Source organism: Urocitellus parryii, chromosome 9 (genome assembly GCF_045843805.1).
Source record: "Urocitellus parryii isolate mUroPar1 chromosome 9, mUroPar1.hap1, whole genome shotgun sequence".
Classification (NCBI taxonomy): domain Eukaryota; kingdom Metazoa; phylum Chordata; class Mammalia; order Rodentia; family Sciuridae; genus Urocitellus; species Urocitellus parryii.
The window spans coordinates 66387697-66964412 of NC_135539.1; the positions used below are offsets into that span (position 1 = coordinate 66387697).

At 35.5% G+C, this 576716-nt stretch overlaps 1 protein-coding gene and 1 pseudogene across 1 annotated transcript; one reads left to right on the forward strand and one right to left on the reverse strand.

The window, feature by feature from the left end:
• Nucleotides 1-61010: 61010 nt before the first annotated feature.
• Nucleotides 61011-462218, forward strand: Gpr158 (G protein-coupled receptor 158). The gene is made up of 11 exons (XM_026401197.2): nt 61011-61912; nt 89915-90020; nt 278508-278610; nt 299095-299318; nt 334352-334420; nt 396675-396784; nt 428850-429088; nt 452408-452546; nt 456691-456796; nt 459749-459895; nt 460746-462218. Exons 1-11 carry the CDS (start codon nt 61011-61013, stop codon nt 462216-462218), a joined length of 3618 nt encoding a protein of 1205 aa, XP_026256982.2.
• Nucleotides 137221-138006, reverse strand: LOC113191449 (WW domain-binding protein 2-like; annotated as a pseudogene).
• Nucleotides 462219-576716: the final 114498 nt, after the last annotated feature.

A 576716-nucleotide genomic window follows, 5' to 3' on the forward strand; every position in this document is an offset into this window, starting at 1 on the left:
AGAAAGGGTTAAAAAGATTTAAATCTTTTAAACCCAGGGCTGGTATTCCCAGCACTTTCTCGGCCTGGCCCCAGGAAGCCACAGATCATCTCACTGTGGTCAAGAACACTAGGGGAAAAAAATCCCAGGAAAGCTGCCTGGGCTGTAAGCATATAACCAAAGAAAACATGGTGTCTGCCCTGCCTTCCAGCCCCCTTTGCCCACAGAGGGTGGAGGCTGCTGGCCACAAAAGATGTGGCAGTAGGTTTCATCACTGTTAGTTTATCACCTGGAGACAGGGATAGTCTCCCCTTTTAAGATCTGACAGGACACCCCATTTGGCCAGGGGATATCCATCACTGGGGCAAAGCAATTTCTTGCTATCATATTAGCCCATCAAACTAAATGTCTGGGGAGAGTGGCAGAATGAATAATTGCACCTAGAAAAGAAAAAGACAGAAACTAAGGCCAAGCCATGTTTTGTAGGCAGCCTCTGCAAAGGGATCTTCAAGGAAGCCTAAAGAAAAAGATGGAAAGGGCCTTCTCCACTGCATATCAATATTCCTAGCATAAGAAAAAAGGCCAAAAGGAGCCTCTGGGTACAATGGACAGTGGGGGACTCACTTAAAGCTGATAACATCATGATAATGATAAGGCAGACAGATTAGGCTCAAAAATATCCTGTGCTCCACCTCCCCGAATGCCACCTGGGAGAGAAAAGATTAAGTCACAGTTTTTGTATATGCCAGATTTTCTGATCCCTCTCCTGGATGAAATTTGTGGTGTAAATTACATGAACAGATAACCTTCATAAGGATTGTTTCAGAATAGGAATGTAAGAAAGGGTTTGAAACTAAACTAAAATAAAATAAAATAAAGTTATAGGTATGGAAATATTTCAGAATGGAAAATTAGAAGGTAAAATAAATTTTTCTGGATGAGAAAGTATTTTGTCTGGTAAAGTAGTATTCTTGGGCTAAAGTCCAAGATGAAAGAGGACAAAACTAAGAATGCAGAGAAGTTGTGAATGTTTAAGTAAGTTGCAGAAGGTTTGCAGAAAGTAAGTCTCAAAAAGTTTGTGTTTGTGACTAAATTGGCTGTCATTAGCACAGTCAGTTGAAGTTATTTGAACTTTAATGTACTGATATAAAGCAAAGTCTGAAATATTGATCTGCTTTTATCTATCAAGATAATTTTCTTGTATTTGTTAGGGTTTATTATTTGGGGAAACTAAGTCTTAAAGGAATTAGGGTTTGTACCTGTTTTAAAGTCTTAAATGATTACTTTGTAACTGGTTAAACAAACAATTGTTAGTTTATAACAATATAGTTGACACCCAAGATATATGTGACTAGGTACGAGTATGCATCTGAGAGCTACTTCTGTCTAAGCCTTGTCTAAGAGTTATATAAGAACTTATAAAATGAAAGTTTATGTAAGTTTGCAGGCAAGATAACCAATAAGTACTCTCTTTTATACATTCTGTCTGACATAGAAAGGCCACACTGTCATTTGAAGACCTGTTTTATAGTTTGCTAAGTGAATTTGTGATCATCAACACTGTTTCCTAAATATATAAGAACTTTAAGGCTATCTTTTGATTTTTGCTGGTACTGCTTACCCATGCAGACATGCGATTATCTTTACCCTAAGGTATGGATTCTAAATTTACTTTAAAAGTTAAACTTAGTTAAATGTAAAGCTTAGGGTAGAACACTTTACCAAGCTGGTGTTCTTCAAACTAAAATTATTTGTAGTAATAGTCTCAGATTTGTATAGACATAACAAATTTGGTTGGTTTTTATTAATGACATTTGATGTTTTATAGCTGGGTAAAGTAACCTGTTGTCAATCAGTTATATATACAACTTTGTGTTGCTCTTCACATTGAAATTGGAATTTAAATGTATGTTTGGAAGGTAATAAGGAGAGCCTGATCTGTTTAATGGTGACATTGTTAAACATGGAAGCATTCTGCTATTTTTTTCCACGGAAAGAAAGTTTTAAAACATGATGATACGATATAGTCTCTGACCTGAGGAAGTTCACCGACTGATGCATTAATGAACTCATATGATCATAACTACAATCTGACAATAGGCACAGAACGCTGGAGGGGGAGGGGTGGGGAACACAAAATAAAGAGCCTAATTGTGATTAGGTTGAAGGGCATTTCAGAGAAGGCTTATTATGGAAAAATCCTGTTCTAGCATATGAGAGCTGGCTCTAAAATGCCCCAGACAGAAAAACTAGGCAGATGGATCCAGGATTACATAGAGTGAAATTTATTGGGGACTTACTGACAGAAGCAGGGTCCTGGGTGGCAGCAAGACCAGGGATTCCTGGGACTTTGGTCAGAAGGAGGGGGATATATCCTGACAAAAGTGACTTCACCTCAAATTAGAATCAAAGACTTCAGGCATGTTTTGGGTGCTGATAGTGCCAGGATCCACTCACAAAGCTTCACCTACACTCTTACGGCTTTGTTTATCATAGTATGCTGGGAAACTGTGCAGGGAAAACCTACCAGAATTACTCAGGAACAGTCATGGCAGTTTTGACTCAAGACGGCTTCTAAGTCACCTCAAGCTGAATTCTGACAAGGATTCTTAAAGGAAGTGACACTTAACTTGATTCTTCAAAGATGGGTAGGAAATAGCCCTAGACTAGAGGTTGAATAGGGGCATTATAGGCCTTAGGTCAACTTATGTACAGACACAGAAGTGAGGAACCAAAAAACTTCATTTTGGAGAACTGCAAGAATGGGGTTTGTTAGATAACAGGTGCAAGCTGAGGTCTGAGACATAGAGGTGCTATCCTGGAGAACCCTTATGACTCAAATGAAGGAGGCTGGACTTTTTTTCTCCAGGCAAAGAGGAGTTATTGGAGTACGGTGAGGGGCATGACCAGGTTGTTACCCTTGTGTAAAATGGATTGGGGGGTTGAGGACAAAACTGGAGGTTGTTGATTAATAAGTGGATGGCAAGGGTAAGATTTAAGAAACAGTATGAATCTGTACGACCTGGAGATTGAATGTGAGGATGAGAGAGAGGGAAAAATGCTGATTGTCAAGACATGTTCCACATCCAGTCTCATCTTAGGAGTAAGAACACTAACATGCCTGTTGTGATAAGCTACCTGTGGTCCCTCCTGTTGCTCCAAATACCTTGGATTGAAAACCCCATGCCTGGAATTGTGTCTTTTTTATTTCTTCATTTCTTAAAGATTCCTCTTACCTCACCCCCAACCAAGAACCCTATAATGAAAAGTAAAAACGACTAAGACGCCTTTAAAACCTGCTAATGTGTTAGCTGGAAAAATTGTTAAAATTGTTGAGCAGAGGTTTTTATTGATCACAATTGGATTATCTAAGTGCATAGTTTAAGGGCATTTTTCTTCCTCTGGAGCTTTTTCACAGTTGAAACTTAAAAAAAAATGAATCTTTTTGTACTTTTTTTTTTTTTTTTTGAGAGGAGGAGATGAGGATACAAAACCAAAGGTATGTTTCCCCTAGCAACTTGACATGAGCTATCACAGTATCACTAAGCAAAAATAGCAACTTAATTAAAGAATACAGCACTGGGAAACTTTGCCAGCCAGCAGGGGAAGGTCAACCCACTCCAAGAACCACACAGAGGGTCAACATTTCAGAACTGGAATAGAAATTTGCCTTAGGTGTAGGTGGTTTGATTAATCCAACAAATGTTCTTTTTGTACCTTCTATGGACAATACAAGCAAAAACAAATGTTTTTATTCTCTGAAGTTCTTCTTTTAGTTGGAGGAGAGGAGAGAGAGGGAGGGAGGGAGGGAGAGAAAGAGAGAGAGAGAGAGAGAGAGAGAGAGAGAGAGAGAGAGAGAGAGAGAAGCAGATGCAAGAAGAGGTAGAGAAGGAGGAAAGAGAATTTCAGACAGTAAGACATGCTATGTAGAAGGATAACAAAAAACAAAGTAAAGGAGTAGGCAGTGATTGGTGGGGACAGAGGCAGTGTAGAGTGAGGGCACTGCTCCTAGCAGAATTTTAGTGATTTGAATGATTCAGTCATATGTGACATCTGCAGTGGACCACCATTTCCTGTATTAAACATGCCTTTTTCCTAAGACTTGTAAAATTAAAATAAAAATTATAATAACAAGAAAAGAAAACCCTTTTCTTTTCTTGCACTTTGTATACATATGCAGGCCTACCAAAAATTTTTAATAAATCCTAAAATAAATATTTCAGTACATAGAAGGAAAAAAAATATAGCTCTTCAGTAGCTTTTATATCTTCCTAGAGTTTGAACTTTAATCCTTTGGTTATAATCTGATAAATTTTCCAGTAATTATTAAAATGAATATTTGTACAATGGAATTATCTACAAAAAGTAAATTTTAGTTCCTTTGGGCACAAAGCGAGGAGTGGAATAGCTGGGTCAAATGGTGGTTCCATTCCAAGTTTTCTGAGAAAACTCCATACTGCTTTCCACAGTGGTTGCACCAATTTATGGTCCCACCAGCAATGTATGAGTGTACCTTTCCCCTGACATCCTCACCAACATTTTGTTGTTGTTTGTTTTTTTGATAATTGCCAATCTGACTGGAGTGAGATGGAATCTCAGTGTAGTTTTAATTTGCATTTCTCCTATTGTTAGAGATGTTGAACATTTTTCATATATTTGTTGGTCAATTCTATTTCTTCTTCTGTAAAGTGTTTGTTCAGTTCCTAAGCCCATGTATTGATTGGGTTATTTATTTATTTATTTTTGGTGTTAAGTTTTTTGAGTTCTTTACATATCCTGGAGATAATGTTCTATCTGAGGTGCATGTGACACACAGCCACATCAATGTTTATAGCAGCTCAATTCACAATAGCCAAACTATGGAACCAACCTAGGTGCCCTTCAACAGACGAGTAGATGAAGAAAATGTAGTATATATACACAGGGGAATATTTCTTAGCCTTAAAGAAGAATAAAATTATTACATTTGCAGGTAAATGGATGGAGCTGGAGAATATCAGGCTAAGGGAAATAAGCCAATCCCTCAAAACCAAAAGCTGAATATTTTCTCTAATATGCAGATGGTAATTAGGGAAGTGGCCAGGGAAAAATAGAGGTACTTTGGATTAGGCAGAGGGGAGTGAAGGAAGGGGTGGGGGTCTGTGGGTAGGAACAATAACAGGATGAATCTGATATTATTACCCTATGTACATATATGTTTACATGACCAATGTTATTCTATATCATTTACAATCAGAAGAGTAGTTGTACTCCATTTATATATGACATGTCAAAATGCATTCTACTGTCATGTATAACTAATTAGAAAGAATTTTTAAAAAAGTAAAATTTAAGGAACTATGAAATAGTACCACAATTTTTTTTCTAAATTCATTCTTTATTTTCAAAACAGTTATCAATTAAAATGAACAAATTTCAAGTTAAAATATATCATTAAAATTTAGTAAAGTACGTCATGTGTGAAGTATTTAGTTCATGTATGCATTAAAATTTGCATCTACCAAAAACACTGCATTTTAGCTGATAGTTGTTTCATTGTTTTGTAATAATAATAATAATAATTATTATTATTATTATTATTCAGAGATTGAACCCAGGGGTGCTTAACCACTGAGCAACATCCCCAGCCTTTATTTTTTATTTTGAGACAGGGCCTTGCTAAATTGCTGAGGCTGCCTATTAACTCACAATCCTGCCTCAGCCTCACAGGGGTGTGCCACTTTGCCCAGCTCATTGTTTTATAATTTAAATACTAAACGAAAACAAAACTCCACGAGTAGTCACATCAAATGACAGACTTGAAACTAAATATTCATCCTATAAGCATTGTGCTATTTTTGTTTATTTAAAATCTACTGTTTAAATGCAAGAACATATGGTACATAGAGATTAAAGACATGTATTTCACTTAAACTGAGCTCAAAAGATTTGGGAGTGGCAAAAACTTACTGTATGAAGGAACAAGTGAAGCTCAGCCTGAAGGTGTCTGTGTTGGGGGCTAGTTGTGTAACTGGGATTTATGCAAATTCAGTTCCATGGGAAATACAATGTGTATTCAAGGACAAGGTATAAAAATGTGATAATTTGACACTTGACTGAGTGCGCACCCATGCGCACGTACACACACACACACACACACACACACACAGAGAGTTTTGGGATTGAACCCAGCAAATCTTCTACCACTGAGCTATGTACCCAGCCCTCTTTATTTATTTATATCTCAAAACCAGGTCTTGCTAAATTGCTCAGACTGCTTTGAACTTGCAATCAACCTGCCTTGGCCTCCTTAGTAACTGGGATTACAGGTGTGAGCCCATGCCCTGTGACACATATATTATTAATGCCCTACAATAAATTGCAGCAATTGCTCAAAACTTAAAACAGCTGAGACGGTTTGGAGAGAGTGTTACTTTATTATCGACACTATTTAAACTTGTTGGTGGAGGCAATAATAAAATACAAACTGAGTTTTGTTACATTTTTTCTTATTTATTTATTTAGTGGTACTAGGGGGTTGAAAGTAGGAATACTTTGCCACGGAGCCACATCCCCAACCTTTTTTTTTTTTACTTTTTGAAACAGGGTCTCCCTAAATTTCAGAGGCTGAACTCAAAACTTGAGATCCTCCTGCCTCAGTCTCCACAGTCGCTGGGGTTACAGGTATGCTCCATTGCTTAGGGTTGATTAGATCTCTTCCTGCTCATTCCCATCTACCTGGTACCTAAAATTCTCTAGTTTATTTCACCGTGATGAAAGACTGTCAGAGGGCAAACACCTGGAGTTGTGTCCCTGGTGATGATAAATAATTTATTTATTTTTCTTGCATCGTTGGGGATTGAACCCAGGGGGCGCTCTTCCACCGATCTACATCCTTCCCGCTCCCCGCTCCCCATCCCAGAGGTTTCTTTGGGTGTGTGTGTGGGGGGGGGGGGGGTTGTTATTTGTTTGTTTGTTTTTTGAGACCGAGTCTTGCTCCTTAGCCGAGACTAGCCTGGAACTTGTGATCCTTCTGCCTCAGCTATTAACAGGAGGGCTTCACCCTAGTGGTGGTTTATATTTTAATCTGAAAGACTTTATCCGAGCCTAGCCTGGGAATATAGACATCCATTCTTCCATTCATTGATGCAACGTGTTTAAAAATCCCACAATATGGGCCAATAAAGGTGGCAGGGTGGAGCAGCAATTGACAGGCGGTTATTCCCAGGGGACCCGCAGCTCTGCGAGGGGCTGGTGGATGCGGAGCTGGTAGGCGACACCCTGGGGACGAGGGGGCTGTCGATCACGCGTCTAAGCCTGTGTGTTCACGGCCAAGGCTCTGCGCTGCTTCACCACGGAGGTGGGTTCCCACCAGCGCCAGTGACTCCGAATTCAAAGACTCATTTCCGCTGCCATGGGAGACAATAAAGAGGAAAGTGGCTCACCAGCGGGGTCAGGAGGAATGGGGAGATGAGAGATCCTCTGCAGCAAAGGCAGAACCACTTCTTCCTTACTAATCGGTCCCCACCCCCACCCCGTGTGGTGACTCTCTCTTCAGAGTCCTGCTTCCTGAGAGCGGCTTTGATAGGAAATGCAGCATGAATCTCCTTCGCATGAATTTCCTATTAATTAGCACACTACTTCCTCTCTGCCTAGACGCTGGCAAGAGTTTCCATGATCCGAGGTAACTGAACTCCTGCCAAACTGTCTGTCTTGCACCTGCTTTGCATAATGTGCCTTGTCTGAGGTTGGACTTGGGCAGAGCAACTGGTTCTGGGACACCCTCCCCGAGAAGAGTTTGTAAGCTGCGGTGTGTGAATGGTTGCTGCCAGGGAGCCAGAACAAATTCCCATAGGGTAAGGCTGGGAGCTGGATGAACTGAGCTCCTCTTGTTTCATGCATCTTGGAACTGTTTTCTTTGGAGCCTGGGGAGGAGGGAGAGGCCAAGGAAAGTAGTTTAAATTAGGCAAGTCTTGAGAAGCCCTGTGCCCAGTCATTTCAAGTCAGTGTTGAGATAGCCTCTTTGAAATGGAGCATGGCCAAAGACAGACTGTCAGGCTAATTAGCATCTGAAAGAAGTGGCCTGAAATGGAGCACAGGCAGGCTCCCCACAGCTCCACTAGTTGGAAAAGAGAAGTCAAAGGAGAGTAGCAATCACTCTACCTCCTCCTCATCATGAAGCACAACTACTTGATAAATGTCAGTTGAGGTGGGTAATGCCACTTGTGAACTACATGATATGGAGAAAATTCACCTTTCTGGACCTCAGTTTTCTCTCCTGAAATACTGATGGGTCTTTTTGATCTGTAAGGTCTCCCTCCTTGTGCTGAGACTATGGCTTTAAAGTTCAGTCCTGCCCTGAGTGGGAGATGAGGAGGATGTAGTGGGCAAAAGATCAGACCAGATGATATGTAGAGAGCTCTCATCTGCTTGTATTATGAGGAGCTGGTGAGCATGAGAGGCACTGGTTGTCACTTGTTCAGAAAAGGCTTATTCTTATATCTTACATTCAAGCAATCACATATTGGGTCTTTAAGAAGATCAATGTATGGCCCTTGCTCTCCAGACATATCCATATAGATGATAAGTGAAAAGAAACTCAGGATTAAATAAAGTGCAGCCTCAGTACCCTCACAGGAAAGCATCACATGAAGAGGCATTCGCTGAATATTGGGGAGAACAGGTTCTCAGGATGCACAGAGTGACTGATCATAAGTGTGCTGATTCATTGCACTAGAAACATACTACCAGCTGACATTTCTAGAGCTCTTTTGGGGAAAATAGAAGTGGCAGGAATTTGAAAACTGGAATGAATAAGGCTAAGGTTATAGGGGGCTATGTCTTAGGACAAAGATGGGAAAAAAATTTGTTCCTCAACTACACACTGTGCCCTCTAAGCTGGGTTGCCAGCAGGCCCACGGGCAGCCCCTCCAAGGCTGTATGTTGCAATGAAGGGAACTAAATTGCAAGAGTTGCTAGATCAGTGTCCTCCTCTTGGGGCCCATACATCTGCTCACAGGACCAGTTCTTCCAACCTCCCACAGCATGGCTCAGTAAAGAGCCCCAATAAAGAAGTTGCAGGAAGTTCAGTTCATGTCCATAGGGACTGAACATTGCTGGCAAATTGACCCTGAAGTCATTCTCCCATCTCTACAGGAACATGGAAGCAACCCTGCGTCTCTGCCTCCCTGGGTAACTGCTTCTTTTTCCTCCTTCCTTATGGCCATCTTATCAGGCCCATCTGCTGTTTCAGCCCCTTGAAATCTCATCTCCAGTGCTTGGGACACTGGGTTATCATTCTAATTCTCAAGACAATGTCTCGGTACTTTTCTAGGTTGGATCTCATCAACTATGACCCAAGGAGGCCTATTTCTCCACCAGGGGTATGGGGAATGGCCAATTTTCAGAGAAGGGAGTGTGGACAGAATTTTTCCTCCAAGAAATCTCTGCTACATTCCTGCTGCTATCAGAGTATGTCTGATTTTTAAATTACTTGTGTGCAAAGTAGTTTCCTCTCCTGCTAACCTGGGTTGAATGGTGAATTCCTGAGAATAAGAGCCACATCCCAGTGGTTCTGTATCCCAGACATGGATCATGAAACATGGGATATTTCTGCTATTCCATAAACCTTTGTAAATGAAGGCAGTGAATGAGTGGTCACTTAGGGTCATCTGCAACAAAGAGGGGGCAGAAAATAGGGAAGTCAGAACAGGCATAGGATAAGACTTTATCCGTGGTGCTCTGTCTCTCCCTAGCCCCACCGAATACCCAAATCTGCTTTATGAACTCATTTTCTTCACACACATTTCCTATTAATTAACACTGTTCTTCTTCAGCAGATGAGTTGGCTGGGGCCTGCAGAATCAGAGCAGTTGGAGAATTTGCCAAACTGTCCATCTTGTGCCTGCTTTGTAAAATGTCCTGTGTGGGTTGCCTAAGAAGTGACACTTGGCTTCTACTTTGACAAGAACATCTCAACCTTTGCTGATCCTTCCACATCACAGATTTTACTCTTGGCCTTCCCTAAGCCCAGACTCAGGATCACTTTGCACTCATGAATGAGCTTGACACCAGTGGGAGGAGTTATCTTTTGAGGCAGGGTTCTGTCCCATTCAGGGGTGCCAACCACTAACCATTTAATAGCCACCCACCCTTCCCCATGCTTATTGGAGACTCTGTTTACAGAAAGTTGTCTTGTCATTCTACTGGAATAGACCTGTGCAAACGACCACAGTGGAAGGCTGAGTATCAAATTCTCCTCTCTCAACTTATCTGGGGAGTTGTCTTCCCAGTTGCAGTTTTTTCTTATCTGAGGGAAAACTCATTTCTGTTCCCTGAAAGCGACTTTTTAACTCATTGCCTTAAACATAATACTATGATTCACTTACTGAAGTTTGGATAACAAGTTTTTTTTAAAAAAAATAGATTACAATACAAAATTCCTCGATTTAAAAACCAAATAAATCAGGAGGGTGTGGTGGCACTCGCATGTAATCCCAATAGTTTGGAGGCTGAGGCAGGAGGATCTCCAGTTCAAAGCCAGCCTCTGTAATTTAGCGAGACCCTGTCTAAAATAAAATATAAAAAAGGGCTGGAATGTAGTTCAATGGTTAAGCACTCCTAGATTCAATCCCTGGTACCAAATAAATAAATGAATAGATAAATAAATTAAACAAGTAAACCCCAATTTATAGACATTGTTCTTATCCCCCTTCATTCTAAAATAAAGCAAAGTATTTACTTGGATTCTTTATTTATCCTCCTGGAGAATGTCCTGATTTGCGGCACTTAAGGAAGATGAGATCATTGTCAGGTGCTGAAATTCACACTGGGTTAGAAGGAGACCCATCCTGTGATTCTTTCAAGTGTATTTGGTTCTGATTACAAATGTATTTTTACAGTTTCCTTAAAAACAACAACAACAACAACAAAGCTCTTCATATTTATAAACAGTCTCTGGGAATTATGAAACACAATAGCGTTTTTTTTTTTTTAAGATGTGTTGTGGATGGTAAAATTGTCAGAGTTTTTATAATTGTTGGCTATAAAAATCTGTGTGGACATGTGTTTTTTATTAAGATATAACCTCATACATCATCCATTCATAACACATTACTGACTCTGCTGCCCCTATTAGCAGCTGGAAGAAAAAATGGAAAGTTGAATTGAAAATGAATTTATGTATTCATTTAGCTTGGCTAATTAACTGATGAAATAATGTCCCCGCTTCTTAATGGGCCCTCCACTTGATGGATAAGGAAGATGCCCCAGGAAGAGGTGACAGCTCAAAAAGGCACCTGGCTTATGATAATGTTTGTCAAATACATGACAGGAAAAAGCAGGTTGGAATGTTCTATCTGCCAACAAACTAGATGCTGCCAAGCCTGGAGGCAGTTGACTGACAGCCTGTTTAAACTGAGGCTGCTTACATAATAATAATACCATTTTTTAGTCTTGAGGATGCTAATGTATGCAAATTCACAGGCAATACACTCCATTAGATTCTTGTGGACATGAGGGCCAACTGAATACAGGGAAAGCTGAAGAACTCAGGGATGAAGTCTGAAACTTGATTGTACAAGAGGTTAATTTTGTCTCTTGGGGGAGGGAGAAGGACAACTGATCCATATTGTTGCAGTTCCGTCCATTGTTAGCTTTCTGAGGCCACCTCTAGCTTGCAATGGAATTTTTTTTTTTAAATTGAAGATCTTTTAAAAATGAAATGGTACACATTTCTGTCTTTAAAAGCCTGACTGGAGTTAATTTAGAGCAATATCATTTTCTTCCCTTGGATATTACAAAGTTCATTGTATTAAGTTGGAATCATTCACCTTCCCAAGATTGTCAGAAAATGTGTGTTATGGTTTAGATATGGTTAGATTAGCTTGTGTGTGAGACAATGCAAGGAGGTTTAGAGGTGAGATGATTGAGTTCTGACAGCCTTCACTTAATCAGTGACTTAATCCCCCATAGAGATTAACTAAATGGTAACTGTAGTCAGGTAGGGTGTGACTGGGAGAGTGGGTCATTGGGGGGGCATGCCTTTGGGGTATATATTTTGTACCTGAACAGTGGTGGTCTCTCTCTGCTTCCTGGTGCAAAACCCTGAGCCGCTTTCCTCCACCAACTCTTCTACCATGATGTTTGGCCTCACTTTGAGCTTCAAGGAATGGCACCAGCTGTCTGTGGACTGGGACCTCTGAAATGGTTAGTCCCAGAGTAAACCTTTCCTTCTCTAATTATATTCTTATCAGGTCTTTTTGGTTACAGTGGCAAAAACAAGCAAACAAACAAAATAAATAAAAAACAAAAACAAAACAAAAAAAACAAACAACCCACCTAACTGAAATGGTATGTAAAAGGTAAATATTGTCACTCTCACTTTGGAGTGGGGAAATCGAAGTACAGAGAAATGTTGGCCTTGGAGCAGCTGGCAGAATCCACCCACCTGATTTCTAGTTAGTGCATTTTTGAAAATATCTTCCTACCTAGATCACTAGTTAGGGAAGCCGTAACACTGACTATGCTGATCACATAGATCTGCTGGAGCTGGAGAAGGGGTGTAGACCTCTCTCTCAGATGCTGTCAAGGAAGGGCAGCTCCCAGTCCATGAGCCAAGTCTTCAGGTATCTTCTTTCCTTTCTCAATTCTTCCTGTCAGTCACAGACAACACTGTTCCCTAAGTTTCTAATCAGAGTTTTATCCTTCTCAGCCTTTTACTGCTTTCTGAATACAATAGAATATTAGACAGATGTGTTAGGGGACAGATAGATGAGGATGGTGGAAACAAGAGGTTAAGAGAATAATTCTATAGACTGGGCCCACTGTACTGATCCTCACATGCTTTCTTTCCAAGAAGCAATTTACCTGCAACCTTGCCTGGCCTAACAGGACAGGGTATGTCACATTCCTCAGCAAACTACCTGTTATCTGCAGGAGAAATGCAAACCACAGATAATGTTAATGGGAGGAACCCAGGAGATTCTGGTGACCAGATCCTGAAACTCAGGGAGATAAAGATAATTCCTCCTAACAATAAAGTCTGTAAGAATGTATGGTTTAGTATCCAATTAGAACTGGTCAGAATGGGCCAAGGTGACCTAGAGTTGCCATGGCAGTGGGGACTTGAAAGGCTGATGTCACCCTGCTGTCAGTTAAAAGTCAAAAGGTGGACCTGGGTGGGACTGTCTGGAAATTTCTTTGGGATCCCCAATAAAACTGGAATGCAAGAGAGGTAAATTGTCTCTCTCTGAGAGGACCCACTCTCTTTTTCAGTGTCCCCTTTCCCTTTTTTATCCCTTCAATAAACTCATTTCTGTTATTCTAAATGACATATCTGAAATCTTTTTTATTTGATTGCAAGAATTGGGATTTATAGGGGGGGGTGTCTTCAACCCGCCTCAGTTTCTCAGAAGGCCCCAGCTCTGTAACAGCACTGTAACAGCTAGTTTTAGTGCAGTATCTGTACTATGTGTGCAGGGCAATACCTGCATTTATTTCCTACCACATCCCCCTAAATGGGTCACATTATCCTCATTTTACAAACGAAGACCACAACACAATTAGGTTAAGTAACGTTTTCATGCTACTGGTAAGTGAAAGATCAGTGACTTGAATCTAAAGAGCTGGCTTGAAAATCTGTGGTCTTACTACTTACTCTTCCCATGTCCCTCCTGTTCTCAAGGAAATGATACTGTGGTTCACTATCCACTGGCTTGAATCTTTCCACATATTTGCCTTCAGTTTATATAGGGATGTTTTGTAACAATGATTTCTTCTAAAATACTGAAACTCATGTCCTTCTGTCAGATATTCTGATTTGATTGGCCTGGATTGGTAGCCAGAGAAGGTTTTCAAAAGCTCTTTACATAATTCAAACATTGGGAGTTATTGTAGGATGTCAGAAATGAGATAAAACTCATGTTGTCACCAACTATCTTGGAGTCCAGCTGATCTAGGATTCCCAGGGCTTCCCGTGTGGTGCTTATCACTCTTAGGACTACCTTTGTTATCAATCATATGCAATGTATCAGGTCAAGAGAAGGGCCCTTTTGTGGTATTTTTTATTTTAACCACAATTTCCTTCATATTTATACTTAAACCTTGCCATGGATCCTAACTCATGGAGGGAGACAATGGTGCTACCTGTTGTCTTCCCTGGCTATTTATAAGGCTCTATCTTTTGATGTGGCATGAGGGGTTCAGTCTGGAACCTTTTAAGTGCCCCCATCGTTTGTACCTCCATTATTTTGCTGGTGACCACAGTGCTCAGCTGAGGAAAGCCTTTCTAACTGCTGTTTAGGACTCTTGAAGATTACTATGGGAAAAGTTCTCTTCCTTATGATAATGGTTTGCTGCTTTCAGTGGAGTGCTATGGATGTCCCAGTCTTTTCTATTCCCAGTTTTGACTTTGGCAGATCAGCTTATAAACTCACTAAGGGCAGACTACTTAATCTTAGAACTATTCTCTCCAATTATAACAGTGAATGAATTAGGTTGCTGTTTTTTGTCCATTTTATTTTACTATAACAAAATACCTGAGACTGGCTAATGTATATAAAAAGGTTGACTTAGTTCATGTTTTTAGAGATTGAAAGTCCAAGATTAGGGAGCCCCATGTCAGCCTCTGATTAAAGACTTCTGTCTACATCATAGCATGGCAGACGGCATCATGGTGAGAGGAGAGAACTGTCACATGATAAGACAGGGATAACAGGGATTCATAGACCAAGTGTGCTGTTTTTCTTTTTATATCAACTTGCTTTTTCAGGAACAAACTAGGACCCTTCAAGAACTATGTTAATTCCCTCCAAGGATTATGCCCCTAATGACCTAACAATTTTCTATTGTGTCTCACCTTTTAAAGGTCATACCCCTTACCCCAATGTTAGAGTCCTTCCAGCACATGAACCACAGGGAGACACACTTAAACCCTATCCAAATCATAGAAGATGCAATAATGTTGAGCAGAAAACATGACAGAGACTGGGAGCCATTAGCTTAGAACCAGTAGTAATTTTAAGAGAAAATTGAATTCTGTAACTTTCATTCAGGCTAGTGAGGACAGGTATAGAAGGGAAGTAGGAATTTGGTTGTTCTTTCTATTTTTTTTCTACTTTTGTCTCCAACCAGGCTAGAATTGGTAAGAACCAACAAGAAAATTGGTCAGTGGAGCAAGCAGAGTGCTCACCACCAAGCTTCTAAATCTCAGGGCTAGTATATTCTAAAAAGGAATGCAAAACAACTAGTTAATATTGGAATTTTTTTTTTTTTTTTTTTACAAAAAAGAGGATAGACAAATGGATTTTCTGGTCTTTCTTTTTATTTCTTTATTTAACATCCTATGAAATGCTGGGGATGTAGCTCAGTGGTAGACTTACCTAGCATGTGCAAAGCCCCGGGTTCAGGCTTAGCTCTGAACATTAAGGCTGACCAGGTACACAATTCCCTGTGGATTGACACAGTGGCCCTTGGCTACCAGGCTGAGATTGGTTCATAAATTTTACTCACATATCCACTCACATAAGACCCTGTAATGGTTCTCTGTTGTCTGGGGCCCATCTGTCGGATTCCTCTTCTCCCCAGTTCCTGTCTCATCTTATTCTTCATCACAATCGACACTTGCCATGGCTGCAGAACCTGCCTTGCAGCCTCACACATATTTGTCTTGACTTCAGATGTCCTTTCAGTCACACTGGTCTTCTCCCTTTGTCCATCTTTTATGACCCAGCTCAAGTCTCTCCTCTTCAATGAAGGATTTCCTGACACCTTCCCTGTCATCTCCCGTTATTACTCATCAGACGATGCCCTCTTCGCCATTGTGTCTGAGTGCTGATAACACTGTCTCACAAATTCCTCCTTAGATGACTAGTTTACCCTGTGGATCTCTGCACACCTGTGACTGCAGATAGAAAGGCCCCAGTGCCCAACCCTGATCTGGCACAGATACAGTGTGACTTTTGGCAAGACTCCAACATCTTTCTGCCTTAGTTTCTTCACTATGAAATAAGGATATTAATAGGATTGTAGAGGAGATAAAAGAGGTGCTGCATATAATAATGCATAGTGATAAACAGAATGATTGATATGTGTGGTACATAGTGACAACAACTTTTGTATCAGCCAACATAATTACTAATGCAGCACTTATAATATGTCGGGTTCTAGCCTAAGGGATTTACATATTTACCTCATTGATCCTCTGTGTAACCCTATTAGGTAGTTACTATTACTAGACCTATTTACAGAATTGAAAACTGATGTTGAGTAATTTCCCCAAGGTCACATGGTTTGTAAATGACAAAGATGAAATTTGAATCTAGGCAGTCCTGCGCACCAGAGCCCATACCGTTCGAGTGATCAGTATATTTGAATTTTTATTCAGCATAAATGTGAGTAAAATTTATGAACCAATCTCAGCCTGGTAGCCAAGGGCCACTTGGTCAATCCACAGGGAATTGTGTACCTGGTCAGCCTTAATGGTCAGAGCTAAGCCTGAGGCCTATCTCCAGTCCCTTTTCTCACACATAGACCAGGACAAAGGCAAAGGAAGCCTCTTTCCATCTTCACAAAGGTTCCCATTTGTTTCCAAACAAGCAAGAAACTAAAAGCTCAGCATCCACAGAGGTTGTGCCCATTACCCTGACATAGAAACTGCTTAAGGAGGATGTTTGACAAGGAATAAAAAGTCAACTTAGTGGGGTAGGGAGGGGAAGCATGGGAGAAATAGACGAACTCTAGATAGGGCAGAGAGGTGGGAGGTAAAGGGAGGGGACAGGGGGTTAGCAAGGATGGTGGAATGTGATGGACACCATTATCCAAAGTACATGTATGAAGACACGGATTGGTGTGAACATACATTATATACAGCCAGAGATATGAAAAAATGTACTCTATATGTGTAACAATAATTGCAATGCATTCCACTGTCATTTATTTTAAAAAATCAATTTTTAAAAAATAGAAAGTCAACTTACAAAAACAAGCAGAAAACTAAGTTTGGCCTCTTTGCCCAGTGAGCATTGCATGAGACAATGTGGCTTGTGGTATAGCAGGTGTTTGGCAAACCCACTCACACTGGAAAGGGGAGAGGGCACATTTCCAAACTGTCTTCCTGTCACCTTTCAGGATCTTGTGTTCCAGGTGCTGGTGAGTCCTCTCTAGAGCCATAGTACAATACTTCACCACTAGGGGGTGCCTAGACATTTCAGATGGCTACTAGGCAAGCAGTCCTTTCAGGATATGACCTTTCTAGCCGTCCTGAGCATAAACATGGGGAAATGCTGGTACAGGATGGAATGAAGTCAGCTTCAACCATTCCGAGAGATTTCAGCAATCCTGTAGCCAACGCCTTTCCTCTCCCAGGGGCTCACCTAGCAGAGTCTCCCAACCCAGCATCCAGACATATCCTTAGATGGGCGGCTCCAAGGGGAGTTAGAGGAAGACAGTTGTCCTGATCCAATTCCTGCTTGACATAGTCTAGATCTGTCTCATATATTTGTCCATGTCCTTTCCTGTTCCATCAAACAGGATGTCAGGTAAACCCAAAGTACACCCTTCTGGAAAATGAGAAACTGAGCCAGTACTAGGATGAGACAAAGAGACAGGCCTGCATTTGTGGGACCCAGAGAGTGATAATTGACTTTCATTTTATGCCCAAGGCATCTATCTTGGATCCTCTTAATTCCACACCTGACTTGCCATTGTGACAGATACCCAGGAGCATTGAAAAACATTGTTTTGTTTTCTGCTGCTGCTGCTGCTCTCTCTCTCTTTCTCTCTCTCTCTTTTTTTTTTTTTTTTTTTTTTTTTGGTACCAGGGATTGAACTCGGGGCGCTCTACGATTGAGTCACACCCCTAACCCTATTTTGTATTTGATTTAGAGACAGGGTCTCACTGAATTTCTTGGCACCTCGCCCAATGCTGAGGCTGGCTTTAAACTCATACTTTTCCTGCCTCAACCTCTGGAGCCGCTGGCATTACAGTCGTGTGCCTCCTTGCCTGGGTCTGCTGCTTTTTTAACATCTCACTTCACATCCCTCCACCTTTGCCCTTCTAAACCCATATATCTTCTTGTTCATTTCTGTTAAAGCATTGGTTGATAAGGAATAATACGGATTTCCTAATTAAGGGCATTTCGAATAAAAGTAGCTAACATTTATTCAGAGATTACTGTGTCAGGCACTCTTGTGAGTGCTTTGCAAGTATTGACTCAATTAATTCTTTCAGCCATATGGTGAAGAAGGTATCTATTGTACAGATAAGTTAATTAAGGCACAGAGAGGTTAAGAAAATTGCCTAAGATTCCCACAGTAGGTGGTAGAGCCACAGTTTGATTCCAGGAGAGTCCATATCCCAAATACTCTGAATCCATATATGTTGCTTCAGGTACTAAAACCCCTTCAGAGATCTGAAATACTGGACTGTGGCTTCCTGGGGGGCAAAATGGGGTTGTGATTTCATAGTTTTAACGAGAGTCTCCAAGTGGTGCCTACTTGGCAGGATGGCCATGACTGAGAGCTGTTGACCCATGGTATACATTAGAATAGATTCTTCTTCTGCTGCTGAATAAATGGCTTGGCATCTTAATATTGACTTATTAATTAAAACCCTAAAAACTGGATTTACTTGTATCTTATTCTAATCTGGTTGCCACCAGATTGTTGAGAATTCTAGGAAGGAGGAGCCACATCATACCCATATTTCCATTTCCCATAGCTCTGACTCTCAGGCTTGCCATCTCACTAGAGGTTGTTCTATTGGGATCCAACTCCTTTTGTCTTTATCTTGAATTATGGGCTGTGGCAAAGCTGCTTTACTGGAACAGGAAGATGACCACGTCTTGCCAATCATCAACCACTCTTTCCCACTTTTGTACACAGGCTGCATTTTTTCTTCATTCAGATTTTACATGTGAGGTTTGGTTCTTTCTGATAACTGTAACAGAGAATATATCATGCATTTTTGGTTACATCTTTTGAATGTATATGAGTAAAACAGACTAGAAAAATCTACCTTTCTTTTCTAGTTGATTGCTTTCAATCTAAATGCTATTATGTTATCTTAATCTATTTTATCTATCAGTTTGAATGCTTTTCTCTCCCTCTTGCTTGCTACTGTCCTTTTATGGGCATTGCAGATGGTTCATTTGTCCTCCAACTGCTGATCCTCAACTTTCTGACAAGCTTCATTCCCAGTCCAAATATGATTTTAAAGATTGAGGTCCATTGACCAAAGGCATAAATCATAGGAATTTCCAGGATGCAATTGTGTATCCTGAGCAACTGGGTCTCTGAGGGTCCCTAGATTCTTAAAGGAGGGTAGACTCTGCTTTAGAAAAAATATCCGTAGTATCCAGAACAATCTAGAACATTTAAACTGACATGGAGCAGGCAGGAATCTCTGGACCAGGACACTGAGACAGAGATGGTCCTTTTCATGTTTGTGGGTAAAAAGGACTCATTTGCTGCATGTGATTTTTCCAGGCCCTGCCTGCTATAGACATTCACATGGTCTTTTATCCCCTTCTGCCAAAGTGTTTCAAACACATCGAAAATAACTTTCTCCGTATCACCCACCATATGGCTGTACCTGATCAACCCCGAAGCTCTTTCTTTGTTCTGCATCCTCTCATAGTCTAAATCCCGACACTTAATTAAGGACTTTTCCCGAGTTCCTCTATAGAACTGGAATGTTTTTAGAATCTTTTTTGAAATAAATGTCTTTGTGAGGATCTGAAAGACATGGGTAGTTTCCTACAGTTGTACATTTTAAACAAAATTTATCTTTTGTATTATTTTGGTATCTGTGAATCTGTTGCTTTATCCCCCAGATTCTCTCTGCATGATGTTTTTCTCATTAAAGACACAGATCTAGGCTCCCTGATGTCTCCCTTCAGTATACATCTGTGCTTGAGTCAGCTGTGATGGTTAGCAGCCTGCTGAGGGTGAGGGTCTCCCAAAAAGAGACCTAGGAATTATCTACACTTTACAAAGATCCTTCAGTATCTGGAAACAATTTGCCTTACCAATTCAGGCATGCATTCTGCTATTCTGCAAAGGCTCATTCCCTAGACCTAGTTTTTGGGGGTTTGGGTTCTAAAATTCTTTCTTTGCCATACTTATATAACTTTCCTTATTGTGCATCTGCAAACTCCCTTTGTGTGCCCTGGGATTTCAGGACCAAGGAATTTTCCACTATCTCCTCTTACGCATTTTCCATGGACGGGCCTAACTCCTTTATTGCATTCCCTTTTTGTAGCTTTTAGGCTTTGCCTGTGGTGCTTCACAAATTCTCCAACTGACTAAATTGAAAGTGGCTCATGTGAGAATGCTGGAGGAATGATTAAATGCATGGAAGCATTTAATAAATATTGCCTTGGAAAATGATCGTTTTTCTGATTTTCTCATGACAATGATGAACCTCTTTGAATATTTCTTTATGCTTATGAATAGATTATCAAAATGGATTGAACATATTTTTTAATCTCAGTTCCTACTCATATTGACAAAACAGCTATTTTTAGTTTGCTAAGGAAATAGCTTCAATTGGGAAAGGTCACTTAAAAAAAAAAAAGAAAGAAAAAGAAAAAGAAAAACCCTAACTGAAATATAATCAATTGGAAAAGGATTTTTGATAAATTCTTTTATTTTTCTTCTGTGAAACACAGAAAATAATGGGAACGGGTTGCTCATCAAATAATGTTTTAAGAAATTTGCTGGCTTCTATTTCAGAAGGTTTCTGTTGACATTGCTAGCATAGACAAATGATGGAAAAGGAAATGTCTCTCATTAGTTGGTATTTTTCTGAAAGGCTGATTGATAATATTTTCATGTATTTGGGATAATCAAGGACAGAAAGCAATGTCACCGGATATGAATTACTCCCCATGACGGTGGAGAGTACAGTTGATACATTGGTGCCTATTATCTATCAGTTGTGCAGGGTGTCGCCACCTCCCTCCCACACGGCTTCCTTGACATCCCTTCCGCTGATTCTTCCACATGACTGACTCCTTGTTAATAGGGCCTTTTCCTAAGATTTTTTTCCCCTGATAATCTAGTCATACTTTGCTTATATAAAGGAAAGGGCTAGAAAGGGAGATTTCAGGGCCTGGCTCAGCCTTCCTCCTCCTTTGAAGGGTAATGGCTTTATTCCAGACAGCTTATACTAGGCCTTGATATTCTATGCAAGTCACCAGTGGTCTTCCTTTTCTAGATTCTAAGGCAAAAAATCTGTGTCACTGAGCCCAGGTGGAAAAGTCATTCCATTTCATAGGACAGTGGTGGTACTCCCAGTTGGGGCTGTTCTTCTAAGCCTCATTTAGCCCCTTTATGGGGAATGAGGGCAGGGGGGAAGTCTGGCAATGAATTGTTACAGACAACCTCACAAATAATCTTTGCATTTTTAAAAACTATTATTATTATTATTATTTTTTCTAGCCGTAGAAGTGGTAAGTTCGGACTATAAAATTTCAGGTAAAATATAAAAAATAAAATAAAAAACCCACCAAATGACAGTGCTATTAAATTTTGGTGTCTTTCCTTCCATATCACATTTTGGAAAAGGAAAATATAAACACTTGACCAAATATCTGTATCTACATACATCTATATATCTACATGCACACACACCTTCATCTGTCTATCTATCTATCTATCTATCTATCTATCTATCTATCTATCTATGATTTCTTTTACAAGACTGGAATTATGTTCTACATACAATTTTGTATCCTGTTTTTTTCCCCTTAGCATTATATGGTGTCCATTTCCTAATGTCTTTAGATTGTTCTTAAAGACATACTATTTTTTTTTTTAGTTATAAGTGGACACAATATCCTTATTTTATTTTTATGTGATGCTGAGGATCGAACTCAGTGCCTCATGCATGGTAGGCGAGTACTCTACCTCTGAGCCACAATCCCAGCCCATCAAAGACATACTTTTTAATAGCTGAACAATAATTCAAATGTGAGTTGTTAAGGTGATTGTAACAAGGTTAATACAACTGGTCTCCCATTATTCAACATTTCAGTTGTTTTACTGTTATAAAGCAATGATACATATTGTGTTCTTAGTTTCCTTCCTTAGGGTAGATTTCTAGATGAATAATCGATGGGCCATGTGGTAGGAGCACTTCTGAATATATTGCCCAGTTGCCTTGAGAAAGGTGGTTGCAATTTAAAAATTCCATCCTCAGTGGATGAGAGTCTCAGTCCTACTGTAATTTTATAAGCACTATTTGTGTGTATATGTATGTATTTGCATGCATGTAAACATACATTTCAAATGGATAAAATGGGATAGATAAGAAGAGATGTTGCCTGTTTATAACTTGCATGTTTTATAACTAGTGAAGTGAGTATCTTTATGGCAGATAATTGAATAGACCAAATTATTAGCGATTGGCCTGAATTATATTCATTTCCCTAGTGGATTTGTAAAGGCTGTTAAGAGATGTATCTTTTTTTTTCCTCCCTGCATATTTTTTCTTATCATAGGAGCTGAAAACTGAAACTAGCTTTGTACATTTAGGAGTAGGCTCTCCATATGTATTGAAATGAAATGTCAATCATAGAATGATTGTGACATTTCAGAACAAATCAGATCATAAAAGCAGAGCACATCGCAGCAGAAGGAGAGGCAGGGGATAGTCAGAAGCTGGCATAGCAAACGTGGTATTGTTGGAGAATTTGAGACTAAATAAAAAACGTGAGAAGGAAATTAATAACAGTTCCCTGAATTTAATTTGTGCTCTCCTATTCCAGTGAGTCCATGTGCCATTAGCGAGGGGAGCAGCTTCTAGGTACATAAACACCTGGAAAGCTCAGAACATGTCGTAAAGAGCATTTACTCTGTACCAGCACTGGGTTTTAGCCAAGCATTTTACATTTAGGTTTCAAGCGACCTTAGTCAAAATTTAATCTTTTCTTAGTCTCAGTGCTATTAACTGCAACATGGGGATAATAATACCTACTTCACTGTGTGTCATGAGGGTGAAAAAAAAGGATTTATATAAGCCTGTAGCATAGTGTCTGGTACACTGTAGGAACCCAATAAATGGTAGCTGTAATTGTGATCACCCAGGATCAGGAAGGGTCATCTACAGCCAGTATCTTGTGCTAAGCTCATTGTACCGTGTCTCTGTGTCTTTTTGGATAGTAAAGTGATGGTGAAATAAATTAAATTCCTTCTTCTCATTAATACCAATTTAACTATGTGGCCTGTTCACTGGTTTATTTTACCACCCATCCCCATCATGTGTCAGTGATGTTTTTCTGAACTCAGATGGGAAGAAAAATGACCCTACTTGAGGGAATGCAATTAAAAAAAACCCAATCAAGTATATATCAGTGTGTTTTACTCACCCTTAACTCATATTAGTCTCTGGGTTTGAAAAATGGAATATGATAATGGAAAGGGATGAAGGACCCAGAGGTTTCTGATTCCAAAGTCTGTGCTTTAATTGAGCCCCATATTTCTTGTTGTCAATAGCATTGGGAGTCTTGAACTCCTGCCTCTGGCTCCTAGAACAGCTTTATTTCTATTCATTTTTCATTTATTTCATAGTTTAAACTCCATTTTAGTAATATACATCATATACACATACATAACTTAGATATTAAAATTTGATATTAGAAAGATAGGATTTTTTTTTCTCCCAGCTCCCCTTTTCTATTTTTTTCTACCCTCAAGAGGCAAAACCCATGTGTCTGAATATTAGATATATAATTGTTAGTTAAGGGATTTACCCAAGGGAACTCAAGAACAGAGACAAAATAAGAAAATTTTTGACACATGCAATTCAAGTGCTTCCTAATGATAAATCACTGTTGAGAATGAAAGCAACCATCCATCCGTGTGTCTTCTCTAGCCATTTCTTTACTTCTTCCTGCACTGCCTTGGTACTGTCCTTTCATGGAAGATGGTTAATAGTCCTTCCAGCTACTGCAGGAATGGGCTCCCAGGGTTGTCCCTGACCAGAGGTGGACCCTCCTGCAGAGCCTGCCTGAGTGGGAGCCCTGAGCTGTGCTGGCACAGGCTGGCTCCCTGGCAGCCCTTTAGATCTCCCTCCTTCATGGTTTGGTGGGCCAGGAATCTGGTTGCCATGGCAACTTCAGCAGCCATTTCAGGCTGGAGGAAACATTCCCTAAGGCTCCTCTCCATCTGTGTGTCCTTGGCGATTTCCCTGCCTTGGTGAAGTAGGTGGGGAACCACTTCCTCCAGGGATCTCCCCCAGCTCACTGATGGTATAAATGGGCAGGGGAGCTATGTTGCCATGGCAGCAACTCCTCTAGTTCTTCCATTTGAACAAAGTCTGACTCAAGGGATCTGCCTGGTGCTCCCAACGGCAAAGTCAGCAAGGAACTGCATTATCATAATGGCTTCCACACGATCTTTCCAAGAGAAGGATTGGCTTTGTGGGGTGGCAGCTGGAGGCTGGGCAGGGAGTTTGGCTGGAGAGGCTCTGTTCTCAGGGATCTCACTGCCATGGTAACATTCCCAATGGCAAGGACCAGGCAGGCCTCTCACCAGCTAGGCCCCAGGGCTGTCTTTTAGGTCTGTTCTTGTTCTACCATGTTCCCTTCCTTCTTTTTATCAAACCCCAGGAATTCTACTGGCATCTCCTCTCCTGATTTTTTTGGCAATCAATGTGTCAAAGCCTTTCCCCTACTCGAGATTCATTTTAGGATAGGATGTTGTCTTCGCCTGTGTTCACCTTCCCTACTGTCCATCAGCATTTCACACCCCTCCCCGCTTTTTGTCACAATGTTTTCATTGGTTCATCATATTTACATATAATGGTGGGATTCCATGTTACACATTTATACATGCACATGGCATAATGATATAATTTGGTCAATATGATTCCCCAGCATTTCCCCTTTCCTCGGGGCCCTTTCCTGTTTCCTTTACTCCAATGATCTCCCTTTTATTTTTCATGAGATCCCCTCCACCTTTTTTTTTCTTTTTTTACTATTTACTCTCTAACTTCTACATGTAAGACCCTACCCCAAGACTTTTTGAGTTTGGTTTATTTTGTTTAACATAATGTTTTCAAGTTCCATTTGTTTTCCTGCAAATGACAATTTCATTCTTCTTTATGGCTGAATAAAGCTTCATTGTGCACATTTACCACATTTAAAAAAATTATTCATCCATTGACAGACACCTAAGCTGGTTCTATAGTTTGGCTATTGTAAATTGTGCTTCTCTAAACACGGGTATGCATGTATTGCTGTAGAATGATGACTTTTTCATTCTTTTTGGTAAATAATGAGGAGTGGCATAGCTGGGTCACATGGTGGTTCCATTCCTAGTCTTTTGAGGAAACTCCATACTGATTTCCATAGGAAATTTACAATCCCACCAACAATGTAAAAGAGTTCCTTTCCCTCCCCATTCTCACAGAATTTATTATTTGCATTTTTGATGACTACCATTGTAACTGGAGTGTGATGAAATCATAGTGTAGTTTTGATTTGCATTTCTTTAACCAATAAAGATGTTGAACAGATTCTTTTTATCTATTTGTTGGCTATTTGTATTTCTTCTTTTGAGAAGTGCCTGTTTAGTTCATTTACCCATTTATTAATTGCAAGTTATTTTGGTGTTAAGTTTTTTGAATTCTTTTTATATTCTGGATTATAATCCTGTGCCAGAAGATTAGCTAGCAAATATTTTCTCCCATTCTGTAGATTCTCTTTTTTGCATCCTTGTTTCCTTTGCTCTGTAGAAGCTTTTTAATTTGATGCCATCCCTTCTATTGATTCTTGGTATTAATTCTCGATATTATTTAGAGGTACTAATTGAGGAAGTTGTTGCCTATGCCTATCTGCTGGAGTGTTTCCCCTACATTTTCTTCCAGGAGCTGCATAGTTTGTGGTCTAATTCCTATGACTTTGAGTTACTTTTGTGCAGAGTGAGACATAAGGGTCTTATCTCATTCTTCTAGACATGGATATCCAGTTTTCCCCAGAACCATTTGTTAAAAAGGCTGTCTTTTCTCCAACATGTTTTTAGCACCTCTGTCAAGGATCAGATAACTGTATCTGTGTGGGTTTCCTCTGTATTTTATTCTGTTTCATTGGTCTATGCATCTGTTTTTATGCCAGTACCATGCAGTTTGAATTACTCTAGCTCTGTAATATAATTTGAAGACATGTATTCTGGTATCTCTAGTGTTGCTTTCTTGGCTTAGAATTGCTTTGGAATAAAATCCCCTTTGAAAAATGAAATTTCGTAGGCAAGATAATGAGGATAAAGGAGAATCACGAGACTAATACTCATGCAAATGCAGAACCAATTCTGTAAGTTATGATCCTGAGGGCATCCTTTCTCTTTAACCTGCAAACCTTCTTCTTATTTCTGGATTTGGAATGAATAGGAATAAAGATGGTTGTGGTGTTCCCACATCTGGGATTGAATCTTGTTCTAATCTATTCTTACCAACTGAGAGACCACAGGTGAGTTACATGCTCCTTCTGGGTCTCTCTTATCTCTAGAGGGAGAATGTAAAATGCCTGCCTCAAGAAGTTGTGGTGAGACTCAAGAGAGATAATATACATGAAAGTTTTTTGTCAGTACCCAGCACTTGGTAATTTTCATCCCCATGGGGAACTCTTAATTGATGGATAGATTTGGTTAGTCATTCAATGAATGAGTATGAAGCTCATTTTAATCCTTCCCTTCATGTAGTTTTTACAACCTGCATCAGTATCACTTTCTACAGTAGGATAGCACCAGTTTCAAAATGTGATTTTTGGAGATTAAATGAGATAGAGCAGTCACAGGCAGAGAGTACTTGCTCAATTAATGGGGATTATCATTATTGATTGCCTAATATATTTTCTCACAGATGTGTCCTCTGGAGGCTTGAGTGAGTAGCTGTGGCTGGGGCCTGTTTCCTTGTGTTCTCTCCTAGTCTAAAAGGCTGAGACTTAGAGAAATAAGGCAGAACCAAAAAATTCCCCCTGCAGCTAGTGACTATGCCCCAGGACCAGGAAAAAATTCTTTAAAAACCCCTTGAAACTCAATCATGGTTCAGCAACTTTGCCCCTGAGTTTTGGAGCAGGGAACTATTGTTTGGCATAACTTCTTTTTGTTGCCTCTTCTCCTTTCTTTGTGTCCTTCTGTCCACCTCAACCAAGGGTCAAGACCCCTCAGTGACACTCTTAGAACTCTCACCCAGCCTGCAGCCTCTCAAGAGGTGCCATGGGCTCCCAGACCTACTCCGTGTCCTCCCTTCCTCCTGGCTCACCTGACCCACCACAGGCGATTCCTTTCAAGTACAACTCAGTGTTCAGCAGCTTAATCAATAATTTATAGATAAGACATTAAAAAATAATGAACACTTAAAACACTGCCCCTCCCAGAAAATATTTTTGCATTTCAACTGGGGCTTTCAAAGGCTTCACTCCTAACCCCTTGTGAAATCTTTCATAACTACATCAGCCTGTGGTGACTGAGCCCTCCCCTCCCCGAACTACCACTAAACTTACAGCATTTCAGATTTAATTGTGCTTTAATTATTTCATGTGCTAGTCTGTTCTCCCCAGTGAGATTGTAAATTTCTTGAGAGAAGGATTTTTTTTTAAATACCAGGGGTGTGTGGCATAAAACGAACTCTCAGTAAAAATTTTACAATTGATTAATAATGGGCAGAATTTCTTCAACCAGGAAACGCCTTCTAACACATGGAGTTACATTTGGAAGGTTGAATTCTCCTAAACTCCTGATTGATTCTAACAACAACTATTTTGGGGAGTCTGTCTCCATATACTTCCTCTTGAATAACCACAGTAGAATGATTCTATTTCAATGAGGATGTCATTTCAAGTGAGATAGCTTGAAGATAATTCTTAGGATGGCTTTGTATAAATTTACACTCAAAGAGACAGGGCCTGTAAATATACTTTATTCAAAATGCCTAATTATTTCTGATAAACCACTGGATATCTTAGTTCCAGGAAGACCAGGTTTAAAATAGGTCCTATTAAAGGAAGTGATGCATAATGGAATTGCATCTTCCTTATTGATTGGATATTTTTAAGATGTGCCTTTTACTCAAAACCAAAGGACAGAAAATAAGAAAAGCATATGCCAAAATAGTTGAGTCACAGAAAAACAGCAGGTAAAAGAAAAAATGTTAAAATTAGCTAGGTTATCTCAGTTTGCCAAAAATGTTTTTTTTTTTTCTTTTCTCCTCTCTGCAATGGATAGGAGAGCTTTCTTCAGCCTTAAGACCCCTCCAGAGAAAGGTTGCTGGTCTCTAGTTTCCTCAGGTATAAGTTAAGGAAATATTAATCTCTCACAAGGTTTTATCAACTGTCACAAGGATATGTCAGGGTAGAGTTATTCTCAAAGGTAACATTCAATGCACCAAATTCCTTTTTCTGGTGGATAAATGAAAATGCCCTTTAAACGGCAGCACATTAGCTTACAAGGGTCAAAGGAACACCCTTTGTAATGCCAAGGAGCCTGGCTTTCCATTCAGGGCTATTTGCAGAATTGAGTTGTGCTCAGTCGTATACTCAGATGAAAGCTAGGTGAGGAGGACTCCAGGACTAGTTTTTCCTTCAAGAAATCACTAGAGGGAAAGTTGGGTACTTTGGGTCATCGGATGGAGACAGTGACTAGGAGAGAAGCAACATGGCCCCAGTTGCTTTGTTCCATGTTCAGAGGATGTGGGAGTAGGGCATAAGGAGGTCTATCACTCTGCTCCTATGGCCCCCTTCAGGACTGAGGCATTCAATTTCCTAGTTTCTGGGCGTGCTGGCTATTGAAAATTCTCCACTAAGTCCTTCCCTGGCAATTGCCAACCATTGAAGAGACCTGCCTGGCCTAAGCTCAGGCCCCCTCTCTGCAGGGAGCAGCCTCCCAGTGACTTGTTGATGGTGGGGGTCGGGGAGGAATCAAAACCCAGGTCCTTCCACAACGTGGGTGCTGAAGGGCCATCCTAGCTCTACTGCTCCCTGTGAGGTGGCAGCTGAGACCTTCTTGAAGACGGCACCACAGTTCTGCTTGTTGTCTTCTGTCCCTCATGAGCATTGATCCCAAGAGTACTCCCCACAAACTTCCTCACACAGATCTCCAACTTGGAGTCACCCAAACTAGGACAGAACATCATTTAAATTTCGAACTAATATTGAGACTTTTTACCAGCAATGTTTACCCTGGATGATAGAAGCCCAGAATCTCAATATGTGAGAGGGCAATGGTAGCTGATATTTTAGAGAGGACTGAAACCCAGAGAGATTAGAGGACTGAGGCCATGAAGCAGATGCTCCAGTCTGGTCAGGCCTGGAACCCAGGTGGAATGACTCCCAAGCCCTGTCCTGTCTGACATCTCCATGATGAGAGACAGGCAGCGGACAGGTAGTTGGAAAGTGATTTTCTCCCTTCAAAGAAGGAGTGATGAGAAAGACTGAACCAACAAAGGGCCTACCCCATTTCTGCAAACCTGTTAGATTTGTGTTGAGAAGGGACTGTATGGGTGCTTGGTCCCATGGGTGCTGATCTTCCTCCAGTTTTTTTTTTCTTTTGATGTGATAGGGCTGTGTTATGAAGTAGATAATAAACGTAGAGATGAATGAGGAGCTGAAGAACCCTCTGGGCTTGGATAGCTCAGCTGGCCCCATAATAACAATCTTGGCAAGGAGGACAGCTGCTACAGTAACAGCAGTAAAGTCACTCTGAGCTCAGACAATCCGCAGAGTTAGTGTGTGTACAGGCATCCCATGATTACGCTCTTATTGTTTGGTTGGTTATTCTTACAAAATGTTTTACAGGCACTGATTCATTTCCCCCAACACCACTCACTGTATTATTGCCTTCTTTTAGGAACTGGTTCTGAAGCTTTTCAATTCGAGTATCCCGTGGTGCTTGCACATTGTTACTTTCCTTTCTAGAAAATTCCCCTTCGCTGATCCCTAACACAATGTTCGTGGGTGGAATTGACTCCTGACACCCTCAGCCTCAGCCAAAAGAGAAGGTTTGGGTCCTGAATGACCTAAGCCAATCAGCTACTCCCACCCATGTTGCCATGGTGACTGTCTCAGAGATTACCTTCTTATGACAGCCCCTGAAACAGTGCCCTCGGCTCAGAGATTAGTTTCAGGTCAGAATGAGAATGCATTGGATCAGAGTGGAAAGGTTGATGGTTGGAGAAATGAAAGTTTTCCCTTTTCTTAAATGGAAAGATGTGGAGCTAGAGGGTGTGGGACTGATGTCTCCATCTATTCATCCTGTCTTAAAGGAGCCTGGCCTTAAGATGAAGCTAAGGCATAGAGGAAGACAGAGTGAAGACAATTGCCAAGACTGTGAGTCCTGATCAAATAGCCTCTGACCCTCCCCTTCCTCTGTATTTTTCACTTACACATGCTGTGTCTTTTCTTGGTACAGTTTGAATTGGATTTTCTGTTTCTTGCAATCAAACACATGCCACTGCATAGATTTCTGAAAGGCCACCTCTTTCACATGGGATTCCTTCCTGGATAGCCCTAGTCAGAACTTCAGGAAGAGCAATTCCAAATAGAAAATGAAACTCTTGCCAAAAGGAAGTCAAAATATTAACTCAAAGAACATCCATGATGGATTTTATGCAGTTTTGATGCAGCTTAACCTGACGCTCAAGGCCTCTAATTAGAGGTGATGTGTATTGACTTGCCCAAATATTGAGTTTCCCTTAGTTAGTTTGCATTTGTGAGAACAAGGGAAATAAATCACATACATGGCTTAGATGTAACCTTACAGTGCTGGATAAATGTTTTGCATCCTGTAAGTGCTTAGAAAATGAGAGTTGAACCCAAGTAAAGTCAATTCCTATCTTTGCCATCAGCACATCTTCTAGAAGTTGAGAAGAAAGGGAGTTCTCTTTGCCACTGCCAAGCTTTGGGATATAAAACAAATTCCTGTGATCAGACTTCTCTCCTGTTAAATCACCAGCTACTAGTGCAGGGACTGGCCTGGAGTAATATTTATTCAAATATTTGTTGAATAAATTCATTTTGTATTTGGAACCACAAACTTAAGTTGTCCCTTAATTTCACACAATTCTCTTTTTTCTTTCTTCAAAAATTCTGTTCTATTTTCACCTTTCTCTTAATATCCTCCCTTGAAAACTGATTCTCAACTATAGACTGGAGGTTACAGAGGCTGAGGGCCGGGAGAAATGGGAGATAATAGTCAAAGGGTACAAAAACCTCAATTATCTCTCTCTCTTTCTTTGGAGATCTATTGCATTGCATGAAGAATATAGTTAACAACAGAGAATTGCACACTTCTAAATTGCTAAGAGGGTAAATCTCAAATGCTCTCAGCACAAAGAATTATAAAGTATTTGAGATTGACACATATGCTAATCAGTTATATTTAATTATTTCATATTGAATTCATAAGCCATAAAATCACTCTGTATCTTGTTAATATATATAATTATAAATTGCCAATTTACAATAAAGAAGACAAAAACTTATTCTCAGCCAATAATTTGGGGTCAACGGTGAACAAGGAAAGAGTGGGCCTTCTTTATATCTCCACTAGCAGATTCTTACGCCTCCCTCCATCAGCACACATTTATTCATTCATGTAATAGATATTTATTGGACATTTACTTCAGCTAGGCCCTGTGTACACAGAGATAAAAAAGATAGATGAAGTCCCTTCCCTTGTGAATTTTAGTGGGAGAGTAGATACAAATAATTAGTGTAACAAAGCAATATAACGAATACTTTCAGCTAGTGATTTTGTGCTCTGAAGAAAATATAACAGGGTACAAACTACACAGAAACCAGGGATGAAATAGTCAAGGAAGGGCTCTTTAAACAAGTAATATTTGAACAAAGCCCTAAATAGCAAAGGGAAAGCCATGTTATGGTTGTCTCTCATGTGAGACAATGCAAGAAGGTTCAGAGGAGAAATTATTGGATTGTAATAATTTTAACCTAATCAATGAATCAATCCCCTGATGGGATTAACTGAGTGGTAGCTGAAGTGGTAGGGTGTGGCTGGAGGAGGTGGGAATTGAGGGCGTGGCTTTGGGGTATATATTTGTATCTGGCAAGTGGAGACCTCTCTCTGTTTTCTGATCATCATATGAGATGCTTCCCTCTGCCCCACTCTTCCACCATGATGTTCAGCTTCACCTGGAGCCCCAAGGAACGGAGCCGGCCTTTTATGGACCAAGACCTCTGAAACCATGAACCCTCAGATAAACTTTTCTTCCCTAAAATTGTTCTATCAGATCTTTTAGTCACAGCAGTGAAAGAACTGACTAAAATACCATATTAAGATTCATAGGAAGAAAATCCAGACAGGGGAAATAACAAAAACAAAGCACCTGAGGCAGAATAGAAGGGATTTGTTCTGGGAATACCAAGGAGACTGGATGGAGCACAGTGAGAGGAGCAGTAGGGGCAGAGGTCCACAGATTGGGCAGGCCATGCACCGTGTACGGGAGATGACCCATCTCCTCTGCTTTCCTTTCACAGGACAATGGAGGGTTCCCTCCCACTTGAAGCATTCTCTTTTGTTGGCATCTGTGCCATCAGTGGCTGCCTGATTTTCCTCACCATTTGTCTATGTTGACTCTTTTTTTTTTTTTTTTTTAACGGAACCTCTTAATGTCAGAGTGGACAAGAGCTCACTCCTTGGACCCCTTCTCTTTCCTTCCCTTCCCTCTTCTCCCCTCTCTTCCTGTTCTTTCCTCTCCTTCTCTGTTGCTCTCTTTCCTGCCCCCTCCCCTCTGATTTCATCCAGACCCATACCTTTAAATATCATCAGTGTAGTCACTGGCAGGGGACAGCCTAGATTTACATACTGTATTTAGCTTTCTATTTTACATCCCTACTTTGATGAAAAAAATAAGCATCTCAGAATTAACCTCATTCCAGACATGTGCTTCCTGGAATTTCCTTTCTCCCTTAATGGCACCACACCAACTGGGTTGTTCAAGCTAAGAACTGGAGTCTCACACTTGACTCATTCTTTTTCTTACTTTCCATCTTCAGTTCATCACCAAGTTTTCTGTGTCTACCTCCAAAATCTCAACTCTGTCCCTTTTACTGCATTTTTTTTTTTTTTGCCACTAAAACTTCATGTCTCACATTGACCAACTTGTCTTTCTGTTTCTGTCCTTTTTCCTGGGAACTGTGAAAACAAAACAAAACTCTTTTTCTATAAAGAAAAGGAATGGTCTCCAAAACCAAACAAAAAAGTAAGTCACATCATGAGAAGTCCCCGCTTACAATTCAATATTTTCCAATAACTTTTACACTGTACTAAAGTACATATAACATAAATGTACAGTGTGCATTTCAATGGCATTAAATACTTTCACATTATTATGCATCCACCATGGGCATCCATTTTTCATCATCCCAAACTGAAATACTGTACTAATTAAACAATAACTTCCAACTTCCCCCTTTCTGCAGACCTTGAAATTCCTACTGTAATTTCTGTCTCTATGAATTTGAATATCCTAGGTACCTCACATAACTGGAAGTGGAATCAATACCATTGTCTATTATTTCACTTACTATAATGTTTCTAGTTTCAGCCATGTTTTATCAAAAATAAAATTTTATTATTTTTAAAGGTTGAATAATATTCTATTGTATGTTTGTCTGTTTATCTGTTGATGGACATTTGGATTGTCTTTACTTTTTGGCTCTTGTGAGCAGTGCTGGTAGAATATTGATGTATAAGGATCTGATACAGTCTCTGTTTCCAACTCTTTCAGACATATATAAAAGTGGAATTGATGGATCAAATTTATTTTTAATTTTTGAGAAACTATCATACTGTTTTTCACATTAGCTATACCATATTTTATCTCCACCAGCAATGCACAAGTGCTCCAATTTCTCTATAACATCATCAACAATTGTTATTTTCTGCTTGCTTATTTTTAAACAGTGGTATTCTAAAGGGTATGGTGTGGCATCTCATTGCAGTTATTATTTGCATTTCCATAGGGTTAATGATGTTGAGCATTTTTTTCATGTAGTTATTGGTCATTTATAGATCTTCAGAGAAATGTCTGCTTAGTCCTTTGTCCATTTTTGAATTGTTTATTTAGTTGTTGAGTTGCACAAGTTCATTGTGTATTATGGATATTAACTTTTTATCAGATATATGATTTACGAATATTTTCTTCCATTATGTGAGTTGCCTTTTTTGTTTTGTTGGTAGCATCCTTTGATGCCCAAAAGTCTCAAATTTTGATGAAGTTCAGTTCGTCTCATTTCTCTTTTGTTGCCAGTGTTTTTGATGTTATATCCAAGAAACCACTGCAAAATACAATGTCATGAAACTTTCCTCAAATGTTTTCTTTTAATAGTTTTATAGTTCTAGTTCCTGCATTTAGGTCTTTGTTATGTTTTGAGATAATTTTTGTATATGGTACTTCAATAACTTTAAAAATAAAACCCAAACAGTATCTAGCATACTTCAACTTTATCTCAGCATTCCAACCTCCCCACCCCATGACACAACACCCATGATGGCCCCCTTTCTGTGTTTTTAGCACATTAAGCTTTTGTCCATGTCTGAGCCTTCATATTTATTCTGTCTAGGTAATTCTTTGCATGAGTGGTTCATGCCTCTCCTTCAGGTTTCAGCTCAAATATTATGTTCTTTTAAGATGGTCAATCAGCCTATCAGTCTATGTGTCAAGAACTTGATGGATATTAAAACTTCATCTTTTCCTTTATGCCTATTTCAGATACTGTGGATTTGGCTACTCTTCTTTTCTAGCTCTCTCATCTATTCCACTTTGTTCCTTTCCTAGCTTATTGTTTTTATTTCAATCCATTTCTTTTTTTATAACATTTATAACACTTAGAATTCCTGCAAATGCCATGTTTATTTGTTGTATTGTTTCTTGTCCAACTCCTTTCCCATAAATGAGGGAATGTGTCTGTCTGGATGACTGCTAATCTCCTGTGTCTAAACACTACCCAGTGCAAGCAGGGCCTCCAAACAGTCTTGATAAATGAATGACTATGTACAAGAATGAGTCACTGGCTGCCAGGGAAGTAGTTCATCAATGCCTTAGTCAAGAATTCTCTCTCTCTCTCTCTCTTCTTATATGCTCTTATGCTAAGCCTCAGAACTATGGAAAAGTATCCTAAGTCTCTCTTTTAAGATGGTCAATCAGCCTATCAGTCTATGTGTCAAGAACTTGATGGATATTAAAACTTCATCTTTTCCTTTATGCCTATTTCAGATACTGTGGATCAAATCCATTTAAACTCCAAAATGCACTGTGTTTGGATTTGACCGTCTTTTCTGTCCACCAGCTGACACATGCTGCTCTGTTGTTTCACTCTGAGAACTGATGTGCTAAACTTTTGGAGCCTGATGAATGGGTTTTCTAGAATGGAGAGGAATGAGAGTGGGGTGGTGGTGGGGGGTCATGGGGTAGTGGTGGGTATTTAGAGAAAGTTTTGGTGGGACTATCTGCCCACATGCAATATTGCATGAAAATGGCCCTTTGTTGATTGCTGCTGATTATTATTGTTTTTTAATATATTTAAATTTTTTTTTAGTTGTAGATGGACACAATACCTTTAATTATTTTATTTGTTTTTATTTTTATGTGGCTCCAGGGATTGAACCCAGTGCCTCACGCATGCTAGGCAAGCGCTCTACCATGGAGCCACAACTCCGGTCCTAATTGTTGCTTATCATTATGCTAAAAGAAAAAAAAGTATACATAGACTCCTACTGGTGTGTAGGAAAGGATACTTCTGTAAGCCATTCACAAAATTACTCAGTCATGATGAATATGGAGTTGGGCAATAATCATCTTTTCTGGTGGGAACTTATCTTGGCAAATGATTGCCATTGATAAGCAAAATAAGAAGCAGTCTCTAATTTCTATTAGGTCGAAAACACAATAACACTAGTATAAGGAATGCCCCCTTTTCAAGACATTTTAGAAAAACAAGAAGAAAATTTTCCGTAGAAATGTGAACAATGGTTGGCCAGCTGGAAGCGTAGTCTGAGTCTGGTATTTATGTCCATTGGCTAGCTGTTATTGAGGAGAGCCTGTATGGAAATGTTTTTATTTTATGTGAATCCTTTCAAAATGTGCACAAAACTGTGGCTCCCTCCTGCTGTGACTACATCTCAATGAGCTACTGTGGTTAACCAGGTTTGTGGATGGTTTGTCTAATTTGGTTAAGAGCATTTATTTGAGATCAAATAGAGATCAGAATATTTGAGATTAAAATATAACAAGATGTAACTTGCTGTTGAAGAATCTGTGGTAGGTTGAGAAGAATCTATGGTAGGTTGCATCTCCATCCCTCCTCTGAATCCTCTGTTATCAGTAGCACTTTTGTTTCACCTGTTTTCATTCCACTGTTACATTCTGTATCCTATTGTATTAGGCAGGGTCTTCCAGAAACCGAACCAAGAAGAGATATATTTATTTATTAGCAAGAAATTGCTCAGATATTTATGGAGGCTGAGAAGTCCCATGGTCTGCCATCTGCAAGTTGGAGACCCAGAAAAATCAGTAATTGTAATCAGTCCAAGACCAAAGGCCTGAGAACCAGGGGGAACTGAAGGTATATATTAAAGACGGAGGGCAATAGAAGGTAAGAGCTCCCAGCTCAGGCGGTGAGGCAGAAAAAAAGAGGGGGTCAAATTCTTTCTTTCTCTAGGATTTTGTTCTATTCAGGACCTCAAGAGATTGGATTATGCCCACTCACAGTAAGGAGGCTCTACTTTACTGAATCCACTGGATTCAAATGCTTAAATCCATCTGAGATTAAGATCTCATCTGAAAACTGATTCAAAAGCATATCCATAATTAATGTTTAGTCTGTGGCCCAAACTGACATACAATATTAACCATTAAATATACCTACTTGACTACAAGCTCTTGAAGGAAAATACCTTGTCTTATTTATTATTGCATCCTCTGTACTCTATGGTTTTCAAGGCTTTCATAAACAAACATTGGTAGTAATGATAATAATTAATATTCATTGATCCCATACACTGTAGCTATGTTTCAAGCTCTATAAGTTATTTGTATTAATTCTCCCAATAACTTATTGAAACATGTGCTATTAACAGACATTATTACTGTATGTATGTATGTATGTGACTGTGTGACCAATGTGATTCTACAATATGTATACTCAGAAAAATGTGAAATTATATCCCATCTATTATGAAACATCAAAGTATGTAAGTGCATTCTACTGTCATGTATAACTAATTAAAACAAATAAAAAATATCTTAAAAAAGTTATGTTATCTGGGGGCTGAGGTTGTGGCTCAGTGGTAGAGTGCTTGCCTAGCATGTGTGAGACACTGGGTTAGATTCTCAGCACTGCATATAAATAAATAAAATAAAAGTCCATTAACAACTAAAAAAAATATTTTTAAAAAGTTATGTTATCTGATGGGTAAACAGAGCTGCTCATTAATTGATATTAATGTCCATTGGCTAGTTGATGTTGAGGAGAACCTATGTCTTTGTTAGCAGATATTGACCAGGCCACTGGCTCTAAAACCTATGATCTTAACTTTACATTATGGGTAAGGAGTAAATATGTGTTGCCTGTCAGATATGTATGCTCTTGGGTGGTGAAGCCTATTTGATTCCAGACCACAAAAAAACAGAAGGATAAATCTGGATTTCAAGGATATCAAGTTATGGTAAAACTTGATGCTCATTTATTTAAATTTATTTAAATTTATGCTCATTCTTTAAATTATGAATATTCAAATATTCATTCATTCATTCAACAAATATTTTTTATCCCAAACTATCTGCCAGGTACCAGTATAATGATATGATAATGAACAAAATGAAATATGGTCTGGGCTTTGGTGTAGCTTAACTTCAAGTGAGAGTGTCAAATTGTAAAAAAGAATTATATTGATGAACATGTGAATTACTGAAAACTGAGATGTTCTAAAGAAAAAGGAAATAGTCCAAGTGATCTCATGATGGAGGAAGCAGTCCAGGGTAGGGGTCAGGAGAGGCTTCCAGAAAGAAGGTGTTGTTTTGATGTCCTCTGAAGAATGATTGGAGTTTACCCAGGGGACAGAGTGAGGTTTGGGTGGGGAGAGCAGTTTAGGCTGAGGGAACAGCATGTCTAATTCCTGAGCCACAAGGGACCTCAGCACATCAAGACCTACAGTGGTAAACTTGTCCATTGTGAGCAAGCTCAGCTGAAAACCAAACCAAACTGAATCCCAAACTGAATCTCTTCAGACTGGCTGATATGTCAGTGGGCATGTGCAGGGTTACAACTAAGTGACTTAGTGTCCTACTCAGGAGGCTGAGGCAGGACAAATGCAATTTGAGACCAACCTGGGAAACTTAGGGAGACCCTGTCTCAAAATGAAAACAAAACAAAACAGAAGAGAAAAAAGGAAAAAATAACTGAACCAATTTTCTGTGTCTATCTCTATATATGTATATGTACACACACATGTTTTATCCTTATAGTTTATATAAAACATTATCATTTCTCTATGCATGCATAATGTGAGAAGTAAAATCATATGCAAGTATTATTCTATACATTTTTTCCTTTTTTTTCCCAGGACCTTGCACTGAGCTTGCTATAAAGTCCTTATAAAGTTCTTTAAAATTTAAAGACAATGTGAACATTCTTCATGTTCATGTTTCTTGTGACTTTTAATAGTAGGATATTTTATTGTATGCCCCATAATTTATTAAATAAACTCTTTAATATTGCATATTTAGTGCTGTTCTTATTTTTAACCATTGTAAATAATACCAAAATAAATCTTTGTAGAAGACTATTCTTGCATATTTTTGATTACTTCTTTTTATATCAACTTCTAAGTTTTCGATACTTATTGTCCAATCTCACTTCTATTTATTAGCCCATATGTACTACATGATTATCTATTTTATCCCTTCCTCACAAACCTTAGTATTTTTTCTCTGATTTTGTCTTTGTCAATACAGAATTCAAAAATGGCATTTATTCTTGTTTTATTTTACTATCTTGCTTACAGCTGAGATTCTGTCTTTGAAGGAAGGGATCACAGTCCTATACAATTTCTTCCTAGAAACAATTCCATTTCTCCCTTTATGCTTCTCCTCTTTAACCCAGACTCTTGAGATGTCTTGTTTTCTTGACTTAACTCGTTCTGTAAAGTCTTCCCAAGACAAGTTTTATCCTGTCTTCTTGTCCCCCTTTCTGGAACTTTTTAAATACTTTTTTGACTAAAGTCAGCTCTGCATTTTTCCACCTGAGGTTTCTTTCTATTTCTCCTGTCCAGAGTTGCATAGGAAGCTGAAAGTTTTACTCTGTTTCTGGAGCATCCCTCAGTTCTGAGCAGAGATAGGTGAGTCTGGGAGCCCTAGGCAGCTGCCCTCTGCATCTTACGCTGAGATTGCCTGGCTAGACTTTCTGGAATATTGCTAGCTCTCTGTAATAGCCAGTGTATTCTCTGCCTCTCCTGATGTTTTTTTTTCTGTATTCACTTTCAAATGCATGCCAAGAAAGTCCCCAGCTGTAATTTCCCTGAATCATTCTTTAATTTCCACATTGCTCTTATTCTCCAAGGTCATCCATTACTTATGTGCTTCCCTCCCACCTTCCACCTCCCCTATTTCTTTCACTCTCATTCTGCTCTTGTTGGTCAGAGGTGTGAGCAATGGCTCACGTCATCCCTGGTCCCTCACGCCATCCCTGGCCTCTGATGCATCGCTTTAATGACACTGTTGACACCTACACAGTTCTCCTAAAATTCCTCCATTAGTCATTCCTTTGGTCAGGGCTCTTCAGGTCCTTTTAAAATTCATAAGTGCTCTCTGAGAAGGTGGCACATCTAGCCACTTTTTAGCTATTAGTTTGTTTAATCAACTAGGTTCAGAGAACAAGGCCACAGAGCGATTTTTAATAAAGTGGCTGGGGAAATACGCAGTAATACCTTGGAAGAGATGCTTCAGTAAGGAGTAGCAGCTCTGGAGTGGTTCCTTTTGGAAGTAGGAGATGCTGACAAGGGAAGAGTGACTCCAAGAGCTAACCACCTGCCAACCTGGTGGAAAGAACAGAGGACGATCATTCTGCTGCCATCTTCATCTCTTCAGACTGAGTGATACGGCAGTGGGCACGTGCAGGGTTACAACCAAGTGACTTAGTGTCTGAATAGGGCACTTATGAGAGTGAAATGCAGAACTCTTACAAATGATGCAGAATCAACAAGTATAAATAAGTGTTATCCTGAGCAAATGGAGAGGCAAGATCCTCCTAATCACTGGAGGGACCACTGAGGTGTCTTTCTGCAAAGCTTAATAGTTTTTCTTTTTTTTTCCCCCTAGGAACCAAATGAAAAATTTCCTTCCATCTACCAGGTCCTCACACACAGTCATAAGATAATTGGTTCATTTGAAACTTTTAAATGCATTGATTTGTATTTGTGTATTCTTGGTTCAAAGTGAAAAGTGAAATATGAAAACAGATTCCAAGTGGACAGGTAGGTTGGGGCCCTATTGTGAAGAACCTTGAACTTCAGGCTGAGGAATATCAACTTAATCCTGTATGCAGAAAGAAACTGCCAGGCAAGGGATGCAAAGTGACCTATAGTTTACAAATACTAGCCCCTTCTCTTAAGTGTGGTTTTGTTTTCTGCGGTTGCACAGTTGAGTGCTGTTCAAAAATATTTAATGGAAAATCCCAGAAAAAAAACCAGTTCATAAATTTTACACTGTGTGTCATTCTGAGGGTTACTTGAGCACAAGTACTAGGCTATCATGACAATCAATCTGATGACCTTGGTGGCTGTTAAGTGACTTATGGTGGGTATTATACACAGAGTGGATGATTCATGTCCTGAGCAGGATGGAGTGGGATGGTGGGAGATTTCATCACACTACTCAGAGAGCTTCCTGGGGATCAATGGAGAAGGTCAACAATGGCTTAATACCATGATACAATGCCTATGTCATTCACCTCACTTCCTTTTATCACTTATCACCTAGACATTGTATCACCTCACATCATCTCAAGAAAGATAAATACAAGTAAGATACTTTAACTGTAGTTTATTATCATAATTATTCTATTTTATTATTAATTATTGCTAATAATCTCTTACTGGGCCCAATATACAAATTAATTTCATCATGGCTTTGTGTGCATAGGAGAAAATGTTATATATGTAGGGTCTGGTACTATTTTAGGTTTCAGGCATCCACTGTGTGTCCCCTTGGGTCAAGGGGAACTACTGTACCACACCAGAGAATGAGCAGGCTTAGCATAGACACTGGAAGTGGAGACATTTTTTACAGAAAGCTCAAATGACCATGGTACCATTGAAAGTGCTGAGGAGCTGAGGGGAAAGGAAGTGAACAGCAAAGGAAGTCACAGATTGGATCTTGACTGTCCCTCAAAGCCTGTGTGTTAAAAGGCTTGTTCTCCAGAGTGGTGCTACTGGAAAGTGGCAGAATCTTTAAGAGGTGGAGCCTAGTGTGAGGTCTTCAGGTCTTTGGAGGTATGCTCCTGAAGAGGACTGTGAGACTCCAGTCCCTTCTTCTCTTTTCTTTGCTCCCTAAGGTGAGCAGTTTTGCTTGACCACACACCACCAGGAGGTGCCACTGGAGGCCCCAAACAATGGGGCCAACCAATCTAACTAAAACTGTGAGCCAAAATAAACTGAAGGAAGGGGGGATGGGGTAATTAATGATGTTGAATTTGATGATCATTATTACCTAAAGTACATGTATGAAGACACAAACTGGTATGAGTATACTTATGTATACAACCAGAGATTATGAAAAACTGGGCTCTCTATATGTAATAAGAATTGTAATGCATTCCACTGTTGCATATAAATAAATAAATAAATAATAAATAAATAAATAAAATGAAAATATACCATGCACATGGGAGCAAAAATAAATAATTAAATAAATAAACTGTTGTTATTAAGTTGATTATCTAAAATATTTGTCATACGGATGAAGCCTGAGTAACACATGGCAAGAGGTGCTTGTATTAGAAAGATGATGCAGAGCTAGAATTGAAAACACTTGGTGAATTGTTGGATCTGGAGAATGAAGAAGAAGGAATCAAAAATGACTCAGGGCTTTTGAAAAAGTGACTAGGTAAAAATCTGTGCTACCAGACCAGATCAGGAACACAGGTAGAGGAGCAAAATTGGAAGCAAGAGAAGTTCTATTTTTTATATAAAGTTTAAAGAACGTGTATTATGCTCCAGGGCTGTGCTGATAGTCTACATGTTGTCTCCCTTAACCTTCTCCACAGCTTTCTGAAATAGATCCTGTCATCATCCATGTCTTACAAAGGAGGAAACTAAAGCCCAGAGAAGTGGAGTGCCTTGCTCTGGTCCACCCAGACTCTTCTATATTCTAAAAGGAGCCTTAGGCCTCTAGTTATTGACAGAAAGTTCTTGTAGTTATAGCTCACGACGTCCAATACAGTTTAAATCTAAATTTATATTAACCAAAACTACACAAAATTTTAAATTTCCTTTGTCAGCCTCACAAGCCACATTAAAATGCTTAGTTGCCACATATGACTAGTGGCCATATAATGAATAATGCTACATAGAACATGTATAGGAAAGAACATAGTATGTATAGGGTTTGGTGCTATCTGTGGTCTACATTGAATGTTCTGTTGGACAGTTATTACTTAACCAACCATCATGTCCAAAGCCAAAATGAACAAAACCATCATGTTTAAGACTTCCCATTAGTTCAAATGTTTAATTCCCTATGTATCATAGTAGCATACAACATCATTGTGAGGGACTGAATTGTGTCCTCCCTGAGTCATGTGGTGAAGCCCTAACTCCCCATGTGACTGCATTTGGAGATAGAGGTCCTGTAGGTTAAAGAACTTTTAACGTACAGGTTAAAAGAGGTCATAAGAATGTGGCCCTAATCTTATAGGTCTTGTTTCCTTATAAGAAGAGGAATTAACACCAGATTTCACTCTTACTACAGAGGAAAGGTCATGTGAGGACCCAGTGAGAAGGCATCTCATTGGAAGAGAAGGCTTATCAGAAACCAGCCCTGCTGGTACCTTGATCTTGGACGTATAGCTTCTAGCACTACAAGAAAATAAACTTCTGTTCTTTTACCCAACTTCTATTATTTTGTTATGATAACTTACTAATATAACTGCTCTTTAAGAAACCAAGCCTTGAAACCAGGTATGAAGTACAGGGTTGCCCCATTCCCATCCATGCCTTTCTATTCAAATTGAATAAGCCTCCCCACTCCCCTTCTTCTTACTATATCTTGAGTGTTCTCTTTTCTTTCCATTTTCACAATTGCTCTAGCAGTTACCCATATTTGAGATACTTAGCTACCTGGTACCACTTTCCCTACTATCATTCTCAACTTACAAATCAATCTCACCAGTGGATTGCTTTTCTTTATGCTAACTTCTGTTATAAATCTGCAGAGGTCCCAGATTAACTGTGGTGCAAAGCCTAATTTTTACCCCCAAATTCACAGTGTAACTACAACTACCCTTAATATCTCTCAACTCAAACTGTGTACACTGACCTCCTGACTTACCCGGCACTTCCACAGTCACCCAACAAGTCATTTAGTTCAGAAGTTTTGTTTCAGAATGTAGAATGAATAATCCTATTCTACCAATAATCACTCCTATTCCTCATTGTTCCTTAAGTCCCCACTATATCCCACAGCTGCTTCTCTCTCTCTTCTAAGCAGTCAGCAATAGCAACAGCATCACACTGGAAATTTCAGTAAAAATGAAAATTTGCTGAGTGGTTAGTGTAAGCTAGTAATTGCACTAAGAACTTGAATTATTTTGATTTTCACCAAGACCCTGTAAAATCAACAGTATTATCACCATAATACTAGGCTCATATTGTTCAAATTAAGGCAAGTCCTACCTTATTTTTCCTGTCTCGTTCTATCCTCAACACTCACTTGGTGCTTACTTATGTTTTTAAGCATGGAGTCAGTGTCCCCTACTAGACTGGAGGCTTCCTGAAGACAAGTACTTTGTTTGGATAGCCAAAACTGTACTGGTTCTTTTGCAAGCTTCTCTTTCCAGATCCTGTCTCTTATTGGTGGCAGTCCTCAAATCTTGCTCTTAGGCTCTCTACTCTTCTGGCTCTGCACTCTTTGTATTATATTTCCATGTCACTTTTGACTACATTACTGACTGTGTATTTGGTTGAATACTGAACCAGGGACATCAAATCTGCAAGCACTTCAGGCCTGCCAGGCATTCAGGCCAACCATTGTATTATAGCAGAGAGTACCCTTATTAAGGAAAATGTGGGAATCCATCAGAAAATACTAAAATTTCTGGCAGGGCAGTGACTAAGAGAGACAAGTGAGGGGCTTAACGTCCAAAATTTAAGGAGGTGCACACTCTCAGAATTGTGGACATGGTGAGCCTGCACTTGCTTGACCCTGAGAGCAAGTTCTGGCCTTGACCTCTGGGTTGGCTTCAGGAATAAGTTTGGGGCACTAATAATGTCTGCTATCATTCAATGTCTTCTTTGACATTTATTATAATATAATGCAATGCACTCTGCCTTATATTATACTTAGTTATGTGCAGATCTTTCTCCTTTTTATATCCTAAGTATCTTTCTTTCTTCCTTTTTTTTTTTATTGAATCCAGGGGCACTCTACCACTGAGCTACATCCTGGTCCTTTTTATGTTTTATCTCGAGACAAGTTCTTGCTAAGGTGCCAAAGTTCTCTCTAAATTGCTCAGGCTGACCTTGAACTTGCAATCCTCCTGCTTCAGCCTCTCAAATTGCTGGGATTTCAGGTATGTGCCACCACACCCAGCTAAATGCCAAGTTTCTTGAGAGCAGGAACTTATTTATCTTTCTAACCTTTTCCCCAGTACTTTATAACATGCTAATCATAAAAAAATGTGGTTATGATTTTGACTTGAATTCCCTCTTTCCTTGGCTTATCTCTTGCAGAAGGCTATATTAGTGCTGCCATTCCATTTCCCTCTGAGTTTTACCTTAGACCAGCCAAAACATAACTTTAAAAGAGTTAGGGACAAAAGGGAATCAATGAAGGAACAAAAACAGGAGAGATTAATTCAGGAACCAGAGCAGAGCAGTGGTTCTCCAAGAATTGCCCTTAGAACCACAGCATAGCATCTCCTGGAGCCTTGATAGAAACGAAAATTCCCAGGCTTCACCCTAGACCTAACACATGAACTCTGGGAATACAGACTAGCCATCTATGTTTCTATAAACCCTTTGGGTGATTCTGAGCTAGAGAATGATTGGGTAGTGAAAATAGTTCTTGGTATTAGCCAGAGGGAAGAAACTGTAACCTTAGGGTATCAGTCTTGTTCAGTAGCAGAACTGAGCAAGACGGACCTTGGGGAATGTGGTTCTATTAAAAAAAAGTTGAAATCTGCAGTACCTTGATATTAAAGAGAAGGGCATAGGGTATGGAAAGTTTCAATCTGTTGAAAAGAACCAAAAGGATCCTGAAGAAACTACAGAGTGTCAGAGGACCCTCAAGTGAAAGCAAGCCTACCCAGAGGAGATCCAAATGGCAGAGCAGACACACTAACTAGCACAGCAGAGGACTAGATCTTATAAATTATCTACTACTCTAAAGAAAAGGAATGAATTTATACATATAAATCAAGTACTAATTATTTTCTTCCTTGCTAGGTTTCTTGCTTTCACAGAACTCAAGACAAACCCAGGCCCTCATTCACAGTACGCCAAGCTCTATCATTGAACTACATGCCCAACACTTAATGACTTTTTAATTGTTTGAGATTGCATATCTAACTGTAATTTCCTCAACCTGTACTATTCAAGGCAGTCTCAATTTCTAGGTTCTCTGCCTGTACATGATCTCTTCAGGTATATTCTGATTACTTTTTATATATTAAGTCTAGGAAGTCCAAGATCAAGACACTAGCAGATTTGGTGTCTGGTGAAGGCCCAGTTCCTGGTTCATGGGGTTTGTTCACCATAACCTCTTATGGTGGAAGGTACAAGGAAGCTCTCTGGGGCCTCTTTTGTAGGGGCACTAATCCATTCACAAGGGCTCTTCACTCATAACCAAATCACCTCCTCAAAGATTCCCATCTCTTAATAAATATCACACCAACTGGACATATGGGTTTTGGAGGAACACAACATTCAATTGGTAACAATACATATACATGGTTAATTTTTTTAGACTGTCAAGCGATTCTTTTTGTGGTGCTGAGGATCAAACCCCTGGCCTAATGCATGCCAGGTAAGCACTCCACAGTTGAGCTACACTCCCAGCCCCACAGTATCTTAATTACTATCACTTTTTCATAAATTTTGATGTCTGGAGTTTACGACTTCTGGTTTTCAAGTTAATCTTAGCTATGCTTGGCCCTTTGGATTTTCATTTAAGTTATAAATCAGCAACTATAACACACACATACAATATCTGCTGGGTTTTCAGTTGGGCTTGAATGGAATCTACAGTTTCAGTTAGAGGAAAGTTGACATTTTTTAATATTGAGTTTTCTATTGAATTAACATCATCTGTCTTTCTCCTATTTTGGCTTTAAAAAACATTTTGTAGTTTTCTTGTGGAGTCCTTGCAAATATTCCTCTTTTATTTTTTTTATAAATATTGCACTTTAAAACTATTTATATCAGTATTAAAATACAGCCAAGTTTATACATTGTCCTGGCATCTGACAACCTTTTTAAACTTATCTATTAATTCAAATACTAATTAATCTATAGATTATTTTGGTTTTATATAAGCCTAATTATGTTGTCATTGAATGACAGTTTTTATCTTCTTTTTGTCTTCTCATATCTTTTAATTTCTTTTTCTTAATGTCAGAACTTTTATACAATGATGAATAAAATATTAAGTTTAATTGCTGTATTGGGAAATTAAAATAAAATTTATTTAGCCCAATATTTAATCAAAGGACATTTAAATTAGTTCAGTCTCTTTTCCAAAACAGTGCTGTGGGGAGCATCTTTTCATATCCAATTGTGTGCAGTTGTGTCATTCACTTCTCAGAATGTATTCCAGAATTTGTTGAAATACTCCAGTCAATTAAATGCATGAAAGTAAATAAAGCATAGTTTTTTAAACAAGCAGATGTAACTGTCAGAAAACAATGCATTTTCTTAAAAATTTATTTTTCAGTTATAATGGGATCATTATAACTGAAATATGAATTTAGTTAAAAGAAGTGGGTTTTTGTGTGTGTGAGATATAAGAATATATATATCTTTGTATCACTGTACTAATGTACCCTGACTTCCTGGGATTCTATGGTCATATTGTATTTTTTAAAATTCTCTTTCATTGTTTCAGAAATGCCTGATCTCTTGACCTGGAGAAAAATGCATTTGTCCTGTTTTCTTTCAATATTGAAAAAAAGAAAGCAGAAAGAAGGGAAAGGGGAAAGAGAGAGAAGCAAGTAATGGGGAGAGAACCAAAGAGAAAAATGAAAGTGTAGATAAATGCTATGAGACCTCCTTTCCCCCACTCTCCTCTGTTTCATTGTCTGTAGAACCTTCCTGGCTTTGTCCCCAAAAGTCTAATTTCAATGACAGCGTAATTCCCCATATTTGTTCCCTTGGTCTGGTAGAAGAGGGTCATATCCCAGAGTGACTGTGATCCATGTCCTATTTGTTAGTGGTGCCCCAGGAGTAAGCAAATCTCAGAGTTGCTAACCTGCCAACTCAGGTGGGATCTTAGCAGGGTTGTCAGATAAAACATAGGATTCTCAGTGAAATTTAAAATTCATGTAATTTTTTTTTTTTTTACTAAAAGTATGACTCAGACATTGCATGGAGAATACTTATGCCAAAGAATTTATTTATTTATCTGAAATTAAAAGTCAATTGGATGTGTTTATTTTTTATTTGACTGTTTTTTTGTTTTGTTTTTTGCTAAATTTGGACATCTTAGATCAGAATTCATCTTTGCATGGACTGAGATTCCTGTAGACCATGTTTAGCCTGGCACACATCATGTAGGCGCTGGCTCTGGGTCTGATAATCAGAGCCAGCGGATATCTTACTGGTAAATAGTGTGGACAGATCCCCATTACTATGCCCATGAGCCATGTCATCATGTGAGGCTCTGATTGAGATTGAATTTGTGATTTGCTCATTGAGATGATATATTAAAGCGGAAATATATTTGGTTTCTAGAATATTTAAAAGCCATATTCCTTTTACATTTGAGTTGGTTAACTGAGATTCTTATTTGGAATGATTCAAAAACAAAAATGAAGGAAAGTTTGGAGATTCAAAAAGGGGGTGTTTCACAGCTTGACTCTTGTTTGTTAGTGATCAGATTTCAAGAAAAGGCTTTGTATTGGAAAGGAGCCAAACTTGTGATTTAGGGTGGACATGTGGTAACAGCTGTCTACTCTTGCATCTGAATTGTTCCTCTACTTTCCCTGAGGTGCCTCTGAATTGCAGAGTAGTTGGTATGGAAAATCTGCCTAGCTCAGATCTGCAAGGCATGCACTTGCCTGGCTTACCCTGCTTAGTCACAAGCAGCACCCCTGCCTGCCCCTCCAGAGCTGTATGATAAGAGTGGGAGGTATTAGTCATTCTTGGTAATACAGAATGTGGCCAGGACCAGAATCTTCAAATTCAGCTCATCTGAATGAGTTCCCCATTCAGCTATGTGTGTAGGAGGTAAAAACATCTTCCATGCCATATGTATTGTTCATTCCTCTAGAACTTTGACTCCAACCTGCATGAGGTTACTCTGTCCCTAGTGAGTTCAGCCTGACCATGAGCAAGGACTTCTTTTGTCCTCATGACTGAGAAGCAGCCCATAGGTCACTGTTTAACCCCAGGGCTGCAAAAGCCCCGGTATACTGTTTTCAATCCCAAAGAGAGAACTTGGAGGACTCAACAGAGAGGGTTTGGACATTTTATTACTCACATGCTCTTCAGTGGCTTTAGGTGGGGGTAAAATGGAGGGTCGAACCGTGTCTGCAAGCTGGGGGAATACCTGGGATGGGTTGCATCCCCACTGCACAGAAGGATTTCTGCAGATGTTTTATGATTTTTTTTTTTTAACTTTACAACCAAGAGCTCTGATCCTCACCTAAAGATTGGAGAGAAGGGAAGTGGCCAGTTTTCCTCTTTGTTTCCTTCATTATCATATTTTTCAGGGTCCCTCTACCACCTGGAATGAAAAGCTTCCCTAGGCATGGATTAGTGTTTACCCCTATAGTAACCAATTTTTTTTGGGGGGGGGGCTGTTTTTTCCTAGGCTCACATCCTGAACTTGGTCTTTAACACTTTATCATTCTTATGGCAAGAAAAAAAAAACCCCACAAAATTCAAACCTAACCAGGAAAAGATGGTTTATTAAGCATATCTGAGAGACCTTACAATGGCTGAGCTGGACCACCTACACAGTGCTATCTTTCCACTATCTTCCCTCTGGTTTCCTCTGACCTTTGGAGGCTGTTTGTATTGATTTGTTTTGTGGAGGATGCTGCAGAGGAAGGTGTGGGAGATGCTTTTCTCACTAAAAGGGGGATCTTGGGTCCATATTTTTCAACTGCTCAAACCACAAGTTTGAATAAGGACAGAATTTCAAAAGAAGAATTCACATGGGTAAACTACACAGAGTTAGGGAAGAATTCTTATTTAAAAAAATTTAAAAAAATTGTATCCTCTCCACTCTTAATGCCTTAAAATCTACATCTTGGTACTGCAGAACTGTATTCTCCAGGTCTTTGTCCCAAATTTGCCTTCATCCTAGAAGGGAGTAGATTTGAGGGTCTAAGCTTCTTCCTTAGACACTGTAATACAAAACCAATAATAAATTTTTAATTTACTTGGAATAAGTAATGGGGCAAAAAGTTTAATTTTATGCAAATACATGAAAGACATTTTATTATTCTGGGGTTCTAAAAATATGGCTATTTTTCTAGCTTGCTTAAACATCTACCTTTCCTTCCTATCATTTCTCACTAAATAGATGTTCACTTTCACAGTTTCTTGATGTTAAAAAAAAACAGCCCTGCAGGGAGAGTTTCTCTTACTATCAGAAAGGGGTTTGATCTGATACCTCTGATACCTGTGACTTCTAGATGAACCCTGTAATCTGCTTCTCTGGGATATCTAGCTATTTCCTTCTTCCAAGAGGATTTAATGAAGGTATTTTGGGATATCATTCTTCTTCCCTGAATTCATGCCTTAAATATTTTTTAAGGGAAAGATGCCCTTCTAGATGGGGAGAAGCTCATAAAAGTTGTCTTTTCTTTTTCACATTTGACTGAGAGAATCCCAGAGACAGTTATCATTGGTGTCATAATTATCATAATATATATTATTAAGTATTTTAAATTAAACTTATGGTAAATCTCACCTGATTTTAGTATTACTATTTGTGTTTAAAAATCCAGGAAAATTTTGTTTGGGACCAAGCTGTTCTGTCATTGATCACAAGTGGCTTTCTGAAAAATTATGCAGGGCCTCTGTGATCTCGCTGTGTACCCCCTGCTGGAAGCTTAGCTCCCCTCCTGGTGGGGACACAGCTTCTCATTTCCTCGGCCTTCTGTTCATGACTTATGGATCAGATAGAGGATGATGTTTGCTCCATCTGGAAAGTGGGTCAGCCAGTCTGAGGAGACACATGGAGGCCCAGAAATAGTGCTTTAGATGTAGACTATCTACGTTTAGAGACCGAAAAATGAAAAGAAGAAGGACTTGACCCTCAGAAAGTGAAATTAAACTTCAGCCTGGGGTGAACTGCTGTCAAAGATGAAGGCTCAGCAATGGGTTTGGCATAGGGTAAAGGATTTGCCACTGTCCTTTGCACAAAGATCTAGCTGAAGGAAGGCACTGAAGAAATTTCAATTCTTCCTAATTTCAAGAACCTCCCCCGGAGACCTGTCTGAGCACCACAGGTATATTGCTGGGTCAGTAGGCCAAGGTCAGTGAAAAAGGTTCACTGTATTACTTGGGAAGAGAAAATATGGTGGCACCTGTGGGTACACTTAAACCATTGGCTTGTTGGATGTGTCAGACCTGTGAATTGCAAAAGGTGAGGGGTGGTCACAGAGCATGTGAGGATCATTCATTTGGGGCCAAGTCCATGGAAACAATGAAAATTGATACTAAGTCCCTTCTCTTCCTTTTCTATTCCTTTTTTTAAAAGCTTTTCTAACTGACTCCACAACCTCTGATTAACTACAATCCTTGGTTCAGTACACTTTCATCGTTGGTGAATTTATTTTCTAGTTTTATTTAGTTATTTAAAAATAAGCACCACCTCGTACAAAAACTTGGGCATTGATAATATTTACATTTAATTCCATGGTCCTTCCCCACCCTATCCTAATATCTCACCTCACCCAAGAAGTTTAACCATTTCCATGAATCCTATGTATACAATTCCCTCACAATTCTAGACTACTAAACTGTTTCCCAGAGCTGATGTGTCACTCTACACTCCTATCCACTGTATGAAGGTTCATGATTCACCACATCCCCATTAACATTCGTTGTTGTCTGTCTTATTTATTATAGCCCTTTATAATGGGTGTGAAGTGGTATCTCATTGTGGTTTTGTTTTCATTTCCCTAATGGCTAATGAAGTTGAGCTTCTTTTCATGTGCTTATTAGCCATTTCTTTGAGAAATATCTGAGAATTGGTAGTGTTTGAAGATTTTAAGGGAAGGGAAACATGTATTTGTGGTTTTTTTCAACAGATGAAATTAGCTTCTACAAAGTTGGACTTTGGACTGGAGAGTGCAAATTACTTATAAAGGAAGAGTGCAAACCGGTTAATAATCCGGCATGAAAGAATTGGTACTCAAGGGAGCCTAGATTTTGATGACTAAAACAAGTATTTGGGTTAAATATGTATCTTAGACTTTTTATTGCTATAACTAAATATTACAGATTGAATAATTTATGAAGAAGAAAGGTTTATTCTGCTTATAGTTCTGAATGTGAAATTTGAAATTATGTGGCAGCATCTGGTGAGGTCCTTCTTGCTGGTAGGACTCTACAGACTTCCAAGGGCATCACCTGGAAAGAAAATAAGCTTGATCACTTGAATCTCTTTTCCTCTTATAAAGCCACCAATGCAAATATGAGATCCTCACTCCCCCATGACCCCACCTAAATCTAATGACTTCCAAAGGTGTCCCATCTAAACATCATTATGTGAGATCATGTGGTATTTGTCTTTCTGTGCCTGGCTTATTTCATCTTAACATAATGCCCTCCCAAGTTCATTCATATTATCTCACAAGTTTCTGCTTTCATTAAGAAGGAACTGCCAATAATAATTTTATGTGTTCTTTGTGCACACGATGCATACCATCATGTGGATGTGGTCTTGGGCACTTGAAGTTCTCAACTTTCAAGGACTCCTGTGTTAAGATGGAAAGCCAAATCTTAAACTGATCATGAAGTAGACCCCCCATTGTTCTCAAGGTAACATGCTGACAAAAAACCATCATTATGACCTGTAACAACAGATGGATATATATAGCGTGAAATGCTTCCCTCCAGCAAGTGAAACAAATGAAATTCACCAAAGAAAAAAATAATTCAATACTCATCTTTTTCTATCCACAAAATCCCTTTTCTTCATCAATTTTTTTTTTTAGTATTTAGTCTTTAGTTGTAGTTGGACACAAAATCTTTATTTTGTTTATTTTTATGTGGTGCTGAGGATTGAACCCAGGGCCTTGCACATGCTAGGCAAGAGTTCTACCCTGAGCCACAACCCCAGCCCTTCATCAAATATTATTTCAAACATTTTTTGGTCATTTTTAGTTCTGAATGAGAAAGGGAGTCCATTAATGATTGGTTTGAGTTGGGTTTTCCATAATTTGGTTAGATTTTTAGTATGTGCTATAATGGTCCCTTCCTGTGCTGCTGGATATCAGCTCAGTGTCATGGAAAGTCATCTGGGTAAGCGCTTTGCCTTAGCACATTCAGGATTTTTCAATGTAAATGTACTTTCCAAATGTAAATGTGTTTCCAAATGTAAATGTAAATGTGTTTTCTTCGCCTGGGATTGGGAAGTTCATTAAGCATCTTTGGGTTTACAGAACTATTTTTCATGGGGTTAGGAGAAAGAAGAAACTAGCAATTCGGGTCAAAGTGTAGTGATTATATAGTTGATACTGTGCTTAGTACTTTTTTAGAAAGCACTTCCGTGGGAATTTAAGAATAGCCCGAGTTATGCCTTCATAGTGAAAAGCAGAGGAGAGGACTCTGGAAAGAGTTTGAGTGCTGTTAGAAATGATGCTGAGAGGGAGTGAGTGTTTTAGGGTAAACTGGAGGCAGATGAGAATAAACTGCTAAGTAAAAAACATAGACATCTTGGGTAAGCTTTCTAGGTTGAAAATAGATGAACTAAAGACATTTTTTTTCTTAGAATATTCACAGTATCTTTTCATCTATTGATATTGACTTTCTCCTCTTTCCATGTAAAGTACATGGAAAAGTGTTAAGTTTATAAAGGCAACAGATTGTCAAGCTGTAGGTAGAGTCCTACCAGCAAGAAGGACCTTACCAGATGCTGCCACACAATTTTGAATTTCACATTCAGAACTATAAGCAGAATAAACCTTTCTTCTTCATAAATTATCCAATCTGTGGTATTCAAAGTGAGATCCCAGGACCAGTAATTCCAGCCACATGGGAGGCTGAGGCAGGGGGATTTCAAGTTCAAAGCTGGCCTCAGTAATTTAGCAAGGCCTTAAGCAACTTAGGGAGAGTCTGTTTTTAAATAAAATATAGAAAACAAGGACTGGGATGTGGCTCAGTGTTTAGGTGCTCCTAGGTTCAATCTCCACCTAAAAAAAAAAAAAAAAAAAAAGAAAAAGAAAATAAAAGAAAGAATGCAGACCATTTCTTCTGTGTTCTAGACATAATGAATCCATGATTTGGGGAGTGGGATCATTAACCTGTGCTTTGATAAAAGCTCTTCAGGTGAATCCAGTATGTATCAACATTTGAGAACCACTGGTATAGTAATTAAGAGAATGGCATTTGGAACCAGATGGCTATATTTCTTAGGATACTTCATTTTTTAATTGTTTCTTTCCTGTAAAATTTTAATAGCACCAAATTCATAGTGTTATAATGAAGAATAAATGAGCTAAAATATGAAAATTCTTAGAACAGTTTTGAGCCATTCTAAGTGATGTGTAAGTGTGGTAATAATAACAGTAATAATACTCTTTAGTGTCCCCCCCCACCACAAACCAGTTTCGAAATTCAAAGCAAGGCTTTGTGTTTACCAAATCTTTTCTTCTAATATCTTAGAATTATTTTTCATGGCTCAAGGCAGTATTTCTCAGCATGTGCTCCTTGTATCATTTGCATCAAAATCAACTGAGGTGCTTATTAAAACGCAGATTTTAAAGTTCTATTGGATCCACAAGATCAGAATTCTCTAGTGCTACCTCTGCATGCTGAAATTTCAAAACCACTCTTCTTGAATAAAAAAGACTATAATCTTCATTTTGCAAATGGGCCATGAGACCCAGGAATGGCATATGTTTCAGGAAACCCAGAATTTCAGTAAGACCAGGAATAATAACTAGATTTCTGTTTTTGTGTTTGTTTATATTGAAAGATTATGCTGTGTCTATGTACTTTTATTTGCTTTATCAGGAATTTGATTGGGGTTTGTGCCACTTTGTTTCCTGAGATTCAGCATTATTTAATCTAAGAATAACATTTACCTTGCAAGTCTAGGAGTACCAAGAATAATAAGTTCTTGGAAAATATACCTAGAGTATTATTCATCACAGCTGCAATTGTTCCAATGTGGATTATATATCTAATATATCACTCTTACTTTACAGATTAACCAAAAGGGCTCAGAGACTGTCAAAAGTCACTTGATTAGATAATGGCAGAAGCAATTAGAACCAAGTCTTTCAACTGCCTGTCTAGTTTCCTTTTCCTATATCCCACTGTCCTAATTCTTGTTTTTATTTATTTTGATTTTTGGTACCAGGAATTGAACTCGGGGTGCTTTACAACTAAGCTACATGCCTAGTCTTTAAAACATTTTTTTTTAAAAATTTGAGCCAGGGTTTCACTAAGTTGCTTAGAGCCTCACTAAATTGCTGAGGCTGTACTTGAATTTGTGATTCTCCTACCTCAGCCTCCAGAAGTCAGTGGGATTATAGGCATGTGCTACCACACCTGGCCTAATTTTTGCTGAAAAAAATATGACTTAAATTCCTTTCTACTTGTATGGTATAGCATTAAAAACATGAAGACAGTCATGCTGGAAGAATATTGAAAATCATCATAGATTATGATATGCAGAGATAAATACATTGATACATTTATTGATATATATATATAATTTTATATGAAATGTTTATATAAACAACTCTTAAGCCATTTATTGAAAATTACAACCTACAAAAACTGACTTCAGATATTTAAAAATTTACAAAAACAATACATCTATATTGTTCACATACCATCTAGTCTTGGTAGTTTTTGGTCTCCTTTGATTCTTTTTATTGAGTGTTGTTAATTTCATATTTTCCTTTTTATAACAGAGTAAACCAATCATATGATGACAACTCATAACTCTATTTCATAGTGGGCTTTTTTTTTTTTTTGTATTAGGGATTGAACCCAGGGGCACTTTACCACTAAGCCACATCCCCAGCCTTTTTATTTTTTTATTTTGAAACAGGGTCTGGCTAAATTGCTTAGGGCCTTTCTAAGTTGCTGAGGCTGGCTTTGAACTTGTGATCCTCCTGTCTCAGCTGGGATTACAGGCGTGTGCCACCACACTCTACTACATATTGTTTTTTCTTGTATGTGGTACTGGGAATTGAACCCAAGGGTACTTTACCCCTTAGATACATCCTCAGTTATTTTTTAAATTTTTATTTTATTTTTGAGAGAAGGCCTTGCTAAATTGCTAAGTTGCTGAGGTTGGCCTTGAATTTAAGATCCTCCTGTCTCAGCTTCCTGAGTTGCTGAGATTAGGTGTACACCAGCACAGTTTGCTTTTTCATTAAGGCAGATTTGTTCTAAAGCAATTAGATTGACTTTTAAGGTTGTGATGTAAAAGCCTTAGGCCTTTTCACACAGATCCTATAAGTCTTTTATCCATTGTTCAATTACAGTCAAGCTCCTGAAGAGTATAAATGTGCAGTTAGACAATTCAGTTCTTAATTCTGAGACATGCACAGGAATATTTATCTACAAGTTATATTCATATGCTTGGGGGAGGAGGATATTTATCCCAGGCTTATTTCTTATCTTGATTATCTTATAAAATGATTTGCCTTTTGTGTCTATTGTTAGTACTTTTGTATCACTTCGGCTTATCATAGTTATCTTCTTCCATTTCTCTTTTCTGCTAAGGATCGAATATTTATAGACTCGGTGCATTCATATATAGTCCCTTTATCAAAGGTAAGTTTTTCTCCCTGTTATGTTTAGCCAGTTCATTACTACCTACTATCCAATTAATTATTCCTCATTCTTTAGGTTTTAGTTTGTTACCTCCTAGTGGTGTTTCTCTCCTTTTATTTCTTTATTTAAGAAGCTCCCTGAACCCATACCTTGCTTTCTTTATCACTTCACAGTGTGTATTTCTTCATGGTATTTATTATAATGTGCAATTATCTTGTTTATTTCATTGCCTTTTTATGTCTGTACCTATTTGAACATAAAAGCCAGGTAGGCACATGAGATATCTGTTTCACCCGAGTAGAAGGCCCAATGCCTGATATACAGTAGTTTCAACAAACATTTGTCAAATGAGTGATGTCTTATGTGAGTTGGAGTGGAATTTTGTAGTCTTCTTGAGGGATGTGTGTGTGTGTGTGTGTGTGTGTGTGTGTGTGTGTGTGTTAAATTTTGATTGCCAATTATAATCTTTTTTTTAGGATTATTTCCTTAATTGATGACTACTAATTCAGACACGGATAGTTTACATCAGCTTCCTGACTCAAACCTATTAAATGAACCAGATTTTGTAAAGTATTTGAACCTGGGAGCCTTATCTTATTTGGACCTTGATGTTCTAGAGTTTTCTGGACCACAATGTACTGTCTTTCATAGCTTGTGCTTTATAATAGCTTCTGGCCTCCGGTGGTTGTTGAGCTATTGAAATGTGGCTAGTGTGAAGTGTCATGTATTGTAAGAACAAAAAACACACCAGATTCAGAAAACTTAGTATAAGACTATAAATAGAGCATTAATAATTATGTTATTTACTCATTAAAATGATAATCATTTGGATATGTTGAGCAAAAATCAGACATTAAATTAATTTTTTCTTTAAACTTTTAAAATACACTATTAGAACATTTAAAATTATCTAACACATATTTAATTTGTGGCTCAGATTGCATTTCCATTGGGAATTTCTAGACCCATGTAGCTCACTCCAGTTGTTTGACAATGAAGCCTGACAGGGATCCACTGAGGGGGATTATGTTGTTGCATAAGCCTCTCATAGTCTGCTCCTCTCTTGTTAGATGTTGAATTAGTTTTTTGATTTCTGGGACAAAATACTTGAGAAAAACAACTTCAAGGAGGAAAGATTCACTTTGGCACATGTTTCAGAAGTTTCAGTGCATGGTCAGCTGGCTCCATTCCTTTGGACCTGAGGCAAGGCAGAATATCACGGCTGAAGGGGATGGCAGATGAAAACTGCTCACCTCATGGCAGCCAGGAAGCTAGAGGTGGAGAGGAAGAGGCCAAAGATATAGCCTTCCAGGCCATGCCCCATGATGCACTTTCTCAAATTAGGCCTTACCTCCTACAGTTTTCATCACCTCCCATTAATGCTATCGAATTATTCAATGTATTAATCCACTACTGAGGTCAGAGCCCTCATGAATAAATCACTTCCCCAAAACCCCATCATTTGAACATCACTGCATTGGGGACCAAGCCTTAAACACATGAACCTTTGATGAACATTTCAGATTTAAATTATAACAGATGTGTACTAGAAGGAGGACTGGAATCCTGGATAATGGCTTATGAGGTACTCCAGCACTACCTGAATGTCAAATCCTGAGCTCAGGTACGTTTGTATCTCAAGACACAGAAAGTTTAACTGTCTTATCAGTGCTACAAAACAATAGAGGGATTAGAACACAGGTATTTTGATTAAATTACTTCTAGGGGGACCTCTCAATAAAAGAATATCTTCCTTTTTAACTTAGGTACTAGAAAAATTGAAAGAATTATTAATAAGTTATGTAGGTTTTCTAAAAAATCAGTTAATGAGGAAATTATACCTTAGTTTTTAGATGGTTAAGTAAAAGAAAAATCAAAATGTATACTGTAGTAAATTAAACAAACAGAAACTAATTCTGTAATTATTGCTATAAATGCTATAGTAAAGCATTAAACTGAAATGAACTTTACTTATCATAGGAGCATACATTGCAAAGCAAAATTTAAACAAAAAGTCAAATATGAACATGAAATCTACTTGTAAGTAAATGCAAGTTTAATAACCTTTCTTTACATAGCTATAAAACCTGCTTGGAGACCACGAATTGCAGTTTGGAAAACTGGTTGCTATAAGTTATTCCTAAAGCACTCATTATTGGCATATGAGGCAGACTTCTCTTGAGGTAAGGAAACGAAGTTTTAAATAATTGGCTTCATCATCATGACCTTCTGGTTCATTCATCAGTTTGGCAAATATTTAGTGAGAAGCTACCATGATCCAGGTGCTCAATATAGTACAGTGACCAAGGCTGAAAAAGATTTTTGCTCCTTTGAAATTTACATTTCAGTGCCTAAGTATTGTTATGATCTGTATAAAGTTTGTCCCCAAAGGCTCATGCACTGGAAGCTTGATCCTCAGTGAGGTGATGGTGGAAACTTTTAAGAGGTAGTGCCTAGTCAAATTAATTAGTTCATTGGGATTCTACCCTCATGAAGGGATTAAAACTTTCTTGAAAGTGGGATGGGTTGCATGTGATTGGATTAGTTCCTACAAGAGTGGGTTGTTATAGAAGAGTCAGTTTAATCTCTTGCTTCCTATTCTGTTATATGCACTCCCTCTCTCTATTCCTTATTGTCTCAAATATGATACCATTTCCATGTTCTGATGTAGCCAGAAGGCCTTCACCAGGGGACAAAATGATGATGATGCCTGATCTTGAACTTTTAGTCTTCAAAACTATGAGCTAAATAAGTATCCTTTCTTTATATATTATCCACTGTCAGTTATTTTGTTATAGTAACACAAAACAGACTAAGACAAGTATTCCAACAACAGTATGAAATGAAATGGTACACTAAATCTAAGAAGAGGTATCCTGGAATGCCAGGAGTAACATTTTTTTGTTACTTGGGAATTAAAAGTGAATTTAGGATGGTCTATTTGTCTTTTTTTTCTTTCTAATTTTTTTGTCTTTGTTGGGAAACTTGAAAATAGAGGTGCATAAGCATTAGATGTCTACTCTATTAATCTATTAACAAGATTCAAATAAAACAATTAGACTGTGTTAAGTGATTTCCAAATAATTTAGGGAAATGCAGTTCTTTCTTCTACATGGACATCTCAACCTTATAACTAATCAGAAGTCTCAGTTCTTACCTATCAATTCTAGGAAACCCCAGTCAGAAGGATTTCCCTTCTTACCCAACACAGATGCACTTTTTTGCATTCTCATTCTCTCACAGTCACATGTTGTGCCCCTTTGACATATTCTCTCCCTTACACATCTTTATGTTCCTACATTCTTCATAGGTTCCCCAATCCTAGATCCCAAGAAGAGATTTCTTATTGTTTGGTTCTTAAAGTTCAACCAGTAGATGTCTCCATTACTCTCCCAAAGCTGAGACCAGCCTCAGCAAGTAGGTTTTAATCATTTCTTTAACTGACAACAAGGAAGAAGATTTGATAATTTGCCTAAAAATGAGCAGATTCTCAGGAGGACACATCTCCATCCTACGTTCCTCCCTCCCAGTTTCAGTCAAAAATGAAAACTACTCTCCCTCTTTTCCAGGCAAAAGAAAAGGCTGATTTAACTAAGAATTCAAGACACTAACACCCTCCTCCTCATTATGTCCAAGTTTCCTTCGCTCTGAGCCACCCAAAGCTTGCTTCTCCCTCACTCCCGCCCACCCTTCCTTATCCCACCCCTGCGGGTTTCCGAGTCATCGGTATACGCGAGTGGGTGAAAGGACTCTGCGCGGCTGCCTCCCGCGCCGCCGCCTGCTCCTCCGCCTCCTCTGTGCCGCCTCGGATTCAGCACTGGACAGCTCCCGCCCTAGCCCAACAAATGGCAGTCAGCTGATTGACAGCAGAGCCGACCAAACAGGGAGCAAGACGGCTTGAAGCCGCCCTCCAAGGGTTTGGTTGCGGCCAAGCTGCCTCTTTAAACTGGCTTTCCTCCCGAGAGCAGGGAGAGGCGGCAGTGTGGTTTGTGGCCAAACCTAAAGGCTCCAATTAACCAGCTGCCTGGTCCCTCCCGACTCCAGAGAAACAGACGTCTTAAAAGAAATCTCCGCTCCTTGGGACTCTCTCCTACGCTCGCCGTGCAGTTCTGGGTGCGCGCTCCCTGCCTCGGGGCGAGGGGGTCGGGAGGAGCCAGAGCAGGGAGGCGGGAACGACCTGCCACGGGTGAGATGATGGAGCAGCGTCTTCGGCGGCCGCTGTGGCAGCAGCAGCAACAGCAGCAGCAGCAGCAACAGCAGCAGCTCTTGAACACACCTCAATGAGAGCGGCGGTGGCAGAGGCTGAGCAGAAAGACGTAAGCAGGCTAACTATAGCTGCCCGGAGCGCGAGGGGATGTAACCTGGTCTGCTCCAGGCTGCAAGGTGCGTAATTCCGAGCCGATCCAGTGTGGAGCGGGTGCAGCCAGCATTGCCACAGGTGATTTGATTTCCTGTAACCGCAGTTTAGCCAGCTGGGCCAATTTCGAAACATTTTTATTTGAAAGTCTTTTTGGACTGGGAGCCGTCTGGAGAAGAGGGAAGACCCCCTAGTAAAAGTCTTACTGTTGATAAATTGACGATCGAAATTCAAAAAGTGACTCCTCCTGTTACCTCCTTTCCTCTCTGCGAGACAGATGGGAGCCATGGCTCACCCCTTACTCCTCTGCCTCCTGCTCGCTCATCTGGGACTGGGAGCTGTTGGCGCCAGCCGCGACCCTCTGGGACGGCTGGATTCCCCTCGAGAGAAGACCCTGAGGGGGAAACAGCACGCGCAGCAGCTGGCTCGAGCTTCTGCCTCGGACCCCTCGGCTCCCTGGAGCCGCTCCACCGACGGCACCATCTTGGCGCAGAAACTCGCCGAGGAGGTGCCCCTGGACGTGGCCTCTTACCTCTACACCGGGGACTCCCACCAGCTGAAGCGAGCCAACTGCTCCGGCCGCTACGAGTTGGCAGGCCTGCCGGGGAAGTCGCCAGCCCTAGCTAGTTCCCATCCCTCCTTACACGGGGCGCTGGACACGCTGACACACGCCACCAACTTCCTCAACATGATGCTGCAGAGCAATAAGTCTCGGGAGCAGAACTTGCAGGATGACCTGGAGTGGTACCAGGCGCTGGTACGGAGCCTCTTGGAGGGCGAGCCCAGCATCTTTCGGGCGGCCATCACCTTCACCACCGAGTCTCTGACCGCGCCGGCCCCGCAAGTCTTCCTCCAGGCCACTCGTGAAGAGAGTCGCATCCTGCTCCAGGACCTGTCCTCTTCTGCACACCACCTGGCCAACGCCACTCTGGAAACCGAGTGGTTCCACGGCCTCCGGCGCAAGTGGAGGCCCCATTTACACCGCCGCGGTTCCAATCAGGGGCCCCGGGGCCTGGGCCATAGCTGGCGGCGCAGGGACGGACTTGGCGGGGACAAGAGCCATGTCAAGTGGTCTCCGCCTTATCTGGAGTGCGAGAACGGGAGTTACAAGCCAGGATGGCTGGTTACTCTTTCGGCTGCCTTCTATGGGTTGCAGCCTAACCTGGTCCCAGAATTCAGGTAGGGAGAGAAAAGGGCAAAAGTCGTCCTTCCGGTTTTGTGGGTGGGTACCTACGTGGGGGAAGAACGCTTAACTCTCTGTGACACTTATGTTTCCTACCATCAGAGCAAAGACATAGGCAGAATGATACCTTAAGCGAGTTCATGTATAGAGTGGTGAGAAGCCCCCACTTCTATCAGCTTGAGGCACCCAGTGAAAGGATCAGTTTCCCTGCAAGTAGTCAGGGAAAGGGAAGCACTTAGAGTTGAGACTCTTCGGCAGCTCTATGCCTCCCTCTAACTTTCAGGATTGCAAGGAGGAGAGTTCCCCATTAGAAGTGGTGCTGCAAAATTTGGGGAGTGTGGGGTGCACCCAGCAAGCAGAGTGGTGAGCATCAGATTAGGGAAGGGAGCTGGAGATAAGAGTTCTTGTGTCTGTCACTTGGAGTTAGCCTCGGTTTTCTGCGTGTATGGTTTGGGGGACCAGCCTGCTGTCAGTCAGTTACCAGAGCGTATAATTAAACCTGTGCTATCCCCTGGGTGGTTCTGGCGACTCAGCAGTGAGTCACTCTCAGCAGCAGAGCTGTTCCCAGGATCTACATTTGGCAATTTAGTCAGTGTACTCCTTCTACCCATCTTCCCCCTCTTCCCAATTGATCTTTCCTTCCTGGTGCCGTTTTTTTCTCTTGTTCCCTGTGTGTTAGGCATACCTAAGGTTCTCAGAGCCCTTTATACCCTCACACACTTTATAAATGAACCTAACTGCATTATGTTAGGGATGGAGGAGACAGCTCTAACTCAATTCACTCAGGAAGCTGAAACAGTTCTATATTTACTGTCTGAAAGTACAGTGAGCTGAGAATTTGCAAATTAGCAGGTTTTAACTTCAATCCTGAGAAGTGCTGACCTTTGTGGTGAGAAGTTGTAGAAGCAGCCTTTATGAATGCAAGGAAAGAGCAGAAACTCTGAAGAGGGGTTGGGAGAGAGCAGCAAATTCACTGGGATCCTCCTCAGTTCTCAAGGTAGGAGGCTCAGGAAAGAAGGTCTTGAGGGGCTGAGGTTGCTTCTCTACTTTTTAGAAACTTGGGAAGAAGGGAGAAAACTTTGTATGTTTTTTATTATTATTTTATTCCTCTGGCATAGCAAGAATGGGATGTTGACCTGCTGAAAGATATTAGGTCAAGTACTGGGTGGGTAAGTGAGGAAATAAGACTTCTCTTGGTATTGCCATTTACTGCTGAATGGCCCCAAACAAGTTGCTTAACCTCTCTGGCTTTCAGCTACTTTTCAATCAAGTGAAAGAGTTGAACTAGAATAGTCTCTATGGATTTATAGAGTCATAAAATTCTGTAGCTTTTAGTGCTGGCAACATTTGAGAAAACATAAATGAGAAACAACTTCCTTTCTTTGACTCCATATGACGTGTGTGTGTGTGTGTGTGTGTGTGTGTGTGTTTATGAGTCTTTTTAAAGATCTATCTTAAAGCAGTAACTTACTTTCAGGATAATCTCATTTCCTCTTGATTCCTGTAGGATCCTATTAGTAAGAGCTGTTTGAATCTTTGCCATATTGTATGCTCAGAAGAAGAAAGATCAGCAGACGCAATTCACTGCCAGTAAACTGTTTATGGTCTTCAGCTGGGCCTTTTCAGGGAGTTTCAGATCTATCAATCTACGCCTCTCTGTCTATCCATCTACCCTATTCTATTCTATCCTATTCTTTGCTAACATTCACTCTATATCAGGCTCTTTGCTGTTTTGCAAAGACTATCTTGATTGATTCTATGGTTTACGTTTTATTGTTTTATCTATCTTACAGAGAAGGAATCTGAAGGACAGAGATATTAAACTTCTTGCCTAAGACTGCACAGAAGTTAAATAGTAGAGCCAGGATTTAAATTTCACTTTGCACTTTTAATTATTATGGTAAACTCTATTTTATGAAGATGGTCTTGGATCATTGCATACAATGTAACTGCTGCAAAAAAAATAAGTGTGCTTTCAAGGGTCAGATGTGGAGAATGGGGATGAAAACCACTCATTTTCAGAACTGTTTCTCTTAAGGATCAGAAAGAATTTGTTCCCTAAATGATCTTCAGCTAGGCCTTTTCAGGAAGTTTCAGATCTATCAATCTATGCCTCTCTGTCTATCCATGTACCCTATTCTATTCTAATATTCATTCTATATCAGTAGTTTTGCTGTGTTGCAGGGCTATCTTGATTGATTCTCATCATGATCCTACGACTTAGGTTTTATTGTTTTCCCTGTTTTACAGAAAAGGAATCTGAAGGGCAAAGGCTGGCCTCCTGCCAGCCAAGGTGAAAAGCTGACACAAAGGGTCTGAGGTTGTGAGAACTCACATGCCCCCTACACATTTTCTTTTTATTATATTGAGAAAACAGTTTTCTCTTTAAGTACTTCCTTAGCCATCAGTGTGTTCTTCAGCCAAGGCTCAAAGCCAGGCCATTTATGTCTAGCTGACTACAGAAGACGGCTAGTCTTAATAGCCTCACAAAGAGCGAAATAAGGGCTCCTGTGAGTTCTTCTGCCTTGTGTTCTGTACCTTTCACATACTGTATTAAAGTTATGCACAGATTTTACCTAGAAGAAACAACTTGTTTCTTCATGAAACAACTTTACCTGTTGTGTCATGACGAAACAACTAATTTCATTCTTAGATTTCTCAGGTAGTTACAACCTCAGAAAAGTTAAGCAACCTGCCCAAGATAATACAGCTAGTAAATCATGGTAAAATGAGAAAAAAATATCAAGTTTGTAGTAACAGCAGAAATGGAACATAGGCCTTTTGCCTCTGGTTTACCCTATACTTGGTAAATGTATACCTGAAGCATGTCTCTGTGGCTCTCTGGACCTCTGCACACAACCTATGTTGGGGACATGCTTCATTCTCTATCATCTTTTCGGACCCCACCCACCCCAAATAGCCCATAGAACATAGATGTCAATTTAAAAAAGAATTATATTATTTTACATATTTGAGTTAATATTTAAATGGAATTTTTCTCTCTTCACACTTACTAGAGGAAAAGCTTTTTTTTTTTTGTTTGTGATGTTATATCATTTAAGATGTGTATTCTAAAATTCTATAGTTCAACTAAGTAATAGGTAAAGTAAGTGCATAAACCTGAAGTGAATTTTTGGAAAAATATGATTAGGACCCCTAATCATAATTTTAAATAGTATTTTGAACGTGTTAAAGAGTTACTTGCAAATAGTCTTATCTATAATGAAAAAAATCCACTGAGATGATTTACTTATGGAAGAGAAAAGGAGAAAAAAACATTGTGTTAATATTTCCATTTAAAATCAGCTAATGGGGCTGGGATTGTGGCTCAGCGGTAGAGTGCTCGCCTAGCATGTGCGGGACCAGGGTTCGATCCTCAACACCACATAAATATAAAGGCATTGTGTTGTGTCCATCTACACCTAAAAAAATATTTAAAAAAGATCAGCTAATATTTCCCCATATCTCATCTATAAGTTTTAAGCATTTCAATCATATTATATTTTATTTAAAAAATGTAAATCCAAAAACATGAAGTTCAAAAATAAGGAGAACATGGCCAACTACCTTTTAATATTACTGTTTATCACTATAAAAATCGCTTGGAATAAAATTTATTACCCTCTGTTTCAGAATGAAATTTAAAACCTTGTATAAGATACACATAGGAAGAGAAGTCTATTGTTCATCCCTTTTCTCCTTTCAAAAGTGTCATTCATTTCTCTTAATTAAATGTTTCTTGAGTCTTTTGTTATAGACTGATAATATAAACATTTTATATCCCATTTTCTATCCTAGCAAAAAAGAGAAAGTAATAATTGAAGGTATACTCTAAAATATCTGCTTATGACATTAAATTTGTGATGTCCTTGTAGAGTTTTTCTTGAATTAGAGTTCTTTGGTTTGCATAGTAATTTTTCTTTTTGGAACTTAAAGTGCCTTAAAGTTGGATTCCATTTTGCTGAATTCATAAATATCTTTCTTGTGGTGACTGAACTCTTAAGGTGCTTTGGATGGGTAGAATATACTTAAGTGTTAAATTTAAATGAAAGTTGAATTCTTTAGGGAATTATTCCTTTCTTGGTGAGCTGAAAAAATTGTGAATTTGTTTGACTCCATCTTTTCATTTTGTAGTTGAGAAAACTGAGATTCAAAGAGCTAAAGGAAGTTGTTAGAAATGGCACAGTTCTTTTTTCTCAAGTTAGAATTAATGGAAACCAATATTCATTAAGCACCTACTTTATGATTGATGTTTTACCTGTACCACTGCATTTCATTCTTAGATCTCTCAGGTAGTTACAACCCCAGAAAAGTTGAGCAGTCTGCCCAAGATAATACAGCTAGTAAATCATGGAGTCAAAATCAAATTTACATCTATCCAGCTATGAAAACTATAATTTTTCCATTACTACACGATGCTTTCTACCTTTTAATTCCTAATTTTGTTTTCACCTTTCTCTTTAAAAATATAAGATGGTATTGGCTGGAGTCAATTCTTATATTTGGCCTAAATAAGTGATATTTACTTATTCATTTTTGGTCAATGATACAATCAGATATATTATATAGTGAGAATAATATTAGAGTTAACCACTTTGCCTCATGTGCCCATTTTGTCTCTGGCTGGCTGTATTATCTGTTTGGAAATCAGTGTCTGCATAATTAAAATGTGGAAATAGGATTGATGATCTTTTCTTGTCTTTTAGCTTTATTCTGTAAGTTCTTAAGTGCCCTATCCAAATGATCAACAAGCAGTTTTGGAAAAAGGGCTAGTTTATGTAAATCCAGTATGTTGTTAAATGATATTGATGGAGGAAGAATGTCAGACCTGGTATTTGGCTTTATAATACTTTACAGAAAACCCAAAAAATATATACTGAGTTAAGTATGTAAATTAATGAAAAATGAGAATTCCATTTCAAAATAAGAATAAATCTGATCTGAGTTTCTATATTTTGAAAGACTACCTGAAATTTCTTTAAACTCAATAGGAGTTTACAGATTATTCACAGATTTTATTTAAACCAAGGACCTCAGTATACCCTTGTAAATTCCCTGAAGATGATCAATGTTTGGGTATTTTGGAACTCCTTACTTTTAAAAACAATCCATTTTCAATTTGCCTCTCTTGTTGACTTTAAAATATCAAAAAGAGCCATTTATTGTGGTGTAGCAACAGCAAAGAATTATCTTGCCATTTTGTAGAATATGCATTTGGAAGCCGATATGGGATTTCCCAAACTTCTTAATAAAGAGTGTATACCTACTCTCTAGAAAATGAAGTGATGCCTTTACTAGTTCAACTTTACAGCCTAAACTTGTGGATAAATCAAATGTTACTTTCAACTTGAGAAAGTTAGCAGTTTGCTATAATACTGTCCAGGTTTTAAGGCCTTTTATGTTCTTTAGAGTGCTATTGAATTCAATAGCATTTTATGATTCTATTTTAATATACTGGGATGTCAAGAAGTATGTTGTTGATGTTATTTTGCTCTTTGTTCCTACAGCAGCATTAGGGCTCTATCTATTTTTTTCAGTTATGGTTTGATGTTTGAAGGGTTATTTAAGCTGAATTACTAATAGAGCACATTGGGATTTTGATAACTTTGGCAGCTTGATGGTTATTATGTGCAAATAGGCTTTTCAATGGTACTGGGGTGACGCTTCGGAGGGTTCAGCCAACAGCATTATTAAACTGTTTCCCAGCACAGTAATGCCATATGCATCGGTGGGGCTTGTTTTGCTTGTCTTTTAGCCTTATCTGCTTTTAGTAACAATTCATTTCTATGTGCAGTTTCCATCTGGGCCAGACATTTGTTCATCCAACAAATCTTTCTTCCCATAGGAAAAATCTTTATCTATAACAATATTAAGATAAAAAGCTATTCCATGAAATACTTTATTCAGTTTAAAAGATTAATCCTCTGTTTAAAAGTCTTTCAGAGGTTTTTTTCCCTTCCCCCTTTCCTACAATGCTAAGTCTTGTATAGCAATCAGGACTGAATTTCTTTGTTATACCTAAGAATGTTATAGTGCCTCAAAGCAATTATTTGTTACATCTAGCTTCATTACCTTCATTATAGGTAGAATTTATAGAAAATACAGATTAGCTTAACTGTAATACAACCCCAAGATTGGAAAATTTATTTTTCCAAACTAAAGCCCTGTTACCTATCTTCTTGTCCAAGAAGAATCTTTTTTTTCACATGATTTACATTAGAGTTACTAATCCCACTAGTTAATTGAGATCCAGTTAATTTTTATTAATATTTGTTGTAACTTCCTCAATTTAAAAAATGTTAAATAAAAGATGACAATGTAGAATATTTTTCTTAGCCTGTCAAATTAGCAAAGTATAACTTGAAAAGAAAAACTTGAAAAGAGATACCTTAGAGTTACATAAGATTTTGGGTATTGTTTTAACCCAGTTTTCTCACCTTTTATGTGTTCTCTCCAATGTGTATGCTTTGTTACATCATTATGGAAAGACTTGTATGTAATAACATGACACATGGCTTTTATATGAGAAAGGGAAAAAGACATGATAGTAAAGAAAAATGTATTTTATCAATTCTAAGACATGCTTTATTCATATTTCGATGTCTCATATTGAATTATGTCTTATGATGGAGGGCATGACATTTTCAATTGGTTTTATTTTCTTTTAGTGGTACACAGTATCACAGTGCATCTTTCAATTAATGGCATCTTATATTTGATGAAATAATGACATTAGGAAATGGGAAAATGAGTTTTCTTCAACAACAAAATTCTATTATTATCTATAACTTATCCAAGATGCAGCAAAGTATGTATAGACGAAAACCTGAAATGTAGTTCTACCTTACTTCTTTATGTATATTAGATTGCTAGTTTTCATAATAATTTTGTTAAAAAGATGAGCTATATTAAAACATATAACCATATATATTTTTTTGATACTGGAGATTGAACCCAGGGCCTTGTACATGCTAAGCAAGCACTCTACCATGAACTACATTTGCAGCATCCCCACCCCCTTCTTTTTGGTTCTGAGGATTGAACTGAGGGGCACTGAGTTATATCACAAGACTTTTTAATTTTGAGACAGTGTTTTGTTAATTGTTGGGGCTGGCCTTGAATCTGCAGTTCTCCTGACTCAGCCTCCCAAGTGACTGGGATTATAGGCATGCACTTCTGTGCTTGGCACAACCCTTTTGAATTTTGATTTTGAGAAAGGGTCTCACTAAATTGCCCAGGGTATCCTTAAACTTGTAATCCTCCTACTTCTGCTCCCACATAGCTGGGATTACAGTCATGTACCCAGTTTACATTTTCTTTTTTAATGTATGTGAAATACACAAAACATTGAACTAGAAACTATAGAAACTTTAACTTTTAAATTTATTTGTATTTTTATTTGGTTTTTAGTTATTATACATGACCATAGAGTATATTTGACATATTTTTACAAGCATGAAGTATATCTTATTCTACTATAGAAACTTTAATTTTTAAATTTATCTGTATTTTTTGTTTTTTTTTTAGTTATTATACATGACTGTAGAGTATATTTAACATATACAAGCATGAAGTATATCTTATTCTAATTGGGATTCTAGTCTTGTGGCTGTACATGATGTGGACATTCACTGTGGTGTATTCATATACATACATAGGGAAGTTATGTCTGATACATTCCACTCTTTCCTATTCCTGTGTGTCCTCCCTTCCCTCCATTCTCCTTCATCTAATGCACTGAACTTCTATTCTTCCCCTTCCACTTTGTTGTGTGTTAGCACCCACATTTCAGAAAGAATATTTGACCTTTGGTTTTTGGGATTAGCTTATTTTGCTTAGCATAATAGTCTCCAGATCCACCTACTTACTGGCAAAAGTCATAAAGCCATTCTTTTTATGGCTGAGTGATATTCCATTATGTATATATTCCACATTTTTTAAATCCATTCATCTGTTGAAAGGTACCTAGGTTGGTTCCATAGTTTAGCTGTTGTGAATTGACCTACTATAAACAGTTATGTGCCTGCATCATTGTAGTATGCTGATTTTAAGTCCTTTGGGTATGTAACAAGGAGTGGTGTAACTAGCTCAAATGGTGATTCCATTCCTAGCTTTCTGAGGAATCTCCATATTCCTTTCCAAAGTGGTTACACCAATTTTCAATCTTACCAGCAATGTATGAGTGTACCCTTTTCTCTACATCTTTGCCAACATTTATTGTTACTTGTACTCTTGATAACTGCCATTCTGACTGGAGTGAGATAAAATTGCAGAGTAGTTTTAATTTGCATTTCTCTAATTGCTAGCAATGTTGAACATTTTTCATATATTTGTTGACCATTTGTATTACAGAAACTTTTATTTTCAGAGTAGGTTAGTCAGGGATCATAAAAATCTTCCTCATCCCATCTGGCAAAGTATTTAACTCATACTGTGGGAAAATGCCTAGCATATAAAGAATAAAAGACCACTGATAACTAGGAATAGGATGGAGTAGATATGCCTTTCCTTTCTAAAGTTCTTAAAGTTTTCAAATTAGAAGTCAAAACATGTTTTATAGCAATGTAACTAGTTTTAGTCATAGACTTGTGGTGGAGATGGACATTTTTTCTTTTTCCCAGTCAGTTGTTTTGTAATAGAATTCAGTTTTCCTCGTTTTATGCCTCAGATCACTGATGTTTTGAGCTAGGTTATCCTTTTTGATGAGGATATCTTGTTCATTTTTTAATATTTTACAGCACCTCTGGCCTCTACCCATCTCTACTAGATATCAATGGCAATGTCCCCTTCCCCTCAGTGTGATAACCAAATATGTTTATAGATATTGCGAAATATACCCTAGGGGCAAAACTGCCTGTCTGAAAGTCACTGGTGTAAAGGAACATATATGACACACCACAGATGTAATATACTATTCTGAGGCTATCCTTATTTCAAGGGTTCTGCATTCATGTGTATGTGTGTGTATTTATATATATGTATATACACGTGTATTTATGTGTACATGTACACTTATATATACATGAATTTGTAACATCACATTTCTATTTATTTATTTAGAATATAAGCTCATTATATATATAAAACCCAAATGAATGAGAACTAGAAAATTTTATGAACCAATGGAACATTAATTTATATTTATATGTAAATTGTGAATACATTTTCAGGTTTTTTTCTCTTCCACTTTCACATGCATTTAAAGTCCAGATTCAAAAGTCACTTTTCCAATTCTTTATCACAAACAGCACTACTAAATCAATTATTGGACCTTATCCACAGGTTCAACAAAGTAATACTATTGAAATTCACAAAGCAGAATGGATAAATACATGAAAGAACAAATGAATCACCCCTCAGTCCTGGTAATGGTCAACGTGTCAGTAAATGACCCCCATCGAAGTAATTATCAACATGTCTACTTACCAACCCAAAGGAGAACTAAACACACTCTCTTAGAGCATGTCTGTATACTATTGATGTTGTATGTAAAATATTCCTAGCTAAGATATAGCTAGTGAGTTCTTCTCCAATACCTGTACTGTTCCCTGTCTCTCAGAGTGTGTCTTTCTTTCTCTCGATAAATTCGTTCTGTGCCTCATTTTGACCCATCCTTAAATTTCTTTCTGTCATGATATCAAGGACCCAGTCTCTGAATTGAGGTCTACCACCCTTTTGGGGGACCTCCTCAGGATCATGTTCTAGTGACATCTTGTTTTATTGTAGTGTTCTTGTTTTATTTTGGTTGCATGTCTCTTTTTTCTTCTTCTTTTAGTCTTGGTTTTCTTGCCCATTGTCTTTCTTAACTCTGGGAATTTGGATTTTCCAGCTTCTCTGATGAGATTTTGGTCAAAGAATGAGCTATTTCTAAATGTTCCATTCTTGAATGTGAATGGATACACTGGGATATTTGAAATGTAAGGGAGGTAGACACTGAAAATGCCACTTATTTGCAAAAATGTTTGGTACTTTTCATGCTCCCAGGCTTAAACCTGCAAAGTGAAGGATAAAAGGCAAGGCACAGTAAGCAAACACCTGGCAAAGCAATTCCTTTTCTTATCAGCATGTCTAGGATGACAACCTATAGGTCCTTGACTTCTTCCAAGTTTGTGGCTGGCAAGTTCTGTCATTTGGCATTTCCTGACACATACTTGGTCACCTTTTATGGTGCAGTCTAAGATACCAAGGTCAGGGGCTGCCTGAAGAATTGCAGGTAAGAGACACAGGCACAGAAGTGAGACTGGAAGAGCCAGAAATAGACCACAAAGGTCTGAAACATGAATTTTGAGGGGGCTGATTGTACATGACAAAAAAGAAATATTGGCAAGGAGTATCTCTCATAAGCACAAACGTCAGAAATTGGGATTATGGATTTTAGGTAATAAAAACATCATTATTATCTTCTCCAATATGACAACTGCATAACTTTATATTCTTTTTTTCTTTAGCCATCCTCATATTGTTGTATTAACTGTATTTTCATTTTTTATTGGTTACTTTTAGTTTGTACCTATAAACTTTAGATAGTCTATTCTTTACCCTTCTTCCTTTGCCCTCCTACTCTTATAATCTATTCCAATATTTTTAGATAATTAAAAATTATACAATTAATATTTTATAGTAAAAAATTCTGTGCTTTGTCTATTAGTTGTCTTTAAGGGATGAAACTTGGATAAACTTCACTGTTCAGCAGATCATCTCTGTCTGATCATTTGCTCAAAACCATGCTACATTTAGTTTGCATCAGAAATTTTAGTGTATTCCTTCCTACTCCTTGGAATTGATGATTGCCTGTCTTTTTTAAAAAATTGTTTTATTTGTTTTAATTAGTTATACATGACAGTAGAATGTACTTATATACTTTGATATATCACACATAGATGGGATATAATTTCTCATTTTTCTGAGTATACATATTGTAGAATCACATTGGTCATACAGTCACATACATACATACAGTAATAATGTCTGTTTCATTCTACTATCTTTCTTATCCCCACATCCTCTGCCTTCCCCTCCTTTCACTTCCCTCTACCTAATCTAAAGTAACGCTATTCTTTTTTTTGCCTTTATACGTGTACTTTTTTTTGCATTACAATTCTTAATACACATATGTACCACAATTTTTATATCTCTGTTTGTATATAAAGTATGTTGCCACCCAATTCAAGTCTTCATATATGTACTTTGTATAATGATGTCCATCACATTCTACCATCCTTGCTAATCCCCTGCCCTCTCCCTTTCCCTCCCACCCATCTTCCCTATCTAGAATTCATCTGTCTTTTTAATGTTAAAGACACTAAAAGGAACCAAGCAACTTACTCATTTCTAAAACTATTTAACTTCCTTAATCAATCATTCTATTTGTTGAAGAAAACTCATATTTTTGTTGGAGACATTCTTCTTTGCATCCCATGATTTCTAGAAGTTTCTTTAGATCCTCTGCAGAACAATTATCATGGAAATCTTTTAAAATTATTGACCTTTTAGATTATGTATAAATTATCTTTTGTTGTCTGAACCATCACTGTTGATTCAAGGTTCAGTCATTTAGGTTGTTCCTACTGTTCTTTTTCTCTATGCCATCAGGTCTCCTAAAATGCAGTCCTTAGTTGATCATTCATTTTATGACTGAATGAGTAGGTTAATTTATATCATTAGCTGGCATAGATTCTTGTGGCATATGGGTAGGTCTTGTTGCTGAGTAGATCTCCCTCTCTCTCTCTGTCAGGCTTCATTTACTTTAGGCTGTCTGAGAAGGAAGTTGGCAGTACCTACTCCCACCTAGACCTTTACTCTAAGGGACTATAGAAGAGATAATAATCATTCTAGAAGCTTTATTTCTTCTCAGGCATTTCTTTCAATATATGTACAGAATAGTTTTTGGATTTTTAGCTTTAGAATAAATGCCATCATTGCACATAAGGAGGGGATGTGTCAACCCATGTAACTGTTTACAATGAAGTCTTTAAATTACCCTGAAGTTTGCCTCAGTTCCTACTTTCACTCTTTGTATTTGCTGACTTTGAGCTTAAAATATTTCTGGAAGCTCTGTTGAATGAGTAGTTCCCACCTCTGCTTCAGTCTTTTTCTGAACCTATTCTGAGCTTAACTGGTACCACTCAGGCTCATTATCAGTATGATTATTGTTAAATTCCTGGTCAGTTTCCTTTCCTCATTGTACTTATTCCCACTGTACTTATTTGCTATCATTACAGTTGGACTTGGAGAGCAGGTGATAGAAAAACACATGCTCAACTGATGATCTTGAACAAGAACTTGAACTTAGGTCTTCTGATCAGTCAGCTTATTCTTACATCTATTCATATTCAGCTTGGTTTTACTTATTAGCTTTGTGTTCTTAGGCAAACCATTTCACCTCTTTGTATACCAAATTTCTTTTTGAGGGAGAATAATATCAGCCATATGTAGCTGCAATATAAATTGGGGAGAATAATACCAAATATATTTAAATGAGGATGTCTGACACATAATAGGCACCCAATAAATGCTAATTAAAAATTTAGGCTCAAAGTAGGCAAACTGTGCATGTAGTTGATATCTGTGAGTATCTAATTAAAACTCATTTTGAAATCCAATGAGAAATATTTTCCTTGGCCTTATTTTCTGTTATTATTTCTACATTAGAAGTATTGGCATACTATGTTATCTTACTCTGAAAGATTATCCTGTAGAGCTTCATATCTAATATTAATGTGTAGAAAAATATTATTTGTCATTTAAAAACCTGTACAGATTATTAGTTGTATGGCTTTAATATCTCTATATATAAGCCGAGAGAGAGAGAGAGAGAGAGAGAGAGAGAGAGAGAGAGAGAGAGAGACAGACTGAACCTGAGCATGCACAGTGCAACTAAATGTAAGAAATTGTTAACAAAAGATATATCTTTGCTTAGATATTGCAAACACTAACATAAATGGCATGTTAGTTATATTACTGGTAATTCTAAAGATACAAGACAGCTATTATATATTTTAAGATATATTACAGTATTTGCATTAGACATTTATTTTTTCTGGCAGAATATGATTTATTCTTATTTTTTCCCCTTGCAATTAAAAAATTATAGTTTTGGATATATTATTAGTTTCTCTGGACCTTCTCATCTATAGTATTTTCTCTTTTATAGGACAGTCTAAATTAAAGTCAACAGAAGTGACTTCTTTGCTTTGGGCTCCCTGACAAGGGATTGCTTTATTCTATTCAGAAATGTTCATATCCAAAGAGGTATTACAAGAAACACTGTAGATGTGTTTAATAAAATAAATTGTAGCTCAAAATTATTTCAGCAAAGGAAAAAAAACCTCACAAAGTGAAACATTTGTCATCTCCCTCTGCTAGAGCCTCAGATGTGAAATATATTTTTCAGGGAGACAATCATCTATGATCAAACTCTGAACCTTAACAATTTTAAAAGATGTTCTGCATTTAACTTTGAAAAAGTGTCACCCACAAGAGTCCCAAAATTCAAAGATTGTATTTGTAGACGGAGGGTTGATGTCCCATCCTGATTGACCTTACTTCATTTTATATTTATTGGTTCTTTTTAAAAATCAAATAGAGTTATTTTTAACACACAAAATGTACAGACCTTCTGAAGGCAGGTTTGACCTGATTGCCAAAAAGACTTCTCAGAACAAGAAGCCAGGCAATATGTCAATCAATGGAAGGGTAACTGATGTGATTCAGCAATCTGTATACGGGGTAAAATTGGGAGTTCATAACCCACTTGAACCAAACCGTGTAATATGATGTATTAAGAACTATGTAATATTTTGAAAGACCAATAATAATAAAAAAAAATAAAATAAAATAAAAAAAAAGAAGCCAGACAGATGGAAAATGCGTGTACTATGTAAAGTTCTGGCAAGCTTTTCTGGACATGTCTGCTGCAAAGTGGTATGGGGGAGGAGAACATTTTCTTTAAGACAGACTGCTAATTCTCTTAGATGTTTTAGAGGAGATCAGGTTTTACCAATCATGTTATCACAGGAATATCAAATCGTGATTGAAACTGGGTAGTTATATGGTTGAAAATAGATTTAAATTAATTTCTGGCAATATTTTGGGAAGATTATTATTACATAATGGCACTAGAGAAAAAAGACTGCTAAAAATACTCCTTAAATTTGGTCCTCTAAACAAGCAGAATATCATTTGATAATAATATGCTTATATAACTAAAGTTAATTGTTGTTTTGTAGATGTAAGGGGTAAAAATAAACTACTTTTCTTAAAGCTTCACAGTGGGTTGCCATACAGCAATGAGGGGGGAAATGTGAGTATTTACCATGAAATTGTGTTCAGTCATAAATGGGCCAACTACACTTAGTGTCAGATGTTCTACAATCATAGCACATTATTAACTCACACTCTGGTTATGGATGTCATTCACATAGTTCCTGTTAAAGAGTTTGGATGAAGTCTGACATCATGATGACAAAGCAACTTCTATGATTATACATTGATGTTTTCATCCTTGCTTGTTTTAAGAAACCATGCTAAAAATATTTCTAATCAGTTTGCTGAGATTTAGAGGTTTAACTTTAGGTTTTAGAAATGAATTATTTACTTTCCTTCCCTGACCTGTATCAAACAAACTTATTTGAATAGATGAAAGAGGCTTATTTTGGGCCCAAATAAAGATTCTTACATATTTAGGGTCTTAATAAAGAGTTGATTAAAAACAAGAAACCATTTTCTTGGCAGAAGAGAAAAAGTTTAGAAGACTTTGAAATTTTTTACTCCAGAGAAATTTTAAGGAGTGAAATAACTATTTTCTAGTTTTAAAGTATCATTTTTCTATTATGAAGTATGTATTCACTTAGAAATTGTGGAAAATAATGATCTGAAGGAAAAAAATTAATTATAATCTTTATGCTCAGATATAATTAATAACATTTGATACTTTTTTTGTTGTGAAACATATGTATTAAAATATTCTTCATGTTTTCTAAAAATGTATATCAATTGTCATTGTGTTTTGATTTATATTTCAGAATTCACCAGTCTTCTACAACACTACTGTTAATGGCTATATATTGTATATTTTCAAGATTTATTAAAAATGTAGACTTGATTTCTTATTAAACAATTTACTTACCAAAAGACAGAACAATTAATACTTGATTTATAAAGGAGCTATTTCCTATCCAGATTTCACTTGCTAGGTAAAAAAGCTACTGTTTTATAGCTGATGTCAGAATACAAAAGACTTCTGGATCAAGAGAAAAGGACTTAATTACTGTAGAGTTTCCCAGTTTCACTTCTGCTCATGGGAGTGGTGCAAAGGGCTCTTTATACAATACCTGCACATGGAATAGATTTCATTGTAGGAGGTAAATTCTGAATTTAGGGATTCATCATTTTTATAGTAAGCAGAAGAAAGCCACCTTTTGTCTGGTGGGAGACATTACCTCCTGCAAGTTGCTCACTACAAAACACAATCCTAGAAATGGCCTAACTGGAGAAGTCAGGACTTTTTATCTAGCAAGATCTAGGGAAGTGCCAGGACAGTGCTTTACCCAACAGGTTCCTTGTACTATATAGATTTCTGAGGGTTACTTCTAGACAGATTGCTTGCCTTATTGTGGTTCTATTCCTATCTTTTGTTTTTTCTTTTTAAACAAAATTGTAAGATTTTGAGTATAAGTTTATATGACTACTAGTTTGAATTTATATGATTCTATTTAAGGAATCATAAAGGTTGGCAGAAAAAGCAGATTTTTGGGGTGAGTGGGCTTCACTTACAAGACTTACAGATTCAGATAACAATGTAAATGTAAAACATTTCTTAATATTATCTGAATGTCAGCTACTTTTGACATTATTTTACTTACTTAGTCCTTTTAAGCTATGAATAAGACAGCTATATTTTATGCATAGAACTTCAGTAAAGATTAAATGAAATACTGTGTGGTAATCATTTTTTGAAAACTGGAAAGAGCTGAATGATTATGGGAATTTAAAATACAATGTTTTCTACATGTTTATTTAATTGTGCAGAGCAGGGTGTATGGAATGTTTATGTTGCTCACTAATCACATAACTTAATATTGGTCAGATTTAGCAACTATTATTATCTTAATTGATTTTTTACTTTCTGATATACCAAGATAGCAATGACAATTGTGTATCTTGGTGAATATTCAGGGGTTATTTTTCTTACTTTTGCTTTAATATTAGCAAATGTCATCATTAGAGTTGGGAAAATTTGAAAAAGACAAACTTTATCTCCTAATTACTATTATAATTTTAAGAGGGAGAGAAGCTGGAAAACAGAGCCTCCAAAAGTTAATTGACCAGTAAAGAAATGGTTGTATTCAACAGGCTTTTGCAGAACAGCAAACAAAATTCACATTCTGCATATCCTGTATTGGTATTCACAATATTCTTGTGTCAGCTGTCTCATCATCAGTATTGGTTTTTAAGATATTCTTTTGTCCTATGTGAAACTGTATATGGGTGGTAGAAGTGAGATGTAAAAGAGGGAAGTGTTGCAACTGTGTAACATGCTCTGGCAACAAGAATAACCTAACATTTTCCACACAGTGGCCTCTACAGATTGTTAAATTAGCAGATCTAAAACCAACTCTTACTTGAAGTAAACTGCAAATTCATCAGAGTCTGCCTACTTTGGAACTGTTTGAGGAATATGGGGTAGGAGAAAAGATCACTTCTTTTTTTTTCTTTGGGCAGCTCTTTTTTTTTGTGCATATGAGTAAATTTTGTGGAATATTGTATTCTGATCTTCTCTGGTCTTCTATTTGGGTTAACTATTATTAGATTTGTGCATCACTCAAACTCTCCATCTGCTTACTACATTGACCATCCTAAACATCTCAAGTTGTGGCATAACGCCATCACAGAACTGAAAAGAATACAAAGAATCATGCATTCAGTAATAGTTATTGGACTGACTAAAGTCCACAATACTACATTGATTATTTGCCCTATTTCATTGCTAACACTTAATCTAACATAATCAGTGCTCAAAGCATTATTCTGTGCAAATGAATAAATTCTATCTTTTTTGTTTTTATTACCATTATCTGGTAAAAACAATTTTTATTAATTTTCCTGTTTATTTTTGAACAGTAAATGTTAGTTATTCCCTCATTTATTTTATTAGTGATTAAAAAAGGTGAGAGTTTGGCTCCTTAAAAGGGGGCCTCTATGAAGAGTACACTAAAATTCACAAGTTAATGTTTCACAAAATATGTCAAAGCTAAATGTATCCTATAGCTCATTTCACAGTAGGTATGTTAGATATGGAAATGTTAGAATAATAAAAAACCAAAATGTAGAGGGTTTTTTCTTAATTTGTTCTTTTTAGATATACGTGAGAGTGTATTTTGACATATTATACATACATGGAATATAACTTATTCTAAGTAGGATCTCATTCTTCTGGTTGGACACTTGTGGAGTTTTACTGGTGGTGGATTCATATATGAATTTAGGTAAGTTATGTTTGCTTAATTCTTCTGTCTTTGCTAATCCTATCCTTCTTTCCTTTCCTTTCATTCCCCTTTGTCTAATCTGTCCCATTACTTTTTAAAAGATACCCTGTGTTTTGCATCTACACCACTCTATAGCATTGAGCATTACATAAGTAGATACAAACACACACCCTATCTGTAATGTGTGTGCATAAAATCAGTTAATTGCTGAATATTCTAGCAAGTTGACACTGAAATTGTTTCTGATGAACAGACAAGTAGCTTTTCATAATTAATAGATTTCAAGTTGAACACATAGTTTTGAGTTCGTTTTCTGATACATAGGAGTTGTGTTTCAGATAAGTCTTAACCTCTGGGAATCTATTTTTCTGTAAAATGAAGATACTTTATATTACTTAGTTTCTGCAAAGTTCTTTTATAACTGAAAAGTGTTACAGATATATGAAGTGTTTGTTTATTGTTGACATTATTTTTTTTTACTTTGATCTTATTCTTCCAAATCCTGTCTGGTATCTAGATCTTTGCTTTGTTCACTCAATGACTTATGATTCAAGTTTTATTCTACATAATGAGAAAGTCAGTGTGATCCTGAAATAACCCACATATCATCTTCTATTCACTAAGTAAGTGGATACAAAGTACTTAAGCACTGTTTTGATTAGCTTTTTTTGCTATTGTGACCAAAAGTCCTGACAAGAACAATTTTTGGAAGAAAAGTTTATTTGGGGGCACAAGATTTCAGTGGTCTAAGTCCATGGATGGCAAACTCCATTCCTCGGAGCCTCAGATGAGGCAGAATGTCATGGTGGAAGTACATGGCAGAGGAAAGTGGCTAGGAACATGGCACCAGGAAATGCAGAGACTAGGCTCAGCTCACAAAGTATATATCCCAAAGGCATGACCCCAATGACCCACCTCCTCCAGCCATACCTGACCTGCCTATAGTCACTATTCAGTTAATCCCTATCAGGGAATTAACACATTAATTGGGTTAAAGTTCTTATAACTCAATCATTTTACCTCTAAATCATCTTGCATTGTCCCACACATGAGCTTTTGGGGGACACCTAGTATCTAAACCATAACAAGCACTAAAGTCATGGTAGATTTGCCTAGTATTTTCTGTTATTAAGGCCTTGGAAGAACTTTTTGTACTTCTTGTACTTTCTGTAGTTATGGACTTGAGCTAAATGATAGCCCCACTGGGTGTTTTTGTAAGCAATGCTTTATCAGGATGAGAGGCCTCAAGTGAGGAAGATACCCAACGACGACTTAAGCTAAAACTTAAAAGTCAATGAAATGTGAATCTGGAATCTTCTAGTTATATGGTAAAAGAAAGGAAATCACTTACATTTTAAAAAAAAAATCTTCCCCATGATTCTACCTCATTTTCAACTAGACTATCCTGCAAATAATTTTAGTAATTGTTGTATATCTCATTTTTTTATTCACACAACTTAGTTTTAAAACTCTTATATTTCTACATCTATAACCAGTTCTCTACTACTGCACAGTCTTTATTATATGCCCCAACTTTCTGAGTGTAAGATTTTCTTTGAAAAATAAATTCAAGAGCAGGATTTCAGGATCATAGGGAGAGGTAAATGTGCTAAATATTAGACTGCTGTTTAGACAGATTGTATGTCTATATACCCTCCAGCAAGGATTCTGTAGCCTTGTATTCCTGTCAACTCTTGGCATTACATAACTTTCTATTTTTTTTGCCAGTCTAATGAATGTGAAGTGATATCTCATTATTGTTTTAATTTGCATTTCTCTGATTACTAATGACCTTGAGCATCTCTTCATATGCTTGTGGGCCTGTTGGTTTTACTTTTCTGTAATCTGCTTATTTATATCCTTAGCATTTGTTGGCAGGTCTTGCCAGCAGCAATTATTACTATGGTGTTCTAATGATTTTCTATTTCCCTCATTCATTCAACATTTATCAACTGAAATTCTTCTGCAAGAAAGTTTCCCTTTCTTCCTCATTTAATCATTGATTTACGAGTATGGATATATGGGTATTTTTTTTGTGTGTGTTATAGTCCAGTTTTGTCATTATTTTGTTCCAGCTTCTGAAAGAGGGAACTCATTTAGGTTGACTTCTTTGTCTGATGGTCTCTTCTACCTGTTTTACATACATTCTCAATCTTTGTTTTTTCTTTGTATTTCCTCACTTTCTTCTTCTTGAATTAAACATTTAGGGTTTTCTTAAAAAATTTGTTCCCTGATAAATATACAGTATTTACAACAACAAATTCCTTCTCTTGTCAATGTTACACAAAATTTTTGCATGCAGAGTTTTCAACATCATTCAGTCCTTAAAATAATTTCAACTTAAGTGTAATGTACAAATATTTTTATTTTCCAAACAAACAAAATGTATTTAAGCTATCCTTTTAAGAAACTCAATTCATAATTTAATGCATTATGAGTAAAAGATATTATATGACATTGATTTTTATGTAATTTGAGGTTTTCTTTGCAATATAATTTGTTTTACTTTTGATAAATATTTGGTAAATGTTCTGTGAATATGCTAACAAAGTGCTTTGTGAATGATATGATGAGATCCATATATGACTAGCAAATTAAGTGCACTGATTATAATATTTAAATACTTGCTGCATTTGTTCTTTTTGTTTGATCTATTCATTTCTCAGAGTATGTCAAAATTTCTAATTACAATTATTAAAATATTTCATAAGTTAGGGCAACTGTTGATAAATACTCCCACATGCATGTACATATATGCTGTTGATGACTATCTTTCCTTGACCCACTGTTCCTTCCCCAGCATAGTAAATTTCCAGTTACCTATTTCCATGCAAGAAATTCTTGCAAAACAATGACATAAAACAAGCATTTTATTTTCTTACAATGCTGTGGGTTACAAATATGGGAAGGGATTAACTTGGATAGTTTGTTTTAGTTGTATATAACTATATATATATGTATCTACATCTGTATATGTATATCAGTGCATATTTCTATCTATATGGGGTGGCAGATACTGGAGGATCCACTCCTAAGATTGCTTTTTCCCTGATGTATTGGGCAACTAGACTGGGATATTTGGAATGGTGGATATGTGGGCACTGCTTGGTAAATCTTTCTCTCCACACAGTCACTCCATCTAGCATCTTAGTCTTCCTCACAGCAGAATAACATCAGGATACCTGCCCTTCTTAAATGTAAAATACACTCCGTCCACCAGTCTCATGCTATTGTGGCATTGACTTGAAGTCAGAACCTACCCATCTAAAGGGGGTCCATGTGAGGATCAAGTTCCATGTATACGGTTCCTTGAGTATAGTACCTCTTAATGTGAAAGCCTATATACAAACATTATTTGTCCCCTTTCTTCCCCTCCATACCCAACACAGAATGTGGTAAAAGGATAGGATAGCAAAAATAGCACTCCAGGTCAAAAACCAGGGAAAGAAGATACAATTATCAGTTACCAGTCCCTGGCAATTCTGAAATCCATTTGAGTACTTATCACCAATTTCTTTATCAGGACCTACTTCTGCTTCTTAGGAGTACTTCTTTGAAGATCCTGGTTTTGTCCTTTGAGTGTTTTAATCTATCCACTGATTTCATAGTCCCATCCTGTGGTGGTTCTTTGCTTTGAAGCCATTGTATATTTTGAAAATATTTTGCTAAGAGAAAAATGAAGATAAGGAATAGTTTTATATTCAAATCTAGCAGTCCAGAATTTTTATAGTTTTTCTAAATTTTGCTAAAAAACTAAACAGCTCCATAGTAGAATTATTCACAATAGCCAAAAGGTAAAAGAAACCAGGATGTCCATCCATAGATGAATGGATAAACAAAATGTAGCATATACATATGATGGAATATTACTCAACCTTAACAAGGAAGGAAATTCTGACACACATTATAATACGATGATGGGACAGTATAGTAAGTGAAATATGCCAGTCATGAAAATATAAGTAACAAAAAATCACACATAAATGAGGTACAGTATTAAAATTCATAGACAGAAAATAGAATGGTGACTCTAAGCAGTAGGCAGGGTTAGAGAATAAGCAGTTGTTGCAATGGGAATAGAGTTTCAACTTTGCAAGATGAAAAGAGTTGCTGCTGCACAACATGAATGTACTTAATATTACTGAACTCTACACTTAAAAATTATTAATATGGTAAATTTTATGTACATTTTACCACAATTTTTTAAAAACTGAAATAACAAAAATGGGGCAGGTCTTCCTTTAGTTCGTATTTTTCATTTTGTATTTTATAGGCAGCTAGAAAGAGCCAGGAAGTATTCTGCATTTGCCTAGAAACTTCCTCAGTCAGCTCTGTAAATTCATTTATTCCCAGGTGACAGTTTGCCAAATTTTCCACTTATTATGTAACAAAGGTCCCCTTCTGTCTCCAGAACATTGTCTTCATTGTTCAAGACTTACCAATAGATTTCTACTTTCATTAAACATAGCTGAGGCCCTTTAAGCTTTTTCCTCTGCATGGTCCCAAAGCTAGTGCAACACATTTTAAGTTTTTTTTTTTTTTTTTTTTTTAATGGGAGCAACCCAAATCCAGGTACCAGATTCTGTTCTATTTATTGTTAGAAGTGAATGACTGATGGCAGCTGGTCTAGCAGCATTTGTTTTCATCAACTGTATTTCAGCATAACTTCTGCCCTGGTATTCCATCAGTGTTGACTGAATGGACTGTTACTGCCAAATTTATTTTTTGAAGAACTGGAACAAGGAATTACCATCTTAGGTATCCTGGGAAAGAAGGAAAAGCAGAATCTCAAAGCTTTCCTTCAGATTATCCATTATCTCTTCATCTTTTCATAGACTGTAGTTAAAGACATTTTCAGTTTGCTTAGATTTTCTTTCTCTCTTTTTGGTCATTGTTATTTTACTTACTCCTTGCTTCTCTTTAGCATCTGATGTTTTCTCCAATGTTAATTTAGGTAGTGGGCTGACTTAGGAGCTGAGGGACAAATGTAAAAAAAAAAAAAGTAAACTATATATGGTGGCATACACCTGTAATCCCAGCTACTCAGCAAATTGAGGCAGGAAGATTGCAAGTTGGAAGCCAGCCAGGGCAACTTAGCTAGACTCTATCTCAAATTGAAAAAAAAGTGCAGTTGTAGAGTGTTTGTCTAGCATGGATGAGGCGCTAGTACTGCAAAAAAGATGTGGACTATGGAAATTTTAGTCTAGGGTAAAGCAATAGACTAAAATAATAAAGTGTGCTAAGTGATCTGAAGAAGGGAAACTGTATTCTGGGATAAAGGAAAGTGGCTTCTAAATTAGACTTGGAGTTCATCAAGGGCTTTAAAAAAGGACTAAAGAGAAGATAAAATGTCAAGCATGGTTTAGGCAAAGGGACTCCAGTTATAAAGCCATCTTTAAAGGAATGGATTTTGTGAGAGCATGAATTCTTTTGGATTCCAAATGTAATTCTGAATTATCTAGAACAAAAAATGTATGCATGAGTGATCAGAGTAGTCAGAAGTAGGAGCCCAATAATGTTAGACTGAGGAGCTTGGATTTTTAAAAAAAATTTGTAATTATTCTTTTTAGTTATATATGACAATACAATGTAATTTGATATATTATGCATACATGAAGTATAATTTCCCATTCTTGTGGTTGTACATGTTGTGGAGTTACACTGGTCATGATTCTTATATGAACATAGGAAAGTTATTTCTGATTTGTTTTATTGTCTTTCCTGTTTCCATTCCTCCTCCCTCCCCTTCATTCTCCTTTGTCTAATCCAATGAACATCTATTCTTACCCCCTCCCTCCTTATTGTGTATTAGCATCTGCATATCAGAGAGAAGGTTTGGCCTTTGTTTTTTTTTAATATACCTATTTTTTTTATTGTTGGTTGTTCAAAACATTACATAGTTCTTGATATATCATATTTCACAGTTTGATTCAAGTGGGTTATGAACTCCCATTTTTACCCCGTACATGGATTGCAGAATCACATCAGTTACACTTCCATTGATTTACATATTGCCATACTAGTGTCTGTTGTATTCTGCTGCCTTTCCTATCCTCTACTATCCCCCCTCCCCTCCCCTCCCCTCCCCTCCCTTCTTCTCTCTCTACCCCCTCTACTTTAATTCCTTTCTCCCCCTTGTATTATTTTTCCCTTTCCCATCACTTCCTCTTATATGTAATTTTGTATAACCCTGAGGGTCTCCTTCCATTTCCATGCAATTTCCCTTCTCTCTCCCTTTCCCTCCCACCTCTCATCCCTGTTTGATGTTAATCTTCTTCTCATGCTCTTTGTCCCTACTCTGTTCTTAGTTATTCCCAGCAGATTATGCCAAATGGCTTTTGGTTTTTTTTGAGATTGGCTTTTTCACTTAGCATGATATTCTCCAGTTGCATCCATTTCCCAGCAAGTACCATAATTCTTCTTTATGGTTGAAGAATATTCCATTTTGTATATATACCACATTTTCTTTATCTATTCATCTGTTGAAGGGTGCCTAGGTTGGTTTGGATTTTATTCTTTAGGAAAGTGAGAATATTGATCTTGAGCAGAAAAAGTGCAGGATCAGATTTACAGCTTGCAAAAATTACACAGATAGCAGTGTAGAATATTTAAGCTATAGTTTATGATATGGGAACCTTGAATGGAAACCTTCTAAAATCCTGGAATAGGCACTAGTAATGAATTTTGTGGTCAATTGTTTTTGTAAAATTTGCAGATTTAACCACTATGTCTTTTTCTACTGTATTATGTCTCCATTATACTTTCATTAGATTGTGGGCATTTCTGGAAACCCACTAATGGGTAGTGCAGGATTGTTTAGTCTGGATTTATTAATAGCTTAAAGTAGCCTGCAGACACTTTTGTGTAATAGGTAAATTGTTGGTGCCATTCAGGTGTATGCTTGGCTACTGTTAATACTGTGACTGCTCAGGAGTTCTAACACAATGATGAAGAGTCAAAGGTCATATTGTGATACAAATGTATCCAGCCATTCTTTCTGAAGGAAAGACCCTATATGGTATAAAATTTGGAACCTACAAATGGTAATCTTCAACTGGTGCAACAGCAGACAGAACCAAATTGCTATATTAAAAACATTAGTCCTGTGAGAGATGAAGGTCTGAATCCAGGCAGAGGGTGTGGAAAATGAGCAGAGGGTCAAAACCACAAGGCAGTCCAATTGAAGGTGCGTGGCTGCTATTCTCAGTGAGAAAGAACATTAGAGGAATCACAGAGGCTTGTAGGTTTCCTGCATCTGATAGACAAAGGAAAGGAACATGATGGGCCACAGCACAGGATGGGCACCCAGGTACTTGGGGAACACCATCTGTTATATTTCGCATTCCCTGGGGGCCACTTACCAGGGTTTGTTTTTTTTTTCAGTACTTGCTTTCTGGACAAAACGCTCCCAACCAGCAGCACTTGTGGGCCCTGAAAGCTTCCCAGCTTCTCGGCTCACCGGATGTGGGAGCAGCTCACCGGATGTGGGAGCAGCACTTCCGCCCCAGTGGCGCAGGCCCCCAGGGACCCAGGGCTCTCAGCCAGGCTTCCCAACCAGTCCTCACCTAAACCTGTGCCTGGGCCTGAGGGCTTTTAAGTGTTTGGGGCTCATCCTCCTTTTTGCTGAATAGTCTTCCGCAGGAAGAGAGTTTTCTTCTCACTTAATCCCCCAAACAGCGCTTCCTCCACAGGAAGTCTGCTGGGCCTTCCCCAGGGCTTTTTGGTCTCCAGGCTCCAAGGCGAGGCGCTAATGATGAGTCAGCACTGATTTCCCAGATGGTAAACGCAAGGCTCATTACCTCTGGTGGTTTGCACAAGGCAAGGGCAAGAGTGCTTCAGGAGTTGGGTTTAAAGTCTGCGGTGACCTTTTGGTTTTCATATATGAATTTGGAATTGAAGGAGAAAGCTCCCAGGAATTAAGATACTTATTTTTGAAGCCAGTTTTCTCCGGGAGAGAGACTATAATCATTGCAGCCTTTTGAAATCCCGGTTCTAGAGGGCTTATTTCCACTATCTTGTGGCCAAGCTCTGCCACTGTTAAGGATGTTAGAGGAAAACTTGACTTCATTATTGCTAACAGTTGTGGTACAAATAGAAATGCAAATTTTGATTTGTTTACTAATTACAAATACTTTCTGAACATGATATTCAAAAGAATAATACCCAAAATGTGGTGGACAGTAGTGGTTCAGTGGAAAATTTAATGACAGTGGTAATTGAGAGTGTGAATATGAACCCCTGCAGTTATCCCCTGAACAACATGGTTAGAAATGTCATCTCATCAAGCCTTTTTCTGACCACCTATTTTTTAAAAATTTAACCTGTGTTTCTACTCCCTTCCTATTTACCTGTTTAAAAATTTCCCACCCTGTAGTACCATTTCTTCTGTAACACGTGGTATAATTTACTCATTTGTTACAGTCAACATTTGTTATCTGTCTATCCCATACTAGAATTAAGCTCTGTGAATGTGATAGCTTTACATAGTTCCTGGAATTTAGCATCCATTTTCCATTATATTTTGATATTTAAAGTGTCATGCTTTTTGATGTTGCTTCAGGGCTGAACCTATTGTTTTATTTATTTATTTTTAAAAAATATTTATTTTTTTTAGGTGTAGATGGACATAACACAATGCCGTTATTTTTATGTGGTGCTAAGGATCAAACCTGGTTCGCCCATGCTAGGCAAGCGCTCTACCACTGAGCCACAATCCCAGCCTGACCTATTGTTTTATATTTGTGTCCTTCATTGCGTATTGTAGGCACAAATAGTAAATATTTGTTGAAAGAGGGAAGGATTGAAGTAGATGAAAATATTAGGTTACTGGGAATCCAGTTATTTGTCACATGAACATTTGTTTTATAATGTTATGGTCCACAGCAATAATCTTTTGCAAACTGGAGTAGGATGTTATGAAAGATTTGCGTATAATTTCTGAGTTTTTATTTTACTGTTCATCTGAAAAATTAAATATACTCTGGGTTATCTAGATGCCAAAAACTGGCAGGAGGCTTTAGTATCCTTTGTTTTAGTGTCTATTTTGGGCATGTTAAAACTAGTGCTTTCTCACAAGTTAAAGAAAAAAACATAAGAAAAAAGTGAATGATTTATTCACCATAACTGAAGCCCAAATGACAGTAAGCCTCTCTGTTGGTAAATTTCCCAGTAGTTTAAAAGGAGAAAGGAAATGAAAGAAATGAAGCACAAGATATAAAACAGAAGTTACATGTTCTTATTTTGAAAGGGGATTTAGTATTAGCAAAACACCACCAATTTTCTTAATATTTTAATTTAATTAATATTAAATTTAAACTAAATTTATTTTTTGTTAGCTTTATATACATACATTTGTAATTTTTGGGTTTTTTTATGGCTATAAGAGCTAAAAATGAGGAATTTGAGCCTCTTTTTGTTTTACATATTTAATATAAAAATATTTCAAATTGGTTTTAGACCTTTAACATATATTTTTATATATCAGTTTTCAGTGGGATGTTTATTCTTTACTCAAGTTTGTGAAGATCTGAATTATAAAGTAAAAGATTTTAGGAACCAGAGCACAGAATGTTTATTTCAATAAAGTCTAGGTGTGACAATTCCATGTAGGACAGATATTTCTGCAGCAGCTCTGTTAGTGGTACTTGTGGTACTAAAAAATATAAGGGACCTGGCGCTGTGACTCAGCGGTAGCACACTTGCCTGGCATGTGTGAGGCACTGGGTTTGATTCTCAGCACTGTGTATAAATGAATAAAACAAAGATCTGTCAACAATTAAAAATATTTTAAAAAATATAAGGGAGGAATATTAGGAAAATGTAGAGAATTGCTTGAAGAAAATAGAGGAATTTTAGATAAACTTGGGACTTTTTGTAATTTAGCTTTTGGCTCTGAATTTGTGGGTTCTCCTTCTGACTCTTCAAATGACTCAGTGAAGTGTAGTCTTCATTTTTGTGAATCTCTATGCTTGGTGTAGGATATTTGGAGCCCTAAAGAATTGTTTAAAGTCATTGTGATAGAAGATCAGAGGAACGAAAAGCTTAATTTTATGATACTGTCCTCCCCGTTAATTCTTTCAATCTCTCTGTCCTGGGTCTTACAATGGAAAATAGGAATTGAAAGAAATGAGATGAGGGTGTGAGTGTGATTTACTTTAATGAGAGAGCTTTTTTATTTTTTATTTTTTGAGAAGGTGTTTCTGAGTCAAGGTTTCTACCATGTTCAGAATAATTGACAGTCAAGTCAATTAGCACATATTTACTGAGTACAATGTTAAGTGTTAGGCAAGATATGAGAAACCAAAGAAGGAACAATACAGGGTTCTTGCCTTTGGGACCTAGGTAGAATTAATTTTGATTTATTGTTTGTCTTTATTTGGTACACTTTAGTTAAATATGAGTGGGCAGTTTGAAATATTTTAGTAGATTTTGCTGATTTTTCTGATTTTCAAAGAGTTTGGAGTTGTTAAGGGCTCAAATGAATTTGGTCATTTTGTCTTTTTCTGTTTTTAGGGGTGTCATGAAAGTTGATATAAATCTTCAGAAAGTGGACATTGACCAGTGTTCAAGTGATGGCTGGTTTTCAGGAACTCACAAATGCCACCTGAACAATTCCGAGGTAAGAATATGAAAGTAAAATTCTCTTAAATTAGAACTGAAAAATGTATTACATTTGTATGTGTTGTATTTGTGTGAGTCAATGAACAAAAGGCATCCAACTGAGGAAAAAAATCTACGCTGATCTCAGTATTGCCAAGTGAGCTGAAAGATGGGGAGAAAATAAGTTTGTGCAGAGTAACCTTTCACTTGGGTATTCTCTAAAGCGAAAGCCCAAAGTAAGATTATGCCTGAAGTTTGATGTTAGTTAAAGACTACCCTTTTCTTCAAAATGGGTTGGAAATTGAAAAGAACCATGAGGAGAGAAAATACTCCCAGGAATATCAACCAGATTATGTACATTTTTATGGAATATGATGCTTATTGAGACATAGATGGTATTCATTCAGATACACTGCTATCTGCTACAAAGCAATAGAAAAGATATGGCAGGGCAAAAAAAAAAAGGAGAAAACTATATGCAGGAACCCAGAAAGGTGTATATATTTGTATGTGTTTTTCTAGTTTTTAAAAAAATCCTTTCCATACTTGATTCAATGGGATTCTGGTTGATAAGGAACAGAGATAAGTATTCTGGAAACATGACTGTTACTTACCGTAAGTTTAGAGAAGAAATGTGATGGCATACTAATGATTTCATTTTCAATAATTTATCTGTAATATACAAATACGCTATGAAACAAGTGTATAATAAAGTTTCTGATCTTAAATATTTGTACTATTCCAATATTGATCCCATGAATTTGTGAGGAAAGTCAGCTTGACTCATTTAAAATAGGATATTTCCACAAATGTGGTAATTACATCTTTAATTTGATTTTTTGCCGTTTGTGAATTATAGTTGTATATAGTACATAGTGTGGTTTTAAGGTAAGAAATTTTAAATTGGAAGGAAATTGATCATGAAGAACTTATACCTTAAATTGGTCACATTTCCACCATATCCCTCTGATCCCCTTCAACTTCCTCAATATCCCACATAGCCCCACTTCTCCTGCATCTCCACACACCTCTATATAACCAACATTATACTTGCCTCCCCCCACCTATGACCAATTGGGACTCAATGATATATGTGAGTGTCTTGTTAACTCACAAAAATTAAGATCTCTTTTTGCCTCTTTTCCCTATTATTTTTTTTTTGTGGTTTTGAACATTTTTTGAGCCCCCAATTTCATCTGGGTGATTCTGGCATTTCTAAAGAAATGAATTTCAATCATTAATTTGGTGAATATTATTGGTCTGATTGATTATTGTCTCCATGCCAAGGGCATATAGACACTTAAGCATGGTCTTTAGCCAGAGTGAATGTTTTGCTGCTGAGTCTCAATTTGTGGATATTGATCTGTATGTACTCATTTCTGTATAACCTTGTTTTAGTGGTGCTCTTGGGTGATCCAATAAGTGGTCAATCTACAAACAGGGAGACAGTTACTTTTATTTTTTTTATGATTGCCCTTCCTTGTAATGATTTTAGTATGGTTTAGGTGTCTTCATAGCACACTTATTTATTTGACTAGATGGTCATATTTCAAGAACCTCTTTCTGTTTTTTTGGAAATTGATTTATTTTCATTGCATCAGGGATATTAATTTTTTAGGTTCTGTGCATTTTCAAAATAAAATATTATCCTCTTCCGATTAGTAAAGATTAGATTGAAATATGTACATTTTAGGATTATTTATGGGAGCATTGTATTTATTTTATTCCTATTAGAAAACTGGAAATATATATCCTACAAGACAATTGACAGTTCAGTTAATTTTACTTGAAAATGTTGGAGGAAGAGGTTCAGTTATCCAAAAGTAATATCAAAACACTGGATCTCCTGAATGTACATTTTGACTTGGAATCTGCATCTTCCATCCTTTTTCCTTGCCCAGATACTGACATTGGATTAGGGGATTTTTGTGTCCTGGGATGGGCCTATGAGGTCTTTGTGGGATGTTATACCTTACACAGGACTGTCATGGAATTCTTCACACCATTTTATTGTTGCCATTGGGCTTCTCTAAGGTCCTGTAGTTGGTGCTAATTACTCTAGGCACCTGCAACAGCTCCATATCTCATCCTCCGTCTAGTTACCAGGTATGGACTTTCACTTCCTTTCCTGGACTGATATGAATCAGATTAGAAGCTGACTTCTCTTGACATTTTTACTTCTCTTGACATTTTTGGGAAAACCCAAAGGAAATTCTCTTTCTGGAGCACTTATTTGTGTGTGTGTGTGTGTGTGTGTGTGTGTGTGTGTGTGTGTGTATGTATGTATGTATGTGTTGGGTACTAGGGATTGAACTTGGGGCCACTCAACCAACTGAGTCACATCCCCAGCCCTATTTTGTATTTTTGTTTAGAGAAGAGGTCTCACTGAGTTGCTTAGTGTCTTGCTTTCTGCTGAGGCTGACTTTGAATTTACAGTCCTCCTGTCTCAGCCTCCTGAGCTGCTGGGATGATAGGAATGTGCCACTGTGCCCAGGAACATTTTTCATTAGCTTTGACTCTACTTTGTCCTCCTAATCTGCTGTTATCAACATCATGGATCACTATGTGAATTGGTCTATTTGGGGAAGTACTTAACATGATTTCACATTTTAGGAAACAGGGTCCTGTCTTTATGACTGTCTGTATCATTAGACATAGATGCATCTGTCATGGTGCACAGTTGGTTGTATATCTTGCCAATGTTTAACATTCTTCTCTTGTAAGTAATAGAAGAACTCACAGAGTTTTAAGTGAGGTTGAGCTTTTCGTTTTTCATTTTTAATTTTCTCTTCAGTGTTGACTATTCAGCTTCCACAGTATGTTTAGCTAGTCTGATACTGGAAATAAATAAGAGGGACCTAATGACAAAAGGCCCAGGCATGGAATGGTTTGTGAAAAAATTATTTCTCAATGACTGTAGATAGGTACAAGTTCTTGGAGGATATAAGTTGGTCTTTTTTTTTTTTTTTTTGTACTGGAGGATTGAACTCAAAGGTGCTGCTCTACATCCCCAGCCATTTTTATTTTTCATTTTGAGGAGATGTCTCACTTAGTTGCTTAGGGCTTGCTACTTTACTGAGGTTGGCCTGGAACTTAATGATCCTTCTGCCTCATTCTCCCTAGGAGTTGGGATATTAGGCATGCACTAAGTGTACCTGACAGTGTTTTTGGAAGGACATATTAAAACAATATGTGAACCAGGACTCTGAACTAGATTTCAGGATTGCACTGACTTGGCTGTCTTCACAGTTATGAAGCTTTAGATCACTGCAACTAGACTTGATTGCATTTTCAGTATCCACTTAATTCCTAATCTATTTTCATATCAGTGTTTGAGTACATAAAATCATCTCCTACAGAATAGTTTATTAAAAACATAAAATTAATTGTATTAATTTTTATTTTAGAGATTTTCTTTTGCTTTTTCTCCACTATAATAAATCATTATTTGAAGTAGAAAATATTAGGATAATGGCCTTGAAGCTTGATAATCATATTTCTAAAGTAAAAATGCTTTCATCACATCTGGTGTGTGTATATTTAAATTTATACAGTATATGCATCTTTTATTATATTTATAAATTAGAAAAAATAAGGTTGGCATAAAGATGAAATATTTTAATGTAAATTATATTATTTTGTAAAAATAATGTCTTTAACAGCAAAATTATTGACTCATACTTTTTGCAAATCTTTTTAACAAGAATGTTATAATTGTGTGTTATTATTTTTGAAAGTCTCAGTTTAACACTTATTAATGCAGTTATTCAAAGGTTTCTAACTTCAGTGTATTTTTATATTTAGATTTAATATCTGTCATAGTTGAAAAGATGCCTCACAAGCACACATCAATCTAGACTAAAGGAACAAATTATTTACTGTGTTTGCTAAATTATAATGTTATTTTTTTCAGTTTGATCTACCAGTTTTGCAAATATTTCTGCACATAGCTGGCCATTTTTTGTCTTATCTGATACTAATTTGTCTCTGCTAACTAATTGGAAACTGGGCGTTTTAATATTTTGAAGGAATAGGTTAAACATTATCTGAATCTTTTTATGTGGAATATTAAAAAAACTGATTAGGGAATTTTATTTTCAAGTTTAAGCCATAGGACACTGAATGTTTATAGATTTTGGCAACATAACACTGGAAACATTTTCAAATGTCTCACTTTAAGAGACTTTCTCATGTATTGTTAAAATGTTACTTTTACTTTGAAGGAATGGTTTATGTGCTTTTTGAAAATGTCTTGTACATAGACACTATTGACAATTACTTATCATCACAGATGAGATCATCAAATTTAGAACATTTGCCTTTTAGTAAGGCATAATACATGACCAATATTTAAGCTCAAAGACAAGCACTTTGAGATAATCAGACAATATTTGTGTGGGAAGATTATCTGGGTCATGAAGAATTATAAATATTGCACAATTCAAAGTAATATGCTCTGTAAATCTGTCTAAATGGCCAAGTATAGATGGTAATAATCGAAATTTGAAAGCAAAACAGAAGAACCAAGTAACAGCTGTCAGTATTTCCTTGTTGAAACTTCCAATTTTTCTTTAGGATATCTCAAGTATTTTATCAGGTTTGTGTCATCTGAAGTATGGACTCAGGGCATTTATGTTAATCCAAGTCTCAAATATTAGCAAAGTTTACCTGATTTATTTTTGCTTTAAATAAAATTTAAACATAAACAGGAATTCTATTATTTTCTTCTTACACGCCAGTTATCATCTTAAGTATTCTTGCTTTGAAAACTATTTTTTGAGGTTATCATATTCACTGTTCTACCCAGAATCCCTGGAATAGTTGTGTTGTCAACTCAGTCATTATCTTTATATTGTGTTTTAAAATTGCTTTTATTTTTTAAATACATGACAGCAGAATGCATCACAATTCTTATTACACATATAGAATACAATTTTTCATATCTCTGTTTTTGTATATAAAGTATGTTCACACCAATTCATGTCTTCTTCCATGTACTTTGGATAATGATGCCCATCACATTCCACCATCATTGCTAACCCCCTGCCTCCTCCCTTCCCTTCCCATCCTTCTGCCCTATGTAGAGTTCATCTGTTCCTCCCATGCTCCCTCTGTCTACCCCACTATGAGTCAGTCACCTTATATCAGAGAAAACATTCGCCATTTGGTTTTTTGGGATTGGCTAACTTCACTTAGCATTATCTTTTCCAACTGCATCAGTTTTCCTGCAAATGCCATGATTTTATTCTCTTTTATTGCTGAGTAATATTGCATTGTATATATATGCCACATTTTAATCCATTCATCTACTGAAGGGCATCTAGATTGGTTCCACATTTTAGTTATTGTGAATTGTGCTGCTATAAACATTGATGTGGCTGTGTCCCTGTAGTATGCTGTTTTTAAGTCTTTTGGGTATAGACCGAGGAGAGGGATAGCTGGGTCAAATGGTGGTTCCATTCCAAGTTTTCCAAGGAATCTCCATACTGCTTTCCATATTGGCTGCACCAAGACCGGGATGCCCTCTTTCACCATTTCTATTTAACATATTTCTTGAAACACTGACCAGAGCAATTAGACAGACTATTTGTTGATGATCTTTATATTGTTTTAAAAGATTTCCCTCCTATCTCTTCTTTCCTATGGAATATGTTGAGTAAGAATCCATTTTTGACTAACTTTTAAAAAGTGTTTCCCCTCATTTTTAGATTGGTGCATTATAGTTGTACATATTGATGGGATTTATTTTTATATATTCATACATGCATATGATATAGCAACATAATTTGGCCATTTCTCTCCTGGCTCCTTACCTTCCACCTCTTACCCCTTTGTCCCCTTCCTCTGCTGAACTCCCTTTCATTTTTAGGCTATTCACCCCCACCTTTGTTTCCCTTTTTCTTCTCTAGCTTCTGCACATGAGAGAAAACCTTCTGAATTTGACTTATTTCACTTAACATGATAGTCTCTAGTTCCATCCATTGTCCTGCAAATACCATAGTTTGATTTTTCTTTATGACTGAATAAAACTTCATTGTGTACATAGGTCACATTTACTTTCCATTTATCCATTGATGGACACCCAGGCTGGTTCCATAGTTTGGCTATTGTGAATTCTCCTGCTCCAAATATGGGTATGCATGTATCACTGTAGTTAGATGACTTTAATTCTTTAGGATAAATACTGAGAAGTGTTATAGCAGGGTCGTATGATGGTTTCATGTCTTTTAAGTAGCCTCCATACTGATTTCCATAGTGGTTTTACTAATTTATAGTCCCACCAACAGTGTAAAAATTAAACTAACTTTTATTAGATATAAGTTAATGAATATCTAAAGATCCATTTAAAAATATTAGAAGGTAAGAAAGGATATCATTTAGCATATGAGAAGAAGAATTTAAAGTTCTAAAGAAAGCAGCTGTTAAATCTTTCACTTTTGAAATTCTTACATTCAGAATATAGCTTACTCATTTGACCACAGCAGAGTTTATATTACTTTCCTAAAGATCTTTTATTTTTCTGATTTAGTGAAAATTACTTATACATAGCTATATGTTAGCTCTTGTCTTGTGTCTTTGATCTCACCATTGCTATTTTCTCTTAGAAATGTGCTGCAGTCCGGCTGCAGCAAAATAACTGGGGGGTGACGAACAACTTGTGTACATTGATACAGCAGGAATGGGAGCTGTTTATTGTAGGACAGGAGGGGTATATATACATTACACACAGCTTATCTTAATTTACATAAACTAGATACAGCAGTCAACCAATAAAGAATCTTCACACTTAATGGCTTGCTGGCGTTACTTCACAAACCACTCCCTCTGGCAAAATGCCAGGCGCCATCTTGACTTGTTTACAGACCCTAACATTTCCCCCTTTTGTTTAATTTAAATAACAAGTATGTGGCTTAGGGACCGTGCTTGTACCGGCCCAACATATTCAGTCATACTTGTAGATATACACAAACACCATAAATAATCTGCTTCAAGCAGAAGGGGAGGATACAAAATGCCATGATACCAAGCCAATTGATGGCTCCAAGTAAGAAGCCTTTGGAAAAATTATACCAGCAATGATACTGTTAGCAAAGATACCGAGTTACAGTTTGTTGTAGAGTACAGTTTGTTGTCTCAGTCCAGGTAAAGCAGTGTCTCAATAGATTAACTCACAGTCCAGGTAAATCACAGTCCAGGTAAGTTCTGCAGGCAGTTAGCTTGATCTGAAGTCTCTGTCCGGTTCTCAGCAACATTGAAAATTCTTCCACCTTTGTCTTCCCCGGCACTGGGACGAAGGCAGGAACTCTGGCAATGATGTTAAAGAAAATCCTGTAGTATTTCAGTAAGAAACCAATCTTCTGAACAATTTAGTACATTATCTCAAGGTTTTTTACATTTGAAATAAGCCTTAATAGTGCTCATATGCTTGGTGCTTAATTAAACAGAAGGGGGGAGATGCTAAGAGCCACAGCTGAGTTGGGATGACGCATGGCATTTTTGCCAGAAGTAGTGGTTGAGAGGTGACGCCAGCCAGTTCTTTCGGAGTTCCCGGAGTTCCCGTCGAGTTCCAGTTGAGCTCTCATGGGGAATCCTAGAGAGTTCCGATTGGTTGGGGAAGTGCTGGAGGAGGGATATTTCCGGTTGCTGGTTTCTGGACGAGCAGCGTGGCATTCGGGAGGATTCCCGGGGAGCGTGTGTGGAGTGTGCTGGTGGAGTTCAGAAATAAAGTTTGTTCCTGTTTCAGTGGCTCGTGATTTGTGCCCAGCCAGACTTCGGCAGAAATGATTTATTTTCTCTGGGGTAGTACAAAAGTAGTGCTAAGAGGAAAGTTTATAGCACCAAGTTCCAACATAAAAAAGATATTAAATAAGTAATCTCAAGTTATACCTCAAGGCCCTAGAAAAAAGATGAAGAAATTAATACCATTATACTAGAAGATAGGAAATATTTAAAATTAGAACTGAAATTAATGAAATTGAGAAAAAAATGTTACAAAGGATCAATAAAACAGAGTTGATCCTTTGAAAAGATTAATAAGGTTGATAAACCCTTAGCCAAACTTACCAAAAGAATGAAATGATCCAAATTAACAAAATTAGAGATGAAAAAGAAAATATCACCACAGATACTACTGAAATTTAAAGGGCCAGAAGAAACTATTTTGACAAGTTGACAAATTTCTGGATACATGTGACCTACCCAGATTGAATGATGATATAGAAAGCTTAGGACAATTTCAAGTGATTAAATTGAAATAGTTATTAAAAACCTTCCAAGAAGAAAATCCTGAGACCAGGTGGATTCTCAGCTGAGTTCTACCAGATCTTTAAAGAAGAGAATGCCAATAATTTTTGAATTTTTCCATGAAATAGAAAAGGAGGGACATTGCCAAATTCATTCTGTGAAGCCAGTATTACCCTGATATTGAAACCAGACAATGACACATTAAGGAAAGAAAACTTCAGACCAATATCTCTGATTAACATAGATGCAAAAATTTTAATAAAATAATGGTTAATTGCATTCAGAAACACAGAAGACAGTGCACCATGATCAAGTGGGCTTCATTCCAGGGATGCAAGGTGGTTTTTAACTTACTCAAGTCAATAAATGTAATTCATCACATAAATAGAATTAAGCACAGGAAATCACATGATTGTCTCAACAGATACAGAAAAGCATTTTACAGAGTCCAGCACCCATTCATGTTCAAAGCATTAGAGAAACTAGGGATAGAAGGAACTTACCTCAACATCATAAAATCTGTATGCAAAAACCAGGGCCAATATCATACTGAATGAAGAAAACTGAAGCCATTTCCTCAAAAAAAAAAAAAAAAAAAAAAAGGAACAAGACAAGAATGTCAACTCTTACCATTCCTAGTCAACATGCTTATTGAAACTCTAGCCAGAGCAATCAGGCAAGAGAAGAAATTAAAGGGATACAAATAGGAAAAAAAGAAGTCAAATAATCTTTGTTGCTGATGACATGATTCTTTATTTAGACGACCCCTCCCCGCTTAAAAAAAAAATACTTCTAGAGCTGATAAACAAATTTAGCAAAATCACAGGATATAAGATCAACATACATAAATCAGTAAATTTCTTATGCTCTAATATTGAATATGCTCAAAAAAGAAATTAGGAAAGCTATCCCATTCACAATAACCTAAAAAAAATTTAGGAATAATTCTAACCAAGGAGGTAAAAGGCCACAGCAATGAAAATTATAGAACACTGAAGAAAGAAAGAAGAACTTAGAAGGTAGAAAGACCTTCCATGTTCTTAGTTAGGCAAAATTAACATCAAAATGTCCACACTACTGAAAACATTATACAGATTTAATGCAGTCACCATCAAAATACCAATTACATTCTTCACAGAAGTAGAATAAAAAATTATTTGGAAGAGAAAGAGATCCAGAATAGCCAAAACATTCCTGAGCAAGAAGAGGAATGCTGGAAGCATCATAATACTGGACCTCAAATTATACTATAGAGTTACATAGTAAAAAGCAAAACAAAACAACAAAAACAGCACGGAACTGCCACTGATAAAAATACTGAGGTGCCATAAGAAATTAAGCATGCTCAGAAGTGGGTGGGCAAGGCAAACTGTACTTCTGCCAGAAAGTGTGTTACCAAGCCTGGCTAGCAAATGCACCTGAGTGGGCAGTCACCTGCTTTTATACCTAACACACCACTCCCCCTTGACCTGATGGGAGGAGCTTGGGATTACACTCTACATGATTAGCTAATTTAAAATTGGGGTGAGCAAAGGGAAGGGCTATACTTAAAATGGCTACAATTGGATCTGATATCCCAATAAAGGTTAAATACTATATTCTGACAATGGACCACCAAACTTTTTATTTCTTACAAGTTTCCACCTTTTTCTTTTTTACCTTTTGGTTTCATTTTTATTTTTGTTTGTGTACCCTTTGGTATTGCCATCTATCCTAGATATATTACTTTTTGAGGTGGGAATTACCATGGTAATGAGTTTTTCCCCTTTTTAGCAGTTTAGATAGCCATGCTAGTGATTAGGAGCAGTTAGTAAGGTCCTTCCCAGCTGGGTTGAAGCTTGTATTCTTTTAGGTCTTGATTGAAATCAAGTTGCCATGCTGGAAGTGATGAATTGCAAACTCCAGAAGAGGAGTCTGAGCAGCAGTTAATAATAATCATATCAGCAAAAGTAAAGAAGCACAGTTAGGCCTTAAGTTGACTCAGGAAAAAAAAAAACTTGTGACTCTGATAGAACTTTTTGTGATATTTATTAGGCACTTCTGTATAAAACTATTCCTTTATGACCTCCCAGGTTTTGCTTTTTGGAGGACTGACACAAATGTACATCTCAAGTAAAGGAACCATTGTCTTTATCTTTTAAATGTCCATGTGTGGCTGTGCATTTTTTATACTCTCTTGATATGTGTTTAAGACCAAGTTGGTCAAAATTGAGTTTTTTTCTATCTACTGTTAGAGTCAGCTGATATTTGTTAGGGATAATCTTGTGAACTTATAAAAAGCCTCTTGGCTCCTTCAGATTTTACTCTACCAGTTGTGCCATCTGCCAGTATGAGTCAGAAACTTGCTGACCGCAATTGGTTTCCCTTGGAAGCTTCAGGGACATTTCCCTCTCCAATGACCCTCCTCTTTGCGAATGTACACTGGTTGGCTTCCTGTTCTCAAGAGTCCTCTTGATCCCCCTGTTGGGAGGTCAGGTGACTCACCAGAGTTGCCAGGCCCTTAGAGAAGTCCCATTATTCTCTGATTATTGGCTGACCTAAGAGGAAGGGCCAAACTGTTGGCAATTTTTTCTTGGCCCTTTTACTTCTTTCTCTTTGGTTTCCAAGCTTTGGTTTTATACACAAGCAAGTCAGGGGCTCAGGCTGTGGCTCAGTGGTAGAGTGCTTACCTGGCACATGTGAGGCACTGGGTTTGATCCTCGGTACCACATAAAAATAAAATAAAATATATTGTGTCTACCTACAACTAAAAAAAATACATTAAAAAACCATAAGCAGGTCAGTTTCACTGGTAACTTTAATGTCTATAACTTTATAGTTACCCCTTTCATTTAACTGGGGTTATATTAGTACTGAAAGCCAGCCTTATATCCTATTTTGTCATATAGATTATGGCGTATTATCTCAAACTAATTCAGATTTTTCTTTAAAACTTTAATTAACAGGCAAAAGTTATACAGTTCTATGAGGAAAATACAAAATAAATTAACAAGATCAAAAACATATTCAGTTTGCATAATAGCTTTGAACCAAGCAACATAATTTCTATAATAACACTAATATATATTTGATGTCTATTTTGCCTCCATATAGACACATAAATTTATCAACTCAATCACATATGAGATACTTTACAATTTTACTTTCTTTTTAAAACTCTCTACAATCTTACATATCCTTCATAATTCACCTACACCTTCACTTAGTTTTGTACTATATCCCCTATTTATTTTGAGATCACAATAATCTTTACAAAAAAAATATATCTTTTGAACATAACTTTAGGTAAACTTTAAGTCTTGCCTACTTTGGAGTCATCCTAACATGGAGTAGGGTGAGAGGCAAAACCTTATCTCAGGTAAGGCAGAGTTCTTGCAAACAATACTATATAACATTAAATCTGAAACATGAATCAAATAAAAACTAAGGGAGCTCCTAATTTTCTTTTTTGTGGCAGAAGTGGCAAAAGGCCTTCATGTTTTATAATGTCAACCTTTAAACAAATGAGGCTACTATTATCTCTTAAAATACATTTAAATTTCACCCCAGTGTAAAAAAGTAACACAAAATTTTATATACATATATTATTGATAACAGATTATCTCTATCCAGTTACAGAACATTAAATGACATAAATAAATGCCTAATTACATTTTCTATTTCTATATAAATCTGAAGGAGATTACCACTACAGACCACTTAAGCTTGGAGAATGCCAGTTTTGTAAAGTGATTTTCCTAGGCTTTTAGATATCTATATATCTCTAGTCATATGTATTTAGGATATCTGGCAAAGCAGACTCAAATCATGTTCTGAAAAATTGTGCAGAAGAGAATGGATCACCATTAATGCCTCTCCTTTAAGGGGAATATATTCATATTCTCTCTCTCTTTCTCTCTCTCTCTCTCTCTCTCTCTCTCTCTCTATATATATATATATATATATATATATATATATATATATATATATATGCATATATTTGTGTGTGTATTTTTTTATTTGTTTGTTTTTCCCTTCCTGGAACAAGTTATTTCCTCTTTAAACAAAATTTTGATTAAGATAACATTGATCACTTTTCTCAGGGTCCCTTTGGCCCAAATGACCTTACTCACTTTTAGTATTCCTGCAGTGGAGCAGGCTTTGTTTTCTTTTCCTGGAGGCACTTGCAAGTAAAATTGTTGCTCTTTGGGTGAGAATATTATCTGTACATTTAGTTTACATAACAGAACTTACCCCGAGAGAGAGAGAGACAGTCTGGCATATATAAGAACAAAAGAAAACAAAGAACAAAACCATACCTCGGTACGGTGCTGGGGATATAGCTCAGTTGGTAGAGTGCTTAACTCACATGCACCAGGCCCTGGGTTCAGTTCCCAACACCACAAAAACAAACAAACAAAAAACATGCATCAATTTTCCCCCCAAGTTGCATTCAAGAGGTTAGAGCATAGGATATTGTAATGCCATCAACTTTAAATGAGTTCCCCACTGTCAATTTTACCCCAAAACTTCTTTTGGGCCATTTTGTTTTCACTAGGCATATTAATATTCAGTGGAGGAGGCCCTTTCCATTCTTTTCTTTACACTTCCTGTAGATTCCTTTGCAAAGGCTGCCAAAAAACATAAGCTAGTTTGTGTTCCTCATAGGCATTATATACTGTAAAAGCACTATCAACTGGTTGTAAGGGCACTTCTGTCCAAGGAAGGTTACATTGACCATAAAGAGACTGTTAGGGACCTTTATACTGAAATCAGCATGGCCAAGACATAGATGCCTGTATACATGGGGACTCCAGGAGGCCCTTGTATTTCAGCTCTATGGGCAACAGGCAGGACTCCACCAGCAAGTGTCCCCTGGCCAAATGGTGCATCTTGCCATCTCTTAAAAAGAGGAGACCATTTTTGTCCCCATGTCATAATCTAATAGTGCTTGAACCCATAGATTTGTCTTTTGTGACTGGCAGTTTTTGCCCCCCCCCCTGAATATGATAGCATAGTTAATCAGTAGGCACTCAGGGTAATGAGCCCCATTTTTTTTTCAGATGTAAAGGTTACCTTGTGAGGTTAGGCATTTCCAGTTAATTCCTTTGTTCCAGAGTGGTGGGAAAATGGAAGTGGGGGTGGAACCAAATGGAGGTTACAGAAAATTCAGACTCAAGACTAAAAGGACATAGTCAATTAGACAGTTATGGGCCAAGCCAACAGCCTTGGAACCCTCCCAATGCTTGTGCAATATAGATTTCCACCATTAGCTCCAATATTTTCTTAATATCTGTTTAGCATGGACTCTGATCAATTCCTGTGTCCAGAAGCCATGAAACCTCTTGTTAGGTTCCCCTTCACATCACAGGACTTTAATCTTCTCTCAAACAAATATTACTCCTTTTTAATAGATGAAATACTTTACTCTTTTTACAATACTTTAATCAATACACCGCTGAAACTTTTTGTATGCATATAGAATTACACCTGTTAGAATTTTAACCCTTAGTAACCTTGCTTTTAGGTTAAGACCCAGAAACGAGCAATCTTAAACCTTGTTTTTAAAGTTACGAATTTATAAAAACACATTTAATAGACCCCAGTACATATTATGGAATTCAAGAAGCCAAGAGTACTTGAATTTATACTTAGTTTATATTTTAGTATCTTAACTTTGCAAATTAATCAGATGTTCCCTTTAACAAATATATTTATGAAGATTAATCCCATTTAAATTGAAACTAATTTGTCCATTTCTATCTTAGATTGCCCATGTAAACCAAGATATCAAAAAAGAGCAGTTAACACTTTAAGTCAGTTATTCCTACCAAATAAAAATTTTTATTTAAGTCATGTGAACTGAAAGACACAGAAATCCATTCATTAAACTTATATGTACTCATTTATCTGTAATCCAGTATTGATATAAGGTACATGATATAGACAAAAGCACATATATAGATGTGATGTATTATACACAGGTTAAAATAGAGCCTGTCACAGATTTTCATAGTATGATCCAGACCTGAAAAACACCTGTACAGGTGGGGACATTAGAAATAGTCTGTCAGACACTTCTCAGAGGAGGACATACAATCAATCAACAAGTACATGAAAAAATGCTCACCATCTCTAGCAGTCAGAGAAATGCAAATCAAAACCACCCTAAGATACCACCTCATTCCAGTAAGATTGGCAGCCATTCTGAAGTCAAACAACAACAAGTGCTGGCGAGAATGTGGGGAAAAGGGTACACTTGTACATTGCTGGTGGGACTGCAAATTGGTGCTGCCAATTTGGAAAGCAGTATGGAGATTCCTGGAAAAGCTGGGAATGGAATCACCATTTCAGCTATTGCCTTTCTCGGACTATTCCCTGAAGACCTTAAAAGAGCGTACTTTAGGGATACTGCCACATCGATGTTCATAGCATTCACAATAGCTAGACTGTGGAACCAACCCAGATGCCCTTCAATAGATGAATGGATTAAAAAATGTGGCATTTATACACCATGGAGTATTACTCTGCACTAAAAAATGACAAAATCATGGCATTTGCAGGGAAATGGATGGCATTAGAGCAGATTATGCTAAGTGAAGCTAGCCAATCCCTAAAAAACAAATGCCAAATGTCTTCTTTGATATAAGGAGAGCAACTAAGAACAGAGCAGGGAGGAAGAGCATGAGGAAAAGATTAACATTAAACTGGGATAAGAGGTGGGAGGGAAAGGGAGAGAGAAGGGAAATTGCATGGAAATGGAAGGAGACCCTTATTGTTATACAAAATTACATATAAGAGGATATGAGGGGAAAGGGAAAAAAAACAAGGGAGAGAATTGAATTACAGCAGATGGGGTAGAGAGAGAAGATGGGAGGGGAGAGGAGGGGGGATAGTAGAGGATAGGAAAGGTAGCAGAATGCAACAGTCACTAGTATGGCATTATGTAAAAACATGGATGTGTAACCGATGTGATTCTGCAATCTGTATATGGGGTAAAAAATGGGAGTTCATAACCCAATTGAATCATATGTATGAAATATGATATGTCAAGAGCTTTGTAATGTTTTGAACAACCAATAAAAAAAAAGAAATAGTCTGTCAGCCATGGTGGATGCTGAAATCAAAGGACCAGGTGGCCACTTGCCCTCCTTGAGGACAGATTTACTACCACTGTCACTACTGTTTATTTTAGGATTCTTCAAAGGAAAAGAAGGTTTTATATGAGATATTTCCATTATGCTTCCCTATCTCTAGGCCTAGAATTTTTGTTTTGTTTTGTTTTTTTGCCACTACAAAAGGCTCCAGTAATTTAGTTTCTCCCTGTGTACTCAAGTCTCCCCCTTACTTTTGTTTTTGAGATTGCAAATTTGTTCAACCAGCCTGAAAGGTAGTATGGAGATTCCTTACAAAGCTGGGAATGGAACTGCCACATTACCTAGTTATTCCTCTCCTTGTCTCAAAGGTTTAAAATCAGCATGCTATAGGGATACAGGCTATCCGTATAAGCTATGGAACCAGCCCAAGTGCTCGTCAACAGATGAATGGATAAAGTAAATTTGGTATATATATACAAAGGAGTTTTACTTGGTCATAAAGAAGAATGAAATATGGGATTTGCTGGGAAATGGATGGAACTGTAGAATGTCATGCAAAGTGAAATAAGACAGACCCAGAAAGTCAAGAGTTGAATGTTTTCTTTCATTTGTGGAAGGTAGACCAAGATAAGAAAAAAGAAAAAGAGGGAAAGGATCCATCCAAAATAGAAATCAATAGAGTAGGGAAGGGAATTATGGGGGAGGTGGAGGGAGAGGAAAATGGAAGAAACAGTGAAAGGAATCTGGGTCTGACCAAACTTTCCTATGTACATATATGAATATACCAAAGAATTTCACTTTTAAGTGTACCTATAAATCACTATTTTTTTAAATATATAAATAAATAGAAGAGAGATCAGTACAGTAGAGGAAAGGGAATGGGAAGGGAGGGAGAGGGGAAGTACTGGGGACTGAAATGGAGCAAATGCTATGCCATGATTGTATAATTATGAACCCCAATGTTAACTATAATGTGCTAATAAAAATGAATGATTTATTTTATGAATATTATTAATATATCTCTAGAATAGTGCTGTCCAATGCAATTGCCATTAGCCATATGAAATTTAAATAAATTAAAATTGAACATAACGGAAAATTCTGATCCCTGACCTCACTTGTAGCTAGTGGCTACCATATTGAACAGGGGAGTGGACAGTTCTATTCTAGAAGATGGTATAGCTAATAGTATAGTCAAACCACACAGATTAAATAGCTTTAACATCCCTTAATTTCTTTGTATAGTTGAATCAGGAGTATTGCTTTTAATTTCCTAAGGGACATTTAAGGACAAACTTGAAGTGAATTTTGGCTTATGAAATCTTCTCATGATCTACTGTACTGACTTAATTGTAAATAAATAATGAGAACCTTACACACATTTTTACATGCCATTATTTCACATTAGAACCTGTAATAATCTCCATTATTACACATTGTAATCTATAACAATCTTCCAGTAAATGTCAGTTGCCTAGACATTTAAATTCCCATTGTATTTGTGGTAAAACTTCTCTTTTTATTCATTACCAATACAAAATGTGGTTATTTATACTGTTGTGTTAGAATGAAGGACAATGATCAGGTGTACATGGTGACTAGCACAGTGTTTGACACTGTGTTGAATTAATGGAGACAACCTACTCTGTTGTCAGATGGCCTTCTTATGATCTTCAGCCTTTGTTTTTGACTTCTTCCAGTCTAGTTGCTCCATATAGAATTGAACTTTTTTTCTTCATAGTAGTATCCATTCATATTTTTCTTCATAGTAGTATCCATTCAGATACTCAAAGACTGTTTTTAGTTAACTTTTAAGTCTTCTTTCTTCTAAGCTAAATATTCTGTGGTTCAATCAGATATCCTTGCTTTCTTGTGCTTAGCCAAAATAGGCCATAGTGCAACTCTATGGATCTCCATTTGTTTTTGAAACTGTGAAGCACCAACTTGTTTGTTACATAATCTTTCTAGAATTAGTAGAATGTTACCTCCCCCCCCCTTTTTTTTGCTATGATTCTGAATTGAACTAGAGATTCTAGAATGTTTTCCAAGCTAAAGTTAGAATCATATAAGTTGTTTAAGGAAAGCAGGCTCTCAGTTTCAGATATTTTCAAAAACCAAACCAAGTGTTGACCAGTGCCTGTTACCATATTGTGATTGGGCAAGGAATGGGGGGTGGGGGGGAAGAGAGAGAGGGGGGGAGGGAGGGAGGGAGAGGGGGAGGGGGAGGGAGAGGGAAAGTGGGAGGGAAAATCTGTAGTAGGAAACTAAGTAATATTTAGCTATTTCTTGGTTGTCTGGATGTGCAATTGCAAGCTGCTTTGTGTGTTGTGTTCTGGTTAAATCCCAGACCACTGTTCTTATCACTTTCTCATGTAACCCATTTCTGACTTAAGTCTACTCATATCTAATTAGATATACAAGGTGTTTTTGAGAACTATTTAAAATGTTTGCCCCATTATTCTTAGTAATTTTTCATATTATTATTATAATCAACAAATTATATGCTTTATTTTCTGTGAGATACCTTTCCAGCAGATTAATTCAAACTGATTATTTTTAATCAAGCAATAATATATTTATTAGTACCTGCTATATACCAGGTACTATTTTAGGGGTTGAGTATATAGTAGTGAGTAAAACAAAGGGATTCATAATTTAAAATAAATAATTTCATTCTAAAGGGAACCTAAGAAATTAAAAACATTATCAGTTGACTTTTAACTTTAAGCACTTAATATGCTAAGGGCCTAAAATGTCAGATGTTAATTTTTGAGGCACAGGAATGGATAAGCCCTATCTAAAAGAAAAATTTTCACACTGCTTTTGGAAGTGCAAGAATTTGTCTATTGTATTTGATACATAGTAAAAAACCTTATTATACTAAATATTGTTGAGGATATTTTCATACATTATTGGTAGGAATGCAAATTGTTATTTAACTTTTTGGCAATATGATGAAAATGTATTGGCATTCAAAAGTATGTACTTCTTTGTTACACCTGTATATTTTCTACTTCTATAAACAATTTATTTAATAAATATTCTGAAATTATCATAAATGTATATGTACTAGACTCCTCATCACAGTACTATGCATTGCAGCAAAAAATTGGAAACAATTTTAAGTGAACAACAACAAAAATTGGTCAAATAGATTCTGATGCATTGAAAATCCATACTGTATTTAAAATGAATATCACTTTATTCATTGACATGAAATGATGAAAGAAGCAGGTTCTCCAGTATAGCTTAAGAATTAATGAGAATTTTGGAACATAGAGAAAAGTGAAGAAATATGAGAAAATCTTTCTGGAATGTATTTAGTTGATGAATAAGGACTTGGTAATAGGCAGACAACTTGTTATTTTCCTTAAAAGTGAGCCCTTTTAATTTTGAGAAATGTGGAATTGAACCTTCCAATTTTATAGAAATATGTGCTGGGTGATTTGTATAAGCCAGCTCACAATTAAAGGCAAGAGGGCATATGCAGTCTCAAAAGAAAAATCAATCTTTTAAATGTTAGGTGCCTATATCTAGACCTTATATGGAGTTGGGAAGAAGAATGGAAGGTGAATTTGAAGAACTTTGAGACTGTGAGAAGTAGAAGATTTACATTTACAGATTTTCCTTTTTGGCTTACAGTGAAGATTGTTGAAAAACATAAAAATCAAAGTTTATATTAAGAAATGGATGAATTCATAGTAAATACTGTGGATGAATTTCCCCTTTTCTGTTGCTTAAACTCAATAGATTTTATGAAAGTCTAAAAAATAGTCTCTTACTGACACCAATAATGGCTGCAACTACTTTGTGATGCTTTACTTACATTAATCTTTGTAGACTCAATTTTACTGATGAGAAAACTAAACCTAAGAGGTTAAATAATTGACATTTGATCACACAATTAGTAGTTGGCAGAGCTGAGACTGGAATTCTAATTTATCTGATTCCTGAACCTATATTTTTTTAAACTGCTATCTTATATGTTGTCTTATTTTCTAGGAAACATGAGCAGACAAATTCATTTAGGATTAGGAGTGAGCATGTATGGGGTGTTTTAGATTGTTAACTATATTAACTTTGGGAATTGAGTAGCAGAGATTATGGGATATTTCCATATGTTAGATGTCATTTTAGATATGGTGCACAGGTATTACATAAAGTAATAGCTATGAAAATCTAGCATCTCTCTTATTGAGGAAAGAATTTTAATTCTTGTAGATTGTAAATTTGTGCTGAAGTCTAAGGTTATAAGGAAAGGGAGTGAATGCAGTCTATGTTAACATTAAGTGAAGGTTGTAGTAATTTGTTATAGGTCTTTATTTGTGTTTTTTTTTATTGGCCAGAATATTCAATTCTTTAATGATATAGGAAACAAATAGTTAAGAATAATATATTCACTATAAGTTGAAATCAGAAATGAAACTTAATAGAAACAAAGGCAAAATCTTGATATAGATCAAAAACCTATCTTTTTGAGTATAGGATGAATGACATAGTTTGGTTACTGCCTATGGGAACAGTATTTGGGAGAAAAATCGGAAGTTCAGTATGAGTCAGTAGTATGGTATGGCTACAAAACAAAAACAAATGCCCACATAGACTTAGGTTGTTATCTAGACCTGGGGAGGTTTATGTCTCACTGTATTCTAAATATAGCAGAAAATGCCTGAAATAATGTGTCAATTTTCATTTCTCATATATTAAAGTGTGTATAGACAAAGTGGGACCCTTTCAGAACAGAAAATCAGTATTACTAAGGACTTTGAAAGCTTATTTTTGAAAGAATCAAATAGGGGATATTTTTCTAGGGAAGAAAAGATCTATGTATGATTTGATATCTTCAGATATCAAATTACTTATTATATATATATACTTATATTTTTTCTCAAGGGACCAAAAGCTATGTTGTGACTTACTTAATAAACCATAGAAGTCTCTGTTTAGCTTAACGTTAGTAGAAATTTTTAGCAATCAGAATTGTTTAAAAAGGAGTTTGTGAATTTTTCAGTTATTCAACCACACATAGCTAAGATGATCACTTGCTGAGGATGCAGTTAGTATTTCAACAGTGAGAGATATCACATGACAGTTTTGTGAGGCTTATAAATGTTTCATGCAATATTGACTGTGTAAGTGGACTAGATATCTCTTTGAGTTTCTTTGCAACCCTAAAATTTTATCCTTCTATTATACTATAAAGGCAACTACTAAACAGTGTTTCCATCAAAAGAACACTCTCATCCTTGCATTAGTAATATTATCAATACTTTGAATTCTCAAATTTTATGAGCTTTTGTTTTGCTAACCCTAAAATTTGCTCATTTTTCTCTGTGATAATGATAAAGTATATTAGGACACATTAGGATAAATATGTAAGAGATACCATCTTGTAGGTGTGTGAGTGGTGGCAGTGCAAGTTTTTTGCTGTCATATTCCTGTTTCAATTTATGAATGTCAGTTGGGATGGTAGTACTGTCCAGTTTGAAATAGGATCCAAGGGATAAGATCTGTTTTGGCTTAGATATGAGGTATCCCTCAGAAGCTCATGCCTGAGACAATGCAAGAATGTTCAGAGGTAGAATGATTGGGTTATAAAAACCTTAATCAGTGCATTAATCCACTGAGAGGGATTAGCCGAGTGGTAACTCTTGGCATGTAGTGTGTGGCTGGAGAAGGTGGGTTCCCAGAGGTGTGATTTTTGGGTATATATTTTGTCCACAGTGAGCCAAGCTTAGTCTCTTTCTGCTTCCTGGTTGTCATGTTCTAAGCTGCTTTCCAACACCATGCCCTTCTGCCTTCATGTTCTCCATCATCTTGGGCCCAGAGCAATGGAGTTGGCCTTCTGTAGACTTCTAAAACTGTGAGCCCCAGATAAACTTTTCCTCCTCTACGTTGTTCTTGTCAGGTCGTTTGGTCATAGTGGAAAAAAGCTGACTAAAATAGGATCCATCTTCTTGGGTAGGAGTTGATGAAGGCTGTACATATTTGTCTGGGCATCAGGTAGAAGGCTGGTATTAAGAGAAGGGACCTATTCCTTGCAGAGAATTAGAATACAAACCAGAATGCTAGAATAAAACAAGTGTGAATATGGAAGATTGCAGCTACTATGTGCAGGGATGTCAAGGGGAACCACTATATAAGTAATTTTTGGTTTTTAACCATTGCCGAAGAAAACACACCCAAAATGCTGCCAAGGATTTCTGTGACTTAGGAACCAGGATGGGGCTCAGTTTGAAGGTTGTTGGAGATCTATAGGTTATGTAGGGGGCATAAGGATAAGCTGGGAAGAGATTGACCTTGTATATAACATTGAATATGAACTCAAAGTACCAGACTATCTTGATTTTTTCAATTCTGGTGAGAGAACATCTGATGAAATATGAAGTTAGTGAACAGATTTGGAATATGTAACTAAATTTATAATGGAGCCAATCAGGAGGAAAAAACCTACCTATTAAACCTTTGCTTTTGTCATATTCAGTAGCAGAAAAATTGCTACTTGTCCAATTCTAGATATGAGAGGCAATCAGAATATACAGTGAGTGCCTGAGGGTGCCTTTTTGGGGGGTTAAATATAACTTTGCATCATTAGCTTATGTGGGAAAAAATCCCATTATGACAGCAAATCGGATCTAATCTGGCACTCCCTCTGCTACAATTATATAAAATATGGTGGAAACTTGTCAAAGCTTTCAGTGAGAAATGAGGCTACTGATGCTTGGCAGCCCCCTTTTGAGCACACTGAAAAATCATGTTGCTTAGCTACAGCCTTTGGCTGATTTAGAAAGCTTTAACTGACTGTATTATACAAGAGTTAAACTCCATTCCTTGATATCCTTTTCCCACTCAAAGAAGCCTTATTTACCACCATGATTTTTAAAAATATCTTTATGAGGCCATTTATGTGTATTAATCTAGACCAGGTTTGGATTTATCATTGTTTTCCCTCCCCAGGGCTTATACACTTATACACTTGAGGGAACAAGTGGGTGGTTTATAATTCAAGCAGAACATAAAGTATTGAGATAGCTTGAAAATTCTTTGCAATCAAAATAATGTACAATGCCTATATCAGTTTTTATTTTTTGGTCGTTTTAAGTTGTTGTATTTTCCCTTCACCTTTAGCTGATCATAGTTTGAATTGTTATTGTGTGTAGAGTTTGTATTTTGAAATATTAAAATATTATAGATAATCATTAAATCTATAATATTTTAATATTTCAAAATACAAACTCATATACAGGTATATGGAGAGGTATAGAGAACAGTGAATTTAATTGAAGAAACAGGAATAAGAGTAGGGTTGGAACTAGAACAAAAAGCCTTTGAAAATAGAGGGATTGTATGAAAAAACAAAAAGAATAATAAATGGAGAAAATTTACAGTAATTATTTCATGTGAGGTAGAAAAGTATATAAAGAGAAAAATGTTTGATAGACTATTTCAATGGGGTGAAAACACTGAAGGACTCCTAAGAATGGAGCTGGGGGGACTCTAAGAGGCTTTTAATTCATGCCCTGTCTTCAGGAAGGATTATCTTTACACTGTTCTAAATATGTGGATATCCACTTTATTTTTATAGCTCTTCAGGAAAGAGAACTCTCCCTCAGCAATGCTTTCTATTATCTCACCATAATTATTGTAATGAAGTGAAGCCATGACCTAATCTTGATTATGTAATTATTTCAGTAGATTTTACTATTGGCTTGTCAGTACAATCTGTTTTGTGCATGCAAAGCCGTTTTCCTCTGCTGGTGCTTATAATTCCATTATCACCTGGAGGAAATTCTGTAGAGTTGATTTTTATTTACATTGGAAATAGGATAATGGATAATTGTCTCACAGGCTTGGCTTTATTATAATTCTCATTCTGTTGAAGCCCAGAATTCATAGATTTACAAACTAAACAACGCTATTTATAACTGTTCTTTTGCTTGTCTGAAAAATCACCTTCATCTGCTACCTTTTAAAATATATTTGTCTAATGTAGTCATTTTCAAAGCATAGTCCTGGGACCCCTGGGAGTCTTCAAGATGCTGTCAAGTAAATCTGTGAAGTTAAAATGATTTTCACAATAATTCAAAGGTATTTTATTTGCCTTTTGAACTCTTCTATCTCTTCTGGGTGTACAGAGGTTACAAGGTGTGATAGAGAAACAGATTGAATACAGAAAGAGAGAAGAATCTGGCAGTCTTGTAATTACAAGAGACATTAAAGAGATTTGCAGAAATGTAAAACAATGATATTCTTCTTGCTATTTGGTTTTTTGAAAATAGCTTTATTCAAACTAATATTTTTGAAATTTTATATTTTAATACATAAGATGGTAAATATTAGTGGTATGAGTCACATAAATCAAAGCTTTGGAATACTCAATGATTCTTAAGAACCTAAAGGAGTTTCAAGACTAAAATATTTGCAAGATCTGATCTAGTGAGCTCTTCAGCTGTGTTTCTGATATTTATTCTATATCCTGTCTCCTGTGTTTTCTCTCTTTTCCTTACTTTGATTATTCTGCGAAAAGATCTTTACTACCCATCTTCTCTCCCAATCATTCCAATCTCAGACCCCACTGAACTCTGAGGGCAGTGTCATTGGAATTTTTTTCAATGACATAAGAACAATAATCACATTAGTTAAAATAACAATCTAAAGTAAATGTAGTTTGATGTGTCTTTTTACTACAGTGGACCCATTACAGATAAAAATATTCCTGTGTTATTTCAGTTACTATGTAGTTTGAATGAAAAAGATACTTTTTAGTATATTCATTTATTTAATCTGCACTGGGGATTGAACCCAAAGGTGTGTTACTACTTAATCACATCCCCAGGTCTTTTTGATTTTTTGAGACAGGGTCTCATTGAGTTTCCCAGGGTCTTGATAAATTGTTGAAGTTGCCTTGAACTTGAGATCCTTCTGCCCCAGTCTCCCGAGATGCTTGGGATTACAGGTGTATACCAACATATCGAGTTTAGAATTTTTATTTTGACTTCATGTTTTAAATAAATTTGATGAAAATACTAGAGGATGGAATATACTGTATTTTACTCCTCAAATTATTCATATTGTATCTTATATGTATATTAAAAATCTCTTACATTCTAAGGCATGTAAAACTGTATAGAATATTCTGTCATTTTAAATATGTGTAAAGAACAATGTATCTGTTAAGCTAGTGCTGTTTATTAATAACTTCAATATTTGATTACTAGTCAGATGGCCTATTCAGGTAATGCCTCAAAAGTGTTCTGAAGATTGGTCTGAAATTTTATACCTATCATTTGGTAATCTGGTCAGCAGCTAATAAATTTTTGTTTTTAACAAGCAATCGTGAATTTAGTGGGTTTTTTGTTGTTGTAGGTATACAGTCAAGACATTCTTAGGACCAAATGAATACTATGCATATGTGCAGAAAGGAAAATAAGTTTGGTATTTTATTCTTTTGTTGAAATAGTCTACAGATTCAGGCATTTTTTTAAAAAATTAAGTGAAAGATATCACAGTGTTTTCTTTAAATAGTTGTAATAACTGATTGGTAGCTACACACTGATATTTTTGCCCCTGCCAAATGAGGTACATGTTGGAGCTAAGGGTGGGTTAGGTATAGGGATGAGTAGAAATAAAATGCTGCACCTTTTCTCCTTGGTCAGAGTAAATTAGGTCTTGAACCACTGTGTGTGGTAGCACAGTCTCTCTGATGGCAGTGTTAGCTTCCTCCCCGCCCCCCATATCCAGTGTTCTTGTTGAGTTTACCAGTATTTCATGAATCCATTTTCTTCTTATTCTTATTATAGCTGACTTGGTTCTCAACCAAATCATTTTTTTGCTTGGACTTTTTTTTTCTTTCATAACTTTAATGATTTAAAAAATTATGTATAAGTTTTTATAGCATAATGTGTTGACAGAGTTGTATCTTATGAAGTGGTTACTGTAGTCAAACAAAACAACATATTTATTTTTCTTGTGGCAAGAGCACCTACAATCTACTCTTAGATTGTTTGAATTTGTGCAGTATTCTCTGTCTTCAGTTTTATTCCTCTTTAATTCATCACTTGTATTGCTGTCAGTGAAAATTTTTTAAAAACACTGATGATGATTGTATTGTGCTGATTTCTTTCTTGATAAAGTGTTGCTTAATGCAGTCAAAAGTGCTGGTATGTGTTCAGACTGCCCATGTTTTTTAGCCTTTTTGTGCCTCAATTTTCTGTAATTAAGGACAAGTCTATGTTGTACGTAAAATACTTTGTTGGTACATTATTTATAAATGTTAGCTATTCTCCACAGCACATTGTGAGCTTAAAACTAGTACTTATTTATAATTGTTTGTATTGATCTTATATACTGTACTATAATTTCCATAAAGGCAGAAACCACATCTTTGTTTCTACCACTGAATTCAGGTACTATAACAATGTCTATAATAAAGGTGCTTCATAGATATTTGTTTTGGTTTTCTAAATCTAAATTCCAACTCTGTGTATAATACCCAGCTACCTACTTTCAATGATTCTACCTACTCTCCCTTGTCTTTCTGAATTTATTTGAACATGCTCTTCCTTTGGAATAACACATTATTTCCCACTTCAGCCACCTGATAGGGTTCCTGCTTACCCTCTGAAGAAGGGTACACTTCTGTGACCTCTTGGTGGCCAGTTTATTGCTTGAGACAAACAAATGATTGTTTCCACAATCATTTTATTGTTTGCCACAATTATTGCATACATGTTTTATTGTAACACCTATAATACTGTACTAAACTTTTTTATCATAATTAATTACAATAACTTCATTTATTGGGTGTTTTCCCTTTCATTTTGTGTTATGTGTAGGCCTATGTGCACATACTCATGAACACATATATGTGTAGAGTTGTATTTATTCCTCAAACCAGTCCTAGAAAATACCTGTCATTATTCCAGTTTTACATCTGAGGAATCTTGGGTTCATAAAAATTAAGAAATTAATATAGATTACATATCAAATAAGAATTTTGATCAGTTGCTGGTACCAGAGTGCCCAAAGGCAAGGCTGTGACCTAATCATACATCTCATGGGAAAGGCTGTTCTTGTGGTTTAAGTTCTTATGTAATATCATATTAATGCAATAGAATATCTTTTATTCTCATTGGTTTCATCACTATTTCACACCCATCAGAGGTTTAGGTGAATTTGACCTTGGTCTGCCAGGTATTCCCATCTTCTTTCAGGAATGGAAGATTCTAGGTAAAGTCTTTTTACTCTTGAAGATTCCTAGTATCTGAAAACCTTCTTGGATATTTAGATTCTAGGTCTGATTTTAATTTTCTTTGTGTTTTACTTCATTTAAGTCATTGAAAGCAGCTCCAATTAAAGATGAATAGAAGTTCAATTAAAATTAATGGTTATAATTCTTATTAGGAAACTTCTATTATCATAATACTATAATCAACTACTGTTATTTTAGAATCACATAAAAACTCTGAATATGCCATAATGACTTAGTTATATGCTTTAGTTTCTTTTGTTTTGTGAGAGATGCATTTTTGTAAAAAAGGAATAAAGAATTCAGAGTAGGTGGCTATACAAATTAGTGATTATTCTCAATTCATCATTGTCAAGTGTTTTTGTCATTTATCTAGATTTGAAAGAATGAATGAATGATACTTTAAAGTACTGCGTCTCTCTTTTTGACATGTAAATGATGAGCTTTACAAATACTATTTATCTAAATCCATCTAAATCCTCCTCCACAACCAAACTACCAAATTAAAAAAATTAGCTTATGTTCTTGACATCAGGTTTTGAAGTGTATATAAGTGTGTACTTGGAAAACCTTACTTCATTAATTTCAGCCTTCTGTTTCTTTCTCTCCTTTTCTTTACTCCTCTCCCTCCTTTTCTTTCCTTTCCCTTACTTTTTAAAAATTTCCTTGTCTCTTCTATTTTCTTCCTTTCCCTCTCCTCTCTTCTGATTTCTTCCTTTTTTGCTTTTCTATCTTGTTTTTCTTTCCGTTTTTTAAAAAAATCTTTATCTTTACTACTTCCAAGAAAGAGAAATGAAAACTAGATGCTCTAATTTACACTAAGTGCTGAACTGTGAAATGGCACAATTTGGGCCAAGATCCTAGGAATCCCAAGCATTCCTGAAATAATGGTTGAATGTTTTTAAAAGAATGATTGTACTTTTAATATCTGTTAATGGATAGAATAACACAATAAATTCCCAATTGCATATCACTAATCACAGCAGTTTTATATATACTTGAAAAATAGGACATAAATGGTCAAGATTTTAAAATTTGAACTAAAATGATTATATGGTATAGTTTCTTGAGGTTTTTTTTGATAGTTTATGACAGCTGCATGACTCCATGGAGGATTATGAACTGTGATTATGCACTATTTCCAGAGAGTTTGTGATTTACTTTGTGGCTCATCTAGTTCTGCTTTAAAAATGACATGTAAGACTTCAACCAATCAAACAAAATCAAGAATGGATTAGAAAATAGGATTTATTTCCATGGAAGCCATACCAAATGCCAATGCAAAGAATCTTCCTTAAGCCTAGTTATTTGCCCTAATAAAATGATCAAATTTGGTCTGTTCTTCAGTACCCCATGATTAGAATATATTCTACTAAATTTTTGTACACATTTAGCATCACATATTTTATAGGCATTATTTGTATGAAGATTAAAGAAATCTGATAAGTTGTTATGATTAACTTTTCCTGGTTGGTAAATACTGACCTATATTTTCTCAACTAGAGAAGATATAAATGAATAATTTGTAGAGCTCACTCATCTTGCTTATGTCTATGTGCCAATAAATTATAAAATATTTTCTAGAGTTTTAAATACTGGGTATATTATAATCAGCTATAATAAAATTTTGTTTCTAATTGGAGAAAGGAATATTTAAATGTTCTTCCTCTTCCACTTATTTTTGTATTATTTTTCCAACCTCAAGTTTCAGTGGAGTGTGTGATTTGTAAATAAATCTACCAATTCAGTAACTGTACTTTTCATAGTTGATTGCATAACTTAAAATTTTACTTTTACAAAGTTCTCTCAAAATTACAAAATTGACACTAATTCATTATCATTTTTTAAAAAACAAAGATGTAAAGCAAAATAAAATAAAAAGTTATCTTACACATTTTCTGATTTCCTCCATTAGTCTCAAATTTCACCATTTCCACAACCTCTCTAATATTGGATGAGAGTTTTGTTTTTCAATTTGATGGATAAAATATGTACTCATTTATTGATTCAGTTTTGATTTCTCTAATAAATAATAAGATTAAACATGTGTATGTATATATTTACATTATACTAAATAAGCAACTCTGTGAATATAATGAAAGCATATCTGGATAGGATTACAAATATACCTAAAATTTCCCAGTTATGATAGTACCCCTTTTTTAGTACTGGGGATTAAAACCAGGGGCCTTACCCACTGAACAACACTCCCAGCCCTTAAAAAAAATATTTTATTTAGAGATAGGTCCTCACTGAGTTGCTTAGGCCTCACTAAATTGCTGAGCCTGGCTTTAAACTCATGATCCTCTTGCCTCAGCCTCCCAACCTTCTGGGATTGTAGGCATGTGCCAACATTCCCAGGCCCAGTCATGCTGTCTCTAAGTCTGGAAATTAAGTTTGGAGAAACAGAGGAATGGAAATAAAATGGTATGCTAGCAAAATATAAAGCAGGGTTGACTCCTATTTATTTGGATATGTTTTCATTTTTCTATTATCTAAGGCTAATAGAGATCTGTTTTTTTCACTGGTGAACACCATTACTTGAATCTTTGCAGCCAAAGGTGGATATCAAGCGATTTAAATATTTTGGATACTTCTTGTGCCAGTTATAAATTTATAGTTCAAATTTATACCCCTTTGTCCTTTCTTGTGATGTTGGAGCTGAGCCCTGCAAACATTTCCCTTTTGCCAGCTGGGATATGATAAGCTTCTAAGTAGATGATGTTTAAAGAGATACTTCTTGAAGAAGAGGATTTTCCAAAATGTTTTTTCATTTTTTTCTGATGATGAGTTGCAGCCTGTGGCATGTGAGATAGTGACTCACTCTTTCCTATGGGTTTTGAAGGCACTCATGGGCAACTGGGGCAGACAGTGGATTCACATTATAGAGAGTTTCACCAACATTCACAAAGACCTCTTCTCCCTTCTTTGTGTATTTTGTAGTATTTTCATTCTGGAACAGATGAAGTTTTTCTTTGTCATAGCTCATTTAACATTCCCTTCTATGAATTATATCAACTCTGTAATTTCTTGGAATTACAGTGACTTTGGCCTTCCTGAATTCTCAGTTCCATCTTTTCAATTCAGGGAAATTATGTGATTTATATTCCCTGTGCTTAGGCCTCAAAAGTCTCTGCATGCAGTGAACTAGGGAAATCATAGGTCTTCGCCCTTTTCTCCTTCTCCCAGAGATTAGTCTCCTGATTTTCTGCATTCAAATATTTTACATCCCTCCCCTTTCCCCAAGTGTTGTTTATTTAACAAAGTACAGCAAATCTAGTCTTTGTTACTCTGTCAGGGTTGGAGTGGAAGTCTATTTCTGTTCTTTTAAATAACCAATTAAATAGCATTATGTTAATATTTTTTAAAAGTGCTATGCACATTAACATACATGTTTATGCCATTGCATCTGCTTACCACTTTTTTTTCACTATATTAAACTGGAAAAGACTTCTCTGGAAAAGAAGAAGTCAAATTATCACTGCTTGCAGATGCTGTGATACTCTACTTAGAAGATACAAAAAGCTCAACCAGAAGACTGTTAAAGCTAATACAAAATTAAGCCAAGTAGCAAATTACAAAATCATCATATGAAAATTAATAGTTTTCCCTTACATTAGCAATGAATCTCTTGAGAAATCAGAAAAACAATCCCATTCAGAATAGCCTTAAGAATAAATCTAACCAAGGAGGTGAAAGACTGCTACAATGAAAAATATAGGAAATTGAAAAAAAAAATCAAAGAAGACAAAAGAAGATGGAAGGGCCTCTCATGATCATGAATAAGCAGAACTAGTATGTTAAAATGGCCATACTACCAAAGAAATACAAATCAATACAATCTCCATTAAAATACCAAAGACTTTCTTCACAAAACTAGTCAAAACAATTCTAAGCGAAATAAAGCATTGCTAGAAGCATATCTGACTTCAAATTGTACTGCAGTGTTTCAGTAACAAAAACTGCATTGATATTGTCATGAAAACAGACCCACAAACCACTGGTGTAAAATAGAAGATGCAAAGTCAAATCCACATATCTACAGTTACCCAATCTTTGAAGAGGTGCCAAAAACATATAGTGAAAAAAGGCCTCTAATAAATGGTACTGGGAAAACTGGCTATCCATATGTGAAAGAAAGATTCTTATCTCTTAATCCTGCATAAAAATCAACTCCAAGTGGATCAACAATCTAGGAATTAGACCAGAAACTATGAAACTTCTAGAAGAAAATCTAGAGTCAATACTCTAACATATAGGTGCAGGCAATGACCTCCTCAATATGACCCCTAAAGCTCAAGAAATAATGCCAAGAGCTAATAAAAGGAATGGTATCAAATTAAAAAGTCTTTTACATAGCAAAGGAAACAGTGTGAAGAAAGAATTTACAGAATGGGAGAAAATCTTCTGACGGAGGATTAATATCCAGAATAAAGAACTCAAAAATACTTTACACCAAAACAAAAGCAAAAACAAAGAAACAAACCCCAAATAAAACCCACCCAATTAATAAATAGATATTTCTCAAATGAAGAAATACAAATGGCCAACAGATACTTGAAAAAATGTTCAACACCATTAGCAATTAGGGAAATGCAAATCAAAGCTACCTGAGAATTCATCTCACTCCAATCAGAATGGCAGCCATCAAGAATACAAACAATAAATGCTGGAGAGGATGTGGAAGGAAAGGAACACTTTTACACTGTTGGTGGGATTTTAAATTGGTATATCACTATGGGAATTAAGAACTAAGTGTGTTCCTCAAAATGCTAGGAGTTGAATCAGCATATGACTTCGATATACTGATCCTCACTATTTATCATAAAGAATTGAAGCAATCATACTACAGCAATACATGCATACTCATGTTTATAACAGCAAAATTCACAAGAGCCAAACTATGTACTAGCCTACATATCTGTCATGGATGAATTGATAAAGAAAATGTCATATATAGCAGCTTTATTAAAAAATGAAATTATTATCATTGCAGGATAATGGATGCAACTTTATGGTTATGTGAAATAAGCATTATGGTTAAGTGAAATAAGCCAAACTCAGAGAGTCAGGATCATATGATTTCTCTCATATGTGAAACTATAATGCACCAATAAAAAATACTGCAACAAAAAAGAAATTACCAAACTATTTTCCACAGTAGATGTATCATTTAACATTTCCACCAGCCATGTATAAGGGTTCTAGTTGCCTACATTCTCTTCAGTCCTTGCTATTGTCTGTCTTTTACACTCATATTAGTGGATTTGAAGTTATATCTCATTGTGGCTTTAATTTTAAGTGTATCCTTATGAATCTTTGAGAAACTGAAAAATAAAATTTATTTACAATGTTTAGTCTTTTGATCCAGGAACAGGGTTCTCCACATATTTATATACTTTTACATCATTCAGAAAATTATTATAATTTACTTGATTTATTTCAATATTTGGCTATTCTGGTGAATTGGAGGATTTGTTCCAATGCAAAGTAAGTAGATATCCAGTTTCCTAGTTTGTATAGATTCCTTGTTTCTAAGACAGGGACTAAACAGTATAGGAGTAAAAAGGTGTTTGAGCAATCATTTATAGATTGCTGATTGTCATATCCATCGGTTTTGAACTTAGTTGAAATCCCTTCATTGATACTAGCACTAACGTGGTTGTCAGTTCTAGTTTTAGTTGTCTTATTTTCTGTGTCTTCAGGGACACTCTAATAAGAATTTATAAATGGCAACATGGACCTTCACCAAATGTCATTGTGAACTGAATTTATTTTCTTCCATTCTGGGCACAGTATTCCAGACAGATCCAGTCATCCAAGAATACTGTCATACCATGTGTATTTGCTCTATTTTTTATAGTGATGTCTTGACATATTTGATTTTGCTAAATGTTTTCCTCAAGCCAAGAACTGCTAGGTCTTTGTTACTCCCCTGCTTTACCAACTCAGTAAAATGTTTTATGGACTTTTGGGAGATATCCATGATCCAAACTAATACACATAGATTATTATTAATATTCCTCTATCTTTCCACCTATGTATATAATACATAGTATTATCTACTTCATAGTTTTAAGAAGATCATTTATTCAGTGATAGATGTTTATTTATTTTACACTAGTTACATGTGACTAAGTTTAAAATTAATTCAGATAAAATAAAATGAAAGTTTAATTTCTAAGCTGTGGTGGTTTATTTCAAGTGTGTATGGCCACGTATGGTTAGTGAGTCTCTAATGTATGGGACAGAACAGAAATGGACATTTCCTTTATTGGGGAAAGTTCTATTGCACGTGCTGACATATTGGTATTTACTAATTGCTTGATTCTGGTCTGAGACATTAAAAATACTGTGTTAAACAAAAAAAGCCAATAATATATGTCAGGCACTTAAAACTATAATAATTAGCATTTGATATATTTTAAATTTTAATTATCACTATTATCTGTTGAATACTGACTTTTGATAGCATATAAAATACCAGAACTATAGAGATTTAAAAAGTTAGTGTAATACACAGTTTATATCTTCTAAGGTTCACAATCTGGTGGAAATAGAAAATCTATCTTAATAATACAAGATAAAAAGCCAAAAAAAAAATTACTTCAGATTTCCAAGGGCGTCGATTAGTCACTTGGGATTGAAATTACTAATAGAGTATTTTATATCCAAGTCAAGGTTATATCATTCCATTCAAATGAATTGATATCATAAGTGTCAAATAAGTGCTCTCAGTGTTCCAAAGTGTTCACTTTTGACTGAGGTGCTTAGGAAAGACCTCTGGACTTAGTTCTTTAAGAACAGGAAGAATTTTGATTAGAAATGTATGTGTTTTAGTCTGCTTTCTGTTGCTAAAACAAATTATCTGAGGCCGCATAATTTATAAATAACAGAGGCTTACTTAGCGCATACTAAGTTCAAGAACATGGCACTGACATCTTTTGATTTTGGTGAGAGACAAGTATTGTTCCATGCATGATGAAAAAATGGGAAGAAAAGTGTGTGTGTGTGGAAGAAATCACACTGAGAAAGGAAGCAAAAGACCAAGCTGAGAAAGCCAAACTTGCTTCATAACAACCTACTTGAAGTAAATATCACACCCTCACTGTAACTACATTTATTCTTATGTGCTTAGTACCTAGTGTGCCTGGTGCACTGTCTGCTGAAAGAGTGAATGGTTGGTTTATGAAATTAGGGTGAAAGAAATAAGCAGACGTTTATATCTTGTACTTTGTGCTAGGTTTATATGCCATAAGACATAGGAACTTTTCAGATATCCAAACCAAAATTTAGTACAAGAATTGATAAATTGGTAAATATTTACTAATTGTGAGTAGACCTGTCTTTCAGATGAAATTTCTTAAAATTCTTTACTTATGAGCCAACGTTTACATTGATGAAGACACTCAGCCATTTGGACAAACTTTCTCAATGGTTTATTTTCTTATTACTTGTTGCTAGTATGTTGATTAAGTGGACATATTTCCTTAAAATGGATCTTTTTTATTTTTAATAAGAATGTGGAGAAAGTGATGAGTACTGAGAATAATTGGATTATGACTACTTTTGATGTTAAGGACATTTCTAGAGGAGTGTTTGTTTTTCTATATAATTTTTAACTAACCTATTATTCAGAGCTGAATGTTTACTTTTATATTGAATAAAATAATAATACTTTTCTGCTTTTTAAAATCTTGTTATATGGTTTACTGGACTTCAATAAACAGAATGTACAACTAATTTTTTGACTTTGATACTTCTTATGGCACTGGGATAGTTGCTGGCTGATTAAAATAAACTTTTCTGTACCTAGACTCATTGAGACAAACAAACCAAGGGAGGCATTTTTAAGCATTTTGCACTTAATAAATAGTAAAGTATCTATCCTCAGTATATCCTTAACAAATACTGATAAATGAGTAAATGAATGATTTGAATAAATGAAATGTTTATATAGACTACACATGGCATTTTTTTCTGAGTAAATTACCAATTCAAAAGATTTCTCACTGGCCATATGGGTTTGTGGAATTTGAAGGGAAACACACAAAAAAAGTAAGCAGCAGCTGTCGATAACATAAAACAACCTAGGACATACTTAGGGCAATTAATCCACAGATGTAGAGAAACCTGGCAGTAGTAGGTGAATCTTCATTACATTAAATAGTATCAGAAGCTAGATGGATGGAGTGTACCTGATGCTGATATAGAATAAAATTTCAAAATCTGAACAGTAGAAAAGCTGGCCATTAATTTCATGGAAAATATGTAACCATTAATTAGAATCATAGACTTTAAAAACCTTACAAATAGAAATGAATTTATACAAACAAACAAAAGCTTCAGTATTTTCTGAGTGATTGAATTCCTTGGAAAAAACTAATTTGGTTGTAAGGTTTGTCTCTATAGTTCTTGATTTCCTTTTACTCTACTGATAGATGAATGAAAGCAGTATGTGGAAGTCAACTAGGGAAAAAGACATCATTTATTAGAACTGTTAACAGAAACTTTTTTGGATAAACTCTCATGCATTCTCCTTATTAGATATCTTTGTTCACTTGGTTGGAAACATTTTAGATTTAGACTGAATTTTCCTTTACTTAAGATTAATAACACAATAATGTATACAAGAAAAATTATTCTATTAACTTAATAACTTTTGGATGTACTCTCTCCCCTTTTTATTTTGATCATTTTTGTCAATGAAATAAGAGTTATTGGAGTCTTGCTGCTATATTCAGGGAATCTCAGAGAAAATATATTGTGTGGTCTGTTTTAAGACTCATTAAAATAGAAATAAATTCAATAAGTATACATGTTTTCTTCATTGTATTCCCCAGAAATTAGCTAGTATCCAACTTGTTAATCCACTAGATACCTAGTTCTTGGCCACACCAAATCTGGAATTCACTGTCCTGGTAACATGGCAGGTTCCAGGCCATAGTTCATAAAACTGAAGTTGAGACAGAAGACAGAGTATCAATGAGTTCCTGTTACTGTTAGATCAAGTATAATGTTGTTATTATGACCCTCAAGGCCATCCATATTTTTTTATCCAATTTAGCTAATCTCCCTTCCTATACCTTCTTCTCAAGATACACTGTTTCTCCAATATGTTCCACTATTCCTTTTTCTAGCTCTTTTTAGTTATTGGGTTCAACTTGCCTAGAATTTTTACTCATTCTGGTTAAATTTACCAGTTCTTCAAAAACCTATTACCTCAATGATTAATAGGAGCAAACTATATTTTGATCTAAAGTGGAGGGAATATTCTATTTTATGCTGCTCACTTTACTCTTTAATCATGCATTCTTTTTGTAACTTACTGCATGTGTTTCAGAGTCCACCTCAAATGGATATTTTTGGAAGACCTTTCCTAAATTACCTATCCCTTATGTGAAGTTCTTGAGCAAAAGAGTCAAATTTAGTCAAATGCCTATGAATCTATGTCTTTCTCCACTTCTGCTCATTCTTCCAAACTAGTTTAGATATCAACTACTCTGTGAAAACAGTTTGATCCCGAAGGAATATTACTTTAACATAAGTTGTCATAGTACTTCTTAGCACTTTTTCTTTTTCTTTTTTTTTGATGTTCTTTCAGATTTATTGACTTTTTTTTAAATTGGTTGTTCAAAACATTACAAAGCTCTTGACATATCATGTTTCATACATTAGATTCAAGTTGGTTATGAACTCCCATTTTTACCCCAAATACAGATTGCAGAATCACATCTGTTACACGTCCACATTTTTACATAATGCCCTATTAGTAACTGTTGTATTCTGCTACCTTTCCTATCCCCTACTATCCCCTCTCCCCTCCCATCTTCTCTCTCTACCCCATCTACTGTATTTCATTTCTCTCTTTGTTTATTTTCCCATTCCCCTCACAACCTCTTATGTGTAATTTTGTATAACAATGAGGGTCTCCCTCCATTACCATGCAATTTCCCTTTTCTCTCCCATTCCCTCCCACCTAGTGTATCTGTTTAATGTTGATCTTTTCTTCCTGCTCTTCCTCCCTGCTCTGTTCTTAGTTGTTCTCATTATATCAAAGAAGACATTTGGTATTTGTTTTTTAGGGATTGGCTAGCTTCACTAAGCATAATCTGCTCTAGTGCCATCCATTTCCCTGCAAATTCCATGATTTTGTCATTTTTTAGTGCAGAGTAATACTCCATGGTGTATAAATGCCACATTTTTTTATCCATTCATCTATTGAAGGGCATCTGGGTTGGTTCCACAGTCTAGCAATTGTGAATTGTGCTGCTATGAACATCGATGTGGCAGTATCCCTGTAGTAGGCTCTTTTAAGGTCTTCAGGGAATAGTCCCAGAAGGGCAATAGCTGGGTCAAATGGTGGTTCCATTCCCAGCTTTCCCAGGAATCTCCATACTGCTTTCCAAATTGGCTGCACCAGTTTGCAATCCCACCAGCAATGTACAAGAGTACCCTTTTCCCCACATTCTTGCCAGCACTTGTTGTTGTTTGACTTCATAATGGCTGCCAATCTTACTGGAGTGAGATGGTACCTTAGGGTGGTTTGCATTTCTCTGACTGCTAGAGATGGTGAGCATTTTTTCATGTACTTGTTGATTGATTGTATGTCCTCCTCTGAGAAGTGTCTGTTCAGGTCTTTGGCCCATTTGTTGATTGGGTTGTTTGTTTTCTTATTGTTTAATTTTTTGAGTTCTTTGTATACTCTGGATATTAGGGCTGTATCTGAAGTGTGAGAAGTAAAAATTTGTTCCCATGATGTAGGCTCCTTATTTACCTCTCTTATTGTTTCTCTTGCTGAGAAAAAACTTTTCAGTTTAAGTAAGTCCCATTTATTGATTCTTGTTATTAACTCTTGTGCTATGGGTGTCCTATTAAGGAATTTGGAACCCGACCCCACAATATGTAGATCGGAGCCAACTTTTTCTTCTATCAGACGTAGAGTCTCTGATTTGATATCTAGCTCCTTGATCCACTTTGAGTTAACTTTTGTGCATGGCGAGAGGAGGGGATTCAGTTTCATTTTGTTGCAAATGGATTTCCAGTTTTCCCAGCACCATTTGTTGAAGATGCTATCCTTCCTCCATTGCATGCTTTTAGCTCCTTTATCAAATATAAGATAGTTGTAGCTTTGTGGATTAGTCTCTGTGTCCTCTATTCTGTACCATTGGTCCACCCGCCTGTTTTGGTACCAGTATCATGCTGTCTTTTTTACTATTGCTCTGTAATATAGTTTGAAATCTGGTATCCCTATACCGCCTGATTCACGTTTCCTGCTTAGAATTGCTTTTGCTATTCTGGGTCTTTTATTTTTCCATATGAATTTCATGATTGCTTTATCTATTTCTACAAGAAATGCCATTGGGATTTTGATTGGGATTGCATTAAACCTATAGAGAACTTTTGGTAGTATCTCCATTTTGATGATGTTAGTTCTGCCTATCCATGAACAGTTTATATTTTTCCATCTTCTAAGATCTTCTTCTACTTCTCTTTTTAGGGTTTTGTAGTTTTCATTGTATAACTCTTTCACCTCTTTTGTTAGGTTGATTCCCAAGTATTTTATTTTTTTTGAGGATATTGTGAATGGAGTGTTTTTCCTCATTTCCATTTCAGAAGTTTTGTTGCTGATATACAGAAATGCCTTTGATTTATGCGTGTTGATTTTATATCCTGCCACTTTGCTGAATTCATTTATTAGTTCTAGTAGTTTTTTTGTAGACCCTTTTGGGTCTTCTAGGTATAGGATCATATCATCTGCAAATAGTGATAATTTAAGTTCTTCTTTTCCTATTTTTATGCCTTTAATTTCTTTCCTCTGTCTAATTGCTCTGGCCAGTGTTTCGAGAACTATATTGAATAGAAGTGGTGATAGAGGGCATCCCTGTCTTGTTCCAGATTTTAGGGGGAATGCCTTCAATTTTTCTCCATTGAGAATGATGCTAGCCTGAGGCTTGGCATAAATAGCTTTTACAATGTCGAGGTAAGTTCCTGTTATCCCTAGTTTTTCTAGTGTTTTGAACATAAAGGGATGCTGTACTTTGTCGAATGCTTTTTCTGCATCTATTGAGATGATCATATGGTTCTTATCTTTAAGTCTATTGATGTGGTGAATAACATTTATTGATTTCCGTATATTGAACCATCCTTGCATCCCAGGGATGAATCCTACTTGATCATGGTGTACAATTTTTTTGATGTGCCTTTGTATCCGATTCGCCAGAATTTTATTGAGGATTTTTGCATCTAGGTTCATCAGAGATATTGGTCTGTAGTTTTCTTTCTTTGAGGTGTCTTTGTCTAGTTTTGGAATCAGGGTGATGTTGGCCTCATAGAATGAAGTTGTCAGAGCTCCCTCTTTTTCTATTTCCGGAAATAACTTGAAAAGTATTGGTATTAATTCTTCTTTAAAGGTTTTGTAAAACTCTGCTGTATACCCATCCGGTCCTGGGCTTTTCTTGGTTGGAAGTCTTTTGATTGCTTCTTCTATTTCATCTATTGATATTGGTCTGTTTAAGTTGTGGGTATCCTCCTGACTCAGTCTGGGCAAATCATATGACTTAAGGAATTTATCGCTGTCTTCACTATCTTCTATTTTATTGGAATATAGGTTTTCAAAATAATTTCTAATTGTCTTCTGTATTTCTGTAATGTCTGTTGTAATATTGCCTTTTTCATCCCGTATGTTAGTAATTTGAGTTCTCTCTCTTCTTCTCTTCGTTAGCATGGCTAGGGGCCTGTCGATCTTATTTATTTTTTCAAAGAACCAACTTTTAGTTTTGTTAATTTTTTCAATAGTTTCTTTTGTTTCAGTTTCATTGATTTCCGCTCTGATTTTAATTATTTCTTGCCTTCTGCTACAATTGCTGTTGTTTTGCTCTTCCTTTTCTAGGTCTTTGAGATGAAGTGTGAGCTCATTTATTTGTTGGTTTTTTCTTTTTTTGAGGTATGACCTCCAGGCGATGAATTTCCCTCTTAAAACTGCTTTCATTGTGTCCCATAGATTCCGATATGTTGTGTCTATATTTTCATTTATCTCTAGGAATTTTTTGATTTCCTCTTTTATGTCTTCTGTAACCCATTGATCATTCAGTAACATATTGTTAATTTTCCATGTGATGTAGGATTTTTCCTTCCTTCTTTTATCGTTGATTTACAGTTTCATTCCATTATGATCAGATAAAATGCATGGTATTATCTCCACCCCTGTATATTTACTGAGGGATGCCCTATGGCATAATATATGGTCTATTTTTGAGAAAGATCCATGTGCTGTTGAGAAAAAAGTATAGCCACTTGATGTTGGATGATATATTCTATATATGTCAGTTAAGTCTAGGTTGTTGATTGTGATATTGAGTTCTATAGTTTCTTTATTCAACTTTTGTTTGGAAGAATTGTCCAATGGTGAGAGAGGTGTGTTGAAGTCACCCATAATTATTGTGTTGTGGTCTATATGATTCTTGAACTTGAGGAGAATTTCTTTTATGAACGTCGCAGCACCATTATTTGGTACATAAATATTGATAATTGTTATGTCTTGTTGGTGAATGGTTCCTTTTAACAGTATATAATGACCTTCCTTATTCCTTTTGATTAATTTAGTCTTGAAGTCGATTTTATTCGATATGAGGATGGCCACTCCTGCCTGCTTACGAGGACCGTGTGCGTGGTATATTTTTTCCCAACCTTTCACCTTCAGCCTGTGTATGTCTTTTCCAATCAGATGTGTCTCCTGGAGGCAGCATATTGTTGGATTTGTTTTTTTAATCCATGTTACCAGCCTATGTTGCTTTATTAGAGGGTTTAAGCCATTAACGTTTAGAGTTACTATTGATGTATGGTTTGTACTTCCAGCCATGTTTGATTATTTATCTTCTTTTAGTTTATTTCTCCAAGATTAGCTTTCCCCCAGCCCTCTGACTTTATAAAGGCACTTCCCACTGAAGGTTTTGGTCATTGTTTTTCATTTCTTCCTCATGTAATGTTTTGCTCAAAATGCTTTGCAATGCTGGTTTTCTGGCTACAAATTCTTTCAGCTTTTGTTTATCATGAAAGATTTTTATTTCGTTGTCGTACCTGAAGCTTAATTTTGCTGGATACAGAATTCTTGGTTGGCATCCATTGTCTTTCAGTGTTTGAAATACGTTGTTCCAGGATCTTCTCGCTTTCAGCGTCTGTGATTAAAAATCCGTTGTTAACCTTATTGGTTTACCCCTAAATGTAATCTGCCTCTTTTCTCTTGTAGCTTTTAATATTTTCTCTTTGTTCTGTATATTGGATATCTTCATAACAATGTGTCTTGGCGTTGGTCTACTGTGATTTTGTGTGCTCGGTGTCCTGTATGCATCTACAATTTGTATATCAGTTTCCTTTTTTATTTCTGGAAAGTTTTCTGTAATTATTTCATTCAGCAGGTTACTCATTCCCTTGGTATGAATCTCTGTGCCTTCTTCTATCCCAATGACTCGTAAGTTTGTTTTTTTTATGTTATCCCAAATCTCTTGGATGCTTTTCTCGTGATTTTTTACCAGCCTATCTGAGTTGGCTAGACTCTTTTCAAGATGATATATTTTGTCTTCATTATTTGACGTTCTGGCTTCTACTTGCTCCACTCTGTTGGTGATACTCTCGATTGAGTTTTTAATTTGGTTTATCGTTTCCTTCATTTCTAGAATTATTGTTTGATTTTTTTTTATAATATCCATCTCCTGATAAAGATGCTTAACTTCTTCTTTTATCTGTTTATGTTATTCATTTTCAATGTGGTCTTTAAGGTTCCTTTCCATCTGTCTAAGGTGTTCCTTGAGTTCTTTATATGGCCATTTTTCTGATGACTCTAGGTCCTCCTGAATATTTAGGCTGTCCTTCATTGTTTGTACTCCTTTTCTTCCTTGCTTTTTTATGCTCATGTTACTTCTTGTTCTGTTTGACTGCTGATTTACTGTTTACTCTTATAAATTTATTTGATGCTTGGGAGGAGAGATATTAGAAGGGAAGGGAAGAAGTAACTAAAGAGAATGAGTGTAGGCAGGTAGAATTCAAGAAAGGGGAAGTAAGAGAATTGAAAAGAAATGAAAAGACAAAAGAAAAAAGGTGAAAAGAAAGAAAGAAAAAACGAAAAATAAAAATTTAAAACCAATAAAAAAATTATAATGATAATAACAAAATGGAAATTAAAGTTTAAAAAATAATAGTAATAATAATAGAATAAAAAGAATTAAAAAAATTGAAAGCATTAATAAGAAAGTTAAAGAACAACAACTACATCAACAACAAAAAGTGAAATAAAAATAAAAATAAAAAAATACTAATAATAGTCATTAAAAAAAATAATAATAATAAATGCAGTCATAGAGCTCGATTAACTTCTCTTCCAGTAGGTGGAGCTATGCCCACTGGGCCAGGCTTCTCTTCTTGATAGGTGGGAACCAATCACTGTGCCTCAGCTCTTCTTCCCAGACTGTGCAGTTCTCCAATCCTGAGTGTCTAGGGCCTTCTCTTGTGGTTCCTCAATCCAGGCCCCACTCACCTGTGATGCTTACCACAATACTGGCTACACGCTGGGTCTACTGCTCCTGGGAGCCATGTTTCATGGATGCCTGGGCACACCCTTTCTGTTTGCCTCCCTCAGACCCTAAGTTTGTATGTCTTGGGGCTGAGGACCCCCAGCGAATTTGTTTGCCCTCAGGTGGCAACTCCCCTGGTAGCTGGTGCAAGGGACCTCTGATGTCAGCACTGGTGGAAGCGCTAGCCGGGATTTCTGCGCCGCTGGTCCCACGTCACTCCTGATTTCCTGGGTCTAGCTATGGTGCTCAGTTGGCTTTTACCTCTGTGAGTTCAGGTGGGCCAACTAATTATTTCAGTGGGATAATTAGTGCTGAGTCACGGGAAGCAGGCGGACCAGAGCTTGAATGCAGTTGATTCGTGCTCAGTGTGTGTTTTCTGAGGGGCCCAGACTGTACGCCCTAGCTCAACGTCGGCTCAGCATTGCCTAGTGATCCTGCGCAAACAGGCTTTAGATAGTTTACAGCTCCCTATGCCCGCGCAGTTGAAGAGGTCAGAGACTTGATCTCTCTGCGCCTGCCACCATGTTAGACCTCCTCAATGATATTCATGTTACCCTTACAGCTTCCTGGCATAAGCAAGATCTTGGGATTATACAAACTGCTACTTCTGTTTCCAGTCCAGTTTTCTAGAACTGAAACCCTGCTGCCGTCACCTCCACCTCTGGGTCACGCTCAGAGGCGCCATGCTTGTCTGCGTCCTTATCAGCGCCGCCGCGACCTCTGTCGCTCTTCGGCTCGGTGCCTGGCTCCCAGGGCCCAAGCGGCTGCTGCCACGGCTCTCCGGCCCCCTTCTCCAGAGCACGGGTCCCCTCGCAGGGGGATGCCGAACGACCCTAGAACAGGCTCTGCCCAAAGGTGCAGCGGGGAACAGGCGACCTCGGAGCTCGCGGCCGTGGTCCCGCCTTCGGAGGACAGGCCTCGGCATGCAGCCCAGTTCCAATCTCTAGATGCGGCAGCTGGACCATGTAGGCAGAGCCATCAAGACACCATGCAGAAAGCAAATGGCGGCTCCCTCGGAGTGGATTTTCGGCCCCGAAACCACAGCCCAGCCAACAATCCCAAACCACTAAGTCTCCCTGTATAGAAAATATTAAAAAAAAAAAAAAAAGGCGGGGTGTACTGAGCTTTCTTTGTCTCAGGTACTTACAATCTGCTGCTGATTACGCATTCAGCTTCTCTGCTGGGAGAGAAGTGAAAGAGGAAGCCGATGGGCGCAAAGCGCCCGCGGCTCTGAGCAGGAAAGCGTCCAGGAGCAAAGCGTCTCTCTTTCAATCTCTTTGTTTTTTCTGCTGCTTGGCAAGGTGGTCCGCTACAGATTAATGGTGAAAGGAGCTCTAACAAGCTGCGTGAAATCTCGATTAAAGCCGCTGCTCAGAGCACCACGCTCAGCACTTCAGCAACCCCCATACGCAGCGGTCATCTTCCACATCTCTTAGCACTTTTTCATAGCATAACTTTGTGTCTGTAATCCTTTTTTAAAATCATGCTCGTCTAGGTAGACTCTATGACTTGTTTATGATGTGTCCCCAGTGCCAGCCACAGATTTGGTGCCTGACACAAATGGTTAATCAATAAATTGTTTAATGAATGTTCAAAACTGAATCCTTCATCCCCAGTAAGATTAAGTTATATAAAGGTTTCTTTTATGTGGCTTTTATGTTTAGCATAGATTACTATATAAAGAAAATGTAATAATTATATGTTACCTGTTTCTATGTGACTCTAGTTAAATAAGGGAAATAAAAGGAACATTGGAGGAAACTTGATGGGCAGTAAATGTTCATAAGCATTCGGGGGACTGATTTTTCTTCCCCATGTCTAATAATTTTAGTCTCCCCCCACCCATTTAGAACAGGAGTCTTTTTTTCTATTCACATAATCATAGACATTTCTTGGTATAGTTATCTGGGTTTGAAAAAATAAACGCAGTTGCTAATCTCACAAGCAAAGACTCTAATGAATTTCTCCACTCTGCTATTATCACCACTCTCTTATTCATTTGGTAGCTGCTTCATATCTTTCTTTGTTTCTCAGTGATTTCATGGGATTTTGTGCTCCAGTTCTTGAGTAATATCAGAGATCTGTCAGGGCTGGAGCCACTACTTTTTCTTTATGTATTTTCTTTTGCCCATCATATTTTAAGACAGGAGCATCCTACATATGCTAGAATTGAAATTCTATAGTACTACCTATCTGAGTATAATTCATATTTTAGAATAAAATGGTGACATTCAACAAGATCAGGGAAGGTGTGCAGAAATCCAGAGGAATCTAGATGAATCCACTGTTAAATACCTCCTTATTTTATGTCTGCTTTGGGGATTGTACAATCCCCAAAGCAGATCTGAGTCCTTATTCTACATTTCAAGTTCAGCTTTGATATGTTAGACAGCTCTGTCTTCAGTTCTAAAACAGTGAGGCATTTGAGGAGTAGGGATATTAATGATTCCAACACCATCCTGGATGAATGTCGGAAGATCATGGACAAAAAATGATCAGTAGGGGATGGGGCTGTAGCTCAGTGGTAGAGCACTTGCCTCGCAGGTGTGAAGCACTGGATTTGAATCCTCAGCACCACATAAAAATAAAGCTATTGTGTCCATCTACAACTGAAAGGATATTTAAAAAAAAGATCAGTGAAGACAATTTGATGCTCTTCAGAGTGTAAATAGTTGCCATCTTAGGGTTCTTGTCTCTTTTTTTAAAAAATATTTTTTTAGTTGTGGATGGACACAATACTTTTATTTTTATGTGGTGCTGAGGATCAAACGCAGTGCCTCAAACATGCTAGGCAAGCACTCTACAACTGGGATACAACACAAGCCAGTGTCTTTACCTCTGAATACTTGAATGTTTTCTTATCCTAAAACCAATTAATTGATACTTAACCTTAATTATCCTAGATTTCTGGTTTATTTAACCAAACCTGCATATTTCTTTTGGGCCTTCTCTTGTCACTTGATTTTATTATTGCTACAATTTCTCAGAAAAACTGCAGTACACTCTATATTTGTTGGCTTCTTGGGCATTGCCTATCTTAGTCACTGTTTTGTATTTCTTCATCATCCTAAACTATTCTTTGTCCCCAATAGTAGTTCTGTCCATTGTTCCTAGAGAATTTAGAAGTATCTTCAAAAGCATCTTTAGGTGTTGGGGTACTTAAGGAAGTAAGGGAAGATCTCAAGGGGGGATCAGTGTATTGTTTATCAAACAACTTGTCCCCCACACTGAAGGGACCATTATAGGTCTAATTTTCAAGGATGACCCTGGTCATGACTTCTGTGTGTGAATGAATCACGAATTGACCAAAAAAAAATCCAATTAAAATATTAATGTGAAATAAACCCTATTTGCACCTTGGGGAAGAAACAAAATTTCATACCACCAGGCAGGGTGGCATACACATAAAATTCCAGCTACTTGCGAAGGTAAGGAAGGAGGATCATAAATTCAAGGCTAGTTTCAGCAATTTAGCAAGACTCTCAGTAACTTAGTAAGACCCTGTCTCAAAATAATAAAAAAAAAAACTGGGATGTAGCTCAGTGGTAAAGCACCCATGATTTCAAACCAGTACTAAAAAAATAAAATCTCATGAGGATCATGAGATCTGATTATTTCTATTAGCATATGAAATGCAGTGTTCAGTGAAGAAGAGAGGATTTTTTTTTAAAGCTGCATAATCAGTAACTTACAACCTGTTAACCTATTTCTGGAATATGACCCACTCTTCAAATAAAATTGAATTCCAGTTGATTTTTTTCATGTATGTTGGGTGGGATGTGGAGTGTAAGACTGTGATTATCAACCATGGTTTTTGATAGCTTGGGCAATCTCCCAGGTTGTGGTAAATTTTTGTTTTTAAACCTATAAATTTAAAAAAATTGCTTACTAAACACTTGCCACTGAATATTTTATTTTAATTTTTTAGTACTGGGGATTGAAACCATGGGTACTTTACCACTGAGCTATATCCCAGTTCTTTTTATTATTTTGAGACAGGGTCTTACTAAGTTACTGAGGGTCTTGCTAAATTGCTGAAACTAGCCTTGAATTTATGATCCTCCTTCCTTACCTTCCCAAGTAGCTGGAATTTTATGTGTATGCCACCCTGCCTGGTGGCATGAAACTTTGTTTTTTTTTTTTTGCACCCCAAGGTGCAAACAGGGTTTATTTCATTTTAATATTTTAACTGGATTTTTTTTTGGTCAAATAGGGAATTCTCTTTAAATAACCATCTCTCCTCCCTTGGTGTCTGGTCCAGGAACAAATGAGCAAATCTTCACATATCCAGGGGGCATGATGCTTAAAAGGGAGGGGTAGGCTTAGGAGCTGGCAGCAGGCTATGATCAGCACACTGGAGTTGGGGGCCATTCTTTCTAGGCCTACCCTGTAGCCTCCAAATGGCATGATGGGATGGACATGTGCTTTACGGCTCCAGGTGAGAAGCCCTTATAGGGGGAAGAGAGATTAGAAGGAAAAGAAATTCCAGAAATTCTAGCAAGGGAACTGAAGGACTTCTTTTCCAGCCGCAGTGGGCTTCCCCTGAAGCCACAAAACCCTGGAGGCTTATTGTAAAGCTCCTGAAGTCAGAAGTGGCAACAGAATGACCAAGGACAGAGAAGGCAGGCCTGGCTGAGTGGAATGTGGGCTGACAGGTGGGATAGTGGCCTTCCAGCACAGACCAGTGGAAGGAATGTGAGCAGGGTGTGGTAGGGTATTTTGGCCCACTAGGAAGACTGGCTGGTTTGATGGAGCTCACAAAGCTGAATACAGAATGGCTACCAGACGGAGAGGACAGACTGAAATAGGAGAGGTGGCCAGATACTGAAACAGGAACAAAGGGAATATCCCATTCTCCCAAGCACAGCCCCAGAAATGGTAAGAGGGGCACTGTGGGCTGATTTAGCTAGGAACTGGGGGGACACCTCTACAGAAGCCAGGGGCCTTGCCTTCCCACAACACTAGTTCCTGGTAACTTTTTACAATAGGACCTGGGGAAGAACAGGCCTCCCCCAGTCAGATGCAGTCCCATAAGGGAGTAGGAAAGGCCCATGAGGGTCGGGACAGGGAAGTGGGCAGGGTCTACTGAGTCTTCTTGTATTCTGAAGAGTAGTAGGGAGATGGTGGAGGCTAGCTTGTGGGCAGGTAGACATTGTGTGGGTTGCTTGGACTGTAATAGGTGATAGCAGCTGCCTCTGTGGCCTTGGCCTCAGTTGCAAGAGTGGAAGGGACATTAGGGCCTCTGACTAGAGCATGAGTCCCAGATATGGTGGTGGCAGGGACTGCATATATCCCATGGTGCCATGTATCATGGGAGATTTTGGATATAACTCAGGTGGGGGTGGTGGATAGGGGTACATTCCATTTGCAGGGCATACATTCCATTGGCCACTGGTGGGGAAAAGACATAGGCCCCACTGGGAATGTAAGGGTACCCATAAGCTCCATTGGGGGTACCCTCAAGCTATAGAGGCTTGAGATACTACCTGGAACATTCCCTGCTAAACCTGATGTGCCCCCTGCTGTGAAGGTCAACTTGTATAAAGCAGAGCCTTTCCAGCTACCTCCTCCTTCAGCCTCCACTAATTTTTAAACATATTCGCACCAAATACAGGCTGCTTGAGCTCATAGTCCTTCATGAGATAAAATGGCATTATGAAGGATTGCATGGCATCCTTCCCCTTGGATAGAAAGATGACCTGGTAAAGGGGTAAGGTAGATAGTGCACTTCTTGGTTCCTGTGGAGGCCTCTGGAATATTTTTCATGTAATTAAATGGAAGTTCCACACGATTGTAGGACATTAGGATACTCTCAGTATTGTTGACTATCACTCTTCCGTCCTTTGAGTTGTTCTTGTTGAGTGCCATAGCCTCTCCCATGAGACTTTTTTTTTTTTAAGAGTAGGAAAAGGTGCTTTAAATTGGTCCCACCATAGAGAATACTTTTTATTGAGGTATTGGAAATTATGTTTCCAACATAGTCAGCAGACCTGGGTTTTTTTTTTTTTTTTTTTGTAATTTTATTAAGAAAACTGAGAAGGATGGGAAGTGAAGCTAACTGTGAAATCAAGTCTGAATCTTGAAAACATCAAAGAACTATTTCAGATATAGCTAAAATTATGAAATGTTTTATAATAGTTAATTTTACATTAAGTTAGGCATGATTTGATAAGCATTATATAGTTGTTATTATAGAAGAAAGATATTCCAAAGCTAATTAGAACCTGTATTTTAATGTAGATATTTGTTTCTGTTTCAGTTCTTCCCGTTAGAATCAGACAGGGCTATTGTTGGTACAAACCTACTCTAAATTTTTGGAGGATTATTCCTTTAACAGAAATGGTGAATGAGTACCCTTAACCCCATTAAAGGCTTTAACAACCTCTGTCCTTTGGAAAAGCTCATTTACAGTAATTTCTAAGGGCTTGTTCTTTCTGAGTTAGTGGAAATGCCAAGTTTTGTATTGTAGAACACAAATCATAAAAATACAAATGTTATCTTTTAAGTTGATGACACTTTGGCAAAGGGGTGGGGAGAGAGACTTCACTATGTAGTAGAACCCAACAAATAATATTTCATTACCATTTCTTGGGCTGTATAAAATAGTTTTTTAAAAATTGGTTTAGTTCAATTTTTTAAAAGATATTTTTTAATTATTCATGGACGTAGTATCTTTATTTTGTTTATTTACTTTTATGTGGTTGAACCCAGTGCCTCACATGTGGGAGGCAAGCACTTTACCACTGAGCCACACCTCAGCCACCAGTTCAGTTCAAATTTTAAAAAATTTTATATTTTTTAGTTGTCAATGGATTTTTTACTGTATTTATTTTTATGTGGTGCTGAGGATCAAACCCAGGGCCTCATGTATGCCAAGCAAGCGCTCTACTACTGAGCCACAATCCCAACCCCAATTCAATGTACAATTTACTTTTAAAAAATAAAAATTATTTTAAAAACCAAAAAAAATATTTTTTCAAATATTCAATTAGAATTTCTGACTGAGAACCACTAAAGCTCTAATATTTACTGTTAGTTTAACTCAACAAATATGTGAAAGACTATGAGCTAGCTGACCATTATGGTGGATAGAACAATAAAAACATGGAACCTGCCCTTAAGGAGAATAACATCTTGGGTGTGGGGTTAAGGGAATATACACGGAGCAAACAGCACTTAGGCAATTAATGATTAGATACTAGGAGATCTAACTTTTAAAGCAATTAATGGTGACTCCTACATAAACAAAATAATTTTATAGAAATTAAATTGTTACTTCTTCATGCAAATGATTGACAAATGAGGATTTTGGGATGCAACACTTTGGCAAGCATGGGGTACTTTCCATTGTGCCTTCATTATGCTCTTAGATGTTATAGAATAGGCATTCCGGTCAGTATGATGGAATTGTATACATTTGTTAATAAGTGTTGAAGAGTGGCCTCCAAATGAACTGGTTATTCTGAAATCATTCCATTGGAAGACTCAGATATTTTATTGAGAGCTGGTGTTGTCTTTTAGCCAACTTGGAGATTTTGGGGAATGTGCAACAATATTAACAGAAAAGATCTGATTTGTTTTTCTCTAACATTGTTTCTAGCATTAAATGATATCATTATCCTCTTCTTAGGAATGTTATTTGCCCTCTAACTTCAGATGACAATTTGTTTTTTATTGAATTAAAATTTGATGGTATGTCAACTATATTATTAAATTATTGCCTTAAATACCTTTGAACACTGAACTTGGTTTTGAACAAAACTAATTTCTTTAACAAGTTATAGTGAATTTTCTTTTTTAAGAATGTAATTTAATTTCTTCTTTAGAATAGAGAAAGGGTCTCTCTTTGAACCTATTACTTATTGGACCTAATCCTAAGATGTATTGCATTTATGCTTATAAAAGCAATGAAAAATATTTTTCAAATTTATAGAAAGCTTGAATAAGGGGAACCCTAAATCTGGGAATCCACCTTCAACTCTAAAGAGATTGGAAGGAAATTGATTCTCAAGTGATAATTTCGCTCAGAATCTTCTTTGACATAGTTAGAGTATAATTATAGAAATTATATGATTTTTACAAGCCCACTGTGGAAAATATATTTGTAAGGTAATGACATCAGGTGTTCTGTCTCTGGGTTTCTGCTATTCTGGATGCTATTTTCATCAGTCTTTCCAGTTATGTAAATGACTCATATTCATTCTCTCTCTCTGCCCCACTTCTCCCCACCTCTTGTTCTTTTACTGAGAGCAATTTTAGCACTAACTGCTCCAAGTAGATAATTTTGACAAGGATGTCTTTTTTTTCCTCTCATATTCTCTTACAGCTTTCAGTATATCTGAGTTCATCTTTGTCCATCAAATCACCAGGTACCTAATGTATGGAAGATTAGAATGGCTGAGTTTTATTTCTTAAATGCTGTTATTAGTTTTATTTTGCCACATGACAAATTATCTCAAAGTTAATTGCTAAAAAATAATTTTGTTATCTCAGAGTTTATTAGTTCAGATGGAGAGTCTTTGGCTTAAGGTCTCTTGAGATCTAAAGATTTCAGTTAGGGCTATGGTTTTTTCAGGAGCTTGGAGTCCTCCTCAAAGTTCATAGTGGCTATTGGCAGAAATCACTTCCTTGTGGTTATATGACTGAGGTACCAGTTTTCTTGCTGGACATCAGCCAGGAGTTATGCTTAGCTTCTAGAGGCTGTCCTCAGGTCCTACCATGTATTTCTCTTACAACCTAGAGGCTTGCTTCCTCTAAAGTAGTGGGCGAATCTCTTCTCCTTTTGAATAACTCTTCACCAGATTAAGTCAGAACTATCCAGTATTATTTCTCTTTTGACTAAAAAAATCAACTTACTGGGGATTGCATCTAAAAAGTCCTCATCTTAGTCATGTCATATAACTTAATCATGGGAGTAAAATCTATCATTTTCACAGTCCTGTCCACACTCAAGGAGAGGGCATTATAAAGGGTGTTTGAAAAAGGGGGCAGGAATTTTGAGGACCAGCTTAGAATTATTTTTTCTACATATGCCATATCTTTTCAGAATGGGTTTCTGTTTTCAGCATTGGTTCAGAATTGAAGTATTGACTTGCTGGCCTGATTCCTCTGGCTAGAGTTTCAAGAATTATACTGAATAGAGGTGGTGAAAGTGGAAATCCTTATATCCTTGTCCTGTCCCTGATTTTAGAGAAAAATCTTTCAGTTTTTCTCTATGCAGTATGGTATTGGCTTTGAGTCTGTCATATAATGTTTAGGTAAGATGGCTTTATAATGTGTAGGTAAGTTCTTTTAGGCCTAGTTTCTCCATTGTTTTTAACATGAATATTTAACTGTTTTTTTTTAAATCAAAGACTCCTGCATCTTTTGAGATGGCCATATAGTTCTTGTTCTTAATTCTATTTTCGCGGTGAATTGCAATTATTGATTTGTGTATGTTGAACCAACCTTGTTTCACTGGGATGAAGCCCACTTGGTCATGTTTATTATCTTCTTAATATGTTTTTGAATGTGGCTTGCTAATATTTTATTAATGATTTTTTGTATCTATGCTCATCAGAGAGACTATTCTATGTTTTTTTTTCCCTTTAGAAAACTAATTCTATGAGGTACATCTAACTACCAGAACATTTTGTGCTCAGAGTCAGATAGAAAGATATAAGCCATTTAAGAGAAAACTGAGTAAGAAAGTGGCCATTCAGGTCACTTCATCACCCCTAGATAAAGCATTCACTTATTCATTTATGCATCCAACATACATTTAATATAGAACTTAATTGCATTATAGGCACCATAATGATTCTTATAATTTTGTTATTTAGCTTAAAAATAAAAATGCTTCAGTGCAATCAATGTTCATTGAACCAGGGACTTCTTTTAGCCTTTAAATTTGGCTGCTAGAATGATTTATTTCTCCCTTCCTTCATTCCTGTTTTTATCAAGAAGTATAGCATACATACAAATGAATGTATATAATACATGTTAATAGGATAAATAATAATAATAAAATAATAATAAAATGAAGACCTGTGTAAATACAATTCAGCTTCTAAAATAAATATTTTAAGTTTCATGTGGGTCTCTCCCAAAATACATGTTGTCTCTATCTACCAAGAAAACTACTCTAATTTTTAAGAACTTTTATAATCTTTTATTTTTTAAAATTATTTCTTACATACATGACAATAGTGGAGTGCATTACATTCATAATATAATCTTTAAAAAATAATTTCTTTGCCATATTTTATAGTTTTATTATATGTATTTACATCTTTAAATAATAAAAGTTTTAGTTTTGATGTTTCAAATATTTTATAAATGCAAATTTATATTTGTTTTACTTAATGTAAAGTTTTTGATATTGCAGTGGATATTCTTAGCTATTTTTTATTTATTCTATTTCAGTGTTGCATACTATTGTTTGACTATATACACTTTAATTTTTAATTCTGTGGTCAATGAATGCTTAGACTTTTCAGTTTCCATTTTCTGTTTTTTTTTTTTTTGTCAGAGGCATAGATTCAATAAACATCCTTGAAAATGTCTCACTGGTGCATGTATGAAGAATTCTAAGGAATAGAATTTCTTGGCTATAGAAGGTAGATATGATCTACTCTATTACCTAGTTCTAAAGTGTTTCCTAAAGTTTCTATATCAATTTGCACTCCTACCAGTAATTTTATGAGAGTTCCAGCGCTTAACCTTATCTGCAGCCCTTACTTAGCACTAACTATTTGACAAAAAAATGTTAGTCTGTTTGGACCTCTGTATAATTTGCGATAAACTGAGTGGTTTATGACCAACAGAAATGTATTTCTTGAAGTTCTAGAGGCTGAGATACACAAGATCAAGGTTATTAGCAGTTTCCATGTTTGATGAGGGCTCCCTCTTCTGGTTCACAGATGACACCTTCACCTGTGTCTTCATGTGGTAGAAGGCAAACAAATTCCCTTACAAAGGGCCTCTGTTAAAGGCACTAATCTCATTCAAGAGGGCTCCACCTTTATGACTAGTAACCTCCCAAAGGCCTTGTCTCTTGATACAATAACATTGGGAATATAGGTTTCAACATATGAATTTTAGGGAGGCACAAACATTTAGACCATAACAGTGGCGGTTGTAAAATAACATTTTAGGGGGGCTTAAATTTTTATTTGTTGAAATTAAATTGCTAATGAGATAAAGTGTTTATATGTATGATTATTTATCTTTAATGTTTCTGCTATGTGAAATACCTATTTTGTTTTATTTGTTTCTTTTGTGTTGCTTAGCCCATTGATTTGTGAGATTTTATTATATTTGAATTCTTTGATGATTTAATATAATGTAATATAATGAGGTGTTGACTTGCTGGCCTGATTTACTTTTTATTATGACTTATCTTATTTGATTCTTTTTATAGTGTCTTTGAGGAACTAAATTTTGTTATTATAGTCTTATAAAGTATTTCCTTTATGATCTGTGTTTCTTGTATCTTATTTAACAAATCTGTTCTTATCCCAAAATAATAGAAACATTTTCTTTTTAAAATTTTATTATTATTATTATTTTTGGTGGTGCAGGGGATTGAACTCATGGACTTGTGCATGCAAGATAAGAACTCTACCAACTGAGTTATATCCCCAGCCCCAATTGAAACATTTTCATAATTACTTTTATGAATTTGAAGTTTAACTTTCACATTTAAGTTCTTTATCCATTCAGAATTGATTTGTTATAACAGAATAGAGGAATTCAACTAATTTTTGTCAATTAAACTAATGGTAAGAACACTTTTTGTAAAGGACAGGACAAAAATTATTAAAGTAAGGGAGTATCTTTAATCTAATACCCTCTAGAAGAGATGTAGGCTTTGTCTTGTGTTCTCCTATGTAGCTGATTAAAACTCAGGATCTAGGTTTGAAATAATTGCTAGATCCCAAAGCAACTCCTAGTTCCCCTGCTATTTATTATTGTGGATTTGTGCTTAATTCTGGCCTCTAGGGTTCTCTTAATTTATTGTCAACTGAGCAAGGCATAAGAAAAAAATATAAAAATATTTCAATTAACATTTTTTTTGTTGTGGTCTGCCTGGAGATTATGTGATAGCCTTGCTGCACGTTAAAACCACCTGGAAAGTTTCTAAAAATTCTGGTGCTCAGGCTACACTCAAGATTAATTAGATTAGAGTATCTCAGGCATTACTAATTTTTGAAGCTCCCCACAGAATTCCATTGTGCAGCCAAGGTTAAGAACAATTGTTTAAAATTCAGCTGTTCATTTTGATTCATGTCTATTCCAGTTCACTTGCTTTTTTCCCACTTTACTCAGCCAGATAGCTCCCCTCTAAAGCTAGGTGTCCACACTCACATGAAACACCAAGTTCCTGATACTTCTGACCTACTTCTTCACATTAATATGCTTTCTAAGAAACTAAGTCTGCTATACCTATGGTCAATTGAATAGCAATGTATTTGGCTTGTTTTTACTTTACAAAACATTATTTTAACTGTCTTTCACTGTCTACAATGTTTTTCCTTTACAAGAAAGTTTTAGTGCAAAGTATATTAATTTGCTAATTAATTCTGATAGACTATTTTCAGAGTCTTAGAAAATCAGTGTTTGATACGCTTAGGTTATGAATAGCATAGCACAGAAAATGATGTAATTTCAGTGGGACAAATTAGAGCCAATTAACATGGCAGTTAGTTGTCTTTTTGAATAATGCAGATTTGTTTAGAAAAGCTTTCTGTTTTATTTATAAAATGATCCCTGCTTTTAACTATTATGACAGCCATAGCATTTTTCCTTTTGCAGAGCTAGGTCAGATGTAGCGAAACAGAGAGGTAAGGTTCTGCCATCATACTTTGTTCTAGATTACAGTATGCTAATTGACTGTAACACATTATTAAAATACTGTCTTATGACTGTCTTTAATAAAATGCTCAGAGAATCTAAAAGATGTAGCATGATTATAAATTCATAATTATTTCTTCTGAGGAAATAATGACTATTTCTTGAAATTAAAACAAGTCCTTTTTATTTTCTCAAGCTTTCTTTTAGGGCTTGGGACCGAATACAACAAATATAGTTCTAGCTACAATATTAGCAAATACTTAGCTTAACACATTAGTTTTAGTATCTACAAGATAAAAGCTATTTCACAAAGTGAACAGATGGTTTAACCAGGAATGGCAGACTTCTCATGATTTAATAGTGAGAGAAATCACATTCTTTGGGTATGAAATTGGGCAAGTTGATCTTTAGAAGCCTACTATTGCTTTCTGTAGTAATGGATTATTATCATTTTTTCCCTCAGGAAAACATTGTGTGGAATAATTAATTAATGATTACAATGCATTTTGGAAGAGATTCTGAGTAACTTAATATTTTGAATTTGAATAGCTGAAGAGAATGGATATGGAAAAAGGTGGAAAAAGTTTTTATTCCCAAATTTTAATTAATTAAGGTACTGAGGATTGAACCCAGGTGTGCTTAACTACTGAGCCACATCTCCAGCTCTCTTTTTATATTTTATTTAGAGACAGGGTCTTTCTGAGTTGCTTAGGGCTCACCAAGTTGCTGAGGCTAGCTTTGAACTTGAAATCATCCTACTTCAGCTTTCTGAGCCACTGGGATTATAGGTGTGTGCCACCTCGCCTGGCTTATTTCCAAATTTTGTGATATATTTTTTCTGAAATTTTTGGTAATAAGTTTAGTTTCTTTGTAAAGATGCTATTATAATTTTATCTCATGTCTAAAGTTTTTGTTTCTCACTATTGTACAAAAATTCTGCTGTTTTGTGATAACCATAAATGCCGAGAAGTGGCTATAGGTCCAATACATGGCATGGTAAATTTTATAGAGATGCCATCTTTTGGTATTTGGAGACATTTCTACCCTCATGGATACATAGGGCTTGTGTTTCAAAAAAGTCTTTCCTTCTCAGGTGTTTTTGACTATGACCCTTATTTCCCAAATCAGAGGTGTGGTAACTGGTTTTCAATGATATCTTTCTCCTAGTGAATTGCACCTGTTGGTATTTATGCCCCGTCTAGTTTTTTACACATTGAATATACACTTCTCCATGTAACCAACAGAATGTTTCAGATTGATCTAGTACATCTTGCACAGCTAGGCCATAAGATACCCTATAGCTTCAATTATGTTTCCTTGGAATGCTTACTCTGGGAGAAGCCAGTTGATATGTAAAAGTTCCACTCACCTGAGAGTTTCATGCTACATGATGTTCAAACAAAGCATGTAAAGAGGTCATGTGGCAAGAGAGAGAATTGATCAATCCAGAGCTGTTCTAGTTGTCCCAAATAAAGTGCCACATTTGTGAATGAAGAAATATTTTGGTTGTCCAGACCAGACAAGCCATCATATGACTCTAGGCCTTGTTGTCAACTCATTGCAATTGCATTAAATAACCTAAGCAAGAGATGCTTAGGTGAAACCAATGCATAATACCACTGTAAGATAATAAAAATTGTTGTATTAAGCTTCTAGGTTTTGAAATGGTTTGTTACACAGCAAAGAGAACCAGAATAAGGGGACAATGAAGACTTAGACACCAATTGCTAAGTTATCATAGTGTTTCTTCATTTTGATTACCTTTGTTGATAATACTATGCAGATCCTTCATATACCAAGACATTATTATTATTATAATTATTATTTTTGAGACAGGGTCTCACTAAATTGCTGAGACTAGCCTTGAACTTTTGATCCTTTTACGTCAGCCTCACAAATTGCTGGGATTATAGGCATGCACTGCCATGCCCAGCCCAAGTTGATTTCTGTTTTAGTCAGCTTTTTTGCTCCTATGACTAAAAAATCTGACCAGAACAATTGTAGAGGAGGAAAAAGTTTATTTGAGGGCTCACGGTTTCAGAGGTCTTGATGAGGCTAAATATCATGGCAGGACAGTGTAGTAGAGGGAAGCAACTCACATCATGATCAGAAAGCAGAGGGAAAAAAAATCATATATATATGATATAAAATCTATCTATCTATCTATCTATCTATCTATCTATCTATCGAGAGAAAGAAACAGACATACTCCACTCTTCAGATACAAAATATATACCCCAGAGCTATGCCCCCAATTCCCACCTCTTCCAGCCACACCATACCACTTCAGTTACCACTCAGTTAATCCCCATCAGGGGATTAATTACTGATTGCGTTAAGACTCTTACAACCTAATCATTTCTCCTCTCAACCTTCTTGCATTATCTCATACGTGAGCTTTTGGGGGACACCTCACATCCAAACCATGACAATATTCTTCAAACTTGTCACAATGATACCTAAAAGGTATGTACAGAAGCACTGGAGACTGTAAAGGTCTTGCTTGCTTGAAAGTGGAATTGAGACTTGTGTCTTGTTTTTGTTTTTAATATTTCAAGAAGGCTAACCAAGATGGTATGTTAATCAAGATAAGTAAGGCTGCGCAGTTTACTCAGCACATTTCTTTGCTTTTGGCTAGGTGTATATCAACCTGTCAGTGAATCTCACTGAAATGAATTATACTTAAATGCAGACTTTTTTTTATTGTTAGCTGTATTGTTTTTATGGAAGACAGAATATTTTATTTAAAGTGTGGGATTCTTCTAAGGAGAAAAAAAGGGATTTCTTAGTGTATGCTAGACTTTATTAATATTTCCCAATATCTAGTTCTTCTTCCTTTCTAAGCCCATAGCAGATTGCACTTTCTAAGTCCTTTACCCATGGGCTGAGCCATGTGGTCAATGGACAGTGGTCTTTGAACAGATATGTGTTATTTCTGAACCGAAGTATTTTATTGTTGGTGGAAAACATTGCACTCTTCTTCTCTGTTGCAGTAAGCAGGAAGATCATATGTCTCAGTGCAGTTTTAAGGAGGAATGTTGATATCCTGGATCCTTAAGTGGCGATGTAGAGCAGAGCCCACTTTAAGTTGAGCACATAATAATTTTTGTTGTGTAAATCCATTAAGATTTCAGGATGAATTTTCAAAATGTAGCTTAAGATAACCTATTTTAATACAGGAGGCTACTAATTAAGGTATTCCCCTCTCTTAAAATAATGACCTATAGCACCAGTGGGAGTGATGGTATACTTCACTGATTTGTAAGCACCAAGCTCTGATTCATTAATTGTAGAAAGCACACAGCAGGGCACTGAGAAAAATGCAAAAACTTTCACTTGGCTGCAAAGGAGAAGGGGCAGGTTGTAAAACTAGTTTCCTATGGAATGTAATTCTAGATGGAATTATCTGGCAGAGTGTTAGGCTCTGAAAAAAATCCCTTTCCTTTCTGCTTTTTTTTTTCAGAACTGTTCATCTTTTTGTTGTTCTTCAATAATCTAGTTTCCACTTGGATACTTGAATGATATTTTTAAAATGAAAAACTTATCATCACCCCTCTGCTTAAAATGTTTCAGTGGTTTTACATGGCTGATTTGATTAAGATCAACATTCTTTGATTGGTGTGATCCAATTGTAAATTGTGATTTAACACAATTCTCTTTAGTTTCTCTGACTTAGAATACTGGGTTTCTTCTGAAGGCATGTTCTTTCTTTGTTGAAACTTTTTCTTCATTCCCCATTTTTCTAACCTCTTGTCATTCTCCTGGTTGATCCCACTGAGTCTTTAGATCTCAGGTCCACTCTTCACATTCAGGAATCTTACTCTAACCATTAAGTTTCTTTGTGGGGATATTTTCATAGAACTGGGTTTCTTTCCTTCAGTCAGTCATCTTAGGTCTGTAATTTTTGTGTTTAAGTACAATTATTCGATGGATAGTTGTTTTGTTCTTCATTAGGATAGGACCTTGTTTATGTTTCTTCACCATTTTTCCCCCAGTGTCCAGAAGGTGGAATGAATAATTTTTGTGAGCCCTTTACTGTGAAGGACCAAGAAATTCAAGTGGATCTGAAGATCAGAAGGGAAGAAGTGATCTGGAGTACTTTTCTGGCACTCCCATAATCTTATCACTGAATTTTCTTTTATAATGGGATTAGATTCATTTTAATGGAAATAAAACTAACTGGGATTGATGAGTTCACACAAAAATAGAGTGTGGTTTTAATTGTCTATTTTATATATTAAACTTCCAGAGGGCCCTATTTCTTTTTTTGCTATAGAAGTAAAAGAAAAGGGTAGCATGTAGCCTTGCAAATAAACTATAAGTAATAACTTCTTTCAGTAATTATGTGTTGAATAAGTGAATGAAAATATTTTAGAAAATGGTGTGAATAGTTCACAACCTCATAAATATTTTTGGATAATGAGTGTGAGAATGATCCTAGAAAGAATTATGTTGTTAGTGAATTTCTTTTTGTCTCTGAAGATCGTAGTGAAACTTTTAATCTAGCATCTCCTTCAAAGTTTTTAATTCATATTCACTGATTATCTTACTCCAGGTTACTTTATTTACTCAGATGAAATTACAATTGCTATTACCTTTCATTTGGCTATTTAAGAAAGTACACTTAAGAGAGATGTTATTTCTCTTCTGGGCTTAATCTTTGCATTCTTTATTCTTCTTTAAATTTCAATCAAATGTGGCTGATACCTCTATTGTAGACTTGAAATTGGCATTTAGACTTGTAATTTAGCATCAAAGCATGGAACAAAAAGGGATTACATGAAATAATAGGGTCTTAAAAACAATCAAACAAATGATATCTAAATATTTATAAAGACTGTATATTATGATTTCATGAAATTACTTTGGAACTGTATATGAAGAAGTTCATAATTTTATTATATTCTCACTCTCTATAAATGTGCTTTTTAACTTGACAAACTTCTTCCTGGAAAAACCTACCTTTTATTTTGGTACTGTGGTTAAACCAATTGTTGTTTTATTTAGGAGTAACATCTTATTTTTTACATGTTTAATGATAGGCCCAAATTCTTGATTACAACTTTTTCTTTAAATATTTATTTTTTAGTTGTAGTTGGATACAATATCTTTAATTAAATAATTTATTTTTATGTGGTGCTGAGGATTGAACCCAGGGCCTGTGTGTGCTAATCGAACGCTCTACCACTGAGCCACAACCCTAGCCCCTTGATTACAACTTTTTGAAAATGAGTGAGTAGATAATTATTTTTTGTGTCTTCCCAAAATATCCAGCATACTTTGTCCAAGGAAGTTCTAAATAAATATAATTGGAATTAGTTGAAGTACAGAAGGATTACCTAAAAAGGTGAGTATTAAGCAAAAATTAGGTTTTTTATCTGATTTCTCTCAATTTCATTATACCATGCCTTCTATAAATAGAAATATTTACTATAATTTACAATTTGTACACATTTGAATTGTGTGGAGCACTGACCATTACTGACTTTTGTCTTGTTTTATTCTTTGCAAGCAGTAACCTTACATGGAATGCATGTAGCAAGTGTGTCCTATTTATGAATTCTGACGTACATCAACAATTGGTATTTCATATACCAATTTTCTAAATATTGATAGGTTACCATTCATTCAACCTGAAAAGAATGTTTTTATGCATATGATTCTGTTAAGGTGCTTTGCTAGTTTTTGATTTAACTGAGGATCTCTCTCTATACCTGAGTATGCTTTAGGATATCTGGAAAGTGTTTGCAGTTTTATATGAAATATTGTTTATATATGAACTTTTCAAGGGAAGTTTCCTGGATTAGATCAGATCATAAATGAGATGACTACAAGACTCATTGAATTATATATGCAAAAGTGGTGAATTTTACTGTGTAAATTCTACCTCAGTAGAGCTGAGCTGAATCTCCCTCTAAAATCTCTGAGTGAGGATTCTTAATGAAAGGCACTGAAAAATATTAGCAGTAGAAATCAAGAGACTTGGAGGTATGTTCTACATAGAAAGTTTTCCTTTCAGTTCTGCTCTTCCTTCTGAAATGCAAGCACAATAGTTCCTATTTTTATGTGTGAGTTTCTATAATCCCCATGGAAATGGAATCAGAAGATGGAGTAGAATGATAAAATACCAGAAAAATATTTGATAATTGTGTGTTATTAGCCTACAAGGCTGAAAATCCTGTGATTTTTTTTCAGTCCCATCTTCCTTCTACCCTTGTCTCTGTTTTGGTTTTTATGTCTTAGGGCAGAAGAATAAAACCATGGTTTAAATTCCAGTTGCACTTTTATACTAGCTGTGGGACATTTAGCACATCATCATTTTGATTTAGTTTCCTTAATTCAATACCAACATTATCAAACACTTTCTATGACCTTTCATGTAAACTTTACCTGATTGTTAAGCCACTTAGTCCTCAGTACAATCATATAATGAAATTTCAACTGTTTCCCCCATTTTACAGATGAGAACTGAGGAACAAACTTGATGTTTTCAGGCTCTGTCACAAATTGATGAGGCTACTTTTACCAATGCAGTGAAATCCTGATAATCAGAAGTGTTTATATGGGGCTGGGGTTGTGGCTTAGTGGTAGAGCACTTGCCTAGCATGTGTGAGGCACCGGAGTTCAATTCTCAGCACCATATAAAAATAAATGAATAAAATAAAGGTTCATTAATATCTAAAAAATTTTTTTAAAAAGAAGTGATTATATGGCCTTTATTATATTTTATTTAGGGTAACATTCTGTTTACTTAGTTTTAGTATGCTAATGGAAACTATCATTTCTCTTGTTAAGTATTTTGAAGCTGAGCTAGAACCTCAAATTCTATAATCTGAAAGTCCAGACTTTTGGACTTTTACATTGAGAATTCAAGTTCTTTTTGTCACCATTAGATGAAGAAAGAAGTAATTTTGCTGTTCAAGGACAAAGACTGGTAGAGCTGTGCACCTCTTTGCATTGCTGATTGCTGTTGACTTTATATAGAGACACAGAATCTTTATCAGGATGTAAAGTAATAAACAGCACATATCTCATGGTAGCTTCAGAAAGGTAATTTTATTACCCATTGTTACATACTTACAGTAAGAGGGAAGAATTGTTATTTAAAACCATATGAGCCTTTCCAGGAAGGTTATTTTTCCTGAGGAACACCATATATTATTTGTGTTACTACAGAATACATAGTCTTCTGTTCACCCAAGTGGCTTCTTTCTATTTGCAGGGGGAAACTTGGAACTGAATTTGGAAGTAGAGCTAGTACACTTGGAATTTTCTGTAAAATAGAGCAAGGAGGATTTGGAATTCCTGGAAGGCATGCTTGAAATATATGAGGAGGAGGAGAAATGAGAAAAACCAGGCAACAAAGCAAGTGGTTTGTGCCTACAAACTATCTACTTTTGGATATCCCTAAGGCACTCCAGACCCAACACTGCCTACTCTGACCTTTTTGAATGACACTCAGTTCCAACCTAGCTCTCCTCCATGCTCCCTATCCCAGTGAATGACACCATCTTCCATTTCCACAAACTAGAAATCTGCAAGTTGTCTTTGACATCTCCTTTCTCATCACTGTATGCAAATCCTATTGATTTTGTCTTTAAATATTTTTGTCTGCTTTTCTTTTTTGTGGTACTGGAAATTGAACCCATGGCCTCACACATGGTGGACAAGCACTCTACCACTGAGTTAGATCTGTAGCCCTTTTTTCTTTTTAAAGTGTATTTAGAGACAAGTTCTCACTAAGTTTCTTAGGCCATCCTTGAACTTATTATCTTTCTGCTTTTTTAGCCTCCTGATTAGCTGGGATTACAGGTGTGTGCCACCATACCTGGTTCTTACTTTCCTTAATTTCTATCTAATAATACCTCAGTTGAAACTAACTCAAACTCAACTTTCTCATAGATGTTTTCAATTCATTGTTGTCTTCTCTGCTTTGTTTTTCTAACTGCAGTTAAGAGACTGATATGCTTAGTTTTTTTTTTTTAAATCTATATCACTGCCTTTAGGATAAAGTCCTAAGTTTTTATCTTAACCTCTAATGTTCTGCATGCTGTGTCTCTGACCACTCCTCTATCTTTGAGGCAGGACCACCACTTCATATTTAAACCCTAGACTAAAGCTTGTTTCTTTTGTTTGTTTTTGGCTGCCTAACTGAAAGACCCTACTCATGCTTGGACGTCCAGACATTCTTTCGTTGCCCCAGGTTTCCTTGAGTACCCTAACATTAGTCAACCCCATCAAGTTGTTTTGAACCCAAGTAATTCTTTTGTTTTAAGGAACAAATACAAGACAAACTCAGGTTAACAAACACATTAGATAATCCCATTATGGGAAAAAGAAATTTAAATTGTACACTTTCAACTAAGTCAGAGAAAGAGAACAATCAAGGAAGACTCTCCAATGAAAACAACATAAAAACCCTAGACGGAAAGCCTCCAATGGTACGCTCTTTGGAATCCCTACCATGCTGTGGGATCTTTCCTTGTTTTCTTCCAATAAATCTACTTTTTAAATAAATATACTACTGAATTCTGACTTTCCATCATCTGTGTACTTCATTCTTCAGGTGCATGAGACAAGAACCTTCCAGTGCTCACATGATCCCATGTTATATATTCATTCTCTTCTTGCCCTAGTGATAATGGCTTAGTTTTCTTTTAGCTCCTCCAGTGTCCCATGCCTCTTTCAACTTTGAGACATTTGTGTACCCAGTTAACTGCTTGGATATCTCTTTCTCCCATTTTTATGTAGTTAGCTTATTCTCTTTTTCAGTAATCTGCTCAAATAGCATTTCCTTAGAGAAGCTTATTCTGGCTTCAATATAGGTTTTATTTTCCTGTTACTTGTTTTCATGGCATCCTATTTTTTTTGTCATAGCACTTATAATAGTTTCTAATTATGTATTTATTTATTTGTATGATGACTTTATTTATGTCTGCTTCTTCCATTAGACTTAAAACTACGTTTACTCCCAGTTTTTAATTCCTAGTACAATGCTAACATAACAGCAATTCAAATACTGAATGCATGCAAGAATTGATGTTACAGGAAGCCATCTTATTTACACATTGCTTGACGCTTAAAGGGTTGTCTGTTTCAAATTGTGTTTCAGTAAGTAGTGATGGACATACTCTATTCCATCCAGTCTTATCACATATTTATCATATGGCAGGTAAATTTAAGGGCTGAGAAAGTGGCAGCAGATACCAAGGACTTTGTTGTCTGTACACAGGTTTATTTGAGTATATAAGTTAGAAACATAATATTACATTATCATAATAAGTTTCTTTGTGGACAAAAATTCTCAGTAGTGTCCCTGATTGGTTCTGTGGTGATTATGAATTCCTCCTATCATTTTAAACCAGCTTACATCCTTCTTGCCACCAGAGGACTCAGGGTAGCTGTATGAAATCCACGTCAACATCAGTAAGTGAAGGCATCTCATTTTCAGGTCAAAGAAACATTGTTGAGCTTTAGCATAATGTAGCCCTTTAATCCAGTGATATTAATGTAATGTTGTTAAACGGTTAAAATCATTGAGGCTTTAGCTCTAAAATTTTTTGCTAAGCATTTTAAGTATTATTTTTAGGAATATATTTTTTTGTTATTTACTTTTAAAATTCTTTGCCACTTTTTACTGATGAGAATTTTTGATTGAAGATTATTCAGATAATAGAGGTTGTATAATGTACTCTTTGCTCTTAAAGATTATTTAGTTTCCATATTTCTATTTCCCCTCCTCTGCTTTTTTATCCTGCTTTACCCTTCTCTCTCTAGCCCATTTTTTCTTTACCCTCACTCAAGATTCTATCTCTTATTTACATGCTTTCATGTTTAAATGAATCTATAACTATAGAAAGACAGAAATGTCAGCTTTCTATTTTGAGCAGGAAATTACCTTCTTAGAATGTTTATAAAAATGGATTACTTCTCTCAGGATATTCATTCATCAAGGCAGAATTTGGTCCTCCTGTACAAAATGGAATGGAAATAGAAACAGTCAAAATATACTAGGATAAACACAGCAATCAGAGATTGAGTGGGGAAGGGAAGTCTAATTTGGAGGAAAAATGTTGGCTGCTTGTGAGGCAAAGAAATAGAAATAGCAAATGTTCCTTTTAAATGCAGCAAGAGAGAAATGTTTTCCAGGGATGTGCTAGGCTTTTAAAATTTTATCTAAGACTGCTTTGAATCAAGTCTGCACTCCTATAATTATGTGTGAGGTACTTACATATGTCAACATCACATCATTATTTCATGGGATTTTGATCATAAATGCTAGAGAACACTGGGTGCAGTGGCATGTGCCTGTAATACTCAGTATTTGGATGACTGAGGAGTACAAGTTTGACGTCAGCTTGGGCAACTTAGCAAGACACTGTCTTAAAATAAAAAATAGAAAAAAGGGCTGAGAATGTAATTTAGTGGCAGAGTGCTCCTGATTGAATTCTCTGTACCACACACTCATGCATACACACAACAACAACAACACGATGACAAAAAAAGCCCATAAACAAAAACTGGGACTGTAATTCAGATGTTCTGATCCTAATGTAATTACCCCCATAATTTTTTTATGTCACTGCTTATAAAAACTGTAATTGATTTGTGGTCCTTAGAGATTTACCTCTTAATCACCTGTCCTGCCTTACCTCTTGAGTTTGCTGTATGGAATATAGTCATTGGCACCATTCTAGTCTTGTCTCCAGCACTGGCAACCTCATTGTCAATAGCAGTATCTCTTAAAGAATGACAACACAGTTACATTATGCAATTTAACTAGGGTATTGTCATTTTCACTGAGGGAGAAGTTGTTTATTTGAAAAATGGGTTACATTTAAATATTCATCCTAAGAATATTCTAGGACTTTCTTAATTGATACTGTAACTTTTTCCCCCACATATATTAAGCAAGAATTTTGGTTCTATTTTCCTAGTATATATAGAAGATAGCATTTGTCTTACTTTAAACATTTCTGAGATGAAAAGATATTTTTGAGGTAGTGATGTGACTTACCTGATACATCTAAAAATCTATTAATGCAGATGTATTGAAAATTAACTTTGCTTGATGCTACTAAACATCAAAGCCATTTAACTATTAGGCACAGATGAGCTATTATCCAATATTTTAGTCATTATCAAGTGTTATGAAAATGAAACAAATATCTTTATTGTATTCTTTGGTGTAGTGAACCCTTGAGTTCAATCTGGGTACACCCCACACCAAAAAAAGAATCCCATGTGATTAATTCGAATACCCCCAAAGCGTTGAGAACCACTGGTTTATTGAGTAGTAATCCTTTTCCTTTTATAGACCTCTTCCCATTAAACACTTAAAACCTTTTCTCCATCCTTATTCTTTATTAACAAATAAAATTGGGGCTGGGGATGTGGCTCAAGCGGTAGCGCTCTCGCCTGGCATGTGTGCGGCCCGGGTTCGATCCTCAGCACCACATACCAACAAAGATGTTGTGTCCGCCGAGAACTAAAAAATAAAATATTAAAAAAAATTCTCTCTCTCTCTCTCTCTCTCTCCTCTCTCACTCTCTCTTAAAAAAAACAAATAAAATAACTGAAGAGACAAATACTGTCACATTAATAACAATACCCTTTCTTCACATGCTACCAGAAATAAAGATTTTGGAAGATTTTCAAAAAGGAAATTGAGATATGAATACTTGAAACTTGAATGTTTCCAGGTCTTTTTATTCATTTTATTGCTTTAATTCAGACATTGCACCAAAGATTGATCATGATAATGACCTTCTAGTGACAAAGCACTTATGTATTTTTTTCAATCCTTAAAACTAGTTAGAAGGAAATTTGGATTGTGCTGTCCTATTCTGTCATTTTACATGTGAAGAAAATGGTACTTAGTTAGGTTTTACGAATTGATCCAGATCACAATCCTAATTGCTGGCAGAGCTGGTATAGGACCCACCTATCCTGACTCCCATGCCATTGATTTTTGTGGGGACCTGTTGGATCACATTTGAAAAGTGACAAGGTAGTGATACCATAAATTGAATGTGAGAGGTATCACATTCTGTGCATGAAAAATACATAAAGGTGTATGGAATTATTTATTTGAAGAACAATTCATTTTATAGCCAAGACATCATCTTTGTGTTGTTATTCTAATAGTCTCACCATTTCCCTAGTTCTGTTTCTATTTATTATTATGTTGTGGGGAAAACGCTGAAAAACATTTCTATATTGAGTAAACTTTTGTGCAGACTGTACTTTTCAAAAGAATTGGATCCCTGCTGTTTGAGGTTGAATTTGGTAACACTTTATTTGAGGTTTCAAGGAACAGTACATTTAATTAGCATTCCCTGTAATAACACTGATCAGTGTGAATTCTGTTGATTAAATGTGGACAGTAGTATTACTGTACCTGAGCAGAATCCACCCATTTGCTGTTATGCTCACTGGACTTCTCTTTCTTGTTCAGTTTTATTTTTGGTACCAGGAATTGAAGCCAGAGTTGCTTAACCAATAAGCCACATTCCCAGCCCCTTTTTATTTTTATTTTTTATTTTGAGGCAGAGTCTCACTAAGTTGCTTATTTTTAGACAGGGTCTTGCTGAGTTGCTGAGGCTGGCTTTGAATTTGCCTCAGCCTCCTGAGTCACTGGGATTACAGGCCTGTGCCACTGTGCCTGGCCATCAGTTTTGATTTAGAAAACAAAAAAAGTACTTTCTCTTTATTTTTTTGGATTATGTTTAGTTGATAGACATGGTCAAAATATCCAGTGGAACTGGTATAAGAATGTGGTCTTTTGCCTCCCTCATTCTGTAATAACTCAATTGAGGACTTCTTCAAATTTGAATGTAGGCTATTTTCCACAACATACTATGGTGATAAAATCTAGATGGAGGGCCAAGAAACACAAATATTAATTCAAGCAGATCTGTTGAAATTCTTGTATTTGGACCACATCTGGAAAGTGACAAGACAAGAGTAATACCATAAATTGAATGGGAGAGAGATCACATTCTGTGCATGAAAAATAGTAAGCCTAGAGAACAGAATCTGGGGAGCTGATAATTTGATTTTTAATCAAGAGTAATGCTTTGTCTATAGCAAAACTAAGCAAGAAACAACTGAATCAATTCCAGAGATTTTTGAATCAAGAAAATGAAAGGTGCATAGAATGCATTAGGATTAGATTTGTTACAAAAGCAGTAAGGACATAAACACAATAGCAGTGATTTTTTTTAACCCAGAATATTACAAAAGCATTCACTTATTAATTTAATTTTCATTGAGGTTTTGCAGAGAAAACTAAAAAGTGACAGGAGTTTTCAGGTGTGGTTACAATGAATAGGATCGCACTGTTAGCTCCTGTGGGGGATAATAATCCATACAAAAACTTATTTTTCTGGTAGAATGATGGAAATTATATTTTAAAAAACTGAATAAAAAGTCCCACAATTTTAATTGAATAGCTGACTTTGTAAAAATAGAACAAAATATAAAAGTACACCATCCAAAAGAAGAGTTCCTTCCCCCACATAAGGAAATGAAATCAGAGATCTAATTAACTTTGGAAACTTGGACTGCTATGAGAGCAAATGCTAGCATGAGGTGGTCTTGGAGATTATTTTCTTTCTGTCATGGAACTCTGTGGAGACCAAACCTAAGGCTATCATAAAGGGGCTAAGTCTGGACTTTCAAAGTTTCAACACTCTTTAGAGTAAAGTAGCCCAGGAAAAAGACTTCATTTGGCTGGCATATTTGAACAACGAAATCCTTCAGATACTGTGACTGTGGTTTTGAAGAGGGAAGAGCTTTCTTGAGAATTTGCAACTACAGGCTTCAGGCCTGACCACATTTGGATCTGGAGTTTAAATAATTGCTTAGTAGGAGACATTTAAATAAAGATATGATTTAAAAATAATTGTTTGGAGACTCCTCTATGTTGCTTAGCCAAAGCATGTGCAGATAGTTCCTAAAAAAATTCCCACAGACCGAGTTAAACCAAATAGTGCAAAAACATAACATCACATGGAAATTAATAAAAATAACAGATTTGGATTTTTAGATACTTCACATTTTGGGATTACTAATGAAATAATAATAATATGGAAAGGGAAAAGTGAATAATAAATGAGATATTATCAAATATGGCACACATATTTAAAAACAAACATGTAGAAATTAAATGAAATTAATAAATTTAAAAGTCAGATATATTAGACCCAGATGAAGAGAGAACTGAAGAACTGGAAGATTGATTTAGGGAAGTTATGCAGAGTTTAAACATGGAGGAACAGAAGAAAAATAAGAAAGATTGAGACACATGGAAAATTAAATAAGAAACACTAACATATAGCTAGCCAGAGTAGTAGATTAACAGAATAGAATGAAGAAGAGGCAATAGTCAAAGAAATAATACCCTAGAATTTTCCAGGACTAAAGAAAATATAAAAAGGCTTAAACTAAGAAAACTCAAGTGTATCTCACTTATAATAAATGGAAAGAAATTCACAAGGCAACATCCCATGGTAAAACTCTAAAATAATAAAAACAAAGATAAAATATTAAAAGTAGCCTAAGTGAAAAATGACTAAGAATACAAAGGAGTAATATTTAGAAACTTAATATGTTTCAAGTATGGGGAGAAGAATTTCTTTAGAATCAAGTACTCAGCTGATCTATATTTCAAGAATGAGAATTAACTACATAAAAAGCTGAGAGTGCTTACCATTAGCAGACCTTCAACAAAGGCACTTATAAGTGAAAAATAGAAAAAGGAAAATGATCCCAGTTAACATAATTCAGATTTAAAACAATGGTGAATAAATTATGCAATTACATAAGTATGAAACTTTAATTACATCTTTAGAGAAACTACATGATATCATTAAAATAGTGAACAAATTAGTACATAAGCCAGCCTCCTGGCTCATCAGGTCTAAATTCATTGTATAGTTTTGGAGGAGGACAAATAATAATACTACTAGCATATATAAATTTAGTATTTGTGATATGCCAACCATGTTCTGTTACATGTATATTAACCTACATTAGGGGCACAATAACCTTATGATATTAGTAATATAATTACTAATCACATAATAGTACTGTGGTTACTAATGTAACTACTAATTACATGATAGTGTTGTAATTAGTAATTAGTGTTGCTGTATACATTTTACAGATGACAAAACGAAGAGCAACACACATGAGACCAGATTTGAATTTAGATGATCTGGTTTGAACCCATGATCCTCATCACTAGGCTGTATTGATGGCAATTACTTTTATACATTTATTCATGGTAATGTTTAATAGTATTCACTATAAAGAAAATAGTGTGTAACTGTGTATTAGAGGTGAAAAATGGAACAAGGGAAGAAAAACTGTTTGCAATTCTAAAGAAGCATAGAGGTATTAGGACAAGTGAAAAGTACAAAATAAGATGAAAAAGGTTGAATTTCTCTAATCTGAAAATCTAAAATCTGAAAAGCTCCAAAATTTGAACTGACAATATGGCACATCATTAAACTTAGTTTCATGCTTAAAGTTATACTAAACATTGTACAAAATTACCTTAGCACTATGTGTAACATTTGTATAAAATATAAATGACATCCATGTTTACACTTGGATTCCAAAAATCTGGAAATAAAAAAGAATATCCAACATCTGAAACACTTCTGGTCCCAAGAATTTTAAATAAGAGATATTCAACCTGTTGTCAGATAAAATAGACTTGAAGGCAAATGTACTGTTGGTCATAAAGAATGTCACTATATAATAAGTCAGATAAAATAGGTCTATGTATAATTACATAGTATTTAATAAGGTGAAAATATTCTTTCTAATGCTATCACTTAATTCTATTAATTTCCCATTATGCATTACTGTAGCTGAATCCAATAAATTTACATGTATTTTCATTTTTATTTAGTTCAAAATATATTTCAGTTTCTCTTCAAAACTTCTTTGTTTGGGCTATGGGTTATTTATTTCATTTTAAATATTTGGGGATGTTCCCGATATTTTTCTGTTTTTGATTGCTAGTTTAATTTCTTTAAGGTCACAAACCATACTTTGTATGATGTCATCTTTTAAATATATTGAGAAAATTTGTGGCCCAAAGTATGGTCTGTCCTAGTAAATATTCCATGAACACTTGCACATAAGATACATTCTGTTGTTGTTGGGAAGACTTTTCTTTGTCAAGTGGATCAAACTGATTGATAGTGTTTTTCAAATCTGTTATAACCTAATTGCTTTTCTGTATAGTATTTATTCTGTCAGTTTCTTAGTGAGGAATATTAAAGTCACCACTTAACAGTTGTGGATTTGTCTATTCCTTCTTTTATTTCCATAAGTTTTTGTTTCACTTATTTTGAAGCTCTGTTGTTAGTCACATGTATATTTAGAATTTTTAGTCTTCTTGAGGAATATTTTCTTTATCTTTAATTATGTACCTCTGATATTTACCTCTGATGTTATTCCTTATTATGATGTCTGCTTTTTCTGATATTAATATAGCTATTTTAGCTTTGTTTGAATTCATGTTTGAATAATAATATTTAATAATAATTTAATAATAATCTTTCTCTGTCTTTATTTTTATTTATTTATTAAAGAGAGAGAGAGTGAGTGAGAGAATTTTTTTTAATATTTATTTTTTTTTTAGTTTTCGGCGGACATAACATCTTTGTTTGTATGTGGTGCTGAGGATCGAACCCGGGCCGCACAAATGCCAGGCGAGCACGCTACCACTTGAGCCACATCCCCAGCCCCTCTGTGTCTTTATTTTAACCTGTTTTTATTTTTGGATGAGTTTTTTACACAGCATATATTCGAGTCTTGCTATTTAATCAAATTTGACAATCTTTCTTTTAGTTCAGATGTTTATATAATGGACATTTATTATAATTAGTGATGTTTGGAGTAAAATATAATGTTTTGCTATAAATTTTCTATTTGAATTTTTGTATATTAGTATAATATACAAAATTTTATATAAAATAATATAATAGTGAAATTTTATTTCTTTTTTCCCTGTGTTTTTTCTTAGCCTTTGGATATTATTTATGATTCTATTTTATCTCCAATATTGGTTCTTCACTTATACTTTTTTCTTTAAAATATTTTAATAATTGCTATATAGTTTATTCTATATATCTTATTTACAGAGTCTACCTTCATATTAATATATTATTTCTCATGTAGGATAAATACTGTACAACTTTATTTTCTGATTCCTTTCTCTCATTTTCATGTTATTTTTGTGCTATTGTAGTATTTCATTTTTCTACATATCACAAACACGCAATATGTTTCTGTTGTTTTAATTGTCAGTTTTCTTCTAGAATATTTGAAAGTTAAAATTAATATAATATTTTATGTCATTATTTCCATTCCCACCACTTTTCAGTTGTGTGTGTGTGTGTGTGTGTGTGTGCTCAAATTTCTGTCTGGCATATTCTTTCTGCCTGAAGAATTCTTTATTAATATTTCTTTTAGTATAGGCATACTGACAAAAAATTGTTTTGGTTTATGTGAGACAAATAGTTTTTCTTATTTATTCTTGAAAGGTAATTTCACTGGCTATAAAGTTCTGTTTCTTCTCTTAGTCCTTTAAAGATGGCAGTTCATTATAGTTTGACTTACAGAGTATTTTTTTTTTAGATCTACTCTAGGGGCTCCCCAGCTCAGTAGTAGAACACTTGTCTAGCACTGGGTTCAATCCTTGGCACCACATAAAAATAAATAGATAAAATAAAGGTATTGTGTCCATCTGCAACTAAAAAAATTATTTTAAAAAGTCTACTATAATTCTTATCTTTCTTTAGGTCTATGTAATATTTCTTTTTTGTCTGATAGACTTCATTATTTTTTATTTTTTGGTTGTCAGCTATTTGAACCTAATATGTCTAGGTGTGATTATGTGTATGTATGCATGCCCATGCACATGTGTGTTTTCTTTTGTTTTAGAATACATTCTAATTGGATTATCTAAAATTTTTGATCAGTGGTATGGTATTTTTCATTAAATTTATTGTCCTTACAAGTCTTGGATGCTCTATTTTGACTTTTTATTTTATTAGTTTGTGTACTTTTATTGACTTTTCTTTAAGTTCACCAATTCTCTTTGGCTTTGTCAAGTCTACTGAATGTCAAAGACATTCTTAATTTTTGCTACTGTGGTTTTCCAATTTAGCGAGACTCTATATGAAAAAAATGGAAAAAATTGGCTTGGGATATAGCTCTGGTAGAACACTCACCTAGCATGCATGAGGCCCTAGGTTCAGTCCTTAGTGCCACAAAAAGAAAAAAAAGGAAGAAAGCAAGGAAGGAAGGTAGGAAGGACAGATAAATTTAGCTGAATTCTTACTGGTGTATGAGAGTATGTGTTAGGTAAATAAATGCTTGCAGCTGGTCTCTCCTTATAGATACCTGTCTTTCTTTATATTTGGGGTTAGAGTTTGTTGCCTTGGTACCTCAGGTCTCTAATGAGTTCAGGAAAAGTTGGGGGGGGGCTTTCAGATAGTCCAACATTTTCTAAGATACTTTTATTAAGAGTGGGAATGATGGTCTTTCCAACTTTGTCCATCAATAGAAGTTGGCAATATCCATCCATTTTGTTTCTTTTTGTAGTGCTGGGGATCAAACCCTAAGCCTCCCACATGCTAAGGAAGAGCTACATCTCCAGGCCATCCATTCTATTTTAATGAGAAAATATGAAAATTTGAAATACGTATTCCTAGAATATATTCACAAATAACCAAGTTCTTGGATTCATTTTCACTCAAGCAGAACTCCTATTGCAACAATTTTTATATTCCTTTATCTGATTTTGCACCATTAGTGAAAGATGGAATAGCAAAAATAGTAACTAAAGCATATATGGTGTATTCTGTGTACCAAAAATCATGTTAAGCACATTTCACATATTAACTCATTTAATCCTCACAAGTTTTATGATATTTGTAAAGAAAATTCGACATAATGAGGTTAATCACTTGTCAGAGATAACTTCTGAATAGCAGATTTAGAGTTGGAACCCAAGTGTTTTCAAGCACTAAACTTTATTGCTTCTTAAATAAAATTATACAGGGATGATGAATCAGGGAAATTAGCATTCTGAAGAGCATGTAGTCCTGCTTTTTCATTTTACAAATAAGGAATCTTAAGAAGATGAGTTAAATTACTTATCTAGGGCTAACCACACAGTTTGTGACTGATTCAATATAGAACTAAGATTCTCCATTTCTCATCTTATTTTTATTTAATAATAACATCTGATTATGGAGGCAAGTATACTTTCAGTGATCTAAGCCTAGAGATTGATTTTTAAATTATTTTTCATTTGGATTATCATTTATTTATAGGTCTAGCTAGAATGGTGGAGATGTGGGTAATTTTCAGATCACCATTTAATTATATCACATCCATTTATATATGCCCAAGAACAGAACACATCAAAAGTTAAAATATCCATCTTTATTCAGGCAGGGAAAAAATTAAATACTTATAGCTGGAAGTTTTCTATCAAAAGACTCTTTCCTTCCATTGTTTATTCATCAGTATATTTGATTGTAGAAGACATTCATTTCACTCAGGCTTCATCAATGCTAACTGATTTATTTTGTTAGTTCTCTGAAAGACTGCATCTGAAACATATAGTTCATTCATTATCACAACACTATTCTGAGCTCTTACCTTCTATTTAATACAATTCTTATGGAAATTTGTATATTCTTTAAGGACAGAGTCTCTATCTTATATCTTTTTTCTTTGCCTTTATATGATGGTTACCTACATATAGAAGATTGTAGTAGGCCAAGAGTCAGAAAACTTCTGTGACTTACAAGCAATTTGGCCTCTAGGAAATGTTTTATTGATTTTTGAGTGTCTATTTTCACTCCTACACTGAATGTTATATAAGAGTTACATTTGATTATTCATTAATCTCTGGGAATTTTTTGAACTCCTATTACCCCCAGGCCCAATGATGGGTACTGGGGCCACAAATATGAAGAGAAGAACATAGTTGCTACTTCCTAATGAGTGCATAGTTTAGTATGGTGACTGATGTGTTAATAATTATGACATATGGTGAAATATATAAATGTTTAATATAGGAAGGCATATCTGAAAAATTACAGCTATTAATAAATGGTGGATTTAAATTATGAATAAGTTTTCACTAAGAGTAGGTAAGGAGAAGACATTTCAGACAAAGTAAAAAGCACTTACACATTTTCTGTGTGCATCGAGAACTGCTCAAAGGGGAGGTTTCAAGATGGAATAGAGCAAGTTGTTTTCCTGGCTGCTCGGTGGCATGAATCTAAGAAAGTAGACAGGCAGCTTCTCAGCAAGGTGAGTTAAAGAGGAAAAAAAAGGGGGGGGGTACTTTACTGGCATTTAGTACTGGACACTCAAAGCAGACTGGGGACTAAGGAGATTGGATATGATAAAATAAGGAAGAAACTCCAGTACCACAGCAGTGGCCATGGCTGGAGGCACCAGCCAGACTGGTCCCTCTGCAAGCACAGTGGAGTGATAAGGGAATTAAAGGAACCCATATTTTTAGGAGGACTGAGGAATTTCTGAGTATCGAGAGTTTAGAGTTCAAAGACACTGACTGACTAAACTGAAAGGCTCCATGCACAATAGCCTTGTATGGGAAAGAAACTGCATCTCTCCCGGTGGTCTGTGGAGGACAGAGGAAAAAAACATTTTGCAGCTATGGTGTGGGGTCTGACAAACCTGAGTCTGGCCTGAAATACAGGCCTGCAAACCACCATTGCATAACATAAAGTGTGCTTAAGAGACCAGGAGAAAATCAAATGTCAAGAGAGGTTTACACAGGGGACAATTGGTTGTGGAAACCCATCTGACTCTTGCCCTCCCTCTCCAATATGCCTGCTTGAAGGACCAGCTGGGAGAGATGCTCCTGAAAGGGAATTTGAAAGTGTTGGGGTGGAGAGATTGAGTTTGGGGATTGGAAATGAGACCAGGAAATGTGGGGTCTGCAAGTGACCTAGTGGAATAAGAATTGGCTCCTCTACCATACAAGTGGAACCCAGGAGAGATCTCTGGGATGCATTTTTCCAGAATGGACTAGCAATTACTGAGCCCTAAAGGTGTGCTGATTTAAAATCTTCAGACCAGTTGGCATCCAGTGAAGATCCTGGCGCCTACCTAAGACAGGGGTTCTGCCTATGGGATTAGCTCTCTCACTCTAGCAACCCCACTCTGAGGGTGGAGCAAACATCATACTACAGATAACCCCACCTAACTGCTGTGAAGAGAAACTGAGAATCTTTTGAACTTCAACAGAAACAATTTTTTTAACTTTTCATTGCAATTCTTTTTTCTAATTTTTTCCCTCTGCTTAATTTTGACCTTAATGATTCATGGACATTTATACATATTCATATATACATTTTCCTCATTTCTAGCATTTTTGAAATAAGTTACTTTTCATGGATCAGTTTTTTGAGAAGTAGGAAGTTTGATTATTATATTTTAGTTTTGTTTTTTATTCTTCTATTTTAAACATTTTAAAATACTTTATATTTTTTCTATCACCTGTTTCCCTTGAATTTTTCTCTTTTCTTCTGCTAATAGCCAATCTCTATTGCTCTCTTCTACTCTTCATTTATTTTTTTAATTCTGTATTCATTTCATTCCTTTTAGTTGTAGTTGGACACAACTAAAAGGAATGAAATGAATACAGAATTAAAAGAAATTAAATACAGAATTAAAAGAAATTAAATGAATAATTTATTTATTTTTATGTGGTGCTAAGGACCAAACCCAGAACCCTGAACATGCTAGGCGAGCGCTCTACTGCTGAACCACAACCCCAGCTCCTCTTCATTTAATTTTTACTTCTAGAAAAATTTATTCAGTGAAATTTATTCCTTTTATCTATCATAATCATCACATCCTACATCACTTCTCTCCCTGTCCATCATTCAAAATTGTAAACCCTATAATAAACTATAATAATTTTACAGGGTAGAAATTCTACTAGTTAAGATCCATACTGATAGATGGGTAGACACAAAACAACATGAAAATGCAAGGGAACAAACCACCTCAAACAAACCAAGATATGTCAATAAAAAATCTACTGCCACCACAGTGGAAACCACATTAGAGAAGGAGTTTTGAATGTACATAGTTAAACTAATCTGTGAGGTAAAAGATAATGTAAGGAGTTGTATCAGAGAGAAAATCCTGGAAGTTAAAGAGCACTTCAATAAAGAAAGAGATTCTGAAAAAAAATTAAACAAATCTTTGAAATGAAGGAATCAATAAACCAAATTAAAAATTCAATGAAAGCATCACCAACAGACTAGACCTCTGGGAAGACAGAGTTTCAGGCAATGAAAATATACAATCTTAAAAATAAAGTTGACAGTGGAGAAAAGATTTTAAGAGACCAGGAAATATATGATAATCTGAAAAGACCAAATTTAAGATTTATTGGGATAGACAATAAATCTTTGCTCAGAGATACAAACCAAAGAAATGCCCAGTGTTTTCAATGAACTAAAATAGAAAATTTTCCAAACCTAATGATGAATGGAAAATCAAATACAGGCTTACAGGACCCCAAATATACAAAATTACAACAGACTCACACCAAGGCACATTATTACGAAAATGTTTAACATTGGGAATAAGCATAGAATTACAATGGTGGACAGAGAAAAATGACAAGTCACCTTTAGAGGGAAACCAGTTAAGAACTCAATTGATTTCTTAACTCAGACCCTCAAAGCTAGAAGGTCTTAGACTAATACATATGAAGCTTTGAAAAAGAAAATGAATGCCAAACAAGAATACCCAACAAAATAAAGCTTCAAATTTTATGATGAAATTAAACCTTTCATGATAAGCAAAAGTTAAAACAATTTGCAACTAGAAAGCTTGCTCAACAAAACATACTCAATATTACAGGAAGAAGAAATGAAAAGAACACTGAAAACCAGCAAAGGGAGGACTACACTGGAAGAATAGTCAATCAAAGGAAAGACTAATTCAAAGTAACCTAACATTACATTTCAAAGACCTCCCCAAAAGAAGAACAGACCAAAACCAAAAGCAGTAGAAGACAGGAAATAATTAAAATCGAGCTGAAATTAATGAAATTGAAACAAAAGAAACAATCCAAAAAAATGACAAAGCAAAAAGTTGGTTCTTTGAAAAAATTAAATAAAATTGATAAGCCCTAGCCAAGCTAATGAAGAGAAAGAGAGAAAACTCAAATTACTAAAATTCATAATGAAAAAGGAAATCACAATGAACAGTACCTAAATATAGATGATAATCAGAAACTTTTGAAAATTATACTCTAATAAAATACAAAATCTTGATGATATTGACAAATTTCTAGAGACATATGACCTACCCACATTGAATCAGGAAGACATAGAAATTTAAACCAATCAATTTCAAGTAATTAAATTGAAAACACCATCAAAAGCCTACTTTGAAAGAATAGCCAAAAACCATATGGATTCTCAGCTGAGTTCTACCAGACCTTCAAAGAAGAGCTAAAACCAATTCTCTTCAAATTATTCCATGAACTTAAAGAGGAGGGAACCCTTCTAAACTCAGTTCTGTGAAGCTAGTATCACCCTGATACCAAATCCAGACAAAGACACATCAGTGAAAGAAAACTTCAGACAAATATCCCTGATGAGCATAGATGCAAAAATTCTCAATAAAATTTTGGAAAATATCATACAAAAACATACTAAAAAGATAGTGCACCATGATCAATTGGGGTTTGTCCCAGGGATGCAAGGTTGGATTAACATACCAAATCAATGAACTTAAAAGACAAGAATTACATGGTTATCTCACTGTATGTTCAAAAAGCATTTGACAAAATACAGCATCTATTTGTGTTCAAAACACTAGAAAAACTGGGGATAGTAGGAATCTACCTTAATATTGTAAAAAATATATATGCTAAACTGAAGGCTAACATCATTCTAAATGGAGAAAAAATGAAAGCATTTCCCCTAAAAACTGGAACAAGACAAGGATGCCATTTTCACTACTTTTATTCAACATTATCCTTAAAATTCTACTTAGAGCCATTAGACAGAAAAATGTATTGTCTCTTGAATCGATGAGAATAGGAGAACAACTCAAATTATCCCTATTTGCCAACAACATGATTCTATATTTAGAAGACCCCTAAAAAACCGCCACCAGAAACCTTCTAGAACTCATAAATGTATTGAACAAAGTAGCAGGATAATACCCATAACTCAGTTCCATTCCTATACATCAGTAATGAATCAACTTAAAGAGAAATTAGGAAAACTATCCCATTCATAAGAGCCTCAAACAAAACAAAACAAAACAAAACCTTCAGAAGCAGTCTAAGTGGTGTATGATCTCTACATTGAAAACTACAGAACTCTAAAGAATGAAGTTGAAGAAGACCTTAGAAGATGGAAAGATCTCCTATGTTCTTTGATAGATAGAATTAATATTTTCTAAATATTAAAAGCATTATACAGATGTAATGAAATTCTTATTAAAATTCCAAGGATGTTGTTCTTAGAAATAGAAAAGGCAGTCGTGAAATTCATTTGGAAAAGTAAGAGACCCAGAAATAGCCAAAACAATCCTCAGTGAGAAAAATGAAGAAAGAAGCATCACAGTACCAGACTGAATATTATACTTCAGAGCTAAAGTAACAAAAACAGCATGATTTTGGCACCAAAACAGACATGCAGACCAATGGTACAGAATAGAAGACATAGAGACAAACCCACATAAACAGTTATCTCATACTAGACAAAAGTGCCATAAACATACATTGGAGAAAATAGTGCCTCTTTAACAAATGGTGCTGGGAATACTGGAAATTCATACATAGCAAAATGCAAAATGAAATTAGATCCAGATCTCTTACCTTGCACAAAACTCAAAGTGAATCAAGGGCCTACACATTAGACCACAGACAATGCACTTACTAAAAAAAAAAAAGTTGGCCCAGATCTCCATCTTGTTGGCTTAGGAACTGAATTCCTCAACAAGATTCCTAAAGTGCAAGAAGTAAAATAAAAAAAAATCAATAAATGGGATCAAACGAAAAATCTTTTTCACAGAAAAGGAAACAATAACTTGAAGAATAGCCTACAGAATTGGTGAAAATCTTTGCTACCTGTACCTCAGAGTATTAGTCTTCAGGATATATAAAGAAACTTAAAAAAACTTAACACCAAAAACCAAATAACCCAATCAATAATTAGGCTAAGGAACTGAACAGGCACTTCACAGAAGAAGAAATATGATTAATCCACAAGTATGTGAAAAAATGTCCCATATCCCTAGCCATTAGAGAAATGCAAATTAAAACAACCTACTTTATATACAAACAGAGATATGAAAAATTGTGGTATATATGTGTAATAAGAATTGTAATGCAAAAAAGTATATGTATAAAGACATGAATTGGTGTGAACATACTTTATATACAAAATATGAAAAATTGTGCTCTGTATGTTTAATAAGATTATAGTGTATTCTGCTGTCGTGCATTAAAAAAAAAACTACACTGAGATCTCATCTCACTCCAGTCAGAATGGCAATTATCAATAATATAAGTAACAGTAAATGTTGGCGAGAATGTTGGTGAAAAGTTACACTCATACATTGCTGATGGGACTGCAGATTGGTGCAACCACTTTGGAAAGCAGTATGTAGATTCCTCAGAAAAGTTGGAATGGAACCACCATTTGACCCAGTTCTCCCACTCCTCAGCCATGTTTATAGCAGCTTAATTCACAGTAGCTAAGCCTGGGAACCAACCTAGTTGTCCTTCAACAGATAATTGGATAAAGAAATTGTGGTACATACACACAGGTATTATTACTCAGCCATAAAAATAATGAAATTATGGCATTTTCTGGTAAATCGATGGAACTGGAGGTTATGCTAAGTAAAATAAGCCAAGCCCTAAAATCGAATGGCCAGATGTTCTCTCTGATATGTGGAATGCTGACTCGCAATAGGTGGAGGGGAGACTCACTAGATTGGACAGTGGGGAGTGGGTGGAGTAGAGGGGGATGGTCATGAGAAACCGAATCAGACATAACTTTCCTATGTTTATATATGAATATATAGCAAGTAACTTTACATCATGTACAACCACAACAATGGGAAGTTATACTTCATGTATGCCTGCTATTTCAAATACATTCTACTGCCATGTATAACTAAAAAGAACAATTTTTTTTTAAAAAAAACCAGTCAAGGCCTACACACAAGTGATTGTCATAATTTTAAAGAAAATACTTAAGAAGTGATTATGAAAATTATAATGAATTTGAAAACCTTCTCATTCTGTGATATGTCCTGTTGATATTTTAGAAAAATGCTAGTTTTAAATTCTCAAATGCAATATGAAGATAGAGTGACAAGCTAATACTGTACTTAATTATAAGTAATTGTGTTAAAGAAATCTTCTTTACCATGAACCATTAATTAGCATTTTTTAAATCAACTTGACAATAAAATCATCAAACATCTGTTTAACCTATGAGGTCACAATAGAACAGCAAACACAAAGTAATATTGTGGCATAGTCAAAACTTGTACAGTGCAGAAAGAACAACAAACTACAGATTTATTATGGTTATTCTTACCCTTATACCAAAGGCATTTTATAACTTTGCACTTGAAATAATTCCATTTCCTGTATTCTGATTTTCTCATGTGACTGAATTCCTGTTACTCCTACCTTCTTGTATAATGCCATTTGGAATATTCTGGAAAAATTTCCATCCACAGGTTAGAATATAAGATGGAGAATATCAGGTAAATTAGATAATGATGATACATAATACAGTGTATAAATAATACTGACAGTCTAGAATCCATTCATAAGGCAAAAGAGGATAATTCATATAATGGTAAAACCATAAAATAATTTGTCAGGGCAAGGGAAAAGAGAATGATTTCAAAAGGAAAGGCAGATATAGTAGAAAATATCCAAGGAGGAAATACAGCAATACTCAGATAAAGTAATAATCTGAAAGTATAGCTTTTTCCCCCCCAAGATAGAAATACGCTAGGCAATCGGATCATAAATGACTTGTGTTCATGTGTATGAATTGTTCATGCTTATCAGGCAAAGGATTCGATGCAGTATTTCCTTGTATTTATTTATATTATTATATATTCTCCCACTTTGTACTTAAGTGCTAAGGATACTTTGTGTTTAAGTCAGTTCTTCCAAATAACTATATGTTGCACAAAAACTGCTTTTTGAAATGTGTAATTATCACTAAATCTGAATTGGATCAAATGTAACATTTTTTTATTGCCCAAGAAACCCCAAGGTACTATGCATTAAAAACAAAATTGTACTGTAACAAAAATTTAACCAAATTATTTAAAAATTTAATGAGAACAATTGACATAATTAGAAAGTAGAGAGCTTATAATACTACATTTTCAAGCAGTTGTTTTAATATTTGCACATTGTTTTCTGAATGCTATATTTTAACATAAATGGAATCATAATATGCACCTATATATTATTTGTATTGTGAATTGTCATATTTAGCCTGTTAAAAAAGAGATTTAAGTCAGCTTACAAATATATGAACAAATAACAAGGTAATATTAAAAAAATCAGTAGGTAAAGAAAAAATCCAACAGAAAGAAAAAGGTTAGGAAAAAATAAAATGTGTGAAGTAATATTGAAACAATGTCATAAGATGCTAAATGTAGGCCACAAATTGATTTTTTAGCAACATAGTAAGAGGGAAATGGGATCAATGCCTGATTTATAACATTTAGTAGATTAAATCATACCAGTTGTTTAGGAGAAGCACCAAATATTAATTCTGAGTCCATAGAGACATTTCTTTTGTATTTCATCATGAGGAAGCTACAGAGGCTTCAACATCATTCTGGTATCAAATATACCCATGAGTTTCATGTGAGTGCTTCTCATAACATCCATTTTTATGTTCTTAGTTGTTGGTAAATACAACTAAAGTTAACATACCATGAAGCATTTAAAAGAATCATTTAAATTAATAATTCTGTTTTCTTTAGAAGTCAGAAAGTCTCTCTGTAATGAACTTGTTCTTTCTTGTCTTAAAAATAATTTTTCAAGATTACTTTGAATGTACACTTCTTTTTTATTCTTTCCCTTTGGATAAATCTTCCTATGATAAGTAAATTATTAACAATATTTCATTGATCTGGTTAAGGTTTTCAATGCAGCTGTCCAGCCTCTCTCTTTATCTCTCAGTATTAGCTTCTATATAGCAGAATTATTGAGTGAGGGAGTGCAGAATTTGAGAATGGTAAATAAATAGAACTACATTTAGTTAAATGACTTGTGAGAAGAGTGTAAAATTTGAAGCCAATAGATGAAAGAATGGATTTTAAAAATATTAAATTACACAAATACGAGTCCCGTATCATGTAGAATTGCTTTTTATCCACTCACCTCACACATGGTAAGAGAGAAATTTATTCTCTAGATAAAACAGACAAAATTCAGTATGCTTTATGAAATCCAGTATTCTTGGTTAGACTTACTTTCCCAAGGATTTTTGCTTTGCTTAAAGCAAGATACCTATTTGTTTGGAAATAAGTGGTTCATTAAGAAAGCAAACACAGCTGAATGATGTTAAAAACACAAAAGTTATAAGATGATAGGAGGAGAAATCAGTCACTGTGAGTTGTATGTGATTTTCCCTATTATAAAATTATATTATAAAAATATAATTTTTGATCAATTACAAAGAAAGATAGTGCACAAAGGTATCTTTTGCTATTGGTAGAAAGTTTTCTTCAACCCTTTTTTTGATCAAGGACACAAGGTCATTGATTTCTAAATGACCTTTTGAGGTTTCACAGTTTTTCCTTTGTAGATTAACTGTAAAGTATATAACCCTTTCTTACAGAGAACGGAGGAATTTGCACTACATTATTAACTCTCTATTTTAATCCATATTAGTAAAAACGTATAACATTACTACTGTTTGAAGTCAAAAGAGATGTTTGACCATGACCCTTGGTTCCTGACCCTCCTGTGTTCATGGCAGATGTAGTCTTATACACTAGGTAGGCTCAGTATCCTTTAAATAAATGGGAATAATTTTTACACTCAGGTTAATCTTTGTTTAGAAGATAACACAATAGCTAGCAAATATTTGTCTCTCTTAGTGCTGGTATATTTTGGATGCAAATATGCAAGAGTAGTGACTATTTTCTTGCAAGGTTCTTCTTGTAGGCACCATTTTTTTCTAGGTAACTGTTTAGTACTGAAGAGACAGAGGATGCCAGAACATATTTCTTCATAGAAAGTTGTGTACTTGCTCCTATGTCATTCTGTCTCCTTGACCCTGTTTGGGGATTTTTGAAAAGTTTTGAAAGTCTAACTTCATATGCCTTAAATGATGTAGATTTATTTACAAATAAATTAATTTTCTTTCATATTGCCATCGTTAATCAACTGCATTTGTATTGCTATTGTATAATTAATCAACTATTAAAAGATGAATGAGATTCCAGTTATTTGAACCAAGGGAAGGACTGCTAATGAAAAGTAAACGAACATACATCTTAAGAAGGCAGATAATTGGGAAAAACTTTGGGAGTCACCATTATTTAACAGAATTTTTAAGGAATAATAAAATCATATTTTAATAACCTTTAATTAAGAGGAGTAGAAATCCCTTTTTATATCAACTTAGTTTGCTCAGTGAGACACTTTCAGCTTGTAAAGACATCTTCTTGGTCAGTTTTCTGAGTCTTGCTTGTGACTCACTGGACTGGCTTTGATGATGATGAGTCATTTGAGAGTTTCTGAGAATAAGACTATCTGACCACCATGGCTTTGTCTTTGGTTTGTAATCAGTAGAGAAAGTAGATAACTATTAGAGTAGAATATGGAAAGAAAAGAGATAGTAAGCACAATTTGGAAAGAAAAGCCTATGATTTGAATGTAATATTTCTAATTGGTAAAGGGTAAATGATTTGTGCAGTAAAGAGATACTATTCTAGCAGTGTTCTAATATTGCCAAGAACTTCCACTTTGCCTCGGAATATAGAAGCAGAATTCTCCATAGGGATTCACATTTTCTTTGTCATTTAAAACATAAAGTTAAAATGGGGCAAAATATTGTCCTATCTTGATTCATAAGAGGTCATTTTCTTGATCCAGGATATCTAGCTTGTCATGTAAATATCTGGAAGTATACAATGAATAGAAACTGAAAGCAAAATGAGAAGAATCATTAACTACTGACAATATTCTAACTTCTACTGATCAATACTTAGAAGAATACATAAAAATTGACTGCTTTGTCAATATTTCATTTGGAGATATTCTTTTTTCCCTTTCCCAAAATGTTCCTTTCCCTAGTTTTCTTTCTGTTAGTACCTCTGTGTCTCCCTCACCTATAGTCCAAACCCTGAGTTATCCATCACGCTTGTTTCCTATGACCTATGTTAATTCTATTGTTGAATTCTCTGTTCAAAATACATCCTGTATCCATGTACTTCTTACCAATTTCACTGTTAAATCCATAGTTCAAACCATCACAGGGTCTTATGTGTTTCTCTATGATAGTTTCCTACCTGGTAGTTTGACTTACTTGTTTGCCCTCTCTAAAGTCTATTCACCCATTAACCAGAGTAATTGATTAAAAAGACAAATCAGATCATGTCTCTCCCCTGCTCATAATAGGGGAAAGGATGGATTTATTTCCCTTTATCCTTCAAATAAAATCTGAAAAGACTCTCTATGGTCAATTGTGACATTTTTATCCTTTGAATGTACCAAATTGTCTGTAGGCTGAGGGCATTTTCTTTGTCTAACATACTTCCCCCTCTCCACAGACCTTAACAAAGCTCTCTTCTTTAGATCTCTGTTCAAATATCACCTGAACAAAGAGACTTTTCCTTGACTTCCATTTAAAAAAGAGTGTCTTAGGTCAGGGATCTCAGAAGCAGGGGTCATCAATTCTTGTGAAAGTCATTTATTGAAAGAGTAAAATCAGGAGATGAAAAATTAGAAAAAATATTAAAGAGCCAGGGCAGAAAAATAAGTTCAACTGAGCCTGGAACTTACTTCTGACTGGTTGCAGGGGCAATCTAGAACATAAATCACATCATGGGCTTAGTTCCATCTTGAGAGTAGCTTTTTGATACCATAGTCAATCACTGGCATTCCCCTCATATTGTAATGGAATGCAGTCTCCTGGGTAAAGTAGCTTCCATTCAGTTAAGGAAATTTCTCTAGAGAAAAGGGCAGTAGTGGGCCTGTGAGTTACACCTAATGAAGGGGAATCTGTCTGGGGCATTAACACCATTCACTCTAAACAGCCTCCCCAATTATGTACCCTTTTTAACTTTCTATTAGGCATTTATTCTACCTGCCATTGTATTATCTACTTGTCTATCTACTATTTTCCTTTTAAGATTAAAATCAGAAAGGGGATTTTGTCTTGTTTATTGTTATATCCAGAAAAATATCTGATATATTTAAAGTATCAAATAAGTATAATCATGATTAACATTTATTAAGTGCTTGCAACATGCTGGGAAGGATTTTACATGAATTACTTCATCTACTTTTCATAACAGTTTTGTGTGAAAGATACCATGAAATCATCTCCATATTACAGATAATAAACTGAGACAAAAGCTCAGTAACTTGACACGAGTTTCACATTTAGGAAATTGTGGTTTAGAATTTAACTGTAGGCTGAGTCTTCTGCCTCTCCACAAATATTTGTGGAATGTTGAAGGAAAAAGTCAACTGAGTTATATTTATCAAACATAGGTATTTCTAGGTATTTCTACATTTCTGTTATCCTGTTTCAGTAATGAAATGGAAAGTCAGTAAAATTTACCCTTTGGTGTTTTTCTGGGCCTGTGTCTTGAACAGAGACTTAGGTAGCAAAAGGCTGGCACTCTCCTCTTTCTCCCCATTGCTTGTGACCTTGACCTCTATATTAATTAGTTCTCCATCACTTAGTCATTATTGTATTATGCACTCTATATGACACAAACTTTATCAAATTTAGGTTCTATTCCAGGTCTGACACCGTTATCTTTGTGGACTAGGGCAATATTCTTAGTGTCTCTAAGACTCAGTGTCTTGAATTTCAAAGTGAAACACTTGGAGTAGATGAATAAACTTATGGGCTTGAGATGTAGAAATGTTTGGTATCAGTTCTAAAGGAATATTGTATGAATGAATCGATATATAAGTAAATGAGTGAAACAAATGTACAAGCATCACTCAGGATTCTAAGGAATTGTGTTGTGTTGCTTTAACTGTTTGGTCCAGGAAGCTAGAAAGCATAGAGAAATTTAGGTCTAGCCAGAAGCATATGGTATTTTACATTTTGTTCAATACATGCCATCTGTTTCAGTCTGTTTCAGTCCTATCACCTGGGTGTCATCATTTCAGAAACCAGGAAAAGTGCTGTTTTTTTCCCAGACCCCCAGATTCCATATACATTTAAGCTTATTTAAATTCAGATGGAGATTAAAGATGCTGGGGTTAATCAGTTTAATCATCAATTAATATAGATATCAGTTACTTTTAAACCATAATATGTATTTGTAGACTACACACACACACAAATACACACACACGTGCGCACACAAACATACATATAAATATATTAACACACCTAGAGTTAAATTTCTCCTTGTATTAGTAGATATGAATTGTTTTGAGATTCTGTCTGATGAGCTGGAATATCCCTGCAATAACAAGTAAAATCTGAGAAGTTTTTATATAATATTTGCTGTGTTGTAAATTGAAAGAGCATGCTTAGTCTTGGGAGTCAGTGACGTCTGGGTTAGGCATGTAACAATTCTGAGCTTCAGGTTACTTCTGTGTAAAAGGAGTAAACATTGTGAGGCTTATTCTTAACAGAATGCTTGATGAGACTATAGACATTCAGTAAATACAAGCTAATAATAATAATTAGACTATGTTCTATAATGTTAATAGGTTACTTCTGTATGGACGTGTTCCTATACCTTGGCTATGTTGTATGATAAGGCTAAATGCTAATGTTCCAAATATTATAGTCTTTGCTTCAATTTATTTGCTTTGATTTTATTTTTCCTATCTTATTACTAATTATTTGGTTTTTTAATTTTTTCAAAATCTGACATTAAATAATACTACCCAATAAAATAGAAAAAATTCAGAGCAATCTTTTTTCATGATACTGAGGATTGAACCCAGGAGCCGTCTACCACTGAGCTACATCCCCATTACTTTTGAATTTTTATTTTGAGTTAGGCCTTGCTAAGTTGCACTTACTGACTTTGATCTTGAGATATTCCTGTCTCAGCCTCTGAGTCCCTGAGTCACTGACTCAGAACGATCTTTTAAAACATGTCTTAATAAAACAGATTTAGGATACCTCCAGGAAATAATGCCAAATGTTAATAAACAGGATGGCATCAAATGAAAAAGCTTCTTCATAACAAGGGAAACAATTAGGAATATGATGAGAGAATTTACAGAATGCGAGAAAATTTTTGCTATTTACTCTTCTGAAAGAGGATTAATATCTAGAATATATAAAGAACTCAAAAAACTGAACACCAAAAAACCAAATAAACCAATTAATAAATAGGAAAATGAGTTAAACAGACTCTTCTCAAAAGAAGAAATATAAATGGCCAACAAATAAATGAAAAAAATGTTTAACATCGTTAGCAATTAGGAAAATGCAAATCAATACAACACTGAGATTTCATCTCACACTAGTTAGAATAGTGGTCATCAATAATACAAACAATAATAAATGCCAGAGAGGATATGGAGGAAAGGGAACGTTTTCACACTGGTTGTAGGATTATAAATTAGTACAACCACTGTAGAAATCAGAATGAAGGTGCCTCAAAAAATTAGGCATGGAACCACCATAAGATCCAGCTATACCACCCCTTGGTATTTATCCTAAAGAATTAAAGTCATCATACTATAGTGATATGTGTATACTCATGTAGCAGCACAATTCACAATAGCAAAACTATGGAACCACCCATGTGTCCATCAGCAGATGAATGAATTAAGAAAATGTGAAATACACACACACACACACACACACACAATGGAGTATTTTTAGCTATAAGGAAAAATCAAATTATGTCATTTTCAAGAAAATGGGTGGAACTTCAAACCATTATGTTAAGCAAAATAAATCAAACTCAGAAGGTCAGGGGTCCTGTTAAGGGCCACAGCCAAGTTGGAATGATGCCTGGCATTTTGCCAGAGGGAATGGTTGAAAGGTGACACCAGCTAGTCATTGAGATGAAGATGGTTAGTTAAGCTGTGTGTTCAGTTGTATATTGCGGGGGGGGGGGGGAGGGGGGAGTGTGCCTGGAGTGCTGGTGGAGTTCCAGCAATAAAGCTTCCTGTTTGAACACACAAGAGTAGCGGCTAGGTGATTTGTGCCCAGCCAGACTGTGGCAGGGTCCTTTGTTTTCTCTCATTGGAAGCTAGAGAGGAAAAAAAGAAAAGAAAGGTGCAAGGGGTGGGGGATCTAATGAAAATCAAAGAAAAATTAGTAAAGGGATTGGGGTGGGAGGAGGGAAGGAGGGGGAGGTGGTGGGAGCACTATTGGTCAAATCATATTGTTACATTGTGTGCATATATGAATGTGTAACAACAAATTCCATCATTATGTGCAAATATAATGTACCAATAAAAATGTAGAAATAAAAAAAACAGATATAAAGTTCCCTTATTATTTTATAAGGAATGGATTTTGACATTAAACTAACAAACTACCTTTTAGAAAATTTATTAAAGAAAAAGTAAAGAAATTTACTGTAAATTAACATACCAATGTTGAATTTAAATCTAAAATGGTCCTTCTAATTCTCTCAAGGATACAGTATAAGTTTTTTTTTAAGCAGCTTAAGATCCATTTTTATCTTTCCATTAATTTTTTTTCCTTTTTAAAAATTTTATTAGCTCAGCAAGAATCCTTGCTTTGAATTAAGAGGGGGTTTCACTTCTGGATGAATCATAATCTTTTTTTTTTTACATTTTTTTTATTGGTTGTTCAAAACATTACAAAGCTCTTGACATATCATATTTCATACATTTGATTCAAGTGGGTTATGAACTCCCATTTTTACCCCGTATACAGATTGCAGAATCACATCGGTTACACATCCACGTTTTTACATATTGCCATACTAGTGGCTGTTGTATTCTGCTATATTTCCTATCCTCTACTATCTCCCCTCACCTCCTCTCCCCTCCCATCTTCTCTCTCTACCTCATCTACTGTAATTCATTTCTCTCCCTTGATATTTTTTCCCCTTTCCCCTCACATACTCTTTTATGTAATTTTGTATAACAATGAGGGTCACCTTCCATTTCCATGCAATTTCCCTTCTCTCTCCCTTTCCCTCCCACCTCTCATCCCTGTTTAATGTTAATCTTTTTCTCATGTTCTTCCTCCCTGCTCTGTTTTTAGTTGCTCTCCTTATATCAGAGAAGACATTTGGCATTTGTTTTTTAGGGATTGGCTAGCTTCACTTAGCATAATCTGCTCTAATGCCATCCATTTCCCTGCAAATTCCATGATTTTGTCATTTTTTAGTGCTGAGTAATATTCCATGGTGTATAAATGCCACATTTTTTAATCCATCTATTGAAGGGCATCTAAGTTGGTTCCACAGTCTAGCTATTGTGAATTGTGCTGCTATGAACATCAATGTAGCAGTATCCCTATAGTACGCACTTTTAAGGACTTCAGGGAATAGTCCGAGAAGGGCAATAGCTGGGTCAAATGGTGGTTCCATTCCCAGCTTTCCCAGGAATCTCCATACTGCTTTCCAAATTGGCCACACCAATTTGCAGTCCCACCAGCAATGTACAAGTGTACCCTTTTCCCCACATCCTCGCCAGCATTTGTTGTTGTTTGACTTCATGATGGCTGCCAATCTTACTGGAGTGAGATGGTATCTTAGGGTGGTTTTGATTTGCATTTCTCTGACTGCTAGAGATGGTGAGCATTTTTTCATGTACTTGTTGATTGGTTGTATATCCTCCTCTGAGAAGTGTCTGTTCAGGTCCTTGGCCCATTTGTTGATTGGGTTATTTGTTTTTTTATTGCTTAATTTTTTGAGTTCTTTGTATACTCTGGATATTAGGGCTCTATCTGAAGTGTGAGGAGTAAAGATTTGTTCACAGGATGTCAGCTCCATATTTACCTCTCTTATTGTTTCTCTTGCTGAGAAAAACTTTTTAGTTTGAGTAAGTCCCATTTGTTGATTCTTGTTTTTAACTCTTGTGCTATGGGTGTCCTATTAAGGAATTTGGAGCCCAACCCCACAGTATGTAGATCGGAGCCAACTTTTTCTTCTATCAGACGCAGAGTCTCTGATTGGATATCAAGCTCCTTGATCCATTTTGAGTTAACTTTTGTGCATGGTGAGACAAAGGGATTCAGTTTCATTTTGTTGCATATGGATTTCCAGTTTTCCCAGCACCATTTGTTGAAGATGCTATCCTTCCACCATTGCATGCTTTTAGCCCCTTTATCGAATATAAGATAGTTGTAATTTTGTGGATTAGTCTGTGTCCTCTATTCTATACCATTGGTCCACCTGCCTGTTTTGGTACCAGTACCATGCTGTTTTTGTTACTATTGCTCTGTAGTACAGTTTGAAATCTGGTATCACTATACCTCCTAAATCACACTTCCTGCTTAGAATTGCTTTTGCTATTCTAGGTCTTTTGTTTTTCCATATGAATTTCATGATTGCTTAATCTATTTCTACAAGAAATGCTGTTGGGATTTTGATTGGCATTGCATTAAACCTATAGAGAACTTTTGGTAATATCGCCATTTTGATGATGTTAGTTCTGCCTATCCATGAACAGGGTATATTTTTCCATCTTCTAAGATCGTCTTCTATTTCTCTCTTTAGGGTTCTGTAGTTTTCATTGTATAAATCTTTCACCTCTTTTGTTAGGTTGATTCCCAAGTATTTTATTTTTTTTGGATATTGTGAATGGGGTGGTTTTCCTCATTTCCAGTTCAGAAGATTTGTCGCTGATATACAGGAATGCCTTTGATTTATGTGTGTTGATTTTATATCCTGCCACTTTGCTGAATTCATTTATTAGCTCTAGTAGTTTCTTTGTAGACCTTTTTGTGTCTTCTAGGTATAGGATCATATCATCCGCAAATAGTGATAATTTAAGTTCTTCTTTTCCTATCTTAATGCCTTTAATTTCTTTTGTCTGTCTAATTGCTCTGGCCAGTATTTCGAAAACTATATTGAATAGAAGTGGTGAGAGAGGGCATCCCTGTCTCGTTCCAGATTTTAGAGGGAATGCCTTCAGTTTTTCTCCATTCAGAATGATGCTAGCCTGAGGCTTAGCATATATAGCTTTTACAATGTTGAGGTAAATTCCTGTTATCCCTAGTTTTTCTAGTGTTTTGAACATAAAGGGATGCTGTACTTTGTTGAATGCTTTTTCTGCGTCTATTGAGATGATCATATGGTTCTTATCTTTAAGTCTATTGATGTGGTGAATAACGTTTATTGATTTCCATATATTGAACCAGCCTTGCATCCCAGGGATGAATCCTACTTGATCATGGTGCACAATCTTTTTGATATATTTTTGTATCCGATTTGTCAGAATTTTATTGAGGATTTTTGCATCTAAATTCATTAGGGATATTGGTCTGTAGTTTTCTTTCTTTGAGGTGTCTTTATCTGGTTTGGGAATCAGGGTGATATTGGCCTCGTAGAATGAATTTGAAAGTTCTCCCTCTTTTTCTATCTCCTGAAATAGATTGTGGAGTATTGGTATTAGTTCTTCCTTAAAGTTCTTGTAAAACTCTGCAGTATATCCATCCAGTCCTGGGCTTTTCTTGATTGGTAGTCTTTTGATGGCTTCTTGTATTTCCTCACTTGATATTGGTCTACTTGGGTTGTTTATATCTTCCTCACTCAATCCGGGTAGTTCATATGTCATAAGGAATTTATCAGTGCCTTCACTATCTTCTATTTTAATAGAGTAAAGGGTTTCAAAATAATTTCTAATTATCTTCTGTATTTCTGACTTGTCTGTTGTGATGTTGCCTTTTTCATCCTGTAAGCTAGTAATTTGGGTTCTCTCTCTTCTTCTCTTTGTTAGTGTGGCTCGTGGTCTATCCATCTTATTTATTTTTTCAAAGAACCAACTTTTAGTTTTGTCAATTTTTTTGATTGTTTCTTTTGTTTCGATTTCATTGATTTCAGCTCTAATTTTAATTATTTCTTGCCTTCTACTGTATTTGCTGCTGATTTGTTCTTCTTTTTCTAAGGCTTCAAGGTGTAGTGTGAGGTCATTTATTTGTTGGCTTTTCCTTCTTTTAAGGAATGAACTCCATGAAATGAATTTTCCTCTTAGTACTGCTTTCATAGTGTCCCAGAGATTTCAATATGTTGTGTCTGAGTTTTCATTTACCTCTAAGAATTTTTTAATTTCCTCTTTGATGTCTTTTGTAACCCTTTGTTCATTTAGTAGCATATTGTTTAATCTCCATGTGATGTAGGATTTTTCCTTTCTCATGTTATTATTGATTTCCAATTTCATTCCATTATGATCAGATAAAATGCATGTTAGTATCTCAACTCCTTTGTAATTGCTAAGATTTGCCCTGTGACATAATATATGGTCTGTTTTTGAGAAGGAGCCATGTGCTGCTGAGAAGAAAGTGTATTCGCTTGATGTTGGGTGGTATATTCTGTATATATCAATTAAGTCTAAATTATTAATTGTATTATTGAGCTCTATGGTTTCTTTATTCAATTTTTGTTTAGAAGATCTGTCCAGTGGTGAGAGAGGTGTGTTAAAATCTCCCATGATTATTGTGTTGTAGTGTATTTGACTCTTGAACTTGAGAAGAGTTAGTTTGATGAATGTAGCTGCACCATTGTTTGGGTCAAAATCTTCAAGTCTTGTTGGTGTATGGTTCCCTTGAGCAGTATGTAGTGTCCTTGTTTATCCCTTTTGATTAACTTTGGCTTGAAGTCTATTTTATTTGATACAAGTATGGACACCCCTGCCTGCTTCCGTGGTCCGTATGAGTGATATGATTTTTCCCAACCTTTCACCTTCAGTCTGTGTATGTCTTTTCCTATCAGATGAGTCTCCTGTAGGCAGCATATTGTTGGATCTTTTTTTTTTAATCCATTCTACTAGCCTATGTCTTTTGATTGGTGCATTTAAGCCATTAACATTTAGGGTTACTATTGAGATATGGTTTGTATTTCCAGCCATATTTATTTATGTATGTTGTTTAACATGATTTGTTTTTCCTCTATGCTTAGTTTTTTCCTTTACTGTGCTACCTCCCGCTGTTGGTTTTCTTTGTTATTTTTCATTTCCTCTTCCTGTAATGTTTTGCCAAGGATGTTTTGAAGAGCTGGTTTTCCAGCTGCAAATTCTTTTAACTTTTGTTTATCGTGGAAGATTTTTATTTCATCTTCAATCCTGAAGCTTAATTTCGCTGGATACATGATTCTTGGTTGGAACCCTTTTTCTTTCAGTGTTTGAAATATGTTGTTCCAGGATCTTCTAGCTTTCAGAGTCTGTGTTGAAAGATCATCAGTTATCCTGATTGGTTTACCCCTAAATGTAATCTGCTTCCTCTCTCTTGTGGCTTTTAAGATTCTCTCCTTATTCTGTATGTTGGGCACCTTCACTATTATATGTCTTGGTGTGGATCTCTTATGATTTTGTACATTCGGTGTCCTGTAGGCTTCTAGTATTTGGATTTCTTTTTCTTTCTTTAAGTCTGGGAAGTTTTCTAGTATTATTTCATTGAATAGATTGCTCATTCCCTTGGTTTGGACCTCTATACCCTCTTGTATCCCAATAACTCTTAGGTTTGGTTTCTTGATGTTATCCCATAATTCTTGGATGTTCTGCTCATGATTTCTTAACATTCTTGCTGAGCTGTCTATGTTCTTTTCAAGTTGAAAAACTTTGTCTTCGTTGTCTGAATTTCTATCTTCTAAGTGTTCTACTCTGCTGGTAATACTCTCGTTTGAGTTTTAATTCGGTTTATTGTTTCCTGCATTTCCAGGATTTCTGTTTGTTTGTTTTTTATATCCTCTATCTCCCTATAGAGTTGATCTTTTGCTTCTTGGATTTGTTTATGTAGTTCATTGTCAAAGTGATTTTTCATTGTCTGAATTTGCTGTATAATGTCTTCCTTGAAACTCCAGATCATCTGAAGCATGTATTTTCTGAACTCTTTGTCTGACATTCCATCAGCTGCAGATATTACCTCATCTAATGTTGAATTGACCTGTATTGTTTTTGGTCCTTTCTTTCCTTGTCTTTTCATACTGCTCATGATCCTTTCTAGTTTTGTGAAACTGTTGTGTTAATGTTTTTCCCCTTATATATTTGTATTGTTCTTGTATAGCTCCAAAATCCCTCTTTTGCAGAGAAAGACAATATTAACAGTTCCCAATATCAACAGCACATTATCTAAGCACAAATTTTCATTCTTAATACATTTATAGTTAGATTCTAAGTCTATAGATATTGGTTTTAATTATTACTTAAGAATATATTCATTAGTTTCATAAAAGGCGTACCATATCTGGTGTCATATAGAAAACTTAATTTCAGACGAAGGATGTTATACTTAGAGGGAAAGGAGTGAGGGTATGAGGTTAAACTAACTTAGCACCTTTGGAGAATTCTAACCAATGGGCTGGTAATTTATGGAAGAATTTATAGATTCAATCTCCTATCTGTATTTATATATATATACGTATATATAGCAAAAGTTAGGAGATTGAAAGTGGGATAGAGAGAATACGAAAAAGAAAGAAGAAAAAAAAATAACAAGGAAGAAAAGAGAAATAAGAGAAGGAAAAGGAAAGTAAGATATAAATAAAGAAAAAAAATGGGGGGGAGGTGGGGTATATGCATTTCCTCTGTATTATATTACTTGGTAATTTGGTTGTTCATGCACAGTTCTTGGTTTCACATATGTTGAAGTTGTGGAAGAGAGAGAAGAAAAGAGAGAAAGAAAGAGAAAAAAAAGTCTCTCAGAACTCTGTTTTCCTTGCTTCCAGTAGGTGACGTTGTCTATTCCTAGCTTGAGTCTCTATATTCAGGGTGGTGTGTATAACCAGTGTGAAAGAAAATGAGCTTCCACCTGTATCTTCCCTACTCTAGTCTCTGAGGTAGAAATCAGGTGCTTGTACAGATGTTGTTTTGCGTTGATAGCTACAACCCCCAAAAGCTTGTGGGAAATATTTTGAGTTATTGCAGCTAAGGGTGGGGGAGTTGGAAACCCGGTACCTGGATCAGCCGCAGAACGGTGTTGGAAGCCACACCCCCTTTGATGGGCTTTAAGGGTTGATGGGCTTCCTCCAGACCAGCACATAGGGCGGGGCCAGACTTCCTCCTCCAGTCTGGCTTGGCGCCAGGCATCCTCCTCCTCCGGGCTGGCTTGGCGCCCGGTGGGAGCCTTCCTCCTCCGGGGCTGGCTTGGCGTGTGGCCTCAATACATTTTTTTAAAATTTTTTAGTTGTAGTTGAACACAATATATTAAGAACTGAAATAATATATATTCTCAGGGAAGTACAAATCCCGATGAGATATTACTTCAAACACACTAAAAATGGCTAAGTACTGGGCGTGTTGGGGAAAACCACCAGACTTCCAGTTCTGGGAGTCCCACACAGGCCTCCAAAGGAAGAGAATGACTGGAGAGATGAAGGCTGACAGTCAGTAAATTTTTTTTCCTGAAAATGGTAGATTACAGTCTACTGAAAAGAACAAGGAAGTCACCTCTTCTTCAACCTCATTGCCTGCGGTGTTCGGCAAGCGGCTGGGTTCAGAACCAGGCCTATGCGAAATTCGCTCCTGCTCCCGGAAGGGAAAAGGGAGAGGAAATCTGAGGAGCCTCAGAACTGGTTCCAGCAACCAGGGAACAACCCAGTACCAACTCTCAACTGTGAGGCCTCACATCTAATACACACTACACAAGAGCCAGGGGCCTGAATCATAATCTTAAACATCATGGTTAGTGTTTTTCTCAGAGGTTTTGTTCTTTTTTATTTTTCTCCTCCTCCTCCTCCTCCTCCTCCCCCACCCTTTATCCATTCATTTGTTAGCAGATAGGTTGTTTCTATATCTTGGCTATTGTGAATAATGCAATGAATATGGGAGTGCAGATATCTTTGCAGTCATGTTTTTCTTCAGATCACACAATTTGTTTGCCTTTTACTTCAGTACAATTTTGAATGAAGAGTTTTATTATGTTAGAAGCATTCTGTACTGGTGTTTTGTTTCTGTATCTTGGCTATTGTGAATAATGCTGTGGTGAACCTGGAATACAGATTATCTTTGCAGTCATGTTTCTCTTCAGATGGCACAAATTACTTTTATTTCAGTACAAATTTTGAATGAAGAGTTTTACTTTATCACATGTTAGAAGCATTCTGTATCAGTGTTGTATTGCTGCCCTAACAAATACTATACTTAAAGGTTTAAAACTATGTGAATAGTTTTTAAGTCTTATGCTTCTGTAGCTTAGAAGTATTGACACAGGTCTCACTGGGCTAACACCCAAGGTATCAGAAGAGCCATATTCCTTTCTGGTAGTTGTAGGGAAAAATATTTTGTCTTTTGGATCTTCTATCACTTATATTCCTTGTCTTTTATTGCCTTTCTTCATCTTTAGGGGCAGAGAAGGAACATAAAATGGACATAGCAATCAGATGACATCAGAATAGGTTCTGAACAAATTATATAGGCTCCTGTAATTTACTTCTTGGATTGAGTTCCTAGTTTGAGAGATCAATAAAATACAGTATATATAATACATGACCTTTAATAAAGTTTTTTATGGTACCTCATGTCAAGATGGATGAATTGGATTTGAGGACAGTTACAATTCTTAATTGGTAAATGGTTATCATAGTTATGTTCAAGCATTGGTACTATGAATGCCAGTATTTGGTTTGTTGTTAATTGCTGTGCTGTCCCATAAGTAACCACTCATCACATGTAACTATATAAATTTAAATTTAACTTAATTAAAGCTTTTTATTCTCAGATGTATTAGCAACATTTCAAATGCTGTGAAGCTACAATGTCTTATGGCTGTTGTGTAGGACAGTACATGTATGGAACATCTCCATTAGAGATTTCCTCTAGACAGCACTACCAAAGGCAGGCTTCCAGGAACATGAGGAAGAACTCTGTCCTACTCTGTCAAACATATTTTCTAGGATTTAGATAAGGATTACACAGATAAAGAGAATATGATTAAAATGACTAAATCAGATCTTTCTGAAAGATGACAGCATCTTTGAAATAGTAATAATGTTAGTAAGTTAATATATATTAATTAAAAATGTCATTTATCTCTAATAAACTTAATTAATCCCATAGTGAGTCAAAATGCATCTCACTATGTTAAGTGTTCTGTGAAATCCTGAAATAAGACAATATGTTTGTTATATTTTGTTTATTAGCCTAGAAAGATGGATTAAATCTAACAAGATAAAATTTAACAAAGATAAAAGGAAATCACTTTCTTTTCAGTTTCCATTTTATTTACAAAATGCAAGAATTAGTGAGATGTGGCCTATGGGTAGCATACAGATAAAGAGCTTGGGGGTTTTATTAGTTATATCTGGTGCTTTCAGTAATATAAACTCCTGCTACCATCCCTGGCAAGAAACTATTGTGATTTTGTGATTTAGGCTAGCTCCATATATGTGTACTGCTTGTATATGAAAAGGTGATAATGCATTATTGAAATCCACTGTGAATACTGTGTTGAAACTTTTTTTTTTTTTTTTGGTGGCGGGGGTAACTGGGGATTGAACTCAGGGGAACTTGACCACTGAGCCACATCTCCACCCCTCTTTTGTATTTTATTTAGAGACAGGGTCTCACAGAATTGCTTAGTGCCTCACCATTGCTGAGGCTGGCTTTGAATTTGCAATCCTCCAGCCTCAGCCTCCTAAATCACTGGGATTACGTGTACGACACCATGCCTGGCTATATTGAAACTTTCTAAGCAGTTTCATATTTATCCTTTATAAACATGAAATCTATGAAAGCTTTTATTAAAATCATGGGTATATTTACTTTTTTCCTAGTCCCCCACCTTTTTCTGAGCTTTAAACTTACTATCAATCCTTCACTAAACTTCACTATACACATTTGGAATTAAACTCATTGGCATAAAAAACCCTGTCCCTCTCCACTTATTCCCTTTTAGTTATGGTTTTTCTTTCCACTTGGTTGAAACTACTAACTTTGAAGTCATTCATTATACATGTATAAGAACTTACTGTTCAATAAATACTATAAAATGAAAAAAAGCATGGATATGGCTAAAAATTGTTTCAAAAGGCACTATGTGGCTGAGAGAGCTTGGCAAATTCACATTTCACTTAAGTTATATCACCTTAGCAAGTGTCCTTGCCCTCTAGGTCTCAGTTTCCTCAACTGTAACAATATTTGTTACTGTCTGTGGTATTATTCGCATAGATATCTAAACTCAAGATGACTAAAGGGGTTATGTGAGGCATAAAAGTTTATTCTTATATAAAACTGAGGCAGCCACAATGGGAATTTGAAGAGAGTAACATATCTCAATCTCTAACTAACACAGCATTTCAGATAACTGGTTGCACAAGGCTCTAGATTCAAGTCCTAGCTTTACCACTCTTTTTCTTGAGCATGCTACCTAGACTCTCTGTGCCCAGGTTTTCTCATTTGTAGAAGGATAATAATAGAACTTACCTCATGAGGTGGTGTGAAGATTTATTATCTATTTTACCTGTATCTATGTGTTTGTTTCTACAAAGTGTCAAAACAACTTTGCAAAGTATTGTTTGCATTTTATAAATAAGGACTGTTTTGTCAGCTTTTTCACTGCTGCAACCAAAAGACCTGACAAGAACAAATAGAGGAGGAAAAGTTTATTTGGGGGCTTATGGTTTCAGAGGTCTCAGTCCATTGATAGCTGACTCTATTCCTTGGGGTCTGAGATGAGGCAGAATATCATGGCAGAAGGATGTGGAGGAGGAAAGCAGCTTGGGAACATTGTACCAGGAAACAGAGAGCCTCCACTTGACAAGGACAAAATATATACTCCATAGACATCTCCTCAATGACCCACCTACTAAAACCACACCCCATCTGCCTACAGTTACCATCTAGTTAATCTCTATCAAGGTGATTAATTCACTGATTAGGTTGACTCTCATAACCCAATCATTTCATCTCTAAACCTTCTTACATTGCCTCACATAAGAGCTTTTAGGTAACATCTAAACCATAATGAGGACATAGGAACTAAGTGTTTGTCTAAAGTCAAGTTGTCTAGTAGGCTAATAAGTGGTAAAGTGGATTGTAGATCACTCCTCTTTGATATTGCCTTTCCGAATGTGAGAGAATGAAAGTATTGTAAATAGCCTTATAAGTCTCAGTCCTGTAATAAAAAATACTGGTATGATTATCTAGAAACCCTGAGATTCCTGAAGAGCTTCTATAGCAATTCAATAGTGGTTATGAAGTCTCTTTGAAGAGCTCATTGTTGTTTCAGAGATGACATTCTAGTATTGTATAGCCCCTGATTCAGAAAGTTCTGAGAATTTCTAGAGGTCCAGCTGTTCAGATTCTCCCACACCTTTGCTGATGCTCCTGAAAACTCTTCATGAAATACATCCATACTTTGTTGTCTTTTTGACCCTATTTCCCTATAGAACTTGGGAAGGTCAAGTAAGATAGAATTAATTAATGGAATCTGTTTCTTATGCTTCAGAAGTAACATGATGGAAAAATCTGTTTCACCTTTTTGTAGCATTTCTTTTTCCAAGCTCTTTCAGGTACCTAGCATTGCATGTTTAAATCATGTACATTCAATAATTCATTCATTATCAAATATTTCTTAAGCTTTTAGTGTATATTTCAGGGATGTGCTAAGTACTAGGGATATAGTGACGAGTAAAACCGAATTACTGTTTTCAGGGAACTCAAAAGTATAGATGTGTCCATAATTATAATAAATAGTTATATTATAATGTAATAAAATTATGATATTCATGGACCTAGAATTCTTGAGGATAGAGAGAAAGGTTTCATCCAGTTTGGAGAGATCACAAAATGTGTTTTTTAAAAAGAAATGCCTGTGTTGTGCTTAGGATACTTGGAGGTGATAAAAGAGAGAGGGGTATTCTGACAATTGGGGAACTACTTGCTTTTGTGAACTTCTCTTGGTTGTTTTTTAACTTTTCCATTAGTAAGGTGATTTTGTATACAGCAGGACTAAAACAGTTCAACTAGCAACAATTTATGAGGCATTCTTATGACATCCTGGAATGAAATAAAAAATAGAGTTTGTCATAGCTCAAGTCTCCTCAAACTGTTAATGTGCAAGAGGTAGAAGTGGAGGCAAATTAATCATGGGGGAGAAGAGTTATTTTAGGAGTTGAACCTTTATTCTTCATTTAACTTTTTGGCTTATTACCAGAAAACTTAATTTAAATTATAATTAAGTGATTTGAAAATAAATGGTTCATTATTTTTTCTTTCTTTATTTGAAATGCAACTTTGAGATTGTCCTTTCTTTCTACTCCCATAATTATCAGCCTAAATTAGGCTTGTTACTTGATACTTGGACTGCTCCCAACTTATTTTCTTGTTATCTGTTTTTCTTTACTGCTAATTTTTTATATTCCTACCATTTCCCTACGATGCCATTTTCACAAGATTATTTTCCCAATTAAGGATGTACAATGACTCTTTATTGTCCACTTTCCTTATTGCTTTCATTTGGTTTCTTGTTTGTCTTTTAAAATTCCCCTGATTTGATTATACTGGGCTCCTCCAACCTCACATTTAGTTAGAACTACTTATCTCTTATTGAGTTTCATCTTTTGTCAGACTGACCTCCATATTGTTATTCATTAATTCATAAATTCTTGTAAAGGTATTGTGGATACAACTGTGAACAAGAGACATGGCTCCCATTGGCATGATGCATAGAGTATGGTGAGAATACTAGAATTAATGGAATAACTAATAAAAAAGTATAGGGCCATAGATTAATCTTTTCCTACTTTTTTATAGTATACACATGCTTGTGCATGCACACATACATGCATGTATGCACATGCTACACAGCTTTCTCTTATTTTTATATCTTTACATATACTGAGTCGGTTACCTACTTTTTCTGTATCTGTAAATATGTTGCAAGACTTTTAAAACAATATTACATGACTCCTCTTTAGTTAAGTTCATGTTGGGCTGAAGTTACTATATTGGTCTAAAAATCAAGATTTTGAAAAATTGTCCAATAAGGATTTGGATTTGCTTTACTGAATTTTTTAGGCTAAATTTTTAGACTTTAAATTGAATCAAGATAGTGATGCTCAACACAATCAGTTCTGACAACAATTGACAGGTTAAAAGTACTTTGCAATATTTTTTATTTATAAAAGAAACATGCAAGTGCAAGATACAAATTTTTTATCACTGTTTACTTAGGAGAATTTTCAAATACATGTTTTAGAATGGTTCCAGTTGAAATTGGGGAAAAAAGTTTTTTATTGTTTTTGACAATTTCACATTGAAATCGCCAAAAACCTTTTTGTCATTTGAAAATGATGACTATATTTTAATAAATTACATGAAGAATTTATATCTAACCCAGAATGGTAGACATCAGAGAGGTCATGGTGAAAAGTTGGAACAATATTTTCTTTGAGCTGACATTTGAGATCATACCACCTGACCTCACACTTGACAAATACAGAATGTAAAACAAACTCTCCTATAAATCTCTTGTCTTCATCCCTCTCTTCTTTTTCTCCTTTTCTTTCTCCCTGCCCCTGTCTCTTTATGTCATCCTACTTTGTTACTTCTTATCCTGGTAGTCCATTGCCCCTAGGATATAGTTCCTAGGTCCTTTCATTTTGTCTCAGTGTTGTTAACCTTATTATGATTTCTCCCTCCTGCAGAGACTGATCTACAGAACTAACTATATGATCTACATTTTCATGAGTACTCTTAGCTTTCTTGCTCCACTGACCTTTGAACTCACGCTGAGATCCTTTGTGCCCATCATATAAGTGAACTTTTTGGAGGTTTCATGCTGCTATAGAAAATAATCTAATAATGACAATGTAAATTTATGAATTTTAATCTCAATAGTGTCCTCACTACTGTGTTAACTTTTCTGATTTCTCTCAACATTCATTTCAAACATTTTCCCTTATTCTCAAACCATTAACCCAACTTCACCTTTCTTACTGTCAGGATTATTTTATTTTCTATTATGTCCTCCCAAATTGAAGCAATTTACATAGTTATTAATGCTTCTCATCTTTCCCCTGGGCTCCTCTTAGCCCTTTTTCTACTAGATATCACCTCTCTTTAACTAATTTTTTTTCACTGCTACTTTTATTTATTTTGGAAATATGTACAATCTTAAAACCAGCTAAGCATCCTTGCCACCCTACTAGTGCTTTTCCATTGTTTTCTTGCTCTAGGTAACTTGAAAAAGTAGTTTGCATTCTTTTTTCCACCATTCTTCCTCATTCATTCAACAATTAACCAGAATTTGAAAGTCATTTCTAATTGCAGGGCTTATATTTATGGCATCTGGCATCCTGGCTCCTCCTTAAAACTTTATTTTTAAAAATTTTTGCCTTTATACATGTACTTTTTTTTGCATTACAATTCTTAATACACATATATACCACAATTTTTGTATCTCTGTTTGTTTATAAAGTATGTTGACACCCAATTCAAGTCTTCATACATGTACTTTGTAGAATGATGTCCATCACATTCCACCATTCTTGCTAATCCCCTGCCGCCTCCTTTCCCCTCTCAACCCTCTTCCCTATCTAGAATTCATCTAATCCTCCATGCTCTCCCTCCCTACTCCACTATGAGTCAACCTCCTTATATCAGAGGAAACATTCAGCATTTGGTTTTTGGGGATTGGCTAACTTCACTTAGCATTAGCTTCTCCATTGCCATCCATTTACCTGCAAATGCCATGATTTTGTTCTTTTTTAATGCTGAGTAAAACTCCATTGTGTATATATGCCACTTTTTTTTTATCCATTCATCCAATGAAGGACATCTAGGTTGGCTCCACAGTTTAGCTATTGTGAATTGTGCTGTATAAACACTGATGTGACTGTGTCCCTGTGTATGCTGTTTTTAAGTCCTTTGAGTATAGTCTGAGGAGAGGAATAGCTGAGTCAAATGGTGGTTCCATTCCCAGATTTCCAAGGAATCTCCAAACTGCTTTCCAAATTGGCTGCACCAATTTGCAGTCCCAACATCAATGTATGAGTGTACCTTTTCCCCCACATCCTCGCCAACACTTTTTGTTGTTTGTCTTCATAATAACTGCCATTTTGATTGGAGTGAGATGATATCTTAGTTTTGATTTGCATTTCTCTTGATTGCTAGATATGATGAGCATTTTTTCATATATTTGTTGATTGATTATATATAATTTATTTTTCTTCTTGAAACAGATCCTAGTTCTATCTCTGCCTGTTCCTTTTAAATTTCCTTATGTCTTCCTTTTCTATAGCTTGTACTATAGAGGTTATTATTATTTCTAAGGACCCATCTTCTTACTTTTACTTGCTGTATTCACATTCACCATGGACAACCTAATTTACTCATATGATTTTTAAACACCACGTCTGTGTCAATGACATCTAAATATTCTAATTTAACCTTTGTTTTTCTGTCTAGATACAAGTTACACACATTCTATCATGTGATTAGCAGTTCTAACTGGATATTTAAATCTCTGCTAGTTAGAGATTAACTACAAAATGTTAAAACTGGAGATTATCCTAAACTAACTTTATCAACTCATGATGTGTTTCTCATGCCAGGGTACTGGGAGTCATCCTTGATTTTTTTTCTTTTTCATCCCTCAGACACAATCAAACAAATTTTCCCTCTTTTAAAAATTTCCTTAGATCCTCATCATTTTCATCAAATTTATTTTATTTATTTATTTTTAACTTATATTCTTTCTACTTTATAATTAGTACTCCAAAATTCTTCTACTCTATGGTGACATTACATCACAAGTTTTCTTATAAGAAGAGATTGGGGCTGGAGATGTGGCTCAAATGGTAGCACGCTCACCTGGCATGCTTGCAGCCCGGGTTTGATCCTCAGCACCACATACAAACAAAGATGTTGTGTCCGCCAAAAACTAAAAAATAAATATTAAAATTCTCTCTCTCTCTCCCTCTCTCTCTCTCACTCTCTCTTAAAAAAAAAAGAAGAGATTGGGGGACAGCCATACACAAAGGGAAGGCCATTTGATGACACTGGAAGAAGATGGTTAACTACAAGTCAAGGAGAGATGCTTCAGAAGAAATCAACTCTGCAACATCTTATCTCAAACATCTAGCCTCTAGAACTGTAAAAAAATAAATGTCTATATTTTAATCTACCAGGTCTGACAGACTTTGGGTGAAACCAATAATACATAATCTGTTACTCTCATTATGTAGTTTGATACTCAGATTGACCTAGATTTTTCTAGTGGGAATCTCTTTAAAATCTGCCTTTGGTGCCCTTTTGATATGTCCCCATTATTCCATGAGTATTTTCTGGCACAATAAGATATACTCATCTTGTGCTTTGTCTACCATGGCCCTGGACTCAGGCCTTTTTCTATGGAGACTTGGTTCCTTTAAGTAAAGAATGGCATTTAGAAATAATGATCTGGGTATTGTGTCAGCTCATTGCTATTAGGGTAGTGTGATTCTAGGATCTCTCCAGAAAGCTACATGTATCCTTCTGACTTTTCATTCTCTGTCCTTATGCAAATGCATACATACACATAAATCCATATTGTTACTGATTCTTCCACAGGATTCATTCTAGTCTTTTTACTTACCACATTTGTAACTCTCTCTGACAATGAGAAACCTACCTTTCCTCATACTCAGTCCTAGAATATAACAAAAGCACTCAGCTATGTCACTGCAATAAGTAAACCTACTACTAAAGTTCAATAATTGTTTATAGCTCCCTTGGTAGTTTTTAATATGAGAATACTCAAAATATTGTGAGTTTGTATTAATTTTAAAACTTTTATTTCATTTTATAGTTTTCTCCATATTCTCATTGATATTTTCATTTTTTGAATCTTAATGTGATTAAAAAGCAAAAATATTATAAAAAAGATTCTGAGAAAAATATGATTCATACCCCTCTACACAATTTATAGGCTTTAATTTTTAGAGAAATTTTAATTAGTTGTTTTTTAAATTCTCTCAAAATGTCTTTTAAAAAAAATTTATATAGGACAGCAGAATGAATTATAATTCTTATTTCAAAATGTCTTTTACAGAGTAAAAATATGTATTTTTTAAAATTTGTTTTTTAAATGAAGACCAATTAATCAGTTCTTTTTATTTGTGCATTGTGTTTTTGGTGTCATATCTAAAAAGTTATCATCAAACAAAGGCATCTAGATTTTGTCCTATGTTGTCTGTTATAAGAATTTTATAATTTTACCTTTTATATTTAGGTCTGTGGTTCATTTCAAGTTCATTTTTATGAAAGGTATAATGTGTATATTTAGATACACTCCTTTTTTTTTTCCTACATGGATGTCTAGTTGTTCCAGCACTACTTGTTGAAAAATCTGTCTTTATACATCAATTATAAATTTGCCTCATTTTCAAAGATCAGTTGGCTCTATTAATATGGACATATGTCTTGGGTTTCTATTGTGTTGTATTAGACTGTCTATTCTTTTGTCAATACCATACCATCTTGATTACTATAGATTTAGAATAAGTCTTAAAGTTGAATAATGTCTAGTTCACTATGTTTTTCTTTAGCCTTTATGTTGTCTATTCTGTCTTTTGCCTCTCCACATGAACTTTAGAATCAGTTTGATGATATCTGTTAAATATAGATATAAATATAACACACACATATGTGTGTGTATATGTGTGTGTGTATATATAAAATATAGCTTGCTGAAGCTACCCTCAGCAAAGAGAACACAAATCTTTTCTTCTCTTTTGTGCAGGCTTTGATTTAAATCCATCTGTAAAAGACTGGAGGCAAAGAAACAAGCTATGCTGTGAGCAGAAGTTACTTTCCATGTATAATGAGGAAATTGAATTGGCCTTACTCCACACACTCCTTATTAAAAAGTTTTCCCCAGAAACTTCTTGCAAACAAGTCTTGGAGACAGCTAACTTCTAAGGGCTATGATGCTTGTGTCCCTAGAGGTCAGCTTAACTGGGCAAATAAAAATGTGTGTAGAACCATAAAATAAATAAATAAATAAATAAATAAATAAATGAGCTTGCTGAGATTTTGATTGGATTTGCATTTAATTTATAGATCAAATAGTAGAACTGATATCTTGACAACATTAGGTCTTCCTGTTCATGAACATGAAATGGCTCTTCACTTAGTTTTTCTTAGATTTCTTTCACTACAGTTTTGTAGTTTTCCTCATACAGATCTTATACATATTTTTTAGTTGTCTAAGTATTCTCCTTTGGTTGCTAATGTAAATGGTTTAACTTATAAATTTCAAATTGCAGTTGTTCATTACTGGTATATAAAAGATTGTCATTTACATTTGAACCTTATATTCTAAAATCTTGATATAAGCACTTATTCTAAGAATTTTCAAAATGGTTTCTTTCAGACTTTGTGTAATTTTGGAATTAGGAACAAAGACAATTTTATTTCTTCATTCTGAATCAGTATGCATTTTTACTTTTTCTCATCTTATTGTATTAGCTAGGACTTCAGGTATGTTTTTGAAAAGGAGTAGTAAGTATGTATCAGTGCCTTCTTCTTGATCTTAGTTGGAAAGCTTCCAATTTCTTACCATGAAGAAAGATGTTAGATATATCAAGTTTTTATAGATATTCTTTATCAAGTTGAGGAAGTTCAATTTATTACCATTAAGAAAGATATTAGATGTAGAAGTTTTTATAGATATTCTTTATCAAGTTGAGGAAGTTACGTTCTATTCCTAGTTAACTGAGAGATTTTATCATGAATGGATATTAGATGTTTTCAAGTACATTTTCTGTATCTATTTATGTGATCATGTGATTCTTTTTTATAGCTTGCCGATTTGATGGATTACATTAATTGATTTTTGAATTTTGAACCAGCATTGCACACCTGGAATAAATCTCACTTGGTTTTGGTGTATAGTTGTTTTTATACATTCTTGGATTTGGTTTGCTCATATTTGGTTGAGGATTTTTTGGGTATATTCACAAACTATTGGTTTTTATTTTTCTTGTAAATCTTTGTTTTGGTATTAGGGTGATGATAGCTTCATAGACTAGGTCAAAAAGTATTCTCTATACTCTATTTCCTGAAATATATAATTGGTATTTTTTTCTTTTTTAAATGTTTGGTAGAATTCACCAGCGAAGCCCTCTCAGCCTGCTTGTGTTATTGATTGAATTTCCTTAATAGATATAGACCTATTCAGGTTGTGTATTTGTTTTTGTTTGAGTTTTAGCAGATTGTGTCTTTTAATTAATTGGTCCATTTCATTTGAGTTGTCAAATTTCTGATCACATAGTTCTTAATAGTATTCCTTTATTATACTTCTAATATTCACAGAATCTGTAGTGATGTTCCCCCTTTCATTTCTGTTACTAATACAGATGATCCCTGACTTATGATGGTTCAATTTATTATTATTTTTTGGCTGTACACTGGTGTGAAAGCTATATGCATTCAATAGAAAACATTTCAAATTTTGAATTTTGATCTTTTCCTTAGACTGCTTTCTGAAGTATTCTCCAAAAGCCTGTTTGTTAAAGGATTGGTTCTCAGGAGAAATGTTGCAAACCTTTTCTCCCAGTTAGATATGTCTTTTGACTTGGCTCATTGCATTTTTTTTTTTGCTATAAAGAATTTTTAATTTTGTAGTGAAAAATTTTAGTGTTTTCTTTCAGATCTTGAGTCATAAATCTTTTTCTATAGCTTGTTTAAACTAACATTTAGCAGTATTTTCCTCTAGAACTTACTTGTATTATGTCTGTGTGTATGTGTGTATTTGGATCTCTAAGACACTTGAAATTATGTATATAATGAGATATGGATTTAATTTATCTTTTTCCAGATATCTATCCAGTTGTCCCAGAATCATTTACTAATGTCTCTTCTTTTAGTCCCAGTAATTTGAGAGGTTATCTTCATAATTTACTGAAATTCCACTGAATTCATTTTCTAGTTTATTTACTCGTCAGTATCACACTATTTGCATTAGAGATTTTTAAGAAATTTAAATATTTGTTTTGGTGAGTTCCCTACTGGTTTGTTTCCCTACCAATTTTTCTTAGTCTAATTTGCATATTCATTTTTCCATATGATTTTTGTAATTTCATTACCATTTATTGATATTATTTTGGGATAGTACTAAAATTTCAAATCAACTTGGGAAAAATGGCATCTTTATGATGAAAGAACAAAGGCCATCTTCCTATTTGTTAAACACAATTTTAATATCTTTCAGAGGTATTTTAAAGGTTTTTTTTTTAAACAAGGACTTTGGATTTTTTTGTTATTCTTATTTGTATTATTTTATTTCCTTTTTCCTATTAAAAATACTTTTTTCCTACCATTATGTCTAGTCTACCATGTTGTTGCTTATGTATAAGAAAGCTATTGATTTATTTATATTAATTCTTATGTTTGATACTTTACTGAATTGTTTTGTTGCTTTAATTTGTTTTAGCATTTATGCTCTATGATTTTTCAGAGACTCTGCAAATAGGAATAGTTTTACTTATTTTCTTATTCTAAGACTCTAATTCACCAGTTCTTGTTCAAGACTTCCTTTGTACTCTTAAACGTTTTTGAGTACTCATGACATTTTGGTTTTATCTATTGACATTTACCTTATTTGAAATTAAGATTTGATAAACTACAAATGTTTATCATATCATTTTAAAATAATAGTGGTAATATACTGCATGTTATCAGAGATTTCTAAAAGAAAATAGCTATATTTTATAAAACATAAAAGAACTATGGATAATTGTGATGTTTTGTCCATTTTTATGAATCTTTAAGATCTTGCTAAATAAAAGACAGATGGATACTTATAACTTTGCATTCAATCTGCTACTGTGTTTTGGTTGAACTCTAAGATTATGTGGCCTCATATAATATGTAGTTGGACAACAAAGTATTTTAGTAAAATTTTGAAGAATTGTGGATATTCTCCTTTACACTCCAAAATTAAAATGGTAATTTCCTAAATGTTACTTGTAATGTAGAATCTGAAGCCATTGCAATGTACTTGTTACACTATGTTATGTTGAAAGCCATTAATGTGTATTGCAGTTTGAAAGGGTCTTTTACCTATGTGTGATCTTGTTACACCATGTATTAGAGAGATTGTTTCACTAAATTATGCAGATATTCCAAATGATTACATATTTCATCACAAAATATAAATGATCACATTTGTTAAAATTACCACTGATTTCATCAAAAATGTTTTTAATAGTTGGAAGCTGTCAAACTTACGGTAGTAGATATAGATTTTCCGAAAGTTTAATTTTGCCATTGGCAGAAAGTCTCAATAGATGTTTTCCCTGAAGTGGAGTCACTTTGTTCATTTTCTGGAAAATGTCTGCCAGATATCCAATCTGAATAGCCATAATTTATCTGTCAGTTTTCCTTTCAAGGAAAATGTTGTTCCATAAATAAGTGCTAATTCAGCATACAACTGAAACAATTATACAAGTGGTTTTCTGTGAGACAAACATAATTTGGTATGCAGCACAAGTACTTTCTACATACTTTCTCTTCCATTGTATTGAATATAAATTGTACTCAAGAATAGATATATAATAATGTTAATTTAATTAAAAGAAAGGTAGTCATGGATTGAAATTTTCAAATATTAGTAGTTTTTACTACTTGATCAAGGGCATTCTTTAGTGAAATTAGATTTTTTTTCTTCCTGACGACTGACAGTAGAATAGTATAGTTATCAGTCAAGTTTGATGCCAGGGCCTTAATTCATACTAAAATGCCTGAAGTTTTAACCCCCATGTTTTTGCACTGTCAGTGAAAAGCACAGATACAGTAGAAAAATCAGTATTATTGGGAGGAAGCTTTTGGCATTGCAGATCCATTACAATGTTTTGGGGATACCTTGGGATTTGCAGATTGCATTTTAAGAATCACTAAAATCATAGATTTATATTTGTGTTTACTGTTGCCTTTAGTATAATCTTTTTTTTAAAAAAAATTTTGTAGTTGTAGATGGATTGAATACCTTTATTTTATTCATTTATTTTTACGTGGTGCTGAGGATCGAACCCAGTGCCTCATGTATGCTAGGCAATCGCTCTACCACTGAGCTACAACCCCAGGCCCTATAATCTTAAATAGTACTGATAAAGCATATGTCCTTACTTATTCCTGATCATAAGTAAAATATATCCTATATTTTCATATTAAAATGCTGTCTTCAAGACTAAGCTGTGTGTGTATAGTGTTAAAAAGTGTATTTTAATTCTTGTTTTCCTAAGTACTTTCTTATCAGAAATAGTGAATTTTGCCAAAGGAACTTTTTTGGTGCCATTTATGGCAGTAATCATATCATTTTTCTTCATAGATATTTTATTATGATCTCTTAATCCAATAATATAGTTCCTGAAATAAATTTTACTTAGTCACGTTGTATGCATATCTTAATATAGAGTTAGATTCAGTTTATAAATATTTTATTTAGTAGTTTCATACTGATATTGATAAGTGATATTGATCTATAATATTTGTTTATTGTGTTGTCTTTAAAGCATTAGATTTAAATGGTATATTTGCTTTATCAAGAGAATTTGGAAATTTGGAAGGTTTTTAAAATTTTATGTACTCTGGAATAATTTATGCAACATTGAGATAGTCTGGTCCTTAAAGTTTTGGTACAATTCTCCAGTGAAACTACCAGGGCATGATGCTTTTTAGTGGAAGTTTTTCTACTTTTATAAGACATATTACTTAAAATATTCTTGTCCTAATCTATTTTTTCTCTTATACTTACAACTGAAGTTTCTTCAGTTACCTGTGGTTAGATGACATTTATTTACTGGCAGATTGCTCAAAAAGAGATAATCTATATTGTATGAGTTGTTCCATATTTAAAACTTTCTTATAGATTTGATATTTGAAGGACAATTTGATTGGATATAAAGTTGTTTAATTATCTGCTTTGCTTGAATTCTTGAATATTCTTGAAAAAATTTGCTTTTGAGAAGTCTGATGTCAGTCTAATTCTTTTGTTGTTATAAATTATTTGATTTTTTTCCTTGAGGTCCTGAATATTTTTTCTTTATCTTTAATCTCTAATAATTTTAATTTGATACATCTTGGAGTTGATCATTGATGATCAATTTTCCCGGGTAGCTGATAGACTAGAGCAGAAGTTCTAAACTCTCTCATTTTGTGGTATCTACAGAATCTCAAAAATATTTCCATGGAGCTTGTAGGTCCAAAGAAATATATAACAGTTCCCTTTATTAAGTAGTTTGGTCCGAACAACTTTTAATTCTTGTTTCCTAAGTACTTTCTTATCAGAAATAGTGAATTTTGCCAAAGGAACTTTTTTTTGTGCCATTTATGGCAGTAATCATATCATTTTTCTCCATAGATATTTTATTATGATCTCTTAATCCAATAATATAGTTCCTGAAATAAATTTTACTTAGTCACGATGTGCATATCTTAATATCTTATGCAACATTGAGATAGTTTATAATTTGGTGGCCATTTGAAAATTATTGAAAAAAAATAAAAAGCCTTTTAATTTGTTCCTTTTTCAAATCACCTACTTTTGGGATGTATGAACTTGTTGATCACTACATAATTTCTCAAACATTAGAATCAAATTGGATGCTGCTCATTTCACATTGATATTCATGTGTGCTTATTTTAATCACAACTCTTGATAATTAAACTTCACTAATATGTTGCATAAAGAAATATAGTGCTATGTAATTTTGAGTTTGTGAATCATTGTGAACTAGTTGTTTGTGTGATGTGTAACACATGTTAAATGTTACTATGGTTTGCTCAGAAATTTGAAATATCTCATACCATGCATGTGAGTTCACTGATCATACTGATATACTTCAGCATTCAGATGGGGAATTATTGGCTTATGATCTTTTACTTCTCTAAAGTTCTTTGGTACATAATCTTAAATATTAGTTATTTTACACTGTTTTATTTTCTTTAATTAAGGACTCCAGTTGTGTACATATTATACATTTTTGCCTATCTTACTCTCTAGTTCTTTTTCATGTATTTTGAAACTCACTTTTATTTTCTTTAATATTTCATGTTAAGTTTTTTTCAAGTCCATTCATTGGACATCTCATAATTTAATTTTTATTTCTATTGTTATTTTTGTCTTTTCTTTGTTTCTTTCCTGAGTTTTAAAAGTTCTTAGTAGCACTATTTCTTCTTCCTTTTTCATCATTTTTTTGTTTAGTTTTGGAATTTCTGGCTTATTATTTGTTTTAAAATATTTGTTAGAGAATGTTTAGTTTGGAAGATGATCGTGTAGTATTGCTTTATATTTAAGTTTCCATCAGCTAATTCTTTTATCAATTTATCTTATTAAAGTAGCTTTGATTGTGCTTCAACTTTCTTGAATATGGCTGGTGGTTTTGATTTAACTTGTGGATTTCCAGTTCAAGAGCCATTAATTTTTGTTAATGAAATGATATATACTTTATTTAATGGATAGCTCCTTTGGGAGATAGTGAGGAAAGGGGAAAGATGATTTTTCTTCAGTTTTTAATAAAATTACATATTTTGAAGCATTCTTAAGTTACGATTTTGTTTCTTTTCTCTTTGAAAAGAAAAATTCCATTGAGAGCCCCAGTGACTGTACAATGGGTTCCCTGGTGGGTGTCCCAACAGGTGCATTTTCAATGGGTGCTCTTCTTGTATCTTGTCAAGACTACTTTGTAAAGTCCTTTGCATAGTTTTAAGTCCTTTACCTGTAATTAATACTTTGACATATTAGGCCTTTTAGCCCGGTATTTTTATACCTATGGTAGGCTTTTCTGTCTGAAGTTGATTGAAATTAATCATGCACCTTCCATTCTATTCTTCTCTCTTCCATACAGTTTTTGTGTGGATTCTGCCTTTTGCCAGAAAAAGCTTGTGCAGAGTGTTAAGAAGCAGTTACACTGGAAAATGTGCTTGTTTTTTCCTAGCAATTCCTAGTGAATTTTACTTTTGTAGGGCTCTCTGTCTTATGCTGAAAGTGTATTGCAACTGAATATATTTGTCAGTACATTCTAGATCCACACAAATCTGAGATATGTATTTTACAAATGAGAACTGTTTGTTTTTCCCAGGAGACATGATTCATATCCTATGTATTTGTGTTAATCATGAATATGTATGACTGAGGAGTATTACATTTTATGAATGTAGCAGTTTACTTAACCAGTGAGCATTGATGAACGTTTTGTTGCTTTTAGTTATTATTACAAACAAAGTCATTGCATAGAAATATGATTCAATCTCACTTGGATAAATAGCAAAGAGTGGAGTGACTTAATCTTATGGTTAGGAGGATGTTTAGCTTTTTTAGAAATTGTCAAACTGTTCCCAAAGTGGTTGTACCACTTGGATCCCTAATAGCAGTGTCAGTGAGGTCTGATTGCTACAAAACCTTAGCAAAAATTAACAGTCTTCTTTTTAATTTTTAATTTTATTTCTTATTTGTTCTTTTTAGTTATATATGACAGTAGAATGCATTTCGGCATTATTATACATACATGGAGTATAACTTATCCTAATTAGATCCTATTCTTGTGGTTGTACTGATGTGGTGTTACCCTGGTTGTGTATTCCAATACAATGCAAGGAAAATTATGTCCAATTAATTCTATGTTCCTCCCTATTCCCCTTTCTCTTTCCTTCATTCCCCTTTGTCTAATTCAATGGACTTCTATTCTTCCCCTCCTCACCTTCCCTTTTAAATAATTTTCAACTTTCTAAAAATATTTTTTCTGTGTGTGGTACCAAGGGATTTAACCTAAGGGTGCTTTAACACTGAGCCACATTTCCAGCCCTTTTTATCTTTTATTTTGAGACAGGATCTCACTAAGTTGCTGAAGCTGGCCTTAGACTTGTAGTCCTCTTCCCTCCTCAGTCTCCTGAGTAGTTTGGATTACAGGCAAAAAATATTTAGTGGTATCTCACTGTAGTGTTAGTTTTCCTTTCCACAATGATGAATGATATTGAGAATCTTTCATTGCATTTATTTTCTATCCTTTTATCTTTGATGAAGCATCTCTTTTTAAATTGGCTTATTTTTTAGATTAGGTTGTTTGCTGATTAGCTTATTGTTAGTTTTTTTAAAAAAATATTTTATTTGTTAGGTTTTGAGGGCTATTTATATAACCTAGATACAAGCCCATACTCAGATCTAAGTTTTAATAAATATTTTCTCACTGACTTTATCATATATTTTCATTTTTTAACAACATGATTTAATAGTACATGTTTAAGAAAGTTATGTGTTTTTTTAATGAATTAAAATCCTCTTTATTATGAAGTGACTTTTTTGTTACTGTTAATATTGTTTGCTTTGGAAACTAAGATTTTGGATATTAATATAACTCAAATGTGGTAAAGAGAGCATGGACTTGGGGAGAGATGTTATCTGAGACAGGAAAGATGTGATTCATCAAATAATTAAATAAGTTAAAGATAACAAGAGTCAGTTTTTTAATTTTCTAAAGAGGTACCAATATAGAAAGAATACCAGAATAAGTCTATGATATTGAATTAGAATTAAAATTATCACTGGGAATTCATGGTTTTAATAGAGAAATACATGTTGAGGTAAATGTATGTATGTTTGTGTGTGTTTATGTGTCTACATGTATGTATGTTTATACTTATATTCCCTAGTTACGTCCACTAAAAGGGTCTGGGAACAGCAACACACCATTAACAATTAACATTTAGCTTCTAGGTCATTGCTTCTAAATATAATTTTTCACTAAAAGGAATCAGGTTTCTTGGAGAAATGACTGTTCTATAACTGAGTCAATGCAAGTACAAGATGAGCCTGGAATAGCTTATATCAAAAGTCAAGGAAGTTTTCAAAGAATGATGGAGTATGTTAAAAATTTCCAGAACATAACTTGCTACTCTCTGATTTAATTTGCATCATAATATAATACTAATTTTGAATTATATAGAAAAGCAGGAGTTGAATGAGAAATATGTGAGTGTGTGTGTGTGTGTGTGTGTGTGTGTGTGTGTGTGTAGCTGTACCTTGATATCCATGGAGGATTGCTTCCAGGACCCCTAAGGATACCAAAATCCACAGATGCTCAAGTTTCTCATATAATGGTCTATAGTATTTCCATACAATCTTCATATATCTTTCCTTATTTTAAAAATCATCTCTAGATTGCTTATAACACCTAATATAGATGCAGTGAAAGTAGTTATTATATTATTTAGCCAATAACAAAAAGGAGAAAAAGTCTGTTCAGTACTGATGCAATTTCCCCCAAAATGTTTTTGATCTTTTGTTGCTTAAGTTCATAGATGTGGAATCTGCAGATATGGAGAGTACATACAAATAGGTACATGTGTGGGTATATGTAAAGTTTTGATACAAAATGATATAGTACCATTTGTTTTAAGGTAGTTTCCCAAAACTATTTATAAATATCAAAGGGGAAAGAGCCTAAAGATGTCACCTTAATAAAGTGATCATAATTAATATCCTCAATAATAGGACAATTTGAAACTGTGTGCTACTTACTTAATAGGATATAATGAGAAGCACTTGACATTACTTTTGTAACATTCTTGCCTGTGTTAGTCAGCTTTTCATCACTATGACCAAAATACCTGAGAAGAGCAATTTAGAGGAGAAAAGTTTATTCAGGACTCATATTTTTAGAGGTCTTAGTTCATAGATAGCTGACTCCATTCCTCTGGGCTCAAGGTGTGGTTGAATATCAAGGCAGAAGAGTGTAGCAGAGGAAAGTAGCTCAGGATATGGCACCCAGGAAGCAGAGAGAGAGCTCCAGTCACCAAGGACAAAATATAAACCCCAACATATCCCCAGTTACCTACTTCCTTTAGCTAAACTCTCCCTGCCTACAATTAATTACCCGCTAGTTAATCCATGTCAGTGGATTCTTTCACTGATTAGGTCATGTCTCTCATAATCTAATCATTTCACCGCAGAATGTTCTGTTTTTTTTTTTTTTGATGGCACAAGAAGAAGCTTTATTCTCTTGATAGAAAAGATCCATGACACTATAACAATTAATAGTATATAAAAACAATGTCTCTATTTTTTAAATATTTGAGAAAAATGCTTGCTTTGCAGCTTCTATAACAAAAAGATATTTCTTTTTACACTGCATAAGTTTGGGACCTAAAAGGAAGAGAAGCTGCAACAAGGCTAATCTACCACAGGTCATAGAGCTAATGTGATTTTCTTCTCTGTTGTAGACCGATGGGAAACACACAGAAACAAGTCCTCTTAATCCTGTTTGTTTTCATTCTGCCCATATTATCATTAGCCCTAGAGATATGCTATAGGTAATGTTTTTTTGTATTATTTTGCATTGAGGTAAACATATATGTGGAAAAGTGTGTAGTACTTAACTATGCTAGTTGAAGTTTATTTACATATATCTCCAAGGAAACACCCAAGATTAAGATACAGAATGTTTCCTGCAGCCAGAAGTCTCCATCATGGTCATTCTCAGTAAATTCTACCCCCACCTATAACCATTCTTCTGACCTCATCAGCATAGATTTTTGTCTGGTCCAGAACTTCATATAAATCAAATCCTACACTATACATGCCTTTATGCTTGTGTTCATCATGTGTTTTATGTTACCATCATTTGTTCTTTCTTATCTAGTATTTCATTGTATTATATTTCACAGTTTATTTGTGTTTTCCTCTTAGTAAAATTTTTCATTATTTCTACATTTTCTCTATTATGATAATAGTGATATAAACATTCTTGAACTTGTCTTTTGGTGAACCTATGTGCTAATTTCTATTGGGTAGACATTTAGGAGTAAAATTGCTGAATCATAAGGTTCCAGTGTATTTAGCTTGTCAAAGTAGTTTACCAAAATGGTTATAAAAATTCACAGTTTCATTTGATTCATATCTTCACCAATATTGGCACTGACAGTCCTTGATTTTATATCATTTAGTGACTCATTATGGTTTTCATTTCCATTTAGACTAAAGACTTTAAGCATCTTTTCATATATTATCCAGTTAGTTATCTTCTTTTGTAGAATGTTTGATTAAATCTTTTGACCATTTTCCCCCTTGGGTTATCTGCTTTTTTTCTTATTTATTTGTGTATTCTTTACATATTCTGTATACAAGTTCTTCTTTTTTTACTCCTAGTCAATGGCTTATCTTTTCATATTCTTTCTTTTACTTTATTCTAATTTGTTATATATGACAGCAGAATACATTTCAACTAACATAAATGTCATTGTACACATGTAGAGCACAGTTTTTCATGTCTCTGGATGTACACAAAATAGAGTCACACCATTCGTGTTTTCATACATGAGTCTTTTCATATTAGTAATGGTATCTTTGGATTCACAAAACTTCTTAACTTTACTTGACATGCTGTCTTCCCTTAAGTGTTTGGCTAGTTTATTGCTCTGTGACTCTGCTCTCTGACAGGCTGAGGATAAATCCTGGTGTATACAATTCTACTTTTAAAGATTTTTATGTTAAAGTGAGAGCAACATTCTTTTCAACTTCTTATACCTCTGAATAGAGAGGAATTGGAATTGGACATTTTAATTTTGAATCAAAACTATATTTTATGTCTTATAGTTTCCATGGGCCCCTCTGTAACCCAAAAGTAAGCATACATTCTTCTGAGTTTTCATTTGGTGAAAGAAGAACTATGGTTTCAGAGGTTTCATAGACAGCTCCATTCCTTGGGGCTCCAGGTGAGGTAGTAGGTAATGGTGGAAGAGTGTGGCAGAGGGAAGCAGCTCACATGATGATCAGAAGCAGAGCACCTCTGAACATTTTTGTATTTTTTTCACACTTGAGCTTTTGGGGGATACCTCATATCTAAAGCATAACACTGCACAGCGAATTTGTCATAGGAAAACATCAAATAAATCCAAATTGAGTTACGTACTCCAAAATAACTATAGTCTTCAAAAAAAGTCAAATCTTATAAATGTTAAAGAAAAACTAAAGAACTCTTACAGAATGAAGTGGTTCTGTAAGACATAGCAACATGTGACTCTGAACTAATTTATTTTGCTATGATAAAAATTATGGAGACAAATGATGAAATTAATGAGGCATAAGTATTATATGGTAGCAATAATAATTTTCTGATTTTGATGGTTGTATTGAATTTATGCAGGAAAATGTCCATCTTTGTAGAAGGGAATGTAATGGCCTATAAGAGAATGGAGGAACACTAAAGATACATTTTCACAGATTTCATTGCCTTCCCTAGAGCTAATTATGGACATGACTTCCCACTCTTATTTTTTACACTCTTGCAATCTTAATTTTCTTCTTCCACCATAATGTCACTTTCAGTAAACAAATGCTTGTTTAGTCAACACATCTGTTTTCTATTTAGTGCATACTGTGTGCCAGGCACTGTTCTAATCCTGGCATTGAACTAACATAAAAAAGAAGTAAAGAATCCCTGCGTATTTTAGGGAAAGACAGGCAATAAATAACATAAAATGTATCATATGTCACAGGATGGTAAGTATTATGGAGAAAAATAGTCAGACAATAAGTGTACAGGTGAGGATGGGTTTTATTTTTATATATTTTTGTTCTATTATTTCCTATAATTTTCATGTAGCAAGTATGCACATGCAGAGGAAAATCAAAAAATGAAAGAGATGAGGAGAGGGAAAGAACTAGAGTATACAATTGTAATGGGCATTTAACATTTATTTTATTCATTAAATATGTGAAATGCAGTATTTGCCTGACTTAATTTCACCTAGCATAATATACTCTAGGATCATCCATGTTGTCACAAATAGCAGAGTTTTCTTCTTTTTTAAGGCTAAGCTGAGTAGTAATGTACTATGTAGTGTGTGTTTGTATATATGTATATACTTTATACATATGTTGTACATATATGTTATGTATGCATAAAATGCATGCTAAACATATATACATACATTTATATATGCATATATATACATATAAGTTATATATGCTATACATATATACATATATTTATATATATGCATATATATACACATATAATTTACATATATATGTACATGTGTGCATCTGTACACACACACACACAGAAACCACATTATTCATCCATTGGACACTTACGATTGATTTGATTTCTTGGCTATTGTGAATAATGTTGTAGTGAACATGGCACCACAGAATTCTCTTTGACATACTGATTTTGTTTCCCTTGTAAAGTGGAGTTGTGGATCATATTTTAATTCTATTTCTAGGTTTTTGAAGAACCTTCAAACTGTATTCTATAATGTCTATTCTGATTCACATTTGCACCAACAATGTATCAGGGATCCTTTTCTCCCACATATGTCTTTTTAAAAATAGTCATCTTAAAGGCGATATCTTATTTTTGGTTTTAATTTACATTTTCCAGATAATTAATGATGCTGAACATTTTTTCAATACTATTGATCATTTTAATGTTGTATTTTGAGAATTATTTGTTCAGGTCTTTTGCTTACCTTTTAATCAGATACTTGTTTTCTTTCTACTGAGTTGAGTTCTTTATATATTTTGGATATTAATATCCTATCAGATATATGATTTGTAAATATCTACTCCCATTTCATAGATTGTTTTTTCACTCTGTAGATTGTTTCCCTTCCTATTCATGATTTCCTTTATATGTAGAATCTTTAAAAAGTTGAAATCATAGTTAAGAGAATAGAATGGTAGTTGCCAGGGGCTGGGGATATGAGAGAAATGTTGGACAAAATGAATGTTATAGTTTAGATATGTGGTGTCCTTCAAAAGTTCATGTGTGACAGTGTAAAAAGTTTAGAGGTGAAATGATTAGGTTATGACAATCTATCCATAATCCACTCATAAGAGTTAGCTGGGTGGTAACTGCAGGCAGGTAGAGTTTGGCTGGAAGATGTAGGTCATTTGGGGCACACCTTTGGGGTATGTATTTGTCCCTGGTGATCCAAGCTTAGTCTTTCTCTGCTTCCTGGTGACTATATCTTGAGCTGCTTTCCTCTTCCAGACTCTTCTGCCAGGCTGCCTCACCTGTGGCCCAGAGCAGTGGACTGAGACCTCTGAAACCATGAGTGCCAAATAAACTTTCCGCTGCTAAAATTCTTCTTATTAAGTCTTTTGGTCATGGCAGTGAAAAAGCTGACTAAAACAGTGTGTAAAGTTTCAGTTACACAGGATGAGTAAATTTTAGAGGTCTGCTGTGTATCACGGTGACTGTAGCTAATAGTATTATATACTTGAAAGTTGTTAAGAGAATAGATCTTAATTGTTCTCACCACAAAAATTTGTATGTAAGGCAATGAATTTGTTAGTTAATTTGATTGATTCTACAATCTATTTACAATTAACTAATTATACAATGTATATCAAAATATTACTTTGTATACTGTAAACATAAACAATTTTTATTTGTCATTTATACCTTAACAATTGTGGTATGAAGAAAAACCTCTCTAAGTATCTCAATACCATTCTATCTTATTCACCTGTGCACATTTTTAAAAACAGTTATTCTGAAATCTGTATTTGGTGTCACTTGGAAAACCTGACTCCATTGACTTCTTCAGTTTTTCCATGGCCTTAAGTACTTGCTAACATAATTCCTCACAAATGGCTAAAACATTGCTATACTAAGCAGCATTTCTGCTGTAGGAGTGCACCAACAAATGAAGTACCTCCTAAGGGAACCATTGAATTAAATGCTGCTCACTGGATTCGCTTTGTTCTCTCCCATTTTGGAATGACTTCACCTTCTCTGTTCCCAAGTGAAATAAAAACTCCTTACATCTGTGGCTAGAATTGCATTCTGAAGGGTGTTTGGGATTTCTAATTCTTAGAGATGGAAGGCAGGGGCAATGAGTCACTAGACAAATTCAAATTGACACATTGACTTTTATAATTCTTATTATTGATGAAATAGTTAATTACTTGTGTTCTTCATTTTTAACTATTGGGTTTAACTTTTTTAACTAAAAAGTTGAGAGTGGAAAAATGATTAAAACAAAGCCAAGGAAAGAATGAAGAACACATTGAAATTTCAAAATGATTTGACTTAGAATATTAAATCTTATCATGACTATGTTTAGTGAAGTGATTATAATCTTTTCAAATTTTTTTAGAAGTTTATATAAAGTTGTTACATAAAATATTGTGGATACTTGTTGTGACTATACTGCTCTAACTTAACTAATAATAGTTTGGTTGCTAGGGAAGCTATTTTCTAATAGTAAAGACAAAGATTTCAAGAATGGCAGTGTTAACAGTGTGTCCTAAAATGAATGCTAAAGTACACAGTATTTGTTTCTATTATTGGTTAGTGTATTGGGTCTGAGAACCAGGTCACTTGGAATTACTTGAATAAGGAGGTACAATTTCCTGTCTTACCAATGAAAAAAGAGAAATATGTATAGATAGGAGTTGGTGTTTGATACCAAAGAACCCTCAAGTTTGTGATCCTAGAAATCACCTGTGACAACCCTTGGTACTTGGTAATTGAAATGAAGGTCCCAAAGAGAGAGTACCTCAATTAGTATATGTTCTACTATGCAAATATTTAGCATCTAATGTTTTTTGGTTGGAATATTTTCCTTAGTTTTCTGGAAACTCTGAAGAATATATTGATAATATAATCACTAATGATTTAGGAACCACTGTTTTCAGTAAGCCAGTGAAAGCTTTATATTGAGTTTGTCAACAGAAATGAAATAATTACAGTATTATACTAAAGAAAAATAACATGTATGGCATTTTATACATCTTAATTTAGTAATAATTCCACATGGGACAATTTTTTTTTACTTACTATCTCTAGCTACTGAAAATGCTTTAGCATCATTCTGCCTGGTAATTGGATTAAAATGCTTATAAATTTGTTTTACTTTGTTGTAGATAATATGCACTATAGTGTTCACTAAGATGCATTTTATTTCCATTGCCTTATCTGCCAAAGAAATATTTAGTGGTTTCAAGATTATGCTTTGAATTTATTAATATAGCCCTGGAATCCCACTGTGTCTCTTATAAGGCAAAAATCTCAAAGGATAAGCTGTCATCTCTTACATACATGACCAAGCTCCTACTTTTCTAACAGATGTAAGATCATGTAACATGTTTGCTTATTCCCTTTACCTTTCTTAATTCTTTTTCTTTCAGAGAAATTACCGTTTTACTTCTTTTTTTTTCTGTTTTCAGCACTTCGCCTCTTTTTATAATTGTCCGTAAGTAATGACTCACATTCATTGAGACCAGATTTTTTATGGTTGCCAGAAAAGCACAGAAACAAGGTTACATATATTAAAATTTAATCATAAGGGGTCATAAGTTTGGAGAGGTATATCAGTATTTCTGCTCTTTTGACAGTTTAATAAGTAGCTGTATGATAGAGATCCAAATCAAAGAATATTAGACTACGCTACAGATACCATATAGGATTTGTAGCTTTTTGAAATTGATCTGATTATTTTTAGAAGTTAGAATTTAGTAGTGTTTACTACTAAACAGTCTATGGTCTGTGTTATTGGGGTTCAGTGTTACTTTCTGACCCTTTATTAAGAAAACCTTTTCCCCTTCATATATGAAAATAAATTGATGCAATGGCAAATTGTTGCAGATTTGAGTAATTGGTATCTGAATTGTTCAGGATTTAACATTAGCTTTTTAAAATTAGAACAATATAGTTATACATAGTAGTTGAACTCATTTTGACAAAATCATATAAGCAGGGCATTTGATTTACTCCATTTCAGTCCTCTTTTCCCCCACCTCCTCCCCACTCCATTCTCCTTTCTCTCTCTACTGATCTTCCATTTATTTATTTATTTATTATTTTTTATTGGCGTTTTCTAGATGTACATAAATATGAAATTCTCTGTATATTATATGTGCACATAACATGATTTTTAAAATTCATTTCACATTTTCCTCCCCTTTTCCGTTCCTCTTTCCTCTCAATGTCCTTTTCTACTCCATTGATCATTTCTCTATCTTTATGATATCTAATCCCCCTCCTTCCTCTTATTTTGCTGTAGCTTCCACTTATAAGAGAAAACATTCTTGATTCTCTTAGTCTGACTTATTTTATTTAGCATGATGTTCTCCATTTCTATTCATTTACTGGCAAATAGCTTAATTTGATTCTTTATGACTGAGTAAAATTTCCCTGTATATAATGAATATATTTTCTTAATCTATTCATCTATTTATGGGCATCTGGGCTGATTCTATAGTTTGGCTATTATGAATTGTGCTGCTATAAACATTGAAGTATTGAAGTGGCTCTATGCTGATTTTGTTTTTTGTTTTTGTTTTTTTTTTTTTTGGTAAATAACCAAGGAGTAGGATAACTGGATCATATGGCGGTTGTATTCCTAGTTTTTCTTGCTTTCAAGAGTGGTTGTACTAATTTGCAGTCCCACCAACAATGTATAATTGTATCTTTTCCCCTACATCCTTGTCAGCATTTATTATTTTAAATTGGAATGAAATGAAATCTTAGTGTAGTTTAGATTTCCATTTCCCTTATTGTTAGAAATATTGGACATTTTTTCATGTATTTGTTAGTCATTTGTGTTTCCTCTTTTAAGAAGTGTTTGTCTAATTCTTTTGCACATTTATTGATTGAGTTATTTGGGTTTTTTAGTGTTAAATTTATGTGTTCCTTATATATTCTGGATATTAATTCCTTGTCAGAGGAGCAGCTGGCCAAGATTTTCCTATTCTGTAGGCTTTCTCTTCACACTCTTCAATGATTTCCTTTGCTGTGAAGAAGCTTTTTAATTTTATGGCATCTTACTTATTGATTCTTGATTTTATTCCTTGAGCTTTAGGAGTCTTATGAAGAAAGTTGCTGCCTGCACTAATATGATGGAGTGTTGATCCTTTTTAGTTTCTTTTAGCAGTTGCAACATTTCTGGTCTAATACATCTAGTGTTTTATACATTTTTGAGTTGATTTTTGTGCAGGGTTAAAAATAAGGATCTAGTTTCATTCTTCTACATATGGATATTCAGTTTTCACAGTGTCATTTTTAACATTATTTTTTGATTTTTGATTTTTCAATGTCAGAGGATTTGTTTTTTTTACATTCTGTACAATTTTATTTATATGAAATCTAAGATGATACTAAGGTTTTAGAAACTTAAGTGATTATAAGAGACATCAAGATAAGAGTTCAAGGGATCTTAAGAGACAGCAAGATAAGAGTTCAAGGGATCTTAATGATGGAAAAGGTTCCGTATATTGTTTCAAGTGGTGGTTACATTGTATAATACAGTTGTCAAAACTCATCAAATGAACATTTAAGATAATGTGTATTTCATTCTGTGTTAATTATACCACAGTAAAATATATATTTAAAAGTGCTGGTAGAAATTATACCTTTCCATTCACTGAAATACTAATGATCACTAGCAAAGTCACTTCCTTCCTGTAATCAACATACCAAGAAATCTGACTAGTTATCAGAAAGTTGTTTGGTGCATACAGACTCAGCAAAAAGAAGTATAATCTGCCTTCCATATCCATGGTTTCTACATCGTTGGGGTTTCATATTCATGAATTCAACCAACTGGGAGAAGGACAATATTCAGAAACATATTGTGTCTATAAAAACATATACAAGCATCTTTTTCTTGTCATTGTTTAAATAGGACAATATAACAATATTTATATTGTATTAGGTATTATAAATGTGTTACTCAGCTTTCTTTTTTATTATTGATTTTATTTTTTTAAATATACAACAGTGGAATGCATTACAATTCTTTTTATACATATAGAGCACAATTTTTCATATCTTTGTATATAAAGTATATTCATGCTAATTAACATCTTTACATATGTACTTTGGTTTTTTTTTTGCATTACAATTCTTATTACACATATATACCACAATTTTTCATATCTCTGTTTGTATATAAAGTAGGTTGACACTGAATTCATGTCTTCATACATATACTTTGGATGATGATGTGATGAAGTCTAGATAGGGAAGAGGGGAAGCAAAGGAAGGGAGGAGGCAGGGATTATCATTAGTATTTTAAAGGAACACCACTGTTTTAACCAAAGAGGAGAAGAGAACCCAGTAGCATAAAAAGGAATGTTCTTTCATATTAAAAGGACATCACAATTATCACATATATTTTTTGGTCCTATTATAATAAATAGGCAAAAATTATACTAAATAGAATAGTAAATGCCATTAAAAAACAGTATGTTATGTCTTCTGAGTACTGTTTTCAGATCTTTTAAAGGATGTGGCAGGGAATAAATTTTGCTTTAAGAAAGGCTGACATCAGTGGCTGTGAAGAGAAATTCCCAGAACTATCTATGGTTTCATTAGTATACCTGGCCTGTCTCATCTTAGGCTCTGTTTTTGTTTTTGTTTTTGTTTTTGTTTTTTTATCATGTAAGCTTCATTCTTGGACAGTGTTAGGACATGAAATTATTTGGGGAGTAACTCATTTTATCGGGATACAAAGAAGATCCTTTGCTCTGAGATTTGATTCAAAAGTCTTTGAATTCATTCTGTGTTAACTTTTGTGTAGGGTGAAAGAGATCTAGTTTCATTCTTCTACATATGAATAATAATTACTAAGAATTACAGTTCTTGACCTGGAAAAACTTAGCCACGCTTTCTGATTTTCATTTTATTGTTCCTTCTAACATGCAGGAGTGACAGTATAGATTAAGTAAGACTGGGAAAGACATAATTATTGTTGAAGGATACATGGGAATTTAGTATTTTGATCTATTTTGTATGTTTGAAACATTACCAATGACCCAAGAAAAGGAAAAACAGAAGAATAAATAAAAAGTGGAGTCCAACAGGGAAAAATATAATACATAATAAAAGGTATTTTGTTAATGTATGACATCTAAGAAGAAAAGACTCTATACCATATAATTGTGTGACTTTAAACATAAATATTCAAAGAATGAATTTATGAGAATCACCTGAGGTCCTTTTTGAAAATACATTTCTGGATAACTGTCCCTGAATATTTTGATTCAGTGAATTTTGGAAGGAAAATAGGTTCCCAATGATTCCAATTTGCTGACAGGTTTGGGAGCTATGGCCTTCATTAACTGGCCAGATTATGTTGGTGAATTAACTTTAGCAAAACCAGAATTTGTTTAAGACAGGAAATGACAAAACTGGTGAAGTCTACCAACTTGGTGAAATGGATGGTGTTTCTCTAGATAGAATTAGGGTACATTTTCAGTTTTTCGACTACAATGTTGATTTACTTAGAATGAGATCTATTAAGAATTAGAGCTGAAAATTTATTTAAATACCCGCTGTCCTGTCTCTTTATTATAAAGAAATTGAAGCTTAGAGAGGAAAATGGCGCATTTATTGGAAAGCCATAGAAGCAAGGCATTGTGGTTGATAGGCACTTAAGACACAGAAGTTACCAAGGATTGTAGTTCTTGACCTGGAGAAAGTTAGCCATGCCTTCTGACTTTCATTTCATTGTTTCTTCAGTCATATTATGCTGCGTCTTTTTCATTTTTCCTTTAACTTAATTTTTTATAATAATAGCTTCCAAAATATACTTTTAAAATAACAACAAAAGGAATATACATAATAGTATGTACAGCATATTTCCATTTGTAGTTATATTTGTGTGTGCTTAGTCAACTTTGCAAGGATCTATAAACTGAGGAGAGAGGTTGAGGAGCTGGGCTGAGGAGGTATATGCATAAACTTTTTAATTAAAAAATAGCTAATTTTACAACATTTAACAGATGAAATTCCCTTTTAAGGCCAACTTCTATTATGTTATCAAACAATATAACACTGTTCAAAAGCGAATATGCAAGAATTTTAATTGCAAATTGAGATACGAACATTAGAAAATTATGGCTTATATGTTTTGAAATCTGAGTGCTACTTAATATTATATAAAAACCATGCATTTTATCTCATCACTATAGGGTTGGAAATCATAGAATGTCCCATCGAATTTAGTCTTGTTATTTCTTTCCTAAATGAAATTAATGGTCCACAAAGGCTGGTTTCTTAAAATAAGTCAGAAAATTGCTGCCACTCTAGTGAGTAGAAAGCATCATGCTGTTTTGTATCACATTGAGTTTTTTTTAATTGATTTTATTTTTTAAAATACACGATGTTGAGTTTTGAATCCTGGCTTATTACTTCCTTTCTTTGTGAGTTTGGGCAAATAACTTTATTTCAATGAATGCAATGTATATAAAAAGGGAAATATTTCTGTCTTACTGGCCTCTTGAAGAATCATAGGGATTCAAATACAAAGAGGCTTGCCACGTCTAAGAAATAAATATTTAAAATAAATATTCAATTGCCAGCTTTTTGGAGTTTTCTGGGAAGACAGAACAACTGAGCAGCCACCAAGGACCTATTGGCTTAGAAGATATGAGGGATAAATTTCTCATTAAAATATGTAAACTGGACTGTTTTTTATTGTAACAGAAGATGAAGAATACTTTTTAAAAATTTTTGTTCTTTTTATTTATGCATGACAGTAAATGTATTTAAACATCAAACATACATGGGGTGTAATTTTCCATTTTTGTGGTTGTACATGATGTGTAGTTAGACTGGTTGTATATTCATATATGAACATAGTAAAGTTATATCAATTCTACTGTCTTTTCCATTCCCATCCTCCCTGCCTTCCCTTCATTCCGCTTTGTCTAATCCAGTGACCTTCTATTACCCCCCCAAACACTTATTGTGAGTTAGCATCAGCATATCAGAGAGAACTTTATTTTTTTTAAATAATAGCTTCCAAAATATATTTTTAAAACAACAACAACATGGCTGGGGATGTGGCTCAAGTGGTAGCGTGCTTGCCTGGCATGCGTGGGGCACTGGGTTCGATCCTCAGCACCACATAAAATAAAATAAAGATGTTGTGTCCACCTAAAACTGAAAAATAAATATTAAAAAATTCTCTCTCTCTTCTCTCTTCTCTCTCTCTCTCTCTCTCTTTAAAAAAACAACAACAAAAGAATATACAGGAAAAATATATATAAAATTTAAAAATTCAGCCTTTGGTTCTTAGGAATTGACTCATTTCACTTAGCATGATAGTCTCCAGCTCCATCCATTTACCAGCAAATGCCATATTTCATACTTTTTTAAGGCTGAGTAATATTCCATTGTGTATATATATATATTACATGTGGTGAGAATTACAAGAAGTAGTTGCCAGGTTGCATCTGACATTTTCATTGATTCACTCATCCATTAATATGTTTTTTATTTGTTCTAATTAGCTATACATGACAGTAGAATGCATTTTGGCACATCATACATAAATGGAGTGTAAATTCTCATTCTTCAGGTTTTACATGGTGTAGGTTACACAGGTTGTGCAATCATATATACACATAGGGTAATAATGCCTGATTCATTATGTCATTTCAACCCCCTCTTTCCTTAACTCCCCTCTGTCTAACCCAAAGTACCTCTCTTCTTCCCTAGCTACCTTCTCCTTTATTGTGAATTAGCATCCACCTATCAGAGAAAACATTTGGCCTTTGGTTCTTTGGGATTGGCTTATTTTGCTAACCATGATATTCTCTAGCTCTGTCCATTTGCCAGAAAATACCATAATTTCATTCTTCTTTATGGATGATAAATATTACATTGTGTATATATACCACATTCTCTTTATCAATTTATCTGTTCAAGGGCATGCAGGTTGGTTCCAAAGTTTATATATTGTGAGTTGAGCTGCTGTAAACATTGATGTGGCTATATCACTATAGTATGCTGATTTTAAGTCCTTTGGTTATAAACCTGGGAGTGGGATGGCTGGGTCAAATGGTGGTTCCATTCCAAGTTTTCATATTTCTTTTCTGTGAAATGTCTGTTCAGTTCCTTTGCCAATTTATTGATTGGTGTGTGTGTGTGTGTGTGTGTGTGTGTGTGTGTGTGTGTGTGAGAGAGAGAGAGAGAGAGAGAGAGAGAGAGAGAGAGAGAGAGAGAGAGATTGAGAGATTGAGATTGATTGTGTTTAATTCTTTATATATCCTGGAGATTAATGCTCTATCTGAGGTGCAGGTGAAAAAGATTTTCTTCAATTCTGTAGGCCTCTCTCATCATGTTCTTGTTTGTTTCCTTTGCTGTGAAGAAGTTTTTTAGTTTGATACTATCCCATTTATTGATTCTTCATTTTATTTCCTGTGCTTTAGGAGTCTTGTTGAGGAATTTGGTTCCTAAGCTGATGTGGTGAAGAATTGGGCCTACTTTGTCTTCTGTTAGGTTCAGGGCTCTGTTCTAGTGCCTAAGTTCTTCATCCACTTTGAGTTCATTTTGGTGCAGGGTGGGAGATAAGGGTCTAATTTCATTTTGCTACATATGGCTTTCCAGTTTTCCCAGCACCATTTGTTGAAGAGGTTATCTTTACTCCAATGTATGTTCATGGCACCTTTGTCTAGGATGAGATAAATATTTATGTGGGTCTGTCTCTGTGTCTTTTGTTATGTACCATTGGTCTTCATGTCTGTTTTGGTACCAATACCATGGCGTTTTGGTTACTCAGTAGTATAATTTTAGGTCTGGTATTGTCATGCTTCCTGTTTCACTTTTCTTGTTGGAAGATTGCTTTGACTATTCTAGGCCTCTTATTTTTCCAAATGAATTTTATGACTGCTTTTTCTATTTCCATGAAGAAAACAATTGGAATTTTAGTAGGAATTGCATTAAATCTGTATAACACTTTTGGTAGCATGGCCATTTTGACAGTATTAACTCTGCCTATCCAACAGAATGGGGTATCTTTCCATATTCCAAGGTCGTCTTCAACTTCTTTCTTTAGTGTTCTATACTTTTCATAATAGAGGTTTTTCTATTCTTTTTTAGATTGATTCCCAAGTATGTTTTTTTTTTGAGGCTATTGTGAAGGTTTTTTTTTTTACTCTTTTTTAGATTGATTCCTAAGTATGTTATTTTTTTCAGGCTAATGTGAATTGGATAGTTTTCTTTTAATTTCTCAGTTGATACATCACTAATGTATAGGAATTATGGGTGTTAATTTTATATCCTGCTACTTTGCTGAATTCATTTGTGAATTCTAGAAGTTTTCTGGTGGAGTTTGTTTGGTCTTTTAAATATAGAATTATGTCATCAGCAAATAGGGATAGTTTGAGTTCTTTTCTTATTCATATCCCTTTAATTTTTTTTTCATCTAATTGCTCTGGCTAGAATTTTTAAGATGATGTTAAATAGAAGTGGTGAAAGAGGGCATCATTGTCTTCTTCCAGTCTTTAGAGGGAATGCTTTCAATTTTTCTCCTTTTGGAATGATGTTGGCCTTGGGTTTAGCATATATGTTGCTGTATTTTCCTACTATATCTAGTTTTTCTAGTGTTTTGAACATGAAAGGATGCTATAAGTTCTCAAATGCTTTTTTCTGCATCTATTGACATAATCATGTGATTCTTGTCTTTAAGTCCGTTGATGTTATGAATTATATTTATTGATTTCCATATGTTGAACCAACCTTGCATCCATGTGATGAACACTACTAGGTCATGGTACACTATCTTTTAAATATGTTTTTGTATGTTATTTGCCAGTATTCTTTTAATGTGAAATTATAAGAGTGCTTAACATCAAATAGAACATTCCAAGTTTGTGTTAATTTCTTTTTTTAAATTTTTTTAAATTTTTTATTGGTTGTTCAAAACATTACAAAGCTCTTGACATATCATATTTCATACATTAGAATCAAGTGGGTTATGAACTCCCATTTTTACCCCAAATACAGATTGCAGAATCACATCGGTTACACATCCACATTTTTTACATAATGCCATATAAGTAACTGTTGTATTCTGCTACCTTTCCTATCCTCTACTATCCTCCCTCCCCTCCCCTCCCATCTTCTCTCTCTACCCCATCTACTGTAATTCATTTCTCTCCTTGTTTTTTTCCCCATTCTCCTCACAACCTTTTATATGTAATTTTGTATAACAATGAGGGTCTCTTTCCATTTCCATGCAATTCCCCTTTTCTCTCCCTTTCCCTCCCACCTCATGTCTCTGTTTAATGTTAATCTTTTCCTCCTGCTCTTCCTCCCTGCTCTGTTCTTAGTTGCTCTCATTATATCAAAGAAGACATTTGGCATTTGTTTTTTAAGGATTGGCTAGCTTCACTTAGCATAATCTGCTCTAATCCACCCATTTCCCTGCAAATTCCATGATCTTGTCTTTTTTAGTGCTGCGTAATACTCCATTGTGTATAAATGCCACATTTTTTTATCCATTCATCTATTGAAGGGCATCTGGGTTGGTTCCACAGTCTAGCTATTGTGAATTGTGTTGCTATGAACATCTATGTGGCAGTATCTCTGTAGTATGCTCTTTTAAGCTCTTCAGGGAATAGTCCAAGAAGGGCAATAGCTGGGTCAAATGGTGATTCCATTCCCAGCTTTCCCAGGAATCTCCATACTGCTTTCCAAATTGGCCACACCAATTTGCAGTCCCACCAGCATTGTACAAGAGTACCCTTTTCCCCACATCCTCGCCAGCACTTGTTGTTGTTTGACTTCAGAATGGCTGCCAATCTTATTGGAGTGGGATGGTATCTTAGGGTGGTTTTGATTTGCATTTCTCTGACTGCTAGAGATGGTGAGCATTTTTTCATGTACTTGTTGATTGATTGTATGTTCTCCTCTGAGAAGTGTCTGTTCAGGTCCTTGGTCCATTTGTTGATTGGGTTATTTGTTATCTTATTGTTTAATTTTTTGAGTTCTTTGTATACTCTGGATATTAGGGCTCTATCTGAAGTGTGAGGAGTAAAAATTTGTTCCCATGATGTAGGCTCCCTATTTACCTCTCTTATTGTTTCTCTTGCTGAGAAAAAACTTTTTAGTTTAAGTAAGTCCCATTTGTTGATTCCTGTTATTAACTCTTGTGCTATGGGTGTCCTATTAAGGAATTTGGAGCCCGACCCCACAATAGGTAGATCGGAGCCAACTTTTTCTTCTATCAGATGCAGAGTCTCTGATTTGATATCAGGCTCCTTGATCCATTTTGAGTTAACATTTGTGCATGGTGAGACAGAGGGATTCAGTTTCATTTTGATGCATATGGATTTCCAGTTTTCCCAGCACCATTTGTTGAAGATGCTATCCTTCCTCCATTGCATGCTTTTAGCCCCTTTATCGAATATAAGATAGTTGTAACTTTGTGGATTAGTCTGTGTCCTCTATTCTGTACCATTGGTCCACCTGCCTGTTTTGGTACCAGTACCATGCTGTTTTTGTTACTATTGCTCTGTAGTATAGTTTGAAATCTGGTATCGCTATGCCGCCTGATTCACACTTCCTGCTTAGAGTTGCTTTTGCTATTCTGGGTCTTTTATTTTTCCATATGAATTTCATGATTGCTTTATATATTTCTACAAGAAATGCCATTGGGATTTTGATTGGCATTGCATTAAACCTATAGAGAACTTTTGGTAATATCTCCATTTTGATGATGTTAGTTCTGCCTATCCATGAACAGGGTATATTTTTCTATTTTCTAAGATCTTTCTCTATTTCTGTTTTTAGGGTTCTGTAGTTTTCATTGTATAAATCTTTCACCTCTTTTGTTAGGTTGATTCCCAAGTATTTTTTTTTTTTTTGGATATTGTGAATGGGGTGTTTTTCCTCATTTCTGTTTCAGAAGTTTTGTCGCTGATATACAGAAATGCCTTTGATTTATGCATGTTGAGTTTATATCCTGCCACTTTGCTGAATTCATTTATTAGTTCTAGTAGTTTTTTTGTAGACCCTTTTGGGTCTTCTAGGTATAGAATCATGTCTTCCGCAAATAGTGATAATTTGCTGCAGTCTGGATGGGCACAATTCATGAGCCACTTGTCAAAAGAAACGAACTTTATTTTTAGAACCACACAGGCCAAACAAAACAGCTCCTCAGGAAAAACTCTCAGAGCCCAACTGCTACCACCGGCTTCCCACAAGCCTCTCACACAAACACAAGCCTCACCACCTCCCACAATCCTCCTGCTCTTGAGGCCGATTGGCTGGGTCACGTGGGCGGAGCCAAAGAAGTCCCCCAATGAGCATCATTGCAGAGGAGTCAATCAGCTAGATGTTGCTGGGGCGGCTGTGAGCCAATCACCAGCTGGCAGTCTCAAAGGGCGGGGAAACAAGCCCAATGAGCATCACCACAGAGGAGCCAATCAGCTAGATGTTGATGGGGCTGCTGTGAGCCAATCATCAGCTGGCAGTCTGAAAGTTTACTGGCAGCTGGAAGTTTGCTGGGGCCCCATTGGCTGTGGCTCTCAACAATAATTTAAGTTCTTCTCTTCCTATTTTTATGCCTTTAATTTCTTTTGTCTGTCTAATTGCTCTGGCCAGTGTTTCGAGAACTATATTGAATAGAAGTGGTGAGAGAGGGCATCCCTGTCTTGTTCCAGATTTTAGATGGATTGCCTTCAATTTTTCTCCATTCAGAATGATGCTAGCCTGAGGCTTAGAATAGATAGCTTTTACAGTGTTGAGGTAAGTTCCTGTTATGCCTAGTTTTTCTAACGTTTTGAACATAAAGGGATGCTGTACTTTGTCAAATGCGTTTTCTGCATCTATGGAGATGATCATATGGTTCTTATCTTTAAGTCTATTGATGTGGTGAATAACATTTATTGATTTCCGTATATTGAACCATCCTTGCATCCCTGGGATGAATCCTACTTGATCATGGTGCACAATTTTTTTGATGTGTTTTTGTATTCGATTCGCCAGAATTTTATTGAGGATTTTTGCATCTAGGTTCATTAGAGATATTGGTCTGTATTTTCTCTCTTTGAGGTGTCTTTGTCTGGTTTCGGAATCAGGGTGATGTTGGCCTCATAGAATGAATTTGGAAGAGCTCCCTCTTTTTCTATTTCCTGAAATAACTTGAAAAGTATTGGTATTAATTCTTCTTTAAAGGTTTTGTAAAACTCCTCTGTATACCCATCCGGTCCTGGGCTTTTCTTGGTTGGTAATCTTTTGATTCCTTCTTCTATTTCATCCATTGATATATTGGTCTGTTCAAATCGTGTGTATCCTCCTGACTCAGTCTAGGCAAATCATATGACTTAAGAAATTTATCAATGTTTTCACTATCTTCTATTTTATTGGAATATAAGTTTTCAAAATAATTCCTAATTTTCTTCTGTATTTCTGTAGTATCTGTTGTGATATTGCCTTTTTCATCCCGTATGTTAGTAATTTGAGTTCTCTCTCTTCTTCTCTTCGTTAGCATGGCTAAGGGTCTGTGGATCTTATTTATTTTTTTGAAGAACCAACTTAGTTTTGTCAATTTTTTCAATAGTTCCTTTTGTTTCAATTTTGTTGATTTCCGCTCTGACTTTAACTGTTTCTTGCCTTCTGCTATATTTTCTGTTGTTTTGCTCTTCCTTTTCTAGGGCTTTGATATGAAGTGTGAGCTCATTTATTTGTTGGTTTTTTCTTTTTTTAAGGAATGACCTCCAGGCGATGAATTTCCCTCTTAAAACTGCTTTCATTGTGTCCCATAGATTCCGATATGTTGTGTCTGTATTTTCATTTATCTCTAAGAATTTTTTGATTTCCTCCTTTATGTCTTCTGTAACCCATTGATCATTCAGTAACATATTGTTAATTTTCCATGTGATGTAGGATTTTTCCTTCCTTCTTTTATCATTGATTTACAGTTTCATTCCATTATGATCAGATAAAATGCATGGTATTATCTCCACCCCTTTATATTTACTGAGGGTTGCCCTATGCCATAATATATGGTCTATTTTTGAGAAAGATCCATGTGCTGCTGAGAAGAATGTGTATCCACTTGATGATGGTTGATATATTCTATTTATGTCAGTTAAGTCTAGGTTATTGATTGTGATATTGAGTTCTATAGTTTCTTTATTCAACTTTTATTTGGAGGATCTGTCCAATGGTGAGAGAGGTGTGTTGAAGTCACCCATAATTATTGTGTTGTGGTCTATTTGGTTCTTGAACTTGAGGAGAGTTTGTTTTATGAACGTCACAGCACCCTTATTTGGTGCATACATATTGATAATTGTTATGTCTTGTTGGTGAATGGTTCCTTTTAACAGTATATAATGTCCTTCCTTATCCCTTTTGATTAACTTAGTCTTGAAGTCGATTTTATTCGATATGAGGATGGCCACCCCTTTTTGCTTATGAGGACCGTGTGCATGGTATATTTTTTCCCAACCTTTCACCTTCAGCCTGTGTATGTCTTTTCCAATCAGATGTGTCTCCTGGAGGCAGCATATTGTTGGATTTGTTTTTTTAATCCATGTTACCAGCCTATGTCATTTTATTGGAGAGTTTAAGCCATTAACGTTTAGACTTACTATTGATATATGGTTTGTACTTCCAGCCATGTTTGATTATTTATCTTTTTTTAAAATTTAGTTTGTTTCTCCATGATTAGCTTTCCCCCCGCCCTCTGTGTTTACTGAGGTACTTCCCACTGTTGGTTTTGGTTATTGTTTTTCATTTCTTCCTCGTGTAGTGTTTTGCTCAAGATGCTTTGCAATGATGGTTTTCTGGCTGCAAATTCTTTTAACTTTTGTTTATCATGAAAGATTTTTATTTCATTGTCGTACCTGAAGCTTAATTTTGCTGGTTACAAAATTCTTGGTTGGCATCCATTGTCTTACAGTGTTTGAAATACGTTGTTCCAGGATCTTCTCACTTTCAGCGTCTGTGATGAAAAATCCGTTGTTAACCTTATTGGTTTACTCCTGAATGTAATCTGCCTCCTTTCTCTTGCAGCTTTTAATATTTTCTCTTTGTTCTGTATATTGGATATCTTCATAACAATGTGTCTTGGCGTTGGTCTACTGTGATTTTTTATTCTCGGTGTCCTGTATGCATCTACAATTTGTACATCCGTTTCCTTTTTTATTTCTGGAAAGTTTTCTATAATTGTTTCATTCAGCAGGTTGCTCATTCCCTTGCTTTGAACCTCTATACCTTCATCTATCCCGATGACTCTTAAGTTTTTTTTGTTATGTTATCCCGTATCTCTTGGATGTTTTTCTCGTGATTTTTTACCATCCTTTCTGAGTTGGCTAGACTCTTTTAAAGATGATATATTTTGTCTTCATTATCTGACGTTCTGGCTTCTACTTGCTCCACTCTGTTAGTGATACTCTCATTTGAGTCTTTAATTTGGTTTATAGTTTCCTTCATTTCTAGAATTATTGTTTGATTTTTTAATAATCTCTATCTCCTGATAAAGATGCTTATTTGCTTCTTTTATCTGTTTATGTAATTCATTTTCAGTGTGTTCTTTCACTGTTTGAATTTGCTGTCTCATATCCTCTTTAAGGTTCCATTCCATCTGTCTAAGGTATTCCTTGAGTTCTTTATTTGGCCATTTATTTATTTTTTTTTGATGCCTCTAGGTCCTCCTGAGTATTTAGGCTGTCCTGCATTGTTGGTACTCCTTTTCTTCCTTGCTTTTTCATGCTGCTCATGTTACTTCTTGTTCTGTTAGATTGCTGAGTTACTGTTTACTCCTATAAATTTATTTGATGCTTGGGAGGAAAGGTATTAGAAGGGAAGGGAAGAAGTCACTAAAGAGAATGAGAGTAAGCAGGTAGAATTAAAGGAAGGGGGAATAAGGAAATTGAAAAGAAATGAAAAGACAAAAGAAAAAAAAATTGAAAATAAAAAAATTTTAAAAAATAATAAAAAAAGTTAAAATTTAAAAAATAATTTAAAAAATATTTAAAAAATTTAAAAAATAAAAAAATGAAAATGAAAAAAAACCCCAAATAATAAAAAAAAAATTTAATAAATGCAGTCTTAGAGTTCAATTAACTTGTCTTCCAGTATTTGGAGCTGTGCCCACTGGGCCAAGCTTCTCCTCTTGATATGCGGAAACCAATCACTGTGCAGCACTCCTCCTCCCAGACTGGGCGGTTCTCCTATCCTGAGTGCCTAGGGCCTTCTCCGCTGTCTAGTCCCTTCCCCACTTTTCCTCAAGCCAGGCCCCGCTCACTGGTGACGCTCACAATACTGGCTACGTGCCAGGTCTGCTGCTCCCAGGAGCCCTATTTTCTTGAATGACTGGGCACACTGTCCCTGTTTGCCATTCCCTCAGACCCTAAGTTTGTGGAGCCTGGGGCTGAGAACCCTCAGCGAATTTTGCTTGTCCTCCGGTAGCCACACCCCCGTAGCTGGTGCAAGAGACCTCAGTTGTCAGCACTGGTGGGAGCGGTAGCCGGGGGTTCCGTGTGGCGGGTCCTGCACCACTCCTGATTCCCTCGATCTGACTATCGCGCTCATGGGAGAGCTGGGAGGGGCTCTTAAGGTTTCCCTGCTTTGTGGAGAGGGAGGGCTGGGGGTTACGCACCTGTCGCCGCCGGTTTATCTCCTTCACAGCATTCTGGTGACGTCAGTTCTCTGCCATGGTGGTATCCCATGCAATTAGTGACAGTGCGTTCCCTTTGCTGGGTGACCAATGCAATGGGTGGGTCCTGACTGGCTCTCCCATGCCCCTTCTCAATCCTGTGGCCACTGCCTATGAAGGCTCGGTTGGTATTAACCTCCGAAGGTTCAGAAGGGCTGACCAGTTGTTTCAGTGGGATCATTTAGTGCTGAGTCACAGCGGTTTGTCTGCGAGACGCAGGCGAACGGGAGCTTGAATTCAGCCGATCCGGGCTCGGTGTGTGTTCTGAGAGGCCCAGACTGTTCTCCCCAGATCCACATCAGCTCAGCATTGCCTAGTGATACTGAGCAAACAGTATTTAGACGGTTTACAACTCCCTATGCCCACACAGCTGAAGAGGTCAGAGACTTGATCTCTCCGCGCCCGCCACCATGTTGGATCCTTGTGTTAATTTCATTTACAGTATTTCAAATCTCTCCTTATAACTTAAAATATCAGTTGCCAAACCTAGAAACAACATCTATTCACCATGAAGGAAGAATAGTTATTCTCCTTATTAAGAATACTCATATATATTTTAGGTTCCCCTAGTGTCAGCATTAGGAAATAAATGAGTTGGAGCAACAGGGGGAAGAAGGAAGAGCTGAGTTACTAATCTTTGTCTGAAATTGACTGATCTATAGAGGATGAACTGAGCATTTAAGAACAAGTTTAGAGAAAGCTTCTGGAAAGAAACTTCATTTTCTTAAGATCCACAGGATCATAGGGCCATTACAGCCAAGAGGAATGCAAAGAATATTGAGCTTCAGTTATTTTTATTACTTAAGCAAAGCATTAGCACATAAATTTTCTGTATTTGGTTTTTCCCTTTCTTTCGATTCCTATAAAAATAACAATTATTGAGGTTATAGAGGCCTAGTATCCAAAGGGAATGAAACAAACACTGCAGATAAGCAGAAAAAAATTAGAAATTTCTACCCAGTGCCTATTAGGCATTTAGTAGTTATCTTAAAAGCAAAACATTCAAATGCCTACATTAAAAAAATATATAATGGGCTTTTTCTTGCTTCATTCTTAAGGTATTTCAGTGTTCTCAAATTTAGTATGTAAAAAGAATAACCATTCAGTATGTGTGTGTGTGTGTGTGTGTGTATATATATCTCATATATCATATATCATGACTTTAAGGTAGATTTAAGGGATTTTTCTTAATTTTAATTGTAGAGCTCATCCTCAATGTGAGTGCTGTAATAAAATACTTGTCCCACTATAATGAGTTATGGGACACAATATAATGGAAAAGAGAGACCAGATGACAAAATGGATTTTCATTCAAGAGAAAAAGAATCATTGTTCACTAGTTTCTAAATATCTGCCCAAATGAGAAGACACCAAAAATGTATCAGCTGTACATATAAACAGAATATATATGTATGTGTATATATATATATCATATATATATATATATATATATATATGATTATTTATTCTTAAAGAATATATTGATTCATTTTTTTCTGAGAGAAGATACTACCATGTCATCCTAATGTCAAATAATTTTATGGAGTTTTGATAGATGGAATATGATTGGGGAGAGCATCTTCCTCTGATTTCATTTGAGTTTAGTTTCAAGTGTCCTAGACTAAATATAGGCAATCCATAAGCAGCCAAATATAGACAATCCATTATCAGTCTCCCCACTCTAATCTAGTCAGAATTTTTCAGGTATTACTTTATTTCTTAAACCCATATATTATAGATTAAATATGATTCCTTTATGGAACTAGAAGCTATCATGTTAAGTGAAATAAGCCAATCCCTGAAGCCAAAGGTCAAATATTTTCTCTGATGTGTGGAAGCTAATCCAAAATAAGGTGTTTGGGGGGGATATTAAAAAAATAGAAGAAAGATCAAGGGAGTAGACAAAGGGGAATGAAGGGAAGGGAGGAAGTATGGGATAGGAAAACACAATGGAATGAATCTGACCTAACACTCCTATGTATGCAGACATATTAATGTACCACAGTGAATCTCACCATCATGTATATACACAAGGAACTAATTTTAAAAAAAATAACTATAAGTAAATAGCAGAAAGGTCAGTAGAGTAGAGGGAAGAGAAGGGGAGGAGAAGTACTATGAACTGAATTAGAAGAAATAATATTCCATTCTTTTATAATTGTGCCAAATCAATTCTATTGTCATGTATAACTAAAGAAAAACAATAGAAAAGAAAAAATATGATTCTTTTAGAGAAAATGCATTTAATCTATTTGTGAAAACATTGGAAAAAGAGTGGTTTCCTACTGAAAATCAAAAGAATATTTTAATTTATAAAAAAACTAAGATGATATTATTAGAAGTATTAGTAGGCAACTTGTATAAAATGATAAGAAGTGAAAGACTTATTTAAACTTTTGTCGTACATAATAATTGTAATAAAATACCCAAGGGGTACATATTCAACTAATCACTTTGTGGATAGCAAATCACTTTTATGACTTTAAATAGATATTATATCATGAGTCAAATTTAGGAGATTTATTAAAATAAAAACCCCCAACAGAAAGTAATTCTATTATTATTTCCTCAAAATCCATAATTATCAATTTTGTCCTATTGGAAAGATACCCTATCCCTACTCCACTTTGCTCAATATTCTGTCATTGTGAAGCTTCAGTGCATTTGGCAACAGAATTGACATGACAAGTCCAGAGAAGTCAAGAACTATTGTAACAGGTCAGTTTTGTTTTTAAATAAGCAGTCCAATTTCTTTCATAGTATGCAAGCAAAGCTAGAAAGTATGATATCTTTCCGGGTGCAGTGGCACACACCTGCAATCCAAGTGGCTCAGGAAGCTGAGACAGGAGTATTGTGATTTCCAAGCCAGTGAGACCCTGTCTCTAAATTAAAAAAAAAAAATACAAAATAGAGCTGGGGATGTGGCTCAGTAGTTGAGTGCCCCTGAGTTCTATCCCCAGTACCACACAAAAAAGAAAGTATATCTGAAGGAACCAAGGTCTAAATGGAAAAAACTTGAGGACTAGATTTCAGTTATGATTGTCACTACATATCCTGGTCACCTCAGGCTTCAATTTCTCTGTGATCTTGTTATCCTTATAAAGTACTGTAAATATTACCTCCTTTACTACCTCTTAAAGTTCTTGTGAGAATAAAATGTGTTACAAAACGTGAAAAGGGAAGTACAAGAGAAATAAAGATAATATTTTTTACACATCTCATTGTATTTATCTGTTTGATATTTTATCCTAAAATTATTTTTTCCGATTAAAAAAAGTCTAAGTCCTTTCAAATGTATTTTCATTGCTAATGTGCAAATCAAGGAATGGCAAGAATCAATGTAGTCTCAAGAAAAGGTGAGGACAGAAGGATCTCCTGGTGAACAGCTGGCTAAATGGAAAAGGTGAAGGCAAATCTTTTTTTCTTATAATAATTTTCTCTATATTTACTTTTAGAAATAATATTGCACATATCTTTAGGATAGTGGGAAGACTCAAGTGTTACAAGTAATTTACTTATTTAGGATATAAGTGTAGTTTACAGAGTCCTGTGATGATGCAGTGTTTCTGGAATTATCTAACACAAACTTTTGAGTTACTGAAATGGGAGAAAACAAATGGGTGCTATACTTGGATTTTTTGGCATAACTACATGATTTACTAATAGCTTAAACTTGGTCAGATGCCAAAAATGCAACTATATTCTTGTTATTAATATTTCATTAATAATAGCTTTTTGCATAGGAATAGGAATTTCTAGTGTTACGAGGAGATGCAATAACAGTTCCTTTTGTTGCTGTTATAAGAGATGGAATATTGTTTTTATAAATAATATATTGACTTTTAAACTTTATTTAGGAATCAGAGCTAGCATATCTTAACCCAGTAACTAATGTTCCATGACTAATATGTTATATAAAAATATTACTTCTGCTGATTGCTTTATGGACCCATGGAATTTTCCCAAAGGCCACAGTTTACTATTGTTATTAGTGCTTTGTCCATTACCAGCCCTCCTATCTAGATAATTCCTTTCTCTTCCTGCCAGGGGAGTTGCAGAATTTGTTTTTTCTCTTGACACTTATAGAACAATGTTACATTTTGCTTATAGTTTATGATTATCTAGTACCTCGGTTGTGTCATATTTGCTTCTCTGTGACTATGTCATTGCATTCTAAATTCCTAATGAGGTATACTAGGAGCCACTTGATCATATTGAATGTCCTTTTAATAATTTTTAAAATCGCCAATCCCAAATATAGTTCAATGACTCCACTATTTATTACTGGTGTGACCTTGAGAAATTTAAAGACCCTTACTGTGCTTCTATTTCATCTTTGGTACAAAGGGAGGCAACAATAGCACCTAAAATATTTACTATGAAAGTTCAGAAAGAGTTTTTTACATTTTAAATGCTGAAAATAGTGTCAGTATACAGTAAGCACCGGATAGAAAATAGCTCCCATTGTTATCATTATTATTAAATGTGAAGATCTTAATTGTCAGAGTACTATTATAGTACAAGATACAGAAAATGGAGTTGTATTTGTATTTAATTAAAAGTTTAAACTGGCAAGTATTTAAAATATAATGAAAAGTGAATCTGTATGGTTAATTTGTTACTTATAACAATAAGACAAAATGTGGAAAGCCAATCTTTTTTCTTAAATTTTACATTAAAAATTCTATATAGTTCTTGCAAGATGCACAGATAATGGAACAAAAAATTTTAAAATTAATAGCATTGCAAATATTATGAATGATAGCAAAGAACCATTTATGCTTCCTTTATTATGATTCACTTGTTTGTGGTAACACAAGCTTTTGGTTGCTTTCCCAACAACCATCTCTCTGCCCTTCTTTCTTGTTAATGGAATTCTAATTCTATTCAGATATCTACTTTTTCCTAGCACCTTGGGGTTAGATTCTAATAGATTTTATATAATTTGATGCAGTATTCCCCTTGCCTATAATTGGTTTGAGCAGGGACATGTTATACAACTGTAGCTAATGAGGCACGAGGGAAAGGCTACTGAAGAGAATTTGCTGTATAATATAAAAAGCCTCCTTTTCTGCATATGGACACTATTGTGAGGGTGTGATGCTGGGAACTGTTGAAGACATTTTCACTAAATCTCAAACTTCAAGACAAAACTTATTGATGAAAATGGCAAAGCAGTAAGATGAAGCAAAATTGGGTCCTTGAAAATGGTGCTAAGATACTGAATTAACCACCCTTGGGACTGCCAACCTCTTGGATTCTTTTGTAAGATGAATAAACTCCTTATTGGTGTATGTAATTCATCTGAGTTAGGGTTTTCTGATACAGCTAAAAGAATCCTAAGTGATATTATTCACTGTACATTTTTTGTGTTCTTATAATATTATGTTGAGAATTATGCAAATGGAAAAAATAAGTTAACTTCCAACTCTTTGGGGTTCTGTTATAGCTTAAATTTTTTAAACAGACTATATTTTCTGAAGCTATAGCAACATTTGACAATTTTTTCTTAAATAGGAAAAGAACCACTTTGTATAGTGTTATCTTAGGGGAATTTTGACAGCATTTTTTAACTTTTAAAATTTAAGAATGACATATACTGACATAAATTTCACTGACATATGCAGTTATAAATTGTGTTTATACTTGATGAACTTTTATAACATGAGCATATCTATGTAAGCAATCATTTATATATATATATATATATATACATATATATGATATATATACATTACATATATATAACATATGTGTGTGTGTATGATATAGAATATCATTGCGTTTCCAGAAGTCTTCCTTATGCTTCTCACAGTCTATACTATTCCTTCCAGGGTAACCACTTTTCTAACACCATACAATAATTTTTCTGTTTTTGAGTGTTATCTTTTTGAGTCACATGACATGCACCCTTTGTTTCTGGATTCTTATGCTTAACAATTTGAAATATGAGATTCATTTATGCTGTGCATAACAATAGTAGTTTATTTCTTTTTTTAATTCACATTTTAGTTTTTGGCAGACACAGCATCTTTGTTTGTATGTGGTGCTGAGGATAGAACCCGGGCCGCACCCATGCCAGGGGAGTGTGCTACTGCTTGAGCCACATCCCCGGCCCCAATAGTAGTTTATTTCATTTACATATAGAATTTTTTTTTACAAATATATCAGAATTTATCCAGTCCATTACAAAGGACATTTGAGTTTTTTACTATGAGTAATGAAGCTATGAATATTTTCATATGCCTTTTAATTTTTACATTTATATATTTTTTTCAAATATATACTTAAGAATGGGATTGCTGAGTCATAGGTGGGAAAATATTCCTCTTTGATAAAGAGTTTTTATAAAATGATTATATTGATATAAACTTCTGTCAATCATATATGAATGCAAATTTTGTTCCACATCATGAAAAGATATTTTTAATTTTAACTTTGGCCTATCTGATGTGTAGTGTTATCTCACTTTGGTTTCATTTTGCATTTCCTAATAACTTTTAAACATTTTTATATGTTTGATAGCCATTTGGGCATATTTAAGCCTTGATTTTTTAAAAAAAATCTTTTCGTTTTATTATAATTTATAGGCATTTATTATATATGTTGCTATATATTCTCTGTCAGATGTATGTATTGAAATATCTACTCACTCTATAAGATTTTTGTTGAAAAATAAAGCTTTTCATTTCAATGGTCTCCAACTTATCAGTCTTTTCCTTATAATTACTGTTTTTGTGTTGTGACTTAAAAAGTTTTTGCCTACTCTAAGGTTGTAAAGATTTTTTATCTTTAGAAACTTTATTATTTGATCCACCTGGGATAGATTATTATATGTGTGTGAAATGGTGGTAAAACTACATTATTTCTACACATATTGCATTGATCCCACTATTTTACTGGGGAAGCTTTTTTATAAATTTAATCTGTTGATTGATGTCTGAATTCTATATTGTGTAGTTTGTCTATTTTTCTGTCATTATACATCACAGTTTTAACAATGTGTTATGTAACCTCTCCAACTTTGTTCTTTTCAAAATTGTTTTTATCATTCTTGGGACTTTATATTTATATTTCAATAGAAATTATAAGTTGAGCTCATTAATTTTCACCAAAAAATAGGAGAGAACAAGATGGCAGATTAGTGGGAAGAGGCATTTCTCACAGCTCCATGACACAGGACTCAAGCAGTAGGAATACTGCTTCTCTGTGAGGTGGGTGGAAAAGGGACTTCACTGATAATCAATATTGGATAGAGAGCCTTGGAGACTGGGAAATTTGGGATGCATCAGACAAGGAAAAAGAACAAAATTGGAGCTGAGCTCCTGATAAGAGTGGGGGAAATTAATACAGAAGATCAGAAAGGGCTGAAAAGTGCTGTAGACAGTCTTGGCATAGAGAATCCTAAGTTCAGAGGGGCAGTAATGCTCTGGGCTGACTCAGAGACTATTTGGCTCACTAAGCTGGTGCACAAAAGACCCCAGGTCTGCCAGTTGTGCACAAGGAGCTGAAGCTGGATCCCTCTGGGGGACTTGTGCACTAAAGTGGCACCAACTCAGACCAGGAACTTAGGTCTGTGAATTTGGGACTGAGTCCAATACATGAATCCAGCAGTTTCCAGCCATAGGATCTAGATTGAACCTACATCAGGACAATTTCTGTTTCTTATTGGTGTATGTAATTCATCTAAGTTAGCAAATCAGGACAATTTCTGTTATGGAGAATATTTTGCCTGTGGGTAATACAGATTGGATAGGCTGGAGGGAGCCCATCTCTCTCACCTCCCTTGAATCTAGCAGTGTGTAGGACTAGTGGCAGTGGCTTGAGAATCTGAACAGGGAGGAGTAACAGAGATTGGAGCAGACATGGGGATGCCAGAAAGGGCATTCTCTGCAAAGTACAGAAGTAGCAAAGAACTGGCTCATCCTTCCTATGAGTTGATCCTGGGGAGACTCCTGGGGTACAGTCCTAAATGTGCATTGATTAAAAAACACCTGATAACTCCCCATGCAATAAAACACCTGGAGCAATAATCCCCACCTCTGGGAGCTTCATTTCCACAAACTCATCTTACATAACCCAGTGGCATCTATATCCTGGAAGTGGAGCTGACAGCACACTCTTCACTCCCCTTACCATTCTGCTGAGAAGGGAAACCAACAAAGAGAAGGAGTTTGGCACAGACATTGAGCATATTCTGTCATTGAATATTCTTACTATTCTGTGTTTTTTGTTTTTGAATGTGTACTGATTGATATATGATAGACATTTAAACACACACATATTTTATATTTGTTTCTGCTTTCTTATGTCTAGCATTTCTTGAAAGTAATTATTTTTCCTTATACTGTTTTTTGAGGGTTAGGATTTTTGATTAATGTATGTTGGATTGGATTGATATTGTATTCAACCTGTTTTATGACTCTGTTTCCCCTTGTTTCTCTTTCCCCTTTTTCTCCTACTAATATCCAAACTCTATTGTTCTTTTATTCTTCCTTTAATTCTTTTACTTCTATTTTTCTCCTCTTGCTTCATAGATAGCTCATCTCACATCATCTCTGCATCTGCCCTATTCACCTCTTAAAAGTATAAGCCATTTTTTACCCTCCAATATCTTCTCCTTTCCTCTTAATTAACTCTGTTCTTAACTTATCTCAACACTAATTGGTTTATAAAATGCCAGACCCCATCACTAATGCTATAGCAACAATTAATACAAGAGAAGTCACAGATAATACCTACTGTTTGATTTTATGCCACACATAATTCATGATTAATTACTGTCTTTACTGATAGAAACTGCTGAGCCTATCATTTCTGTTTATTTTGACAATTAACACTGTGTCATAATAGGAATTAAGTAATTTAGTTCTACATATTGTATGCACAGTTGGTTGCAATTATTTGGCTCTCCCCTAATCTGTCAGGCACATGAAACATACAGGATTACTAAAAGCTTGTAGAATAGAAGCTCTGCTGCTTTAGATCCATTTAGATAGATGGGTAGACACACAAACAATATAAAAAAGCAGGAGGCCAGGTATGGTGGCACATGCCTGTAATCCCAGCAGCTCAGGAGGCTGAAGCAGGAGGATTTCAAGTTCAAAGCCAGCCTCAGCAAAAGTGAGGAGCTAAGCAACTCAGTGAGACCCTGTCTCTAAATAAAATACAAAATAGGGCTAGAGATGTGGTTCAGCAGTTGAGTGCCCCAGAGTTCAGTCGCTGGTATAAAAAAACAAAAAGCAAGGAACAAACTATTCCAAACAAACAAGAATGACTTCATAGCTGACTACACTGATACTTAGTGAAAGAAGTGTCAGAAGAGGAATGTAGAAGGTTTATAGTTAAATTGATCTACGAGATAAAAGGTGATGTAAAGTGTGAAATTAGAGTGAAAACATAAGAAATGAAAGATCACTTTAATAAGGAAATAGAAGTTCTGAAGAAGGAATAATTAGAAATTCTCAAAATGAAGGAATCAATAACAAAATTAAAACTTAATGGAAAGCATCCCCAATACACTAGACCATTTGGAAGATAGATTTTCAGGCAACAAATACAAAGTATACAATCTTGAAAATAAAGTTGATCATGGAGAAAATATGTTAAGAGATAATGAACAGAATTTTTAAGAAATATGGGGTAACATTAAAAGGCCAAATATAAGATTTATAGGGGTAGATTAAGGATATGAAGAAGAAATTAAAGGAATATACAAATTTTTCAATAATGTAATAATAGAAAATTTCCCAAATATTAAGAATGAAATGGAAAATCAAATACAGGAGGCATAAAGTACTCCAAATATACAAAATTACAACAGACCCACTCCTAGGCACGTTGTTATAAAAATGCCTAACACACAGAATAGGGATAGAATTTTTAAAGTGGCTAGAGAAAAACGATGGGTCATATTTAGAGATTAAGCCTATTGGATCTCAGCTGATTTTCTGCCCCAGACCCTAAATACTAGGAGATCTTAGGATAATATATACCAAGCTCTGAAAGAAAATGGATGCCAACTAAGAATACTATATCCAGAAAAATTGAGTTTCAGATTTGAAGATGAGATTAAAACCTTTCACAATAAACAAAAGTTTAAAGAATTCACAACTAGAAAGTCGGTACTACAAAACATATTCAATAAATATTTCATGAAGAAGAAATGGATAAAACAAATGAAAACTAGCAGATGGTGAAACTATACTAGAGGAATAGTATATTGAAGGAGAATCTAATAAATCAAAATGACAAGAAATAAAAATAATCTCTCAATAATAACACTGTTAATGGACTCAACTCATCATTCAAAGGACAAGCTGGCAGATTGGATTAATAAACAAGACCCCCAAAATATACTGTCTCCAAGAGATTCACCTCATAGGCAAAGACATTCACAAACTGAATGTGAAAGGATGGGGAGAATCCTATCATTCACATGGATCTCATAAACAAGCAAGGGTTTCTACTCTCGTATCTGATAAAGTGGACTTTAAGCCAAAGTGAACCAGAAGAGATAAATAAGGCCATTTCATACTACTTAAGGGAGTCATACAACAACAACAAAATAACAGTTGTAAATATCTGTGCCCCAAACAATGAAACATCTACATAAATCAAACAAACCCTTCTCAATATCCAGAATCAAATAGATTACAACACAATAATATTGGGTGATTTTTACATGCCTGTTTCTTCACTGGATAGATCATACAAATGAAAACTAAATATAGAAGCTACTAAACTAAAAAAAATACAATTAAGTATTTATACTTAACAGACATATATAGAATATTTCATCCATCAGTGACTAAATACACTTTCTTCTTAGCTGCACATGGAACGTTTTCTAATATAGACCATATTTTGGGCAGTGAAGAATACCACAGGTTGACTGATGGTTGTCCTTCAGTGGAGGAATTATATTGATGAGGATGGAAAAAGTCATTGGGTATTCGAGTCCAGGAAGACAGCTCCTTAGCAGAATAAAACTGTTTCAGAGGCTGAATTAAGAATCATTTTGTTAGGACTGACTGCCTATCCAGTACTGTGGGTGACATTTGCCTTTAGTGCGCTCTTCTCCTTCAGAGTGAAGTGGTTGGCTGTGGTTATCATGGGTATGGTGCTATAAGATGCCAACCTGTATAGTTACATCAGGTTCAAAGTGGGCAGATAGAGGAATTTAACCAGCATGGCTACTTCATATCCTGGAAAGCAGTTTTTAAAACAAAACACTGGAGATGATCAGACTTCTTGAATAGAGAGAAAGCTTGTGTATTCCATTACATTGGGGAATGGCTGAAGACATTGTTGATGATAAACTGTTAGAGTTGAGTCCAGTTGCAAAGAGGATTGTTGTTTTTGTTTTTGCTTTTTCACTTAAAAACTTTATATGAAACTGTTTTCTTTTTTTAATATTTATTTTTTAATTCTCGGCGGACACTGTTTTTTTTAAACAAAGTTTTTATTTTCTTTCTCTAGTTGTTGGGGCTGGGAAGTATGGTGTCATTAGAAGCATTGTCAGAATTTATTTTATGATGTATGTATGTATGCATGTAGTAATGTATCAGTATATCCCAAACTAATATATATGTATATATATAGAGAGAGACAGACAGACATCACAGGGAGGTTTGCATTTTGATCCACAGAACATAGGATGCTCTTAGTGTGTCTCAAAGGTCTTTGTGTTTACATACCAATTCTGTACATTACTTTCAGAAACAAGTTTGAGCTCATGGTTAAGAGTAAGCACTTGACTTGTATATGCATTGGAAAAGTTAGAAAAAAATTGTTAATTTTAAATACACACTTCATATTGAAATTGCTTACCTTAGATATGCTCAAGTGAAAACCAAATTCAAGCTGCTGGTAGTGCTAACTAGTTTCTCAAATTGTCGTTTATTTTATACTACAGCAAACAATTTCATAAAGCCTAATTAATAAAAATGGAATCTTCATAGTTTATGTTTAAGGGATACCCAGGGATTGCTGCTATTCTATTTATTTCATAGAAAAGATAACTAGATTTTATTTTGGACTTCCTGGAAACTCTTCAGTGGTCTTTGGGCTAATACAATTTATCTTTTATTATTAAATGAGTATTATTGGTATAATAAATGCCTAAAAGATATTTTATTTTATGACTTTGTTTTTTTCTTTCTATAATGGAGTTATTGTAAATCATACAATATTAATAAAACACGACAATATATGTAACTGTAAACAAAACCAATCTGCAGACTATTTTAGGCATCTGTAAATTATGTTGTAGAAACTGCCAACTTTGTTTGAGTCTTTGAATCAGCAGATTATGTTGTAAATATATTTGTACATTGTTAAAATATTTTTAAAGATGTTTTGTTTTAGTTGAGAAAAAAGCTTTCTTTACCTCTGAAAATCCCTGAACGTTAAATTTTGAAAATTTTGAATATTAAGTGATGGCTTAAAGAGGCTAATGATATTCATTTTTAATACCTGAGCAGATTAAGAGGAGCTGTCAAGACATCTTACATTCATTTCTGTAACAATAAGATCTGAATCTCACACTCCTAGAATAGGAAGCAGGAAGTTTGCTAGGCATTGGATCAAAGTTTCATTGGCTCATGTTAGGGATTTATTGATTTAATTTATTTGACAAGTTTTATCTATCAGAAGACCTAACAAGATGCAAATCCTTTAGTAAAGAATCCCAGAGACCCCATTTATCCTCAGTATACCCCCTATTTGGATGACAATGGCAGCAGGTATATCTCTTAATGGGAAGAATTGAGCTTCTGTGAAGCATTAGAACAAATGTATGCACAATCACCAGCCTTCCAACAGAGAATATGAGTTTTTGGGGAAAAAAAATTTTCCTTTTTGCATTATAATTTATAAACAACACAGGCTTGAAAGAAAAAGGTAGTAATCATTATTCCTATATAACTATCAAAAAAGAAGAATGTATTCTAGAAACAGAATAAATGTCTGAAACACAAGAAAGGATTACATTTTTCCCCAAGAATACACCAAGAATTTTAAGTGATTCTCTCAAGATTCAGGTACTTTTTTCTGTAGTATTTTTCTGTGCTTTCCAAAAATTTTACAGCAAAGCCAAATTACTTTTTCTTTAAAAACAACAGTAGAGGTAAGGTAAGAGTCAAAAAGATGGTTAGCCAGAAAAACACAGATTTGTGGGTTATTACAGAGAAAGAATATCAGGTTATTGGGATAGAAAGTAAGAAGGCAAGAGATGACAGAATTAAAAACAAGAATTATAAAGAAAACCAAGAATCAATAAATTGGATGGTATCAAACTAGAAAGCTTTTTCACAGCAAAGGAAACAATCTAGCATGAAGAGAGAGCATACAGTATAGGAGAAAAATCTTTGCTACCTGCACCTCAGATAAAGCATTGATTTCAGGATATATAAAGAACTAAAAAATCTACACACACACACACACACACACACACACACACACACACACACACACCAAAACAAAACAAAACAAAACAAAACAAAAACCTTGAATAACCCAGTTAATAAATGGGCAGAGGAGCTGAACAAGCACTTCACAGAAGAAACATGAATGTTCAATGGTCAACAAATATATGAAAAAAATTTTCAAAATCTGCTAGCAGCTTGAGAAATGCAAATTAAAACTACACTGAGATTTTATCTTACTCCAATCAGAATGGCAATTATTAAGAATAAAAGTAACAGTGTTGATGAGGATGTGGTGAAAAATGTATACCCATCATTGCTGATGGGACTGTAAATTGTTACAACCAATCTAGGTAGCAGTATGGAGATTCCTCAGAAAACTTGGAATGGAATCACCATTTAACTCGGTTTTCCTACTCCTCAGTATACCCAAAGGACTTAAAAATTGCATACTACAGTAATGCAGCCACAACAATTTTTATAGCAGCTAAGCTATGGAATAATCTAGGTGCCTCTTCAACAGATGAATGGTAAAGAAAATGTGGTATATATACACAATAGAGTATTACTCAGCCATTAAGAATGACTTTATGACATTTTCCAGCAAATGGATGGATATGGAGACTATTATGCTAAATGAATAAGCCAGTCCCCCCAAACCAAAGGTTGAATGTTTTCTCTGATATGTGGAAGGTAACCCACAATAAGGGATTGTCAAGGGAGGAGAACAGAAATTCAGTAGATTAGGCAAAAGTGAATGAAGGGAAGGAGGAAGAATAGGAATAGGAAAGACAGTGGAATGAATCTGACTTAACTTTCCTATGTACATACATAAATACATCACAGTGAATCTCCACATATGTACAACCACAAGACTGGGATTCTAGTTAGAACAACATATGTTCCATGTTTTTATTAATATGTCAAAATATACTCTACTGTCTTGTATAACTAAAAAGAAGAAATAAAGAGAAAAGGGTGTAGGGCATAGTCAGGCGATGATGCAAAACAATCAGAATGACATCAAACATGGAATATCATGGCTACCTAGCATCTAAGCTTTAAAAAAATGCTCCTTTCTGAATTTAAAGGACCAGACAGAATATACAAATGTCACGGTTTAATGATAAAAGTGAACTGGAAGAAATAAGAATTTTGTAAGTAATTTAGCACCCTAGTTTATAGGGTTATTACCTTAGGAATAAAATAAGTCATTCTCAGACGTGTATGCTTGGTTTTACAAAGCTATGCTTAATTTGTATCTCCAGAGATGCTGGAAGGGAAAATAAACTAAGAGCAATAATTGCCAGGAACTCTTTCATTACATTGCAGCTGATTGTGAAGCAACAGAAAGGTGAAGCCAGTTAAGGGGTGGGTCAAAAAATGGTTCCTTCATATTCTTAGATTTTTATTTGTTCTTGTTTTTTTTCAAAATGGACTGAACTTTGGATAAATGTTGTGAAAGACTGGCCCAGACCTTTCAGTGTGGTGTCAGGCTTAAAAAGACTTGGGGGGAAAAACACTAAAAATAATATCTTATGAGTGGGGGAGGAAATGACCAGTTGGTGCCCAAGAAAGATAATAAAGGGATTTCTAGTGCTGGTAATAAGGTGGCCCAGACACTGTGATGGGCAGTCCTACAACACATAAATCCTTAGTAAAATATATACTTCTTGTTCTTTCTTTCCTTCCTTGATTTCCTTTTTTGGATTCATTATTTTTTACTATTTTTCCTATCTATTTACTCCGTAGTTATTTATCCTTTTACAATTACTTTGGATGTTTCCATAGAGATTTCCCTAGAGATAATGTTTATCATTCACTTATCAAAATTGAAATATAATTCTATTCCCAGACAACACAGAGATATTAAAATACATAATTAACTCCTCTACTCCTCTACCAACTTATGTTCTAGCATATTTTAACACAATATGATTATTATTATTGATCTTTACAGCCAATATCCATTTATATTTACTCATATTTAACCTTTCTATTCCTTGTTTTTTCCTGTAGCTTCAGGTTACTCTTTGGCCTGAAAAATACACACTAATATTTTTCTAGTAATGCTCTGATGCTGATAAATTCTTTTGTCATTGCTTATCTGAAAATGAGTTTATTTCAAATGAACTATGAAGGATATAACATACTAAGCCAGCACTTACTTTCTTTTGGCATTTTGAGATGTCATTATATTATCTTCTGGCTTCCATGCTATCTAATAAAATAGTCAACTCTTAGTTTTGCTGTAACATCTTAGATAGTGCTGCTTTATCTGGACTCTTTAAAAGTTTTGTCTTTTAATTTGGCTTTAACACATTGTACTAATATATACATATGTATATCATATATATGTTGTTTTGTTTATTTTTATCCTATTTGGGGTTAATAGTACTTTCTGGCCAGGATTCACTGCTTTAAACCTTCTGTTAATTGAGTGCATTCTTCATATTATGCAACATTAAATTCAAATAGATCCCAAATTCTGAGGATATGAAAAATTCACTAGCAATGTTTATATTTTTTTTTGTTTGGGGCTAATGATCATATTAAGAACTTATTATCTTGATTTTTTTAATTAAAAATTTTTAAAGATTTTTTTAAGATAGACACAATATCTTCATTTTATTTATTTTTATGTAGTGCTGAGGCTCGAACTCAGTGCCTCACATATGCTAAAATTTTAATTAATAAGCACTATATGGTACACATGATGTTTTGATATATGTACATATTGTGAATGGCTAAATCTAGCTAATCACCATATGTATTACTTTGCATACTTGTCTTTTTGTGGTAAGAACACTTAAATTTTACCTCTTAGCAAATTTCAAGTATATTAAACTTTAGTTTCATGGGATACAATAAATCTCTTGAACTTATCTTAATTTATTAGAGAACCTCAGACTCCATCTGTTGTTTTGTTTCATTCCTGAATAAAACAGTATAAATTCTTTATATTAAAAAAATTAAATGTCCAAATATGGTGCATTTGCTTCATTATTGAACACAAGAATGCCATTTTTATTTGTAACAATTATATCCAGGTAATGTAGCTGTATTTTCTGAAATGAATGCATTATTATATTTGGCTCCATGTTGAGAGGGAAGCCAGTATCTGTCCCAAAATCAACTCAAGTTACTATAATAAAATATATAGAATGGGTAGCTTATAAAAATTATTTCTCATAATTATGGATTCTAGGAAGTTTAAGATGAAGGATCAAAAAGATTCAGTGTCTGGTGAGGACCCACTTTCTGGTGACTTCTTGCTCTGACCTCACATGATAGAAATGGCAAGGCAGCTCTCTGGAGTCTTTCTCTGTCTCTTTCTTTTGTAGGGCTGGGGATTAAACCCAAGGCCTTGTACATGCTAGGTAAGTGCTCTACCACTGAGCTAAATCCCCAGCATTCTGGAGTCTCTTTTATAAGGGTACTTTTCCCATTCATAAAGGCTTTGCCCTGTGACCTAATCACCTCCCAAGAGACCCACCTCCTAATACTGCCATCTTGGAAGTTAAGACTTAATGTATGAATTTGAGGGGACACAAACATTCAGAACAGAGAAGTTCATTTACCAACTAAGGACACACTGCATCTGTCATTTATTGCTACAGTAGAACATCTAATCTCTTCCCTCAGTGGTCCTTTCAGGCAATATTCTGCCAACAGAGACAAAAGGACCCTCCTACTGGTTGACCAGTGGGAGCTCTACTAAGCTTCCCTCTTATGGAGGCCCCTTTCTGGCCAATCTTACTGAGTAGCAAGGTTCTCTACAAGATTTATGACATCAATCATAGAATAAAAGTTAACCAAGTCTTTGGAGTACTTTGACCTCTTGCAAATCTGATAATATGAGTACCCATAGGGACCCCAAACCTAAGCCTGAAAAATATCCATATTCCAATTAATCCTATAATATAACCATTTGTATTTTTATAAATATTAAGTTTAAACATAAGCCAGATTGATATTAAAATATTACAAAGTAAAGAAGTGAATGATTTGCCCATAAAGCCTGGAGAGAGAGCAGCTCAAGAAAGTATAATGCAAATGTACTGATGATATTATAACTCTGCTTGTTTCTTCTCTTTTATTTTTCATTTTTAAAGGTCATTATTAGCAATGGTTCTCTTGTAGAAAATTGAAATTTATTTGCTAATATGGACTTTCCCTATGGTTTCCACATCAACTTATAAAACAGCTTAATCAGGCCTTTCCTTATTTTACAGGCTGGGAAATCAAAGCAAAATAATAGCTTCAAAAAGTTTCCCATTCTTTAATCCAGTGTAGATTTTCCTTATCAGAAGGATATTCAAGTTAGTGTTGGGAAAATGCATGTGATTTAAAAAAAAAGCAGAAGGTTCAGTAACAAATTGTTCAGGCCACAAGAAACTTGATTTGAAGATTCACTATAGTCAGGTAGTTGTTTAATTTACAAAATGTTAAATTATGTTTTAGAGTATCAAGAAAATCTAATAATATGAACTCTGTTGTTCATTTTACCATTTACAACCCAATTCTAATTGTCTGTGAAGAAATAGTTACTTTGGCTGCTTTAACAAATTATCCAGATTTGGAGACTTAAGATAGCATGTACTCATTATCTTACTGTACTAGAGATCAGAATTCTTCAATCCATCTTACAGGAGTAAAGACAAGGTGATAGCTGGGCTGGTTCCATCTGGAGATTCCAGGGAAGAACCTGTTGCCTTGTCTTTTTCCACCTTTTATGGGCTGCCCACATTCCTTGGCTCACTAACTTCCTGGCATCATTCTGACTCTTGTCACACTTCCTTCCCCATCTTTGACCCTCCTGCCTCACTTTAAAAGACTGTTGTGATTATATTTGGCCCACCTAGATAATCTAGGTTAAACTCCTCATCTCAAGATATTTAACTCAATCACATCCATGAAATCCCTTTTGCTATGTAAGGTAACATATTCAAGGTTTGGAAGTAAAGGTATAGAAATCTTTATGGAATGGCATTATTCAGCCTACAGTAAGTGGAGCTACCTCAGTGTTCAGTGGAGTCAAGCTGGTGACATTTTCTGAATAAAGGGAAGCTATACTTGCCTAACTCATTTGGAAATGCTGTTAATGGAATAGCATTGTGGAAATGTGTCTCTCTTGCACTGTGGAAGTAGTTTGACTTGTGTTGCAAAGATTATCATGGTGGCAAAAAAAGTTGAATATAATGAAATGAAGAGGTGATAATAAGGTGATAGGGGCTGAATTTCCACCTTTGACTAGCGAACTGTATCTAGGCCTGGCTGATGAAAAAATGGTTAGAATAGGTATATATTTTAATTGGGTTGGTTTTATCTAACTTAGACCAGTAGGTCACAGAGAGCTGATGTTTTTTCTTAATGACTATGCATTATGAATATTCAGAAGTTCATACTTTTTAATAAAAATTAAATATTTTTAAAGAAAATGGAATAATAGTTATAAGATTTTATTGGAAGAGTTATCGTCAGAAGAAACTTTCTAGAGAAATGGATTATAATGACCCTTGGGCCTCATTTCCTAGCTAGCATACATTGTTAAAATCTTTATCTAGATTAGCAAAATTCCTCTGAATTGCTATCTTCCCCTGACCCTGCATTTTTCTCAAACCTGCTCTTTACATGTGAACATAGTATTGGAGGTATATTTGTAAAGATATAACACCACTTTCTTTTTTAAACATAATTAATTACTGTAATTTATTATACCAATTACATATATATGCAAATAATAACTAAATATAGTTGATATAGTGTCAAGTTTAACATCTACTTTTCAAAATATGTTTGAAAGTCCTAGGCAGCCTGTTGACAAACTTTTTTAAGTTAAGGATTGTTGTATACAAAATAAACTTTAACCTGCAAACCTTCTTCCTTCCTTCCTCACCTTAAAAATAGGTTTCTATTGGATTGATAGTCACAAATCAATAAATTGAAAAGGTCACATGGGAATCAATTTAAGTTTATTTTCAGAGGTATAACTAGAAATGTTTTCTGTTTTACAAAAAGAATTATGTTTCTCTTTGATAAGATTTGGTTGATAGCTATGGCTATACCACTTTACTTTCTACTTTTTTTTGATGGTTCTTTTTTAACTTTTATTTTTTATATTTAATTGATTTTAGTTTTAAATACCTGACAGTGGAATGCATTATAATTCTTATTACACGTATAGAGCACAGTTTTTAATATCTCTGTTTGTATATAAAGTATGTTGACACCAATTCATGTCTTCATACATGTACTTTGGATAATGATGTCTATCACATTCTACCATCATTGCTAACTCCCTGCTCCCTCCTTTCCTCTCCCACCCCTCTCTGCCCTATCTAGAGTTTGTCTATTCCTCCCATGCTCCTCCTCCCTATCCCATTATGGGTCTGTCACCTTATATCAGAGAAATTCAAATCAAAATTACTCTAAGATTTCATCTCACTCCAATCAGAATGGCAGCTACTATGCATACAAACAACAATAAGTGTTGACAAGGATTTTGGGAAAAAGGCACATTCATATACTGCTGGTGGGACTGCAAATTGGTACAGCCAATATGGAAAGCAGTATGGAGATTTCCTGGAAAATTGGGAATGGAACCACCATTTGACCCAACTATCCCTCTCCTTGGTCTATACCCAAAGGACTAAAAACAGCATACTACAGGGATACAACCACATTAATGTTTATAGCAACACAATTCACAATAGCTAAACTGTGGAACCATCCTAGATACCCTTCAGTGGATGAATGGATCAAAAAAAAAATGTGGCAAATATACACAAAGCAATATTACTCAGCAATAAAAGAGAATAAAATCATGGCAGGTAAATGATGGAGTTTGAGAAAATAATGCTAAGTAAAGTTAGCCAATCCTAAAAAACCAAATGCCAAATGTTTTCTTTGATATAAGGAAGCTGATTCATAGTGGGATGGGGGTGAGAGCATGGGAGGAATAGACAAACTCTAGATAGGGCAGAGGTTGGAGGGGAAGAGAGGGGGCATGGGATAATTAATGATGGTGGAATGTGATAATCATTACTATCCAAAGTATATGTGTGAAGACACAAATTGGTGTGAATATACTATGTATACAACCAGAGATATGAAAAATTGTGCTCTATATATGTAATAAGAATTGTAATGCATTCTGCTATCATATATAAATTTAGAAAATTACATAAAAATAAGAATGGCAGAAGGGCCATGCTGTTTTATTTATATCTATAGGTTACTTTAGGTAATTGGCATCATTAATACAGATTTTTCATTGTATTACTAGGCAGGATACAGACTTACCAAAATTATGCAACTTATTCCTTAGTTACATACTAAGTTGCAATATGCAATGTTAGGAGCTTTGTGTAGCTCTCAAGAAAGTCCATTGTATAAAGTTACTGTTATGTGGGCAGGTTTAGGCTCAGGGAAATATTGTGGTTGTCTAACAAGAGTTCCTTTATTCTTAGGAGCTGTGTGCCTGAGATCAAGATTAAGGCTGATAAGACTCTAACACAGATCCACCTCATGAAGGACATTGCTACAGCAGCCAGGCATCCTGTGTCTTTGCACAGAAATTTTTGCAGCAGCCAGGCATTCTGTGCTTTACATAGAAACTTCCTAGTAATCATACATTCTGTGTCATTGCACAGAAACTTCCTAGCCACCAAGCCTGCCACAGTCATGAAGCTGTCAGAGACCTCAATCCCCCTACAGTAATGAGTACAACTATCTGTAATTTAGGGAAAATAGATTTCTCCTGTGAGTACTTTGTTCTCTAAGAAAATCCAATCTTTCATTAAATAGTTAATTTTTGTAGTACTTAAGCTTAGTATTTAATATTTATGGAGCACTTGGCATTTAAAAAGTGCTTTAAAATGATTATTTCATACATCTCAGTTTTGTAAGGTAGATTTAACCTAGTTAGGATTATAAATCTAGCATAAATGGAGACCATGTTTTCTGCTTTAAATCATTAGATTTTCAAAAAAAATTTTTAATAATATTGTGAGATTGGAGGTGAGTTATCTTCACCACTGCTAAACCATGGAATTTTCTAGTCAAGAGAAGATTTTTTTTTAAAGTTAAAGCAATCATTAATGAGAGTTCACTTAGTCTTTTGGGGTCTATTGAGCAATGAATTTCAAGTCAATAAAATAATTTTTATTGTGAAATATCTGAATATTTGGCATCAATTTCAAAAGCAAACTAGGCTTTATCTAGGAGACTAGTTATATATCTTTATGAAAATAACTAAATGTTTCCTTTATCTTGCTATTTTTATGTTAAGATTTGCAGCAAATATTTACCAACTATTTTGTTTAAAAACATGATCATGGGCTGGGATTGTGGCTCAGTGGTGGCGTGCTCGCCTAGCATGGGCGGGACCGGGTTTGATCCTCAGCACCACATAAAAATAAAGGCATTGTGTTGTGTCCATCTATACCTAAAAAAAAAAATTAATTTTAAAAAATGATCATAATGATCACTTTTGTTTCCTGGTCCTAAACCTAAATTTTGTTAATTCTTCCTTTTAAGTAAGAATTTTTTTTTAACATTTACAGATTATCATTTGTTTATTTAAAGGGTTGTAGTATACTATTCCTAGCAAATGTAGTATTTACCTATTACTATTGGAATCCTAATAAAAATTCTTAGAAATCACCACTACATTTTCCATATAAAGTTTAGTATTTTTATTAGTAACATGTAATAATATTCAGCAATTTACAACTGGTAGGGTAAAAGTCAGGAAGGTTATTATCATTTTTCAGATATTCGACCTTCCTCCCTAATTTTACAATAGGAAAGTAAGTTGTTGACTTGAGTTATATTTAATTATTTGGATATACTGTGGAGATAAGTGGTCTAAACCAGTAAAATAATTTGCTCATGGATTATTTTCTAGAATTTAAAAATCAGATTGACCGATATACCAACATTTTTATGGTTACAACCATTTATTTGGTTTCTGTTTCTTTTTTAGAACATCTTTGAGGAGTTGTTGTCTACTCAAGAATAATACAAAGACAGAGAATTCACTACATATTTATATTTGATCCTTATTATAGTTTGGGTCTGAAGTGTCCCCCAAAGACTGTTAAAGGCATGATTGCCATCTTGCCACACTATTAGGAGGTGGTGGAACTTTGAAGAGGTAGGGCCTAGTGAAACTAGGTCATGGGTGTGTGCTCTTAAAGTGATATTAGGACTCTGATCCGTTCTTCTCTCTCTTGTGCTTCCTGTCTATGAAGAGGTAAGTAGTTTCTCTGTCATATGCTATCCACCATGATATGTTGCCTCACCATGCACACAAAGCAACAGGGCTTGGTGATCATGGACTGAAACCTCTGAAACCATGAGCCAAAATGAATATTTTCTCCTGTTAAGTAGTTTATTTCAGGAATTTTGTCACAATGACAGAAAGCTAACACAGCTATCTTGTACTACTAGAAATTATATTGATTCAAAATGTGGTTTCAATCAAAATTAGTAATGTCTTTATGGTAAGTTGAAGGATTTAGGGACCAATCAAAGCCATGACCAATAGGTGGCAAGAATGCCCATGTTTTCTTTGGATGACTCTTAGATTGCCTGAGAGGGGAAGTGGAACACAATGTCTCTGCCAAATGGAAAGTTAAGAGAATTCTAGAGGAAGAGTGGTTGTTTTATATATAGATAGTAGGTGTTAGGTACAGTTTTTCCAGGTATAAAAGCAGGCAGCTTCTAAAATATGGGTAATATATAAAGCAGTTGGATATGTCAGAATTTGAGTGTGGGTGGGTTTAGGTCTAATGGTCAGTCTGCTGTTAACATAGGATCATTTTTGCTTATTTATATAACACTGTTGGGGATTATTTGAAATTATATTACTGTATCTATACAATTCAAATACTCATATCTTAGTATGGTTTTGAAGTATTTAGATAGCATTCATGTCTTTAATGAGGCTTTGCTTTTCTCTGGCCAAAGTATTTCTGGTTTCTTCTGATCAAGTATAATATTACCTTGGTTATTCTTTCATTTCTTTTCTTTTGAATTTATTTTTAAATCTTTTAGAAGAATGCAACTGAATAGGCGATTTTGGTTTATTTATAGAGTTGTAAAGCCATTACAACTATCTAATTCCAAAACATTCTTGTCACCTCCAAAGTAAATCCTTTATCCATTAACAGCCATCCCCAGACTTCTTTCCCCAGCATTACGAAAGAAATTTTTTACTTTCTGTTTCTGTGGATTTATGTGTTTCATGTATTTTAGGTGTTTCGTGTAAACAGAATCATAGGATATATGGTATTTTGTATCCATGTTGTAGAATGTTATCAGTATTTCATTACTTCTTATGGCCAAATAGTGTTCCATTGTATTGTATAATATATATGCCATATTTACATCCTATTTTGCTTACCAACTTATAAGATAATAAACATTTAGACAATTTTTACTTTTGGCTAATATGCATTATACAACTATTTACAATCATGTAAAAGTTTTAGTGTAAATATGTTTTTTTCAGATCTGTTGGGCAGGCACCTAGTAGTGGAATTGCTTGATCATATGGTAACTCTATGTTTAATTATTTGAAGAACTCTCAAAATTTTTTTCCACAGTGGCTCTATTACCTTCCTATCATCAGTTTATGAAGATATCAATTTTTCTACATTTTTCCAACATTTTCATTGCCTTTGCCTTTGATTGTAGTAATCCTAGCAGATACAATATGGTGTGTCATTGTGGTTTTGATTTGAATTTTTCTAGTGACTACTGAGAGGTTTAGCATCTTTTCACGTAATTGTTGGGTCATTGTATATCTTTTGGAGAAATGCTTATTCAGATCTTTTGGCCATTCTTTACATTGAGCCATTTTCTTATTGTTTTTGGGTTGCCAGAGTTTTGTATATTCTAGATAAAATTCCCTTGCCATATATATAATTTGCAAATATTTGATCACAGTCTGAGCTGTCTTTTCACTTTTGGGGCGCAGGAGTACAGGGGATTGAACTCAGGGGCACTTGACCACTGAGCCACATCCCCAGCCCTATTTTGTATTTTTATTTAGGGACACTCTCACTGAGTTGCTTAGCGCCTCAATTTTGCTGAGGCAGACTTTGAATTCACGTTCCTCCTGCCTTAGCCTCCCAAGTCACTGGGATTACAGGCGTGCACCATTGTGCTCAGATGTCTTTCCACTTTCTTGATTGTGTTTTTGAAGCACAAAAATTTTACATTTGATGAAATCCAATATATTTTTTCTTTTGGTCTTTATTGCTTTAGTGGTATATTGAAGAACTCATTTTCAAATTCAAGGTCATGAAGAAATCTCATGGTTTCTTCAGATATATCCAGTTCTAGCTCTTATATTAGGTGATTTATTCAATTTTAAATAATTTTTGTATCTGGTATGTAGTATGAGTAACACATTCTTTTGTATGTTGATACACAGTTGTCACAGAAATCATTTGTTGGTAAACTGTCCTTTCTCTCTTTTAATTATTTGGACCTCAAGTAAAAAAAATCAATTGACTATAAAGGATTATTTCTTGGTTCTTAATTGTTTTCCATTGACCCATATATATCTATTTATATGCTCGTCCCACACTATTTTTATTTATTTATTTATTTTTGATACTGATGATTGAACCCAGGGGTGCTCAATCACTGAGCCACATCCCTATCCCTTTTTATTTGTTATTTTGAGACAATACCTCACTAAATTGCTTAGGGCCTTGCTAAATTGCCCAGGTTGCCTTTGAATTTGCAATCCTCCTGCCTCAGCACCCCATGTTGCTGGGATTATAGGCTGTGACACTGTACCTGCTTCACACAATCTCAATTATTGTAGCTTTGTAGTAACTTTTGAAATTTAGACATATGACTCTTCCACTTTTTCTAGATTGTTTTGACAATTCAAGATGATTTGCATTTTCTTATGAATTTTAAAATTAGCTTGTTCTGGGGCTGGGGTTATAGCTCAGCAGTAGAACGCTTGCCTTGCACATGTGAGGCACTGGGCTTGATCCTCAGCACCATATTTAAATAAATAAATAAATAAAGATATTGTGTTCATCTTTAAAAAATCTTTAAAAAATTAGCTTGTCCTGCAAAAGTTTATTTGGGATTTTGATATGGATTGCATGTATTCTGTAGATTAATTTGGGTAGTATTGCCATTTTAAGAATGAATATTTCAGGGCTGAGGATGTAGCCAAAGGGTAGAACACTTACCTAGAATGCCTAAAGTGCTGGACTTGATTACCAGCACTGTGGAGAGTGGGGTGAACAAAAGAAGAGGAAAAAGAAAGAAGAGAAAGAATGTCAAATGTTCCAGTTCTTGAGTAATTATTCCATTCATTTAAATCTTCTATTTTTTTTTCAAATGTGAATTCTGATTTTTCAGAGTACATGTTTTGAACTTCTTTTGCTAAATTTATTCCTCAGTGTTTTATTCTTTTTGATACTATTGTAGTAGATTATTTTTTATTTTTATGTTTTAAATCTCCTAGTAGTTTCTTGTGTAGCTTCTCTGGGATTTTCTCTATAGGGGATTATATCCTTTTTGGTTAAGCTGACTTTCCTTTCCTTTCCTTTCTTTTATCATTCCCTCTTTCTCTCCCCACTCCCTCTCTTCTCGCTCTTGCTCTCACTCATTTTTTTCCTGTCACTTTTCTTTTTTCTTTCCTTTCCTTTCCTAGTAACTCTGTGTAGAACTTCAAGTACATGTGCGATAGATGTAGTGATAGTGCATATCCTTATAGTTTCTGATCTTAGTGGGAAATGTAAATCATCATTAAACATTATGGGGGTTTATAGTAGATGCCCTTTATCAGGTTAAGAAAGTTTCTATTTCTAGAGTTGTTTTTATCATGAAATTGAATTTTGTCAAATGCCTTTTCCATATCTATTGATAAGATCATGGGGTCTCTGTTTTTATTACTGTGGTGTGTTACACAATTGATTTTCATAAGTTGAACCAACCTGATACTCCTTGGATAAATTGCACATGTTTATGGTATGAAATTCTATTTATGTGTTACAGGATTTAATTTTGTGTATTTTGTGAGGACTGTTGTGTCTCAATATTAAGGGCTATTGGTCTGTGTTTTTCTTTTCTTGGGTTGTCTTTGTTTTTGGTGTAAGTACAATATTGGCCTTATAAAAAGAGTTCAAAAGTATTTCTTCCTCTCATGCCTTTTTAACATCTTTCCATGGTCAACTCTGTTTTCAAATGTATATATTTTGTCTTCATTACCTGAGGTTCTATCTTCCAAGTGGTCTATTCTGTTGGTGATACTTTCTATTGAATTTTTAATTTGGTTTATTGTTTTCTTCATTTTGAGGATTTTTTTTCCAGAATCTCTGCCTCTTTATTGAAGTGATCTTTCCCTTCCTGTATTTTTTTTCTCTGATTTCATTCCTTATATCATCCTTTACTTTGCAGATCATTTTAACTATGCACATTTGAAACTCCTTCTTTGACATACTCTCCACTGTGGTATTGATGGATTCTGTTATTGGAGTGTTTTTGTTTGTTTGGGGTTATTTGTTCCCTTGCTTTTTCATGTTGTTTTTGTGTCTACCCATATAACCATATGGATCTCAGGCAGAAAATTTTCTAATCTGTGTACTCACTGTGTTCCTGAAGGTTTCCAGTACCTCACTGTTTAGGGGGAGACAAATAATAACAAAAATCAATGCAAACAATATACATCATTAAACCACAAGTTTCTGCTTTGATGTCTACAATGTTAATTATTACAGTAAACAGAAATTATATGATCAGTTATTGCCTTCTATAGAAACAGCAAGTTTGCAAAATGGTTTACAATTTCAAATGGTGGACAGAGAGAGAACAGAAGTGATATAGGATGTGATGATTATGAGGGAAGAGGAGAGAAGATAGAAATAAAAAAATTAAAGGAAGTATGAAAGAACAATAAACACTGGTGTTAGCAGAAAAAAGAGAGACTCAAGGGAAACAGGTAGGAGAAAAAAATGTATATAAAGTAAAAATTTCAAAAAAAACCCAAAAAAGAGTAAAAGACAAAAATATATTAATCAAATATCCTAATTTACAAAAAAACTAATACATGAAAAATAACCTGCTTCAAAAATGTTACAAATCAGAAAAAGAAAACATTTGAAAATGTATAAATGTGCATGCACTCTTAAGGTCACAGTTATACAGAGGAAAAAAGTTTAAAAAATGGGGGAGGAAGAGGAAGGAAAAAAATCTTGATCATAAATTAAAGAATTATTTTTTCTGTTGGAGTTGAATATATCTCAGCTGCTCTTCTCAGTAGTTTTAGGTGGTGGTATCTGGAACATGATGCTCTACTCTCTGAATTGCTGGAGTAAGAATAGTAATCTGGTAGAATTCCTAGAGAAAGGGTTTAGGCTTAGGTGGGCCCAGGCTAATCCCTGAAACCCAGTTGGTCTGGAGATTTAAATCAGCATACCTCTAGTGCCCAGTATTGGTGGGCAACTCTGGAAGACTGTACCCCAGGGGTCTCCCCTGGGTTCCACATGTGTGGTGGGGGAGCCAAATTCTTAGTTCCCTATATCACCTGTGAACCCCCATGTTTGCTGATATCAGATTCATTCTCCAAACAATCGCTCCTGTCCCCATTCTGGCCAGATGTGTCTCTCCCAGCTGGTCCTGTAAGCAGCTGAATTAGAGGGAGAAGGGGTAGAGCCTGGTGGGTTTCCATGACTCATTGTCCCCTGTGTAAACTTCTCTCCATGTTTGATTTTCTCCTGGCCACTTAAGCACACACTTTATTGTGCAGTGTGTGTTTACTGGGCCTGTGTTTCTGGCCAATCTTGGGTTTTCCAGCAATGTGCTCCCTCAGCTGCCAGCCTGCAAAATAGTTCCTTCCTTTGCCCTCTATTCACTGTCTGGAGAGATGGTGGCTTCTCTGCCCCCCCACCCCCACCCCAGCCATTATGCAGCACATCTTTCAGGTTTGTTGGGAAATGTCCTTGATCTCTAAATGCTGCATACCAAGACTCACTTTGAGCCTCTGAAAAATGCAAGCTTCTTTAATTCCCTTATCCCTCCACTATGCTCTTGGAGAGACCACTCTGGCTGGTGCTTCCAGCCCAGCTATGGTAGAAGCTGTGCTGGGAATGTTTTCCCCTTATATCATATCCAATCTCCTGTGTCTCTGGACTTCTTTGAATATGAAGTTTTAAATTCCAATATAGTCCCCCCACACACTTTTTTGATTCACCTACCTTTCGGAGAAGCTGCTGGTCTGCATTCTTGGTTTCATGCTACCGAGTATCAAGGAAAACTACCTCCTCTATTCCACCGTCTTGAAAAAAAAACAAAAAACTTGATGATGTTCTTTAATAAAAGATTTTAAGTTCAAACTGGGCATGGTAGTGCATGCCTGTAATCACAGTGGCTTGGGAGGCTGAGGCAGGAGGATCGCAAGTCCAAAGCCAGCCTCAGCAATTTATTGAGGCCCTGAGTAACTCAGTGATACCCTCTCTGCCTCTAAATAAAATACAAAATAGGGCTGGGGATATGGTTCAGTGGTTGAGTGTCCCAAATTCAATGCCCCGGACCAAAAATAAAAACAAAAAAATTAAGTTCAATACAGTTTGATTTATCTATTTTTGGTTTCATTTGTTGTAATTTTGGAAGCCTAATCTCACAGAGCTTTTTCATGCTTTCTGTTAGGAGTTAGGTTTTATATTTAATAGCTTCAAGTTAACTTTCATATATGTAAGTGTCCAATGTCATTCTTTTGGGTATGGAAATTCAATTTTTCCAGTGCCAATCATTGTAGAAACTGTCCTCTCCCTTTTGTGTTTTTATAACCCATTTTGAAGAATATTCATTCATTACTTGAGAGTTTATTTCTGGACTCTCAGTCTGTCCCATTGGGCTGTATGTCTGTCTTTATGCCAGTACCACATTGTTTTTATTACTGTGACTTTGTGATTTGTTTTGAAATGAGAAAGTTTGAGTCTTCCAGATTTGTTCTTGGGTTCCCTTGAGATTTCATGCAAATTTTTAGCATGAATTTTTCTGCTTCTGCATAAATTTCCATTTAAAAATAGGGATTGTACAAAAATAAATAAATAGATAAGCAAAAGGAAGATCAGTAGAGGAAGGAGGATGTGGGGAGGAAGGAGGGAAAGAAAAGGGAGGAACATCAACTGAAATTTAATTGTATGCATGTACGAATTTGTTGAGATGAACCCAATTACTGTATATAACTCTAATGCTGTAATGAAAAATAGGGATTGTGTTGAATCTATAGGTTGCTTTGGATAATAATGTGCATTTGAACAATGTTGATTTTCTAATTCATGTACATGTCATGGTTTTTCTTTTATTTGCATCCTCTTTCATTTCAGCAAAGTTTTACAGTTTTAAGCATACAAATCTTTAACCTACTTGGTTATATTTATTTCTAAGTATTTTACTCTTTATGATGTTCTTATCAGTGAAATTATTTTGTAAAATTATATCTCTGCTCATTGTTAGTGTATAGAAAAGCAACAAATTTTTATGTTGATTTTATATTTTGCTGAATTTATTAGTTTATAATAAATCAACTTTCTAAAATCTTTGTCAATTATCCTTCTTTGTCTCTTGTCACAATTTTTTTTTGTCATATGTTGTCTGTTAGTATAACCATACCAATTCTCTTTTGGTTATTAATTTAATGATACACTTTTTTTTCTGTCCCTTTGCTTTCAACCTATTTTTGTTTAAATCTAGAACACATATATTGTCTAAACATATTATTGAATCATGTTTTTAATCATTCTTTTGTATCTACTCCACTTGATTATAGGCTCTGCTTTTTTTTTATAATGAATTAATTAATGTTTTATGGGGATTTAACCCAGGGACAGTGTACCACTGAGTTACATCCCCAGTCCTTTTTGTTTGTTATGAGACAGGGTGTCACTATGTTGCTGAGGGCCTTGCTCATTTATTGAAGCTGGCCTCAAATTTGAGATTTCCTATCTTATCCTGAGTTGCTGGGATTATAGACATGCACCACTATTCCTGGCTATAGTCTCTTTAAACTGAGGTTCTGAAGGCTGAAATAAAGAATTAATTTGTTATTGATTATTAATTCTGTATTATTTTATTCCTATCAGCACAGCCAGAGTTTTTTTTACTATTTTTTATGGTAGCCATATATATGGTAGCCATAACTTTGTAACAGATGTGATTGGTTTTTGCAGATCCAATCATAGAGTGCATACTTTTATGTTAAATTGTATCTTGTTCTAACTAAGTGGCTGAAGTCCTTTCAAATTCTGCTTTTTTCATCTAATATTTCATTATGACTCCAATAATGATAATTGTGATGAGTGCTCATGCCTGGGCATTCAGTTTATCTATATTAAACCCTACTCTGCTACTTGTTAGATGTGTGACCTGAGACAACTTACTTCTTTATTTCCTCATCTATTAAATGAGGATGATTGTAAGTAATAACATCTACTTACTGAATTGCTATGAATATTACACAAATTCATATTTGTAAAGTCTTTAAAATAATGCCTAGCATATATGAGTACTATATGTATATATTAAAATGAAATAGTTTTATGATAGGTAAGGAAACTAGGATTTTAAAAGATTAAGTAATTTTTCCAGATACCATTTTTAAGTAGTATTTCTGGGACTTAAATGAAAGTATGTATTATTCCAGAGTTCATGCTCGTAACCACTAATTCTCCAAAACTATCCTCTCAATGCTTCATCCAATTATTGTTAAACACGTTAGAAAAGAATGTCAAGAACAAATCAGAACTATGTTGTATGATCATTGAACAGTATCCTCAAATTGTTTTACCCATTTCTACATGAATTTTTAAATTTAAAAATAAACCACGTATAATGCTTTGGTGAAATTCAGGGTATGCCTTCTATATACATCGGTTTATCTAAATATCTTTTTATCTATCTCTGACCATAGCAACAGAGATCCTTAAAAGGAAATGAGAATAAAAATTTTTGGCTGTTGTTGCTCATTCTTATTATCTTTTGTGTTACTTAAAATGATTTTTTCATGATTCTGTAGCTTGAATGATACTTTTGAGTGTATTCCCACATTCAAATATATTTTAATTGGATAATGTATTTTAATATGATAATATTTATTTCTGCCTTTACTAGTCTATCTTCTTAAAGTCCAGGGTAACTGTCTAGGGTGATCTTACCACTCACAGATATGATAAACACTAAGACAACTACTTATTATACTTCCATTTGTATATTTGGGTTTTTTTTTTTTTTTGGTCAGAATTAGGTTTAGAGTAGCAGATAAGGCAGAACATACTAAAATTCTATTACTGAAAAAGTGTATGCAGGACATTGAATGTGTTATGCCATAGAGATTCTTTAGAAGAGCATGTAAAAAAGTCTTGTAACTGGTATTTCAACTGTTTCCATAAAATTGTATTTTCCTAAACTACTTGAAAACAGTTCCATATGTTAAATTTTATTTTTCCTATTTTTTTTTATTTTGGTAGTGAACTAAGGACATTTAGGCATGCTGATTTTTTTTATAATAACAAGATATACTGTTTTTAAAAAAAGTCATATATTTTTCATCTGATAATGATAGCAATTATACCAATTAAAATGATTTTCTTTCCAAATATTTTCTACCCATAATTAAAGAAAAGCTCAGTAACATTTGGCAATATAGCATTCAGTTTTGAGTTAGCATTTAATAGGCAGTGTAGTTCCTGCTTTTGGGGTTAGCCCTATGCCCTATATTATTTAGCTGATTTGCTAATTACTATTGAAAACCCCTCCAAAGTTTCACTAGGGAAATGGAAATGTTTATTCAGTTTCTAAATACTTGGGAGACAGCCAAGTATATTTAGTGCATACAAATATATTCTGATTTTACATAATTTTCATACAATTATTTTCTCCTTCAATGTCAGCACCTAGATCTCATTTTTCTCACCCAAAATAGAATGTTTTGATTCTTTGAAATGAGTCATAATAATAAAGAACAGAATTTATATGATAAGCAAAAGAGAAAGGACTTATGGAGGGGCAGGAGAAAATGTTAGTTCATTTTATAGTGTCCTTATTGAAATATAAAACATTACATAAAGGCACACAACCATAAGTATATGATATAGAAATACAAAATGCAGAACTCTTCTATGTACTGTTTTTCTTTCTTGGATCTTGACCCCTCAATTCTGGCTTTATTGACATCTCTCTTATGCCTCTATATAGGTTTCATTTATTTTGTTCCTCCCTCCCTCCCTCCCTTCCTTCTTTCCTTCTTTTTTCTCACTCTTTTGTGGAAAACTCAACTTGCTGAAATCTTTTGTATCCTAGCCAGAAACTAAACTTAGTTTCCTTTCTTCTTCCTAACTTTGCATATTAAATACTAGGCATTGTGCTGGGACTTAGGGACATTGCCCAAGAAGATAGTACCTACTATGCAACTTAAGAAATAGACTGTTATAAGTATTTTACCCTCACACTTCCCCTATGTCTCCCAACCAAAAGGTAATCATTACCCTGAATGGTATGTTGGTTATTTTCATTCTTTATATTTTCCCATATTTTTATATATGTATATACATATATGTATATGTAAAAGCTTTACATATTGTTGAGCATTATGAAACTGAAATCAATTGTATTATTAGACAGTTTGCATTTTTTCTTGATGTTTCCATGGATTCACCTAAATTTAATGCCTAAACTATAGTATATTTATTTTCTCATTTTAAATTATGTTATAATTTGATATGGTTTTTCAGTTAACAGACATTGTGACTGTTTTAGAGTGCAGTTGCATGGTTATAAGACATACTTATTTTAACTGTATAACCACTACCAAATCATTTTTCAATATGTGTGTACCAGAGACTTAAACTTTATTACTTGAACTTTCATAATAAGAACTTTTTCATGTAGTCTACATGGAATTAAGAGTAAGTAAAAAAGAAAAATAAGGCCACTCTGAATGATGTGTAGAAGATTATTGTAAGTTGTAGCATTTTATATTTTAAAAACAATTTATTCTGGAAAAGTATTTAAAGACTGACTGCTTAGTCTACCTGAAGCTTTAGTTATGAATAGGGTGGAGTACAGTCAGAATAGCTCTGATTTTGCTGTTGTGCTTAAAGATTGCATGCTCTCTGAGAACCAGACCATAAATTTGTTCTTTGTTTTCATAACAAATGTTGTACAATGGAGTTCTATAGGCAAAAGCTAAATTAAGTCAAGAATGCACGGGTGTCCCCAGTATTTATGAAATAACAACCAAAGGGAATATGAGGTGTCCAAGGTAGAACATAGATGAATCATGGTAAGTTTATACTTTAGTGGAGGGTTGTGTTTCATTTTTACAAAATATTAAATATATCAAAAATTTCCATCTATTGAACCTCTGGGACAATTTTTCTGTGGGAGGGTCTAAAAAACTGGGCTTCCTCACTGTGATATGCAATTTTGACATTTTCCTGAGTCAGTTTCATCCCCCTCAAAACATCTTGCTGCATCAATAAGGGTGAAGTTTGCAGGCTTGTAATGTCTGTGCCAGATGCTCTGTTGTTGTCCTTGAGCCCTATTTTGTGATAGCTGGCTCCACTGACTGTAACAGGGACGTTTAAAAAATGAATAAGAGAAAACAGTTTCTTTTTTAAGTTGAACTATATCAAAAAAGAAAATATTTTCTCTGCCCTCCAACTTGATCACACCTTTTAAACTGGGTTTTGGCAGCTTCTGAATAATAAAGATAAAATGTAGTCCTTTCTTCCCTGGTGAAATACTGTGTTATTTGTTATTCATGAGTACTTGTTTTGCTGGAAGATGGTTTGATGAAATATGTGTGTGATGTGTGCCTTAACATTGCCTGAAGGCCTTTTAGATTTTTTTCTGTTTGAGTGTTTTCCTTTTGCTCTAATAAGTTTGCCAATAGTTGTAGGAAGCCACTGGATGTTAATAATAATTGATCTTTTTAGTAACAATTCCCCTCAAACCCATTCCCAAATTGGCAGATTCAATATTTTACAATATTTCTTCAGAAGTTAACAAAAGACTAAAAACAAATAAAAGCTGCTGCTGTTGAAATGTAGAAAATTTTGTAAGTATTTCATCTTGCCGGTGTCAAGCTTTTTATCTTTATTCATGCTTCTGTGGTATTGCCATCTGCTTTAAGAATAAGGTTCAGTAAATCCAATATAATGGGAAATTTTGTGAAGTTAGATAAGTCTTCTATCAAAGCAGAGCCAAGGCATTATTTGCTGTGCTGATTGATTTGGTTTGTGACTATGCATTTGCAAAGAGGTCTCATGTTTCACCTGAGACTCAGAGGGGTTCTATTTCCAGGAAATTCAGGTAAAGAAACACTCTACTTTTATGCCTCAAAAGGAAAATTCATTTTCTAACTGCTAAGTTGGAGAAATCTGTACTTGGAAGGAAGTTTTTTTTTTTTTGTAACAATTTGTAACAGGTTTATTTTTTATTTTTTATTTTTTTTATTGGTTGTTCACAACATTACAAAGCTCTTGACATATCATATTTCATACATTAGATTGAAGTGGGTTATGAACTCCCAATTTTACCCCAAATGCAGATTGCAGAATCACGTCGGTTACACATCCACAATTTTACATAATGCCCTATTAGTAATTGTTGTATTCTGCTACCTTTCCTATCCCCTACTATCCCCCCTCCCCTTCCCTCACATCTTCTCTCTCTACCCCATCTTGTAACAGGTTTATGGCATAATTATATTCCTTAAATTACATCTCATATATATGAATTTAAATTAATAACCTTTGCTTACATGCCTGTAATCCCAGCTACTCTGAAAGTTAAGGTGGGAGGATTACAAGTTTGAGGCCAGTGTGTATGGGGAATGGAATAGGACCAGGCCTCTCAACCCCTAATCTTTTTTTTTTTTTTTTTTTTTTTTAGTAAAAGCAGGGGAAATGCACTTACAGAGGTAAAATCCATGTTTTAGGATTCATATATGGCAGTAGCTCAAAATAAAGAGGGAAAAAGCAATAAAGCAGCATAAGAACCGCAAAAGTACAACAGTCTGGGCTAGTTAGTGTATAAGAAAATAGATGTAAATCTTCTGTAGCTCCCAGGGGGCATTGTGTGTTTCAGCATAATTCACTACCTATTCAAAGTAATAGTTTTATGCATAGTGTTCAGTTCAGAGAATCAGGAAAATGGTTTATATTTTAGGAAGATACCAAAACAAAACATTAAGAAAAAAACACATTTAAGGTCCATTTCTGGAGGATTTTTAATTATGTAAATTTTACTGTATTTGCATTTTTATCTTCTCCTTTTACTACAAATTAGTTTGTGATTTTTTAGGCACAAGTATTATTTATGTTAAATGCTAAACATTACTTCCCCTATATATATCTTTTTTATTAAGCTATTCCCTTTCTCAGTAGTATATCCATGCAAAAATCTTCATGAATGACAGGCTGGCCAGGTTTTGCTCTGCAATTTTGTTAAGAACCAAGAGTTGGCAGTTTATAATATGTGAGGTGAGTTATATCAGCCAACTACAATATGAACTTAATGATTACATATACATGCTTGAGGGAAAGGCCCATTTTGTTCTAAACTATTCTTTTAAATGTTTAATTGTTGTAAAAAGCACATAATCTTAATCTATTCAAGTGTATAGTAATTGGCATTAACTATGTTCACAATATTGTATAACAAAACTCTAGATATTTTTCATCTTACAAAATTGAAGCTCTATAACCATTGAAAACCTCCTCATTTCCTTTCCTCTTGGTCCCTGGTAACCACTTTTTTTTTTTTAAAGTTTTCTATTGATGAGTTTACTTTAGATATACATATAAGTGGAATCAGACAGTATTTGTCTTTTTCATGACAGGCTTATTTAACTTAGCATAATGTCCTCAAGTTTCCTCCATATTGTAGAAAATTATAGGATTGCCTTCCTTTAAAACCTGAATAATATTTCATTGTTTCTATGTACTGTATTTTGTTTATCTGTTCACCTATTGATGGATATTGTGAGTAGTATTTCTGTGAGCATAGGTTGGCAAACACCTCTTCAAGATTCTATTTCAATTATTTTGGGTCTATAACCAGAAGTGGTATTGCAAAGATAATTCTATTTTTAATATTGAAAGGAACCTTTTTACTGTTTTCCATAGTGGTAACTGTATTTTATGTTCCTACCAAGAGTTTACAAAGGTTCCAATTTATCCACATCTTCAAAAACATTTATTTTTTTGATAGTGGCATTTCTGATCAATGTGAAGTGATACTTTGTAATTTTGATTTGCATTTCTCTTATGATTGGTGATGTTAGACATCTTTTCATCTGCTTGTTGGCCACTTGTTTATCTTCTTTGTAGAAATTCCTAAGTCTTTTGCCCATTTTTTAACTGAATTGTGGGTTTGTATTATTTAATTTTTTAATACCGAGTTGTAGTTTTTTAAATGTCTTTCAGATATTTGTTATCATATAGATGGCTTGCAAATATTTTGTCATTCTGTAGGTTGCCTTTTCATTCTATTTATTGTTTTCTTTGCACAGAAGTTTTTGAGTTTGATGTAGTCGTGTTGTCTATTTTGGGGTTTTTTTTTTTGGACTGTATATATACACATACACACACATACACACATACATATACATATACTCATTCCCAAATCTAATATCATGAAGCTTTTCCTGTAGTTTTCTTCCAGAAGTTTGTGGCTTTAGTTCTTTTGTTTAGGTCTACTTTTTTATTGGTTGTTTTTAGTTATATATGACAGTGGAATTTATTTTAACATAGTTATACAAACATGGAATATATTTTATTCTAATTCAGACCCAGAACCTCTCCTTCTTCTTCTCTCTCCCTTCCACCTGCTCTCTTCCCTCTATTGCTCTTTCTGCCATTTACCCAGTTTTCTTTTAATTTTGAGTTAAGTTTTTTTTTTTAATATGGCATTAGGTAAAAGTTCAACTTCATTCGTTTGCTTGTAAGTATCCAGTTTTCCCAGTACCATTTGTTGAAGAGACTGTCCTGTCTCCATTGCATGGTCTTGCCAAAGATCACATTATATGTGAGAAGTTTTTTTTTAACTTCTATTTTATTCCACTGGACTATATATTTATCTTTGTGCCAATCCTATACTCTTTTGATCACAGAGCAATTTTTTATAGTTTTCAGTTTATAATTCTTTACCTTCTTTGCTAATTTTATTTATAATTATTTTATTCTTTTGAGGTTATTATAAATGGGATTGCTTTAAAGATTTCCTTTCAGAATTTTCTTTGTTAGTGTAATAGAAACAACAAATTTATATTTATTCTTTAAATGTTTTATAGAATTCTGTAGTGAAATCATCTTGTTCTGTGAACTTTTTTGGTTGGGAGGTTTTTGATTACTGATTCAATCTCTTTACTAGTTATAGGACTATTCAGATTTTTCATTTTTATATGATTGAATATTGGTAAGTTATATTTTTCTGGGAATTTATACATGTTACTCTGATCTCTTGACCATCATCTCTTATTCATTTCGATCTAGTCTACTCCTAGAAACCTGAATTTGGTGGTGGACTCTCCAGAATTCTCTATAGTAAATCTCTGCATATGGCTTGGTAAGACTTATTAAAGAGGGTGTCTTATATTGTATGCATCTTCTTCACTCATGGGGGTACAATAACTCTTAATATAGAAATTTCAATGTTTATCAAAGGCCACTTACATAATAGCTACCCCTGTGGAGAAAGAAGTGCTGCTTTTCCATCTCTGCTTCCTTTGACTTTTATTTTTACACTTTAATGCCTACAATTAATATAATTAATATTTAAAAATCTTAAATGAATGTTAGAATAAAATTCTGAAGTTTTTGTATTAACTGTGGATCTCTGTTTATATTATAAATCCAAAAAGGAAAAAAATTATAAAAATAAGTCCCAAAAGGGGAAACAATTGAGCATTCACTATATTTATAGAGATTTTTAAAGGCTATATTGACTATATTAATTTCCTAATCTTGAAAATGTATAATTTTGGTTGGGAGGTGATAGGGATTTGATAGGTAAGGAATGGGGGTTATAGATAGAAAGCATAGAAAGTTGATTCCAAATTTATAATCCTTAGTAGAAGAATAAGCCCAAGGTCAATTTCTATTCCAGCAACTGTATGTAAGCAACAGGACATCAGGTTCCATGAAGACCCCACCATCTTAGAGGCAGAGGGAGTACAATAGAAGGACGATTCACTTTTATTGATTTTAACTGACTGAGAGTTTTTTCTTTCCTTTGAGATTAAGATAATTTTAAGAATGAAACAAGACTGTGAGTGTAGCTCAGTGGTGGAGTGCTTGTGTAGCCTGTGTAGTCCCCAGCACTGTGGGAAAAAAGGGATTAAAACAAAAAGTTCAAGGTAATGAATATCTATTTTGCTGTTTTCCATAATAAAATTAGGAAAGTTTCTTTTTAAACTTCAAGGGACTTTTTATTTGGCAATGTTGCCAAATCAACTATATTGTTTTTTAACCTTCAGTTTTATGTCAGTTCTAGAATCAGTTTAAATTTCAATAAACTGTCAATTTTCCCTAAACATTTAAAATTCCTTATTGAGTCACTTTGTTGTGTTGACTCATATCATGAGGAAATTAGTGCAATTTTAATGAAAGCATATTAACCTCCAAATTCCAGTGAAGCAAAATATTTAATGTACTCTAATGTATCCTTAGTAACTCTTAGTATACCTGGATATACTTCTCATAGAGAAGCACAGCTACTTGTGTACCTTTGACTATGGAATGGCCCACCTCTATTGGGGAGTATTGTTTTCTTTGACCTAGAAAGGAACTTCAGGAGGGATATACATGGAGTGATGAGGATGGTTGGAGATACACAACTCATTAGCCCAATCAGATGAATTAAACTTGGGTAACCTGAGAATTGACCAATGTCACAGGTGGATTTATCTCCTATCTTTGGTCCTATTTCCTTCACTTCCTGTAGTATGTCAGTTTTATCTATCAATTTTATGCAAATGATTTCCAAATTATACAGCCTAAACATCATATCAGTTTATCAAGCTCCATATCTGAGATTAGAATTAAATTTCAAATAGACACCTTCACACTTAATATTTTCAACACTGAACTTCTGATTTTTACCCCAGTCTATACCACTTGCAGTCTTTCACAGATCAGTTTATGTTAACTCCATTCTTATGATTGTACTGGGTAAAAACCTTGGTGTCATCCTTTGTTTTTCTATTCCTCTTCTACCCTAGGACATCTTGATAGCTTTACTTTCAAACTATATTTGACTCTGACTAAAGAAGTTCTTACAAATTAAAAAAACAAGTCTCATAGAGATTAAAGAGAACAAGCCTGAATTCCTAAATTTACATCTTTAGAAAGTGATAAAGTCAGAACTCAAATCTACCTTTTCTGACTGACTACAAATAATATGCTTTTCCATAATATTAGTACTTATCCAAAGTAAATGTTGTAAATTTTCTCTGCCATTTTATTTTTTTTTTTTAGTTCAGAAATATGATTTGACCTCTTGTATACCTTGATCTTTATAAACAGAATATGCTGTATTTCAATTAGGTTGTGCAGGAATGCTCTAGGTACACAGCAATTGTTTTGTAAATATTTGCTAAGTTAGTTGAATTGACAGGTACTCATCTGCCATTTCATTTTGCTCTGGCAAGAACCATGTTTCTAAATATAAGATATAATTGAATATAAGTCTGTATTGGGTTAAAAAACAGTATTCATGAAATAAGTTATTCAAGAAGGTCCTTTAGAAAGTTATTTTTTCCAAGATTTCTTGCTGCACTTCTGATTTTAGAATAAGGATTAACTAGTTACCTTGTATAAAATTTTTTTATTTGCTGGAGTTTTCATGATATGTAATATTAACCTGAATGCTTATCATTTGAGCTTACATTATGAAATTATTATTTAAATTAACCCACAAAATTTCAGTTATATAATATTAGACAAAGGTGCCAAAAACATGCACAGGAGAAAAGATAGCATCTCAACAAATGGTGCTGGAAAAACTGGAAATCCATATGCAACAAAATGAAATTAAACCCTTCTCTCTCACCATGCATAAAACTTAACTCAAAAATGGATCAAGTACCTAGGAATTAAACCAGAGACTCTGCATCTAATAGAAGAAAAAGTAGGCCCTAATCTTCATCATGTGAGATTAGGCCCCAACTTCCTTAATAAGACTCCTATAGCGCAAGAATTAAAACCAAGAATCAATAAATGGGATAGACTCAAACTAAAAAGTTTCTTTTCATCAAAAGAAACAATCTGTGAGGTGAACAGAGAGCCTACATCCTGTGAGCAAATTTTTACTCCTCACACATCAGATAGAGCACTAATCTCTAGGGTATATAAAGAACTCAAAAAGTTAAACACCGCAAAAACAATAACCCAATCAATAAATGGGCCAAGGACCTTAACAGACACTTCTCAGAAGAGGATATACAATCAATCAACAAATATATGAAAAAATGCTCATCTCTCTAGCAATCAGAGAAATGCAAATCAAAACCACACTTAAGATATCATTTCACTCCAGTCAGAATGGCTGGAGACAAACAACAAGTGTTGGCGAGGATGTGGGGAAAAAGGTGCACTCATACATTGTTGGTGGGACTGCAAATTGGTGCAGCCAATTTGGAAAGCAGTTTGGAGATTCCTTGGAAATCTGGGAATGGAATCACCATTTGACTCAGCTATTCCTTTCCTCAGACTATACCCAAAGGACTTAAAAACAGCATACCACAGGGACACAGCCACATCAGTGTTTATAGCAGCATAATTCACAATAGCTAAACTGTGGAGCTAACCTAGATGTCCTTCATTGGATGAATGGATAAAAAAATGTGGCATATATACACAATGGAATTTTACTCAGCATTAAAAAAGAACAAAACCATGGCACTTGTAGGTAAATGGATGGCATTGGAGAAGATAATGCTAAGTGAATTCAGCCAATCCCCCAAAAAACAAATGCGAAATGTTTTCTCTGATATAAGGAGGTTGACTTGATATAAGGAGGTTGAAGTGATATAAGGAGGTTGAAGTGGACTTGATATAAGGAGGTTGAAGTGGAGTAGGGAGGGAGAGCATAGGAGGAACAGATGAATTCTAGATAGGGAAGAGGGTTGGGAGGGAAAGGGAGGGGGCAGTGGATTAGCAAGGATGGTGGAATGTGATGGATGTCATTATACAAAGTACATGTATGAAGACCTGAATTGGGTCAGTCAACATACTTTATATACAAAGATACAAAAATTGTGGTATATATGTGTATTAAGAATTGTAATGCAAAAAAACATGTACGTGTATAAAGGCTTAAATTGGTATGAACATACTTTATATACAGAGCTATGAAAAATTGTGCCCTATATGTGTAATAAGAATTGTAAAGTATCACTGCTGTCGTGTAGTTAAAAAATAAAAAAATTAAGAAAGAAAACACAATGTTCAAGTATAAGAAAAAATTTATTTAAATATTTCTCTCAAGAGCCTCTGTATCGAGACTATCTTATAACTTTTAAATCTTTTTTTTTTTTATTGGTCGTTCATAACATTACATAGTTCTTAATACATCATATTACACGGTTGATTCACGTGGATTATGAACTCCCGCTTTTACCCCGTATACAAATTGCTGTATCACATCAGTTTCCCTTCCATTGATTGACATATTGCCTTTCTAGTGTCTGATGTATTCTGCTGTCTGTCCTATTCTCTACTATCCCCCCTCCCCTCCCCTCCCCTCCCCTCCCCTTTTCTCTCTCTACCCCTTCTACTGTAAATCATTTCTTCCATTTGTATTATCTTGTCTTGCCCCTCCTTTCCTCTTATATGACATTTTGTATAACCCTGAGGATCACCTTCCATTTCCATGCAATTTCCCTTCTCACTCCCTTTCCCTCCCACCTCTCATCCCTATTTAATGTAAATCTTCTTCTCAAGCTCTTCATCCCTACCCTGTCCTTGTTTACTCCCCTTATATCAAAGGAGTCATTTGGTATTTGTTTTTTAAAGATTGACTAGCTTCACTTAGCATAATCTGCTCTAATGCCATCCATTTCCCTCCAAATTCTATGAATTTGTCATTTTTTAATGCAGAGTAATACTCCTTAGTATATAAATGCCACATTTTTTTTATCCATTCATCTATTGAAGGGCATCTAGGCTGGTTCCACAGTCTTGCTATTGTGAATTGAGCTGCTATGAACATCGATGTAGCAGTGTCCCTGTAGCATGCTCTTGTTAGGGCTTTAGGGAATAGACCGAGAAGGGGAATAGCTGGGTCAAATGGTGGTTCCATTCCCAGCTTTCCAAGAAATCTCCATACTGCTTTCCAAATTGGCTGCACCAATTTGCAGTCCCACCAGCAATGAACAAGAGTGCCCTTTTCCCCGCATCCTCTCCAGCACTTATTGTTGTTTGACTTCCTAATGGCTGCCAGTCTTACTGGAGTGAGATGGTATCTTAGGGTAGTTTTGATTTGCATTTCTCTGACTGCTAGCGATGGTGAGCATTTTTTCATGTACTTATTGATTGATTGTATGTCCTCCTCTGAGAAGTGTCTGTTCAGGTCCTTTGCCCATTTATTGATTGGGTTATTTGTTATCTTATTGTCTAATTTTTTGAGTTCTTTGTATATTCTGGTTATTAGGGCTCTATCTGAAGTGTGTGGAGTAAAGATTTGTTCCCAGGATGTAGGCTCCCTGTTTATCTCTCTTATTGTTTCTTTTGCTGAGAAAAAACTTTTTAGTTTGAGTGAGTCCCATTTGTTGATTCTATTTGTTAACTCTAGCGCTATGGGTGTCCTATTGAGGACAGATGCCATGTCTCTGATTTAATATCAAGCTCCTTGATCCATTTTGAGTTAACTTTTGTGCACGGCGAGAGATAGGGATTCAGATTCATTTTGGTGCAAATGGATTTCCAGTTTTCCCAGCACCATTTGTTGAAGATGCTATCCTTCCTCCATTGCATGCTTTTAGCCCCTTTATCAAAAATAATATAGTTGTAGTTTTGTGGATTGGTTACTGTGTCCTCTATTCTGTACCATTGGTCCACCCGCCTGTTTTGGTACCAGTACCATGCTGTTTTTGTAACTATTGCTCTGTAGTATAGTTTGAAGTCTGGTATCGCTATACCGCCTGATTCACACTTCCTGCTTAGTATTGTTTTTGCTATTCTGGGTCTTTTATTATTCCATATGAATTTCATGATTCTTTTATCGATTTCTACAAGATATGCTGTTGGGATTTTGATTGGCATTGCATTGAACTTATATAGGACTTTTGGTAATATCGCCATTTTGATGATGTTAGTTCTGCCTATCCATGAGCAGGGTATATTTTTCTATCTTCTAAGGTCTTCTTCTATGTCTTTCTTTAGGGTTCTGTAATTTTCATTGTATAAATCTTTCACCTCTTTTGTTAGGTTGATTCCCAAGTATTTTATTTTTTTGGGGGATATTGTGAATGGAATAGTTGTCCTCATTTCCGTTTCAGAGGATTTGTCGCTGATATACAGGAATGCCTTTGATTTATGCGTGTTGATCTTATATCCTGCCACTTTGCTGAATTCATTTATTAGCTCTAATAGCTTCTTTGTAGACCCTTTTGGGTCTGCTAGGTATAGAATCATATCATCTGCAAATAGTGATAATTTAAGTTCTTCTTTTCCTATTTTTATGCCTTTAATTTCTTTCGTCTGCCTAATTGCTCTGGCAAGTGTTTCGAGGACTATGTTGAACAGAAGTGGTGAGAGAGGGCATCCCTGTCTTGTACCAGATCTTAGAGGGAATGCCTTCAATTTTTCTCCATTCAGAATGATGCTGGCCTGTGGCTTATCATAGATTGCTTTTACAATGTTGAGGTATGATCCAGTTATCCCTAATTTTTCTAGAGTTTTGAACATAAAGGGATGCTGTACTTTGTCGAAAGCTTTTTCTGCATCTATCGAGATGATCATATGGTTCTTATTTTTAAGTCTATTGATGTGGTGGATAACATTTATTGATTTCCGTATATTGAACCAACCTTGCATACCAGGGATGAATCCTACTTGATCATGGTGTATAATTTTTTTGATATGTATTTGAATCCGATTCGCCAGAATTTTATTGAGGATTTTTGCATCAAGGTTCATTAGAGATATTGGTCTGTAGTTTTCTTTCTTTGAAGTGTCTTTGTCTGGTTTCGGAATCAGGGTGATGTTGGCCTCGTAGAACGAATTTGGAAGTTCTCCCTCTTTTTCTATTTCCTGAAATAGCTTGAAAAGTATTGGTGTTAGTTCCTCTTTAAAGGTTTTGTAAAACTCTGCTGTATACCCATCCGGTCCTGGGCTTTTCTTAGTTGGTAGTCTTTTGATGGTTTCTTCTATTTCCTCTATTGTTATTGGTCTGTTTAGGTTGTCTATGTCCTCCTGACTCAATCTGGGCAGATCGTAAGACTTAAGGAATTTATCTATGCCTTCACTATCTTCTATTTTATTGGAGTATAAGGATTCAAAATAATTTCTGATTATCATCTGTATTTCTGAATTGTCTGTTGTGATATTGCCTTTTTCATCCCGTATGCTAGTAATTTGGGTTCTCTCTCTTCTTCTCTTCGTTAGCATGGCTAAGGGTCTGTCAATTTTATTTATTTTTTCAAAAAACCAACTTTTAGTTTTGTCGATTTTTTTCAATTGTTTCTTTTGTTTCAATTTCATTAATTTCAGCTCTGATTTTAATTATTTCTTGCCTTCTACTTCTTTTGCTGTTGTTTTGCTCTTCTTTTTCTAGGATTTTGAGATGAAGTATGAGATTATTTATTTGTTGGTTTTTTCTTTTTTTGAGGAATGAACTCCAAGCAATGAATTTTCCTCTTAGAACTGCTTTCAATGTGTCCCATAGATTCCGATATGTTGTGTCTGTGTTTTCATTTGACTCTAGGAATTTTTTAATTTCCTCCTTAATGTCTTCTAGAACCCATTGATCATTAAGCAACCTATTGTTCATTCTCCAGGTGATGCTTGATTTTTCCTTCCTTCTTTTATCATTGATTTTCAGTTTCATTCCATTATGATCAGATAAGATGCATGGTATTATCTCTACCCCTTTGTATTGTCTAAGAGTTGCCCTGTGACATAATATATGGTCTATTTTTGAGAAGGTTCCATGTGCTGCTGAGAAAAAAGTGTAATTACTTGATGTTGGGTGGTATAGTCTATATATGTCAATTAAGTCTAGGTTATTAATTATGTTATTGAGTTCTATAGTTTCCTTATTTAACTTTTGTTTGGAAGATCTGTCCAGTGGTGAGAGAGGTGTATTAAAGTCTCCCATGATTATTGTATGGTGGTCTATTAGACTCTTGAACTTGAGAAGCGTTTGCTTGATGAACATAGCAGCACCGTTGTTTGGGGCATATATATTTATGATTGTTATGTCTTGTTGGTGTATGGTTCCCTTGAGCAGTATGAAGTGTCCTTCTTTATCCCTTTTGATTAACTTTGGCTTGAAATCTATTTTATTAGATATGAGTATGGACACTCCTGCTTGTTTCCGCAGTCCATATGAGTGGTATGATTTTTCCCACCCTTTCACCTTCAGTCTATGAATATCTTTTCCTATCAGATGCGTCTCCTGTAGGCAGCATATTGTTGGGTCTTGTTTTGTGATCCATTCTACTAGCCTGTGTCTCTTAATTGGTGAGTTTAATCCATTAACATTTAAGGTTATTATTGAGATATGATTTGTTCTTCCAGCCATATTTGTTTATTGATGTTACTAAACCTGATTTGTTATCCTCTTTGACTACTTTCCCCCCTTTACTGTCCTACCTCCCATTGTTGGTTTTCAATGTTATTTTCCATTTCTTCTTCCTGTAATGTTTTGCCAAGGATTTTTTGAAGAGATGGTTTTCTAGCTGCGAATTCTTTTAACTTTTGTTTATCATGGAAGGTTTTAAATTCATCTTCTATCCTGAAGCTTAATTTCGCCGGATACACGATTCTTGGTTGGAACCCATTTTCTTTCAGTGTTTGAAATATGTTATTCCAGGATCTTCTAGCTTTCAGAGTCTGTGTTGAGAGATCAGCTGTTATCCTGATTGGTTTACCCCTAAATGTAATCTGCTTTCTTTCTCTTGCAGCTTTTAAAATTCTCTCCTTATTCTGTATGTTGGACATCTTCATTATAATGTGTCTAGGTGTGGATCTCTTATGATTTTGCACCATCGGCGTCCTGTAGGCTTCTATGATTTGGGATTCTGTCACATTCTTCATGTCTGGGAAGTTTTCTTGTATTATTTCACTGAATAGATTACTTAATCCTTTGGTTTGGAGCTCTGTGCCTTCCTGTATCCCAATGACTCTTAAGTTTGGTCTTTTGATATTATCCCATAGCTCTTGAATGTTCTGCTCATGGTTTCTTAGTAGACTTGCTGAGCTATCTATGTTCTTTTCAAGTTGAAATACTCTGTCTTCATTGTCTGATGTTCTATCTTCTAAGTGATCCACTCTGCTGGTAGTATTCTCAATTGAGTTTTTAAGTTGGTTTATTGTTTCCTGCATTTCCAGTATTTCTATTTGTTTGTTTTTTATTACCTCTATCTCCCTGTGAAATTGATCTTTTACTTCCTGGATTTGTTTGTCAATGTGATCTTTCATTGTCTGATTTTGCTGTCTCATGTCTTCCTTGAGACTCCAGATCATCTGAAGCATATATATCCTGAACTCTTTATCTGATATTCCATCTGTTGCAGCTATTACCTCTTCTAAAGTTGAGTTGACCTGCATTGCTTGTGATCCTTTCTTTCCTTGTCTTTTCATACTGCACGCGCTTCTTTCTGCTTGGTGCAACTGTTGTGTTTTTGAAATTTACTAGCCTGAAATCACCTCTTCCGTAACTGAATGAGCTGTGATCAGTAGAACATGGGGATGATTACATCATCTCTTTGAAATGGCGGCTGCTGTCCTCCTCTGTGGTCCGACCAGTGTCTGGAACCAAACTGGACCGCTTCTCTCCTCTGTCTCAAAGCTGAAACTCAGCCCTAAGCGCTGCCAAAGTCCTAGTGCCAAACCGCTAGAGGCCGTTCACAGACTCAGGCCTGCGGGGCCCAGTCCAGCCGCCTCCGTGGCTGGCGGGATTGTGTCCCTGCTCCGCATTGCTCCAGACCGGCTGGAGGGGGGTGGGGTGGTAGGAGTGTGGATCCTAACGCTGAACCACCAGAGGCAGTTCGCAGACTCAGCCCTGCAGGGCCCAGATCAGCCGCAGCCGTGACCGGCGGGATTGTGTCCCTGCTCCGCGTTGCTCCGAACTGGCTGGAGGGGGGTGGGGTGGCAGGAGTGTGGATCCTAGCTCTGAACCGCCAGAGGCCGTTCACAGACTCAGCCCTGCAGGGCCCAGATCAGCCGCCGCCATGACCGGCGGGATTGTGTCCCTGCTCCGCGTTGCTCTGAACCGGCTGGAGGGGGGTGGGGTGGTAGGAGTGTGGGTCCTAGCTCTGAACCGCCAGAGGCCGTTCACAGACTCAGCCCTGCAGGGCCCAGATCAGCCGCCGCCATGACGGGATTGTGTCCCTGCTCCGCGTTGCTCTGAACCGGCTGGAGGGGGGTGGGGTGGTAGGAGTGTGGGTCCTAGCTCTGAACCGCCAGAGGCCGTTCACAGACTCAGCCCTGCAGGGCCCAGATCAGCCGCCGCCGTGACCGGCGGGATTGTGTCCCTGATCCGCTTTGCTCCGAACCGGCTGGAGGGGGGTGGGGTGGTAGGAGTGTGGATCCTAGCGCTGAACCGCCTGAGGCCGATCCCAGACTCAGCCCTGCAGGGACCAGATCAGCCGTCGCCGTGACCGGCGGGATTGTGTCCCTGGGCCCAGATTAGTCGCCGCCGTGACCGGCGGGATTGTGTCCCTGATCCGCATCACTCCGAACCGGCTGGAGGGGGGTGGGGTGGTAGGAGTGTGGATCCTAGCGCTGAATCACCTGTAGCCGATCCCAGACTCAGCCCTGCAGGGCCCAGATCAGCCGCCGCCGTGACCGGCGGGATTGTGTCCCTGATCCGCGTCACTCCGAACCGGCTGGAGGGGCGTGGGGTGGTAGGAGTGTGGATCCTAGCGCTGAATCACCTGTAGCCGATCCCAGACTCAGCCCTGCAGGGCCCAGATCAGCCGCCGCCGTGACCGGCGGGATTGTGTCCCTGATCCGCGTTGCCGAGATTCAGTCGCCTGGGACAAACTGACCCCTCACACAGACTTACTAGTTATTGGCAGGTCTCCTTCCCGTGGAATATTGTTAGAAGATCTTCAGCAGGTCCCATGCAAGTGTATTTATGTGTCTCTCTAATCCTGTTACTGCGGAGGTATAGAAAATGCTGCTTGCTCGCCGGCCGCCATGTTGGATCCCTCCTTTTAAATCTATTATATTCTAAGTTCCTTTAATAGATTATAATGGCATAAAGGAAAAGGGTTGGATCTTGGCAGGGAAATATCAGGAAAGAAGTTTTAATTCAATGTTGATTAAACTCTGGAAACACCCATTTTACTGACATAGTCTTTATATTTTAATAGTGATTATTCCTTATTTCTGTAATTGAGTATGCTAAGCTCAGTTTTACCTGGGTTAAGTGAAATTCTTGAAAGAAGACAATATTACATTTTGGGGAAATGTCTATTGTCTATTGGTATGACATATTTGAAAAGCTTATCATGTTTTTTCTTCTTTTATGTCAATGTAGAACTTGTATCTGTGAAATAGATTTTGGGCCCAAAACCCTTGGGATCATTAATTTATCTGTATTTTTCTTTTCTATATTTTCTACTTAAATTTTACTTATTTAATCAGATGTGTTATTTTGATCTAAGTATTAAATTTGATTAATATTTAATTCATAAACGCAATTTCCATGTCTCCTATCTCTCTTCCTATCTACTTTTACTTTGACAGAAATGTTTAGTATGGAATTACTTAAAATATTCTTATGTGTTTTGTGAATATTTCTTAAAGCAGAAAGGTGATATTGTTGCATTAAAAACAAAAACTTATGTCTAGTAATTTCTTTCTGTGGCAACTGAATAAGTGAAAGATGTATGGTAACTGCAACTGTAATGGAGTATATTTGGAAAGAAAACTCAATTTTCTACGCTCCTTCTAAAAAAAAATGTCTGTTGGCAAACAAACCTAAAATAAAGGTTCAAAAAAGAGATATTTAATGTCTGGAAAATATGTTAGTTCTGTTAGCATTTGGAATGATGGATATCTGTGAAATAAAGTATGATCAATTACATTGCTATCTTTTCTTTTTCACAGTGTATGCCAATTAAAGGCCTAGGATTTGTACTTGGAGCCTATCAGTGCATTTGCAAAGCAGGATTCTATCATCCTCGAGTCTTCTCAGTGAACAACTTTCAGAGTAAGTACCCCTTGTTTTTGTGCATATATAAGTACATGAATAACATATACCATGGTTATTCAGATTTATTTTTAACCTTGTGGGAGTTATATGTTAGTTCCCCAAATGATTTGGCTTTCTCTCATCACTTAAAGAGTTTGACCTTTGGCTTATCATTTGTTTTGGAGTACCATAAATGTAGGTGCTTATTTCAGTTTTCAAAACATTTTAAAAGCCTGAAAATAATGTATCTATTGGTAAAATCAATTGGGATTTAGTTATATGAAGTGTTATTACAGAGATTACCTAAAATCAATTTTGCCAGTTTATTTATTTATCCGTTTGCTCATGTGTTAATTTTCTATACCTCATGAAAAATTACCACATGGTAAGTAGCTTAAAGCAACATGAGTTGTTTGTATCCCACAGTTTTCATGTTTCAGGTTCCTAGTCATGGGTTAGCTAGATCTTCTGTTCAGGCTTACCAGGCCAAAATGAAGGTGTCACCTGGGAAAGGAACTCTTCTGAGTATCTTTCAGATTGTTGGAAGAATTAAGTTCCTTGCAACTGTAGGCTTGAGGTCTGAGGTTCCAATTTTCAGATTAAATATTTGCTTGGGGTATGTCTTAGCCCCTGAAAGTTGAATTAAGGCCTAGCCATCTGAACTTCTCATAATGTAGCTGCTTACTTCTTCAAAGCTACCAGAAGAACTCTCACCTTCCCTGCAAAGAGCAAACTATAATCATAGGAATCCTTGCCCTATCACTTTGCCATATAATGTTACCTAACCAAAGGAGAAAATGTTCCATCACATTTATAGGCCATTCACATTCCTAGTGCGAGGATAAAAAACTGAAGAATCAAAGCATGGTCATCTGGTTACTTTATTACTAATCCAGAAGACATCAGTGTTATAATTTAAATATTGAATTTTATTCTTTCGATAGAAAATGGAATGTTGTTGTACTAGCATGTAGCCAGATATTAGATATAATAACTAACAAAGAGGAGTTTAGTGGTAAAAAGGGACTGGTTTCATGGGAAGTTATGTTTTGGGGTTGCTAAAACTGGGACATATCTCTTATACAGTTATCCATTAATTTTTTCCAGCCCTATTATTAGTATACATAGGAACATGCATCTCTACTAGGCATAATTCAAAGGGTACACTGAGTCTAAGCCCTGAGTGTCTTCCTCTGGGAATTTTAGTAAATGCATATAGGATTATTAATAGATTGATTTCTCTCTCTTAGAAAACACTATTCTTGGTCTTTAAACTATTTACATTAACTTCTAGATTGTGGAGGTAAAGAATATTATTATCTCTCCCTCAATTGCTATGTTTTAGATTTTGGTCTGAGTAGTGGCTGTAGGCAGAACTTTAAGATGGCTTCACAATTTCTGTTTCCACATGCAATACATAATCCCCTCTCTTTAAGTGTGGGTGGGACCTGTGAGTACAATGGAATAAGCACTTCCTTGCTGAAGGTTGTGTTATAGAGCAGAAGCCATGGTACAGTAGCTTTTATGATTGATTACACTGTGTCATATAAGAGTCAATTGTTTCATGAGGGAGGTGGAGAGAGAGGAAGAATTGGAGGGAGGAAGGAGAGAAGGAAAAAAAGGTTTTTTTTTCTATTAGCTTTGAAGAAGTATGCTTTCTTACTGTGAGAGGACTGTGTGGCTGGGGACTTGAGGGTAGCAAAACTCAATGATGGTCAGCAAGGAAAGAAGAACCTCAGTTCCACAATCACAAGAAATTAAATTGTTTTAATTACCTGAATGTACTTGGAAGAAGACCCTGAGGTCCCCTTGAGAATGCAGCCTAACCAAAATCTTGAGTCTAGCTTGGTGAGACTCTCAGCTGAGAATCCAGTTACATTATGCCCAGAGTTATAGAAACAAGGGACTAGGAAATAACAAATAGACATTTTAATCTCCTAAATTTCTGGGAATTTATTATGAAGCCATAGGAACCACACAAATGGCATGATTATGTGTTTTCTGAATGGTTGTTTTCTGTGTATATAGACCAAACCATGCCAATATCAGATTTAGTTTGACATTCTTCACATTTATGGTCAAGATATAACATGATTCAACACTGAAGGAGTAAGGGAATAGGTTTTTAGCTTATGTTCTGTGAAGGTATTTTGTGTTTGGTTTACCCACATTTGTTCTCAGCTCCCACTATGTGACTGAAATAAAACATCTAAATATTGTAGAACTAGAGAATGACTATATCATTTGCTTATAACACTGCCAGGAGAAACTGGTTAACCTTTAACAACTTATCTTTATTTAATTTGCACACTCCTACTTTTTTCCTTATTTTAAAAGTCAGTTTTGTTTTTTTTAAAAACTGGACATATTCTCTAAGAATAAAGGCTGATTTTTTGCTTAAGTGTAACTCTCAAGTTGTACATATTGCAGCCATGAGAAACAGGCTAGTTTTCAGAAGATGAGGGTAGTTTTGATTTAGCTTTGACCTCAGTTCTTGCTTAACCACGACTGACCTTACTCAGTGACAGAGTAGGAAGCTAGCTATTGTTATCATTTGAAGCCAGCAAATGCTCTTTGACTAAATATATCTTTCCTGATGGCTTGTCAGTTTGCATCAAAATCCAACATTAATCATTCCTTGTCCTAAAGAAAGAATACAGGAAGATGAGCTTAAAATCACTAGGATCATCAACCAAGAGCATGCAAATGTTCTTTTTTATGTTTGTAATTTATTCTTACACTTTATTACATGTTTCTGTATTTAAGTCTTTTAGTTAATTATAGTATCCAGGCAAATTTTATGGGCAGTTACTTTCACACTTTCTTGAGGAGAAAATTATGAAGAATGACCACATATAGCCCTGGAGCCAAAGGTAAAGAAGGCATTGGAGACCCAAATATAAGATAGCATGTGGAAAACTGCTAGCACAGTTCATGGCATATAATTAGTATTCAATAGATGATGTTAAATAAATGAATATTTAACAATAATCTATAAACATATAAACAAATGCATGTAACCAAACATTAATGATACATGTGAAGATAATGTTAAGCCCTATTGGTCATTGGTACTGTATCTCAAATATTGAGAAGGGCAAGAGGAAGAAAGAACGTTTGGGAATTAAGAGGCAACAGGAGGAAATTAGTCACAGAAAACAGACTATATGGGATTAAATTTACTCAATTTATAGTTGCAAATCTAGAAAAAGACACCAATGTCTCATATCTTTAATAATTTGTATCCCCTTTGTAAGGAGGAACTAAGTCTGTAAGAGAATATGTAAATGTGCCTTTTAAAAATCTTCTTAAAATGTGAAACAATTTAAAAAATATTTATTTTAGATCTTGGCTCACAGTAAACAAAGGGCTTATAAAGACCAACAGGGATATGTTCAAATGACATGATGTGAAATTGTGCTGAGAGCCCAGAGACCCTGTTCCTGACATCTCTCTTGACATTGGTAGTCATATGTGAGTTAATAGAATCTGACACTTGGAAAGTAGCAGGATTTCAAAATAACCAAGTACTGATATACAGCTGTCTCTTCAAATCCAGGTTGTCCACTTTCAAGTTGATAAAATACAAGCTTGTGACAATCTCATCTTCTCCAAATTCATCTATCCTAATATGATTTCTGTATTCAGTGAAACTGTTTTTCTCTTCTCTGTGGACATATTACCAATCGTTTGATCTTATTTCTTTTGTCTTTTGGGTTGACTTCAGCTTGTATATATTTTCAGGTAAATTCCAACTTACAAAGGACCCATAGCTAAAAATGACAATCCTTACTTCACCAACTCCATTTCCATTGCTACAAAAGTCATATGGTAGAAGAAAATCTAAAGAGATTTTAAAAATATTATATATACATCTAAAGGCAAAATCTAAAGATATTTTTAATTTCTTCTAAATAGTTTACATGACAATAGAATACATTTTGACACATTATGTATAAAAGGAATATAACTTCTTCTGATTGTATATGATGTAGAATTATACGGGTTGTGTAGTCATATATGCACATAGGGTATTAATGTCTGATTCATTTTACTACCCTTCCTACCCCCAGACTCCTCCCTTCCCTTCACTCCCCTCTGTCTCATCCAAAGTACTTCTATTCTTCCCCAGCAGTCCTTTTATCATGAATTAGCATCCACATATCAGAAAATATTTGACTTTTGGTTCTTTAGGATTCACTTATTTTGCTTAGCATGCCAACTCCATCCATTTACCTGCAAATGCCACAATTTCATTCTTCTTTAAGGCTGAGTATATATATTTTGTATATATACCACATTTCCTTTATCCATTCATTCATTGAAGGGCCCTTAAGTTGTTCCCTAGGTTAGCTATTATGAATTGAGCTGCTATAAACATTGATGTAGCTGTGTGACTGTAGAATGCTGATTTTAAGATCTTTGTGATATATATATATATATATATATATATATATATATATATATATATATATATATATATATAAAATATACTGAGGACTGTGATAGCTGGGTCAAATGGTGATTCCATTCCATTCCAAGTTTTCTGAGGATTCTCCATACTGCTTTCCAGAGTGTACCAATTTTCAGCCCCACCAGCAATGTATGAGTGCACCTTTTTCCCAATATCCTCACCAGCATTTATTGTTGCTTGTATTCTTTTTTTATTTATATATGACAGCAGAATGTATTACAATTCTTATTACACACATAGAGCACAATTTTACATATTTCTGGTTGTATACAAAGTATATTCACACCAATTCGTGTCTTCATACATGTACTTTGGATAATAATGATCATCACATTCCACCATCATTTATGACTCCATGCCCCCTCCCTTCCCCCTTCCCCTCCAACCCCTCTGCCCTATCTAGAGTTTGTCTATTCCTCCCATGCTTCCTCTCTCTCTCCCACTATGAATCAGCCTCCTAATATCAAAGAAAACATTTGGCATTTGGTTATTTGGGATTGGCTAACTTCACTTAGCATTATCTTCTCTAACTCCATCCATTTACCCGCAAATGCTATGATTTTATTCTCTTTTATTACTGAGTAATATTCCATTATGTGTATATGCCACTTTTTTATCTATTTATCTATTGAAGGGCATCTAGGTTGGTTCAGTTTAGCTATGGTGAATTGTGTTGCTATAAACATTGATGTGGCTGTGTCCCTATAGTATGCTTTGGGTATAAACTGAGGAGAGGGATAGCTGGGTCAAATGGTGGTTCCGTTCCCAATTTTCTAAGAAATTTCCATACTGCTTTCCAAATTGGCTGCACCAGTTTGCAGTCTCACCAGCAGTGTTTGAGTGTACTTTTTTCTCCCACATCCTCACCAACAATTATTGTTGTTTGTATGCATAATGACTGCCATTCTGACTGGAGTGAGATGAAATCTAGTGTGGTTTTGATCTGCATTTCTCTAATTACTAACAATGAGGAACATTTTTTCATATATTTGTTGATTGATTGTATATCCTCTTCTGAGAAGTGTCTGTTTAGATCCTTGGCCCATTTATTGATTGGGTTATTTAGGGTTTTTTTTTTGGTGTTTAGCTTTTTGAGTTCTTTATATACCCTAGATATTAGTGCTCTATCTGATGTGTGAAGGGTAAAAATTTGCTCCCAAGATGTAGGCTGTCTATTCACCTCACAGATTGTTTCTTTTGCTGAGAAGAAACTTTTTAGTTTGAGTCCATCCAATTTACTAAATTCTTGATTTTAATTTTTGTGCCAAAGGAGTCTTGTTGCTTGTATTCTTGATAATTGGCATTATGACTAGAGTGAGATGAAATCTTAGAGTAATTTTGGCTTGCATTTCTTTAATTGCTAGAGATGTTAAGTGTTTTTTTCCTATTTTTATTATCCATTCATATTTCTTCTTCTGTGAAATGTCTGTTCATCCTTAGCCCATTTATTGATTGGGTTATTTGTTTGTTTGTTTGTTTTGGTGCTCAATGTTTTGAGTTGTATATATATTAGAGATCAATGCTCTATCTAAGGTGCATATGGTAAAGATTTTCTCCCATTTTGTAGATTCTCTCTTCATATTATTGATTATTTCCTTTGCTGAGAAGAAGTTTTTTTTAGTTTTAATCCATCCTATTTATTTGTTCTTGATTTTACTTCTTGTGCTTTAGTAGCCCTGTTAAGGAAGTCAGTTCCTAAGCTTACTTGGAGGAGATTTGAGCCTAGTTTTTCTTCTATTAGGTGTAAGGTCTCACTTCTAGTGGCTGTCTTTGATCTACTTTGAGTTGTGTTTTGTGCAGAGTGAGAGATAAAGGTCTAATTTTATTTTGCTACATATGAGTTTCCAGTTTTCCCAGTACCATATGTTGAAGAGGCTATCTTTTCTCCAATGTATGTTTATAGCACCTTGTTCTAGTATAGGATAACTATATTTATGTGGGTTTGTTTCTACTTTGTTTGTCTTCTATTTTGTACCATTGGTCTACCAGTCTGTTTTGGTGCCAATATCATGTTGTTTTTGTTACTATTGCTCTGTAGTGTAGTTTAAGTTCTGGTATTTTGATGCCACCTGCTTCATTCTTCTTGCTAAGGATTGCTTTGCCTACTCTGGGTCTCCTATTTTTCCAAACGAATTTTATGATTTATTTTTCTATTCCTATGAATAAAGAACGTCACTGGGATTTTAATAGGAATTGCATTAAATCTGTATAATGCTTTTGGTAATATAGCCATTTTGACAATATTCATTACATCTATTGACAAGCATGGGAGATCTTTCCATCTTCTAAGGCCTTCTTCAATTTCTTTTTTTAGTGTTCTGTAGTTTTCATTGTAGAGGTCTTACACTCTTTTGTTAGATTGAGGTAAAGTATTTTTTTTGAGGCTATTGTGAGTGGGGTAAATCTTCCCAATTTCTCTTGCAGTAGATTCATTTATGATGTATAGGAACATGTTTGATTTGTGGATGTTGATTTTATATACTGCTATTTTGCTGAATTCAATGATTAGTTCTAGAAGTTTTCTTGTTCATTTTTTTGGATTTTCAAAATATAGGATCATGTCATCAGCAAATAGTGATAGTTTTGAGTTCTTCTTTTCCTATTTTTCCTTTAATTTATTTACTCTAATTGCTCTGGCTAAGGTTTCAAGAACAATGTTGAATAGAAGTAGTGAAAGAGGACATTATTGTCTTCTTCCAGTTTTTAGAGGGAATGATTTCAATTTTTCTCAATTTAAAATTATGTTGGCCTAGGGTTTAGCATATATAGCTTTTACAATGTTGAGGTACTTCCTACTTTCTAGTGTTTTGAACATGAAGGGGTGCTATATTTTGTCAAATGTTTTTCTCCACTTATATGATTCTTGTCTTTAAGTCTGTTGATGTGATGAGTTACATTTATTGATTTCTGAATGTTGAATCAATCTTGCATCCCTGGGATGAATCCTACTTGACCATGGTGAACTATCTTTTTAATATTTTTTGTATGATATGTGCCAGAATTTTTTTGGTATATGACTTTTTTATTTTTATTTTTTTTGCATTTTTTAATTTGTTGTTCAAAACATTACAAAGCTCATGACATATCATCTTTCATACATTTGATTCAAGTGAGTTATGAACTCCCATTTTTACCCCAAATACAAATTGCAGAATCACATCAGTTACACATTCACAATATTTACATAATGCCATATTAGTGACTGTTGTATTCTGCTGCCTTTCCTATCCCCTACTATCCCCCCTCCCCTCCCCTCCCATCATCCCTCTCTACCTCATCTGTTGTGGTTCAGTTCTCTCCCTTGTTTTTCCCCCCACTTTCCCCTCACAACCTCTTATATGTGATTTCGTATAATGTTGAGGGTTTCCTTCCGTTTCCTTGCAATTTCCCTTCTCTCTCCCTTTCCCTCCCACCACTCATCTCTGTTTAATGTTAATCTTTTCCTCATGCTCTTCCTCCCTGCTCAGTTCTTAGTTGCTCTCCTTAAATCAAAGAAGACATTTGGCATTTGTTTTTTAAGGATTGGCTAGCTTCACTTAGCATAATCTGCTCTAATGCCATCCATTTCCCTGCAAATTCCATGATTTTGTCATTTTTAGTGCTGCATAATACTCCATTGTTATAAACGCCACATTTTTTTATCCATTCATCTATTGAAGGGCATCTGGGTTGGTTCCACAGTCTAGCTATTGTGAATTGTGATGCTATGGTCATTGATGTGGCAGTATCCCTATAGTACGCTCTTTTAAGGTCCTCAGGGAATAGTCCGAGAAGGGCAATAGCTGGGTCAAATGGTGATTCCATTCCCAGCTTTCCCAGGAATCTCCATACTGCTTTTCATATTGTCCCCACCAATTTGCAGTCCCACCAGCAATGTACAAGTGTACCCTTTTCCCCACATCCTCTCCAGCACTTGTTGTTGTTTGACTTCAGAATGGCTGCCAATCTTACTGGAGTGGGATGGTATCTTAGGGTGGTTTTGATTTGCATTTCTCTGACTGCTAGAGATGGTGAGCATTTTTTTCATGTACTTGTTGATTGATTGTATGTTCTCCTCTGAGAAGTGTCTGTTCAGGTCCTTGGCCCATTTGTTGATTGGGTTACTTGTTATCTTATTGAGTTCTTTGTATTTTCTGGATATTAGGGCTCTATCTGAAGTGTGAGGAGTAAAGATTTGTTCCCAGGATGTAGGCTCCCTATTTATCTCTCTTATTGTTTCTCTTGCTGAGAAAAAACTTTTTAGTTTAAGTAAGTCCCATTTATTGATTCTTGTTATTAACTCATGGGCTATGGGCGTCCTAATAAGGAATTTGGAGCCTGACCCCACAATATGTAGATCAGAGCCAACTTTTTCTTCTATCAGATGCAGAGTCTCTGATTTGATATCAAGCTCCTTGATCCATTTTGAGTTAACTTTTGTGCATGGCAAGGGAAAGGGGTTCAGCTTCATTTTGTTGCATATGGATTTCCAGTTTTCCCACCATTTGTTGAAGATGCTATCCTTCCTCCATTTCATGCTTTTAGCCCCTTTATCAAATATAAGAAAGTTGTAATTTTGTAGATTGGTCTCTGTGTCCTCTACTCTGTACCATTTGTCCACCCGCCTGTTTTGGTACCAGTACCATGCTGTTTTTGTTACTATTGCTCTGTAGTACAATTTGAAATCTGGTATCACTATACCTCCAGATTCACACTTCCTGCTTAGAAATTGCTTTTGCTATTCTGGGTCTTTTGTTTTTCCAAATGAATTTCATGATTGCTTTGTCTATTTCTACAAGAAATGCCATTGGGATTTTGATTGGCATGGCATTAAACCTGTAGAGAATTTTGGGTAATATTGCCATTTTGATGATGTTAGTTCTGCCTATCCATGAACAGGGTACATTTTTCCATCTTTTAAGGTCTTCTTCTATTTCTCTCTTTAGGGTTCTGTAGTTTTCATTGTATAAATCTTTCACCTCTTTTGTTAGGTTGATTCCCAAGTATTTTTTTTTTTTGAGGATATTGTGAATGGAGTGGTTTTCCTCATTTCCATTTCAGAAGTTTTGTTGCTGCTATACAGGAATGCCTTTGATTTATGCATGTTGATTTTATATCCTGCCACTTTGCTGAATTCATTTATTAACTCTAGCAGTTTCTTTGTAGACCCTTTTGGGTCTGTTAGATATATTATCATATCACCCGCAAATAGTGACAATTTAAGTTCTTCTTTTCCTATTTTTATGCCTTTAATTTCTTTTGTCTGTCTAATTGCTCTGGCTAGTATTTCAAGAACTAAATTGAATAGAAGTGGTGAGAGAGGGCATCGCTGTCTAGTTCCAGATTTTAGAGGGAATGCCTTCAGTTTTTCTCCATTTAGAATGATGCTAGACTGAGGCTTAGCATATATAGCTTTTACAATGTTGAGGTACATTCCTATTATCCCTAGTTTTTATAGTGTTTTGAACATAAAGGGATGCTGTACTTTGTCGAATGCTTTTTCTGCATCTATCGAGATGATCATATGGTTCTTATCTTTAAGTCTATTGATGTGGTGAATAACATTTATTGATTTCCGTATATTGAACCAGCCTTGCATCCCAGGGATGAATCCTACTTGATCATGGTGCACAATTTTTCTGATATGCTTTTGTATTCGATTCGCCAGGATTTTATTGTGAATTTTTGCATCTAAGTTCATTAGAGATATTGGTCTTTAGTTTTCTTTCTTTGAAGTGTCTTTGTCTGGTTTCGGGATCAGGGTGATGTTGGCCTCATAAAATGAATTTGAAAGAGCTCCCTCTTCTTCTATTTCTTGAAATAGCTTGAAAAGTATTGGTACTAATTCTTCTTTGAAGGTTTTGTAAAACTCCCCTGTATACCCATCCGGTCCAGGGCTTCTCTTGTTTGGTAGTCTTTTGATGGCTTCTTCTATTTCTTCCTTTGTTATTGGTCTGTTTAAATTGTGTGTCTTCCTGACTCAATCTGGGCAGATCATATGACTTAAAAAATTTATGGATATCTTCACTATCTTCTATTTTATTTGAATATAGGGTTTCAAAATACTTTCTAAGTATCTTCTGTATTTCTGTAGTGTCCATTGTGATATTGCCTTTTTCATCCCATATGTTAGTAATTTGAGTTCTCTCTCTTCTTCTCTTTGTTAGCATGGCTAAGAGTCTGTCAATCTTATTTATTTTTTCAAAGAACCAACTTTTAGTTTTATCAATTTTTTCAATGTTTTTTTTTTGTTTCAGTTTCGTTGATTTCTGCTCTGATTTTAATTATTTCTTGTCTTCTACTACAGTTGCTGTTGTTTTGCTCTTCCTTTTCTAGGGTTTTAAGATGTAGTGTGAGTTCATTTATTTGTTGTTTTTTTCTTTTTTTGAGGAATGAACTCCAGGAAATGAATTTCCCTCTTAAAACTGCTTTCATTGTGTCCCATAGATTCTGGTATGTTGTGTCTGTATTGTCATTTATCTCTAAGAATTTTTTGATTTCCTCCTTTATGCCTTCTGTAACCCATTGATCATTCAGTAACATATTGTTCATTTTCCAGGTGATGCAGGATTTTTCCTTCCTTCTTTTATCATTGATTTCCAGTTTCATTCTATTATGGTCAGATATGGTGCATGGTATTATGTCCACACCTTTATATTTACTGAGAGTTGCCCTATGGCATAATATATGGTCTAACTTTGAGTAGGATCCATGTGCTGCTGAGAAGAATGTGTATCCACTTGATGATGGTTGATATATTCTACATATGTCGGTTAAGTCTAGGTTATTGATTGTGTTATTGAGTTTTATAGTTTCTTTTTCCAGCGTTTGTCTAGAGGATCTGTTCAAGGGCTAGAGCAGTGTGTTGAACTCCCCCATAATTATTGTGTTGTGGTCTATTTGACTCTTGAACTTGAGGAGAGTTTGTTTTATGAACGTTGCAGCACCATTGTTTGGTGCATACAAATTGATAATTGTTATGTCTTGATGGTGGATGGTTCCTTTTAACAGTATATAGTGTCCTTCTTTATCCCTTTTGATTAACTTAGGTTTGAAGTTGATTTTATTCGATATGAGTATGGCCACTCCTGCTTGCTTCCAAGGGCCATGTGAGTGGTATGATTTTTCCCAACCTTTCACCTTCAGCCTGTGTATGTCTTTGCCTATCATATGAGTCTCCTGAAGGCAGCATATTGTTGGATTTGTTTTTTTAATCCAGGTTACTAGCCTATGTCTCTTGATTGGTGAATTTAAGCCATTAACATTTAAGGTTACAATTGAAATATGGTTTGTACTTCCAGTCATGTTTATTTATGTATTTATTTTAGTTTGGCTAGTTTTTCCTCTTTGGTTATTTTTCTCCCCCTTTACTGAGATACCTCCCACTGTTAGTTTTGGGTGCTATTTTTCAATTCCTCTTCTTGTAGTATTTTGCTCAAAATGCTTTGCAGTGCTGGTTTTCTGGCTGCGAATTCTTTTAGCTTTTGTTTACCGTGAAATATTTTAATTTCATTGTCAAATCTGAAGCTTAATTTTGCTGGATACAGTATTCTTGGTTGGCATCCATTATTTTTCAGCGTTTGAAATACGTTGTTCCAGGATCTTCTCGCTTTCAAAGTCTGTGATGAAAAATCAGTCGTTAACCTAATTGGTTTACCACTGAGTGTAATCTGACTCCTTTCTCTCGTAGCTTTTAATATTCTCTCCTTGTTCTGTATGTTGGTTATCTTCATAATTATATGTCTTGGAGTTGGTCTATCACGGTTTTGAATGTTTGGGGTCCTGTAGTCTTCCAGGATTTGGCAATCCATTCCATCTTTCATCTCTGGGAAGTTTTCTAGGATTATTTCATTTAATAGGTTGTCCATTCCTTTGGTTTGAACCTCTGTGCCTTCTTCTATCCCAGTGACTTTCAAATTTGTTTTTTTTATGAGATCCCATATCTCTTGGATAGATTGCTCGTGAGATTTAAGCATCTTTTCTGTGTTGACTATATTCTTTTCAAGTTGATAAACTTTGTCTTCATTATCTGATGTTCTGACTTCTACTTGATCTAGTATATTTGTAATATTCTCGTTAGAGTTTTTAATCTGGTTTATGGTTTCCTGCATTTCTAGGATTACTGTTTGGTTTTGTTTTTTTTTTTTAATCTCTATCTCTTGGTAAAGCTCGTTCTTTGCAGTTTGAATTTGTTTGTTTAATTCGTTTTCAAAATATACTTTCATTGCTTGGACTTGCTGTCTCATGTCTTCTCTAATATTCCGTTCCATCTGAGTTAGGTATGCCTTGATTTCTTTCCCTGTCCATGTTTCTGATGTTTCTAGGTCCTCCTGTAGATTTAAGTTGTCCTGCATTGTTTGTCATCCTTTTTTCCCTTGTTTTTTCATGTTGTTCACATTACTTTCCAGCTCTGTTTGACTGCTTTGTAACTGCTTTCTCCTATACATTTGTTTTGGCTTTGTATATCTCTGTTGTATCTCCTTTGTGGTGAGATATTATGCCTAGAAATGTTGGGCTTTATTGTACTTTAAAGCTGATTCATTCAATTCATAAAAGGCTTCCAGGTTCTGTATGCATATAATGATTTGTTCTTTGTTCTTAGGACTTTATGTTTAGGTTAGGTGCTTTGATGGTATGAGGGTTAGTATGTCTTGGCTACTTTAGAAGATTGCTCTACTGAAGGTGGATACTAACAGGCAATTGGATCAGGGTGTTGGTAGTATCTAGGTATTTATGAGCCCTATAGACAGCCTCAAGACATTCATCTATTTGCATTTAGGCAATTACATGTAATGGAAGACGTAATGCTTGGGATGAAAGTTGAGGGGTAGGGGAAAGAAGGTGCTCTTAGAAAGAAAGAAGGAGAGAGAGAGAGAGAGAGAGAGGAGAATGAAAAGAACAATAAAACTTGAAACAGGAAAGAAAGAAAGAAGGAAAAGGGGAGAAAGGAACAGAGAGAGAAGAAGAAAAAGAAATTGAAGTCTTAGAGATTCATTTTCTTCTCTTCCAGTAGCCGGAGCTGTGCCCTCTGAGCGGAGCTTCTGCCCTCTACCTGATAGCGATTCCTGTAATGTGTCTCCTGGGAGTCTCTCAGACTTGTCAGTCCAGAGCCATTTCACTTCTCCGGCCTTTCACCCCTTCCTCTTGTCAGTCAGCCAGCCAGGTCCTGTTCACCAGAAGTGGTTCCCCAGAGATCTAGTTACACTTGCAGCCCCACCACGTGTCCCATTTAAGCCCCAGTGCTGCGCTAAACTGGCAGCTAAGACCTTGGGAGTCACTGCTGGTGATATGGGGGTTGGGGGTTGGGGATCCCCTCTGCTTCCCTACAGACATGACCCCTGAGAGATCCCTGAAGTTTCCTGGCTGCTTGTATCTGGATGGGGAGGGAGTCACACACCTGCTAAAGTGGATTCTGCTGGGAAGGAATTCCATCAACCGAACTCCGTTGATGTCACCTCTCTGCTATGGCGGGCCCCATGCTCCTTGCCAGAATGTCCGAAGGGAGGGGTGGGACATGTTGGCCTCAGCTCCCGGCTCGCTATTTCATGAAGGCTTGGCTAAAGACCTCTTCCTGCCAAGCTGCATCTCGGAGGCTAGCGGGACCCAGTCATGTTGGCTGTGGGCGGACGGGCCGGCAGCCGAGCCACGGCGTGCGGACTGCGGCTGGCGGATCTGGACCTCTGCGTCTCGTGGCAGGGATTTGCTCATCTGGGGCAAACTGTCACTTCAAAAAATCCTAGTAGCTCCCGGCCGGTCTCTCTTCAGTGGAATTTTGCTAGGAGATTCTCTGTTGGTAGAATCTAAGTGTTATCTATGCATCTTTATGACCCATCATTGAGGGGGTATTGAAAGCCCTGCCTCTCCACCAGCTGCCATGTTGGATCTCCTTGACAGAATTTTTTTGAGAATTTTTGCATCTATGTTCATCATGGATATTGGTCTGAAGTTTTCTTTCTTTGTCTTTGTCTGGTTTTGGAATCAGGGCGATAACAGCTTCATAGAATGAGTTTAAATGGGTTCCCTCTTTTTCTATTTCATGGAATAATTTAAGGAGTATTAGTGTTAATTCTTCTTTGAAGGTCTTGTGGAACTCAGCTGAGCATTCATCTAGTTCTGGGCTTTTCTTAGTTGGTAGGCTTTTGATGGTGTCTTTGATTTCATTGCTTGAAATTGATGTGTTTAAATTGCGTGTGTCCTCCTGATTCAGTTTGGATAGGTCGTATGTTTCTAGTAATTTGTTGATGTCTCTAGAGAGATAAATCTGAGGGGCATTGTATGCCATTTTTAGAGGAGTCCCAGGAGGATTGAGCCCTCATTAACCACAGTGATATTGAGCTCCAATAATCTATCCTTTTTATTGCCTTCCCTTATTTGTCTCACTGTATCTTACCCTTTACTTCTGTGTTAGGTATCACTTCCCAAATCAAATATCTATGTTTGAGTTCATATCGAAGGCCCCCTTTGCCCAGGACCTAGATCAAGATAACAATTTCAGCTCTTTGCTAGTAGCAAATTACAATTAAATTGTGAGAACATTCCTTTTTCTGTTAACACTTTTTGCATTTACAGTTTACAATAGAATATTGCAATTCCTCTTTTAAAATATGAGGTAGGGTAAGGGACAGTTTGGGTTGGTTGAAAATTTTGTTTAGCATTAAAACTGGAGGGCCCTGTGTCTTTACTGTCTATACTCATTCTCTTGGTGATCTTATCCAGTCTTATAGCTCTGACCTTCAGATATTTATCTTCAATACCGACCTTTCTCCCCAACCCCAGATTTGCATATCAAGATGCCTTTTGACATGGTAATTTTGATATCTAGTACACATCCCTAAACTGACATGTTAAGATTGAACTTAGATGGTCTTCCAGGATCTTCTAGAAAACTTTCTTCATATGCATTTCCCCCATCTTGGTTTATGATTACTTCACTCTGCCACTTTTTCATTGTACATCTTACATTCATCTTTGACTCTTTCTTCATGGTAGACAACTCATCAGAAATTCCTGTTGATTCCACCTTAAAACTACTTCTGAATCCAGCTATTTTTTTGTTTTTGTTTTTACTGCTACACTGTGGTCTGAACCATCATCAAGTTTTTGAAGCTTAATGCTTCTACCTTGTCCTCTGTAGTATATTCTCTATACAACCAAAGAAATCCTTAAACAACATAAAGCATATCATGTTACTTCTCTACCCAAAATCCTGCTGTAGCTCTTTTTTTTTTTTTTAACAGAAAGCAGAATCTAAGTTCCTACGTGGTTCACAGTGCACTGAACAATCTGGTTCTGTTATTTCTCTGACCTTATTTTCTACTACCCTACCAGACATGCACTCTGCTTTTACTCCACTAGTCTCTGCACATCCTTTCACATGCCAGGGGTGCTCCCACCTCAATTTATCATGTACTCCTTTGCTGTGATTCTCTTCACTTACAAGACAATGTGGCTAACTTCATTGTTTTCTTCAAATCTTTGCCTAAATATCACTTTTAGAATGGAACCTACCTTACCAACTTTTTTCAAAATTGTGACTCCGACTGCCAGCATGTTTGATTCACCTCACCTTTTTTTCCTTCTGACACTTCTGAGTTTTGACATATGATCTTTTTTGCCTATTTTTTATGGACTACTGTCATGTGTCTGTTCTTTTTTCCTACTAAAACAGATTCCATATAAGCAGAGAATTTTCTTTGCTCATTGATCTAGCTCACTAAACCATTGCCTTACACATAATCAATCGGGCATTCAAAAAATTGTTGAGTAAGAATTTTTGTTTTATCAAATACTGTACAGTTTATGGTACTATTTAATATCCTACCTCTTCCAAAAAATGTTTTGGAGTGCCTTATGAAAATGTATATGGTACAGCAGAATAACAAAGATAGGAAATTGGGGGAAAATAAAATAATGATTATGAAAAGGTTGGGGAAGATTAGATGTTTTTAGATTTATTGGAAATAGAACACAAATATGGTACTGAACCAAAAGGAACTTTCAAATTTTCAATGGCTAAAAATGATAACAAAGTTTTACAGATGAAGGACTGGTCATAAGTAGCTATGAAATTATGATAATATACCATAGTCATGCTATAAAACTAATAATTCAAATATGCTAATCAGTTAATGTCCTGCTCTAATTTTCAGGTTTGAGTGAGTTAAGGTACTAAATGGTTTCTCCTTATCCCATCTGGGAGTTTGCCACTTAGGTTAAGTTCCAGTTTCATTTATAATGAAAGTCAATAGTATACAATGTTTGGCTTGAATGTAACCATGAGGTTCTTAAGTCAAAGAGAAAATATTATTCTAGTTAGCTGAAGAAAGAAACTGAAGATTGGATTAAGAAAGTTTCTTGCACAAAACAAACAATAGCTTTCATAGATACTTTTTCTTTAATAATTTAACTTTTTCTGATTTCACTTATGGTAGCTGGCTTGTGAGGTGTGTTTGCACATTAGGAATCATTGTCTTTTATTACTGATGTCCAGTGTCTGAAAAAGCCATCATATTTCAATATTCTGTCCATAGGTTTTGGTGGTTTCTGATGGGAAGGTAAATTTAATCTCCATTTTTTTTCATTTTAGCCAGAAGAGGAAATCCCAACCTCTGCCTCCTAAATCTGCATCTCAGAGTTCATACTTTATCATCTCCTAATCTCTGACTTTGATTGTTGCTCTGTACCTCCTGATACTCAGTGGGTGAATCCAGTACCACTCTGTCTTGTTCAGCACAGTAATCTCTGTATTCACCTCCACAGTTATACAGTGGGTACCAAAGTTAACTCAATGTTTTCTCAGTACCTCCTGAGAGGTGTGTGTGTTTCCTGTTATTCCTCAAGTTTGTACCAGCATTAGATACTTGCTTTTCATCACTTCGAATCTTGTTTGGCCCTCCTTTTAACTCTAACCATTGCTATGACCATTTCCTGAATGTTTTGAATGCCTTTACTTTACTTTTGAATGACTTTAAATGCACTTGTTTGTGCCTTTTCTCAGACTGGAACCCCAAAGCATGCTTCTCGTTTTCAGCTGTGGGGCACTTCTGAAGTCATGGTATAGGATGCGGGAAGGTACTCTGGACTCATGAGAGCATATACTAGAAATGAGGGGGCAGTTAATGACTCCAGGATCCATAATTAATGAGCAAGGTTGATAGTAGAGAACTATTGTCCACTTCATCCCAATGAATGTCTCAGATTCAGAAGGCTTCTGGAGGTTTGAGCACCAGCTGACCCAGGAGGGTGAAGGTTGCAGCTCCAATAGCCTTGTGTTGGATTTCCCTTCTCTTTTTTACTCATACTTTTGAGCACTTTTTTCTCAGTTACATGAGAATAATCCTAGTACAGTGTCATTGTTCAGCCTTCTATATTCTTTCTTCAGTTGATTCTATACTTTCCATTTGTTTCGATGCTACTTATCATTGTGTAAATTACAATAACTATCTTGATGAAGTTTCCTTATAAGTCAGACCTTCTTACCCTAACTGGATTCTTTACCTGTCAAGTTATCCAACAAGTAACCTTATATTGCTACCTGAGACTTTCATGTCTTCAACCTAAAAACTGGTCTTCCTCACTCTCAATACATTCTTACATGCTCTGTTGAGAAATATAAGACTTTATAAGAATGACTTCCACATTTTTTCTATACTTCAAAATAGTCTGCTAACCAATTCCTACTCACTGTAGAAAGCATAAAAGTTTAAAAAATAAAGAAAAACTTCTGAAAATCATGAATTTACTCTCCAGTTTTAAAAGAGATAAAGTATTTGAGTTAATTTCTCAAATTGTATTCTTGATTATGTTCAATCTTAATATCTCATGTTCTTCCTTTGTAGTCTTCCCATATCATATCTGTCCTCAACTTTGTCATGGTTTCTTTTGCTGACTACCATTGTATTCAAATTTCACTTGTTAGAAAAAAAAAAGCTAAATTTTATTTTTATACCATCTTTATTCCTATTAACCACAAGCTTTTCTTATTTTTTTTCATTCAGTTGACCATTTATTGAAATAATAGTCTATCTTATTACTTATTCAGTCTTTAAACCCTGAAAATTAAATTACAATCTCTACTAGTCTTTGGAATGTACCATCTTAAAGATCAACAAAGGATAAGATCCTTAACTCTCTAATAGCCTTTTCCCAGTCATCATATTTGATTACATTCCAACATTATCCAGTAAGTCTCAGTTTTCTGTGTTGACATTGTAAATACTTCTATTTCAAGTGTCCTCCTCTTCACATTCCCCAACCATTATCTCATTCACTCTTGGATCTTTCTGTAGGCTCTTTCTATGTCACTGATCCGGTTCATACAATCCAGTCTTGAATTATTTCTCATTTTTTGTATTATTTCTACTAGACTGTGAGTTGGACCTTAAATTTAATTTGTCTGAAATGGAACTTAGCATACTCATTCAGCCTTCCACACCTTACTTCTTTCTTCTGCTTTCCTTGTTTTCTGAATAATAGCTTTCTTTAAGATATTGCTGAATTCCCAATTCCTCTTTGTATCTACCTTGTCTAGAGAAGAGGCTAAAAAGCCAGTCGTTACAATTTACATAAATCATCTCATTTAATCTCCATAGTAATTAATATTTCATTAATAAGCAAACTAAGATTCAAAGTGACCCAGTGAGTTGTTTAATGTCAGAGCTATCTAAGGATGGGAACCATGTCTTCTTGACACTAAAATCCTAGACTTTTCACTGTGTAACAGAGTAGTGAGCCTTAAATAGTAATATATCCTGAATCATCAAAGAAATATTCAACTATACTTTTATTTTTTACTGCATTTACTGATCAAAAATAGGCAAATACATTTTAGAAAGATTTCTTTAACAAGAATTTAAAGAAATAGACCAAGAATGGTAGCCTTTAATCCCAGTGACTTGGGAGGCTGAGGCAGAAGTATCACAAGTTCAAAGCCAGCCTCAGCAATTTAGCGAGGTCCCAAACAACTTAGTGAAATCTTGTCTGAAAATAAAATGTAAAAAGGGGTTGGGTATGTGGTTCAGTGTTTAATCATTCTGGGTTCAATCTCTAATATCTTTCCCCCTCAAAAAAATAAAAAGGTAAGTTTTAAAGAAATAAAAGCTTTCTGTTAAACTTTGTTATCATAACATGCTTAACCAGAAGAACATCATTCCCAAATTCCTAAGTAAACAGAGTTGTATTATATACTAGACTATGTACATGTTCACTAACATCTCTTATGTTGAATTCATAGTTGGAAATAGTTGAGTATTTTAGTATGTGTTATTAGTTGGACATTTGTTGGTGCTAAAGTCAATTCAGTAATTAAAGATAACCTTTAGGTAATGGCCTTCAGAGTTAACTTACGTTTAGTAACTTACAAATAATCTAAAATTAAATGGAGGCTCAAAAGCTGCACTTAGTGCATAGCATGGAAATATCCTATGGAAGTGGGAAATTACATGATAGTTTTTAAGTATGAATTGTACTCTGCCCAAAGGATGAACCATCATTAGGCAATTGCACATTGAACAACTGTTGTTTAAGTACAATTTTATCCAATTTAGACCTAATGAACTTGGTAGATTAGATCCCTGACAAATTAAGATGCAATCAAAACCTCATTTGGATTCTGTGCCATCTAGGTCAAAAAGTTTAAAAAGTGCTAAGTATATTTATTTGGCATATAAAATACATCAACTTTCTTGTCATTCTTCTAGTTAATTATTTCATGAATATATATAGAATATAATTTGTGCTTTAAGGAGTATCATCATGTGGTGAGTGGTAGATGATGATATAAGAGACTTAGTTCTCTGCTCTCAAGGAGTTTTGTTCCCATTTTTGCTAATTTTTCTCAATTGCTCTGAATGACAATTTTAAAATCAAATGGATCAAAAGAATTTTGAGTTCAAAAGCAAAGTAAGTTTCTCTCCTAGCAGGAGAGTTGACAAAAGGTCTATAATAAATGGTAACAGGAATAAAGAGGCAAAGATGTGTTTTGACATTGTACTCTGTCTCACCTACCTCAGAGGTGCAAATAACACTGTGGTTTTATTTGGAACTTTCAGGAAGGGGTCCAGATCATCATTTTTCAGGAAGTACAAAAGATATATCAGAAGAAGCCCATGTCTGCTTACCCTGCAGAGAGGGCTGCCCCTACTGTGCTGATGACAGCCCATGCTTTGTCCAGGAGGATAAGTATTTGAGACTTGCTATCATCTCCTTCCAAGCCCTGTGTATGCTGCTTGACTTCATCAGCATGATGGTGGTCTACCACTTTCGCAAAGCAAAGGTAAACCCAGGTACCCTGGTTATGATCTTCCTTCTTTGTACAAAGTTACTTCTCTTTTTTTTTTTTTTTTTGCAAATTGAATTTCCAATCTCAGTTACTTCTCTGCTAAGCAGAAAAATGTTTCTATAATAGGATTAAATTAGAGCATGAAAAGTATATTCTTTACCTTCCAAAGAAAAATAATGGTTAATAACATGATACTTTAACATTTTGTTTATTGACATCCCATCCTCCTGCTCCCAGCACCAACATTTAGCATGCGGCTCTAGTGCTTCATTGCATTGAAGCATTCTCCTTTACATCTCTGTTTGTTCTTGATGGGAACTTGTTTTATCTATATTCAATGTATTGTTAGTTTTTTTCATATATAGAGGACGTGTAATTTTTTAAATATTTCTTTTATTTCTCTTAGTCATTTTTTAAGATAGTAAAGGACTCAACAATTTTTGAACACATTATACTCTGGAAAATTCATTCATGACCTTGTATTTGGTTTGTAGGATAACAGTGATCCTGGGAAGAACTTAGTTTTTTTTTTTATTCTTCAGTAACATTATTTTATTTATTTGATATACAAACAATTTCATTTCTTTGTGTTTGTTTTCAGAATATATAGTCTATGTTCAATAATTTCAATTCAAAACAAAACATTAAAATGATTATCATTAACATGTTTTGAAATAATTTTTTAAAATACACACTCACATATCTTAGTATTTTAGAACATATTTATACTTTGATTATATTAAGACAATCAAATTTGATAGAAGGTTATTGTTCAACTTTTCTAATATTAATTTTGTTAATTCCTTGGAATGCATGAATCATACAAATAATTGCCAATATAATTTTTAAGTACATATTCAAGTGACTTGCTTTGGTTCTGTTCTGAGACATCAGAGTAGTAGAAGCATTGTATGCTTCTCAGTTAGGGGTGAATGAAATAATAAAATATTCAAGGTAGAGGTTTCTGGAGATCTTTCCTCAACGGTCACCCAACAGATTATATGTAGCCAGTATTGTGTTAGAATTTGTGGTTCTGGTGATAATACAAAGTTATTGGAGCTATTAGGAAGAAAATTAAGCTTGAAGTTTCAGTCTTTTCTGAGCTCAAATGACATTTTTTTAAACAGAAAGAGAGAGAAAATATGAATATATGAATCTTTTTTTGTAGATGGACACAGTACAATGCCTTTTACTTTTATGTGGTGCCAAGAATCGAACCCGAGTTGTGCTAGGTGAGCACTCTACTGCTGAGCCACAATCCCAGCCCTCAAATGACTTTTTCACGTTGGCAAAGTTGTACATATTGGTTTAGATTATAGAATTTATAAAAATTATAAAGTGTTCCAGTTAGAAATTTTAAAAAGAAAACAACCTTCTAAGAATGGTTTCTGTTACAAAGTCTCAAGTTAACTTTTTTAAAAAAGGCTCTGTTAAGATTCTAGGAGAATATATCCATTATGTTAATGTTATAGACTTCAATAGTTATTTTAAATAGACAGTTTCATTAACAGCAGCATGCAGCACAAATTAAAATGTAGCTTTGAGTCAGCAAGAAAGTGCAAATAGGCAAGTTGCTCTTCATTTAACTAATATGTGTTTTTTCTTTTGCAACAGACCTTATTAAATTGTATATATAATGAAAGAGTAGGCAAATGAAATTAGGAAATATATAAATACTCTATTCTAGATGAAATTGTTTAACAATTGGTGGCAGAGCAGATATATTTATTGAACTGCTCTGAAATATCTCTGACATAATCAATTCATTTACATAGTGTATAAAACACAATTCTTTGTGAATATTAGTTTATTTTAATCATTAATGACTTGTGCTAAATGAATCAGTGATACAAAATAGATAGAATTTTATATTGAATATTAGAAAACTGTGGGACTGGGGATGTGGCTCAAGTGGTAGCACACTCACCTGGTGTGCATGAGGCACTGGGTTCGATTCTCAGTACCACATAAAAATGAAATAAAGATATTGTGTCCACCTTAAACTGAAAAATAAATATTAAAAAAAGAAACTTATGATAGAAAATTCTGGAAAAACCAAGTCTTAATCTTTGTTTATGTTAACATTGCCAAAGTTATTAATAATTTGAATATCCCTGAACCTTCATGTGAAATGGCAAGTTATTGACCAAACAGAGCTATTATTAGAATAGATATCCTTATAAACCATTTCTGTGAAATTTCTAGAGATTCAAACTAGTAAGAATATATTACCCTTCCCTTTTCTTATTCTTTCCCCTACATCTCTTTCTGCCTACCTTCCTTCATATCTTCTTCCCATTCATCATTTTCTGAGTATTTACTAAGTGCTTAGAAGAATTATCTATATTTGGTATACAAAAATTAACAGGATAAACAAGGGCTGGACCCTTAAGGAGTTTCTATTGCAATGTGGGGCTAGTGATGACAGGCAATAAAGAAGAATATATCAGGCTTTGATCAAAATGAAATAGTATCATGTGATATTGAATGACTTTGAAGTTATAGAATTCTTATGGCCACCATTTAAGTTGGGTATTATCCTCACTTTACATTTAAATAAATCAAAACATATTATCTTAAGAAACTGGTCGATGTTACTTGGGGAAGTTAGAATTGGCACTCAGATCTGTTTTACTTTACAACTTATTATATCTTTTAGCTACTGTGCTGTACTATGTTCTCATATGTTATAGTGCCATTTGATCTTATATTTTAAAGCAAATAGACCCAGCCAACCCTGCCCCATTATAGTAATGTAAACTGTAGATGGGCATTAATTCCTTCTTTCTCTATATTCTGCCTCATCAAAACTTAACTGAGATGGACATCATTACCCTAGGTACATGTATGATTGCACAATTGGTGCATAGCTATACTGAGTATGCCCAGAGAATTGAAATGTTGCATTCCATTTGTGTACAATGAATTAAAATGCATTCTGCTGTCATGTACAACTAAGTTGAAAAAATAAAAGTTATATATAAATAACTAAAAAACCCTTAAATGTCCTAATTCATTTATAATATACTCACTAATAAAATAAATAAATTAAGTTCTTCCACACTCCCAGCTTATGACTTTGTAAGTTCATTGGCTCTGCTTATTTCTGTTCTGCACACTTTTGAATTTAATGGCATTCTTAATCCCTTAACCCAAGGAACAAATTATATAATAATTGTGTGTGTGTGTGTGTGTGTGTGTAAGTATCTGAATGTCAGAGTGGTGGTAAGGGTAAATATGGTAAGAAGAAGAGTAGAAAAAATATCAGAAGAAATCTCTTTCTTTGTATGCTGCCTAAGAAGCATCATTTAAATAACCTTCTACTCCATCTGGTGGCAGCAATGCTAATTATGAATTATGAAGAGCATCTAAAGTGACTGTAACATATTTATATATGCCTTCAGAGATATAAAATACTTAATGATTACCAGACCTCAATTACCAGGTTCTCTTGAGGCACTTGCATTTACTTATGTTTATTTATAAAGCCAGTTATTTATTAAGTAGGTTAAAAATAGCTTTTAAAAATTAATGGACTAGTTATAGTAATTTGCCTGCTATTTTAAAAATATTATGAGGGAGAAATAATTGGTGTTTTTTTTCTAAATTCCTAGCATGTTAATTTTTTAAGTCCATCAAATATTATGTAAGCAAAGGACTTTGCACAATTACCAATTCATGTCTTCATTAACCATTTGTTCATTATTATTTAGCAGATTTTCAAAAAGGATACTGGCTTGCGAATGAGAAGTTCACAGTCTAATAAGGAAATGTGAATACACACACATATTTATATACATACATTTATATATGTGTGTGTATAGATAGATCTACATATATCTTACCACTTATGTATATAGCGGTAAGTGCTATGTAGGAAAGTAATGAAAGTAGAGAAAGCACAGTAGAATTAGAGAGAACAATAGAGAAAGAGGAAATTTATTCAGGTGTGTTTTTTTCCAAGGACTTCTCTGAGGTGACAAAATTTAATCTGAGCTCTCAAGGATAACCAGGTTGGGGAGAGAGAATAATAGTGGTGGGAGACTAGTGTTCCAGAAAGGGAAAGCCACATCTCTAATGGTGCCAAAGTGTGAAGAAGCTTGGAGAATTCTAGAGGCCATCATGGATAGAATACATGAAGAGTGGGAGATTGGCTAGGAATGAATTTGGAGAGGTAGTTAGGAGCCAGTTATTCAGTTATTCTAAAGCCATAGTAAAGAGTTTCATTTTATTAGAATTGCATTTGGAAGCTACTGAAGATTTGAGCCAGGAAAATAGATGATTTCGTTTATTGGATCCCGTTGATGGTCCTTTTTATTGATTATTAAACCAGTTTCTCAAGCTTCTCTGTATAGAATATATTAGTAAGGGACAGGCATAAAAATAGGGGAAATGGTAAGCCACTGAATTAGTCTTGGTGGGGGCAGTGGCAGCAATATGAACAGGGAAGAGTGGCTAAATTTGAGGTACACTTGAAGATAGAACTGACAAAACTTGCTGATGAATTTGATGTAGGAGGTAAGAAAGAAAAGAAAAATCAAGTTTGATTCCCTGAAGTTTATAGTATGGAGAACTGGGTGAAGAATAGTATTATTTAGTAAAATTAGGAAGATAGGAAACAGGGAAGAGACTGTTTGAAGAATGAGAGAAGGAAAAATCAAAAGTTCCATTTTAGGCATTTTAAGTTTAGCTAAGCTTGACAAACTTCACAAATGGAAATACCAGATTCTAAGTTATATTGAAATTTCACATAAACAATGAAAAAGGTTTTAGTATAAATGTATGCCAAATATTACATGGGGCTGACGCTCAAGCATTATTTATATTGTTTATCTGAAATTTATACTTACCTGAGCCTCTGATAGTTTATCTGTGAACCCTGAGGGTTAACCTGCCTATGAGAAATCAAAGTGGAATGCCTGTTAGATACACAAGCCAGTGCCCAGTGGAGGAGGGGATAGAACTACAAATTACAAATCAGAATACTTTAAATACAGGAATTTAAGCTGTAATAGGGAATGAGATTTTCCACAGAGGAAATATAGAAAAGAGAAAACTAGAAGAAACACACAGGAGTGAACTCTTCAATGTTCTAAAGTAAAGTAGAATGTAAGAACCCTTTGAATATTTGAGGAGTAGCCAAAGAGATGACAGGGAAGCCGGATTATTTTCATATTACAAAATTTAGGAGAGGAGAGTGTTTAAAAGTAGAGAACAGCCAACTGTGCTGGTTACTACTTAGTGATAGAATACAATGAAGGTGGAAAAAATGCAGTGGATTTAGCAACATAGAGGTTATTGTTAACCTTAGCCATACATTTTTATATAATGGTTGAGAAAGTAGAAAAACCACATGCCCAAATCTTTTCTATTTGGGATAAAGCAGAGAAACAGCATGTTGACTAGACAGTGATAGTTAAAAACAAAAAATTCTGAGCTTTACCATATGGAAGTTTTGGATAAAAAGGACATTTTTAAGTAATCTTTGGAATAGATAGAAGAAAATAAGGGCCAGTGAGATGGAGGAATGGAAAGTATGAGCCCCCTACAGAGATAAGGAAGGAGAAAGAGATCCAAAACAGAGGGAGTTGTTAACATAGCAGATGATGCAGTGCAATCAAGAAGAACGAGGCCTAAAATAGTGCATTGCTGTGGCCATACCACACTGTTTTAATTATTATGTTGTTAGTGGGACTAAAGTATTTGGTAGCTCATAGTCTTGATGCTCAAAAATATCTTGTATATTTTTAGTCTTTTCATATAATATTTGGAAAAAATGGTTAAATTCAGAATTCTTTTAGATCTAGATTTTTACTTGGATCACATTTAATACTGCAGAAACAATTGCCTGTTTATATGGAAAAATTAGGCTATGCCCTTATACACAATTTACAGTAAATTCCAAATGGCATTGCATCTATTAGTTTGATTATGGAGTTATTGAAAACTTGTCTGAGCCATTTCTGAGCACTAATAGGAGCAAGAAGTCTGATTTCATTGAACTCAGAGGCAGATTGGAGATAGAAAGGTAAAGAATGTAAATGTGTGCTTTTTCTCTATCTGCTAGGGTAAGCAGCTAGAGGGCATGACCTAATGGTCAAACAACAGAGTGAGGGTTCAGGGAGTTTTGTTTATTTTTAAAGGTAGAAAATAATAATAAGAAATTGTTAGAAAAGGAGAATAGCAGGTTGAAAATATAAGGGAAACATGGAATAATAAACAGCAAGGATCCATGAATAGCAGAAAGGAATATTATTCTGAGTACAGGTGGAGCTATTTATTTTGGACAGAAGATCTGAACTTCATTTGTGATTACAGAAGCAATGATGCTGATTGGACAGATACTCCTAATTTTGTGTTTAAACAACAAAGTAAAAGAAATTTTAGCTTAAATTTTTTGACTGGAATTTGGCACACAGTAATTTACTGAGTGTTCTTGGTTAAAGTGTGATAGAGACTTGAGAAAACTATTGAAAACTTGGTATAACCACTGTGGGAAGGAAAGGGGAAGTCCAAGTGCACATAAAAGGATTGCTGAGGGCTCAGGACAAGTTGGAAAGCACAGAGGAAAGGAGGGAAAGTAAGTTCTGTTAAGAGGAAGAAAAGACAGAAAGTTGAAAGATAAAAAGTATTAATATAGGTAATTATATCAACTAAATGGTTATTCTCTAAGGAATTGCAAATATTTTGCAAGTGGCATTTTGCTTTATGCCCCTATGTTTTTTCTTAAAGCAGATTTACAAAATGTTCACTCTCCAAGTTTGCTCAGTACATTTCCAGCATTAAAATGTGTGACCATTAATTAATTTTAGAGGAATCCCTAGGAGGAAAATAAATAACAGTAATTAGCATCTTCAGTTACAAATGAAAAAAATGATGCCTAACGATACTCCAGAGGTCAGTCTGTTAACCAGTTTACTCATAATTAAATAAACAATATCCTGCAAATTCAATGAAAAGAGATTATTTTATGATTTTCCAGTACAAGTATTAAACTGCATGGCATCCTGAGCCAATGCTGTCATAGGAACTCAGAGTATAGTTGTACTTAGGTTCATCCTCATTAAAACTAAAGCCAGGGCTTTATTTATTAAGTCATATTTTCCAAAGTAGCAGAGATAAGCAAATTGTGGATTGCTGTCTATTTTGAAAAGTCATCAAAAGAAGAAGAATGTTTCATGACATGTGAAAATGATATAAAATTCAAATGACAGTGTTCCTAAAGTTCAGTTGCAATACAGCCACACTTGCTTTTTCTATGTGTTTTTCTGCATGTTTTCTCTGTCTCTGAGTTCATACTCAAATGATAGAGTTGAATAGTTACAATTCAGACAGCATCCTGTAAAGCCTAAAATATTCACTATCTGGCCCTTAACAAAAAAAGTGTCATCTCTCTGAAAATACTATAAGTTGCCTAGTTCAATTTCCATCATCTTCTTCTTATTATTTATTTATTATTTATTTATTTAATTTTTATGTGGTGCTGAGGATTGAACCCATTGTCTCATACATGCAAGGCAAGCACTCTACCACTGAGCTGTTGGTCTCTCAGTACCTGCTTCTTAGTGCTAAGCATTCACTGGTGATGTACAGTGCATTTTGTCCTTGTGCATTCTGAAGTTTCTTACTAATTATTTCTTGTATCAGTGTTTCTCAAACACCGGTCATAAGTCATCCTTTGAGGGGTTGAAGAGGTCATTCATACCATTTCCCAAGATTGTTTGGGATCTGCAGTGTTTTTATTTTTATTTATTTTTTTGTCTTCTAGCTTTCACTCTTTACCCAGTTAAAATCACAGGGCTCTAAGGCTTCCTTTCCATTGGAGATTTTTAGTGATGATCTGTCATGAATCTAGGGGTCTATCTTACCTTTCCCTTCCAAGTCCATAAAAGGCATGCTCTATATACTTATAATTACATAATCTGGTTTCCTGAGAGCAAAAGTTGGTCCTCTTCTTGATGGGTTTTCTTCTCTGCAATATTTAAGAGAGATTTCTCTGGGGTTTCACCTCAATTGTAGATCTGAGCTCTTCCTCCAGATTACCTCTTGTGTATCTCTTCATCATAGATCAGAGAAAAGAAATGGACTGAACACTGACTGAGCACATGAACCTGAGCCATCATCTTCAGACTGAACTGAACTCTGGTTTACTCTGATATGTATGGTTAGATTATTTCAAGAAAAAATAGTATTGACCATACCTTCAGCTGGGTTCCTTTATAGTAGCCAAATAGCCAGTAAGAGAGAAAACAAGTTTCTCAAACAATAGCTCCATTAATTGATTGCTAATTGGCATTTGTAGAAGCTGAACATGGGTTTCCATTTTCCCTTTTAATTATCCATATTAGGATAACTGTTTAATTTGGAAGAAGACCAAGTTCACATGAAAAAATTTGAGTTCAAGAGAAGAGCATTCTCACTGACTTTTTAATCTTGCTTTGCAAAGCCTCTGAAGCTTTAATTATCTTTGTAATGCTAATTAGCAAAGTGACTATTTTTCATTTACAAGCATCCTGGAAAAATACAGAATTTTTGAGAAATTAAAATTTCTTTAAAGTGTGTTTACCCATTCTCATGATCTTCCACTTTATTTAATCATTTCACCTTAAAAATTTCTAAATTTAAATATAATACTATATTTTGATACTGCTGAGAGCTTTTAAGAAGAATATATTATTTTCTGCTTCAGAATATAATATTCAGATATAGTTATTTTGACATTATAGTAATTCAGTAACTTTTTAGCTGTAGTACAATATTAGGGTTCTCTAGAGGAACAGAATCAACAGGAAGTATAATTATAAAAAGGGGACTTATTAGGTTGACTTATTAAACCAGAACCTGGATAGTTCACAATGACCATGTGTAGGCTGGAGAGCTGGGAGACCCATTGCTGCACATTTCAAGAGACTAAAGCTCCAGAAAAAGAGGGATAAACTGTGCTACCCTAGTCTGAGACGTAATCCTTCTGGAGAATCACTGTTAAAGTCTGCTTTGGAAGAGTGAAGAAGCAAGAATCCTCCTATGATTACAGCAGCAATAAACAACCCTCAAGAAGAATTGAGCTTCCATCTGTCACTGCTTCTTTGTTCTTCCAACTTTTGTTCCATCCAAGCCTTCATCCTATTGTTTGGTTATGCCCATGGTTAGGGAGGATCTCCATTTCAATTGGCCATTCCACATGCCATTCATTCCTGGACACACCCTCACTGACACGTCCATAATTCTCTTAATCCTTGGCATCTCTTAATCCAAAAGTTGACAATTTAAATTAAGCATTGTAAGGACCACATTTAAAATAGATTAGAGGTAGAATTCATATTCTCATTTCTAAACTATTCAGCCATTTTCCTTATGAAAAGTAAGAAGAATAGGAAGCAAGGTGATTAGTAATAGCAGAATCTTAAAACCAATTTAAAAAGCCATAATCCTTATTGTTTTATGGCAATAGAAATTTAATTCATAATTACTACAGAGGCTATGATTATCCATATTTACTATTTGTTTACCTTTTATGTTTGAGCTTCAGGACTCTTTTTTAGACATAGAATTTTCTCTTCCTACTCAGTGCTCTCCTTAACTGAGCATATACAAATACTTCAACAGCATATAGCTGCTGTGCCCTGGCTATCTGATTCTATTTAAAAGTATCTCTGTAGGTGATTCAGTTAGTGATTAGAATAGTATGTGCTGGCAATGCCAAGATAACCAGTTTTTCTATTATGGGATCTTGTGATTTGAAATTTTCCCCTTCTGCTTTTGAATTCTTACCTTGGTCCTCACCCTTCTGACTGATAGATACTACTTGGCCTATGTAGACCCTATTATTAGACACTCACTGCTGGTAGGTGACAATTATTCCTCATATTCTTGTGTTGGGTAGGTCTCAGTTAAATACAAAAGACAATCAATTTCAGATGCAGCTTTTTAAAATTAAGATGAGTAGAACCCTTCTCAAACCTAACAAATGAGTTTCTTGAAATACAATATCCATGCTTATGTAATTTTTAAATTATCACAGTTATTTGTGAAATACCTCCAGGATTGGGAACCATTAATCTATAATCTTGAAAATGATCTTTTATGTCCTTTTCTATGGCTGGATGTAAACCCCGTAATCTGTATTTCTTATCTAGGATAGCAGAAATGAGACTTTTCTTTATTGATCTTGTGCTTGTCATAATCATATAAACACTAAAACTTGTGGCTATCATAGTTAATGAATATTTTTGGCTTTTCCTGGTCATGGATAAGTAAAATCAAGGAAAGTTATGTTCCTTGAAGATTGTGAATTTCAGGGACAATGAAGCATGAATGGAGAGAGAAGGGGCACCATTTGAATTGTTCAGAACTCCCTTGGTTAAATTAAATTTGTGAGCTGTTTTTCTCAGACCATAAAAATAACTATAAAGGGAATTTATTTTAAAATATCTATGAATTTAGAGAGGGCAAGAATGTGAAATCTGATTCTAAAAGAAATCAAATGTGGAAGAAAGTCCTTTATTGAACTGTTCTGGATGTTAGCAGTATGAAGTGACTAAGAGAAACAGTTAACTCTGCACAAACCAGAAAGGACGTTTGTGGCCTTTTTATTTTTTGTTTTACACAAATAAGTAAACAGAGGAATATTTGACTAAAAGTAAATGAGCAGTTAGGGGCAGTAACAAATTAACCAGTAATATAGAAGGCAAACACTAATAGTTGACCAGTGAGAGAAATATAGGAAATTACAAAAAGACATGATATAACAAAAGCAGACAGTAGATGAGAATCACATCTAAATGATAGAGGTAGCTCAAGTTCAATTGAACCCAATGCCCTTTCTTCTGTTTTCTCTGCCAGGGCAACCACAGACACCTCTGTGTTCCAGACCCATGTCCTCAATTGCCTAATTGATATCTTTGTTTATATATCAGTACATCAGTATGTTTAAAACCAGTGTGTGGATCTTTGTAAAATTTATTCTGCTTTCACTTTTTTGTGAATCAGGGACTACCGTACCATGTATCTGGGAGTCAGAACCACAGTATCATTTTTGACCCTTCTCTTTCTTCATTCTCTACAACCAATTAAACACAAAGTCCTGTCAATTTTGTACTCTCAAATTGATTCACTTCTCTTTCTCCTCTGTCACCACTGTAGTCTAAGAGCTCTTTCCTAGATTGTTATAATTTCTTCCTATATTCATCCACATCTTCTTTACAACATACCTGGATAGATCTTTTCTAAAATCTGTTTTTATCATTTAATACCAGTTCCTTTTCTCCAAAACCCTATGATGACTTTTCACTGCTGTATCCAAAACCATATTTAGAAGAAAAACACCAACATTATTGGCAGTGGTTATCATTACAACTTCAATTCTGACCTCCTTCCCCTTTCTTCTTTTTACTCCAGCTATGCCCTTCTTTTACTTGTAAGATATCCTGGGGTTGGATATCTGCTAGTTCTTTATTTGGAATGTTGTTGCTTTTCTCTATTTCCACTCCACCTAATCATCTCCTCCTTTTACTCCTTTACATATTCCAAATCTCAGTTTATCTACCAGCATCAATAAAACCTGTCCTAATCCCTCAGTGCTGGTCAGATTTCTTCTCTATGTCCCATTGCAGTTTTGGAGAGTTTTCCTGTAGAGTAAGGTTTGTTAAACTTCTGCACCATTAACAGTGGACTAGAGCTGTCCTCTGAAGAGCTTTGTTCTGGAGAGATATAAGTAGTAAACCAGGCTTCAACCCCCTAGAATCTATCCACTAGATGCATTGTCAAATATCCCTTGATGGGAACAAATTATTCCCAGTGGTTGAGAACCACAGATTTAGAGCAACTTCCTCTATCTCAGTCTATGATGTATGTCTTTCCCCAAAAAATGAATGCTCTGTGAGCACAAAAACTGTGTGTATGTGTGTGTTTAAAAGAATTGAAAAAAGTCCACTGATGGGGAATAAAGTCATCACTTGATTCCAATTTCCAAAGTTTATTCTTTTTTTATGTCCAGAAGGAAATTTCTTCTATAACATTATTGAATTTTACACTAGCATACTTTAAAAAATTTAATTAAATTAATTAATTTTATTTGTTCTTTTCAGGTATACACGGCAGTAGAATGTATTTTGACATACTATACATTCGAGGAGCATAACTCATTCTAATTATGATCCCATTCTTGTAGTTGTACATGAAAGGAGTTACACTGCTCATGTATTTGTATGTGAATATAGGAAAGTTGTATCTGATTCATTCTACTATCTCTCCTATTCCCATCTCCTTTCCCTTCCCTTAATCCCTCTGTCTAATCCAACGAATATTCTTCCCTCGTCCACCCTTATTATATGTTAGAATCCACATATCAAGGAGAATATTTGGCCTTTGGTTTTTTGGGGACTGACTTATTTCACTTAGCATGATTAGTCTACAGTTCTGTCCATTTACCAGCAAGTGCCATAATTTTATTCTTTTTTATGGCTGAGTAATAGTCCATTGTGTGTATATATATCACATTTTCTTTATACATTCTTCTGTGAAGGGCACCTAAATTGGTTCCATAGCTTAGCTATTGTGAATTAAGTGGCTATAAACATTGATGTGGCTGTGTCAATGTGGTATATTCATTTTAAGACCTTTGGATATATAACAAGGAATGGGATAACTAGGTCAAATGGTGGTTCCATTCCAAGTTTTCCTAGGAATATCCATACTGCTTTCCGTAGTGGTTGCACCAATTTGCATTTCCACCAGTGAATCTTTCCCCCCACATCCTTTACAACATTTATTATTACTTGTATTTTTGATAATTGCCACTCTGACTGGAGTGAGATAGAATCACAGTGCAGTTTTAATTTGAATTTCTCTAATTGCTAGAGATGTGGATAAAGATTTCCCTAGAAAAATATAATGGATGCTTCTAGTCCACTACTGAAAAGCTCCAGATCATTAAACTTCTCAAGGGGGGTCCTCTACTTCACTATATCTAAATAGTCACCCTAAAACCTCTTACATTCTTCATGCAGTTTATGACATGTTGGTATTAATAACTGTTTGGAAGCAGCCTATATCTATACCATAGCTAATGTGCAAGCTTGAGATGGAGTACAAAACCTTTTATAGATGTAACAGGAATCCATTCTCTACTTTTTGTGAGGTATTTTCTAGCAGCTCCAGGTGACTTGTGAAAGAGTTAAACATAAACACATTAAAAACAAGTGACAGAATAGATAGAATGGATATACAGAGAAAGTAACATTTTATTCTAAATGGAAATATCAGGAATGTCTTCCAGAAAAAGTGAGATTTGAAACTTTCAAAGATGTGTAGGAATTTTATAGATAAGAGAACAGCATTTATAAAGTTCTTGGGATTAAAAAGAGCACAATATATTCAAAGAATGGCTGTGGACAGAGCACAGCATGTAGCAGTGGATTGTTTGATGAGGGTGGAAAGGTTAGTAAGGGATAGAATATGGATAGTTTTAATGCTAACCTATGAAAATGGGATTTATATATAGCAGAACATCCAAGTGATTCATGAAGGGAAACAACGTGGTTACATTTGTATTTGGCAGAAATCTCTCCGGCTGAATGTGGAAGATGGCTTAGAATGTGTGAAACTGCAAGTATAGAGACCACTTATAGATTTGTTATAATTATTTCCAAGAAAAATTGTTTAAAACATGGTTTAAGGCAGCAACATTAGAAATGGAAGAAAGCAAATGGTTTAAAAGACCATTAGGAAGTGGAAATGACATTATATTAGCAATGATGATGACAGAGACTGAGGAGAGACTAGGATGACCATCAAGTTTATAATATTATTTTCTACATGAGTTGTGAAGCCATTAACCAAGAAAGGGTATTTGAAAGGAACACATGTCAATGAATGAAGATGTATTTGATTTTAGACAGGCTAAGTTTAAGTCATTCACGGACCTCTAGTTTGCGGAGTTAGGACTGGCACTCAAAAGAGAGGTCAGAACTAGAGATGGATTTGAGTTACATGGCAGAGTATTAACTGATGCTATTGGAAAGGAAAAACTGTCCCAGGGAATGGGTGTGGAGAAAATGGGTGAACTCTAAGACCCCGTACTCAGATTTTATTGAAAAAACTTGTATTACTTACAGAATTTGTATTTTAAGATTTGGTAAGAAAAAGTAATCAAATCATTTTCATGTCCATTTGTGCTGATTTTATTTATTCTGCTGGTATCAGAACTAATGATGAAATAAGTACTCACTTCTATTTACAGATCTATGTGAGTCAGGAAGTCACAAAATCTTTGTAAATTTTACAAGTCTGAAAACAGCCTTCCCAATATGTACTTTTCAGACCACAGGCACATGGTGAGAGAGTTCTTGTCTTATAAAAGCAGAGTAAAAATAGAGTTTGAAAATAATTTAGATAGGTTATGAATTGATTCAACATTAGTGAATCCAGTCTTTTTAATGACTTTTTGTATTTTATCCTCTTCAGATTGTATTTATCTGTTGCTTTCTATTATAGAACTTCTTGTATTTTGTGTAATTTATGAGCTATTCATATTAATGACTAGATGTACAATTATGGTCATTTTAATTAAACAAGAAACATTCAATTTAATTATTCCATGGTTGACATACTCAAATCAAATTCTAGACTATTGCTTATTGTATTAAGTTACTGTAAAAGTGTGACTGCCAAAATCAGTTGTAAACAACCAGGTGATATGAACAGATTCTGACATGAATTGATTTGAACATTCAATAGCAATGAATACAACAGTTTTTCTACAATAGCCGTAAGACAAATTTGTAAACCTTTTGTATTTATAGTGATATTTAAATCAGCATCTAAGATAGAGAAGATTAATTCAACAATATTTTCTGTTAGTTTTAATAATAGCAAATGGAGTTTTTGTTGGCTTATTTGTTTTTATGGTGCCCTTTGGATAAAAGGCATTATCTGTGGCTGGGAGAGTGACTTATGAACTGAAAGGTCATAAAAAATGCTATTTCAAAGTTAAACACAATTGAAATATATAACAAAAACTCACTCCTTTCAGAATTGAATTTAAGAAGTCACTGAATGGCAAATTGCTTATGCCTAAAGAGAACTAGAATTTAAACATAACAATAGATTTGTAGAGGCTATTTACAAAATAATTTTGTTTATTCAGAATAAATAAACATATTAATATGTTTTAGATAGTTATGGCACATTTTATTGTATATAGCATTTTCTTGAAGAAGACAGAGCCAGCAAATGCAGAGCCAATATACAAAGTCAAGTCAAAGACTGAAAAATAAATACATTTAGTCACCACTTGTATTTATGGTACTCCTAGGCTCTCACAGACTGGATACTCTGAGCTTATTTTTGTCAATTTCTTGATTTTTTATGTATATGTGGTTCTCTGATTTATTTTTTCATAAATATCAGTAAAATCTTAACTTTCTAAAAGAAAAAAAAACTAAATAGGCTGAAAATAAGTAAATAAAACAAAGAAAATAATCACACACACAGAGTCTTTTTAAAAACTGTGTCTGGCACTTTGCCTGATATTGTAGGGAACAATCAAAAAACAAACAGCTTTGATTGTGTAAGAAGTCAATGAAACTGAGACCTAAAAAGTAAGCTAAAGTTAGCTAGGTGAGGTTGGGGAGGGAAGTGGAAATAGGCCACTGTGAGGAACAGGGTGAGTTGGGCAGCCCAACACTGGGTTGTCAGTGCATTTGTAGAACTGAAGCATAATTAGGTTGGCCTCCCTTCTAGGGCTGCAAAAAATAAAACATCTGAAAACAGGGGTAACTTGACTTATCCTTTTGGGATCATTTTTCTTTCTTTCTCTTTCCAGATTACTCTTTCTAAAATTTCAAGAATTATGTTGAATTGGAGTTGAAAGATTGGACACCCTTGTCTTGTTCCTGATTTTAGCAGAAATGCTTTCAGGGTTCCCCACTACATATTCAGTATGATATTGCCAGTGGGCTTGCCATACATACCCTTTTTTATGTTGAGGTATGATTCTTCAGTGCCTAATATATTCAGGAATTTTACCAAGAAGGAATGTTGAATTTTGTCCAATGATTTATCTACATCTGTTGATATATCCTATGATTTTTATTGTAAAATCCATTTATGTGCTCTATTCCATTTATTGATTGGCATATGTTAAATCATACTTGCATCCATGGAATAAAACCAACTTGATCATGATATGTGATCTTTTTAATATGGCTTTTCTGTTAAATTTGATTTTCAAGTATTTCATCAAGGATTTTTGTCTTGTTGTTCATCAAGGATATTGTTGTATAGTTTACTTTTTTGTCATATCCTTATCAGACTTTGGTAGCAGGGTATTACTGGCTTCATAGAGTTTAGAATTGTTTGTTTCCTTTCTATTTTAGGGAAAGTTTTGAAGACCATGTATTATTTCTTTTTTAAAATTTGGTAAAATTCAGCAGTGAATCCATACAATCCTGGACTTTTTTCTTTGCTTTGTAGAAAGAAATTTGTCCATTTCTTCTAGATTTTCCAAATTCCTATCATATCATTTTTCAGAGTGTTCTCTAATAAGCCTATGAATTTCAGTGGTATCTGTTTTGAAATAGTGTCCTGCTTTAACCTCTAATTTTATTTATTTCAATCCCCCACTCCCACCCTCACCCCCACCCCTCTCTCTGTTAGTTTAGCTAGGAGTTTGTCAATTTTGTTTAACTTTTCAAACAACCAACTCCTTTGTTCATTTGTCTTTTGTATTGGTTTCTTATTCTCTAACTTATTTCTGCCTTATTCTTATCATTTATTTCCTTCTAATAATTTTGCATTTAGTTTAGTTTGTTCTTGTTTTCTGAGACTTGAGATGAAGAATTATTACTTATTTGTTATCTCTCTTTTTTTAATTTAGCTACTCACATATTCCCCTCTTAGTATTGCCTTTTTTGTTGCTGTATCTCACAGGTTCTGGTATATTGTGTTTCCATTTTTATTTGATTCTAGGAATATTTTATCTGCCCCCCTTCATTTTTCAATGTCTCACTATTTATTCAAAAATATACTGTTCAATCTCCATGTATTTTTATCATTTCTACAGTTTCTCTTGCTGTTGATTTCTAATCCATTCTTTCATGGTCTAATCAGATGCAAGAAATTATTTCATTAATTTTTTTGTTAAAACTTGCTTTATTGTCTAATGTGATTTATTTTGAAAAATAAAAAGATCCATGAGTGATGAGAAGTATGTATATTCTTCAATTATTGGATGAAATATTCTGTAGAAGTTTGTTAAACTCATTTGATCTGTTTGATCTTTCTTTGTTTATTTTTTGGGGGGGGTCTAGATGAGAATGGGATATTGAAGTCACATTGTCTTGGGGTCTGTCTATCCCTTAATATTTAGTAGTGTTTGCTTTATAAAATTGGGTGCTCTCATATTTGCTGCATTTATGTTTATAATTAATTGTTCCTTTTATCAATATGTAGTGAGAATCTTTGTGTCTTCTGATTTTGGCACAATGACAGTTTTATCAGATATGAGTAGAGCTACTCATGCTTGCTTTTAAATTCCATTTGCTTTGAATATCCTTTTCCATTCTTTCACTTTCAGTGTGTGTATATCTTTGCTAATAGGCAAGTTTCTTATAAGCAGTGATTGTTGGATCTTGTTTTCTAATCCAGTCAGCCTGTTTGTATCTTTTAGTTAGAGAATTAAGATAATTTACATTCAGTATTATTACTAAAGATATGTACTTTTCCCCATCATTTTCTTGTTTTTCTTCTCCTTGTTTTGAATCCTCTATTAATTTCCCTCCTCTTATTTATTGTAGAGGTTTGATAGATTTTGTATAAATGATGTTTTATTTTTTTCTACTTTTCATTTGCTTATCTACTATGCTAATGAGATTCTTTCTTTTTCTCTCATGAGTATGATTTTTATTTTTCCTCCTCTGGGTATAGAATTTCCTCAAATATTTTTTTTGTAATGTTGCTGTAGTAATCATGAATTCCCTTAGTTCATGCTTATCTTGTAGGGTCTTTATATCTTCTTTAATTTTGAATGATAATTTTAGTTGGTATAGTAATACAGGTTGGTGTTTATTTCCTTTTTGGACTTGAAATGTATAATTTCATGCCCTCCTGGCCTTTGGGATTTCTTTTCAGATCTGCTGTTGTTTTTGATGGATTTGCCTCGGCACTTCTCTCTTCCAGCTTTTAATATTCTTTCTTTGTCCGCAGTTTAACTATAATATATTGTGGAGAGGTTCTTTTCTGATAGTTTATTTGGGGTTTTAAATGCTTCCTATACCTGGATGTCCATGTCTTTTCCAAGATGTGGAAAATTTTCTGTTATTATTTCACTGAATAGGTTTTCCATGCCTTTACCTTGTAACTCTTCTCTCTCGTCTATTCCAATTATAATTAAGTTTTTTTCTTATAATAGTCCCAGAGATCTTATATGTTCTGTTCAATTTTTCTTATTTTATTCTTTATTACTGTATGTATGTTATAATTCATCAGCCTGGTTTCAAATCCTGATATTCTTTCTTCCACTTGATCTAGTCTATTGGTAAGGCTTTCAAGTCTGTTGTTGCTGTCTAATCTGACTTATTGAGAATTTTATTTCCAAGATTTCTGCTTATCACTTTTTCAAATTCTTCATCTCATTACTGAATTTCTTATTCATATCCTGCATTGTCTTCCTTAATTCATCAATTGGTTTTCTGTATTCTCTTGAAATTCATTATTTTTTAAAAACTATTGTTTAAATTCTTTATTCAGCTTTTATTGTCTTTAGTATCTTTGGAATCTGTTACTATAGATTTATTAATTTTTGTACATATCAAATTGACTTGTTTTTTCATATTACTTGTGTTTCTATGCTGAGATTTGTGTATCTTTTGGGGAAGATTTTGCCTTAATTTAATGTGAGGGTCTTCTTAATGATACCTTCTTTGGATGATATAACTTGGGGTATTGGTTTGTTCTGTAGGGTGAAGTTTAACTCCAGTTGAACATTATAGTGTAATCTTTCTGTGGCTTCTCTAACTATGATTTAGTATTTTTTGACATTATACTGTATTGGAGCCTGAGTATCACACTTTCTTTATAGGTCTCACAATAGTGGAGTCCCTCTGGTAATCCAGGTTGGGATGGTGTAGACTGCAGAGTATGTGAGGCGTAGTGTCAGTGGTTACTATTACAATGGGAATGGAAGCTGCGTTAGGTTGTGGTGGTTTCCACAGGCACAGTTGAAATTGGCTGTTTGCTTAGGATTCTGATATTGTCTGTTGTAACTCTGGTGGAGGATCTGAAACACCTGCAAGTTTATTTCCCTCCTTTAAGTAGAAGTGACTTCCAGGAATGAGTGAGATTGAGTTGTGTCAAGAGCTGGGCTTATTTCTCTCAACAAACTTGGGAGTGTAGCTCAAGGATAGAGCCGCCTTCCCAATGTACATAAGTAAGATTCTGGATTTAATGTCCAGCTTGGGAAGAGAGAGAATGTGGAGCAGGGGAGAAGGGGGGAGGCAGGCAGGAAGGGGCAGGGGGGGAGAGAGAGAGAGAGAGAGAGAGAGAGAGAGAGAGAGAGAGAGAGAAAGAAATAGAATAATAAAAGTAGATAAGAAACTAAAAAGTGGACAAAGAAGGGAGAAAGACTACACATAGAAATAAAAATGGTAAAGGAAGAAAAAATTAAGAGGAAAAAATCTGATGAATTTTTTTAATGAAGTAAAAGTTAGAAAAATAATGATAATTTAAAAGAAATCCTAACAAAAAATAGAGAGTAAATTAAAGATATAACTTATTCTAAGTAGTATCACATCCTTGCGGTTGTACAGGATGAAAAGTTTCGTATATTCATATATGTACATAAAAATTCTGTCCAATTCATTCTACTGTCTTTCCTATTCCCATCTGCCCTCTCTTCCCTTTTTTCCCCTTTGTCTAATCCTATGAACTTCTGTTCTCCATTTTTCCCACCCCTTACAATATGTCAGCATCCACATATCAGAGAGAATGTTCAGCCTTTGGTTTTGGGGGATTGACTTATTTCACTTAGCATGATAGTCTCAGTTCCATTCATTTACCAGAAAATGCCATATATTCATTCTTCTTTATGGATGAGTGGAATATTCCATTATGTAGATGTACATTTTCTTTATCCATTCTTCTGTTGAAGTGCACCTAGGTTGCTTTCATTTCTCAGCTATTTTGAATTGAGCTGCTATAAACATTTATACAACTGCATGCCTTTTGAATGCTGATTTTAAGTCCTTTGGATATATTCCAAGGAGTGGGATAACTGGGTCAAATGGTGGTTCCATTCCAAGTTTTCTGAGGAATCTCCATACTGCTTTCCATAGTGGCTACACCAATTTGCATTCCCACTGGCAATGTATAAGTGAACCTTTTCCCCTACATCCTCACTAACATTTATTATTACTTGGATTCTTGATAATCACCATTCGGACTGGATTGATATGGAATTTCAGTACAGTTTTAATTTGCATTTCTCTAATTGTTAGAGATGTTGAACATATTTTTATATATTTTATTTCTTCCTCTGTGAAATTCCTGCTCAGTACCTTAGCCCATATATTGATTTGGTTTTTGTTTTTTTTCTGGTGTTAAGTTTTTTGAGTTCTTTGGAGATTAATAATTAATAGGTGGGAAAGATTTTCTCCAATTCTGTAAATTCTTTCTTTATATTCCTGGTTGTTTCCTTTGCTGTAAAGAAGCTTTTTAATTTGAATTCATCTAATTTATTGATTCTTGATTTTATTTCTTGTGTTTTGGAGTCTTGTTGAGGAGGTCTTTTCCTAAGGTGACATGGGGGAGAGTTGGTCCTACATTTTCTTCTAGTATGCATAGGATCTATGGTCTAGTGCCTAGGTCCTTGAATCACATTGATTTTTGTGCAGTGTGAAAGATAGGGATTAAATTTTATTCTATCATATATGGACTTCCAGTTTTCCACGTACCATTTGTTGAAGAGGCTATCTTTACTCCAATTATGCTTATGGCACCTTTATCTAGGATGAGATAACTGTAGTCATGGGGGTTTGTCTTTGTGTCTTCTATTCTGTACCATTCCTGTACATGTATGCTTTGGTGCCAATATTATATCATGCTGTTTTTGTTATTGTAGCTCTACAGTATAAGTTAAGGTCTGGTATTGTTATACCTTCTGCTTCACTTTTCTCTCTGAGGATTGCTTTGGCTATTCTGGGTCTTTTTTTTCCAAATGAATTTCATGACTGCTTTTTCTTTTTCTATGAAGAACACCATTGGAATTTTAGTAGAAAATTGCATTAAATATGTATAACACTTCTGGTTGTATGGCCATTTTGATTTTATTAATACTACCTAACAAAAAAGGCATGGGAGAACTTTCCATCTTCTAATGTTGTCTTCTATTTCATTCTTTAGTGTTCTGTAGGTTTCATTGTACAGGTCTTTCACTTCTTTTGTTTGATTGATTCCCAAATTTTTTCTTTTCTGAGGATTTTTCATATCATTTTACCTTCATTCTGTGGATGTTTTTGCCTTTGAGGTGAGTCTCTTGGAGACAGCATTTTGTTGGATCTTATTTTTTAATCCAATCTGCCAGTTCACGTCTTTTGATTGATGCGTTTAAGCCATTTAAATTCAATGTTATTATTAAGATATGAATTTTATTTCCTATCATTTTGATTTATTTCTGGTTTTTAATTTAAATTAGTTCCCCATTTGATTGACTATTCTTCTAAGTGTAGTTCCTTCCTTTGCTGGTTTTCACTTTTATTTTTCATGAAATATTGAACATGTTTTCTAGTCTAGGCTTTCTTGTGAATTCTTTATTTTTTGTTTATCACAAAAGGTTTTTATTTCATTGTCAATTCTGAAGCTTAGTTTTGCTGTTTAGTATTCTTATTTGGTAAACATTTTCTTTCAGAACTTGATATATATTTTATTCCAAGACCTCCAGCTTTAAGGGTCTGAGTTGAGAATTTGGCTGAGTTCTGGATTGGTTTCCCTGTAAATATGAATGGTCATGTTTCTCTGGCAAGCTTTAAAATTCTATTCTTATTCTGTATGTTGGGCATTTTCATAATAATGTACCTTGGTTGGGTCTGTTATAATTTTGTATATTTGGGGCCCTGTATGCCCCTTGTACTTGATTTTTCCATTTCATTATTAAGATTTGGGAAATATTCAGATATTATTTCTTTGAAAATATTGTGTATTCCTTTGTTTTGTATCTCCAAGCCTTTTTCTATCATAATAATTCCTAAGTTTGGTCTTTTCATGTTGTTCCATATTTCTTGGAAGTTCTGTTTATGGTCTCTTAGTATCTTTTCTACATGGTCAACTTTATTTTCAAAATTATATCTTTGTTTTCATTCCCTGAAACTCTTTTAAGTGATCTTGTCTGTGTCTAGTCTAGATGCTTTTCAATGAATTTTTAATTTGGCTTATTGATTTTTGTTTGTTTGTTTGTTTTGAATATTTCTTTTTTTTCAGACTCTCTCTCTCTCTCTGTAATGAAGTGATCTTTTGCTTCCTGTATTTTCTCTCCAAAGTTACTCCTTACATCATCTTTTCCTTGCAGATCAATTTAACTATGTACATTCTAAACTCTTTTGATGATATTTCTTCTACCATGGTCTCAATGGATTCTTTTATTGAATTATATAGGTTTGTTTTGGGCAGTTTTTTCCCTTGCTTTTTCATGTTGTTTGTATATCTTCTCATTTAACATTATGATTTTGACTCTATTTGAGTAGAGATTTTTTCCCCTGTGAAATTGCAGTGTTCCTGAAAGTTTCCAGTACTTCACAGTTTAGGGGGAGACAGATAATAACAAAAACCAATACAAACAATTTTTACAGCATTAAACCAAATAGTTTCTGCTTTGGAATCTATTATTTTAATGGCCACAATAAACAAATGATATCATCAGTTATTGCCCATGATAAAAACAGTAAGCTTACTTATGTGTTTACATTTTAAATTGTGAACAGGGATAGAAAATAAGTAATGTAGGTTGTGATAATTGTGAGGAAAGAGAAGAGAAAATAGAAGTAAAATAGGAAGAGTGATAATCAGATCAATAAAGATTGGCTATTAACATAGGAAAAGAGAGAAAGAATCAAGGGAAAGATATTAGAGAAAAAAGTGTATAAAATAAAAAAAAATAATTAAAAAATGTAAAAGAGCACAAGAACAAAACTGATATATTTCAATCAAATATCTTGTCTTCAAAATACTAATTGATGAGAAAAAACTGCCTTCAAAAAATGCTAGGAATGAAAAAAAAAGAAATGAATATGCTTGTCCATGAACCATTCAGGTCACAACTGAGCATAGAGTCAGATGGAGATGGAGAAGGAGAAGAAAAAAAAAAGGTTCATGATGAAAAGTTAAAGAATTGTTTCTGTTGAATTTTAAAAGATTTTTGGCTTCCCTTCTCAGATGTGTTAGGTGGGGTTGCTGAAGTATGAAGGGAAATCGTGTAGGCAAGATTCCTTGGGACAGTTTAGGCTCTTCTTTGAGTGGCATATTGGTCTAAACATTTTAAATCAGCATACCTTCCAGGCTGGGTAGTTGCTGGACCATGGCTGGGAGACCATCCCCCAGGAAAAACCTCTGGGTTTCACTCATGAGGTGGAGGGTCCAATTCTTTTCCCCCTTAGTCACTCATGAAATTTGTGTTTAGACTTCTGGGTTCAGAGTATGTACTCAATCGATTTCTATGCTGCCCTTTTTGAATTCTAGCCAGACTTGTCTTTCCCAGCCAGGCATGACTCTCCCAGTCAGTCTTTCAAGGAGTCATTCTGGAACAGAAGGGGGAAGCCAAGCATGTTTCCCCCATCAGTTTTTCCCTTTGTAAGCACCTTTCAATGCTTGATTTTCTCCCAATCACTTAGGTACACACTTTTCTGTGCGGTGTGGGTTTGCCAAACCTGTTTTTCAGCACAGTTGTCGGGATTCATTTTCCCCAGCTGCTGTTCCCTGACACTGGAGCTTAAAAATAGTTCCTTCTTCTGATTTCCCTAGTAGCCAAGAGAGATGCAGCTTCTTTTCCACAAAATAATGTTGTGCAGGACACCTTTCTGTTTAGTTGGGTGGTGCCTGTGATCTCTCTGTGTCCAGACACCCTTCAGACCTTCTTGCTGAGAAACTGCATGTCTGAATGTTTGGTTTCATGCCAGAGAGCAACCAGGGAAGCAACCTTCTCTAATCCACCATTTTGAATCCTTCTCCTCACTCTTACATTTTATTTATTTATTTTTATTGATTTTTTTAAAAAAATAAATGACAGCAAAATGCATTACAATTCTTATTACATATATGCAGCACAGTTTTTCATATCTCTGGTTGTATATAAAGTATGTTGACACCAATTCCTGTCTTCATACAGGTACTTTGGTTAATGATGTCCATCACATTCCACCATCCTTGTGAATCCCCTGCCCCCTCCTTTTACATCCCACCCCTCTGCCCCATCTAGAATCCATCTATTCCTCCCATTCTCTCCCTCCCTACCCCAATATAGTCAGCCTTCTTATCTCAGAGAAAACATTTGGCATTTGTTTTTTGGGGGACTGTCTAACTTCACTTAGCATTATCTTCTCTGACGCCATCCATTTACCTGCAAATGCTATGATTTTGTTCTTTTTTAATGCTGAGTAAAGTTCTATTGTGTGTATATGCCACATTTTTTTTTATCCATTCATTCACTGAAGGGCATCTAGGTTGGCTCCACAGTTTAGCTATTGTGAATCATGCTGCTATAAAATTGATGTGGTTGTGTCCATGTAGTATGCTGTTTTTAAGTCTTTTGGATATAGACCGAGGAGAGGGGTAGCTGGGTCAAATGAGCAGAACATTTAAGAAATATGGGATAGAGTAAAAAAGACCAAATTTAAGAGTTATTGGGATAGAGGAAGGCATAGAAGTCTAAACCAAAGGAATGAACAATCTATTCAATGAAATAATATCAGAAAACTTTCCAAACATGAAGAATGAATTGGAAATCCAAATTCAAGATGCCTAAAGGACACCAAATGTACAAAATCACAACAGATCTGTATCAAGGTACATTATAATAAAATGCCCAACATACAGAATAAGGAGAGAATTTTAAAAGCCTTGAGAGAAAGGAATCAGCCTAAATATAGGGAAAAACCAATTAGTGGACTTTTCAACACAGACCCTGAAAGCTAGAAGATCCTGGAACAACATATATCAAGCTCTGAAAGAAAATGGGTGCCAACCAAGTACCTTGTATCCAGAAAAATTAAGCTTTAGATTTGAAGATGAAATAAAATCTTTTATGATAAACAAAAGTTAAAAGAATTTATAGCTAGAAAACTGGGACTACAAAACATCCTTGGCAAAATATTCCATGAAGAGGAAATGAAAAACAACAATGAAAATCAGCAGCAAGAGGTAGTACTCTAAAGGAAAAATTAAGTCAAGTTAAATAACAAAAATAAACAAATGTGGCTGGAATTATATTGATATGTCTCAATAATAACCCTGAATGTTAATGGATTAAATTCACCCATCAAAGACATAGGCTAGTAGACTGGATTTTAAAAAAAGACCCAATAATATGCTGCCTACAGGAGACTCATCTGATAGGAAAAGACATACACAGACTGAAGGTAAAAGGTTGGGACAAATCATACCACTCACATGGACTATGGAAGCAAGCAGGGATTTCCATCCTCGTATCAAATAAAGTAGACTTCAAGCCAAAGTTAATCAAAAGGAGAAAGATGGTCACTCTTACATTTTAAATGTTGTCTATTTTGTTTGCCAAGTTCAATCTGGAAGGACAACCATTAAAGTATTGCCAATCACTAACACCCTTTACTTACAAGGATATGACTTATTATGTTCTTTTACTTAACAACAGGTAAAATAATGCATGGAAGAAATTGAAAGGGATTAAGTGGAATAAGGGAATTACTTTGGTGTATGTGCCTTACTTGAATAGGGCAGGCCTGGATGAAATGACAGAAAAGGTGACATGAAGGGTATGGAATATCTGAGGTAGGATAGATAGAGGAGGAGAGTACAGTTAACAAGGAAAAAGCACCTATGTTATAAAGACAAGTGGAAAGTGACTTTATTTGTACCTTCATCTCATTTTCTCTACCCACCCTGTCTGGCTCAGGTTTCTCTATGAAACCAAGAAGTAACAGTATGTGTAACCAGCTATAAACATGTAGTTTCTTCTGCTTTTTCCCATCTCCCTTCTCTTATATTTTCTCTTCCTTAGCCTTTGAAAACTAAATCATTGAGTATTCCATGTATTAAAATGAAAACTCTCCTGTTTCCTTGAATATTTTTTAACATTAATGTGACTTTTCAGTTTAATTGCTTATTTTTTTAACCACTCATTCATTTCATGGGGTACTTGGTCAAGAAAAATTTGAAAGTTCTGAAAAAAAGTAAAACTATGAAAGTAAAAATATGAATAAAAAACAAAGGTAAAAACTATGAAAATGAGTTTTCAAAAAATCCAATTCTTTCATTTCTAGTCTAGTATGTTTCAGATATGGTTTGACTATAATATAAGTAAATAATTGATTATTCTTAATAAGAATAGGAAACCTGAATAGAAAAGTGGTTGGAAAAAATTAATTTGGGGCATCTTGACTTTGAGGTAGTTCATTCAGGTGAAAATGTCCTATAAGCAAGTGAAATCCTGAGTCTAGAGATCCAGAAAGTAGTTGGGGATGAAGATATGTATTTAGAGTTATTTCAACAAACTTTAAAAAGCTTATTTCTTTCAGAGAACTGATTTAGTAAAATTTAACCTCTATTACAGCTAAACACATTACCTTTAAAAATATCTATTACATTGTAATTTTTGTTTTTTTATACACTGTCCTAATTCTCTATTGTCAAGTTGCTCTACTAATTTCTCTATACACAATTATTTCACTTATGTCTTATGTCTTTTTGAGTTGATAATCTGTCCTAGTGAATAAAATAGTATATTTTAAAATAAAGAATCCATAACAAAGAAAGAAAACTAATTAAAACATCCATCAGCTAGTGTGACCTTTTTCAATTCTGTAGAGAAAGGGTAGCAGTTATTACTTAATTACAACTCATGAATTAATTATTTGAAAGTCTTTCCTAAACCACTTCCATGGATATAAGAAATAAAACTTTAAAATATTATAAGATAATTATTTAATTGTAAACATTATAATTTGATGATAAGCATAAAGTCTATCTGAAACAGAATGATTTAATGAAATAAATGGCTAGAGTTGACAATAAAAATATTAACAGGATATAAACAGGATGTTAATTAATTAATATTTCATTCCTTTTTCAGTTGTATTTTGACTAACAATTTTAAGAATGACACACTCAATATGGACTAAATTCTGTAATGCCCACTTGATGGTTCTTAATGCTCTTAAGTTTGAGGCAAGTCAGTATCCAACTTGCTCCATATAATCTAGAAATCCTTAAACTATTTCAAAGATTCAGTTTTGAAATCCTGTGTTCATCACCTTTGTGTCTAAAACAGTTTTCCCCCCACACCATTTAAAATCCAACTTTGTTGCTTACCTGTCAGATATTATACTATTTTAAGTTTCTGAACTGTTTACTCTTCTTTCCAATAGTGGAGCATTTATTATACCTTATTAAATCATTTATTGGATATCTCACTGAAGTTCTTATCATGTCTGATTATTTGTAAATGTATTAGTAGAATAAAACTTTTTGTTACATGTATAAAATAAGGATTATAAAAAAAGCATAAAGTAAAATTAATAAACAAGTCCTAGAATAGTTAGGCCATATCCAAGTATTTTAAATATGAAACATTTTTCTGTTTTGTACTTTTTCTGTTGTTCCATACATTTCCAAACATGCTGCAGAGGATGGATAATGTGTTAAAGACAAGCTTAATAGTATTAAGAAATTCTGTTTCCACTCTCACAATTTTTTTCCTGTTTAAGAAGACTAAGAACATGCTGATACTGATCAACAAACAAATGCTAATTTATGAACATTAGCATTTCAAAATAGTTATACACAGAAATTAAAAATTTCAGCATACCAAATTTTTAAAATTATGAAATTAAACAATGTTCAAATGATAAAGAAAAATTACATAAATCTATGAATACTTAGAAATACATGAAAATGAATAATTTGTGAAATTTCTTAAATTTCTTTACTATAAAATACATTTAAGTTTTTAAAATTAATGATGTCAAACTAAATAATATTTGAGTTTATCTCAATGTAGCAAATATTGGTATTTTGAAAAAGTGGTCAAAGTATTTTATCTCTTTAATGACAAATTTTAAAATAATATTATTTTATATTTTGATTACATTCATTCCGTTAGGATTTTTTATGAGGAAGAATTTTTTTGTCAATTTATACTTCTTATTTGAAAACTGTATCAGTTAATATCAGTTGTTTTTCATGAATATTAGAAGTCTGGGCTAATTACATAGTGTGTTTCAGTAATTTCATGACACTTTTTTAAGGATATAAAGTAATTTTTCCCAAGGCAAGATTGCTTTATTTGGTATTTTAGTCTACATCATTCATTTCTGTATTTTTTTGACATTCAAAGAATTTATCTCCACTATGCAAAATGAATTGCTGTATTTAGCTATATTGAAAGAAAAATGGAATTGAAGATTCCAAATAAATTTTAGAAAAATAGCAGCTGAATCTGCATATTTTGCAGAGAACCCATGGAAACATGAGGACAAATAGGACATGATCCTTCACAGTTTTAGAAGGTATTCTAGTGGCATATTAAAAGGGAAAAAGGGCTTAGAGTTAAGAAGTATGAGAGTTGTTGTTTTGGTGATTAGTTGCTTTGGGCATGAATACTAGAGATATAGATGAATGAAAGTTATCCAAAACATTCCCTCTCATGCATCTGAGTTATTCTGCACCTCTGAAACTGTAGTGAGTCATAAATTTTGAGTTCTAAAATCAAGTGAGACCAGGGGGAGCATCTTAAGTGTTCACATTATCTGAAACAAAGCAGAGCCAATTGGCAAACATCTCATATTAATTCTGCAAAAAATTATTGCCATGAAAAGTGTTTTCCTAGCCAGATGATAAATCATAAGTAATAATGAATGATCTGTTATTTCTAATTTCGAATGTCTACAAAGTCATTGGTTTTTCCTCTTCATTTAGTGTTCTGAACTGTTTTCAATAACATGAAACTATGTATATGATATATTACTTTGAACTATATATTTTTTAAATCATCACTGATTTCAAGATATATTAGAACTCATGTGAGCTACTCCATTTTTTATAGCTAAAGCTCACAAGGAAATATTTTGGATGAAACCTCATGACTGGCTTCCAAATTTTCAAGACATAATAATCACAAGTTGAATCATTGGTTTTATATTTTTCAATTTTTCATTTCTATTTTCTTAAGATTGCTTATATATAAATGAACAGAGTTGTAAGCTTACAGTTGAATCATATATAGATAGATAGATAGATAGATGTGTGTGTGGTGTGTGTGTGTGTGTGTGTGTGTGTGGTGTGTGTATATATATGAAAGCTAAAATATACTGTCATGTATAACTAATAAAAAAAAGAATGTACAAATGTTTAGCTCAAAGATAATTTTATTATAAAGAAGAATGTACAAATGTTTAATTTTGTTATTTTCTTATTGATTAAACCATAGACATTCTGAAATTACATGTTCACTCATAGATTAGTGCTTGTGGAAAAAGTAGTCCCAAAGTTTACTAGTTTTTGCCTTAGGGCATTAGCCATTAGCCAGTTCTTTTTACATTTGCATATTTATTTTGGACTGTATTTTTGGCTGAACTTTTCAAAAGGTCTTAAAACTCCTCAACAATAAATAAATTATCATGTCATAAAGATGGATTTTATAAGTAAAGTCTTAGAAATGAGAAAGAATATTTAGTTAAAGCAATGTGTCAGTTTCTTTTACTGTTTTACTTAAAACTATCAGCAATTTTAGTAAATTTTTAATAGAATCTGAATCAAACCCTTACTTGTTTATTTTTAAATGCTTAGTTGTGTTACCTGGTTGTGTAATTATGTAATTCCATATTGTCCTGCTATTTTTATTTTGGGTAAGAACAAAACCACTGAGGGTCAAATTGTATGTTCCAAGGAAACAGCATTGGGAATCAACAGCTATGGATGATAGTTTTCCTGGAATCTGTCATTCACCAGCTGACTAAGCTTAGGTACCCTGTTGACCTCACTTTCTATATTTGTACATGAAAAATTTATGCAAAACTAACACTGACTGAGTGTCTGCTCTTATCAATCTTCACAATAGTACTACCCTTTTTATAGGCAAAGAAACTAAATCTCAGAAAGTTATGCAACTTGCCCAAGGACACAATGCTAATGAAGGATTAATGCTGACATTACAAACTTTTGTTGTTGTTGTTGTTGCTGCTGCTACTGAAAGATCTGTCAAGAGGAGGAAAAGTTTATTTTGGCTCATGATTTCAGAGGTTCTGTCCATGGTGAGCTGACCCTGTAGCTCTGGTCCCAGAGATGAGGCAGATGAGGCAGAACCTCATGGAGGAAGCCTTTGGAGGTGGAAAGCAGCTCAGTACATGGTAACAGAGAGAGCTCTACTCACCAAGAACAAACCATACCTACCTACAGTTTCCCAGTTAATCTGTATTAATGGATGAATCTTTCGAGGAGCTAAACCTCTCATAATCTAATCATTTTACCTCTGAAAATTCTTTCATTGTCTCATATCTTAGGGGACATCACATCTGTAAACCATAATACAAACCATCTAGATATAAAGTCTGTGTGTTTTAGTCCATGAATTTATAATTCTCTGAATTACTTATATTATACATGGAGAGTTTCTGTCCTGATCATCTCTCTCTGCTTTTTTATACCGCCCCCATTTTAGTGTTTGAAAATTTTTCTGAAAATCTAAAACTGATTTTAACTGATCCCATTTTTCACAATTGTTTCTTAACAAATTTCTCTAAATTTTGAGTTTTCTGTATTTCATGACAGATTTTAAGATAAATGAACTGCATACATTCTTTCAGACTGGCTGTAGTCTATTCCTATCCACATATAATTGTTAAAATTATTGAAAAACAGTGTCCCCATACCTCTCAATATTAAACTCTTCACCATCACATTTTACACTTGGTTTCTAATCTATATTATATACTTCCAGGTGTTTATCAGGTTTCATCAGAAGTCTCTCTGTCCATGGATTTCTTTATAGAAATAAAATATTTAAAATAAAAACTGTACCTTATGAGTCATTTCCTGCTAATGTGTCTTATTCTTTTTGTAAACCATATAAATTTGTAGTGTCTTTGTTTATCACCTAAACCAATGATAGTTTATCCCTTTCAAAATATAATTCCATTACTATCTTACATTTTCTTTTAGATTTTGAGTTTCAACTATGTAAAAACGTATTCATGCTTAGAGATTTCTTTTGTAGTAGAAATAAAGTTAAAATGCTGGAAGGTCAAGTCAGCTACAATCAAAAGCAGCTGCAATGCTTTAGTAATATATACATTAATTTCCCCAGAGATTAAAAATGCCTAATAGTTATAAATGAAGTAGTTAGTTCCTTTAGAATCAGGGAAATAATAAGAAACCATTTTAATTATTTTTAAAAATTCAGCCTTCAGCATTCTCATTTTATTACTTCCAATGACTTAGCTTCCTTTGGGAGGTAATATCCTAGGCAAATCTTATGGAAACTACATCTGGGCTTCATCTTGTTCCTCCATAGTTTGAATCCAAGGATTATGGAATTTATAAATTGACCTTGACATAATTTGATAAAATTAGCATATTATGATTAACCTTTTCTTTGTTCTACAGGTTTGACATCTGTCTTATAAACCTTTACAAGTCATCCTTGGTCTAAGAAGTGGGGAAGGTGGGGGTAGGAATGGAATGAGGTAGAATATGCTCACCTGTAGCATAAAACTGAAATTGTATTATTAGGTTCTGTGTATGCTAAACCAAAGAGTTAGACTCAACATTAGCTCCCCAACTTTATATTCATCTGACAGTACTGGAATACAACAATTGATAATTTTTATCCATTAAAATAAATAAAACTTGATGTGAAAATATTACTTGAAAGAAAGGTTTAGACTTTTTGCATCAATAGTACATAATGGTAAAATTTTCTAATAGTTGTCACATTTTAAGTTTTTTTAAAGTTTTTTTTAGTTGTAGATGAACACAATACTTTCATTTTGTTTGTTTATTTTTATGTGGTGCTGAGAATCAAACCCAGTGCCTCACACGTGCGAGGCAAGCACTGTACAGGTGAGCCACAACCCCAGCCCTGACACATTTTAGTTTTTAAAAATTGATTTATTAAAAATATGTTGAACAACAATGTATAACTATAAGCTCTTTCAGAGAAATTAATGTATTTCTAGGTTTAGAAGATCTGAAACCCAAATATGTTCTCTTCTCCAGAAGAAATGATTATCAGCTTAGTATACATCCTCTAGACCTTTGTTTACACACACACACACACACACACACACACACACACACAATGTATAGTGTAATTTTATGTATATTTTACATAAATAGTATCATAGTATATATTGTTGATTATATTTCAAGAAAGTTTTTCAAGTGTTTCCCATCTAACAACTCTAGTTAAAAATAGTTCCATGCTACCATTTCTATTTCAAGCAAACTGTGAAAAAAAATGACATTTTTTTCTTGACCTTTGTTATTTTGCTCATTATCTCCCTCATCCTTCTTCATTTCCAATTCTTCCTCTCTTCCATACACACTGAGTGCCTCTTCTATCCTTCTTCACTTTAAATTTAAAACAACTTGCATTAATCCTTGGCACTTCTAATAACCAGTGAGACAGTGGTGAACATATTTTGAGGAACATGAGGCCTCTTCTGTGTCCTTGAGTTCCACTTATTAAAGGGTTCCTGCTCAATCTGTGAGGCCATGAAGCCAGCTCTGCCAAGGAATATTGTGAAAGCAAAAAGTATAGGTTTATGATATACCTTACATTTGATTATGAAATAGCTTCTCTGAGTTCTAATGTATAAATTGAAATTATGGGCTTCTCTGTTGAGCCAGGAGCAAAGTTAAGCAAGAGTTAAGAGTTCTCCACATTTCCAGGTGAAAAAGAGACAAGCTATTTACTCTGAAAACATATACAAAATCATGCACTATTAGTGCTGCTGTTATGTGGTGGTGATGGCTATAATACAGATACAGAGCCCACAGGCTCTAAAACTATCAGAAACTGCTGCAGGATGGAAGAGACCACTGTATCACACAGCACATCCACAACCTAGAGAAGAAACTGCTGGGTCCCTTCCAGGTTTTGGGCTCCTCTGTGGTAATTTTGGATTCCAGCATGAAACATTTGACAGCTAACAACATGGACCTTTGTAGTTTTTAGATTCATCATCCTGATGCAGCTTTCTGACTTAAAGAATATATATGTACTTATTAAGAACCAGGCATGATGGTAGCCATTTTGTACACTTTGTGCTTAATAGTCCTGTCAAATTTAATTAAGTAAATATTAGAATATGCATTCTATGGGTGAGGCAATTGAAGTTTAGTGCTGCCTAAAGTGGTTGTTTCATAATTGATACTGAGATGGACTTAACTCCAAAAGTCCATATATTCCACTACACCCTGCAGCTCTTTTTCATGACTATGTGTTTAATCAATATTGCATAGGTTATTTTATAAGCAGTTTTATATAGTATTGTGGATTTTCAGTCTTAGTAACATTGTTTTGAAAGTTTAAAACACAAGCCATAGAGTGTTCATAATTAGGTATACTTTGCAAACACAATTTGCCATTTTAGAAATTCTGCCAGTCAAAACTCACTTAAACACTTGTAGATAGAAATTTTCTTTTCATTGAATTATCTACTAGCTCGCATGACCAATATCAATAAGTACTTGAATAATCAAATCTGTTCACTGATTAAACTTGTTTCTTACTCTCAAATTTTAAAGTAGTAAAAATCCTGAGTTCTTTGAGGGATTGCATGAAGCATTTTTATGGGTAAAAACACACTATCAAAGGTTGTTTATTTGTTTAATATAAAATATATTCTCATGGTTTGGCTTTATAGTATTTTTATTGTTGCAAAATTAATTGTTATTACCTCAAGTAATTTTCCTATTAAGATATTTGTATGAGATGACATTTGTGTATGTCTTTTATATTGCATTAAATGAAAACACAGGGATCCCAGAATGACCTGTTTTTGTGTTTATATTCTTAATCAATGTACTGATACTTGAATTCATTGAAGCAAAATTTGTTATTAAGAGATAAGATTAACTTTGGTATTTTATATCTTGTTCCAATTCTAAGCATTTTGTTACAGGAATTTAACAAGCATCTTAATTACATTATACATATTTATGTTTAGAAAACTAAATAAACAAAAATTCAGGAGAGTTTATTTGAAAATTAAGTTTTTTGAATTTTGACTGCTGAATAACATTTAAGCATGTACACCATGTGAGATACTTAGGTTATTTAATGTGATTCATATTATTCATAGTGGAGCCATGTTAGTGATTTGGGGGAATTCTATTTTAACCATTGTGGGAGATATACCATTTAGATTTCAAGACTTTATGTATGTGCTTGATTTATCTGCCAGAACTATCCTGTGGGTATTTGTGAAGTGGTTTAGGGTTAGCAGTTGATATGTACTTGTGGCTGATATTTCAGAAATATAGATAATTTCTGTGTGTATGAATTTCTTGGATTAAAAGAATTATCAAAGCAATGTTATAAGCTGATTAGCCTACTCAGTGATTCAAATTTATAGAATTAAGTCACTGGCAGTATCATTAAATCTATTATCACTTTCATAGTTGTTTTGCATGTTTCTCTTATTTATCCACTTGACTGCTAGATAATTGTCATTTATTTATATAATTTCACCCATAAATGTTGTTCTAATGGATGGGGCATTTTCAAAATAGGATAAATTCTTTTATGTCTAAAAACTTAACAATGACATTTTCATTATGTTTTATAGAGCATCAGAGCATCGGGCCTTATCCTGTTGGAAACAATCCTTTTTGGGTCTCTGCTTCTATACTTTCCTGTAAGTAACAATTATATTTTAAAAGTAGCCATTTTTTTCTTGTGCTGGTATTTTATGTATGTGTATTAGTCAGCTTTTCATTGTGGTGACCAAAACACCTAATAAGAATGACTTACAGGAAGAAAAAATTACTTGAAGCTCATGATTTCAGAAGTCTCAGTCCATGGTCAGCTGATTCCATTACTCTGGACCCAAGATGAGGCAGAATCTCAGGAGGGAAGAACATGGCAGAGGAAAGCTGTTCAATCATGGCAGCTTGGATGCAGAAGCATGAGCTAGGAAGAGATATGGTCCAAGGGCTAGTGACCTGCTTTCTACATCCATGCCCTACTTACCTACAGTCACAACTCAGTAGTGATTTTTATGAATTAATAATGTACTCAGTAGTACATTATTAATTCATAAAATGGATTAACCCACTGATGAGGTTACAGCTCTCATATTCCAGTCTTTTTACTCCTGAACATTGCTGTAGTGCCTAACATATGAGCTCTTTGGTGAACAATTTTAGATTCAAATTGTAACAATGTGTGTTCACACATGCACACACATACAAATATATATGTATATTGTTTATGTATAAATGTGCATGTATTATACATAAATATGTACAAATATATAATATATAATGCATATATTATACAAAATATATATTTTTGTGCATGTCCACACACATATATACATATTTATATACACATATGCTGTAAATCCCTTATTTATATGCACATACCCATACGTATTACTAAGAGCTTCACAGTTATTTACATCCTGACTTAACATTTGGGTGACCTTAGACAAGTCACTTATCATTTATAAAGCTTAATTTCCTCTCCTAAAATGGAACTACTTATACTTTTATTCCATGTTTGTGAGGAAAATTAAATGTTTAAGTAAGATAATATATGAAAGGCATATTTTGTATAAGTAAGACTTAATATATACCATAAGTTCCAGGCATGATGGTGCATGCCTGTAATCCCAGCAGCTTGGAAGACTGAGGTAGGAGGATCAGGAGTTCAAAGCCAGCTTTAATGCCCTAAGCAACTTAGTGAGACCCTGTCTCTAAATAAAATACAAAAAAGGGCTGGGGATGTCTCTCAGTGGTTGAGTGCCCCTCCGTTCTACCCCTGGTACCAAAAAAGAAACCACTCCTCCTAACACACACACACACACACACACACACACACACACACACTCTCACACACTAAGTATTCATTTCCTTCTTCCTCCCCCTTTTACCTAAATCAACACTTTAAAACTCACCAACTAGTTAATGTTAGAAAATTCCCTATGGAAAAACAAATATAAAAATTTAATGAACATAATGAAATAAATGTGTGTTAATAGTGCTTTAGGTATCATAGTAGACTAATTTTATCACAGCAGCACCTTGTTTACAATTATAAGGTAAGTACTGATTTTACTAATTCAGTTTAACCAACTCGTGTTCAGCAGTTACTGTTTGCTAAGCACTGTGATAATTTCTGGGAATATTCTTTGAGCAAGATAAACTTGATTTCTTCTTTCAAAAAGCTTACAATTTACAGGCAGAAATGAGTCAGTACAATTATAATACAATGTGACAAATTTTAAGAGTCATAGCTGAATTCTGAAGAGGCACTTAGGAAAGACATCTAACCAAGTCTAGGAATTAAGACATCAGTTGAGGGTCAGAGATCTGAAATAAGAGTAGGTATAGAGGAGATGATAAGGCTGCCAGGACATCATGTTCTTCTTCCACTTACTTCACTTGCTCCTCCATGTTGGCCTTCTTTGTTGATTATTATCTTCTTTCCTACCTCAATACTTGAGTGCCTCAGGACTCTATCCTTATAGTTTTATTAATTTTCTTTCATTTGATAATCTTATCTAACTTCAGAAAACAGGGAAGGAGGCTTACCAAACAAATTCTCCTTTTAGGAACATTAGGATATTTTATCCTGCTGACTTCATGTTTAATTAGCTACATATTTCATCTTTTCCAAAATAAACTCTTTTTGTAACTTCTTAAGATACTAATGGATAGCTTCCAAGTGTATACTTATATCCTTGTTTATAATTAAGTTAGTATTCATGCTCTGAAGACAGAAGGGATCAAATTATTTAAGAAAGATTTGGATATAGCATAAAATATGGGTCAAGGAGATGAGAGATTAAATGTAGTATTGATTGAGTCTGAAAAAGGAGAATGATTTTATTTTACATGAGATACAGGGAATGCTGTTTTGGTAATTGACATTGAAGTCTTCGGCTACATGCATGGATGTACTTATAGAAAGCATTGTTGACAAGACTAATCTGGTCATTGGATCAGGATACACTATCTTCCCTGGATTTGCAGAAAAGAAGTTCACACCTTATGGCTAGAGTGTTGCTGTAAGAAAGAGTATTTAATTAAATGTGGAGGGTGATCAAGTAAACCAAATACAAGTCGAGTATCCCTGAAACCAGAAGTGTTTCAGATTTCAGAGATTTTGATCTTGGAATATTTGGATAGGCTTTACCAGTTTAACATCTATAATCTGAAAATACAGAACCTAAAATGCTCTGAAATCCAAAATTAATTTCAAAACATTTCAGATTTCAGATTTTTGGATTAGAGTTGCTCAACCTGAATCACCAAAAGGCCTAATCTTTTGGTCATATAAATGTGACCAATATCTTTTTTATTTGTTAAAAATCTTATTGATTTTCTGAGTTTCTATTGTGGATAATCACAGAATTTTTCATGAAGGTCTTACTGAGGGGATTACAGTTTTTTTAAAATAAAGCATAATTGAGTAAAATAGATTTTTTATTTAGGGCTGGGTAACTCCATGGAAGGAGGCTTGGAGGATATTCACTGTTCCACTGTTATGCAATGAACTATTTATTCTTTTTATGCTGCATATTGTTGTTCAGATTTGCAAGAATTAAGGTTATTTTTGCCTTTTCTAAGCAATCTTAGACTACAGACGATTTCATAACAGTTCTTATATTGGAAAGTCCAAATTAGAGATTATCATCATTGTGTAGATGAGGACAAACCAAAATCTGACTAAATTTAGCATTGTTATAATTGGTAGCAGAAAGCTGAAGCATTTAAAATGTTTTCTTACAGATTCTCAAAAGAGTCTCATGATTCACAGTCCACAAATTTATGGACTAGTGGTTAATATTCACAATCACCTAAAAACTTCTGCATAATTTATAAAAAAAGAAAAAAGAACTTTAAAAAGTGTATGTTTTTAATAAAATTATATAAAAGACTTTTTATGGATTAATGAAACAATTATCAACAATTATCGGTATCATAATTATTGGCAGCATTGCCTATTTGGTTGATTGATGTGCTTATCTATAAAGGACATCAATAACTCACAATGGAAGCAAATTTATCTTAGAACTGAATGGCAACAATACCAGATTGCTCCCCAACCGAGGCACTATTAAAAAAAAAAAAAAAACCCTGCAAAATATTAGAACTAGAAGGGACATATAACACAGTGGTCTTTTTTCAACCTCTATATTTTGCAAATGAAAGAAGAGAGGCTAAAAGAAGTTACCATCCATCCAACTTTTCTCAGTTAGGTAATGAGAGAGCCAAGAATAGAATCTAGTCTCTTAATTCCTGATCTTCCTCTGTCTTCACTGTGGTCATACCTTGCACAGAGAGTATTGATTCAAATGGCATCAAACAGAGAACCAGGAAGCCCTATGTTCTGCCCCGTGGTGGGTCACCATTGCCCATGAGGTCTCCAAGGAAATGAGAAGTATAGAGGACAAAGCAGGGGAATTTATAATAACTCAAAGTAGCCCTAAGACCCGATGTAAAATTCATATAAGCTTGGATGAACCATGTTGTTGAACTATCTGAAGTTTTCAATGTTCAACTATTTTACCTATAAAAATTGTTTCAACCTATTATCAACTTGGTTTCAGGAGCATGAAACTTAAGTCAGTCAAGATACCATCTTTTTTCTATGATGACCCCAAAGCCTAAAACTAAAACTTGGATTTAAAAAAAAAAAACTCCAGTATAGAGAAAGCCCATCCAGAGGAGAATATATCATCCAGATGCAAAGGAAAAATGTGAGGATATTGTTCCCAGACATAGAGCTTAGAAAAGAAAGGACAGGAAATTGATAGCTCATAAGGAGAACAAGATAATGAGACCATGATAATGTAGTTAAATGAGAACATATTTAACAGCTAAATGTTTAATCCATTCCTATTATTGTTTTGATATTTAAATTATCCAAATTTGGCCAATGATAGCCCATTTAAACTGTATCCTGAATCTTTTTCATATGATCCCACCATTCTTTGAGCATTTTCCCACCTCCTAGTGCAATGAGATTTCCAGACTCATTTTATCCTTTCCTTCTCCCAGTCTTAGAGTCAGCCTTTTCTCCATGAAGCCCTGTTTCTTGTTAAAGAAAAATGGTAGCCATTCTGTTCTGAGATTGATGATCATAGAGTAGGAAGTTCCTACTTTTATAGGTGGGTTTTTAAGCTGATGTAGAATACATCTAGCTTGGTGCCTTTTAGCAGTGTTTAGATCAATGCTGAGCAAAACAAAAAAAGAAATTGGAAAGTTAAATAACTTAATGAGCATAACAATGCTGTTGTGAACACAATTGTATGAGATAGTTGTTTTCTGACAAGATAGTGTGAAAAGTGTCAGAATAAGGGAGTCTTAATTCCCAAATTGCTAGAGAAGTTCAGCAATACCAGATAAAACATTGGAAACAGAGTACATCCGAGATCTAGTCCACCTCCTTCAAGTGAGTTTGAAGAGTGTTATTTTAAGACACTTTCTGGTTATTGTATATCTTTGTCCTTTTTCTATCTTGTTTCGTGTTTTTTCCTCAAGTCTTTATTCCATGACGTTTAGAGTATTTTCAGTTGTGTTAATTCTGCTTGAGTTGATTCTGATATTCTTAAAATCTTATTAATGTTTTTATTTATTTTCATTTTCTCTTATTGGCACAATTTTTTCTCTTTCTCTTTTTCTAATCTTTATTCCTTTTTTCTTTCTTTCTACTCCCCCTCCCCAACCTCCCCCTCTCTCCTTTCTCTCCTCTATAGTATTATATTTTTCTTTGTGCTTCTTTGTCTGAGAGAACATATTTTTTGTAATGTCTTTGGGACTGTGGGAATTATTTATTTGAGCCTTTATCTGTTTTTTCTGGATAATGATATTTTATTGTAAGCTCTTCTACTGCGTCACCCTCTGTATTAACCAGAGTTTATACTGTTTCCTTTCTGATTTTTATTTATTATTTTATTGTGATAAAATATACATAAGACAAAACTTGACAATTTTAACAATTTTGAAAAGTATAATTCTATGACTTAGGTACATTGACAATGTTGTACAACCATCACCACTATCTATTTCCAAAAATCTTAAAGTATCCTGAACTGAAACTCTGTATCCTTTACACAATAACTTCTTATTCTGCTTCTTTATCCCCATCTCCGATGCCTCCACGAATTTGCCTATTTCAGGTGCCATATGTGAGTGGCATCATACAAGATTTGTGTTTTTGTCTCTGGCTTATTTCATTTGGTATAATGTTCTTAAGATTTATCCATATTGCTTCATTCATCATAATTTTATTCCTTTTTATGCCTGGATAATTTTTCATTATATATATATATATACAGTCATGTGCTGCTTAATGATGGAATGGATGCATTCTTAGAAATGCATTGTTAGCAAATTTATCATGTTACACACATCAGAGTGTACTTACATCAATAAAGATAACTATTATATCACTAGATGATGTAATCTTATGGAACTTTATAGTTTATATGGTCTGTCATTGACTGAAAAGTTTTATGATGCTCATGAATGTATAAACCACATTTTGTTTATCATTCATCCATTATACTTGAATTGTTTTTATCTTTTGTCTTTTGTGAATAATACTGTGTTGTATCTCTCTGTACAGAGTGGCTATGAAATTTAACCCTGCCCTGTCCTTATGGGACTTCAGAATAATTGGTCATGGATGTTTACACTGTGTCTTGCAGGGGATACTCTTTTAACCCGGTGGACCATCTAATGTCTAAGAGCCTGACAAGATGTCTCTCTCATAGGAAGCTTGTGTTTATTTGAAGATACCTTTTTGGTTCTTTTCTGACCCATATGCTGTTGATTTCTGACAAAATAGCCACTGTATTGAAGATTCTTCATGGGGATGAGATTAATTTCAGGTGGGCAACTTGGTGAGACACCCAAGGAAGCATAATAAAAACATGAAGTACAAGCAGTTTTTACACAGGTACACAAGAGAAGAGAGATACTGATGAGGGCTGATGGTACTGTCACAGGGTGCCTGAGATAGACCTAGGGTTCTAAAACATTTATTGGGGTCCTGGGAATTATCGAAGAAGGCTTGCAATTGGGAGTTATGTTTGTTGGGTATAGAGCATGCAGATATGCATTCTATGGTGTCATACTGTGATTGAAAGTGGACTTTGCAGCCTTCTGCTAATCTCTGTATTTTCTACATGGGGTATGGGACCAGTGGGGTGAATCAAGTAGATTGTATTTACCTGTTACATAGGGAGGTGATCATCAGAAGACAGTTATATAAGACTGATACCTAGACTGACCACATGGGGGAACTGAGAAAAGGTAGAAAGCCTGGTTTAAGAAAGTTAAGCCTATATGAATAATGAAGCAATATAAAATTATAGGCATTCACTCTATGCTGCATAAACATTGGTATATAAGCATCTGCTTTGATGTCTGCTTGGGTATATGCCTAGGAGGAGAATTCTTGGCTCGTATGGTAATTCTATGTTTAAATTTTTAAGAAAGTGCCAAACTGTTTTCAAAAATGGCCACGCCATTTTACATTTCCACCAACAACACAAAGTGGTCTACTTCTCTACCTCTTCAACAGTACTTGTTATTTTCTATTTTAAAAAAAGATAGCCATCTTAATGAGTGTTTATTTTATGAAAAATCATGTGGACAGCTGTAGGAGAAATAGGTTAAAACAGTCAACTTCTTAATTTCAAAATCATGTGAAGCCCAGATTCTTGGGACATATTATAATTTGGCGTTTTGACTTCCTCCTTCATCACACTCTAGTTTTGACTGTCTTCATTGACTAGTGCCACCGAGGTACATCAACAAAGGTAACATGTCTCTAAGTCTCTTGTCAATCTGGGGTCACACTGTGTTCCTACAGGAAAATTCATTTGTTTCCTTTTAACTTCCCATCCCTAAATTGAGTTTTTCAGCAAATAAGTCACCATTTCTGGGATGGAACAATGCTTCTTACTGAGTTCTTGAAATAGTTCTTGAAATAACATCTCTCAGTCTCTTCCTTCATTTTGGTGCAACTGAAATTAAGTGTTGGTCTTCTGTTTTATTCTTTTTCTCTTAGTGATCTCATCCATTCTCATTGCTCAATATATTCTCTCATGTCAACACCCAAATTAAATCTCCAGTGCAAATATCTTGCCTCAATTTTAGACTTACGTGTGCATCTGCCTCTTCAAAATATCTTCATGGAGTTTGATAAACATTTTAGACTCAATACATCTAAAACTTAACTACTAAATCCACCCACTACCACCACCACTGTTTAACCTGCTGTATCTATGCCAGTTGGTAGTAATTGCATCCTTCCAGTCCAGATCAAAATCATTAATCATTGTAGACTTCCTTCTCTCTCCTGTATATCATATTCAATCTCTTAGGGAATCCTGTTAATTCTACCCTCAAAATATATCCAGAACCTAACCACCTCATTGCATTGTTATCACCCTGGTCTGAGTCACCATCATTGAGTATTAATAGTCTTCTAACTAGTCTTCCTGTTTTTCATTCTTGGGCCTAGTATGCTCTTCTCAATACAGCAGCCAGAAATCTCTCTTAAAATTTAAGGAAGATAGTGTTAATCTTGCTCAATACCCTGCAATAGCTCCTTATTCCATTCAGAATAAAATCTAAAGATCTAAAAGAACTACATGATCTATTTACCTTTTTCACTGTTCTTGATCGGGACAGGCACACTCCCACTGTTAAACCCTTCCTAGACTGTTATCTTGCCTATATTGTTATCTTCCTATATCTATGTAACAACTTCCTCATCTTCTCTATGTCTTTGTTGAAATATTATATAAAATCCTGCATGATATAGCCCTTCTTGGCCTCTTTCTCCTCAAACACCATCACCCTTCGTCTTGCTCATTCTTCTACATTTTGTCCCTCTTGTTCTTCCTTCAACAGATTTGGAACATGCCACCCCGTGGCCTTGATATGGGTTGTTTCTTTTTCTGAAAGCAGACTTAACCTATCCATCTCCATGACTAACTCTCATCTTCTTTAAATTTTTGCTCAAATATCAACTTTATACTTAAAGGAGGTTAAGAAAATCATTATTTTAAAATAAACAAAAAAGTTAATTCAATATTTGTGACAATAATGTGAGAATAAACTACCACAATTGCAAAGAATTCCTAATAGGACCAAATGGAGACAGATTTAGCCATGATGTGGAAGCAGAAATATGACAATTTGGCAGTAGACTGAAAACATCATGAATGATACTGAGATCATCTTCTTAGGAACAAATGAGGAGAAATGCTGGCTTTGGCAATGATAGAGAATTTGACAGTCAGATGGTTTATTTTTTGAAAGAAATGGTATCTCTGCATCAATAACTAGAATGTTTTAGCTCTCATGAAAAATTTTGAAAAGAGTAAAATATTCGTTCATTTCTAATTCCCTTGCTATAGTTTGTCGGTTAATGTCTTTGCTCTTGGGCAAAACATGGCAAGTATTCTTTTTGTCTCTTTTTTCAATGGTTATATTTCTCCTTTGCTGATAAAAATACATCTTGAATTTTCCCATATAAGCCCAAGACATAAAAATAATTATACATCTCCAGAACTGTGAGAAATAATATTCTGTTTATTGAATTGTGACTGTTTAGTTCATAAGCCTCCCCCCAAATTATATTATTTTGTTACAGCAGCCTGAATGGACTGAGAGCAGGATCCTATAAATATGGTTAATTCAAGTAGACATTCTTGTCCTAATCCAAATCCTACTTTCAAATTAACTTTGATAATATAACATATACCTATAATGTTTGCCTTAAGGAATACATTCTAAAAATCCCATAATATTACAGATAATATATTATTCCATTTATATAGAGTAAAATTTGTGTGTGTGTGTGTGTGTGTGTGTGTGTGAGAGAGAGAGAGAGAGAGAGAGAGAGAGAGAGAGAGAGAGAGAGAGAAGTGGGGGGAGAAAAATATAAGTTTTTGAGGTAAATTATAAGAAGGCAAGAGGTTGACAAACAAAATTCAGGATGAAGAAGTAAGGGAAGAGAATGGGATCAAAGAAGGACATGAGGGGAAATTTTACCTAATTGACTCAAATATTCTTAAACTGAGGGGTAGGTAGAAAGCTAGTGTATCACAATGAATTAATATTTCCATTTCTAACTTTTATCTATTAATCAACTAATGAATCAATTGTTTGAAATTCTGAGATTATCTAATTATTAGAGGCCTAGAATGTGAAAAGGATCCAGCAGAGGAAATTGTGAAATGTGCTGTCAAGGAAGTAGAAGGACCAATTTAAGTACACATGTGTTTCAAGAAGGAGGGAATGGTAAGTTCCTTCAGGCCTTGCTGATTAATCTTGTCACATGGCAATAAGAATTTTCACTGAATTTGATAATGTTGAGGTGACCCTGACCAGAGCAGTGTTGTCATGGTGATAAGTGATGGAAGTTTTACTATGATTCCAAGGAACTGGAGGAGATAAAAGAGGGAGACAGCAAGTAGAAACAAATCTTTCCAGAGTTTTTGTAATAAATAGGGCCTGGGAAGGTTTTTTTAAGATGAGAAAAATAACATGTCTGCATAGCTATGGAATGACCTCATAGAGAAGGAAAATTATGATGGAGGAGAGAAATGAATATTTTCTTTAGGGAAGCCCTTAAATAGTCAAAAGCATGTGAGATCCAGTGAATAGGAAGTGAATTATATCAGAACAGTTTGTTTATTGTAAAAGGAATGAAAGATCTACCAAGACACTTCCATAAACAAAAGATGAAAACCTGGGATGAGGCAAAAGTTAGAACTTGGGATGTCTCAAAAAATTACAATTTGGGGCTATTTCTTTTATTTTTTGTTTTTTAGTTTTACATTAGAGTCAGGTGGTATTTCAGTGTAGTTGAGGTTTGGAGCACTTATAAGCAAACTACAACATTCTAATAATTGGCAGTGATTTCCCAGACTTTATGTTAATGATTCTATGCTGTAAATTATATTTTTCCTCCTATTTCTCCCTAAACTATTATAACCTGAATAGAAGAATGACTATCTGTAGTAGAAGAGTAACTCTAGATGATGGAACTGTTCGTCAAGTCTTATTCAGTTCCTATCCGGGCATGTTTGGATCCATGTCCTCTTCAGAAGCAATCACTATTAGTTATTTAGTTATGTAGGCTATTGTAAAACTACAATAAAGCAAATTGAACCTTGACATTATTGAATTATTCTGATCTATGTGAATAGTCAGAGCAGATATTGAGGACTGAAATTCAGTTTATCTGTGACATGAATTCGGATATAATTTTAACTAAAAATTTTAATCTGAGGAGACAGGAAGATGGTTGAATAGAGGTGTTGCTTCCCTGTTGTCTCCATTATGGGAAACCAAGAAAAACAAACAGGCAGCTTTTCCACAAGGTAGGTAAATTAACAAAAATTAGGGGGTTCTTACTGGAATTTAATACTGGATACTCAAAACAGACTGGGGAGGCAGGTGATTGAATATAATACAAAAAAATAAGGAGGAAATCCCCAGTGTGACAGCCATGGTAGAGGCTGGGTGTACGAGCTAGAACATTCCCTCCATGAACACAGTAAAGCATAAAGGGAATTAAAGGAACCCCCATCCTTGGGAGGACTGAGGCATGTCAGGGTATAGAGATCAGAATCACTGTCAACTGAAACAGTTAGGTGCACTGCACAATATTCTTGTATGGGAAAGAAGCCTCCATCTCTCCCTGCATGCAGAAGACAGTGAAATAAACAATTTTGCAGCCATAGTGCTGAGTCCAGCACCTTGAGAAGTCAATTTCTGGAAGACCCAAGTCTGGCTCAAAAAACAAGCTGGACAAATCCACATTTCATGATAGAGAATGTACTTAAGTAACCAGAAGAAAATCAATATGGAGAGAAGTTTACACAGGGGAATACTGTGTAATTACAGGAAACCCACATGGCTTCCCCCATCACCCTCCAATTCACTTCTTGTAGGACTGGCTGGAAGACAGGTGCCAGCCTGGGAATCCAAATGGGCAGGGGTAGGAGAGATTGAGTTTGGAAACTGAATCAGAGACCAGGAATCATGGGGTTAACAGGTGGCTTAGTAGGCTAAGAAGTGGCTCCTACACCACACAAGTAAAATACAAAGACATTCCTGGGGTGCAGTCTTCCAGCATGGACCAGCAATTGCTAGGCCCCAGAGGAGCCCTGATTTAAAAATCTTCAGACCAAATGGAATTTAGCAAAGAGACTGGAGCATACCTAAACCTAAACTCCATCTCCAGGAGTTTTGCCTTCAGGATCAACCCTCTCACCCTAGTAACTCCACACACAGGGTAGAGCAAGCCTCACATTCCAGAAAACCCCACCAGCTGCTGAGAATCTTTTCAGCTCTAGTGGAAACAATTGTTCGACTTTTGTTCAAGATCTTTTTTCTTTCTTTTTTTCTCTCACATTTCTATCATTTTTGAAACCAATTATTTTTTCATGTTTCAATTTATTGAGGACTAGGATGTATGACTAGTATATTTCAGTTTTGTCTTGTATTTTTACTTTTTTCTATTTTAATTTTTTTTTAATTTTTACTTTGTATCTATTTTTTCTCACACTTATATTTCCTTCAATTTTCTTTCTCTTTTCTCCAGCTAAAAACCAACTTCTATTATTCCCTCTTTCTTTTTATCTTTTTATTTTTTATTTTTATTGGTTATTCAAAACATTACAAAACTCTTGACATATCATATTTCATACATTCGATTCAAGTGGGTTATGAACTCCCATTACAAATTGCAGAATCACATCAATTACACATCCACATTTTTACATAATGCCATATTAGTAACTGTTGTATTCTGCTACCTTTCCTATCCTCTACTATCCCCCTCCCCTCCCCTCCCATCTTCTCTCTCTACCCCATCTACTGTAATTTGATTCTTTCTATTGTTTTTTTTTCCCTTCCCCCTCAAATTCTCTTATATGTAATTTTGTATATCAATGAGGGTCTCCTTCCATTTCCATGCAATTTCCCTTTTCTCTCCCTTTCCCTCCCACCTCATGTCTCTGTTTAAAGTTGATCTTTTCCTCCTGCTCTTCCTCCCTGCTCTGTTCTTAGTTGTTCTCATTATATCAAAGAAGACATTTGGCATTTATTTTTTAGGGATTGGCTAGCTTCACTTAGCATAATCTGCTCTAATGCCATCCATTTCCCTGCAAATGCCATGATTTTGTCATTTTTTAGTGCTGCATAATACTCCATGGTGTATAAATGCCACATTTTTTTTTATCCATACATCTATTGAAGGGCATCTGGGTTGGTTCCACAGTCTAGCTATTGTGAATTGTGCTGGTATGAACATCGATGTGGCAGTATCTCTGTAGTACAGTCTTTTAAAGTCTTCAGGGAATAGTCCAAGAAGGGCAATAGCTGGGTCAGATGGCGGTTCCATTCCCAGCGTAGATCGGGGCCAACTTTTTCTTCTATCTGACGCAGAGTCTCTGATTTGATATCAAGCTCCTTGATCCATTTTGAGTTAACATTTGTGCATGGCGAGAGACAGGAGTACTTGGGGGTAGTGAAGGGCTTAGGTGGACTATAGACCTATTCGTAGTATTCATCTATTTGCATTTAGTAAGTTATATGTAATCTGGGTGTTCATGCTTAAGAGGAAAGATGGGGAAAAGGTAAGGACTCAAACCAAGAAAGAGAGAGGGAGAGAAGAAATAAAGAGAAAAGAATAGAAAAGAAATGATAAAATAATAATAATAATAAAGTGCAGTAAAATAAAAATTACAATTAAAAAAATTACAATTGAAAAAAAAATAATTAACAAAAAAATTTAAAATTAAAAAATTAAAGAATTCAAAAAATGAGAACAGAAAAAAATAAAGGGCACTGTTAGGCTTCTATTTTCTTCACTTCCAGTAGGTGGTGTGTACCCCCCCCACCCCCCACCCCCCACCCCCCCCACCCCCCCCCACCCCCCACCCCCCCCCCCCCCCCCCCCCGCCAAGATTTTGCCCTCTGGCTGTAGGATATAGTCCGTGGGAGGCTGCTCCCTCCTCCCACCCCTGGTGTCTCTCAAAAACCTGTTAGCTTAGGTTTATTCCTGGCTTCTCGTCCCCTGGCTTCTCCTGCTAGCCAGTCCTTCCCCAGTGTGATGCCTCTAGGCAGTTCAAACTGTACTCTGGGCCTGCAGTTTGCTGGGTGTGGAGGGTGGCTATTGGGAACCGGCACCTTATTGTTTTGATTTTTTCTGTTTGCTCCTCCCCCAGAGCTGGCAAGACAGGTTTCGTTTTCGCAGCTGATGGGAGGGGGAGTTGGAGTTGGAGGTCAGGTGCCTTTACCTTTCCCCATGTCTCTATGCAGGCTCCTTCTGATAATCCCTCCCCTGGAAAGCCGGGGAGACATTTTATGCTAATTCCCCGCTGTATGGGAGATGGGCTGAATAACACACACCTGTTTTATTGTTGCAATCTGTTGGAAACTGGCGATGGTGACGTCAGCTCTCCAAGATGGTGGCAGCTGGCTTCCTTGGTGGACTGTCCTGTGTGGGGGACAGGACTGGACTGCTTCCTTCCCCGTCTCAAACCCCGAACTCAGCCCAGAGCTCAATGAGGGCACAGCCGGCAGGACTCCACAGAATCCGCAGCGTGGTTTCTCTCTGCTTGCTGGCTGCTTCTTGGCGTGCCCCACCGTCTATCTATTATTCCCTCTTTCACTCTTCCTTTTTGACTTCTATTTTCTCTCCTCCTTCCTCATAAACATCAAATCCAATACCACTTCTGTTCTTTGTCCATCATTTGATATTATAAACTCTTTTTCAAACTTATTGTTTTTATTGTAGATAATAACTGAACATATTATTTTTGTTTATTGCAACAAATCTGAGGACACCTTAGTGGGAGCTATTGGTTTAAAGCTGTATATTTTTTGCATTGGTTGTTGTTATTACTTGTCTTCCCCTTAATGGCCAGGTACTGGAAACATCCAGGGACACAATAAGTCTACATGGTAGAAACTGTACTGCCTTGGATGCACATGGCTAGATGGGTAGAAACACAACATGAATAAGCAAGGGAACAAATCACCCCAAACAAACCAAGATTCTCCAATAATCAAATCCATTGATATCACAGTGGAAGACATGTCAGAGAAGGAGTTTACAATGAAACATAGTAAAACTGATCTGTGACATAAAGGATGATGTAAGGACTGAGATCAGAGATAATTCAGGAGGTGAAAGAGCACTTCAATAAAGAGAGAGATTCAGAAGAGAAATCAAGCAAAAATTCTTTAAATGAAGGAATCAATAAACCAAATTTAAAAATCCAATGGAAAACATGAACAATAGTCTAGACTGCTTGGAAGACAGAGTTTCAGTCAATGATGACAAAATATGTAATCTTGAAAGTAAAGTTTACCATGGAAAGAATATATTAAGAGACCATGAATAGAACTTCCAAGAAATAATCTTCTCCATGAAAAGATCAAATTTAAGATTTATCAGGATGGATGAAGGCACAGAGATACAAATGAAAAAATGCATAGTTTATTCAGAGAAATAATATCAGAAAATTTTCCAAATCTAAAGAATGAAATGGAAAATTAAATGCAGGGGGCCAACAGGACCCCAAATATTCAAAATTATAACATATTCACATCAAGAAAAATACTTAAAATAAAGAATAAGCATAGAATATTAAAGGCTGCCAGAAAAAAATGTGAGATTATAGTAGAGGGAAACCAATTCAGATCTCAACTGATTTCTCAACATGGACCCTCAAAGCAGGGAGGACTTGGAATAATATACACCAAGCTCTGAAAAAAAAATGGATGCAAACCAAGAATACTATACCTAGCAAAATTAAGCTTCATATTTAAAGGTGAAATAAACCCTTCCATGATAAAGTTAAGAAAATTCACAACTAGAAAGCCTGTACTACAGAACATTCTTAGCAAAACATTCTATGAAGATGAAATAAAAATAAAAATGAAAACCAGAAAATGGAGGAAATACAATAGACGAATATTCAATCAAAGGAGGAAATAATTCAACTTAAAATAAAAAATAAACCAAAAAGACTGGGAATAAAAATTAGACCTCAGTAATAATTGTGAACATAAATGGCCCAAATCAATCAAAAGACACAGACTGGCAAGTTGGATTCAAAAACAAGACCCAACAATATGCTGTCTCCATGAGACTCACCTCATAGGCAAAAAACATTCACAGATTGAAGGTGAAAGGATGGGAAAAAACATTGTTCACATGGATCTCAAAACAAGCAGGGGTTTCTATCCACATATCAGATAAAGTAGACTTCAAGCCAATGTTAATCATAAGGGTCAACAAAGGGCATTTCATTTTGGCTTAAAGGAATTACATATCAACAAGACATAACAACTGTAAATATTAGTGCCCCAAACAATGTAGCACCTATGTGCATCAAATAAACTTCTCAAGTTCAAGAATCAAATAGATCACAATACAATAATAAAGGGTGGCTTTAACACACCTCTTTCACCACTGGATAGATACCCCAAACAAAAACTAAACAAAGAAACTATAGAACTAGATAACACAATCAATACTTTAGATTTAACAGACATAAATGGAATATTTTCGTTTATCAAAGATTCAATACACTTTCTTCTCAGCAGCACATGGATCCTTCTCTAAATTAGACCATATCTTATGCCACAAAGCAAATCTTAGCAAATACCAAAAATAGGTATAATACCTTGCTTTCTATTAGATTATAATGGGGTTAAATTAGAAATCAATGATAAAATAAAAAATAGAAGCTACTCTTAATACTTGGAGACTAAATAATATGCTATTAAGTGATGAATGGATAGCAAAAGAAATCAGGGTTGAAATAAAAAATACTTAAAATTTAATGAGAATAATGACACAACATATCAAAATTTCTGAGACAACTATGAAGGCAGTGCTAAGAGAAAAGTTTATTGCATTTAAATCATTCATTAAAAGAATAGAAAAACAATGAATAAATGACCTAATATTATATCTCAAAGCCCTAGAAAAAGAACAAATCAACACCAAAAGCAGTAGAAGACAGGAAATAATTAAAATCACAACTGGAATCAATGAAATTTAAATAAAAGAAACAATTCAAAAAATTGACAAAAGAGAATGTTGATTCTTTGAAAAAATAAATAAAATAGATAAACTCTTAGCCAAGCTAATGAAGAGAAAGAGACACTACTCAAATGACTAAAATCCATGATAAAAACGTGAAATATCTTGATACACACTACTGAAGTACATATGATAATCAGAAACTATTTTGAAAATTTATACTCCAATAAAATAGAAAATCTTGATGACATCAACAAATTTTTAGAGACATATGACCTACCCATATGGGATCAGCAGGACATACACAATTTAAACAGGTGAAATTGAATGAAATGAAATTGAAGAAACCATCAGTAGCCTACCAACTAAGAAAAACTCAGGACCAGATGGATTCTCAGCCATGTTCTACAATACCTTCAAACAATATTTAACACCAATACTCCTCAAATTATTACATGAAATAGAAAAGTAGGGAACACTTCCAAACTCATTATATGAAGCCAGTATCATCTGATACCAAAACCAGATAAACACACATCAAGAAAAGAAAACTCCAGACCAATATCCTAGGTGAACATAGATGCAAAAATTCTCAATAAAATTCTGGCAAATTGCATCAAAAACATATTAAAAATGTAGTGCACCATGAACAAGTGGAGTTCATACCAAGGATGCAAGGTTGGTTTAACATACAGAAATCAATAAACATAATTCATCATATCAGAAGATCTAAGGAAAAGAATCCTATGATTATCTGAATAGATGCAGAAAAAGCACTTGACAAAATACAATACCTCTTTATGTTCATAACACTAAAAAAACCAGGGATAGTAGGAACATACCTCAACATTGTAAAAGCTATATATGGTAAACCCAAGGCCAACATCATTCTAAATGGAGAAAAAAATGAAAACTTTCTTTCTAAAAACTGGAACAAGACAAGGATACCCTCTTTTACCCTTTCTATTCAACATAATCCTGGAAACAGTATCCAGGGCAATTAGAAGAAAGAAATTAAAGAGATATAAATAGGAAATATATATAGGAAATAGCTCAAACTATCCCTATTTTCTTATGACATGATTATATATTGAAAAACCAAACAAAAAACCACTACACCAGAATACTTCTAGAACTCATAAATATATTCAGAAAAATATCAGAATATAAAATTAACACCCATAACTTAATTGCATTCCTATACATCAATGATGAATCAATTGAAAGAGAAATTAGGAAAACTATCCCATGTACAATAGCACCCCCCTCCCCAAATAAAATATTTGGGAATCAAAATAACAAAAGAGATTGAAAAACCTTTTACAATGAAAACTACAGAACACTAAAAAAAGAAATTGAAGAAGACCTCGGAATATGGAAAGATCTCCCATGTTCTTGGATAGGCAGAATTAATATTGTCAAAATGGCCTTACTACCAAAAGCACTATATAGATTTAATGCAATTCCTATTAAGGCTCTAATGATGTTCTTCATAGAAATTAAAAAATCAGTCATAAAATTCATTTAAAATATAAGAGATAGCCAAAGCCATCCTCGTGGAGAAGAGTGAAGCAACAGACATCACAATACCAGACCTTAAATTATACTGTAGACCTAAAGTAACAAAAATGGCATGTATTGGCACCAAAGCAGACATGAAGATCAATGGTTCAGACTATAAGACACAGAGACAAACTCACATAAATACAGTTATTTCATATTAGACAAAGGTGCTATAAACTTACATTGGGGTACAAAGATAGCTTCTTCAACAAATGGTGCCAGGATAACTGTAAATCCATATATAGCAAAATGAAATTAGACCCCTATCTCTCATATTGCACAAAACTCAAAGTGGATCAAGGACCCAGGCATTAGACCAGAGTCCCTACACCTACTAGAAAAAAAAGTAGGCCCAAATCTCCATCATGTCAGCTTAGAAACCAAATTCCTCAACAGTACTCCTAAAGTAAAAGAAGTAAAACACGAATCAATAAATGAGATGGTGTCAAACTAAAAAAGCTTTTTCACAGTAAAGGAGACGATCAAGAATGTGAAGAGAGAGCCTACAAAATGGGAGAAAATCTTTGCCACCTGCACCTCAGAGCATTAATCTCTAGGATATATAAATAACTCACAAAACTTAACACTCACTCCCCACATAACACATCCCCCAAAAGCAAATAATCTAATCATTAAATGGACAAAGGAACAGAACAGACACTTCACAGAAGAAGAAATATGAATGGTCAATAAAAATATGAAAAAAATGTTCAACATTCCTAGCAATTAGATAAATGCAAATTAAAACTACACTGAGATTCCATCTCACTCCAATCAGAATGGCAATTATCAAGAATACAAGAAACAATAAGTGTTGGTGAGGACGTGGGGAAAAAAGGTACATTGCTGATGAGACTGCAAATTGGAGCAACCCCTCTGGAAGTCAGTATGGAGATTCATCAGAAAACTTGGAATGGAACCACCATTTGACCCAGTTATGTCACTCCTTGGTATATATCCAAAGGACTTGAAATCAGCATTATAAAGACATGCAGCCACATCAATGTTATAGCAGCTCAATTCACAATAACTAAGATATGGAACTAACCTAGGTGCCCTTCAACAGAAGAATGGATAAAGAAAATGTACATAGCTGGGCAGGGGGTCACACGCCTGTAATCCTCACCTCCTTGGGAGGCTGAGGCAGGAAGATTATGAGTTCAAAGCCAGCCTCAGCAATGGTGAGGTACTAAGCAACTCAGTGAGACTCTGTCTCTAAATAAAATATAAAAATAAATGAAGAAAATATAGATATATACAATGGAATATTACTCAGCCATAAAGAAGAATAAAATTATGGAATTTGCCAGTAAATGGATGGAGCTGGAGAATATCATGCTAAGTGAAACAAGCCAGTCCCCCCCCAAAAAACAAAGGCCGAATGTTTGTGCTGATATATGAATGCTAATTCACAATAAGGGATGGGAGTAAGGAAGAGTAGAAGTTCATTGGATTAGACAAAGGGAAATGGAGGGAAGGGAAAGGAATGCAGATAGGAATAGGAAAGTAGAATGAATGAGACATTACTGTCCTATGTGCATATATGATTACACAACCAATGTAATTCTACATTGTGTACAACCAGAACAATGAGAAGCTATATTTCATATATGTATAATATGTCAAAATACATTCTACTATTATGTATAACTAATAAGGACAACTAAATATTTAACTTGTGGAAATGGATTAAATAATATCCCAGTCTCTGTGGTTGCTCTTGATATTACTGGGCAGTACTAGATATTTTTTTTCCTTTGGTTGACCTTTTGCTTTCTTATTTCACTTTCTTTTTCCACTTGTTTAAATAGAATGTTTAAGGTAAAAGTTGAACACCAAAAGTTGGCAAGGCATCCCATTATTAAATAATGTTTAAATGGCTTTTTTTCCCACTCTGTAAACCTTGGTTTTGAGGAAGCGCATTTATCTTTAGGTGTCTTCTCATTTCTTCCTTAAGGAACGTAGATTTTATTTCTTCCTCTTTCTATTTGAGAGAAATGAATCTATGATTCAGTTCTAGAAAAACTCTAATGGTGTCTTTGTAAAAACATTGAAAAATTAAGTCTTGCATTCAATGGGCTGAACTTCGTGGAAGAGAAGGGAGAAAAAAGTGAAGGAAGAAAGAGGTGATCTCCCTATCAACACTGTTAAAAATTTAGAGAGAAAGTATTTCAGAAAAACTAAGTAGTATAATTATGTTTCTCTGCTACAGTGGTAACTGTCTTCTGCTAGATTTTATCTTATGTTTCTCTTATCATTACAAGCAACAACAGAGAAGAATTAGCTTTATGATAATTATGGCTGACATTTATTGGATTTCCATCTAGTAATAACACATTATATATCCTAATTTCATAGTAGGTGTTATTGTCTGTATATCTTGCATCCTCCCAATGTGTATAATTAAGAATTCAATGTTTTTCCAGTTACCTCTAAGTAAGGAATATGTGTCAACAATGCAGAGCATTGATATGATAAAAAGGTTGTTGTCTCATGATGTAAAAGGCTCTGACAGAATCAAATGACTAAATATAGGCTATTAAAACTAGAATTGTTACTTAAAAATTTATGGAAATGTATGAGTAAAATTTACTCAAGCCATTGTTTTCTGAGAAGTTTAAGATACTACTAGTGAACAAAATCTGTTATTAACTGAGCAATCTTGTGTTTAATAGTATAGAGGTTACAAGTGTAGATTGTAAAGATTGATTATAACTGACATTTATTAGCTTAGGTTAGTCGTCAAACCTCCATTTCCTTGTCCATAAATTGGGAATAATAAAACATTATAGGCAATTAAATGATTTTATGTATTTAAAATGCTTAGAATACTGCCTGACACATTTTACAGGTTGTATAAGTGTTAATAAAGTAGCATATCTTAAAGTGGCAGTTCTTCACCCCTAGAAAGCATCAGAATCACCCAGGAGTTTTAGAACCCAGATTTTTCTGGGAATTAGCCCTGAATTTCTGATTCATTAGGTCTGGGACAGATTAGAGAATTTGCTTTCCTTTGAAGTTCCAAAGAGATACTGATGTACATGGTCCATAGTTCTGCAACCACTTTGAAAACCTTTGGCCAAGAGCAACACTTTTCTTATTATGTGTAGAGAAGGAACAGTTGTTTGTTTTATTTGTTTAATTAATTTATTTCAATGTCTCATAGGTCTGGGATCTTTATACTATAAATATAAATTACCAGGATAGTATATTGAAAAAATAAATAAATGGGAATTTTCCATTCATACCTTAGAAAAGGGAAAAAACTCAGAGCAAATGAAGTGAATATGAGCAAAAAGGCTTCATCTTTAGGCTATTCCTTTCTGATACTTAGCAATCTTTTCTTTTTATCCTTTTTTAAAAATAGGGATAAAGATTGAACATATCCATACCTTCCTGGGATTAAAATGTAAATATCTTTGGATGTTATTATTATACCTATCACAGCAATCATCAAAAAAGCGAATTAAGCATATGGTTTAGCTGATTCCCAGTTTAACTAGAGCCACCATAAAGCTCTAGGACATTCTAATAGCCAAAGATACATTTTCAATATAATCTTCCTACAAGATAAAAACAAATAACTCCTGTTTTATAGCACCTATTTTTTATACTTGTTCTTTTTAGTTACTCATGACCATATACTTTGATGTATTTATACAAACATGGAGTACATCTTATTCTAATTAGGATTCCTGTCTTGTGGTTGTACATGATGTGGAGATTCACTGTATTTATATATGTACATAGGAAAGTTAAGTCAGATTCATTTAATTGTTTTTCCTATTCCTTTTCCCTAGCCCTTCCTTTGATTCCCCCTTATCAAATCTACTAAACTTCTTTCTATTCTTCCATTTCCTGTCTTGTTATGTGTTAGCACACATTTATTAGAACATTTGTCTTTGATTTTAGGGATTGGTCCAATAGCTTAGTTATTGTGAATTGAGGTGTTATAAACATTAATGTGGCTGTATCACTGGAATATGAAGTTTTTAAGTCTTTTGGGTATATTTGAAACTATGAAACCAACCTAGGTGTCCTTCAAATGGTGATTCTATTCCAAGTTTTCCGAGGAATCTTCATACTTTCCATAGTGGTTGCACCAAAATGCAGTCCCACCAGCAATGTATGAATGTTCCTTTTCACCACATTCTCACCAACATTATTGTTACTTGTGTTCTTGATAATTTCAGTTCTGACAGGAGTGAGATGAAATTTCAGTGTAATTTTAGTTTGCATTTATTTAATTTCTAGAGATGTTGAACATTTTTCCATATTTTTATCGACCATTTGTATTTCTTCTTTTGTGAAGTTTCTGTTCAGTACTGTTTCCCATTTATTAATTGGGTTATTTGGCTTTTTTTGGTGTGTGTGTATGTGTGTGTGTGTGTGTGTGTGTGTGTGTGTGTTTTAGTTCTTTATATATCCTAGAGATTAATGCTCTATCTGAGGAGCAGGTGGCAAAAATTTTCTCCCATTTTGTAGGCTCTCTCTTTATGTTTTTGATTGTTTCATTTGCTGTGAAGAAGCTTTTTAGTTTGATTATAGTACCTATTTTATGAATCTTCAGAGTCTTGTGATTTTGATTGTATGTGATGTGAAGATTCACTGTAGTATATTTATATATGCTTCAGAGAAATTCTGTCTCTTATATAGGGATTTTTTCCCTAGTTATTTGCCAATTTCATGTAAAAATTAGGAAAAGTTATGTAAAAAAAGACCACTTTCTTCATTGGCTATAAATACCTGGCTCTCAATCCCTTGATGCCAATCATCTGTTAGAATAGCATAGTGACTCTCCCAATGAGGAATGTGCCTATATATTTCTATGTAATTTTTCATATGTCTACCTGACCCAGTTTATTCATAGAAACTACTTCCTGGCCTTTCAGTACATGGTTTGATTTTCTGGCTCTGATATTGAAAGTTTTGACAAGGAAAAGGAAAGCTTCCTTCTTCTTATGCCTAGTTATAACCTCAATTCAAAAGAATAAAGTTGCCTTTAAATTAAGGAAGTCTCTTGTATGGTCCAGTGTAAAATAAATAAATTAATGAACTAATCTAAACATTTTTAAAAACGAATTAAAGAGGAAGTGCGTCATTGTGATTATTTAAAACCTTAAACATTAGAAATAAAAAATAATTATTAAATGGCAGTTTAGGATTATATTACAGTTAGGACTGTTTGCTTGTACCAAGAATGGAAGCCAAAATTCTTTTCTTTTCATAAAAAGAAGTCTGGACATGTAGACCAGTGGTACAGAATAGAAGACACAGAGACCAAACCACATGAATACAGTTATCCATACTAGACAAAGGCGCCAAAAACATACATTGGAGAAAGGATAGCCTCTTCAACAAATGATACTGGAAAAACTGGAAATCCATATATAGCAAAATGAAATTAAACCTCTGTCTCTCACTATGCATAAAACTCAACTCAAAGTAGATCAAAGTCCTAGGAATTAGATCAGAGACCCTGTGCCTCATAGAAGAAAAAGTAGGTCCATATCTTCATCATGTCAGATTAGGCCCCTACTTTCATAACAAGACTCCTAAAGCACAAGAAATAAAGTTAAGAATCAATAAATAAGATGGATTCAAACTGAAAAGCTTCTTCTCAGCAAAGGAAACAATCACTGAGGTGAAGAGAGAACCTACGGTATGAAAGCAAATTTTTACCACACACACATCAGATAGAGCACTAATCTTCAGAATATATAAAGAACTCAAAAGACTTAACATCAAAAACAACAACAACAACAACAAACAAACCAATCAATAAATGGTCTAAGGAACTGAACAGACACTTCTCAGAAGAAGATATATGAGCAATCAGCAAACATAAAAAGAGTGTTCAACATTGTTAGTAATTAGAGAAATGCAAATGAAAACTACTCTAAGATTTCATCTCACCCCAGTCAAGAATGCAAGCAATAATAAGTGTAGAAGAAGATGTGGGGGAAAAGGAACACTCATACATTGCTGGTGGGACTCCAAATTGGTGCAACCACTTTGGAAAGCAATGTGAGATTCCTCAGAAAACTTGGAATGGAACCACTATTTTACCCAGCTATCCCACTCCTCAGTCTCTAACCAAAGGACTTAAAATCAGTATACTATAGTGATATATCTAACCAATGTTTATAGAAACTGAACTCACAATAGCTAAACTGTGCAACCAACCTAGATGTCCATCAATAGATGAATGGATTAAGAAACTGTGGTATATATACACAATGGAATACTTCTCAGCATTAAAAGAGAATAAAATAATGGCATTTGCAGGTAAATGGATTGAGTTGGAGAATATTGTATTAAGCAAAGTAAGCCAATCCCAAAAAACTAAAGGCCAAATATTTTCACTGATTAATGGATGTTGATCTGTGATGGGGTAGGGGGCATGGGAAGAATGGAGGAACTTTGGAATGGGCAAAGGGAATGGTGGGGAGGGGTTATGGTGGTAGGAAAGATGGTGGAATGAGGTGGGCATCATTGCCCTAGGTATATGTATGATTGTACAAATGGTGTATCTCTACACTGTGTACTACCAGAGAACTGAAATGCTGTGCTCCATTTGTGTAAGATGAATTGAAATGCACTCAGCTGTCATGTACAACTAAGTAGAACAAATAAAAATAATAATAATTTTTAAAAGAATAATAGAAAAAATAAAGGAAGTCTGGAAGTGAATTGCCTACTTCACAGTGACAAAAATGTCGAATGACTTCCATTCCCTTTAACCCTCCAACCATCACCCATTTTCCAAGGAAGAGGCAGGAAGAAGGGTCAAAGGTGGAGTGAATACTATACTTCTCTTCCATTTAACTTCATTAGCATTTATTTTTTTTATTGGTTGTTCACAACATTACAAAGCTCATGACATATCATATTTCATACATTAGATTGAAGTGGGTTATGAACTCCCAATTTTACCCCAAATGCAGATTGCAGAATCACGTTGGTTACACATCCACAATTTTACATAATGCCCAATTAGTAATTGTTGTATTCTGCTACTTTTCCTATCCCCTACTATCCCCCCTCCCCTCCCCTCCCATCTTCTCTCTCTACCCCATCTACTATAATTCATTTCTCTCCTTGTTAATTTTCCCATTCCCCTCACAACCTCTTATATGTAATATTGTATAGCAATGAGGGTCTCCCTTCATTTCCATGCAATTTCCCTTTTCTCTCCCTTTCCCTCCCATCTCATGTCTCTGTTTAATGTTAATCTTTTCTTCCTGCTCTTCCTCCCTGCTCTGTTCATAGTTGCTCTCATTATATCAAAGAAGACATTTGGTATTTGTTTTTTAGGGATTGACTAGCTTCACTAAGCATAATCTGCTCTAGTGCCATCCATTTCCCTGCAAATTCTATGATTTTGTCATTTTTTATTGCTGCATAGTACTCCATTGTGTATAGATGCCACATTTTTTTTATCCATTCATCTATTGAAGGGCATCTGGGTTGGTTCCACAGTCTAGCTATTGTGAATTGTGCTGCTATGAACATCGATGTGGCAGCATCCCTGTAGCATGCTCTTTTAAGGTCTTCAGGGAATAGTCCGAGAAGGGCAATAGCAGGGTCAAATGGTGGTTCCATTCCCAGCTTTCCCAGGAATCTCCAAACTGCTTTCCAAATTGGCCGCACCAATTTGCAGTCCCACCAGCAATGTACAAGAGTACCCTTTTCTCCACATCCTCGCCAGCACTTGTTGTTGTTTGACTTCATAGTGGCTGCCAATCTTACTGGAGTGAGATGGTATCTTAGGGTGGTTTTGATTTGCATTTCTCTGACTGCTAGAGATGGTGAGCATTTTTTCATGTACTTGTTGATTGATTGTATATCCTCCTCTGAGAAGTGTCTGTTCAGGTCCTTGGCCCCTTTGTTGATTGGGTTATTTGCTATCTTATTGTCTAATTTTTTGAGTTCTTTGTATACTCTGGATATTAGGGCTCTATCTGAAGTGTGAGGAGTAAAAATTTGTTCCCAGGATGTAGGCTCCCTATTTACCTCTCTTATTGTTTCTCTTGCTGAGAAAAAACTTTTTAGTTTAAGTAAGTCCCATTTGTTGATTCTTGTTATTAACTCTTGTGCTATGGGTGTCCTATTAAGGAATTTGGAGCCTGACCCCACAATATGTAAATCATAGCCAACTTTTTCTTCTATCAGGCAAAGAGTCTCTGATTTGATATCAAGTTCCTTGATCCATTTTGAGTTAACTTTTGTGCATGGCGAGAGAAAGGGATTCAGTTTCATTTTGTTGCATATGGATTTCCAGTTTTCCCAACACCATTTGTTGAAGATGCTATCCTTCCTCCATTGCATGCTTTTAGCCCCTTTATCAAATATAAGATAGTTGTAACTTTGTGGATTAGTCTCTGTGTCCTCTATTCTATACCATTGGTCCACCCGCCTGTTTTGGTACCAGTACCATGCTGTTTTGGTCACTATTGCTCTGTAATATAGTTTGAAATCTGGTATCGCTATACCGCCTGATTCACACTTCCTGCTTAGAATTGCTTTTGCTATTCTGGGTCTTTTATTTTTCCATATGAATTTCATGATTGCTTTATCTATTTCTTCAAGAAATGCCTTTGGGATTTTGATTGGCATTGCATTAAACCTATAGAGAACTTTTGGTAATATCGCCATTTTGATAATGTTAGTTCGGCCTATCCATGAACAGGGTATATTTTTCCATCTTCTAAGGTCTTCTTCTACTTCTCTCTTTAGGGTTCTGTAGTTTTCATTGTATAAATCTTTCACCTCTTTTGTTAGGTTGATTCCCAAGTATTTTATTTTTTTTGAGGATATTGTGAATGGAGTGTTTTTCCTCATTTCCGTTTCAGAAGTTTTGTCGCTGATATACAGAAATGCCTTTGATTTGTGCGTATTGATTTTATATCCTGCCACTTTGCTGAATTCATTTATTAGTTCTAGTAGTTTCTTTGTAGATCCTTTTGGGTCTTCTAGGTATAGAATCATGTCATCTGCAAATAGTGATAATTTAAGTTCTTCTTTTCCTATTGTTATGCCTTTAATTTCCTTTGTCTGTCTAATTGCTCTGGCCAGTGTTTCGAGAACTATATTGAATAGAAGTGGTGATAGAGGGCATCCCTGTCTTGTTCCAGATTTTAGAGGGAATGCCTTTAACTTTTGTCCATTCAGAATGATGCTAGCCTGAGGCTTAGCATAGATAGCTTTTACAATGTCAAGGTAAGTTCCTGTTATCCCTAGTTTTTCTAATGTTTTGAACATAAAGGGGTGCTGTACTTTGTCGAATGCTTTCTCTGCGTCTATCGAGACGATCATATGGTTCTTATCTTTAAGTCTATTGATGTGGTGAATAATATGTATTGATTTATGTATATTGAACCATCCTTGCATCCCAGGGATGAATCCTACTTGATCATGGTGCACAATTTTTTTGATGTGTTTTTGTATTCGATTTGCCAGAATTTTATTGAGGATTTTTGCATCTAGGTTCATTAGAGATATTGGTCTGTAGTTTTCTTTCTTTGAGGTGTCTTTGTCTGGTTTCGGAATCAGGGTGATGTTGGCCTCATAGAATGAATTTGGAAGAGCTCCCTCTTTTTCTATTTCCTGAAATAACTTGAAAAGTATTCATTAGCATTTAATCACAAGGTCACTCCTAGCTTCAAGAGCTACCCGGAAATATCTAGGGATATACACCCACCTGAAAAACTGGGATTTTTTTCATAACAGAGGTGGGAATTATGCATATTATTAGATAACTATCTGCCATACATGTGCTTTTAATTTTTTTCTAATATTTGTATTTCATGTATTTCTATGATACATATGTGTTATCTTTATAAAAAGGAAAAAAAAGATAAAGAAGTTCTATCTCTACCTCTACTTGGCCATTACTTTTGGGGAGGAAAAAAACTAAGGTTGCTGAGGTACTGATTATATAACTCATATTACAGACTTTGTTTCATGAAAAACTGCCTATCATTATTAATTGTATTCTTTATATAGTTCTCCTTTCTTGTTTCTTTCAGTTGCTTGGAAAGAAAGTAATTATGCAATAGATGTGATTCAGGCATAAAAGAAAAGGCTTTATTTAATCTATGAGGCTATTAGATAACTACTAAAGAGGAGCTCACCTAAGATGTATTTTCTTATGTGGTTTTTTCCCCCGCTAGTGACAGCCTAATTCCTTTTAGGGTGCAGTAATGTCAGTGCCTTAAAAACCTGTAGGAGTTATTTTAAGCCATAGTGTAGGCACACTAAGTAGAGTATGCTAAATCTGTGTTTTTAAAAAATGGTTTTACTTGTGCTTCATTCCCCTTGCCATGGGTTTTGTTTTTATTTCAAGATAATATTTTTTTTTTACAAATTGCTAATTTTAATCTATAACAATATGTTTAGAAGAAGGAAAAGAGACTAAACATTTCCTTGTGCGTAAAATCCTGATTAGAAGTGAAAATAGTGGAACAAAACTTTTTCCAGATTATTTTTAAAATGGAAAAGAAACTTCTGCTTACAAGAAATCAGAGCTGTGTGCAGTAGGAGAAGTTGCTAAAGAAATTTAAGAAAGTTTTCCTTCTAAAACTATAGAAATCTCATCTAAACCATGACTAGGACTGACTTTTGGCAAGTGATGGTTTTTATTATATGTGTTCATCTTTCAATTTACATCCAATCTTTTCTTCAACCTGCAAAGGAGGTGGTACTGCCACATTTCACAGGGCCTACAATGATAGGAATTTTAAGAACATTGAGAAGATTTGTATTCTGAGAATTCATGTACAAATTATATTCATAAGTATATAACAGTGAATGAAATATTGAGTTTTCAAAAGAATACAAGAGTTTCATACTAGAATTCCCCTTTGAATAATGATCCATTTTAGCTAACTGCTATCTACCCACTACCCTCTTCATCTGTTGAACTTCTTAATATCTTTAAGGTCTTAGCTTTGAACTTTATGTTCCCTGGAGAAAATTTCCTTGAACTGTGGCTCCCTTTAACACCCTTTCTTTCTACTCCTGTCTCTAACACATGGCTATATATGATCTTGATATATTCACAATGTAACATACCAGTGGAAAAAGGACACATTCTTCAGTGAACGCTGTTGAAACAAGGACCTCTATGTGGAGAAATAAAATCAGATCTTACCACACACAACAAACATTACACATAAATCTGAGCTACAAAATGAAAATTTTAAAAATAAACCATTGCCAGGCATGGTGGCACACACCTGTAATCCCAGTGGCTGGGGAGTCTGAGGCAGAAAGGATTGCAAGTTCAAAGCTAGCCTCAGCAACTTAGTGAGGTCCTAAGCAGCTCAGTGAGACCAGGTCTCCAAATAAAATGCAAAAAGGGGCCGGGGATTTGGCTCAGTGGTTAAGTGCTCCTGAATTCAATCCCTGCTACTAAAAAAAAAAAAAAAAATTAAATTGTTAGTTGAAAATATAAAATACTATCTTTGTGATCTTAAATATATTTTTAAACTAGTATGAGGAAAGAAAAAAACATAAAAGCAAGATTTTATTTTCAAAATTCAAAATTTTAATGTGAATAAATACAAAGTATATCAAAGAAAAATTTTCAGAAGAGGAAACCCAATTGGGCAGTATGTACACAAAGATATGTTCAACCTCAGGTACAAGTAAGGAAATACAAATTTAAGTGGAGATACCATTTCACATGAATGTATCAACTGTGGAGATGTGTGGAAACCTAAAGCAGAATTGGAATTCTCACCTGTGTGTGTATGCAGAGCCATTTTCTAATGAAAATCATCTGTACTTATACTAATTAAAATACATTATACACATATATACATATATGCATACATAAAAGATATATAGCATGCAACTCCAAAATATATACTTTAGAGAAAGACTCAGGGTTTTTTTGTAAATAGATACATTTTATGATGTTCATAGTAATAATTTAGGGGGGATCCTCATGTACCAATAAGGGAAATAAAGTAAATATATGTTCACTTTAGAAATTTTGGAAACCAAAGAAAAGCATGAAGAGCTGAGCTTTGTGATATTTCCCTATTTAAAATATTTTAAAATAATTGAGTTTTAGTAAAAAATAGCATTTACAAAGAGTAAAATCAATAATGATAACAGAAATCTTTGTGTATAGAATTGTAGCTTAAGAGAAAGCCTTATTTTCCATGAGGTATTTAAAACATTATTGATACATAATGCTTTCACATAGAGAGAGGTTGGCAGGACAGGACATGGGGCAAATTTATTGTTGAATCATAAATGCCTTTGTTCCACCAGTGCTGAAGAGCTAAATTTCTAGTGGTCCCCTAACATAGGGCCTCCTTAAGCAGAGTTGCCACAAGAGCCTTGTATTCTGCCTTGTCCTCTCTGGTCTGATTTCAGTATTATTCATTCAATCCCGTCTCCCTTTCTTATGATGAATTACCATTATCTTCTAGTCAAATTTATCTCTGCACCTATCCAATAAGCCCATGCTACTCTCTGTAAATGTTACTCTTAGAAGATAACCTATTCTCTGAAAGAATTATAATTTTTTTAAAGAGTTTGCTGGCTGAATTCACTCTGAAGGACAGTTTGTTAGGGGGGCTTTAAATTTAAAAAAATTAAATTCTTAACCTTTCAGAACATCTGGAGACAACCCTCATTGACTTGATGACAGAGTAGGTCATAGTTTTAATTAGACATTCTTGCAGTGTCTGATGGAGCAGATTTTTTGGTGATCTCATCTGCCATAGACTTTTGTCATCTGTTTTGAGGTATTATTCAATGTTAACCATTTAAACTATTGAATTAAATGTCTGTAATAAAACTTACCATCTGAATCTCAAGGCTGTGAAAATATATATTTTGTGACAATTTAGTCAGATCTGAATCATTTGGAGTCAACAACATAGAAGAGGTAATTTTGTAGTTTTGTGCTTGTGTGCTAAAGTTTTTTTCTTAGAAGTTCATAAATGACTGTCTATGATGTTTACATTAATTGTAAATTACAGCCTATGAGATTTAAATCCTTTAAAATATACCACAAAACAGATATAATTTAACTTTTGTATGTGGTACATATACATAATAGAATATTACTCAGCATTAATAAAATTATGTCATTTGCAGTTTAATGGAGGGAGTTAAGAGAATATCATGCTAAGCGAATTAAGCCATTCCTAAAAACCAATTGTTCTCTCTCATAAGTAGATGCTGATCCATAATGGGGAGGGGGAATGCATGGGGAAATGGAGGAACTTTGGGCAAAGTGGGGGAGGGGAGGGAGGGTACATGGGGGCAGGAAAGATGGAGGAATGAGATGGACATCATTACCCTAGGTACATGTATGACTGCACATATGATGTGACGCTACATTGTGTCAACCAGAGAAAAGTAAAGTCTTGCTGCAGTTGTGTTGAATCAAATGCATTCTGCCATCATATATAGCTAATTAATATAAATAAATAAATGTTAAAAAAAGAATAAAAATATATACATATATATAAAAAAACCACAAAATCAGATATAGCTGCACTGCTACCACCATTGCTGCTGCCAGCCTGGGATTGCTTAGAGGTCTTCTTTCTGGGTTCTGCTGCCACAGAAGAAACCACTGCCCTGGATGAACTGAAGCCTATTCTACTGCTTATCCCTGGAGATCTCCTGGTATGCTGCCTCCGTAGCTTCAGCTGCTGCTACTACTGACCTGTTGCCTGCTGCCAACAACCACTGCCACTACTGCTGCTACCACAGCCTAGAGTACTGCTTCAGGAGAGACTCCAGATTTGGTTACATGTAGCTGCACCCATTTTGGGACACCAGCCAGGGCCTGGATGCCAGCAGGTTTACCACCACAAACACCCCTGTCTGGGGACTCCAGCCTGGGACCTGCAGGTCCAGTGTGAGGGTGCCTGAAGGTTTGGAGGAGCCTGGGGTCTTCCTGCTGAGAGTGCTGATGGTCCTTGTCTTGCTGCATCGGGGTTGCTCTTTTGCATGAGTGTATACCTGGTGTTCTCTCTGAAAGTAGAACTTGGATCTTGGGACTGCAGAATGGCTGAGACTGAGGTATCTGAAGCCCAAATCAGTGGGATAGAGACTGGGTTTGCAAGGGCTGATCTGGTTTTGGTGAGCCTTAGGGACGTCAGAGACAGGGCTGAGAAACTGTTGAAAACAGAGACAGTTCAACTTTCCAACAAGATTATTTATTTATTTATTTATTTATTTATTTATTTTTATTTTTTTTATTGGTTGTTCAAAACATTACAAAGCTCTTGACATATCATATTTCATACATTAGATTCAAGTGGGTTATGAACTCCCATTTTTACCCCAAATACAGATTGCAGAATCACATCGGTTACACATCCACATTTTTACATAATGCCATATTAGTGACTGTTGTATTCTGCTACCTTTCCTATCCTCTACTATCCCCCCTCCCCTCCCCTCCCATCTTCTCTCTCTACCCCATCTACTATAATTCATTTCTCTCCTTGTTTTCTTTTCCCCATTCCCCTCACAACCTCTTATATGTAATTTTGTATAACAATAAGGGTCTCCTTCCATTTCCATGCAATAACCCTTTTCTCTCCCTTTCCCTCCCACCTCATGTCTCTGTTTAATGTTAATCTTTTCCTCCTGCTCTTCCTCCCTACTCTGTTCTTAGTTGCTCTCCTTATATCAAAGAAGACATTTGGCATTTGTTTTTTAGGGATTGACTAGCTTCACTTAGCATAATCTGCTCTAATGCCACCCATTTCCCTGCAAATTCCATGATTTTGTCATTTTTTAGTACTGCATAATACTCCAGATGATTCTAATATGCACCCAAAGTTGAGAATTACTTCTGTAATATGTTGAAGGTAAAGCCATAAGCATTTACACAATAGTGGGGCTAGTTCAACGTCCAGCTTCTAATATTCTAATATTAGTAAACCTGGGCTTTCTGTGCCTAGATTTTAGGTTACAGTTTGACAAAAAGTAGGTTTTATATATGACTAACTACCCTCTCACAATCTTTCACCTGGGAAGAAAACTATTTTGAACTCAGGATTATGTGGGAAGTAAATAGGGTTGCCTTGCTTTTGAACTGATAACTGTTTGGGAGAGGTGGAAATGTTATCAGGTAGGTTTTGGCAGGCAGAATTGTCAAATTCATGTCAAAAAGCATCACATCCTGATGGAGAGCAATGATTCATTTACGAGGGTTTTAGGAACTCTGGAAACCTGAAGGGCCTGAGAATGGCCCTGGAGTCTGCGAATGATTTTCTTCTCACGGTCTAAAGAGACCTTCAATGATGACTAAGATTTTTTTTTGTACTTGAAAGAATATAGTTGAATTTTGAGGAATCTGGTTAAGTGTGGAGAGCAGAAACATGAAATTACTTTCATTCTAACCTGAATGTTGATTTAGCAGCAAACTGACAAAGTTACATATTTCATTTATCTTTTTCTCAAAGTTTTCTGATTTTAGTAAAATTTTGGAAGAATTCTGTTTAACCAATGATAGATTCAATTTCAGGGTATAGGAAGAAATTCATTATGATTCAGTGAAAAGAGAATTTCACTGAAGTATGATAGGCTAAGGTATTCAATACCCAAGACTTACAATCCACTTTGTAATGTCACCCAATGAATGCTCAACCCACCTTTCAGAAGAGCAACTGACATACATACATCCTGGGATATCTTTCTATGAAAATGATATGTTGAATCTCAGTTATCCAAGAGCTCAGGGTATTCCTTCTTGTTCTTTGAAGATCATGTGTTATTTATTCCGTGCCTTTGTGTATTTCCTATAGTCTAAACTAATTTTTTGCTTTTTGAAGATTTAGCTAGAGATTCCTGCTTTCACGGAGCTTATATTAGAGGAAACAAAATTAAGTAACAAATGAACATTTCATATGGAAGAGGAGGGGGGCAGTGTATTGATGCAACAGTAAAAGACAAACTGTGGAACTAGCCTAGGTGTCCATCCATGGATGAAAGGATAAATAACATGTGGTATATATACAAAATTGAGTTTTATTCAGTCATAAAGAAAAATAAAATTATGTCATTTGCAGGAAAATGGATGGAATTTGAGAATATTATGTTAAGTTAAATAAGACAAACTCAGTCAAAAGTCATGTGTTTTACATGTGGAAGCTAGAGAGAAAAAAGGAAAAGAAATGTCTGTGAAGGAGTCTGATAAAAATCAAAGGGAAATCAATAGAGTAGAAGAAAGCCATCAGTGGGAGAGAAGGAGAGAGAAACAAAAAATACTAGGGAATGATATTGGCCAAATTATATTGTTATATTGTGTACATGTTCAAATATGTAGCAATGAATCCCACCATTATGTACAACTATAGTGCATCAGTAAAAACATGGAAAAATGAATAAAAACAACTCTGCAGAGGTGGCATGTGATATGGGATATAAATGAGGGGAAGGAATCATTTTTGTGAACATTTATAGCAACAGCATTCTAGGCAAAAAGAATACCTCCCAAGGCTGGAGTAGGCTTTGACATATTTGTGGATGGACAAAAGGGCCAGTGTTCTTGGAGCTGTAGCAATGAGTTTAGAGAGGTAGACAGTAGCTAAATTGTGTAGGACCTTGGTGGACACAAAGGAGTTTGGATTTTATTCTAAGTTCAAAGAGTAGCCTTTGAGCCCAACAGATGATTGCCTTCACTGATTTGATTAAACAGATTTGTCTTAAAAGAAAGAATCAATTATTCTCAGGTTAAACATTTGTGATTTTTCTTTTCAATTACATATTAACTTGATGACAATTACCGTGTTATCAAAGGAAGATGTCAGAGAGACATGTGTTTGAATTCTTGCCCTTTACCTGGATAATAATTGAGCTTGTGGTCTGTGACAATCATCACTTTAATTGAATTTGGTTTGCTGAGAGCTGTGAACTTCTTTGAAAAACCTCTATTTTATAAAATTAGTATCTCTATGTAGTATAGGTAAATATGGAAAAAAGCACTGGTGTGAGACCTTCATTGGCTTTTAGAATGATATTTGCTTTTAATTTGATGGTCTACTTCAACTTTTAAAATCATATGAGAATCACTACCTGCCCCTTGACCAAAAAAATAAAAAATAAATAAAAGAAAGAAAGGAAAAAGAAAGAAACAAAGGGGAAATGAAAGCATGGATTGAATTTCTATCATTTTGAAATCCTGAAAGAAAGAAGGTCCTTATTAAGTTACTCTGGAATGTGATATAACCTTTACACAGTGATTTTATATGATCAATCTTAACTAAATAATCAACTGTTTATTTGTTTGGAATTAAGCAATTAATTCTGGCAGATTTTCTTTGTTTTTCTTTGCTCACCTGTAGAACTGGTTGAGCTTATTTTGAGGCAAATGCTTGTATTCAAATTTTAGTGAGGTATAGACTTCATGAAGTAACTGGTAACTGAACAGGATTTACAATTGCAAAGTTCTTGCACATGGCAGATTATTGGCATATAAATTAAACTGCTGCAAGGCATAAAAAAAGAGAAAAAAGTAGGTTGCTGTGTAAGATCAAATTAATTTGGGAATCATTTAGACATTTTATTCCTCTGAAAACAGTTTGCTTGGAGGTCTCCAGCTGTGTTTGGAATCCAACCAAATTACATTTTAGAAAAATGTGCTTTTGAGAATGAAAATTATACAATATGCATTGCTATCAATCTAACATGTGCATAAATGAATGGATGCTTTATGAAGTTAATTTAATTTCTGGTAGGAAGTAGAAGCCAGAAAGGGCACAGGGAAGAGCAGGGTCACAGACCTGTTGCGGGCAAACTGGACAGGAAAAGTTCCTCAGATCAAAGCACAGAACATAAAAAGTCAAAGGCAGCTGTGGGTAGAGAATCGCTGGGAAAGCATTCAGGGATTAACACCGGATAATAAAGGGTCTCCCCAAAGGGATGCTGCACCACACAGACTCACTATAGGGGCAATGGGTCCTCCTTGCTCATCCTTGAAATCATAATACAAATGCCACTTTCTTTAGAGGGACCTTTTTTGACCATCTTATAAATACCTCTGCTGTTGTTTCCTGTCATTGAACCTATGATCATTTGAAATAATATTTTTATACTCATTTATCTCACTTACTAAATTAAGCACAATTTGCACTAGGGCAGGGTCATACTTTCCTGATCAGTGTCCCAGATACTTGCCTAGCAGATAGTAGGCATTTAGAATCTATTTGTTGAATGAGTATGTAGAGCCTGGAGGGAAAAGTCTGAGAACTATTGTTGATTGGGTCATGCCATAAGCAGAACAGTCTTGGAAATGTGGCTTTGGTCAGGGTGCACTGAGAGACTTATGAATATATGTTCCCTATCCAGGTAACCCTAGGATATCAGATTTGAACCTGAAGATTGGGACAGTGATTGTACTTGATAAATTTTTCTAATAACTTCTGAAATAGGGAAATCATAGTTCTTCCTATTTTAGTTTTTAGCAGACAGAACCTTTATTATAAAATAAGACTGCCCAGTTTTCATGATTAATGAATAGCAACACCCAAATTTGAACTCTAAGACAAGTTCCTGACTTCCTTCCATCTCATATTTTGACATTGCTCTCCCTACACTTGCCATTGCCAGCATTTGTAAACAATTTGTCTCCCTGTATACACCCAAGTACCAGTCATTCCTGAGTTCTTGAAAGCTTCTGCCTCCAAGGCAAAACTGCTGCTATGAAACATGCCCTGTGTCTGGAGAGATTACTGGCTCTGATTCCTGGTTCTTGAAGTATGACAATTCAGCCTAGGATAGTCCCAAACCAGGAATGTCTGAATATGATACTATTTTAAGCTTCCTCTGAGACAGAGATAGGGTTATATAACCTCATATCAGTCATAACTACTTAGACTGATTGTAAAGTAGATTCAGCCAGGGTGTTTCCACAAAAAATTACAGTCCCCAGGACCTTTGCTAGGGGAGAAAACTACTATGCATTGAGCCCCTACAATTTGTCAGGAACTTTATGTAGATTATCCTAAATAAAGTGAACCAAGGAAACTGTAAGATTCAACCAGAGCCCTAAGGGATGCAGTAATTTAGAACCATATATAGGGAGTCACCCTGGTACCAGCACTGTGACTGAGGGTCAGTGTGGAGCCACATTGAAGTCTGGTATACTAGAAATAAGCTGGTTTATTTTCCCTGTCTTTGCTGAGCAGAGATACCCTATAGTTAGTAGGTTTTAAATATTGGAAGACTAGCCTGCAAAAAAGTACAGTGTGCAAACTAAGAGGCCAAGAGATAGTAACCTCCAAGGACATGTTCTATAGGCAGGACCACCTCTATTGCCAAGGAAATAGATTGTAAGTTTCAATCAAGGAAAGGCTTTGAGTTACATTTATACCTTCTCATTCTTGCATGTACCCCCTTCGAATAGGTGCTATTGTATTTATAAGATTCTTTCCTAAGGACATTTGTATGTTTATTAGTCAGTGTTTTATCACTAACAAAATTCCCAAGATAATTAACTTGTCAGACGAAAAGATTGACTTTGGCTGTGGTTTTGGAAGTTCCAGTCCATGGTTAATTGCCCTATAGCTTTGGGCCTATGCCAAGATAGCACATCATGGTGGGAGTGTCTGGTGGAACAAAACCACTCAGACCATGAGCTGAGGAACAAAGAGAAGAGAGGAAGATAGGATGTGCACTTTCAGAGCATACTCCCTGTGACCTAGGACTTCCCATTAAGGCCTCTCTTCTTCATTTGGGTTCAATTCCATGAGTTCAGAGCCTACATTATTTATTTATTGATTATTATCCTTTTTTTAGCACAGTGCCAATCCCATGAATTCAAATACTTGTAGAATAAATCAATGAGTGAATGACTGAATAAATGACAGTGTGACAGAATTATTAACCAAATACCCCTGCCTTTTACCAAAATTCATGAGCCTTCCCATTTAACTTGCTCTGATCTTCATTAATCTCTAAAGGATATACCTGTAGCCTAAGCTTGGAGCCAATCTCTTACCTGTTTGGTTCCTTACTTCTTAGACCTTGACCAGCTTCCATGTGGTGAACACTATTTTATAATACATTATCTATGAGATATTGTTAGTTATCCTATCACCTGTAGAATCAATACCAACAAATGTAGGTCTCCAGTCTGCTGCCTTTGAGGGCCTTCCCACTGAGACCACCTGAGAAAGGTCTTCCCTGAATGACCACATCATTGAATACCTTGTTCTTTAACATATCACTTCCTACAAAAAGGAGTGTGACTTTTTTTTTACTGACCCAACATGTTATCATAGCTGAATATTCTGACTCTAAAATATTCAAATATTTTATCCTTTAATGGGAAATTTTTAATACTATCACATGTAATATGTGCACTGGATTAGAAACCTGAGTCTTGGTTCCAGTTAACCATTATCTATGTGAGTTACAGATGGTTACTTGTGGAGTTGAGAGCATCAGCTCTAAAATAATACTATCCAGAATTTAATCCCACTCCACCACTTACTAACTGTACAATCATAGGAAAATTATTTAATTTTTATATGCCTCACTTAATGATAAAATGGGAATAGTAATAGTACTTATCTCATAGGATTTATATGAAGATTAAATGATATGTGTGAAGCTTAGAACAATGCCTAACAAATAATAGATATTGTATCAACAATTGTGCTTATTTTGATGGTGACAATAACAACTATAGCCCACCTCTATGTATTTATTTGTTCTTTGTTTTTCATTTTTAAGTAAAGGAGACATGTGAGATAAGTTCTAAAGATTCTTCCAGATTCAGCCAGATTCAAGTGTCCTTGCTACTTTGTTTCTAAGCCTAGCATTCTAAGCATGTAGAATAATTCCTCATCATAAACTGCAGGCAAATCCCAAACTGTCTTCTAACAAATAAGCCATTTGTACTTGCCTTATGCTTTAAATAATAGCATTAAGGGAATTATCCCTTCCATTAACATTGCCTTCAAAGGTGTCATTTTATAAAGCCTCATGAAGTTATAGTCATGCAGAGAACATTCAAAAAACTGCTCTCCAGAAAGTGGGTTCCAACTAAGGCTTAAATGGTGGCTATCCATTGATAGAGTCATAATCTAACCAAACAGTGGGATGACTTAAAGAAGTATATAAACATATAAAGGAAGAAGGTAATTTTTGAAAAATTCTATTCTATTTTTGTGAAGCAATAGAAATTTATAGGCTATGTATATAGAAGACCACTTTCAAAATATGGTTTATTCTATGACATTTTAAAATATAGGTGATGCTGTGTCCCTGAAAGTATATCAACAAAAATGAGTTACACGGATGACTGATTTCATTTTTATCCTGTGATATACATAAAACAAGCATTTTGAAAAATACAGAAATCTGTCCCCCAAAACTAAAATAATTCAGAAATTACAAAATGCAAAAAAAAAGAATTTCAAAAAGATCATAGAGATAACTACAGAAAAAAATAGCAAAAGTAGTTCAGATAGTAAAACATAGCAATTAAGTGCAGAAATCAAAAGGAATTTTATAGGAAAAAATGATTATAACTAGTTAGTCTCTTAAATGTATCCCATATGGTTTTGTGGTTTCATAACTTGGCCAGAAATGAACCACAAATTTGACTTGGAACTTCCTAACAGCTAGCACAAAGTGGAAACATAGTTACATGATTTAAAGCTTGCCTGAGATAAAAACAAACCACATTTAGCATATGTGTTCTCCAGACTGAATCCCAGAGATTCTCATGAAGAGACAGCTCTGTTGGATTTTCATGTTATTCCAACAAATGTAGAAATGAATTTCTTAGGGGTGTTTCCTAAAACAGTTATCAGTGAGGGCTGAAAACATGCCACTAAAATGCCATTCAGCAAAATCTCTAAGGGTCCCATCAATGTAGCATGTAGCACTCTAATAGTGTGCCTCAATTGGGCTACTTAGGAGTAGCTAGAAGAATACAGGATAATTAGTTCTTTCAACTTAACTTTTACTACATATTGATTATCATAAAGTTATGTACTCTAATACTCAAAGTTCAAACATTATGTATTATTATTTGAGAATGTGGTAACAGCCCAAAACTCTATTGGTTTAAAATAAGAACTTTGTTTCTGGTTCATGCTTCACATCCATTATAGGTCAGCCTGGCTCTCATCTATATGCTTACTGTCCTCATTCTGGGACCTAGGCAAATATATGGACATTGCTAGCTATGGGGACAGATGGAAAAGACAATGTGACAAAGCACACACTTGTTCTTATATCTTCTGACTGAAAGTCATAAGGTCATTCCTAATATTAAGAGGGAATATTTGAATAATTTTACCATTGCCTGGAAAGAGATAGAGATTTATAAAAGATACTAATAAAAACTACACTAAGGTGGGGCACCCTTTAAAAAGTCTCATCATTCAGAAAGAAGAGAGAACCAGAAAGTGCACAAACTTAAGGCATTTCAATATGTCTTTAATACTAGCCATAGAACCTAAGCAACTGACAGCCTAAAAAATGTACTACAAAATAGTAAATTTCATGTTTTTTTTTTTTATAATTCAAGAAATTCGGACTGGGGTTGTGGCTCAGCTGTAGACACTGCATGCCTAGTACATGTGAGGTGCTGGGTTGGATCCTCAGCACCACATATGAATAAATAAAAAATAAAGGTATTGTGTCCACCTACAACTAAAAAAGTATTTAAAAAGAAGAAATCCATGCCATGTTCGTGTTTCAAAGATTCTACAAAAAAAAATTATACATCTGTCTATGGAAATAGGTTGATAGCAATTTTTATATAACAAAAGAAGAAAAAAACATGCTCTATTAGGGAAAATCTCTTATAACTCTAATGATATTGCAATAATTATCTGAAATGACACTAATCATTCAGAGACATTATTATAAGGAAAAACTCCATTCATCAGTTAATTTCTCTTTATGGCAAAGGAAGAAGAGGGAAGTTCTGAAGTTTCTTTGACTCACTAAAGTATTCAAATATTTATAATTTCAGCAATCTGAGACTCCAATGTGAATAGTTACTCAAGACAATTAATTTGAATATTTAGTAAGAAAGGACCTAAAATATTAAATTTATACTTCATGTGAAACTTAATAAGGTAAGATTCTTTTAAGGTATGAATAAACAGGATAATCGCAGCTACAAATTTTCACCCAAATTCCTGTATCAAACAAGGAATACAGGTAGTATTTTTTGTGACCATTTTGGTCTTCAACTTCACTTTAATTTTTAGAATTAGATTATGTTTCATTTTATTTTAGGTAACTGCCTTAGCAATTGAATAACATCAGAGCTCTATTAGTAATAAAGAAGAGGAATTTCAATTGGACCATCAACTCAACTATATTTATGAATACACCATTATTTGATATGATAGTTCAAAGGAGAATTAAAAATGTATCTCTTAGAGAGCTAATAAATTAGCCTAATAAATTAGGCTTTGGGGTATTAGTAACTTTATAAGATTAGAGAATTAGCATAGGTAGTCTCAGAAACCATTCTCATGTCTTTCAGTTTTAGGAAAATGTCCAGAAATATTCAAATGAACACTTTCAGTTAGTTCCTGTCAACACTGTTACCCTCAAGTAGGAGGCCAGAGCTTGATATGGTCAAAATAACAAATCCATCACTATTCAAGATGTAGAAATATTAAAAAAAAGAAAGAAAGAAAAAGGAAAAAATGTAGAAATATATTTGAGTGTTGTTTTCAAGGAAATTATAGGCTTTTTCAAAAAGAGAGATTCAAGAGTAACAGTCCCATTTTTCCTTGTATCCCTGCTGACAATAATGCCAACTTTAATCAAGTTCTCCTTGGCTTTACTAATGAATTTTGAATATTGGGGGAAATGAATGATGAAACAAGAGATCTAGGTTAAACTCTGTTTGAAGGAAATTAGATCTATTTCATTTAATTCACTATAAAGATAGAAAAATAAGATGAAGAAGGTTAATACACAATTTACTATCTATATACATATTTTATTTTTTTATTTTGAAATGGAGTCTGGCTAGTCTCCAACTCCTGGGCTCGGGTTATCCTACTGCTTTAGCCTCCAAAGTAGCTGGGACTACAGGTATGCACTATGGCACTTGACTCTTCTACATAAATTCTAAAGGTTACAAAATAAAGATCATATATTATTTATAGATTCATATAAATGGAAAAAGAGTAGAAAGACATGTCTTGGATATATATACATCAAATTCATTTTAGTGCTTGCATCTAGAGAGGGTAGAAGACAGTGGAATTATGAAAGAGATTTGGAAGTTTCTAATATGAGTAAAGTTTTATTTTAAAATCCAAAGTAATAATGGATTTTATCCATTATTACTTTGGATTTTAAAATAAAACTTTATATATATATATATTTGTGTGTGTGTGTGTGTGTGTGTGTGTGTGTATATATATATTTGTGTATATATACATATATTTAAATCCATACACACACACACAGTGTTAATTTTCATGGTGAGAAATTGGCTATTAAATTTTTCTATTCTTTTAATTTCAAAAAATTAAAAAATGGTAGTAAAGAGTACTCTTTAGAACTGAGTTGAAGTGGATGTACAAGTGGAACTGCCAGGGTTCAGGGTAAGTTATTAAGGCAACAAGACAAAATATGACAGTCAAGCCATTAATTACTTAATATAAACAAGAGGCCAACACAGAGAAAGTATCAGGAAAGTACCCTTCCCACTATTTCATTTTTGTCCAGGGGCTGGCCCTAGGCACAAGGAGCAGATGGATTAGCACAAGCATAGGAAATTGTCTCACTGAATCAAGAGGATGAACAAAAGACCCCTGAAGTTTTATGAACCCAGTGTATAGGGGCAGGACTAGGAATGGCACAGTACCAAGTACTGAATCGGAGTGAAGGAAATGTCTTCAAGTTTCTCTGATCAGGAGACCTCAGGAAGGCAGTATCTATGCTCAGAATAATACGTTAACAGCTTAACTGGCCGTGGAGCTGGTCCTTTTATGTCTGTAGTCCATCAAGACTGTGCATCAAGTCTGGGGCAGGGAGGGCACATTTCTCTCACAAGGTTTACCAGGTAAACTCTTTGTAATTGCCTGTGGTTACACCTGAAATATCATCAGGATGCCATTATAAATCTAAATATTTTATAAATAATAACAGAACTTCAAATGCATAAAATAAAAATTGATAATTTCAAACAATAGATTTTAATCAAGTTAGAGATTTTAAGCCCTATCTCAATAATAAATAATACAAAAAATACAAATATACTAAAAAAACAATAGTGATATATAAGATTTGAAAACAGTTGATGTAACTGAGATATATATGTATATATATTGATTGATAGATATACTTTAAATATGTATGTACATATTTATACTGGGGATTGAACCCATTGGTACCTAACCACTTAGGAACATCCCTAGCCCCCCCCTTTTTAAAATTTTTTATTTGAGACAGGGTCTCACTAAGTCACTCAGAGACTTGTTAAATTGCTGAGTCTGGTTTTGAACTTGTGATCATCCTGCCTCGACCTCTTGAGCCACTGGGATTACAGGTGTGCACCACTGTGCCCAGTTACATACCTGACATTTTTAGCATATTATATCCAACAGCAGAACAACACACATTCTTTTAAAGTACATATGAAATGTCCAGCCAGATCACCAAATAGTGTGCCACAAAATAAATCTCAATAAATGTTATAAATGAAAATCATAAGTTAATTCTATGATTTCAATTAGAATTAAATTAGCATCAAATAATATGTTAGCCAAAAAGGCATAAAATTATTGGAAATATAAAAATTTCTAAACAACCATAATGTCTCCTGATCAGAGAAACTTAAAGACATTTCCCTCACTCCAATTCAATACTTGGTACTGTGCCATTTCTAGTCTTGTCCCTATCCACTGGGTTCATAAAATTTCAGGGTTGTTTTGTTCATCCTCTTGATTCAGTGAGACAATTCCCCATGCTTGTGCTAATCCATCTGCTCCTTGTGCCTAGTGCCAGCCCTGGACAAAAATGAAATAGTGGGAAGATGGTAACATAAGACAATCATAATGGAGATTAAAAAATATTTCAAAAAGAATGATAATGAAAATACATGATATCAAAATTAGTAGAATTCAGTCAAAACAGTGCTTCTAGGGAATTTTATAGGATTAAAGGCTAATGTTAAATATAAATTCTGATTCTATCTTAAAAATGTAGAGAAAGAGTAAATCAAGCCCAAAAGTAGAACTAAGAGAATAATAGATAAGAACCTCTTAGAAGTGAAACAACAAAGAAAATAAAAACCAAAAATTTGTATTTTTAAAATTATATTATTGCTAATCCCCTAGCAAGACTGACAGATAACAAAAAGGGTATATAAATTATAATATCAGGAATAAAATAAGCTATCATTAGAGGTAGTGTGAAATTGAAAGGATAATAAGGCAACTTTACAATAAAACCTTATTCCAACAAGTCACGTAACTTAGATGAAATGTACAAATTCTTTGAAAAATACAATTTACCAAAATTAACAGAAGATGAGATAGAAAATCTATGTTCATTAGAGATATTGGTCTGAAGTTTTCTTTCTTTGATGTGTCTTTGTCTGGTTTTGGGATCAGGGTGATATTGGCCTCATAGAATGAGTTTGGAAGTGCTGCCTCTTTTTCTATTTCCTGAAATAAATTGTAGAGTATTGTTGTTAGTTCTTCTTTAAAGGTCTTGTAGAACTCAGCTGTGTATCCGTCCAGTCCTGGACTTTTCTTGGTTGGTAAGATTCTGATGGCATCTTCTATTTCATCACTTGATATTAGTCTGTTTAAATTGTGTGTATCTTCCTGATTCAATCTGGGCAAATCGTGTGACTTAAGAAATTTGTTTATGCTTTAAATGTCTTCTATTTTATTGGAGTATAAGTTTCAAAATAATTTCTAATTATCCTCTGTATTTCTATAGTGTCTGCTGTGATATTATCTTTTTTGTCATGTATGCTGGTAATTTTGAGTTCTCTCTCTCTTTCTCTTCATTAGCGTGGCTAAAGCCTGTCAATTCTGCTTACTTTTTCAAAGAACCAATTTTTGTTTTGTCAATTTTTTCAATTGTTTCTTTTGTTTTGATTTCATTGATTTCAGCTCTGATTTTAATTATTTCTTGCCTTCTACTGCTTTTGCTGCTGATTTGTTCTTCTTTTTCTAGGGCTTTGAGATATAGTATGAGGTCATTTATTTGTTGACTTTTTTTCTAAAATCTAAGTAAGCACATTTGTATTAAATAAATTAAATTTATAAATTAAAAAAAAATTCCTAGAAAAAATATAAACTAAGTTGTTTAAGGAAGAAATACTATCTCTGTTGTATAACTCAAAAAAAAAAGAGAGAATAATAGATAAGAACCTCTTAGAAGTGAAACAACAAAGAAAATAAAAACCAAAAATTTGAAGAAGAGGGAGCTATTCCCAACTCATTCTTTGTCATATCCTAGTATCAATTTATATCACCACACTCTGTCACCAAAACCTGGCCAATGTATTATAAGACCACAAAATTAACAAACAATATTCCTTATGGAGATTAAAAATTCCTTAGCAAAATGTTTAGCATATTTGATCTAGAAGTATATAAAGATGATAACACAAAGTGGCCAAGTGGTATTTACCCAGTGATTTAAGGTTAGATTAATATTATTTTTAAAAATAAATAATATAATTCACTACAGTGATAAGGCGGAAAATTCATATAACCATTCTAATAGATATAGACAAAGCATTTGGTTTAAATTCAATATCCATCTTTAATTAAAAATCACCTCTCAGTTAACAAGGAACAGGAGGACTCTTCCTCAGTGTGATAAAGAGCACTTATCTAAAATCCATTAATAATGAAATAAGGTAAACTTTTCCTAAGATTGAAAATAAAGGAATATCAATTCAAACTATTTCTATTAAATATCATACTGGAGGTCTTATCTGGGAGAATAAGGTAGGAAAAATAAATAAAAGACTGCAAATTGAGAAAGAAGTATTAAAATAACCGGGTATAGTGGCACGTACCTGTAATCCCAGAGACTGAGGAGATTGAGGATGAAGCATCACTCCTTTGAGGCGAGCCTGGGCAACATAGTGAGTCTATGTCTCAAAAAAAAAAAAGTGCTGAGGATTTGGCTAAATGTTGAAGTGTCCCTGGATTCAATCCCCAGTACAACACACAAAAAGTTGGGCTGGTGGCACACACCTGTAATCCCAGTTACTTGGGAGACAGAGGCAGGAGGATTGCAAGTTCCAGGCCAGACTTAGAAATTTATGGATACCTTGTCTCAAAAAAATAAAAAAGGGCCAAGGATGTAGCTCAGTGGCAAAGCACCCCTGAGTTCAATCCTAGTATACCCCCCAAAAATATTAAAATATTTTTATTTACAGACAACGTAATTGTTTGTATAAAATATCTGAAAAATCTACAATAGAATAAGTGAATTTGTCAAAGTTGTAAGATACAAAGTCAACATACAAAAATCAAATATTCCTATAGACAATAGCAAACTACTAGAAAATTATATCCTTAAAATTACACATATAGTATCTAAAAGCACTAATACTTGGATGTAAAATTGTTAAAAAATGTGCAAGATATGTACACTGAAATCTACAAGATATTACAGAGGAAAAATAGAGAAAATCTAAATAAATGAAGAAACATATGATAGGTATGAATTAAATGCTGTCATTTGTTTCCAAATCGGTATCATACAGTTGTAATCAAAATCCCAACAGACTTTACCTGGAGTAATTAACAAACTGATCCTAAAATTTGTATAAAAAAGGATCTAGACTAGCTAAATCAATATTTAAAAAGCAACAGAGATAGAGAACTTATATTGTCAGATTTCCAGAGTAACTCTAAAGCTACAGGACTCAACACAGTGTTAGTTGTTCTAAGGATAGATTAATAGATCAATGGGCAAAATAAAGCAGCCAGAAATAGACCCACACACATAAAATCAATTGACTTTTTAGACAGGCTTCAAAGTAATTCAACAAGGAAAGTCTTTTTAACAAATGATGATGAAACAACTGGATAAAAGTGTGGGGAAGAATGATGACACCTCTGGGTTCTGCTCATCAGAAGGTATCTTTAGAAAGTCTTTGGTTGCAGGGAGGGGAAGATAGCTAGCTATCCTGGAATTTTGTCTGGCTACTTAAATATTGCCTTCAACTGTATTGTGTTCTTTTACTAGCATGCACAAATAGAAAATAAAAACATCAAGGAAGGATTACCAATACAAATGCAATATGAAGAAATTGTGGTAAAACATTAATACCACCATAATTTATTGGTGCAGTAATCTTATCGTTGCTAGGTCTACTGACTGCCTTTTGGAGAAAAGCCACTCTTAAAATGGCCTTCTTCATTCTTAGCCATTAGGGACTTGGCCTGACCTTTCACTTTCAATAGTTTCCCTGGTTTGTGCAGTGGGCTTTGGTTCTACTTCCCAGATCAACCTTCTGGAATAATGAGCAGGGAATTTGCTGGGGGAAGAAAAAAAAGTGTGTGTGGGGGGAGGGGAGAATTCTGTAGTAATAATGGCACAAAGATAGACATAGAGTTATGGAAGTTATATGTTCATATGGGGCAGCACTTTTCCAGGTAATATCAAGATCCAAGATACAACCAAAGGTATAAATCACAGAGGACAACCAGCATTGAAAGACAATGGAATAAAAGCAGTAGAGAAATTAAGTTAGGGTGCATTGAATTGCAGAGGAGAGTGGCAGGAATTAAAGGGAGAAGATGACAGAAAGCAAATTCTTCTGTGGACAAAAAGTCCCTTAGAGTTTGGCTTATAGATTCAAGTGGATTATGAACTCCCATTTTTACCCGGAATACAGATACAGAATCACATCGGTTACACATCCACTTTTTTACATACTGCCATACTAGTGTATGTTGTATTCTGCTGCCCTTCCTATCCTCTACTATCCCCCTCCCTTCCCCTCCCTTCCCCTCCCATCTTCTCTCTCTACCCCATCTACTGTAATTCATTTCTCTCTCTCATTTTTTCTCTTTCTCCTCACTTCCTCTTATATGTAATTTTGTATAACAATGAGGGTCTCCTTCCATTTCCATGTAATTTCCCTTCTCTCTCCCTTTCCCTCCCCACTCTCATCCCTGTTTAATGGTGATCTTCTTCTCATGCTCTTCCTCCCTATTCTGTTCTTAGTTGCCCTCCTTATATCAAAGAAGACATTTGGCATTTGTTTTTTAGGGATTGGCTGGCTTCACTTAGCATTATCTGCTCTAATGCCATCCATTTCCCTGGAAATGTCATGATTTTGTCATTTTTTAGTGCTGCGTAATACTCCATTGTGTATAAATGCCACATTTTTTTTTATCCATTCATCTATTGAAGGGCATCTAGGTTGGTTCCACAGTCTAGCTATTGTGAATTGTGCTGCTATGAACATCGATGTAGCTGTATCCCTATAATATGCTCTTTTAAGGTCTTTGGGTAATGGACCGAGGGGGATAGCTGGGTCAAATGGTGGTTCCATTCCCAGCTTTCTGAGGTATCTCCAAACTGCTTTCCAAATTGGCTGCACCAATTTGCAGTCCCACCAGCAATGTACAAGTGTACCCTTTTTGAATCAAATGTATGAAATAGGATATGTCAAGAGCTTTGTAATGTTTTGAACAACTAATAATTAAAAAAAAAGAATTTGGCTTATAGAGACCTGAAAGGGAGGGGGGCCTATTGAATGAATGAATTTTAAAGGGAGAAAATCTTTTGTCTAAGTGTAGAAAAATAGTTAAGTACATGAATTATGCTTATCTTAAAATGCTTAGGTTGTGGAGCAATTAATTAGTAATTTGACTTTTGCCAATAAGGCAATGCAACTTATGGTAAATAAATAATATGCATTATTTAAAAAGAAGAAACCTTCTCTGAAAATGTTGACAATTGATGATAATTCCACCTTTTATATCTTTAAGCTATGTCATCATTGATCAGTCACTTAACCTCCTAAGGATCACGACTTAGGAACAAAAAAAAAATCAAATATGTAATAAACAACAAAAACCCTACGTACATTTTAGTTTTTATTATTGGCCATTCTGATGTGTTAAAAGAACTGTCTTCTGAAAACCAGAAATAGAGGATTAAAGAAAATCCATTTGTTATAGCTTACTGAGAAATTCTGAAGAGCACTTATGGCAACCTACAGTTAGACACTTATTTTCAGCCCCTTTTATTTGGAGCTGAGTAATAAGAATGTGTCCTCTTACCAGGGATGAGGCAATTAGTCAGACTGAGGGAGCTGGCAAAGAACTCCCTCATCACAGGAATTTTATATTATTTATGCTAATTCGCCACTGAGAGAATTTATGAGGGTCTGATAGAATCATCTAATGTTCACTTTAAGCAAGAATAAAAGGGGTTTTATGTTGATATTTAAAGAATAGAGAAGAAGTGATTATACCAACTTTAGTTACACTAGTGCTTCTTTTACTCATCCTGAGGAAGGAGAGAAGGGAGCATTATTAATTGAATTTTCTAGGTGTAGAAGGAGATAGGTAGAATGAACAGCTTGAAGTTACACATTTAGTAAATTGCAGAGCAGTTCCTTGTGTCCACAAATCCTATAATCTCCCCACTATCCTATCTTGCTTCTCAAGAAGTGTAGTCATACCTACGTATTTAGTGGGATTCATTCCATGACCCCCTGTGGATACCAAAAGTTGATGAAGATACTCAAGTCCTTTATATAAAATAGTATAGTATTTGCATAACCTATGCACATCCTCCTGTATGCTTTAAATCATCACTAGATTGCTTATAATATCTAATAACAATGTAAATACTTGTTATGCTGCATTGTTTAGTGATAATGGTAAGGGGAAAAGTGTATATATATATATAATATAAGTATATATATAATATAAGTATATATATATAATATAAGTATATATATATATATATATATATATATATATTACATTACAGATGTAATTTTTGTTAATTCTTGGAATCAAACCCAAGGCCTTTCAGTTGCTAGGCAAGCACTATCACTGAGCTATACCTGTCAGCCTCTGTTGCAACTTTTTAGAAAATGTTTTTGGTCAGCAGTTGATTGAATCTGCAATATGGAAGCCTCAGATAGGAGGATCAACTGCTTATTCTTATTTTTGCCCATGGTATTGAGAGTTAATACTGGCAATGGTAACTTCTCCATAGAAGGAGAAATATGACTAACAGGCCAATTCTAGCCTAGGTTGTGACTATAGTTTGCATTACATTTTAGATTTATAGTTTAAGTTGTAGTTTATTAAACCTATTGTATTATATGTTTTGTACATTTTCTTTACCTGAATTGGGAATGAGGACCATTGATATAAATCTTTGGACTCTAAATGGAAAGATAGTTGTTGTTTTTCCAGTGAATGATCTACATGAAATTATCAGTGAAAAGAATGACCATAATACTGAGCTGAACAGAGTCCATTGTCAGGGATAGGAGTGACCTAAGAATCAGAATCCTTTTGTATTCTGTTCTGGACTTCAAAAGAGCTTTTTCCTATAATCATTTTTTGTATATTGTGTCTGTTCATCATTTTTCTTCCTTCTCTAATTGTTATGTACTTCAACTCTTCTGAGAAATTCTGTTGCTCATTGAGGTCTAGGGTTCTTGAGATTCTCTAGATTCTCTTGAGTAATTTTCTGTATCTTACCCCCTCCACATAATGTCACCTCATAATTATACCTATGGTATTTTTTACATTTTGCTCTCTTACCCAGTCCTTAGAAATCATTCTTCTTACCCCATTTTAAGAGCCAGGCATTTATAGTGATAACAATGAATCTAGTTGAAAATCCTTTCATGCATTTTAATTCCTTTATAATAAGAGTGATATATTTTCATTGTTAAAAATATCAATTAGTACCAGAGCACATGAGTTAAAAAGTAAAAATCTTCTACCTCCTTGCTTTCTCAATCCCCAGTTCACCTACCCAGAAATAGTCTTAATAGTCTATTGAATATTCTCCAGGCATTCCTTTTGATACAGTCAGATTTTAATATTTCTCTGCAACTTTATTATTATTTAACTATTTCTCTTAAAGATGTTTTCACAACAACAAAATTAGGTCTTTTTAATTATTTAAAATTTCAGGGTTTTCCATTTTATGGATGTAATATGAATTACTATATTTAAACTGTCCCCTATTAGTGGAAAATAGTTTCACTGTTTATGCTCTTACAAAGTGTTTAGTGAATATTTTGGGGTGTACATCTTTGCATATTTTGAATGTGTGTATTTAAGACATTTTTCTAGAAGCTGCAGTTTAGTAGTTCTCAGACATTTTCCTTACCCTTCCCTAGGCTTAGTCTGAACTCTGGCTATCCTAGTTCTACATGCTTCTGGGCTGTAAGCTGGTACAGCAGCCCTTAGCCCTTGTTAAATTAAAAATACCTGTGGATCCTCAGAAGCAGAAAGGAAGGAGGAAAGGAGGGAGGGAGGGAAGGAAGGTAAGTAAAGCAAGAAGATGCAGGAGGAGGAAGAGATGGGGAGTGGGGTGAGAGAAAGAGACAGATTTTTTTTAATGTTTTTAGTTGTAGATGGACACAACACCTTTACTTTTATGTGGTGCTAAGGATTGAATCCATTGCCTTCCACATGCAAGGTGAGCACTCTACCACTGAGCTACAAACAACCCCAGCCCCAGATTTTGATTATTCAGTTAATCTCTTGGCCTTACTGAATTCAGAGTTTCCATGAGTGTAACCTGGATTTCCGTATATTTTAAAACTGCCATAGGTGGTTCTGATGTTCAGTCAGAGTCAAATGTCACTGAATTGGTTCCTAGCTTTTATTTTTTCCATGTTTGTGACTACATCTTTACATCTTTCTGACTCAATAGTTCAGTCTGTGGGATGTCACTCTTTCCTTTCACATTTTTCTCTTCATTTTAGTCTTTTTAAGCATTCATTTACCCACTTGTTAAACTCACTCTTTAATTATATTTTTCACTTCTTTTAACTTGCACATTATTTTTTTTACCATATAAACAATATTATTCAGTCAGTCCCCTCCTTGCTCACAACACTGAACATGTTGGCCATAGTTCTAAGGCACCAGGCTTCTAGAACATTCAGCCTCCAACAAAGACCACCACATTCACCTTTGAATTTTTATCTTTCTTATATAATGATAGGCAATAAAGTGATGTTATAATAACCTCAGGCCCTACACTCAGTCCAAGTATAAACCCCAGCTCTCCCATATTTTAGCCATGTGACCTTGTATAAATTCCTGAACTTAACTATGCCTCAGCTCCCCTATAAGTAAAGTGGGGATAATAATACTTGTTAGTATGTATTTCATTGCTTTAACAAAATATCTGAGGTAATCAACTTATACATAGGAAAGTTTTATTTTGGCTTGCCATTTTGGAGATTTTAATCCATGGTTACTTGGCCCTTTTGCTTTGGGGTCTGAGAGGAGGCAGCATGCCCTGGTAGAGAACATCTAGTGTAGCAAAGCTGCGTACCTTATGGCTTGGGTTTGAAAGAGAGAGGAAGACAAGGTTCTGGGGTCCTACTATAATTTTCAAAGTCATAACCTCAGTGACTAGGAGCCCTGCCACTAGGATCCTCTCTTAAAGTTTCTGCTATCTCCCAATAGTGTTGGGAATCAAGCCTTTAACACATGAGCTCCTGGGGGATATTCCAGATCCAAGCCATAGTATCACACCCTTGGACCATCCAAAGCTCATTCATACCAATCTCATAAGGCAAAAATACATTCAGTCTAGCTCCAGGAGTTTTCAAAGTCTTAACTGTTCCAGCATTGCTCAAAAGTGCAAGTACAAAAATCTCCCTGAGACTCTAGGCAAACTCAGATGCTAGCCCCTGTAAAAACCAAAAGGAAATTTACATATTTCCAAGATACAATGACACAGGGTAAACATTTCCATTCCAAAAGAAATGAATAGGGAAATAATAAGGAGAGACAGAACCAATGCAAGACTGAAACCCAATAGGGAAAACACTAAATCCTGGGCATACCAGTTTCTTTTTTGTCTGTTTGTTTTTAGTTTTATTGATTTTATTTTTTTTAAATACATGACAGCAGAATGCATTACAATTCTTATTGCACATATAGAGCACAATTTTTCCTATCTTTGTATATAAAGTATGTTCACTCCAATTTATGCCTTTATACATGTACTTTGGTTGTTTTTTGCATTACAATTCTTATTACACATATGTGCCACAATTTTTGATATCTCTGTTTATATATGAAGTATGTAAAGTCTTCATACATGTACTTTGAATAATATCCATCACATTCCATCGTCCTTGCTAATCCCCTACACCCTTCCTTCCCCTCCCACCCCTCTTCCCTATCTAGAATTCATCTAATCCTCCCATGCTCCTCCTCCCTACCCCACTATGAGTCAGCTTCCTTATATCAGAGAAAACATTCGGCATTTGTTTTTTTGGGATTGCATCAGTACTGTGTGTCCTACCACCCAATAATTTTTTTAAATAAATAAAAACTGTTCTCACAACCCCACTAACAGAAATTCCAAAGCATGTAATACCTCATTCACCCGTTAAAGTGATTTAATTCACAACCAGTTTCACTGAACTGAAGCAAATAACACTTGAGAAGCCAAGTTAAAAGGTAGAATTGCTGTGTTCAACACTATTACTCAGATTCTTAAAATATCAGATCTAAAACATGAGCTTCAGCCTTTTACTCCAAGAGCTTTGGGAACAGCTTGGGACTATGCTGTCTTCTGACCATTGCACCTCCCAAGCATTCTTCTTTTAAAAGTGTTGGGTGTTGAGTTATGTGTGCTGAGCAGACAGTGGTTTTGTCTCTGATGCTATGTCTATATTTGCAAAAACTGTTATTCTGTTTAAAAATTCTACTTTGTGCATATTTGAGAAGCCTACTTAATAGTATTTTCCTTTGTAGTTATCTCTGCTGTTATTAGCTGTGTTCAGTATCCAAAGAGTGTAGGCAATCAAGCAGACTTTGAAACATGGTGAAAAATTACATTTGATGAAATAGGAAAATAATCCATGGAAGGCCATCTCCACCACAGCAATACTTTTAAAAGCTTAATGCCGAAGAACTCAAAAACCTTATCACAATAAATGGTTAAAGGAACTTAACAAACACTTCTCAAAAGAAGAAATACAAGTGATCAACAAATATATGAAAAAAATGTTCAACATCACAAGCAATTAGAGAATTGCAAATTAAAACTACACTGAGATTTCATCTCACTCCAGTCAGAATGGCAATTATCAAGAATACAAGTAACAATTAATGTTGGTGAGGGTGTGGGGGGAAATGTAAACTTGCACATTGCTGGTGGAACTGCATATTGCTGCAATCCCTCTGGAAAGCAATATAGTGATTCCTAAGAAAATGTGGAATGGAACCACCATTTGACCCAATTATCCCTCAGAATATAGTCAAAAGACTTAAAATCAGCATACTACAGTGACACAGCCACATCAATGTTTATAGCAGCACAATTTACAATAGCTAAGCAATGGAACGAACCTAGTTGCTTATCAACAAATCAATGGATAAAGAAATTGTGGTATATATAAACAATGGAATATTACTTTGTCATAATTAAAAATGAGTTTTAGACATTTACCAGTAATTGGATGGATCTGGAGACTATCATGCTAAGTGAAATAAGCCAATCCCCCAAACCAAAAGGTTGAATGTTTTTGTTGATTTATGGAAGCTAAACCACAATAAAGGAGGGGAGAGGAAGAAGAGAAGTTCAGTAGATTAGACAAAGAGGAATAAAAGGAAGGGAGGAGTGATAGCAATAGAAAGACAGTAGAATAAATCTAACTTAATATTCCTATGTACACATATGAAAACACCCAAGTGAATCTCACCATCATGCCCACGAACAAGAATGGGGTCCTAATTAGAAGAAGATATTTTCCCTGCTTGTATAATTTTATCAAAATGGACTCTATATATTCTACTGTAATATATAACTAAGAAGAACCAATAAAAGAAAGAAAAAACTCAATGCCTAATGTAACCCACCACTAAAATCAGCCAACTGATTTTGTAAGTATCTGAAAACAATTGCTATAATTAAGAACCAAGTCCTTAAAAAGAGCTACATTAGGCTTTCACACTTTAGCCTTACTTTCAAATAGAGTAGAGGCACCAAACTTCTGGTAAAATTATAGCAAGTTACTAACAAGCTGTATTTAAGAAAAATTGATGCATTTGATATGACTCTGAATATGCTCTTTATTTTTCAACTACCTCCTTCATCTAGGAGGTCTTATTCTATAGCACCTATAATTTATACTCTATGTACAGTCTTCCAACAGCTATACATGCTTTTCAGTCCTTAAGTTACTCAATGAACTGAGTGGTACACATATTCTGCTTTCTATACATATGATACAATATATTTATCATTAGTCTCTGGTATTGGAAAGAATATGGAGATAGTATTACCTTGGACTATATAATTTGAAATTATGTCTTCAGCAGTACTTTCAGTACAGAAACTTTATGCATTCTGGTTTTAAAACTATTTTGATAATCAGGGTAAAATTAATTAACTCCATCAAAATTTGGTCTCTTTTTCTTTAAGATAAAAGTAATATGTGTACTTTTAGACTCTAAACATAGATAACATGTTTAGATTAGTGATCAATATGAGTGTGGTTAAGTGTCTGGATCCATTTTCTGATGCTGTAATAGAATACCACAGACTGGATTATTTATAAACAGTAGAAGTTTATGTGGCTCAAAATTTTGGATGCTGGGAAGCCAAAGTGTAACACTGGCATCATGCTGTGTCATAGCAGGCTGAAAGGCAAGCAAGCATTGGCAAGTCAGAGAAAACTCAGAACAAATTTATCCTGTTAATCAGGAGAAAACTTCCTTGATAACTATTCCACTCCTGCCATAATGGCCTTAATCCAATCATGAGGGCAGAGCCCTTATCACATTTTAAAGACCCTACATCTTAATACTATTGCAATGAAAATTAAATTTCAGCGTGAGTTTAAGAGGGGACATTAAAGCCATAGCAGTAGCTATTATTATTGTAACTTAAAAAAATAACAGTTACCAGTATAGTATTAGTAGAATCATCATCATTCAAAGATTTTTCAAATTAGTGGCTTAGTTTTCCTCCATCTCTTTCTCCTACCAAAGTCTATTATAAAATGTTATTAACTTGAGCTTTGGGAAAGGTTATGTGTTTTATAATAATCTTGTTAGACTATGTTTACATTTGTTGTTAAACAATGAAATGTTAAATATCAGGGTTTGAAAGTACCTGAAACATTGTATTTTCACTTTGGGCTTTGTTTTTTCTAATTATACAGTATATTAACCACTGTAAGCTAAATATGAATTGGATCCTCTATGCAATTTATATCATTAGTATATCAAAAAGTGAACTTAATTTTTCTCCCCTTCTTGCATCTTTCTCCTTTCTTTTCTTTTTTAAAAAAAATCTCATTGTTTCCGCATGCATATATTAGTTATCTATCATTATCAAGTATTATACCAGGAAATGGGCATGCATTTTGAATAATATAGTTCCTTCCCTTATGTTTGTTTTATAAATTAGCTCGGGAGACTCATTAAACAAATGAATTACAGATATAATTATTTCAAAATAGTGTTGATGAGTGCAATGAAAGCAAACTTAGTATTCAATGATAGTAAATGCAAACAAGATAGGGATCTAACTTAAGTCTGTGGGATGTGAGGAGAACTGAGTTGCCAACCCTGAACTGAGATAGGAAGGATGAGGTGGGGAAATTTCTAGGTAGAAGTATTATAATTTTCCTCAGACTTATGCCTCCTTTTCTTTTTACATCCTTCTTTAGTCACCTAGACTTAAAAAATATCACATATCTGTGATGTTTGGTTCTCTTTTGCCTTCACAAATAATTAGCTGCCTAGAGTTTTCTCGAGTCAGCATTTTCTTTCTTCTGGTCACATGAAAGATTGAATTTCCAATTGTACAACATTAGTTACAGCCAGCTGTACTTTTTCCTGTAACTTTATATTTTTTTCTTTCACTCAACAAACATTTATTGAGACTTTTCTGCATGTGAGGACTCCATTAGCACCAGTGTCACAGAAATAGACAAGATGAATATGGCTGCCACAGAGCCTGCAACCTGCCAGAGGGAAGAGAGGATTAAAAGTAGGGATTTTATGCTAAGCCATGGAAAGGCCCTTCTCTTTCTAGAGTTGTATAAAGCACATGCAGTCAAAAGAGACTGCACATGGGAAAATTGGAAGGGTTGTGTGAGTGGAAAATAATGATGCAGTTAAGATGAGCTGGATTCAATTGTGAAGGGCCTTGCCAGCCATCTTAAATAATATTGACTTTTCCCTAAGAATTCGGAGAGCCATTGAAAGGTTTTAAGCAGGACAGTGAGGTAATCAGGAATCTCCCAGCAGTTGACATTTGGGGACTAAAATGAATAATACTGCAATAAGATAGGGAAAAGAAAGTTTGGTAGGAAGATAATGAACTCATGTCCTTTTATTTTTCCTTCCACCTGTTCTCTCACATTCAATCTCTTCCTTTTCCATTGCCCAACTAATTTTTTGACATGCTGCTGATGGATTAATTCCTTGGTGCACACTTCTGATCTTAACTCAAAAAAATTTTAGTGGTGTGTCTATTGCTCATGGAATAAAAATTCATGTTCATGGAATAAAATAAATTCCTCACCCTATTAGTCAGTGCTTACACTTATCTAGTCTCATCTCTATTTTATAGCTTTATTTCCAGTATTTCTCTTTATGTCCTGACTGTAACTGTACTCTCCACACTCTGGAACTTTCCCACAACATATTTTCTTTTGGGTTCCCTCCCTCTTTCCTGTTTACCTACAAACTTAAATCTGTTCCTCCTCAGGTTCTTACTCAGATGTCATCCCTCCTAGTAGAACTTCATTAGTTTTTACTGAAAGTAATTTCTCCCTCCTCTAAAATCCTTACACTACAGTTCACAGGATAATGACATAGGTCACCTTCCCTGCTAATGGAGCCCTTTTGAGAGACAGAATCACCTAGTTTTCTTTTGAGCATGAACTCTGGAGTCAAACTACTTGCATTCAGATCCTATCTCTGACACTTCCTAGCTTCGAGACCTGGGGATATCACTTAAATTTTTTATTCCTCAATTCTGTAAAATAAATGTCCCTAATTTATAAGTGTTGTGAGGATGAAGTGATTACATGTATGTAAAAATGTTTTGTGCCTAGCATATATTAAGTACTGTGTAAACATTTAGCATGATCATATCATTATTTTCATCATTTACATGCAATGTCCACTCTACTAAATTATAACCAGTTTGAGGATCTAATCCATATCAGATTTTTTATGGCTTCCAAATCCTTTACTTCCCTACACAAAGTAAGTAAATATCGAAAATTAGAATCACAATGATTTGCGAACCCTAATCAGTTTTTCCTGTGCAACTTAGTGAGATCCTCTCTCAAAGTTAAAAACAACAACAACAAAAAAAGAGCTTGGGATGTGGCTCAGCACTCATGAGTTCAATCCTCCCCACAAAAAAATAAAATAATTCATTAAAATAATGGGGTACATTGGCCCTAATCTCCATCACATGGGGTAAGGCCCCAAATTCCTTAATAAGACACCTATAGCACATGAGTTAAAACCAAGAATCAACAAATGGGATGAGTTCAAACTAAAAAGTTTTTTCTCGGCAAGAGAAATAATATGTGAGGTGAATAGGGAGTCTATATCCTGGGAACAAATTTTTACCCCTCACACATCAGAGCTCTAATCTCTAGGGTATACAAAGAACTCAAAAAGTTAAATAACAAAAAAACAAATGACCCAATCAACAAATGGGCCAAAGACCTGAACAGACACTTCTCAGAAGAGGATATACAATCAATCAACAAATACACGAAAAAATGCTCACCATCTCTAGCAGTCAGAGAAATGCAAATCAAAACTACTCAAAGATACCATCTCACTCCAGTAAGAATGGCAGCCATTATGAAGTCAAACAACAAGTGCTGGCAAGGATGCGGGGGGGAAAAGGGTACACTTGTACATTGCTGGTGGGACTGCAAATTGGTGCAGCCAATTTGGAAAGCAGTATGGAGATTCCTTGGAAAGCTGGGAATAGAACCACCATTTGACCCAGCTATTCCTCTTCTCAGACTATACCCAAAGGACCTAAAAACAGCATACTACAGGGACACAGCCACATCAATGTTTATAGCAGCATAATTCACAATAGCTAAACTATTGATGAATGGATAAAAAAATGTGGCTTATATACACAATGGAATATTACTCAGCACTAAAAAATAACAAAATCATGGCATTTGCAGGGAAATGGATGGCATTAGAGCAGATTATGCTAAGTGAAGTTAGCCAATCCCTAAAAAAAAAAAAATGCCAAATATCTTCTCTGATATAAGGGAGGGTGACTCAAAATGTGGTAGGGAGGAAGAGCATGGGAAGAAGATTACCTCTAGATAGGGAAGAGAGTGGGAGAGAAAAGGAGGGAGAAGGGGAATTGCACAGAAGATGGAAGGAGACCCCCTTCGTTATATAGAATACAGGTATGACGAAGTGAGGAAAAAGGAAAAAAAAGTGTGTCACATTAGGTTGCGTAGAGAGAAGTGATGGGAGAGGAGAGGAGGGAAAGGGGGGAAAGGAAGGACATCAGAATAAAATAGACTTTATTATTGCTGTGGGTATATATATGACTGCATGACCAATGTGATTCTGCAACCTATACACTCAGAAAAATGAGAAATTATACCCCATCTGATTCAAATGTATGATATGTCAGGTCATTGTAGTGTCATGTGTAACTAATTAAAACAAATAAAAATAAATGAATAAATAAATAAGGGGGTACAATTATACTATAATCAAAATGGTAACTTTGGAACAAAGAATAAATATATCAAATCTCTTAATAACATTAGCCAATGCTATTGAATATTCAAAGTACCATGCACTGTTTTCTTACCCCACATGATTGCATTTAAACTTCAACAACCCCAGAATGAAGTAGTATTAATTTTTTTGTCTGTTTACAAATGGGTCATCTGAGACAATGTTAAGTAATTTGTGAAAGTCACACAATTAATAAAGAATAGAAATAAGACCATCCACATTGCCTCTGTACACCCAAAGCACAAATTCCTGTTCATTATTTACTGAACTGTTTTTAATAATACATTTTATTAAGTTCATAAGGAGTTCATTTTCTATGACTTTTTAAATGTATACCACATCCTTGGATGCTTAAAAAATGGCTCATTATTTCATTTATTTCGAACTCAGTCTTCCCTTATAATAACAAGCCCTCAAATTCTTTATCTCAGAGATAAAATTTTGAAGGTGTATCAGTAGTTCCCAAACAGTGGAGGAGTAATTCTTTACTTTAAATTTAAAGCATATGCAGAATTCTGCATTATAATTATTCACCTTTGCTCTTCATTTACTCATTCAGAGATAGCTTACTGAAAAATGGTAAGTTTTACAATAGCTCCCAGGATTTTTGCAGTCTCAGGAGTCCACTGTACTAGAATTATTTCTAATGCCATTGCTAGAAGAAATTTTTTGAGATTTTATGTGTTCTATATTTTAGATTCCTAGTCTCTAATCTGTATTTCTCCCAGGCATAAAAAGGAACATGTATATTCCCCAAGGTTTCTCTTTTGTTTTCCTCCTAAGTTTTCTTTCCATTTTTCAGCTTTGATTCCTTAATAAACAATAGAGCTTGCTTTGCAGAACTCATAATTAATGTTAGATTCTTGTATTATTGAAATATCTAAAATATATGAGCTAAAATATAATACAAATTTATAGAAACAAGTCTAAAATGTATGAGCTAAAACAGAATATAAATTTATAGAAATATAACCTGTTTTGTGAAAATAATAAAAAAGAAGGGGATTTATATTATTTTTTGAAATTTTGCCAAATTTAAACATTTTTCTGAAAAATTCTGAAGACAAATCTTGATCCTGTATCTTTACAATACCTAGTGAATTGGAAAATTAAAGTACTGTGTACATGTACGGCCCCAGGAATGTATGTCTCTGGTACAAAACAACAACAACAACAACAATAGGGTTTTGGCAGTGGCTATATTTTCTGTTGTGATGGTCTTGATTTCAGCAGAATCAGTTCAGGCCAACTGCTCTACCAGAATAACATAAATCTGCATTTTTCAACAACATTAATCCTTTAGTGCTACACAGAGCTCTTTAGGCATGGTCAAACCAATTCTTAGTTTACAAGACCTTGCTGAAAATCAAACAGCAACATATGAAAAGTGATAGAATGCCTTGCAATATCTTTTGGCTGCCCCATGCCCCATCGTCATTTACAATGAGCTACTCAGTTCTTAATAGTCCTACTGGAATTATACAGATATTCACCATAGTGTCTATATTACTTTAATTCAAACCCCTATTTACATTTCTTTTCCCTCCTAATTTGGATCTTGTATCAGCAGCACATACCACAATGCCCAAAATGTTTAATTATTACTTGTTGAATGAAAATTCTGGAGTAAGAAGCAAGGAGTTAGTGAATTAATGGACCCAAATAATATGAAGTAAAAATGAGCTGGCTATTCCTATAATCCCAGCTATCCAGAAAGCTGAGGCAAGAACAGTTCAAGGCCCACCTGGCCAACTTAGTGAGACCCTGTCTCAAAATAAAATGAAGATAAGGCCTGAGGATGAAGCTCATTGGTAGTGCTTGCCTAGCATGCACAAAGCCCTAGTTTTGATCCCCAGGAGTTCAAATGAAGAAAAAAAAATAAAAATGAAATGAGGGATTATTTACAGTGAGTGCAGTCTGAGGTGATCTTAGGAATCTTAGGACTACCTCAGAGAGCAGAAAGGTACTGTAGGTGGGAATAAGCAAGGGTGTGGTGGAGAATGGCAATGGGGGTCACCTAGATTGCCTATGTTGGGAAGTAAAAAGAGGATAAGTTTGGACTACTAGAGACATAGAAATAGTTAATAGAAACTCCTCAATGTTGCATATAAAGAACTTATATTTTATTTTGAAGTAAAAAAACAATTTGAAGTCCAGACTGTAGTCTTTCAATCTGGACAATGAGTGATTAAAGCAACATTTTAAAGAATTATTCAAATAAGTTTGTGCTTATATAAACCTCAGGTGTACAAAACATCAGGTTATGAAATAATAACTTTAGTCTGTGGGTCATCAGCTGATCCTGAAGTTTTCTTTCTTTGTGTTCTCATCCTACAGGTTGTTATTTTGTACTTTAAGCCAAGTACATTTCGCTGTATTCTTCTAAGATGGGTCCGTCTTCTTGGTTTTGCCACTGTTTATGGAACAGTCACTCTCAAGCTTCACAGGTATATTTTATTAGTCTTTCATTTCAATGGAAAGATCAGATTGTTTGGTTTCACATGTAATTGTAGGCTGGATTGGCCTTCAATGGTTTAATTTCAAGAATTTAGATAGCAAGATGATATATATTTTTCAGTTTCAAAGCAATTACTTTAAAGTCTCTAGGGAAATTTTTACTATAACAGAACTCTTTGATGCTTTAGTAAAATGTCCTCAATTATGGAAAGGGTTAGTTCTAAAAAAATTAGAATGTTAAATAGTATTTACTAGCTAAAAACAGGAAGGAATGCAAAGACAATACAGCTGAAATGATGATTCATGTATGAGTTACCATGGAATCCTGTATGGGAGAATTGAGCTATATGCTTGTTTGACAAAAACTATTGTCCTCCATTCCTAATCTCCATGTTCCAGGGTAATCCTGCTGATAGATTCTATGAGCAAAGTTAATTTCTTGGTTTTCATCCTTAACTAGTATGTTTCAGTGATTATCAATCTTGACAATGAAGAATACCATAAATTTCTTTAGACTTGGTTTCAAAAGTAAATATACTAATAATGAGGCATTAAAACAAACTACCTGTCCACAGGGGCAAGGGTTGGCTTGAAATTATTTAAGACTTTTTTCTTGCCTCCTGTTTCCAAGTTTAAAAAAAATCTCAGTGATGTTGTGCCAAAAAACATAGGAGAAAGAATTCTCCAGTAGGAATAAACTGTAATCATATAGAGAAAACTCTTGTATGAATTATCTTTAAACTTTTTGAAAACCATAGTAAGCCATTCATGCTAATTTGATAATAAGTGTTTCTAAGTAAAAGTCTTCGAATATGAGTCTGTATTACACAATGATTTATTTAAGATGTCATAATATGCTTCAGAAACATAATAACATTTGTTTTTAAATGTCTACCCTTTCAACCGTTTTTAAAAAATATACTAATTACACCACATAAGAATCTGTTTTTTTTCTTTTCCTTTCCTTTGTCTCTCTCCCTCCCTTCCCTTTCTAAATCTCCTTCCTCCTCTCCTTCTCTCTCCTTCTCTCTCTTTCTTTCCCCTCCCTCTCCCTCCATCTATCCATCCCTCCCTTTTTTCCTTCCTTCCTTCCTTCCTTCCTTCCTTCCTTCCTTCCTTCCTTCCTTCCTTCCTTCATTTTCTTCTTTTCCATACTTAATTACTAGGAATGCTCCAAATTATCTTTTTGGAACAAATATGAATATTCTTGACTCTCAAGATTTCTTTGTTATATACATGGTAAATTGCAAAGAATATTGGAATGACTTTGAGATGATCCGATTTAAATCTGAATTTGGCTTCTTATCTAGGAAAGCAAGGCCTGTCTTTCTTATAAAGGAGAGGCTTGGACGATCGAAAATGTTCTTTCTGGTTTTCCCTCACTTGTTCCACATTATAGCATACTTTGCTGCTGTTTCCTTCTGCTCTTGAAGTGCCTTCCAGATTTCCCATTCTTTATATGATAGCTATTTCAACTGATACTCACTAAAGAAGATAAGAAATCAATGGGAGCATTTAGTATACTATAACCCTTCTAGAAATTCTGAAAGAATAGGTATACTTCTGTGTTTTGAAAATTACCTCTTACCCTACTAGTCTAATGCTTAGTGTCTATTGGGGTCTCTGTTGTAATACTTTCACAGCTTTATAGTTTTCTTAATTATTTTTCTTCTTCACTAATTTACCTTCTCCTTGAGAGTCTTACCACTGAACCCTAGCACTCAGCACAAAGACAGACTGATACATGAAAGGTATTTAAAACTAAAAAGCTGCTTTTCAGCAAAGGAAACAATCAAAAAGGTGAAAAGAGTGCCTACATAATGGGAGAAAATCTTTACCACAAGCACCATTTGACCAAGCTATTGCAGTCCTCAGTATATATCCAAAGGATTTAAAATCATCATATTACATTGACACAACCACATCAATGTTTATAGCAGCTCAACTCACAATAGCTGAAGTATGGAACCAACCTAGGTACCTACCTTCAAGAGAGGACTGGATAAAAAAATATATACACAGTGGTATATTATTCAGCCTCAAACAGGGATGAAATTATGGCATTTGCTGGTAAATGAATGGAGCTGGAAAACATCATGCTAAGCAAAATAAGCCAGTCTCAAAGAACCACAGGCCAAATGTTTTCTCTGACAGGCAGATGCTAATTCACACTAAGGGTGTGGGTAGGGAAGAATAGAGGTTACTTTGGATTAGACAGAGGGGAGTGAAGGGAGGGGAGAGGGTAAAGAAGTAGGAAGGATTGATTGTAGAATTAATCAGACATTATCACCCTATGTGCATGCATGATTATACCACTGGTGTAACTCTACACCCTGTACAACCAGAAAAATGAGAAGTTATAGTCTATTTATATATGATTTGTCAAAATGCATTCTTGTGTCATGTATAACTAATTAGAACAAATTAAAAAACATTAATGGATGAGTGAATGAATGAAAATGTCAGATGCAACTTGGCAACACTACTCATAGTGCTCACCACACATAATATATTCACATTCCCTAAATTACTGTGTGCTACCCCATTGTATTCCCAAATGTCTGGAACACATAACTCTGTTTTGAGTGAAGGAAATTTGGTAGAATTTGAACACAGTATAAAATACCACTGAATGATAAAGTGGTAAAATTACTTCTATTCTGATTCTCTTTCAATCATTTTGATTATTTCCAGGAGAAAGACAGAACTAGTAGGTATTAATACCTGTCTGATAGTTGATATTGAAACAAAGAACAGATCAGGCTTCAGGCTCACAGTTTTTCACTGTAATTTGCTTTTTTAAAGATTCATTATTTTTGTTTTACTCTCTATATTTTTATAGTTATTTTTCATTTTCAAAAATTGTTATCTATTGTTTTTTCTTTAAGATAATATAAAGTTTTTAAAAAATATTTTAAAGCAGAAATAGAAACTGATTTTAAAAAAATACTAGCTGGTCCACAGATAATCTTAGGGGTGTAATTTGAGAAACTAGTTTACTTCATTATCTCTTTTGTTCATTTTAAAGACTGGAACTAAAACTATTTTTTTCTCTATGTGGCTCTGAAAGTCATTGCAGTGAAGAATTACTCCACTAAAGGCTTAAATTGGCTGGAAACTATTTCTAATTTAATGAGCTGAATTATTCTTATCCTGTTATGAACCATATGGCTTTACTATTATATTCTGGATTTTATTTTCCATATTTCTTAAATTTAGCAGGTTATAATACTGTTTGTCAGTAAACTGAACAATCAGCATCCAAAAAAATGTGAGCAACTTGAAGGAAGGATGGCTAAGCCAGCTTTGTATTAGGCTTTACTTTGCCCATATTATGTATTCAGGTAGTTTTTTTTTTTTAATAAATGAATGGGTGGATGGTTCTAGTAAATGGAGCCACAAGGTATGTTCTTGGTTGGTATTCCTGAAGAGTCAAGCAACCTGTAACTCTGAATAAAGGACATCTAAGCTTTTCAGTGACAAGATAAAGAAGAAATGCATAAATCTTGACAAACTAAATTTGAATTTCATTTCTACCATTACCTATTTATACTAGCAAGAATAAATTAACATCTGAGAATCAGCCTTCTTATCTATAAAATGGTTTAATATCTCACTTGAAAAGTTGGAAATATTAAGTATAATTTGAATGTACATAAATATACCCGTTTGGAATTGGGAGTTGCGAACCACAAGAACTGACATTAAACATTAAAGGAATTTACTGGAAGGATGTGGGGAAGGTCACAGAATTAAAGGGAAAGTTACAGAATCAAGCTGTAGGAGGACCTGATCCAGAGTATGTTATCAAAGTAGACTTGGCTAAGGGGTAATGTCTCTTGAATGCCATAGTCCATTTTCACAAGAATTTCATTTTTCATTTCAAGATTGTTTAAAGTAAAATTAAGTCATATCCCTCTACACAGAAAATTCTAAGAAAATTATGAGTATAGATATATAAAATAAGTGTTAGAGTTCCTTAAATTGGCAAGAAAGACAGGAGTTTTCATTTTATTCCAGCATTTCTCTCAAGCATTAGTGGAAATATTGAACATTTCTTTCTCTATCACCTGGTGTGGCACTGATTGATTATAGTGTTTATAGAATTTCTAGAGCATTGAAAACTAAAGGACACATGAAGAAGATATAGGATCTTGTTGTATCTTTGGAAATGGTAATGTTTAGTCTGGGAAGGAAACTTAAAAGCATTTACTTTTTTATTATTTATTTATTTGTTTGTTTGTTTATTTATTTATTTTGGTGGTGCTGGGAATTGAACCCAGGGCCTTGTACATACAAGGCACTCTACCAACTGAGCTATATCCCCAGCATTTACTTTTATCAAATCTCTGATTTTTTCCTCTGGTGATCTCTTCCTACATTTGCAGCCATACAGCCAAAGACTATCCTAACAATCCAAAGGAAAAAGCCCTCTGATTATTAACACAGTACAACACAAAGGTGTGCAAAGTTGGGGTCAGGTTGGGGTGGAATGTTCTGTCCTTTCTTAGAGGAGTATTTTAGCACTGACATAATTTAGAATCACCAGCATTCGGGATGATCCAAAGCAAACCAAATTTTATTTGTTGATCAGTTTATTTATAGTTATGGGGATTGAATCCAGGGCCTTACACATGGTAAACACTCACTCTACCACTGAGCTATATCCCCAGCCCCAGACAGACTTTTAGTTATCTTTATTATGCCCTTTCCTTTTCTCTAGACAACAGTCTGTCTCCCTTAATGGCAGGCCATCCATGCAATGCAGTTTATTTGAACCTGAATCTGTACCTCTTTAGAGAAAGAAAAAGAATGGAATTAGTTTTTGCTAGTTAAGTATCAATCATAAGGGGAAAAAAAAGAACTGAAATAGGCAAATACAAAGAAGATTCATTTATAGAAGGTATTTGTTTCTGTAACCAGAGATAAATTTGATTTGGTACATGAATGATGTCAGGTGGATCTAAACAGACATCTAACACTTCCATGAATATCTGCTAAGCTAGTTTGTTTTTGTTGTTGTTGGTGGTGTGTGTGTGTGGGGGGGGGGTTCTTTCTTTGTTTGTTTTGTTTGTCTTTCTGTTTTTAAATTCTCAGTCTAGGCTCAGATAAGCCAGGATACCTTCAGGAGGCAATGTGAGGAAATGATTTAAATGAAAGGGGATGGGGAAGATTTAAAAACAATGCTGGAAAAAAATACTTTCTTTTCCCTATAATAACGTTTCTGAAAACACATTAGCTTTTCCTTTTTCTAAAGCTAATCAAGAAAAAACAAAGGACTTTTTTTGTTGTTGTTGTACTTTGTTTAAGATGAATATTTAAGCAAGCTATGAAAAGCATTTTTCTGGCTCTGGACTGGGATTTGTCATTTCATGCATTATTCAGCTCTTCTTGCTCTGGGTACAACCCGTAGCAGTTTTCTCTGCTGTGCTCATTAGCACCAAATATTTACAGTTTGTGGGAAGGCTTATTTTTTTATATGTTTTAGTTTATTCCTAGTAAATTTTAAAAAGTGAAAGGAAGATATTTATATTTGTTGTATATATTCTTCTAAAGACACATGAAATATAGTAAGATAACTTAAATTTTTAAAAAGGTAGCTATCTAGAAAAGGCAAGAGCTTGTAATATATTGAAGATTGTTTCTTTTAGCTTAACTTGTAACAACCATAGGTGGCAGAGAATTTTAAATGAAGCTTTATTTAGCAAATGCCAGAAGTGCCATTATTTTACCTTATTGACTAAGGATAGACTGATCTGCCTTAACAGACCATTGTTAGCCCTCATTTATGAAAGCTGCAAAATAATGGCATTGATTCTTAGGTGACTAGGCAAATTCCTATGGGAATCCATAACACTCTTCTAAAATTCTGCTTACATTTACCCCTGCACATACATGAATGGTGTTTAAAATTTTTATTAGTCTGTTCCTGTAACAAAATATCTGGGGCAGGCTAACTTTATATAGAAAAGGAATTAATTTGTCTCACAGTTTTGGAGGATGAAAGTTCAAACAGCATAGTGCCACTACTGGCAAAGACCCCATGGCATAGGACATCACATCTCAAACTAGAGAGCTACATGGGGCCAGACTTATTCTTTTAATAACAACCCTCTCTCAGAAATAACTCTGGGTCCCATGAGAACTTCTTTAAAACTTCCTAAAGGCAGCACCCCAATGACCTCAGGACTACCACTAGGTTCCATATGTCCCACATAACTTCACTGGGACCAAGATTCCAAGACATGAACCTTTGGGGGACATGCTCAAACAATACTCAAACCATAGTAAGGTCATGACGGTCATGACCCATAGTATTTGTTTTGTTTTGTTTTGTTTTGTTTTGTGGGAGTAGTGGGGATTGAATCCAGGGGCAGTTTTCTGCTAAGGTTGGCAATTGCCAACCTCAGCCAAAACAGTACAACATAATTTATCTTTCAAACACATACACTTTGGACATTGTGTTTTGACTAGAAATTGAAAAGCCTGCCATGTGGCAGTAATGTAGATTCCTGGCAACCCATTTTGCTGAGCTCACTGTGGTTTCTCTTCTTTATTAGATGCCTACTCTGAGATGAAGAATACCTTCAGATGTAAAATTACTCATAGCAGCTTTTCTTAAGAGCCACATTGTTCACTAGAGAATAGGGATTCATTGAATGAATGAATGAATCAGACATAACTTTCCTTTGCTAATATATGAATATATGACCAGTGTATGTACAACCACAAAATGAGGATCCTAATTGGAATGTCAGGTATATTAAAAACAACAAATTTAAAAAGAGAGAAAGAGAGAGAGAGAAAAGGGATTCGCGCTTCTGAGGAAGGTCTTTCTTCCAATCAGTGAGTACACTGTTTGAATAGGAAGCTGAGAAAGTTCCAAAGCTAAAGAAAGTTACTTAACTTCAGGGGAAATTGGAAAATACCTGAGACTTTCCTCATGCACCTATGTTTCTCATATACTAAAAGAATTACTAGATGTCTTAGAAAAATGGCATGATTAATACAGATTTTTAAGGATTAAAGTATTAAACTGATGTTTCAGAACTCTGATACTGGCATTTTAGAAATATTAAAAAACAGTTTTGTGAATGACTTGACTTTCTCTTTTCCTGTTTAATAATTCATTAAGTGCCACTGTGGACTTTCTGAGGTTAAGATTTAGACAGCCTCACTGGAGACACTTTTATTATTTTAAATCATATTTAATGACACAGAAAATATCAGAAGTCATTTGGTTCTTAACAAATATAAATTTACTTTGTAATTTCATTAATTAAGGAAGTATCAGTGTGGCATATATCAAAGAAACTCACCTTAGTGCATAGACTATTCATGTGCTATCATGTTTCTAGGTAATCCTCAGAAACTCTGTGTAGTCAGAAACCTTAGCTTTTCAGACTCTACGTTTTGTCATTCCCATCACTTGTAGGTTTGAAAGCTAGTAACAAAAGTGAGGACCATGAAGACATGAGCAATAAGCAAGCAAGGCTCTCTCACTGCTTTCTGTACTCATCTTTTTTCTGTGGCATATTTGCAGTCTGTCTGGAGCTACCTTAGTCTGTGTCCCTTAGGACCTGTACACAGCTAGCTATTATGAATGGTTCCCATAGGAGCCATGGAAAGAAACCTCCAAAGCTTCAAAAAGTTTTTAATTTTAAAAACTTCAGTCAGAAGATAATTCCCTCTACTCATTCCTCCCTACTCTGCTCCCTCCATTGACTTCTTATCACACTGTCTGTCCACAGTGCTGCAGGGCCTCAGCTGAATGATAGTATTAATGCTAGTATTAATTGTGTCACTCATATCACTTTCAGAAACTAAGAATTTTTAGTAAAATAAAATGGAGGCAAAATTCATTTTAATTATTCTTCCTTTAAGGACAAATTACTATTAGATATGAATAAAATAGGAATGTAACTCACCCAGAAAACTGAGACTTAAAACTTTATTTATTCTAATTTCAGATGTCCTACTTCCTTTGTTATATGACATGTATCTTAGATATGCACTTTATTTTATAACATCTATGCTCAGTCTTTCAATTGTGAGCTTCCATTTTTAAAAATATTTATACAGATGCTCTAGTTTCCTAAGTATAGGAAAAAAGTCTTTCATTAGTATATGCAGTTTAGGCGCTGGAGTTGTGGCTCAGTGGTAGAGCACTTGTCTAGCACATGTGAGGTCCTGGGTTCAATCTTCAGCACCACATAAAAATAAATAAATAAAATAAAGATATATACATTATATCTTTATTTTATTTATTTATTTATATATAATATGTAGTTTAATGACTATGTATCATGTTTGAAATATGAAATGTTGAAATATGAGATTTTTGTTACTTAGGTTATGATTTTAACTTACTGTGTATATGTATATTCTAACCAACTTGAAAATGAAAACCAATCTTTTAACACAGAATTCATACTTCTCAGACTATAGCTTATAAATATTTTATTGTCCTGATACTTTTTGTTAGCAACTCTATATCAAATTTTGTATGTTCTCAAGTGAAAATATTTTCCTTATGTGAATAAGAGAATAATTGAAAATGAAGATTAATTCATTCATGCAGCAAAGAGAAGGGGAGCAAGTCTTCTTTAAAAGCCAAGTTTGTTTCTTTCCCTGCTGTGTTTTTATCTGGTTTTGGGAACAGGATGCAACTGGCTTCATAGAATAAATCTGGGAATTCCCTCTCTTTATATTTTATGGAATAATTTGAGGAGGATTGGCATTTGTTGTTCTTTAAAGATTTGGCAGAAGGCAGCTGAGAATCCATCTAGTCTTAGCCATTTCTTTGTTGAAAGTTTTCTCTTTCTTTTGATTTTTTAATTGCTGCTTAAATCTTATTGCTTGATATTTGTCTGTTTACATTTTCTGTGTTCTCTTGCTTCAATTTGGGCAGGTCACATGCACCTAGAAATTTGTCAATATCATCTAAATTTTCCAATTTACTTGAATATAAATTTTCTTCTAGATTATAAAATTTTCTTCTAGATTTGACAAATGTCTGGTGATATCACTTTTTCATCTCTAATTGTGTTGATTTGGTCTTTTCTGTCCTTCTTGTGGGTAATTTGGCTAAGGGTTTATCAATCTTGTTTACCTCAACAAAGGTGCCAAAAATATATGTTGGAGAAAAAAATAGCATTTTTAACAAATGGTGCTGGGAAAACTGGATGTCCATATGTAGAAGAATGACATAAGATCCCTATCTCTACCCAGCATAAAAATCAACTCAAAGTGGATCAAAGACCTAGTAATTAGACCAGAAACTGTAACTGCTAGAAGAAAACATAGACTCAACACTCCAACATATGGCATAGGCACCAACTTCCTAAATAAGACTCCTAAAGCTCAGGAAGTAAAAATAAAAATCAAAGATGAATAAGTGGGTTGGTATCAAATTAAAAAGCTTCTGCACAGCAAAGGAAACAATAGCACAAAAAAGAACCTACACAATGGGAGAAAATCTTTGTTAGCTTCTTTTTTTTCTATCTTTCTTTTCTTTTTTTGTATTGTGGATTGAACCCAGGGGCACTTTACCACTAACCCATGTCACCAGCCCTTTTTATTTTTTATTTTGAGACAGGGTCTTACTAAGTTGTAGAGACTGGCTTTGAACTTGTGATTTCTTTCTTAGTCTCCAAAGTTACTAGGATTATAGGCTTGCACCAGCTTGCTAGGTATTATTCTGATGGGGGATAAATATCTAGAATATATAAAGAACTCAAAAAAAAAACTTAATACCAAAAAAACCAGCAACAAATAACCCAATCAATAAATGGGCAAATGATCTAGAGACATTTTTCAAAAAGAAGATATTCAAATGTCCAACAAATATATGAAAAAATGTTCAACATCCTCAAAAATCAGGAAAATGCAAATCAAAACTGAACTGAGATTTTTATCTCACTCTAGTTAGAATGGCAATCATTGAGTATACAAATAACAGTGATTGTTGACAAGGATATAGGGAGAAAGGTTCATTTACACATTGTTGGTTGGACAGCAATTAGTACAACCATATCGGAAAGTGGTATTGAGATTCCTCAAAAGACTGGGACTAGAACCATTGTTTGACCCAGTATTTCCACTCCTTGGTATTTATCCAAAAGAATTAAAATCAACATACCACACTAACTCCTTCATACCAATGTTTATAGCAGCATAATTCCCTGTGACAAGTTATGGAGCCAGCATAAGTGCTTGTCAACAAATGGATAAATAAAATGTGGTGTGTAAATACACAGTAGAGTTTTACTTAGCCATGAAAAAGAATGAAATTATATCATTTGCTGGAAAATGGTTAGAACTAGAGAACATAATGCTAAGTGAAATAATCCAGATTCTGAAAGTAAAGGCTGGGATGTTTTCTTTCATGTGTGGAAATTAGAGAGAGGAAAAAAAGGGAAAAAATGAATTAAAAAAATGGGATCTCATGAAAATAGAGAGAGACCATTAGAGTAAAAGGAGATCAAGGGGAAGAGGAGGCATGGGGAAGTACTAGGGAATGAAACCTACCAAATTATGCTATGTCCATGTGTAGATAAACCATAATGAATCCTGCCTTTATATATAATGTGTTAATTGAAAAAAAATAATAGAAAGGAGATCAGTAGATTAGAGCAATTGAATCAGGAGAAGGGAGGAGTGGAGGGAAAGGAAAGTACTGGGGAATGAGATTGATCAAATTATATTGTGTGCATGTACAAATATGACATAATGAATTCCACTATTAAGTATAATTACAATGTACCAATAAAAATGAAATAAAAGCCAATGGGAAATAGCCTGCAGCTGTCACTTGTCCTATCACCTAGACCCAGAGTCAGGTCCTTATAATGTTTGAGGATTGATACATTATGATCCTTCCAATGTGGCAGCAGTTCACTTGGCCTCAGACCACTCTGCTGCCCTTCACCCAGAATCTGCACATATCCAGTGAAAAATATCAGAGTTGTATCAATAAAGAATTAAATAATGGAAGTACAACTATTATAGATATTCCTGGAAAGACAAACTATGAACAGTGATTCAAGAAGAAGCAGAAACTAAACATCTGTAATAAGAGAAGACATTGAATTAGTAATCAAAAAGTTTACCACCAAAAATATCCAAAGACTAAATAACTTCATCAATGCATTATAACAAAGACTTAACACCAGTTCTTCACAAATCAAAACCAGATAACTATATCACAAGATAATAAAGCTATAAATCAATATTCCTTATTAATGTTGATATAAAACTTCAACAAAAAATTAGCAAACAGAACCCAGGAACTTCTAAAAAGGATTATATATCATGACTAAGTAGGATTTAGCCCAGCAGTACAAGAATGATTCAATTTTCAAAATATCAATGTAACAGAATATAATAAAAGATAAATCCCATATGTTGGAGAAAAAGAATTTGACAAAATCCAACACATTCTCATGATTTAAAAAAAAATTCAACAAACTGGGAATGTAAGAATACTTAACACCACTTGCTAAAACCCATCCACACAAAACCCCATAGCTGACATCATGTTTAATAATGAAGGACAGAAGTCTTATCCCTTAAGATCAGGAACAAGATGAGAATGTTCTTGCCACTTCTATTCAACATTCAACATTGTCTTGAAAGATTTTGCCTGAGCATTTAGACCACAAAAAAGAAATAGCCAATATAGAGATGGAAGTAAAAAGTAAACCTATCTCTATTTGCAGATGACATGATCTTACTAAAGAGAAAATTATTAAGAACGCACTGAAAAACTACTAGCACTAATAAATAAGTTCACCAAACTTATAAAAGATCAATATATAAAAATCAATTCTATTTCTCTATACTAGAAATACACAAACTAAAACTCAAATAAAAATTAAATTTAGAGGAGTATAACAGTAAATTTTTAGAAATTAACACTGAACTATGAGACAGGTGCACCAAAAACTATAAAATATTGTTGAAAGAAATTAAGTTTTAAATAAATGGAAATACATCCATGTTACTGGTTTGGAAAACTTAGTATTGTTAAGATTGCAATACTACCCAAATTGATTCAATATAATTACTATTAAAAAAACAGCTATTATTTTTGAGAAATTAACAAGTTTATCCTGACATTAATGTGGTAATGCACAGAACCTAGAATAGCTAAAACAATCTTAAAAAAGAAGAACAAAGTTGGAGGGCTCACACATCCTGATTTCAAATTTTACTCCAAAGCTACCACAAGCAAGGGAGTGTGGTATTGGAATAAGAAAAGAAATACAAATCAATAGAATAGAATTGAGCATCAAGAGCTAAACCTGTAAGCTTATGGTCAATTGACTTTTTTTTTATAAGGCTGCTAAGACAATTCAGTGAAGAAAGACAGTCTTTTCAGTAATGCTATTGCAAATTTTGGTGTCCACATAAAGGGGCAGCCAGATAGCCCAGATGAAAGAACAAAGTCGTCCCTCTATCTTACACCATATACAAAAATTGATTCCAGATGAATAGAAGAACTAAATGTAAGTACTAAAACTGTAAAACTCTTACAATAAAACAGGTATATATATTCATAACTTTGGGATGATAGCAAAAGAACAAGCAATGAGGGAAAAATTGGCCTTCAAATTTTAAATTTTGTGCATCAAAACACACTATCAAAAAAGTAAAAAGAAAGTTCACAGAATGGGAGAATATATTTGCAAATAATCTGTCTAAAAAGGGTCTGACATCTAGAATATATAAAGAATTATAACTCAACAACTAAAGGACAAAAAAAAACATTTAAAAATTAGAATTGAGTTTTCCAAAGAAAATATGCAAATGGCCTAAATTGAAAAGATATCCAATGAAACTAGTAATTAAAAAAGAGTATTTTAAAATATATATAATTTTCAATATTAGTAAGTATCCAGTGAGGTAAGACACTAATAGTATCCTGGTGTATGTGTGGGGTGGGGGATGGGAGTGTTAATCAGCACTCTATCAATATTTAGTACAATGTATTAAGAACTTTTTAAAAACTGAATTTTTTAAATTTCTGAAATCTAAAGAAAGCATAAAAGTGGCATAAAACAAGGAAATCATTTGATTAAATGGTTGTGTGTTATCAAAGATCATGACATTTACAAATACAGAATTTTATTCAACAATGCTTAGATATCACATATGGAACAAAGCAAAATATTATATACTATAACCCTAATATTATAAAATATTTTATTTATGTATAAAAAAATTCTAGAGAATAAAATTCAACTAAATGCTATTTATATATAATTGCTTCTCATTTCATTCTTTGTTTATGATTTTCTAATTTTATATTTTGACCATATGTTATAGTTTTAATGGAGGAATCAATTTACATGTAAAAATAGATTCATCTTTGTTTTAGTTTATAACACTAATGATTTATAATAGGCAAGGCAAGATAAAAGACACTTTGGGACCTACAAAGAAATTTAAATAAAAGAGCTTTAAATCTAGTAGTGAGACAAAATATAAAAAATTAAATAGCACAACAACCATAAGAGCAATCAGAACAGCACTTTTAAATTAATTTGCAAGTTTTATTGACAACTGAAAGTTCTTTATAAACATTAATAAGATATCTACACATTTAAAAATATTGGCAAACCCAACAATGGTTATGTGTTAACACAGTTACCTCCTAAATTTTATCTGTGGTTGCAGCCTCTGTTTCCTGGCTCATAAATCTTGTGTATTTTACTGTGGGTTAATGTTAAGGTGAAAACAAAGATTTCTTTAGGGTTTTTAAAAATACTATTTTTAAACATTTCTTTTATAAAGGACTAACATCTAAAAATAGGTTAAAGATACTGATGTGCAACTATTCTTTAAAAAGTTAGTAGTTTTGCAACATGGCGCTGGGTGGGGAGGTAGCACTCCCATGACCTGCTCCACTTCGCTGGCAGAGAGCGAGTTCAGAACAACCGGATGCTGTCTTGTCAGGAACATCCAGCAAAGTTGGGCAGCGGTGAAACCTAAGGGAGGAGTTTGAGCATCTCAGAGGCTGTGGTGTGCTTGGGCACTGATTCAGCAGAGGTACTGGCTGGTTGATTGGCAACCCGCCACAGTCGGAGGTGACTCAGCTGCTACAGTGACCCACGAGTGGCGCTGAGAAACAAAACTTCAGATCCTGTGAGGAGATGCCAACTGAGCTTCCAGGGGCCAGTGGACCAAGATCTGAGACTGGGACTTAGGAGAGACAGACCAGACCCACCCTTCCCATCGGACACCCCAGCAAGGAGACTGGTGTCCACCACGGCAGAGAACTGACGTCATCAAAGTTCCACAGATGGATTGCTCCACAGTGAAATTGGCGACCACAGGTGTGTGACCCTCAGCCCACCATATCCATACAGCTGGGAAAACTCAAAAATCTCTCCCCAGTTCTCCTTGAACATGAGCCCAGGGAAACAGGAAGGGCACCTGACCTCCAACTCCCCCTCCCACCAGTGGGGACAGCCAAGGCATTTTTCACCAGCTCTCAAGGGCTTAGCTATGGAAGGGAATCAGGCAAAATAAGCTGCCAGTCCCCAGCTCCTGCGTTCCACAACCTTGGGTCTGGGTGAATGGCAAACAGAGAGAGCGCCCAGGCCTTCAAGACAGCAGGACATCCAGGGGACTGCAGGCCCAGAGAGTAGCTAGATCTGTGCAGGACGGCACCGGTGGGTGAGTGGGGCCTGGCTGGCAGGAGAAGTGGGGGGGGGGGGAGCTGGAGACCAGGAGCGGCCTTGGACTACCAGGATTGGAGAGCCGCCCAGCTGGGGAGGAGGAGCCTCCTCACAGGGATTGTTTCCTGTGTCTTGAGGGCAGAAGCTTGGCCCGGAGTGCACAGCTCCACCTACTGGAAGAGAAGATAATAGAACTTTCTAAGAGTGCTTTTTTTTTTTCAATTTTTATTTTTCCCTTTTCTTTTATTCTACCTATTTTTTCTCTCTCTTTCTCTTTAGTGACTTCTTCCTTCCTCTTCCCCTACCTTTCCTCCCAAGCATTATGACTTCTATTACATGTAATTAACAAATGCAAATAGGTGAATGTTCTGAGGCTGTCTATAGTGCTCCCAAGTCCCTAGCTACACCCAAATACTCTGATCTATTCTCCTGTTAATATCCCCCTTCAGTAGAGCAGTCTTCCAAGATAGCTTAGATACACTAAGCCCATACCATCACATCACCCAACCAAAACATAAAGTTCTAAGACCAAACCACAGTTCCCTATACACCATTAGAATCCATATGTATTTTATGAAATGAATGAATTTGCTTTAAATTACAATAAAACCCAACATCTCTAAATATTGTCTCCCATCAGAAAGGAGAGATCCCGGAGATATACAAAACCAAAACAAAGTTACAGGAGAAAATAGTAACACAACAGTCAAACAGTGCTGGAAAGTAACATGAGAATCATGGAAAAAACAAGGAATTAAAGGATCACAAACAATGCAGGACAGCTTAAATTTACAGGAACTCAAGGCATACCTGACTCAGATGGAATGGAATCTTAAAGAGGCCATTAGACAGCAAATGCAAACAATGAAAGATCACTTCGACAACAAATTACATAAACAAATTCAAGAAGCAAAAAAACAACACTACCAGGAGATGGAGGTTATAAAAAAAATCAAACAGACATACTAGAAATGAAGAAAACCAAATTAAAAATAAACCAAATTAAAAACTCAAATGAGAGTATTACCAGTAGAGTAGATCAAGTAGAAGACAGAACATCACACAATGAAGACAAAATATATCATCTCAAAAAGAGTCTAGTCAACTCAGAAAGGCTGGTAAGAAACCATGAACAAAACATCCAAGAGATATGGGATATCATTAAAAAAAAAACTTAAGAGTCATTGGGATACAGGAAGATATAGAGGTCCAAACCAAAGGGATGAGCAATCTGTTAAATGAAATAATGTTAGAAAACTTTCCAGACATGAAAAATGAAACGTATGTCCAAATCCTAGAAGCCTACAGGACGCCGAATGTACAAAACTACAACAGAACAACTCCAAGACACATTATTATGAAGATATCCAACATACAGAACAAGGTAAGAATATTAAAAGCTACAAGAGAAAGGAGACAGGTTACATTCAGGGGTAAACCAACTAGGTTAACTGCTGATTTTTCATCCCAGACACTGAAAGCGAGAAGATCCTGGAACAACGTATTTCAAATGCTGAAAGATAATGGGTGCCAACCAAGAATATTGTATCCAGCAAAATTAAGCTTCAGGTTTGACAACAAAATAAAAATCTTTCATGATAAACAAAAGTTAAAAGAATTCGCAGCCAGAAAACCAGCACTGCAAAGCATTTTGGGCAAAACACTACACAAAGAGGAAATGAAAAACAACAACCAAAACCAACAATGGGAAGTACCTCAGTAAAAGGGGGGAAAAACTAATCAAAGAGGTAAAAACAAACCAAATTAGAAATAAATAAATAAATAAACAAACAAATATGACTGGAAGTACAAACCATACATCAATAGTAACCCTAAATGTTAATGGCTTAAACTCACCAATTAAGCGACATAGCTTAGTAACCTGGATTAAAAAAACAGATCCAACAATATGCTGCCTTCAGGAGACTCATCTGATAGGAAAAGACATACACAGGCTGAAGGTGAAATGTTGGGAAAAATCATACCACTCACATGGTCCTCGGAAGCCAGCAGGGGTGGCCATACTCATATAGAATAAAATCGACTTCAAGCCTAAATTAATCAAAAGGGATAAAGAAGGACACTATATACTGTTAAAGGGAACCATTCACCAATAAGGCATAACAATTATCAATATTTATGCCCCAAACAATGGTGCTGCTACCTTCATAAAACAAACTCTCCTCAAGTTCAAGAGGCAAATAAACCACAACACAATAATTATGGGTGACTTCAACACACCTCTCTCACCATTGGACAGATTTTCCAAACAAAAGTTGAATAAAGAAACTATAGAACTCAATAACACAATTAATAACCTAGACTTAACGGACATATATAGAATATATCAACCATCATCAAGCAGATATACTTTTTTCTCAGCAGCACATGGATCCGTCTCAAAAATAGACCATATATTATCCCATAGGGCAATTATTAGAAATTATAAAGGAGTACAGATAATATCATGCATCTTATCTGATCATAATGGAATGAAACTGGAAATCAATGATAAAAGAAGCAAGTAAAAATCCTACATCACTTGGAGTGAACAATATGTTACTGAATGATCAATGGCTTACAGAAGACATCAAGGAGGAAATTAAAAAATTCTTAGAGATAAATGAAAACACAGACACAATATATTGGAATCTATGGGACATAATGAAAGCAGTTCTAAGAGGAAAATTCATAGTTTGGAGTTCATTCCTCAAAAAAAGAAAAAACCAACAAATAAATGATCTCACACTCCATCTCAAAACCCTAGAAAAACAACAGCAAATGTAGTAGAAGGCAAGAAATAATTAAAATCAGAGATGAAATCAATGAAATGCAAAGAAAAGAAACAATTGAAAAAATTGACAAAACTAAAAGTTGGTTCTTTGAAAAAATAAATAAGATCGACAGACCCTTAGCCATGCTAACGAAGAGAAGAAGAGAGAGAACTCAAATTACTAGCATACTGGATGAAAAAGGCAATATCACAACAGACACTACAGAAATACAGAAGATAATTAGAAATTATTTTGAAACCTTATTCTCCAATAAAATAGAAGATAGTGAAGGCATTGATAAATTTCTTAAGTCATTTGATCTGCCCAGATTGAATCAAGAGGATACACACAACTTAAACAGACCAATATCAATGGAGGAAATAGAAGAAGCCATCAAAAGACTACCAACCAAGAAAAGCCCAGGACCAGATGGGTATACAGCAGAGTTTTACAAAACCTTTAAAGAAGAACTAATACTAATACTTTTCAAGCTATTTCAGGAAATAGAAAAAAGAGGGAGCACTTCCAAATTCATTCTACGAGGCCACCATCACCCTGATTCCTAAACCAGACAAAGACACTTCAAAGAAAGAAAACTACAGACCAATATCTCTAATAAACATAGATGCAAAAATCCTCAATAAAATTCTAGCAAATCGGATACAAAAACATATCAAAAAGATCATGCACCATGATCAAGTAGGATTCATCCCTGGGATGCAAGGCTGGTTCAATATATGGAAATCAATAAATGTTATTCACCACATCAATAGACTTAAGAACCATATGATCATCTAGATAGTCACAGAAAAAGCATTCAACAAAGTAAACCATCCCTTTATGTTCAAAACACTATAAAAACTAGGGATAACAGGATCTTACCTCAACATTGTAAAAGCTATATATGCTAAGCCTCAGGCTAGCATCATTCTAAATGGAGAAAAATTGAAGGCATTCACTCTAAAATCTTGAACAAGACAGGGATGCCCTCTCTCACCACTTCTGTTCAACATAGTTCTCAAAATACTGGCCAGAGCAATTGCAATTAGACAGACGAAAGAAATTAAAGGCATAAAGGTAGGAAAAGAAGAACTTAAATTATCACTATTTGAGGATGACATGATCCTATACCTAGCAGACCCAAAAGGTTCTACCAAGAAACTTCTAGAGCTAGTAAATGAATTCAGCAAAGTGGCAGGATATAAAATCAACACGCTTAAATCAAAGACATTCCTGTATATCAGTGACAAATCCTCTGAAATGAAAATGAGGACAACCACCCCATTCACAATATCCTCAAAAAAAAAAATAAAATACTTGGGAATCAACCTAACAAAAGAGGTGAAAGACCTGTACAATGAAAACTACAAAACCCTAAAGAGAGAAATAGAAGAAGACCTTAAAAGATGGAAAGATATACCTTGTTCATGGATAGGCAGAACTAATATCATTAAAATGGCGATATTGCCAAAAGTTCTCTATAGATTTAATGCAATGCCAATCAAAATCCCAATGGCATTCCTTGCAGAAATAGAAAAAGCAATCATGAAATTCATCTTGAAAAATAAAAGACCCAGAATAGCAAAAGCATTTCTAAGCAGTAAGAGTGAAACAGGTAGGATAGTGATACCAGATTTTAAACTATACTACAGAGCAATAGTAACAAAAACAGCATGGTACTGGTACCAAAACAGGCAGGTAAACTAATGGTACAGAATAGAGGACACAGAAACCAACCCACAAAACTACAACTTTCTTATATTTGATAAAGGGGCTAAAAGCATGCAATGGAGGAAGGATAGCATCTTCAACAAATGGTGCTGGGAAAACTGGAAATCCATATGCAACAAAATAAAATCGAATCCCTTTCTCTCACCATGCACAAAAGTTAACTCAAAATGGATCAAGGAGCTAGGAATCAAACCATAATCTCTGCATTTAATAGAAGAAAAAGTTGGCTCTAATCTCCATCTCGTGAGATCGGGCTCCAAATTCCTTAATAGGACACCTATAGCACAAGAGTTAAAATCAAGAATCAACAAATGGGACATATTCAAATTAAAAAGTTTTTTCTCAGCAAGAGAAACAATAAGAGAGGTAAATAGGGAGCCTACATCTTGGGAACAAATTTTTACCCCTCACATTTCAGGTAGAGCCCTAATCTCCAGAGTATACAAAGAACTCAAAAAAATTAAACAACAAGAAAACAAATAACCCAATCACCATTGGGCTAAGGATCTGAAAGACACTTCCCTGAGGAGGATATACGATCAATCAACAAATACACGAAAAAATGCTCACCATCTCTAGCAATCAGAGAAATGCAAATTAAAACCACTCTAAGATACCATCTCACTCCAATAAGAATGGCAGCCATTATGAAGTCAAACAATAACAAGTGCTGTTGAGGATATGGGGAAAAGGGTACACTTGTACATTGCTGGTGGGACTGCAAATTGGTGAGGCCAATTTGGAAAGCAGTATGGAGATTCCTTGGAAAGCTGGGAATGGAACCACCATTCGACCCAGCTATTCCCCTCCTCGGACTATTCCCAAAAGACCTAAAAAGAGCATACTACAGAGACACAGCTACATCAATTTTCATTGCAGCACAATTCACAATAGCTAGATTGTGGAACCAATCTAGATGCCCTTCAATAGATGAATGGATAAAAAAAAATGTGGCATTTATACACAATGGAATATTACTCAGCACTAAAAATAACAAAATAATGGCATTTGCAGGGAAATGGATGGCATTAGAGCACATTATGCTAAATTAGCCAATCCCTAAAAAACAAATGCTGAATGTCTTCTTTGATATAAGGGGGGGGGACTTAAAACAGAGCAGGCAGGAAGAGCATGAGAAGAAGATTACCATTAAACAGGGACAAGAGGTGGGAGGGAATGGGAGAGAGAAGGGGAATTGCACAGAAGATGGAAGGAGATCCTCATTGTTATACAAAATTACATATAAGATGGTATGAGAGGGAAGGAAAAAAAAGAGCAATGTGTTACAGTAGATGAGATAGAGAGAGGTGATGGGAGGGGAGGGGAGGAGAGGGGGGATAGGAAGGGGATAAGAAGGGCAGCAGAATACAACAGGCACTAGTATGGCAGTATGTATAAATGTGGCTGTATAACCAATGTGATCCTGCAATCTGTACACATGGAAAAATAAGAATTCATACCCCATTTGAAACAAATGTATGATATATGGTATGTCAAGATCATTGTAATGTTTTGAGAAACTAATAAAAAAGTAGTTTTTGTAAATGATCACACATTTTCAATAGGGAAATATAATTGATCAAATTATGTACATGTGCAAATGTGGCATAATGTATCTCCCTATTATGATTATAATGCATCAATAAAAAATAAAGTAGAAATGGTAATCTCATATTTGCAAAGAATTTTGTTTTCTTTTTGTAGTTTCCTATCATCTGACACCATTCCTTTTTTATAAATGTATGTCAAAAAGACTGAAAAGGAGGGATGGGGATGTGGCTCAAGTGGTAGCGCGCTTGCCTGGCATGCGTGTGGCCCGGGTTTGATCCTCAGCACCACATACCAACAAAGATGTTGTGTCCGTCGAGAACTAAAAAGTAAATATTAAAAAAAAAATCTCTCTCTCTCCTCTCTCACTTTAAAAAAAAAAAGACTGAAAAGGAAAAGCCACAGGTCTTATTAAATTTAAATTGTCCTTGGAAAGAGAAACAGTTTTTGCTATTATCATTTCTAACATACCCTATAATCTGGGCAATCTTGGTTAAAAACAAAACAGATTTTAAAGTCTTTCCTTTACGATATCCCTGGGACATACTTATGTATGATTAATTTCTATTTCAAAGAAAAGGCTTTTTTTAACATTGCAAAACTAAATCTTCAGTGATGAGTAATAAATCAAGATTTAACTATTAGCATTAAAATGGTGCAATTTTAAGTGTCTTTTTTGCTTAATATTTTGTAGGAGGCCATCCATTTGGATTGAGCACCTTCACTGGGCCAACAGACCAAACCAATATGGAATTTAATCACAGTAACTGAGCTTGACTGGTTGCAGAAGTACTTGTAGCCAGTTAGCCAAGTGAACTGTAAACAACTGAGTAAATTGTAACCAATTACCTGGCTGATTTACTAAGCTGTAGCCAATTAAGATGCTTTCAATGCCCCACTTCTGTTTTCCTATAAATGCTGTCTGATTGCTTTGTTGGTTGAAGTTTTCAAAATCTGCTCTGGTTCTGGGAGCTGCACTATTTGTGAATCTTTTTTTTGTTTTGTTTTGTTTTTGTTTTTGTTTTATTCAAGTAAACTTGACTAAATTTAGTTGGTCTAAGGAATTATCGTTTAACACAGTCTACAAAGCCATGCAATTAGTGATGCTTCTCTTTGGAACTTGTGATTAAATTGTTTATTTAAATAATGATGCTATTAACTATCTGTAATAAGTTTGTTTTATAGTTTCATCTGAAATCATATTGCTATATACCTAAACATTATATTAAATAGAAAAAGGCTAAATTTTAAAAATATATAATCCTGGAATAAAAATGTAATTTAATATTTTTCTTCTGGTTAATCAGTGCTAAATAATTGAAATATAAGAGCAGAATATATTCTAATAGGTACTTGGCAGACAATGGTCCTACTATTCATAATTATTCTGGTTATAAGAAAAGGAACAAGCATATGATTTCTAATCAGATTTTTTCTTGATCTTCAGAAAAATTGTGCATCTGCATATTGTTTGAAATATTTTTCTGTAATAAGTTAGAGCTCGGAGAGCAATGAGGAGGGACCAGTAGTTTCTACATTTAAATTTTTTATCAGTAAACTTTGTGCCATACTTTTCAAACTAAGCATGTTTGCAGCACAAGCACCTAAATGCTCTCAATGATCTGCAATGTTGTGACAACTTATATAGCTTCAAAGATGTGATTTAAGAAACAGGTGTTTATGCTGAGTTAAAATAAAATTGTTCTCATTTGAGGTCAGTTCGAATCACTGACCTCTATCTAAGGGAATAGCTATTTTATACTTTCACATTTCCTCCAGGATTAGACAATGTTCATTCCAACTAAATGTTTGTCCATTTTGTTGATCTTTTGACTTACATTTGTTGATTGTATTATTTTACATTTTTCATTCTAACATTATTTATTTCCTTTACCTTGCTTTGTGTTTAGTTTGCTCTTCACTTTTTAAAATTTCCTTACAGTAGGAGGTTAGGTTATTGATTTTATTTCTTTTATATTACTTCATATAGATATTTGCAATTATAAATTTCCCCATTACTGCGTTTACTGAAACCCCTAAGTTTTGAAATATTGTTTTCATTTTTATTTATCTCAAATTATTTTCTAATTTCCCTTGTTATTTCTTCCTTAACTCACTGGTTAAGGGTGTTGTGTTCAATTTCCATATATTTGTGAGTTTTTCACTCTTCTTTTGTTACTGATTTCTAATCCAGCCCACTGTGATCAGATAAAGATTCTTTATATGATTTTAGTGTTTATAAACTTATTCAGACTTGTGGCCTAAGGTATTCTTGGTAAAGTTCCATGTGCTCTTAAGAATATGTATTCTGCTGTCAAGTAAAATGTTCTACATATCCGATCTAGTTGGTTTATGTCATCCAACTCCTTTGTTTGATTATTGATTCTCTGTCTAGATGTTCAATCCATTATTGAAAGCAGAATATTGAAGTCTACAATTTCAGTCTACATTGAACATTTTCCCCTCAACTTCTTCAAATATTATGGATCTCTGATGTTTGATGCATATGTATATATAATTGTTTGGCTTCTTGATGGATTGACACTTATAATTATACAATATCAACCTTTGTTTCTCTTAACAAATACTATCTATAAGTTTATCTTGGCTAATAATATAGCTATCCTAATTGCTCTTCTTTGGTTACTATTTGCATGGCATATTTTTTGCCTTTCTTTTACTTTTGACCTGTTCTTTTGATCTAAAGTGACTCTCATATATAATAAATGGTATAATTTTTAATTCATTCTGCCATTTCTACATTTTAATTGGAGAGTTTAATTAGTTTACATTTAATGTAATAACTCACAAAGAAGCACTTCTTCCATTTTGTAATATGTTTTTAATCTTGTATTTTTTTTGTTCCTCAGTTCTTCTATTACTGCCTACATTTGTGGTAAATCAATATTTTATAGCATATCATTTTGGTTCCCTTCTCATTTGTTTTATTGTTATTTGTGTTAGTTATTTTCTTGGTGGTAGCCCTGGGAATTACAATTAATACCCTAAATTTATAAAAATCTAATTCAAGCTAACACCAACTTCAATAATATGTAGAAACTTTCCTCCAAAATAGCTCTGTTCTCTCCTTTTACATTGCAAATTATATTCTTAAGTATTGTGTGCTCATCAGTATAACTTATACTTGTTTTATGTAGTTGTGTTGGATAAAGCAAAGAAGAGGAATTACAAACTTCAAATACATTAGTACTGACTTTTCTATTTACTGAGTTACCTTTACCAGTGATCTTCATTTATTTATGTGAGATTAATTTTCTGTGTGGTAGTCTTTAATTTCAACCTCAAGGATTCCCTTTACCATTTCTTGGAGGACATGTACACTAGAGACAAACTCCTTCAATTTAAACAAAAAATCTGTTAATATCTTCTGCATATTTAAAGGAGAATTTTAACCACCTATTGGATTCTTGGTTGTTGTGTAGATTTGTGTCCATCCTCAAATTTAGGCTGTTACAGCCACTATTTTTTTTATTATTTTTCTCTTATTCTTTTTTTTTTTTTTTTTAGTTTTGTGGTGGTGGTGTTCTTAGAAGGAATTTAAATTTTTTAGAAATTTTATTGGCACATTATATTTATTAATAATAGTGGGATTCATTGTAAGATATTTATAGTTGGCATATAACATAATTTGTTAATATCACTCCCCAGTAACACCCATTTCTTTTCTCCCTCTCCTTAATTCCCTTCCTCTACCATAGGGGGCTTCCTTCTATTTTCACAAGGTCCCCTTTTTGTCTCCTTTTTTCTCTCTAGCTTCCACAAATGAGACTTGACTTTCTGAGGCTGGTTTATTTCACTTAACATGATGTTTTCTAGTTCCATCCATTTTCCTGAAGAGGACATAATTTTATACTTCTGTATGTCTGAATAAAACCCCATACCACATTTTTTTTATCAATTCATCTGTTGATGGACAACTTGGATGGTTCTGTAAACTGGCCTTTCTGAAATGAACTGCTATAAACATGGATATGCATATATTTCTACAATATGCTAACTTGAATTCTTTTGGATAAATACCAAGCAATGTTATAGCTGGGTCATTTGGTGTTCCATTCCTAGTCTTTTGAGGAATCTCAAAAAGGAATCATTAATCATACTGATTTACACAGTTATACTAACTTGCAATTCTACCAATAATGTGTAAGAGTTCCATTTTCACCACATCTTCAGCAGCTTTTATTATTATTAAATTATTATTTCATTTATTATTAAATGAAATCTCAGTGTTGATCTGTATTTCCCTAACTGCTAGAGATGTTGAACATTTTTCATATATGTTTTGATCATTTATATTTCTTCTTTTGAGAAATGTCTTTTTTGCCCATTTTTGTTGGTTAAGCCTTTTGCATTCTTTATATATTCTGGTTGTTAATCCTCTCTCAGAAGAGTCTCAGGCAAAGATTTTCTTAGATTTTATAGGTTCTCTCTTTACACTCTTTTGCTGTTCAGAACCATCTTAATTTGATGCCATCCCATTTATTAATTTTTTAAAATGGTCCCATTTGCTTTTTTAAAAATTATTTTTTTTAGTTTTGGGGACACGATATTTTTATTTTACATTTATGTGTTGCTGATGATTGCACCCAGTGCCTCACACATGCTAGGCAAGCACTCTAGCACTGAGCCACAATCCCAGCCCCCATTTTATTAATTCTTGATTTTATTCCTGAGCTTTATGAGTTCTTCCAAGTAAGTTGTTGCCTGATCTTATATGCCAGAGTGTTGACCCTATGCTTTATTCTAGCAGCTATAGAGTTTTTGGTCTAAATCCTAGGTCTTTGATCCATTTTGGTTTGACTTTTGTGCAGGATGAAAGATAGGGATCTAATTTCATTCTTCTACATATGAATACACAGTTGCCCTTAATCACTTGTTAAAAAGACTCTTTTCTCCAAAATATTTTTGAAACTTTTATAAAGGAGCAGATTAACTGTGTCTGTGTGGATTTGCCACTGTTTTCTATTCCACTGGTCCATGTGTCTGTTTTTATGCCAGGTTCATGCTGTTTCAGTTACTATAGCTCTGTAACATAATTTGAAATTCAGTATCGTGATGCCTTCAAGTATTGGTCTTTTTACTCAAAATTGTTTTGGCTAATCTGGGTTTTTTTTTATTCTTTCATATGAGTTTTAAGATTTTTTTAATATTTCTGTGAAGAATGGCATTGGTATTTTAATGGGGATTGTATTGAATTCGTAGATTACTTTTGGTAATATTTCCATTTCTACAATATTAATTCTGCCTATCCATGAACATGGGAGGTCTTTCCATCTTCTAGTGTCTTCAATTTCTTTCTCCATTTTTTATAATTTTAACTGTAGAAATCTTCAATTATTTGGTTAGATTTATTGCTAGGATATTGTTGTTGATGATGATGGTGATGAAGATGATGTGTGTATTGGCCATTATTTTTTCAGATTTTTTTCCCAGATCCTTTTTTTTTTTCTTCTATGTTCCTGAGACTCCTATATTGTGCATATGTTGGTATGCTTGATGCGATACCACGGGTGTCTTAGACTTTATTCAGATTTTCCATTCTTTTTTTGTTTCCCATTTTGTGTCATTCTTGAACCATAAACAAAGATAAGTGAGGTTTGAATCAGTTTAGATAAAAGGGATGGTAATCAAGACTGAGCATCTGGATTACAGAGAAAAATTCTTGGAAAAATAGTAGAGATGTGACATGTTTGGAGAAGCAGATTCATGTGTTTTTAAAAGATAATATGTTTCTAAACCAGCTTATATTTCTCTTTTGGTAAAATAATTGAAAAAACTACTCACATAAGAGTAAGAGGATCATTTTGTAATGATTCCGCTACTCACTGACTATAACTTTGGATAAATGACACCCCCCCCTCCGCCGCTAAGCTTCATAGTTCTCTCCTTTTTTTTAATAGGATCAGAACAGATAATTCCAATATTTATTCCAGGTCTGACCATCTAAGATTTAACCTATAACAGTCTTACAACTTAACCAGCCCTCCCTCCCTTCCTTACTTTCTTCTTTCCTTTCTTTTTCATCATTCCTTTTTATTCTATCTACCTACTATACGGTGAGAAGAAAAGAAAAACAATGTGTAATATGAAAAATTGAGTAGATCACTGAAATTGGTAAAAACATACATATTTGGGAGACCCAGTTGTGACTTTCTTTCTTATAATAGCAGTAACAGTATATCAAAATAGTCTCGTTGAACTACATGTCTGAAAAATGTCTAAAACCTATTTCTGTCCAGCTGATACCTATACTTTGTAATGTTTGCCTAAAATCCATCCAGTGACCAAAAAGTATTTTTAGTTTACTTCTGAAAATGAGATTTTGAAAATTTGATGAAAGGGTTGATGTATGGGGGAACTTGTCACTATTGAAAACAAAATGACAGGCAGCAACCTGAAACTCTTTTTGTACAGTTTACTCTCCATGCTTTTTTTTGTCAAGAATTGGATGGCTTTACATACACAATAGGTATCCATCTCCTCAAAACTTTTATAACAAGAATTTATTGAGTTTCTATGAAGGTAGGAAGATAAATAGGACTTGACTCAAATGGAGAACTAAAGAATGTTAGGATTATTCCAATTAAATTAATAAATGGGATAACTCAAAGATGTATATATTCATTCCTTTTTATAAATAAAAGAGATGCTATAAAATTACAAACAAATGCAAATTTTCGAAAAGTGGAAAACTCACTAGCAGCTTTAAGTTCTGGTGTCAGCATAATGAAAACTCAAAAACTATCTAGCAGGCTAGAGCAGCCTATTGGAAAGGCACCTATACCTATTTTAGTAAAAAATAGTCTGCAGCAGCAATTCTTAAACTTAAACCTTTGTCATAATTGCTTAGAGGGTTTGTTAAAATAGATGGTTAATCCTCCCTCCACTTTCTGAATCTATAGAATTCTCATTTCTAACAATTTTCTAAATTATATTGGTGCTACTGATTTGGGAACCATGGGTTAGAACAAACAACATTTAAACTGAGATATGAAGGGATAAATAGGAGATAGCTGTATTTTATGTTTGTATTGTTTGGAAGAGCGGCAGTGAGGAAGATGAGAGCAAAGATTCAGATAGACAATGCCTACATGTAATCCAGAGGGATCTGAAGGACTGTGGGAAGGAGAAATTGGTGAGAGATGAGGCTACCAAGGTGAATATGAACCCACATTTAAAAGCCTTTTACATGAGTCAGTCTCCTTATATCAGAGAAAACATTTGGCATTTGTTTTTTGGAATTGGCTATAGTGGGGTAGGGAGGGGGAGCATGGGAGGACTAAACGAACTGTAGATAGTGCAGAGGGGTGGGAGGGGAAGGGAGGGGGAAGGGGGTTAGCATGGATGGTGGAATGTGATGGGCATTATTATCCAAAGTACATGTATGAAGACAAAAATTGGTTTCAACATACTTTGTATACAATGAGAAATATGAAAAATTGTGATGTATATATGTAATAAGAATTATATTATATTCCACTGTCATTTATTTTTAAAAAATATTTTAAAAAGCCTTTTACATAGGACAGAGGCACCAACGATTTGGGTTAATACACATGGAAGAATTGTAAATATGGGAGCAACATGATCAGAGTACAATATGGAAGGATCATGTAGCTTCAGCATAGAATATGGACTAAAGGTGGGTAGGCAAAACCAGTAAGGGCAATTCAAGAATTGTCTATCACTATACTTATCTGCTACTGCTTTCTCACTTCTTACGCATTTCTGGTTTGAAATCATATGACTTCACTGTAAGGACTTGTACTTAGATTATTAATTAACTTATTCATATGCAATTGGTACCATAGTAAAAATAGGATAGGATTTATATAGTGACAGTGAGGATGGAAGAAATAGAATTTGAAAGATAATTAAGACATATAAATTAATTTATTGATGATTCATTTTATTTCTAGAATGTAGGTGAGGAAAAAAAATCAAAGTTCATTCCTAGGTTTTTACTTTGTGCAGTTAGGTAAGGTGGGTAACAGAGCCAGATGGGTTGAAAGTGGGCAGAGTAGAAGGAAAACTGATTTTATTTGGGGACCTGCTCATGTCCAATAGACCATTGAGTATATAGATATTGGGCTAAGGAGACTGGTCTGAACTGATGATATAGATTTGGGACTTATTGACAAATAGTTGGCAAGTGAAATGTGGTAACAGATGGAGTTGTTTAGGAGTGACATAGAGAATGAGAATAGAAATTGTGACATTTAGGAGATCCTTGAAAAACACTGCCATTTAAAGGGAAGTCTGAGGAAGAGGAATCTGCAATGGAAACTAAAAAGGAGCTGACAGGAAGAAATTCAAGATAACGTGACACAGAGGAAGCTGTGCACTTCAATCATGCCAAAAGCTGAAAAGAGATCACATAAAATAAGGAGTGAACAGTACCAACTGCATATGCATAAGTTAATTAATAACTTAGTACAAGTCCTTACAGTGAAGTCATATGAGTTCAAACCAGAAAGGTGTAAGAAGTGAGAAAGTAGTGGCAGATAAGTATAGTGATAGACAATTCTTGAATTGCCCTTTTTCTTCATCATTTCAGCATTATTTCCATGCATTTATCTATTATTAACAATGATGGCTAAAATTATACTTTAAATATGTCTTCATAATAAATTCTGGAAATATCTAGCAGTTTTCTCATATATGCTTCTTCAGAAATAGTAAGTCTTCTGAACAGATGGTTTCCTAAAGATTTACCTTTGAAAAAATAGTGGAAAGGTCATCTACATTGGAAGTTTAATGACTGTATTTCTTTTTACAGCTGGATTTCATAAAAACACATGTCTAAGTATTCTTTTTTTAGAATTTGGATTCTAGGAGTGAGCTTGTATAAACTAACAAGTGCTCATGTATTTTAAAGGTATAGCCGAAGGTTCTCATTTTACTTTAAGGTAGTGCTAGAAAAGTGCATCTTATCCCATGTTACAAAAACCAATATACTGAAATACATAGGTTTAAATACATACTTGTATAATACTTCCTATTATTTGAGAGCCAGTAAAATCAATCATGAGGGCTTGGTCTTAGTTTTTGCTTTTACATCTCTGGAGATGAGATTATAGGATCTATGGCAATCTTGAATTCTCAGGATGTACAATAAATACCCAAAGGGTCATGTGGGAAACATCAACATTTCTGATAATTTAGAAGTAGAATTTCTTGATTAAAAGATTACCAAAATTAGATCTTATAGATTCACTCTGCAATCAAAGTTCATTTGATTAAGGAAATAGTTATTTAATGAACTCACTATTAACTGAGTTTTAGTGTTTCAGTGAGGATTATAAAAATCTTCAAGTGTCAGAAAATGATTTATTTTCTACATTTTGCCATGGAAATAAAATGTAGATAATAACTACTTTTCTCTAAGGCAGTGGTTTTTCAACCTTATAAAAATTCCTTGTATAACTTAAAACTCCCTAGGAGTTCCTGGATATCAGGGATCAAACTCTTCCTTCCAAGCAGTTCTACCCACCATCCTCAAAGATAACTTGTATTTTTCTGCTTATACTTTGTGATTCCCTTCAACCAGAATACCTCCTACCTTGTTTATTTTCTCCCATTTCTATGCATTGATGTCTATCAAGGTTCAGATGAAATACCACATGTTGTATTAGGGTAGTAGACTTACTAGCTACATACAACATGTACTATTTATATTGTTTCAAATATTAGCAATTTCAGACTTATTTTGAGTTAGATTGCAAGCTTTTAGAAGATAATAATCATATCTTATGCCTCCCTTGTTGCCCAGGTAGCTAATGCATGATTGTTACTATTTGTTCATTATAATTATCCTGTAGATATTCTAATTAAGAGTAAAGTTAGAATTTGTAATAGTATTTTTTCCCTAGATAAAATATAGAAGACCAGAAAAATAGGTCAGGTTTTCTCTGTTGAGAGCCTTAGTCATTCCCAATTTAGAACTCATCCAGTTATAACCAGAAATGATTATGTGTTCACAGTGATGCATGCCTAGTGAAACATGCATAGCATGTTTCTCCTGCAGAAATAATACTGGAACTTGCAAAAATATTAATTTTCCAAAATATTTCTGCCATTTTTTGTGGAGTTCTTTTGAGTCTTTTGATCTGCTAATTACAATGAAAGATTTCTTATCCAAAATAATTAAGAGTAATAATACTTGGTCAATTAATTTATAAGGTTGTTTAAACAAAAAGGCATTATGTAATACTTTACCACTCTTTTTGAAATAAGGCCTCTTCTTTGACTATGGGTCTGATATTTAGATTTTTGTTGTTCTCTTTTTAGCCTAAGTCACCAAAATGCATTATCTGCTACACTATGTTGTAGTAGTTACATTGGATTCATGATGTGTGGGTTCTTTAAATAGGAATAAGAATCTAAAAATTGTTTTGGAAGAAATCTGAATGTAAAATCTTCCTAGATTTATAAGTTTATGGACTATCCATATATGTTGATTTAAGTTAAACCAAAATTTTGTGAAAAAAAAAAGTCAGACTAGTAGTAAAGAGTTAAAATCAGCTGAGAATATTCTATGGATGAAAGTGAAGAATGAAGATAAAGGATTCCTATAATAAGGTTGAATTTTGACTTTCTACAATATTTAAATGAGGAACAATTCTAACATAGCATTTAATCCAATAGTTCTTAACCCTGGCAGTTTGAGTCATATATACAGAAAATACTCCAAATTTTTAAAAATCACATTTCTTATATCATCCCAATCTCCTTCATTAATGTAATGATCTAATGCAATTAACCTAGTGCTTAAATATCCCTCATTGTTTTTATAATTATTTATTATTATTTTTGGTAATGTGGTAAAATGACTGTGGAATTTTGTCCAGAAAATACTTTTGATGATACTCTTTTATGAAAACAAATAATTGGTTCAAGGAAGAATTTAACTTAATTTAATATTTTAAAAGCCAACTACTTACTTTCAGAACTATTTTTGATCCTCCAGAAACCCTGTTATTTGGGTAATGTTTTTCTACAGATTTTTCTAAGTCTTCAGAATTTTTCTTGAAATAATAAGACATGTTCAAAAGAATTCCATCAGATATGAATTTGTTGACCCAGTGGCTTCTAATGAATATATTTGTTCAACTATTGGAAGGTAAACTAAAATGAAATAAAAATATGAACAAAGTGTTTCTGGTTTTTCTCATGTTTAAACTTTGTACACTTGAATTTTGGTGGCTTTAAATTTTAGATAGAAAAATAAGATATTTTATTTTAGAGTTTTACTTTCTGTTAGGTTTACTTTCACGTTTGATCTTCTGTGTTTCTAGGGTTTTGAAGGTGTTTCTTTCACGAACAGCACAACGAATTCCATACATGACTGGTGGCCGGGTCATGAAGATGCTGGCAGTAATACTCTTGGTAGTATTCTGGTTTCTCATTGGCTGGACTTCATCAGTATGCCAGAATTTGGAGAGGCAGATTTCACTTATTGGCCAGGGGCAAACATCTGATCACCTCATCTTCAATATGTGCCTCATTGACCGCTGGGATTACATGACAGCAGTTGGTATGTGATAACTGGTTCCATGTGATTGTCTTGTCCTTTTTTTTAGTAGCATTAAAATTGACTTCTTTAAAGCTTTGCCAAATATTTTCATGAAACATAAAGAAATTTTACCTAATATGGTCTTGGTTGAACAAAATTATGAAAATGAGCCTGATGACTTATGGAATACAAACTTTTTCCAGAAGTTTCCATTCTTTTTCAAAGGTATGTAGCTTTGTTTAAAAAAAAAAACATAATCAGGTAAATCAGAATTGAGAAATGCTGTGAATAAAGGCAACTTTTGTGTGCATAGAGATTTTCTGTTTTCCATCTTATCAATTGGCCTCCATTTTGATTACTAATTGTTATTATCTTGACTTATGTGTTTAGTTGGAAGGAAAAATAAGAAGCATGTCAATATTTTTCTATACTTTTAGTCCTGTGAGATATCAGATTTGGTATGTAGAGTACTTTTTGTGAAGAGATTGCCTCTGCAAAACTTCAGATTCATTATTCTTTCCTATGCTTATCTCTAAAGAAAATTTATCAGTTGTTCTCTAGAGATTCAGTATTACACAAATATCGAGCCATGCTATTGGGTAGGGTTGCCAGTGGTATGTGGCAAAGAAACTGGAGAAAGTAGAAGAACCACATCATGACGTAGGTTAAAAATACTTTTCTGGCACTCCAATTTTTAAAAAATAATAGAGATGTAATACAGAGATAACAATACAGAGATACAAAAAACAAATAATAAAAGAAAATTCTTTATTATTTTGTTGTTGTTCCCTCAATAAACGTAGAACAGTACTTAATTTTGAGGGTAATACACAAAAAATACAGGGGCTGGGGTTGTGGTTCAGTGGCAGAGTACTTGCCTAGCATGTGTGAGGCACTGAGCTTGATTCTTAGCACCACATATAAATAAATAAAGGTCCATCAACATTTAAAAAATACTAACATTAGATACAAACATATCTAATAAATATATATATTTATTAGATTACAATTCAAATGTAGAATATTTTTCTGGGCAAAATATTTTAGAATTCTATGAAACTGAATCTCTAAAATGAAGTAATGTGGGCATATAAAGGGAAGGGTTATAATTACAATATATTATTGTATATTTATCATTGTATCTTGAACGATATGGCTTTCAGAAAATAAAGCAGAAAGTAAGGTAGAAAGCAATTCTGATTTGACTTTAGTATTATCATGAAAATAAATCAATTAGTATAAAATTTCTACATGGTAGAAGCTTCTGACTCCTTATTTTATACTTTTTGGTTCAAGTTAACCAAAGTAAGAAAAGTCATTTCCTTGTATTGATATAAAGAAAAGGTCCACTAGTTTTCTGCTATTTTATTAAAAATAAAACTCAAAATACACGTGTAACACAAACAAGCAGATAGTATGACCTATCTACCTAGCATTTTTTACACATTGGCTTTAAGATGTCAAGAACTTTTTAAAGTTTATATTGCTCTCTGAATAGTATATATATATTTCTATATGTAGACATATATAGGAATATAAAATTGACAATATTCTGTAATTCATCTTATATAAACTTTATTGAAAACTAAGAATTATGTACTATTAACAAGATTCACTGGGTACCTATAGTTCTTATAGTGCTGTGTTGAATACTTTTGTGGAGATATACAGTGTTTAAAGACCGTATTTCTTTCATCAAGTCACTTACCATTGGTTAATATAAATAAATAAGGTTTGTCACAAATTATTAAGAAGCACAATTACGTGTCAAAAACTCTTGATGCATTAATAGTTCAATTAAGGAAGGCAAGAGTTTGGACCAAAATCAAGAAATCTTTATAAAGAGGCTCCTTGAGCCATGGATAATGTTTAGGCTATTATAAAGAGGTGTAAAGAACATTCCATTTGATAGGAATAGTGGCAGATGGAGGTGGGTGGGAATTGTATGAAGCATGAAGGAAATGTCTAAGTAGAAAAGAGTTGAAATACATTGTATTTGTAATGATGCTAGATGGCTGTTTATTGAAAATATCTAAAAGGAGTTTAGAAAACCAGGAAAGTGATATGAGGTATCAGTAAATTCAATCTTGATTGCTTTCAGGATGTGTTTTTTTAAAAAGACAAATGTACCAAATCCAGAGTGTGGGTTGGAATTATTACAAGGAGAAAGCTTTAAAACACTGATCCTGAAAGCATGGCCCCATGAGCAGCATCACCTGGGAACTTACTAGAAATGTAGTTTGGGGCCACATTCCAGACTTTCTCAGTCAGATGCTCTGGGACCTAGAGCCCAACAATCTGTGCTTAATAAGCACTCCAGGTGAATCTCACAGTTCTCTAACATATAGAAACACTTACTCCAAGGGAGTAATCAGATGAACTTCCTACAATATAATGATCACTAATCGCAGTCCAACTCTGGCTGTTTCATAACATTCTTACAGTTCCCCCTGATGAAGGACCCCTGGAACATTCTTATAATGATTATCTCAAGTCTCATGTCTTTCCTCCAAACTGTCCATGTTTCTTTTTCTCTTTGCAAATGACCTCTGCTTGAAAAAGAAATAAATAAGAGCCATCAGATCTTAAAATTCTTGCCTATGTATCTGGAAATCTTCTTATATCCATACTTACTCATATCTTTTCTCCCACACATGATGTTAGCAGATATCTAAACCTGTGCCACTCTCAACCAATACTTTAATCCCTTGATTTCCAGTGATCTCTCCTACTTTATATAACCTTTTTGCCATTTTAAGCTCTCCTACTTCCACAATCAATCACTGAAGAATTCCATTCTGACCACAATGTTCCTAACTCATTTGCTTAACTACTACTCATCCAATAGCTATTCAGTATCACAGAACATATTCATTTTACAGTCACATACCACATTATAATGTTTGGGTTAATGGCAGTCTGTATATTCAAAGGTGATCCCATAAGATTATAATGGAGCTGAAAATTTATTACCTACTGATGTAGTAGCCATCAAACATCATGGTTCAGCACATGACTCATGTGTTTATAGGGATGCTTGTATGAACACACCTATTCTACTGCCAGTCATTTGCCATATACCATTATGTACAGAAGCTAAAATTTGATAATGATCATAAATGACTGCTACTGGATTATGTATTTACTATAAAATACTTTTCATTGTTATTTTAGAGTATGCTCCTTATACTTAAAGTTTACTGCAAAACATTATGCTGTGTTGCTTGAGAAACAGTTTTATGCATCTCATTTTTACTGAATCTCTTGATGCCACATCAAGTGACTAACCTATCCATATATGCTTGTGTAAGTACACTTCATGGTGTTCACACAATGATAAAATTGCCTAACACATTTCTCAGAATGCATCCCCAACATTAAGCAGTGCATAAGTTTACATCCACTAAATTCTGCCCTCCTTCAGAGAAAAAAAAAACTTAAATAGGTAGCAATTTTTTTCTACTAGTGAGAAGGGAACTATAAAAAGCAATGGGTATTTTTTATACATTAATTCTGGATAATTCTGGGAAAGAATACCTAGAGAGCAAAGGGGACTGATCCTACTTCCCATTTATGAGGGAAGTCACTCAGGACAGAATGAAGATGCACAGCTTGAGAGGGCTGCAGTGAATTCAGCTCCTTAGCTAGAACCAGGTCTACATTCAGGTAAGAAGGTTAGAGAAACTAAAAGAGATGAATGATGGAGCCAGAGTTTAGGTCATGACTTTAGGAATTAGGCAGAAGTAGCAAGACTTGAGAGACAGAAATTCAAGCACTACTCCCAAAGGTGTTAGGTGATAACATTAGGATCTCAGAAAATCAAGACTTTAGTGATAAGGGAACAGGGACCTAGAAGCAAGAGGAAGTTAAATTGTTGGGTGGTGATGTTTTCATTATCTCCCTATCAGTGTCTTTGTCCTATCAATTTAGGACTGTTGAAAGTATGAGCCAGGAGGTTGATGTAAACTTTTTTTTTTTTTTTTGGTACTGAGGATTGAACCCAGGGACACTTAACCATTGAACCACATCCCCAGCCCTTTTTATTTTGAGACAGGGTCTTGCTAAATTACATAGAGCCTCACTAAATTGCTGAGGCTGGCTTTGAAGTTGCAATCCTCTTGCTTCGGTTTCCTGAGCTGCTGGGATTACAGGTGTGTGCCACCATACCCCGCTGCTATATTTTTTTTACACTATCCTATATCAATTTTCATGTATTTCTCTTTCAGCATGTAACATTAAGATATTCTACATCTAATCTCTCTTAATTTGATGTTTTCCAATGTGTAGCAAAAGCCTCTTTTTTAGTTCTACATACCAGTTTCTTAAAGTAGCTGTTTACCATTAGATTTTTTTTAATATTCAGAGATTGTCATTCAAGAATAAATTTATATATCTTTAGTCAACTTGAAAATCTATACTGAAAGATAAATTTTCCTTCCAATTTTGTGCAGAAATGTTTTTATGTAAAATAAGGGCTGTGGAGAGGAAGAGATGGGTTTTACCTTGAGACTGTGGGAAATCACCAAGAAGTTGTGTAGACTCACATTAGTTTCAGGAGTCAATTAAAAACAAAAGAAGGAAAGGAAGGGAAGGGAAGGGAAGGGAAGGAAGGAGAGAGGGAAGGAAAATATATTAGCAAGCTTTAATCTGGGTCAGCTTTACCAGTATAAAATGATGTGATTTATTAGTACAAAACAAATGACTGGAAGAGCAAAATTCTTTTTCCACTGAAGAGAGCTCTAGTTAGAAATGTAGATCATAAGCCTGACACAAGGGTGCATGCCTGTAACCCCAGTGGCTCAGGAGGCTGAAGCAGGAGGATCACAAGTTCATAGCCAGATCCAGCAACTTAGTAAGGCCCTAGGCAACTCAGTAAGACCCTGCCTCTAAAGAAAAATATTAAAAGGGCTCAAGATGTAGCTCAGTGGTTAAGTGGCCCTAGATTCAATCCCCACTACAAAAAAAAATGTAGACCATAAAATTAAAGAATGATCTTTTCTGTTTTTGCTTTATTGCACACAGATATTCCAGAACTGCTCATATGCATGGTTTTCCTACCACAGTATTTGAGAAAGAAATAGGGAGGTAGAGAAAACAACTTGGAAAATTTTCTGAGTCTCTATAAGCTTCAATTTTTCTTTGAGGAAGTGATTAGAAACATAGAAGAGAAAAATTACTTTCAGAATCCTATTGTTATTTATCTATTTATAATTTTCAAAAATCATTGTTCTGTATAAAAACTTGTGAGATATACTTTAATGGAAAGCAAATAAGGATATAAAATGCTGCAACTGTGGAAGACAGATGGATCTTGGACAATGTGAGAAACATTTTACAGTACTCAGTTTTACTTTTTTAAAAAAATATTTATATGGTAGAAAGAGAATTTTAAAATTTGTATGTTCCAAAGTATTTCTAGATCAAATTAGAATTTCTATTAAGAGTTAAACTGCATACTTCTTTGAGAACTATTTGTATCTCAAATAATAATGTAGGACTTATTATTTGATTCAGGACTTTGATTTTTAAGTACATTTAAATATATTTTATGTAGAGTACTAAAGGCAAAACAAAGTATTCCTCCATTAACTCATCCCTGTTTCCTCTCCCAACCTAGATACGTGCACATTTCATGTTAAATGCTTCACTCTGTATCCCTGACATCTAACAAATTATCTGTCAGTTGTAGGCTCTTGATAAATATTTGCTAGAAGAACAAAAAATGAGCACAGCTTCCTTTCTCTTTAGATATTTTATGTTGTGAGAATTAGACAAAGATAAAGAAATTAATTAAATCTAAAAACTTAGAAGTTAAGACAATTGTCCTCCATTTCATTTTAATGATAAATTTTGGGAGGTTTTTTTTTTTTTTTTTTTTTTTATTGGATGTTCAAAACCTTACACGGCTCTTGACATATCATATTTCAGACATTAGTTTCAAGTGAGTTATGAACTCCCATTTTTACTCCAAATACAGATTGCAGAATCACATCAGTTACACATTCACCTTTTTACATAATGCCCTATTAGTAACTGTTGTATTCTGCTACCTTTCCTATCCTCTACTATCCCCCCTCCCCTCCCCTCCCATCTTCTCTCTCTATCCCATCTACTGTAATTCATTTCTCTCCTTGTTTTTTCTTCCAATTCCCCTCACAACCTCTTCTATGTAGTTTTTTTTAACAATGAGGGTCTCTTTCCATTTCCATGCAATTCCCCCTTTCTCTCTCTTTCCCTCCCATCTCGTGTCTCTGTTTAATATCAATCTTTTCTTCCTGCTCTTTCTCCCTGCTCTATTCTTAGTTGCTCTCATTATATCAAAGAAGACATTTGGTATTTGTTTTTTAGGGATTGGCTGGCTTCACTAAGCATAATCTGCTCTAGTGCCATCCATTTCCCTGCAAATTCCATGAATTTGTCATTTTTTAGAGCTGCGTAATACTCCATGGTGTATAACTGCCACATTTTTTTAATCCATTCATCCATTGAAGGGCATCTGGGTTGGTTCCACAGTCTAGTGACAAATCTTCTGAAATAGAAGTGAGGAAAAACACTCCATTCACAATATCCTCAAAAAAAATAAAATACTTGGGAATCAACCTAACAAAAGAGGTGAAAGATTTATACAATGAAAACTACAGAACCCTAAAAAGAGAAGTAGAAGAAGATCTTAGAAGATGGAAAGATGTACCCTGTTCATGGATAGGCAGAACTAACATCATCAAAATGGCAATATTACCAAAAGTCCTCTATAGGTTTAATGCAATGCCAATCAAAATCCCAATGGAATTGCTTGTAGAAATAGATAAAGCAATCATGAAATTCATATGGAGAAATAAAAGACCCAGAATAGCAAAAGCAATTCTGAGCAGGAAGTGTGAATCAGGTGGTATAGCAATACCAGATTTCAAACTATACTACAGAGCAATAGTAGCAAAAACAGCATGGTACTGGTACCAAAACAGGCGGGTGGACTAATGGTACAGAATAGAGGATACAGAGACTAATCCACAAAGTTACAACTATCTTATATTTGATAAAGGGGCTAAAAGCATGCAATGGAGGAAGGATAGCATCTTCAACAAATGGTGTTGGGAAAACTGGAAATCCATATGCAACAAAATGAAACTGAATCCCCTCCTCTCACCATGCACAAAAGTGAGCTCAAAATGGATCAAGGACCTAGATATCAAATCAGAGACTCTGCTTATGATAGAAGAAAAAGTTGGCTACGATCTACATATTGTGGGATCAGGCTCCAAATTCCTTAACAGGACGCCTATAGCACAAGAGTTAACAGCAAGAATCAACAAATGGGACTTACTTAAACTAAAAAGTTTTTTCACAGCAAGAGAAACAATAAGAGAAGTAAATCGGGAGCCTACATCATGGGAACAAATTTTTACTCCTCACACTTCAGACAGAGCCTTAATATCCAGAGTATACAAAGAACTCAAAAAATTAGACAATAAGACAACAAATACCCCAATCAACAAATGGGCCAAGGACCTGAACAGACACTTCTCAGAGGAGGATATACAATCAATCAACAAATACATGAAAAAATGCTCACCATCTCTAGCAGTCAGAGAAATGCAAATCAAAACTACCCTAAGATACCATCTCACTCCAGTAAGATTGGCAGCCATCAGGAAGTCAAACAATAACAAGTGCTGGAGAGGATGTGGGGAAAAGGGTACTCTTGTACATTGCTGGTGGGACTGCAAATTGGTTCAGCCAATTTGGAAAGCAGTATGGAGATTCCTGGGAAAGCTGGGAATGGAACCACCATTTGACCCAGTTATTGCCCTTCTTGGTCTATTCCCTGAAGACCTTAAGAGAGCGTACTACAGGGATACTGCCACATCGATGTTTGGCAGGTATTTTTGAGCAATCTGTATAAATTGGCAATCCCCAACTAGGTTGTGAAACTCTACCTTGATTTCCATAACAATCCACATAATAGATTGATACAAACTTGGCAAGGTAAATGAAAGTTATAATATGAAAAGTATTATAAAGTATCTAATTGTATGAAATATGATATGTCAAGAGCTTTGTAATGTTGTGAACAACCAATAAAAAAAAATTTTAAAAAAAGCACCCTTGGTTTTAATCCCCAGTACCGCCCCCCCCCCAAAAAAATAGAAGTATCTAAAAAAAATAAAGTATAATTGCAAATATTGAAGTAGAATACAATTTATGTGCTTCTGTTGAAAAATCTGTGCCATAGATGAAGGAGCTGAAACTTGGAAATGTTTTCCTAAATTAATGAAAAAAAGTCCCAAGTTATACTTATTTTGAAAAATGTAGCTAGTAGGATTGCCAGATATTTTTCTAAATATAGCAATAACTTGACAATCAATTGTTCGTGTTCAGAATTTTTCACAGTAGCATTAAAATTTGTCATATTAAGAAGTCATAACATTATTCCCTATGAGTTTCCTAACTGCTACTACAGACAGACAAGCGAGTAGCATTGACTTCTCGAGCCTGAACTAACCTTTATGATTTCCCTCATAGAGGCATGTTTTCACACTTACATTTAGATATCCTGGACAGTATCCTCCAATACAGTGCTTTCAGACTTGGATACATGAATAGCAGAGGTGGTAATATATGGACTTTATACTTTGGTATATGTAGTTGGATGGCTCTCAATTTCTATTCCACATTTAGAACATATTGAAGATCTGAAATAGTTCCAGTATCCAAGAAAAATTAGAATAAGTGAGCACATTTTTACTTTACCTATAATAAAGAAATCGACTGCAAAAAAAGTGACTAATAGATGATAATGTCAAGAACACTTATAACTTCTACTTCGTGGCTAAATCTGTCAGACTTGAGTACAAACTTAAGCAGCCACTGAACTTGCCTAAGTTTTCAGTTTCTTCTGGAAGTTAGGTAATGATAATAAAATGTGATGAAATGGAACATAATTGAGACTAAAGTTGTTATTAGTGCCTTTTCTAACCTAGCTCAAGAATATAGACAGCACACTCTGTGTAGGCCTCTCTTTATCATCTGCTATTTTCTGTTATTCTATTTTTACATCTCACTAATATGGCCTAGCTCTTCTCAACAGCATTTTTATGTTGTAATAATTATTCCCTCACAAAGGCCCTGTTATAAATTAACTCCATCAATGCCTAAGCTGTCTTAAAGCTTGGAAATTCCTTAGAGTGTGACAACCCTTGTTACAAATTGTCTTCACCAGGTTGGAAAGAAATACGTAGAGAAAAATCTAAGCAATAATTGAACATTCGATTTGAGAATTTTAAAATATTTGTGCTCGTAGTAAATTCTGACATGGATTATCCCACTAGTTACTGTGAATTTTACATGGAATATTTTTACTACAGAAAATATGATCTTAATTCATTTTCATTGACATATTCTTCTTTGTACTCCTCCCTCCTGGTATAATATTTTAAATACGTGTAACAGACATGGTGTTCTATAATTTAATTAGTCATATGTCAATGTTTAGAAGGAACTGAGACAAATTTAGTGACTCTTTACTGTGTTGTGAGGGAAATTCTGAAATAGCTAGTGTTTCTAAGGATTTAAACAATTATCTAGAAGATTAGGTGACATTATGACAGATGAGATGTGAAAGAAGTACCATTTAATGAGTATTGAGGAAAATATATTAAACTTCATTTGTCTTAATGCTCTTGATTAAGGTTCATTACATACATTTTATTGCATTGTATTCTAATGTACCCTATGCCTTCATTTATGCTGCATTACTTTTTACTATTTTTTAAATACTTCAAAAATTTTCATCCAAAGGGTAAAAGCCTGACCTCTCTAACAGTTTGCTTTGGCTTGGGCCACATCATTAGAAACTATCAAGGGCTTGCTTATTTGCTTTCAAAACAATCAATGTGGGAGTTATTTTGTTACTTATATATTACCTCTTCTGAAAAATATTCTACTTCTTTAAGGAGTAGTCAGTTATATAATGCTAGAGTAAGAAAGAAAGAATAATTTATTAATACTTTAATTTTGGAAGTTAATAAAATCCTGACATAATAGTAGAGATTGTCTTGGGATATAACTCCAGTACCACAGTCCCCTTCTAGGGCATAAGCACAGTGACTAAATCCTCCCATTAGGCCCTACCCCTTAAAGATTCTACCATCTACTAATAGTGCCACAGGCTGGCCACCAAGCCTTGAACTCAGGACCTTTGGAGGACCTTTTAGATCAATTCTATAGCACAAATCCCTGTGAAACCCTAGGATTTTAGAGGTGAAAAAAAGACGAAGAAGAAGAAGAAAGTCTTTTGTTGCTTGAACAGAGATAACCCATACATTAACTTGGTTGTCAGAAATATTTGAGTGGTCCTTTTCCTTGTGTTGAAAGAAATATCAGTTGAAATAACAAACTGTTAGTTCATGTTGCTTTAAGTTTCAAAGTGGTGTTATATCCCTATCCATTCTAATTTCTAATACATATACTAAATAGAAGTATACTAATACTAAAGAGAAGAGTCTGGCACTATCATTTCCTCTGAGAAGAGGTTTGATATGTAGGAACAGAAAGATTTGAAGGTCTTCCCTTTTTCAGCTCACCAAAACCATTCCCAGTAGTAGTCAAACCTTGGGATAACTTTAATAAGAAAGAAACCATTGGCAAAAAAAAAAAACAGTTTTTTTTGATGACCTCATTAAAATTATTCAGAAGTCAAGCAATTTCCTAAACCAAACTTAAATCACCAAATAGTCTCAATGATTTTAGAAGCTGCAAAATTATGCTAACTTCTAAGGAAGGTAAACTTTCTTTAATTTCCAAAAGAGAAAAATATGGTGCTGGAAGTAACACATTAAGGTATAAAATAAACTAATTTATTCTTTCTGTTTGCCCTTTAGCATCATTCAAATAACCCCATCTCAAAGAAATAAAACATTTTCCTATAGAGGTAGAATGTAAATAAATAAATAACCAACAACCCTCACTACAATAATTCAAAAAATACTCAAGTTAATTGTTGAAAAGCTATTTGTGAATTTCTAGTTATATAATCCAAGCAAAGGCAAATAAATTGTCAATGCTGTTAGGCTTTCATAAAAGATCAGAAATTTAAAATACACTTGTAAATCATAGTAAGTAATTCCAAATTTTGCTCCCTACCCAAATAATAATGTTTGTGTACATGGCAGGGATGGGGAAATGAAAGAAATATTATGGAATATACAACAAGCCACTCTGACCTTGACCTAATCCCCTAAGGGTCTCTTATCTTAATCTGTCTTTGTGAGCTCTCCACTTCTTTAAGATTCTGAAGTCTCTAGATTTTGTGAATGTTCTCTCACCCCATATCAATCTTTTAAAATTCTAAATGTATATGTCAGAAAGAAAGAGAAAAGCCTATTTTCTCTACACTTACTACTTAAAATGCAGTAGTGTCTGTGGGGAAAAAAAAAACTTGGTCCAAGTTATAGAAATATGTGAAGAGAAGCAACAAAGAAAAGTGAACCTAAAAATGTGTGCCTATTCACAGCAGTCTTGCCTCAGAGAGTTATTTAGCAATGAGTGGGTAAGAGAATAGAATAACCAGGTCACCATCTGATTTAAAGTCTCAGCATTCCCATAAATTTCTCTGATCCAAGTTTGAAATTTTAGCATTTAGAATTCTATCTCCCTCCTTTTAAAAGGAGTTAAAAGTTCTATAATAAAACCTTCACAAATATAGATAATGTACAGAATGCATTTAGCACAGTTCCTGGTACATCCAACAGATGTTAACCATGCAATCAAATCAATTGAAGGGACAAAAAAGCACTTTCAAGTAGAACTCTTACTACCATAGGCTATTCACTTCTAATTGACATATTAGTTTAAATTACAAACAATTGCTGCTTGAAAAAAATACTCCCAAAGTTTCATCTGTGCCTGTTAGTAATAGAAGGAAGAAGGAAAGAAGGAAGGGATGGAGGGAGGGAAAGAGGTGGAAGGAAGGAAGGAAGGAAGGAAGGAAGGAAGGAAGGAAGGAAGGAAGGAAGGAAGGAAGGAAAGAAGGGAGGGAGGAAGGAAGGAAGGAAGGAAGGAAGGAAGGAAGGAAGGAAGGAAGGAAGGAAGGAAGGAAGGAAGGAAGGAAAGAAGGGAAGGGAAAAGAAAAGGAAAGAAAAGCCCTCAGCCCAAGGACATAATTTAGGGAACATTAGCCAAGAACCAGGAGACAAGGGTTCTAGGCCCTGTTCTGCTGCTCATTGAGCAAGTGCAAGTGGTGGGGGATGAGCTTCTCTACAGGCAAGTCTTGAAGCCCAACTCTGACCATCCCTTGTCTTTCCCTGCTTCTAAAAAGCTGAAAAATGAATAGATATTCAGCCTCCATTGTCCTAGTGGTGAAATATATTGCAAGTTCACCTTTTCCATATACTTCTCTATGCCAAAGCTGAATAAACTGAGGTCAAGGCCAGCACAGTAACTGCAGCTCATTAACCACCTCTTTCCCCACCATATACATTTGCAAAAATGTCCCTCCTCACGACATGGTCAAATGAAGTCACTTCTAACTTTAAAATTCTATCAAATATCATTTATATTTTTTAATTCATGTAACCTCATTATTGTCCTTATTTTAAGCAAAGAAGAGGCAAATAGGCAGTCAGAATATAAGCTTCCATGTACCTATTTAGTCCTAAATGTCTGGAATTCAAGACCTTCTCTAAAAGTATTGAAGTTATTCAATTTAATACTTAATGACAACCTTTGAGCTGTCCACTCTATTAAAAGAAAATAGGCTATCTTGGGTGGAATCATAAATAATATTTTACTCTGTTCATGAATTTTCTAAGTTGATAGGATTTAGAGGAAAAAAAGAAGAGGGAATTAAAATGTGAATGTTTTGTCATTTATGTATTTTTATGCTATCTTAAAATAATTTTAAGGGGATAAGGAGGATAAACTGTTATTAATACAAAATTTCTGTGCAACATGGCTCAACAAGGGCTCCACAGTTTGAGCAGCTTTTGTACTTTGTAGTTGTTCTCATCTTGGCCATTGTGGGTGGTTTAAGATCACAGAGCTGGATCATTTTCTTTGCTTGCCCCAGGCCTTTGGAAAAAATAACTTGAAATTACTTTAATTATTAATTTTTAAAAGGCTATAGTAGTTAACTTTTAAACTGTTATCCCTTATAGATTAAAAATAAAGTACCTTGGTTTTCTAAAAGCCTTATTTGAATCTTGAAATATAAATGCAATTCCCTTTTTAACTATACTCATGCCTCCCATCAAAATCGTTTAACAAAGCAGAAGTATAACACATCTTTCAACTCCCACATAAAAACACTGCAAAATTTGGTAACATCTACATATTTTCTTTACTAATTGCAGTGTTAGTCTGAAGTTAATTATATGAAACTGATTTTTTCCTAAGCAATTTTATATATCATATTTAGTTTAATTGGTACTTTGAATAATAAATTGTTTTTCAGTGAGAGCATATTGTTGATATTGTTAATGAATTGATTTTAATGTTCAACTTAGTTATTATGAGAAATATTATTTTGTCTTATAGTTTAAATATATTCCTCCATTGTGGCACACTGATTAACCTGATAACAACTTTCCTTTTTTGAATCTTTGGTATAACATATAAACACTGCAATAACTGGTAGAAGATACTGTTTTTATAATGCAACTACCTATAAATTCTTTAACTGCAGCATAATTTTTGTGCCATTGGTTTTTTTCCACATTTTTATTGGTGCATTATAGTTGTACAAATTGATGGTATTTGTTGTTAGGTATTTGTACATGCACAAATTATATGTAATAATATAATTTAGCCAATATCATTCCCCAGTACTGTTTCTTTTTGGGGGGCGCAGTACCAGGGATTGAACTCAGTGGCACTGGATCACTGAGTTACATCTCTAGCCCTGTTTTATATTTTATTTAGAGACAAGGTCTCACTTAGTTGCTTAGCACCTCACTTTTGCTGAGTCTGGCTTTGAACTGGTGATTACAGGCATGCGCCACCTTGCCCGGCCCCAGCACTATTTCTTTTACTTTTTTTAATTAGTCTTTTTTATTTATATGTGACAGCAGAATGCATTACAATTCTTATTACACATATAGAGCATGATTTTTCATATCTCTGCTTATATACACCAATTCATGTCTTTATATATGTACTTTGGATAATGATGTCTATTATTCCACCATCATTTCTAACCCCATGCCCCATCCCTTCCCCTCCAACCCCTCTGCCCTATCTAGAGTTCATTTATTCCTCCCATGCTCCCTCTCCCTACCCCACTATGAATCAGCCTCCTTATAATCAGAGAAAACATTCATCATTTGGTTATTTGGGATTGGCTAACTTCACTTAGCATTATCTTCTCTAACTCCATCCACTTACTGGCAAATGCCATGATTTTATTCTCTTTTATTGCTGAGTAATATTCCATTGTGTATATATGCTACATTTTTTTTATCCACTCATCTACTGAAGGGCATCTAGGTTGGTTCCATAGTTTAGTTATTGTGAATTGTGCTGCTATAAACATTGATGTGGCTGTGTCCCTATAGTATGCTGTTTTTAAATCCTTTGGGTATAGACCCAGGAGAGGGATAGCTGGGTCAAATGGTAGTTCCATTCCCAATTTTCCAAGAAATCTCCATACTACTTTCCATATTGGCTGTACCAATTTGCAGTTCCACTAGCAGTGTATGAGTGTACCTTTTCCCCCACATCCTTTCCAACACTTACTATTGTTTGTATGCATAATAGCTGCCATTCTGACTGGAGTGAGATGAAATTTAGAATAGTTTTGATTTGCATTTCTCTAATTGCTAGTGATGATGAACATTTTTTCATGTATTTGTTGATTGATTGTATATCATCTTCTGAGAAATGTCTGTTCAGGCCCTTGGCCCATTTATTAATTGGGGTATTTTTTTTTTTGGTGTTTTGCTTTCTGAGTTCTTTATATACCTTAGCGATTAGTGCTCTATCAGATGTGTAAGGGATAAAGATTTGCTCCCAAGATGTAGGCTCTCTATTCACTTCACAGATTGTTTCTCTTGCTGAGAAGAAACTTTAGTTTAAGTCCATCCCATTTATTGATTCTTAGTTTTAATTCTTTCGCCAAATGAGTCTTATTAAGGAAGTTGAGGCCTAATCCCACATGATGGAGATTAGGGCCTACTTTTTCTTTTATTAGATGCAGTGTTTCTGGTTTAATTCCTAAGTCTTTGATCTATTTTGAGTTGAGTTTTGTGTATGGTGAGAGATAGAGGTTTAATTTCATTTTGTTGTATATGGATTTCTAATTTCCCAGAACCATTTGTTGAAGAGGCTATCTTTCTCCAATGCATTTTTGACACCTTTGTATAATATAAGATAATTGTAATTTTGTGGGTTAGTCCCTGTGTCCTCTATTTTGTACCACTGGTCTACCATTCTGTTTTGGTACCAATACCATGCTGTTTTTATTACTATTGCTCTGAAGTATAGCTTAAGATCTGGTATAGAGATGCCACCTGCTTCACTCTTCCTGCCAAGGATTGCTTTAGCTATTCTGGGTCTATTGTTTTTCCAGATGAATTTCATGACTGCTTTTTCTATTTCTATGAGGAATGTCATTGGGATTTTGATTGGAATTGCATTAAATCTGTATAATGCTTTTGTTATTATGGTCATTTTGATAATATTATTTCTGCCTATCCAAGAGCAAGGTAGATCTTTCCATCTTCTAAGGTCTCCTTTGACTTCTTTCTTTAGGGTTCTGCAATTTTCTTTATATAGATCTTTTACCTCTTTCATTAAGTTGATTCCAAAGTATTTTAATTTTTTGAGGCAATTGTAAATGGAGTAGTTTTCCTAATTTCCCTTTCTGAGGATTTGTCACTGATATACAGAAATGCCTTTGATTTATGGGTGTTGATTTTATATCCTGCTATTTGCTGAATTCATTTACTATTTCTAGAAGTTTTCTGGTGGAACTTTTAGGTCTTCTAGGTATAGAATCATATCATCAGCAAGTAGTGCCAATTTGAGTTCTTCTTTTCCTGTGTGTATATCCCTTTAATTTCTTTTGTCTGTCTAATTGCTCTGGCCAGTGTTTCAATAACTATGTTAAATTGAAAGGTGAAAGAGGGCATCTCTGTCTTGTTCCAGTTTTTAGAGGGAATGCTTTCAATTTTTTCTCCACTTAGAGTGATGTTGGCCTGGGGCTTAGCATAGATAACCTTTATAATGTTGAGATATGTTCCTGTTATCCTTAGTTTTTCTAATGTTTTGAACATGAAGGGGTGCTGTATTTCGTCAAACGCTTTTTCTGCATCTATTGAGATGATCATATGATTCTTATTTTTAAGTCTATTGATGTGATGAATTATATTTATTGATTTCCGTATGTTGAACCAACCTTGCATCCCAGGGATGAATCCCATTTGATCATGGTGCATGATCTTTTTGATATGTTTTTGTATTCAATTTGCCAAAATTTTATTGAGAATTTTATCTATGTTCATTAGAGATATTGGTCTGAGGTTTTCTTTTTTTGGTATGTCTTTGCCTGGTTTGGAATCATGGATATTGGCCTCATAAAATGAGTTTAGAAGTGCTCCCTTTTTTTCTATTTCCTAAAATAAATTAAAGAGTATTGGTATTAGTTCTTCTTTAAAGGTCTTATAGGACTTGGCCATGTATCCATCCGGTAGACTTTTCATAGCATCTTCTATTTTGTCATTTGAAATTGATCTGTTTAAATTGTATATATCATCCTGATTCAATTTGGGTAAATTATATGACTCTAGAAATTTGTCGATGCCTTCAATATTTTCTATTTTATTGGAGTACAAGTTTTCAAAATAATTTCTAATTATCTTCTGTATTTCTGTAGTGTCTGTTATGATATTTCCTTTTTCATTACAAATTTTAGTAATTTGAGCTTTCTGTCTCCTCTTCATTAGCATGGCTAAGGGTCTGTCAATTTTATTTATTTTTTCAAAGAACCAATTTTTGTTCTGTCAATTTTTTCAATTGTTTCTTTCATTTCAATTTTATTGATTTCAGCTCTTATTTTAATTATTTTTTGTGTTTTACTGCATTTAGTGTTGATTTGTTCTTCTTTTTCTAGGGCTTTGAGATGTAATGTTAAGTCATTTATTTGTTGACTTTTATTCTTTTAAGGAATGAACTCCATGCAATGAACTTTCCTCTTAGAACTGCTTTTATAGTGTTTCAGAGATTTCAATATGTTGTATCTGAATTCTCATTCACCTCAAAAATTTTTGAATCTCCTCTTGATGTCTAGTACAACCCATTGTTCATTCAATAGTGTATTATTTAATCTCCATATGTTGGAGTGGCTTTTATTTATTATTTTATCATTGATTTCTAATTTCATATGATCTGATAGAATGCAGGGTAGTATCTCTAATTCTTTATATTTGCTAAGAGTTGCTTTGTGGCATAGTATATGGTCTATTTTAGATAAGGATCTATGTGCTGCTAAGAAGAAAGTGTATTCTCCCTTTGAAGGATGAAATATTCTATATATGTCAGTTAAGTCTAAATTATTGATTGTATTATTGAGTTCTATAGTTTCTTTGTGCAGCTTTTGTTTGGAACATCTATCTAGTGATGAAAGAGGTGTGTTAAAGTCACCCAAATTTATTGTGTTGTGTTCTATTTGACTCTTGAACTTGAGAAGAGTTTGTTTGATGAACATAGATGCTCCGTTGTTTGGGGCATATATATTTATAATTGTTAAGTCTTGTTGGTGTATGGTTCCCCTGAAAAGTATGTAATTTCCTTCTTTGTCCTTTTTGATTGACTTTAGCTTGAAGTCTATTTTATTTGGTATAAGGATGGAAACCCCTGCTTGCTTCTGCAGTCCATGTGAGTGGTATGATTTTTCCCAGCTTTTCACCTTCAGTCTGTGGATGTCTTTTTTTATGAGATGAGTCTCTTGGAGGCAGCATATTGTTGGATCTTCTTTTTTTATTCAATCTAATAGTCTATGTCTTTTGATTGGTGAATTTAGGTCATTAACATTCAGACCTAAAAACGAGAGAATACACTTTCTTCTCAGCAGCCAGCACATGGATCCTTCTCTAAAATAGACCATATACTATTACTGAGACATGATTTGTATTCCCAGACATTTTTGTGTATTTTTGATATTTAATGTGACTTTGTTTCTCCTCTGATTAGATTTTCCTTTAGTGTAATCCCTCCCTCTGCTGATTTTCATCATTTTTTTTCATTTCCTCTTCTTGGAATATTTTGCTGAGGATGTTCTTTAGTGCAGGTTTCTAGTTGTAAATTATTTTGACTTTTGTTTATCATGGAGGTTTTTATTTCATCATCAAATATAAAGCTTAGTTTTGCTAGATATAAGATTCTTGGTTGTCATCAATTTTCTTTCAGGGCTTGGTATATGTTGTTCCACGATCTCCTGGCTTTGAGGGTCTGGGTTGAAAAATTTGCTGAGATACGAATTGGTCTTCCCCTACATGTGATCTGATTCCTCTCTCTTGCAGCTTTTAAGATTCTATCCTTATTCTGTATGCTAGGCATTTTCATTATAATGTGCCTTGGTGTAGATCTGTTGTCATTTTGTACATTTGGTGTCCTGTAAGTCTCTTGTATTTGGTTTTCCAATTCGTTCTTCATGCTTAGAAAATTTTTTGATATTATCACATTGACGAGATTGTGAATTCCTTTGGTTTGAAACTCTGTGCCTTCCTCTATCCCAGTAACTCAGATTTGGTCTTTTGATGCTGACTCATAATTCTTGCATGTTTTGTTCATTGTTCATTGTTTCTTACCATCTTCACTGTGTGACCAACTTTGTTTTCCAGATTGTATACTTTGTCTTCATTGTCTGACATTCTTTCTTCCAAATGACCTAGTCTATTGGTTATGCTTTCTATTGAGTTTTTTTATTTGATTTATTATATCCTTCATTTCAAGAATTTCTGACTTTTTTTTTCAGAGTCTCTCTCTTGAAGTAATCTTTTGTTACCTGTATTTGCTCTTATCTCTTTGTTGGAGTGAACAATTTTTGCCTGTTCACTCCAACAAAGAGATAAGGTCATTTAGGTCATTCTTTAATTCACAGATCATTTAATAAGGTCATTTCATTTAGGTCATTCTTTAATTCACAGACCATTTTAATTATGAACATTCCAAACTCCTTGTCTGACATTTCATCAACTTCACTGTCCATGGGTTCTATTATTATAGTATCCTGGTTTGTTTGGGGCACTTTCCTCCCTTGCTTTTTCATGTTGTCTATGTGTCTTCCTTTCTTGCAATGTGGATCTGAGATATTACAGTTTCTTCCTATATTCTTGTAGTATCTGTGCAGACTCTCTATACCTCACCTTGATTTTGGGCTTGCAGACCCTGCTGGTATCCCTCAATGTATGCTACTGCATTTGCAATTAAAGGCAGTGGCAGCAATAGCCAAGGTAACTCCAGATAATAGTTAAGGTGCCCCTAAGATGAAGTGATGTCTTACAGAGATGGGGCTGAAAGGGTGGGCCTCACACTCTCTTTGGGATGCCTGCTTTGAGATGCAGCTGCTTTTAAACCCTGTCTGCTGTCAAAGTTAGGGCCTACTGCGTGGGGAAGGCTATGCTGATGACTATAGTATCCCAAGATGGAAGTGAGTTAGGCTTGGCTCCCAGGTGGGGGGTTAGAAGAGGATGAACTCAAACCTACCCTGGACCTGGGTCCTGCACGCAAGTTGGTGTGGATGGATCTGGGTCAGGCCTAGGCTTCCTCAGTAGTCTGCTGGTTGGAAGAGGCAGTACTGTGAAGGAGGCTAGGCTCTAGCAGGTGTCTGCCCTGAGGGTTGAGGGTTGAGGGATAGACCCGGGCCTACTGTGAGCCTGGATCCACGGGCTGGTGAGGGTGGCCTGGGCTGGTTTTGTGTAGTCTACTGGTCAGAAGGGGTGTCCTGTGTCAGAGGCTAGGCTCTGGGTGTCTTTCCCCTGGATAGAGGGGTGGACCTGAACCTACTGTGAGCCTACGCCCCGGCACAAGCCGGTTTGGGTGGATCTGGGCCTTGGGGCTCAACCGCCCCCATAGTCCGCTGGTCAGAAGGGGCAGTCCTGCGCCAGAGGCTAGGCTCTAGCTGTTGCCTGCCCCACAGGTGAAGGGGTGGTCCCCCAGCCTACTGTGAGCCTGGGTCCCTCAGGGGCTGGTGTGGGCTGTCTGGCCCAGCACTGTTTCTTAATAGTATTTTGCCTTCATCATTCTTTTCTGCCAAGCACAGTACCCCCCACTTATTGTGTGTCAGTAAATAGAGGTTGTCATGTTGATAATAATGCCAGCATCATCTTTAGGTCATTTTTAGTCTGGTTACATGAAACGTAAGAGACAAAAATAAAATTTAAAAAATTTATTTGAGCAAAAAATGATTCATGAATCAGGAAGTACCCAAGCCAAAAGGACATTGTGGGTTTCACAACAGCAGTCTGAGCATAGAACAAAACACAGAAACAATTTTTTTTAAAAACTACTTTATTGGCTATAGCTAGGTGTTGGGTGTGGCTGGAAAGGAGTGCCCACATTATAGAATGAATCAGCTAGTTAGCTGTCTGTTATTGGATGAAGTTCAATTCAAATTTAATCAATTACAAGGAATGCCTCTAAACTGTTTCAGTTTGCTTATGTAAGGGTCCATGAGCCTTCCAGGTGAAGCAATGACTCCAGTCTAACAGCCTCCTACTTATTTTGCTTCAGTAGGCCCTGTAATGTTATATGGAGTGGCAAGGTTACATTATATCTATATCTCTGGTTATTTAAACATGAAATTAACATCAGAGTCATTCAGTTCAACAAACATTTATTAAGACTTATCTATTTGGGCTCCATGTTGTACCTGTGTAGGCCAAAGGAGAAAAAAAATCACTGGAAACTCAGTTCTTGCCATGAAAGAGGTCATAATTGAGTGGGGTGGTTTGAGGAAGGTGTTGACTAATAAGACCCAACCCATGAAAAATTTTCTCCAAATTATACATTATTTGGCCTTATTCTCTGCTTTGTGTTGTATAGATAGTTTAAAAAGAGAGAGAGATTAGTGGAAAGAAAATTCAGTGTACGTTACAACCATTCCAGGCAGCTTGTGATGGAGGTGAAACTTGAGTTCGAACATTAAAAAATTGACTAAGATTTGGAAATGGAGTTAAGAGAAAATTTTCAGGGGGAGAAATAGTGTGAGCCATGGCTCATAGGTAAGACCAATCTTTGGAGTATTTAGCAAACAATGAGAAATCATAGGTTAGCTCAAAGTGTTTATGTTGTGGAGCACTGGGAGATCATGTTAAATATATAGTGTGAAGTCATGTGGAGAGTTACAAAAGCCAGGATGAAGGATTTGTAAAACAATAATAGTGAGCCTTTGAAGATTTCTGAATGAAGATGTAATTGATGCCTCACAAAAGGCTGAGAAACAAGAAGTCAGGATCTAACAAATATATAAATTAAAAAGGATAAAGGTCAAGTAATATTAGGAACTAACATGAACCCTGGGTAGCAAGAAAGTCTTATAAGTAACAACATGTATACCTGAACAGCAACCCCCTTAGAGTCTTTATTTGGGGACAGAAATTATTTCCAGCCTTGTACTGACATCTGAATAAACCTTCTAATGGAGATTGGGTTAACCCAAATGGATAGTCAGAGATTTGGAGAAACCCTGATATGATCAAAATGGAGTTTCAGAAAAATGAGCTTGTTATTATTATGATGAATGGATTAGTACAGGGTGAAGCCAACTGTAGATAAGAAGTAAACTGATAGGGACTTAGACAAAGATTAGAATTGTATTCCTTGAGAGAAATCAATCACTATGAAGAAAGACAAAAAGAGAGAGAAAAAAGAAACATAGAAGTGAAAGGTAGCTCTGAGATTTTAAACCTGGTTACAGAAGGCAAAAGTGGTACCACAGACTGAGTTGGAAAAGCAAATTGTATTCACATACAATTTGCTGATTTTCTTCATTCAACCCAATAGAGCTTAACTGGAAACAACATTCACCTCATATGGCCTGTACTCACCATACTGGATAATTTGGAATGATTTAATGCTAAATCTCATGGAGAGTTTGAAGTGAAGTGTCCACTCCACCCCCTGCTTTGGCTTCTCTTTTTGAGTAGCTTGATTATCAATACTTGGGACACTTCCTAACGTTTAAATGATAGTAGAAACATGTTGAAGTTGGCAGATAAAATCTTGGTTTTCGTCTGATCAGTGTTTCGAATGGAGGTCAGAATTTTAGTATGCAAGAAGGCTACATGTAAGTATGTCTTGGGTGAGATATTTTGTCCAAATTAGAGTTTTCTTCTCAGTATTCAGATTTTATCTTCTGATATGGTTGTGTCACTGAGATAAAATAGGTTTTAAAACTTACTGGTTTTAAAAAATATTGCAATGCTTAGTTTGAAAAAAAAGTCAAATGAGAAGTTTAACAATAAGAACCACTTAACAACTACTATGTGTCAGAAATTATGTTGATTTATATGATTTTTTTATTTAATTAATAAATAATACTAGGAGGTATGTACTTACTTTCATTGTCTTCATTTTCCAGTGAAGTAACTGTGACCACAGAGATTAAGTAAATCACCTAGATTTACTCAAAGTAAGTTAGGGTAGACCCAGGTTAAGACATAATATCTAGTATGATTCTGAAGTCCTTATTCTTAGCTTCCATCCTCTGCCTATCTCTTCTGGCTTCAGTGATCAAACAAGGTGATTGTGAATTTTACTAAATCTTTCAGCACTCCACCCACAAAAGATATGATTTATGTCATGCATGAAGAAACAACATTTCATTTATAAAATATGCCACTGAATTGTTTAGCAACCTGTGTTCTCACATTTCTGGCAATGGATATTTTCACTTGCTAAACTGGGCACAGTGCAATAAAAACTTTAAATTTCTAGGAGCTTTATATAAACATATTACAAGGGTTTGTTGTTGTTGTTGTTGTTTTGTTTTGTTTTTTTGCCTTGATAACTTTCTTAAGACCAAGATCCTCCATGAACATCCTAAACCTAGGATGGGGATAAGAAAAATTATTTTACAAATGTTTTAGGAAAAATACAAGTATCAGAAAAAACAAAACTGAGAATTCAAATGCTGTCAAAAACAATGACAAACTGTACCTTTGAAAAGATCTGTATATTAAATAAAATTTTAAAATAAATATACAGTATCCGTATTTACATATGAATGATACTTTGAAAGCATCTATTTCTAAATTTATGTTTCTGTGACAAAATGCATGCTAAGGAACTTATATTTTTGTTCACCTGTGAAACTAATTGAAAATTGTTTGTTTGTTCTTCTCACAGCTGAATTTTTATTCCTCTTGTGGGGTGTTTATCTCTGCTATGCAGTGCGGACAGTCCCATCAGCATTTCATGAGCCACGCTATATGGCTGTTGCAGTTCACAATGAGCTCATTATCTCTGCTATATTCCATACAATTAGGCAAGTGATCTGTAGAGCTAGTAAATAACTGTTTTATTTTTCTGATGTTTTGCAGTTTAATTTAAATACAAAAATTGGATAAAATGAATAATGGAAAGATTTAGGAAGGGTGATGTTTTGTAAGTTGACTAATTTGTTCCTGTAATGGCAAATGAATAGTTTTGTTTTATTTTTACTCTGTTTCTTCTGATATTGCTTTTTTTTCCTTCATTTATTTTGAAGGTTAACTCAATGATATTGCATTATGTTAAACCACTTATGGGATATTGTGTATATATGCTATTATTTGTTATGAAGATATAAAGCAATGCACATATAATTATAAAGCAGATATGGATAATCCAACTGTTTTTATTCATATTTCATATAATGGTTTATATTTTCAAAATCCTAACAGTCAAATAGACAGTTTATATGTGAATTCTACTGAATTCAAGACAAATGAAAAAAAAATCATCTATTCTCTGTGTTATTATATACAGTTAGGGTTCTGTCATAACCACATTTTAGCCATGACTTTCTTGAGTAAGAGTGTATACTCCAGGGCTCTCCTCTATGTTATGCATTCTCTATAGCAGATAAATATGAAGAAAGGTAAAAATGGTATATAATGAAGTGCGCAAAATGACTTATCTTCTGAGAATTTTCCCTTGCTTTATATTTGAAAATGAAATGAAAATCTGAGGATAGAACAACAACAAAAAGAATCCTGTTATTTGAAAAGCAACAAAAAAAAAATGTCATTCAGTTGCCTGACAGATTTTGAAAGCTAGGATACACTTAAGAAAATTATTAGAAACTTTGAATGTCTTGGCCCTCAGTGGAAAGAGGAAATCCCTTTTCTTTGGTTTCAACTCCTTTGATGGAATTCAGATGTCCCTAGAAATTAGTGAGAATGGGAGTCAGGTTGGGGGCAGGAGACTGTGGACTTGTGCATGTTTGCGTTTCTCAGTATGCTTATTTATCACCTTAGACAGTCAGAAAAATACTAACTAGCACTTGTAGGAATACATGATGCCAGGGGGCAGTTGGGCTTAGGCACAGCCTATGCTTCTTAAACTTTTCATTAAAAAAAAGAGATGTCTGTGATCTGAGTACCCTGGAAACAGGAATCAGAGAAACTGGGTTCCTAGCCTTGACTTACTTCTCTCAAGAGAGAGTAAAGTGAAACAGAGGAGAGAAAGAGATTAGAAGACTTAAAAAGGATGAGAATGAAAATATAAGATCATAAAGACACAATGGGAGGAATAGTCTTTCCTAAACTAGAGTTTCAGAATCTGAAAATGGATGCCTGTGGTCCAGAATGTAGGGAGCATCAGAAGACATCATGTCACAGTCCCAGATCTCCAATATACTTTTCATTTCTCCAAATAAAGATTATTTTCCAAGTGAAGCTGGTTTTTTGTACTTTGCTTCCAGAATGTCAAGCACATGTTTCAAGATTTAACCATCATCTGAATATTACAAACCTGAGAGAAGACATTATTCCCGATAAGTTTAAATGTCTTCTACCATCAGCATGTGACTATGCAGTACAAAGTATTTTCCACTTTTGCCCCACATCAAGCTTCTAATTTTGTTAGAAGCAAATTAATAGGCCAAGTTAAAATTTTTCAAATCAGTTACATAGGTATCCTTTTATATTTTAGATGTACTCTATTCAGTTTTCACCATCAATTTTTTTTTCCAGTAAATGTCAAACTGTAAACTGGCCCAGGTCCTTTCAAAAATAGGCAAAGTGAATTATGCCTTAAATATATATTTTTTTAAGTTTAGTAAAATGATAATAAATGGCAATTACACAAAAAATCATAAGATAAAGTTTAAAAGTAAACCTCCTAATTGGGCCATCTACAAATATGTACTATTAACATATTAGTATGCAAATTTTAGATGTTTTTATATTTATGCCTATATTTATAATAATGTAGTATTTTACAGCCATAAAGGACCAAGGATTTTAAATTATAGTTTAACTCAGTAAATCTGAAAAACATTGATTGGGGGTGGAGTGGGTAGGAAGCAAATAGTAGGCAATGATAATTAAATAAATCAAGTATGCAGTATGCACAATATCATATTTACCCATAGACTTAATTCATACATGCTATAGTTCCAAAAGTAAGAAGCAATAATATAATAATAATTTAAACCAACTGGACCTATTTCAGTAATTTTTTTTTTATTTTGGTAATTTTCTTGAATGAAATTATATTAAATAAGGCTTCCAACATCAGAAAAGATATTCTCTATTAATATGTCTTCTTTCTTGTCTGTGTAAAATATAAAATTATACGTGTGTACAGGTACATATACACACATATTATACATATATATATATATATATATATATATATAAATTAAAACAACTACATATTATATATATAGATTTACTTGCATTCTTACCAAATTGTCAAATCACACAAAAAGAGGCTAATGTCAAAGAACTAAGTATAAAAGTACAGAAGACCTTTTCCCCAGTACTTTCTACTCCTTTGCTTATTTTTAACTACTGCAAAACCTGATTTTTCTCAAGGTATTTCTAGTTATAACTGCAGTAATTTAAAGCTGATTAATTTTTAGGTAATTATTGTCAGTATAATTCAATTATTTTTTGAAGATTCACTATTTTAGCTTAAAATATATACTATACAACTATCATTTTATTCATATTTATATATTCTTACAAGCTTCATAGAGTATGACTTGTTGCTAAGTATGGTGACCCTATTTTAATGCTTAAAAAAAATCTCACATAACCCATGAAAACAAACTATCAAAATTATGTCATGTATAAGTAAAAAGAACCAATAAAAAAAGTATATCATCCATGAACAAAGAGAATGTTAAGTCATATTGAAAGCATGTGAAATGTAAGGTCACTGGTCTCAAAAAGGAGTTAGATAGTAATCAAGAAAAAAAATTTCTAATGATATATGAGATAACATAACATTTTACACTTCTATATATATTACAAATTTGTTTTGTTTACATTTCCAGAAACCTGGGAAAATAACTTCCTATTTTGGATAATTTTTGTATGATGTTCTAAAAAGTGAGGAGAAGGTAAAAATGAGGAATAAATCCCCTTAAGGACAATGTTGTTTTAAATATTAATAATATTAATTTAATTAATAGAATTGTACTGAGTGTGATATAATGCACATATAAAAGTTAGTTTCTTCCCCTTTTTGCCAATCATATAAATTTGTTTTGTGATTATGATATCATGAGCATTTTCATAGGCTCTTTACTTTTCAAATTTGATGATGTATATCATTGAAACACAATTCTAATTTTCTAAATCCAAAGCAGTAAAATCCCATGTTTATATTTCATGAATTAATAGAAGATAATATAACATTTGGATGTAATTTTTAAAAACTCATAAAGTAACCCTTGGTTTCTACATAAGGATGAGTCATTAAAACACAGCTTTGGTGAACCTATTAATTTACAAAAGTAATCCAAAATTACTAGAGTAGACCTTGGTACTGAATTCTCCCTCCCTGAATCAGAATATAGATTCAGAATTCCTCAGTAAAAGATTATTAAATAATACACTTTAAATTATTTAGGACAATATGACAATTTAAAACAACTAAAAATTTTACTTTAAAAGTTTATCTTACCTACCATTATTATGTTAATTTTCCATTGCCTTATTCAAACCTTTGGGAACACTCACAAAGACACATAACTATCCACTCTTTTTTACCTTAATGTTTTTAACTTATAATATTAGAATCAGGACTTATTCGGAATATGTGCTATAACCCAAATTTGCTTGAAACAACCAGTTTGTAACCTACTCTTCAATTCATGTCTATTTACTGTTTTAGTTTTGCAGAGTCAACTTACATATACAATAATAATCTTGGTAAATGTGCAGCACATATGTATGTATATATTCTGTTTCTGATAATTTCAAATAATAAATAGTATTTATATCTTATTAATCCAGTAAAGGTTACTCAAACCTTTATTCTTCCTGTGATGAAAAGATAATGCTAAAGAAACAGGAAAAAAACACAGTTTTATTTTCTTTTTAAAAATAAATTGAGCAAAAGATTTTGCAAATATCCTAGTGTTTTAAGTAGAAATCTTAATTTTGGATTGCTGACTTGAATAATTATCATTTCAGATTTGTTCTTGCCTCAAGACTTCAGTCTGATTGGATGTTGATGCTATATTTTGCACATACTCATTTGACTGTGACAGTCACCATCGGGTTGCTTTTGATTCCAAAGGTATTTTTCTAACATTTTATTTTTCTTGCAAGACAACTATTTTAAAAGAGCATGGAGTTGTTTCTTCTTTTAAAAATATCTCACAACACAGACAAAGGGAAGTATGGAAATTTGCTGGGCACTGTAAAAATAGTTTTTTAAAACTCCTTTAGAAACTGGGTATGTTTTCATTTTAGATTCATAAAACATCTTAAATAATTTTAAATGCCTTAATTTATACCAAAATTTATCATCCCTTTCCAAATATTTTGATTTCTACTTTTGTTTTAATTATTATTGTTAGATGGCTTTCATTGTAGCTATAACATCAAGATCATATTTTTAAATAACTATTCTAAGAATCCTTCCTCTTTAGATTCATATTCAGAGAAGTATTGTGTTTAAAACATTCAGAGATTTTGTTTAAATGGAAATACGTATAAAATTATGTATAGAAGAATATTTTTTTTTCTTTTATGCACATAGAAACACAATACTAGAACATTATATGTTTTATCAGTGCTGTACAATATAACATTAGCACAGCTAAAACCAGTTTGTGGTTTATCTTTCATTGTAGACTTTATATCAGTTCTCACAATTAACTAAAATGTTACATTTAGCCAGGTTGCAAAGGCCAGTTATAAACAGAACAAAATATACCTATTTTATTCCCTACTTGACTTACATTAACTAGTCACAGTTTCATGTATTTATCTGTTACTACAATTTATCTTAATGTTATTGTTAAATTAGCATTTCAATACTTTGCATATCATGTTATATCTGTTAGATGGATGGATATTCAGACTATTCATTCAATAGTTATTGAACTTGAAAGAGAATTGAAAACATATGTTCATACAAGAACCTTGCATATGAATGTTTATAGCAGCATTATCCATAATCCTAAAAATAGAAACAACCCAAATTTCCATCAACTGATAAATGTATAAGTAAAATATATATCCATATAATGGAATATTATTTGTCAATAAAAAGGAATGAAATGAAATACTGACACATGCTACAACTTGGACAAACCTTAAAAACATTATGGCAGATAAATAAGCCAGACTCAGAAAGGCACCTATTACATGATCCCATTTATGTTAAATGTCCAGAATAGGAAAATCTGTAGAAACAGAAAGTAGACCAGTGGTGGCCACAGCAGGGAGAAGGGGGAATAGAAGTGATAACTTAATGAGTTTAAGGCTTCTTTGGGGGGTGTTGAAAATATTCTGGGATTAAATAGTGATTGATAATGGTTGCACAACCTGTGAACACACTAACAAACACTGAATTATATACTTTAAAATTGTAAACTTTAATATCTGAATTATATCTCAATAAAAAGACAAATTTAATATATTGAGGGGCTTAGATAGGCACTGTTCTATATCCTTATAATAAGAATAATGAACAGATAAAAGTCTATGTTCTCTATATTCAGGAGGCAGAGTTTGGGGACAGACAAGATTAACAAATAAGATAAATGGATAAAGTCCTAAGAAAAAAATAACACAGCAGGAAGTGCATATATTAGACAAACAACCTTTTTTTGGTGGGGGGAGGTGCTGGGGCCTAGCACATGCTAAGCATATCCTCTACCACTGATTTACATCCCTAACCTCTGTAACCCTTGGTGTTGTTTCTTGAACTCATGACTGTCTCCAAGGTTTTGCTCAAGAAAAAATAGTCCCATTTTTATAAACAGTCTCCAGCTGGTTTAGTTAGTATCCCATGAGACTTTGGATGCCATCATATTCATCATTTATAGCCCAAGTTCATGGTACCTGTGAGTCTTACAAAGGTAGACAGAAGAGGGAAGGAAAGTCTCTATTTCTGAGTCAGTTCCAGTTACAAAACATGAATTATGACTTAAGCTAAGAAATGCTGTTTCACATGTATTTCAGATACATTTTCACCATGCTAGTTGACACTAAAGTATTTCTATATCCCCAATGTTAGTTTTTGGAAAGAATATTTGAACCAATAATAAGCTAGAAGAGAATCCATGTTCTCTGAGCTATTATTTTATTTTCAGCAAACAGTTTTTACATAACTGTTCCTTATTTTACATATTGTTTATGTGTGGCTACATTGTTTTGATTCTTCTTTCTGCTTTCCATCCTTTACCCTACTCATTCTTCCTGACTTTTGCACTTAGAAACAAGCACATGAAGTAGAAAAGAAAAATCATATGAAAATAATTAAAATACAAAGAAGGAGGAACTTGAGAATGATAGTGAGCTTGAGGAAAAATGTGTTAATTTCAGTTGAATATTTGCATTTAAACTTAGATACCATTCACCCCAGAACTCTTTAGGCCAAGAGGATACAGTGGTCCAGAGTGATCTCATGTCTTCTTCAAGATTTCATTGATGACAGAATTGAAACTGGAGTCAGATATCCTGTTTATTTTGAAAGTAACTTTTTTGAGCCTATGTGTAGAATACTGAAAGTCACATCCCTGTTACTAGTATGATTTATGGCCATAGATGAAATAAATCCTTACCTAAGTGAAGCAAAATGACAAACACAGGAGACCTCAGTGCTCAAAAAAAAAAAAAAAAAATCCCAACAAACCAACCAAAAAACCCTGCCATCCACCTGCTAGTGAATCTACATTTCTCCTCTTAGGCAACATTTCTTTGGATTCTTCTACTTAATTTATATTTTCAAAAAGACAAATATATCTTGGAAGTGGATTAATATAAGTTAATACTAGGAAATAAACAAAGGTGGAACTTGGGGTCAGAGAGGGAGCCAAGTGCTAATATTGCCTCACTGAGAGCACCAGCATGTAACATGGAAATCAAAACAAAATATAGCAGCAAATCATTGGAAAGTATTTAGTGAATGAATTTATCAAACTGAAGAAATGCTGTTCATATTAGCACCTTTAGACAATTATTGTGCTATGTCTACAGTGGGTTAATGCCTACAGTTCATATTGAATATCTGTTACAGTTTTCACTTTCAAGCAATAATCCACGTGACGATATTGCTACAGAAGCATATGAAGATGAGCTAGACATGGGCCGATCTGGATCCTACCTGAACAGCAGTATCAATTCAGCTTGGAGTGAGCACAGCTTGGATCCAGAGGACATTCGGGTAATGCTGGTCTATCTTCTTTCCTGTTTCAGAGTAGGCCCAGTTAGTCCCATTGATACAGGCAAATGTGTGTGGATTGGCATGTGCATGCACATGTGTGCCTGTGCTCATGTTGGTGTACACAGCATTAGAGAGAAAGAATTCATATTTTTGAACTGAAGACATCAAATGCAGAGTTAATTCAGTGATAACATGTACAATTGGAAAGTACATGCTATTTCAACTCTTACAGTAGCCTGGGAAGTTTTTATATTTTTGACTGACTTATAGGCAGTCATGATGAAGAACTGATTATCCATGTTCTAAAATATGAGTTTATAACAACCTGCTAATGGAAAAGTAGGATGTACCTGTGACCAGAGAAACTGAACTGGATTATTTAAAATGATATGTGATAACTTATCAGTATCTGAAGGAAGAAGGTGCCCTTTAGCAGTCTATGAACTGTTGACCCTTAAAGCTAATCTAGCATAACATAAAACTTCATCAAATGGCAATATAGTACTTCCAACATTATTCTGGATTGCGGGCTCATCAGTAGTAGATAGTATGTTGTATTTTCTTATGGTCCTGGCTCAGCTTTGTCCACACAAATTGAAAGTTCAAAATCCTTGCTCTGTGAAGCAAGGATAGAATTCATGAGTTTATGTCTTAAAGTTCAAATTTTATGTAAAACACAAAATAATTAGAAGGTAGAAATGAGGAGAAAATTGATAAGCACAAATGTTAACAAAAGTTGTAGAGCAATTTCCCTAAAGAACTTAAGCTTATTGACTTCTAATACCATTCAGTGAAATTGGCAAAAACACTCCATTGAATACCTTTTTTGAATTTGCTCTTGTTTTGGCAGGATGAGCTAAAGAAACTGTATGCCCAGTTAGAAATATATAAAAGGAAGAAGATGATTACAAATAATCCCCACCTCCAGAAAAAGCGGTGCTCAAAGAAGGGCTTAGGCCGTTCTATCATGAGGCGCATCACTGAGATTCCAGAGACTGTCAGCAGACAGTGTTCCAAAGAGGACAAGGACATGGCAGACCACAGCATGGCCAAAAGTACAGCCCTCGTTAGGAAGAACCCACCAGAGCCTTCAGGTAATACAGGGAGACCCAAGGAGGAGTCCCTGAAAAACAGAGTCTTCTCACTCAAGAAATCCCACAGCACTTATGACCATGTCAGAGACCAACCAGAAGAGTCCAATAGCCTACCAACAGAAAACCAAGAAGAGGAGGCTACAGAAAATTCCACACTGGAATCTCTTTCAAGTAAAAAGCTAACACAAAAACTGAAAGAAGACAGTGAGGCCGAGTCTACAGAATCAGTGCCTTTGGTGTGTAAGTCAGCAAGTGCTCACAACCTCAGCTCAGAGAAGAAGCCTGGGCACCCACGAACATCTATGTTACAAAAGTCTCTTAGTGTCATAGCAAGTGCCAAGGAGAAGACACTTGGATTAGCTGGGAAAACCCAAACATCAGGTGTAGAAGAACGTGCTAAATCTCAGAAACCTCTGCCAAAAGATAAAGAGACAAACAGGAAGTGCTCAAATTCAGATAACACAGAGACTAAAGATCCTGTCCCCCCAAACTCCAATCATTTGGAGGAACCAAGAAAGCCTCAGAAATCTGGAATTATGAAACAACAAAGGGTTAATCCCACTACTGCCAATTCTGACCTGAGCCCAGGCACCACCCAGATGAAGGGCAACTTTGACATTGGGGAAGTGTGCCCATGGGAGATTTATGACCTGACCTCTGGTCCTGTGCCTTCAGAAACAAAAGCTCAAAAACACGTGTCTATCGCAGCTTCTGAAATGGAAAAAAATCCAACATTTTCCTTGAAGGAGAAAGCCCACCACAGGCCTAAGGCAGCTGAAGGATGTCAGCAGTCCAGTCAGAAGAGCATAGATAAGGCCGAGGTGTGCCCTTGGGAGAGCCAGGATCAGTCTTTTTTTGAAGATGAAAAACATTTGATTTCCAAGACTATAGTTCTCCCAGGGAGAGCCAAAGATGAGAATGGAGGTCAGCACCATGCAGCCACTGTGTGTGCTGGGCAATACGAGGAACTGCCCCCCAAAGTCATGGCATCAAAAATAGAGAATGAAAATCTCAACCAAATGCGAGACCAGGAAAAGACATCTTTCTCTGTGGAAAATGCACCTGGTTCCTGTAACTCAAGTAAAAACTCCCAACAACCGTTAACATCACGAGCTGAAGTGTGTCCTTGGGAGTTTGAGACCCCCGGTCAACTAAATGCTGAAAGAAGTGTAATTTTACCAGCCTCTTCTGCTTTGAGTGCAAATAAGATAGCAGGGCCTCGAAAATAATGAGGTAGTAAGCCCAGGAAGAAAAGAAAGAAGAAAATCCCAATGTGATACAAGACAGAAGATCTAAGAATCAAAAATTCCCACAGAGTATTTTGTAAGTCAAGGGAAATATGGCAGATAGTGAGGGGAGGTGAAAGGGCTGAAGATGACTAGGACAGGTCCAGCATGTCACAATGCAGAAGTCAGCCTTCAACAAAGGAGAGTCCTCCCCTGGTAAACTAAGAAAATCTTTTCATTTCAGCACGTTTAAGGGAATGCCCTCAACATCTGCCCCAATCCATCTTTCCTCATGGGACTTTGAAGATCCTAAGCAAGATGAGCAAGGAGACAGAAGATGTATGATTTTGGCAAAGAGGAAAAAGTTTTAGATAGATATATATGACAAATTCTAAGTAGCTGACTGAAAAGACCTTACTTTACCTATTTAACCTTGATAGCACTGCTAACTTAATGCATCCCAAAAATACCTTTTATATTAATGATTGCTCTCATTTTATTATAAATGTATGTTTCAGTACATTGTTGTGTCTCATATTCAAGCATTCCAGATTGTATAATTTTTGCAAATAACTTTGATATTATGTGACACAACACATTTATGCAATCTGCAGCTACTCAATTGTTATTGCAACTTACAGAATACTTGCTATCAACTTTAGTTGATTCTTGAAGTACAGTAAGCTTTCTCTGGCTTAAGAAGCCATAACAGTTATGATAAAAACCTTTAGTTTGGGCTGTGGTTTATATATTATGAATTTGGATTTGACTCTATTATTTCACATCATGATTTGTTATACAGTCTTAATCAGGGTTTTTTATACAAGTTGAGTTACTTATTTTGCACTTGTTAGGACTCAGAAGGTTTATTATTATTGGAGATCAAGTGGTCCTACTTAGTCATGTCTCAATAAGTTAAGGACAACTTATCCATTGTTTGTTCAAAGTCAGAGTCATTCCAATTACTTGTCCCTTTTACTCTTTCAGTATTTCATACTTAGCAACATTTCCTAAGGAAGAAGCTAAGAGTGAGAAAAATATACTGTGCATTATTATTACCAATGGAAAGGGAAGACTCTAGGAATGATGAGAATTATAGCATTAATACACATAGATCCAGGAAATTTGCCTTCAAAGTGAAGACAGAACGATAGCTCCTAATAGCATTTTCAAGGGATTATTTTTTTAAAGAGAAAAATTAATGATAGCATCAATATCATTATATGGATATATTTTATTATGCATACTGAAAATATATTTTAAATTACCTTAAACTATTTATTCTCATAAAATTTTATTCATTGCTTCAACTAGGGATAGAACTTGCTGGGCTCAAATCCCAAAGAGGTTTTATAACCTGATTTATTCAAAGATCATAAGGTGGTATGGATTCTTCATTCTAGAAACCTTCAAGTCCTGAAAATTGCCCTTGCAAGCCACCTTACTCAAAATGAAAAGCCTAATATTATTTGCAAGGCAAAACAGCCTGCAAAGTATATCTTACAAAACTTAACTGCACTCCACACTGATCTCTTCGCATGAAAATCCTAAGCTGCTGACTTCACCCTACTGATGTGATCATGCAGTGAGATTCCAAAGCTCAGTCTCATTTTATTTAAAGGTGAATCACTTAAAAATAGAGCCCAGACTTTGCTTTCTCTCACTCTGAACACTGAAGTATCAATTGCTTATTTGGCCAGGATATTTCCAACCTAAATAACTGCTTTCCATTTCATAAGCAGCAAGGGGAACATGCTAGGAGGATAAAAGATGGGAAAAAGGAGTCAGAAGGTGGATTTAAGGCTTTTCTTAGAGAATTTTATCCGCAGCAGAAGGTAAAAACAGAATTCTCTGTGTCCACCATCAACATTTTCTCAGTGATTTCATTCAAGAGTATGCGAGCATGTGGCCCTTTTACAAAGCTGTGCATGAATCTCCCTCACCCATTTGCTTACTTTGTGCAATACTCAGGTTGGTGGGGTAGGTACGAAGAGCTATAGAAATTCTATTTTAAAGTGTTGCCTTCATTTCTTTATTTCATCCCTTCCTTTTTAGTCACCCAATCTTCCTACCTTCTTGAAGTTCCTAGAATACTACTTTAAGGTATATTTGTGAACTTGGTTTCGAGTTTCTAGACCAACATACTTGTTTCACTTATGTCTGAGATTTCTTAGCATTTGATTCACTTTTGAGAATTAAGCAGTGACTTTTATTGCACTTCAGGATGATCCTGCTAGACATGTGGCTTAAAGAAAACTTGCCAAATTATAACTTAGTGACATTCTACAGACCATAGATTATTCTCTACCAGCATAGAATGGTGAAAATGCCTAGGGTCTTTCCTAGAGTTTCATTGCCATTATTAATCACCAAGAGAAGTTGAAATTTACAATTCTGGAGGATATTTTCCCAGGTTCATTACAATAAGAAAGTGAATAAACACTTACTAGAGTCTCACAAACATTTGTTAGGTTGTCCTTCTCAATGCATGTGCAGGCTGCATCCTGTCCTTGTTTTTATGCCAGGGTTTATAAATAAGTAGATTTATATCAATCTTAATAGAACTGTATATTTTATGCAAGAATTAAATGCTTTACGACATGAATTATAACTTAACCCATTGTAAACTTTGGTGGCAATATGGATTTGACACTCGACAGTTCTCTTGTATTTGCTTCCTAGGTTTCTGCATGCAAGTGATGACAGGTAGGACTGAAAAAACACTGCCTTTGACTTCTAGCATTTAGCAACTGAGAGTTGTAGAGTCAACAAAGCTGTTAAGTCTCTTCACTTAATCTGTGGTTCTTCTGAAACTATTATCTGAAACCTACAGCATCCCACCATGAGATATTTGGTAAATTTATGTCGTGATGTGTTGCAGCATGTAAATAATTATAACTTCTCTGCAATAAAACATATTTATATGAAAGTGATTTATGGTGATTTGTGTGTTCATCTGTCAGAAAGTAAATTTATTTCACCCAACTCACTTTAGAAAGAATTCCACATAGATCTTTGGTTTGGGTACCCTTAGGCACATATTGCCTTATCTTGCCTATCTCAAGAAACAGGTGATTAGCCAAATGTGGTCTCAAGTATACAAGTAATCATTTGGCACCATTAAAACCCATTAGGACTAGTGGTATTGATTTAAGAAAGTTCTTCCCAAATAGGAACTAATTCAGCAACCTTTTTGGTGGTGGTGGTGGTGGCTTATTCTGCAGACATAGCAGGCATTCTGCTAAGCAATGATGATACAAAGAAAAATGAGACCTCCAAGAACATTCAGACTCATAAAAGTATCCAGTGCCTGGTAGGATAATACACAGATGAGCATAAGTAAGTCAAGGAGTCAGGGATTTCACTGGGATTAAATTCTGCAAAGGCATCATGCAGTGATGAAGGCATCAGGTATGAAGGGGAGCACATAACGCTAAAGATGACTGTACTCAGCCTTGCTTGCCAGGCTTCAGTTAACTGAAACTTCATGCCATCATACTGGATGCTATCAAAAAGCTTTCAACAGAGGCATAATCAAGTTGTGTATTAGAAGGATCATTTTGGGAACATCCCAGAAATGTATTGAAATGGAAAGACACTAGAAGTAACTCGGCCAGTTAGAATACTAGCATGACAGTCACAGGAAGGAACATGAGAGCCCAAGGGCGAGAGGGAAAGATTGCTGTTTGCTTCATCAAAATCACATCTTCTAAGGAGTTTACTATTTTGTGATACTCATGTGATGTGAGAAAAATTAGAATACTTAGATAATTAATGACAGCTATCATGTTTGTTGACATTTTGGCTTATTTAAAAAATTAAAAACCCCCTCTGAAGATATATATACCTCATCCCATCTGCTTATGAGAAATGTGTAGAATAGGAGCCCAGGTTTGTGCTAGGGGAAGCCTTGAAACTAAACTGGGCTGGGAAAGGAAAGAGGCACAAGAGTGCATTGCAGTATGGACTTCAGTGCCTATCTGGAATTGGTAACTTTCCAAAGCATCTCCAGAAAGAGAAACAGGAATGAAAAGAGGGAGGAGGAGGGAGCTGCCTTCCCTACCTAATCCCCGCACCTGTTTCCTTAAATGAAGCATAGCCATTGCCATTTCCCATCTGTTCATATTGCATGCACCTGATGAATAGAATTCTTGTAGAATCTGTGGCTACAGCTCTTTGAGCACCCTAAAAGGGCTAACACAAAATTATTTGGGGATTAACAAAGCATGAATGTTAAGTCTGCTGTGGGTTCTCATGTGAGGAGGAAGATACAGGCTTTTCAGTTACTGGTGGAATTGTTCAATTGATGTCTGTATTTTTCATACATATTCATAGTACTAGTCATTGTCTTGGTTCTAAATTTAGAACCTTTTTGTTAAAATATGCCTAAGAGAAATAAATCTACCAGAAATGAACTTTATCATACAAAAAGTAATAATGTAAACCTATTGTTCAAAACAATGCAAAGTTAAGATTTTCTTTATTTCAGCATATTCCATTCTTTTTCCCTGAATAGTTATGAAGACAAAAATAATTTTTGTCCAATTTGGGCTATTTTCTCTTCAAACATTTGTTTCTAGGAAAGCATAGGGCCAAGTTCAAGCACATTGAATGTTCTAATTTAGTGTTAACTGGTTAGAAGGCAGATAATGAAATGTATGAATTGTTTTATAATTTCCCTCTCTATTCTTGTGATGTAAAAATAATAGATTGCCAGAAACGAACTGTCTGATGAAATGGAAATGGAAAATGAGATATAAAAATGGGAAAGATCTATGCTACACAGTAGTCATCTTCCTAGAAAGAAAAATAAATTAAGCACAAATAAAAGGTTCATTCGAGTTCTCGCAGAACATACTCCTATTTTAATTCAATCAGCAACAGGAATGGGGGGAGTGCCTTCTTTTATGCATACAAGAAGATTATACAGCTCTTCTCCAGACAGTCCCAGGGATTTCATCCTTCCAAACCTTTTGAATTTGCTCTTTGGTTCACCTGAAACTCTTTCCCTCCCTCCTCTCCCTATCATCATCTTATGTCTACTTCAATACAAGTGTGACCATATATTTTATCATACAAAGAAAACTGTTGAAGGCTGGGCTTGTGGCTCAGCGGTAGAGCACTTGCCTCACATGTGGGAGACCCTGGGTTCAATCTTCAGCACCACATAAAATAAATAAGTGAAATAAAGGTATTATGTCCAACTACAACTAAAAAATAAATATTAAAAAAAGTATTGTGCCCACCTATAACCAAAATAAATAAACTTTTTTAAAAAACTGTTGACAGTAAAAGTGCAGTATTAAAAATCACACCTGGACAACAGCAGATCCTGGGCTATTCCAGGCAACCTCTAGGATGTTTATTTGTTTGCCATATTTAAGGAGCAACAAAAATGCCCCTGCTACCTCTATGGAGCTTTTCCCAGTGCCCCAAGTCAGGATGAATCCGTAGAGCACACCACAGAAACTTGCTTTAAATCCATTACTGCATTAGCTTGAAATTGAGTTCCTAAACTCCTCTCAAGTAGTTCCTAAACCAAAAGCTCCTTGACAGCAAGAATTTGTCTCATTCATTGATATGTCCCCAGTCTCATGTAGTGTGCCTTTCTATGAGTTCAATAAATATTTTCTAAATTGCAATTACTGATTATTAGTCACTTCTTAAAATATGCCTAAAGGGAAAGAGATTCTTACTGTAGCATTTCTAAAATGTTGAACATTAACTGATCTTCCATAAATGGAAGTTCCCGGAAAATTCACAGATTATGACCACATTAATTGTAACTCTCCTGTTTTATAAGTATTGATTTGCCTTCATAAGGGAGAAGTCTAAGGTTTAAGCCATAGCCTAGTTTTTCATAGCTATAAAATATATTTCATATGTCCAAGAAATATTTAATGAAGCTATAGGAACTTGATCTTAGTTATTAGAATATTTTCTAGAAAAATTGGCTAAAGCATTTTCTAAAGCATTGGCTAGGACTATATAAAACGTCTACATAAAGATATATTCTCATGCTAGGCTGTTGCATATTTCTGAAAAATGAGACATTTAGTTTGAACAAATAATATATTTAACTTGAATTTCTCATCCATATGTTTATTACTTTGTTATATGCATGCATATATTATATGTATTCTATGGGGGAACTGAAATATATAGCTTACTGTAAATATATATACACATACAACTGGTTGGTAATTGGAAAATTATATAAAAGACATCAAAATTTCCCATATAACATATTAAAATATTATAAAAAACATTTTCTTAAGACTTGTAGCTATAAAAAGGTATAGTGAATAACTTAATGAATTATTATGAATTATGAATTATTTATTCATGAATTATTAATAATTTATTAATTCATCCCTCTGCTTCTTAAAATACATGTTACATATAATAAATAAGGAACATTGGATTTATTATTATCCTCAGGACAAATCTGGTATCAGAAAAATGTAAATAAAATAGGGATTAAAGCAGAGTTGGAGAATAGCCTTTTGTTCCTGGCACATGAGAAAACTGGAAAAAAAAAGATTATTAAGGAACACCAAGTTCCAAACCTCAGCTTCAGAGCCACTTGAATATGAACAAGTCTGTCCCAGAACCATTTTCTAGAACAATAGCTGGTAAGGCTTTATTCAAGTACACATAGGCAACATCGCTTTTTACAGCCCCTTGTAATGATACAAGAAAGCATCTATTTCTCAACTCTGACAGAATCCTACCTCTGCAGTCACCTGCAGTTGTGTACCTTCCCAAAAGGTTAGGGATCTAGGAAGCATGCCTTCTCTTTATTTAGCAACTACCTGCTTTTGTTATATTTCAAGACATTTTAATGATTAAGTTTAAAAACATATGAAACAAATTTAAATGCACATAGGAACAAGTTGTAAAACAAATTTTAAAAGGCTATAATGGGAGGTATTTCATACCTATTTATAATATGTAAAAAATGTGGTAATTACTGCTGATATCAAAGAGTAATGTATAGAGAAGTAATGGGATGTAATGTTTTGTTTGAGAAAGTCTTAACTTCCCATTTTACATTTTTTACCTGAACAATCAGGTTTGAATGAGATGGCATCTCAGGACCCTTGTAGTTCTATGACTAAGATCACATGTGCATGCGCAAGTGTGAGTGTGTGAGTGTGTGAGTGTGTGTGTGTGTGTGTGTGTGTGTGTGTGTGTGAGAGAGAGAGAGAGAGAGAGAGAGAGAGAGAGAGAGAGAGAGAGAGAGAGAGAGAAATTCCGGTTAAATTGCTTTGCTAGAATGAATACAACTAAGCAACTCCTTCACACCTAGTAAACATTTGGAAAATTTTAAATAAGTTAAAGAAATATATCACACACATGAAAAAGAGCAGAGAGTGATGAATGGCCATCAGTCCCCGTTGAATTTTATATATTTTTATTAAGATATAGAGTTCCTTGAGGTTCTGGGAAAAAAGTTGAGGGAAAGTATTTCAGAAGCAAAATGAAGCCAGGCTCAGGACTGAATCAGAAGCAGACAGCAGTTTGTTTTCCAGATCCTCTTTGCTGAATTTCTCACTTTGACTTAGTCTTTGTTGGGAATCAATAGTTTTGCTTTTTCGAGCAGAAGTGACTCTTAGAGTCCTTCATATAATATTGAAAGTTGGGTCAAAATATTTTTGGAAGACCAACCTTTAAATGAAAATTTTTCACTCTTAAAAGTTAAGGGAATCAAATATAATAAGTATAAAGTTTAACTATGTAGGAAAGTTTATGGATAATTAATCCAGAGAAAGTCAATTTTGTATGACAGATGCCTACCCTGCCCAATCATATTCTCCTTTGATGTTGTACTTAATTGTAATTTGGAGAACAGACCATCGTGACTAATCATACATATTCTAAATAACCCAAATAACATACTACATTTTGTTTTCTCCACATTATTGTTTGCAACTTTTTTTTATTTAATCATGAAAAGGAGAGCACCAATTTAAAAATGATTTAGTTTTCCTAGGATTCAGCTCTTTTTACAGGTATTCATTACATACCATTACTTCTCTATACATTAAAAGAACAACTTTTCCCCCAGTTGAATTATTCACACAAATGCATCATGGTCCCTTTGTATTATATTTCTGAAGTGGCTATTACCTGCTGTTTCCTAAAACTATGCTTAACTTAAGAAAGTTTCATTATTCTTTGATCACAAAGAATAGGTAAAATATTGGGAATGGAGTAAACATGGGTCTGCAGAAAGCCTGCCTTGTGTAAGTAGTGAGTTTTGTTCTCTATAAATATTTGTAGCAACCACCTGATATATGAAAATTAAATTAGAATGAAAGTTTTTTTTCTTGTTTTGAAATTCCATCCTACTTTCCAATTGAAGTTAATGAAACTTAAGCTTCTAGACTGGCCCTGGACCAGAACACACATAATATCAGCATTAGTATTGGCATGAATTTTGATTTTTTGTTACTTTTTTTTGTAGTAATGGGGATTGAACCCAGGACCTTGCCCATGTTAAACAAAGCACTCTACCATTGAGTCACCACCCCCGGCCAACATTGGCACGAATTTGAAAGAAATGCTAGTGATCTAAGGTTTAACTTTATGAACTCTTCCAATAGAATGCTTGGAAGGGGCAGTATTGGGCCAAGGAAGTTCACTCTTTGTCTTAAGACAAAGAATGGTATAGCATACTGTACAAGAACAGCTCATGGCAAGAGAAGGAGGAGGGCAGGGATAAAATTAGGCAAAGAGCTGAGTTTTATTGACAAAAACATGAATGGACCCAGCTTGACCCTAGGTCAGAATGGGTTCAGTGTATCTCAGACAGCAGCTTTGGTGTTACCACATATAATATGATTTGAGTGACCTTCCACTGAAGGAAAGAGACTTGCATTCTAAGTCCATATTGCAGGCAGCTGGCTAAATCTAGTAATATGAAACTATATTTTCAGCCTCAAACAATAGTTGCTCTCAAATTGGAAAAAGCATTGTAAAATGAAAAGGCCAACCAAGTCCTCTTAATTTTAAATGATTTGGGGGTTTTAAATTATATTTTGCATGTTCCCATTGGACTTGTTGGCAGGGACTGTGGATTTTACCATTATTATTTTTAATTTCTTGGTAATTTAATCCTGGAACATTAGGGGGAACATAGAGTGTCCTAGAATAAATTCTATGTTTCACAGTCTCTTTTTATGCTAGATATAACCAATTGACTAAGTTCTCTTAATAAGGTATAAGCAGAATGTTTTATGTAACTTTAGAAGTGTCCTTAATGGTAAACAAGCGTGCTGATTATTCTGCCTATTTTTATTTATTGCAGCTGGAGTTCTCACGGGCACCTTGTACCTGATCTGAAAGGTGTACAATGAGGATAACAGAAAACAAAATAGAAGGATCCAGGTTCCTTATCACCATACCTCTCCTGAATCATTTTCCTGAATATTTTGAATTGATTAGAGAAATATAAACCTATACTTTTGAAAGCCACTTACTTGGCTTTTGTCACTTGAAGATAAACTTCATCCAAATTCATAAACACACCAGTATTTATTGGTCCCTCAGCCAAAATCCTTCCTTTGAGGCTTCAACTTTCAATACCTTGCTTCCTAGATGATCAAAAAGATTTTTTATTTTATTTTAATTTGAATAGTGCATGTGAAATAACATTTCTGTACTATTTTGTTCAGTAAATCTATGGGGACTTTTTTCTTTAGAACTGTGTGTTGCAGATGGTTCTTTTCCAATGAAACAGCATTGTTTTCTCCAATCCAAAATAAACCCTACTTTTAAATCTCATCCTTTGTATTTAAACAGAAAATGTTTGAATTCCTAATTTCTATTTTATCAAAAATTTCATGGGAGGTATGACCATATATGGACATAGGAGATTGCATTACTGTTCCCAACTATCTGCTGTCCTCCTTGGAAGTCCTATGCCTTTCCATTGCTTCATGACTTACAGTGCCTCACTGATGGTGGATATATTTCCTGCCACATGGATTGCCCATGTAACTTGCTTCAAACAATGAAATGTGATCAGAAGTGACATATACCATGTCTTTCTGAGCAAAAACTTTGATAGTTCTGTTCTCTCCATCACAATAATATAAATCTATGAAATTAGAAAATCAACTATTGGGAAAAGACCATCTGAATATTTGCTTCCCTCTAGGCTAGGGAATACACAGGTTCAAACTGAGTTCACTGATATTTGTGTTCCTTGTCGAGGCTACTCCTTTAGCCTGGATCCCAATCAAGATGACACTTGGAACAGACATAAACAGTGTTGCTGGCACATTGCAAGCATCCTGTAACAAGAATGAGAGATGAGCCTTTTTCATTGCAAGAGATTGAGATCCATGAGTTATTTGTACTACACCTAAAGAAAGCTGACTGAATCAGAAATTGGTGCCAAGAAATGAGGTACTACTATAAGAACAACAAGAAAAATGCAGCATTTAAGACTAGCAATGGGTATCAAGAAAACTCTAACTAGAAGTTGACATTATTAGTGGCAAAATACTTAGTAATAACTGTTGTTTACAATAAATTTGGAAGGTAAACGATGTCCTTAATGAGCTGTGTCTTTAGACAAACTGAGAAAAGGGAAGTTTAGAAAGATGAGTTGGTAAACCACTGACTGAATTTGTCAAAATACTGTAAGAAATAAATAAGCTCAGAAAAAAAAATTGGCTGCTTTCTAAGCAGAAAAAAATGGAGATGAAAAACCCAGACATTGTAGAACTTGTGAATCTGGGAAGTGGAACTATTCTCAGCCCCCGTTGGTGAAAGTAAAAATTTAAAATATTTTAAACCAAAAGGTTGTTTCAGCCTAAGTCTTGGTGCAAAGACTTATGACTAAATTGAGTTGGCCCCCAATAAATCCCTTCAAATTAATAAAATGGTTCCTGAGAAAGTAAATAATGGCATATCTCTCTTACAAAAGCCTATTAAGATCAACATAACAATTAATCTAAAAATAAAAGCCTATCTCAGAAAGAATTGCCTGAGAAGTTACTAGGCATGGTGATAATAGACATGAAATGAATAAAAGGTAGATGGGTTTTTTTTTACAAAATATTTACAGGATAAAAACAAGGTAGTTTTGTAATTTATCCATAATCATTTAAGACAGGAAGGGGCATTATTAATTAAACTCAGGCAATAGACATAAAACAAGTTTTCTGGGAAAACCAGAATACATTAACTACTCTAAGAAAAAGAGACTGTGTTTGAGATATAAAATGACATTTGGGCCCCCTGCCTTTTATAAGCAAGAAGAAACCTGTTCTGCCCCCAATGATGTATATTCTCCAAAGCCATATTCAGATGTAGGCAAGGAGAATCATAGAGAAGGAAGGACCTATTCAGAGGGTCATGTAAAAGAGCACAAAGTACATTAAACTGGGGCGATACTTCCAGGGAATAGATCCATTTTCTATTCCGAAAATATTACCTCCTTCTGTGGTAAGAAGATGCCTTAATACCTTCCCTATGGGATTTTTAAATTGCCATTGGCCTACCGCTACTGTTGTCCTGCCTCATTACCATCCCACCCACCCTCACATCTTTATCCTTCCAGAAAAACTGTAATTATTTTATCCATTCTTTTCCACTCCACTCTTGGTTTGGGGTTTTTTTTTTGGGGGGGGGGGTGGGGGAGGGTGTCGCCGGGTACTTCCGGAAGGCACATCAACTCAAGACTTATTTTTATCAAAAGTTAATATATTTGGGGCTGGGGATGTGGCTCAAGCGGTAGCGCGCTCGCCTGGCATGCGTGCGGCCCGGGTTCGATCCTCAGCACCACATACCAACAAAGATGTTGTGTCCGCGGAGAACTAAAAAAAAATAAATATTAAAAATTCTGTCTCTCTCTCCCCTCTCTCACTCTCTCTTTAAAAAAAAAAAAGTTAATATATTTGTTTTCAGATTCATTTAAAACTCACAATTATGGTCATCTAATTGATTCATTTGCATCCCACACATTAACTAAATAGAAATACATTATTCAGTCTCTGTTACCTTTTAACAGCTACACCAATTTGTCTTTTTAGTTCAGAGAACCATAGATCAAGAAAGGTTTATCTGGACCTGGTAAGGTGACTATCATAAAATGATGGACTTTGAGCATGATACAGTGCCTGAATACAACTCTTCTTACAGTGTCTCCCTTGTGAAGTAGATGAGTATAATTTGCTTAACGAAGGGAGAATACAAGTTGAACTTTTGTAGAATGCACTATTGTTCTCATCATTGAAGCTTTCCTTGTAATGAACACTTGCACACACCTACACACACACCCTTACCCTTTGGTACATGACTCGAAGGGCTCTCAGGGAGGGAAGCATTCCCTTTCCCATTGACCTCAGTCTTATCCACTTTCAAGCAGAGCTTTAAGAGTCTTCATATCCTTGTGGCTTAGTTGTTCTCTATCTGCCACAAGAATAGCAAGTTCTAAATTGAGTTTAATTTTCCTTTGGCCTAGATCTCAGAATAAAAGAGACACATGGAACAGAGCCAAGCAGAGCCCAGCAAAATCACAGCTGTTCCAAAGCCAACACATGACAGGAGCAAAATATAAAATTAGGTTTCATACCCCATCATGAATTTAGGGTTGTTTGTTACCACAGCACAATCTAGTGAAAGCTGACTAATACTGAAAATCTGTTTATACAATTTGTTGATCAAACTGTAACCTAAACTCTATCAGCCATGTAAGTGTGTGTGTGGGGGGGGCAATATGATAAATAGGATAATTACTGAGATAAGAGGCCTTTGATAGGTTAGAAACCATCTTATTAAAGATGATACATATTCTTTGAAGATTCCAAGTCATATTCCTATTTAACCTTCTTCTCAAGGGACCAGAAGATCTATTTTTAATTCAAATTTTGAATTGACTTGTAATATACTAGCTTCGTCAGATACTCTGAAGGCCAATGATAGCAGAGGTCTGAGCCTTCTCCTGAGTGAACATCCTCATGGAGAGATTTGTTTGTGGAGAAAGTCTTAATTTTATAAGGGTGCTGTTTTAGTCAGTTTTTTTTTTTTTTTATTTCAACTGTACTCAAAAGACCTGACAAGAACAATTTTACAGGAGTAAAATTTTATTTAGAGCATTGGTTTCAGAGGTCTTGTTTCTCTGGGGCCAAGGTAAGGTAGGACATCATGATGGAAAGGTGTAGAGGAGGAAACAGCTCAGATATGGCCACTGGGAAGCAGAGAGAAAACTCTGCTCACCAGGGAGGGACAAAATATATCCCCCAGAGGCACACTCACAGTGACCTACCTCCTCCAGCCACACCCTATAGTTACCACTATAGTTACCACACAGCTAATCCCCTCAAGTGGATTAATGCACTGATTAGTTTAAAGCTCTCAAGACCAATCAGTTTACTCTAAACATTCTTGCAATGTCTCACGCATGACCACACATGAACTTTTGGGAGTTATCTCATATCTAAACCATAATAGGCACATCAAGAAGAAAGAAATTACAAACCAAAATGATCTGCTTTTCATGATGAAATTTTTACAACCAGATTTTTGGACATTGAATTGAATTTTTTGAGGAGCTTTAACCAAATTACCTAAGTAGCCACCCTCTCTTAAAAGGAGCATTACAGTGAAGATGATGCATTGGAAAATAACAGCAAGAGAGTAATTCTGAAGCTTCGGTTTCTGTCTGTCCTTCTACATGTTACATCCCCTAGGTCCAAGATAGCCACAGCATTTTTGAGCTTCCTTATGTTACAACTAATAAAAATTATCAGCTTGGTATTCAGAATATACGCGTGAACCTGTACAATGGGAGGGAGATGATAAAGCCCCATTTCTGATGCCTCATCCATAGCTAGTCACATAGCAATGGATGGTTCCAAGCAGTAGTCTTAAGTCCCAGGAGTGCAATTTGTAAATATTCATACAGTTCCTCAACAACACTTCATTCATAGGTTTCACAATCAAGAAACTAAAGTGAAATCCTGAAGAAAACTTGTTGTAGGGACAAACAAGGCAAGGCACCGAAGATAGCAGGAAACAGTTTTATTTGGCTGCAGCCAGGTTCAGATGACACAGCTTTTGCTGTAATCAATTAATCCCCTGAACCCCGAGTTCAGGGAGTTTCAGAGTTTTATATCCAGCATGTAAGGGGAAGGGCTCAGAAGTTCACAGTCTGCAGAAGTTCACATAAAAGTAGCTTTTTCTTTCACTGTTTTGGGCAAGTTAACCCTTCAAGGACAACACCTGAGAAGGGGGAGTTTCTTCTCCTCTTTCTTTCTTCCCCCTGCCAGCTGTTACCATGGAGCCCAATTATAACTTATCTTAAAAATGTAGACATCTCTGTGAAGCCCAGCTCAAGGCCAGAGGCCTTGTTTGTACATTTCTACAAACTACTATACTGGATACATTTGTGAAAAACTAGTAAGGGGGTTCCCAGCACCTGGAGTGCTGGTATCTTCCTGGCCAGTGGCTAAGTAAAACAGGGCAACAGGAAAATAGGAAGTTTATCTACATTGAACTCTTTTTCAGAGACTCTTGGCTGACAGTCCCAAAATCAGCCATGGTGAGGATTTCTGGAGAAGTCCAGTTAAGACTTCTTCTGTGGAGAGAGGGGTGCCACTTCAAACTGAGCAGGGTTTATCATAAGGTACTATTTCTTAGAAATGATTATTTAAGATTAACATTTGAATTAGGCCATTCCAGTCTATCTGGGAGAGATTCTATACAATATTGAATTGAGGCCAGAAGATACTGAAATGACAATGTTTCTCTGACTTCTGAGATTTCTTGGTAAGTCACAATCCAGATTTCTACCCTGAGCTAACATTCTTTTCACACCCAGTCAGTTCAGTGAGTTTTTATTTGGTGCCTTCTGTGATTGGAAAACTGAACTTTGAAGAACATGGACAGTCACTGTCTTTAAGCTGCTTAGTAGCCTTTCTGAATCCTTTTGATCCTAAGGTATGCCAAAGAACAGAAAATTGTTAATGGATTAGGATTCAAATCTTCTTGAGAGCAATTTGTAAGTGCTAAAAATCCAGCTAATATATTCATATGTTGGTAAAGCCTTGGACTCTTGCTTATTCACAAGCAAGAGGACCCCTGGTCAGCTTCCTCTAGATGAATGTATCTGGCCATGAAAAGCTAGAAACATTTACTTTCCCAAGAATCGGTTCTCTTTGGCTAATGCTTGACCTTTGTGGAGCATATTAAGTATCCAGGATATAAAAATAACCTGGCATTTACATAGCACCTCTCTCTCCTCCCCTCAAGAGCTCATTGTTACTGGAATTTTCACAGGCTTTTTACTTACCAGCTTCTCTCCTGAAGGCACATCCATTTTAAGACCTAATCTTATTTATTTTCATTTTCTTAGTTTAATCAAGAATTTATATGCTTGTTTTAAAACACATAATAATAGTAACCCAGTTGCTTCATTTGTATTCCATACATAATTTCAATAGAAGCACATTATCCAGTATCTATTACCATTTAGCAGCCACGCTTTCTTGATTTTTAAAAATTCTCCTTTAAGCTTCATCTGAAAGATGATTTAGCTTAATCTTCTTGATATTTTGGGCATTTTAACACCTACGTCTTTCATATAGGAAATGTCTAAAAGCCTCAGAGTTTAGGAATTGCCACAACCCTGCAAGTGAGCTAGAGCTTGACAATGACTGGTTGCCAGAAATGGCCTAGAAATGCTGAAAACACTGAAAATTCAGAAGGCCCAATGTTGTGGTCTGGATGTAAGGTGTCCCCCCAAAGCCCCTGTGTTAATGAAGAAATATTCAAAGGTAAGATGATTAGATTATGAGGTGGGGAAGTGGCTGGAGGTGGGTCACAGGAGGTGTGTACCTTCTAGGGAAGGGTGCTTCTTCCCTATGGCCCCTTGCCCCCTCCCTCTCCCTCTGCTGCTTGGCCTCACTGTTATCTGAGCAGTTTTCCTCCACTGATCCTTCCCCCATGATGTGCTGCCTCACCTTGGGCCCAGAGCAATAAGTCAGCCCGAGACCTCTGATACCGTGATCCTCAAGTGAACTTTTCCTCCTCTAAATTGTACTCGTAATTGTTATTTTGGTTACAGTGACACAAAGAAATAACTAATGTTCAGTGTGGGGGAAAAAAAGGCCTGATATAACTAGATGAGGATGTTAAACCCCAGTCCCAGTGGCATCAAACTGACACACATTAGAAAAGGAACAATAAAGGGGAAAAGAGGCAATGAGGAAGAAACGAAAAAAGCTAATAAGGACAGCTAAAATTGGATTGCACAAATAATGGTTACCAAAGTGTATGTGGCTTCAGTCAGCCTTTTTGCTACTATGACTAAAAGACCTAACAAGAACAATTAAAGGAGGAAAAGTTTATTTAGGGGCTCACAGTTGCAGAAGTCTCAGTCCATAGACAGCTGGCTCCATTCCTTGAGGTTCAAGGTGAGGCTGAACATCATGGCAAAAGAGTGTGGCAGAGGGAAGTGGCTAAAGACATGATGATCAGAAAGTAGAGGCAGACTCCGCTTGCCAGATACAAAGTATATAACCCAAAAGCACCCCCCAGATCCACCTCCTCCAGCCACACCCTACCTGCCTTCAGTTTCCACTCAGTTAATCTCCATCAGGGGAGTAATTCATTGATTGGCTTAAGGATTTCATAACCCAATTATTCACCTCTGAATGTTCTTACCTTGTCTCATACATGAAATTTTCAAGGACACCTAATATCTAAACCATAACACATATCAAATGTCTGCAGCACTGAAGAGACCCAATAAGCAGAGTGCTCTGGGCTTCTCAAAGAAACACACACACACACACACACAAAAAAAAAAAAAAAAAAAAAAAAAAAACCCTAATTCTGTGAAAATCGTGATGTCATAGCACAGTGATTACACATATAATCAGATAACACAATCATTTGTTATTCTTTAAGACACATACCTGTATATGTGTCCTCTGTAGATAAAATGGAACACCAATCACCAAACTTACAGTGTGATCACAATAAAAAGAGTCACAGTCAGTAAAAAGAAAACTTATTCTCTTTCTTTGAGGAATTCACAAAGAAAAAACAAATTTAATGCAAATATACTTTATAAAAATACATACTTGTTAATTGAATCCTGCGGCAGCTGGTTCTATAGGAGTAATAGAGGCAGTTTTCTAGAAAATTTCCATTGTAAAATGGAAAAACCCAGTTATTATCACTAAAACCAACTTGACTTTTTCCAAATTTTCACCTAGAATGTTTAGTTTAAGGGTTTTTAAATAATATGTTTTCAGACCAGTGTATAATAAAGAAATAACTACTATGTGGAAGAGTTCATGGATACTTAGATGTACAGAGAAAGTAGTTTCCTATCCTCTAACGATGTTATCTTCTTCCTGCCCTGCACCCCTCTGGAAGACAGAGACAACTTAGATTTGCTAATTATTGGTAGAGTATTTTAGTTGCTTCTAATTTAAGCAGTTTTCTTTTTATTTAGGAACATTCATTCTTTTTTCACTCCTTTGAGGATCATCTTTGCTATGATATTTATTTAAATTATATTTCTGCTCTGCTCTTGAGTCTGGGTGTACCAGGAGTTTTCTGGGTTCTCATGGGAGGAGGGAAATGGTGTCTTGGGGTCCATTTTGTGTACTCTGGAGTTTTAAAATCACTGCCACCAAATGGCCTGCTTGGTTTGCTTACTGGGCCATTGGTAGATGCGCAACCTCAGTCTATTCTCTTGTGGTCTGTGTACTGCCATCCATGTACCCTATACTCCCAGAAACTTGCTCTGTATGTAGAAATCCCTAGCTCTGTAGATTTTCCCCCCTGAACCCAGGGTTGTGCAGCCTTCTGGTTCTCTTAGCAGCTCTATATCTCATATCTTCCCATCTCATCACTAAGGAACACCAAGACATCTGGATCTCCACATACCAAATATTGACCTTGAGGATCAGAGTCACTTCTCTACTCAACCATCTGTGGTCTGCTCCTATCATCAGGCCATTCCCCAGGGTGTGTTGGAATATTGTATGCAGAGTTCCTCCCAAAGATTCAAATCCTCTCTCTGCCAAGCAACCCCTTAGTCCTTTCTAGGAAATGCTATGAACCTAAATATTTTTGGTCTCTCCCATGCCTCTTTGGGTTTTCTAAAGCCAACTTAGACTGGGTACGGGATGAAATGGGTCTTTATTCTCGTTCTCCCTCTCCCCTTTCTCTTTCCTACAATCACACCAAACTACAAGGGGCAAGCTTCAACATTTTTCCTTATCTACATCATATCTCCTAACCACTCACTTTGAGTGAAAGAAATATCTTCTTTAAGAAATAAATTATTATCCAAGTCCTCCAGGTCTAAAGTAATTCAGGAACCCACCCCCTTCCATGTATCAGCTAGGGTTGTAAGCCTACGTTTCATTGCAAAAATGTACTTGGAGTGGCACAAGTTCAGTGTGAGCCCTTTCTCTTTAGACTACTCATCGAGACCCCCATTTTAGGAAAATGGCCACATCAGATTCACTAGGGGGAGAATAGTAATTTTCCTAGTTACAAAAGAGAAAAAAAAAAGTTAATTTGAAAAACAAAACCTAAATATTGAAAGCACAAAGCTACCTAAATGAAGTTAAGAACTCAGTGACTTATAAGTTCAGTTTCCAAAGGAACTAGCTAGCCTTGTTTGTGCAGCACTGAAGGGGAGAGAGTTTATGAGACGGAGAAGTTGAAACTTCTCTGGAGGACTGTCGGCTCACCTTATTTCAGACTTTCCTAATGTCATGTTCTCCTGGGTCCTCTGCCCTTCCCTCATTTCTGTGATTCAGAATCTCTGTCCTATTTCTTTTGAGGAATAACTCTTTCTGACACATTTAAGGCTTCTGCTAATTTTTCTCTATATTTTTTCTGGAGATGGCTTTTCTCTCTCCCTAATGCTGCTCTGTTTCATGGCTTTCCTCTTTTAAATATTTATAATTTCTCCTTAGCTTTTGACATAACCGTCCCCAGAAATGAGTTCTTGTATGGTTTGCCGTAGTTCAGTCTCTCGGTTCTCTCTCTCACTCTCTCTCTCTCTCTCTCTCTCTCTCTCTCTCTCTCTCTCTCACACACACACACACACACACACACACACACACACACACACAATTCTATCAATTCCTAAACAATGATACAAGAATTCCATTGTATTGCAACAACCACAATTCATGTATAAAATAATTCCATTTTCAGAAATTTTTCTTTGCCTCCTTGCAGTATCCTTTTACCAGCAGGATAATGTGTTTTTGTTTTTTAAACACAATGCTTCCTACCATGGTATGTTTGGGTCCAGAAGAAGCCCACTGTGCCCCTACCCTGGCACCTTGGAGAGGAGACTCTATAATGAACAGTATCTGGGGCTGGTTGAAAAGACTTCCCAGCCCCAGAGATCACACCTGAAATGGATGGAGCCAGTTTGCACTGGAGGCGGGAGGCACAGAGTAGTTATGAACACCCGTGTGAGCCAGAGCTGGAGAAGGACAGATGGATGATGGTGGGAATGACAAGGTCTATGTCTTTGACAGGGGGATGCTTCCATTGAGGCTCCCAGGAATAATTGGGAGGACACTGGAAGAACTTGTGTTTCTGAAGAACCAAGGGGGTGAGCTAAGGTGACAACATTCTAGACCTGTTGGGTCATCCCATTCTCACCATGAGGCAGGGGATCTATGTGGCATGAAGCCAGTATACTCAGAGCTGCCTCATCTGCTTGAACTCTGTGGCAAATGTTTTCTGAAGTTGTTGAACAGTGTACCTATTTTCTCCCAGTAACATTTTTAGTGAAATAATTCCAATTTACATTTAAGCTTTTCAGTTTTATGTGTATGTGTAATACAGATGATTAGACCATTAAAAGTATTTCACATACCTGGTGATTTTTTTTAAAAAGGAAAGAAATTTCTCTTTTCTCTTTTGTTGGGTATTTAGCCATTTTGTTATACTTCCTCTGAGACTGTAGGTGGTTTCATTAAGAAAATACAAAGAAATACATCATAACATTTGAACCAAGATCTTTGGTCAGGGACAAATGTCAATGGTTCATTTAGGGCCAAATTTTAAACACTTCCAGGGGTCCTTCCACCTGCCACCTTTTAACAATTCCTAGAAGTCTGCCAAATATAATAGAAAGTATATGGATGATGGTATTTGAGTCTAGACCTAAGATAAAAATCATAGCTCTAAAAAATGCTATGTCACATGTCATATTGCTTCTTCATTATCCTCCTCATTATAATGAAACTGACAAACATGTGATCTAACAAATATGTCAGGTTCTGTACCAAACACCTTCCATGAATTAACCCTTTTAAATTCACAATATCCCTGGAGAGAGGTAAATGTGATCTCACTCTGAAGCCCAGTTAGGTTAAGAGAATTGTCTTCTGTCTTTATCTAAATTCCATATCTCTTCCTCATCTTGCTCTCCTGGAGAGTAGGAATAACACCCCAATCCCAGGTCCCCATCGCTACCACACAATCACAACTGAACACTATAGAGAAAGTATCATGTCATATGAATTGCTGTGAATATACTTTATATACAACCAGAGATATGAAAAATTGTGCTCTATATGTGTAATAAGAATTGTAATGCATTCTGTTGTCATATATAAATTTTAAAAAAAGAAAGTATCGTGTCCTCTCCAAACATGAGAGAGATTTCCATCGCTGCAGGGGCTGGCCTGTACCAAAGAGGCAGTTGGAAATAATGCTACCTTCTCTCATCTCAAATACAAGTTTGCTGTATTCAATGAATACCAACCAAACCATAAATTGAAAAGAAATAATTTTAGAGCATCCAAATTAAAAAAAAAAATCACAGGCCTTTCTGAAGCAAAGTTGGAGGGATATTTATTTTTAGGACCCAGACATGACAAATGATAATACTATAAGGGCTCTCACTTTAAGCATACTTGGTGCATGGAAATCTAGATTTAGGAACTGTTTTTCATTTTGCAAGAGATTTCAGGAACATAGCCAACTCTTCTACTATTTTTTAAACTTTTTGAAAAATGCAATTAATACTTTATTCTCTAGTAACACATCTGTTGTATAAAATAGTTTGTACCTATTACTCCCTGGAATGACCTTTGTGATTTATTTCTGGATTTATAACACCCATACCTTTTATATATTCCCTGTTGCCTTGATTGTTTTCTAGATTGTCTTAATATATAACTGAGGAAAGTAAAGTGTGAAGCCACTCTAAAAGATGTCAAGAACCTTAAAGCCAGTAGCCTTGGATAAATCTATCCAGAGCAAGGGAAATGCTCACACCAAGGATTTGGGAGCATATTCTGGGCAAGGTTTGAGTCACTGGCAAACAGATAATAATAAGAAGCTTGTCTTGGTGTAGGGTTTATTATGCTAAGAGGCTCACTCCTTTGAAAAGAACAAATGGAACCCACATGCATTCTGATGGTCGCTCCTACAACAAACCTCTTCTACAGTTAAAAGTGTACTCTTGGAGAGCAGCACTGCTGTCTGGCAGGCAAGGAAGAGATTCAAATGAAGATCTTAAAACTACAAGCTCTTAAAAGAGATAAACCTCAAAAAGAATTGTCTCCTCCACATAGCGATTGAAATGAGTTTGAGCATATTGCTTGATGTGTTTGGCTTCTAGTTATTTAATTTATTAAATGGTGTAATGGCTAAGTTGGCATCAATTGGGTAGGCTACAGTGCCTAGTTATTTGGTTAAACATTAAACTAGATGTTGCCATTAAACTCTTCTGCTGATACCATTAATATCTAGTCAGTTGACTTTAAGTAATAGAAAATACCCTTGGTGTTGTGGATAGGCCTCATATAATCAGTTGTTGGTCTAAAAGCAAAAACTTAGATATCCTAGAAAATAATTCTCTCTCAAGACTGAAACATAGAAATCTTATCAGAGATTTCAGTCTGCCAACCTTCCCTACAGACTGACCGCCAACACCCAAATCCTTAAACTCTTCTCCCTTTGTATTAATCCATTTTCTACTGCTATAACAAAAAATCTGAGATGGTACATTTTATAAAGAAAAAAGTTGATTAATCTTACAGTTTTAGAAGCCAAAAGTCCAAGATCAGACAGCACCACTGGTTAGCCGCAGGTGAAGGCCTTATGGCAGATGGCCTCATAATTGTGGGTTGGGAGCACCTGTGGAAGAGATCTTCTGATGAGGCAGGAAGCCACAAAGGGATTCAACTTCCAGGCTTACTATTTTATAACACACAAGAAATATCTCACTCCATGAGGGCAGCTATAATCCTTCCAAGGATGATGCCCCCAACAACTCAATCACCTTTTACCAGGTCCCACCTTTTAAAGATTCCAACATCTCAGTACCTCCACAATGTGAACTAAACTTGCAATGAATTTTTGGAGGACAAACCACATCCAAACTGTAACATTCTCTGTCTATCTGATAGATACATTGTCTGATACTGGTTTTGGTAGCAAAAATAATTCTTCTTGTTATTTTTCAGTCCTGGAGATTAAGCCCAGGGCCTAGTGCATGTCAAGCAAGTACTTTACCACTGAACTATACCTTCAGTCCTGATAATGGTTCTAGAGGAACAGAATCCTTTTTTTTGGGGGGGGGGGTACCAGAGATTGAACCCAGGGACACCTAATCACTGAGCCACATCCTCAGCCCTTTTTATATTTTATTTAGAAACAGGGTCTCACTGAGTTGCTTAGGGCCTCACTAAGTTGCTGAGGCTGACTGTGAACTGGTTCGTTATCCTCATGACTCAGCCTCCTAAGCCGCTGGAATTATAGGTATATGCCACCACACCCAGTAAGGAACAGAATCTTAAGAATGAATTTTCTGAGTTGGGTTTTGGGTTTCTAGAATTGCTTCTCTAATTTTATTAAACGTGAATCCAATAGAAAATGATAAAAAGGGCACTCATGAAACCAATGTGATGTGGCAAAAGATATTTAAAAAACATCACCATTTGGTATTCCTAATCAAATACTTATAAGAGGAAAGGTTCTGGCAGACCATGTATTCAGTACCTTAGAACATTTTGTCAAACTAATGTGCACAAAGAGATTGGTCGTTTACTCCTAATTGCTCTGGAAAAAAACGTAGACAAAAAGATGAATGCAGAGATTCAAATTCCAAGGTCTAAGACCATGTAAATGAAAAGACTCAAATTCTATTGAGTCTTCTTTACCATAGAAGCCACCCTCCCATCCATCTATGAAGATTAATCCTGCTTTCTATGTCTTCCCAGAAAGAAACCCTTATATTCTATACATGCAGAGCTTACATTTATGAAAAGCAAACCCAGAGATTCTTCCAGTATGTGACTGAATTGCAACACAAATTGGATTCCCAGCTTTCTAGCATATAGTAATAGCATTGATTGGGAAAAGATTAAGTTCTGAAAATTGGAAAGGAATATGTGTGTAGATCCTGACAGATCTGGGACCACTGAACTTCTAAACTATGTTGACTCTTTTTTCCCATGGAAGCCGCCCTTCCATCTCCACCTTGGGGGGTTAATCCTGCTTTGCCTCATGAAGTGTAATGGCATCCTCTGAGGAAGTTACCCTGCCAGAAACTGCCAACTTGCAACCTCACTAGACCTATGGCAAAATTTGAGCTCTAGTAGGTCCCAAAGGAAGAGGGACAAAGTGTGATCCAATAAAAGTCTATGGATAATGGTAGAATAAACATCAAAATTTGTTGATACAGGCTCACTAAGCAGAGATTCTGCATTTAATGTTGTAGCTCAAAGTTATAAAAGGCTATGAACTGACACTCATCACAGAGTACAAAACGTCACTGTGATCCTCCATCAGGGTCTTATGAAGTTCAAGTAATTAATGAAGTCTTAGCTCAGGAATGTTTCACAGTGGCCCCAGGGGATTCCCAAACCTATCACGTGTTTATTTTCCTATTTAAAAGCTTCATAGTTGGAATAAAATTACTCAGCAACTGGAAGAATCTTCTTACTGTTTTCCTGACCTGTGGAGTGAGGGCTATTATGGTAGGAAATGGCAAGTGCAGGGCAATAGGACTGCCCAAATGGGAATCTAGGAGACCAAAAGTAACACTGCATTTCTGAAGAGATTGCAGAGATTAGTGGCATCACACAAAAAACTTTAGGTAAGGAGGGGTGATGATTCTGAACCACATCACCATTCAACACTCCTATTTGGCCTGTACAGAGGACAGATGGAAAATCACAGTGGATTCCCATAAACTGAACCAGGTAGTGATTCCAACTGCAGATGATGTTCCAAATGTAGTTCCCTTGCCTGCACAAATTTACACACCTCCATTACTTATTATAGTCTTTTAAACAAGACATCCAGGATCTTACAAAAGTTCATGCATATATACTCCATTACTTGTTAAGCAGATATGGATATGACAAAAGATTTATTTTTTTGGTCCATACTTGTTAGTAAAGACACACAGAATAAGTTTGCCACATATGCTTTTACTATCCCACTTCAACAGTACATCAGTTTTCTAGCCCTGTGTCATAATTTAGTATGCAAGGAAATTCACATCTCTCTTTTCCACAAGATATCACACTGGCCCATTATATTGATGATATGGTGCCATTTGGACCTGGTGACCTACTTTAGACTTATTAGTAAGATACTCATATAGCAGAGAGTGGAAAATAAATATGTTAAAAATTCAAGTAGCTTCCATATCAGAAAAACTGGGGAGGAAGATTCAGCGGTGAGATATTCCTTCTAAGGTGAAAGATTATCGCATCTGACTCCATCCACCACCCCAATAATCCAGGAGGCAGCATAATGCCAAACAGGTCTCTTTGGATCTCAGAGCAGCACATCACTCATTTGGGTGGGCTACATCAGCCTACTTACCAAGTGACCCAGAAAAACCTGCTCATTTTGAGTGAGGCCCAGAATAAGAGAAGGCTCTACAACAGATTTAGGATGCTACTCGGGCTGCTGTGCCACTTGGTCCATACAATCCAGCAGATCCAACAGCACTCGAATTATCAGTGGCAGATAGAGATGCTGTTTGAAGCCCCTGGCAGTCCCTAAGAGATTAATCATGGTGAAGACCTTTTGGATATGGAAGCAAGACCCTCTGTCCCTCTGTGTTTCATCACTTTCCTTTTGAGAAAAAGCTTTTAGTTTGCTACTGGGCCTTAGGAGAGATTGAATACTTAAAACACGGGCCATCAAATACCATGTGATCTGAACTGGCCATCATGAACTAAGTGTTGTATGAACCACTAAACCATGAATTTACATGTGAAAAGCAGCACTCCATCGTTAATAGATTACACACACACACACACACACACACACACACACACACACACAAACACACACACACACAATATGGTTTAAATATGAAATGCTCTCCAAAATAACATAAGAACATTCAAAGGTGAAATGAAGGTAGGATGTGGCTACAGGAAGTGGGTCACTGGGGATGCTTTTGGGGTTTATATTTTGTCCCTGGTGAATGAAACTCTCACTTGTGCGCATGCTCTCCCTCCCTCCCCATCCCCCTTCTTGGTTACCATGTCCTGAACTGCTTCCTTGTGCCATACCCTTCCGCCATGATCTGTCTCACCTTGGCTCCAGAGCCCAAAGCTACAGAGTGGGAAGACAATGAACTGAACCTCTGAAACCATGAGCCAAAATAAACTTTTCCTCCTTTAAGTTGTTCTTGTCAGGTCTTCTGGTCACAGCAAACACACACACACACACACACACACACACACACGACTTGCGTAAACCCTGAAGTTACAAATTATACAATAATATCACCCAAGTGCCCATGGCGCTCAATTTTGCTACGTTATCTTTTTCACATCTCTGACTGTATGGGGAGCTGTGTATGTTTCGTTGACTGAGGAAAAGGAAAATAGAGCTGAGTTTACAGATGGTTCTGTGAAATATTCAGACATCCCCTTTCTGAAATGTTCTTGGAGAAAGGTGAAGGAAATCCTCCCAGTGGGCAGCATACCTTGCTATTCATTTCATTGGAAGGAGAAATGGCCAGAAGTGCAATTGTGTTGTGGTTGATGAGCTGTGGCCAATATTTGGGCTGGAGAATTAGAAACTTGGAAGGAATATGATTGGAAAACTGGTTACAAGAAGATCTAGGAATTAGACGAGAAACCCTGCAACAACTAGAAGGAAACGTAGGCCCAACACTCCAACTTGTCAATAAAGGAACCAAATTCCTTAACAAGACTCCCAAAGCACAAGAAATAAAATAAAAAGTCAATAAGTGGGATAACATAAAATTAAAAAGCTTCTGCATAGCAAAGGAAATAAGAGCATGAAGAGAGCACCCACAGAGTAGGAAAAAATCTTTGCTATATGCTCCTCTGATAGGGCATTAATATTCAGAACATACAAAGAACTCAAAAACATAACACTAAATAAAATAAAATATACGGACAATTAATAAATGGGCAAAAAAATAAAACAGACACTTTTCAAAAAAAGAAATACAAATGGTCAAAAACTATAAGAAAAAATATTCAAAATCTCTAGCAATTAGAAAAACACAAATTGAAACTACATTGAGATTTCATTTCACTTCAGTCAGAAAGATAATTATCAGGAATACAAATAACAATAAATGTTGGTAAGGATGTGGGGAAAAAGGTACACTCATACATTGTCAGTGGGACTTCAGATTAGTGCAACCACTCTGGAAAGCAGTCTGGAAATTCCTCAAAAAACTAGGAATGGATCCCCTGTATAACCCAGCTATCCCACTCCTCAGCATATAGCCAAAAGAGTTAAAATGTACGCACTACAGTGATGCAGCCACATCAATATTTATAGCAGCACAATTTGTGATAGTCAAGCTATGGAACCAAACTAGATGCCCTTCAACAATGAATGGATAAAGAAAATGTGGTATATATACACAATGGAGTATTAGCGATAAAGAAGAACAACATTATGGCATTTGCTGGTAAATGGATGAAACTGGAGATTATCATGCTAAGTGAAATAATCCAGTTCTACAAAGTCGAGGTTGAATGTTTTCTCTAATATGTGGAAGCTAATTCAAAATGGGATGGAGGGAAGATGATAAAAAAATAAATAAAAGAAAGATCAGTAGATTAAGGGGATCAATGGGCAGGGAGGAGGGATGGGATAATGAAAATGATTCCGACCTAACTTTCCTATGTACATATATGAATATACCACAGTGAATCTCACCATCATGCATATCCACAAGACCCTAATTAAAATTAAACTATAAAGAGCAGAAGGATCAGTAGAGGGAAGGGAACAGGAGGAGGGAGGAAGGAAAAGGAAAGGGGAAGTACTGGGGACTGAATTAGAAGAAATTATATTCCATAGTTTTATAATGATGTCAAAATTAATCCTAATGTTATGTATAACTAAAAAGAACCAATAGAGAGGAACATTGCCCCACCCCCAACCCCCTAAAAAAGTAAAGAAGGTCTTGAGGAGGTTTGTGAATAGGCAAAAATAAAATGTGAAGGTATTTGTGTCTCATGTGAATATTTACCAAACGGTGACCCCAGCAGAGAAGGACTTTAATGATCAAGTAGACAGGATAGTCTGTTCTGTGTCTGCCAGGCAGGTTCTTCCCAGCCACACCTCCACCAAGAGCTCATGAACAAAGTCGTCATGGAGCAAGGATAATAGTTATGTGTGGACTCAGCAACACGGACTCTCCCTCACTAGGACTGCTGTGGTTACATTCACCGTTCAGTGACCAAGTTACCAACAATAGAGACCACCACTGAGTCCACAGCATGGCATTATTCTTCCAATTCAGTCACCTACCTGGTGTCTAATTACATGAGATCTCTTTCAATGAGGAAAGAGCAGTGTTTTGCTTTTATCAGAGTAGATCTTGACTCTGGATATAGATTTACCTTCTCTGTGTGCATGTTTGTGCCAAAACTATCATTCACAGATTTACAGAATGGCTAATCCACCATGATGGTATTCCACACAGCATTGATTCAAGCAAGCAATCACTTTGAAACAAAAGAAGTACAGCGATGGGTCTATGCCCATGTGATTCACTGATCTTATCATGTTCCCCACCATCCTGAGGTATCTAGTTAGAAGAATGGAAAGACCTCTTGAGGACTCAGTTACTGTCCCAGGTAGGTGACAATACATTCTAAGGCTTGGATATGGTTCTCCAGGAAGTTATATATGCTCTAAATAAACCTCTAAATGTGGCCTCATGTTTTTTCATAGCCAGAATTCACAGGTCCAGGAATTGAGGTGTGGAAATGGGAGTTTGCACTGCTTTCTATTATTATCCATAGTGACCTAATGACAAATATTTTTTTTCTATCTCCACATCCTACCACTCTGCTGGTCTAGAGGTCTTAGTTCCAAGGGAAGGAACAACAATGATTCCATTGAACTGAAAATAAAGACTGACCCATGGACACTTTGAGTTCCTCATGCCTCTCATTTTACAAGTAAAAAGGAGAGTTGCTGCTAGACTGAGAAAATTGATCCTGATTACCAAGGAGACATTGAGCTGCTACTACAAAATGTGGTTAAGGAAGGTTATGCCTTGAATACAGGCACTCCCTTAAGGTTTCTCTTATTGTGACCATGTCCCGTGATGGAACTCAACGGAAAAGTACAACAAACCAACTCAGGCAAGACTACTGAATGATCCAGATGTTTCAGGAATGGAAGTTTGGTTCACACTCCCAGGCAAAGAACCATGACCATCTGAGGTATTTTTGAAGGAAATGGAAATACAAAATGAGTGACAGATACCTTAGGAAGTTATAAATACCAGCTATAACCATATGAGTAGTTGCAGAAACTAGGACTGTAATTGAAGTGCTGTTAAATGTATGCTATTGCATTTATATTATAGAATATCAAGAAGAGTGATCACCAAAGGATTTGGCATCCTTTCTTGAGGGAAGATTGGTGTGTGTTTCATTGTATACAGGATGATTATATCACATTAAGTATAAGAATGACTTTGTCATTGTCTTTATTTGCAGATTATGTGTGGTTTAAGTAGACATGTATGAATGCCACACTGACAAAGGACTGTTTTTGATGGTTAATTGTGTTTCAAATTGGATGTAATATGGTTCCCTGTTGTTTGGTCGAACATTAATCTAGCTGTTGCCATGAAGATATTTTATAAGTGTATTAACACGTACAACAAATTGACTTTAAATAAAGGAAATTACTCTCACCATTATGGATGGGCCTCATCTAGTCAATTGAATGCCGATTTAATGTTTTCTGAATTTGAGACTATAGCATAGAAATCCTGCCTGAGTTGCCAGCCAGCCAGCTAGACAGCCCTGTAAATTTCAGACTTACTACTTCCCACAATCACATGCCCCAATTCGTTTAAATTATATATAACGTTATGTTTATGTGTTTGTGTGTATATACATTTAAATATATGTGTGTAATCTGTTGGTTCTATTGGCTTGCTATAAGAATTAAATGAAATAATATGTATGAATGCAGTAAGCCTTCAATAATAGCATGATAGCAGTGGAAGTAATTACTGTTCTAAAATCTCACATACAGCTTCTAAAGTATTTTTTTAGCTACACATCCAACAACAAGGTGGCTCAAAAATTATTTCAATATCTTTCTTTCAAAGAGTTTCAGTGAGTCAAACAATTTGTGCAGTTCACATATCCTTGTAGACAGACAATATCATTTGGGCTTTTAAACATGACCCATCATTCTTCCTGGGCAAATAGAGATAGGGGATCCGTGCAGGGAAGGTGATCGCTACAACCCAATCAATGGTGTTGGAAGTAACCCTGAAACCTGGTGGCATTGTAAGGCACCAGTGTAACATGAGGTCTCTTTGTCAGAACCAAGGAATGAAGTCCAAAACCAAATTATAAATGGGCCCAAACAGGAGAAAACCAACAGCTGAACCCAAATGGATCAAGGCCAAGGGTATTGTTCTCATTGAGGGGCTCTAAACCAGATTCCCCTCAGCAAAGAGAAACCACACTAGTAATTTGCACCAGGAAAATTCAACATGAAAATTATTAACTAGTAGCAAGGGATCAACTTATAATAGACATAAAGAAAATTCTTAATAATATAATAGGGGTAAAGAGAGCTCTTAATATTATGTACAGAGACAGTGCCCAAGGAAGAAACAAATTTGGAAAAACCTCTACCCCTTGACTGACATTCACCTTGTTGGAGAAGATGTATCTATAGCACACTGAATGGTGAAGTTTGCTGAGGTGCTGTTTTAGTCAGTTTTATCACCATTGCAACCAAAAGACCTGATGAGAACAATTTAGAGAAGGAAAAGTTTATTTGGGGGTTCACAGTTTCAGAAGTCTGAGTCCTTTGTTTGGGGCTCAAAGTGAGGCAGAACATCATGGTAGAAGAATGTGGCAGAGGAAAGCAGCTGGCGTCCTGGCACCAGGAAGTAGAGAGAGCTCCACTGAATGAGGACAAAATATATACCCCAAAGGCACACCCCAGGGACCCACCTCCTCCAGCCAGACTCTACCGACTTAAAGTTACCACCCAGTTAATCCCCATCTGGGATTAATGCACTGATTAGGTTAAACATTTTATAAGCCTATCATTTCACCTCTGAACTTTCTTGCATTGTCTCACACATATGCTTTTGGGGGACACCTCATAGCTAAACCATAACAGAGGCCATAATCCAGGATGGCTGGCAGGAAACTGCCCTTCAGGAATGCTGCTTGCTCCTAAGGATACTGCCAAAGGCAGCTATGGCCATGCCTTCAGAAAAAAATAAATAAATCTCTGAAAAGAAAACAGAAGGGCCTTCCTGTTGTAGCATTTCTCCTATCCACTCTAGCCCAGCAAGCATTAAGATTTCTCCAACTCTGGGGAAAATTTAGGCTCCTTCTCCAGTAGCACAAAGCAGGGCAAAGTAAAGTGGATTTGAAGCTGAGGCATTAGTAAGGGGCACAAGTGTAAAGTAGGTAAAAACAAGTTTGGAGAAATGGTCTAAATTCACTAAGATGATTTTCAAGGTCATGCTTATGACCCCTGACAAGGAATACTGGGACTAACTAGTAGAATATTGTAGGCATAATAGCTCTTGCAATTAATCTCTGTCTAAGCATGTAACTTCAGTTTTTCTAAGGCTGTCTTCTTCTCACCAGTTCTTAAAATAAATATGATACTCTGGCTCCCTGTTTGTCTCAGCAGATTGGTTGAAGATCTAATGAGTCTGTGGTGTGCTCTGGGCTAGAGCATCATTCCTACAACTATTAACTTTCCAAAGCAAAAGCTCAAATTGAACAAGGAGAGATTTGCAGCAAACATTGGCTACAGGAGCACATAAATCCAGTTTGAATATTTTAAAGTTTGATAAACTGTTAACTACGAATCGTATGACTTAACTTTCCAAGTAAATCAGTTAAAATAGTCAAACTGGTTGCTAATGCAATTTGATTTCACTTTCTAACCATGTAATCATGTGGTAGATGAGTTGAGAGACACTGGGAAATCTTATCCAATGAAATATTTAAGAATAGAATAAGGGCCCAGAGGACTTAATTTAAATATAATAACTCCATTTTCTTCCTTCTCCTGCTGAAATGTGGTTAATCTATGCTTGGTTAATTAGTGCATACAGCAATATACCCACATGACCAAGAAACCTCTAAATTAGGCTATGTGCTGAAGATGTCCCGTTTGTTAACTTCAGGACTATGTTGTTTTTCTTGTCTGGCCTATAGGCTTATTTTCCTGAATCAACCTAGTTAATCTGTTATTCACTCAGCTCTTTGCTCAGTGCTGAAGGGGGGGGGGAGTTTAATAGAAGAAACAGGCGAAGGCCACAAAGACGGCCTCGATTATGTGGCTTGAACAGGAACTACAAGAGATCTTCAGAGATAAGTACAATCTGTGTGCACTTGAATACCCAGGTCAGGACTTATAAAGGTCACAATGATGTTGCCTAATTACGTCACATGTATATGTCAGAATGTGTTGGAATGACATGCTAGGTACTGGTAGAAGAAAGATTTGAAATGAGTAATATAAATCATAAGTGCCTGTTCTAATTCATCTCAAAATTTTGGAGACTTTAGGCAAAAATACTCATTAAAGCCCAATCTGTTTATTCCTGAAGTGAGAATGTTAAAGGATGACTTGTCCACACAAAAAGGAGACACTCCGAACCGGAAGTTGCCATCAGGTTTTATTATTAGGAGGATGTACTAAAGTCTATGCGATTAGTCAGAATTGCTCTTTTCCTGGCTTCACCTGATTATAGTCACCTTTGAAAAGAGTTGCATTTAAATGAATTTGAAAGGGAAACCGCCTTCAGCTGCATAATTCACCTCACATAAAGGCAATAGCAAATGATGCAGCAGACAGCCTCATGCACTTATATTTATTTGTTCTTTTTTCTTATTCTAAAGATTGCAGCGATTATTTTAAAGCTACAAGCAATCATGCCAAGTGTCCAGGTTTCTTCAGCATATGACAGCTGAGAGTCCAGAATGAGTTGAAGGCTCTATTTTTAGTTTTTAGTCAAAGGATAAAAATCAGACCTTCCTGTGGGAATCATCTATTCTGAGTCATGCAACACCATCAGGCCAGAATAAAATAGCTCTATAACCAAAGCATTCATTACCTGTAAAATAAAGAAACAGAAGCAGCTTTAAAGATTCTTCTCCCCATAACCTCAGAGCTTCTATGGCATTCTGTGAGATGGCATGATGCCCCTAGCTAGTACAAATGAACCAAGTAGCAAATTTTGCAGTTCAATGGGAAAAAGAGAGGAAGCATCTTTTTAAGAAGAAAAAAAAATCAAGGATCAAAGATTATTTAAATCCGAAGCAAGGACAAAGCAACTTGTCACTAAATAGTATTCATTACATTGTATAAAAACATCTAAGCTCTCTGCCCAACCTGAACTGATAAGTCTGTGTTTCTTTGTTCAGGGATAGAACACAGAACAATTGGTTACTCCAATAATGTAAAGCATGTGATCCCAGAAACAATATTCAACACCATCTAGGTGTTATGGACGCACAGAAACTCAACGGAAAAGTAAAACAAACCAATATCAGAGGTTCAGATATCATCTGTTTGGAACTCCTTCACTTTTAAAGTGAGGTAGCTGAGCTCCATAGAATTTTAACAAAATTCTCCAGTCAACTGACTAGGTAGTGGCAGAGCAGATTCCAGAAAGCACAAAGTAAAAATATGAAAAGACAAGTAATTAAGAAACTGATCCACCTAAGGGGAAAGAGCAGAAAGAACTATAGATACTAGGATGGCAGAATCATAGCTTCATAGCTGGAGGGCTCCGTACAGATACAGATCTTTTACTCTGACTCACTCATTTTCCAGATGAAATGGGACAAACTAAAGTGCTTGCCTCCCAACATTCCCCAGTTAATGACAGAGCCCGCTAGAACCTGGGTCTCCTGATCTTTGCCTGAGGATCTTTCCACTTCACTAGCAATGGGATTCTTCTCAGGCAAAATTCTAGAATAGATTATTAAACAGATGGCTTGGGAGCATTTAAAAAAGAAAGCAATCATTAGCAACCAGCATGGGTTCAGTTAGAACAAGTAAGTCATGCCAGGCTAACCTCATTTCCTTTTTGATACAGTTAAAAACAAATGTATACATTATTGTAGTGTGCCAAAGTGGGGGGTACTCCTCCAGAAATAATGAGGTGAAATATATTTACCTAGCTTAAGGTCATTGCCAACCTCTTTTGGTCAGTATTTTCCTTTACTTTGTTTCCCTGATCTCTGTTTTTAAAGAACTCTATAATTCTCTACTTCTCTAATACTGGGGTCATACAGTGAGGTCCACATCCTTCCTTTTTAAACTTTCCATACCTGGGATCCATTACTTCACCAAACTGGAGATGGAGGAATTATGAAATTATAGACTTTGTTTTGTATGTAAATAGTAAAAAATGATGAGAAGACACACAAAGGTAATATCCTTGGTAAGATGACACTGGGAGTTTTAGGTTCTCTTTGCTGTTTTTATAGTGCTGCTGGGTAGACACTATGTATCCCCACTTGCCAAGAACCCCAGGAAGGAAAGAAGATACATCACCAGGTGGTATGTGCTGGGATGGATAACTCTCAGTATGTAATGAAATTAAGATAGCAGGTTCTTCCACGGATTATCACAGTATATATTATTTTAGAAATAGGCAGTAGATGAACTTTGAGTGGTTTTTCAAAAATTTTCAATGGAAAAATGGGGTTTTAATCTATGTAAATCTCTGTTGAATCTCTACCTCAACCTCTATCTCTACCTCTTTACTAATAACATTGTCTACATGCCAGAGGGCAACATGAGGTTACCTAGACTTAGCAAGAGTAACAGGATTTTAACTTCCAAAACCATTGCCAAAGACTCCCATTGTCTCCACATTATTTATTGCAACCAGATTTTGAGACACAGCCTGTCTTGACCAATGGCTCCAAAAGTTGACCATGGTGCACTGTGTTCAATTGATGACCTGAATGGAAACATGCAATTTGATGATGAAACTAATGGCTAAAAATTTAGTTTTGACTCAACTTTCTAAGAATTAAAGCTGTGCAAAAATGGTTAGCTCCAGGAGAGAATCACTTCCCATGGTTGGAGGCAGTAGAATAGAGGCCAGGTGAAGGTTGGAGGAGATACACCAAAGGAGATTTAACAAATCTATAAGATCATGGGGCTTACTAATTTTTAAAAATTCTTTTTATTTTATAATTTGGTTATTCCAAATTACAGGTCCATGAATATATCTAAAATGCAAATTCCTATTACTTAGTAATGGTTGGGAAAAGTAATGTTTGTTTCTTGGTTCTTTATCCTTTTGGTTTTTGCCTGTCCAAGGTGACACAGGCCTTAGGTGTCCAATATGTTCAAGACCTGGATGAATAACTCAAAGGAGACCAGCCAGCAATGGGGAGCCTCTAGGTTAAAAAAGTGAGAGTGAGTCACAAACAGATGCAGAAGTTGTATTTTCATGACAATGTTTGGATTAGCGTAGAGTCCACAGGAAAAAATTATCTATTTATTCTGATACCTTTGTTTATAGAAAATATTATTTAAAGGCAGAAAATGGGAGTAAAATATGCTTCCATGTTAAATCAAAAAACTTATAATGAGACATTGCTTAACATTTTTAAAATACAAATCTCCAGAATCTTTTCAAACAAATATATAGAAGAGGAATTCTCTTCCTATAGATTTTGAAAAGGAACCTAACTGTGAAAGCTCTGAGGATGCTGCTAAGTACACATCTATGTGACTTCTCAGATGGTCAGAATTCTTTGCCAGGATCAGTTTCAACTACTCAGAAATTATCTAAAATTTGCAATATATTCCCTGATTTCAATATTCAAAATTAGAAGACATTGTCCTTATACTTATTGGTTTCCCTGGCTCATGATAGAAGAAATGCATGTAAGTGATGGGTTGACATACAATACAGCAGGTGAGGGAGACAAGGAATGGGAAGAACTAGGTTCTGTCCAGGCTCCTTGCTTTCATAGTTGCATAGCTCTAGGCCTTCATGCTTTTTGTAGCATCCTTGTCTGAGTCTCACCTTCTCTGTGAATCCTAATTTTGAGGGGACGCATTCTTGAAGGTTGGGATATTTGTGCCTGAAAGATGAAGAGAATTCAGCCATTTGCAGAGGTTTTCGGGTAGATCCAGCAGCCATTGTAAGTGTACTCAAGGAAGCCAGAGTCTGAGGTCATGCCCAATGAATTTAAAGGAGTCTGGCGTGATGGTAACAGGAGAGAAGGATGGACAAGTCAGAAGGAGTCAATCAGGCACAGCCATTGTTATGTAAGGAGGTTAGTTTCCCCCCCCCCCCCCCCAAGCACTCAGTAAAACAATAAGGGATTTTAAGTAGGGAGAGTTGTTTCCTGAGTTATCATTTTTAAAGCTTTACCAAGATGTTCTATGGAGAATAGGTTGCAATACCTTGAGGACTGTAGTAATTAGAAACACTGGCTATGTTGCAAAGTTGTCCCAGCAAGAATGATAGAGTTTTCAAAACGATAGAGGGGAGAAGAAGATTGTGATATATTTTGTGATATATTTTGGAGATAGAGCTGTTACTGTATGAATAACCCAAATAAAGGATCAATGGGCTCTAAAGTCTGTACATCTATGGAGATGCAAGGCATTGATATTAACATTGCAACACAGAGCAAAATGTGTGATTCGGGGTATAAAAAGGCTTTTCTTGTAGATATACATGTCAAACTCATTTCTGAACATAAAGAGAATAGCTTCACATATATACATTTTCCCACCAAGAAATCACAGGACTCCGATGGGTCTTATCAGTGCGCAGTACAAAAAATCATCAACAATAATTATTGTTTCAGTTATTCCCCACTGTAACTCACTTACCATAGCCAGGATAGAGCTGCTCCTTTGGAGACAGAATTGTCCTTGTAAATCTGGGCAGCATCTTGAACTCACCAGTGACATCCTGATCCCACAACGGGTTCTCAGGAAGGACACGCCAACCCTTACCCAGGGAGACCACTAGAACATCTTTAACAGCCTTTCTAGTTTTACAGAGAACTGGGATTTGCAAAAGATGCATTCATAGAGCCAAAATAATCATACAAATTTGAAAGCCCCAAATCTGTAATTTTACAGAAAAATTAAGTAGTTTATTATATGAATTTATTTTTAAGCTCTGAGAAGATGGGTGTTATTTAGACATAGCCAGAAATCTCTGCTCCATAAAGAGCTCAGGGCTACCCTGAATCTAAAAGATAATGAATAAACCCAGTTCTATTTCAAAAGCTTCTATAGAACCAAAATAAATCATCAGCAGTCTGTACATTCATTTATCCATACATAGTGTACCTTCTCTAACTGAAAATAATTCTCACAACAGATTGAATTCAATATGCTTTCCCTAAAGATGTTATTCTGAAAAACAGAAATGCTATTACCTAAAATTAAAAGAATATTAATGGCACAGTGATTTTATTGCCTCCATGTTATCTCTAGTGATGTTTCTCTTAAACTTTCTAATTACAAAGTGATCCAAATAAGTATGTTAGTTTAATTAGAAAATACATGGTAGGATTCTTATATTTCAGCCAGATTTCATTCACAAGTCAGAAACGAACAGTTGTAGTCTAGGGAAAGTGTCTTTGGAATATTTCAGGACTTCCTGGGATCAGTATTTACTTTCTAGAGATTTCAAAGCAGAAAATAGAGACTGGTGTAAAGTATGCAATCCCTTTCAAATTGCATAAATACATTTTTCTGTTAGATCAAGAAAGATTATTTAAAAAGATATTTCTTGAAGTTAGCAATCAATTACTAATAGCAAAGTAATTGTTTTAATCTTTTTTAAAAAGTAATTAAGCAGTTTTGGAAAAAGCAATGAAGAGATTCATATATTTTTTATACATTTACTCTCAACATGATAATATATCACCTAATTATTTCAAAAATATAGAAAAATCATATACACACAGAAGTATTTCACATTAATATTTACAACAACAACATATTATAAGAAACCCATATACCCAGAAATAGGGAACTGATTAAATTTTGGTCCATACTCTCAATCAAATATTATAAAACTTTTTTTTAATTATGATTATACTTTGCAATAGCAAAAAAAATGCTTATTATATGACATTAACTAATGGATAAGTTTTATGATTATTTGGACAAATGAACTCAATAATACATAAAAAGAAAATGCCCTTAATGATTAGGCCAACTGTCTAACTGGGTGAGAGTTTTGAATCAATGTGAAAGCAGGAGAGTATATATACATGAACTTTTGTAAGATCCTGGATATCTTGTTTAAAAGAATATAATTAGTCTGAGAAACAGCCTCACTACTGGTAATACAGAGGGAGTTTATTGGAGGGGTGAGAGTTTTATGGCATTCTGGCTGTGATACAGGAGTCTGTGCAACACTATTGTCTCTGCATTGGATGTTGAATCTGAAGTCTCTGTAGAGTGGCCTGACCAGAAACTGGGAGAAAAAATGAAGAAAGCTAGAAGCCTATAGGACAAATTCCTAAAGTCAATCTATACCCAAGTCCCTTGGATCGTCGGGCTTTCTGTTGCTTTCAATCTAACCATAAAAGTCGATCATTCTTGGCTTTGCGAAGTGTGATTATTTTGTAGAGACCTGACTCTGGACCCATTTTGCAGTAAAACCCATGGATCTGAATGAATGACAGTTCATTCCAGAGACCAACTAGGCGGGAAAATGGGAGGTGCAAAGGATTTTAAAAACTATAGAAGGTCATAAAGAAAAAAACTAAGAATAGGTGTTAGGTCGGTGGTGGCGACTTAGTGGCCACTTAGAACAATGCAGCCTGGAGAGAAAGGAACATCAATCAGGTGCTGGTGGAAACGCCTGTCAATCAGCCAGATCTCCTGACTAACACCTGTCAATCAGCAGGACCCCCTGGCCAATCCTGGAGTTCAGCCAACTCCCCTGAACAACTCCAACGGGACAAGGGACCCTAAAAACACCTTTTCCTGTCCCAAGCCCTTCCCTTCCTGCTGTAAGCCCCATAAAAGTCCAGTCCGGTCAAGCTTCCATGCGGTTTCTCCTCAGACCCTTCTCCTGTCCCCTCTGTGGGTCTGATGGACGAGTTCCACCCAGGAGTGATATCTCAATAAAGTCTCTTTGGGCGGTCCTTTTTAAATCTGCCTCCTTTGGTTGGGGCCGACTCTCCTGATCTGACAATAGGGACATTGAAAAGCGGCAGTTTTGCAACCTTGAGTCTAAAGAGGAGACTCCTCATGTCCATTGAGGACCTTGGGAATCAGCTGGCACTCTCCAGTCTCTCCTCTCTGTGCCCTCTGTGTGGGTTACAAAGTAGAACTGAAACATAATCCTTGGTGAAAGCTGCTTCATATGTTCTTCTGGACCCTCTGTTCCGGTCTTCTAAGACAGACAGGGTGCTTCGGTGACTCACTGTGGAGACCAGCGACATCAGGGCCAGAGTTGACTGGTAAAGCTAATCCTGCTTTGGTGTACATGCCTCCCCGTCATGTTCAAGTGAAAATCCATAGAAATAGAAACCAAGAAAACAAAGGACAGCTCTTTGTAAACCCAAAGTCATGGGTCTATTATGCCTTTGTATCTAGTTGAATTGGACATCATCCATGATATGGCCAAACTGGATTTTTTTTTTCCTCTGATAGTTAGTGGTAATGATCTAATGCTCTCGGAAAAGTGATCTTGTGATCATTTCCCTCTGAAATGGACTTCCTCTCATTCCAGTGACCTGCCCAGTGTATCTTTGCCTTCAAGATGCCTAATAGAATAATCTGCTGTAAATGTACCATTGTTAGAGAGGGAAGCTTTGGCTTCAGAGATCTTTGTCTCTGAATCTCTGGTTTATGTCTGTCTGTCCCTGAGAAGTAAGCATGATGTGTAAATCAAAGTCACCCTGGGGCTCACATAGGTTCACAGTTTCTCCCTCCAATTTTTAATGTTACCGTGTTATTCTGGTGTTGCCTTGAAACTCTCAAAAATAAAAGTTAAAAAAAAAGACTCACATTTCTCATATTTCAGAGAAGTTTGTTATATCTTTTTATTTTCCCCAATTTGTTATAGAAGGGATTAGTGAAGGCTTGCTCTAAAACAGCAGAACTAAAGAAAAAAAATGAGTAAAACGAGACAAAGAACAGAAGTTGTGGAGAAATGAGTTGCACCCACATGCATTTTTTTAATGTCCTGAGAAACTGAGCTGAATATTTGGGTCAGATTCCACAGTTAAAATGGAGAACTGCTTATTATCACTGACATTGGCTCTTTATAGTTGCTCAGGGAAGTTTATGAAAAGAGACTTTAGTGGAATAAGATTATCTTCCCATCATTCATATTGAATTATGAATGGATTTTTCTATTTGAAGACAGGTTAAGGAAAATTTTCCTAGGGAGTCAAAGTGGTCAAAAGCCCCGATCGATGCGCATGCCCTGATTCAGCATTCTCAGGTGCCTTGAGGACATAAGCTCTAGTGGCATGCATGACCACGTGGGAATAAAAATAAAGTTACTGGGGTTCAGGGTTGATAACCTCTCTGTTTATATATTTTCTCAGGAGTCAGCATCTTTCAGCATATGGGATCAGGGAGTTCAAACAGACAATCTTACAGGCAGAACTAAATGTGATCACAAATACTCACCTGTTTTTATGCCGATTCATCAGCTCACAGTGAAACAAACTGGCACTGAATGTGCCCAAGAACTATTTAGCCTTCATTAAGCATGTCCTCAGGTGAATTTTTTAAGGTAATAGGAGATTTTAATATAAAAAAGTTATAGCAGTGCTAAAATTATGCTCACATTATTCTGCATTTCAGAATAACCAGCCTGGTTGCTACGAAGTCATAGATTTTTGTGATTGTTTGTTTGCTTTACAACTTTATTGGAGTATGACTGATGTAAATAAACTGCGCGTATTTAAAAGTGTACTTTCGATGGGTTTTGACATACTATCTTCCCCTGAAACCGACATTATGATCAAGTTAATGAAGTTTTTATCAATAAGTTTCTCCCACCTCTTTAACATTCTCATCATTTTTTAAGCCTGTTCCCACTATGTAGCAATTAATGTCTCTTTTTAGAATCAAGTTCATGGTGACACTATGGAAATTTTTCATGGGCTCTTTAAAACTGTGATGGTCTCCTTCTATTTCCATACAGTGTAACCGCTGTGATTCTGCAACTTGTATTTGGGGTAAAAAATGGGAGTTCATAACCCACTTGAATCAAATGTATGGAAGATGATATGTCATAAGCTTTGTAATGTTTTGAACAACCAATAAAAAAAAAATGTGATGGATGGTTCTGTCACTCTTATAGGTACAATAAAAAGGCATTTCCTCCTATGTGGGAAACCTGGGTTCAGCAAAGGAGGGAACCTCTGTGTATTTCACATGGACTAAGATGGGAGCCAAGGGGCAGATGTTCTCTCGGGACAGTAGAACATTCAAAAGGGAGAGGAGGGGAACAGGTGCAAGGAACAGTACCACTTTGATAGGAGAGAAGCAGCCGGCCCTGATCAGAGCAGAGAGGTAGATAGTTTAGAAGATGACCAGGAATGGCGGCTACTGGCTACATCTTATTCTGACAACTGAAAAAGGGGGCGGGAGACAGAGCAAAGGGAAGAAACATTCACCCTTTAAAAAATCAAACAGACTATTTACTTTGTATTTTGTGAACTTGATACATATAGACTGCTATGTAACCATAACCAAATTAAGATACGGAACATTTATTCATGTCACTCCAAAACCTCTGTGGTTTTCCTTTGAATTAATCACTCCCTCAAATCCTAAAGACAACCCTTGCTCTGCTTTCGGTCACTATAGATTAACACAGGCTTTTCTACAATTTTATATAAACAAACTCATATGATGCTTTTAAAGAAAACAGCTGAAAGTTTTTGAGATCCAATTTATCAATAGTCCATTCTTTTTCATAACTGAGTAGTATTCCCTTGTATAATCAAACTTCAGTGTGTTTCACCATGAATATTTGTGTTGTTTTATGCTTTAGGTATTATGAATTAAGTGTCTATGAATATTAATGTCCAAGTATTTTTGTGGACATATGTTCTCATTTCTCTTAGGTAAATACATAGATGTAAATACCTAGTAAAGAAATGTATTTTTAGCTCCATAAGAAACAGCCCATTGTTTTCCAAACTTCACATTTCCATCAGGAATGCATGAGATTTCCAGTTGCTTCCAATCCAGTCACTGGGTTAGATATAGAGTGGTGTTTAATTTTCCTGATGACTAGTGATAGTGAATATTTTTATGTGTTTATTGGCTATTCCTTAAGTTCTTTTGTAAAGTGTTTGTTAAAGTATTTAACCCATTTTTAAAGAGTCATTGACTTACAATTTAATTGTAAGAATTCATTATATATTCTTGGATACAAGTCATTGTGAATATTTGTCTTTTCGTTTACTTCACTGACTCTTTTAAATAACTACATTTTGAATTTTGAAAAGTTGTTTTTCCACTTTGTTGTAGTTCATGCTTTGTATGACCTAAGAAAGCTTTGCCCATCCCATAATCATGAAGACTTTTTCTCCTATGTTTTCTTCTAAAAATTTTATATAGTTTCAGCATTTAAACTTGGGTCTTTCCCATTTTGAATGAATTTTATACGTTCCATGAGAAAAATATTGAAGTTCTTTCTATTAAATATGTTTATTCAACTATCATATACTATTTATTGGAAACCCTGTCCTAGTTAAATTACTTTGCCGCCTTTCAAACAATCAATCGATTGTACATGTGAGGTCTATTTCTGGACTCTTTTCTAGTCAATTGATCTATATTGATATCTGTATGCAAATACCACTTATTTTGCTTTAGGAAGCTTTAAATATTTATGTCTTGCATGTTGTTCTTTTTTTCTCAATTATTCTGACCACTCTATGTCTTTAGCATTTCCATATAAATTTTGGAATCAACTTGCCAATTTGTAGGCAAAAAACCTGTTGAGATTTTGATTCTCATTTCATTCAATGTGTAGAATGATTTGAATAGAACTGGCATCTTATCCTATTGAGTTTTCCAATCCAGTAACATGATATATCTCTACATTTAACCTCTCTCAGCATGTTTTCTAGTTTTTAGAGGACAAATCTTATACATATTTGATTCAATTTCTTCCTAAGTAGCTGATGTTTTCAATAATATGAAAGTGTGGTTAATAAATTTTTAGCTCTAATTGCATTACTAATATTTACAAGTTCAATGGTTATGCTAACTTTGAACTCTTACTTTGCCTCACTCCTTAGTTCTAATAGATTTTGTAGTTTCCTTGACTTTCTACATGAAAGATCATGGTATACACATAGAGGAAGGTTGTATTTATTTCTTAATTAGGATACATTTTATTTACTTTATTTTATTGTATTACCTGTAACTTTGAGTGCAGTGTTGAATGAAAGTGGTGAATGAAAGTTTTTCAGTTGAAAAAATATTTTTTTAGACATTGATGGATCTTTATTTTGTTCATTTGTTTTTATGTGGTGCTGAGAATTGAACCCAGTGCCTCACACATGCCAGGCAAGTGCTCTACCACTGAGCCACAACCCCAGCTCCAAATTCCTACAAATTTTGATACATTGTTTTACCTATCAGAGTTCAGTTGAAAATATTTTTCATTTCCCCTTTTTATTTTTTCTGCAACACATGAATTGCTTAGAAGAGGGTTGTTTAATTTTAAAATATTTGGGGATTTTCAAGATATACTTGTTTCTAATTTCTTACTAATTGCATTGTCCTTAGGGAATATACCCTGTATAATTTTAATGGCTTATCTTGGTTAGGATTCTATATACACTTTTAATAATGTGCATTGTTTTTGTTAGTTTAAATTGATTAACAATTTTGTTCTAGACATCTAAATATTTGTGAATTTCCTTTGTCAACCTGTTCAATCAGCAACAGAGATTTGTTGAATTTTACAATTAATCTGTATTTATTTCTCCTTTTAATTCTGTACATTTCTTCTTCACATATTTGAAGCTCTATTTTTAGGTGCCTTTGGGAATGTGATATTCTATTAATAAATGACTCCTTTGTTAGTATAAAACTTCCTTGTCTTGAAGTCTATTTTTGACTGTTAGCATAGCAACTCCATCATTTCGTTATTCATGTTTATGTGGTAAATATTTCCCATCCTTTGTTTTCACCTACCTATATCTTTTGTTTAAAGTGATTTTCTTCTCGATAACCTAGATGGGCTTTGCATTTTTATCCAAGCTAAATCTCTGTTTTTTAGTGGAGCACTTACACCCATTTATATTTAATAAGGATCTTAATACGAAAACTTCAAATCTACCATCTCACTCTTTGTTTTTATTGATAACATCTGTATTTTGTTCCTGTTGGATTAATTTAAAAATTTTTAATATTCCATATTATCTGATGGATTGGCTTATTAGGTCTACTCTTTGAATTCATTTTTTTTTTTGATTTGTTGCTTAGGTTTCCAATATGTTTCTTTTACTGAATCTAAATTCAAATACTATTGTACTACTTAATGTATGATATAATAACCCAAATAACAATGCCTCAATTATTTCTAACCTTTGTGCTGTTGTCATACCATTTATTTCCATATTATAAACCCCAAATACACTGTTAATATTTTTCTGTTAAACATGAAATTATATTTTAAAGAATGTAAAAAAAATGAGAGGAAATATACCACATATTCACCATTTGGACACCGTTCCTATGTGGATCACAGTTTCCATCTGGTGTTATTTTTCTGTACCTGAAGAGCCTCTGAGGGGACATGATTTCTGGCAATGAATTTTCTCAGCATCCTATTTGCCTGAAAAGTCTTTTATTTTTGAAGGGTATTTTTATTGCATATAAAGTTATTGGTTAACATTTGATTTGTTTTGCTTCGTGTTTTCCAACATTTAAAGATGTGTCCCGCTGTCTTCTGACTCACCTGGAGATGCCCGTGGTCTCCTCTGCTCCCCTGTCCACAGTGCCTGTACTCCCCAGCCCCGGCATCTGACTGCTCTTCAGATTTCCTCCTACTCACTGTTCTTAACAATTTGGCTGTGGCCTGCCATGGCATAGTTTTGTGTGGGAGTTTAATCTTCAGGAAGTTTGTTGAGCTTCATGTATTTGTGACTGTATAGCTTTAATCAAATTTGGATGTTTTTCAGCTATAATTTTTTAAAAAAAGGTGTTGTTTTATCCTGGCCACCTCTATTTTATAGAACTGAGTTTGCATGTTTTCACTAGTTGATATTCTATAGGTCACTGAGACTCTGAATTTTTTTTATTCTTTTTATTTTTTATTCTCTTTTTTTAAATTCTTTTTATTTTCTCTATATTTCCATTGGAACAGTTTCTAAAGCTATGTGTGTAACTCCTCTGCCATTTGCTTTTGTAGTGATAAATCTACTGTTTATTGCCTTTGGTAATTATTCCACTTTAAATTTTGCTTTTTCAATTCTATAAATTCCATTGGATTATTGTTAAATGTATTTTTTCCATAGTTTATCTCATAATTTCACGTTTTCTTTTCCTTTGATGAATTTATTATAAATATTTCAAAATTCTTATCTGCGAGTTTTATTATCTCTATTTTTCCTGAAAACCCAGCATGTTTTTTCCAAATTATGGATGCATTTTACTACTCCTTCTATGTCTCATAAGTTTTTATTAGAAGCTAAGCTTTGTGATTAGTTTGACATTTGACTATTAGATTTTGTTGTCTTGAAAAAGTGTTGGACTTTGCTCTATAACGCACTAACACTACTTGAGATTCAACTCAATTCTTTTGAAGGCTGTTTCAAAGCTATGTTGGGGCAGGTATAGTACTGACTTTGCTCTAGGAATAGTTTCACCTTAATACTAAGCTATAACCTGTCAGGAGACTCTAGTTGTTCACTCAACTCTGGGAAAGTTAAACATCTCCCAGTCAGGTGAAAGGTGGGAATTGTTCAACATACAAATCCCACACTATTCTTTTCTTAGCCTTATGGATTTTAACCTCTACCTGTGCAGTTTACTATCCACAATACTCAGGTGATGTCCATCATACACACAGAACTCTTTTTCTGCATATCCTCTTTCTTTCTGGTTATTTTACAGGGCAAATTCCAGTCATTTCAACGCATACAGTTCTCTGATCTTTGTTTCCTTAACTCAGAGAGACCAGGCTCTTCTGAAGTTTCTCCTGCCCGGATGGCTGCCCAGAAAATGTCTGCCAGCAGAACACCTGGGTGATGGTATAGCCCACTCTCTGTTTCTCTTCTCTCAAAGATCTCAGTCCTATAGTGCATTCATTGTGTCCAATGTCTGAAACCCGTTTTCTAGTTGTTTATGGCTGGACATCAAATCTGATGCCAGTTACTTTGCTACGGTTTGGGTGAAACCTCCCTTTAAAAAAAAACAAAATGTAAAGAGTTCCTTAATTAAAGGTATAGCAGAGGAAATCAATTGTCATTGTTTGTGCTCTTTTTAATTGCAGCATAGAACTAAGATACGTTTTATTTTATGATTTTGTGTAACTACAAACGAAGCACTTTTTTCTATTAGAACTTCCACAGAATGTGGAAAAAGAATCCAGATGTAGACACTTTAATGAAAGTTAAGGATACTTCTATTGGAAATTTGCATTTAGAGTGTTTTATTATTTTATTAAGCACTTCAATTCTTCCATAAAGGAAGACTCCCACTAAGGACAGATTTTATTGTCCTATCTTATAATGGACAAGGGAGTGCCTAATCCCTACCAGACAATTATAAAGAACAGTTTTTCTGCTCTATCTTCGCCACTTTCCTTTTCATTTGATTAATCTTTAATGAGTATTTCGAGGTCCAACTTGAGCCCATTTCTCCAGGGGTCTTATCCTACTGTTTCATCCCTATTTTAGTTATGATAAAACTAAGCAACTTCCAAAAACAGAGACAAAATACAGAGCCTTGACGTATATGGAAATTTCTCTCTTGGCTAACAGTTTCAAGGTAAGTTGTCGGTGGTAAGCAGGGCAGTTCCTTCCAAGGTCCCTCTCAAATCATTGTGTCATAATCCCTCAAGTGCAGCTCCGATATGGTCAAGGATGTATTTCTACCACTGTGTCCTCCAGAAACAGCCAGTTTCAAGGAAGAAAATACAGTGGAGGAGAGAACATCCACACGAATTAAGTCCCAAACTCACACACTATTGGGGGGAATTTGGACACAGGGCCATCCCTATTACAAGGTAGGATAGACCATGTAATCTAGCTGGAAAGCCATGGTATAGCTACATTGACACATAGGGAGGGAGGGAGGGTGTTTTACTCAGCTTTTTCATTGCTGGCCAAACCTGAAAAGAATGATGTAGAGGAGGAAAAGTTTCTTTCAGTTTAGGGCTTCAAAGTTTCAGTCCATAGCTCTGGGCCTAAGGTAAGACAGAATATCATGGTGGAAGGGTGTGGTAGAGGAAAACAGCTCATAACATGGTGACCAAGAAGCAGAGAGAGTTCCACTCACTAGGGACAAAATATAAAACCCCAAATCAGAACCCCAGTAATCTGTCTCCTCTAATCACACCCTACCTGCCTATAGGGACCACTTGGTTAATCTATATCAGTGGGGTTAATTCACTGATTAGCTTACAGCTCTCATAATCTAATCTTTTCACCTCTGAATGTTCTGGTAGTATCTCAGACATGAACTTTCAGGGGATACCTCTTACCTCCAACAGATAGATTTTGGTGGACAGCTAGTATTCTCCTCCTTTAATTCTCTCTTTTCAGAATGCAACCTTGTGTTCAGATCTCAGCAGCAGTCCACTCTGTTATTCAGGAAAGTAAGAGGAGATACTCAAAGTGCAAAGAGCCATTTCATAAGCTTTTCATCCAAATAAAAACAAATTAATTATTCTTTTTGTTTAAATAAATGATTATTTGCCCAGTGTCAGAAGTCTGACACTGGCTTGGTAGTATTCATGTTCACTGGGATTTGCTAATGAGACTTTCTCCAGTCCAATTTCTGTTCTCATTTCAAGTGGACAATCAAGATATGCAATGTAATTCATTTGTCATTGCTGTAGTTTTAGGAGAAAGACAGGCCTGGCTCAAATCTTGGTTCTGTCACTTCCCAAGCTTTGTCATTTTGGCAAATTGTTTAATTTCTCTGAAGCTCAGATTGTTTATAAGTGTTCCAATATATACTTTTCAGATTTTGGTAAAAATCAAGTGAGGTAGCATTTGCAAATACCTAGAAGAGTGTCTGAGCACATAGTTGGAACCCAAGAAATTAGAGAAACACACACACACACACACACACACACACACGAGTAAATATACTCCCTTTACTCTCATCTCTCATTTTCTCACTGTTTTCCTTTCTATGGAATATTCAAGAGCAAACAATGTGCACCTAAGAGGTACTAATACATATTTTATTGCATATCACCACAAAATGCAATTTCCTTTCTGGTGAAGAAGCTCAGTCCTCCAGTACAAGTCCAGTATTCCATGAATAATAATCAACTTATATGAAAAAGAAAATCCAGGCAGCATGACACTCAGAAGAATATAATACCTTTTTATTTTTCTTTTCTCTTTTATTTTTTTAATGTAAGAATCTTTTTAGGGATTCACAAACTAATATGTAGTGATAAAGAACACCTCCCTAGGAATTTCTCTATCAATCCAAATCTCCCACTGCTAGCTGTGTGGCTTTTAACAAGTCATTTGATCAGCCTGGGCCTAAAAATCATAATCATCATCATAATCATAAGTTATGAAAAATTTTTGTACTTAGCACTACATGGTCATTTTTATATTTTGTTTTATAATCAGGGCTAAAAATATTTAAGTAACTTGTCTAAGATTTCTGCGCAATGCCGCAGTTTTAGCATCAACCTACTTATCCAAATGTCTTGCTCTTAACCAAATGGGGAGATCAGACTAGCTTATCTTTCAGGTTGTATAAAGCTCTGAAATTCAATGACTAGGAATTTGGGTCAAGGAAAGATCAAAACAGAAGACAGCTGCCTAGAAGACACCACAATAAAAGCTATTTTTTGACTCAGGCAAATAACATTTGCTGCTCAACTGTGCCATTTAGCATATGTTAAGGTATACAGAGTCTAAAATAACATGCTCTTAAAGCTGTTTTCTTTCTCTTACATTCATGGGTCAGGACATTTGAAAGCCAGGGAGAATTCCATCAGGGTCAGTGGATTTTGGAATTCCCCTAATAGAACTTATCCATGAATTACCTCTCCATATCCTGGTGTGGAACCTCTACATTTATTCTTCATTGCATCCAATTGTTTGCTTTCCTACCATCTGATTCCTGTATCAGACAAATCTTTCCTTGGAGAAGGTTCATTTTTTAAAGTCTTCTTAAAGGCCAAGGTTGTTGATTTCTCTTGCAGGTTTGTATTTCTAAGCATCTTCCTATACTTACTCCATTTCAGAGTCTTGCTGTCCTCTCACCATCTTGGGCTCACCGCTGATTTCCAAGTTATACACCTTAATTTTATGTGAATGTGCAATTTAGCAAATATTTCACCAAAGACATTTGCAGTAGGACTGAACAGTGGTATCTATCATGAAAATCCACTTGTTTTACTAATAACAAATAATTTGAGTTTGTGCTCAGCTAAGAAGGCCACCTATACTACATCACCGTGTTTCAGAAAGTATGCCACGCAGTTTACATTCTTTATACCATTGATTCTTATAAAAATTATATGTAGCAGACATTATCTGATCGTCAGAGTATTTGCCTCCTTTGTCTCAGTTGTAGACCTGATTGCCATCTTAAAATACCTATTTCTAAAATTCCAAGGTTTGGGCCTTCATTTGACTTGTAAAACATTTTACTTATGAAATCACTGTTAACTAGTATAAACCCAAAATTTAATCCTCCACTAGCATAAAGGAAAATAACACTAAACAAGCAACAAACTAAAGTTACTATCTATTCAGAATCTAAATGAATAAATAAATTAATTAAACAAAGAGAGTTTTGACTTGGGGCTTTGCCTCTAAAGCAATTCATTTGTCTATTTAATCATGCGATTGATCTATCCAGCTCCAGACACGAGATGACAGATGAGGCATGTATTGGGCTGAATGCCCAAGGGAATATGTTCTACTTGAGACCTGTCATGCAGGAGTCAATGTGTAAGACTTTTTTAGTTCAAAATCAATATGTCTTTTTCTTCCTACCTCCCAAACTGTATACATGCCCTTTTTGATATTACTCTATTCTAAGGAGGGGGGTGGAAGTATGGCCTAGTTGTGGGCTGTAAGCATGAGGCCCTGGGTTCAATCCCCAGCACAAAAATAAATAAATAAGTAGAGAGAGAGATCCTAAGGTCAAAGTGGGGAGCTGGGGCACCAAGGACACTAACAAATCCCCCACTTGGAGGGCCTCCTGCTCAGAGACCCTCCAGTCCAAAGCTGAGTCTTATGTCATGGGGCATCTTGCATGCACAGGGAATAGCACCATTGTTCTTTATAACACTGTGGCTTGACATTTGAGTACAGGCACCATGTTACTACAGATTTCCCTGGTGATATTTGCACAGTGCTTTCTCATTCATAAATATGTTCACATCTCTTACCTTAGGACAAGGGCTCTTGCCCATGGTCATAATAGAAGCAAAGATTAAAATAACACTAAGTATTAAGTATTATATGATGCATATAAATGAAGTTAACAGGCAGAGCAACACTACCAATAAGAGCAGTGTAGCATTACAGGTAACTCAATCTTGCAAGGCTTGTAAGAAAAGGAATGGAAGAAATAAGGAAAACAAAAGCATCTTCCTTAGTTTTAAACAATGATCAACAATATTTATCTACCACCTACACCTACTTATCTATCTATCTAATTTCACAAAACACTTAAGGCAAAATAAAACATTCATAGTTAAATAGAAACATGAAATACTCAGAGTTCAGGAAACTATGAACAAAGGAGAAATGATCAGGTTAAAGTTTGGAACAGTTCTCCAAAAAACTTAGAGAATACAGAATAGTTATGCCAGTGTATCAGCAAGAGGAAATGTTTTCTTTACACTAAAGCTTATAGAACAATTTTTACATGAATCTTAAAATACAGAACACTTGACTAAATGGATGATGTTGTTAACCATTGTTTCCATAAATGTAGCAACAAACGTGTTGTAGAGCTCTTTCTTTTTTTTTAAAGTAACCTCAAAATAATTTAATTTGTTATAAGAATCACAAATATTGATTCTTAAAAATCAATATGAAACAATTCACTAATTTCCCCTAAGCTTTCCTATGTACAGGCAAGTGCCTTTTCTCTCATAAGTAAACAAATAATATATGGAATTCCAAGAGTGTGGTATGTCTACTGTAATATTGAAGATTTAGAGGGAAGATTGTATTATCATTAAGTCCAGTGTCACTTTAAATCTTTTTGACTTTCTTCTTTCTTTATTAAATTACTCAGGGCTCTTTCTTTTACGATCCCTGTGCTGTACTCTGGATCTGGAATGTCCTCCAAATTCCAGGGGGAAGAGTTTTGTCCCCAGTATGTGATGCTATTGAGAGGTGGTGGAAACTGTAAGTGGTGGGGCCTCCTGGAGGTCTTTAAGTCATTGAGGGTTTACCCTTGAAGGGGACCCCAGTCCCTTCCTATTCTTCTTTTTTGTTCCCACCATGAGGTAAGTGACTTTGCTCTGTCACATGCTTCACACCATGATGTGCTGCCACACCTCAGGCCCCCCAACAGCAGGGTCAATTAATCATGGACTGAAACCTCAAACAACTTGATCCGAAATAACCTTTTTCTCTTTGCAAGTTCATTCTTGTGGGTATTTATTACAGCAATAGAAAGCTGACTGACATACCCTGAAAGTCAGCATGAGGCCTGTCACGCACCTAAAACCATGTGGTTTCAGGCTACTGCTCTCTTAGTTACAGTTTATCGAGGGCGGGGGAATCCTAGTGTTTCCAGCTGAATCATATTTTTTCTATTTTATATACATAAAAGTCTCTCTTTGGAGACTTTTGACAAACATCTGAGCTTATGACAGGTCAAGATTACTTTCCTGAGAAACATAGGGATTGTGATAAATGTGTGACAACACAGCCTTTAGAGGTGATGCCATCTGATAAAAGGACATTTTCAGAAAATGGAGACAGCTCACTGGGGCTCTCCACTGAACAGACAGGTATTGATTGAATCCCTCTGTAAAGGCTTGCTCTTAGAACATGAAGACAACCTAAAACTAGCTTGTGCTGCATTGACTTGGGAAGGTGAGAGCCTCACACAGCCTAACTGTGAGTTCCTCTTGCTCCTGTGGATGAGGTTCCCTCATCAAACAACCCTCCTTGCTGGCCCACATCTGTAATCCTGGCAGTTTGGGAGACTGAGGCAGGAGGATCCGTGAGTTCAAAGCCAGCCTCAGCAATTTAGCAAGGCCCTAAGCAATTTAGAGAGACCCTGTCTCTAAATAAAATATAAAAAAGAGCTGGGGATGTGGCTCAGTGGTTAAATGCTCCTGAGTTTAATCCCCAGTACAAAAAAAAAAAGAAAAAAGAAAAAGAACCTATTTACAAAGGGGACCAGTCAGACTCAGTCTTGTTTATCCTGAGTTGCTGTTTTCAGCTCTCTGCCGGCATATAGAATTATTCAAGCAAACCAGTCACATCTTCCTCCAAGAACTGAGGGGCACCCTCACCTCTTGGTGCTAAAAAGTCAGCCTCCCAAGTTCCCAGGTTCTTCATTCCCCAGTGAAGCCTGGCTGTGGCCCTCATGGCAATCCAAATGTGGCCCCAAAGTCATGCCCTCAAATTACAGAAACAGCCTGCTCACCTTCAGCCACCAAAAGGCATCCGTAGACTATTGGCAATATCCAATGGCCCCTTTTTCTTCTATGACTCCCAGCTGAAGAAGACACACTGCACAGAGGACCTACCGCCTCCCCCCATATTTAACAAATACTCTCAATTCTTGTTTCCTCCTCTTTTCTTCCAAATTTTGTACTTTCTTTCCCCAACCCAGGATAATATTTTTTAAATATTTTTTTAGTTGTCAATGGACTGTATTTTATTTATTTATTTATTTATTTATTTATATGCAGGGCTGAGAATTGAACCCAGTATCTCACAGGTTAGTCAAGTGCTCTACCACGGAGCCACGATCCCAGCCCGGTAATATTATTTTCCATTAATAAAAGTGATATCTCCATCCCAATTGTATGCATTCTAGTGATAAACACTGTTTTTCCACCAATGTGTTCTCCAAGTATGGTGATCAGACCACCTGCATTGCAATCACCTGAAATCTTTCAGAAAATGCTGATTCTTGGACCTCATTGGTCAGAATCTCTGAAAGGGGATCCTGAGAGTTTGCATTTTTAGTATGCCCCCTTAGGACTGCTGACCTAAACACTTGGTTATAGGAGAACAGCTATATCAGTGACTGTGTCACACATCCAATTCCAATGTACCTTTTGGTGAGACCCAATCAGAGAGTCCAGCCGGGTTGGGAGCCTAAAGACCAGAGTTGGTGCTTTAATTGCTCTCCCTGTTTTGTGGCGCACTCTGTGTAATAGATTCTGTTGTCTCCTACACTCCCACCTGACACATAAAGATGGAGAGGCTAAAAATAGATCCCACCTGCCCATAACATCGCCAAATGGGGCTGCTTCCTTCTCCCTGATGGTGTAGTCCAAGGACATTGCTCCAGATACATTTGTTCTCAATTGTTCTTGCTGAGAAGTGACACATGGGTTCAGACAGCAGTGTGACCTCCTTTTTTTGTTAAAAGACCTGTGTGGGGAAAACAACCCAAACTGTAATTGTAGTCATGCCTAGTGACATTATATGTAAATTAACTGAGAAATTTACCAATTCAGAACACAGTTTGACATATTTGGTTTTCTCTTTTCATAAAAATGATAGTTTGCTAGTCTATATTCAGTTTTATGATTAGAAATGATTTTTGATCATAAAAATAACTTGAAGCAAAAACAATAAGCTAAGAATGATCTTACCTATTAAGATGTTTAGAAAACAATGTCAGTCAGTGGTCTGAAACTAACATGTGAATAAGAATCATCTAGGGAACTAGTATAGCACAGTATCTCAGTGCCAGTTCTGCCTGTGTATTGGTCAGTGTGCCCTAAAGAAACAGAACCAATAGGACACACACACACACAGACACACACATTCATACATATTATGAATGAAAAATAGAAAAAATTATTATGGAGAATTGGCTGGTGTGGTTATGGAGGCGGAGGGGTTCCATCATCTGCCATCTGTAAGCTAGAAAACCAGGAGAACCATTGGTGCAATTCAGTCCAACTTTGAAAACTGACAACCAGGGGAACTGTTGGTGTTAATTCTAATCCAAGGGCAGGAAAGATGAGCTGTTCCAGTCAAGCAGTAAAAAAAAAAAAAAAAAAAAGAAAAAGAAAGAAAGAAAGAAAGAAAAAAAGAAACAGAAAAAAAAATCTGAGACAAATTTTTCTTCTTTTGTCTTTTATTCCATTTAAGCCCTCAATGAAAGTGATGATCCCCACCCACAATGGGGGGAGCAATCTACTTTACTTCCTCTACCAATTTAGATTCCAATTCCCCGTGGAAACATCCTCACAGACACATCCAGAAACAATGCTTGGTCTAGGCACCTCCATGACACACTTAAAATTATCTTCTCATCTAGTTATTAGCATGCAGCAAATTACTTAACCTCTTCGTGTCTCCATTTCTCCATTTGTGAAATGAACATAATTATAGTGGTATCTCATAGTATTCTTCTAAGGTTTATATCAGCATAAATAGATAGATAGGTAGATGTTTGGGGAAAGTATCTGTCAAACAATGTACAATTAATATGTACTACTTTCAATAGAGATTACTTGGTTGAACTTTCAAAGACTTGATAAAATTCCCCAAGAGTAGATCCCAGGAATCTACATTTTAATACTTCTGATCATTCTGACACCAGTATCTTTGGGACAACCATTTAGGAAACAGTATTCCCTGATGGAATTCCCTGTCAGGAGAGAGTGAGAGTCCCTAAATCCTTGGTCTTCAGAAGGATAGGCAAGTGAGTGAAAGGGGTGATTCACTGGGGTTTAGGAGGAGATGTTGCTTCACTTTTCTGTTTATCTTCTTTGTCCAAAACCAAGAAATTTGTTTTAATAGTATGTTTTTAGTCAGCTTTTTCATTGCTGTAACTAAAAGGACCCAACCAGAACAATTGTAGAGGAGTAAAGGTTTATTAGAAGGCTTACAGTTTCAGAGGTCTTAGTCCATAGAAGGCCAGCTCCATTCCTCAGGGCTCTAGGTGAGGCTGAATATCATGGTAAGAGAGTGTGAGGGAGGGAAGCAGCTCACACCATGATCAGGAAGCAGAGAGAATCCACTGCCAGATACAAATCTATACTCCAAGGCCACTCCCCAATTCCCACCTCCTACCACTTCAGTTACCACTCAGTTAATCCCTCTCAGGGGATTAAATCACCTGGGTTAAGACTTTTACAGTCCAATCATTTCTCCTCTGAACCTTCCTGCACTGTCTCACACATCAGCTTTTGGGTTCATTTCTCACCCAAACCATAATACTTTAAATATTAGCTGACACTGGGGCCTTCACTAGTCTTATATGGTTTGGGTGCCATGCAAGGGGCACAAAGAATTCCCTGTCAGGAGAGAGTGATAGTCCCATAAGAGAGGGTCTGATGGGGTCCCCTTGCTGATGGTTTGCTTTGAACACACTGTGATTGATGGGGTTCTGATTGCAAACGTCCGAATAAGGCCGTGTGTTGGAGGCTTGGTTGCCAGCCTCTGACACCCGTGGGAGGTGATGGAACTTTCAGCAGATGGTCCTAACAGAAAAAGCTAGGTCACTGGAGGCATGTCCTTGAGTGGGATATTGGAAGCCCATTCCTCCTTCTCTCCATTGCCTCCTAGCCACCATGAGGGGAGCAGCGTCCCGGCACCACGTGCTCCTGCCTTGATGTCCTGCCTCAGTACAGGTCTAAGAGTTATGGGGTCAACTGAGCATGGACTGAAGCCTCTGAAAACTGTAAGCCAAAGTAAATCCTTCATCCTTTTGTTTATTTCAGATATTTTTGTCACATTGATATAAAGCTAACCTAGTGATAGATTGCAGTTTATATTTACTCCAAGTGAAATGAATCTAATTACAAATAGATGTACCTTTACAAAATACACACTGGCTTGAAATATTTTAGCTAAGAGATTATGCATCAATGATAACACTAAAAATTTCAGCAAAAGCAAAGAAAGAGAAAATGGCAGCCTGGCCATTTGCCTTGGTTTTCACATGATCCCTCAGCCAACCACATCTCCAATTAAAGCATCTCCGTATAGTTATTCTGGGGGAAAAGGCTCCCAAAGATGTATTTACCAAGAACACTATTTAAAATATGAATTACTCTGCTTTCATTAGCGCTTATTTCATCCCAAGTATATACCATGCCGTGATATATAAGAAATATTCCCAGTGCAATTATAAAAAGTTGTAGAGTAAATTTTTAAATTCAATATTATTTTTGTCAACTAGTAAATTCACATGTATAGAGAACAAAACCAAATAAGTTGTCTTTTTGAGTTGGGAAAAAAAATGATCATCTCACTAGAAGTAAAGGATAGAAGTGTAGTATACAACCTACTGCATGTATTTTAGATTAAGTTACTTCCTAGGAGCATCAAATAAAACTGAAACCAATTACTCAATCGGAGCCTAGTTGCAATAGATTTCTCCTTTCTCTTTGACTTTAAATGTTTTAAAATAAAACTACACGATAAGACATCTGAGTATATTTTCTGTTGGCAGAAGTCGGTTTTCCCTTAGCCTTGGAAGATGACTCAACAAAAGAAAATATGGAAGACTTAAATAGGAAACAGATAAAAATTGGTGTGATTGGTGGCCTCATTGTAAGCTGAAAATAACTTTTTTTTTCAGACCAACTGGTATTGAAACGCACTTACTGTGCTGTGTAAAATTCTTTGCAGTTTGACCAAGGAGTCATCCTTTCAATTTGTACCTAACACACACTCATTGTCAAATGGACATCAGCCTCCAGCTGAATACTGTGTGGAAGGAAGGGTCGGAGAGATTGGGTTAATCAGCTTTTCATTGCTGTGATTAAAATATTGACAAGAACAACTGAAGAGAGGAAAAGTTTGTTTTGGCTCATGGTTTTAGAGATTCTGACCATGATAGGCTGATTCCACTTCTATCAGGGCTATACCTAAGGGCTACTATGGTGGAAGGGCATGGAGGAGAAAAACTACTTAGTTCATAGAAGTCTGGAAGCAGAGAGACAGAGTGGAGCCAGGAACAAGATATAGTCTCCAAGGCCATGCTCCCAGTGACCAGTCCTCCAATCACACTCCACCTGCCCACAGTTACCATCCATTAGTCCACTCAAATTATTTATCCACCAAATGAATCCATAGATAAGATCACAGCTCTCATAATCCAATATTTTTTTTTTTTTTTACTTCTGGACATTGCTACATTGCCTAAAGTATGAGCCATCTGGAGGACATTGAAGAGCCAAACCACCACAGACATGAACTTCTTTAGTTTTTTTTTTTTTTTGGTAGAGAAATTATCATATAAACCACTTTGTTCAGATCTTTAGGGAGCACATAGGCCTTGTTGGCCCGAGCCTTGGTATTTGTATTTTATGACATTTACTAAGAGCTCAAAAGCATGCACTATACCTCTGAACTTTTAAATGGTTTTTATATCTTCTGTTCTGTAGTATTACACTCACTGCAGCAACCTGCCTATCAAAATCAAATATTGGTTCAATGTTATAATTACAGGCACAAACCTAAGGCAGTAGAGCTTAAAATTAAGTTGAATCATATGAATTGCCATTTTTGGAGACCAGAAATGAGAAAGGAAGAAAGGAAGATTGATGGATCAGCTCTCAAGCCTGGCAATCCTGGATTCAGGTTAGAATCCAGGGCAGCCTGACTCCAAAACCAGCTCCTGCTCTGTGAATGTTTTGCCTCCATTTATCTCCCTCAGCCATATGATATCTCTGAAATCCTAGGCTACAATTCTTATGCATTGAACCTAGTCATACAAGAAACCTCTGCAAAGAGAGGTTTAACTTCACCTTCTAAATTCTTCAATGGGGTATATATACTCACTTCCCAAAAGTGATCTATGCCTACCAAGGTCCAGAAATTTGTGAACTTTGAGAATTGAAATTGATAACCAAACTAATGAATTTTCCTTCAAGCCTATCTTTGTGAGAGTCTGCATTCACTCCCCAGATGAGGCTCCTCTCTGAAACATAGTTGGCACCTCTGTAGGCACTCTGAGAGAGCAGACAGAAATCATCATCATTCAGTGAGACGCTGTCTCTAAATAAAATATTTAAAAGGGCTGAGGATGTGGCTCTGTGATTTAATGCCCCTGGGATCAATCTGCAGTATTAAATAATAATAATGATGATGATGATGAAGAAGAAAATACTAAGAAGTATGACTGCTTTATCAGAGTTTAAAGGAAGCATTGGTATTGCTAAAACTCTGTGCTGAATCCCAAAAGAGTTCACAGATTAGTTTAGTAGGGCAATTATAACTGTGAATATTCACTAGCAAGTGGGAGAAGAAATTGAATAAGAAACCATTTTTTAATGAGATCCAATCTGGGTGTTTGTTACCTATCCCATACTTATTGTCTAAGAAATACTTAAATTCTGAAGTTTTATGAAAATCCTCTGAAGTTTGAGCAGGAAAGAGTAAACCTATTTGATCCGTGTCCTCTGAGCCTTTGGTATGTGAAGGATTTCTCCTGCCTGGGGGATCTCAAGAGGTGCCCTTCCAAGGGACCTGCAGAGCAGCTCATCTGCACACCCCACCCGGCTGTTCCTAATAGGAGATAGAGGTGAGAAGCAGAAGGTGGGTGCTCCTTTATTTCCTTTCTCTTCTCAAAGTCACAGCCCTCTGTTTACCTTGGGTGGCAGTGTTCTATGCTTAGAGGGCAACCAAGAGCACGATTCACAGCCTCCCCTGAACAGCAGCCCTCCTCATGTCTTCTTAGATGATCCCCATGAAGTTCACATTGAACCCAAGGCTAGAGAGTCCTGAACTGGAGCTGGCTCTTTTTTGAAATTTTTTGAATCCACGAGCATCTATCTCCATACAAATGACAATATAGCCAATCTACCTTATAGGGATCTTCAAATTAGATGCAATTAGACTTTAATATCAGTTTTTATTGATCTGGAGAAGAGAGGCCCATAAATTTTCTGATAAAACCTTGTTCCTGTAGATAGTCTCGTATTCCTGATCTCATAGACCAGCAGTTATGAGGTGGCTTCTCTCCATGCCACAGGGTAATCTGATTACTGGAAACAAGAAATGTAGAATTACAGATGGTGTGTCAGAAAGTGTACCTAGACTGTAGCGTCTTGTATAACAACCAACACTGAAGCCATGCTTACAGATGGGGGTGTCCTGCAGAGAGGTGGTATCTCTTGGGTGGGTGTGTTAAAAGAGAAAAGGATTAAGGACAATTGACATCAAACTCACTAAGTTTAGATGAAGTGAAATGATACCAGAGATGCCTGGCAGAGGGGATAAATATAGACAAGACATATTCAGAATTCAGCAGATGAACTCTCCAGTACTGGCAGGCCCAACTGATATTTGGGATTTCTTGGCTCCAGAGCTGATTTTTGACTGATTCTGGACAACAGAAATAGCCATTTCTCATGGTTCAACTTAATTAAGATTTTCCATCTGAGGACTGTCTTCCAGGATCTCACAGTGCTCCAGGGAGTTTCCTCTCTCACACCAGGCTGCCAAAGCACTGCCAGTGGTTGTGTGGTCTCTTGCCGGATCCTATATTTTGTGTTCTGTTCTTTCTCTGTATCCAAATCCACTGTGCCTAGTTGGGGGACGGGGGGGACGGGGGGGGGGGGACGGTGGACCCCAGAGGGATCCACAATCAGAGATCTTTTAATTAGAATAGGATAGCAGAGGGGATACCTGTGGCTGGTTCTGAGATGATGGGGGGGGGGGACTGTCTTGGACTCCCATTCTAATCATAGCCAAGTGTATGCCTGCCTCATCCAGATGTGCAACAGTCTTTTCCTAAAGCCTTCTGGTGGTGATTAGGAAACTGGAGAAAATATTACATGGTTCTTGGGACCTTGTAGCTTTGTTTCTCTCTCTCTCTCTCTCTCTCTCTCTCTCTCTCTCTCTCTCTCTCTCTCTCTTACAATAGCTTTAAATAGGGTACCTTGAGAGGCATTTTGAGATCAAAAGGGTTTACCTTTGCAATCATTTTTCTTCCTTGTCGGGGCCACTCTTGGGCCTCAGATATACGCTGTTATGATATTGCAATCTACTGGGATAAAAATAACTCATGATGTCAAACCCTCAGCCCAGGAGTGCTGCCCCCTGGAGATCATCTGTGAGAAGGGGAGGCAGGGTGGGCCCGGCTCAGAGCCTCAGCAGAAACAAAAATAGAGCGCTAATGGCCTGCAGTGACATGGAAGAGAGTGGGAAGCGGACAGATACATTTATAAAAGAAAAACGTCTCTGAGCATCTGCTAAGTCCCCATTGTTTTATTTTTCCCAGGTCTATTTCTGGCTTCTATTTCCACAGCATAGGCGGCTCCTCAAAATAAAGAGCCTTTCTCCTGTCTACCCTGACCTCCAACCAAGCTCTGAAAGAAGCAGGCCGAGAATAATGTTTGTATGTCTGGAGTTTCAATTGAAAAAACATTCCCCCACAAAATGGAAAGAAACAGGGAAGGATCTCATCTCCCCAACTTTCGGTTTTGTTTCTTTAAGGTGGAACTCAATGCAACAGCGTCCCCACGTGGCTGACGCCCAGAACTGCAGGGATAGGCAGGCTGCCTGTTACAAGGAATTCTTGGATTCAAAAGCAGAGGTCAAGAAAGCCAAATTCCAAAATTTTATAACCAGTCTGATTAAAATAGCCGAGACCAGCTTCTTCCTTCTGTGATTCTCTCTAGACCAATAGTTGACAGTTTATAATCCATTGCTCAAGGTCATGGAGTTGCCTCACCTGAACATCAGTTTGCAATACTTAGAAGAATGGAGAGGGAATTAAATGCTAGACATGAATTTGTAAGTTATGCCCAGAAATAGAAAACAATTAAATGAAAAATGCATCACCTTTCCCTCAAATAATATTCTTCTGAAGAAAAGTTTACTTGAAAAAAATATCTCAAATTGATTATTTTGTGTTCATAGTGTGATCCCAAGACCTTAAACTCATTAATCAAAATTCAAACTTTTTGCAAAGGATTGAACCCAAGGGTAATCTACACTGAGCAGCATCCTCACCATCCCCCATTTTAAGTTTTGAGACAGGTTCTCACTAGGCTGCTGAGGCTGGCCTTAAACTTGCAATCCTCCTGTCTCAGCACCCCAAGTAGCTGGGGGTGTTGTAGTCAAGTTTTCCCCTGCTGTGACTAAAAGACATGACAAGAACAACTTTAGAGGGGAAAAAGTTTATTTGGGGACTCCTGGTTGTCCACAGACAACCTGCTCCATTCCTCAGGGATTGAAGTGAGGCAGAACATCATGGCAGAAGAATGTGGTAGAGGGAAGCAGCTCATATGATGATCAGGTAGCAGAGAGATAATTCACTTGCCGGATACAAAATATATACCCCAAAATTATACAAAATATATACCCCAAAGGCATGCCCCCAATGGCCACTTCCTCCAGCCACACCCTACCTGCCTTTCATTTAATCCCATCAAGGGACCAATTCACTGATGAAGCTAAGGCTCTCATAACCCAATCATTTCACCTCTGAATGTTCTTGCCTTGTATCACACATGAGCTTTTGGGGAACACCTAATATCTAAACCATAACACTGGGATTACAGGCATGTACCACTATGCCCAGATTCTCTTCTTCTCCTCCTTCTCCCTGCCTCTTTCTCCTCTTCCTCCATATCCTCTTCCTCTCCTCATCTTTCTTCTCTCTCCTCTCTACCTCCTTCTCCCTCAACTATTCCTATATAGAATTCTGAACTCAGGGAAACAAAAGATTAGATTGTGATTCTTCCCATTGTGGTAGAAACAAGATTAAAGTACCCAAGATTCTGTATGTTCACATCTTTGATGCATCCACAAGAATAGAGACTTATTTCTCCTTTTAATATGCAACTGATAAACCTCACAGAATGCAAGTAAAAGTTTTTGCAAATGACACAATAAGTCAAATTTGACCCCCAATCTGAATCCATCTCTAAAGATACTATCCAAAAAAACTTGTCAGAAGAATAAATGTCATAATCCATTTTATGTTGCCATAACAGAATACCTGAGACTGGATATTTATAATAAGCAGAAATTTATTAGAGGCGGGAAATTCAAAGCCAAGGTGCTGGCAGCTGGCCTCCTTATTGTATCATTTCTTACCTAATCACATGGCAAGAGCAAGAGGGTGAGAAAAGACTCGAGGAGGCAAAAACTCACCCTTTTACAAGGCCACCCACGAGAATAGAGGTCTGGTCACCTTTCAAAGGATCCACTTCTAAATACTGTTATGATGACAATTACATTTCAACACGAGTTTTTATTCCAACCACAGGAATAGGGAGGAGGTGTCTTTCCAGGAGAAGGGAAGCTTTTATGATTCACATTCTCAACTCTGCCTTGTCAGGAGGTTAAAGTGTTAAAACTTCTGGTGGTTAAAGTATAACCCAATAGAGAATCTACCAAGAAAGGTCTAGTGGCTTCCAAAGTAAGGCCTCCAAGGTGGCACCTGCTGTGATTCTAAAATATCTCAGACTTGTAAGCTTTAAAATATGCTGTGTCGATTTCCCAGGAGTGTTCTCTCTCTTGAGGACAAAGTTGCATTCACAGTACTTGCAAGACTGATATATAATCCAGAACTCCAAATGTACAGTGAGGAAAAAAAAAAAAACCTGCTAAAATGAACTTGAAATGTTCTTTCTACCTTTTTTTCCTTATATCAAAACTACATAAAAAGAGAAATTATAACTGGAAAGTGGTTTGGTGATCATGGAATCAAAGCGTGGGGTAAGGGTGAGGTAAAGTGATCTGAATGGCTAGTAGCATTGAGCTGTAATAACCTGGCCAAACCTATCTTGACTGGGACATGCCTGCCAGACATTCTGGGATGCCTATTGTCTTGAACCTAGGTCAGGTTTCCCAGAAGAGGCAGACTCAGAAAACGATTTATGTGAAAGTGATTTTTTGGGGGGAGGGGGTCAATGCAGGGGATCAAAATCAGGGCCACACACATGCTAGGCAAATGCTCTACAATTAAGTCACATTCCCAACCCATGAAAGCAATCTTTTAGAATGTGTTGCAGGAAAAACTGGTAGGTGCGGGGTGGGGGTGGAGGGACTGAGACAGGAATGGGATGCAAGCTAAGCAAGACTGAGTTATCAAGGCCAAGTGCCTAGGAAAGTAATTTGGGTTCAGTGTCCCAGGAGAGATCTGGCGATGGTGCAGTTCCTATATCAAGCTGCACCAGTCAGGGAGGAGGGAGCTGGAGTCTTAAGCTCCTGCAACAACAGTCATTGGGAAGGAGCAACCTCAGGTGCAGCAAAGCAGGCTCTGTAACCCGCACAAAAACCAGCCATGGCCAAGGGTGAGCACTTAAAGAGATGCAGGCCGTTGATGAATATTCTGGCTTTTGGAAGTGGAACGTACTGGAAAACCAAGTGCATAAAATGGAACAGATCCACGGGGTGCAGTGTGATTGGCTACATCTCTCTTTTACCCGCTCTTGCCAATACACCCTCCCCTGGATTGTCAAAGGGATTCTGTGTCACAGACTCCCCCTCAAATATCCTAAAGGCCATTGCCTTCCTTTGATATGTCTAGGTTACTGAACTCAGACATAACTTATATCCATCTTTTTTTTATCAAATATAACTCAAGATGACTGATTCTACATATAGTTGAGCTTGATGTTTGCATGTCCATATGCTCTTATTTTGTCCCAAGGAAAACATCAATATCACCCACTTTGTTTTAGGTGAGTGTTCCCCAGAGGTCCATGTGTTAAAGGCTTAGTCCCCAGGATGGCGCTTTGGGGTTGGATAGAAGCTTAGGAGTTGGAACCTAGGGGAGGTCCATAAGACATTGGAGGGAAGCCCTTGAAAGGGATTGTGGGACCTGGCCTGCCCCTGTCTCGCCCTTGGCTTCCTGGTCCAGGAGGAAAGCAATTTGCTCTTCCATGCGTGTCCACCATGATATGCTGCCTTGTTAGAAGCCCAAAGCAATAGGGCCACTCTATTTTGGACTAGAACCCCAAAACCAAAATAAATTTTTCTTTATAATTATCTCTAAATATTTTGCTATACTAATAGGAAGCTGACTTATAATATCACCCCAGGTCTTACAGCCTATGTGGCATAAAGTGAGAAAAAAGGAAATTGTGAACTACAAAGGCTAAAAGTCTACCTCTCCTCTTCATGTGTTCTTCATCACATACCATCTCTGAATCTTTAATTTCAGTCAGATTAAATGCTCAACCCTCCCCAATTCCACTGTTTCAAACCTTTTCATCTTTGGACCACAAAACTTGAGATTATTTTCTCCTGTGCATTTTTTTCTATGATGTCTTTGCCTTGACTTAATTTAATTGATTACTTCTGCCTCTAGGGAGTGCCTTTCTGTGCTTCACTTTCCCCATCTATAAATTGGGATGATAATAACAGTGGGTTGCTGTGCTGGTTAAATGAGTTGGTACATTTGGAAACAGAACCAGTTACAGAGTAAATGTTCAAAAATATTAGGAGTTAGGATGATAGTATTTATTGTTATCATAACAGCCTGATAAAATCCTGATATTTTGGAATGATTGAATAGTTAAAAATAATTAGCACTTATCTTGAAGCATGGGTGACTTGAAGACACAATCCTGAGCCCTGAACCCAGCTAAGGATTATCCTGTCATCGTTGGGCTCATGTAGAAAGAAGGTCTGAATTGCCCTGTGACCTTCAAGCCTCACCTGACTATTGGACTAAAGCCCAGATGAGGTTAAATCAGAGCCACCCAAGGACTCTCCAGAATCCAATCTCGGAAAGTCCCCTGAAGGCTCATGTGCTAATGGCATTGTCCCAATACAACAATGTTCATAAGTTATTGAATAAGGAGGGCTCTAACTTCATCAATGGATTAATCCATTGACAGATTCATAATTTGATGGTAGTTGGGAGATGGTAGAAACAGTAGGAGGTGAGACCTCATTCCAGGAAGTGGATCATGGAGGGCATGCCATGGGGGCTTTATATTGTCCTCAACCCTTTTCTTGCTCTTTCTTTCTGTTTCCAGGCTGCCATAAGCTGAGCGATTTCATTCATCCATACCCTTCCACCACGATTTTCTGCTTCACCAGGGGCCCAGATCAACGGAGCCAGTTAATCATGGAGTAAACCTCTGAAACGATGAGTCAAAATAAAATTTTCATCCTTTAAGCTGTTTTTCTCAGATATTTTGATACAGTGACAAAACACTGACTAGCACAAATTCATTCTATTTTTAGGTCTTTGAGGCACCTCCACACTGTTTTCCACAATGGCTTTACCACTTGACATTCCTACCCGCAGTGCACAATGGCCAAGTTCTATTTCCTCATCGACACTTGTTATGATTGTTCATTCCAATCATAGCCATTCTAATGAGCATCCAGTGACATCTCATTGTTTTGATTTGGATTTCAAAGATGATTAGTGATGAGCATTTTTCTGTTAGCCATTTGTATGTCTTCTTTAGAGAAACATCTATTTTTTTAAATGTCAATTTTTTAAAATTATTTTTGTTATTTCCTGTTTTGTTATTATTTTGTTATCATGTTAATTTTACATATCAATTCCTTATAGAATATATGACAGGTGGAGGTAACCTTGTTGAAGACAAAGTAAATCACAGGAGACAGAGTGACAGTTTGTGTGGAGAGACTGGATGGTCTTTCTAAAAGGGGACATTTGAGGATGGATCAAAAGAGTGAGCAGGCCTCACACTCAGTGGTGTGGGGAAAAGAGAATTCTAGGCCATGATGAAAGCAGGTGCTGTGCCTGTGCTGTTGGTCTGCCCTTCAAGTGATGAGGGCCATCCAGAGGTCAGCATGGTGTCACAGGATGAGCAGGCCAGGAAGCAGCAATGGAGGTAGAATGAGAGCACTGGCAGGACCAGCTCATGATGGGCCTTGTATGCAATTGGAAGGACTTTGGCTTTAACTGTGAGCAAGATGAGAAACCACAGAAGGATCAGAGCAGAAGAGAAATGTGAAGAGACTTGTTGGAAAGGATCCCCGAGGCTGCTTTGAAGAGAACAAGATGGAAATGCCAAGAAACTGATGGCAAGACCTCAGCGCTTGAATAAAACCACACAAAAGCCACGAAGCATCCTGATCTCATTATCAGAAACAAGTCAAGGAGAGAAACTGTAATAACAGGGAAATGAAGAGCTTCATAAAACACACCAGAGGTTACAGGGTGAGGATTCAGAACACCAAAAGCAGTCTTGAAAATTCAGTGTGGATTTTTGAGGCTAAAGTCCTCATTGAAATTCTCCTACTCAGGCTTCCCTTTGAGTGGGGCAGACTCTGCATTAATGACATTAATTACGTGGCAGCCACCAACAAGCACATGGATGGAGAGAGAGAGCCACCCGCTGACTTTGCCTGACATTCAGCCTCTTCCAGCCCAGATTGGTTTTGTTTGGCTAAGCAGTACCCAATGTGACATCAAATCTGGACAGAAATGTGTTACAGAAGCCTTTTTTTTATTTATTTTTCCCTTTCCTCTGCTTCATATACCTCTCTCTCTATTTCTTTCTCTCTCTTCCTTCTTTTTTTCCTCGGTTTGATTTCCACCCTTGGTGTCTTGAAAAAATAATGCACACTCACTTTGAAATATCTAAACATGTTTTAAAGGGCAAAAGAGTCTTATTTTTATTTATTTATTTCTGGTGATGCTGGGGATTGAACCCAGGGCCTTGAGCATGCAAGATAAGCACTCTATCAACTGAGCTATATCCCCAGCCCCAAGAGGTTTTTTTTTTTTTTAAACTACCATATAGAAATAAACATCATTAACATGAAATACACTGTTAAAAATATTGGACAAACTTGATGGCTTAATATAATACAAATATGCCACCTTACGTTTCTATAGGCCAAAAGTCTGATACGAGTCTCCCTGGGTTAAAAACAAAGTGTCTTCAGGGCTATCTAGAGTCATCACGGGTGTATCCATTTCCTCACTTTTTCCAAGACTTCAGGAGCCTCCTTCTTGGGATCCCTTCCTCTACTTTCAAAGATAGAAACATAATATCTCTGTGGCCCTGACTCCTACAAAACATCTACAAAACAGATACCCCTCTTTTTTCTTAAGACTCATTTTATTATACTGGGCCCATAATTTGCCTATCCCAGGGTCCTAAACCTTGATCACATCTGCCCTGGAAGATAACATAGTCACAGATTCTGGGAATTAGGACATGGACAATTGGGGGGGACCATTATTCTGCCTACCAGATATATACACAGAGTGCTTTTATAAAAAAGGCAATATTCAATTTTTGTTATTTTTAAAGAGTTTAGTTTCACTCTAAATTAACAGATTTCAGAATTAAGTATTGCCGAGAAACCCTCTACAGTCCTGCCATAGTGTGCTAAGTGGCAGATGTAATTACAGAAAGCTAAGAGGCTGGCGTCAAGGGCCAAAAATCTGCATAGCAACAAAACAGGTGCTGTGCAAAAATCTATGTAGTGTTAAAATCAACATAAGTGGGATGTCTTTTTTTTTAAAATATCAACTAATTTATTTAAATCCATATTCTGTCTTATCTCTAGGCCCTATCATCCCCCTGACACCACTGCCAAAAAATAAGCTGTAAGTCAATCTAATTTTCAGGTTTTGAGTTTTCAGCTTGTAGACCTGGCAGGAATGAAAAGGAGTCAGAACATATACAATGTCTGAGCGACAGCCTTGTTAGGGGTCTTATGATTGGATATGAAGTGTCCTCCAAAGACCTGTGTTGAAGGTTTGTTCCCCAATGCAGCCACATTCAGAGGAGGGGCTTTGGGAAGTGCTAGGATCATGAGAGTTCTGACTCATCAGTGGATTAATCCAGTAGCTGAATGGACTATTGAGAGGTGGTGGAAATTCTAGGCAAGTGGACAATATTTTGTCCCTGACCCTGTTTTCTCCCCCTCCCTTCCTCTTTCTCTCAGCTTCCTGGCAGCCATGAGTTGAGCAGCTATCCTTCACAAAGCCCTTCTACCATATTTCTGTCTTGGAGCCAGCCGGTCATGGTCCACAATAAAGCCTTTCTCCTTTAAGTTGTTTACATTGGATATTTTGGGCATGGTTATGAAAAGCTGACAGATCCAAGTCACTTCTTCCTCCCTTTCATCTTCTCAGTCCATGCTAACATGAGGTATGAAAGCCCTGGGGCTGTGTAGTAAGGCCTACTAGGAGACCATCAAAGATCCTATCAACCAAGCTCCAGCTGAGCTCCCAGCAGGAAGCCAGGAAGGTCAGCTGAAACATCTGGAACCTCAATTTCATATAAAACAGAAGAACTAGTGGTGAGCCTACCATATTGTGAGAAATTATATATTGTTGATTTATATCACTGTTTTGGATGTGATATAATTAATAAGTAAATGAAACAGTATGAAGATGCTGGTGGAAACCAAGTCTTCAATGAACGTAGAGAAGAAATCCAGTGATTCCATGTCACCACCACCCCCCTCCCCAAACCTGGAGGCCTTGACACATCTGCTAGCCTAGCCCACCTTCCATTGCTTTCACTTTTTTAAAGCTGACACTTTGGGTCATGATCAGTCCTTGGCAAAAATCCTTGTATGCTCCACCACCTTCCTGAAATGTCCTTTTACTATTTTGATGTTCTAAAGCCCCTGCCCCTTACAGAGTCCTGAAGGGAAAGGTGTTCAACTCTCCAAACTCCTTCACAACCCACAGTGGTTTGGGAGGTGAGACACGTGTTCTCCATGCCCCTTACAGCAACTCTAGAGACTTCCCTTTCCCCTCTCAAGTTCTGATGTCCTCAGATTGCACCACGGTGGCTGTCCTGCCTGGAACACTGGGGATGATATGGAGTAGAGCTCCTCTGCCTTAGCACTCCCTTAAGTGCTGTGCCCATCAGAATCCTTGGTCAGTTGGTGAGCACAAAAGCCTCTTCCGATACCTGGCCCTCCCTTCCTTGCCTTCCTCCCTCTGGAGATCTGTGCTCCACCTCCCCTGGCTTCTCCCTCCAACATCCCTGCCTCCTGCCATCCCTAGACAATCAGTCCTCCTCAATCCCTTTCTGACTTGTGCTGATGTGGACATAGGGCAGAGAGCAAGTTGGGCGGAAGATGGTCGATCTGGCTTTGGACATGCTGAATGTGAAGATTCTGTTCCATCCAAATGGGTGACATGGAGTAGGTACATCCAGAGGGGGACAGAGATTAGAAAATATTTGTATCCACATTGCAGCTGGAGCCAGGTAACACAGGTGACCCAGGGACAGTTTTCAGAGTGACAAGAACGGATATCAAAGGATGAAACCTGGGGGGGGGTGAGAAAGGACTAAAGTGGACAGAAAATTGTGTTTGTAAGGTGGGTGATAAGAAATAGCACTTAATGCCATGAGAGAATGGTCCTACAGAGGCCCAAGGAAGCAAGTGCTCAACAGCGACAAAAGGTCTAAGAAATGTAGATAGATAGACATTTATTCGAGCTGGAGGTGCCTAGGATGAGCCACAGAGTCCCCCTCTTTGGCCAGTCTTAGCCAATTATCTCCAGACCTCCCTCCTTTGGGTGGCTATTTGAAAGTATGTGGTCTGAAGATGTAGGACCTGGGAGTGAAGAAGTTAAGGTGGGGACCTCACTTGCATGTGTGCAGTTCTTTTCTCCAATTTGGAACATTTTTCATGAGCACTCCTTACATTAGTAGCTGACATTGTTTTTAAACATGGTTAGGTAAGGAAGTATTATGGGATGAATTGTGCCCCCTGCCCTTATGTTGGGTCCCTAACCCCCAGTACCTCCGAAAGTGACTGGATTTGAAGATAGCATCTTTAAAAGGTCATTATGTTAAAGAGGACATTAGAGCGGGGCCCCAACCCAACATGCCTAGTGTTCATGTAAGAATAGGGAAGGATGCCAGGGCTCTGTGTGCACGAGAGGAGGTGTGCAAGGACACAGCCAGAAGGTGGCCATCTGCAAACCAGGAGAGAAGCCTCAGGAGAAGCCAGTCCTGCCAACATCTTCATCTTGGATCTCTAGCCCTTCAGAGCTGCTAGGTGATAAATCTCTGGTGTCTAAACCACCGGATGTGTGGTATTTTGTCATGGCAGCCCTAGAAAACCAATTTTATTAGGAAATACAAGTTCCAGTCACATCTGCTTGGCTGTTTGTGGGTACGGGAGGCGGGAGAGGGTGTGGGTGGCGGGGTACATGTGCACCTAGAGGTAGGTCTAGTGGTGCTCTCTCACACCAAAGGGGGCAGCAGTAGGAGGTGAGGTATGAGGCCAGGAAGACAGCAAAGCAATCAGATTATGTGGGTGAGTTCAAGTACACCTCTGCTGAAAAACATTTTTAAAGTTATAATATTTTGGTTTGATAAACCGCTGGGAAAACAGAAAACATGAGCATTAAATTAACTGAGAACATTTTAAGTGACACTCATCTTCTTACCTCTTCAACAAGGCGAACAAAGAACAAATGACTTAAATTTGAAGTGCTAGGCATCCGAGTTGAGTTTTGATGATGTCCTACAGAGGCTATAAAGGTAAAAGCATGAATAACTAAATGGTGGGTGTTATTCGAGGAGGGTCAAGGAGAGGAAGGGTTGGAAGAGCCGAGGACACTTCCAGCCTCATCTCCCTGCCTCCTACCTGCTGTTATGTCAGTACCTCCTGTAAATGTGGCAGGAAGAGCCCTTGCCCCCAGCTTTAGTCTTATAAGATGCTAAGCTGGGTGTGTGTGTGTGGGGGGGGGTGCCTGTAATCCCAGCTATTTGGGAGGCTGAGGCAGGAGGATTGCAAATTTGAAGCCCTTCTGGTTAACTCAGCAAGATCCTGTCTCAAAATATTTTTAAAGGGCTGGAGATGTAAATCAGGGGCAACAAGGCTCCGGGGTTTAATCTCCATTACTACAAGGAAAATAAACAAACAAAAAGATACTGAGCTCTGTACGCCCAAACTTCTCACTGCTCAGTGACACAGGCTAAAGAGCTGTGTCTCCCAGAACCCATGCATCCGTTGACCACACCCTCCAGTAACTGGGACCCTGGAATTATCTACCCCAAAATCTCAACTACACTTTCAGCATCTCTGTTTCTCTCCAGGGTCTATCTTTTGGGAGGGCCAGGTAGACTTTTAGTTTATAGGCTGAGGCAGAGGCTCAAACCGATGCAGCTGGAACACAATGTGAAGCTAAGATATCCACACACTGTAAGTCATGGGTGAGTAGAGAAGAGACTGAGTGATAGGTTAGGGGCACAGAGCTGGTTCTCTTTGCAGGTTGGCTTTTTGCATTTATATTGAATAATCTGAGCCCTGAACTCAAACCTGGCTTTCCACATCCTTATTAAGTTGTTATTAAGGTAGAAAAATAGAACATATTTTATTTGAGTGTGTGTCTTGATTTATAGCTTTAAATGTTGGACATATAGTATGTGGATCTATTAATCAGTCAGCTTTCTGTCACTGTGACAAAATACTTAAGATAAACAGCTTAAAAGAGGAAAGGTTCATTTTGACTCATGGTTTCAGAGAATTCAGTCCATGGTAACTTGGCCATGCTGCTTTGAGCCTATGGTGGCTGGGCACATCATAGCAGAAGCACATGGAAGTTCTCAGTTGACCTCATGGCAGCCCTTCAAGGTCATCCCTCAATAACCTAATTTAGCCACCAACTCTGAAACAACAACTCATTTAGGGTCAAACCTAAAAGATCTATTTATTCATTTTCCCTGGATTTTAGATCATTATGCTCAAACTTGTCATTTCTTCCCTAGAGCACTCTATGATGATATTCTCAACTAACGGATGATAAATTAATATTGGTATTTTCAATATTTTCCCTTTGTTTACACATTAGAAGAGGAAAAATGATGGATGTCCTTTTGTTATTAACTCAATGACGTGGCATTTTTGTTCTTGTTTTCTATTTTTCCAATACTCTGTCAAGCCACGCTGTAACTTTTCTCCCCTTCCAATCCTAATTCCACGATGATTGTGCTTAAATGGAAACATCCATCTTCATTTCAATTAATTTGGAAGCATTCAGACACTGGCAATACACAGGGTTCTTCTTGTCTGCTTCTGTTCCAATTTTATGTGCAGTGACTGAGTCTGGTCAGCAGATGGCAGCGGACATCCTGTAAGAAATTATTTAGTTGGTGTTAAACAGAAAGAAAAAGGGAAATAAATTCAGGACAGAAAGAAAGAAAGAAAATACAGGCACATGGAGAAGTAGGATACTGCCTTTCTTGCAGGACAGGGGAATGCACGCTTCTTATAGGATCTATTTCTTGTTTCATGAGCTCCTTTCTACCCAATCCTACTCAACTCATCCAGGAGGATTTGTTTACTGTGAGGTGTTTCATTCATGAGATGTGCAGAGTGGAGCATTCGGGGTGGGGGTGGGCAGGGCTTGAGGCTGGGGTATCTTGGAGCACAGAAGATTTCCCTGACTCTTGGTCTCCCAGGAAGGGCCGGGCTGGCTGAGTGGCTCTGTGCCCCTCTGAATGTCCCACTCTGACCTACTTTCCAACTGCGGCAGCTTTTCCGGTCCTCCTCCTGCTCTGTATGCACCATGCATCCCCGTCTGGCTCCTAGTTCCAGAACCCAGCCCTCCCCCAGGCAGCCCCCGCATGCGAGGAGACAGCCAATTTAACCTGCGAGTCCTCATCTCTCTTCTTATCTGGCGGTTGCTATGGCAACCTCCAAGGCTCCTCTGGCGTTCTCACTGACTGACCAGGCCTGGAAAACCATTCTGGAATTGACAGGGCTATACTGGGGGGTATTAGGGGAGGGTGGTTAATGAAAGAGCAGTTTGACCCAGTTCCAATGCTGCTCAATTAAATAGGAGGGACTGAGGAGTTGTTGAATAGAAAGGGGTCCCTGTTACCAGAAAGACGAGGGGACTTCCCAGGTGAAGGGCAATGATCCCTTCCTGCATTACTTCTTCATCTTCTCACAAGAAGAGCTCCCCATTATAATTAGTGGGGTGATTCTTCAATACAGTGGGGGAATTTCAGAAAATTTTCTATGATCTAATAAACACATGATATTAGTTTATTTTCCTTCCTGAAAAGAACAACACAAAATGCATTTCTCACTGGGAAATGTGAGGTAAATATCCCTGACAATTTAGATCTAAATTTTACCAGCACTGCATGTATTGATCCCTCCAAATTCCAAAGGCTATTGTGAGAGGCAGCTTCTAAGATGCCAGCTCCATCTCTGGGCATCCCTACCCCAGTGTCATTCTTTTCCTTTCAGCATGGCCTGGATGTATCGATTTGCTTCTAATGAACCGAGCTGCAGAAATGACAGGATGTCACTTCTGAAATAAGGTGGAGCAAGACTGTGTGTCTAGGAAGCTCTCTGATGCTGTGTCACCAGCCTCCCTGACTGCCATGTCATGAGGACAGGCAGGCAGCTGTAGAGAGGCTCATGCAGCAAAAACTAAGGCCTCCTCACAGCCATGAGAGAAAGGCTGGAAGTGGATATTCTCGCTCCAGGTTCACCTGGGATGAACCAGCCTCATGAGAGACTCAGCCAAATTGCACCTTGATCCCCAGGAACTGTCAGGAAAGCACCGTATTTTGGAGGATTTGTCACATAATGATAGGTGACTAACACAGCCGTTTTGTTTTTCTCGTTCTTGGTTTGAGCTGGTGTGACAAGAGTGTGCTCTTATCCTCCATCTGGTGACACTTAATTCCAGGCAAGTGCCTTAAGGAAGTTACCAACCCTCTCCAAGCCTGTTTCCTCATCTAGTAAAAAGAAATTAAGGATCAGATGAGTTAATACATCTGTCCTTTAGTGTCTGCTGGGGATTGCTTCCAGAACCCCCTTGAATACCAACATCTGTGGATGCTCAAGTCCCTTATACAAACTGGCATAATATTTCCATATAACATACATACACCCCAATATACTTTAAATCATCTCTAGATTGCTTATAATACCTAATATAATTTAGATGTTATATAAATACTTGTCATACAATATTGGTTATGGAATAATGACAGGAAAAAATCTGTATATATTCAGTACAGGTACTAGTTGGGAGGGGGACAGTAGGGGCAATACCAGGGATTGAACTCAGGGACACTCAACCACTGAGCCATATCCCCAGCCCTATTTTGTATTTTATTTAGAGGCAGGATCTCATTGAGTTGCTTAGCACCTCATTTTTGCTGAGGCTGGCTTTGAACTGGCAATCCTCCTGCCTCAGCTTCCCAAGCCACTGGGATTACAGGCTTGTGCCACCATGCCCAGTTTACAGATGTAATTAAAAAATTTTTTTTATTTAATATTTGGAATCCATGAATGCAGGACCCATGGAGGACAAGTATTCTTGTAAAGGTCTTAGAACATATGTAACTCAAAGAAAAGGCTTAATAAAATATTATCATTATTATTGATCATAAATTATTCAGTTTTCTATGCAACTCTTTTCTTCTAAGTTTATATCTATAATTTTCCAGTAACTGATTTTCTTCCCCACTAAACTGGCAAAAACCTAGCAATTAAATATATGCTGAAGCAGAACTGTTCAGATGTAACCTAAGTGGCTTGTAAAGATGCTATGATCTCATATCTCTGTAGCTCTGTCAATTCTGTCTTGAAACCTCAGAGATCTAAGCTGCACAGACTATGTCCAAAGAATTTCAGACCCAGGGTATCCAGGAGGATATACAACTATCAAGGAGAAATTTTGTGGACAGTCCATAATTTTTAGTAATAGACAAGACAAATATATCTCTGATTGACTTGAAGTGAATAGAAGAGGGAGTCATAAGGCCATAAAGATGGACCAATAGACAAGCCTTGGAATGTAGGTGGGGCACTCTGCGCAATAATACCCTGTATTTAGCATCATGCCCTACTGCTGCACTTGGGCTCAAAATAGGAAATTACAAGGTCATCCCTGGGGGAAAAAAAAAAAAGCAGTGTGGATGTGTGAGCTGAGTTCAGGGAAGCAGGGGCACTTGTGTTGAGAAGTTGATGAGACCTCTTTCAGGATGCCAGTTCTAGGTTGTCAAAACTGATATCAACACAAACCAGGGCAGTGGCTGTATCTGCTCGCTACTGGTCTCACTTAGAATATGCCTAATGACTAAGGGATGTAATCAAGTTCATTCCCTCCCAAGCTAATAAATCCTAACATACCAGGTGTCCACTATAGGCTCAAGTTAGGGAATTTGCTGCTAATGGCAGTGATGTATTAAAAAACGTTTATTGAATGAGTAAAGTGTAGCAACTAACTGCTTCTATAAGGTAGGTGCTATTAGAATCATTTTTCCAGTTGAATAAAAGTAAAATGTAAGGAAGTTGCATCATTTGCCCAAACAGACATAAGTAGTTCAGGGGCAGAACTGGAACACAAAATTCACCAGATGATCAATGGAATCTGCTTTCTTATTTTCTAGAGGAGACAGACTCTTGTGTCACCCTCATGTTGATTGGAAGCCCAAGTTCTGCTGCATTGCAGAAACTTAATCTCAATCAAAAACACATGACATTGTCCTATTTCTGATGGCTGTATCTTAGTTTATTGGGGGAACTTAAGCAATGTTTTGGGATGTAGGTGTCAGTGCAGAATAGGGTCATTGGTCATCAAACCACACAAGCTTTTGCTACTTTGTTCTGACAAATTGTGCTCAGGTCTGACTCCCCCCAAGTTCCCTCAGGTATATAGGAAACACTAGTCAACGCCACAGGCTGGTGTTTGGGAGACTCTATGAGACCATCACCATCACCCTGCCCCCACATGGCATCACTTAGGCTTAGTCTAGATCTGCCCCTTCCTCAGTTTTCTAGTTGCCAAAGACCAAGGGGAAATAAGGCTTTTAAGACCTTATCCCACTATGCCCAATTGGCTAGACTGAAGCAGCTGGGGTGGATCAGAATGGCATGCAGGTGGCCTCCAGGAGCTAGGCCCTGCATATTTTCATGGCTGCTGTCTACTCACCTCACCCCAGAAGCGCTAAGGAAGGGCCAACCACTACCTGGACCTTCGTTTATACCCCAATAACAAACAGAGCTTCCCCAAGAGGCCCTTCAGCAAGGTTTTGTTTTAGAAAATCCAGACTCCTAGCTGGTTCAAAGGAGATTTTGCTGAAAGTCTTTCCTGTGTGTATTTTTTTTCCTGAAGGTTATGAGTACTCTGGCACTTTGAGGATGTTCCTATAGCATCATAATCATCACTATCATCACCACCATTGATGGCCTGCCTCCTCTGTGCCTCACTGTGTTGTGTGATTTGCATACATCATCTCTAGCTACATGTTCTGAGGTCAGCAACTGGTGGCCCAATGGCAGGATAAACCTCTCAGAACAGGCCATGACTAGCTCCTAGTGGTCCCCTCCCAGCTCATGTCATGCATTTAGGTTGCTGCTAGGCATGCCCAGGTACAGATCTTACTTGATATGCACAGTATATCTATTTGCAAGTAGTTCTGATGCATCTCTGCTCAAGAATGGACTGCAAACAAGAGTCTTTAAAATTCAGTGAAGCACATGGAATCTAGAACCATGGGGCTGGTCACCCTGATTCTCAAAATTGTTCTGTCCCCTCACCAGCCAATGATAACTTAATCTTCTTCCTTCTCCTGGATGCTGTCTGTCTCCAGTTGGTGGAATTTGTGGTAGACTCTTCTCAAACTGTCACTGCTCCCCAATATCCAAAAACAAAACAACCATGAAGATCCTCAGTTTTATTTGTGCCTAATCTCTTATCCTAAAGTTTTGAAAATAGAAAAGGAAAAAAAAAAGAGCCGGATAAAGTATTTTCTAAATGAGGTAATTCATGTAGACACTGACAGCCATTAATGCATCATTATGAATTAATTTACCAAATTAATCAATCAATTTGGTCCAATAATCAGATCAAGCAGCTAGCAAGTCAGTCTGCTTTGGTTTGATTAATTAGATGACTAGAAAGATCGGAGGATTAGATCAGATTAATCAAATGCTTGTTCCGAACATTCACAGAACAGAATGTAAAAGCCCTTCACAGTGCTTTGTGAGCCTAGCTGTGTGTGCTTGGGGCATTGGGTTAGTGACAGGGGGCTGTCTGGGATCCTGGGCTCTGTTCCTTGCTTAGGGTTTAGAAGTCCTGCAATTTCAGACTTAGGACAAAGCAGCCAAGTTTCTGGATAGCTGTATTAGTTTCTTGTGACTGCTGTAACAAATAAATACAACTTTAATAGCTTAAAACAATACAAATGTATCTTTGCATTTCTGGAAGTCAGAAATGGGTTCAATGGGCCTAAACTCATGGTGTCGGCACAGCCACATTCCTTGTGGAGGTTCCTGGGGAGAATCCATTCCTTGCCTTTTCTACCATCTACAAGCCACCTGCATTCTTTGGTTCATGGCTTCATCACGCTGCTCTGTGTTTCCATCATAAATCTCATCTCTTTAACCTTTCTGCCTCTCTTTTTCACCTATAGGGACTCTTGTCAGCACATTGGGTTGAGCCAGAGAGTCCAGGGTAATCTCCCCATCTCAGGAAACTTGGCTTAGTCCTCTCTGCAAAATCTCTTTTGCTATGTAAAGGAACATATTGACAGGTTCCAGGATTAGGATGTGGACATCTTTGGAGGTTCATTTTCCTGCCTTTTACAACATCCTAAGGCCATTGCCAGTTTTTCAGTCAGAAGCCATGACGGCATATCTGGCCCCTTGCTCAGGGACACTGAAGGACCTTGTGGGATAAAACCACACATCCTTGATTCTACCCTACCTCCTAAAGTTCTTAAAGTAGTCCTTCTGCACTAGGACATGGCTTCCAGAAAATTCCTGCTACCTTAAAGAAATCTATATCCTGGGGTATCAATAACATGCTTCCCTTAATACCTTTCACCTACAGAATGTGGTAGGTTGGCTTGTCAAATTATCTATGTTTAAGAGGTGCTATAATTAATCACAGGCTTTAAGGAGATGCAGTGATAATTCTCAGCTTGGAACTCTAGGCCCAGCTTTAGACTTCACAAAAGACAAAACTCATTCATCTTTTGTTACTTTTGCCATAAAAATGTTAACTAGGGACAGGGTCCAACAATATTGAAGGGACAGGGTCCAGCTATATTGAAGTGTGTGTGTGTGTGTGTGTGTGTGTGTGTGTGTGTGAGAGAGAGAGAGAGAGAGAGAGAGAGAGAGAGAGAGAGAGAGTCTGAGATGCACACAAAATCTTGTGTATTTTTCATGGTTATGATTACAGTGCACTCAGTAAGCCCTATCCTTGGAAACTGGAGATAAATTTTATAAGGCTAAGAATAAAACAGATTACTGTATGTTATATCTTCAGTGAATACAGAAGTTAAAAGTTTGTTGACTTTTTAAGTGAGTTACATTAGTTCTTTGGGTCACCATGACAAGGTATCAAGAATGGATGGCAGAAATGGATGTTCTCACATTTCTGAAGACCACACCTCTGAGATACTGGTGTGGGCAGGGCTGTTTTTTTTCTGAAGCCTCGCTCCTCAGCTCACAGATTGCCGTCTTCTCCCTGTGTCTTCACAGGGCCTTGCCTGCAGATTGTGCTCTGATCTCTTGTGGTAAGGACAGTTGTCATATTGGGTCAGGGCTCACCCTGGTGACCTCATTTTACCATAATTACCTCTTGCAAGACTACCTCTGAATTCACTAACATTCGGAGTGCAGTTTGGAGGGCACAATTCAATCCATAATAGAAATGTAGGACTCAGAAAATCAAAGAGGAGGAAGCAGCGGAGGAGAAGAGTTGATCGATATAATAATATTTGTGGAAGGGGGCCTTAATAGGGGGCTGAGACAGACAGCAGAGAGTTTAATTTACCCTTAATTAAATTACCCTTAAGCAACAGATGTAGAGATGCTAGAGAGTAAAAAAGCTTTCAGGTGCCTCTGGATGATTCCCTAATAAATGATTCCCTGTAGTTTCAAGGCCTTCTTTGTCTATATTCTGCTTGTCGTAGCACTTGTAGAATACCCACACTTCAAGAGCGCCTAGAAAGTCAGGCATGGTGGCTCATACCTGTAATCCCAGTGCTAGGGAGACTGAGGCCAGACGGTTGCAAGTTCAGAGCCAGCTTCAGCAATTTAGAGAGGCCCTAAGGCACCTTAGTGAGACCCCATCTCAAAATGAAAAATTCTAAAAAGGCTGGGGGTGTGGCTCAGGGGTAAAGTGCCCCTGGGTTCAATCCCCATCACCAAAACAACAACCAAAAACAGTATACAGAGTATGTCTGTTCACCTCCCTAATTTAAAATCTCCAACTTTAGCCTACTATTATGAGACAATCAGTGAAAATGAAGGAGACATAGAAGCACTTACCTCCATGGAGACAGAAAGCTCTGACATTATATGAGCATCATCCTGAAACGTCTCTTCTTTAATTTCCTCCTCTATAAAAAGAGACGATATCCTGGATGATTCTAAAAATTCGATTATTTAGTGGGTTAGAAACTCAAATCTACTTAGGACTCTAGAGAAAATCACTTAACTTATGATTCCCAGGGAAATATTAAATTTAAATCATGGCTACATAATAGCTAAATACCAAATGAGGATGAAGACCAAAGAGGAAAACAATTAGCACAATAACCAATTGATACACTCTTTGCATTTTATTACCATTAATGCTAATCACTTCCTTAAAGCAATTACCGCCCACGTGTCTTACAGGGATGCTATGACAAAGCACTACAAGCCACATGGCTGAAACAGCACAGATTTATTGTCTCAGAGTTCTGGAGAGGGTGGTATGGGGCAAGGTTCTGAGGACACTAGGAAAGCATCTGTCCCAGACCACCCCCACTCCTGGTGTCTGTTAGTCCTTGGCTTGTGGTGGCAAGGTTATGATTCTTCCGGTAGCATTCTCCCTGTGTGCCAGAGCATGTCTGTGTTCAAACTATTTCCTTTTATAAAAAAGGATACATGTTAAGAGCCCACTCTACTCCAACCAATTACATCTGTGGAGACCCTAACTCCAAGTCAAATCACCTTCTGAGGTTCTGAAGGTTGGAACCTTAACACATGAATTTGGAAGGGGACACACCTTAGTCTATCAGTGGATTAAAAAAAAAAAAAAGATATTTAACTCTCTTACCTCCTCCATTTCAGAAGAGAGACTTAGGCAGAATCAACATGTACCTATAGTTTCTGTAATGTCACTTATAATCAATTCTTAAGTCAAAAGCAATTTTTTCTAAAGGAAAACGTTCTAAATTAACTAAAAAAAAAGATTCTTGATTATAAGATTATTTCATGTCTGCATGAAATCAGTCTGCCTCTAGAATTGTTAGAGTACTTCTAGCACATCTCTGTTTGCTCCTTGAATTCATATATTGATTAGGGGCAGAGGTAAGCTGCAGAATGCCTTCCACTTAAGGGATCTTTGAAGCAACAAGGTTGCTCTGTACCCAGGGGTTCCTCCTCTGCAGGGGTTTTTGTTGTTGTTGTTGTTGTTGTTGTTTAAATTCAAGGCTTGTTAATGAAGGAATGGGATAGTTAATGCATTTAACTGAACTCAGATCAAAGATTTTGAGAAAAACAAATTGTGTCTACTCTGAACTTGTATAGACATTTTTAGGTTATTATTTCATGAATAATATGATATAACAACTATTTATGTAGCATTTGCATTGTATTAGAAATTGTATATAATCTTGACATGTTTAATGCATGTGGGAGGATTGCATAGGTTATGCATAAATACTGTGCCATTTCCAAGGAACTTGAACAGCTACAGATTTTTGGTATCTGCAGAGGTGGGGGTCCTGGAACCAATCCCTTTTGGGATTGACTGAGGGATGACTGTACATATTTTAAAGCACCTGTCCATGAGGCACCTGAAAGGACCTGAACTTCCCCTTCTTGGAACCTCAGAGCAACTTCAATTTAGATGTGCTTGGAAAATCTGTGGGGAATCTAACTCCCATGTAGACTCACTCTGCATTCTCCAGAGCAGTATTATAATAAAGAAACTAATATATCTTTATTCCTCTTTTATTTTGCAGTAAACATTAACAAGACGTGCTTTCCTTTAATTCTTCACTTTTAATTAGCCTTAAGGAGAGAAAAATTGCTATAAATGTCACATTAGAATAGTGACATTTGCTAGTAATGTAAGAATTCAAGGTGGCCACAAGTACTCCCACAGTTTAGGAACACCAGAGTTTAATATGGACCTTTAAAAGAAATACATATGTTTAGCATTTGGGAATATTCCTTTAACTCTGATTTGAAGCTGTCTACTCTGAACATTTGATATTTTATTTCTTAAGGGCATAACATTTTAAAATCAGATTTAGAATGAATATCTCATTAAGCATTATCTGGTTAACATCCTCAAAGAAAATCAAATTTAAAAAAAATTCTAGATATACAAAAGAACTGGGGAGACATCTTGTGGCCAATTTTATTTAAGACTTTTTTTTTTTTTAAATGAGATATTCTGGCTTCACAAATACAGTGAATGGTTACAATGTGTTAGATAACTCTGCAAGGGTAAAAAGATCCTTAAAACATAACCTGAGTTTGGAGGATGCTACCAGAATAGAAGGGGAGCTATTGAATATGGCCAGGTCTCCTTTTATTTATTTAGACATGAGAAATCCAGATATCTTGTGCAAATATTAGAAACACAGATGTACATAAGGGGGATATAGCTCAATGGTAGAACATGTACTTAACATGAAGGGGGCCATGGGTTTGATCCCATGACGTCCACCACCACCACCAGAAAAGAACAGAGTACAATACCTTTCTGCGGGTTTCTTATCAACCTGCAGCTGCTGGCAACCTGCTGCCACAAGGTAGGGAGAGCACACCTAGGAATGAGCATGCCCGGTGGGGAGCACATGAGGAAATGAAAGCAATTGAAGTCGGAACAGAGGATTGGGGCATCTGGATCAAGAATATTCAGTAAAAAATGGTTAGTATTGAACAAAAATGGCTGAAAATGCAGAAATAAAAATAATAAGCAGAACAAAATAAAATGAAAAAAAAACAGGGAGTAAAGAATAGTCAAGGAATGGAAAACTATCAACTTTCTTATGCAAATATATATATATATATATACATATTGACATAAGTATACACACAAATACATAATAAAATATACTTAAATATAGCTGTGAAACTCCGTTTTTCTGACTAAATACATTGTGAAAATATTTACACATGAATAAATATCACCCTGCATTATTCATAAGGGTCCATGTTCTAGAAGCATCACAACTAACACATCAATTGTCATCTATCAGGTGCTTTGAACATTTAATTTGTTGGCAAGTTTTGTGACTATCAATGATGCTGTAATTTTTCATGCTTGCCTGAAATATTGTCATATTATTTCCTTAGAAATATGGAGAATATTTTTTAAAAAAATTCAGTGTTTAATTATCTAATTATATTTGAGATAAAATACAAATAATATAGATAATTTTATTCCACTGGAAAATATAGATGACAAGGCCATGCTAAAGTTGAAGATTCAGACAGCAAGCTGCCTCAGGAATCAAAGTAGCCATTCCCAGAGGAGGAATATACAAAAGGAATATCTGACACCTGGTACCAGGAATAGGAGCTGGGGATTGATTGAATGTCTCTATTTGCTTGCTTTCCTTTTTGTCTTCATACCCACAAATAAACCCATGGAAAGACACTCAACATTATTGCTGATTAGGGAAATAAAAAATATATAATCAAATTAAATATCTGCCACTGTTTTAAGAGATCCTATTACAATGGTTAAAATTAAAAAGATATTATGCCAAGTGTTGATAAGGACAGGAGCAACTGGAACTCTCACAACTGGTTGACCAGAGTGTAACGAGCTGCTACTAATTTAGAGAACTGACTAGTTTCTTAGCAAAGTTAAACACACTCCCATCCTAGGACCCACCATCCATGCCTAGGAATTAGCCCAACAAATAAAAAACATATTTTCACACAAAGACTTGTACATGAGTGTTCATAGCAGGTTCTCATTATAAGTCTCAAGTGGAAACACCCAGATGTTCTTACATATTTACTTATAATACATACATATAATGGAATACAACTCCACACTAAAAAGAACAAACAATTGATTTGTGTATGATGGGAAAAAATTCAAAATCATTACTCTGAGAGAAATAGCTTATCACAAAAGAGGACATACTATAGGATTTCCCTTACACAAAACCCTATAAAATGTAAACTAATCTGGAGTGACAGCAGGTCAGTGGTCATTTGGAGTATCGGAGAGACAGATTGAAATGTGACATAGGAGTTTGGGAGAAGTGGAAATTTTTTGAATCTTGATCATGGTCATATTTTCATGGGCATATATATCTGTCAAAACCTACTGAGCTCCACACTTAAAATGGAAATACTTTGTTGTGTATAAATCATGCCTCAGTAAAGCTTATATAGTAATGTAACTAGCAAAAAACCATATGCTGCTTACAAGAGCAATTTTTAAAATATATATATGAAGTTTGAAAGTAAAGGCATAAAAAAACACTTAGCAAAAGAAAACAAATGTCACAAAATGGAGGCTTTAAGGAGGAAGCACTAGTAAGATAAAGAGAAATATTTCATAATAATGGAAGAACCAATAGTTCAGAAGGGCGTAGTTGTAAGCCAATATATATATAATACTATACCTTCATAATATTTAGATCAGATAGAATTTAAAGGTAAAATAAAATACCCAAATTTGTGATTGTATTTTAATGTTTTTGACTTTTCATATTTTTAAATTTATTTTTATTGGTGCATTATGATTATATAAAATAGTAGAATTTATTAGGCCAAATTCCTACATATACCTAAATTGATCAATCTCCTTCCCCAGTACTTTCCCTTTCCCTCCCCTCTTCCTTCCCTGAGATTTACCTGCTCTACTGATATCCCTAATAATAATAATTATTACTTTAATTAATGCACTATCATTAAGTATATGTGAAATATATTGTGGTATATTTATTCATGGACTTAGCAAAATTTGTATTTGAAGATTTATATCACACTTTTCTCAGTAATTGATACACTAAGCAGACAAAAAAAGTAAGTAAAGCTGTAAAAATATTAGAATAAAATAATTAAACTTGAGTGATTTGACATTGATAAGAATACGAACCCCAAACTGCGTGATTGCCATTATTGTTATACAGAATAGTTTAAAAAATGGTCCATTTCCTGGACCATAAGACAAGTTTCCATATATTTCAATAAAGAAAAGGTGATCTTATTAACACAGAAAGGGAAAAAAGTAGAGTACAGGAAAATGATAGAGGGGAAGGGAGGCAGAGAGGGAAAAGGGAAGAATTATGGGATGAAATCAACTGAATTGTGCTATGTGTATGTGTCCATCTGAATATATCACAATCAATCTCATTTATACACATAATTATAACACATCAATTTTAAAACATTGATAGAAGACCAGTAGGATAGGTGGAAAGGATCAGGGGGAAGGAAGTTAGAAAGAAAAAGAAAATACTGGGGAACAAAACAGAAAAAATAATGTTATGTGCATATAAGAATATGTCCCCCACTATTTTAATAATTTAATAGTTCAGACAAAATGGAAAAATTCCCTCCAAATACTGTCAATTACAACGTACTGATAAAATCATAATAAAGTTTAAAAATCTGATCACAGTAAAAATAAGCTTGAAATTTATATTATGAAAAATCATCAAGAATGTTCAATGTTTAAAATTAGATAATACATTTGTAAATAACCCATACATCAAAGAATTTTTTAAATGGAATATAGAAAATAATTGAAACAATTAAATTCTAATTAATTCTAATTAAATTACAAATAAATAATTGGAATAACAGAAATATAGCATTCTAATATTCTAATATGTGTGACAGATAAAATTCTAATATGTGTGACAGATAAAATTCCACTAAAGAACTTAAAATACATGTATTAGAGGGGCTAGAGATATAGCTCAGTTGGTAGAGTGCCTGCCTTGCATGCACAAAGCCCTAGGTTCAATCCCCAGCACCACAAAAACAAACAAATAAGAACAACAACAACAACAACAACAACAAAACATGTATTAGAAAAGAAGGAAAGCTGAAAGCTGAAAATAAATTATTTGGGGACTTTAGTCCCCAAAATAAAACTAAAGTGTGAGTAAATTAAGATCAAATAATATAGAAAGAAGGAAAATTATAAGAAAAAGAGTATGATTAAAAGATAACAAAGAAACAGTAGCAAAAATTAATAAAATGAAAAGTTGATTATTTGGAAATATTAACAAAATTTATAAATTATTGGAAAAGATTATTATAAATTGTTATAATATTAAAAAATATAAATTCTTTATAATATAATATAAAGAAATTATAAATTGTTGATATCAGGAATATAAAAATAAAACTCTAAATAATAATAAATGAAAACTCTAAATATACTAAGAAATTAACAATGGAGGATCCATGAAAGACATACCAACAGATTGTAAACAAAATGCTAAAATAGAATATTAATGAGGAAATTGGAAATTTGAGCATTAAGTTTTGAAAAATAATTAAGGAATTATTACCATAGTTTAGATGTGATAGCATAATGTAGTTAACTGAAAAATATACTTATCTTGTAGACATGCATACCAAATATTACTGTTTGAAATTATATAATGTCTGGGATTTGCTCCAACATCACAGGGGAATACAGGAAGGGTTAGATACATAGAATAGGCACAATTGGCCCCATGTTGGTGGCTATGTTGTTGGGTTAGGTAATGGGTACATGGGATACACTAAAGTACATCATCTACATTTGTGATGTTCAAATTCTCCATCAGAAGAAAAATTTTAAGGTAATTTGAACAAGATATTTATAAATTTAATAATTCAGACAAAATGGAAAAATTCCCCCAAATACTGTCAATCAAAACTGACACAAGAAACAGAAAATAAATGTTCTGTTACTTTTACATAATAGGACCTATTTTTTAAAAGCCTAAACAAACAAATAACAAAATGTCTGATGCACAAAACTTCTCTTGTAAATTCCTCCAGGTATTTGTATTTAACTAATGTTAGATTTTTCTAATGAACAGTGAGTGAGAACAGTATTTAATTTTATGAAACTAGCATAATCATGACAGGAAAATCTGACAAAGACATTATAAGAAAGGCAAATAAATTATAGACCATTCTGCTTCACTAATAAAGATGCAAAATTTTAAAAGTAAACCATTATAAAATCAAACCCAGAAATAACATTAAAATAAAAGGAAGGAAGGAAAGAAGTTAGGAAGGAAAGAAGAAATATAGAAAGACAAAAAGTTTGGTTCATTCCAAGAATGCAAGTTTTGCTTTATCACTGAAGTGTTGCTCATCTCATTAAGAGAATAAAGGACTCATATTATAGATTATCCCCATATATCATAGATTATACCCATAAATGCAGGGAAAGTAGATGATAAAATTTAACAAATATTCATGACCTGATCCTACAGTCTTCCATTCTATAAGCTGAGTTACCAAAGCAAGCCGACATAGAATCCTTATTTGACTCCTAGAAGAATAAACTAAAACAAATCAAAGGTACATACAAAATATTTACAAATATCATTGTACAAAACCCTATAATTGTAGAAGTTTTTCCCTGAAATCAGAAATAAGATAGGGGTGCTCATTAACACCAGTTATAATCAACACTGTATCGAGTATTCTAGTCACTACTCTAAGGCAAGAAAACAAACATTACAAAAAAAAAGAAACAAGAATTGAAAAGATAGGAATAAAATTGTCATAGTTTTCATCTGCATTACTAGTACATAAAAACAACACAAAGTATATGCAGTTGTTCCATTAGAATTAATAAGTAAATTTCAGTAATGGCTTATAAGGTCAATATGCAAAAGGCAATTACATTTTATATGAGCAATTAGTAATTTAAAATATTTTAGAATGACACTATTTATGACAACATCTCAAAATATAAAGGAAAAAATGCAGCAAAGTATATATGCCCTTTGGACAAATTGTTACTAAATGTTAATTAAATCTTTTTAATAAAATAAAGGTCTATGAAGGAATAAGATAGATGCATGAATTGGAATATTCAGTGTTGGAAGATGTCAGTTCTCTTAAATCAATCATTAGTTTCAATATAACCTTAATAATAATCCCAGAAGGATTTTTTCCAGAAATTGACAAGATGATTCTAAAAGTTATGTAGAAATGCAGAGAACCAGAATAGACAAGAATCTTTTTTAAAAGAATAAAGTTGAGAGACTTCTTCTAAAACACATGCCTTTAAAGAAGATGATACAATCTAGATCAATTACACTTTATAATCTAAACATTCACCATGCAATTTAAAAATTAATAGATACACACAAAAGAAGAAAAATATGATGGATAATGAGGATAAATAATAGAAATGCTCTCTGAGATAACAAAGGTTTTGGAATTAGCACTCAAGGACTTTAAGAGAGCTATTATAAATGTGGTCAAAAACTTCAAAGCAATTAATGATGGGAATTCTCAGCCAAGAAATAGAAAATAGAAAAATAACCCAGTGAAAATTCTAGGACTAGAAATCACATCATCTGAAGTGAAAAATATTTACAGTATGGACACAAGAGAAGATTACATGTCAGAAGAAAAAGTAAGTGCTTTTTAAGACGGGCCAATAAAATCATCCAATCTGAAAAACAGAGGGGAAAAAAAGAGTGAAGGGGGACAAAAACCAGAAATTTATCTGAACATATGTGTAATTGGACTACAAAAGGACAGGAGAGGAGTTGTGGCTCAGTGGTAGAGCACTTGCCTAGCATATGGAAGGCCCTGGGTTTGATCCTCAGCACCACATAAAAGTAAATAAATAAAATAAAGGTGTAAAATTTTTTTTAAAAAAAAAAGGAGAGGAGAGAAGAAACAAATAATTTTGAAGAAATAATGACTGAAACTTGCTAAAAGATGACCAAAAAATCAATTCACAGAACCAAACAACCAAACAACATAGCAAATCCCCAAAATGAAAAAAAAAAAAATGAACCCCCCTCCCCAAAAGCAGCCAGAAAGAAATATGTACAAGGGGAGTGAGTATACAAATGGCAGCCAACTTCTCACTGGAAACAATGGAGGGAGAATGCAATGGAATATGCAAAACAAACCTGTCCACTCAGCATGCTGTCTCTAAAAAGACTTCAAAAACCAGCTTGAGGAAAAGACTTTTGCAAGTGAATGAAAGTTGAAAGGCTGTGAGGACAGTAGACTAGCAACACAGGAGATATTAAAATAAGTGATTTTGGCTAAAAGGAGAATATGCCAAAGAGGAATCTTCATCTGCAGCAAAATATGAAGAGTACTGGAAATAATAAATATGTAGATGAATATAAACAAGGTTTTTTTTTCTTCTTTTAACTTACTTTAAAAACAGCTAATCATTTCAAGTAAACAAAATAACTTTATATTATGGGTTTTAGAGAGTATGTCAAAATAAATGAAAATGGCAGCACAAAGGTCAGCTAGTGGCAGATAAAATTGTAACTGCCATTAGTTGTTTATATTTTATCTGCTGTTATAAAATTTTAACTCCAGGTAAGCTAATAATGCATATAATAATCATCCCTGGAGCAACCACTAAACACAGAGAGAAGGAATTACTGCTGTTTATATATATATATATATATATATATATATATATATATAGCCTAGATGGGTTACAATTGATTAAAATGATCTGTAATAGATTTCAAGATGACCAGAAAAGTACAAAATTCCCAACACATAAAAATGTTTTAAGAGGTGGAAATGCTTATTATCCTGTTTTGATTATTACACATTAAATACATGTATCAAATTACCATAAGGCACCCATTAAATTGTTCAAATATTTTTGTGCCTCAATACAAAATTTTTTAAAATGATAAGATATACAAACAAAAAAAAAGAAAGAATTAAAGCACCAATACAGTAAATCAAGTGGAATACTTTATTAATTTTCCAGGGCTGTCATTTTAAAAAAGGCATCATAAACCAGATGGCTGGAACAACAGAATTTTATTGTCTCCTAGTTTTTAGAGTCAAAATCAAGGTGTCAGAAGGACTGTGCTCCCTCTGAAGGCAGTAGGACAGGATTTGCTCCTGAAGGTGTCCTGTTTCTCTCATTCCTTGACTTGTGACAGAGTAATCCTCATCTTCACTTGGTGGTTTCCTTGTGGCCAATATCTCTTCTGCTTTGCGATTGGTAAGTTGTACAACAATTATAAAAAATATGTCCCAGAAAGTGGACCAAGAGTGAACTGAGATTCAAAATATCAAGGACTCTGATCATTGCTTCTCGTGGCACTACTTTTTGCCTTGGATTCTGAGGGGGTTCTTTTTAATGTGACTGTATCCACTCATGGCCACTAGATGGGTCTCTCCTCAAAAACACTGGCTTTGCTTCCTTTTCCTTCCAAAATGCAAAGTAAATGACATTAGTGTTTGACCGATTCTTTCCTTCCAAAATATGTGGGTTTTTTTTTTTCCATGAGTTTCTAAGAACACAATCAGTAATCATGAGTGTCTAATACTTGAAAAAAATGACTATTTTATTTAAAATTGCTATTTCAAAGAAGAGGAACATTTGTTACAGTGGAAATTTTCCACTGGACCAGGCAATGGAATGGCTCCAGCCATGAGTTCCTGCCCTCCCTCCTTCCATCTGTCTCTGCCTCTGTCTCTCTCTCTCCCTGCCATAGTATGTAAATTAAATGTCTCAGAAGGGCCACCTGTTAAAGGTTTGGAATTGGAAAGTTGTGGAAAATTTTAAGAAGCGGGGCCTACTGGGAGGTTTTAGGTCACTGGGGTCATGTACTTGATTGGGACAGTGGGACCCCAGCCCTTTTCCTCTTTCTCTCTTTCACTTCCAGGACATCATGGACACTGAGAAGTGAGTAGTTCTGTTACAGAGTTGAAACCTTCCAGGAAACTGGGGTAGCACAAAGCTTCCTTCCCCTCCAAACCTGGATTCCTGGGATCAAGTCAGAAATATTTTAGTCATGTCGCTCACAGTAACAGGCAGGAGTTTATTAGAAGGGAAACAGGGATACTCTCAAGGGAAAGACTGGGTCCTCTCAGAGAAAGGAAGCACACAGCATGTCTCTCCTGCCTTCCAGTTTTATTGGGGTCCCAGAGAAGTTTCCAGAGAGTTCTGCCTAGGTCCATCTCTTGACTTTTGATTGACATCAGACTTTCAAGTCCCAGTTATCATGACCACTCAGGTCCCTGTGGTTCATGCTGACTGGTTCTAAATGGAACCTGTTCTTGCAGATTTGATGTTTAGGAAGAACTATCTTTATCTCCCTGACTTCCAGGATCTGGTCTGTGTAAGGGTCACAAAAGTACCCACTTTAGGGGAATGTGTGTTCCTCTTATCAGCATTATTTTGGGACTGCGTTGTGCCTGCAGATAGCAGGTAGTTTGCTGAGGAATGTAACATATCCTGTCCACTGAAGCTGGGCAATACTGCAGGTAAATTGCTTTTCAAAGGTGAAAGCATGTGGGGGTCAGCACAGTGAGGCCAGTTTGTAGAATTATCCCCTCACCTCATGTTCCCACCACCCATATCTTTATGTCTAGTCTATCAGTTTGTCCCATCACACATCATGATATGCTGCCTCACCAGACACCCAAAAGCAAGACTAGAACCTCCAAAACCGTGAATCAAAATTGTGAGCCAAAATAGAGCTTTCCTCTTTCGAAGTTTATTATTCCAGGTGTTTGTTATGATAATACAAAACTAATATACCTCCTCTTTCTTCCTCTTCCCCACCCTCCTTCCCTTTGTTTATTTTTTTGTTTCCTCCCTTCTTTGGCTATGGTGTTCTGCCTCCAGAGTATCCACAGGAAAAGAACCCAGAGGCTAATAGTCTAGAACATCAGGGCACTGGTTGAGTTTCTTGTCTGGCAACTCTAGTGACTTCCTAGTGACACTCATTGGTGCCTGACCTCATGTTCTCTGACATTGTCTTGCCAGTGGAACAATTGTTCTTCCAGTCATGAAAAGAAGGGTCTACAAAATCAGGGATAAGTTACAATTTAAGCAAGGGGAAATATGGAATTGAGCGCTTCAGTCACATTCTTATTGGTATCATCCGCTGGTTCTGTGTCTACAATAAGTTACCTAACAATCACTGTGACTCAGATTCTTTGTTTGTTTGGGAAGTAGGATGCTGAGAATTGAACCCAGGACCTCATATATGTTAGGCAAAAACTCTATCAAGTTTTCTATGGGTTTGAGCTACACCCACAGCCTGTCTCAGATTTTTTTTTTTTTTTGATGGAGAGTAATGGGGGATTGAACTCAGGGGCACTCAACTACTGAGCCACATACCCATCCCTATTTGCATTTTATTTAGAGCCAGGGTCTCACTGACTTGCTTAGCACCTCGCTTTTGTTGAGGCTGGCTTTGAACTCGTGATCCTCCTGCTTCAGCCTCCCGAGTCACTGGGATTCTAGGCGTACACCACTGTACCCAGCTCGGTCTCAGATTCTTTATCTACAAAATAATAATTTTATCCACCTTTTTAAAAAAAACTATTAAATGAGTAAAGCATTTGGAACCATACCTAAAACATGGTATATGGTCAATGAATGTTAGCACTATAATACTAGTAGTGTTTTCATTAACTTGAGCAAATAAAGAATTAAGAGTCTTAAAACAGGCAAGGATCAGGTGAGATGATTTACAGTTGTTCTTCATTCTGAAAGCTTTGTCATAAAATCTTTAAGGAATGAGACCTAGAGTCATTTCCACAGATAAAAAGTTCTGCCTACCAGGACAAAGTGCAGACTGACAGCATCTATTTTGGCATTTTGGGTAACTCATTATAAGCTTCCTTGGGCTGGGGTTGGGGAAAAAAAACAACAGGAAAGACACACACTTAATATGTACAAAATTCTTGGAGATAGTATATGAACTCAGGATTGCTATTTAGGGAGAGGTATGTTTAGAGTTATAGGTTTTATCTTACAAAATTAAAACAGAGACTTCCCTAAATTAAACTTCCCTGCAGGGGCAGGGAGGAAAAGGGGCTTTGCCTTAGAGGATTTTCAGAAGACGTCAGTGCAAACATCTACCTTGCTTCATTTTGTTTCAGAATGTCACCATCTAAAGTAAAAGGATACTGCTGTCCTGCTTTCAGATGTAATTATCTGAAAATGTGACGGATTTATTTATTTTTTCCATCCTGGAATAACATCTTACCTGTGAGAAGATGTAGCTGACCTTTCTAGAAAGGAGAGTTACAGCAAATGAAGAAATTGTGAACTTGCACCAGAATTTGCCTCACAATTCATTTCCAGAACAGGAAGAAAGATGAACTTAAAATATATGTGGTCATAAACTGTGGTTGCACAAAAGGTTTCTTAAATAACACTCCTATCATCATAAGAGATGTCTTGTGAGATGTGGAAGTATCAGACCAGAAAGAGGAACAGCATGGGTTATTTTCATCACATAAGGAACCATGTTCAGAAGTCATACCTAATATAGACAGCCACACTATATTATTTGTGAAAATTACTTACACTGCTTAAGGCTTTCTTGTCAGGTTTCCAGAAATCAGATTTGAGTTTGCATAAAGCATCCTATTTTGTTCCTGAACCCTGAGGACTTCATTTAACTGTCTTTGCAAATCTGCAACAACTTCTTTTAAGTCGAGCTGAGTGCTCAGTCCCTGATGTACACAACGTGTCTGAAAACAGTGACACTATGAGTCACCTCCTTTTTCAAAAAAGCATTTCTTCTTTTGACTTTTGTGAGGCCACATTCTTCTAGTTTTCTGACTATTTCTCTGGATACTGGGTTTCCTATATGACTTCTTATTCTCAATGGACTTGTAGAATTTGTGAGAACAAAAGATTCTATGATCTACTCTTTTGGTGGGGAGTAGGGGGGCAAGGGGTAACTGGGGATTGAACTCAGGGACACTCAACTACTGAGCCACATCCCCAGCCCTATTTTCTCTTTTCTTTAGAGACAGGGTCTCAATGAGTTTCTTAGCACCTCACTTTTGCTGAAGTTGGTTTTGAACTCAGGATCCTCCTGCCTCAGCCTCCCAAGCTGCTGGATTACAGGCATGCGCCACCATGCCCAGCTTGTGATCTACTCTTAAAATACACAATAATAGTCAAGTTTTGCCCCTATCATCAGAGGCAATCGCTATTCTGGTATTTCTCTAACTAGAATGATTGGTTTTGTCTATCACAGAACTTCACAGAAATAAAAACAAACAGTATATACTTTCTGATTGCATGGTGATAGCCCACCAATAATAAATGATCCATTCCTATTGTCTTATCACACAGAGCACAAATACTGAAGAAGAACAAAGTGGGACTCATACTTCCTGGTTCCAGGAGTTACTATGAAGCTATAACAATTACAACAATGTAATTGTTGAAATTGAAACAATTGACAAGGGAACAGATAGAGATTCCAGTACTAGCCCCATATGTAGTTAATAGATGTTTTTATTTTGGTAAAATATGTGTAACAAACATTTCCATTTTAACCACTTTAAGCATACAGTTCAGTGTCATCAGATACATTCACAATGTGGTACAAATATCGCCACTATTTCCAGAAGTTTCCATCATCTCATAACTCTGTACCTATTAGACAATAATTTTCCATTAACAGTTAAACACTATTCTGTCTCTATGAATTTTCTCATTCTCAGTAGCTAATACAAATGGAATTATGTAATATGTGTCTGATGTATTTCATTTAGCATAATGTTTTCAAGGTTCATCTATAATGTAACATATATCAGAATTTCATTCTTTTTAAGTGCTAAATAACATTCCAATCTATATATGCACCACAGTGTTTACCATTCATCAGTTGGTAGATATTGGGGTGTTTCTACCTTCGACTATCATAAGTGATGCTGCTATAACATGGGTGTATATCTATTTGAATCTTGTTTTTAACTCTTCAGTATATACACCTAGGAGTAAAATTACTAGGTAATATGTTAATTATATGGTTAACTTTTTGAGGAATTGCCAAACCACTTTCCTCAGTGGTTGCACCACTTTACAGTTCCATTAGCAAGGTACAAAGACACCAATTTCTCAACATCCTTGTTAACGTTTTTTGTTTTACTAAAAAAAAAAAAAATATTAATTGGTGTAAAGTGGTATCACTTTGTTTTAGATTTGCATTTCCTTGATGATTAGTGGTGCTGGGTATCTTATCACATGCTTAAGGCCATTTGTATATCTTTTTTGGAAAAAATAAGTCTATCCAAGTCCTTTGTTCATTTTTTAATTGAACAGTTTTTGTTGTTGAGTTGTTGGAGTTCTGAATATATTCTGCATGAAAGTCTCTTGTTAGATGTATTATTTGCAAAAAATTTCCCCATTCTTTAGGCTGTCTTTAATAGCATCCTCGGGCACACAAAAGCGTTTAATTTTGAAGAAGTAATACGTGTCTATTTTTCCCTTTGTTGACCACTTTTGTTGTTATATTTCAGAAATCATTGCCAAATCTAATGTTGTGAAGTTCTTCCCCTGTTTTAGTCTTTGGCCCATTTTGAGTTAATTTTTATATATAACATAAGACAAAAAATACCACTTCATTGTTTTGCATGTGAATATCTACTTTTCTCAATACCAATTATGAAGACAGTCAACCAATTTTTGACAAAAATCCAAAGGACATTCAAAGCAGAAAGAACAGTCTTTTCAAGCTGGGTGGAGTGGTGTATACCTGTAATCCCAGCAGCTCTGGAGGCTGAGGCAGAAGGATCTTGAGTTTAAAGCCAGCCTCAGCAACGGCAAGGTACTAAGCAACTCAGTGAGACTCTGTCTCTAAATGAAATACAAATAAGACTGGAGATGTGGCTCAGTGGTTCAGTGCTCCTGAGTTCAGTGCTTGGTACCCAAAATAATAATAATAGTCTTTTCAAAACATGACCATAGAACAACTGGTCATCCATATGCAATGGACAAATGGTGGTCATTTTCCCAGAAAGTATGGTCTTTTTGAAATCAATATTCATATGCAAAATATGAACCTGGGCACAGAAATCACACAAAAATAAAATGGACCATAGACTATACGTAAATGGAAATCTACAAAAACCTCTAGAAAAAGTTTAGTAGAAGATCTATATGACTTTGGGTTCAGTAATGAGTTTTAGAATACCACCAATGACCCATGAAATAAATAAATTAATAAGTTTAACTTTTTAAAATCAAGAAAATAATTCTGTATATAGTAACATCCCAAAGAATAAACTGCATAGGAATAAATTTAACCCAGGAGATGGAAGACTCATACACCCAAAACTACAAAACATTGCTGAAGAAAGATAATAAAGACCTGAGCAAATGGAAAAGCATCATATGCCCATGGATTGAAAGACTTAATATGTTAAGAATACAATCTAGTAAGTGAGCGATTTAATGTAATCCCTCTAACAATTCCAATGGCCTTTTTTTGAGGAAATAGAAAAACCAATCCTCAAATTTATATGAGGTGTAATGGACAAAACAATACTGAAAAAAAATCAAAACAAAGTTGAAAGACTATAATTTCTCAATTTCAAGACTTACTACAAAGTTACAGTAATCAAAACTGCAGTACTATCATAAAGATAGACATATCCAACCATGGAATAGAAATGAGAGTCAAGAAATAAAGCCAATATCTGTGGAAAACTGATTTTCAACAAGGGTGAAATTATTATTATTTCACTTATTGGGGAAAGAATAGGCTCATCTGCAAATGTTGCTGGGACAATTTAACATCACCCACATGTTAAAGAATGAAGCTAGACTCCTACCTTACTCAATATACAAAAATTAAGAATGGACTACTGACATCAATACAAGTACTAACTATAAAACTTTTAGAAGAAGACATGGGGATGAATCTTCATGACCTTGAAAATAGCAAGAGAGGCTTGTATTTGACATCAGAAGCATGAATAACCAAAGAAAACAATGGTAAGTTAGATTTTATAAAAACTGAATACTTCTGCACATGAAAGGATACCATAAAGAGGGCTGAGGATGTGGCTCAAGCGGTAGCACGCTTGCCTGACATGTGCGGCCTGGGTTCTATCCTCAGCACCACATACAAAGATGTTGTGTCCATCGAAAGCTAAAAAATAAATATTAAAAAATTCTCTCAAAAAAAAGAGAAAGGATATCATAAAGAAAGTGAAAACACAACCTATAAAATGGGAGAAAGTATTTGCAAATAATATATTTGACATTGGCTTCATAATCAGAATATATACAGAAGTCTATAAGTCAACAACAAAAAGATAATCCAATTTAAAAATGGGCAAAACTTACAGAATGGAAGAAAAATTTTGAAACTCATACATCTGACAAGGGGTTAATATATAGAATACATAATGAACTCAAGCAACTCAATAGCAAACAAGAACATCAACAAAAACAAAAGTTTAAAATGGACTGAAGATCTAAATAAATATTTCTGAAAGAAGACATACGAATGTCCAACAGTTATGTGAAAAATGCTCAATATTATTGGTCATTAGGGAAATACAAATCAAAACCACAATAAGTTACTACTTCACCCCAATGAGTATGGCTGTGATCAAAAAGACAAAACAGAAGTGTTGTCAAGGATGTGGGGAAAGAGAACTTGTTACAGTAAAAATGCGTATGGAATGTAAATGAGTACAGCAATTATGGAGAACAGTATGGAGATTTCTCACATAACTGAAATTAGAACTATCATGATCAATCCCATTGCTGGATATATACCCAAAGGAAGTAAAATTAACATTTTGTAAATAAGCCCCTCCTGGAGGAGTTTATTGTAGCACTAGATACAGTAGCCAGGATGTGGATTCAACTTAAATGTCCATTAACAAAAGAACAGATAAAGAAAATATGACACAAACACACACACACACACACACACACACACACACACAAACACAATGGAATACTATTCAGCCATCAAAGAGCATGAGATCCCGTCATTTCTGACAACGTGGATGAATCTGGAGGATATTAGCTGAAAAAGTAATGCACTGTAATACAAGCACTGCATGATCTCCCTCAAGGGTGGAATCCAAAAATGTTAATGTCATGAAAGGTGAAAGCAAACAGTGGTTACCAAAAAAAGAGAAGAAAAGGGGGAAAGGGGAGGACAGGTTGATCAGCTAGTTACAATGTAGTTGTTTGACAGGAGAAATAAATTCTGGTGTTCTACAGCACAGCAGGGTGAATATAATTAACAACAATGTTTTATATATCCCAAAATAGTTAGAAGAGAAGAATTTGTACTAACCATAAAGAAACAATAAAAGTTTAAGATGATGAATATGCTAATTACCCTGTGTTGATCACTACACAATGTATACATTAATCAAAACATCACATTCTGCCTTATAAATGTGTCAAGGGAAAAAAATTAATATGTTAAAAAAAGAAAAAAATGGGAAAAGAAGATATGCAAATGGCCAACAAGCACATTCTTAAAGTATGTTCAACCTCATTGGTCAACAGGGAAATGCAAGTAAAAATTACAGGATACCACTTTGCATGGGTGATGATTGCTATAATTAAAAAAAAAACAACAAGTGTTGGCAAGGAAATGGAGAAATAGAAGTCTCCACACATTCTTTATAGGAATGTAAAATGGTGCAGTCTCTATGGAAAATAATTTGACAATTTCTAAGAAATTTAAACATAAAATGATCATATTTCTCAGAAATTTTACTCTTAGGTATATACCTAAAAAAATGAAAACATAAGTCCACACAGAAACTCTTTCATGGACATTTATAACATTATGCATAATAACTAAAAGGTGGAAGCAACCTAAAAAACACTCATTGAATAAACGGATAAACAAATATATGTATCAGACACAAAAAGGAATGAAATACTAATGTACACAGCTTAGATGAATCTCAGAAATATGTGAAGAGGCCGTACATAAAATGTCACATATTGTATAGTGCATTACAGTGATACTAAAGAAGAGGCCGTACATAAAATGTCACATATTGTATAGTGCATTACAGTGATACATAATAGTAGGGTTCATTTTTACATAATCTTACATCCATGGAATATAATTTGCTCCATTTAAGTCCCCAGTATTTCCTCTTTTCTTTTAATCCTCTCTCCCCCTGTTTCCCTTTCTCTACTTATCTTCTATTTATTTATTTATTGTTTTGGTTTTTAATTGGTGCTTTATACATAAACATAAAATGGAATTCACTGTGGCATATTCATATAAGTATATAGTCTAATTTTATTAATTTCATTCCATAGTTTCTCCCTTTTTCTACCCCTCCTCCTTCCCCTGAATCCCCTTCCTCTACTTCACTGATCTTCCTTCCATCTTCCTGGGGTCTACAGACACACACACACACATACACACACACACACACACACACACACACACACACTCACATGCACACACACACCCCACACCCCTTGTTTTGCTCTAACTTCTTCATATGAGATAAAACATTTGACCTTTGACTTTCTCAGTATGGCTTATTTTGCTTAGCATGATTTCTCCAGTTCCATCCATTTACCAGAAAAATACCACAATTTCATTTTTTTAAATGGCTAAGTAAAACTCCATTGTGTGTATGATTTCTTTTATAAGAAATATTTAACATAGGCAAAGAAAGGCCAGTAGCAGACAGCATCACTATTGAATTTCACGAGACATTTGAAGATAAATTATCACTCAAACTTTATAAAGAAAACAGAAATGGGAAGGAGAGGGGGAGAGGGAAGGGAGGACAAGAAGAAGGGGGAATGAGGAAGAAGAAGGAAGAAAAGGAGGAAGATCAACAACAGGGAACATTACCCAACTCTTCCTCAGAAGCCAATATTACCCTAATGCCAAAAGCAGGTGGAGATGGTAAGAAGAAAATCTATTATCAATATGGAGGCAAATAACCTGACAAAACACTAGTACAACTAAATCCAGCAATATATAGAAAAGAGTATAACATATATACACACAATGGAATATTATCCAACATAAAAAGTAATTAATCACTGATACATGCTACAATATGGACGAACTTAGAAAGCGTTATACTAAGTAAAAGAAGTAAAAGACCAAAGGTCACATTTTACAATTTAATTTATATGAAATATGCAGAATAGGTAAATAATAGAAATAGAGGGTGGATTGGTAGTTGCTACCAGGTAGCGGGAGGCACTAGTAAGCATTTCATAGGTATGGGGTCTTATTTTGGGTTAATGAAAATGTTATGGAACTAGATGGAACTTGCAACAGCACAACATTGTTAATGCACTAAATGATACTGACTGGTTAATTGATGCCATTTAAGCTTTGTTAATATTTTTAAAGGGATATATACTATAACCATTTAATGACACTAAGACAATTTAACAGAAAAAAAGATATTTTTTAAACCAATGGTACTGAGTCAAATGGATATCTGCCTCCTAGTTCAGATCATATGCAAAAATCAACTTAAAATGGATCATGGACCTAAATATAAGGACCAAAACTATAAAACCTTAGAAGAAAATATAAGGGCAAATCATAATTTTTGATTAGGCAAATTTTTTTAGATATGACATGAAAAGCTCAAGTGACAAAAGAAAAAACAGAAGAAGTGTCCCATCAGAATTTTAGTTTTGTGCCTTAAAAAGTACCATCGAGGAAATAGAAAGTCAAACTTACAGAATGGGTGAAAATATTTTGCAAATTATATATGTGATACGGAACTTCTATGCAGGGTATATATAAAAAAGTCTCACAACTCAACAATAGAAAGATCAACAATAGAAAGATAAACAACAAAATTTTAAATTGGCAACAGATTGGATTAGGCCTTTCTGCAAAGAAGATCAGCCTATGGTCAATGAGCTCGTGAAAAGATACTTGACACATTAATCATCAGGGAGATACCCATCAAAACAACAATGAGATACCACTTCATACCCAAGAGAAGGGCTATGATTTTAAAAAAGAAAAAGGAAAGAGAAAAATGATGAAGGAGGAGAGGGGTAAAAAGAATAGGAGAAGAAGGGAGGGGGGATGTGTAGAAGGAGAGGAAAAAGAGGAAGGAAAGGAGAAGGAGGAAAATAACAATTGCTGGCAAGAATGTGGAGAAATCAGAGCCCTCCATACATTATTGGTAGATGAAAAGTGGTGAAGCCATTGACCCAGCAATTCTTCTCCTAGGCATATTCCCCCCAAAACTGAAACCAAGTATCCACGTGAAAACCTGCAAATAATTGTTCACAGCAGCAACAATATTCACAATAGCCCAAAAGTATAAGCCCAAATATCCATCAACTAATGTATAGATACATAAAATGTGATATGTCCATAAATGGGATGTTAATCATAAAAAGAAATGAAATGCTGACTCAGGCTAGCTACAACATGCATAAAACCTTAAAGACATTATTCAGAATGAAAGAAGACAGACAGAAAAGAGTACATATTGCAAGATCATATTTGCATGAAATGTCCAAAACAGGAAAATGTATAGACATAGAAAGCAGATTAGTAACTGCCATGGGCTAGAACTAAGGAGGAGTGGGAGTGACTTCTTCTGAGAATAAAAAAAAGTTCTGGAATTGAATGGTGATAGTTGCACAACCTTGTGACAACAAGAAAAATCTACTGAACCATATGCTTTATAAGGGTGAAATTTATGGTATATGAATTATAAGTAAATAAATATAAATCAATAAAGTTCCTATTTTTAAAAAATGGACTGAAGATATGAAGAGGGGCTGGGGCTGTAGCTCAGTGGTAGCATGCTTGCCTAGCATGTGTGAGACACTGGGTTCGATTCTCAGTACCACATAAAAATAAATAAATAAAACAAAGGTGTTGTGTCCATCTACAACTTAAAAAAAATGAAGAAAGACCTCAGCAGAGAAGACAAGCAGATGGCAAATAAGCATATGGAAAAAGTACTTAACGCCATTCTCTTAAGGAAAGGTAAATTAAAACAACCGTGAGATTTAACTGCACATCTAGTAGAATGCCTGCTATCCTAAAATTTAAGGATACAGAGTAACAGGAACTCTCATTCATTGATACTGGAAATGCAAAATAGTACAGCCACTTTAGCAGTTTCTCACAAAGCTAAATATAATTATAGGATATGATCCAACAGTATCATGTTACCCAACCGATATGAAAAACTATGAACATGCAAAAACAAAAACATGAATGTTCATAGCAGTTTTATTCATAATTTCTCAAATTTGAAAGCAACCAAACTGTCTTTCAATATGAAAATGCTACAAACTGGTATATTCACAGAGTAGAATATTGTTCTGCAATAAAAAGAAATACACTATCAAGCCACACAAACAAAGATGATTTTTAACTGTATATGTATAGATTTTTAAAAATTCAATCCAAACAAGCTACATACTTTTGTTTCATGGATGACATTCTAGAAAAGGCAGAATTATAAACAGTGGTTTGTCGAGGCTTCAGGGAGAGCGGAAGCAGAAGAAGGAGTGCATAAGCATTGTACTCTAGATGTAATGTAGATAATAAATATGAATTTATTTTAGCAGAAAGTGAATATAAATTTAAAATAGAAAATAAAGATAAATATTAGAGGAAAAGTTAAATGGATGGTCATTGGTGGGAACAGACTTCTCACTGTGAGAGTGAGGTTATAGTTAATTAAGGTTATGATAAAATCTAGAATAATTTGAGAAAGAAGGCCAATACAAACCCATGTTTAGTTTAATATAGTTACTACAGGTGGTTAGAAAAATTTATTGATACATGTATATCGTGGCTTAGTATGTGCATATGCACTTCTTTGAGTCAGCTGAGAGGGTCTTGCAGCAAGAATAACCCAATAATAATGAGCACACTTAGCTCCCAGTTTTTATTTCGAATATTATTCTCCAATAAAATGTTCAAGAACTCCTGATTCTAAACAATGGGATAAAAGATACAAGAAGAGCCCCCCAGAAAAGAAAAACATAATGATGAGGATGTTATCTGAAATAGCTCCCCCAGTGGACAAAGCTCTAACAATTTGGACAACAAAATATATTTTGCAGTATTGGGTTATAATTCTAAGAAGAAACTGAGTATCCATGAATACGTATTAATATAAATGAATGACTGGGTGAAATAAATGGGAGGAAATAGGTGATTTTCTCATGCAAAAGAATTCTAAATAATTTAGATAGATTTTCACTCTCAAGAAGGTGGAGGATAACTCTGTTACCTGTCTCGACCTGCATGACAGTTTATTCCCGGGAGATAACCAGAGGAGTTGATGAAGGGATGGAGAAAAGACAACCTGACACACAGAGAAAAGGTCGGGGCTTGGTGGTTCAGCCAACCTCTGGTGGAGGAAGACCAACCATGAGCAAGCTCAGCATGTTTATTAGATAAGTTTTATCATTAAAAGAGTTATTGTGGGTAAGTTCTTTCAAAACAAGCAGAGCCAAGGTTGTGAGTATGAGCATCCCGATTATGATTATCAGCTTGCACCTACAACTTTCTACCTTCCAGCAGATAGAACTCAGGGTTAAAAACTGAATAGCTCTGTGACTGCTACAGAACCACCTATTGAACAGGGCGTCACAATAGCAACTGGGCTAACCTTCACACTGAGAGTTCTCCAGAGAGGTGTCACCTTTGTCACAGGACAGTTCAACCCATAGTTCAGTTGCTGCTCCCCCACATCTAATCTTTATGTGTGGGCTATAACACAGTGATGTCTTAATCAATGGTGAGCAGGGATAAAGAGCATCTTTATTGTGGGAAAAATCTGACTCATTCTATCTCAGGCAAGTGGTCAAAGTTAGCATCATCAGGGCTAAGTCATGTTGACTGAATAGCACTTTATCTCCATAGCCTTCCTCCCCCAAACTTATAACCTGTTTAATCATGAGAATAACATCAAACAAACTCAGTTGGAAGTGCAATGTACAAAATATCCAGCCATTAAATGTTCAAATTGTTAAGGTCTCAAAAACAAAGAAAGTCTGGGGAAAAAATGTCACACCATAGTCAAAGGAAATATGATGATTGAACATAATATCAGATCCTGGATGGGCTCTTGGAACAGAAAAAGGATATTAGGTAAAAACTATGAAAACCTGAATAAGAAATGAACTTCAGATAATAGTGTATCAATATGGGTTCATTAACTGTGACAAAAGTATCTGAAATGTCAGCTTTAATAATGGGAAACCACGTGGAGCACATGAAAATTGTGTACCACCTTTATAAGTTTTCTGCAAATCTGAAACATTTCTAAAATTTAAAGCTTATTTTTAAAAAGAAAGAATATGGGGCATAGATCATACCCTTTAGCATTATTGCCAGGCTGACTGATTTTCCACACAATTGATTTGATTGAAATGTGAAATGGTGGGGAAACGCCATTGATAATATCATGCCTCCCCTGGAATTTGTAAAGGGTGACTTTATAATACGAGCCAACTCTTCACAGCCTTTGAAATACAATCTTTATAAAGAGGTGGAGATGAGCATAATGTGTATTGAGATGGCAAGGGGAAGAGTTAACATCAACTTAAACTAGAGAAATCCTCAGACAATTTGTGATGGATCATAACGTCATTTTCAAGGAAGAACAAATTTGGTAAAAATGGGGTCATATGTGATGCTCCTTCTCTCTCTCTAATAGCAATTTCCATTCATTTATGCAGTTGGAGCTTTGCAATGTAGGAACATATACCAGAAGTGTCTTTGTTCTGCTAGATCAAAGATTAGATGTTTTAAGTATATGTATCAACACATACCTAGTGATGTGTTGTTTGCATGTCTCTGTGAATTTCATTCATTTCAGAGGTTATTTGACAGTGTTTAATCATCAAGCTAAATTCAGATGGCAATTTCTTTCCCCTACATTTCTCTTTTAGAAATAACTTAAATTCTTTCTCCCCTCATTTAAATGCTAATAACTTCGGCACTGTTGAAAATGGTGTGATAGCTAATTTAATTATTTTCATCATCGTGATAAATAATTATTCAAAGGTTGTTCATTACACAAGGCATCACATTAGCCACGTCTAGTTTCTTCCCTCCTCTTTGCCCATGCAAACACAATGAGCTGATATCATGTTGTCTATAGAATAGTCCTCAGCATAGTTTTTCTGTTTTTCAGTTAATCCTGATTCAGAATTAAGGTAATACTGTTAAGGTCAGGTTGACAAAGAAATAGTGATGATTTAGACATGTTCTTATTATATGGATGAGCATAATTTTGAATTATAAAAAGTGATTTGATTTCAAATCATCCTGCATTTCAGTTCTCATTGGATCTATGCTTCATGAATATTAGCATTATATTTTTTAAAGAGAGAGAGAGAATTTTTTAATATTTATTTTTTAGTTTTTGGTGGACACAACTTCTTTATTTTATTTTATGTGGTGCTGAGGATTGAACCCAGCGCCCCGTGCATGTCAGGCGAGTGTGTTACCGCTTGAGCCACATCTCCAGCCCAAGCATTACATTTTTAAAAAAGATATTATGGTGCTATAATCCTATTTCAGAACTATGAGTAAGTTATTTTCACCTAAATTTTATTTTAACTGTCTGAATATACAAATGCTACTTAGGTTTTAGTAAGACATATTTCTCTATCAGAAATTTGGTGACTTTCACATTAACATTTAAGCAAATATAATTCTTTTTTAACGGAGAGTTTTAAATGGCTAAAGACTTTAAGTCAGATCTTCAAAATGAAAGTGTAATTGAGGAAATTATACTTGAATTTTAATGTAAAATCGCAATCCTAATTTTGCTGAAAATCATGGATAAATATGATGCATTCTAATGAATAGTGGGTAGCAGAGTCACCAATGATATGTGACTTAAGAAAAGCTACCTAAATTATTAGACTTTTGGTTACATACTTATATCCAAAGAGAATATTAATGTCAAGCATATTCTTCTATAGTAATTCCTAAAAGTGACTTGGGAACTTTTAGGCCCCAGAGATATTTATGAAAATTAGTTTGTCACAAGCACTAGGGAATTACCCTGAAGAAGTTAAAGTGGAATTGTCTGGCTCATTATTACCAGTGACTTGGGTCCAGGGAAACCAATTTGCTTCCTGACACATTGTTTGATTTAGGGACTGAATGACTCACACCAAATTGAAGACCTCAGGGTAATGCTGCATGTTTAATTCCAAAGATAAACTAGGCTCTTGGTTCAAAGATAGTCTACAGAAGTGGCTGACAAATCAAGAAGACTATTAGTGAAGTTTAAATTATAAAGTCTGGGTAGAGAATTGTGATTAACTATGGACCAGTCCCAATTAATCACTAAGTAAGCTACTTTCTCCCCTGAATTTTCTTCACTCTTTCTGACCGTAGTCATCTAATGAAGTGGTAGAAAGGATTTGCAAAGAAACCTAAACAGCATCTCAGGTTTGTGAAGCTTGCCAGAACCTAAGGAATTTAGGCAATATTTTAGTTGATTTTAGTTGCTATCACTGAATTTCACAGACTGGGTAATTTATGAAGAATAAAGGCCTATTTGGCTCATGATTCTGCAAGCTAGGAAGTCTGAGAGCAAAGTGCCAACATCTGCTTGGCATCTAGTACATCATCACATGGAAGAGAAAGCAAGCCAAAGAGATCTCATTTTTATAACAAAACCACTCTTGTGATAACACACTACTCGATTAATCCAGTCATCCATAAATGAATTAATATGTTCATAGAGGCATAGCCCTCATGACCAAATTACTTTCCAAAGGCTCCCCCTTCAAATATCATTAATGTATAAATGTGGACATAGAATTTCCAACACATGATTTTGAGAAACACAGTCAAACTGTAACAGGAAGCATCCAACTTAAAAACTCCCCACACATCCAGAGAGAGGGTGCTTCTGTTGCTCCTCACCCTGTCCCACCTTAACTACCTACTGCCAAACTTGTAAAGGTAATCGGAAACTTCATAGATGTCAGGAGCATTAAACAGAAACAGACAGAAATAGTTTAGGCAAAACAGATCTCTAAAACTTCCCTTCCTCATTTTACTTTGAAAAACTCTGATCTTCCATTAATTTGAAAATACACTGAGGAAAGACATTCATTCCCTAGTTAAAAAAAAATGAAAACTATTCCTGGGGTGTTGGAGGGCTATTACTGTGAAAGTAATTATCTGAATCAATTTTCATGGCTCCTAGTGCCTAGTGGAGACCAAAATGTGCCAAGGGAATGAGCAATTTAATAAGAAGGAGTATGGAAATTAATGAATTGGATTCTGGGTACCTTTGGAAGAAAGGACTTGAGAGGGAACAGTTAGGACTCAAGACACCATGGAGAAGTGTTTAGAAAAGAAGGCAGGAAAAACTGACAAAATACCAAGTATTTTAATTTAGGCTTGTCCTATACGAAAATCACCTACCCCCAAACACCTCTCCCCTCTCCCTCTCTTTTTTCTCTTCTTCTCTATTTTCACTCCAGCATTGGTTCTTTGATCAACTGAACCACCAAGGACCATTTGGTGGGGAACCATGTTTGAGTTACAAGTAACCAAATTGTATTCGAACTTAGACCTGCATTTCTTGAGTAAAGTGAGGATGGGATCACGTGCACATATCCCACCCAAGAAACTTCTTTACAAATGATTTTGTTTCTCCTGCTTTTGTATTTATTTTCCTCTCTGTGACTAATGGTACCAAAGCGGGTCAGCTGTTCTGCATGACTGCCACTTTCTGAGCTGGCATTTTGTGATGAGAGACGACCAGATGACTCATATAACAAGAGGCAATCTCTGTCATTCATGGAACCTATTTCTGGGGAAGGGAAAAGAAGAGGCCAGAGTTATGAGATTTATTTTTCAGGTTTCAGAGGCGAATGCTATGGGAAATATTATCAAACCAATGGGGAGATTACCTTTTTCTCCACCCTAGAACTAAAGGTTTCTACAACTGAGAACAGTTCACAAATGGTCTATTCTTGGTGAATTTTCATATCAGTTGTCAATCTGGGAATATTAGAGATCTTGATATTTAATTTTTTTTCTCAATATGCACCAAGCCTTAATTTAAATTTTCTTATTTAAAGTTAACTAATTAGATAAAATCAAAGTTCATAGCAATAAGAGCAATCCATTAAAATTTTGATAGAATTTCTTAAAAGAAAAAGACAAATGTTATAGGATAGTCAGGTTCTCTGGAAGGAGCACTCTAGAGTCTGTCTCCTAAAACAAGATGGGCAGTTGAACAATACAAGATTTGCAATCCTGTTAGTAAATAACACTTGTTGACTAGAATACTTTTAAATCTAATTCCTCAACTTGTTCATTTAAGGTGAACTTGGTACATGTAAGAGAGCAACTGGATATATGTATCAATAGGAGCAGACTATCTTCAAAGCTACCAAAGGATACTTTAGATAAAAAATAATACTTTATAGAATACTTGTTGAATACATCTAAGTAGAGGAAGTTTGTATTGATAGTAAGAGAAAATGTAACTCCCAACAGTTGCCAATTCACTTATCAATAAATATTTTCAAGCTCATATTTATGCAAAATGCCAGTGTTAGCAGTCATCAGAATAATTATATATATGGTATGTATGTGTGTATGCATGTGTGTGTATATATATATACACACACACACTCACATATATATGGCATTTTGTGATGATATATATGTATACATAAAATTGATATTTAATTTTTTTCTCAATCTGCACCAAGCCTTAATTTAATATATAATATTTCATAATATTCAAAAAAGAGAGGGTTATCATTGTATCAAATGGTCCTGAGATGTCAGAAAAGGAGAAGGAAGAAAACTACGAGTTGGCTTTATATTGTAGAAGTCATTGTGATCTTTATAGGAGTGATTTCTTGGCGAGATAGGGTGAAAATAGTATATATTCAAGACAGCATGGGAAGTAAATGTATTCATAACCTTTATGGTACTACAATGAAATACCTGAGACAACTAACTTATTAAGTAAAAACATCTACTTAACTCACAATTTTGAACATTCAAAGATACGGCACCTGTGTTGCTCAGTTCTGGTAAGAAAAGCAGATGGTGGCATGTCATGGTGGGGACATGCATAGGAGCAAACACATCTCAAGCCAGGAAGAACAGAGAGAGAGAAAGAGAGACAGAGACTGAGATGGGTTGGGGTGCACTATCACCCAAAAGCACTACTCTTGGACCGTACCTTCATTCATGAACTTTTGGGTGATACTCAAACCAATATCCAAACCATAGCAGTTTGGAAGTATTAAGAGCAGGAAGAAAAAATATTTTAGAGAACTTTCTATAAAAGAAAACAGAACACTGGTTTAAAAGGGAGGTAAGAAGATGGAAGTCTTTGTTTAGTTTCTCATCAGGAGCATCATCATTGAGAAGGTGAGAGGAGAGGAGATTCACTGTTCAAGTGTAGGAACTGACCTCAGAGAAAACTGGAGGCATTTTATCCTTTATCATAGGGGCGAAAGCAGAATTATGGGCTGGGATGTAACCGACTAGTAGATTTACAAGTAGGAAGAAGTGTACGTTCTTTTCCCATCACTTCCATCATCTCAGGAAAACTATAAGCAAGCGGGAATCAGCTAAGAGTGATGATGGGGGAGGAGGAGTTTTAGAAGAGAAAAGAGACAGGGTCAGTGGACCATTCAGAAAACCACTCAGAGTCTGTGTTCGTAGAGTCACAATCACTCAGACAGGATGATTGGGTTTTTCTCCAACCATTTTTAGCTTTTTGGAATGGGCTAAGCAGAGAAGTGGGTTGAATTCACATAAAGGTTTTGCCAAGAATGTATGGTCAAGGGAGCAAGGGGCCAGAAATTTTATAATACATGCAAAGGAGTTAAAATTATGGGCCACAGAATCTAATCTGTGCAAGAAGAAAAACAAGTATTGAAGGGAGATTCTAAAAACAGTAGCATGATAAGGCAAATGGGTTGGAAATCTCCTATTGGAATTTCACAATTACACAAGGAATTCTAACTGCAAAAGGGAGTGCTGAAATTGCATCTTCCTTTGAGATGAGGATATAGTACCAGAAAAATTTATTTTTCTCCTTATCCTTTTCCCTTTTCCCTCCTCCATTTTTTTAGAAATTTTACATATGCTCAAAAGTGCTCTTTGAACAGATTATTCACTAATGAAAAGGCATAAGTCCTGTGAATTGACCAACTCAAGTAAAGACACCTAAATGCCTACTGTGTCAGTCAGCTAGAGTGTACATAATGGTTAATTGGGTTATTTTTCAAAGTTAAAAATATATATATTTTAAGAGTAGAGGTTAAAAATCATGTAAATTCAAGCAAACCACACTTGAGTGATGTTGGCTCTATTGGTTGCTACAATTTTCAGCAAAAAGGAAAGTTTCACTCAGGCAGAAAGAGCCCCATGAAGTCAAAAACAGATGACCAAATTGCTTAGGTTCATTTCCATCTCCCCAGGCAGGCACAGCCTGAACCACAGCTCAGTTCTAAGTTGGGTACTTACAAGGGCAAATTAACTATTTCAGGTCAGCAGGGTACCATTGCACATAGAGCTGCAGTCATTTTAAAAGTGCTAAAAATGTGTAGCACTGACAATCTGCTACTTGCCATGGCACAGTATAGGGAGGGCCTGGTAGTCCACGGCAGCTGTGAAATCTATAGCATCTTAGGAAATTTGAGCAAAGCAGAACAAAGTGATCATCTAAGTTTCCCCAGTTATAACCTAATTTTACATGTGGTGAAGATCATTTTAGAGATGCTTATAAATAAAACCCACAGATTTGATCAAGAAAGACATTTGTCTTTTTATCTCATATGCATTTCTATATTTTTTTCTCAGCTACATTTTGTAGAATGTCGGAACTAAATCAGAGACATTTATGGAAAGAAACTAACATATTCTGTGTTAGTGTTTGAAAGCATAAAATTGCATCATCTATAAGGTTGTGGCATTTGCAGTAGCCTGTTTGTGTTCTCCCCTTAGAAAGACTCCATGTTCTGAAATTACACTGGCCTTTATAACCTTGAACCATTGGGTCCAAAACTATTTACCTTTTTACTCTTGTCTTTCATGAGGAAAAAGAAGGGAACTGAGATGTTGAGATGTGAGTTACCCCACAATCGAGCAGACACGTTTCATACCAGTTTGATACACGACAGCGTTATTGCTACATCTTCTTTTGATTAGGAGGGGAAATGAGGTTTAAGATGCCTGTCCAAGTCACATATTCAAAAGTGGCTGAGCTGGCATCCAAAGCCAGGCTCAGAAATCTCACTGCTTAGAACCTTCCTGCTCCTTTGACCAAACCAAACAACGCGGTTCACTTCCCCCTGATGGCTTGTGCTTCCCTGGCTTCATTTTTTTCAAAGCTGTTTAAGTGTTATGTGGGCTGGAAGACCTTCGGATCTCACATCCTTCAAAAAATGTGAGGGCCACATCTACTCCTATCAGGGCTCCCTTCTCTAAGCATCCCAGTGCCGTAAAGCATCTCAGGTGAGAGCCAAGTCTTTTGGGTCAGGAAGACATAAAGAGAGTCCAGGCTCAGCCAAATAGTAGCTGGGTGACCTTGCTCCCAACTAAAAGCCTCAGGTTAATTCTGGAAAAAAATTGAAAAGAAACACTGTCACTTTCTTTACAGGGTTACTGTGCAGATTGAACAGACCAGAAATGTAAAATAAATAAATAAATAAATAAATTAGCACAGTGGTTAGAAAAATGTTATTATGCATTATTGTATTTTCTAAATGTCAGTTGTACAGATTAGATTAATTTACCATCATTCTGACTGTTCATCTAATACCATCTGGTGAAATCTATTGTCTTCTATTTAACCTTTAATCCGTCTTTGCCTCTCTAAACCATTAAGCCTTTAAAGCTTGAATGGTCTCCCATTCCCTTGTATATCTGCTGCACACAGCACACCTTTCCCCAAAACGTTTGTTGAGTTGATCTTATTTCATAACATATTCTCTTTAAATAGCAACAGGAAGAACAACACACACTGTGGATGTTGGTAATATGTTTCTTTTCTAATGATCAGCGGCTCTTTGTCTTGCTTTTTTTTCTGAGTTCATGTTTTGAGATAACACCTGGGGGCAGCATGGAGTCAGCTTGCGCTTGACTGATTGCTGTGAATTACAAAGAAATATGAAATCCGAAGGTAGAGGATGACAGATAGGAAATGAATAATCCTCCATATACGTCACTGGCTTTAAAATGACTGTGCACTTTGCTACAGATATCTATTTAAAAGTAGCACACCCTCTGCATGCCTCATGGGAGCTTTTGAGGATAAATGACTTGTTTTCTCTCTAATCCTAGGTGACAAAGCAAACTGTACATTTAACCATTTGCTCACACAACAAAATGGAGCAAATACACAAGCTACATTATCAAGCAAGATAAATGTAGCATACGTTTATGATATGAAAAGGCACCTCCACTGCTCTGGAGATTTAACACTTGCTTAGTAGTTAAATCAGTTTAATGAAAGCGAATGTAAAAGCCAGATTTTTGTCCTGAGATACTAAAAAGAAGAAAGATAAGAAGTTGAGAGCAGAGATTTAATTAACAAAGCAACTTCCTAAAACATGCAATGCCCAGTACAGATTCTATACAATCTTCTACAGCTATAGGGATGTCACTACAAACATTTGCTTAGATTCTCTCTGCTCATGCTCAGAACCTGGTCTCTGATTACTGCAAGATCCTTACAAGGCAAAATTAGAGTGCTAATTATCTGATAAAACTAAGTGAATTTGGGCATTTCAAAAAAATATTTTTAGAGGTAAGAAAGTTAACAGAAGAACATCTTTTTTTTTTTTTTTTTTTAGCAATTTGGCCCTGTCTCTACCCTTCACCAGAACCTAAAGAAATATCACACATTTTTATATCACTGCGGTTCCCGTGAAAACCAAATGGAAAAGTGTGACAGGATATATCCGTTTCTCCATAGGTCCACACCTAATTTCTGTTATACCTATTCCCTGACTTATCATAGAAGGATTTATTCATGTATTCACTCAACAGACATTCACTGAATACCCAATATGTATTATCTGTTTTCCAAAGATGTTCACAGTTTAGGAAGAAACACACACACACACACAATTGTGATCATTCTGATTTTCTTTTAGACTTGAAACCTATTATTCTTTTCACTGCTCAACCTATTTGCACTTCAGAGTATAATCTCAGAAAGCAGAGATCTCACTTTACAGGTAATGAAAGTGAGGTCCAGAGAGGGTAAAGGATGTGGTCCAGGTCACACAGCCATTTTTCTTGCAACCATTGATTCATTTCAACCACCTATGTTATCACTCTTGAATGTGAGATGGTTGAGATGATACACTATGGTTGCATTTCCTTGGACATTCTAAGTCCCTGGTAGAAATCTCTAATTAAGACATTTGTTTACTGACCTTCCTTTAACATTGCTCTTGTAGCCATTTGTCCACACATAAATCTCACCATTACATGTCTCTGACATTAGTCTCAATTGGCCAAAGCAGACTTATTTATTTTCTATTCATGATGAGTAACCTCAGAGCTGTAAATTGCCTGACGGCAGGCTAGTAGGCATCTGTATACTAGTGATCTGAACTTGAACTTTCATTACCTTGCATTTTTCCTCACCTATTTCCAACCAACCCCATCTCCCAATTTGCATTTAAGGGCATCTCTCCAAAAGGTAGTTGGGCAGTTTGTATGTCTACACATCTGGTAATATCCTGGGAAATGTTTAACAACAGAGTCTAAGAGACAGAAATATATCCAAAACTCTGATAAGCAGCATTTTCCAGTTTCTGTGGTATAATTATATGGTCCATTTCAAACTACCAGTGTATCCTTGACTACTGCACACAATTTAGGGGGAAATGTGAACCATCTGCTGTCACTGGTCAGTAAAAGCCAGACTGCTGTCCCATAACTCTGAAAGAAGCAAACCAATGATCTGCTCTCTCTCCCACCCCCTAACATTCTTGCCATAGTTGAGGTATATAGAGAGGCAGGTTTGGCTTGTGGGTTTGATAACTGTAACTGGCAATAGGACTAATTTTTAAAAAGAATCTGAACTTGTAGACATATAAAGATATAAACATAGTTTTTACATTAAAGAAGATATAAGAAAAAAGACAGCAAGTAACTACACTCATCTGATAACAATTATTATTTTAACACACACACCTTTGTGAACATAATTGAGAACTGCTGGTAAAATTATTGGTGGTGGCTTGATTGTAAAAACCAACAGAATCCTCAGGGGTTTGAATTTGCAAGCTCAGTCAATCTGACCAAGCTCAATGCAGGAAGAAAATAAGAACAATGGAAGGGAGAGTAAATATGCTTAAGAGCAGAAATGAGAAGCTTAAGCAACAACTTCATGTGCATTCACTCAGTCAGTCAGTGGGTGTTCGCATCCTTCTAAAACTCATCAGCTGAAATCCCAACTTCCAATGTGATGGTATTAGGAGGTGGGGGTCTTGAGAGGTGGCTGGATCATGAGAGTGGAACCCAAAAGAATGGACTAGTGTCTTTATAAAAATAAACGAGAAAGTCTGTTCTCTCCCCTCCATGTAAGGACACAGCAAAGTCAAGGCTATCTGCAAAGCAGGAAGTGAGCCCTCTCTGGCATTTTGCTCTTGACTTTGCAGCCTCCATAACTGTGGGAAATAAATGCTGTTTAAGCCACCCAGTCTGTTGTGATTTGTTACAGCAGAGTGAATTGACTAAAACAATGGGTATTGATTGAGAGTACTTCTCTGTAGTCCTACATATTTATAATTTGAGGGAAAAAAAAAGATTCAAGTAATGTAAAATAAGGGAAAGATTTGAAACCTAGTTGTTCTATAGAAAATTAAGAAAAGATGCCCATGTTCTGTTCTACTCCATGAGTCTAACTCCAGGGCTATAGAAAGAGTAAAAGGAACATTCTAAGCCTCAGTCTAACCTAATGGCTCCAGTCCAATGCTTGCTAGTCAGTTCCCAGGAGAAGAAGCCTCTGCCTTTTCCCAGCGGAAATTCTTTCATGACAGGCTTAATTGCAGTCACCAATCCAAACTGAGTCAGCTGGGAAGCCACAGTCTCCAGAAGTTCTCAAACATCAGGCTTGGACTTAAGTATTTATTCAAGACCTGAGAAAAACTTCATTTATTTTCTTTCCTGACTCTGGCCAGGTTCCCGACTGCTTTGGGATTGTTTGGTGGTACCCTGTACCCGGGGGACTGTGTAGGGCCTGTATTCTTAGTACCTTTCTTACAGTATTGCTTTAATATGGGGAGTTTCTGACTGTCCCAGGCATCATATCTGGTAGCAATCCTCAGCAGGCTTATTATCTTCCAAATATAAGCAACCCATATATTCACTGTGTTCAAAGTTATGTGATAATTCATAGGATTAATTTTCATATAACTTTATAAAAATGTACCTTTAAATATGACTCTCCGGAGCCTTCTGATTTTTTTTCCATTTTCCTTGCATCTCTCATTCTGCTTTTTGAATTGAGATTATGAAATATGCGTATTATCTAGAATACATGTTAATATATTTTACGGTAGCAGGAATCCCCACACTTTTAAAGCTTAATAGTCTATATTAATAACCACACAAATTCTGGTGCAAGGAGATTTGCTTTTTTCTGCCTGTCCTATCTGTATGAGAACACTCTCCCAACAGGCAGCTAAATTTGAATATGGCTTGAGTGTGTCCTCAAAGGCACTTTGGCCAGAAGCTTGGTCTCCCTCTAGGATGGTATTAAGGTGGTGGGACCTTTAAGAAATGGGGCCTAGTACAAGGTAATTAGGGCATGTAGGCATCATGCTTGG

Bases quoted from the DNA above. Each gene is read 5' to 3' on its own strand.
- Gpr158 (XM_026401197.2), top strand. From the start codon at position 61,011: ATGGGAGCCATGGCTCACCCCTTACTCCTCTGCCTCCTGCTCGCTCAT. The intron at 90,021-278,507 runs GTAAGAATATGA...TCTTTTTCACAG, and splicing joins GCCACCTGAACAATTCCGAG to TGTATGCCAATTAAAGGCCT. The intron at 429,089-452,407 runs GTATGTGATAAC...TTCTTCTCACAG, and splicing joins GGATTACATGACAGCAGTTG to CTGAATTTTTATTCCTCTTG.